Raw genomic sequence first — 576,716 nt, 5'->3', positions numbered from 1 at the left:
AGCTGAGAGCCAGCAAGAAAGAAGATACCATACTCCTACAGGAGCAAGGAGATAAATTCTACCAGTAATCATATGAGCTTGGAAGAACATCCCAAGCTACAGAAATAAATGCAGCCTTACTGTACCTTCATTGCAGCCTATGAGACCCCGAGCAGCTATGTCCTGCCTGGAATCCTGACACACAAAATCCAGGAAATAATAAACGTATGTTGTTCTAAATATCTAAGTGTGTGGTAGTGTGTTATACAGCAATATATATACCTAATACATCCGTGCATTCTTTGGATTATTAAAGTCCTTGTACATTTGTTTGAAATACCAATGCTCCTCAACTTACAGCAGGATAATGTCCCCATAAATCCATCTTAAGTTGGAAATATCCTAAGTCAAAAATGTGTTTAATATATCTAACCTACCAAACATCAGAGCTTAGCCTAGCCCATTTTAAATGTGCTCAGAACATTTACATTAGCATAGAGTTGGGCAAATCATCTAACGAAAAGATTATTTAATAATAAAGTGTTAGATATCTCATGCAATTTGTTGGATACTGTACTGAAAGTGAAAAACTGAATGGTTGTGTGGGTACTTGAAGTACAGTTCTACTGAACGTATATTGCTTTTGCACCACCATAAATTCAAAAAATCTTTAATTGAAATCATAAGTTGGGGACCATCTATCTTAGAACTTCACTATAATTTGTTTTATGTGATAGAGTTTGTTTCAAATGGATATTTATAGTTTCCTTGGGCTGGCCCCGTGGCTTACTCAGGAGAGTGCGGCGCTGGTAGCACGGAGGCCGTGGGTTCGGATCCTATATGGATGGCTGGTGTGCTCACTGGCTGAGCGTGGTGCAGACAACACCATGCTGAGGGTTGTGATCCCCTTACCGGTCAAAGAAAAAATAAATAAATAAAATTAAATTAAAAAAAAAAAGTTTCCTCATTTTTTTTTGTAATATAAAATATACTGTTTTGAATCTGTCAATCTTAAGAATAACAATATGATAGAGTTCCAGTTTACAAGGAAAATAATAAGTAAAAATAAGAATACTGAAAACTGACATATGCGTACAGTTTATTTGAAAGTAATTTTATATGTGATATTTTAGTTGCTGTGCATGCAGGTCATAATCAAGCTTTGACTATAAGTCCTCAACAGAAAAATTAAAGAATTAACTTAAAATTAAAGTTATTCCTGTTTGCAAAATCCATTTAACCATCCTCTGTGCCTAGAGAATGGCATAAGGATACAGCAGAGAGGGGAGAAACTCAGAAATAGTCAAATGCGGGAGTGCTAACAGATGGACTGGCAATAAGGACAGCATCCCTGGCGGGGACAGCAGAGCCAGCAGCAGCTGGAGGCAATTTCCATTGCTCTCTAATGTATCTAATTGAGCCATCCTCTATAACTAGAGGGGAGGACCGTGATAATGGGGTGCCTCTCCTTAAGGAGGGGAAGTTAATCCCCATCGAAGAGATGGACGAGTTTACAACCCAGGAAGTTTGGGTGGGCCAAATTAGACTTTAGATTTTCATAAAAACAGTGTGAGAATAAACACCTATTATAGAAGCTTCAGGTTAATTCCTATTGAAGAAAGTTATTTTTATACAACACTCATACCTATCTGCACTTTATCTAATTTTATTTTTTTTGCTTTCCTTCTCTAAAATCATATGTATTTTGAAAAATAAATCTATTCATATTTTATAAGAAATTGAATATAATGAAAATAACTCTTATTCAAACCAGCTAAAGATAGCCATCTTAACAGTTTTTGTATACCTGCTTGCTATTTTTCTATTTATAAATATTTTTTACAAAAATAGAATTTGTAATACCTTTTTGTAGTTTCAATTTCTGTTTTTGAAATGCCACCAATGCATGAAACAAATATGTATGTTATTAAAAGTGAATTCTGCTCTCTCAACTTCAGTCCTAGAAAGATTGGCCTATCAATAGTTGTTTTTTTTCCAAAAATTTTTCATATATGTCAATCACATATACTCGTATCTTTAAAGTTATACATATCACTTTTATATTCCATGATGGAAATATATTATAATCCTTCCTACTTTCTCTTATGTTTTATTTATTTTCTTTTTAATTTGGTGGCTGGACAGTATAGGGATTGGTACTATCAGCACCACTCTCTAACCAACTGAACTAACCAGCCAGCCCCATAGTTGCCCTTTAAATGATTAAGTCCTAGACTCCAGAATTTCAATGAGTTTATTTTTTCAGACTAGTGGACTCTGAGATGGAATTCAGCAATTTCACTCATAGGAGGTTTATTAATTGGTAATCATGGATAGCAGCACCTATGGAAGGAAAAGGAAGGAATCAAAACTGTGCAGAGGAAATGCAGACCGTACAGCCTCAGCGGATGCCATGGTGAGCTCTGGAGGCAGCACAGCCCTTTAGAATTGTCCCAAGTTGGCCCAGGAGGTCCAAGTCTTTATAATCTGGCATCAATCAGCCTTTGGATGAGAGACACCATAAAAGAGGTGTGTGACATTGGGTCAAGTGACTCTGTGAAGCTCTGAAGCAATCCTCAAGGGTCTGGTGTGTGAAGGACGTCTGTCTGATGGCAGCAACCCAAAGGCTGAGGCAACCAGTCCTTCACAGCCAGGAGGTCTGGGTGATCCAACACAGACTCCAACATACTCTCTACACTCTGTTCCCTTGTTTGTAATACAGTCACACATTTCTTAACTTTCCAAGACATGTGTCTTTAGGCAATTTCGTCATTGTGTGAATATCATAGAGTGTACTTTCACAAACGTAGATGGTATAGCCTACTACACACTTAGGCTGCATGGTATAGCATGTTACACTGGCCACTGTCATATATGAGGTTCATCCTTACATGAAATGTTATTATGTAGTACATGATTGTCTAAGAGTTAATGATAGTATTCTCACCAGGTTGTTGAAGGATGTAAATGCAAAAATGCATATGAAGGGCTTAGCAAAATGATAAGAATTATGTAATATAATTCACTATTTCTATTACGTGTATTGGCACTGTCATCATCACTATAATTAATTTAATATTTTATCTGCCTTACAGTATATTTAACAAAAATAATTGAGTAGCCATATTATTTTTATTAATATAGCAATAATATATATTTAGCACCTCATCCTATTCAAAAATTCATAGTATTCCATTGAAGAAAAATATAAAATTTTATTTTACTTTTCTAGCTCCTATAAATGAATATTTAGATGTAGTCATGTTTTTTATTAATTATTAGTAATTTGTCATCAGACTTTCCTATACATAATTGTATGTTTACATATTTGAATAAGCATAAAGATTAGAAATTTCTGGATTACCACTGATTTCCATTACCGTACGTAATTACCCTGTGATAAGTTTGTCCTAACTTACCAGATCAGTAATAATAGAACCTTTAATTTCCCTATACTCTCACCAGCTGCAGGTTTCAAACTACTAATTTGTCAACATATTACGTGAAATATGATGTCTTACTATTTTAAATTGCATTTCTCTATTTATAAATGAAAGTGGGCATTTTTCATGTACTTATAAAGCATTTGAATTGAAATTTATATTGAGATAATTGTGGATTCAAATGTAGTTCTTGGGCATTCAATTTTTTTCAAAGTAAACACAGCAAACATATTGATATTTGTATTTTTGTTAGTTAATATTAATAAAAGATATGCTTGTTCATGTTGGAGAGCAAACAAACAAACATACTGAGAAGAAAAATATTTTAAACTGTAATCACATAATACTGAATATGTTGTTTTCAGGCTTTTTTATTTTATTTTATTTTATTTTATTTTATTTTATTTTTAATTCTCTGGTGGCAAGCAACAGAGACCAAAGTAGCATACTTTTTATAAGCAAGCAATGATCTTAAGTATATGGACAGGCTGATAGAACTTACAGAGAATTTAGGAACTGTGTCATATATGGAACAGAAACTGGGTGAGCTCGAAAGATATAACTATCAGAGAGACCAAGGGACAATCAATTCCAGGTGTCCCTGTTAGGATTAATCATCTCTAACTGTTACAAATACCTATGTTGCTCCACTCAAGATCTAGGAGAGGGGAGGGCACCTGGATGCTCCCCACCAGGATTCTGTCACTTGTGTGTGGGGGGTAAGTGGAGGAGGTGGTAGTTCACAAAGGCTAATTTGCGTTAAGTAGAAAAAAAGTAGATTTCATGTGGTTCCAGCAGTTAAAATAGATGCCTACTACATGTGTAATGGAATTTTAATGGCATATTAGTATTCAACTTAATAGCTTACTTAATCAATCACTTTCTACTGGACATTAACTGCTTTTTAATTTTTGTCATTTCATACATTATAATTATTATACTAGTAGCGGAGGTTTTCTAAGACATCTCCAATGTGCTAGTTCAATGCAATGTAAACTTTTTTCAGCTAGTTGCCCTTTAGAAAGTTTGCACCAATTTAAACTTCAACCACTAGTTTAAAGGGACAATGTATTTTTGAAACCATCACAAGACATTTGTTTCACTGTTTTATTTTGTTGTTGTTTCATTTGCATTCTTTGGATCTCCAATTAAATCAAACATTTAGATGTGCTATTCATAATGAGTTTTTCTTCTGTGTATTGTCTGGACTAATCACAGTTCAAATTCTCCACTAGAAAGTTTATCTTTTCTTATTGATTTATTTATAAGAAATCTTTAAATGTTTTGTTTTTGAAATCTTTGTATCTCATATATATTGCAATTACTTTAAAGAATTTGTTGCTTATTGTTTACCACTTCTTGTAGTATATTCCATTACACAAAAGCTTTACATTTATATATAATCAGATTATTAAGCATTGATTTTATAATTTCTGCCTTTTTCTTGTTGTTGCTTTGCAAGCTTTCTGTTTTTGTTTTGTTATTACTTAGTCAGTTATACCTGCGTGACGATACAGTGATTAATCCATTCTTATAGTACTTACTGGAAGTGTTATCTTCCTCATGTTTTTTGTTTTTGTTCTGTTTTTGTTTTTATGTATATACTTGCTGTTGCTGATGAAAATTGGCAGGTAGCTGAAAACACATAAAATCTGGAATATCCATCTTGGAATTTCTTCTGCCTGAATTATTTGAAAGCAGGGTTTCTCTCCTAAAAGTTACATGTGTCTAATAGTCAACCACTATCTTGGTTGCAATTCTTGCCTATCACCACATAGAGATTCAGGTAAAACTGGTCCTTTTCAACCTCCCTCGCTGTATACCTGAAATACCCAGACATTGCCATATGGCTAATAGGAATTTCAAACACAAATGTCCCAAACAGAACTCTTGATTCACCAACAACTCTCTCTCCACAAAATCATTTTTTCCCAAGTTTTCTCCATTTATTCCAAAAATATCTATCAAGGAACCATTTCCATAATTCTCTGCCCAGTTCTCTGAGCCATAAGCTAAATGTAAAATTTAGTCTCTCCAATGGCATTTTTATGTTCCTACCCTAATATTATTTTTTCTAGCTTTGCTAGTCAAATGAGCCTCAAAAATAGATAACATGCAATAATAATAAATTAATAGTGTTTACTCCAAATTCAACCTAATTTATGTAATACTAAAAATCTCCATGTAACTTTGTTTTAGTATAAAATCTACTTCTCTTGTTATTTGAAAGTATACATAGCATTGAAATTTTGTGGGTTAAATGTTAGGAGACTAAAATTTTCATTGTTTTTTCCTGATTTTTGTTATTATAGATATGAAGGCAAAGTAGAGCAGCATTTTAAAATGATCATTATAGATGTTATTTTTGTAATGTTTCAGTATAATAAAAATGCCCATTTTGGGCATTTTATCTCCATAAAACCATATCTGGATATAGATACGCTACAAGGAAGTTCTGGAATATTGTGTACCTGGTACCTGTGGTGAAGATTCTGGCAGAAACTAGGAAGGCCACGTGCATTCAGGAATTGATTTATAAAGATGTAAATGGACTTGAATCATAACAGCTACAGCCAAGCCAACGTCTAAACTTCTTTGAGTGGCATTTCCTTAAAAAAAATCGACATCAACATTATGGTTTTTGTTGTTGAAGTAAAATAGATATTCTGACATTTAAATGTTAATAGAGAGTTCTCATATAGACTTCAGGCACAACTTACACAACACCAGGTATCACAGTGTGAACAGTGCTATGTTTTACAAATTTTTCTTGACACTATAATTTGAATATAATACGCAATGTTTCTAAAAATCTATCTCTAAAAGATGATCTTAAAACAGTAAAATTGAGAATTATTAACAAAATGGATTGCAATATACTCGCATTTTTACAAATATATGAGGTTAACTATATAAATTAATACAAAATATATATTTTTTCATACAAATCTTTGTATAAACACAAAGGTATAATTTTTATCTCACAATTTCACATTAATTCCACATGTATTTTTAAAAGGAGCAGTGTCTCATTTTTCTTTGAGGACCAATCTGGTATCTATATTGTTTTAAAGCTTGGAAAATCCATTATATATATAGACCAGGGTTTTACTGTAGTTAATGGGTGGCTTTGGCTTTTGTGATTTTGTGATATAGTTGTAACGGCAGTGATATTTTTTCAGGCTACACTCCAGAGTTTTAATTAAAAAAAAGAATTTTTTAAAAAAGCCTTGATTGTCCTTTTCTTCTTTTACTGTCACCTAAAACAACAGTACTTGATTCAGAGCATGAACTGTGAAGAAGCAAGTGAACGTGTTCAGGAATCAGAAGGTCTTGACTTATGTCCCATAATTTTTTACTAAAGCTGTGACCTATGGTGAAAGTAGTATGGTAGAGTGGATTGAGTGTGGACTTTGGAAGCAGTAGAAATGCATTCAAGCCCAAGTTATATCTCTTTGTAGCTTCATAAACTTGGCAGGTTACTTAATCTCCTTGAACCTTGGTTATTTTTCTGTAAAATAATGATTGATGTTTTATGCACATCAGTGCTCTGCATCTTAACCGGAACACTTTCTAAAGGATCTGACCCAAAAACAAGTTGTTGAAAAATGTTAGGTGTTTCTCACTTTCCTCTCTCCCTGTGCCTCAGTCACTCATCTATGCATAACCCTTCTGTATACTTATATCAGTATGCCCATGGATAACCCCCTAATTACAGCCCCAATTTTGTCCCCTCTACCGTAGTTAGTATTTCTTGAATTCTAATTTTTGAAAAAGAAGACTATTGTGTTTCTCTTTTTCTCCCCTATAACCTTCCCCTAATTACAGCTCTCAAACTCAGCTGGCTGTGCTCTCATTTTTACCCAACAAATTGGGTAAAATTTACATTCTGTATTAAAACCAGCTATGTTTTCTAGACTGTGTTCACGAAGGGATTCTAAAAATTGCATGCCAATAGAAAGCACACACATTACTGTGACTATAAATATTCTTCAGAGTTGACTAGAGGGTGGGCAAGGATTTTACTTGTTACACATCAGGTTCATTGTCATGGCACCTGTGCCACTCATAGAGAATGTTGATGATACCAACTTTAAATTATATCTCTGCTTCTTATACAGCACACATACCTTTAATCAATGCTCAAGATTTTCAGAGTGCTTAGCCATATGTCATTGCCATTGATGCTCCATTTTCACCAAAAGACATTCCCTCCCTCCCAACCCTAAATTTGAATTGGCACATCCAGGGATTCCCTGCGCTACTTTCCTGGGTTTTTCCTGTATTAATTATTTCCATTTTCTTTATAAAATGTTTGGTTCTCACCTATGAAATTTTTCTGTCATCACACTAGACTGATTGTTTGGAGGGATATTGAAATTTAGATAAATAGTAATTTTCCAGGAATCTTTAGAGACTTTCCTCCACTCTCTTCTAGCCTCTGGTGTTACTGGTAAGGTATCTTATACCAATTTGATTATTGTTACTATTTCAGGTCTTTGGTATTCTGTTTCGATACCATAACTCTTGTCTGGGTCTTAAGTAGTTGAAAAGTTTATAATGTTACTTGATGACTAGGTCTTTTTCTTGTTGTTCCAGTAATTGTTTTGAATAATTCATAGGCTATTTCAATAAGAGGGATAATGTCCTTATTCAGCAATGGAAAAAAAAATCTTCTATTAATTCATGATATTTTTCTCTCCTCTATTTTCTAATTATCTATTTTGGAAACTTTTTTAAGTCTGTTATTAAATTTCCTCATTTGATCCCTTATGTCCCTGCTCTTTTATTGTCTATGTACCCTCTCTCCCTCTCCCTCTCTCCCTCCCTCTCTCTCTCTCTCTCCCTCTCTCCCTCCCTCTCTCTCTCTCTCTCTCTCTCTTCCAACGCTTCTGTTACTGTTGTTGTTCATTTTAGTGAATTCAAAGTAGCCTTTGTCGCTATTGTTCTTCGCTTCATTTTGAACAGTTTCTATTTTTGTTTCATGGATGCAATCTCTCCTTCAGTCTTTCTCAGAATAGAGCTGAGCTTTTTGTTTACTAGTTACATTTTGTCCCTCAGGTCCTCTTAATGACAGTAAGGTAAATTTTCCCCTCTTTAGGATGGTACTTCAAAAAGTTCATGGAAAAGTGGAATTAAAAGATAATACAAATCTTTCTATGAGCTTTTAAAAAACCCCTTGTATTCTTTCTAGTTTTTTTTTCTCCATGTTCTAAAATATGCACATTTTCCTTGCCAACTTACTTCTTAAAAGATGTGTTTGTCAGTGGTTTTGGTAGCAGGTTAGATGAGTGGATAGAGAACTAGTCATTTTGCTGAGGAACCTTTCTTTTTTTTTTTTTTTCTTCTAGAAGGTTGAGCTAGAAAATAACAGAAGGAGAGAAAAACCTACTTACAATTTTTCAATCAATTCCTATGTTTGGGACCTCAATTTTCACTACTACCATACATGGTACTTGCTTTCACTTTATCAACAACTTTCCCAAGATTTTAACAGCAGGATTAAAGAGAATCTCCAGTTTCCCAACGTATTTCAAGCTGTGGCTTCATTTCCTCTAGGAAGTCCACAAACATTCTTCTACCCTCTCTTGATTCCCTTGATTTGTTTAAAATTTTACATTTTTATGATGTCTATTAGACCTAATTCTGTAGGTCTAATTTCTTATTTCTCTGCTCTCATAAGTCTTCAGAAAAGGAGATAAATGCATGTTTTCAGTGCAACATACTGTCTTAGCAATCTGAACATTTAGGAGTAAATGAAACACTGGCTGGCATTCTATTTGGATCCCAAATTCTACAATTTGGTACCTTGAAATGATTCTCAGTGAAAAGAGGGGTCCAATCACAAAGATCTAGAAACTTCTACATGTGCTGCTTCTCCCATGTCACCTGAGAGGGGACACCCAATGATTTCTAGAGAGAAGACCCTAGTCAAGTACTGAGTTAGAACAAAACAAGTTAAGATTGATCCAGGAGCCTCAAGTATCACTTGTTATACTTGAAAATCATTGAATACAAAGGTTTCTTTTATCCTATCTGCTCAGACAAATCATGTCTAAATATTTTCAGTCATATCCTCCACTGCTTTCTCCACCGTTTAGCTTGTTGGCACTTTTCAGAGTTCTAGTGTTCAAACTGAGTGGAAGGAGCTGTGCTGAAAAGTGGGGTGTTGAATATTTCTGCTGCCTCCTTTTCAGTGTGCCCTAATCAGAGTCCTGTGGAAGAGTAAGTCCACTTGTTGCTTCTAGTCGAGAACCATTATGGCCAGTCTCTCTTACAGTCTGCTTCCCTTGCTTACACTTTAGAGTCTATAACATGTCTTCCTGTGATCAGCTTACTATGTCGAGATAGTTACCACTTTCAGAATAAGTTTTAATTATTGATATAAGAAAGTCATTTAAAATAGATCATTTCCATGTATTTCTAGTTGGTTTTACTATTAAAAAATGGAGAATATTTACAAACCACTTTTTAAAACCCACAAATAATGAACCTTATGATTTAACTATCTGATGTTAAAATGGTTGAGAAAAAGTCTGCCTCTTTATATCTGTGGGAATTCACAAAAGGCCAAGCTGGCAGTGAGCTGCCATCTTAATATTTCTAAAACACTAAATAAAGCTGGTTGACAAACTTGGAAATAAAATAGTAATTCTGGAAACCTGGTCCCACTTAACCCTAAAAATGCTAAAATTTGAATGAGAAGCAAAATAGGAGGTCAAGAGGAGAGAGGAGGTTAGATATACAGGCAGTAATGGGGAAACATATAAATGTAGAATATAGGTTATTATTGCCAGGCTTTTCTTACTCTGTCTTTATTATAGTAGGTGCATATTTGACACCTTGATCAAATCACAAGCTTATCACAAACACTAATACTTTGATTTTGATCATAGGGCTGAAGAAGGACTAATATTCATATCCACTGGGCACACAGGACATGCACGTGCTCATCAAAATCAAAGCTCATCTTGCTCATATCCTCTTTTTATAAACACTTTGTCCCCTTTAATTCTCTTTTTTTTTCAGTCTTCCTCAGTTAATTCAATACACAATTAAATATCTATAAACTCCTGTAATTCTTACTCAGCCCTTAGTGTAAGTTACCTATTTTTATGAGTTTTACATATTTTTATAATCACATATAGTAAATTTTCCAAGCTGAATTATAGATTCACTTAGAGGAAGCCTTTTTCAATGTGATATTTGCTTTTAATATGGGTACTATGAAATACTAAATGTCAAGACCCACAAATGCATCAAATTCAAGATCTGCTTCTCTTCGTCTCCAGCACAGTGCTAGGTACTTGATGAACTGTTGTTACAAAAAGTGAAAGCTCAGCTTCATAGCTCTTCCTTTTGTCTTTTTGTAAACCTTTTTAATGTCCTGGTTCTCTTTTACAGTAGTCCTCCCTCATCTGCAGAGTATATGCTCCAAGATGTTCCACAGATGCTTGAAACCATGGATAATACCAAATCCTACATATACTATGTTTTGTCCTATGAATGCATACCTATGATAAAGTTTAATTTATAAACTAGGCACAGTAAGAGATGAACAACAATAACTAGTAATAAAATAAAACATACTGTAATAAAAGTTATTTAAAATTCAGGAATTATGGGGCCGGCCCCTTGGCTCACTCGGGAGAGTGTGGTGCTGGTAGCGCTGAGGCTGCGGGTTCGGATCCTATATAGGGATGGCCGGTGCACTCGGTGGCTGAGCATGGTGTGGACAAAACCGTGCTGAGGGTCGCGATCCCCTTACTGGTCAAAAGAAAAAAAAAAAAAAGAAAGAAAGAAAGAAAGAAAAAGAAAAGGAAAATTCAAGAATTATTTTTGGAATTTTCTATGTAATTTTTTCCAACAGTGGTTAACCATGGGTAACTGGAATCATGGAAAGATAAACCATGGATAAGGGGAGACTACTGTATCCAATGCCATACTTCATAGAATTGCAAAAGACCTCACAATATGCCCAATTTAGACTAATTTAGTGAAAAGCAAGGAAAAACGTGGGGTTTGGAAACTTAGGATAAGAGAAATATGTTTGGTAAGGCCTAAACTCCAAAGCTCAATTTTTGCCCTTCTGTTCTTTCCCTCTGTGTTCAGTCCGGGAGAGAACACAAATATATTTGGTCTACTATTCTGATTTCTTTACTATGTATCCCTAGTTGCATATCTGTATCACTTCTTCTCCAAACCAATTCTATATTCCCAGCCACTTCAAGTAATTGTATGAATTGTCTCAAAGTCATATAAAATATAAATAAATTATAAAGTTCACTATCTCCACACTTTAATTTCTGGTTTCATCTTTTTTGTTTGATTGTTTGAAACTGGAACATACAGACAATTATGTGGACCACATAATTAACTTTACAGAAATAAAACTTGGATAATATTTTTAAATCCTTTGTCTTTTTTTTTCAAATTAAATTCTTCACGTACCTTTTAAATAAATTAGCCTATATCCTGAAAATATTTAATCTTACATCCAAATGGAGAGAAAAGCAAAATTTATAGTACAATAAAATTCCATGTGCTCATCACCCTGCTTCAGCAATTAGTAACATTTTTCATCTTTGGTTTTGTGCTTTTCCTCTCCTCTCTACACATTGACTATATGAGTATAAGGTTTACAACTCTTAAATCCCAGCTCTGACTGTCATTAATCCCAGAGCAGACTACCACATCTATCAGCATCCATAAATTATGCTTCTCTAATTTTTCTGGAATAGTAAGCCCAGAATGTCCAAGTATCATATCCAATACCGACATAGTATAGTTATATACATGTTACTAAACCCTTCAAAACAAGAGTGTAGGCTGATCTACCCTAAAACAAACCAATAAGGGAAACTGAGCTTGGAAGTAGGGCATTAGTTACTTGCCTTTCACAGTCTAATAATGCCCTACACTAATCTTTCTATAACACTGCTTTAGTTATCTATTCTTATCTAATCCAAACATTCACTGTCAAAATACTCTACCTGGGGCCAATGCCTTGGGATTCCAATCCCCACTTTATTAAACTAACATTTTTTTTTGCTACTAACCAGTAAGACTAACACTTTCCCCTAACACACATACACAGGATGTAGCAAAGACAATAGAGAGGTGACATTAAATTTATCCTAACTTTCTTAGGTGTTGGAATTATTTAAGAATTTATTAAGGGCCGAGCCCGTGGCGCACTCGGGAGAGTGTGGCGCTGGGAGCGCAGCAACGCTCCCGCCGCGGGTTTGGATCCTATATAGGAATGGCCGGTGCACTCACTGGCTGAGTGCCGGTCACAAAAAAGACAAAAAAAAAAAAAAAAGAATTTATTAAGAATCTTTATACAAAAGATTTTTTTTGTGATTGCAAAAATGGATTAGGAAAATTATTAGCAATATTTGACTATCAGCCTTAATGGAAACTAAAAGCAAATATGCACCATGGAAAGCAGATATTTTATACCTATTTGTAACTCTCTGAAAATGATTATCTTTTCACACATTCTGTGTAATCTCATTTTATTTTTATAATCTTTCTTGACCAAAACACGTTTATCTGTGTATTCCAGCACCTTTGTTCAATCTCATTTATTTTCTCAATCCAACTGTTATAACTATATAAGCAGCTACATCAACTGGACAAAAGTGGTAATTGTAGATATGTGTAAAAACTACAGAAAACCCCATACTTCAATAAATCACCACTAAAGAAGACTCTCAAATATCTTAGACAATTAGCAAATGCTTAGTAATTTATCTATATTTATATTTTTACAAGGAGAGAATCGCACCATTAATCTAAAGTTTTAAGTACATCGATCTTTAAAATTCTGGAAAAAAATCAAGTCAAATTAGTTGAAATGCAATTATAAACTCACAGCAGTTCTCCCTCGCTGATATAATCTGTAATTTCATAGCAACCATGGTCTGTACTGTAACTTTGCTCTTTTGAATCACTCCTAGCCAAATTGGTACAGCAGAAAGGATATTGTTTAGCTTTGGAGCATTGTTCTCTCCTGCTTCAGGTCACGTTTAATTTTTTCACACCACTGTTTGAAAAATCAGCTTCCAACCTCAAGGGATGAAAAACACACTGAAGGATTCTGTTCATTTTATAGCTATGTAAGACATGTTTAATCTTTAGATTTCTACAAGTGCAAGATGACAATGGAGCATAAAACACATGGTTTTTAGGTCTCAATAAAAGTGTTGATATCACAAAATCCTTTTTACTAACATCATATATTTGTTAAAATCAGATTTTATATTTTGGATTAGCCGGTGCAGCTCTACAACATAGGGTTTCCAGTCCAAAGTTATTTTTTAGTTTATTCTTTTCCCAGAGGCAGTTCCTGAGAACCACTCTGCCCTAGAAGCCAGCCTACATGATTGGAGTCAAGTGATGTAAATAATTTGCCCTGCATAAGTAAAACCAAAAGACAGCATGTTAATTTTTTTTTAATTCCAATTACTAGGTAACACTGATATTAAATTATTGAGCGCAAGTTTTCTGTAATAAAGTTGGAATTATATTTGGTATGCAATACGGTTTCTGAAATGTGGAATCTACTTATTAATCTGTCAAGATGTAAGTTTAGTGTTTGAACATGTATGTGATCAATTTCTTGCTGCAGTTGAACTTTCACCTTATAAGAACTATGGCAGTTGCTCATATTTCTCCTAGAAATACAGTGTGAGAATTTGGGCCAAAATCAATAATCACCCTAATTTTTAACTTCATCGCAGAGCCAACCATCTCATCTATGCATGAAACACCCTTTAACTTCAAGGGATACTCAAAGTTCAGAAAAGATCCATGGGTGTACAAAAAAAGAATTTTAGGGGACACAATGGCATGCCATGTTAATGCAGCATTCTGAATTAAAATAATGTAATGCAGGAGTCCCAAATCTGAGAAGGTGTGGTGTTTGCCTATTCCAAAGAACTCACCTGGTGGCCCAATGTGTAGAGACATTGGTTTATCAGACTTAAGAGAGGTACTGATGACGGCTGGTCAACTGGATATCTGCACCACCACAGGGTACATATAACAGTTATATAGTGAACAGATCAAAGTAGAGGTGTAAATCATTTGCAGGCTTACGCACATACCCTCACCCAGCTCATATAACTCAGAGGATGTGGGAGATCTGGCTGAGTAGATAAGTTAATCTACTGGCTGTTCTCCTGATGCCAGAGTGCTTTGGTGCCAGCATGCTAATTCATTTACTTAGGGTCCCTGCTTCCTCCAGTCTTCCATTTGTCTTAAAAGGGACATGCCTTTCCTTGGGTAACTACCTTGGCCAGGGGTAATTTCCCAGTGGGGAGAGGGAACTCAGGAAGGGGGAATAGGGCTATGTAAGGCATTTACCCTACAAATAATTCTCATTTTTTCCTTTTCAGTAATGTCTCGACATATTCATGTTTATTTAGGAAAAGCTTGGAAAGTAATATAAATGAATGACTGTAGATATTACATGACAATTGCAAAGTGAAACTATTGGGCACAGGAATAAGGTAAAAACTAATCTACATAGCTACATGTTATTATCTGTATACAAAGGGAATGTATAATAATATTTCCAATCTCCTGTGTTTTTAATTAGAGGTAAATTAACAAAACAATAAATTATAATTCTGTGAAGAAGAATGAGTTCTGAAGTTAAACACAGCTATGATTACTGGATGAGTCAATACAGACTTTTTATAAAACTTCTTAATCATCTTTGAAACCAACTGTTAAATGATGAGCTAAAACCTAACTGAAATGCATCTTGGACAATGGGGTAAGTTTTCAATATAATTTATGTTTCTTTCCAGCTAAATCCTCATTTGATGAATAACAATTGTCCATTATCAATAAAGCAACTGGACTAATGATTCATTCAAAAATCAATCAGAGTCTTACAGAGTATCTGGTCTTGACTTACACATGAGTATGATCTGATTCTGGACACCAGCAGTCCCTACTGTGTATATGTTACTGAATTAAATTTACATGTGACTTAATCTTTGGCACCAGAAACTCATAATGATACAGCTGTTAACATTTTGTTATCTAGCATCTCTGGAATAGGCTAAGAAATTAAGAGCAAGGTGCTTTGGAAAAGAAATGCTGAATATCTTTTTACTAGAACCCTTATTTACCTTACAATGTTATTATACAGAGAATTTCGTTTTAAAAAATTTTGAAGGACAACAAAATAGCTGTGCGTAAAAAGATTATCTTTGTAAAAGGAGTCTCTACCTTGGACTATACATTTAAGAGGGCAGAGGCTTCACTTATACATTTATCTTACATGACACTCAGCAAATGCTGATTGGGTTATTTACTGCCATGGTTCTAGAACTAAATGAAGATGAGTGCTTTGGTGAAGAAGGGGTTCTGGCATATGCTTTTCTGATTGTGTTTTCAGTGTTAATGAATTTCTACAGTGTCTATCTCTGTTAGTGTTTTTCATTATCAGACACAATACCTATGTTAAAAATCTTGTAAAATTAAAAACAAACAAACAAACAAACATAAAAAAAACTCTTTGCTGTGACTAGAGCTTCTCTCACATGCATATAGATTTCCAACCTTGGCATCATCATGATTCTATTGCACCATCAAATTCATCCCACCCAGGTAAGATCATGACTTCTTGAATATGAGAAGCTGCCCCAAATCCTAGCCCAGCCAACTGGATTAATTTGATGACTGACCTTCAAAAAAATTATCTAAAAGAATTATCACTGCTGGGAATCATAAATCTTTAGGGGGTGGGGAAGATTCTTAAGGAATAGATACAATCATTCATTCTCTGTTATTACTTTTGTTTTCCAAGATAATTCATTTTTGTTTCTCCCTTTAATCAGGGATGATCTAAACATTCAAAAGGGTAACATTGTGCCGAATGATAACAACATTGAATTCATGGTAAAGGGACTATTTGCTAGATTTCTAATGCCTTGCTACTAGGAACCAAGTTAGAAAATGAGCAAGAAATTACTGTGCCCATCCAAAAAAAAAAAAAAAAGTGGCAAGAAAAAGATATGAGCATGTTTATTCTAATTACTTCTGCCATTTTACCTCTCTGTCTTTCCACTTATCTTCGTTTTCAATTCTAGGGAGTCTAAAGAGAATAAGCTAGGTCTCCTTCCCAAAGAGGTAGTTAAGTGTTTTGAACGCAGAACTTAGAGTCATCTGTATCTTCTAAGTCTCAGTTTACACTTTTGCCAAATGCCAGTAAAAAGGTGTGACTCATGGAGTTATGATGATTAAGTGGTATATTGTAGGTAAGGCTCTTAGCCCAGAGTGCAAGAGCCTCTACTTATTGTTAATTATTCCACAATACACATAAAAAAGAGAAAATTCAGTTATTCATATTGGCACTGCCATAGGTGTTTTATGATGTGATATGATTGCCTGAATTTTTAAAATAAATATATCATAATTTTAAGATAAATATAATATGATTGCTTAAAGTTTTTCCTTTTATTTTCAATGACAACAATGAAAATCACAACCACTATATATCTATACACTCAAAATAATTAAAACACAATGTATATGCAAAGCATTGAAATCTAGTATGTCAAACCAGTGAAGCACACTTTGAGATCCATTTTTAGGGGAGGTCTTAGACTTTTGGTATTTCTATTACTACCTGCTACTGTTAATAGATACACATTTAAATGGAGACCTAAACTGCCTTTGGGTGCTGGGTAGGTCATGGGACAGGGAAACTTCCACTTTCTTTAGAGGATGGACCACAGATCTTTGTTTTCATCAGCTCTATCACTTGAAGATAAAAATCATAGCTGATGTTTAAAAATCACCCTAGATGAAAGGTTGAGCAAGGTAAAAATCAAGAGCTTGTGAATACATGATAGGCTGAAAGAATTTTTGGAAACTATTTCCAAATACGTATAATGCACAATTTCTAAAATGAATAAAAGTTTGAAATACGCTTTAAATAAGATGTTGCAAAGATGTAAGTGTAGCTACTTTAATCTTAATCAATGCAGCTTGTGATGAGGTAATGAGGAACAGGCAATCAGTCAGAACCCAATCTACCCAAATGAAATCTCAAACAACAACAGAGGATATTTTTTTACTTTAGTTTGTGTTAAGAGAAATGGGCAATGTAAGTGCTATGCAGATTTAATGTGCTAATGAAATCAATTCATCATGTTTTGAATTATGTAGGAAATTAAAATAAGAAACTGTTCTGTACACAAAAGAGACTAAGCCCCCAGAGAATAGCCATCCTTCATAAAGAACAGCCCTAACAAATTTTAGATCAGATTTAAAAATTATTATATATCAGCTGCTTTTAAAGACTCTTATTTCTTTCCCCCCACTGAGTCTCTAGAATTTCTATTTAGGAAGGACCCTGAAAATGGAAATCTGGAATGGACAGACAAGACCTTTTCTTTGAAGCTGTTTGCCTAGGTACAGTGTCACTGTTCCTCAGATCCATGGTCCACCACCTGGGCTTTGGGTGCCCATTAAAGTACATGAAAGCATTTATTACGTATAGGTAAACACAGATAGTTTAAGATAATTCATTTCTAATTTAAAGAATTTCATCTTTTATGTTAAATATTTCCTAAGAATCTTCGATAGAGCCTCAGGCCCTAATTTTTCTCAAATTTTCAAAATAAAATACTTCACACCCAGCCCTAAATTTATAGGGGTAATTGTCCCAGAAATTAACTAGCACCCAAGCCATCACCAGAGACCAATCAAAATATTTTTATTGGTTTTGAGAAAATAAAGAATGTTAATGATAAGATAAAAATAAATAAATTTGAAACCCAACAACAAAACTGAAGGAGTTACCTACTTGAGTTCCCAGCTGATAGGTCATTTCTAAAGAATATTTGTTGAGAATTAGGAGAAATTAGAAAAGAATTCAAAGAATTTAGTAACATTGCTATAATATCACACTTATCCACACTCACTTACTTATGGGAACAAGGTATTTCAATACCTGCATCTATAAAGATAAGCTAAAAAACAGTAATAAACTGTATGGTAAACTCTGTCTCATTCTAATAATAAATGATTCATTTATAGATGTTACAGTAGGTATTAAATTCTCATTACATAGACTTTGAGGGACACATACACCACATAGCATTCTGCCCCTTGTCCCCAAAGTTCATGTCCTTCTCACAGGTAAACACATTCATTTCATCCCTGAATTCCCATCTGGGAAATCAGAACAAGTTATCTGCTTCCAATAAGCAATGAGGAAAAGGCATAAGAAATTCTCACTCTAAAATGGAGAAATGGACCAAATGAAAGGGGTAAAAAGCCCTAAGAAAGTCCGAAACCCAACAAGGCAGGCATTAAATCTGAAAGCTGAACAATTCACTTTGACTCCGTGTTTGGCATTCACTGCACATTGTTGCAGATATTAGGCCTCCAAGTCCTCAGGCAGTCCCGCTCCTGTGGCTTTCCTGGTCTTCAGCCATGCTTCAGCTCTCACAGACTTGCATGCTGGGAGCTCTACAGATATGGGGTCTCCATGGCGATCCCGCTTTCACGGCTCCACTAGACCTGGCTCTGGTGGGGACTCTCTGTTGCAACTTTGACCTCACGTTTCCTCATGGCATTGCTATAGTGAAGGCTCTGTGTGCTGATTCTATCCCTGAGGCAGATCTCTTCCTGAGCCCCAGGCTTTTCCATATATCTTTGAAATTGGGTGGAGGCTCTCAAACCTCCAAAGCTCTGACATTCTGCAAGCCCACAAACTTAACACCACGTGAACACCACAAATGCTTCAGGCTTGTGTCTTCCAAAGATGTGGGTCCAGACAGGCCTGGGGCCAATTTAGTCAAAGTTGGAGCAGCTGGAGCAGTCAGGGTGTAGGGAGCAGCATCCTGAAGTGGCCCTGGGCAGTGAGCCTGTACAGGGCACATTGGGCCTGTTTCCCCAAACCATTCCGTCTCCCTAGGCCTCTGAGCCTGTGATGAGAAAGGCAGCCTCTAATATCTCCAAACTGCCTTCAGCTTTTTTTTTTTTTTTTGCCTGTTCTCTTCATAATCCCTTCCTTCTATACTAATCTCCTTAACAAATAGCCACTGGGCTACTCCTTTGGTTTCCTCTCTCAGAAAGGCTTTCTCACTCTTTATGTGAAAAGGCTGAGAGTTTTCCAAGTTAGTAACCTCTGCTTCTCTTTTCATTATAAATTCTTCCTTTACCTCATGAATTTTCTGCCATAATTCAGCCATAATTCAGCATAGGCTGTTGCAAGTACCCACACAGTTGCCTGAACACTTTGTTGCTTAGAAATTTTAACTAGTCTCTAAGAGGTTCTGAAATTTCATTGGCCTTCTTGTCTTCCAAACTCAGCAGCATCTAGGCTTTTCCTAGTCTGCTCCTCCAAATTCTTTCAGCCTCTGCCCAATACCCAGTTCCAAAGCCACTTCCACATTTTCAGGTATTTACTATAAGCAACATCCCTGTTAGGAAAACATAAGGAAATGATCAAGGCCCCTCAGATGTTCAGAATCTTGCTGGGCATTTGATGTAAATATGCAAGTGCACCCAGGTGTTCCTTGGTTATTGTCTAATGTAATTGTGCAAGTGCATCCAGGTGTCCTGGGTTATGAACTTAAGTATAAAGGATGAGTGGCTCTGCTCCACGGGACCCCCATCCCTGGGATGCCCCCAAATAGGGCCATGGGGGGGCCACTACCGCTTCTGGAGGCTGTTGCTCCTGCTCTTAGTGCCCCTGGGACCACGTGCGAGCCCACCACCACCACCAGTCCTGTAAGCTACTGGACCTGTAAGCTGCTGCTGCTGCTGCTGAGGACTGAGCTTGTGTCATCTGCCAACAGTTCCTGGGATCTTTCCCAATTACCTAGCATGGACCTGCGTGTGAGGGGTCTGGGGATCCAGACTATACAATGGGTTTGAAGGGCCTGAGCCCTGGCTCTGACAACATAAATGGAAACTTAGTATAACTAAAATAATGAAATATTTTGGCATTAGCTATGATTTGCCTTACTCGACAACTGGTGTAGTTGTGTAGCTTGGCAATTGGTGTAGTCAGCAGGATTCTGGAGAGGTAAAAGAGCTCAGCAATTGGCATCCTGGGTAGGATGCCAAGCAGGTAAAGAAGCAGAAAGCCCCTTGGGAGGGGGAGGAAATGTGATTACCCTTGCATATGTGGTGCCTGGTGGCTGTTTTTCTATTGACTGGGGTCTGGCTGTTGCTCATTGTACTGTGAGCCAACATGGATCAGAGACCCCCTGAAGCAGCACAGTTTCGAGACTTGCAGCAGAAAGCAGACAGGTTGGAAGTGCGAGTACATGTCCTGAAGGCTGAAGTACAGCAACGGATTATCCTTGCTTCTGACACCAAAGATGTATGATGAACACGATAGTGAGCTGAAGGAGAATATGCATCTCCTGGCATGACCTGCTCATCAGAAAGTGAAGCACAAGCAACCTATGAGACCGGGCAGACTGGTAGGCAGCCCACAGGTGACCCAGTTCACTACCTATGTCCCATATACCCAGGTCAAATTGGTTGGCTTGGGGAAACAAAGCAGCAGAAACAGGGAGAGCCCCTGGCTGCTGCAGCTATGGGACCTAGGAGTTGATGGTGTAATGTGCTCTGGAGACAATGTAGTAAATACACATTGAATCTGTCTGAAGGCAAATGGCTCACAGGATGCCACTTAAACCCAAAAAGGTGGATGGTGTAATGTGCTCTGGGGAAGATGTAGTAAATTCATGTCACGTTTGTCTGAAGGCAAATGGCTTGGAGGGTGCCACTTAAACCCAATGGCTTGCTGGGTGCCATATAAACCCAAGAAAAGAGTGAGAAAAGAACGAGAAATTAGTGTTGCATGCAGATGGGCAGATGACCTGAGGACAGGTGCCCCTGCAGAATTTCGAGTATGTTTTCACCTGGTGAAGAAGTGGAAAAGTTATTCTCCATTACCATGCACCTGTCTCTGTGGCAGCAGTAATAAAATAGCTGCAGATATGCATAGGGGCAGGGTAGCTACTCCTTGATGAAAAGAGTGAATGCAGCTGTTTGAACTGTGTGAGCAAATGCTGCAGAACTGCCTGAGACTGAGTAAGTAGCCTGTATAAGCTGAGCTGATTCAAGTGATTCAGGAGCTGAGGATGGGGCTGCTAGATGCTAATAGCTAAGACAATGAGAAAAACCCCTAAGAGCATATCAGAAGTTTGGAGGAGTGCCCCTCCCATCATAGACCCTAAGGCCTAGGAGAACTGAGTTTCTCCGGAGGACAGACCCCGGGCACTGCTGCCCTCGGGAAACTGCTCCCCGCATCCCAGCCACTCTGGCAGGAACAACCCTGCTCAGGCAGCCCCAAGTGTGGTTCCTGCAGGAGCTCTGGAGAGCACAAGCCAGAAACCTTGATGGTGTTGACGTTGTGTAAAGTTTGCAGGCCAGCAGAATGTGAGAGCAGTGGAGGCTTGGCAGCCTCCACCTGGATTTCGGAAGATGTATGAAAAAGTCGAGGGACTCAGGCAGAGACTTGCTGCAGGGGTGGAGCCGCTGCAGAGGTCATCTACAGAGCATTGTGGAGCAGAAAAGTGGGGTCAGAGCCCCCACAGAGAACCCCCACTGAGGAAATGTTTAGGAGCCAGGACAGTGGGACTACCTTCAGGAGCCCAGAACTGTGAGGCTGCTGGCAGTATGCAGCACCAGCCTGGAAAAGCCTCAGGCACCAGGGCAGCTCAATGGACTACACTTGGCGGAGCTGTAGGAACAAGGCTGCCCAATGCTTTGGGGATCCAGATGCCCCAGTGTGCTTAATGTTTGCTCTGTTTGGGTTTTAGATTTGAGGCCTCATTTTCTTCCTTGTCTATTCCCTCCCTTTTGTAATGGGAATGTGTACCCAATGTCTGGAAGTAGATAAATTTGTTTTCGATTTTTACAGGTACACAGTTGAAAGGAGTTTTGCCTTTAGTCTCAGATGAGACTTTGGACTTTTGAGTTGGTGCTGGAACAAGCTAAAGACTGTTGGGACTGTGGGATGGAATGTGCAATATGTGAATGCAAGGGTCAGTTATCCTCACTAAGCGAACATCACAGAAGATTCTGAACGTGCAGACTGTACAGTGAGGGACCCTGAAGGGGTGGACTCTTGGGAAAACATAGGAAAATGATCAGGACCCCTCATATGTTCAGAATCTTGCCAAGCATTTGATGTAAATATGCATGTGCACCCAGTTGTTCCTTGGTTATTGTCTAGTGTAATTGCTCATGTGCACCCAGGTGTCCTGGGTTATGGACTTAAGTGTAAAGGATGAGTGACTCTGATCCATGGGGCCACCCATCCCCAGAATACCCCCGGAGGAGGGCCATGGGGAGGCCATTACTGCTTCTGGAGGCTGTTGCTCCTGCTGTTAGTGCCCCTGGGACCCTCCATGAGGCCACTGCAACTGCCAGACTTGTAAGCTACTGGACCCATAAACTACTGCTGCTGCTGCTGCTGCTCCTGAGGACTGAGCTTATGTCATCTGCCAACAGCTCCTGGGATCTTTCCCAATTACCTAGCATGGACCTGCATGTGAGGGGTCTGGGGACCCAGCCTGGCATGTAAGGGGTCTGGGGACGCAGTCTGTACAATGAGTTTGCAGGGTCTGAGCCCTAGCTCTGACAATATAAATGGAAACATAGTATAACTAAAATAATGAATCTTTTTGGCTTTAGTTATGATATGCCTTACTCAGCAACTGGCATAGTTGTATAGCTTTACAATCCCACTTCTCAGTACCAATTTTCTGAATTAGTTTGTATCTTTTGCTTATAACAGAATACCTGAAACTGGGTAATATATAAAGAAATAGAATTTCTTTCTTACAGTTTTGCAGGCTAGGAAGTCAAAAGTCCAGATAACACATCTGGTTAGAGTCTTGTTGGTGGTAGGTGACTCTTTACAGCAATGCAGGGTATTACCTGGCAAATGGCTTAAGCAAGAGAGAGGACTAACCTGTTCTCTCATTCTTCTTATAAAGCCATCAGAACCACACCCATTACTTTACAAATGAATTAATCCAGTCATAAGGGTACAGTCCTAACAATCTAATCACCTCTTAAAGGCCTTACCATTTAGTTACCATAATAGGATTTCTTACCTTCTTAACACTTTTACAGTGAAGATTGAGTTTCCAATACATAGACTTTGGGGGACACATTTAACCCATAGCATATATGTGTGTGTATATATACCTTCAAATGTGTGTTCATATGCATACACACATATACACACACATATAATGGCTAATGGGTGACTGTATTAGTCTGTTTCTGTTGCTTATAAGAATATACATGGAGCTGGGTAATTTATAAGAAATCAAAATTCAGAAAGCAAGATAAGAAAATCATGGGATGGGAAGAAAAAGTGGAGAGAATAAAACAAAAAACAAAAAACTGTCCTTTCTAAAATCCCCCCTGCAGCCCGAGTGGTTTACATCCTGACATGGCTTCAGTCCTGCTCACATCAATGGCTGTTAATCATTTACTGTTCCTAATTTATAAATTAAACTTTATCATAGGTATATATGTATAGGAAAACAGTATATATAGGATTGGGCTCTATCCATGGTTTTAGGCATCCACTGTGGGGGTCTTGGAATTCATCCCCCATGGATAGAACTACTGTTAACTTTCTTAGACATATCTAAAGAACAATGCATTAAATCAAATCAGAAAATAAAATCTAGTATTTTAGTAAAGGACAGCTGCTTTTTCCACTTCCTCCGACTGCTTGGTCTCCCACTCACCATCATATCCTATTACCCATCAAGCACAGCACTGAAAATTTATTACCTATGTACCTCTCTTTTTTATTGCTATTACCATTTACCAGTCGCAGGCTCCTAACATCAGCTCAGCTCCCTTAAACTGAGAGTCTTTTTTCAACCCAGATGCTTCGCTGCTGCCATTTATCTTTGTAGCATAGATTTCTGATAATGCTCAACTTTACATATTTAATTAACTGCCCGATGTCTTTGACATCCCATTTTATAACATGAACTACCTATGAGAATATGGGAATTTAATTTGAAGAAAGGAAGCATAGAAGAATTTAGGGAAACTAGTTAGTAGGGCACTGCAGTAGTCTGGGCAAGAAGTGATAACATAAACCAGGAAAGTAGCAAAACATAGAAAACAACAAATTCTAAAGATATTTAATGATATATATATATATATATACACACACACACACACACACACACGCACATACACCTTCATATGTTTGCTAATAATTGTGGCAGTGCTTTCTTCAGAATGATGAGAACATAATTCACACTGAAATAGATTGTTTAGAATGGAGATAGTGATATATACCTTTTCAAGTGTTTGACTTCAAAAAATGAGAAGATAAAGAAGACGAGAAACACCACGGTATATACGAGTATAAATACCAATTTTAAAAAGCTGGGTGGGAGGGATAGGTTGCCCAACACCTCAAGATCAAAATTGAAATGGAACAAACAATTAACAAGCTTACGGCTGTGGGTCAGATTTTACTTTCTCCATATTTTACTTCTCCTTTATAGTCCCAGCTTTTTATTTTGGTTGAAGCTGATGAAATGTATATGAATGCCCTTACAATGTAAGGCAATTTGAAGAGGCAGTCTGAAGAATGTTGGTGAATAAATGATGATACTCAAGGCAAATGGAATGTAGCAGAAATGCAAATATTAAAAACTTTTGCAGCATTTCTGTAGAACTGTGGTCCAGTGGTGATAACATAAGTAAATAACTAAGGTTGTTTATGTATGTTAACTATTAGTTGTTACTCTCTGTTAATTACATACATGTGCATGTATACACTTACTATATATCTATATATCTGCCTTCTTGTGCAGCAATAAAACAGTAAAACAATGAAAGTGATACATAAGCACATTATGAAGCAGGTTTCAGTAATTTCTGACATTTATATTCAAACTTTCATTCTAAATGATTGGTATGTTCATTGCATAATGTATGCATCGCAGGTGTTTCAAGCTCCAAAAAAGAAATTCCACTGAAGTGGAAATAAAGTAATTGTTCTGCTTCAGCAACTGGGAAGATTTTTTTTTTTTTTTAATGGGAGAAAAATCATTTTTGCAACTCAAATAGAAATATGAGAGGCAAGGCAGGGTCAATCTTAATTATTGATGATGGACCTGAGGGGTTAGCTCTCAAAAGCCTACAGTTAGTAAGAGTCATTTGCATGTAATGTTAAAAGAGAGAGAGAGAGAGAGAGAGAGAGAGAGAGAGAGAGAGAGAGGGATTCTCTGATTTCAATGTATTCAAGTACATAAATATTTAATGTTAAATATAAAAAAAATCCAAATGACCATCTAAATCATTATTATCCATGTTGTAACCTGTAGTTAATTTTGCTGAAGCTATTATTCTTTATGAGAAAAAAAAAAATCAGGGCTTGGCATAATAATTTGAAATATTCAGTTATGCTTATTTTATTTTAACTGAAACTATCACTTGATTATTGAAGATGAATTATGCTAGTGAAATGCACTCATATTTTTGAAGGATTGGATTCAGTTAATAATGTTGTATTCTGAAAGTAGCAGTCAAAATTTTATTCTACAACACTGAAAATGAAGAGTTAAGAATTTTTTAAGAAAAAGAAATGTTATAAGGGTTCAATTAGTTTTATCATGCAAGGAAGTCTGAATCCCTCATTGAAGCAGATAAACAACAGATTATTTGGGGTTAGGAGTTCAGATATTGCTGTCATTACAAGTGATAAACAAACAAACAAACAAAAAATAAGAGACTCAGTTTTAAAGATAATGAAGATGATTTTGAGTTATGTACAAATAAGAACAAATCAGTTTTATTTTAACATTAAAACTTGAAAAATGTTTTCTTTTTTTTAATGGCCCATGAAAATGAACAAATATAATTAAAAATTTTAAAAAATTAGTGTGTTTATCTTGAATCTTAGGATGACAATCAAAATTAGCTGATCCAACTTTAATTTGAAATGGTAAGTCTACCCAAGATTATAGCTTCTACTCCAAGATTTTCAAACTAGAAAAGGCATCACTGAGTTAATATGTAGATATGGTCTTTTCACTTTTTTCACAGTAGTTATGTTTCACAAATTCACTGTGAACAGTGATATAGTGAATTCTGAGCCACCATTGCTCCTAGGGGAGATAGACAGGCTGCTATGAGACTCTGGTTAGAACATTTTTGTCAATTTTGTACATAAGCTTGTTTATGTGTGTTTCTGTTTAAAGATGTCTTATTTAATATATATTGTTGATACACTAAGTTTGACCTCATGACCAACAGCACTGCAACTCATTCCTGAAGAAAGCTTATCTTACACATTCATTTTCTTCATAAAGCACATTGCAATCTTCTTGCTCTTAGGAACACTAGATAACACTTAAGAACTGTACTTGAGTTACATTTTAAACAGTAAAATCAACAACAAAGAGAGCACAAAAATACAGAAAACATGGCACAAAATAGACTGCAGAAAGGACAGAAAAGTTTATAATATGAGAGCTGAAACAAGAAGCCAGAAAGTTGTCTTGTTTGACCTTAGCTGGAAATGTATATGTTGGGCTACTCAAATTTTTGCTACACTGGGCATGTCTGTGAGTGATCATGAAACCCCTAAGAGTATCGATTGAGGAGTTACAAATAAATTTTTGTAAGTGTTAGCAAACCAAATGGAGTTTGTTCAGAACAAACAAACAATGGAAGCCAATTACCAATGCACCAGCTTCTGCAGTAGAGAAAAAAAGGTTTATTCAAAAGGCAGCCAAGTGAGAAGATGGGAGATTTGTATCTCAGATCTGTGTTGCCCATGGTATATTCATGGGGAAGTGGTTAGGTGTGGAGCAAGGATCTGCACAGGAGGAAGCAATCTGCATGTCTCCGCAGGTTCAGAAAATGGTGGCCTTAGAAGGTTCCAGAGGCTGTTTTCAGACATTCACACAGGCTCAGTAGAAAGCTCTGCAGGTTCAACCAGCCTGGCCTCGTATGTGTTGGGCCAAGCTAACTCCAACAATCTCGAAAAACACCCTCAGGCACACAACTGTGACTTCTGTGTCAGAGGTGTTATCTTAAAAGACAGATAGGAAGAAAGAGAATGAGAGGTTAGTTGAGGAATTTTACTGAAAGAATGAGCAATTTAAACAGGAAATAAATTTTAACTGAGAGGCCACTTTTGCAAAAGTTGAAGAATTCACAAGTACTAAATCTATAAATAATGAGAGTCTATTGCATCTCTCCATCTGTCACCAGTCCCTGATGGTAGTGCTCCAGTAGGCATGGCCAGCTATGATTTATGTAACTGTAAAAAGCACTTGAAAGATTTCAAAATAAAAAAATAAGAAACATACAGGATAAGAGTAAATTAATAAGAACTCTATCATTTAGCAAAGACATGAAAGACCAGAGTTAACAAATAAAAATAAGTTGGCAAGACTATGAGCAGGTAAAAGAGCTTTACAATTGGCAACTATGCCAATTGTAGCGTTAAGGCTAATGTTGGAATCCTGCCAACTATGCCAATTGTAGGGCTACTTTTACCTGCCTGTAATCATGCTGACTGGGCCACTTGTCAAGCTAGGGCTGGGTCTGGAGTTCACAGACCCCTCAAGCCTGTTCACAGACTGGATCATAAACACTTCACCCACCAGTTGGGGTTACCGGACCCCTCACACACAGGACTATGAGTTAGTAACTGTCCAAAAGTTCCTTGGAGCCTTGGGTTCGAGAGCATGGCTGCATAGAGCAGATGCCCAAGGCAGACACCAGCCAAGCCCAGGCACTGCGCATGCACACTAACTCCTCCCACACACAACTCATTTACAAAGAATGTACCACACCACACCCAACTGGACCCAAGGTGACAGGGCCTGATTAAATTATTCTATTTTCCCAACAACTTCACAGCCTGCAAAACTGAAAAATAAATTCTATTTCTTTATACTTTATCCGGTTTCAGGTATTCTATTATAAGCAAAAGAAATGAACTAATACAGAAAACTGGTCCCAGAGAAGTGGGGTGCTGTTTATAACAAATACTTGAAAATATGGAAGTGGATTTGGAACTGGGTGTTGGGAAGAGGCCGAAAGAATTTGGGGGAGCAGGCTAGGAAAGTGTAGATGTTGGTGAGAGTTTAGAAGACAAGAAATCCAGGGAACCTCTTAGAGACTGGTTAAATGGTCGTGACCAGAATGCTGATAGAAGTATGGATGGTAAAGGCCATTCTGAGGTCTCAGATGTAAATGAGGAAGAGCTTATTGGAAATTGGAGCAAGAGTCACCCTTGTTATAGAGTTTCAGGAAACTTGGCTGTATTCTGCTCATGACCCAAAGTTTTACAAATGTGGGACTTCAAAGTGATGAAACAGAGTATTTGGTGGAAGAAATTTCTAAGCAGCAAAGAATTCAGGCAATTGTGTGGTTACTTGCAACAGCTTGTGCTGAGTTATGGCAGAAAATGCATGAGTAAAGGAAGAATTTATAATTAAAAGAGAAGAAGAGGGTACGAACCTCAAAAACTCTCAGCCTGGCCACACAAAGAATGAGAAAACCTTTTCGAGAGAGGAAACCAAAGGTGTAGCTCAGTGGCTGTTTGCTAAGGAGATTAGTACAGAAGGAAGGGATTATCAAGACAATGTGAAAAAAGCTGAAGGCATTTTGGAGATATTAGAGGCTGCCTTTCCCATAACAGGCCAAGGGGTCTAGGGAGACAGAATGGTTTGGGGAAACAGGCCTAACGTGCCCTGTACAAGCTCAATGCCCAGGGCTACTTCAGGATGCTGCTCCCTACATCCTGACTGCTCCAGCTGCTCCAACTTTTACTAAATTGGCCCCAGGCATGGCTAGACTGCGTCTTTGGAAGACACAAGCCTGAAGCCTTTGTGGTGTTCATGTGGTTTTAAGTTTGTGCGTTTGCAGAATGCCAGAGCTGTGGAGGCTTGGGAGCCTCCACCCAATTTCAAAGGAAGTATGGAAAAGCCTGGAGCCCAGGAAGGGATCTGCCTCGGGGATAGAGTCAGCACACAGACCATTTAGTAGAGCAATGCCAAGTGGAAATGTGGGATCAGAGTTGCAGCAGAGAATCTCTACCAGAGCCATGCCTAGTGAAGCCATTGTAGTGGGATCACCATGTAGACCCCAGATCTGTAAAGCTACCCGCATGTAATTTTAGCCTGGAAGAGCTAACACATGGCCAGAGACCAAAAAAGCTATAGGAGCAGTGCTGCTTAAGGATTTGGGGAACTAATCCTTTATCATTGTGCAAAGAATGCCAAACAAGGAGTCAAGGTACCTGATTCACCAGCTTTAAGATTTGATGCTTACCCTGCTGGGTTTCAAACTCGTTTGGGACCTGTTACCCCATTTTAGTGGCCTGTTTCTCCCTTTTTTATGGGAATATGTACCCTATGTTTGACCTTCTGTTTTAGTCCGCTTTGTGTTGCTATAACAGAATACCTAAGACTGGGTAATTTATAAAGAAGAGAGGTTTATTTGGCTTATGATTCTGGGACAGCTGCATCTGGCATGGGCCTCAGACTGCTTCAACCCATGGCAGAAAGTGGCAGGCAGCCAGTGGGTACAAGCAGATCACGTAGCGAGAGGAAGCAAGAGAGTGGAAGCAAGAGAGAGAAAGAAGGTGCCAGGGTCTTTTTAAATAACGAGTTCTCATGGGAACTAATAGAGCAAGAACTCACGCATTAATCCCCCCTCCTCCAGGGAGAGCATTAATCCACTCATGAGGGATCCGCCCCCATGACTCAATCAGTTTCCAAAACTGCCACATTGGAGATCAAATTTCCACAAGAGTTTTGGAGTTAAGACTTTCAGGATGGAATGAATGTATTTACCTGTGAGAAGGACATGAACTTTCGGGGCCAGGGGCAGAATGCTATGGATTGAATTGTGTCCCTGGAAGTTTCATGTATTAGAGACCTAATCTCCACTGTGACAATTAAGAGGGTGGGGAATCCTGCTACAGTAATTGAAAGGTGGGGACTTTAAAAGGTGATTAGATTGTTAGGACCATGCCTTCCTTGGGTTGATTGTACTCCCCAAACTAAATTCCACTGTAACTGTTGAGGGCAGGAAATCCTATTATGGTAATTGAAAGGTGGGGCCTTGAACGAATTAAAAATGGTGGTCAGGAGCATGGTTCTGGGGGCTTTAAAAGAAGAGCACATAAGAGGTTAATCTGACTTTGCTCTGCCATTTTCTGCCACGTGGGACCCCTGGGTCACTGTCGCCACCACCAAAGCCATCATCAAATGTGCTCCCTAAACTTTGGACTTCCCAGCCTCAAAAACTGTACTCAATACATTTTTGTTTTCTTGTCCAGCTCCAGGTCTTTTGTTATAAGCAATGGAAATGGACTAATAAAATGCCCTAGTGAATGGATTAATCCATTGTTGGTTTAATGGTAGCTATGGGCATGTTTATGATGGCTTTATAAGGAGAGCAAAAAGCTTAGGTCTCTCTCTCATTCAAACCATTCATCATGTGACACCCTGCATTGCTGTGAATTGAAGTCACCACTCACCAACAAAGTCCTCACCACATGTGTTCCCTGGACTTTGGTCTCTCTGAAATTATATGAAATAAATTATATTTCTTTATTTTAAAAATATATATTCCTTAAATTCCAAAGAGAATATGGAGTATGAAATTCAGAGATACTACGGCAGAAACAACAGAGATTAAAGTGAATAGTGGATATTTCCAGACAATCTAGGTAGTTGAACCACATTTCATTACCTCCTCTTCTATTCAAAATTAAAATACAGAAAATATGTTTAACAAAATGTGCAAGTCAATATGTATAAACACTAATGAGATTTCAATGTGTTTTGGAAAAGTCAGCAGATGGAGATGCAGTAGCTGACTTAGCAAAGACAGAAAAGAAACTAAGAGCAATCTAACCCCATTAAAGCCCAGGAAAGGTTTAGCAATTGGAGCATCAGGTAATTTTAAAACAGAACCGAAGACAGGGAGCTTGAAGTTGAGATTGAAAATAGAGGATGAGGGGAGGGGAGGTGTCCAGAAAAATTAAGAAAGAAAATTGAAATTGATAGATTATATGGTATATTTGAACATTTAGAAAATTTCTAAAAATTATTTGGCAAATTTGATGCCACAGATGAGTGAAACACATTTGATTGAACAAAGAATCATAATCATAGCCCTTGTTTTAGCCCTATGTGACACGTTGGTGAAAGTATTAACATAGTCTAAATATTTGTTAAATATTAGTTCAAGTAAATACTGACTCGTAATTTACCAAAAATCAAGATTCTACTTGAGGAGGAATAGAAGTTGGTGGTTACTATCCTTAACTAACATGACAGGAAGACAATAAATGTCTGAATTGAAAATTTAAGATGAAAGAATATAAACATATTGTTTAGAAATATGGAACTAATTTATGAAGAGTGAGCTGAAAGACTTGAAACCATTTTTCTTTAGAGCTGGAAGTGTGGGCTGGGGAGAGTCGAAACTGATACAGGCAGAAAAAAGGCTAGTTTTCACTCTAGGCCTTAATAACATTTAATTTAAAAAAAATGCACTTGAATGTGCTGCTTTTTCTAAAATAAATGTATAGAAAAACACGTTATGTAGGGAGGAATATTGGACAATTGCTCGTAAGTGGTTCATGGTATCACTCATAAATCTTATAGGGCTAGTGGTATAACAAAAATCCATATTCTTGAGATAGATGAATAGATGATTGATTGATAGACAGAAATCCTTTCTACTGTTTGTTACTTGGCCTTTCTATTGAGGATCTTTTCATTAATTTCAGTTTTATTCCACTTCTTAAATATGAGTGCCCCTGCAGCCATCTATATACTGTCACCTCTGCCAAATCGTCCTTTCCCTTTTGCAAAACTTTACATCGATTTCTGTACATGAAACCTGCATTACACCAAATTGGGCTTTACATTTTCCACTTGGGTTTTTTTTTTTTTTTTTCCCCTTTTGTGTCCTCTCTGTCTTGAATATCCTTTTTATTCTCCCCTCTTAAATGAGTCCAGTTATAGTGAACTAAATTTAGCCTGAGAATGCCTCTGTACTTTGAGTCTATATGTAATGAACTGCAACCTAACTGAAAGCCCAACTTAGGAGTATACTTTTGTACCAAATAGCTGAGTCTCAGCCATTCATGGTAGCTGAGCTTCAGTCAATCACAGGTGGACAACTGATCAGACCATGTTCAAATAAGGCTAATGCCAAGCTGTAACCAGTCAAGCTGTTTCTGTACACCTCTGTTTTCTACCCATAAATGCTGCCTGCCCACATTGATAAGCGGAGCTTTCAACCTTTTCTGGTTCTGAACACTGCCGGATTCATAAATAGTTCTTTACTAAAATAAACTCTGATAAATTTAATTTGTCTAAAGTTTTTCTTTTAATTGTCTAAATAGCACTCAGGAATCTGCTCAAATCAATCCTAGAAGACCTCTTGAGCAATTACAGTCCTCATATGATTTTTGCTCCTGTGTGAATCAGGACCCTTTTTTTGGCTAGAGCCATAAGCCCAATTCAAACTAGCTTGATAATAAAAAGGATATATCGATTCACATTTCTAAAGTAGACCAGAGGTGGAAGATGCTCTAGGCATAGCTGGATCCAAGAATACCTCCCTCTGCATCTCTCAATCCATTTTCTTCAGTCATGGCTTTTATTCTCAGAATGCTTTTCTAACTGAGTGGCAAAGATGACCACGTTTTCATGACATGGTCTTTTGTGTTTTCATTCTACCAGCCCATACCCCACACAGAAATAGTTTCTTCTACATTGTCCTAGTACATCAGGAAGCACATTGTCACTGGTCCAGCTAGAGTCAGTGAAGCTAGGTGGAAGAATATGTTAATTAACCAGGCAGGAATCAAATACACACTACTGGACTTGGGAGTTCATTTTATCCTTATTATATCACATGGTCTGAGGGGGAAGAGGTACATTACTGAAGGAAAACTGAGCTGACTCAAGACAAACTTCCACCACAGATTTCTCTTCTACCCCCTGTATCTCTGGTTCATGTCATCTGGCATTTGGCATTTACCTTATACCACTGTAGCTGCACTGTGTTTACCCATATATGTTTATGAATGTGTTTGTGTTTTCTCATCTAGACTTTATAGGAGGCAACATTTTATAGTTATTTTTTACACCCAGCAACTGGTCCAGTGATCTGTGCCTAATAATAGTTCAATTAACATTTGTCAAAAATGCAGAATAACAGGGAAGGATGCTTAGTAATTAATCAACACATTTTATGCATTTTTTGTGCTTGAAAGCCTATGATAGGGAGATATTTTAATAAACATCACATCACTCAGCATAAGGATCCGCTATGAAGAAATGTTATGTGCAGGAAAGTCTAACCTATTAGCTGTGGCTCTGTTCTCCTAAAGACCAAAAATTGATTTAGCTGGTAAAGCCGCATATAAACAGGCAGAAAATAATTCTGACCTTATGCAACAGCAGAGCATGGTATTTGTGAAACCAAAAGTTTTAAAGAAACATCATCTAATAAACTGGAAATAGTGGTGACATTTTATAGCTTAAATGTGAAATGAAAGGGCATTTCATCGACATTCATGATGTTCTAAAAACAAAGGAAATTACCTTCTATAAACTGCATTAAGTAGCCAACCACTGTTTCTCCACAATGTTGATTATTCATGAAGCGTCTGGATGAGTCTCAGCTGGCTCCTACTCTGCCCTGACTGGCTCAACTCTACATCCTTCTCTGTGGCTTCCACTCACTCGGTCACATCCAAGGCAGCCAGCTCATTCTCCAAATTGGCCTGGGCCATCTTTGTGTCCTTTGAAGCCAGCTCACAGATCAAAGTTCTCTGTCTCTGCCTCCAGCTGAGATCCGAGCTGCTGCTTCTCATCCCAGACTCTGGTGTGCATGAATTGAGCTGAGTGTTGGGTATAGGCAGAAAGTGCTGGCATTCTACATCCTGTTCTCTCCCATATAACTCTGAAAAAGAATATGCCAGAAAGGGTATGAACGGACCTGGAAGAGACAGGGTCTCAGTAGCTGTCTAATGTGAAATTAATGAGTGACCTGAAAAAAGATTGGGATTATGTGAAAAAGCTACACTGTAGAGCAGGGAGACTGTGGGGCAACAGATTAGAAAGATGTGATGGCAGGGTGGGCACGTGTAAGTGGTCTCATGACATATGGTACGTTGCAGTTGTTCTCAAAGTGTGCTCTGGGGACCCCAGGGTATTCCAAGACCCTTCCACAGTATCTAAGAGACCAAAACTACCCATTTTCATAGTAATACTAATATGTCACTTGCCTTTTTTCCACTCTTGTTCTCTCAAAAGCGTGCAGTATATTTTTCCAGAGACTCATGGCGTGAGGATGTCATCAGTTTGAAGATTAAGGGACTGTGTGCTTATATCTCTTGGATCTTAAAATTCCTCAATTTAAATACATAATACACTAAACATCCAGAGATATATGCTGCATAAACAAAAAGTTCTTTGGGTTCTTCAATATAGTCATTCCTTGCCTTGCATAGTTCTAATATTAATAAGTTTCTACTATAACAGGACATTGTGCAAAGTGAAAATTGCCTGCAATTTTAAGAGTATAAGAGGGTCTTTAGATAAAAGTGTAACATGAAAAAAGATTGTTCTAGAAATCAGAAGGCCTATTTCCAGTTCTGACCTTATGATCTTACAGAATTCATTAGAATGCTCACTCTTTGTTTCCTAATATAAAGCGGGGCTAAGGATCTCTGTTCAGTCTTCCTCACAGGTTAGTTGCGGGTGTTTGGTGACCAGTAAGATTATAGAAATGAAAAAGACTTGAACAAGTGTAAATCCTAATGATAAACTACCTAGTAATCACTCACATGTGGGTACTTGGTGACAAGCACTGTTTTATGAAAATGATGTCTTCTTACTGATTTGGCCTTACATCTACTTTATGAAATAGAGACTGTTATTACTTACATTTTTACATTTGGTGAAACTGAGGTCTAGAGAGTTTAAGTAACTTTGTTTTAAAATTAATAAACTTTATGTTTAGCGCAGTTTTAGTTTCACAGCAAAACTGAGTAGAAAGTGCAGAAAGTTCTCATCTCACATATGCTCTGTCCCTACACATCTGCAGCCTCCCACACTGTGAACATTTCCCACCAGAGTGGTACATTTATTATGACCAATGAACTTATATTGACACCTTATTATCATCCAATGTCCACAGTTTACTAGGGTTTACTCTTGGTGTGTACATTCTATGGGTTTGGACAAATGTGTAATGGCATGTGTGCACTATTGTAGTATCATACACAGTAGTTTCACTGCCCTAATTACTCTGTGATTTGCCTTTTTAATCCCTTTCTCCTCCCAATTCCTGGCAACCACTAATTATTTTTACTGTCTGTATAGTTTTGCCTTTTTCAGAATGTTACATAGTTTGAATCATACAGTGTGTAGGCTTTTAAGATTGGCATCTTTCACTTAGTGATCGATATGCATTTAAGTTTCTTCCATGTCTTTTCATGGTTTGATAGCTCGTTTTTTTTAGCACTGAATAACATTCATTCTCTGGATATATCATAGTTTATTTGCCCACTGAAGGATATATTGGTTGCTTCCAACTTTTGGCAATTATAACAAAACTGCTGTAAACATCTCTGTGCAGGTGTTTTTTGTTTTTTGTTTTTTTTGCTTTTTTTTTTTTTAATATGTGTGTGTGTGTGTGTGTGTGTGTGTGTGTGTGTGGACATAAGTCTTCATTTAATTTGGGTAAACAGCAAGGAGTGTGATTGCTGGGTTATATGGTAAGAGTATGTTTAGTTTTGTGAGAAATCACCAAACTGTCTTCCACAGTGACTGTAACATTTTGCATTCAGATCTTCAATAAATGAGAGTTCTGGTTGTTAAATAACTTTTTAACTTGTCCAAAGTTGTACACCTAATAAGTGGCTGATGCAGAAATTAAACCCAGGCTTCAGAGTTCAGGATTCTTTAAAGTAAAAAATACACATATACATACATATATACATACACGTAAAACAAAGCAAACTATCTCCAACCCTCTCCTCTTCCTCCATATACAACCAGGTATGTAAAACTGACTCATGCTTCCTGGCAATTTTGGAGACTGATATCTTGTCTAGTAGGAAGAGCACAGAACACTTTAGAGTTGCATCCCAGGAACAGGATAAGACAAAATACCTATAAAGGCCACTAAATCAGTCCCTGCAGTTTCATATACAACATATTCACAAATACCTAGGAAATAGGATTACAGCTCCCAAGCATCCACCAATTACATAAAACAAGGCTTTATCATTTTTATTATTATTTTGTTAATAATCAAGGAAAAACTTAACAAAAAGTAACTTATAGAAGAAAGAGCTTTACATACCTAATAATGATTCATGACCTCTATGCAACAACAGATTGGAAGCAATAGGAGAGATGGAAATATTCAGATGCCTTTCTTTGATCTATGAAGTAAAATCTGTCCCTTTTGCAAAGATGTCTCAAATTATATTCGAACAGATAGATCATACTTAATTATTATAAAAACAATTTTCCCTCATTATAATTGTTCTCATTTTGTATTTTTATGCTTTTGACTTGTCAGTATTAGATTTCAATGAAAATTGAGAAAGAACTTTAAAAATAGTTATGTCTGTCTTCTCTCCTCTCTTCTCCATCCTCACATAAATACAGAGATAGAAACTACAAAATAGAAATAATAAATGTGTTTCTGTTATGATGTTTGAGAAAACAAATAATACATTTCATAAGTAGCTATTCTAGTCCCCACCCCTTGTCATCAATCACCCTCCACTTAAACATAGAAGGAATCTTCGGAAACTGATTTACTACAATGTGGTTGTTGATGTCAGTCTTTTCTGCATGTACTAAATGATAATTAAGTTTTGTGCTGGAAGCCACTCTCTACAAGAATTGGGAGGTAAAGGACAATCCCTCATTCCCAAGATTTCTTTCCTATTCTAGGTGGTTCCCCTGGGCCACTTCTGGTTTATACATTTTGCCCCAGAATTTATCCTGGATCTTTCACTTTTCGATAAAGTAATATTATTAGTGACTGCAATAAAATAGTCCAGGAAGGTTTTGGTAGAACTCCACATATATTCCAGTTCCTACCAAGGTGTCTGTTAGTAACATGTGAAGTTCACGCACAGTGAGCAAAGCTAACAAGTGGTTAAATCTCTCCGTGACCAGCACTAACCTATCACCCTTTTCCTAGCACTTTCCCAAGGCAGCATACCTAAGGCCTCCTTTTTAAGGCTGCAAACAACACACTTGATTGTAAATTGTCTAAGAAAAATTGTACTAGACAGAGTTAAATAGCTAAGAAAGACTTTTTTTCAACACTATTGCAATAAGGGAGAGAGATCAAAGTCAACTCCACTGAAACAAATAGGAGGACACTTCAAAAAGTTCATGGAAAGATTTGTATTATCTTTTAATTCTATTTTTTTCTGAACTTTTTGAAGAACCTCATATACACTTCAGCAACAAACTTCACCTCCTGATGGCCCTCACTCTGTCTTTGAATATATCTAGAGATTACTTGTCCTTCCTATTTACCTTCCTGATAGCAAGTCTGTTACTACTGGCTCATTCCAACCAATTTCAGTTGGCCAGATATCCTTTCATTTTGAACATGTATGTATTAAAATATAAAAGGAAAAACAATATTAAACATTGGACTATATTGTTGACAGGACAACAGATTGAATAGATAGTTTACTGTCAGAGGATAAATGAAGGTCCAGTAGTTCACAGAGCAAGATGGGCATCTTAACTAATTGGTTGTCAAATAGTATTTTTGTAATGCTTCTATCAGGCCCAATTTTTCTGTGGAGGGCAATATTAGATGATCAGTAAATGCTCACACAGTCAAAAATTCCAATGCCATCAAATTTCTGGAAGTTTCTGTCTTTCAAGAAACCCAGCCAGTAGGCCCAGTGTGACTGAGGCATTAGAGCACATCATCATTTTAAAAGGGCAATGGGTCTCCTGGGAAACAGATTTGAGGGATCATCAAAATGTCACATCTCTGGTTGGTAAATCATCAGCTGCAAAATACGTCCTTGAATACACTTTACATTCATTTAAAAATGTTTTTTTCCACATAAAAATGCATATTCCAACATTTATATTCAAGTACAAATTTAATGAGCACAGGCAATGTTGAAATATGACTTTGATCACCGAGCTGACAAGCATATTGAAAAAGGATCCAGTGTGTTGTGTTTTACTAAATAAGGTAAATTTAGGATATTCATTGCTGGCAGCTTTCAAAAATTTCTCCATCTCTCTCTGTTGAAACTACACACCTCTTGTCTCCTCACTGGAAGCAATAATGAGAGTTTCCGAGAGATCTGTACTATTCCTTCTCTATATTCTTGTCAGTTTTACAGTGTTTGACGTGGCTTCCACATATAAAACTCATGCTTTGCACTTATATAATAAGATAGTGTGTCTACAGCTCAATTTGGAATCTGAGCAATGTTTACCAATATTCTAAGACCATTCATGATAGAATAGTCCATTGAACTCTTTTTAATGGTATTGTGTCTGAGTTATTTCTAATTCCAGTAAAGTGAAATATGTCTGTATTATACACCTAGTTTTAATTAAAAACACAAAAAAATACACAACAGAGCATGAGGTCATAACACTAGCCTGAAAGTTTATATTAAGATATGTGTCATATTTCCTCAATAAATTTAAAACTACCATAACAGTGGTTTACAGTCTGTACATCACTGTTGTGCACTTTACCATCTGTTCTACTCTGTATTCAGACATAAAGAAAAAGGTTACCTGAGATTAAAGTTCTAATGCTCACTAGATTGCAAGCCTCTCAGAAGCATGCTATGCCTTATTTATCTTTTTATATCAAGCACCAAGAACGGTACAGATTTTAAGCCCCATTCAATTCAAGAGTTTCTTTAGTCCTATACATAGAGCGTTTTTGTTTTGAATATTAATAAGCTTATACTTCCCTGCAATTATTTCAATAACTTTGGCCTTCATCGTGATCTTCAAACTGTGTTTTGCTTCATATTAGAGCTCTTTAATGCTACTTCACTGTCCCCCAACCACACTCCCCCGTCAGCCCACACTTGAATCAGATCAGCTCCCTTTTTCATGATCTAAAAGATTGGGTTTCTGCATACATTTTATTAGGAGAAAAAAAAGAATGTGGGATTCTGCTACTAAAACAAAAATTTGCAGCATTATCTTCTGGATCATATTTTATAAACTTCTAATTCAGGAAATTGGAGAAAGAAACCTAACTGATTTATATCTGTCACTTTTAGGAGCCAAACCTCCTAACTCATTCTAAACCGTGAAACCACAGGCAGTACAAAAGAAAAATGTGGGACCCCTTATTCAAAAATTACCAGTAATTTAAAGATAGGGACAGCAGAACATAAAACCATACATGGGGTTGTCCTAAGTGTGGGGCCTTTCCAGTTGCAGAGGTTGCAAGCCCATGAAATCTACCACCCTGACCACAGGAAGTAAGTCCATGTGTTGGTATTTAAATTATAATTATTTGAGACTATTGAAACAGTCTTTTCCTACTTTGATAAGTTATAAAACAGATAGTCTTTAGTGATCAAGCAAAATGGCCATTCAAGCACAATTTCTTATTGAGAGATATACCCCTGAAACCCATGCAGAAAGACATGAACCACATCATGCATCTTGAAATGCCAGCACAGCACTGTGTTGACAATAAACTGAAGGAGAATGAGGTCATTTGTCAGCCAGCTTTGGCAAATTGCCTCTTTAAAATTCTTAGTTCTTTAACTGCAATAAATATCCATGTTTCCAATCTCTAGACCTGTAACAGAGAATTGTAGCCCACCCAAGGTGATTTCTTGTTAAAAGGAGAGTGAAGCGTAGACAGCCCTACCAGGAATGAAACCCCAACCCTTAAAATAGATAGGATGGCCACTGCTGCTTTCACAAGGATCACTCTATATTTTGAAAGTAATTGTGTCAATAGTAACTTTAATTAAGCTAAAGTCATTTCTACTTAAGTAGATGTCCAGCTGGAGAAATGTTCACCACAGGAGGACCATGAATGTTTTTAATATACAGGAAGCATATAAGAAAGCTTTTTTTGTTTGTTTGTTTCTGCATAGGTAGTTTTTATACATTTATTTTCTCTGTTCTAGTAACTAATATAGTGGTCATAATAAATAAGAAGAACTAAATACATATACAGTTTTATAAAGTAAAGAGAAAATATAATAGACTTAAGTATGATAATCTTAACTGTGGTTTTTTTTAAAAAAATTAAATGAAAGAATAACTGTATGGTCTATTATCAAATTAAAGCTATGCCTAACATGAGTTCAGATTATAAAAATTTTAGACTCCCAGGCCAGTTTTTCTGAACAGTAAATTAATATTGTGGAACACTAAATTTAATTACGTCAACATTTTTATACAATTGTTATGTTCAAGGCCTTTTTGCTATTTCTAAGGAGATGAAAAACTGCTGAAGTTGTGGTTACTGACTTCAAGGAACTAACACTTTACTGAGTGAGGAAGGAAGGGTATATTAGTGAGTATATTGGTCTTATACCAGTGCATATAACCAGTTGTAATGCACATTAATATTATGCATGTAATAGCATTATGGCTAAAGTGTTATGGGAGAGCACATATAGAAGTGATGTATTATTATTTATGAATAGAAGAATTAGAGTTTTTCACACTGTTGGTGACCTATGAGTTAGGTGCTAATAAGCAACATTTAGACATAAAAAAAGGAAAGCACATGCCAATTATAGAGAATAGCCAAGTAAAGGCACAGCCATAGCAGAGTGTTTGATTCATATAGAAATTACATGCACTGCTTCAAAGACCCAATCACTTTTGCTAAAGATGTAGATGAATTATTAAAGATTCCTTCTGTTACACCTTTCTTAATTTACATAGTCATCATTTGATTCATTCCATATGAAAAGACATAAAGAAATCCAAGGAGAGAAAACTAAAGGTAATCAATCAAGTCATAAAATAGATGACTTTGGGATAAGCATGTGAATCAACTTGTATTGTTTAAAGCTGAACCTCTCTATCAGATGCCCTAGGGGTAAAGGTCATATAACATGAAGTAGTTAGCTACAATGACTTTTTAAATTATTCATCAATCAGACCATTTAAAATGCTTTAAAATTCATTCTTTGGCAGTTATATGGTTTCACAAATGCTTTCACTCTTGTAAAATCTTATTGTTTTCATTTATTCACTCTCCAGTGCCATTTAAAACAATATAATGGGACCTCAGGAAGAATCACTTAAGAATTTGTTCCACAAAGAATTTGTTCCACAAGTTCAAACACACTGCTTCTGGATAGTTTTTCATTTATTTATTTGTATTTCATTATCCTAACATGTCCTGCATAAACTTCCAAATAAAGGCACTACGATTTAAGATATTTGAAATGCTTAATGAAACTTTTAGACTCTAATTAACTTCTAATTATTCAAGTGTGAATTTTGGATTCAAATTTTACACATTCTCAGTAATACCTTGTGATTTAGCTTGTTTGTGCCTTAGCAATTCAAATTAATACTGATTAATGGTAAGTACATCTTTTCTGTAAAGCAAACACATTATATCTTTTTTTCTTTTAATTGGTGAGGCCAGTAATGAATGAAATTCCCTGAATTCATTTCAGAATTCTTCTGAAATGAAGACTTGAGCTATATCAATATTGGTTCAATTAGGCTGAGAAGAAAAGAGAAGAATTTAGGATTTTAGGTTGAGCGACATTTTATGTTATCAGTAATAAAGATAAGTAAAACTGAAAGGGAAATGGACTTTAAATACAGAGACTGAGATAACAAGGGGACGTGTTGAATATAAGCTTCTTGGGAACATCAAATAGGTAACACTAAGGAGACTGTGTTACAGTTGAAAGGATGCTTTGTGAATATTTTTTAAATAAGTATATAATGTGCATGAATAAATGACTAACTATAGTTTTAGATATCAGGAAAGATTATAACTTTCAGGGTGAAGATCGTGGTTGAAACTATGTGATTAGATTATCAGGTGAGTCATGAAAGGAGAGATGAGATGACTAACAAAGATAAACCTGAAGCATATCAACCAATTCTAGTTTGTAAGAGAAAGAAGAGTCTGCAGTTTCTCCTGAGAATGAGTAGCCAGAAAGGAAGAAGGGGAAACAAAGAGTAGTTCAGAAGTAAAAGGGCATCAGATAAAATGAGAATATAAAGAAATTCTCTCAGTTATGCCCTGATAAGATGTACAATCAGCCTTAGGATATTGGAAATTTAAAAAAAAAAAAAAATAGATCATTTTATGTAGAGGCATACTTATTCATATTTATATTCATAAATAAAAATATGACTATGATAAGCTAATATTGCTTAACTGAAGATTTTATTTATTAGATTTGGTCTAATCAGCTCTTGCCCCATCCTTATCCACCCTTTTCCTAAGCCAAGCCTAACCCACTATCCCAGTTGCCTGTAAGCCAGGTCCTGTCTAACTTTTAGCTGTAGAAATAACTGTGACTTGGGAGATTTGTAGTGCTTGACTTTGAGTAGACATAGGCAACCAGAATTTAATGTTAATACCCACAACCAGTATTCATGCTTCCATAACTGAAGGACCCAGGAAAACCAGGAGGATCGTGTAATAAGTGGTTATGGCCCTTGAGTATATTCTTTACCTGCCATCATGAGAACTTCCAGAAAAGTTTTGACTAAACTTTTGAGTATGTAAATTGAAATACACAAATCCGTTTAGAGAAAACTGCGGGAAAATATGCTGACAAGGAGAAATCACATGTTGTCGTACGTAAGTTTTCAGTTCATCATTTTAGAGTTATATGTAGATTTCTTTTCATTTCCAAGCCTCAATTCCTTTTTATATGATACAGTGAAAATAGTAACTTCCCCACTTACCTTACAGTTGCTGAAAAACAAAACATGTGGCATAGCATACTGGGAATTTCTCTAGTGTATGAACAGCCTGCTAAATTTATATCTGTATATCATGAATATCATTAACATTTTAATTTATTTGCAAAATGTAAGGTAAATTATTTTCCGCTAAATCACATATTTTTACTTTTAGATCAAAAAATGTTTAAACAACTCTGCTTTAATGTTACTCTTGCAGAGCAAAATGGCTGATTAAGAAGATCCAAGCCCTCATTCTCCCACAGAAACATTAAAAAACAACCAGAAAGTGACTGGAATAACCTTATAAGAGTTCCTGAAAACAGTAAAAGGTATAGAGCAACCAAACAAATGATTAATCAAGAGAAAGCCACATTCAAAACAGCAATACATTTCATGGTGTATTTACTTACTCTTGTTTCACAGATATTTGTACATGAAGGTTCATGGCAGCGTTATTTCGTCAAAAAGTGAAAACAACCTTAATGTCTATCAACAAATTAATGGACTCACAAATGGGGTATGTACTTACAGTGGAATATTATTGAGTCTCAAAAAGAAATGAAAATCTGATACACTTTGAAAACTTTATGGTAAGTGAAATAAGCCAAATACAAAATGACAAATATTGTATGATTCCATTTATATGAGGTACCCCCAAGAATAGTCAAATTCATAGAGATAGAACGTACAATAATGGTTACCAGAGACTGAGTGGAGGAGAAAATAGGGAGTTTTCTTTAATGGCTACAAAGTTTCAGTTTGGGATAATAGAAAAGTTCTGGAGATGGGTAGTGGTGATGGTTGTACAAAGTAAATGTGCTTAATGTGACTGAATTGTACACTTAAAAAATGGTTAAAATGGTGAGTTTTGTGTTATGTATATTACAATTTTTTAAAAAAGTATTTTTAGCATGCTTTTTTGTTTGAAGTATCAGTGCTCCCTCACAGAATAGCAGTGGTTATTCTTGTAGACCTATTAATAACCAGGGAAAAAAGCCATCAGTCATTCTGAATACACTGAGGAGATGTCAGTTATTTCTCCTGAAAGAAGTTCAACATTTCCCATTATATACTGTTAGGGAAAAGGAGGTGTGGGAGCATACTGATGTGAGTTTTATTTTGTTTTTAATGCCATTGAGTGTAGTTTCCAATGTAGAATATAGTACTTAGATGTAATCCTTTACTCTTATAAATTAGTATTCTTTAAACTTTCGAACACAAGAACTTAGTTCATTCCAAAGACTTTTAAGTTCAACTTAGAAATATTGTTCTATTTATAAACCTGGAAAGTTTTGACCTATTCCTTATTTCCAAATTTTAGACACATTTTCTTAAAAATAAAAATCCAATTCTTAATAAAACTGCAAATAATAGTTGTATCAAAGAGAAGCAAACTATGCTAACTGAAAAACTATACAAGTATTTTAATATAATTTTTAAGAATTACGACATGGTCAAATAGGAACCATAGGCCACACATGATTACGAGAAATAATAATAATAATAAAGTAGTAACATAGGATGCTATTAATATTTTTAAATTTTGTGTTACTCTGTATTGCTAAAAATTTATTTAAGTTTTGATGAATAGAATATTAGTTTTAGTAAACTTGTTTTGGAACGATTACTTAGAAATGAAAGTAGTTTCAAAAATGTCACAAAAATATTGACATAAAATAGAGTTATAATTGACTGAAAATACATTTAATTTTTTTAAAGTGATACATTTCAAAATTTTTATTTTCTAGTGAAGTAGTCTCTAAGTTTATCTGCTGTTACAGGCTGGGCATGAGGAAAGTGATTTTAAGGGACTCGAAGAAGGTTTGAAACCACTTTCACAAAAGTTAGGAGAGAAGAGAAGGGGAAAAAACAAAACAAAACAGAATTTACGCAACGGGGATTTTAAACCATAACTTGTCAGCAGCATGTTATATTGTGAACATTTCTATGCTATAACCTAAACCTGTGACCCAAAGAGCTCTGGTCTCGACACACTTCCTCCTCCCCTCCCGCTTCGGACTTGGCTGAGATGATGATCTTAGGTCCAGTGCATAGAGCTTATCTGTGCCAGAGCAAAAGAACTGTTGCAGCTTTTCTGTTCTTGAACTCTAGGTATCATTTTAAGTGCAGGCTGGCTCTCTCCTCTCCTCCGGCTTCTTTTCCCCTTGACTTTCCCTGTCCTGTTTCTCCTCCTCCCCCTCCTCCTCCTCTTCCTCTTCTTCCTCTTCTCCTCCTTCTTCCCATTCTCCCCTTACCCCTTTCCCCCCACCCACCTTAATATTCCTTTACCTGATCCCCCACCATCTGTCCTATCTAACCCAAGGACAACTGAAGAGAGAGATCCAACTTATGCATCTCTCTATTTTGCTCTACAAGTAAAGGATTTTATTGTGAATCACTGAAGCTAAATAGTCTGTAGATAACACACAAACTTCGGAAATGTATAGAGTACGGAATGCTCAGAAGTTGTCAAGGTTATGAAAGATCTCAATCATAAACTGGTGTGGACTACAGAATTCATTCTGAGGTGGTAGCTATTCTATTTATTCTGTTGATCCTTTGCCTTTTCCTTGAAAGTGATGTTTCCTGCCTTTTGTTTGTTTGTTTACTTCTCTCCCCACTATCTATTTATACAGCTGAAACACTTGATTACCCCCTCACACCATTCTTTAACCTTCATTTTTCCACTCATGGTAGAATAACAGCTGCCTGTTTTGTAATAGTACAGAAGCCCCTCTACATACGTGGGGTTCTGTTGAGATAAAACCATCACAATTTGAAAATAGTGCTAGTCAAACTACTGGACATTATAGCTTAGCATAGCCTACCTTATGTGTACTCGGAATACTTACATTAGCCTACAAGTTGATCAAAATAATCTAACACAAAACCTAATTTATACTAAAATGTTGAATATCTCATAATTTATTGTATATTATATTGAAAGTGAAAACAAAATGTTGTATGGGTACTAGGAGTATGGTTTCTACTGAATGAGTATCACTTTCTCACCATTGTAAAGTTGAAAAGTCATAAGTCAAATCATCTCAAGTCAGGGATCCTCTAAGGATCTTTAGACTTCCAATTTATGAGACCTAAGACTAAAGCATCTTCCTAACATTTCCTCAAAAACCTGTTGGTTATGAGTGCTTTAGGAGTTAAAGATATTCACTTTTATGTCTTCGTACTCTCCCAGAGCTTTCATATCCTCATTTCCCCAAATATTTATCAAGACGCAACTTGTGCCAAGCAATGTATGCAGACAATACATACTTAGTATTTGAAATGCATGCTTTTGTTATCTGTGAATTCTAGTCATTGTTTTGTATATTGTGATGTGCCTGTTATCCAGTAAATTTTTATCCCACTGAAGTGCTGAAAATAGATTGTTAAATTTGTAATGTTGAATTCCAGTTCTATATTTGAGAAAAGTGTTGTTCCAGGTAAGATTATTTCTAAAAGCTTCTTAATTTTTTTGAAGTATATCTTTCCTAAATGAAATTGTCATTAAATTTAAACCAAATTATAAGTTTGTGTTTTTATTTTTAAACTGTTTATTTTTGTAGCAGTTTAGTTTTACAGAGAAATTGAGCAGAAAGTACAGATAATTCCTGTACCCTCCCCCACCCACATACAAGTTCTTCTCTTACTGACATGTTACATTTGTTACAATTATGGATTGATGTTGATATATTGTTATTAAATTAATTTTATATTAGGGTTCTCTCTGAGGCCAGATGCAGTGGCAGCAAGAACTCAGAACGGTGAGGTGCAGCTCTCATTTGGGCCTTGGTAGGCAGGGAACAGTAGAGTGCTGGCCTCATTTCCTGGGGAAAGGGGTATCTCAGCAGCTCAGTTTCTAGGGGAATAATCCAGTTCTAGGGAAGAAGAGTACTAGAGTTTCTGCCCCTAAGGCAGAGTGTCTCAGCTCAGCCACTGCTCTGTTTCCCTTGGACATGAGGTATTACATCTCCTCAGCCATGGAATGCACCACTGCTCACCCTGGCCAAGCAGCTTCTCAGCCAAAATAGCAATTCCCTGGAAGAAGCACCCTATCTTCTCAGTCCCAGGAGGCTGGCGCACAGCTAGGACTGGGAGTTGTAGTTGAAGATTCCCCAGAGTGAGTGTGAAGCTTTGCAGCTTCAGTTCCAGGATGAAGGGGAGGACACTGCTGCATCTGGGAGGAGTACATAGAGCAGCTCCACAACTGCCTAGTCTCTCAGGGGAGGGTGCAACAGCTGCTCTCAGCTCAGTTTTGGGAAGTGAGTTCCCCAGCATAAGACATTCTCCAGTAACAGTTCCTATTCCAAGATGGCACAGGAACTACAGGAGCCATAGAGGGCCGGGCACAGCGTCAGCTCCCCCTGGGGAACAAAATTGTGTGGACTCCAGGTAGCTCCCTTAGCTGGGTTTAGTGCCTGTGAGGATTGACAGAGTCCTCAGTGGTGAGGATGGTAGGTGTCCAAGGTGTTGGTGAGGGCTGCTGTGGTCTTTTTCCTTACCTTTTCTCTGTAGGGAGAAATTCCTCCTGGTTCTCTGCTCTGCCTGGCTGAGGGGATGTGGTGGTGGAGGCTGGAGTTTCCTTCCAATCTGTATGTGGCTATCCTGAATTTTTATGCTCACTAGTGTTTCTGTTATTCCTTTGATGTGCTCCATTGCTCTCCTTTAGGTATTTTTGTCCACGAGTAGTTACTTATTTGCTGTTTTCTCTGTCTTTGTGGAAGAGATGAGTAGTAAGGTCTTCTTCCTCATTGGCCATCTTGCTCCCGTTATCCAATTGTGTTTTCTTATTTTGTGAAGGATTATTTTGAGGTAACAGCACAGTTGTAAGTCAACATTCTGAACAACTAATTTCATAATTTTGTGTATTGAAATCTCTTTGGAGGGAAACTCTAGAATAATATCACAATTAGTTGATGAATGGGTTTGGGTTTGGGTAATTAAAAAGTATAAAGGTAGCTGTAGTGGATTGAATTATGTCTCCCCAAAACTCACTTAAGCCTGAATTGTGTCCCCCAAATTTCATATATTAGAAGCTTAATCTCCACTGTAACTGCTGAGGGTGGGAAATCTTATCATGGTAGCTGAAAGGCGGTACCTTAAAGAAGTGATTAGAGTGTAGGACCATGCTGTAGTGAATGCATTAAAAATGGTGGTCATGGGCATGGTTTAGAGGGCATTAAAAGAAGAGTAAATGAGGAAGTTGGCCTCTTGCTCTCTCTACTCCATTTTTCACAATGTGATACCCTGCTGTCACTGAAGTCACAAGCAAAGAAAGCCTTCACCAGATGTGGACTTTGGACTTCCAGCCTCTGAAACTGTAAGAAATAAATTTTGTTTTCTTATAAATCACCCAATTCTGTATATTTTGCTATAAGCAACAGAAATGGACTAATACAGAAAATTGGTACCAGAGAAGTAGGGTTTTGCTTATAGCAAATACTTGAAAAAGTGGGAGCAGCTTTGGAACTGGGTGTTGGGCAAAGGTTGGAGGAGTTTGGAGGACTCAGACAAAGACATGGAAACCAGGGAAAATTTGGAATGTTTTAGAGACTGGTTAAATGTTGGTGACCAGAATGCTTATGGAAATATGGACTATACAGACTACTTTAAAGAGGTCTCAGATGTAAATGAGAAGGGGCTTATTGGAAACTGGTGCAAAGATCAAACTTGCTATGAACTGGCGAGGCACTTGGCTGCATTGTGTCCATGCCCTAGGACTTTGTGGAAGTTGGAACTTAAGAGTTGTGAACCAGAGTATTTGGTGGAAGAGATTTCTAAGCAGCAAAGCATTAAGGAAGCTGCATGGCTACTTCTAACAGCCTATGCTGAGTTATGGAAGAAAGGGCAAGATGTAAAGCCAGAATTTAAAAGGGAAGCAGAGCATAAAGATTTGGAAAATTTGCAGCCTGGCCATGTGGTAGAGAAGCAGAGAGCAGTTTCAGAAGAAAAATTCAATGGTACTGAGAAGATTAGTACAAAAGAAGGGGATTATCAAGAGAAGGGGGAAAAGTCCTTGAATACACTGCAGAAGCCTCCAAGGCCAACTCTTCCATTTCAGGCCCAAAGGCCTAGGGAGACAGGTTTGTCTTGGGGAATAGGCCTGAGGCAACTTCCAAGGGCTCACTGCTCAGGATCACCTCAGGAAGTTGCTTCCAGCACCAGCACCCCAGCTACTTTGGCTGCTTCAGCCAAGGCTAAATTGGCTGCAGGTGTGGCTATACCCACAGCTTTGGAAAATACAAGGTAGAAGCCTTGGCAGCATCCATGTGGTAAGTTTGCTGGCTTACAGAATGGCAGAGTTAGGAAGGCTTGGGAACCTCCACTCTGATTTCAAAGGATGTATGGAAAAGCCTGGGGGCCCAGGAAGAGATCTGTCACAGGGTTGGATTCACCACATAGAGCCTTCACTATAGCAATGCTGAGCAGAAATGTGGGGTCAGAGTTGCAGCAGAGAAACCTGAACAGTGCTATGCCTAGTAGAGTCATGAGATTGAGAGGGCCATGGAGACCCCAGCTACCAGAGTGGAACACCAGCCAGGGAGAGCTGAATTGTGGCCTGAGATGAGGAAAGCCATAGGAGCAGAGCTGCCTGAGTACTTGGGGACCCAACCTTCACACCAATTTGCAAAGGACATCAAACATGGTGTCAAGATACCTGATTCACCAGCTTTGAGATTTAACACCTGCCCTGCTGGGTTTTGGACTTGTTCAAGATCTATTATACTTTTCTATTGGCCTATTTCTCCCTTTTGAAATGGGAATATGTACTCTATGCTTTTCCCCCCATTGTATCTTGTATGTATGTAACTTATACTGATTTCACAGATGGAACTTCAAACTTTGAACATTTGAGTTGAAAGAAGTTAAGACTTTGGGGATGGAATGAATGTATTTGCATGTGAAAAGGACATGAGTTTTGGGGGGCAGGGGTGGAATGATGTGGAATGAATTAGATCCCCTCAAAACTCACTGAAGCCTGAATTGTGTCCCCCAAATTCCATATATTAAAAGCATAATCCCCTCTGTAACTGTTGAGGGTTGGAAATCTTATCATGGTAACCGAAAGGTGGTACCTTAAAGAGAAAACTAGATTGTAGGGCCATGCTGTAGTGAATGCATTAAAAATGGTGGTCATGGACATGGTTTGGAGAGATTTAAAAGAAGACTAAATGAGGAAGTTGTTCTCTTGCTCTCTCTGCTGTCTCTGCTCACCATTTTTCACAATGTGATATCCTACCATCATTGAAGTCACAACCAAAGGCAGCTTTAACCAAGTGTTCCTTGGACTTTGGACTTCCAGCCTCTGAAACTAAGCAACAAGTTTTATTTTCTTATAAATCACTCAGTTCCATGTATTTTTCTATAAACAACAGAAACAAACTAATAGACAAATTAGAATTTTCAAGAAAAATAACTTTAGCCTTAGACACAATCAGAAGCTCCCAAGAAAAATTTTCTAAGACATGTAAATGAGCAAGTAAGAGTACTGGGTTTCCTTTCATTGCAGTTCGAGACATTGTCTAGTGGACCTTGAAGGATTTTCTTATTTTATGTGTTTTTTTACTTTTGATTGTCTTCATATTAACTAGGCTATTTTAAAACTCTGTAGGGATAGTAGTTAAATTGTAGAAAATGAAAAGAAATGCAAATAGTTTTTATCCATAGCAATGTAAATAACTTTCTTACTGGAGATACCATAGATTTCTGCTCTATAGAAAATATGATCCCAATTATTGCATTTTATTTCCCTATAAGCTATGAAGCAATTTTTCATTTATTATTAAATTTATTTTAGAATTTTCGATTGTATGTGTGTGTGTATAGTGTTCTTCAAATTGTTCTTTGAACTGCTTTTAACATCTTAGTAGTTCTTACATTGACTAAGGAATTAAATTATTTGACACCTTAATTTAAAATTTGTATTAGAATTATACTATTATCTGTTTTTAAATTATAATTTAGCAGTACTAATAAGCCACAGGTAAGATCTTTCTTAACCCTTCTTTCACTGGCTCTGGTTCACATAAAAGTGGTTCAGATGGCAAGCATTACTCAAAGGAAAGAATTTTAGGCTACTACTCCAAATGAACTGTGGGGGCTCTCCATGGAGTTGCTAAAATGTGAACATCATTAAAGATACTACTGCCTCAGAATCAGGTGTAGGGAATCAGGATTAGTGCTCTGTTGTTCTCTGTTCATTGATCAGGAAGGAGACTAGTTCTGTCCACTGAGTCTGGTGTCCCAGGCTGTTTATTAAAATTTAATGGTACTTTATGAGCTGCAGCTGGTTATAATCAGAAACAATAAAATGCAAAATCTAGTTGTGACATCTCTTACAGTAATTCTGCTCTCAGAGGAAAAGTTTATTTTTGTATCTTTAAAGAAAATATCCATCTGAAGTTAAAATTCACATTGAAAATAAAAGACTTTTTAAGATACATTTTTCAAGTTTAAGAAATGATTATGTTATTCATAGAGTCAACAATTTTTTCCATAATTCCTTTTTTTTTGTATTTTTGAGAAGCTTCAGAGCTAGATAAGGCTTAACTAATGTAGTTTTCTTTTGTTTGTAATTGCCACCTGCTATGGTTTGAATGTATTCTCTAGAGTTCACGTGTCGGAAATTTAATGTCTAATGCAATCGTGCTGAGAGGTGTAATTTTAAGAGGTGGTTAGGTCATAAGGGTATCACTCTCATGAATGAATTAATGCTGTTATTGTGGGAAAGGGTTAGTTATCACTGGAATGAGTTCCTGATAAAAGAATGAGTTTGGCCCCGTTTTCTACTCTCTCTCACATGTGTGATATCTTGCCCTTCTTCCTTCGGCCATGGGATGACACAGCAAGAAGGCTCTTACCAAATGCAGGTGCCTCAAACTTGGACTTCCCAGCCTCCAGAACTGTAAGAAATACAATTCTGTTCTTTATAAATTACGCATTCTCAGATATTCTGTTATAATAGCACAACAAAGCTAAAATACTACCCTTTACTGTCTTCTCTCTATTATGAAGTCTGTCTTTGAATTTCAAAAATTGGAATTTTATTTTTTTAATATCTTGAATGAACAATTTTCCATATAATTAGTTTCCTACGATATCACATCTTTTCTTACTTTTACAACACTGTGAAAAGTATCTTTTGTTATGTTCCATGTTCTTCTGACCTAGATTCATTTTTAATAAACTCCTAGAATATATTCATCTTTTAGAAATAATGACATTTGTAATAGAACATATTCATCTATTTGAAATGATGACATTTGTAATAGAGTATCAGGCTAGATAACTGACATGGATTGAGTTGTGTTCCCCAAGTTTTATGTATTAAAATCTTGGTCCCCATGTGACTGTTAAGATGGTGGGAAATCCTATTATATTAATTGAAAGGTGGGGCCTTGAAGAGGTGATTGGATTGTGAGGATTATGCCTAGTGAATGGATTGATCCATTCACTGAGCAATAAACTGATAGATTAATGGTGGTCAGGGATGGCTTTAAAAAGAGCCAAATGAGAAGGTAGTGATCTATTTGCACCATCTTGAAATGTGATACCCTGTGTCACTGAAGCCACCTCCAAGCAAGACCCTCACCTGATGCATTCATTGGACTTTCTAGACTCTGAAACTGTAAGCAATAAATTTCATTTTCTTATAGATTACCCAGTTCAAGTATTTTGTTATAAGCAACAGAAACAAATACAATAACTAACTGAAGTTTTCCATATTTAGAAGGAATCCTAATGATATTTTCAAGCTTTTAGCAAAAAGAAACACCAAGGAGCCTTTTTATCTATTAATATCTGTGGGGAAAATGGTACTATTAAAGAGTAGCTAACCTTCTGAGAGATAATGTGCAATGTTTACATTTTAATATAAAATATATTTTGAGTTCTTTAATATATGAGCATTCTACCTGATATCACATTTATTTGATATTCTATTACAGTCAAATCTCTGAATAGACAATGATTTACAAAACGTTGTATGTAGAAATAAATTGCTGGAAAACATTACATTTAAGCTAAGCAAGCACAGAAATATAACAGAGTTTTAAGAGTTCACCCTACCTCGATGAAAACAAATTTAATAAACATAAAATATGAGCTGAAAAAATTTCTATTGATATCCATGGAAATTTTATTAATCCATAAAAATTTGACAATATAACCATTCCATTTAATTTATATCAACAAAAATATTAAAGAAACATACTGAAAATTAAGAACAGAAATACACTGGCATTCAAGTACATGTGGCTTGTTTAAATAATAAAGAAAACATTTTCATTTGAGAGATGTCCAGTATTGATAGATTGTTAATTAAACCAATAAATGAGTAACATCAAATGAGACATAATTTTTCACATGCATTTATTTACCTGAAGAATAGTTCCTACTTATTACAATTTAACAGTGCTAAGATAATATGCTATCCAATTTAATACCATTCCAAAATAATTCTAAAGAAATTTAACTTTAAGATCCTAAAAATATTAGTAATAATAATAGTAATTCATTTTATAACAGGATGGGAATTAAATCTACAGGATTTAAAAAAATATAATTTTAGAGACCGCAAAATATAAGCCTAGTAACTTGTTCTGAACCATTCTTGTCATTAGTATAACAAATCAGAGAAGATGGGAATTAAGCCTGTAATACATTGTTAAATTATCTGTTGTATTTGATTGGGCTGGAACAAGAGTCTTTATTTTGAGCCTGTGGTTTCCACAAAATTCTATATTTTCTGCCAATTCTAGTTACCTTTCTGGAAATAAGGACATTTTTGTGTCTTTCATAAACTAGAAACTACTTAGAAACATCCTGAAGCCGCTCAGGGACTATAGCCACACACTAGAGTTGACAGTGGGATCACTAAAGCGGGCCCTTAACACTCACCTCTCTACTCCACAGTTTGCTCTGTTCAGGCTTTGCAGACCTTTTCGATAAGGTACAGAGAAAAGTATTAAGTTATCTTTTTCATCTAAATTTTTAATAATAATAATACTAATAATACCTGGAATATGAATTAGGTCTGGGGCAAATCCCTAAGATAACTACCTACAGAAGGAGGGGATGTGTATCCTTCCTTAACAATTTTTTAAAGAGCATGAAGTTTTTGCTAAACATCTCTATTTCTTAGATTTTTTTTTTTTTACCTTAGCTAGTCTAACAAGGTTTTAGCCTTAATATCCAAGTGAATGAGTTTTCTAATTTTTTATACTCCTGTTAAGTTCTGCAGGTCCTTCCCCTGTAGTTCTGAAATCCAGAAAGCTCTAAAAACTAAAATATTTTCGTAAATTTTCAGAAGACAAACCTGATCTGAATTGGCATGAATTTCGTAGTGTTTATTAATTGCATTTAATGTAAATATTCATTTGTTTTGATTCAGAAAAATGTATTATGACACATTGTCCCAGAATCTGCTGATGAACGCTACAAAATATACCATATATGCTTTCTAATAACTTTATAAATTAAAATTCTATATTCCAAACACATCTGGTCCTAAGAGTTTTGGATAAAATTTATAGAACTATACTAGCTATTTCTTAACTTTTTATCTCCATAATTGCTTAAGCTAATAATCCATGACGCTGTGTCTCTTTCCTTTTCTGACTACTCTTTCTCTGTGTCTCCCAGGGGCATCCTTACCTCTATCAGCTCTGCTTCTTCTGTCTGTACGTTTTCCTCTATATGCATTAGCTATTGCTGTAAAACAACGATGAAACTCAGGGGTTCAAAGCAGTAATCATGCATCATCATTCATACATCTACAAGTTGACTGGGTGCTCCAGGACCCTTGACTGGTCTCTGCTTCTCACTGTAGCTCTGCAGGAGGCTAAAATGGCACAGATTCCAGCTCCAGTGGATGTGGCAACTCACTTCTACGTCCCTCTTCTTCCTCCTGGAACCAGCAGGTTAGCCAAACCATGCCTTTTTCATAGAGTAGATGAAAAGCAAAATGTCAAAGATTTACCATGAAGCTAGAGGAATGGAGGAAGTGGGAATAGGGAGAAGAACAGAGTAGAAATGATGGGAGCAAATGACTGCACCTGACAGATTTTTAAAATACAATATTTCTACTATTTTGGTCCCTCCCTTCTATCATCACATCTCTGAGCACAGAGGAGATCATAATGGCTTATACAGCCACTTGTGGTGGGAATATGAGCACTGAAATTAGGGCACAAATAAAAACTGAAGAATAAATTACCCTACGTCATTATAATCAACCCCTACTTTTGCAGATAAAGAAATGACAAGATTTGTACCATCTAAATAAATCCTCCATTATGTGACTCTTATATGGATTACTCCCAGGTTTATACACTGGAAATGCATTTTTTATTAAAATTCTTCCAAGCAGAAAACAAGTATTGATCATATTCTGAAAGTTATTTTGTATATTACACAAAAAATTGATGTTAGAATACAATCATTGAACATATGAAAAAGCTCCCTCTATTTTAAATCTCATTTAAACATTATCTCTGTTTTCAATGTGTTTAAATATTTTACTTATATACGTACTATTCAACACTTAATAATTTTTCACGAGTTTATGATATTCAATCTTTGTATCTGGAAGTAGCAAGTAACACACATGTTCGATTGGAATTATTGAGAAACTGCAGGTAACAAAGTTATTGTCATATAAAAAGTTGGCAGAGGTTTCAAGTGATGAAAGAGTTGATTTTCAAAGGTTTTGAAAAATAAAGCTTTCATTTCGATTCCCTGCATTTCAAAAACTATACTTCTGTAAATGTAATTCCTGAAACCATCAGCTTGGGGCATTTGTTAAAAGAGCGGATACCAAATCACTTCCCCAATCTAATGTCCAGGGAATTTTAATGGCGGGACCTGGGTTTCTGCATTTTCATGAGCACTCTGATGACTTAATGTTAAAGGGCTCTAGAAGCTTTTTTATGCAAGGTGTTTTAATGCTACAAATTTGCTGGCTGAAATAAGTGCATCATTGGTGCTTCACAATAAAACAAATGCTGATTAGGTCAAGGAAAGAATGCATAATGATTTATATTTATGAAAATTACCTTTCTTCAAATATATTTATAATTGTAATAAGAATAAAATAAGATGAGAATTAAGTAATTCTACAATCATAATACATTAGTTGTGTCTACAAAAGTTGTCAGTCATTCAGAAATAATTTTCCTCTAGTTGACAGCATACAGTCCAGTTTTGGGCAAAATACAAAGACATTAAAAGTTATAATACTCTTTTTATCTAGATATTTTTATATTTTATAGATAAACCATCCACATATCAAAAAAAATGGGGGGTGAACTCACTGATTTTTGGTAATAATATTGACACCTCTCTGGTAGTTCTTTTTCTTTTTAATACAAAACTAATATTCATTCAGCAAAGCATCAGGTGTTCAACTCTGATTCACAACAGTGGGTAAGATTAAAAATACAGGTAGGGAACAGTGTTGATACTCTTGACCTAGGACACATAGATTAATTACTTCCGCAATAGTGGCAAAATGATTAAGAACAGTTTGTATAAAGAAAATCTTAAGAAAATGGGTTTAGCCTACAGAATTGCCTTGGAGGCAACTATAAATGATGGTTTCTGCTGTACGGTTAATTACAGTGAGCTATAACTGTCAGCACTATGTTTTTTGCCATCTTTTCAGAGGAAAATCAAGGAGTAATTCTTTTCCTCATAATCTCCCTTCTCATTTTCTTTTCCACTTCAAACAGCAAAAATTGTTCTCAGAAAATCTTTAATGAACGTCAGATGTGATATTAAAGTTTTATTAATACTTTTTTTGGTTTGCTAATGTTATCGTGCACATATATATTATGGGTGCATGTTTGAGGCACTTTCTATTAGAAATGCCAACTGAACATGTATAACTTTAAAAGAATTAGAATATCCACCTTAATCATTGTTGAATAATGTATATACAATTAAGGAAGCTACTCTCTGATATAAATTCTAATTGACTGACGAATACATGAATCAGCATTTACGTTTATCTGTCCCTGGTAACTACTACCCTTTCCTTTTACTTAAGTTCCTCTCCCTGGCCTTAATTTGCTGGAATTCTGGAACAGAATTTGATTGCCAATGAAATGCAGAAACAAAGGTGATAGAACTCAGGTAATGTGCTTAAGAATTCAGAATGGTTCTGATCCTTCAGAAATTACTCAGTGACCTGGAAATTTGGTGTCACTTATATTTTGCTTATTCTACAGAAGATGAAAGTGAGAAATAGTGAAAAAAGAGAAATTGAAATGTAACTAAAGTTTATTAACTTTTCAAATATCTTTCTCCTCCTCTTTGTTTTAATTTTTGGAAAGACACATTAGTATTCATGGTAGTACTTTCATCCAGCTTCTAAGGTATAAAACACTGAAAATTGCACTGAAATTTAGCATTCTAGAGATTTTGCTAGTATTTTGTATGACAATGGGTATGTGTTAGGATGTGACAAAGGTGGCTAATTTGAGACAGAAGCAACCTAAAATGTACATTTTCACACATATACAGAAATAAAAAAAGAGATATCTATTCTCAAGCATGTGTGATTCCTTCTGGTCTTGCAGAAGAAACTGGGATGGGTGTGGGGAAGGTGTGAACATCTTCTCATTGTGAATAAAAGTTTGGGGCAAAAAGTTTGGGGAGAGAGGGATGGAAGGGGGGAAGAATAGAGGGAGGAGGCAGGGAGAGAAAGAGACACACTGATGTCATAATTAGTCATAAATGCCTGTGGCATGGCAATGTGTTGAGATCCAGGAGTTGCAAACTCCTTGACCTGAAGATAAGCACTTCAATTTTTGTATCTCAATCTTCTTATTTTAAATGAGGCAGACTACCATTTTTGAATTTGAATATTCTCTATTTTTAAAAATTTTAGTGCCAACACTACCCCTGTCTATCCATGTAGCTTTAAACTAGGGATTAACCCACTTTAGATGTTAGTTTCTTCTCTGTAATAATGGATTAAATTGATAGTTATCAAGCCTGGCAGATCACCAGAATCATTTGAGGTCCAGGTAGAAGTACATCTTGCTTGTCTTCACGCTACATCTGCATAAGTGTTCTGGGAATCAAGGGAGCTGTAGACCCTCAGATTTTTCTTTGGATACAAACCATGTGCCTCACATGGCTACATCAGAATTCTGTTGGAGGGGATACCTATTGTAAACGTAAATTCATGATGTTCACCTCAGATCTACTCAGTCTCCTGAAGCGATACCAAAGGTCTATGTTTAATAAGTGCTCCAAGTATTTCCAAGATGAAGTCAGAAATGGAACCACTGGGATAGATGTTCTTCTAGTTATAATCATGTGAAAAGGTCATTTCCAGTGTACCCAGTGTTATGATGTTTTGGAGATACATTGGTCTTTAAAATAAGGGTAAAGCTGTCAGACATGAACAGGTATGTTCAATGGTTGAACTGAGATAACATCAGATACTCCTAACTTGACCCTTTTTCTCTTTCCTCCTATATATAGAAGAGACATTTAAGGAGGCTGGGGAGAACAAAAGAATGTCTGGCATTATGTGAGGCCAATTAGGTAGGCATCAGAGTTGTTCCAAGTATTTCTGTTTCTGTGTCTAGAACAGAGTAGAATTGTACTTTCTTCCTTCTTGAAATTAGACAGGACCATATGATTTGCTTTAGGCAAACACATGTAATTGGGAGTGGTATCTGTGTGTTTCCTGGGCTGAGGTTCTAAAAGTCAGTATTCTATTCTTTTTAATTTTAATCAGAGACAATGGGACCAAGTCATAGCTACTGCTTCCTGTTGTCAGTACTGGATAAAATGTCTATGTGCTTCCTCAGAGCAGGGAGTTTTCGTATGAAATTTCAGAATTCTTGGACCTCAGATCTCTAGTACAGTGCCTGGACATTCCTGAGTGAATTTGTACCATCACGCACATAAGACTTTTGGCAAATTAAGCTATGAAATCATTAGCTATGAAGTCAGAAAAATACACAAACATACTCACAGAAAGAGAGAAAGTACATAAGGCCACTAACTGTGCCTGCCTTTGTTCTCTATGAGAAATTTCCCAGAGTGAGTACCAGATAGAACATAAGAATCACCTCTTCTTTCAGTTATTTATTTATGCATCATTCCAAAAAATAATTTATTGAGTGCCACGTATTCTGGCTACTCGGTATCATTGCTGAACCAAGTAGATTCCCTGCCTCAGGGAGCTTACGTTCTAGAGGAGGGATACATACAATAAACAGTAAACCTGGGCCGAGCCGTGGCGCACTCGGGAGAGTGTGGCGCTGGGAGCGCGGCGACGCTCCCGCCGCGGGTTCGGATCCTATATAGGAATGGCCAGTGCACTCAGTGGCTGAGTGCCGGTCATGAAAAACAAACAAACAAACAAACAAAAAAAAAAAAAAAAGTAAACCTAATAAATAGGTAAATTATGTAGCATGTTAAAGTCAAAAAGTGCTATTGAAAATAGAAAAAATGGAGCAGAATGAGGGAAGATAAGTAGCACAGTGGGATAGTTGGAGAGCAAGTTACAATGTTAATTTAAGTGGTTTAGATAGACAACTTTGAGAAAGTCAGATCTGAGTAAAGACAGAAGGCGGTGAGGGAATTAGCTATGCATGTCTTTGGAAATAGTGTTCCAAGCAGAATTCATATCTAGAACAATTGCACTAAGATATTCATCTGTGTTTGTGATCAGTAGACAAGCCGGACATAAGGTCATAGAATTCAAAGAGGATCTTATGGCCATTGAATGAAACTTATTTGTCACTCTGATTGAAATAGGATATGATTGCAAGTTTTAGAGCAGAAAAGTGACATGATCTGACTTAAATATTTAAAGAACTGATGGCAATTTTCAAAATAAGATAGACCATATAAGGAACGAGTGGGAGTAGTGAAACCATTTGGCGTGCAGTTGCAGTAACTCTGACAAGTGACTGTAGTGACCTAGACCAGGTAGGTAACAGTAAAATGGATTTAGGCAAAGCTCACTTTGTTTCTTCTGTTTCTTGAAAGAAAAAAATTAAAATCAGGAATAAAATAGCAACCACCTATGAGTATATCAAATCATTATTTTGTTTTTAAACATTAAAGTATTTTTGAGCTAGAAAGTTGTAGAAAAAAAATTAAATACCTGTGAGTCCCCTTATAAAATAAACTATTCCAGAATCAAATGAAGTCTTGTGTACCCCTTTCTAATGACAGTCTCCTACCCTATTCCCAGAAGTAATCATCTTTGCTGTTTATAAGTGCATCCATAGGCTTGATTTGCTTATCTTCAGGTTTTATATAAGTGGGATCTCTATTAGCCCGTTATTGTGTTGCTATAACAGAATACCTGGGACTGGGTCATTTAGAAAGAAAAAAAGGTTTATTTGGCTCATGACTCTGGGACAGCTGCATCTGGCATGGGCCTCAGGCTGCTTCTACTCATGGTGGAAAACAGCAGGGCAGCCAGTGTGTGCAAGGAGATCACACGGTGAGAGTAAGCAAGTAGGGGGTGGGGGAAGGTGCCAGGCTCCCTTAAACAACCAGGTCTCGAGGGAACTAACAGGGTGAGAACTCACTCATGACCCCCCACCTCCAGGGAAGGCATTAATCTATTCATGAGGAATCTTCCCCATGACCCAAACACCTCCCATCACTGCCACATTGGGGAACAGATTTCAACATGGACTTTGGGGGGGCAACATACCCAAACTTACCAGTATTCTAGTTTGTATGTAGTAGGAGATGATACATAGAGAGATAGATACATTCTGCTACACCTTTTTTAATACAAATTTTAATTTTTTAACTTTTACCCTTATTAATAACATAACTCTAGTTTTTTGCTTTGTTTTCCATTGTATTAGTAAAATTCGTCTACTCTTATGATCACAGATACCACTTGTATTAGTCCATTTCTGCTGCTTATAACAAAATACACAGAACCAGGTATTTTATAAAACCAAAATTTATTGCTTACAGTTTCTGAGTCTGGGAAATCCAAAGTCCATCTGGTCATGGCGACAATGACCCAGGGGTTTCACATTGCAGATGGTGGAAGCAGAGAGAGCAGAGAGAAAGACAGATTCTCTTCTCTCTTCTTATAAAGCCCTCAGAGCCACTCTTCTGACCACCGTTATTAATCCATTCACTACTACATGGTCCTACAATCCAATCACTTCTTCAAGGCTCCATCTTTCAATTACCATAATAGGATCTCCCACCCTTTTAACAGTCACAGTGGGGGCTAACTTTCTAATGAATAAAACTTGGGGACACAATTCAAGCTTCAATGAGTTTGGGGAGAAAATAATTCAATCCACAGCAGAAACGTTATTCAGAGAAATGCAAATTAAAGTCACAATGAGATCCTCAGTCTTTCAATTAGGGTTCTCCAGAGATAGAACCATGTGAGATAACTATGAAGAGATGTATTATAAAATATTGCCTCACAAGATTAGGGAGCTGAGAGTTTCCATGATCTGAAGACCTGAGAGCTGGAGAGCTTATGGTGTAGACTGCAGTCTCAATCCGAAGACCTAAGAAGCAGGAGTACTAAGAGCGGAAGATGGATGCCCCTGGCTCAGTCACGCAGAGAGTGAATTAAACCTTCCTCTACCTATTTGTTCTGTTGAGGCCCTCAAAGATTGTGTGATGCCTACTCATATTGGGGAAGGCCCTCTGCTTTACTCAGTCCACCAATTCAAATGTTAATCTCTTATGAAAACACCTTCAACAGACACACCCCAAAATACTAGGGTACTTCAGAAAGTTTGTGGAAAAATAGAATATAATGCAATCTTTCCATAAACATGTTGAAGTACCTTCCTAATGCTTAATTAGATATCTGGGCATCCTTTGGCCTGGGAAAGTTGACACATAAAATTAACCATCACAATTGGTATCACATTTTGTAAAATGTTATAGAAATGTAGATGTTTAAAAACTCAGCAATAATTAAAAACTAGCAATATCAAGCATTAGATATTGAACCATGGAAAATATCACTACTAATGGGTAGAAAATCAAATTGGTTTGACTGATTAAGACCAAATTTGGCATAATTTACAAAATTGAGGATTTACCTACTATAATTCCACATATGTGTTTGTGTGTGCATGCGTGTGTGTTTACAATAAAACTCTTGCATATACACACATGAAGACATAGACAACATTGTCCACTTCAGCTTGTTTGTTGTAGTAAAATCTTAGAACTCTTCTAAATGTCCATCAACAGAAGATAATATTTATAATGGCCTTAAAGTTGGAACTTATGGAGATATGGGAAAAAGGAATCTATGATGAGGCAAGACAGAGTAAGCAAAGGCATAAAACTAGGAGAATACAGGCATGTCCCGGAAAGAATTTCCTTTAGCTAGAATTGAGATTTGTAATATATCCTAGTATACCTAAAAAGGCTTATTAACATCAAATCATAGAAGACATTGCATAACAAGGCAAGAAAAACATACTTTAGTCTGTCAGAGAGTAGATAGAAGCAGTAATTTTTTTAAAAAAATGACAATTAGAAGACATTTGTTCAAGTTTTAAAGGAAGGAGAACAATAACAAATATTAGTGAACAAGTACATTTGCAACATAGAGTCACATTAAGAGCTGTAGATATAAATCCAAGAAGGATAGTATTAAGTGGCAAGTAAGTTGTATGACTTCAGAAAGTTCCTGAAATAATGGAATCGAAGGATAATATGCATCTGTCCATGAACTTTTTGAGGCACCATTCATATTGCAAGTTTTATGCAGTGATCTACAATGTAGAAGAAATGAAAACAATATTAAAGGAACATATGGTAAGTGTGGTTGCTGAGCAGACAAGATTTCAGAGAGAAATGGCTAAAATGTGGGGCTACTGATCACGTGATTGGCACATTATTTCCAGTATTGTGGGCTTGCATTATGGCTTGATCATCTCCTGCTCAGAAAAAAGTGAAGGGTCTCAAATAGGAGACATCTGCTGAAATCATGAATACCTCGTTTACCAAACCCAGTAACAGGAAAAGCCTGCTGTAGCTCAGCTGTTATTGCACTGTCATAATTAGAAAATAACATCTAATTTCAAGGGAAATCAAGAAAACAAGAACAGCATGAAATACCAAAATGAAAAGCCTCAATAAATAAATAATTTCAAGCATAATTATTCTGGTCTCTCTTTTCTTCAAATCAATAACAAAAGGGTCATAATCAGAGAGGTGGATACAGTTTTTATATTCGTAGGAACAAAGTAGTTTAGATCTGAAGGAAAATATTATGCTAAGGCTAAGCTTTACCAAAAACAATATTAAACATTGGGAAACATCTGCTAAGATATTCCCAATACATTTTAAAATACTTTTTTGACATTTGGCCAAATATTTCTTTCTTTTATTTGCTATTTTTTACAAGCTTGGATCAGAGCCAGTCTTCATATAATCAACAAATTCATTCCATAGGCTTTTCAAAGGGCTTTGTTTCTTTCATAGAGTGTAATATGAACACAATAATATTAAACATGACTTATGAAGATATAAATGGCTATCATGACTATTGTTAAAAAGCCGTTTATTAACTTCCCATCTTCACAGCTGCTCTCCTGTACACTGCATGAAGTGAATTAGCATATACAAGTACACTTTTTTAGCATCTGATATTTAACAATTAAAAACCAATAACTGCACAAAAACAAGCAAGCATAAGAGGCAACTCTTTTGGCAAAAATATATATGAATGATAAAATGTACCTTTATTGAAAGTGTCTTTGTACAATTAATTAAATTTAATTCTCACCATCTTCCTATGAGTTTGGTATCATCTTCCTATGAGTTTGGTATCATTCTCCTTTTTGTCAAGATAGAAAAACTGTAGCTTGCAAATAACAATATGGCCAATGTATCAGTGAAGGATTCAAATCCAGATCTATTTTACACCATACCTTGGAACTTTACATAAATGTCAATACATACTAACCTAGAGATGCTTGAAACTATCTGTACCTCTGATTTCTTTGGTCTGTTTTCCTGTTGCTCACATAAGTTAAAGTCTAACATATGTGCATCTTATTGGGGCAACATAAGTTTTATGCCCACATCTTGGTTACATGGAAGCCTGGGAGTTTGAGTTATTTCTCTTCTGTGTTGAATGACATGGGAGCTTAACCAAATATGAAGAGGCTAATCAAATGGTTATGAGCAGATGACACATATCCACTGTATCAGGTAAGTGTTTTTCTGCAGGTATTATGTGCAAGACATTGAGCCAGGCTAGGGGTGGGTGGGAAAAATCCTCTTGAAGTTCAAAAAGCCTAAGATCCATTCAGGCCAATAATTACAAACTTCAATGCGGTCTTCATGGTGCTGAATTTTTAGAACACCTGTATGCTATTGAATTGACACATTTGGATAATCATAAGAGAAAATAAATCCTCTGAAACTTTTTGGTTAACTTTAGGAAATAAATTTGAGTGGCACATTGGTATATAAGGGTAAGGCTCTTTCTTGTCTCCTGATAGCATTCATAAAAAAGTGAAAATAAAAACTTTGAAAGACTGACAATAAAATTTTATTGCTAGAATGAACTTATTGGTATGGAAATGAAAGTCAGGTGAAAGTTATTTAAAATGAGGAAAAGTGGCATACTGGATCTTAACAAAGACAAGAAAATGCCTAAAATCTGACACAAAGAGCATGTAAAACTTTCACAAAGCATTTCTGCATGAAATTCAAACTACAGCCACAGCAATGATACACAATTTTTTACATTATATTTTAGTTCACATGCACATTAACATTTTATATGTACATTAAATTGATATAGAATATGTTACCAAATATCCATGCCAGTGTTCATGATTTTATGCAGGTAAGAAGTTTCATAGTATGTTACTGAGGTCAATATTTTCCTCTATTTTTCTTAATGTGGTAAAATATATGTAACAAAATTGACCATTTTAACCATTTTTAAGTGTAAAGTTCAGTGGTATTAGGTAAATTCACATAATTTGTGCAATTATCACCTCTATCCACCTCCAGCACTTTTTCATCTTTCTTAACTGAAACTCTCTATCTGCTAAATACTAACTCCTTACTCCTGTGCCCCATTCTACTTTCTGACCCCAGATACCTCATGTAAGCGGAATCATGCAATCAATGTCTTTTTGTGACTGGCTTATTTTACTTAGAATAATGTCTTTCATGCTTATCCATGTTATATAGCATGTGTCCTGAATTGAATTCTTGCTACATTCACCCATCTCCTCTTTGTAGGAATCCTGAAATATTCAAAATAAAAGATATGCTTTATATTCAATATAGAAAGCTGCAAGGAATGCCTGACATGCATATGTTTTCTGAACTTGTATATGCAATAATTCACCTTGTATCATTCTATCCCAAATAATTAAAAACTGTGAATAGTTCATCTCACCTCCATGGTCCCACATTAGTGGGAGTCCACAAAATCTCTCGCCTATGATACTACAGTAACCTTTCTACCTTGCTTCCCTGTTTCCATTCTCTCAATTGTCTACACATAGCAGTCATGACAATATTCCAAACCAAATTAGATGAAGTCATTCCTCAGCTTAAAATTTTTCTAAGTGAGTGTCAATGTTCTTAGAGTAAAACTGAGATCATTATCTTGGTCTTCAAGGTCCTCTATGATCTGGCTTTTCCCACTCTTCCCAGATTTATCTCTTAGTTTGGATTTACTCTCTACCCTCCAGCAGCCTCTCAGAGCTCCAAAACCTCACCCTTCATACAGACTTCGCTTTTCAATTTCCTTGGTGCACTTGCCCTCAGTTCTGTTTAATGTGCACCCCTTTTTGTGTCCTTTTAAAGCAACTGATTCATTTTCAGAATAGCATTTATTACAATTTCAAAATTTACACTTGAGTGCTTGATAAAAATCTGCATATCCCACTGGACTGTAATCTCCATGAGGCCATGCACAATGTGATTTTTTCCCCCATTAATATGAGTATAGCCAGAACTTAGCATAGCACCTGGGAGATAGCAGACACTCCATAAAGATTGATTAAATGAGTGAATGAGTGATGCTATGCTATGAAGTTGAAGAATATTTATTCTCTAACACATGCATCTAATAATGAGTAGGTAAAATCTCATATAGTTACTGGGAATTCCAGAGTCACCTCAGGTTGCAAACCCCTTTATCTAATTACTTAAGAAACTAAATGATGTATTCTCCTCATGATGTCCACCTTAAAGTTTTTTTTACAGTCATAGATAATGCCAACCTTACTGCCCACAAAGATGCTATTAGAAATTATGTTTAGAAGTTCCCATGGCTCTTTTTGGTACCCCAAAGTAAAACCATAAGTTAAATAAATAACCTGGTGCTCAGTGGCAAAAGAAAAAAGAAAGGAAGGGAAAATATAAAGTTTCATTTTTTAAAAATCTGGAAAAAACAAATTTGTTTTACTCAGAAAAGTATAATACTGTTTTAAAAAATTTTATTTAATAATAATGATTACACATATTTTTGGAGTTCAACGTTGATGTATGTTGATCAAGTCAATATTATTAGCATATATATTGTTACAAATCATACTTATTCTTTATGCCCCTTGTCCAATTTCTCCCCATCCACCTCTGTCTCCCCCTCCCCCCTCTAATTACCCTAGATTTCTTCTCTCCTTCTGAAAGAGTAATGGTTACTCTTGTTGATTTATTGCCTAGATGATCTGTCCAATGCTGAGAGGTGTGATCAGTTCCCCCAATATTATCGTAGAGCAGATGCATCTTCTGTCACTCTGGAATGGGCTTTGTGGAGAGAGACATCCTCTTATTTTCTTTGGTCTCTGCTGTTGACTCCCCTTGTGTCAATGTACTCCAGTAGCTGGCAGACCATCTGTGTGGTGGTTGTGGCATCTAGCTGCTTTGGCGGCAGCTGTGGTTATTGTGGTGGTTGTGGTGGGCCACCCACATGGAGGTGATGTTTTTGGCATGCTCTTTGGCACTGGTGGTGTGTCTGGTTGTGGGAGGAGGGTTGGGTCCCCACTCCATGCCTCAGGTCCCTGGATGGGCCCCAAGGTGCTGGCGATGTGCCTGATTGTGGGAGAGTATGGTTCACTCCCAACTCCAAGCCTCAGGTTCCTGGGCAGGCCCTGAGGCACTGGCAGTGTGCCTGGGCTGGAACTAACTTTTTGTCCTTTGCTTACTTCTAAAATGGGGGAAATTCCTGTGGGGACCAGTATTTGAGCTGTGTGGTTTAGCTGAATTGCTGCTTTGCTGCTGATTCCTAGGGAAGCCTTTTTGTGCAGCTCATGTTTTAATGGTTGATTTTATAGGTACTTCCAGCTCTTCAGAGACCTCGTGCAGCTGGGTTGTGTAGAAGCTCTGATCTGAGCCTGATTCTTTTCATCAAACTACACCTCATGCAATTCTATATTCCTGACCAGTCTCCTCTGAGTGGTCCTTTACTGATTGGGGTGCCTGTCAGCTGTCCTTGCTGTGCCCCAGTGTTCCCCTAGTGGGCCCATCCCCCCCACTGCCTGTGCTGCAAATGCTTCCCATGGGATGGACTGTGCACCAGTCCCTTGTGATGACTTGCCAGCCTCTGAGTGGCTCCTTTTATTCAGTTGTTGCAGCTCCTTGCTCCTATGTGGGTCCACAGGAACCCTATTAGTGGTCTTGCTGGCCTGGGGGCCACCAAGGCCCTCTTCTCCCCAGCCACCTCCAAGCAACTCCATCTGAAGGGCAGAGCTGAGGCTTTCGCCAGCTCTTGCTCCATGCGCTCAGCAGCTCCAGCCTGGAAGCAGCCACTGCATGAAATGGTTGGAGTGTTTTTTTTTTCTTTTTCTCATCATGGCTTCTCCCACCTTCATGCACTCTGTAGGTCTCTCCTCCTCTTCCCCTGAGCTCTAGTGGCCCCAGCTTGGCTGTTGTTGCTTTTTTATAGTTGTAAATTGGTTGATTTGTGGGAGAGAGTGATGCTGGGGACCATCTATTCTGCTGTCTTGACTAGAAGCCAAGGACAATAATTTTGAAGTAAAAATTTGGTTTCAAACCTGATTCTTTACTACTTTGTGAAATTAAATATATAAATTCTTTGCTCATTCTAATGTTAAATAAAATTAGTAATTCTTGCTGGAGCTACCTCCTTGGATTATTGACATCATTGAAACAAAAATAGCATTTCACATTCTTTAAAATGATTTACAAATATGTTGTGAAAATATGTCTGTGCGTATGTGGTTAAGCGCTGAGTTTCTAGAGAACGGTAATGTGTTTAATGTACGGTGCACTGAAATCATAATTGCTTTATGGCTAACAGGTAGGAAACTTAAAGAGAGAGTGTGTACACTTTTATTTTTAAAAGATAACATTGTAAAATAATGGTTAAAGAGATAAATAGGTCAATTCATTGATTTTGCTGTTGGATAATTTCAGAGATAACAGCTGAGAGCCACAGCCACGGTCTGCTTGACATGCTCTATTTCACAACATAATTCCCAGTTTTCCACTTCTACTGAGAGTTATGCAGACTGTTTTTCATTAAAACTATGGCATATTTTGATTTTTCTCTTCAGTTTTCCCAGGGAGGGAATGTCTGAGACCAGTCATTTATGCTGCACTCCCCCTCGAGAAGCACACTATTAATTGGAACAAAAATGTTTGAATAGTGAATGTCAGTGAATCTCTCAGGATGTTTCAAGCCTCTGCAGCCATGAGAAAACATAAAGCAAGTCATCACTGCATTATGTGGATAAACTAAGGAAACAAGAGGAACCTTATATTGTGCCAACGTGTTATAAATAGCCTAAAAAATTTGACCAAATTCACCAGTGACTAGCATTTACTACACGTCTATTATGTGTCAGGCATTTAACCTAGTTAAAGGGTTATAAAGATGAGCAAGAAATGGACTTTGTCCCTGTGGGATTTATGATTCACAGAGGAATACAATATCAAGTCAAAGAATAATGTGATACATAGAAAATGGAAGAATGAAGCATGCTGTTGTCACATGTGTGTGTGCTGGGAGAGATGAATCTGCCTTAGGGAATTAGGACATGTGGACTAGTTAGTTATTGCTGTGAAACTAATCACTCCAAAATTTAGTGGATTAAAACAACAAGCATTTAGTTAACTCTCAAGATTGCAGAACAGCTAGCAACTGGCCTTGCTCATATGTCTGGTTGGATATGCTAATTCTTACTGGTCTCTTATGTGTCTGGGGCCTCAGCTAAGAAATTTGGCTGACTCAGTTCTGGTCCATATGATCACTCATCTTTCAGCATGTTGCCCCGGACTTGTTTACACTGGCAGACACAGGAGACTGAGAGAAAATATAGAAATGTGAAAGGACTCTTGAAAACTAGACATGGAACAAATGTCATGTTATGTCCACAACATCTTATTAGTCAAAGCAATGTACAGGTCCTGCTCAGATTCAAGGGGTAGGAAATGAACACTATCTCTTGGTGGGAAGAGCTTTAGAGACACATTGTGAAAGGGCATGGATACAGGAAATGGAATAATTGTGGTCATTTTTGCAAACAATCTACTGAAGCAGATAATAATAATAATAAAAAAGCTAGTGATTTTGATCTGTGTCTTGAAGTTTACCAATAAATTAGAGGAGAAAGGGGCATTCTTTGATAATGCTAAGTAAGAACAGGAATGAGTCTGAGTTCATAAATTCATAATTTCATAAATTCCTTTACTTCATCATCACATCAACACTATTTATAGAAAATTAAAATTTTATACCTAAGGAAACTGAAACTCAGAGAAAGAATAAGTTACTCCAGAGAAGCTATACAGATAGTAAATGATGAGAAGTAAATTGGACAAAGTTGGTTTGACTCTAAATGTGATATTTCAGATTTACAGCACTATCTGTTTACAAACAATACAGGAAATCTCCCAAAATATACCATGGTTCATGTAGTTAGTTCTAAACCTTCTGAGATCCTTTACTAATTTTCTTCTCCTTTGTCTTTAATCACTTATGCATTTGTTAGTCATGTATTATTTGTTTGTTTATTTTATGTATTTTTAAATTATTTATACATTATATATTTGATGTATTGAAAAATATTTATTGACTACCTAGAATCACATTTTCTTTTCTTGTTTTTCTCCTTCTTGAAGGAAAATGTAACTGTTTTATTTACTAACCCCATATCCCATAAGAGTCAGGACTAATACCCTTAGCTGCAGAATTGCATCCTGCTTGTTCTAAGCCAATTAATGCATGTATTCTGATGGTGACTCTCCTCAGTCCAAAGGCAGGCACATTGACCAGAATTGAACAAATCTGGCTTAAAGCAAGAACTTTGGTAACTTGCCCTCTAAGTAAGGACAATGAAACATGCAGTTTTGATTACACTAGCATGTGTTTTGTGAACAGAAAGAAAACCAGACAGATAATTTCTCCCTTCTAGGATGGGCAAAGGGATGAAAATGACCTGATTGTTCATGACGTCATTAAGCAATTGATCTCACTTTCACTCTATCTCTAGATTTTAAATTATAAGTCATAATTTTTTTTTTTTCTTTTTTTCTTTCTTTTTTTAACCTCCCTCCCTTCTCCCTCCCCCCCTCCCCCCCAACAATGTCCTTTCTGTTTGCTTGTCGTATCAACTTCAAATAATTGTGGTTGTTATATCTTCTCCCCCCCCCCCCCCGGTTTGTGTGGTGTGTGTGTGTGTGTGTGTGTGTGTGTGTGTGTGTGTGTGAATTTATATATTAATTTTTAGCTCCCACCAATAAGTGAGAACATGTGGTATTTCTCTTTCTGTGCCTGACTTGTTTCACTTAATATAATTCTCTCAAGGTCCATCCATGTTGTTGCAAATGGCAGTATTTCATTCGTTTTTATAGCTGAGTAGTATTCCATTGTGTAGATGTACCACATTTTCCGTATCCACTCATCAGATGATGGGCATTTGGGCTGGTTCCAACTCTTGGCTATTGTAAAGAGTGCTGCGATGAACATTGGGGAACAGGTATACCTTCGACTTGATGATTTCCATTCCTCTGGGTATATTCCCAACAGTGGGATAGCTGGGTCGTATGGTAGATCTATCTGCAATTGTTTGAGGAACCGCCATACCATTTTCCATAGAGGCTGCACCATTTTGCAGTCCCACCAACAATGGATGAGAGTTCCTTTTTCTCCGCAGTCTCGCCAGCATTTATCGTTCATAGTCTTTTGGATTTTAGCCATCCTAACTGGGGTTAGATGGTATCTCAATGTGGTTTTGATTTGCATTTCCCGGATGCTGAGTGATGTTGAGCATTTTTTCATATGTCTGTTGGCCATTTGGATATCTTCCTTAGAGAAATTCCTACTTAGCTCTTTTGCCCATTTTTTAATTGGGTTGCTTGTTTTCTTCTTGTAAAGTTGTTTGAGTTCCTTATATATTCTGGATATTAATCCTTTGTCAGATATATATTTTGCAAATATTTTCTCCCACTCTGTTGGTTGTCTTTTAACTCTTTTAATTGTTTCTTTTGCTGTGAAGAAGCTTTTTAGTTTGATATAATTCCATTTGTTTATTTTTCCTTTGGTTGCCCGTGCTTTTGGGGTCGTATTCATGAAGTCTGTGCCCAGTCCTATTTCCTGAAGTGTTTCTCCTATGTTTTCTTTAAGAAGTTTTATTGTTTCAGGGTGTATATTTAAATCCTTAATCCATTTTGAGTTGATTTTAGTATACAGTGAGAGGAATGGATCTAGTTTCATTCTCCTGCATATGGATATCCAGTTGTCCCAGCACCATTTGCTGAAGAGGCAGTCCCTTCACCACTGAATAGGCTTGGTGCCTTTGTCAAAGATCAGCTGACTGTAAGTGTGTGGGTTGATTTCTGGATTCTCTATTCTATTCCATTGGTCAGTGTGTCTTTTTTATGCCAGTACCATACTGTTTTGGTTATTATAGCTTTGTAGTATAGCTTAAAGTCAGGTAGTGTTATGCCTCCAGCTTTATTTTTTTTGCTGAGCATTGCTTTGGCTATGCGTGGTCTTTTATTGTTCCATATAAATGTCTGGATAGTTTTTTCCATTTCTGAGAAAAATGTCTTTGGAATTTTGATGGGGATTGCATTGAATTTGTATATCACTTTGGGTAGTATGGACATTTTCACTATATTGATTCTTCCAATCCAAGAGCATGGGATATCTTTCCATCTTCTTGTATCCTCTCTAATTTCTCTCAGCAGTGGTTTGTAGTTCTCATGATAGAGATTTTTCACCTCCTTGGTTAACTCAATTCCTAAGTATTTTATTTTTTTGGTGGCTATTGTAAATGGGCAGGCTTTCTTGATTTCTCTTTCTGCATGTTCACTATTGGAGAAAAGAAATGCTACTGATTTTTGTGTGTTGATTTTGTATCCTGCTACTGTGCTGAAATCATTTATCAATTCCAGCAGTTTTTTTGTAGAGGTTTTAGGCTGTTCGATATATAGGATCATGTCATCTGCAAACAGGGACAGTTTGACTTCATCTTTTCCAATCTGAATGCCCTTTATTTCCTTCTCTTCTCTGATTGCTCTGGCTAGTACTTCCAACACTATGTTGAATAGGAGTGGTGAGAGTGGGCATCCTTGTCTAGTTCCTGTTCTTAAAGGAAAAGCTTTCAGCTTTTCCCCATTCAGGATGATATTGGCTGTGGGTTTGGCATATATGGCTTTAATTATGTTGAGATACTTTCCCTCTATACCTAACTTATAGAGGGTCTTTGTCATGAATGAGTGCTGAACTTTATCAAATGCTTTTTCAGCATCTATAGAGATGATCATATGGTCCTTGTGTTTGAGTTTATTAATATGGTGTATCACATTTATTGATTTGCGTATGTTGAACCAACCTTGCATCCCTGGGATGAATCCCACTTGATCGTGATGAATAATTTTACGTATGTCTTGCTGTATTCTGTTCGCTAGTAATTTAGTGAGGATTTTTGCATCTATATTCATCAAGGATATCGGCCTGTAGTTTTCTTTTTTGGTTATATCTTTACCTGGTTTTGGTATCAGGATGATGTTTGCTTCATAGAATGAGTTTGGGAGATTTGCATCCGTTTCAATCTTTTGGAATAGTTTGTAAAGAATCGGTGTCAATTCCTGTTTGAATGTTTGGTAAAATTCTGCTGTGAATCCATCTGGTCCTGGGCTTTTCTTTGTTGGGAGCCTTCTGATAACAGCTTCAATCTCCTTTATTGTTATTGGTCTGTTCAAATTTTCTGCGTCTTCACGGTTCAGTTTTGGGAGCTTGTGTGTGTCCAGAAATTTATCCATTTCCTCCAGATTTTCAAATTTGTTGGCGTATAGTTGTTTATAGTAGTTTCGAATGATTCCTTGTATTTCAGATGAATCAGTTGTAATATCGCCTTTTTCATTTCTAATTTTTGTTATTTGAGTCTTCTCTCTTCTTTTTTTTGTTAGCCATGCTATTGGTTTGTCAATTTTATTTATCTTTTCAAAAAACCAACTTTTTGATTCGTTGATCTTTTGAATTGTTTTTTGGTTTTCAATTTCATTCAGTTCTGCTCTGATCTTAATGATTTCTTTCCGTCTGCTAACTTTAGGTTTGGATTGTTCTTGTTTTTCTAGTTCTTTAAGGTGAACTGTTAGTTTGTTCACTTGCCATCTTTCTATTCTTCTGAAGTGAGCATTTAATGCAATAAATTTTCCCCTCAATACTGCTTTTGCAGTATCCCACAGGTTTTGGTATGATGTATCATTGTTTTCATTAGTTTCAATAAATTTTTTGATTTCCTGCTTGATTTCTTCTTGGACCCATATGTCATTAAGTAGAATGCTGTTTAATTTCCATGTGTTTGTATAGTTTCCAGAGGTTCGTTTGTTGTTAATTTCTAGTTTTAATCCATTGTGGTCTGAGAAGATACATGGGATAATTGCAATTTTTTTGAATTTATTGAGACTTGATTTGTGACCTAATAGGTGATCTATCCTGGAGAATGATCCGTGTGCTGATGAGAAAAATGAATATTCTGAGGTTGTTGGGTGGAATGTTCTGTAGATATCTGCCAATTCCAATTGGTCTAGAGTCTTGTTTAGATCTTGTGTTTCTCTACTGATTCTTTGCCTAGATGATCTGTCTAATATTGACAGTGGGGTGTTCAGGTCCCCTGCTATTATGGTATTAGTGTCTATTTCCTTCTTTAGGTCTAATAGAGTTTGTTTTATAAATCTGGCTGCTCCAACATTGGGTGCATACATATTTATGATTGTTATGTCTTCTTGATGGATCAGTCCTTTTATCATTAAGTAGTGTCCCTCATTGTCTCTTTTTATGGTTTTTAGTTTAAAGTCTATTTTGTCAGATATAAGAATAGCTACTCCAGCTCGTTTTTCTTTTCTGTTTGCATGGTAAATCTTTTTCCACCCTTTCACTCTTAGTCTGTGTGAATCTTTATGGGTGAGGTGGGTCTCTTGTAGGCAGCATATAGTTGGGTCCTGCTTTTTGATCCAGTCGGCCAGTCTGTGTCTTTTAATTGGGGAATTTAAGCCTTTTACATTAAGAGTTGTTATTGAAAGGTGTTGATTTATTCCTAGCATTTTATTGGTTGTTTGGTTGTCTTAAGTGTCTTTTGTTCCTTGCTTTCTGATTTACTGTTTGTTTTCTGTGTTTGTTGGTTCCTTAGGTTGTAGATAGTGTTTTTGTTAGCTTGTTTTCTCTTCATGAATGCCATTTTTATTATACTAGCGGGTTTAGATTTTTCTTGGGTTTTTATGGCAGTGGTAGTTATTTTTCAGGAACCAAGCGCAGTACTCCCTTGAGGATTTCTTGTAAGGGTGGTCTTGTGGTAGTGAACTCCCGCAGTTTTTGTTTGTCTGAGAAATATACTATTTGCCCCTCATTTCGGAAGGATAGCCTTGCAGGGTAGAGTATTCTTGGCTGGCAATCTTTGTCTTTTAGTATTTTGAAAATATCATCCCATTCCTTTCTAGCTTTTAGGGTTTGTGATGAAAAGTCTGATGTTAACCTGATTGGGGTTCCCTTATAGGTGATTTGACGCTTCTCTCTTGCAGCTTTTAAGATTCTCTCTTTATCTCTGAGTTTTGCCAATTTGACTATGACATGTCTTGGAGAGGGTCTTTTTGGGTTGAATACATTTGGAGATCGTTGAGCTTCCTGGATCTGAAGATCTGTGATTTTTCCTATACCTGGGAAGTTTTCTGCCACTATTTTGTTGAATATGTTTTCAATGGAATCTCCATTTTCCTCCCCTTCTGGAATACCCATGACTCGGATATTTGATCGCTTATGGTTGTCTGATATCTCTCTCAGATTTTCTTCAATGTCCTTGATTCTTTTTTCTTTCTTTTTGTCTGCTTGTGTTATTTCAAACAGCCCATCTTCAAGTTCAGAGGTTCTCTCTTCAACTTCGACAAGCCTGCTGGTTAAACTCTCCGTTGTGTTTTTTATTTCGTTGAATAACTTCTTCAGTTCAGCAAGTTCTGCTACATTTTTTTTCAGGACATTGATTTCCTTGTACATTTCCTCTTTCAGATCCTGTATACTTTTCCTCATTTCATCATGATGTCTAGCTGAGTTTTCTTGTATCTCATTCAGTTTCCTTAGAATTGTCACTCGAAATTCCTTGTCAGTCATTTCAAGGGCTTCTTGTTCTATAGGATCTAGAGTTTGAGATTTATTAACTTTTGGTGGTGTACTTTCTTGATTTTTTGTATTTCTGGTATCTTTTTTTTGGTGTTTATTCATTGTGGCCGGGGGTTTCACAGTCCACCGTTTTGAGACTAATGACTAACTAGGGTGTTGCTGTGGTTGCCAATTTCGTATGGCTCCCTCTGTGACTGCTCAGTTGGCCTCTAGTGCCTTGTGTGTGTGGTTGCCTCGGGTCTTGGGCTTCTCCGGGGAGCCACCTTTCTGGTCAGCTTGGACTCTGCTGGGCTGGTGGATCACGTACCACAGGGTGTGTGATCTCTGTTGAGCTTTCACTTCCTGTGCAGGATTTCTCCCTGTTCCGTGTGCTCTGGCCCAGGCTGTTAGATCTTGCAATAGCGACCCCACCGGGTGTGTGGTTTTTGTTGAGTCTCCGCCTCCCTGGCCGCACGTCTCCCCACTCTGTGCGCACTGTGCTGGGCTGGGGCGTGTCTTCTGCACCCCTCGTCTATCAGCTGGGCCTTCAAGACCCTGCTCGGCACCGCCTCGCCCAGGAAGTCTACCAGGTTTCTGCTGGGCACAGACGACTGGTCTCTCTGGGTGCCTTTGTAGCACTATGTAGATCTTTCTCAGGTCTTGTTCACCTTTGTATCCCCCCAGTATAAACCGAGTCTAGCGCCCACCTGCAGCCTGGTCTCCAGCAGGTTCAAGCGGACCTGGGAACTCTCCTACCACACTATTCCCAACCAGAAATTCATTAGCCTTTTTTCCAAACTGCTGGCCGCAGAGATGGTATCTGCCTCCCAGTAAAAGGGAGTTTACCTGGGGCCGGAGTCCAGGGTATGGTGGAGTGACAGTCGGCCCGCCCGTACTTTCTTGCCCTCCCGACACTGGCCCAGGACGCCCTCCGCCACCAGCCCCTCCAGAGAACCACCGAGGGAGTGGGAGCGAAGGCCGGTCCGCAGGCTCTGGAAAGCCTGGCGCCAGGCCAGCAAGTGGGAGGGCTCAGTGATGGCCGAGCAGGGCGGAGCTGCCCGCACCTGGGAAAATGGAGGCAGCATCTGGCGGTGAGTGGCCTGGTGGTGCAGGCGGGAGCCGTGTGGGCATCCACCCCCTGAACAGAGCTATGCCAGGGATCACTCATAGTGCTGTGCCAGGTCGGGTGCTCACTCTCTGTCTCTGGTTTGCCGCCTTTCCCAGTTCTCGGCCGCTGCCGCCTCAGGCTGTTCAGTCACGGTGCGGCTCGGGTGCTCCCAGGAATCTTCTTTAATGCCGGCCTGAAACCTCGAATCCTGAATAGGGCAGCTGGCCGCCTTCAGCGCGGCCCCGGCCTCCGGGATCCTGGCTGCATCCACAGCAGCCCTGGCGCCGTGTTCCCTGTTTCAAGACTCGCTTTTGCAGCTAAGAAACAGTTCTTTTCCTGCTCCACACTTCAAAGCTGTTGCCTGTAAATGAGGCAGCCTCTCCTGCCGGGGGGCAAAGTGGCGTTGAGCCCCCACGACCGGCCAGCAGCAGCAGTCCTCCCTTAAGAGATGGCGAGAGGAAGGACCACAAGTTTCCCGGCTGCCTGAGGCCCAGTGGCCGCCTTTTCCACCTCAGCTATTCTGCGCCAGCCGCTGCAGCCGCCGCCATCTTGAAAAGCCCTAAGTCATAATTTTTTAAAAAAATAATTTTTAGGACAATTTTTGTTGTTGTAATTGTGGTTGGTGTTGCTGATGTTTATTTGTTGTCACTTGCAACCAAAGTAAGGATCTGTTGACTTGTATCTCATAATGTCCCTTGTACCATCTTTAAATCCCCACCTCCATCATGACAATCTTTGTATGTTTTGGATCATAAGTTATTTCTGTGTGAAAGAGTTGACTCCTCCTGTTTACTCCATTACTGACCCACATTTATTTAGCATCATAGCTTTTTGCTTATCCTCTTCGAGGCTTTGATAATCCATCCAAGTTCTTCCTAGAAATGCAACTTCTTTTTTTTTTTTTTTTTTTTTTAGTGTTTAGAAGTGGTTTATTTATTTATTTTTTTTTAATTTTATTTTGTCGATATACATTGTAGCTGATTAATGCTCCCCATCACCAAAACCTCCCTCCCTTCTCCCTCCCCCCCCTCCCCCCCAACAATGTCCTTTCTGTTTGCTTGTTGTATCAACTTCAAGTAATTGTGGTTGTTATATCTTCTTCCCTCCCCCCCCCGATTTGTGTGTGTGTGTGTGTATGTGTGTGTGTGAATTTATATATTAATGTTTAGCTCCCTCCAATAAGTGAGAACATGTGGTATTTCTCTTTCTGTGCCTGACTTGTTTCACTTAATATAATTCTCTCAAGGTCCATCCATGTTGTTGCAAATGGCAGTATTTCATTCGTTTTTATAGCTGAGTAGTATTCCATTGTGTAGATGTACCACATTTTCCGTATCCACTCATCTGATGATGGGCATTTGGGCTGGTTCCAACTCTTGGCTATTGTAAAGAGTGCTGCGATGAACATTGGGGAACAGGTATACCTTCGACTTGATGATTTCCATTCCTCTGGGTATATTCCCAACAGTGGGATGGCTGGGTCGTATGGTAGATCTATTTGCAATTGTTTAAGGAACCTCCATACCATTTTCCATAGAGGCTGCACCATTTTGCAGTCCCACCAACAATGGATGAGAGTTCCTTTTTCTCCGCAGCCTCGCCAGCATTTATCGTTCATAGTCTTTTGGATTTTAGCCATCCTAACTGGGGTTAGATGGTATCTCAATGTGGTTTTGATTTGCATTTCCCGGATGCTGAGTGATGTTGAGCATTTTTTCATATGTCTGTTGGCCATTTGGATATCTTCCTTAGAGAAATGCCTACTTAGCTCTTTTGCCCATTTTTTAATTGGGTTGCTTGTTTTCTTCTTGTAAAGTTGTTTGAGTTCCTTATATATTCTGGATATTAATCCTTTGTCAGATGTATATTTTGCAAATATTTTCTCCCACTCTGTTGGTTGTCTTTTAACTCTTTTAATTGTTTCTTTTGCTGTGCAGAAGCTTTTTAGTTTGATATAATCCCATTTGTTTATTTTTCCTTTGGTTGCCCGTGCTTTTGGGGTCGTATTCATGAAGTCTGTGCCCAGTCCTATTTCCTGAAGTGTTTCCCCTATGTTTTCTTTAAGAAGTTTTATTGTCTCAGGGTGTATATTTAAATCCTTAATCCATTTTGAGTTGATTTTAGTATACAGTGAGAGGTATGGATCTAGTTTCATTCTCCTGCATATCGATATCCAGTTATCCCAACACCACTTGCTGAAGAGGCAGTCCCTTCCCCAGTGAATAGGCTTGGTGCCTTTGTCAAAGATCAGATGGCAGTAAGTGTGTGGGTTGATTTCTGGATTCTCTATTCTATTCCATTGGTCAGTGTGTCTGTTTTTATGCCAGTACCATACTGTTTTGGTTATTATAGCTTTGTAGTATAGCTTAAAGTCAGGTAGTGTTATGCCTCCAGCTTTATTTTTTTTGCTGAGCATTAGAAATGCTGAGTTAGAAATGCAACTTCTAACATATCCTAGAGTTGATGACTTTTCAAGACACAATACAGAGCTCAACATACCTGTAGAATCAGCAATACAGGAGTAGTAAGAAAGTTGGGATGGGCAGTGAAGGAGGTTAGGTAAGTTTAAGCTAATTGTGAATGGTGTTGAAAAAAATTCCTAGGAATTTTGACTTCTTTCTAAAAGAGAGTTTAAAATTAATATAAATATGAATACAAAGAAGAAATGTGATCTGACAATGGAAATTTATAAACCCTAAAAAATCAGTGGGGAGAAGAGAATTTATGGCATTTGGAGAGATGTTGGTTTTTTCCAAAATATAATTGGAGGCTGGCTAGTTAGTTCAGTTGGTTAGAGCATGGTTTTATAACACCAAGAGCAAGGGTTTGGATCCCCATACCAATCAGCCACAAATATATATATTTTTATTTTTATATATTTTTATACATTTGTATACATTTATTTATATATATATATATATATGAGATTCAAGTATGAGATAAGACAATCAGGAAGTAATATAGCAGTGAAGATGGAAATAAAAAGAGAGATTGGAGAAGTGTTTGTTACCATTTCCTTTAAAATGAAAAACTATATTGAAATACAACAATATACATGTAGGCCTTAGCTTACTTTGCATGTATCAAAAGCAAATATATGAAATCAAGAATTTCCAAACTATATCACATTGGAAATTTTAGGTAAAGCCTAAGAAGACAGTAGAACTTAAATTCATGATTCATGATCTACATCTTTTAAAAACTATTTATAATTATGCATATTGCTATTAAAATGAAAGTTCTATGTAGTATGTCAGTATGGTCTCATTTACTGCCTATGATTTTGTATTTCGTATATTTGTTTTCTACAATTGAGGATCAAACTTGTATCTAATTGTATCATCTTAATAAAGTTGCAGTTTGACACTGTAATTTCTAAAAAAAAACCCTAATTAATCTGCTTGCTACAATGTTGACATGTTATAATTTATCAATTTGTGTTACATGAATGAATAGGACTAATCCTTACACTTTGATCCACAGCAATCAATAAATGCCTTTGTATAAAAAGCTTCAGAAATTGTATTTTATAATTTATAAACCAGGAAAATATTTTTACCTAAAACAATTATGTATAAAATTTATTTTAATGTTGGAAAAATGTAAAGTAATACAGTTTTAAAGATTATATTTAGTGATATTTATATTTGTAAAACAGATTTTATTATAATTATAATGGCTAATATGACGATCATGGATTTAAAATTATGTACTAAAAATGTCCTAGAGATTTATAATTGTTTTATTTTAATATTACATTAATGTATTATATCAAACTGGGTTTCAAAAATAAATAAACTAATTTAAAAACAAAACACAACAAAAATACCAGAATCCTTGGAATCAAAGATTCCAGTGCATAATTCATTTTTCAGTGGATCCAAACATCAGCTTGTTTTACAAACTTGTTTTGACAAAAAACTTAACTAGAATTCTCTACTTTAATTAAACTTGTATAAATTTATAGAGCATATTTCAGCCTAATTCATCATTTTCAGAAAGAAGACTTTCACTTTGGGGCAAAGTAAGTAATTAAAAACTAAAGAATTGACTACAGATAACTTAAGAAGGTGAAGTGTATATCACTGGGAAGGGGAAAATTAATCAAGAAGCATGATTAGCATAAATCAGTATTCGAATGTATAAATACCTGGAAAAAAGTTTAGTTGGACTCAGAGAATAGAAAACTATCATCAAAATATCAGTCAGCTGTAGTCAATGATTTATTAAATAAATGTTTCTAGAACATCTACTACATTTGTAGTCCGCAGCCTACTCGGTGGAGATTTGCTTTGTACTTGGAGCAGATACATTTCACTCTTTTAAATAGTGCTCTGAATGAAAAGTAAAAAAAGCGATGAAGCAGTAGTATTGAATAGGGGCAGGACAATATGACACATGCGTAAAAACAATAAATGAAGCATTTACATGTGAATTGGTAATTACCACAACTGAAACCGATGAAAACAATAAAATAGCTTTGTTTTGCCAAAATAATTAAATAATAGACTCAATTTATTGATTAAGAAAGCTAAAAAGGATCCTCCATTAAGGATTTTCTAAGCTCAAGTAATAAATAAACCTAGAATCATTTTTTTGTATATAAATTAGATATAATCTTCATACATATTTATGTCTGATGAAAACATGGCTTTTATAGATGGGAAAAGTCAAATTTTGGAATTATACTGAAAAGCAAATTTTCATAGTTTAATTAGATCCTCTTTAAGGTCAAACTAGTTATGTATTGGATCGGTAGCTTTATTCTCAATGCTCACTGCGTAGTTAAAAAACACAAGTTTAAACGTTAGCCTATCCATCTCCTTTACTGTGCATTCAGTTTAAGCAGACGGCTCCTTAGCTTTAAGTTGGCAAGAGTTTAAACCTAATAATAGTTAATGAATACTTTTTAATATATGGATGATGGATAAAGAAATGAATGAATAAATGGACTATGGGAATTCTGTCCTACATACCAAGGAGAGGGAAGGTATTGATCTTCTTGAAACCGTGCAGCATCAATGCGACAGGTTGCTCCATTGTGATACCATTCCCCTAGCTTTTTAATGCAAATTACTTCAAAATTCCCCAAAGAAGGAAAATGCTCAGAAGATAATATATACATACACATATACATGTTTTATATATATATATGTATGTATATATATACATACATATATATATACATATATATACACATACATATATATACATATGTGTGTGTGTGTGTGTGTGTGTGTGTGTGTGTGTGTGTACACATGACTTTATATGTATTTTAATGTCAAGTAAAAAGGAAAAAAGAACATCCCTGATGGTAGGAAGCAACAATGTGGACATTAAGTAGCAAGAAAGCCAAAAAGCAATAGGGTAGTTCACACCATTTGTAAACACATGACTGCTTAGGTCTTATTTTATACATAAATAAATGTCAGGATATCTTCAATCACCTCCTACCTTATCAGGTAATTTTTGGATCCACAGGAGAAAGAGGCCCTTTCACTCACAAATACACAAACTTAAAAGGATTGGCTAATAGTATATATTTTAAAAGTGATTGAAATGTACAGTTTGAAAACATGAATAGTTCAAGAAAATAAAGTCAAATACATATGGATTTTAAAAATATATTTTAAAAATATATTTGACAACTAGGGGAGATGGTGCAAATAAAGTCAAATATACGTTTGAACATATATTTAGACATATCTTTTGAAACCAAGGCTGTTAAAATAAATATTGTAAAACATGTTTGTTAAAAAAAAGAGATTCAGATATGTGAGAAAAGAAGGAGACACAATATTTGTGCTGAAGAATAAACAAAAAGGTTTGACTATGAGGGAGGAAAAAAATAGAGTATTTGTTCATGGAAATTTAAACTGTTCAAATCTGTGAAATAAACTTCTGCTGATTGTGGGAGAATGCAAAATCACTCATCATTCTCCCCTCTGTGGATATATAAATTTACAGGTTTATAGCACATATTCTTTAGTCTATAATAATGTCTTTATAAGGTGTATTATCTTTTGCTGCACAACAAATCACTGCAAAATTTGGTGACTTAAAACAACCAATATTATTATTGCACAGTTACTGTGTTTCAGGAATCTGAGGATGTCTTAGCTAGGTGGCTCTGGCTCAGGGTCTTTACCAGGGTGTAAAGAAGGTGTCAGCCAATGCTGTAATTATCTCAAGGGTTGACTGGGCAATGATCCCCTTCTAAGTTCATTCATATAGCTGTTGGCTGAAGATATCAGTTCCTTGCCATGTGGAGAGCTGCTCACGATAGAGGGAATTGCTTTCTCCAGATTAAGGGGAGTGAGATGGAAGGAAGGGGAGAGAGAGAGAGAGAGAGAGAGAGAGAGAGAGAGAGAGAGAGAGAGAGAATGAGTCTCTCATGATCTTTTATAGTCTATATCCAACAGCTTCTGCCTTACCATACTCATTAGAAGGGAGTCTCTAAATCCAACCAGACTCAAGGGAAGGAGATTCCACAAAGGCAGTGGTCACTGGAGGACATCTTAGAGCCTGCAGACTGCATGAGAGCTATAATTGTTCAGTGTAATAATTTCTCAAAAAACAGTAAATTTTGTTAGGAGGAAGAAAAAAAAAATCTTCTTAGACCAAATCACACAACCAAACAAGATTGTAAATACCATATCACATTATATTGTCAAGTGATTTTCCAGTACATACCAGTAGTTCCTCAGATGGTTTCCTTTATTTCCACACCATTCTTGAGTCTCCATGGTGCACTTCACTCAGTTAATTGTGGATACCACAGCTAATCTGCCTTTTAACTTCAGGCTTGAAGCTTACATTGTAGGCTTCAAACATAAGGGCGTCTTTCTGAATTTTCAGGATTTTTAGTGGTATTGCTGATTCACAGAAGATTTGGCTGAAACTGCTATGTTGGAATAATAGCGCCTTATCCTGGAAGCCCATCTTCTGCAGAAAAGAAAGTCAAAAGAAAAGTTAGTCTTGATCAAAGACTGTAGGTGTTAGATGCACCATGGGCCTTCTCATGATAATACATATGGTATAAGTCCCACCAGTCAATTAAACTGGATTCACATAGTCATCATAAGAGTTTGGCACCACCCACCATTTTGTTTTTAACCAATTAGCAAGATTTATGTTGGAGGCTGCCTGGATCCTTGTTTGAGATCCTTAGCAATGTGCTGAGCTCTACTTATACTCATTTTATGAATGGTTTCATAACTCCAAGTTGGTAGTGAGCATTGTACCACCTCTATTTATTCAGATGATTCCACCTAGTTCTTCTAATAGACTACTGCAGCTTCTAAGTTAATAATTAATGTTTTTTTCTCCTTTTAACCCTAACAATTCTAACTTAAAGGGATCCTAAAAAGTACTATTTGTAAAGAGTCATAATGAAATACATTTCACATAACATACAATTTACCCATTTAATGGGTATGATTCAATGTTTTTTAGTACATTCACAGAGTTGTACAACCATTGTGACAATAGAATTTTAGACTGTATTTGTCATCCCTGCAAGAAATTCCATATTCATTAGCAATTGCTCCTTATTCCCCATCCTGTCTCTATACATTTGCCTCTACTGAGTGATACTGAGAATTTTTTCATGTGTCTGATGGGCACTGGTATATCTTCCTTTCAGAATTGCCTATTCAGCTCCTTTGCCCATTTTTTAATAGGGTTATATTTTTTTACTGTTAAGATGTTCAAGTTCCTTGCATATTCTAAATATGAATCCATTGCCTGATGCACAATTTGCAAATATTTTCTCCCACTCTGTAGATTGTCTTTTCACTCTGCTGTTTCTTTTGTTGTGCAGGAGCTTTTTAGTTTGGTATAATCCCATCTGTTTATTTTTCCTTTTGTTGCCTGTGCTTTGGGGGTCATATTCATAAAGTCTTTGCCCAGTCCTACTTCCTGAAGTGTTTCCCCTATGTTTTCTTTTAGGAATTTTAAAGTTTCATGTCTTTTATTTAGATCTTTAATCTATTTTGAGTTGATTTTGGTATATGGTGAGACATATGGGTATAGATTCATTATTCTACATATGGATGTCCAATTTTCTCAGCATCATTTATTAAAGTGGCAGTCTTTCCCCAATGTATGTACTTATGCTCTTGGTACCTTTGTCAGAGATCAGTTGGCTGTAAGGTTGTGTGTTGATGTCTAGGTTCTCTATTCTATTCCGTTGGTCTGAGTGTGTGTGTGTGTGTGTGTGTGTGTGTGTGTGTGTGTGTGTTTAATGCCAATACCACGCTGTTTTGGCTACGACAGATTTACAGCAAAATTTGAAGTCAAGTAGTATTATGCCTCCAGCCTTTATTTATTTATTTCTTTGCTCAGGATTCCTTTGCGTATTCTGGACCTTCTGTTGTTCAATATGAATGTTAGGATTGTTTTTTCTATTTTTGTGAAGAATGTCATTGGTATTTTGATGGGGATTACATTGAATCTGTAGATTGCTTTGGGTAGTGTGGATATTTTCACAATGTTAATTCTTCCAATCCAGGAGCATGGAATGTCTTTCCATCTTTTGATTTCCTCTTTAATTTCTTTCAACAGTGATTTATAGTTGTCATTGTAGAGATTTTTCACATCTTTGGTTAAATTTATTCCTAGGTATTTTATTCGGGGGGTGAGTATTGCAAATAGGATAGCTTTATTTCTTTTTATGCTACTTCATTGTTGGAGTATGAAATTGCTACTGATTTTTGCAGGTTGATTTTGTATTCTGCAACTTTACTAAAATTGTTTATCTACTCTAAGTGTTTTTTTTGTAGAGTCTTTAGACTTTATATGATCATGTCATCTGCAAACAGGGACAATTTGGCTTTGTCTTTTCCAATCTGGATGCCCTTTATTTCTTTCTCTTGCCTGATTCGTCTGGCTACTACTACCAATACTCTTAAATAGGAGTGGTGATAGTGGGCATCCTTGTCTTGTTTCCATTCTTAAGGGAAAAGATTTCAGCTTTTCCTCATTCAGGAAGATATTTGTGGTGAGTTTGCCACATATGGCTTTTATTGTGTTGAAATATTTTCTTTCTATATGTAATTTGCTAAAGGTCTTTATTGTGAAGGAATGTTGAATTTTGTCAAATGCCTTTTTCCTGCATCTACTAAGATAATCATATGATTTTTGTCCTTGATTTTGTTGGTGTGGTGTATCACATTTATTTACTTGCATATGTTGAACTATCCTTGCATCCCTGGGATGAATCCCACTTGATCATGGTATGTAATTTTTTGATGTGTGGCTGTATTCTATTTGCTAACATTTTATTGAGCATTTTTGCATCTATATTCATTAAAGATATTGGCCTATAGTTTTCTGTTTTTAGTTGTATCTTTGGTTTTGGTATCAGGGTGATGCTGGCTGCAAAGAATGAGTTTGGAAGAATGGCTTTTGTTTCAATTTTCTGGAACAGTTTAAAGAAAAGTCATATTAATTCTTCTTTCAAGGTTTGGTAAAATTTAGCTGTAAAACCATCTGGTCCTGGGCTTTTCTTTGTTGGGAGACTGCTAATTACTGTTTTAATCTTGTTACTTGTTATTGGTCTGTTTATGTTTTCTATTTCTTCTTTGTTCTGTCTTGGTAGTTTGTATGTGCCCAGAAATTTATCCAATTCTTCCAGTTTTCAAATTTGTTGGGGTATAGTTGTTTATAATAGTCTCTAATAATTCCTTATATTTCTACAGTATCAATTGTGATGTCTCCTTTTCATTTGTAATTTTTATTTTCTCTTCTTTTCTTTGCCTAGCTAATGGTTTGTCTATTTTGTTTTCCTTCTTGAAAAACCAGCTTTTTGTGTCATTGATATTTTGTATCATTTTTATTGTTTCTATTTCATTTAGTTCTGCTTTGATCTTAATTATTACCTTCTGTGTTCTAATTTGGGGATTGGGTTGTTCTTGTTTTTCTAGTTCTTTGAGTTGTACCTTTAGGTTGTTTGAAATCTTTTTATTCTTTTGATGTCAGTAAACATGTATTGCAATAAATTTCCCTCTTATTCCTGCTTTTGAATATCCCACAGGTTTTGTTATGATGTGTCTTTATTTTCATTTGTTTTGAGAAATTTTTTGATTTATGTTTAATTTCTTCTTGGATCCTTATGTAATTCAAGATCATGTTGTTTAATTTCCATGTGCTTGTATACTTTCCAGAGTTTCACTTGTTGTAAATGTCTCGTTTTAATCTGTTATAATACGAGAAGTTACTTGAAATGATTGAAAAATTTTTAACTTTATCCAGGCTCGATTTGTTACCTAACATGTTCTCTCCTGGAGAACGTTTCATGTGCTGATGAGAAGAATGTATATTCTGAGGTTGTTGAATGAAATGTTCTGTAGATATCCACCAAGTCCAATTGGTCTAAAGTGTGGTTTAAATCCTGTGTTTCTCTGTTGCCTAGATAGTCTGTCCAATGTTGAAAGAGGGGTGTTCAGTTCCCCCAATTATTATTGTATTGGGGTCTATCTCTTTCCTTAGGTCTAATAGTGTTTGCTTTATATATCTGGGTGCTCCAATGTTGGATGTGTATATGTTTATGATTGTTATGACTTCTTGCTGGATAGATCTCTTTATCATTATATAGTGGCCTTCTTTTTCTCTTTCTATAGTTTTTGGTTTATAGACTATTTAATCTGATATAAGAATAACTGCTCCTGCTCATTTTTGATTTCCATTTTCATGGCATATCTTTTTACATCCCTCCACTTGGTCTGTGTGTGTCTTTATAAATGAGGTAAGTCTCTTGTTAACAGCATAGAGTTGGATCTAGCTTTTAATTCAATCAGCCAGTATGTGTCTTTTGAGTGAGGAATTTAATCCACTTACATTTAGGTTTGTTACTGAAAGGTATTGTTTTACTTCTGTCATTTTATTGATTTTTATTTGGATGTTTTAAACAGCTTTTGTTTCTTTCTTTTCCTTTTATTGTTTGCCTTTGTTGTTTTTTGATTTTTGGAGGTGGTAAGGTACAGTTTCTTTCTCTTTCTTTTTTGAATTTTTATTCTATTGGGGTTAATTGTGTATTTATGGTAGTGATTATTGTCTTTTGGGTTACAGAAGCAGGACTCCCTTGAGGATTTCTTGTAGGGCTGGTTGTGTAATGGTGAACTCATAGTTTTTCTTTGGGAAATACACTATTTCTCCTTTATTTCTGAGGATAGCCTTGCTGGGTGCCTTGGGTTGAATGTCCCCCCAAAGTTAGTCCCCACCATGATGGCATAAAGTGGGTGGGAATTCCTATTATGGTAATTGAAAGGTAGAGCCTTGAAGAGGTGATTAGATCATAGGGCAATGCCACAGTGGATGTATTAACAATGGTGATTAGGAGAGTGGTTCTGAGGAAGAGTACATCAGAGGTTAGTCTCTCTTTGCTTTGCCATTTTATGCCATGTGAGACCCCTGGGTCACCACTGCCACTACCAAGACCCTCACCAGATGTGTTTCCTGGACTTTGGACTTCCTAGCTTCCAAAACTGTAAGCAAAATGTTTTGTTTTCTTTATAAATCACCTAGTTCCAGGTATTTTGTTATAAGTGACAGAAATGGGTTAGTACAGTGGGTGCAGTATTCTTCAATGGCAGGGTTTTTTTTCCTTTTAGTGTTTTAAATATATCACCTCATTATCTTCTGGTTTGTAGAGTTTCTGTTGAAAATTCTGCTGTTAGTCTAATGGGAACTCCCATATAGGTGACTTGATGCTTTTCTCTTGCTATTTTTAAGATTCTCTCTTTGTCTTTGAGTTTTGCCATTTTTATTAATAATGTTCCTTGGAAAGGACCTTTTTGGATTGAATTTGTTTGGGGATCTTTGAGCCTCCTGAGTGTCTTTCCCTATACCTAGAAAGTTTTCCAATATTATTTCATTGAATATGTTCTCAATAACTTTTCCTTTCTCCTCCCCTTCAGGTATACCCATGATTCAGATGTTTGTGTACTTAAGGTTGTGTGCTCTCTCTCTTATATCGTCTTCATTTTTTTTTAATTCTTTTTTTTTCCCATCTGAGTTATTTCAAAGAGACTGTCTTCAAGTTCAGAAATTCTTTTTTCTGCTTGCTTTAGTATGCTGCTTAAGTTCTCAGTTTTTTTTATTTTGGTTTTGTTTTTTTTCCATTGAATAACTCCTTCAATTCCTTAAATTCTGCTATATTCTTTTTAAAAGTATTAATCTCTTTGTAGATTTTCTCCTTCAGATACCAGATAGTTTTGCTCAGTTCAGTGTGTCATTTGTGTCTTCTTGTATCTCATTGAGTTTCCTTAAGATTTTTACTCAGAATTCCTTTTCAGTCATTTGAAAGGTTTCCTGTTCTATGAGGTGGTACTTGGAGGTTATTTTATTCCTTTGGTGGACTCATATTTTCTTGTTTATGTTTGTTTGTTTGTTTTCCCCAGTATTTCTACTTTGATGTTTGGTCATCTTGTTCAGTAGTTGCTTCTTCTATTACTCTCCTTCTCTGGACTCTGCTGGTGACCCTCCTTGTGTCAATGAAGTTGAGTGGTTGCCTGTCCATCTGCACAGTGGCAGTGGCTGTTGGAGCTACTGCTGTGGTTTCAAGCCACCCTTGTGGCAGTGGTGGCTGTGGAGGTAGCTTTGGCAGGCTGTCCACATGGCAGAGGTTGCTCCAGTGGTAGCGGGCTAGTTGCTTGATGATAGTGGCTGCCTAGCAGCAGTGGTGGTGGCAGTGACTGCATCAGTGGTAGTTGCAACAGCCACCCACTTGGCTATAGTGTCCACAGCAGCAGTCTGCACAGATATGGTGTCCACAGTGGCAGGAGAGTTACCTTGTGGGTGTGGCAGTGGTGCCAGTGGCTGCAACTACCTTCTTCACATCTGCAATGTCCTTGCTGATGTCCTTAGTGGCAACAGGGGCTTCGCACCCTTCTTGAAAAACAATTGACCATATATATGAGGGCTTATTTCTTTTTTTCATTGTTTTATCTTTTTTATTTTTGCCAGTTGGCTGGTATGGGGATCTGAACCCTTGACCTTAGTTTTATCAGCACCACCCTCTCCCAAGTGAGCTAACTGGAGAGCCCGAAGGGGGCTTATTTCAGTACATTCAATTCTGCTCCATTGATCTACATGTTTATTCTACCGTAGAATCATATTGTCTTGAATTCTACTTTGTCGGGTCCGTGGCCGGCCAATCTGAACAGCCCTTGCCTCACTCCCTTGGTGTTCCTTCTGGTGAGCGAGCAAATTGCCCAGATTCCTCTTTCCCTCTGGTCCCCATTGGAAGGAGATGGGGGAAGAGAGCCGTGAGGAGAGGTGGGCACAGCCACTGGCCCCAACCAGCCCGTTAAAGGACACTCAGACATGGCGGGCGTTGTGTCGAGCAGTTCCGTTTATTATCACACAAGCACTTGCTTTTAAAGGCAAATGGGGAAGGGAGGTTTTTTACATAATCCTATCAGCTTAAAGGTTAGGAGAGCATGCATCCTGTCTCAATGCCTAGCTATTGCAATCACACAGTGTTCACGAGTGCGGAAGCGCGTATTTGGCCAATAAGGGCTAAGGCAAGGTTCCCACAGATACTCCCATCCTACTTCCTCCCGGCGCAATCTTAGGCTGCCACGTTAATACGCCCTGGTGGGCCCATATTGGCGCTGCTTGTAATGTCACTTAAGGTGGCATTAGTTTTTAAGGCCCGACACTACTTGTCATTTATTCTACTGTAGAATCACACTGTAGTTTGTTATATGTTATAAAACCTGGAAGTGTGAGTCTTTCAACTTCCTGTTTTCTTTCAAGAATGTTTTGCTACTTTATGTTCTTTGTTCTATTACTTTGCTGGGGTTGTGATCATAAAGTACCTTAGACTGGGTGGCTTAAAAAACAGAAATTTATTTTCTGAAAGTTCCAGAGGCTTTAAGTCTGAGATCAAGATTTTGGCAGAATTATTTTCTTTTGAGGCCTCTCTCTTTGACTTGTGGATGGCTATCTTCTCCCTGTGTCTTCACATGTTCTGCGTCTGTCTGAGCAAATTTGTCATTCTTATAAGAATACATTTCATATTGAATTAGGGTCCTTATTTTAACTTAATTACCTCCTTAAAGATTCTTCCTCTACAAAACAGTCACTTTCTGAGGTACGAGGGGTTAGGACTTCAACATAAAAATTTTCAGAGACACAATTAGCCCATAACACTTACATATTCACATGAATTTTAAGATCAATTTGTCATAAAAGAAAAAGATATGTGGGAATTTGACATGGATTGTGTTGAATTCATATATCAATTTTGGGAATATTGCCATCTTAAAAATATTGTTGTCTAATCCATAACACAGAATATATTTTCATTTATTTAAATCTTCTTTAATTTCTTTCAACAATAATTTCTAGTTTTTCAGTGTGCAAGTCTTGAGCTTGTTTTGTTAAATTTATTTCTAAGTATTTTGTTCTTCATGCTATTATAAGTGGCATTGTCTTAATTTCTTTTTTTATTGTTAATCTATAGAAATACAATTGATTTTTATATTGATGGATTTTGGATGAGATCTGTGCCATTGTGCACACAATAAGCACAAAATAGCTGTCGGCCTTGTCTTCCATTCCAGCTCCAAGCCCTTCTCCCTTTCCCCTTTACAAGAAACCTCCTGACTTAACAGAAACAACTTTCCTGCTTCCACATGGGTGCAGTTCTCCACCCAGTTACAACAACCTAGTGGTGTCTCCCCGCCATACATTTTGTGCCCAACAGCTAATATAAACTCTTGCAATCCCATTGTTGCTGCTGCCTTCCACTTTGAGGGAAGCCCCAGACTGCCCCCCCCCCACACACACACTTTGGGTGCAACCTGGTAGATACTTTCCTTTAATAAAGCTTGAATGATACCTGGCGTCTCGGTTCACTTTCTTTCATATGTATTGATTTTTTATAATTTTATTGAGCTCATTTATTCTAATTTGTATATGTGTGCGTGTGTATTTGTGTATGTGCATTCTTTTGAAATTTCTAAACATAATATCATGCCATATACAAATAGAAATAGTTTTAATTCTTTCTTTCTATTTTGGATGCATTTTATTTCATTTTCTTGTCTACTTTTCATGGGTAGAACTTCCAGTAAAAATTGAATAAGAGTGATGAAAGCAGACATACTTGTCTCATTCCTTATCTTAGTGGAAATGTAATTATTCTTAGAACCTTCACCCAAAGTGTGAGTTATGTCTGGGTGATTGAAGTTTAGTATTCTTAGCCTGCCTTATTATTGAGGATTGAGGAGTGAGCCCCAGTCTGCTAGCATTCGCTGGGATAGAGATTCTGCAACACAGAGCTACGTAGTATAAGAGTTTCTGGTGTTCTATCCCTCCATGGTGTAACTGTAGTCCTAGAGTGAGAACAGACATTTGGGGTGCAGGAGCCCATATTCTTGGTGATAGCAAACTGGAGTAGAACTTCCATCATACTGCTCTATGACTGAAGGGGTTAAGATATGGTCAAATGCCACAAACGTTCTGTTTTTACTGAGATATAATAGATTTTCTTGAATAAATGTTTCTATATTTCATGAGTGCCCTTAGCACCATTTCCAGAGACTTAAAATGGTTGTTTATGATTTTTACCTGTCAAGCGGGTGTTTATTTTTTGTGGTTCTTTACCAATTTCTCAAAAAATGATTACATTGTGTAATGTTAAATATAATAATTATCCTGATTTGAGCATCACATATTGCACACAGGTATTGATATTCAATGCTGTGCCCCACAGATACATACAATGTTTCAATAAAAAAATAAACAAATAAACTTCCCTTTTAGAGCTGCCAAAAAAAAAAAAAAATCATTGTTCAGCTGAGAGAGTGTCTATCAGGCTCCTCGTGGTATTATTCTGCCATTTTGGAAGTTCTGTCTATCTAAAAACTGAAATTTTAAATGCCTTGGAACCTGATAAAAGTTCATAATTCTTCTATTATCTTAGGAGAATAAAACTCTCAAAGGCACTTAAAATTATTTTTAATTGAATTCAGAATAACTTGCTGTGTTTTTACGGTCCAAGATGACAATCTACAGAATCATTCCTAGTCAGGAGAGTTAGAAAAGCTTTCTAACTGCTTTATTTACATTTACTAACTTTTGCATTTTTTCATGGTGTAATAAATTAGTCAATGATAACAAATGACTGATTAACAGCACAACAGAAATGCATTTTATCCTCTTCATCTTCATTAATACTCTTGGTTAACATTCTTTTTAGTGTGTTTCATTATGGAATCATAATTTTTATATTCACTGTAAATTAGATAAATTCAGCTAATATCCTCTTAATCTATAATTGTCTCTACTTGGTCAATGTGATCCTCTGTTATTTTATTTTCTGGGTCTTCAACATAAGCAAATTAGATTGAAAGATATCTTGCTTTCTGACATAGCAATGTATCGCAGGCTTATCTTGCACCTTTCAACTCCGGTATAAATTCAGCTATTTCTCCAAGGAGCTGTGATTCTTTATAGTGGAAAACAGTACTGGAAACAAGAATCTAGATGTTTGTATGAATGATGGTGTTGAAATTGCTCCTGGGAAATTTCAATAGATATAGCTAGAAAAGTACTATTTTGAATAGAATTTTATTTTGTAATATTGTTGTGACATTTTCAATGCAGGTAATAGGGCACTGTTCTGTTTAAATTCTTGATTCTTTCATTGTATGTTTTCCCAAAGTCAATTTTAAAATAGATGTGGGAAATCAAGAGGTGGCTTTTGCTATGGATCTGCTTATTAAGCAAAATCATTTCTTTGTGAGGTAGAGGCTCCCTATGCAATCTTATTCAGTGAAAGTCACAGAAATAAAGGGGTGTAAATGGAATTTAAAAGTTGCAGATTCCTGAAGAGAGGAAGAAAAAATACAAGAGGAAGAGTCTATGATAAGAATGCCACTAATGTCCTTTTCATTCTTTCCAAATCTCAAATACTTGCATGAAACAAGATCCCTAAGGGTCTCCTCTGTCTTTAACAGAAACAAGAGAAAGGTTAACACAATGTAGCAATTAGGAGCTTAAACTCTGGTCTGATTGACCAAGGTCAAGTTTTGACTTATTCCCCTTTTAACTGAATGACTTGGGAAAATGTCTTAATTAAACTGTCTTGGTCAGAATTTTCTTCTTTAGAGAGGGGCAGATGATAATAGTTGTCGCTTTCAATGGTTGTTATGAGTATAAATGAGTTAGTGTTTACACATATGTAGTATTAAATGAGTTAGTATTTATGAAATACTTAAAACAGTGCCTGGCACAGATGGTTAAATAAATTCAATATGATGCATAAAGAATTCTTCCTAACAATGAGAGTTATCACTGCACAGTACTTTTCTTCATGATGAGTGTACAATCTTTGTGCAGTCTTTTCCTGAGTTATTGAAATCTTTCCTGACAAAATATGACTAAAGACATATACACATTTTTAAAAAAAGAAAAACTTGTGCAAAGAACAAAAATACAGATAAAGTATTTGGCAAAAAATGTTTATCAATCTTAAATATCTATGACTAGCATATAATAGTTAAAATCAAGATAATTTAAGACTTGGGAAAAGAACACTTTAAAAGGAAAATTAAATTGTGGCTATTTGAATATTTATATAAAACACATTTCACTTCAAAGGAAGATTTGCAGTAGTATAAGCAATGATTATTAAGGTGACTGCTTATTCTTCTATTTGTATCGTGCAACGGGAATTTGCCTCAATTGTTGTCTCTAATGGAGGCTGTACCAGATGTGCTCCCAATGGTTCCTAAAACATACGAGGTTCCTGGGGGTTAATTTCTGCTTCCATGGAAACTACCCTGGTGTGCCCCAGTTTTAAATGATTTCCCGCAGACTGACACCTGGAGGCACCTGCTCAAAGAAACAACTTTTTAAGGACTGAAGCAACACACAAAATGGGCAAAAAGTTTCATATTTATTTTCCTCTGCATTAAATAAACCAGTTAACATTTTCACTTTTCAGGAGATAACTTGTTTGGAATATACCTACCTATAATTTCTTTTATAATGTTTTTCATTTAAGTGCTCAGCAGGACTGGCAGTTTAAGAACATCTCTTCTGACATGTAAGAGGTATATTGTGGCACTGATAACAGAATCATCAATAGTTATTTGTTCATTCATCCATTAATTTATTTGCCAAGCATTAATTTGATGTGCCAACAGGATGAACGTGGTATTTAGAAGGTGTACATTCCCAAGTGTGAAGAAGAACAAGCCATGCAGGACTCTTCAGAGCAGATTAAGAGCATAGGAACAGGGCAGTTAGAAGGCAAGCAGGGTGTGGAGCAGAGAAACAATTTGGTATTTGGATATAGGTAGGATATGGTAGGTTATTGGGGATTGTGGAAACAGAAAATACAAAGGAGGAAGTTTAAAAGGTGCCTGAAGACACAGATAGTGTGAAGAGTGACATAATCAAATACGGCTCTTAACCTATATTTTCTAGGTAAAGGAAATCCACTCACTGAACACTGTACGTCAAAGAAGAAATACACTTAAATTTGATTTTTAGATAGGTTTCTCTGGTGAGTCCCATAGTCGAGATAGCCATTATCAAACGCGGTGAGTTTAAGATGCCTGTGCGTTACCCAGGTAGAGATGGCCCGCAGGCAGCTCTATATCTGAGTCTGAAGTTTAGGAAACCACTGAGTGAGACATAGAGACTGGGGCTCACTAGCGTAAAGGCAGTTCCCAAATTCAAGCAATGGGTACAGTCACCCAGTGTAAATGTGTAGAAAAAAGCAACAATAATCCAAGTATAGGATCCAGGAATTGCTGAAATATCCGTGCTGCTCCTCCTTATGGATAAAGTTAGTATAAAGCAGAAAGGCCTCTAATTCTGGGTGAAAAACTATGGAATAACTGAGAGGTCAGTGGTAACAAGAGGGTTGGTATTACCCTAGGTTGTAGAAAAACATACTAGATACGTGAAAATTACAAGTCTTTCTTCATCCATTCTATCTTTAATCCCAATTCACAGAAGTGACCTGTAAGAATAGTATTTTTTTTATTCTTGTGAATAGTTTGACAACTATTCTTTTATTTTTTTAACAAATAACCTTTAGTCAGTTTGTACTAATATCCTTCTATAAAAGTTGATTAAGTTAGCACCTGAGTGTTGCTTTCAACTCTTTTTTCTATTTTTATACTTTGTTATCAAAGAGTATAGTCTTATATTCTGTTCTAAGACTATGTTTAAGCTTCTTTTCTTATTTTTACACTGTTTCTAATGTCAAAAACACCTCACTGGCATTTACCATATACTGATTATGTAAATATTGATTACTTTAGAATCAAACTGTGGAATTTAACTGATAGCAAAGAAATACAAACTTTGAACCTGTATCTGTGTCACTTAGAAAAAGATATCAAAGACATTTTTAAAATTCAGCCAGCTTCATTTTATGAGTTGGGGAAGGGGTAACCAAAACCACAAATCTCAATTCAACTTTTACTTAATTTCACTTATTATTTTCCCAGGTCATATTCTTGATTTTCAAATATTTACTCTGAATTTATGTTTTCTATTTCTACCTAGAAAAGAATTGCTCTTTCTTTGGTGTTCTGTGCTGCAGTTGATCTGTCAATCTGGTCCCTATTAATTTTCATTTTCTAAAATTTTTTCAAATATTTGGGTTAGCACCCTGTGACAGACATGGAAGATTGGCTCACTAAATAAATAAACCAACAGTTTCCTACTGTGTCTGACTGTACTTGCAGGGGCTAGAAAGTTCAAAACAAAACAAAACAAAAAATGCCTAAGTTTCCTAAATTCCTTTGCAATTTGAATTCCACAAATTATATTAAAAAGTGAGTTGAATGGGACAAGACTGGCTGGATGCTGGAGTCATTCATTTTGCTGGTGAGAATTGTGGCATAGAATCCTTGCTCGATAACACACAGTCCTGGTGAGAGCTTCTCCTAATTGTTAGGTCATAGTAAGGAAGTATGTTCCTGGGGTCAACAGGCAAGAGATGCTACATTGGATTTTTTTTTTTTTTTTTTTTGTCTTTTTCGTGACCAGCACTCAGCCAGTGAGTGCACTGGCCATTCCTATATGGGATCCGAACCCGCGGCGGGAGCGTCGCCGCGCTCCCAGCGCAGCACTCTACCAAGTGCGCCACAGGCTCGGCCCGCTACATTGGATTTAATTGCAGTTTGGGGGGTCATTATTGGAGGCCAACCTAAAGGTTGCTTTTCTAGATTTCACAGTGCTTTTGCATTTAACAAATTCCCTGTATTGTCTTTTCTACTTAAATTTGGATGTCATATGATTTTGTTACCTGCAAATAACTTTTGCCTGGCACACATCCATTAATTTTTTATACTGTTATTCTTAGTATAAATCTTTTTTTGTCATCTCCAGTGAACTTTAGAAATTCTGACATTTAATGAGACCTTAAAAAGAAGGGCAAGCAGATATTTGTACTCAGTCTGATATTTAATATATAAGTATTCATGTTTTTATTAATAATTATAAAACTCATAGAACTCAAAGCATATGTATTATTCTGAAAAAAAATACTTTACTTTGATGTATCTTTTGAATTTAGATTTATATGGTTTTAAATATTTCATATTTTAATCCATACATTTCTTACTATAAAATGGATGTTAAAATTGTGCTAAAATTTGATAGGGAAATATTAACCTCACATACACACAGTCTGGAACTAATGGTTTACCCTCCATTCTAAATTTAACACTTCTGATTATGAAGTCTGTTTCCATTGTCACTATATCCATCATTTAAATGCAGTACCTTGACACTTGCTAGAGGCACATGCACGGCCAGGACTGTCTTGATTAAAATGCTAATGAGTAATTTTGCCTAGAAACTTATGTCAGAACAGACTAATTTGGAATGCGTACTTTGCTGAAGTGTTTCATTGGACAGTATCAATGTCATTCTTGCAAAAGCCTGTCTGTTCTATTATGTGTGTGTGTGTGTGTGTGTGTGTGTATGTTTGTTTTTTTTTCTTTTTCCTGCTTTTGCCAACATGAAATTCAAGTTTACAGAAGATAATTCCATCTGAAAATTCTACCACTTAGAAAAGCAGCAAATTAGATATTGCTTTATGGAATTTTTACTAATAAAAGAAAATAAAGAGAAAAAAAATATTTTACTGCTAGTTTGAACTTTTGTATTTTTCAGCTTTAATGTGCATTTCTGTACTATTGCAGTTATGAAGTATATATTCCATGACTAGGTAATTAATGCTGTGTCAAATATTCTAAGAAATTTATTATATTTCATATTTACTTTAGTTCTCCCCACCCCCACACTAAGCAATCCTTCCATCCTGTTAGGAAAGACGTGCAAACATAGGGCTAAGTGGCATTGAAAATGAATAGTATTAGCGTGCATGCAACTAAACTGATTGCCAAAGGAGAAAACTCAGCATCAAGAGAACAATGACTATAAAAGCAATGGAACTAACATTTACTGAGAATTTACTATAAAGAAGATTCTGTGCTATGCAATTTTTATGAGATTATTCTATTTAACCTTTGCCGTTCTTCTATGCTATCAGTTTTAATATGCCTGTTTTAAGAGGATGAAGCAACTAGAACTTGGAAAGTCTGACTCACATGTCCACGATCACACAGCTGACCAAGAGGGTAATAACGATTACTTGTCCTCACCATATCAGCTCTCTCTCTTCTTCTTGGGCTCTGGGAAGACTTCGCAGCCTTCCTGAAAGTTCCATGAGGCTGTGACTCTCCTTACTAACAGACTGTGAGGAGAAGTAGCATGTGTAATGTCTGGTGGTTATCTGTTAGAAGACCATATTAGTGCTCCATATCTTCTTCGCTGCAGCCACTGAGGCCATGAAATGACTCCCCAAAATTCATATGTTGAAATCCTAACCCACAAGGTGATGGTATTAGTATGTGAGAACTTTGGAAAGTGATTAGGTCATAATGTGGAGCCCTCATGAATACAATTAGTGCCCTTTTGAAAGAGGGTCCAGAAAGATCCCTTACCCCTTTGATCATATGAGGACACAGTAAGAATGTACCATCTATGAACCTCCATCTATGAAACCACCTACCTGTGAACAAGGACATGGGTCCTCTCCAGTTTCTGGTTCTGCCAGTGCCTTGATCTTGGACTTCCCAGACTCCAGAACTATGACAACCAAATTTCTATTGCTTACTATGTACTTGGTTTATGACGTTTTGTTATAACAGCCCAAATGAATTAAACCACTCTGAGTAATAACTGTCTTCCGAGCACATCCACCAAGCACCACTGGACTTAGAATGAGAGAGATCAAAATTGGCTTTGTTATCACACTGAAATTCAAGATACACTTGTTGATTAAACAGCCTATTCTATCTTAGCTGAAATGTGAAAGGGAAAATAGTACTTTATCCTGGTTTTATTAAATGGCAAAGAGAAAGAACATCTTATAGACTGAGTATATTTTAAATTCGACATTGTATACAGCACTGGACAATTTGGTAGAAACTAGTTTCTTGTGGAAATTTAAATTTAAGTTAATCGTGCAGTTTCCAATGTCCGTTCTGTTACTAATTTTTAGTTTTACGCAGTTGTGGTCAGAGAATATATTGGTATGATTCCAATTTTCTTTTTTTTTATTTGTTGAAAGTGTTGTGGTTGAACAAGAGACTTGGTATGATTTCAATTTTTAAAAAATTTGTTAAGATTTGTTTTGTGAAGTAACATATGGTCTATTCTAGAGAATGTTCCATGGGCTGCTGAGAAAAATGTGTATTCTGCAGCTGTTAGATGAAATGTTCTATAAATGTTTGTTAGGTGTGATTGGTCTAGAGTAGAGATTAATTCCAAAGTTTCTTGGTTAATTTTCTGTCTGGATGATTTGTCCATTGAAAGAGGGATATTAAAGCCCCCCAGAAATATTGTGTTGGAGTCTATTTCTCCTATTAGGACTAGTAGTATTTGCTTTATATATCTGCATGCTCTGGAGTTGGGTTAATATACCTTTAGAACTGTTATATCTTCTTGTGGAATTGATCCCTTTGTCATTATATAATGACTTTCCATATTTTTTTTTTACTTTCTTTGGCCTGAAGTCTATTTTATATGATATAAATATAACTACTCCTACTCTTTTTATTTCCATTTGCATGAAATATCTTTTTCTATTCCTTGACTTTCTGTCAATGTGTGTTCTCATAGGTGTAGTGAGTGTCTTGTAAGCAGCATATTATTGGTTCTTATTTTATAATCCATTCAGCCACTCTAATTACAAAATTAAAAATCTACTAACTAGCCATATTGATCACATTACACGTGCTCAATAGTCACATGTGGCTAGTGGCTATCAGAGCAGCACAGAACATTTTAATATTACAAATTTCTATTGAGCAGAGATGACATATAATATTTTGAGGGACTGATTTCTCCTTTACTCTGTGTTTTCCAGGTATTGGTAGTGACTTCAGTATTAAGTGGGTGTTGAAGCAGATGGTTTCTGAAATTCTTTTGAGTAAAGAAATCTTTTGAAATAAGACTACACTATGGCTAAAAATAAAGTTATTTAGAGAAAAAATAAGAAAAGCCATGGGTTTTCTTTTCAACAATTTGTTGCCTTTAAGAAAAAAAAATGTGTGTGTGTGTGTGTGTGTGTGTGTGTGTAAACTTGAATACCCCTATATTATATCCAATTGTGCCAGAAAATGTTAGAATTTATAAAGCCTGTAAAGTAATATGAAAAATGCTGATTTAGTATTCATTGTTTTTGTATGAACACATACACTCAAAAGTCTACACACTCCACTTCTCTGTTCATTATCATCTATGGTAATAGAATGTCACTTCCTGTAGAAAGAGAAAATTGTGCGAAGAGACAGCTCTTTTTAATTAAAGTAAAATCCCAAAAGATGCATTTTTAAGTGTTCTTAAATCTATGTGTTTGAGTTATTTTTCTCCTGTAAGAGAAAAGGAAAAAATAATTTGAACACCCGAAAGGTACCAAAATAAATGGAGAATAAGACACTTTCTGAGCCAGTCAAAATCAACTGCGGCATAAACAGATTTGTTACCTTGCTGCACCTATGTCAGCAAATATTCAAGCTTTTTTTTTTTCTTTTTAACTGACTCTCCATTTCTCTTAGTAACAAATTAAGAAATAATCACTAAGAAGTTAATACCTTAGAAATTCTCTGAAACATATTTTTCAATGTTTCAGTTCTGCTTCAGGTCCTTTCCCTATCCATTCTTATCAAGAAAAAATGGACTATTATGAAATCCATTTAAGTAATACCTGGGGAAATGCCAACAGATTTTCCCTCCTCAACTTATAACCATGAGAGTAGAAATGAGAAAAAAAAAAAAAAAAAAAAAAGATCACTGTGGCCACTGGATTCCACTTTGTCCTATGATACCACACACAACAGGTTCCATTCTTAACACTTGATCAGTGGCATACCAAGGAAAAGAGACCGTGGGCACAGTCTGCCCTGTCCGGGAAGAACATTTTATCACTGACATTGTTTAGAATTATTGGTACAGAGTGACAATTAAAAAGTAGAATGGATTTTAGTTGGCTTTCTTATTGTTTTCTTTTATTCTCCACAGAAAACGTATCCTTTATTTCCTGCGCCAAAGGCAAATCGTTTTCACCAACCCAACCGACATCTTGGTAGCCTCTCAAACTGGTCACATGGATCTGCTAGTGGCACATATCGTGGGACTGTGTCTGTTCTAAAGTACAGAGGAGGTCAAATACTTAACTCTTAACTCAACTATTTCCTGTAGCAAACCCATGATCCCATGAAAATTCAGCTTTCTTCTTTTATAATATAACTCCTTTTAACTCAAGTTATGCATTTTGGAATAGCTTCCTTCCATTTTTAAGTCACTCTTGATTTAGTATCAAATACTCTATAAAATATTTTTTATTTATTTTGCCTATTCCATATTTCCTTAGATGTTTGTTTTGTAGCTCTGAACTATCCCAATATTCTTTAGGGCATAGTTGGTAAAAAAACGTGCCATCAAAAGTAAGAATAAATTATTTTATGAGTCAGTGCCAATTAACTTTAAAGAAATGGATTTTCTAATTATAAGAAAAATAGCTCACAGCAGGCTGAGAATGAAATAAAAACAAAACGAAACTAAAACCTTTGAAACCATAACATTTACCCTGAAGCTATTCAAAAACTATGTTATATGAATCTAGAGAAAAAAAATAGTTAATAAAGTTCACATATGAATCTAGGGAAAAAATAATAAATAATAAAATCCTCATTCCAACAGAATACATATTAGGATTCGGAAGAGATGGGATTTTGTTCAAGTCAATCCATTTTCTAGGAAAAAATAGATTAGAGGAAAAAGCTATATGATGGAAAATATATAACAGTAATTTAGTTTAAAGTGAGAAAGTCAGAGGTAAGATTATTAAATTGTTTTCCACTATAATACCAGATATCTAGTTAATTACCATTGAAGTACAGTAATATCTCATAATTTTCTTCTGCCTATACTAGTCTTTCCATTACATCCACACCATTTCAGATTCAACATAGTAGATTCCAATCTAATGTAGCTAAACACAGAGAAAGGTACAGTCAAAAGACAGATGGAAGTACATACTGATTTATTAATAAACTCATTGAAACGAAAAGAATAACTCAAATAGCATCGTGTTGCATTCTTTGAAAATGGAAAAGATGGGTTTATTGATTAGGTACAGGGAAATCAACATGGAAAGATGATAATCAAAAGTTTGTAATAAGCAATCATCTTCCCAATTTCAAGCTCTCTTACCCTTCTACTCTTTGTCAGGAATTCACAATTCTGTTAATCATGGCTTGTCTATATGACATGGAGGTTTCAATAATCTTTTGTTCTTTATCTCACACCGTTTTTGGGTGTTCAACTGAAAAGAAAAAACAAACCTATAATGCAAGACATCGTTAGCCTAAAAGAGAAGGAAATGGCTGAGATAGTACTTCAGAGTTAAATAAAAATATGTTTATATTATCAATTTGGGGAAGATACTGAAAACATAAGCATAGGAAGCATTTGGAAGGAATTTGATCAATTTATCTTAGGAATTTAGTATAATATCTGCATATATTTGGTGATTTGTACATAAGGTTGAGCTGTATTTATTAATGTACTGAAATAAGAGCTACTGAGTATGTATCATAATAGATAACAGGAGAAATTGATCATCAAAACACAATAATTGAGAGAATAAATATCTTGGAATCAGATAGACCCAACTTTGAATCCTAACTTTGTAGATTATTACTGTGTGATGTTGTTACCTATTTAACTACTCTGAATCTTTATTTTAGCATCTGTAAAGTGAAGATGTCACTATATGTCTCATAGGACTCTATTGAGGATTTAATTTATTAATATACATGAAGTGTTTCTTATAGGTTTCTAAAACATTTTAGGGGTTTACAAGGTTCCAGTATATTTTTAGTCATGGGTTTTAAGTTCTGTGATAATTTTGAGAAAAAAAAATCACTGTCCACATATTCTGCATAAACTAGATGTGAACTTCATAAACAAACATGATCATGGAACTTTTGTTATTTATTTGCTGTAGTGTGTTTGAGGCTGTCTGTAGCAAGTTAAAGTAAAATCATATTGTGGTTCATAGTATAAGTAAAGATTTTACTGTGGTTTAAAATCAGAAAAAAAGTGGAAGAGGTAGGAGACCTTAATTATCCTCAAGTGCAAATTAATATAGGCATACAGTACTAAAACAAAGCAAACAAACAACAACAACAAAAAAAAAGCAAAAAAAAAAAAAGAAAGAAAAAAGAAAAATAGGCAGCAATACATTTAAATTTCAAGTAGAAAATAACCTGACCATGGTCCTTTTACTCACTAACTTGTAACTGTTCTTTAAAAGTAGAAAATAATAAATAATTATTACATGTGGTGGTTACGTTACTGGATTGATTGACCACTTACAATAACTGGAACTGAAAAAAAAGTAATTGTTATAAAGGACATATAATCATGATAATAATAAGGACATCTCAAATTAGTATATATTATGTTGTGAATATCAAGGCTCAAGACAAAAACCGAAATGTAGAACTGCACTTTATTTCCAATCCCAACTTATGGACGTTACAGTTTCAACAAAACAACAGTTATCCATTATATTAATATAATTTGCTAATATAAATTTCATTGACATTGCATTCTGTTTGTAATTAATTAATATATTTGTGTCATTTAATATGTGGATAAGAGCCTTAATCATAAGAAGTGTTTATCTTGTGACTGCTGTGAATTGAATGTGTCCTCCTAAATTCATGTGTTGCAAACTTGATCCCCAAAGCAGTGTTGTTGCAAGCTGGACCCTAATGAGAGGTGTTTGGATCATGGGAGCACTGTTCTTATGAATGGATTAATGCTGTTATTGCATGAGTGAGTTACTTATAAAAAGATGTGTTCACACTCCTCTTTTTCTCTCTCTTGTCCTCTCTTTGCTCTTCTTCCTTATGCCTTGGGATGACATGGCAGGAGGCACCCACAAGATGTTAGCCTCTTGATCTTGCATTTCTCAGTTTCCAAAACTGTAAGGAAATACAGTTCTGTTCTTTATAAATTATCCATTCTGTGGTTCTGTTATAGCAACACAAAACAAACTAAGACAGTGACAATGTAAATTGCATTGTATAAAAATATTAACTTCAAGAGTTTCAAGATTTTGGTATACAGAAAATTAACTTGCTTATAATCAATAATTGAAGCAACTACACAGCATCATAATTGATCACTGGAAAACTATGAAAATATGAAAAACTATGCAATGCAATGATTATAAGTGTTTGTTGCTTTTTACTTAGGTTACTAAGATTCATTTCTTTTTCAGTAGTGTTTTTCTCATCCTACATTTCTGTGGCATATACACTATTTTTATGTCAAGGATTTCCAAACCACAGGATTTAAAATCTAGAGTTGAGTAAGACAAACAAGAAAAAGAAAGCATTGTTTTTTCAATTTTAGAATAAAAGATATACATTTATAACCTTTATCTTACCTCTGAATAATTCTGAAGAGGGACAAAATGATATTGCATAACAAGATTTGATTGCATATTCTGGTTGTGAAAGAAGGTAACAGAAAGCAGCAGGACATCTTTTGCAATTGTAGTGATGCTGGAGGAGGAGTCTGGGAAGGCTCAGTAGCCAGCTTCAACCCACCCTGTTCTCTTACCAGGTTCTTGACTTTGCCACAGGAAAGAATTTAAGGGCAAAGTCAGAGTAGAAAGTGAGAACACGTTTAATGTAATGAATGAGAGATACAGATTTCACAGAGAGGGTATGGCCTACCTCCAGTGACTGAGCAGGGCCCACACCAAGTTTAATACAAAAGTAAGAAATATACAATTGCAGTTTAGTACAGAATGCAGGCTGACTCAGGAGAATAAGCAGCCATTTGCCAAAAGTAAGTTTGATATAAAAGAAAGCTTACACTCTTCAGCTGGTGAAGTGGATGTTGGCTCCAGGAAAATGAGCAAAAACCCTGCCTTCTGCCGGGATTCAACTTTTATAGTTTCACTATCTGATACATATTCATGCTATCTAATGAGTATAAATTCCACTTTACTGAGCATGCTTGGTTATTAGGCTTATATAACCCTTTTCTACTGAGCATGCCCAGCTACTGGATTTGCATAAGTCAGCCCCCTGAAGTCTCAATTTCCCTGTGCATTGGTGCTGAAAATAGGTCCAACCACCAACAATAAGTCTTCTCTAGCAGAGGGCCCAGAGGAGGGGCCTGAGACCTTGGGGAGTGCCTTGAAACCCAGAAGTGTGTCTGTAATCTGAGCCCTTGGAAACCGAGTACCTCCTATGTCAGTAGTGTTAAATACAATTTAGGATATCTACACATTAGCAGAAAGAAAAGATTTTTGAGAGAGAGAGTAAAAGAACTATGTTGTAAACAGAGGACAGAGAGCAGAGGATGGGTCAAGATGTTCTGAGTAAGAAGCAATTAGAGGAAAGGGAGAGGAATACGGTAGGGAGAAAGCCAGCAGGGGCCTGAAGTGGAGAAAGAAAGTCATTTATTCATTCTGGCTTCAAATAGCAAATGATACACTCATTTACCAAGAATATATTGAGTTGCAGTTATGTGCCAGGCTCTGTGGTAGGTGTTACGTATGTAGTAGCAAATAAAATGAACACTTTGCTAAACAGTCTACGGAAGAGATAACAGTCAGCCAAATGAACAAACAAGTTAAAAAAAATTATTAATTTTGCTGACTATAAATGAAAACAAAGAAAAACAGGAAGCACCTACTCTTTTGCAAATCCTACAGGCACATTTGTGCCTAGGGAAGAAAAAATTGGATATAGAATTATTCTTTAGAGTGCCTCCAAGTTTAGTCTATAATCACACAAGTACATCAGTTAATTATTCTTTACACTCACAAACTGAGATTGTGTTTGTTTGTTTTTAGTTTGGGAAAGAAATAAATGGATTAATGGTTTCATTGGAGATAGTCCATATTTCACACACTGATAGTCCTTTGTATTGTCTTTTGAATCACTCATTAATTTAAAAAAGAGTATTAGTGCATAGAGTGACTGCTTTTATTTAAAAATTTCCAAATCCATTGTTAAACTATAATTTTGTTTTTCTCATTGTCATTGACAATTCATGCCAACATTTTTGAAAATCATATTTGGGACCAGTAATAATTTAACTTTCATAGTCGTGTTCTTATCAAATTAAATACAGCATTATGATCTAGTTTGATTTTTGCAGCTTTGTGGAAATGTTATCCAAGAGAAGTCCTAAGAAATATGTGAAAACATAACAAAGACAAGTTCCCTACTGATCCTGGATCTTAGACTTTCTTTCCTAATCCCTTAGATACACGGTCCTTAATCTCTCTTGTGTATGAGGCATATTTGAGAATCTGTCTGATCAATCAGTGTTTTTTTGTGTGCACATAAGCGTTGGGAAAATGGAACAATTTGGTCAGGCTCCCCTCTCCTGGGAGCCGGTTCAGGGCAGTTCAGTTACCATTATGTGTATGGGTGGATTACTTGAGCCTGCAAGTCAGCGCCACTTTAGTAGGGTTTTTACTGCTTTGGGTCCCCGCCTGAGTGGCCATGTTTTTCCAGACCTGTGGATTCCAAGGACCGTGTGGCCAGAGACCTGTGCAGAGGATTCTGGTGACCCAGCCTGGCATGTGAAGGGTTTGTGACCCAGTCTGTGAATGGGCTAGAGGGGTCTGGGAGCTCCAGACCCAGACCCAGCTCAACCATCAGCCTAGTTGGGCAGGATCACCGGCAGGTAAAAGAGCCATGACAACTAGCGTGGTCACCTAGCTTTACAATTGGCACCACAAAGAGGATCAAGAGCTAGACAATTGGCACTGTGAGGATTCCAAGCCTTAGCCTTAGCCTCATCATAGCCAGACAAATTGGTGACATCGGCAGTATTACAACAGACAAATTGGCGTAGTCAGGCAGGATTATGCCACATTTGGCGTAACCTGCTACAGGACTCTGAGCAGATACAGGAGATGAATTTCTTCCAAGTGAGCTCTCTGCTGGCAATAGAGATAATGTAGTCAGTTTGCTATTGAGCACATCTGCAGGATAACCACTATGGAAAATGTTAGTCTGACCATTTAGTTCCTTCATGGAATAAAAGCCTGTTACTGAGTTTGTCACCATTACAGCATTTTGACAAAGTGTGAAACTATCAGGTATTTGATTTCATTGGTGATCTATCAAATAATGTACAAGCAATATGCACATGAAATTATACAACTGGAGCCAGAATATAGAAATATGATGGTTTTTAAAACATCATTTAGTTATTTTAGAATTGCAAATCTGGAGAGGCAAGGAATTTTAGCAGCATAATTATCTTCTAAATACTTCAATTTTGATATAATTTATGTCACTGAGGCAAAAAATTTTGTGGTTTGTAATACAAGTATATTCTCCCTCAACCTCATTTCATCTTAAGATGTTCTTTATTTAGAGTAAAATTTTAAATTGTGAAACCTCAATGACTCATTCATGTTCATAATCATTTATGGCCATTATGAGATAGGTCACTCACAGTTGCTGTTATATCAGAACATTAAATACCCTACTGGACCTATCATTGTTACATGCTTGATTTCCACTTAATATTTACCATTGGGAACATCACAGATGGCCCAGTTTTCTTCTAATCCTCTTAAAGAAGAATAATTGTTATCTTTCCTATTCATAAGTGAATAGCTACTGGAAAGAGACAAATTATATTTAAAGAGGTATTACCAATTGACCCCCCCCCCCCACACACACACAAAACAACTGTGCAGTTAAATTCTACCCAGACTCTTCAAACTTTAATCTGTCAGGGAAGGTATGGATAAAGGTATGGATAACGAGTTAAATAAACATAAAAATACATTATAATTGTTGCATTGCTCATGAATATTTAAGATGCCTGTTTAAAAAAAACAAAAACAAAAACACCCCACTTTACTCAAACTGGCTTAAGCTAGGTAATCTATTATCTTCTATGACTGATAGTACCAGAGGCAGGGAGAGGGAGTAGGAAAAGTGGTGGACTAATGGGTACAAAACTATGCTATCTCCCCTAAGTGTATCATAGTACAGTAAATACATTGAAACAATATACTGTACCAACATTCATACTTGTATTGAAACAAGTATGTACAAATAAATGTTAAAATTAATTTAAAAAAAAGAAAATTCTAAACGAAAGGATGGCTTCAGGCACAGCTTGTTTTAAAAGTTCAAGTAACATCATTAAATTTGTTTTCTCTTCAGTACTTGATTTATTTCTCTAGGTTACTTCATTTTATAGGAACTTTATGAGCTTATGAGATATTTACCCAACTTTGGCGATTATATCCACGTTTAGAAAAGAATTTTTATGCCAATGATCCCTGTTGAAATCTCAGTGCATCTGTTTGAGTCAGATGGTGTCTAATATCCAGCCCTGAGCAAAGAACAGTGTTCTAGGTATTATGAAAACCGATTGCTTTGTCCCTGGCTAACAAGGGGTACATATGCTGAAAGATGACAAAACAGAGAAGAGATTCAGCAGCATGTTAGGTAGCTAAAGCAAAATATTTCCACAATAATAAAATAAAGTAAGATAAAACCTGATGTTATTGGCATCAGTCATGTATGCTTCAGTCATCAAAGTCAGTTAAATCTGTCTTCAAAAATCATAAACAGTATACATATATATGTATATGTATATGTGTGTGTATATATATGCATATATATGTATATATGTATATATATGTGTGTATATGTATATATATATGTATACGTGTGTGTGTGTATATATATAAATATATATATGTAAGTTTAAACCTTATAAAAGTATGTATGTTACACCAATCTTTTGATGTAGACCCAAAGCAACTCTTAGAGCATGGTCTTCAAGATTATCTTTCTTTCCTAAAAACACCCACAATACATATTGTATGATTTTCATTTTCACTTTTTTAAAGTAAATATTTAAAGGTACTTGCAAAATAATCTGATTGCACAATTAGTGTTTTTGATAATTTTTCATCTAGTTTTACAATTGTGTCTTCCACAGTGTTAACACTGATCTGATTTTCTTTTAGACACTCATAGAGCATGGTGCTACAGGTTGTCTTCTTTTCCTAAACACACATAAAGTGCATATACTTGGATTTCTATTTTTGCTTTTTTTAAAGTGCAAGGAGAAAATTCCAGTTCAGATAAAATGGTGTAGACCTGTTTTCCTTGTTCTTCTCTGCTCCTTCCCACTAATTATGACTATAAATTCTGGAAATAACTCAAGAGACAACCAAAAAGTACTCTGAAAGTTAGTAAGAAGGTCAGCAGGTTAGAGAACCAGACTGAAGGAACCACACATGCATGTGCACATGAAAGGTCATGCAGACATATTGTTTTTTGATCTCCAGCCCAGCAACAGAGGGGAGACCAGGAAGGTTCATTCCTCCTCTGAATTAAAAACAAAACAAACAAACAAACAAACAAACAAAAAACAGGTCCTTCTGACATCAGGAGTAGGGGAATCGATCAGGAGACCCACCACAAACATTAAGCAAGCAGCAAGTGGAAGCATTCTCTTTTCCCTTCAAACATGAGGCCACCCTCTAGGAAGCCTCTTTGTCCATGTGGGCCTGGTACACCCCTTCACTTCCTACGGAGACGCTTGCCCATTTGGATTAAGAGGCAGTATTATTTACCTGGAGAATCCTCTATACCTTCCCAGTCTGGGGAAACCTGTTTTGCCCCCTCCAGCAGCACCAGCAGGGAAATGCAGAGCACCAACTGCAACAGATAAATCAAATAGACTGTGATAGTGTGACTGTTGTGTTTCCCCAAAATTCACATGTTGAAACCTAATTGCCAAAGTGATGGTGTTAGGAAGTGGGGACTTTCAGAAGTAATTAGGTCTAATTACCTCCCAAATGGGATTAGTGTCCTCATAAAATAGTTCCTCCCTTGCCCCCTCCATCCTGTGAGGACATAGAGAGAACATGTCTGTCTGTGAGCCAGGAAGAGGACCCTCACTAGACAAGAAATCTGCTGGTGCCTTTATCTTGAAGTTCTAATTAATTTCTGTTATTTATAAGCCACTCAGTTTATGGCATTTTTGTTAGAACTACCCTAATAGACTAAGACATAGACCAAAACAAAACTGCAAACGCTCTGAGAATTCCACCGATAGCTTACAAAAGTAGGCCAAGACCTGTGAGCTAAATCTAAACAAGGTGACTCCTGCTAAATTAATACATAAAAAATAATTAAATAGGCCCAGAATTTTCTAACTGTGAGGAAATGAATCTTCCCCGGGTTTCTCAGAGTTCCTAAAAAAAGTCTTAGTTTCCTGAGACCCTTTACACACCATAAGAATTATATCCACAGCCATTTGCCTGGTTGATTGTTCTGATACAAAAGGATTGTTCTTCTATCTATCCGAAGGGTTGGAATGGTACAGTACCGTTAAGTTTCTAGATTAAACCGCCAAGCAGCTAGGAATATTAGGGCTATTTTATCGATATTTACATTTCAAAGAAGAACGAGGCCTCAGACCTTTGAAAGAGCTCTAGATTATAATATCTGAGACATGAGGGTTATCTGGCACCCATCAAAAATTTTATTTATATATCAAATGGCTGGAATAAGGAGACACTTTTAGAAGGCAGAGACCTCAGCCTCTTTCCCCTTGATAAGCAGAGAAAATTTTTTTCTTCTATTTCACCTGTGATATGTTCAGCCATTCATGTAGGAAAAATTACCACTGACTTTCACCTTGTGGATTTAGGGGTAAGACAAGTCCCCTTAAGGGGACTTACCATTTATTATTTATTAATATGAGATATTTAATAAGAAATCTGTCTGATTCAGAACACTTCATGTATGCATTCAGGATAAAATTATTAAAGATGGATGTTAAAGACTCAATACTAACATAATAGACAAGCTGGCCAGAATTCAATTGCAAATCACCCATCCTACCAAGAACCAAGAAAATTATTAATTGAATGAGAAAAGATAATCAACTAATGCCAACAATGAAATGAATCAGATATCAGAATTATCTAACAAGGATTTTATGGTAGCTATCTAAAAACATTTCAATGATAAATTACAGATTCTCTTGAAACAAATTTTTAAAAAGGAAATCCCAGCAAAGAAATCAAAGTTATAAACAGAATCAAATAGATAGTGTGGAATTAAAAAATAAAATAAAATAAAAAATTAAAATAACTCACTAGGTGGACTTAATAGTACAATAGATAAGATAGAGGAAAGAATCAACAAACTTAAAGCAATCCAATTCACCCAGTGCTATGGATTAAATGTCCCCCCAAAACTCATTAAACTTAAACCCCACCGTAGCGGTGTTGAGGGTGGGAAATCTAGTTATGGTAGTTGAAAGGTGGGAACTTAATGAAGTGATAGATTGTAGGAATCCCTTGTGAGGGATTGCACCATTCTTGGAGCAATGGATGTGGTTCTGATGGCTTTAAAAGGAGAGCAAGTGAGCAGGTTAGCTTTCTATTGCTCAAGCCATTCACCATGTGACATTCTTCATTGCTATAGAGTCACCACCAGGAAAAGGCCCTCTTCAGATGTATTTCCTGGACTTTGGACTTCCCAGCCTACAAATATATAAGAAAAAAGTTTTATTTCTTTATAAATTATCCAGTTTCGGGTATTCCATTATAAGCAACAGGAAACAGACTAATACATCGAGTATAATGAGATAAACAGTACCTCAAAAAAAAAAATTAAACAGATTCACAGTGTCCTGTGGAAAAATAATAAAAGATCTCAAATGTGTATCTTGAGAGCCCCAAAAGAAGAGGAAAAAGAGAGAGGGGTTAAAAGAATATTTAAAGAAATGGCAGCTAAAATCTTTGCAAAATTTGCAAAATATGCAAACCTACAGATCCAAAAAGCTGAGTGGGCTTGAACAAGATAAACCCAAAGAAATCCAGAACAGAGATATCATAAATAAATCTTCAAAAATTAGAAGTAAAGGAACCTGAATGAAAATGAGGTTTTCATACTTCACACCAAGTGAAAAAATGTTGATATCAGTGCTTTGTTGCAAATCACATATGGATATTGTAATACCCAGAGCAACCACTAGAACACTACAATGTGATACATCCATAAAACACTGTAAATAAAGTAAATTGAGAACTTAAAGTTACTTTCAAAGCAATCTGAATACAATATTTTCTTTATTTTGATCCCCCTATTTCTATACTTTTCTGTACCACACCTATTTTGACATTTTTTTTTTTTTAAACCACAGGGTCCCATTGGGAATCCTATAGAATTAGTTGTTGCAACCATACCTTTTCCAAGAATGTAGATCAAAAGTCAGGCTCAAGTAAGATATTAGGTGCTCTTATAGATTTTTTTTTCAACATACATTAAGGCTCTCAATCAATAATTTCCAAACCCACAGCAGTATCACTTTAAGAGCTTTAAATTGGACAAAGGCATATCCCACACCAATCAAGTCAGAATTTATGGGGATGAGATTCAGGAAAGTCTCAGGCATTATTACTTTTCAATTTTTCTAACATACAGTCAAGTTTGAGAACTAGTGATCCAGGTGCTTACTTACAGCCATCAATAACCTTTGGTTGAAGAAATGACATAGTTTGATTTAGTTTATGGACACTTTGAACTGAAGGAGAATATATATATAAACATATAAGAAAAATGACTGAAATGATCAATAAGGAAAGTCATTTATTTTAAAGATAGGCATGTCTAAATTTTTGAGACTATGATTGATTTTGTTTTTATAATCATTTCCCAATTGACCATTGTATTAGTCCATTTCTGTTACTTATAACAAAATACCTGGAACTAGGTGATTTGTAAAGAAAAATGAAATTTATTGTTCACAGTTTCAGAGGTTGGGAAGTCCAAAGTCCATCTGGCAGTGGCAACAATGACCCAGGGGTCTCACATTGCAAGATGGTGAAAGCAGAGAAAACGGAGAGAGACAGACTCTCTTTTCATTTAAAGTCCTCAGAACCACACCCCTGACCCCATTAATAATCCATTCACTATGGCATGGTCCTACAATCTAATCACCTCTTGAAGGCTCTACCCTTCAATTACCATAGTAAGATTTCCCACCCTCTTAACTGTCACAGTAGGGACCAATTTTATAATACATAAAACTTGGGCAACACAATTCAAGCCTCAGTAAGTTTTGGGAGGACATAATTCAATCCACTACATTCCACCCCTGGGCCCCCAAAACTCATCATCCTTTTCACATGCAAATACTTTCATTTCATACCCAATGTCTTGTTTCAACTCAAAAGTCCAAAGTTCAAAGTCCCATCTGTGAAGTCAAAACAACTTATCTACTTCTGAGATACAATAGTGGGACAAGCATAAGGTAAAAATTTCCATTCAGAAAGGTAAAAATAGGTCAAAAGAAAGGAGTAACGAGTCCCAAACAAGTCTAATACACAGCATGGCAGTCATTAAAGCTCAAAGCTTTCAAGTAAGGTACCTTGCCTCCATGTTCAACCTCCTCTGCACGCTGGAGTGGGGGTTGGATCTCCACATCTTCAGGCAGGTCCACTCCTGTGGCTTTCCTGGTCTCAGAGTGTTCCACTCTGGGAGCTCCACAGGTCTGGAGTCTCTGTGGCAGTTTTCCTCTTACAGCTCCACTAGGCTGTTGGGGTTTCTCTGCTACAACTCTGACCCCACATTTCTGCTCAGCATTGCTCTAGCAAAGGCTGTCTGCAGTGACTCTACCCCTGAGACAGATCTCTTCCTGGGCCCCCAGACGTTTTCATACATCCTTTGAAATTGGGGTAGAAGCTCCCAAGCCTCCACAGCTCTGGCATTCTGCAAGCCTGCAGACCTAGCACCATATGAAAACTGACAAGGCTTCCCACTTGTATCTTTCAAAACTGTGGATCCAGCCAAACTTGGAGCCAATTAAGCAATGGCTAGAGCAGCCAAAGGAGCTGGGGTGCTGGTGCTGGCTAAAGCTTCCCAAGGATGCCCTAAGCAGCAAGCCCATGGAAGATTCCTCAGGCCTGTTCCCCAAGACCACTCTGTTTCCCTAGGCCTTTGAGGCTGAAATGGAAGGGTTGATCTCAGAGGCTTCTGCAATGCCTTCTGGGCCTTTTTCCATTTCTCTTGATAATCCCCCTTCTTTTGTACTAATCTCCTTAGTACCATTGAATTTTTCTTCTGAAACTGCTCTCTGCTTCTCCACCTCATGGTCAGGCTGCAAATTTTCCAAATCTTTACACTCTGCTCCCCTTTTAAATTTGGCTTTATGTCATGCTTTTGCCATAGTAACTCAGCATAGGCTGTTAGAAGTAGCCATGCAGCTTCCTTAATGCTTTGCTGCTTAGAAATTTATTCCACTAAATACTCTGGTTCTTAAGTTCCAACTTCCACTAAGTCCTAGGGTATGGACACAATGCAGCCAAGTTCCTTGCCAGTTCATAGCAAGGTTCATCTTTGCCCTTTTTCATTTACATCTGAGATCTTCCCAGAATGGCCTTTACTGTCCATATTTCTATCAGCATTCTGGTCACCACCATCTAACCAGTCTCTAAAAGATTCCAAACTTTCCATGGTTTTCTTGTCCTCTAAACTTTCACCAATGTCTAGGTTTTTTCCATCCTTTTCCTCCAAATTCCTCCAACCTTTGCCCATTACCCAGTTCCAAAGCCACTCCCACATTCTCAAGTATTTGTTATAAGCAACACCCCACTTCTCTGGTAAAAATTTTCTCTATTAGTTTGTTTCTGTTGCTTATAACAAAATACCTAGAAGTGGGTAATTTATAAAGAAAAACCAAATTTATTGCTTACAGTGTCTGAGGCTGGGAAGTCCAATGTCCACCTGGTGGTGGCCACAGTGACCCAGGGGTCTCACATTGCAAGATGGTGGAAGCAGAGAAAGCAGAGAATGAAAGACAAACTCTCTTTTCGTTCAAAGTCTTCAGAACCATGAGCAGCGGAGGTGCTTGCTGAAGGAAAAGGTAATACAAAATGGGTAGTAGAAGGTAGTTAGAAATACCAGCTTTGACCATGTGACCAGTTACAGAAATAAGGATTGTAATCGTTCTCTGCGCTGTGTTAAGAATATGTCTCTATGTATATATACTGTACACATACTAAGCAATTATCTTTGTTTTTGTTGCTGTTATTCTTTGCCATGTACCATGAGACTTAGTGACTTTATACCAGCATTTAAATATTGTTAACCCTAACTCATAGTATTTGCATTTAAGTTATGGGATATTGGGAGAATGGTAAATATCATCTTAGGCCTTGACTTCCTCTTCTGGGAAAGGGATTAATGTGTTTTCAGTTGTATGCAAGATAATTGTATCATGTTAGGAGAAACTACTATGTTATTGTACTACTTGATGATTAAATATGATTTAAGGAGATAGTATGGTCACCAAGCTAACAAGGAGGGGGGGACTTGTGAAAGTCAATTCCTGGCGTCAACTTGATTAGATTAAGGAATGCCAAGAAATCTGGTAAAGCTATCTTTTTAAGTACATACATGAGAGTGTTTCCAGCAGAGATTAGCATGACAGCCTGACTGGACTGGGTGGGAAAGACCCACCCTCAATGTGGGCAGGAGCCATCCGATCCACTGGGGGCCCAGAGAGAACAAAAGCAGAGAAAAAAAGGTGAAGCTCTCTCTCTACCTACTGGAGCTGGGAAACACTCTTTCCTGTGGACATCAGAGCTTGAGACTTTTCAGCCTTAGGTTCCAGGATTTACCCTAAGGACACCATCAGCTTCCCTGGTTTTGAGGACTTCACACTTGGACTGAGCCACGTTACTGGGATCCAGTTTGCAGACAGCCTATTGTGGGACTTCACTTCAATCACATGAGTTAATTCCCCTAATAAATCCCCTCTCATATCCTATTGATTCTTTCTCTCTGAAGAACCCTGACTAATACAACTGTTAACTGTCATCCACTAGTATTTTAACCTTCAACATTGAGTCAAATTTGTTTGCAGTATTAAAATAAACCTTGTAAATAAAATTACACTCCCCCCGTCCCCCCCCCCAAAATCAAGGGAACCAGATATAATACTTTTGGACAGTGAATGCCTGGATTCCTTTAGTTTCTTTTTGTTCTGTTATTTCTACTTATGCTCAACAGTAATTGAACATTTTATGAGAATTTGTTGAATGCCCCTTTTAATAATATTTTTCTTGGGTTGAATTCTCCCCCCCCCTTTTTTTCTTTCCTCCATTCATTCTTAATGAAGTGTCAAAGATTATTTTACTTCTTTTTTCTCAAATTTGAGTTTTAAGCTATAGTTCAAAGATTTCACAACAGTTAATTTTAAATATAACTTTTAAGCTACAACTCCTATTTAATCTAATTAAGATATAATTTTCTAACAAAGCTACATTCAAATGTCTCCAGAATGGAAAACAAACATCACACTTTATTTAGAAATTAAATTTTAAAAATGTTAAGTCTCTCATTGTAAAGAAAAGGATGTTTATTCAGTTTATGACAAGGTAATTGTAATAATGGTGCTTTGGTTTCTCTGTAACTTTTTTCTGGCATATGTTAAGATAAATTTTAAATTAGAATCATGATTTATTTTATATTTTAAGAAATTAATCCAACTTTACTTTAATATATCTACAATTTTTGTGTCATCTGAATTTCTACTTGTCATGTTCACTGACTCTCATTCATATTTTTGAGATGTAAAGTTTTTACAGTTAATTTTAAATAGTTTCAAAATTTGTATTTTGACTACTGGTGGCTCATGAAAATCTTCTAAATAGTGTAGAAGAAGAAATATTTTAATTGGTAATCTAAATCAGCATTTTTAATAAAAGTTTTTTTCAGATGAGATATCAAAGTGGTTGAACTAATTGAAAGACCAAAAGTTGCAAATATTTTGGAGTGAATTTCATCAGTTATTCTTAGTTGTTTGGATTTTTCCATATAGAAATTGAAAGAAATGGATTTTTTTTGTATCTTCAGAGTAAAATGCATATTCTTTTTAAAATCTGTGAAACCATCAAAACATCAAGATAATGAACATATCTATTACTTCCTAAGGTTTTTGTGTAGCACTTTATAATCTTTCTCTTACCTGATACTATTTTTCTTGTACCCAGAAAAATGACTGAACTTTTTTAGTTTGCTGTGAATTAGTTTGCATTTTCTAAGGTAGGTGTGTGTGTGTGTGTGTGTGTGTGTGTGTGTGTGTGTGTGTGTGTGTGTGTGTGTGTGTGTGAGAAATAAATGGAGTCATAAAGCATGTGGTCTTTTGTTTCTGGTTTTTTTTTCACTTGGCCAAATAATTTCGAGAATCATCTATATTGTTTGTGTCTATAGTTCACTTCTTTTATTGGTACCTAGTACAGTGGCTATTTTAATATCAGAAAAAGTAGATTTCAGATGGGACCATTTTACCAGTGATAAATGGGATGTTTTCTTAATAATAAAGGAGCCAATGTGTCAAGAACACAACATAGTCCTAAACATTTCTACATCTAATAATGAGCTTCAAAATAAAACAAAAAGTGATAGAAGTGCAAGGAGAAATAGACAAATTCACATCAATAGTTTCAAATTACACCATTCTCTGAATAAATTATAGAACCATGAGACAGATAATCAGTAAGGATGTAGAACACTTAAAGTAGCATTATTAACCACATTGACATAATTGACATTCATGGAATGCTCAATCCGACTGCAGCAGAAAACACATTCTTTTTAAGTTTGCTTAAAACATTGGCCAACATAAATGGTATTCTGAGCTATAAAAAAAAAATCTTAGTAAATTTAAAAGTGTTTTAGTCATACAAAGTGTGTTTTTAAATATATGTTTTAATTCATTCAACTTTTAATGTCTAATTGAAAATCACAAATACAAATGGACTTTAAAATGTGGAAAAATAGAATTAAAAGATAAAAGTAAAAAATAGAGACTGCATTTCTCAACATAACTCCATCAAGTTCAAGATATATTCATAAGTAACAATACCAGTCATTTCATCTGTCCCTAAAGAACTGAGGGTGCTGGGAATGTAACAATGTCAATGCAGTCTTTTTTTATATTATGAACTGAAGAAAAATGGGTGCTCTCTAAAGATTTTTTAAGATTAGAAAACAAAAGAAATCAGGAGGCAAATTAGGACTGTCAGGCGGATACCTAATGATTTCCCATCAAAACTCTCTCAAAATTGCTGAGAGGAATGAACAGAAGCATTGTCATGGTGGAGAAGAACTCTATGGTGACATTTTCACAGGCATTGTTCTGCTAAAGCTTTGGCCAACTTTCTCAAAACACTCTCATAATAAGCAAAGGTTATCTTTCTTTGGCCCTTCAGGAGGTCAACAAACAAAACGCACTGAGCATCCCAAAAGACCGTTGCCGTGACCTTTACTCTTTATACATCTGCCTTTGCTGTGACAGGACTTTTGCCGCCTCTTGCTAGTCGTGGCTTTGATTGTGCTGTGTCTTCAGGATATTACTGGCAAAGTCATGCTCCATCTCCTGTTACAATTCTTTGAAAAAATGATTCAGAGTCTTGATCCCACTTTTTTAAAACTTCCATGGAAAGCTCTGCTCCTGTCTGCAGCTGATCTAGTCACTACATTTTTGGCACCTCTTGAGCAGAAACTTTGCTCAACTAATTTTTTCAGTTAGAATTGTGTAAGCTGAACCAGTTGAGATGTCTCTGATGTTGGCTCTTGTTTCTACTGTTAATAATCAGTCCTCTTCAGTTAGGGCATGAACAAGATTAATTTTTTCCTCACAAGTTGATGTGTATGGTCTGCTGCTGTGGGCCTAATCTTCAACATTGTCTTGTCCCTTCTTTAAATAAGTTATCCACTTGCAAACTGCTGATTTTTCAGCATTGTCCCCATAAACATTTCATAAAGCATTGATAATTACACCATTCTTCCAACCAAGTTTCACCATAAATTTGACATTTCTTCTTGCTTTGATTTTAGCAGAATTCATGTTGCTCTGATAGGAGTCCTTTTCAAACTTCTGTCTTTTCCTTTTTAGTGCCTCAAAGTAGATCCTGTTCTGACATGATATAACAAGTTAGTATGAGTTTATTTCGGTGCAAAAATTTTTGAAGGCCATGCAGAGTTTCTTCATAATATGCGTTTTCCATGAAGCTTACAAAGATCTCAAGAGTACTTCAAAAAGTTTATGCAAAGATTAGTATTATCTTTTAATTCTATTTTTCCACAAACTTTTTGAAGTCCATATATATACACACACACACGTATACATACATACAGACATACATACACACACACACACACACACATCCTATTTGTTCTGTTCCTCTAGAGAACTTTTACTAACACACATACACACATTCTGGTAGCAAAAGTGGTTCTGAAGAGCAGAATTGTAGGGTGTTTTCTGAATTGATCTGGAGTTTTTGGAATTAGTTTTATAATCGTATTAGATTTAAAGATGATAATGTCTCTATTTCCAGTAGTAAAGAGAGCACTGATAGTTCATTCTTGTGAACTGTGCACAGAGATATGCAAAAGGTCTGTATTTGGATACTGCTAATCGCCACATACAAGAAGCTAGTGGCTAGGTGACAATGTAAATGATACCTTCAAATATTTTTTTGAAAACCAATGAATATAATGGCATTGATTACTTGTTCCTAATGTCACTGGGCAAAGTGGTGGGGGAAAAAAATGAGCTTGGACATTTGAATTAACTGTTCAAGCACTCTATAAATGACCGATGGGCTTATATGTGTGCCCTGAAGAAGACTCTTATCTACTGTAATCGCAGGACTGAAATTGCTGAAAATCAAACTCTGAACCTCATTCTGCAACTGGCTGAATTACAGCACAAGTTGAAATCAGTATTGAGATTGTCTTCTGTACTTCTCTCTAGGAAAATAGTACATCAAAAGCAATACCACACTCTTAGAGGGATTGCAGAGATTAGTGCCACCATCAAGATTTGGAAGATGCAGCGGTGGTGATCCCTACAATATCTCCATTCAATTACCTGTTTGGTCTCTCAGAAGACATATGAGTATGAAGAATGACAGTGGATTAATGTAAGTTTAACCAGGGGGTGACTTCAATTGCAGCTGCTATACTGGATGTTGTTTTATCATTTGAGCAAATTAACACATCCCTTGGTATCTGGATGCAGCTATTAATCTGGCAAAATGCCTTTTGCTTCAAAAATGTTCATAAAGCCCACCAGAAGCAGTTTGTTTGCAGCTGGCAAAGTCAGCAATATACCTTCATTATCCTACCTCAGGGGTATATCAGCTCTTCAGTTCTATGTGATAATTCAGCTTGTAGTGATATTAAACACCTTTCCCTTACTCAAAGATATTGTACTGGTCCATTACATTAATGACATTATACTGATTAGATCTAGTAAGCAAGAAGTAGCAACTACTCTAGACATATTGGTAAAACATTTGCATGTTATGGGGTGAGAAATAAATCTCACTGATGTTCAAATACCCTCTACCTAACTGCAATTTGTGGGGGTACATTGGTGTGAGGTATGTTAAGATATACTTTGTAAGGCGAAGGATAAGTTGTTTCATCTGGCCCCTCCTACAACTAAGAAATTGACACAATGCCTAGTGGGCTTCCTTGGATTTTGGAGGTGACATACTCTTCATTTTGATGTGTTACTCCAGCCCATTTATTGAGTGACCCTAAAACCTGCTAGTTTTGGGTGGTGCTGAGAACAAGAGAAGGCTCTACGGTATGTCCAGGGTGTTATGCAAGCTGCTCTGCCACTTGGGCCATATGATCCAGCAGATTCAATGGTGTTTGAAATGCCAGTTGAAGGTAGGAATGCTGTTTGGAGACTTTGGCAGGGCTCTATAGGAGACTCACAGCAAGCATCGTTAGAATTTTAGAGCAAGGCCCTGCCGCCATCTGAAGATGGTTATTCCCCTTTTAAGAGATGGCTTTTGGCCTGCTTACTGGACCACAATAGGGAATAAAGGCTTAACCATGGGGTTCCGAGTTACCATGTGACCTGAGCTGCTCACCAGGCCATAAAGTTAGGCATGCATAGCAATATTACATCATCAAATGGAAATGGTATAAACATGATAGGGCCTAAGCAGGCCCTGAAGGCACAAATAAGTTACATAAAGTAGTGGCCCAAATGCCCATGATTTCTGGTCTTGCAACACTGCCTTCTCTCTCCCAGCCTGCACCTATGCCCTCATGGAGAATTTCCCACAAACAGTTGACAGAGGGAGAAAAGACTTGGGCCTGGTTTATAGATGGCTCTGCATGGTATGCAGACGTCATCACAATAATATAGTCTCTCTCTGGGAAATCCCTGCAGGACAGTGGTGAAGAAAAATTCTCCAGTGGATGGAACTTTCAGCAATGCACCTGATTGTTGACGTTACTTGGAAAGAGAAATGGCCAGACATGAGACTATATACTTATTCATTGGCTATGGCCAATGGGTTGGCTGTATGGTCCAGGAACTGGAAGAAACATGATTGGAAAGTTGGTTACAAAGAAATTTGGGGAAGGGGTATGTATTAGTCAGGGTTCCCCAGAGATGCAGAATCAATAGCATATTTTGTAAATATATGAGGAGGATTTATTAGGGGAATTGACTCATATGATTGTGAAGAAAAGTCCCATGACAGGCCATCTGTAAACTGGATGCTGGTAGCGTGGCTCAGTCCAAGTCCGAAGACCTCAAAACTAGGGAAGCTGATGGTGACCTTGGTGTAAGTCCTGGAACCCAAAAGCTGAAGAGTCTTGAGCTCTGATATCCACAGACAGGAGAGAAGAATGTACCCCAGCTCCAGAGGATAGAGGAGATATTCACCTTTTTTCTCTATTTTTTGTTCTCTCTGGGACCCCAGTGGATTGGATAGTTCCCACCTACATTGAGGGTGGATTTTTCCCACCCAGTCCACTCAGGATCTCATGCTAATGTCTGCTGGAAACACTCTCATGGACACACTTAAAATGATAGCTTTCCCAGGTTCCTTGGGCTCATGAACAAAGTGGCCATAATGGCAGGAGAGGAGGTGATGCATAGGCTCAGCAATGTGGACTTCCACTCACCAAGCCCAATCTGGCAATGACCACCACTGAGTGCAAAATCTGCCAGCAGCATAGACCAACACTGAGTCTTTGATATGACATCATTTTCTCAGATGATCAGCCAGCTACCCAGTGGAAGGTTGATTATATTTGATAGATTTCATCATGGAAGGAATAGATCTTGTTGTTACTAGAATAGTCACTTTTTCTGGATACAGATTTGCCTTCCATACACTCAGTGCTTCTGCAAACTGCCATCCCATGGACTTGCAGAATGCCTTGTTCACCATCATGACATTCCACGAAGCATTGCTTCTGACCAAGGAATTCATTTCACAGGAAAAAAAAGGTACCAATGGGCCCATGTTTATGGAATTCACTGGTCTTGCCATATTCCCTGACTTTATATTATGCCACTGGCTTTCCTGGGTCTTCAGCTCATAGACAGCAGATTCATGAGATTTCATAGACCATATTTGTATATGCCAAGAAGAAACATATAGCTGAATGATAAATTCTCTCTCTCTCTCTCTCTGTGTATAGACAGACAGACAGACAGACAGACAGACAGACAGACAGACAGACAGACAGACAGACAGATAGATAGATAGATAGATAGATAGATAGATAGATAGATAGATAGATAGATAGATAGATATGTAATCTCTATATATGCCCTATTGATTCTGTTTTCTCTGGAGGCCCCTGACTAATACAATGACTGATCTCAACACACCAGGAAGGCGGAATAAAACATAAAATTGAGCCAAGTTAATTCACAAAATGAGATAAAAATAAAGTGTGGTAGCCTTAGTCATTATATTTTATAGTGGATTGTTACATGGGCTGTGGTGGGTAAAATAATGGTCCCTCAAAGGATGTCCAGGTTCTAATCCCTGAAATCTGAAAGTATATTAACTTGCATTGAAAACAAAAAACTTTGCATATGTGATTAAGAACTATGAAAAAAGGAAACTATGGTGGATTACCAAGGGAGAACCATTGTGATCGCAAAGCTCCTTGAAGGAAAATAAGAGATCAGGAAGACTGAGTCAGAGAAAGAGATGTGTCAGTGGAAGTGGAGTCAGAGTAATGCAATTGTGGACTTTGAAGAAGGAAGGGGAACATTAGTCAAAAAATGCGGACATCCTCTAGAAGCCTTCAAAAAAACATAATCCTCCTGACACCTTTTGGCCCAGAGAGTCCCATATCAAATTCTGACCTCTAGAACTGTAAGACAATAAATTTACGTTTCTCATTAAGGTGGTACCTTTATTGTAATTTCTTACAGCAGTGATAGAAAACTGATAAAAAGACAAAGATAAGTGAAACACACTGGGTAACTGCAAGGAGGCCGCTGTTGTAACAAAACCCTAAAACTTCTGTCAACAGCTTTGTGACTTTGTATGAGATGGAGGCTTGAATGTACACATAAAAAATGATAAAGAAGTCTGCTAGAGCAGTGAGAAAACTGCTGCTAGAGAGTGGAGACAAAGAAAATCATGCTCACAGAACATTTAGGAAAAAACTGTTGCCTGTGATAAAACTGGAAAACAAAAAGTGAACCTAATAAATTGTGAATCTAAGGATATTCCCAGGAATCATATTAAAAGTGCTGTCTTTTTTTTTCTTATATATGAGAAGGTGCTGCAAAGGAAAGATGTGATGAAGAGGCATGTGCTCAATTTTCAAGCAGAATTCAGAGGGATTATTTCTTTCCCAAAATGTGTTCTCACATTTTCATACTTTCTAGCTGTCAAGTTTCTCAAAAGTAAAAATGTCTGTTTTCTGTGGTTACTGGAGGCAGGACAGGGGGAGGGAGGGTGTTAATGAGAAATTGGTTAATGGACATAAAGAATGTTTACATTTTGTAATGATGAATATGCTAATTTTCCTGATTTGATCATCACACAGTATACACAGGTATTGGTGTTCAACACTGTGCCCCACAAACATGTATAATCAATTGTGTTCAAATAAAAATAAATAAATAAATAGATAGATACTGCAGGCTTTTAAGGGGAAAAAGTAATAAATATCATAAAGCCAAAGATAAAAGTTTGCATATTGCCTGTAAGACATAATCTTGAAAATCCAATATCAAGTCAAGGATGTTTATACATTTCCATGTAGAAATGTAAGTAAGTACCTCATAGACCTTAACTGGACAAAAGGTCTTTTAAGAATTTTGAAGGAATTATCCAATAGCTCCCTGTTTTGCAACACAATGTAGAGAGAGGACTATCTTGAAGAGCTCTGAGAATGTGGCTTTTGCCTAATGTAGTGGATTATACTTTGATATGAAAAAAATTCACACAGTTTTTAAAGGAGTTGTATCAGCTTGAACTTAATGGAACTTAGATTAAATTAAAATAGGCTTCTAGGTACCAAATATTATCTGGCTAAGATGCAGGCTGAGAAATTTGCTCACATACCATTTCATGCAGAAAAGTAAGATTATCTCATTGAGTTACCCTAACAGCTACTGAGAGCAATGGCTTTAGTAGCCATTCACAGGGAGTAGAATCAAGTACTAATCCAAGAAAATTTATCAGCCAGTAGCCACATAATTGAGCTCAGTTACACCATAAGTTTAAAAATAATTGCCAAGTTTAGTCAAATCAGCACACAGAATCATTAAAAATAAGGTATTGTTGACATTTTAAACCACTACATTTCAGTTTGATTTGTTATTCATCAACAGGTACTTATCATCACAATCAGCACTGAAATACTTATGTGCGTAAAGGGCCACAAATAGCAATGATGGTGTATATTATTGAATATAATAATTATTCTGATGTGAGCATCACATATTGCCCACAAGTATTGATGTTCAACTCTGTACCACACAGATAAGTACAATTAACTTTGTTACAATAAAAATAAATATCAAAAAAAAAATTGTGTGGCAGAGATAGAGATAATCATGGCTACAACTTACTGATATTTGCTATGCCACAGACACTGCATAAAGACCTTTATAAATATTATCTCAAAAATCCTTTAGTCAGCTCTTAAAGATGAATATCATTCACTTTAGAATAATCATTTTATAGATAGGGAAACCAAGGTGTAAACATTTATATAAACTTATCAAGTTCAGAGCTAATAATAGGTGGTTGAATTGGGATATGAACCCAGGTTTGTTCTAATTCCAACATTTGGGTTGTTATCTGTTTCCCAATATTACTTCAAGGACATCAGTTCTCTCTTCTTTGCATCCCCATTGTGAAGATGTGGTGAATTTTTTCCTGCCTTTTTTTCTGGTGAATAAAGGTGAGTATTTCTGGTTTCTGAATTAGTAAAAATTTTATTTATGCTTTTCTGAAGGTGTTCCCCTTAGAATTGTAGGGGATCTTCACATAGTCAAATGTGATGATAAAGCTTTCCCAACCCACTCTGGGCAATACTAGGTACATGTCTCACTCCCTACCTTAGATTCAGTTTGGGTCCCTGTTTACAAATACGATGTCTATTTTATTTTTCTAGTCAATGTCTCCAAGTATGAAGAAAATTGCAAAAATGACTCTTCCAAGAGAATTTGTAATGGCTTGGTCTCTAGATGATATAGTATGCACATGTTTTGGACTGACTTTGGTAATTATCCTTTCCTCTATATATCTCGATCTTCCCTGGTCAGTTTCAGAAACTGATCATGATTGTGATAACTGAAAGAAAGATGAGAGAAGTGGGAAGTGTGGAAATTGGAGATGGAAGGGGAGATGTTGATATGAACTGAATCATCAAGTTAACTATTTTTCCAAATAGTAAGAAATCTAAGGACTTAAAATACCTGCCTTTATATCCTGCTGTAGTGATAAAAATTCAGAGTAAATTAAAATTTGATGAATTTGACATTATTCTAGTTTAGTAGCCTCCCCCTTGCCAAAAAATAAAAAAATAAATAAAAATAAAAATGTTGTCTATGAAATATGAGTTATCTAGGAAAGTTAAAAAACACAAATGCATGCATTTTTTTGGACAGCAAACTTAAACCAATGATAAATACATATGCAAGACACATCATATAAAATAGAAAATATTCTTTATATTTTGAGAACATTCTAACTTGTGTAGTAAAAAGTTCATTTAAAACACAGAAATTCAAAATGCTGAGGCTACGTATGGCATGAAATCTTAGGAGACATATGTTCATTAGCTATAGCACAAGCAAAAAGAATTTGTATTTAGGCAATGACTTGGATTAGAAAAAAGTCGAAGAATTCTCTAAAATATTAATAGCATTAACTGATCAGTTTCCAAAGTATATCAGAGACTTACTTTCAGCCTTTTTCATGTGGCATAGTTTTCATTTTATTATAACTGTCTTTTTCATAAATATAGATACAAAAAAAGTGCAATATATAAATGCTCTTTTCAACCTTCAAGGTGTATTTAATGTTATTTTAATTCTATATGTGTATATACTTTGTGGAATTTGCAAAGCTTAGGTTGAAAGTTGCCTCCCTGTGAAAAGTTGGCATTTATTATTATTATTTTTTTTTTCATTTTAATTATGGGTCACTCTTTACACTCGTTCAAAAAAATGAAAACACTTTGTAAAAGCATGTGAGAAATGATTAGCTCTCACTTTTTGTAACTCATGGAGTCCCACAAGAATATAAAAGATACAACAAGAAACATAATTGCAACATGAAATAGAAGTTAATACTAGCTTATTATTCAAAATGTATTTAATATGCCTTGTAAACTAAATTAGTTTTTTTTTTTTTTCCTAGAACCATTATTGGTTTTTGTTACTTGTGCTAGTACTCTGGTATCAAAACTGCCGAGGTTTTGAGTGGTCTGTTCCAGCCGTATTTTTTCTCCATGTCTTGTTATTTTTATTTTCTAAGTGCATGATTTCACACATGAAGCTCTTAGGGAATGCATTTATTGTGTTAAAGCATAACCACCTATGTTTAGCAGGGTACCCGGTATTTATAAATTGATCAATAAATATTTGGCAAATAAAAATATATGTCTCCACCCAGGTGTATCTCAAATTTCAGTGAGCATCAGAATCACCAGAAACTTTTATTAAAACAGAGACTTCCAGGGTTCTCTCCCAGTCTTCTGATTTAGCAGGTCTCCGGTGGGGTTCATATGTTTATATTTGTAGCAAGTTCAGAGGTGATGCTGATGCTACTGGTCTGGGAGCCACATTTTGAGAACCACTGCTCTTAAACAACTGTTTATTTATTAAACTCTCACTTGAACATATTGTAGAAGCCAAAAGATTGTGACTCAGGGTAAGGCAAGATGGCAGAAAGTATTCTCTTCTTTTGAATATCTAGAGACATGTTTAGAATTTTTTTTTTAAATCTGAAAGTATTTGTTAAGTTACAAGTTCACTCATCACAGAGATATTATTTGAAATAAACATAAAATGCAACACTTTATTAAAGTAAAAGTATCTTTACTATTAATATACAAATGGTGAAGAGTGACAATTTTGATATACTGTAAGCTATACTTTCAATGTCTCTCATAAATACAAAACTCCAACATTTGCAGTATAATTTTTACAGTTTAGACATATATATACAGCATTTCATAGGGACATACTATATTGAAACAATAAAAAAACTTTGTGGAAATTAACATAAAAATATAGAATTTAAATGTAATATATGTGAAAGAAAATAAAAGATTGTATGTTTTAATGAACATGGAACACATCATAGAATTCACATACAAAAAAAATTGTTTTTATTTTTCATAAGAAGTTCACACATTTCTAGCAGGGTTTAGAGGCAAACTCTAAACCATGAACATTTCTTTAAGAGTTGGAACAAATATGTTTGCTCTTAACAGTACCATTTATTTTATAGTTTGCAGGTCGTTCTCTAAAAAACTCTATTTGCAATATTGAATTATAGGTTCTATCTGTGTTAACTTTCTCCTCTGGATTTCACTAGGTTTTGTTTTTTTGCATCATGTAATTGGCCTTAATTTTTATCTAAGCAACATTACTAGTCTCTGGTCCAGTATTTCTCACAGTCAGGTCCTTCTTACCTATTCCTAATGTAGAAGTTCAGTTTGCCTTTCTGGATCCTTTCATTTTTTTGTTCCTCTACTACCCTACGTCTGGTTGTGATTTGAAATGCTTCAGCAGCCACTTGTTTGCTTAATCTTTTCCATGGAAGGCTAAAACCAGGTGCCAACCCATACGTGTTTTCACTTCAGAAAAGAAAAAAAAAATGTAGCAATATTTAAATTTATATGGGCAAGTTTTATAATAATAATTATTTACACTGTGTGGCCAGAATCCTGATAATTATTAAAAAATAAAATTTAAAGAAGTGATACCAACTAATATATTTAACTTATTGATAAAATCCTAGTGAATTAAGGACAATTTTTCTAAGAATATTAACTTATCGAATAAATATTTACCATTATATATAATATAAAAGTCTCTGACTTTTATATGAGGGGAAAATAATTAATTAATAATTAATTAGCATTCTTGTATAATGTTGCTAAGTAGCTGCATCTACATGGGTAAATGCAATTTTTAAAATAGGAAGGGTGGGACCTGAAAGAAAATTATGTCTGTTCAGCAACTACTATGTCTGGGTCCTTATACTTTCTCATTTACATATATAAATGTTTCATCTCAGAACATTGTTAAACCTATGAGTAGAATACTATCTAGAAAGATTTACATTTTAGGATTGAACTATTACACTTCTGTGACCACCCACAATTTAATTTTAGCATATGTCAATACATCCATATGCAATTTCAATGTGAGATACTATGTAATTATGCTTCAAAGGGTTAATAAAAAGATACTAATATTTTCTCTCTAAAAATAAATAACGTTAAAAATCTTATTTTAAAAAATATTTCACCTACACATAAGGTTTGTTGAATAAGCACTTTGGACATGATTATGAAAAAGAATTCCATGAGGGAATTAAGTCGATCACTTACATTATTCTCCATGAAAAAGAACACTGAAAATTTAATAAATAATTGTAGTACACTATTTTAATATTTTTAAAATTAAGAAATGGAAAATATTCTACCACCATAGTTGTAGATATTTTCATCAGTAATTATCTTAACATCAAAATTAAGGATGATTTGTGATCCCAAGTTAAATATACACCAACAGGAATAATGAAGACTCAAGATACACCATGGTAATTTGTCCTACTTTTAAAAGTCATCTATTTGTCCTACAAGTGGTAAAACTTAATTTCAGCATATTTCATAACCCAAAATTCATAATTTCTAGAATATATTCATTGTCTAGAAAAACAATACAAAACAAATTCAGAATATTTAACACGTTTTTAAAAAGAATTGTTTTGTCATGAGTGAAAATAAATTACATAGCATAATTTGTTATACTTTATATTCAAGGTAAAGTAGTTTGAATAGAGCTTATTTACAGAATGTAAATAAGATAGTATCATTCAAGTGTCATAGATATGGGCATAATATGTCATCAGAAATGGTGTTTGTTTGTTTTTGTTTTCTTTTAATAAAGCAGAGTGTTATGCTAATTCAAAGGCACAAATATATCTTAATTATTTAAAATAAGAAACAAAATTAAAATATGATTATAAAGTTATAATTAATTGTTGGCACTCAAATAACTAATTTGATTAGTAAAATCTATTTATATAAATGTTTACTTCAAAGACTAAGATTGATATGACATTTGCTGGATCAAATAGCCTTTGAAAAACGATATTGTAGGTATTAATATTAAAAATAAAGAAAAACTTAAGAAACATTAGATTAATGTTAGACATTAGTATCTATAGAATGCAATATCTTACCCCAAAAAAGTAATAAATAAATCTTTAGAAATTGTTGTTCTTAATTAAATTCCTTTGAAAAATCATTGTAAAATATGTTGACACATTAATTTTGCCAGTTTTGAAAACAAAATATGTGTTAAAATTCTGATATTACTGTTTCCTCTTATATGTCATTGAATACAGATTGTCATTGCCTGATTGTACATAACCTATCAAGAAATACCAATGTTTTTGATTATATCTTTACTTGGTTTAAATTAGCATAGAGTTCAGGTTATTTCAATAGTATTTATATTCAGTAAACTCTTTTGACATTTTATGCTAATACTTAAGAGTACTCTCAGACAGTAAAAATAACATTTATACAATTACATGGATATGTTTAGTCTAGAATAAGAATAAAACAGGTTATTTCAGTTCTACTCATATTTTATAATTTACTACATCCATCTCTTATTTGGAAACTTTTACAAATAGAGTAATTTAGAGCATTCCATTGAAATATTAAGAAAAAAAAAATTATCACAGTATTGCCTTGCTCCTGCATGGCATGGGTTTCAAGGACAAGAGGTAAGGACCAATGGGACAACTGAAACAGTTCACTTGAAACAGTCCGTTTACAATTATCTCCAGATTATCTAATATCAGATCATTAGTCTACATGAGTGGTAGGAAATTTAACAGCACATATTTATATATGTATATAAAAGAAATACTTAATTGCTTTACATGGAAAGTCCAAAGAAATGAGAGAAACAGAACTTTCAAATTGAGAAAACATAAAAATATTATGTTCTTTGTTATGATTTCTCTGCTCTTGAAGTATAGCACAAATATAACAATAGTAAACATGCGAAATCACTTTCTCAGTCATTCTAATGCTTTCACCGCCGTGAGTTTAAAACCATGTGGCCCTATCCAAGGAAAATTTAGCATTCATGGCTATTGCTTCATGAACACTTTACTAAGCTTTTTCACTTTGCACAAACTAATTCAAGTATTTTCAACTAGTTTTAGCACATTGGTACAAAACGAAAGAAACAAAATTACAAAAACACAGCAAAATGAAGTAAAACAGATGATCAGACAATCGAACTAAACAGCAACAGTTAAATCCATCAAAGACCAGTTGGATAATCAAGTTAGTTAAAATGACCTAACTGGTTTGTTTGTTTACAAACTATTCAAATTCCTAGGTAGGCACAGGAAATCTGTTCTTGCTCTTCAGAATATACCAGAAGGATAGCAAGGAGAGATTCCTGCATTATAACCCTGCAATTTATGTCAATGAAATACTGTGGAGACATAGTGCCTCAACATGCAGATGGGAATATTCTGTCCTGCTGACAGCCAGAGAGTGAGGAAGAGTATAAAATTACTTAGTGGTCTCCCTTTGGCTGACAGTTTCAAGCACTTTGTAAATAAAAATATTCATGAGTGGCATTAATATTACATCTAATGTTCACCAAATTATCTCTATAGAGAGACACTCCCAAAGCAGGTCCCTCTGCACTGTTAAAAATTCCAATGTTCTTTTGAGACACATTCCCCAACCAGTCAATATCTGAGCTATAGTATCCCCTGAAACACCAAAGGTTATGAATATGGTGAGGCCTGAAGAAACCTTTGGCTCTCTAGGTTAAGAAATAATCTAAAACCTGCTCCCAATTGGTATGTATATTTATAATCATAAATACTTTTTTTTTTTTTTTTTACCTTACATATAAGTTAAATTATGTTTCAGTCTTTTACCTTTGGGAGCTTGCATAGCTTGGAAGTTAATACGTATTTCATTCTGGTATAAGCCCTAACAAGTGACATTAGAAAGTGTGATGAATAGTTAATGAATTTCTTCAACCCAAGTCGTTTATCAAAATCTTAAAATGACTTCTAGCTACAATATTTAGAATCCAAACAAATAGTTTATCATTGACACTTTTATGGCACATTTAAATGTTAAATAATATCTCCTTAATTTAACCAAACTTAAGTTTTTAATTTCCATTAGCCAATTAAATTTAACAATAGACTGATAACACCGGGAAAATTAGTTCTTGAACAAAGTTTATCTGAAACTATGGGCTAAAAATATTGGCTGAATATATGATTTGAAATACTTGAACACTGAAGACTTGGTTTTTGATAAATTATTTAAAAAATAAAAGAAAATCACATATTTATAAATATATCAAGACAACATATTGATATTGTTCCCATTTCAATTTACTTTATTTGAAGCTGTGGGCAGAAATCAATATTATTTTCACTTACAATACATTTATTTCTTGTGTAATCCATTGTGAGTGAGTATGACATATATAAAGAGATAGAGATTTAGGGAGTCTTTTAAATCTAATTTTACATACAACTAATATTCTTTCAAATGGGTAACAATTTTCATCTGGCACTTCAGTTTGTCAAAAATCAATGTCAAAAATGCACTGTAATCGTAACTTGAAAAGTGTTCTCCAAAGTTTCTCTCAGTTTTTAGTATCTGCTAAAGATAACTGGCTCCTTCAAGGCCAGGTTCCCTGAAATTTCTTTGATAAAAAGTGTAACCTTCATTAAGTGCCTTTGCCTTAAGCTGAAAGCCACTTCAATAACCTATTTGCCCAAGATGGGATTCCTAAACATGCAGGGTTTTCTTACAAGTTAGCTCACAAAGCTTTTGTTCGGTTTGCTTTTACTTAAACCCTTGTTAGAGAGGCTGAAATATATTTGTTCATGGTATGAAATACAATTCTTACGAAAAAGAGCACTTTAGTCATATAATAAACTGCAATACTTTAATCATAGAATCAAATCGATACCCAAGAACTGGTGCCAGTCTGTTCTCTATATTGAAATTCTTAACAAAATAAACAACAATGACGACAACAACAACAACAAAAGGAAATGGGCAATGGGCAGGAGTATTTGATCATATGTATATGTGTACAAGCTATTCCAAGCTAGAAGTTTCCCAAGAAATTAAGGTCAATGGAATAGTTTTGGTCATAGGGTCACTGCAATCCAAATGCTCTGTATGATGTTCAAGCCACTCTAATAATGTTGTTATGCTTTGCTGTCATCTTCTTTTGATTGAATGATGTCATTAGAAACTTTAATTTCTATAGTTTCTGGATTTAGGACTTCTTTCCCATTTTCTTCTTTTAAAGGCAATTTTCTGGAATGAAAATAAAAATATAATAAACTTCACTTGCTAAGGTATTTTAAAAGATATCCCGTCTCATTTAAGTTACATATCTGCAGAGGAAATAGGCTACAATTATTAGAAAGAATAAAAATCAAATTTGTTAAATATCAAACTAATAGAAAATAATATAAAAGAGAATAAAACAACATTTTTTATTGTAAAAATGTAACATAATGCAGAATCATAAATGAAACTACATTTGCAGATTTAGATGCATCAAATTGTTCATTATAGGGTGACTTAGATTTGATAATAAGTTCTTGATACTAAAAATATAATTAAATGTTTTGAAATTTAAAAAACCAAAACATTTTTATATATCAACTATCTGATTTATTAGTACTCAAGTTTTTCATATAAAAACAGTTTCTAGTTGGGGCCATATTCTGATACATAAAATTCAGAAACTGGGTGAATTAGCAATATTCTTTAGAACTTAATGCAAACGAATATATTTCAGGACTTTTTCACTTTTTTATATCCACCATATATATTTTCTTTGGACTCCTTTCACTTTTTTTTTTCTTGTCACTTTTATGTCACTTCTGAGCACATTTTCTGAGTTGTTTTCAATTGTACCTGGAAAGCAATAACAACCTTTATTTCTTAATATTTTTTAAAAATTTCATAAATCTTAACGGTGATGCCAATGGATCATGCCTTCCAGTTTTTCCTAACATTTTCAAATTCAATAGTTTATTATTACATCTTGTGTAATGACTTTTTTTTCTCCCTTGACAAAATGGTTTTTCCACCTCAAGAGAATTAAGTTACAAATAGAGTTCCAATTCACCTCTTTACTTCTCCATTTTATGCAGGAGTGAATGTTACTCTGCTAGTTCTTCTGGGATTTATATGTAATTTATTTTATATTTTTGAATACGAAGGGTAAGCCCTTATATTCTGAAGATCAAAGCCATCAAAACTGTTCAATCAAAAGTAGGTCAGGCAAAAACTAATAACATCTATTGCTGGGAATGAAGTAGCATTGCACCTACTAGGGCAGGCTCTTTAATGTATGTTACAAGTGGTGCATTCACCGCTCTCCCTTTCTCTAATTTCCAAGTACTGAAAATATTGACAATAGAAGATTATAAAAACAATGAGTCACTTCTAGCATCTAAACGTAGAGAAATTTAGAGCTCTGATGGGTGGTCAGGATAATGCTCAATATATCTCTTACTCACAGAAACTTCTGGTTTCTGAAGGAGAGATTGTAGAATCTACCTCTAATACAGTCAACGTCAACTTAGAATGTAATAATCTGTAAATGCAATCCCCTGGCCTGAAGATTTATACTAAAATTTTAGCTATGGAATAGTACTTTGTATTTGCCTAAATATTAAATATTTCGGCCCCTTCATAGCAGATGGAGGAGATTTTTGAAAAAAAAAAAAATTATCTTCAACTGTGATCTTACTCAGCCTTTGATTTAGAATGAGAAACATGAATCAGATTACCCTACAAGGGAACACTAGCAGGTAAAGAAAAAGAGATATTTGTTTTGAAATGTAAAAGTCATTCTGGTGAGCATTAAAGAGTGTTATAGCCATGGCTTTGTTGGTATCAAATACATTCAATAAAATACCAAAATTACTACTTCTTAATAATGCCTTTGGTTTGAATAATTTTAATTTTCATGTTCCTAAGTCTAGGCACATGTTTATCTTTGCAGGTTTAGAGGAAATATGTATTATAGTTTCAACAGAGGTATTAGGGATGTAGAAATAAATCGCATAGTCTTTAATGGAGACCAAATATCATTTACTCCATAGACAATAAAGGATTGACAGTTTAATAGTACTTCCTCCTCTTTTCCATACTTTTTTTTTCTCTTTATATATAGTTTTGGGTGTATTTCACTATCATATTCATAAGTTATGATTAATTTTCTGACCCATCTTTATGTCAGTAAAAATCATTTACATTTTGAAAGTATCACTTTCTTAAAAAATAAGATTAGTCTTGAAAAATCCAACTCTGTAATATACTTCCGTCTTCTTGTTATTTTTGAATAACATTATATGGGTTAACAGTGGACTTTCTCTGGTATTGATACAAAATTTTCATGTGAAATGTCTCAATAGAAAATAGACTTTAGATATCCACATGTACTTTCATTGAAAAAGAAACAACATAATTCTTTCACAAATAATGATGATTTTAGCAGATACATTATATAAAATAATTATCATGTCTCATCATTTTCCAGATACTGATCCAGAAATAAATAAGCATTTCAAGCTACATACTCTGGTTCTGTCAGTGGCGTGGTTTCATTTGGTTCATTCACAGGGCTCCCATCTTCATGATTAGTAATTCTTTCATCCTCTGTTCTCATCTCCACTATTGGTTCTTTTGATCCATCTTTCCTAGAAACATAAAGAATAATATCTTACTAGTGTAATGCAAAATTGGATGCATTATAGAGCACAATTTAAAATGCCTTCCTAATTCTACCTCCCTCCAGATAAATCCAACACAGTCAAATGAAGAATACCACTATTTTTTTTCCATTTAAATTCATCTTGCCATACATTTTTACTCAGAAGAAATAGAAATAAATTTTATTTTGTATAGATCTCTTTTTTTCATCAAAATTGTGTTAATTATTTTGCAGAAGTAGTTCACATATTAAATTCTATTGTACAGCTTCTTTTTGGAAATAAATGAAAAAGATTTTTTTAAATAAAACTTATAACACAAAGTACCTTCTTTCCCCCTAACTATCCATATTTAAAAATATAGAAATATATTTTAAAAAATTTTTAAAATATTAAAAAACATTTGAATAAACATTTTTTAAATATTTAAAAAGTTTGAAATACATCAAAAAAATTGCTTCTTATCCAATCATCCATTGATGGAAATTTTGGGTAGGTTCCATGTCTTAGCTATTGTAAACAGAGCTGCGATGAACATGGGAGTGCAAGTATCCCTTTGACATGATGATTTCCATTCTTCTGAGTTTATACCCAGAAGTGGGATTTCTGGATGGTATGGGAGATCTATCTGTAGTTGTCTGAGAAACCTCCATACTGTTTTCCATAGTGGTTGTACTAATTTACAGTCCCACCAACAGTGTAGGAGTGATCCCTTCTCTCCAGACCCTCGCCAGCATTTGTTATTTACTCTCTTTTTGATTACAGCCAGTCTAACTGGAGTGAGGTGATATCTCAATGCAGTTTTAATTTGCATTTCCCTGATGACTAGTGATGTTGACCATTTTTTCATGTACCTCTTGGCCATTTGTATGTCTTCCTTTGACAAATGTCTATTCGGCTCCATTGCCCATTTTTTAATTGGGTTATTTGATTTTTTTTACCATGTAATTGCTTGAGTTCCTTGTATATTATGGATGTTAATCCCTTGTTGGATGCACTGTTAGCAAAAATTTTCTTCCACTCTGTAGGTTGTCATTTTATTCTGTTGATTGTTTCCTTTGCTGTGCCGAAGCTTTTTAGTTTCAGGTAGTCCCATTTGTTTATTTTTTATTTTGCTGCTTTTACTACTCTGCCATAAAAAAGAATGAAATTCTCCCATTTTGCAACAACCTGGAGAAACTTATATTTAGTGAAATAAGCAAAGTACAGAGGGATAAATACCACATGTCCTCACTCATAAGCGGGAGCTAAGAGAGAAAGAAGGAAGGAAAGAAAGACAACAGTGGTGCATTGGACTTGCAGAGGGAAAGAACATACCTTGGGATACAAAGTGGACTGGGGAGTGAAAGGGGGAGGGAGAGGGAGGTTGGGGATAATTGGGTGGAGGACACAGGGTAAAAATGCAATTTGTGGTAATGGACATGCTGCCAGTATGAATCTGGCCTTCACATCTTGGGCGGCACGAGGGGTGACAATCAGCTCTGTATCTCACGAATATTCATAACCAATAAAAAAATTGCTTCTTTTTCAAAATTTGGATGATTAAATTTATATATGAAATGTTTTATTGTTTTAAATATCTCTATCAATTTATATGAAATATTTTATATATGATTTATATATAAGATTTTTATGTAAGATTTCTAAAATATGTAAGTATAATTTGTCATAATTGGTGAAAAATAGAGGGCTTACTACAAAGCTCCATGCCTTAAAAAATGAAGAAAAAGAAAGAATAAAAAAATTTGGATGATAAAATTTATATATAGTATGTTTTATTGTTTTAAATATCTCTATCAATTTATATGAAAGATTTTAACTGTAATGTTATCATTTGACTTAACATAATCACATTTTCATGAAAATAGTTTAAATGAAATGATCATATAATATATATGCATAAATTTTTACTTATAAGTTCATATCTAAATGTCATTCTTATTAGATTTCTAAAGTATATGTGTAATTTTTTATAATTGATGAAAAATAACTTACTGCAAAGCTTCATGACTCAAAAAAAAAAGAACAAAAAGAATAACAAGAAAGCCATTTGATGATGATAAAGTGTAAAGTGAGATGGAAGGATTGGGAATGACACACACCTAATGCAGACTTCAGAAAAGGAAGAAATGGGGGACTTCAACTACCCAAGGAAATAGTTTTACTATACAATCCAAAAGTATGCTCCAATGTACCCAAATGAGTTGAAAACTTATGTCCACACAAAAATCTGCGTATCAATGTTTATAGCAACTCTATTCAAAATTGCCAAAAATTGTAACCAATCAAACGCCTGCCAAAAGGTGAATGGATAAATAAACTGCTGTACATCCATGCAATTGGATATTACTCAGTGATAAAAAGAGCCATCAGGCATGAAAAGATATGGAAAAACGTTAAATGAATACTTCTAAGGGAAGTAAGCCAGTCTGAAAAGCCCGCGCACTATTCAGTTCCAACTATATGAAATTCTGGAAAAGACAAAACTGTAAAAACAATAATAAGATTAGTGGTTGCCAGGGGTTAGTGGGAAGGAGGGATGAATAGGTAGAGCATAAGAGACATTTAGGACAGTAAAACTATTCTATTTCTTACAGTAATGGTGGATACACAACATTGAAACTAGTTCTTAAAAGGCACGTAAACTAGGATTATAATCAAAACAAAGCAAACAAAAAATCTACAAAGGTCCAAAAAATTAACCAGCCCCACAAATGCCGAGACTTCTATAGAAAAATTCTAAGGACGATAAACACATAAAACACTTTTGATCAGGTGTCAGATTTGCTATTGTTGCTCTTACGTGGGTATGTGGGTGTTTCACGTACGAACGCATCAAAATTTGAAGAATGGGTGTCCGTAAAAATAGAGGAAAATCTATAATTCAATAATGAAGAACTTTTTTCACCTCTAATAGTGAGATGACTATTGGAGGCAGTGATTTAGACATGTTTAGCAACATTCTCTGATGGGGCCCCAAGTGAGCAAGGCCTGTATAGTAGTAAAGATAATTGAAGAGCCCATTGCCACCTGATTTCAGTTTTGTTAACTTTTGTTTGTGTCTTTGTTGTTATTCTTCAATTAATTCTTTTTAAAAATTCTATGCGAAATCAACTATCTCGATGATATAGAAGAATATGCTATTTGGGAAAAAGTGGCTATTAATGATTCTTAGAAGAAAAGTGTTTCAGAAGATTTTAAAAATTATATTAACATCTGGCACAAATATATTATGAAATAAAACAGAATACGAGAGAAGACAGAGCTAGTGAATTCAGATTTCAATTGTGTCTTCCTTACTGAAAATGAATATGCAAACAACATCTTTAAACCAGAAAAGGTAAAATAAGCATTTCTGAAAGAAAATGGAAGACTAACAAGAGAAAATGGTGAGTTGCTGCTAAAATATTTGTTTTCAGTGATCTTTTAAATTTTATTTTTTGTTACACTTGAAATTGTTTATCCAGAGAATTTCTATGCATACACTAACACAGATGTGTGAAAATACATAGTTATTTTTGTACGAATGATAACACAGTAACTATGTAATTGTGCCATTTCAATTAACGCTAGGTATTAGCTGAAGTCTGTAAACTGATATTTAGATCTGCTTCTTTCTTTTTCATGGTGTACACTATCCCATTCTATGTATGTACCACCAGGTTTCTGACCAGACTCCAACTGACAATTAGCTTGTTTTCAACCTTTTCTATTACAATAAATATTGTGAGAGCTATCAAGGGCATATTTTGCTTACCTTTATGTGACCAAATCTGAAGCACACATGTAATATGCATGAATCTAACATTCTGTCTTCTATACATTATATTCAAGTAAACTTGAAGTGATACTAGAATTATTACTAATACTTTTTGTGGAACTGTAAAGAGTGAATGAGGCAATATTTTGACAAAATTGACACAAAATGTAATATGGATGCATTTGACAATTTATACACTAGTTAACATTATATAAATTTCTGCCAGATTTCTAGAACTGATTATTAAACAGAAAATGATGAGAAGTATAGCATGGTGGTTAAGAAGATATATCCTGGAATTAAACTAGCTGGCCTGTCCCACTGACTCATTTCATAAAAACCTTTGTGTTCTTTTGTTAATAAATCACATATGATCATGATACCAAATTAATCCCTGTAGAGTGCTTCGAATAGTACCTAACACATATGCAGCACTCAATCAGTGTTAACTGCCATCAGTATCTCAGGAATACAAGGAGGATTTCTGTTAGGGAATCTATTACCAAAATTACAGCTTGAACAATTTTTAAAATGAAAATATCTAGGCACTGAGAAAAAACATTTTATAAGATTCATCAATTCTTGAATAAAAATGTAAAGTTCCATGTAATCAATGGCACCATAAGCAAAATCCAAACTTTGGGATACCCCAGGCAAAATATTTACAACAAATATAACATAAAATGATCAAGGGGCACATTATATAAGCCACAAGTAAGAGAAAAAGTTAAATCACTCTATGAAGAATATGAGCAGGCAATTTCAAAAAGAAAAAAATAAAAGTGACAAAAAAGAAAAATAGAGAAATAGACTCAACCTGAACTAGAAACATACAAATCTTAACATCAACATAATATTTTTCACTTACAATATTGGCAAAAATTAAAACTAAGTTGATAATATTTTGTTTCAGAATCTGTAGAGAAATACGCATTCTCTGATTTTATTGGGAATGTGAATTGGAATCGGCTTTTGTGAGCAATTTGTATTCCAATACTACATCTAGGAGCTTACTATGTATTTACAAGATCTTTGTAAAAAGATGTTCAAAACAGCACTCTTTGTTATAAAAATATTGAAAGTTTCACCTAAATTGTAGCAATGGAGAAATGGGGACATACGTGATAATATGTAATGCTATGAAATACTACTTATTTATGAAAAGAATGAAGCAGAGGCTTATGTGCTGAAATGGGACATTATTGAGTATGTTCTTATGTTCCTGCTATACAGATATATCTTTTGCAAATATTTTCTCCCAGTCTGTGGCTTGTCTTTTTGTTATCTTAACAGTATCTTTTGCAGAGCATAAGGTTTTTTTTATGTTAATGAAATGCAGCTTATCAGTTCCTTCTTTCATGGATTGTGCCTTTAATTTTGGAATGTCTCTTCATTTATTTAGTTCTTTGATTTCTTTTGCCACTGTTCTGTAATTTTCCTCATATAGATTTTGTATATATTTTGTCAGATATACAGCTAAGTGTTTCATTTCAGTGGATGCTAATGTAAATGTCATTGTATTTTTAACTTCAAATTCCACTTCTTTATTGCTGGTATACTGGAAAGTGATTGACTTTTGCATATTAATCTTTTATTCTGCAACCTTGCTATAATCATTAATCAGTTCCAGGAGCTTTTTCTTTGCCAATTCTTTCAAATATTTTGCATAAAGAATCATATCATCTGTGAAGAAAGACAGTATTATTTCTTTTTTCTCAATCAACATCCCTTTCTTGTCTTATTACATTAGCAAGTTCTTCCAGTACTATGTTAAAAAGGATTGGTGAGAGGGGATATTCGAGTCTTGTTCCTGATCTCAGTGGAAAAGCTTCTAGTTTCTCACTAAGATCTTAAGTATGATGTTAGCTGTGGCTTTTTTGTAGATATTTTTCACTTCGTTGAGGAAGTTCCCCTCTATTCCTAGTCTACTGAGAGATTTTTATCATGAACAAGTATCTGATTTTGTTAAATGCTTTTTCTGCATCTATTTATACAATTTTTAAATTTTTCTTCTTTATCCCATTGATGTGATGAATTACATTGATTTTGGAATGTTGAACCAGACTTGCATACTTGGAATAAATCCCACTTGGTAGTGGTGTATAATTCTTTTTATACGTTTGTTAAATTGTATTTGCTAATATTTTGTTGAGGATGTTTTATTTTCTTGTAATATTTTTCTTTGTTTTGGTATTTGGGTAATGCTGGACTTATAGAAAGAGTTAGGAATTATGCAAGTATTCTTTATGCTTCTGTCTTCTGAAACAGATTGCAGAGAATCAATATAATTTCTTCTTCAAATATATAGTAAAATTCACAACTGAACTTATCTTAGGCTTGTGTTTTTTGTTTGGGGAGGTTATTAATTATTAATTTAACTTGTGTGATATATATATTTCTACTTAGATTGCCTATTTATTCCTTGTGAGATTTAGCAGATTGTGTCTTTCAAGAAATTTGCTTATTTTAGCTAGCTTGTCAGATTTGGGAGCATAGAGTGGTTCATAATATTTCATTATTATTCTTTGAATGACCATACACACTTGAGTGATGTCCTCTCTTTCATTTCTGATATTATTAATTTGTGTATTGTTTCTTTTTTATATATTTTTTTCTGCCTTAGCTTGGGTAGAGGCCTAGTGATTTTATTGATACTTTCCAAGAACCAGGCTTCAGTTTCATTATTTTTTTTCCTATGGATTTCCTGTTTGAAAATTCACTTATTTCTTCTCTCATGTTCATTACTGTTTTCTTCTGCTTCCTTTGTATTTTATTTGCTATTTCTTTTTCTAGTTTCCTAAGGTGTAAATTTACATAATTCATTGTACATCTTTCTTATTTTCTAATATATGAATTCAGTGCTCTAATTTTTTTTCTAAGAATCACTTTTGCCTCTTCCCACAAATTTTGATAAGTTGTGCTTTTATTTTGATTTAATTCGAAATTTAAAAAATTTTTTCTTGATTTTTTTATTTTATCTATTTCTTATTTAGAAATATGTTATTTAATCTTCAAGCATTTGGGGTGATTTCCAGCTTTCTTTACTTTATTGATTTCTAGTTTAATTCCATTGTGGTCTGAGATCAGACATAGTGTGATTCCTATTTTTAAAATAATTTAAGGGTCATCTTGTCACCCAAAATGTGGTCTATCCTACCCAATGAATTTTCCATGAGAATTTGAGAAGAGTGTATATTCTGCTGTTGTTGAATGAAGTAGTCTATACATATCAATTATATTCAGTTAATTGATGGTGTTGCCCTTAATGATTTTTTAATTTTTTTGTAATTTTTTTTTTCCTTTTTCTTTTTCTTCCTGCTCTTTCTGTTCTTTCTAATAGAGGACTGCTGAAGTCTCCATCTACAATCGTGAATTTATGTATTTCTTCCTAAGTTCTATCAGTTTTTGCCTCACTTATTTTGATGTTGAATTAAGTGCATACTTGTTAAGGATTGCTGTATTTTCCTGGAGAATTGACCACTTTATGATTGTGTTATACCCCTTTAACTCTCTGGTAACTTTTCTTAATCTGAAGCCAACTCTGTAAGAAATCACTATTTCTATTGCTGCTGTCTTTTGCTTAGTTTTAGCATGGCATATATTTATCTTTCAATTTATTTTTAATCCACATGTTTCTTGATATTTAAAGTGGGTTTCTTGCAGACAAAATACAGTTCAGTCTTGCCTTTTGATGTTCTTTGACAATCTCTGTTTTACTTGATGTATTTAGTCCATTGATACTTAAAGTAACTATTTATATAGTTGGATGAATGTCTACTGTATTTGTTACTTTTTCTGTTTGTTTTCTTTGATCTTTGTTCTTTTCCTGTCTTTCACTGTTTCTATGCCTTTTGTGGTTTTACATGGGCACTTTATATAATTCCATTTTGTCTTGTTTCTTAGTATATTGGCTGTTGTTCTATTTTACTTTTTTTTTAGTTCTTGGTGTAGAGTTTTCAATAAGCATTTATGACTAATCCAGTCTATATTGCTTCGTGGGTAGTGAAAGTACCTTAGAACAACAAGGTATATCTAATTTCTGACTCCCATCATTTGGGTCATTGTTGCCACTCATTTTGCTTATATGTGATTATATATACAGATATAAAATACATTGTTTCCATTATTATTTTCAATAAACTGTTATCTATTAGATCAATTAAGAAAAAGAAAAACAAAAGTGTTTGTGTTACCTTTACTTATTCTTTCTCTTATGCTCTTTCTTTATGCAGATCTGAGTTTCTGAACTATATCATTTTTCTTCTCTCTAAAGAACTTCTTTTAACATTTTTTGCAAGGCAGGTCTACTGACAACAAATTCCTTCTATTTTTGTTTTTCTCAAAATTGTTTTTTCTCTTCATTTTTGGAGGTTGATTTCACAGAGTTCAGAATTCTACATTAACAAGGTTTTTCTCTCTCAACACTTTAATATTTCAATCCACTCTCTCTTTGCTTGTATTATTTCTTCAGAAAAGTCAGATGTGAATCTTGTTTTTTGCTCCTTCATAGGTAAGATGTTTTTACCTCTGACTCTCTGGCTTTTTTCAAGATTCATTTTATAAAGAGAGAGAGAGATCTCTATATAGATATTTTACACACACACACATGTGTGTGTGTGTATATATATATAATATATTTGATTTTCTTCAGTTTAAATATGATATATTTAGCTGGGTTTTTTTGTTTGTTTGTTTTCTAGCATTTATCCAGCTTGGTGTTTGAAATTCCTGAATCTGTGGTTTGGTGTCTGATATTAGTGTGGGAAAATTTTCAGTCATTAGTTCTTTAAATATTTCTTCTGTCTAGTTCTTTCTTTTTTCTCCTTCTTGTATTCCATTATGCATGTATTATAACCTGTGTATTTTTCCCATAGTTCTTGGTCTTCAGTTCTGTTTTTTTCAGTTTTTCAGTCTTTTTTTTTTTATGTTTGTGTTCTACTTTGGGCGGTTGCTATTGAGATATCCTCAAGCTCAGATATTCTTTATTCAGCTGTTTCAGTTTACTAACAAGTCCATCAAAAGCATTCTTCATTTTTATTAGAGTGTTTTTGATTTCTAGTCTCTGTTTTTGATTCTTTCATAGAATTTCCATCTCTGTGTTTTCTTTGCCCATCTGTCTTTGCATGTTGTCTAGCTTATTCATTAGAGTTCTTAGCATACTATTCATAGTCATTTTAAAGTCCAAGTCTAATAATTCTAACATCCCTGCCATATCTGAATGTGGCTATGATGCTTTCTCAGTCCATTGAAGCTGTGTTTTTTGCTTTTAAGTATGCCTTGCATTTTTTTCCTGATAGCTGAACATGATGTGCTGAATAAAAGCAACTGCTGTAAATAGGCCTTTAGTTCTGTGGAGGTAAGGTGTGGGGGAGAGGAAGAGTTTATTGTCCTATGATTAGGTCTCAGTCCTTTAAAGGGTCTGTGGTCCTGAACTGTGAATTCACAAGTGCTTTTCCGGCTTTCTCCTCACCTTGGTGGGACAGGATGGCTAGAATGGGCTGGAGTTGGGTATTTTTCCTTCCTCTAGGTAGAAGGGCAGAGCAAGGTGGAGTTCGGTAGTTCCCTTTCCTCAGGCCTAATAAAATCCTTTAATAAAACCCACAGGTTAGGCTCTTGTTAAATAGTTTCTCCTAAGAGCAGACCTTGTTAAGAATAGAATCCTTTGATGTATATAAAAACAGTTACTTTCCCCTCTTCTTCCCAGAAACACGAAGCATTTTTTTCTCCAATATTCACTGTGAGAACCTGGTCAAGCTCCTGGAGAGAAAACTCTTAAATGCATAGGGATCCCATATGACTGGGTCCCCCTTGGAGTTTTCAACTCACAGACTTGTTGCATAGAACACCAGAAATTTGCTAATTATGTTTTACAATTTTTCCTATGCTAGCACTGGTTCCCACAGAGATTTTTGCTTGTAGGTTTCTTCTTTAGAAAGTTGTGATTCTCTGTATTCACCTCTGTGTTTCTTCAATTTTGGGTGCAGCAGTTTGTACTACAACCCCATTTTTCTTCAGATCTAAGAAGAGCTGTTAATTTTTCAGTTTGTTTAGACTTTTACTTGTTGTTAGGAGGAAGTGGAAACTTCTAAGCTCCTTACATGCTGTGCTGGAAACCTGAGAATTCAATTGTTTTTACTATCTGTTAGCCTGAAAATACATGTTAGATATTTCAACATATTTCTACAGTTCTTGTATCAAATCATGCTTCCTCTTACAACAAAGCCTTTTACACAGTCCATTCCCTCTGTCTGAAAAGATGTTTTTCACACCCTCTCCTACACACAGACACACTTCAGCTGGTTAATTACTACTCTTCCTTTATATGTTAAATCTTTTATGACTTGCTCAGATAAATGTTAGTTGTTAAATTATTTCTTTTTACATCGCATTTATAAGACATTATTTACTCACTTTTTTTAAAAACTAAAATGTTATTTTTTTGTCAGAATAAAAATTTCCTGATGGTAGATACTCAATCCGCTTTTCCTCACAGCTGTATTCTCAGGGTTTAGAATAGTGCTTTGTTATGTGGATGTTCAATAAATATTTTTGATATGAATTATAGATTGGGTACATAAAAGGTTAATTAGACAAAACAGAAATTATTAGCCACTTTTATAAAATAAACTCTGAGAAATGGTAATTTAAATTGATAACAGCCAGATACTGATGGAATATTCTAGAACTTTACACTAATGCTATTCTGTATGACATTTATGTTAATTTCTCTCTTTTTTTTTTTTTTTGCTACATGATGGTCTTCAAACAAGAATGATCTAAGTTTGTAATTAATGTGTTTTGTAGTAAATCATCAGTCTTACAACTTTTGATAACATGAGGGGACTAATCACAGAATGCTTGAGATTATGTTTAGAAGCAAATATAAATACAGTTAATCAAATCAATTATACCCTATTTCTCATGGAGATTTTATATCGTTTTCAAACTTGAAAAATAAATATTTGAAAAAAAAATGAAAGCTATTTTTTCAAGGCAGAGGGAATTGTTATATAACACGGTGTGATCAATAATAAGCATGAAATTAACCATGTATTTTAATTTTCTTAATTCTTTAAGGTTAATGAAACTCAGCAGGATTTATAAATAGAAGCATTGGTGGGCAAATTAATACATAGTAGAATCAAATAAAAATAAACATCAAAACTTGCATGCACCCGGTAGTTTTGCACATGTTTACCAAAATCCCTCTAGTTAGTCAAGACAAAAACGTGAAGGTGCTTTTTGATTTCTCTCTTTTCCTCACCCCAAAATAAAATCAATCAACAAGTAGGTGACACTCCCCCAACTATATCTAAAATCTATCTACTTTTATATGCTTAAAAGGTACTACTAGCTTGGGCCAAAAGAACATCCTTTTTCATCTAGAGTATTTCAAAATCTTTTTACCTAGTTTCACTGATTCAAAATTTTTCCTCTAAAACTTCCAACCCCCAATAATCCATTCTTCACACAGTAGCTATTTTCTTAAAAAACCTTCTAGTAGCTTTCTATTTCAAATAAAATTCAGATGACTTACTTACCAAAAAAGATTTAATATTTTGGTCCCTAGATAATTCTCCAACCTGATATTTGTACTGGTATCAATCCCTGCCTCACCCACTAATGCTCATTGGTCCTTGAACAGAGCAAGTATATCCACTCCTTAGGGCCTTTGTATTAACTGTTACTGCCTAGAATGTTCTTCCTCTTGGTTGTTACATTGCTGCTCCTTATCATTCACACTTCAGCTTAATTGTCACCTCCCCTGAAAGGTCTTTATTGACCCAAAATTGAATAATGATTTATCATTTTTTAAAAATTTTTCTTACTGCTTATCATCACAAGACATTTTTATTTTTAGTTAATGTTTATTAAGGACCTTCCTGCATGAGAACATAAACCCCAGGCGAACAAAGTTTTTGTTTGTTTTCTTCACTGATTTGTACCCAAGTTCTGTAACAGTGCTGTTACCTTGTGGTTATTCCATTAATATTTGTTCAGTGGATGAGTAAAAATGAAGACATATAAAATTCAATCTTTGTGTATATACATATATAAAATAATATAGTTAAATATGTAAATTATATATAAACATATGTGCATATGCAAATATAATGCATCTGTATAAGTAATTGTTTTATATGACATTGTTTTCTTAATGTGTTTTATCATGTGACTCTATTAAAAAACTAAAATTAAGTTTTGTAATCTGTTTATTTAGTTGACAAGACAATGTAAAAGAAAAGAAAGTTATTAGGAGGTAGAATATGTTATGGTGAAGAAAGCTAAAGATATTGGAGAGCAAATTGATCCCACTCTGTTACCATATTTCTTATTAATATCTCATTCAAGTACACCCAATTCCTGTTTGTTCTTTACTATGTCCAACAAATAGGCAGGTGATATTTTGTTGGAGAACAACTGAATCTAAATTTGTTGAACTGAAAATATATGCTATCTAATGTACCATCTCATAAAGTGAAAATATCCTTTACAGAGTATTCACAAGAAATGGTGGCAGACAAGTGGCCTAATAGGATTGAAATAGGCTTGGAGATTAAAAAAAAAAAAAAAAAAAACCGCAGCCATGCAAAATGGATCCTAATATATTCTTAACCTAAGCAATAATAATTAAATGCCAGACATTATAGGGGTACTTTTTCATACACCACATGCATTTCTTTATTTAAGCCACACATCATGTGAAGCAGGAATGCATCTACTCATTTTACAAATGATGAAGCTAATGTTTACAGAAGTAAAAATGACTTCACCAGAGATACTGAGACCCAGGATTCAAGCTTATCCATTTTTCCTCTGGTTCTTAGAATCTTTCCACAGTTGCTTAAAAACAGACTGAAAATGCTACTTCTCTTAAAGTCTTAAATCAGCACTTATGAGGAAAAACTGTTGAGAGTGGTTGAGCTAGTTTTTAAAAACATCATACCACAAGGGAAACAAGGGATGTTTTCAGTTCCTATAGTCCCATGGAGAACAGATTCAAAAGAGAAAAAACAAGTGTCTCATTATACGTGACCAAAAGATACCATTTAGTGGATATCAATCTCAATATGATTAAATGCTGGTAATCAAGGAGCTTATAATTTATGTAGAATGACTTATTTTTTTAAAAAATGCTAAGAAATAATATACCACAAAAATGTGACAAGGAATATAAAAGTATGATAAATTAAATAAGATGGGACACCCAGAAAAAGGAGGATTTTTTAGCCAAGCTGGTGATGTGGGAAAGTTTTACTGAGCTAGAAGTATTAGAATCCAAGTGTAACTTGAAACATATTTATGCCATTGATAGAGATGGGGATCACAGAAACAGAAATACATTTTTTGGAAAACATTCTAAGTTAAATTTTGGAAATTTTAAATATTAGTTACTTCTATTTTGTTTAGAAATAGGCATCCAGCAGGCATCCTGATGCCCAAGATAAAGCAAAGGAGCAGAAATACATGTTTACTTAATATTCATACATGTAGAAGTAATATGTAAAATTACAGGATAAATAACACAGCAGAAAAGAGAACTGAGGGTGGGGCACTGAGAAAAAAGATGACCCAGAGTCTTAGAAAAGAATAATAGAATGTCAGCAATGAAAATATGTAAACAATGCCAAATGCTCTGAGATGATTTGAAAATATGAAATCTGAGCTAACACCATGAGATCTGATTTACATAAGGTCTCTCACAACTGAAAAGAACTGCTTTAGTGAAAGCATAAGTCAACAAATTTAAGGGGTTAGACAATGATTGAAAAGGTTAAAAGTGGAAATACATATAGATGGATGACTCTGTTTTAAATTTTCTCAATAAAAAGAACCAGATTTAGAGAAAGAGAAAGGGAAAGCACTGGTATACAAAATAAAATGTGACGTTAGAGTACAGAAACATTTAAAATTCAACTTCTTGGAAGTTTAGATGTCTATAAGTTCAAGTGAATCTTGGTATTAAATAGGCAAATTAAAAAACACGTTCTTTTTTTATTTTGAAAATAAATATTAGTTGGCGTGTATATTTTCATTTTAAAAATAATCATTTTTTGTTTTAGAATTTTAAAGCTAATTTTTCTTTTATAATCAGATTAATCAATTCCTAATATGTATTATTTTCCAAATTCTTGGGTTTTTAATTTAATTTCAGTAATTTCCCCATTTTTAAGCAGTGATAAAAGGTCTGTACAAAGCTCTTCCTTATTTTCCAGGGACTGAAGACCTTACTCCGCCTTTTGGATTACAGACAGTCTCCAACTAATGGTAGTTCAACTTAATGATTTTTTTTTTTTACTTTAGCATGGTGTGAAAATGACCTGCTTTTAGTAGAAACTGTACTTTGAGTACACATACAAAGATTGTTATTTTCTTTCAGTATAGTACTCAATAAATTACATGAGATATTCAACACTTTATTATAAAATAGTCTTTATTATAGATGCTTTTGCCCTAGGCTAATGTAAGTGTTCTGAGCATGTTTCAGCCATGATGTTCAGTAGGTTAGATGTATTAAATGCAATTTATGATGGGTTTATCTGTATATAAAGCCATCATTAGGTCTAGGAGCATCTGTAATACACACTTTTCTGTAAGAAGTCAGGCACGAAAGAACACTAACTGTAGTTTGGTTCTTTGGGGAGTAATTCCAAGAGCAGGAGACCAATTGTTACTTTTATTTTCTAAAATTTGTGTTTTTGTCATTTCTATTTACATTCAGTACATAGACAGAATGGTCTTTAAATTCCTGAGACTTTTTTTTTTATCAACTATTGAGTTAATGGCTAAACAATACAATTGGAGTCAAATAATTTTAAATTTGGAAAAAAAAGGAAAAGATTATATAGATCATACTTTCATTTTTATTGATTGCCTTTTTAGTTATATATGAGGAAATTTGGTAAAAGCTTTTCAAACTTCTAAATCCAACAGTTAATTCTAGCTAATTTTGGTCATTATACAATACTTCATACAAGTTTTAAATTGTGTTGTTTACAGTGTCTAGTTAATATGCTTTACTGTTCATGTACATACCCATGCAGATATTTATAATATATTGGTTTTGAATTAAGGTATTAAATATAACAAATTAAATTTTTCCATTGAATTAATTCTTTTAAATTTACCTTATTCAATGAAATGAGAATAGGAAAACGTCAGTATCTTTTCAAACTTTGAAAGTTTAGATTAGAGAAAATATCTCTCAAGTGAGAAAAACAATTTGCTTTGGTCCTAGCAAAAGATGAAAAATAACATTGTTTAAAATTTAGATATATATTATTCATTTCAGGTATATTTCAAGGATACACATGTTTTAAGACAACTAGTTATAGGCAGAAATAAAGTTTTAAATTAATTGTTTAGTTATAATAACATTCTAATGATAATGCTTTATCGGAGTAAGGAAGTGGGCCTTAAGGTTACTGCACACAGTTACTGAATAAGCCAAGGGACACCATTGTCAAAGTGATTCACTCAAATGGCCCTGTTTGGGTTTGTACAGAGTGCATCTTTCTGGACATGTGCAGCAGCCTGAAAGGCCTGCATATGAAAGATTACATTGCTTTTTAATTTTCATTGCATTTGTAAAACTTTCTTTAAAAAAGCACATACACAATTATTGGTTTGCCACCTGAAACATTTTATATTGCAAAGATACTGATTCTTTCTCAATTAGTCTACAGATTCAATTCAACCCAGTCAAAATCTTAGCTGATTGTTTTTTTTTCTAAAATTGCAAGTTGGTTTATTTTATTTTATTTTGTTTTATTTGGATTTTATTTACTTATTTTCATAAATGTTTTGTTATAAAATTCTCCTATTTGCAACAACATGGATGAGCTTGGAGAAACTTACCTTGAGTGAAATAAGCAAAGCACAGAGGGATAAGTACCATATGTACTCTCTCATAAGTGGGAACTAAGAGATAAAGAAGAAAGGAAAGAAAGACCACAGTGGTGTGTTGGACTTGCAGAGGGAGAGAACATAGCTTGGGATACAAAGTGGAATGGGGAAAGGGGGATGGGAAGGGAGGTCGGAAATAATTTGCTTTGTACCCCATGAATATGCATGTTGGTTTAAATGGAAATTCAAGAGTCCCGTAAAGCAAAGCACTCTTGAAGAACAAAAAAGCCTGAGGACTTATGCTTAAGTTAGCAAGAATTACTATAAAGCTTTAGTGAATAATAAAGTCTAATATTGGTGAAAGAATAAAGAAAGTGAACAAAACAACAGAGCAGCAAGCACAGAAACATACCCATTGATATTTGGCCATTTGAGACGTGATTAAAAAACACACTGCTGTTAGTGAGGAAAAATTACATTTTCAATCAATGGTGCTATTGTCTAAGCAAATGTTACTGCATTTGATCTTAGCCCAAAGGACAAGAAATGATTAAACACAGTCTTTAAAAAGCTAACTGAAAAGTATCTGAACTCCTCCTATCCTAGGTGGATTATAAATCGAAATGTAAAATATAAAATTATAAAGACTTTTATCAAAAAATATAAAACACAGTAGTGACCTCAGTATAGGCAAAGATTTTTAAAACAGACAAAAGAGGGCAAATTAAAATATTGCACTACAGTCAGCCCTCAGTATCCGTGGGATCTGCATTCAACCAACTGCTGATTGGAAATATTTTTTAAAAATGCATCTGAACTGAACATGTACAGGTTTTTTTCTTCTCATTATTCCCTAAACAATGCAGTGTAATAACTATTTATATAGCATTTACATCATATTAGGTATTATAAGTAATCTAGAGATGATTTAAAGTATACAAGGGAATGTGGGTAGGTTATACACAAATACTTGGCCATTTTATATGAGGAAGTTGAGCATCCAGGAATTTTGGTATTCAGGAGAGGATCCTGGAGCCAATCCCCCACGGATAACAAGGGATGACTGTACATTAAAATTAAACATCTCTGTTCACCAGAGACAAAATTTTGACAGTTAAAAGATAAGTCACAGAATAAGAGAAGAGACTTTATGGATAAAATTATATTTAATATATACATGTTTATATATATGTAAAACTTGCATGTGGATACACACACACACAGTCATAAATCCAAAGCGTACTGCAAAGAAAAACAACTACCCATCAGTGAAGGAAAAAAAAAAAGAGAATGTTTACTAAGTAAAATATTCAAAAGAAGACTTCAATAGAAAAGCATATCCAAATATTTTTAAAAACACGAGAAAATACTCAACTTAACTAGTATTTAGGTAATGCTAATTTAAATGACAGTGAGATATCACTACATACCTAGCAGAATGATAGGAATAAAGTATATGGCTCAAACAAAACTCACTCTAGAGGAGTTTGAACTGATGTAATCACTTTGGTACATCACTTAGCAGTATCTCCAAAAGCTGAGCATATGCATACTATATATCTCAGCAATTCCACACTAGTTAAATGCTAAACAGAAATCATGTACTAGAGTGTTCACAGCATCACAATTACACATAGACTCAAATTAGAAATACCCACCAACAATCGAATGAGAAAAGAAATTTTAGTATGTTCACATAATATAATATTATGCAGATATTAAAATCAATATTATATACCTATGCACAACAATATAAATAAATTTCACAAACAACATACTAAATGGAGTAAGCAAATCATAAAACTGTGCATCAAGTATGCATTCATTTATATGAATTACAAAAAAAAGTCAAAAGTAATTTATGGTGTTAGAAATCAGGATAGTAATTAGGTTGGGATTAAATAAGGACAGGGAAGGAGCTCAAAATGGTTCTTTTTCTGGAACATGGGCATGTTCAGCTTGTGAATATTTATTAAGCTGTACAATTACAATAACTATACTTTGAATAGTTTACTTCCACAACAGTAAAAATGTTAAAAGAAAACAATTAGCAAAAATGTAAAAATATGCAAGATATATAAAAATGATATCCATTCTGGCATATATTTTAAAAGCAAAAACTTGAAAAAATAAAAACTTTTTTTTATAAAAGTACCGTCATTGAAATCTAAATTGTAAATGACATAATGAAACATAATTGTATTATGAGGTAATGCAAAATGAGGCTATAACACAGTATGAGACACTACATACCCAAATGTATGCATAGAAAAATGAATAGAAATTATTCAACAATAAAAATGAATGAATTCCTGATATATGGAACAACATAAGAAATCTTGAAACATTATGCTGAGCGAAAGATGGCAGACACAAGAGAGTACACAGTGTAGGAATCCATTTACATATATTTCTATAAAATCAATAGTAGCAGTTGCCTGAGGTGGGGGGAGATTAGTGTGGGTTGGCTCGGTATGGGCATGCAAGAACTATTGGGGAATAATAAGGTTCTGAGTTTTGGTACGGTTTTGGGTCACACAGATATAAGCATTTGTCAAAACATCAAATGAAGCTTTTTGTGCATTTCACTCTATGTAGTTTTACTTAAAACATAAAGAAAATTGAACACTATGTATTGATATGCACACTGAATTATGTAGGGGTTACTTTTTCTAAATTCAGAAAAATATGATGGATTTGGGTATAGACAAATATATGATAAAGAAAATATAAAATGTTAATTGTAGAACCTGAGTGGTTGGTAAATGGTGTTTGTTGTAAACTTACTTCAACTTTTTTGTATTATTGAAAATTTTCATACTGAAATGTTGGAAAAAGTATGAAGTAAAAAGACTTTAAGATTAGAAAAAATAATGAAAGAGATGTCCTGATCTTTTAATAATGTTTATTTTTGAATGCTGTATTTAATACACACACAGATATGTATATAAACACACAAGTATGTTTATATGTGTGTGCATGCTTTTCTGTACTCTGTGAATTTTTTTCATTGAGGCTATCATACTTTTGAGATTAGATACAAATCTATGTAAAGACAAATAAAATAAGAACCAAAAAAAAAAAGTATTAAAACATCTTAGTTACCCTTTTACATGACAATTAAATTTTGTACAAAGTTCAGCTCTACCTATTTTCTTGGGATTCATATTTTGTTTAATTGAGTGAGACTTCACAGAGAGCTCCAAATTCTAAAATATAGTCATCTTTTGATCAACATTTGGAAGAGTAAATTCAGAATCTTTAGTATATTACATAGTGCATACATGTTCTATCCAAAAAATCTGAAACAAATATAGTCACTTCTCACACTTGTAGAAGTTGCTTTAATGTTGTTAAAGCTTTTGACTCAGTTTGACCGAGTTTTTAAACTCTCATTACTGTTGATGCCTTTATTTTATTCAATATAAACTGAAAAATAGTGGGAGTAATCATAAATGCATATTTTTGTATCCATTTATAATTTGTATCTATTTATTCATCTGTTTTTCATCTTTAAATCATGACAAATTGTTTTTAGTGAGGATCTCATTTTGAGGGTTGTTTTTTAATAGACTGTTTTCAAAATCATACGGCTCTATAAGGTGTTATATTTAAGGTTAAATAGGTTTGAAGTCAGAGAGCAGGCAGTGCAGGATCCAATGTCTCACAAATTCTTTACCTTGCTGAGAAAACAAAAGACCCCAAATAAAGCACTCGAGCTTGACTATGGTGCTTGTCTAATGCAATGTGAGGCAGATGCCTGGTACTCACAGGTATGCAGCTTTTCCTTCTTCAAGTTCTTTACTTTTGCCACTGGAGCCACTCTTCTTCCCACACATTCTCCTGGTGATGCACATCAATAAGCCACATTGTCGAATAAAGAAGCAGCTGACATCTGTTACCACAAGGATCAGCAAAAGTGCAGCAACCCCTAGGCCAATGACCGCTCCAAGCCCAAGACCGTTAAAAAGTGTATCTTAAAAAAGAAAAAAAAAGAGACAATTGTATTAAACTTTAGATTAGAAGGTATTAGACATTAATTTTAAAAATGATTTTTATCCAAGAAATACTCAACTAAAGAGACAAGAATAAAAGTGTTAGTAATTGACAGACTTCGATTTCATGAATGTTGAGACCTATTCTCTTGTTTTCCAACAATATTTTAAGTAACTGACATATTAAGGATTTGAAATTTTTTTTCAAATTTTCTTCTAAAAGATTTTTAAGTAATTCTTCTTTTCAATATACTTCTCGATTACCTATGAGGAAGATAATTGCTATTGTCTTATCCCTAACTCTACTTATCAGAGTCATAGCCATTAATAGATCATCATAATGTTAAATGGAAAATATAGTCAAAACTTCTCTAAATGAGGTGTTAAATGTATGTTTTATATGGAATTATTTTAGCTTTAAGACTTAAAGTTACACATGGATGGCTCCAGGGACTTTGCTTAGACAACGAATACATTTTAAAATATTTGTCTATGAACATGCTAATGATCGCCATTTTTGAATAAATGGTTTACTTGTATTTTCCAGTTAATATTTTTAACAAATCATATTAGACCAGAGACAAACTTTTACACAGTTATAGTACTTATGACAATTTGGTAGGTCATATCATGAGAAGGTAGGGGAGATACGAGCCACTTTTCCTTGGCATATGGTTTCAGGAAATCCCAAAGGGCATACAAAAAACATCCATGAAAGAAGTGATTGGGAATAGGATGGAATATGCTGATTGATAAAGGAGAAATGGCAATAGGGGCAGGTAGTAATGAAAATGAATCATTGATATGTGTCTGTAATTGAATATGAGGGTAGAGTACACAGATATAATAATATAGACAGGAATATAAGGACAATGAAAGAAACTAAACTAAACTGGTGATATGGTATTGTCTAGAGGGGAAAAATGATAATATGATACATTCAAAATAATTCTTAACACATTTATGTTAAGAATTTGCTTGCATAACAATATAAAATTATAATTATCTTTTTTAATAACAAAAATACATACAATATTCAGCATAATAATGGTATGTTCAATATGTAATTATCACAGACCACAAGTAGCAGAGCAGGGTACTGGTATAAATTAGTATTTTGGGAAAACCACTCTTGAACGAAAACAAAGAAAATCTAACACCAGCAGGTGAACCTTAAATATGTCCAACTATCTGAATCTTAGTTTATTTTTCTGTAGAATGACCCAGTTTCATGGCTTTATTTTATTTTTTTCAGAAAATATATTTAAGTAATTTATATTTCTTAACACTTTCAGTCCTTGCAGATAGGTTAAGAAAACTCATTCTGTTTGTGACGTGGTGGTCCTATACCCAGGTGACCTTGAGGTTCACCTATGCTACTACACAGATGTACTTCTATAGCGTCTCCATGATGAGGTAATGAGAATTCCTTCAGCACTAAACTGACAAACTTGAACTTTACATGCCCAAGCAAAGTATAATTTTTATTATCATAATTCTTTTATTTTTGATAAAACAAGTAATAAACACACAATAGTGCTGGAGAAAAAGAGGTTTTTTCATGCCACTTTCAGAATTTCCTTCCTTTACCAAATTTTAACATGCTACTTACATAGTAACTGTTTAGGAAAATTGCTTAGCTAATATACAGAGAAATTACTGGCTTCTGCAATACTGTTCTCTTATCACATGAACCCACCTTGAAGAACAACTGGACAGAGAGCAGTATTTTTCAGCTATGTAAACTTAGTGTCTTTTTTTTTTTTTTTTTTTTGCAAAATTCTGGTAAACAAATGGAGAATGAAATTCCAAATACTATTTATCACTTTTTCAGAGGTATATGCAAGATTTTAAAAATAACTAGTGTGTCATGCTATGAAATAATATATTAAGCAAACAAAGATTTCTGTTAGCAACTTACAAAAAACAACATTGTATATATTTTCATTCATTATTCATTTCCAAACGTAAATGATTCTCTTCTGAATCTGTTATTACAATACAATGCAGACAACGTACCTAGGAAATATCTCTGATGATATCAACAGCTAAAATATTTTCTTCAAAATTTATAGATAATTGTTTTGTATATGCTTCACACGATTAAACAACCAAAGCTCAGAAAAGAGCAGAAAATACATATTCATTTGGGCTAACCCTATGCATACACTGACTTGATGATCACATTGGGTTGATCTGGTCACTCAGCAACTACTTCATTTAGGTTCTTCTCACATGCAGGCATTGTTCTAGGCGATAAATCCTACAGATCAATGATAATATATCTGGTTCATTAAACAAATTCCCATTTACCTTTTCTAAGTACGAAGAGTCTTGCTTTGTACTCAAATGCACTGCATCAGGAGTCAGAAAGTGCTGGTATACATCACTTACTGTTGTATGTCCTTGGGGTGAACTATTTAATTTCTCTAAGACTGGGATGCCTCTTCATTAAAATGCGACAGTTATGAAAACAACAGTAACAGCAGCAAACTAGGTCATAGCGTTGTTGGGAATATTGCTGTGAATGCAGTAATGTACTTAACACCCTTGGCACTTATTGCCTAGCACAAAGGAAAAATTTAACAACTAGTGGCAATTACTACTCTATTATTATTATTTTAATATTAAAATTCTAGAGAAATAATATTTCAGTAGAAAAAATATACCGTCTAAGTCAAAATGTTAAACTAGTCTGTAAACATATCTTTTTTCATCCGTAATCTAAGGTAGGAGAGTGTCTATCATTAAGTAATGACTGTTCTCTTGAGAACAGGTACTTTTGTATTAGTGATTTATGTCTAGCTAGTTAGATTTTAAATGATACATATGTTACTTGTGACATTTTTAGAATTAAACCAGAATATTGATCTGCTTCATTTCCATTTTTTAAAAAATCTCTTAGAAAAATTATATTTGTAGAGCATCTTATGGTGAAGAAATGTTGTTGCTAAAATACCTACTCTTTTCTATAGAGAAAAAATTAAACCTTTTAAATTTATGATTAAAATTTTTGGAGGTTATGTGAAGTTATTTTATGAAAAAGTAAATATATATATTTTTTCACTGCAGAGAATAGAAATAAACATCAAATAGGTTTACTTTATAAATATTTAATTAAGTTGTCTTTTAAAAGTTATGTTTAGTATTTATTTTTAAATTTCAGCTTAAGAATATATTTAAATGCTTATACTTTCTTATATCCCTTGAGGTTAGGCTATAATAACTATGAAAGGTAAATTTTCTAATGTTTTTACTGTTTTTCTGCCACCAGTTTACTCTAGCATGAAAAGTGTACTTATCTGAATTTTGTATTTTTCACAAATAAAACCATAACCACATATAAAATAACATAACTAGTATTTGGAAATTAGCAATGATTTATATTCTCTGTAATATATGGAAAACTCTTTCTTTGTAAGTTAATTATGGTTGAATTATTTAACAAATTGAAACTGAATATAAATGATCATTTAAATAATTTTAAATTTATCTTTTCATTTTTAGCTTCCCAAAGTACTTGCACAAGTGCTTTATGTTGTAATGTTTATGGCAACTTCATTATAGAAAAACAATATTATCAGGTCTACTCTACAGATGAGAAAACTGAGGAGCAGAGAGGTCAGTGACCTAAGTCACACAATAGCCCTTAAAATTAGAACTGTACAAATGAAGGACTATTTAACTCCAGGTTTTATATTTTTTATACTTATTTAGAGTAAACATTTTATATTGGATATTCACCATCAAACAATAAAAATATAGGAATAAAATATAGTGACCACATACAAATCTTTAATACTCTTATAAAAAAAGTCCATGTCCATTTACCTTTGCTATAAATGGAGAAACAACTATTTAGCTACTAGTTAAATGAGGCACAATAACGTAAATTTGTCTAACTTGTATACATGTTTTAAGGTTCCTTTTTAGTTGTCATTGTGTATTGCTCTTATGAAAAGGGAATTTTATATTAGAATTGAATAAGAATAAATAATTTAATAACCAAAAAGTTTAAACTTCTATATTGGTACATAATTTATTATTGAAAGCAAATAAGAGAATCAGTCTGGCAGAGTTTCTATAATTTCCCTTCCAGCTGCATTTCTCCAACCGCGTGAAATTTGGAAACTTGGAAATTTGCTAACTAAATTAATCTATTTTTCCACATTTTTGTGTAACTGCATTCTAATATTCATCAAAACATAAAATCAGTGTAAAAATAAGAAAAAACAAGTTTAATTCAAATTTGTTATATGCATGTCTTTTCATGTTTCTGTTGTAGAAATGAAGTCACTACTGAAACACTGAATTATATTTCTATGAAATTTACTGTATTTGATAGTACTAGTTTTTCAAAAACCAGTGCACTAATAGATTCATAAAGCCAGCCATACTTTTTGACTTCTCAAATGAATAGTTTAGTATTTTATTTAACTCTTTTTCTATGCTTTTTGCATAATCTCCAAGTAGATTGAGAATTAATTTCAAAACTTGGAAAGCTGTGATAAAGACATGGAGTAAAATTTCAAAGGGTCCTAAGACAGAGAACAATAAAAATAAGTTTAACAGTACTGTTGGACAGTCTTATGAAGTGAATTTAAGTCCAAAATATTTTAAAACATTCTCTTAAAAACATTACCTCAGAACTTGAATCCTTTAAATAGTGAGAAGTTCATAATGCAATGAAATACATTTTGATACCTTGTAGAACACGAAGAGAATAAATAACTGTACTTGAGAGCCTTGAAAAATATTTTTAGAAATGATGTTATAAAACATACACAAAATATACTTTCTTGAGAGTCATATGAATAATCTAAAGTTTTAATAATATCAGTTTAAAACAGTTTGAGAAATACTTAATATAAGCCAAAATGTTAAAAAAAAATTGTTTACTTAAAATCTCAAACATAATAACTAGGCAAGATTTTCTTTATAAAATACTTCACACAATGGAAATATTTTCCTTTGGTGGGGACACGGTTTTTAAAATTCTGGCAGGTGCCTAATTACTCTTATTTACCAATTTCTAGAAAATTCATTTTCTGTGATGGATTTCATAGTGACTCTGCTTAAAATATTGCTGATTTGGATTTGTACGGCTTTGTACATCACCAAAGTAAAGCTAATAAGCCTTTGTGATTTGTTATATTGGTAATTTAAACTTTAAGGAAAATTTCTCAAAAGTTATAATAATATAGTCAATTAATCTTGTCCCTGTTTGTATCTGGTGGGCAGAAAGGCTGGGCAGGCAGCTTTCTGCTGTTGGCCTTTATCTAAGCCAGACGGTCAGCCATTTTGAAACAGGACATCTGGATTAGCTAAAGACTTTTGTGGCTATAGAGTAAAAAAAACAACCATTAATCCATTTATGCTTTACAAGCATTCATTGAGTACCTCCTAAATTAGTGTAGACTTGAAGAGTTCCCTGAAATGTACTAAAATAAAACTAATAAAAATTACCTTGACTATTAAGGCTTATTATAGATCAACTTAAATCCATATTTATTTATGGAGCATTATAAATTCCTAAAATGTAATTTCATCTATTAGATTCCAAAAGACACAACCAAGGAGCAAAGAGATAAGATATTTGTATTAACAAGGGCATAACGTTAATAGTAAGAGCTTTTGCTAGCATTATGAGAATCTCCTTGCATTACAGAAGGCATACATACTCTAAGATAATACATAATTCAGAAACAAAACAAAACGTTGTACTACTTTAAAAAACAACTGTCATTACTAAGGATTCCTCACCATTCCTTGCTGTGTTATATTAGAAAAGCTTTTTTTCCAAGATCACCTGTTTCTTAAAGACTTGGAAATTACCTTAAATTTGACAAATTAAATTTATGTTTTGTGATATTTTCCCTAGGATCCCCCCAAATTAACAAAAAATAGCAAAATGTAGTAGAAAGAGCCAGTTGAATTAAAGACTATACTAGGTCAGCAAAATACTACTTAAAGAGAAAGTTTTTAAAAGTCAATGTTTCATAACTTAAAAAAATGCAGAAATATTGAGAATAAAGTGTAATCACAGTATTCGTCCAGTATAGACCAAACTGCAGCCTTTACATTTCTCGACAGAACAAACCCACTTGCCAGGACAGGAAATAGCACTCTGCGACTCTATGGAGTTATGTAGAGAAATGTTTTATATACAAATACAAGATTTGCTATTGCCTACGGAAGTGACCAGAACTGTTAATCAGAAACTTAATTACCAAAGAGTTTGAATTAGTTAAGATTTGTGTTTAGATTTTGATAGCTTTTTCTCACTTAAACTAAGTGAAGAATCAGAAATACATGTATAAATGTTATGTTCATATATTTATAGGTGCTTAAAAACAATTACTCCAAAATACCTATTTTTTAATATTTGAAACAATTTGACTTTCAGATCACAATTGCAGGTATTGAAATCACCAAAAAAGCCCCAAAACTTAGTTTACACAACTCATAAAAATTCACAGAATTTTATATGAAATCATTGATATTAGTAATCTGAGCACTATATGACACTATTTCCATTTCTCTACACACCACATTTCTCTTCTGTATCGTACCAAGTGGTCTCCTGCATTTATGCAACCTAGTAAGCATCCCTGAATGTATGGATGCATTCAATTTTGATTCATATTTAATTTCCCTGTTTGAAACAAATGTTTGAATTTCTGAGGTTTCCAGTGTCTGGCCAGTACTCCCTTTAACTGTATCATTCAGAAAGAAAAACCATATCATTTCATTCAGAAAAAAAAATATCATTGCAAATTGCGTCATCAAGGATGATCAAAAAACCATTTACCATTCATTCAATAAAAAAAATAAATTAAACAGCAAACTCAACAGCAACAATAACTGGATTTTATATTCTTCTTCCCCTCTTGGTCTATTTTTTATTTTTTCCCTCATACGCCCAGGGACAAATTGAGTATATTTTCCCAAGATATGCATTTTTCTCTTAAATTACAAATAGGCAATATTTTATAGCATTTTTATACATTGAAATATGAAATGCCTATTATAAAACAAGAAAATAAGAAATTAGAAAGATTGTACATTTTAATGAAAATTTTAATATTTTTATTTTCACAATGGATTATGTTTTTCATCCATTTTCTGGATCATACACTACAATTGGAAATATCTAAGTAATAATTATTCTTTTATTCTCAGTTTCATTATTGATAAAATGTGGATAATGATACCCATGTATCCTAGCTAAAATACTCATTTAGAATTATACATGAATGTACTTTGGGAATTTCAAAGCATTATACAAATATGTCATTATTTCATTTGTTATACCTGTTACTCTAAAGACACTTGGTTAAGTAGTAAATTCTTGTTACTTGTTTTCGTTTATACGTTGTTTTTTTTTTAAAAAAATAGATCTTCTCTACTTTTGCCCAAAACCTTCCTAGATTTTAGAAAATATAAACATTTGAACATTGCTAAAGTTCATGAACCATGATTCATAAAAATAATTGTGAAATGCATGTTTACATTTTATAAGGTTTTTAAAATTATTGTTTTCAATACACTCTCTTCATTAAGGCTTAAAGCTTATGATCATTTTCATTCTTCCAGTTTTAGGTATGCATTTTACTGTGACCAGAATGAAAGTTTTTCACTTTAATATCATTTATTTTATATTTATTCATTCCTTAAATAGTAACATTTCTTTTTGGTCATTTTCTTACTTCTAAAGGCTATTATCTTGCTTCCAAAAACTTAAGAAGTGCTTCTTAAAGTCTTTCTTGATATTTGTAAAAACTGACATTAAAATGAATGTAAGCAATGTAACTGTTAATAACGCTCTTATTGTCACTTATATGTGACTCTGACTTTTGCTCAGTTCTGAGATAAGAATACATTGGGTGTTTTCGACATTCTGTTTTTCTGTAATTTATTCTGTCCTCAGGTTCACCATTGTTTTTTTGTTATCATTACTTTTATATTTAATTGTACTGTCATTTTGCCCAGTACATTAGACAAATTCATCCTCACTAAAATAGAAAATAAAATTAAAACTCTCAAAAGATTACTACAAAATGGATCAAAATAACCTCCTTAAAATAAAGACTGTACTTCTTTTGTGCTCTAATCTCTTACTCTGTCATGTCTTGGTACCCTTTTGGACAGCTTATAGGATTCATGAGATTAAAAAAAGCATTTACATCTTTCAGTTTCCTGACAAAATGTACTTTTTAGCAACTTTTTAAGTTCACTCAAATTCATGCTATTCAGATACACAACTAGTTACAGAACTTCTTGAATGGAAACTGTATGAATACAACATGTAATCTCATGCATTTTTCAATGAACAATTTAAAGGAAAAAAGTATGTAATGATAGTAATATCAGTGAAGGCTGTGAAAAGAGCATTGTCAGTGAAGAGAAAACTGCAAAGAGCCTTTTTAAAGGGATTACATTCCAGGAAAAGAGTCCTGTAATATTAAAATTAAAAATGTTTTGCAATATTGAAAATCAAAATTGAATTATAACCATGAGAAAAGTATATAGCTGTATGAAGATACCTCAGCTGATAGATGCTTTGTGACTAGTCTGGGATTTTTAGCTTTTAGAGTCATGCAAAAAAGTAATTGGCTTTATTTTCAAATCAACATATATTGATTTTATTGGAGCTTTTTGTGCATCTAAAGATAAATTATAAAAGTTCATGGTAGGAATTAATATACTTATGTGGACATTCATTTTTTGATTTTTCCAGCTTTCTTGCTCCTGATAATACAAATTGCAGCATCCACACATCATTTGGGGAATTTGAAAACTTCATATTTTAGAACTTATAAATAAAATTCACCAATAATTTTTCAACATCCCTCAACAAACAAATCCTAGTGTTGTTATTTATACATGTTTTGAATCCTCAGGATATTTGCAGTACATTTTAATAAGACGGTCATGGCTTTTTTGTGAACAATCGATGTAGACATTTTACTGTTTACTAAAAAAATTTCTTTTCACACAATACTACTTTTTTCAGGGTAAAGATTGTATTTTCCATCACTTATTCTTCATTACTGTGTCTCCATTCTCTAGTCATTTTGAACATTTTATCGAAACATTCTACTACATGTATAACTAATTGGTTTATACATAAACTCAATGGCAATCACAATTTTCCCTTAAATCACTTCTCAATACTAAGAGGTATTATTTGGGAGGAGCAGGGGTAAGTAAAGAGGCAGCACTGATTAAACAGAGTCTTTTTTCCCCCCCTTTAATATCTGATTCAGGGCAAGAAAAAGTAGCTAATTGAGAATATTTATTTTAGTGAAGGGGAAGGAATTGTAAATATTTATATTATATAAAAATGGCATTTGTAATTGTAAAACTGTATACTTTTTCAAAAGGTGTCTAGTTCTATATATGGTTGTTTACAAAGGCAGAATTAGAAACTAAATATTTTCTCAAAGTGTATTCTAACCCTTTGATATTACAAAAATGATATTTTTGCTGGGGGATAAATTGGTCAAAAAATATGTGATCATCCTTTATCAGTTGCTGAACAACTCTACTAGTTATTGAACTACTCTGCTAAATATGTGATCCTCCTTTATCACAATATTATTGAACAACTCTACTAAGTTGTGAAGATAAAATAAGACTAAGGCAAATGATTCTCTTCTCTGGGGGATCATAATGTATTGGGACGAGTAAGACATAATTTAGAAACTAGTGGTGAAAAATGTGACTTGAGCAGATAGGCGGGAGAAACATATAAGTTAGTGGTTAGTGGTCAAAAAACATGATAAAGAAGATATCCTTTGAGATGGCGTTTAAGAATATGAAGCAGCTTTCCATTTGATGTTAGGAGTCCATTTTAGTCAGACTATGCCATGAGCAGAAAAGGAGAAGTTTGAAAATATATGCTATATTATGAAATTAGCAAATATATATATATAGATAGATAGATATAGATATTAGAGATAAGATATTACAGGTGATTGGTAGGGGCTGGGGGTGAGTAATGGATAATGAGGTTAAGGAGATTGGTCCTTGCAATTGAATATACTATATAAACAGATAAGTAGATCAAAACAAAATTGACAAGCAATACCACCAACAAAACCTAGAAATTGTGATTTCCCCCAAAAGATAATAGGAAGCCATTAGAGGTACACAGATAGGGAAGGAGATTCTGCTGAAATGGTTAGGAGAGAGCTCGTGGAGGCCTGGGCTACTGCACTGGCTGTGGCATGTCTGTCCAGCCTTCCTTCTCTGTATGTCTAAATTATCTATTAAAACTGTTACCATTGAAGTTCATTCTTACCTTACTAACTGTGTATTTACTTTATGTACCATTTACATTTGATGACATGTGCTCAGTTTGTTTTCATGGATGTAGCTTATTTACCGTAAGGAAATGAAGGTCTTTATTAGTTGGTAGTAAAGAAAGGAAACTTTGTAGATTGAATGAATATGATCAACATAAATACTGGCCAAAATGGTTAAAGAATTTAATAATCTAAATTGTAGTTCCTTGGTTCTCAACCATTACCCGGCAAATTTTGTATTTCCATTAATATTAAAAGGCTGTTTCATATAAAAAAAACATGAAAAATAAATTTTCTTAGTGCAAACAGAAAATAATTTTTTCTTAAATTGTATGTTTCAAAATTAAACAGACCTACTGGCCACTTAGTGCAGTTTGTTAGAGCATGGTGCTACTAACACCAAGGACCAAGGTTTAATCTCTGCACCATCCTCCAGCCACCGAAACAAAAACAAAAGCAAAACCCAAAAAACCCATTTATTCTCACTCATAAGTGGAAACTAAAGTAAATACATACATACATACATACATGCATAATTTTTAAAAACCTACATATGATTAAATTCCAATTGATATTTTATAATTTGTTTTTGAAATTACAAACTGTTTAACCTATTTTAATATGAAATTCTTAAGTATCCAAAAGTCTTTTCTGTTTTTTAAACATAAAAGACAATAAGTAAAAAATGTGAAAAAATATATGAATGGTATGTATTATTTTCTTAGGAATTTATGATAACATATTAGATTTTCCAAATTTTCAGTTTTAGATCTTCATTGTAGTGTGTCTTAGAGACTTCAATCTCTTCTCAGAGTTAAATCACTCCCCCACAAAATCAAGTCTATGATCTTAAAAAGGCATGTTTTAAACATATAGAGTTACTTTTTATGTTTATTATTATACAGTGCATCTGAATTAGTACATTTTGTACTATCAACCATAAAATAGAAGTGTGGATTTTTAATTTGCTTTAAAAATACAATAGCAGCAAGTATCCTTCAGTAGGTGAATGAAGAAATAATCTGTGAAAGATACAAAGAATGAAATATCATTCGTGATGTCTAATCATGAAAAGACACGCAGGAACATTAAATGCATATTACTAAGTGAAAGAAGCCAAAATGAAAAGGCTAAATACTGTATAATTCCAACTGTATGACATTCTGGAAACTGGAAATCTACAGAGACAGTAAAAAGATGAGTAGTTGCCAGGGTTTAAATGGGAGAGAAGGATGAATAGGCAGAGCACAGAGGATGTTTAGGGCAGTGAAACTAATCTGTATGATACCATAATGGTGGATACATGTCATTATGTATTTGTCCAAACTCATAAAATGTGCACCATCGAGAGTGAACCCTAGGAAAAAAAAAAAAAAAAAAAAAAAAAAAAGATGAGCCGTAACATAAACTTTGGATTCTGGGTGATAATGGTGTGATAACTGATGGGTTCATCAATTATGACAAAGGTGTCAACCTGATGTGAGATGTTGATAATGGGTGCATGAGTGGAGGCAGGAGGTATACGGAACTCTTCGTACCTTCAGCTCAGTTTGGCTGTGAACCTAAAACTGCTCTAGAAAATTTTTCCATGTTTGAGAGGAAAAACAAACACAATTCTGATATTTTTAATACCTGCATGGAAATAGCTAATATGCCTGGGTTGACTGAGGATGTCTGTTAAAAACAGTGTTCACTCTTTCATGTTCTTTAGCAACTAAGAAAAGATCATGTATTAAGTAATAAGTAATGCACACACATTTTAAATGTTTTTAGACTCCTGTTTTTGAATGATGGAACTCATCAGTGAATCACACCAACCGCTGTGGTAAAGAAATATTTCTCTCTAATCCTTTAAACAAACTTTTCTGCATGAGAGCCATTTGATAGAACAATAAGTCACAGGCTAATACATGAAAATCCCATACAATTTTTTATGTTTTCCAACAACAAGTATTGAGAAGCAGAGTATTTGTCCTGTCATTTTTCAAGAGTCTCAGGTAGTTTTGGATTTAATATTCCATGTAACATTCAGCTTTTGTGAAATCATATAGAAACAATAACAAACTAAAGTATGCTGTTCATGGATTCTTTAAAACAGAAATTCCAATTTGAGGAGATAATTTATATTTTTATTTTAACCATATTTAAACAGAAAAAAATGATGTCCTCTATTTTTAATCATTTTATTTTTTTCCTTGTAGTATTAAGAAATCAGAAAAGCAAGCACAAAGCCACTATCTGAATTATGAGTGTTAAAGCTATTTAAGTGATTTCTTAAAATGAAAAAAAAGATATTGAGGTGAAAATATCTATTTTACAGTTACTAGATAGTAAACAAATTTATTATTTTATATTAATAGAAAATTACTGATTTCTACCAATATAAAATTAGTAATTTTTAAGGTGTTTTCAGGAAATGTGAAAAATCAGAAAGTAATTCAAATTTAATTTGATATTCATTAAAAACCATGAACACAGTGTGTGTTTATCTACATTGGTCACGGGAAAGCAGCTATATGCAAAAGTTTGAGTAAGAAAGATAACAACTGACTAATAAAAAAAAAATGTACCATGATTAGCGGAAGAAACAGTGGTGGTGTATATATGGCCTTTCCTCTGCCACATAATTTTTTTCCATGGGCCAATCACGAAGAAATTAAAGGAACTAGGTCAAAGGCATAAGACCATTTAATCTATAGACTGAGATTTTGTAATGCTATAACTATTGCATCACTTAAAAGAAGTACAAATCACAGTAAAATATAAATACTGTATTACAATTTTCATTTTGAGATGTATACAAACATATTGCAACATTTGTAGAGAAGTAGGAAAGATTAAGTATGCCCTAAAATAATCCAAATCTTGAAGATGAACATTTCTCTTTCGTAATTTCTGCACTATTTCATTTTTATCTGGCTATGCAACACTTGACTCTGTTTGTTTAAAAGAAATATGTTTATATTCATGTCCATGAAAGAGTTTTCTATGCACATCCATGCAAGAGATAGATTTTGTTAAACTACAAAAACTAATTAAATAATTTACATATTACAGAGTAATCACTTGAACCCAGGTCTAGTAATATAATGTTTTTAAGAACGTTGAAATCTGGGTTCAAATTTGTAACTCCTCACTATGTAAATTATTCAACTTCTAACTACTGTCATCTAAAATATGGTAGAAATGACACTTACTTCAGAGACACTTTATGAGAAGTGAATGAAGAATTGTACTTAAGGCACTCCCCACAGTGCCTGATGTCGGTGGTGTTCAAAATAGAAGCTGCTCTTGTTTTTGTAGTAATTATTATCATTGATAAATTTCTAAATCATTATTTTTGTTTCATACCATGCCAGTGGATGAGCACAGAACCTTAATGATTTTCTAAAACTGTATTCTCATGGTTCCCAAACTGTCATAAGTTATAGTAGTGCACGAACCAAAGGAATTGAAGTAAAATTACTTTAAGTATTTATGTCAGCTTTTACGAACCTTTGCTAGCAACAGAGACTTCTCAACAATTCTTACATTATTGAAATTGTTAACTATGTTCATGTGTTTCATTAAAACATCATTTGATTATTTAGGCCTCCTACTATTAAAATTTCTAAGACAACTCTAAAACAAATGTATTATAAAAGTAAAATATTTGATATCATTTCTGAATTGTTCTTAAAACATGATAATTGTTATGAGTCTGTGATGATGTATTAGTTTTTCAAAAATTGAAATCATTCAATATGTTTATTACCTGACTAAATAAATAATTGCTGAGTTATTAAATTTGATCAAGTTAAAAATGAAAACACACAACAAGGACAAAAAAGGTTGTACCAGTAATAAAGAAAACACATATAACAAAACTTTTCCTCAGTTTTCTTTATTACAACAATGGAGACACAAAGGTACAGAAAATAAAATGACATTTAATATACTATGAAACACATGCATAGGATTACACATAGTGCTGGATATTATGTTGGGGGTTTTAAATAAGAGATGATACTGAACACAATACACTTATACTATGTACATAGTTTTTTCAATAAAATAAGCTATGATAAAAACCAATGCAATTAAAATGATCAGAGACAGCCACTTTAAAATAGATGTGTTATACATAAAATCAAGGTAAGATGTGAGATAAAATTATTCTTGAAAGTTCATGAGCTGTGGATGTTATTTAAAACAGTAGGTTTTAGTTACTTACTTTTAGAGAAAAGAAAAAAAAAATACTACGTAGTAGATTTATTTCATAGTGCCCATTTAGTACATACACAGAATAGTTAACCCAGTATAATTTTTTAAATGATGCTGCATCTTAGTTTTATACAATATTTGCAATGTGTAAATTTATATTTTCATTATCTAAAATAGAATAATGAATAACTGAATTTAACTTGAACATACACAAATTAAAAAAAAATTGCAGTGTACCTAGACTTTATACAACCAACAGTAGATTAGTTCACACTTAAAATGAAATTTAATTCTACTTGGATTAACATATTTTAAAAATTAGATAAATTAACAGCTTATCAATAAAGAGCATCAGATGCAATTCAGACCATCTCAGATATACTATTAGAAACATATGCACTCTTTTACATTCCTTTGATTTTTTTTTTAGTTTACCAAATATTAACTAAAATTGTGTTATAGAATATTTCACTCTGTTCTTAACATTTACTTACAGATATTTTAGGCTTGGAAATTGCTACTAGCCATGTGGAATAAAGGATTACTACAAGAGATCTTCATCTGGTCCATAAACTTAGATAAGATAAAAAAAATAAACACATTTGCAAAACAAAGCATTGATATTACACTCTTATCTTTGCCTTATTTCAGAACAATTAGATTAGATTTATACTGAATTTACGCTGAACGAAATTTTTGCCTGAGTTAAAAATTGAGATTATGCTATGCTTATATACTTGTATAATCTTCATGTGTTTATCAAGTTTTAAGTATGATAAAGTAAACAGAGACAATACAATTTTGTATTTAAAAATTTTAAAAAGTTAATTCTAGAATAATATTCCAATTTTGATGGTAATTTGGAAGAGGATATGTTAATAAGATGTTAGAAAGTTTTTTTTTTCTTTAGTTAACTTCTAAAATTTACTGTGATAATATATTCTGAATATTAAGATTAATGACCAAATATTAATAATTAACTGATACTTTTATTTTATTTATGATGTGACTGATTTGAAAATGGACTTGTCACCAATTTTAATTTACATTGTGATCACTTCAAAGGTTATCTGTAGAATATTTGTATATCCAGTCATTTGAAATATATAAATTTGAGCTACCTATTCAGTATATTAGACTTGCTGAAGGTTTAATGATATATTTCCATACCGCAGTTGCTAGGGTTTTAAACTTTACCAATGATTAACAAAAAGAGAATAGAACAAATACATCCTATTCATTTACGTCCAGAATGAAATTGGGGCGGGGGTGGGTGGGAAGAGAGAGTACACAACGACAGAGAGAAAGAGAAAAGAAGAGAGAAAAGAGGAAAAGAGAGAGACAGAGGGAAAGTGAGAGAAAGAATTAGAAAGGAAAGAAGGAAATATTTTTTAAAAAGATAGGAAACACACTCAATTTGGACTTATTCAAAGATTATTTAAAAGATATTACATTAAGCCTTACAGATATGAACTAAACTAAAATACATAAAATTACACATTTAGGTTAGCCCTTTGTCATCCTTTATTTTTATTCACTGAGTAGAATCACAATACACATGCACTAAAGAAAATTATAAATTATAATATTTAATTTCGATAGTCATAACTGATTACTTATTTAAAAGCTCTTAATGCTGATAATACCACAACCCAAAACGATTTTGAAAATTTTAAACTAATTTTACATGATTGGGGATATTTCTTAATTTACAACAAACTGAAAATATCATCATGCACAAAATTGGCTAACTTTATTCTTAAAAACTAGACCCAAACCTACTTTATTATTGTATTGGCAACATAAATATCCATTTTGAATTGCTAAAATTATCTGTAATTTAAAAAAAAAAATTTCTCCATTTGTAGCATAAGTATACCATATTAATAATTAGAATACTTTTTATGTATTTAAAAGAGTTCATCCAGATCCAAATGCACATATAACTTTCTTGCACAATATATTTTGTTAAATATAAATAAGTAATCACAAACCCAATTTTACATGTTTGAAACTACTTTGGAATTTTCCTTATTTTAGTTTTTATTTAAATCAAACATAATAACTCGGCATTCTTATATAGAAAATACTAGAATTAAATTATAATAGTTTCCCAATCAACTCAAGTTTTATAACTTGTGCACTATTCTAAATGCTTGTAACTTTATTAATTTAAGAAGAAATCCTGAATATTTGAAAAGCCAAATTTATTTGCAATGAAATTATTGGTTTATGTATGTTTTTATTATATATATTACCAAAGTTACAAATATATAAAATATTAACCCAATGTCTAGAATATATATTTAAAATTTTTAAACTTTGAAGATAATGGCATACTCAGTTAGCTTATTTGAAACATGGCATTTGAGGGTCTTATAGTGATGTTATAAATAATTATAAAGTTTTGATTGGCTAGAGAGACCAGTGAGATTGAATCATAAGTGGAAGAAAGAAAACAGACTAGGAAAGGGTTGGGAAGGGAAAAAAGGAGATATCCAGCTCTACATAAAAAATTAATCCTGATATTCCACATGCAGATAATGGCAGTCATGCATAAATGAATCATTTGATCTCTATAACTTTATAATATGGTCAAAACAAACTTTTGAAATGTTTTAATATTGAGAGATATGATATACACATTAATAGACAAACACACATTTCTGGTTATATATAATGATAAACCTTACAATCACCTTAACACACAAATTCATATTTATACATACTCAGATACAGAATTTTATTTAAAAACCCATTAGATGGAAAAAAACCACTGGATGATACTAGGGGATACTTAAAGCAAGTTTGAATTTTTATGTCTTCCTTTCCAGTAATCATGTTTATTTAGGCCAATAGACAGATGCTAATTAAATCAAGAAAGTAAACTGTTAGATTTTAAGGTTGCATATCACAATAGTAAACTCAGTTAATAAAAAAGATGACTCAGCAATACTTTAATATATGATTTTTTTTAATTCTAAATTTATAATTTCTAGGTCTTATTTATTAAGATGCAATAGGTTTATTGTTTACATTTTGTGCTTTCCAATTTCTTATAGAAATAAAGCAAAGCAAAATGTTTATTCTTTTTTTTTTTTTTTTTTTTTTTTTTTAATAAAGATGACCGATAAGGGGATCTTAACCCTTGACTTGTGTAGACAGCAACACGCTCTCCCAAGTGAGCAAACAGGCCACCCCTATACGGGATCCGAACCTGTGGCATTGGTGCTATCAGCACCACACTCTCCCAAGTGGGCCATGGGCCAGTCCGCAAAATGTTTATTCTCTTAAGATGTCTGAGAATTTTTTTTAATGAATTCATGGATATCTCAGATCTGTAAAATACACGTTTATCTAAGAATAGACATTTGGCCAAATGACGTTATTATTAGTTTCAGGGTTAAAAACTTGACCCACACTTAGATGTTCAAAAAATCTAAATGAACAACTCCTTAAAAGTAAATAATTCTGCTAAGGTAATAGAATTTTAACTTTAGTTTCTTTTCCAAGCTGCTATAAGACTTCTTTTTTCTATATAAACTTGACCGTAAGTGTTCTTTGCATTACTGTTGGTGACCTGGAGTTATGGAATATAAAACTTCAAACTAAATCAACTATGCTGACTTACTAAAGACATAGTCCCTGTTCACCAAAAAAATATTTTGTGATCCTAAATCAAGATAATTTCCACACACCTTTCTTGTATAAATATTTATAACTAATAGGGAAGATCCAGTCAAGTTAAAATGAATGGGAAAAACCATTCCTGGAAGTGTTGCTAGAATTCCCTTCTTTCGCAATACTATCTACATATCAATAATCAACAGATATTTTCCAGTGTCACATATCAAGGAGTATAATATGTAATTACAATTAGTTATTTAATAAACAGAACATTGGCTATGATGATTTGTAAAAACAAAGCTTTTCCCATAAATCAGTTAGACTTCTATACTGCACGAATTGGGAAATCCCTTTGTCTCGGAAGGAGAGAAATGAAGGAAGCACAAATGTGTTTAATCTGCTGATGGGTCACTTCTGCAGTCTACAGGTCTCTTACTGTAGACTGTGGACAGTAGATTTTGGAAAAGTTAACTTAAAAGGAAAACCTACTAAAGAAAAGGCCTAGTCGTAGACCTCACATGAGAGGATTCTACACATATTTCTTTAAAAAGAGACAGAATACTTTTGTGCAACAAAATGATTACTTTTGATAAATAAATCTCAAAGTCCAGATTATTAATTTATTTATTTGATTTATCATGTAAGTTATGGTCACTTTTATTCATATATGTAAATCTGGTTGCCTCCTAATTGCCCTGAATAAGTATTAAGATCACTTGTTAGGATGTGGTTGCAAATGAAAAACACAAACACCCCTTTCTCATTTTAAAATGACCGAAAATTTGAAAAATGAAAATCATTCCTCATGCTATTTCCTCAAATTGAGGTTCCCTTTGACTTTGGAATCTAGTAACACCTGCTTCTCATATAAATTTCATCTTCCTGAAAGTAGTGGCTAAAATATTTACTTCTGTCTCTGATCTTTGCAAAGACATTGATTCTCAGGTGTCCAGAAAAATGCAATAAATAATTATCTGTGTTGTTAGAACACAAGGACTTGATGCCAGTTCAAAACATAATCTGAATCCAGTAAATTGGGTGCTACATTTTAGACAGATCAAATTTAATTTATTACTTCCTTGGGGACAATTGCAGAGATATATTTTCACTTAATGAGAAGAATGTTTAAATGATGTTCGAATTTAAAAGAAATTGTTTCACATTTGTTCCTTAAGACATTTTAGGTCAATAAAGTGAAAAAAGGCAGCACAATAGAAAGAGACATCTAGTATAATGTCATGCTTATGTTTTATATAAATGGTTAACACCATGAAATATTAGAAATGTTCATAAAGTTGGAATCACATTTATATATAACAAGTAAAAAGCAAAAGAAGGGATGCATAATTCGACATAAAAAAATTACAATTTATACAATGTATGACCATGAATACAGAGTTGTATTTGCAAAATAATCAAATGAAAGAAGATTAAATTAAGCAAATGCTTAAATTCCAAGTACAAATGACATGATATTTAATTAGGTCAACTTTAGAAATTAGAGATAACTTCAGAATAGAGAATGTTATGCAGTGAACTGATAGCTGAAAGAAACAATCCTTATTAAATTTCCTTCAGTGATTTTCTGACAAATACATCCACTTAAAAGGTTGACAATTTGGGGAAGGGGAAAAAGACTGGTTGTTCATGGGTGAAAATACATGCATAATTAATTGAACCCTAGAAAATCTTTGATTATAATTTTTGATTAGCCTTATTGTTACTATATTTTTTAATTTGCAGGGCGTGAAAGGAAATATCGTATAACAACAACATTAAAACATACAAGACAAACTTATGGCTATAATGAAAGAAAACCCAGCAGCATTCAGCTGCCATGACTGGCTTCCACTCTCGCCTTTATTCGCTTCACAGCATTTATCTGCATGATGAAAATTGTTTTTGAAAACAGAATAAGAATAAAATAATTAAGGGGAAAAAAAGCAAAGTTACAAATATGAAAATAAAAGAAAAGAAAAAAGTGACAGTAGGAAAAAAAAAGAAAAAAGAATTAATGCAAGATTTACGCAAAGCCATTAACAGTTACCTACAAAAATTACTTTGATACAAGACAAAAAATGACAAAAATCTTGTATAAAACATTTCTAAATAGTTCTCACATATTAAAAAATTAGATAAGGATCAATATTTAATGATGTTTAATTTACAGTACTCTGACATTAGTTCTATTCATGATTCTCTAAATGTGAACATCTTACATTTATAAGTTGAAAATACAACTTGTAAGAGAAAAGTCACCAGTCATTCCATGTGCTACTGGCTATTTCACAGTGCTATTTTAAATATGAGCTCATCATACTCTCCAATGTTTGATGATAATTTTTTTCTACCATAATTTCTTAGAACACATATTTAATAAAATCAGTTATATTTTATTAATAAATGAACTATCAAAAATGTAAATGAAAATTACATATTCACATAATAAAAATATGCAATAAGAATAGAAGCTTGGAGCATTAACTCAACTGGCCATAAGCACACTATAGACATATATCACTGTACCTCTTTTAAAATAATTTTGAGAATCAAAAATTATGAAAATAATGTATAGACTTTTTCATTATGTTCTAAACCAAAGAAATACTGTTGTGGGTGTAGTATCAATATTTAGGTTTGATTGAGAATTCCAGTGAATTAAAAAAAATTATCCCCAGTTGATTGGGAGATCGGATTTCAATTTCATTTCACCATATTTTTTTTTTTTAGAATTTCTTTAACTTGTGTTCTAAAATGACCATTAATTTAGTCTTAAGAAAATATTTTTTGTCTTTATCATGCACTTAAATGTTGTGTTTTCTGTTCCTGTTTAGTTATCCAGAGATTAAAGGGAATATAAGTGTTGTTTGGGTCTAAAATGAAGGTAACCCAAATAATTTTATTCTATAGTTCATTAAAAGTATAACTTAAAAACCTATGCAAATACAAATTAAAATTTCTTCACAATATATTTCTTAGTGGTGATTTATATCATTTATATCATTTCTTTTCAACTAGTCAAATTTGAAGAACTCATATATACACTACATGTTTCCAGACGATAAAATTGTTTCACCATTGGATGTTAAGATATATGAACAAAATTGTTTGTCATCAAATAATATTGACAAACAATGGTAAATTAGACATGTCTTCAATTTATAGTAACAATAGGAGAAAAATGGAGCAATTACAAAATGATATAAGGAAGGTCTTTCTTTAGTTAAATACAAACAATATCAAACATGTTATAAGCCAGAAGAAATGGTGGAAAATGTTTTTTAAAACAAATTGTTTTATCTCCAAAGACTTTTTAAAACACTAGAATATATGCAATCTAGCAATTTAGTAGTATTTTAGTTATTATAGAATAAGTCAATAAATCTCATTTTATCAGCCTCTGGTAGAGGTGGTAGATGGTTTTGTAATTATTTTTACAATTAATTCACTATAACTACCCAATATTTTCATGAGTTAAAAAATAAAATAAGATGAAATTATGCTGTAAAAATATCCTAGAAGGAAAAATGATTGATTTTGCATACTCTATTTCTATATAAATCGAGAGAAACATCTTTCAAGATAAGCACATCTTTAATAAGTAAAAATGAAAATGCTAATAACTACAAAAGTCTTTTAAAAATTAGAATCATAAGCTATGGAGAAATATAGTATCCACTAAGATACATAAGTAGAGAAATTATTATTATCAATAAAATATATTGTATATGAATGTAAGGTGAGCAGATTGTCAAAAAATAATGCTTTAGTCCAACAAATAAATATACTTTAATTTAGTCTAGTGTTTACAATACGTTAAAAATTTTGTAATGCACTTAAAAGATGGGTGTTTAATTCAAAAATCTGTAAAATTTATTTGGGTAGTCTACAATTCATGCTATAAAAAATAAATTAAAACCAAATTAACCTGTAAACTCCATATTTTTTCCAACATAAACAAAAAGACTTAAGATATGCTAGTTTATTATAGATAACTTATTTCAGATATGAGTTTAGATTTATATTTTATTTAATAATGGAAAAAATAAATTATGTAATTATATGAGTAGTTGTGATGAAAGCATATGAAGATCATTCTTTCATATTTTGCAAATACGTAATGATAACTGTATAGGATTTTGTGGGTTTAAAGGCTCCCAAATTTTCCATCATCACAGGCTTTAAAGTTGCCTCAAAAAACCTAGGTCTAAATCAAAAAAATTCTCAGTATATATGGGCATGTCTTTGATGTGGCTTTCCATGAGGCCTAAGCAATCAATGGATTCAGTCACAGTAAATTAAATATTTTCTTTTTTCCTTCTTCCAGATGCACATTTTAGAGAGGATGAAATCCATCTCCTATAGCTTTTTCTTAGATAGCTTTGTCTGTATGTCAGTGTGATTTCTCCATGACTACTTGGTCTGTGTCATCAGGTAAAAAACACACTCTAGCCTTTTTCATCATAAAAGTCCTTCTAACACTAGCTTTTTTGTTTGTTTCTACCTTTACTCAAAAGCTTCTCGAAAGTTTTAAATAAACATCAATTCTGGGCCAACCCCGTGGCTCACTCGGGAGAGTGCGGCGCTGGGAGCGCTACTCGCTGTGGGTTCGGATCCTATATAGGGATGGCCGGTGCGCTCACTGGCTGGGCGCGGTGCGGCCGGTCACAAAAAAAAGACTAAATAAATAAATAAATAAATATATAAATAAATAAATAAACATCAATTCTAAACCTCCTAACTTCACATATAAACCTCAGCCCATTCCGACCTAATTTCTCTACCAACCAGTTCTGCAAATGTGCACGTGCATCAGACTTTCTCCGTGTAACACACTTTCCCCAGAAAGTTCATTCTGCAAGTTTCCCTTGGAAAATCACTTTCTAAGGGAAACCTCTCTTAGTTGTAATTATTTATTGGTTATTCTAAGTTGTGTTGAATGTCTGTCTTTTCTAGCAGATTGCGAAGCTTTGGTAGGCAGGGGCTAGTTCCATACTTTTCACAGATAAATCTTTTTTACTTATCTCAGTAATTGTCAAAAAGCAAGATCCCAATAAATAACTCTTGAATGAATAAATGAATAGATCTTAATATTGCAGAACTATTAGAAACTACCTTCAGTGATAATAAAATGGATATCAAGAGAGGTTCTGTGACAAGAGCAAATCTGGGAATATAAACCAGAATTCGGTTTTTCCTTCCAGGTCTTACCCATAAGCTCTCAGATATTTAAACAAACAAAAAAAAGGTTTTTAGAGTAAATGCACCACAGCATGTCTTGGGTATTGTACTTTTATATATATTCTGGCTTTATTTTTTTTAACCTTTTGTCCATACCTATTGTTGGTTTTTGTTACTAACAATTTCTTATAAAAATAGCAGAGACTCTGGAAGCTTATAACCATAACTATACTGCCTGAAATTTATTTATTTTTTACATTTTATGTTTTATCATAAAATGTTATTAAAATAGAGCCTTCTACTTTATGGAATATTATTTTTTCTCTTATTAAGATAAATACATTATTTATTCAAAATAGATGAACTTAATTAAACATTTAGGAGGATGGAATATACTGTTGTTATTCTCCTTTGGAGACTCAAATTCAGTTTGAGAATCATATTTATATTATGTTCCTGATAACTGCATGAAGTTTAATTACTACAAACATAATACATTATTACTGTAGGGTTATAATATGTATTGATGTTTCAAACTCACAGGGGCAATAAACTTGGTAGCATATTCAAACTGTTCTTATCTAGGTGCATGGTCTCATAAAAGCATCAGATTTTTCATATTACTTAAAGTACCTCTGATCTTGAGTGGATCATTTAACCTCTTAAAATAATATTTGTAAAATGAGGATAACTATTCCTTGTCTAAACAAGATTAAGAATAAAATGAGATAATAAATGCAGAAGTAGTTTGTAAATTAAAAATAAAATGCCATTATAATACAACATACCCATATTATTTCTAGAGTCTCCCAACTTCCTAATTCCAAATTATAATTGGTAGCATTTATTAATTAACATTAGCAATACAAAGCCACAATGTCAATTTCTTTTAAACCTTATAACCAATAGTAATTACTTTTTAATTGAAAGATTAATTGTATAAAACTATTTTCAATTAAAATAAAACTGATGTATGATATAGCAAAATCATAATAAATGAGATTAATATCAATCTGAAATTACAAGAGGGTTAAGTAACATTACTACATGAACTAATTTTATTTCTTTTCCAATTACAAAAATATTATGATCCAAACACTCTATTATAATGACTTAAATAATCATAGTTTTATGAAATAATAAGCTGCTCTCATCTCTCTCTGTATATATATAGAACAGATCTGTACAAAATTTAAATGTTAAAGGTAATACTTAAGGGAAAATCAGTATTAAAATATGATCAATATGGCAGCTCATTAATAGAGTTAAACATGGTTTTAAACCAAAATAAATTCTTGTATCTTTACCTCTATAGCACGTATCTGAAAAAAAAATTAATATTACTCGTGTGGACTTTAATAATATTACTAGCATACTAACATGCAATGATGTACCACTGTTACCTAACAAATCACCAGTGTGTTGTGAAAACCTGTAGAGTGTCCTACCATGTAATGAGCCTCTTTGAAACTCTAGCTGTAGCTATTTATGGAGTTACATTTGTGGCTGTTTCTGCTCCACTGTGTGATTAATTTTATGTTTCCAAAATCAGCTTGCTTGGTCAGTCATGTTTGGGCTCATCATTATCTTTAGCCAAATCCAACCAGAACTGGATCACCTGCCCCCACATGATTTACAGAGAAGCTGTCTTTGAAAAGTTTCTTCTGTTCTCAACAGAAATTTTTCATGTTAACTTTCATCAGTCGCTTTTACCTTCTGTCCTCTCCCTCTGCTCATCTCCTCCCCCCACCACTTCAACTGCTAAACGTGTCAAAGATATTTACAAATTAACCAATACCCCATGGCAAGAGCAATTGAGAAAGCTTGAGTTTGACATGTCATGGTAATCATGATTAAAACCTAGAATCTGCATTCCAGTTTATAACATTAAGTTTTCATTTCTAAGGAAAAAATCTATAGGGGTTATAAAAAGACAACATCATATTTATATTCAGCATGACAAAGAATATAGTTTTGCTTACCTTTAATAATATTGGGCTTCGGTGGCATGCTAAATTCATACACTGTCGGTTCAGAATATCCCAATCTATTGGCAGCTGTAATTTGAACTTCATACCCCATTGTCCACTGTAGATGCTCCAAAATAATGTGGTCTTTATTTCCCTGCACTTTTTTCTCTAGCCATTGGTCTTCCTTATCTTTCTGTAAAGGTGATAAAAATATTTTTTATAAATATCCATAGAGATTTAATTTTTTAAAAATTTAATTTACATTGGAATGTTACAAGTGGTTTTAATAATATCAAAATATCCTATTTTCTTATGCACAGAAATAAATAAAGTTTCTATGTCAATGAAGTCACTGTTATATTTAACATTTTTCTATATACAATGTAATGTTGTCTATATTAGCCAAAGGGTGATGATTTTATAATTAATCCTAGATGATTCAGTGGTTAATAATTTACTCACATATATTAGTCTGTTTTTTGCTGCTTATAACAACGTACCTGGGATTGGGTAATTTATAAAGAAAATGAAATTTATTACTTACAGTTTCTGAGGCTGGGAAGTCCAAAATCCATCAGGTGGTGTTGACAGTGACCCAGCGGTCTCACATTGCAAGATGGGGGAAGCAGAGAAAGCAAAGCGAGAGAGAGACAGACTCTCTTCTCTCTTCTTGTAAAGCCCTCAGAACCACACTCTTGACCACCATTTTTAATCCACTCACTACTGCACAGTCCTACAATCTAATCACCTCTTCAAGGCTCTACCATTAAATTACCATAATAGGATTTCCTGCCCTCTTCACAGTCAGAGTGGTGCTAAGTTTCTAATACATAGAACTTGGGGGACACAATTAAAGCTTCAATGAGTTTTGGGGGGGCATAATTAACTTTTTTTTTTAATTTCACATATATCAGATTGGTTTTGGGCCACTTTATTGATTATTAATAATCATGTGAACAGGAAAACTGAAACACAATATACAGAAAAATCCTAATGTGTCTATTAAAATAAAGGCCAGATGCAATTGTTAACGGTTTGTTAAGGGGAAAAAGATAAAGCGCCTTTGAAATAAAGTCTGGATATTACTTATAGATTTATATTACTACTGGTATTTTTTTATTACTAAGATGTTTTATGACTCAGTAAAACAATATACAAGAAAAAATTATTATCTGTTAAGTCATTAGCATAGGAAAAGAAAAGGATGTTATCTTATTTTCAAACATTCTACTATATATTTTTTCTACTATTACTCTGATTTTATTTTGAACCATATATTTGAATTGAACTTTATCTGAAAAATGTACTATGGGCACTACGATTAACATAGAAAATAAATTGATATCACTTTATTAATTAAATTATCCCAAATGATGTGATCATTGGGTTGTACTATATGTTAAATACTTAAATGTGGGTAAGTTTCTTAACCTTTCTGTTCTGCTTCCCTCCTCTCTATAACAGAAATGATGGTAGCACCTGCTTCTGCCACCTTTCTTGAGGGAGTAATAATGAAAATCAAGTAAATTGTGTATTGCAGGGACTTAGAAAGCATAATCACTTAAAAATAACAGCTATAATTAGTAGACAACTATTACATATAATATTACTGTAAAATTTGGTTTTTCTTATTAAGGAAAAATATATAGAGGTTATAAAAATATAATATATTTATGTTCAGCCTGGGAAAGAATATAGTTTTGTTTACCTTTATTGATATTAGGATTTGGTGGCATGTTGAATTCAAAAACTGTCAGTTCAGAATATTTCCTAAGGAGACAACTATTTCTATAATGCCTATGTAGAAATAAAACATTTTCTTTGGAATCATGTATCTAATAATCTATCACCACAGTTGAAAATCTCACTTTCCCAGAGTATAATAAAAATAAATTATAGCCTGGCTATAGCCATAGACAGATCTTTTGTAACCTCATAGCTCAGCCCCATATTACTTTATATTGAGCCAAAATTTTACTGTGTTTCCTTGACTATAAAGAATACCAATGTTTACTGAGTTTATCATGATAACTAAGGATTTATTTTTTAAAATCAAATTGTGGACATTAAAGTCATGATTATGTTAAACTGGCAGCCCTACAAGCAGGAAGTGTCCATCAGGAGTTAAGAAGTTATTCTGGCTTTGATACTATGCTATCGTTCTCTTCTACCGAATTATTTGGTGGTGATGTAGAACTTTCACTACAAAGGAAAAACGTCATCCTGTTCTGTTATTTCCTCTAAAACTGAAAATATTCTCACCCTAATGAAGCCAAGGTTTTGAATGGACAAGCAGTTAAAGTTTTATCACATAAACAAGAGGCACTTGCCTTGCCTTTTGAAACTTTAAGTGGATACATTGTCAAAGTGGCCTGTTTCCCAGTTTTATTTAAGGTATTATGAGGTGTACTGGAAAAGCCATCAGGAATGTCAACAGTTCAGGCCAGAGAAGTTGGATCTTCTTTAAGTCACTAACTCACTAGCAAAGTTAAGCCAACTTAGGCATGCTTTTGAAAAGCTTAGGACAGCTATGCTAAGCAAACATGGTTTCCCCAGCACCCTCTTTCTTCACCCACAGTTTCATCAGTTATTCAGTTAGTGTTTATTGGGTGGTGAGGCTGTGCTAGGAACTACGGACATGATATTGAACAAGACAGCGATACCTTCACCTCGGTGCTGACAAGCCAGCCCAGAAGGAAGACATGAAGAACGAGAGGGTGCAATGGGGCATGTAACCGAGAGACCTAATAGAGTCCAGGGGACAGGTAGTTCTCCTCTGGGGAAGTCATATCACACTTACTGGAAATAATAAACTCCAGTGCAGTGTTTCTTTACATTTGTCCTAACCTAATGCAGAAAGAGAAGGTATGAGTCCTTCACAGAGCTTGAGATTCAAAAACAAACAATGATTTTAAACCTCAGAAAAATGCACAACCACTGGGAGATGTAAAATGACACTGTAGGCTAATCATTTCACATAAGTTTAAAAACACTTCACAGGTGTTCAAAAAATAAATAAATAAATAAATAAATAAATAAAAACCTGAAAAAATGTCAATCCAAAAGTAATTTTAGATGATATATGACATATACATACACTACACAAACACAACATATATTTTTATGTTATGTATTGAATACACACATATGCATAACATATTTTACATGTTATATACTGTGTATACACACATGTGCGGGAAGGAAAGTCTGGGAGCAGGGAGACTGAAGGGTTATATGAGGTCAAGGGCTACATAAGGCAGTAGAGTTGCATTCCCTGGGGCCCTTGAATCACCCCGATTTTTTAGTATGTTCTATGTAACTACAAAGTGATTGGTGTGAGTGAGTATTTTTGTTAAATTTTGCTACAAATCTGAGTGGAGATGTGGGTGAAAGAGACAGAAAATAAGCCAACAATTGAGATCTGGATTATCTCCAGGATAAACTTTATTCTTCAAAAGGATGGATAGACTTCATGTCCTTCAGGTAATCTTCCAAAAATAACATATCTGGTAATTGAGTAGTATTTGCAGCAAAACACTGACAAGCACAAGACATACATATAGTCTCTTCTGAGTTAACAATTATTTAATTCTTAATTGTTGTCATTCTTGACAGATAAATTAGAAGTCCCTCCATCATTTTAGATAGTTGAGCTGATGGCATAAGGAACCAAAGGGAGTTCTAATATTTTCCTAATATAAATCAATTTCATTTTACATTCAGCATCAGACAAGAAGGCATTTTAATCCCCTAATTGCTATTCCTAGGGAATAAGAAAAAAATTAAAGTGGGTGTTACTAAATACTCCCCTAGGCATCAAAATCTCAATTATGAGTTTGTAGAGTGCCTAATTTACAGAATTTAAACACCTAGGGAACGATTTAAGATAATCTAGTTGTAAAGTGTTCCCTTAGGTAATTTAAGGAGATGATTTGCTGAATAGGGTTATTATTAAAAAGCCAATTAAATGTTGAAGGGCAGCTACTGGAAAAAAAAATGGACATTTTGCTTTGGTATAGCTTCTCTTAAGGAATCTTTTTTTTTTTTTGTCAGAAAATAGATAGCAGGGCCATGGGACAATTAAGAGAACTTCTTAATTCTAAAGTCATCATATCAGCATATGGGGAAATATTTGCTATCATCTATATAGGCAGGAGACTGGAGGAAAGGTGAAAGGGGTCAGAAACCTTGATTGCTTTTATTCATAACAAGAAATAGCCCACTAACTTTCTTTCTGAGGTTCCATGGAATGTATGGCCAACATCATCTTAAATAAAAATTGGATAATTATAAGATAAGAGGACAACAGAGGTGATAAGCATGGTGAGTTCATACTAACTAGATGAATTTTAGGTTTTTCTGACTTCTGTGTTCTGTGATTTAAGATTTTTTGTATCATGTACAATGGATTGAATTATAACCTCCCAAAACTCATTGAAGCTTGAATTATGTCTTGCAAGTTTTATGTACTAGAAACTTGGCCCCCACTGTGACTGTTAAGAGGGTGGGAAATCCTATTATGATAATTGAAAGGTGGAGCCTTGAAGAGGTGATTGGATTGTAGGACCGTGCAGTAGTGAATGGATTAAAAATGGTGGTCAAGGGCATGGTTCGGAGGGCTTTAAAAGAAGAGGGGAATCTGTCTTTCTCTCTCTCTCTGCTTCCACCATCTTGCCATGTGAGACCCCTTGATTGCTGTCACCACCACCAGATGGACTTTGGACCTCCCAGCCTCCGAAACTATAAGCAATAAATTTGTTTTTCTTTATAAATCACCCAGTTTCACGTATTTTGTTATAAGCAACAGAAATGAACTAATACAATATGTAAAGCTCTTCTTATTTCCTGGTAATGTGGTCCAGCTATTTATTACTTCTATGACCTTATAAAAGACCCCAGAATTCTCTTAAACTCAGTTTGCTACTCTGAATACAGGAGAGATTATTCAGCAATCTGGATAATTTATACAATATTTATATTCTATTCTATTTGAAAAAGAAAAGATATTCCAGTGATATATGAAAAGCAACATTTTAGAAGTTTTAGGCATAGTTACAAATTCTAATCTCTTTTTTCCCATTATCATAACTGATTCAATTTGCATTTGTTCCATATCCTGAACCTTGTTAACTTTGTATATTGGACTATACATAATCTGTTCCTCGTCTTCATCACCCACATACTTAAGGAAAAATAAATCTAATTTTTCCTATTCCTCACCTTCTGTGTTCCCACACCCATAAAAATTTGCACAGTGCAAGGTTTTTTTTCCCCTTGTGTTTCTTATTTGTTATATTTATTAATCTATTTATAGGACTACTTGTAATTGCACAGCATGAGCTAGTTTATTCATTGATTCATTGCTGCATTTGTTTTTTCAGACAACAGTCTGTTTTACACTATCAATACAAGATGAATAAAACTCATGCTTTTCACTCACAGCAAAGAAAAATCACCAAAAAGCTTCATACTCTTTAACGTCCATGGTTATATATTTTATGGAAATATTTCAAAACTTAAACTGATGGTTTTAAATAAATGTCAATATATATATTTAAACATAATTAACTGGAAAATAAGCTTTCTCAACATTTAAAGCTCAATTTCATCTATATATTATCTTAATGCCCTTTTCAAAATTACCTTTTCTTTTCTGATGGCAATTGAGATATTATACAACCTCCTGGACTCCAAATTGCTTAAGAAGGTCAATTAAGATTTACAAACGTATGCTATAAGCACTGTTGCTAGTCCCTAAAGTACCTTCCTCACAATTGATTTTAAGCTACCAATTTTCTTTAGCCCTTCCTAGCTCAGGAAACATTTAATTGCCAACACTAATTGATAATTATAATCCACAGCTATCATCAAATTAGAGAGAAACTAGTAAAAAACACATGGAAGCATGTAAAAAACTATTTATTAAATTATATGCAGTAGTATTGACTCTACAAGTACAAAGTAGACATAAAATATTCTGTACTCAAAATAACTTCTCGACTTTTTTCACTTTATGAGATTAGTATGGTTGTCTTTATTCTCCAAATACATGGTTTAATCTTACTGACTTATTGTTAGAGATGCTAACTTTCATGAAGGGTCCATAGAGACATCTAATTCTGCTTTTACTACTGTAGTTCTATTCTAATAAATTGTTTCTTATAGGGTGAGTGAACAAAGCCATGTGCTCATTACAAGATAACACAGGATAACATGTGCTTGCTGGTTCATAATCTGCAGAAAGTTGTACTCTTTCTATATTAGAATATGGTTAGTCTTGTCCTTCCCAGTAAAACCCAAATTAAATGCTTAGATTCAGTGTGTGCTAGAAATCAACAGTCACATAAGGAATATATTGGCTCAATTATTTTGTCCCCAGACTATAAAACAGATAGTCCTGTGCACAGTGGAGTTGAAAGGTGAGGCCAAATAAATCAATTGAAAATTTTAGGAGTCTCCAGATTCTCCTATGTACTTTTTTCCATAGAGATTATTTAATTAAAAATGCATCACACATGTCTAAGTCATTTTTCAAGTTATTCAGTTGCACTTTACTCCACTGTGGAATTCGTGCAGCTTGAGAAACTCATAGATGAAGTGGTTTGGAATCATACAAAGAGAACAGATGATCAAGAACCTTTTAGAAGTGGTTATTATTTCAAAATGAGTACAGAATATCAAGGCAAATGATACCAAATGTTCTTGAAAATGCACATTTTTACATGTGGAGAAAGAAAATGGGGAGAAAATGATTACTTTCCAAGACGGGTTATTGTTTCATCACATTAACATAACTTTTTATTTAATCATGGTATCTCCAATTGGATCTTCTGGGCATGATGTGGACAGGATGAAGGAGGAAATGAAGGGAGAGAAAAAAGAAAATTGGGATATGTAGAGTACTTTAATGTATTGACATGAAAAGCATCCAATTATATGGCAGGGTGGAGAGAAAGTGTGCCAAAATGGCTGTATTTGGAGGCACATGAGCTGGGTAGTTGAGGCGAGATGGGGTAGTGGTTGAGGGATAGATACAATCTCCACAGGCAGATTCTTATTTGGTTACTACTGCTGCAAATTGTGTTTAGACTGTAAAGTCTTGCATTCTGATGCCTGCTCTCCTTCCTCACCGAGTCACCCAAATTCTCTAAATTTCATTTTGTCCTTCAAAAAATATGAAAAAAGTAACACTTCATATTTGATTAATTATAAAATAATAAGTCTCCAAGAGTGAGCAATACCTCTCCTGTAATACAAAGTGTATTGATCAATTGCTTTTATAAAACTTGCCACAAGTGCCTAAAATTCTATTCTTAAAACAGTATTCTCTGTTAAAATGCTAGTAGCTCCGAGACAGGTAACAAGTAATTGATTATCAGTCAATTATAGCTATGTCTGGATTTATTCAATCAATTATTTTTTATTATTTTAATCTAAGATTGAACCATATCACTTAAGCCATATAAACTACGTGCAAAGGTAAGATTTATTGATAAGTGTTATGTAAACTTGAATCTATCCTATGTTACTAATCCCATTATGTTTAAAACTTTACTTACTTGTATCCATATGTGTTTCAAACATAATTTATCAAAAAAGATTAATTCTAATTCACATTTAAAGAAATCAAAATAAATTTGAAGTCCATTCTTTAAACAGCAATTTACATTTTAAAATTAACTCTCTTTATATGTATCTTCCTGAATATCTAAAATATCATGATTTCTGTTTTGTGAATCTAATTGGCTCCAAGCAGCTTTAGTGCTAATCGATGTAACATTTTTTGGTTTCACGATGACTAGTCCACTATTAGCAATATATTGAATGGGGGCCAATGCATTGGGTGGTTGAGTTCTGTATAACTCAGTATTACACTACCCAAAATATCAGTATTGTGCTTCTTTAGATACACAAAGTAGCTACCAAGATAATAAAAATAATTTCATTAACAATTCCTGGCAGACACAATTGTTTAGTGGACTCAAATCCTCACGTTAACCACTTTTTATTGAGGGAGTTCATTAGATATATTTCCATCTAATCAGGCATAATTTTAATTTCCCTTGGTGTGGCTTCATGAAAAGATTTACTGTATTGCTGAAAAGAAGACAGATTCAGATGAAATAGCTTATTGCCATTTTTGTTCCTTTGGCTCTCTTCCCATTCTGAATATAGATGTGAATCCTAATTCTTAGGAAGACATAATCTACAATGTATGTAGGATAAAAGCCAACATGTTAAGGATAAAATAAAGTAAATAAAAATAATTTGGATTCCTGATTGTACTGTTGAGATGCTACCCTAACCCTGGATTATCTAACACATAAATTTGTTTAATGTGAGGAAAAAAAAAAAAAAAAAGATAAGTCTTCTTGGTTTAATACTGTTCAGTCATGTTTTCTGTTACCTGCAATGCAAAAGTACATTTTAACAAGTAAACAGTCTACATTGATTTAATGAGTAAAATCTATGCAAAAGTTATAGACCACTTTCTTGAAATAAGATATTGATAGGCTTTTGAGTACATTTGTAATGTTATTTCTTGAATTTGTATTAAATACTTGGGGCAGTTATGTTCTTATTCATTTCTAAACTTCACTTTTGGATAACTGGAAATAGAAATGCTACTGAAAAAGTCACAACATTCCTAAAATATACATGCTTTGGTAATAAAAGCCACTGATAAAAGAGATGAAGAAAAGATATAATAGGAAATAAATATTTGCTATCGCCAATTGAAATCAATAAATCAGGTTGAACTGAATATAGCATTTGTGTTATTTTCAAATATCAACTCTTTAGAAAGAACAAGTATAGTTTTTAGTTTTAAGTAAAAATTATACACATAAAAATATATGACATATTCTCACAACCAGTGATTGCATTTTAGTGTTCCTATGAGATTTTATTGGCATTCCTTCCAATTTGTTACTATCCACCTGCATTTCGTACCTTAATTTATTCTGGGCATAATTTTGAGCTACAATCTGCATGGAGGACCTGTTCTCCCAGGCCAATTCATGAATTGGGTTCAGGCTTATGTCCCTTACAGAGAGACCCTCTCCCTTCCATACAGTTTCCAGATGGGCAAATGAGAGTGGCCAACACTTCTGGCTTGAGTAGCATTGCACTGTTAGAGTCACAGAGACCAATGAACCTTTCAGAATTGTCTTAGGGTACAGGCATGAAACCTCCATAGCAAAGTATTCAAAAGACACAGACAGCTATTCGTTGTGGCCAGTGTGAACCTGGGACATAGAGGTGTCCTCTGAAGGGATAATTAATCTTAATTTTATTTATTTATTTATTTATTTACTTACTTACTTACTTACTTATTATTATTTATTTATTTATTTATTTATTTTTCAGATAAAGTTTATTTTATTTTTTATCTTTGTTTTGTTTAATTTTTGTTATTATCTATTTTTTCTTTTCACTTCTCCATATACATTGTAGTTGATTTTCATGTGCTTTTACCCGTTCCACTTCTCCCCTTCCTATCTCCCCTCCTCCACCCACTACATCATAGCTGTTCACTTGTCTTAACAATTTCAAGGAATTGTGATTGTTGTGTCTTCTACCCCCCTTGTTTGTTTGTATATTTATTTATTTATTTATTTTTAGCTCCCACAAATAAGTGAGAACATGTGGTATTTATTTAAAAGATTGAATAGATGTTTAAAATTAATTATTAAAGTATGCTACTTAAATTAAATTCTCTTTTTTATTACTCCCCAAAACTTAGATGTTTGAGTTTAGAAGTAGCAATAATGTATAAAATTGTGGATTTGTGCAAAAATATTAAACGTTTATCCTCTACCAAGGAATAATCATTTAAACATTATCTGCTAAAATATAATTAACTTGGATAGCATTACTGAATATTCAGTCAACATAAATATAAAATTCACATTGCATTATAGGGACAATCATAAACACCAGTAAATAAATCTTGCAAAATTTAATTTAAAATTGTGCTTCATTTTTAATATATTCTATAGTAGACACAAATACTCAATGGTATTTATGGAAAAGTTTTTAGGAGAAATTATTTTCAACACTTTGGCATCATTTTCAGCTGAAAAAGAGTGGAAGGAGGCAAAGTCCATGGAACTTTCTTCATCATTCTGCAACCAGTGGATGTCCTTCACTTCCTACATTTATCAAAAGTCTCTACGCAGCTCTAAGCTATCCAAAGAACATTACTGCCTAGTGCTAGTCAAACTTAAAGAAAATATTCCCTCTTCCTCAAGTTCAGTGTGGCTATTCTTTGTTAAATGTTGAGGATAAAGTAATCTGATTATTTGATTAAAGTAATTTATTTGGGGATGTGATTTGCTAATATTCCTACCTAAAGTAAGTATGATTGACCAAAGAGCTTACTCTGAGGTTACTAATATCAAGTGAAATGGGAGGTAAAAATATCCCTTTAAACTTGTCAGGAAAAGAGGGAAAATGTTATCTCATTTCTGAAACACTGACAAGTCCTATTTCACACTTAGAAATTACAAGATGAAAGCGATGAGATTATTTTGATGATCTATGCTTAGACTTCACCAAAAACGAAACAAACTTACTTCACAATTTATAATGATGAATCGGGAATGAAAAATTAGCATTTATCATTGCTGTTATTGAATATACTGTCACTCCCAATCTGTCTATGAACTCAGGGCAACCTTTAATGTAACTTGGAAACACCTGATACACAATGATACTAAGCAAGGTACTTACACTTCTGTATTTCACGATGTATTCCAAAATAGGGGCCCCTCCATCATCCTGTTTGGTGATGCTGAGTTTGAAGCTCTTCCCACTGCTCGGCTGTCCGTGTATGGATGGAGGACTTGGCTCACCTAGACATGCAATACAATATTTCTTCATTTGCACACATTTCAGATACCTAGAGAAACTGCATTTTAATAAAAAGAACACTGTCATGTAATCAAAATATATGATGTTATTCTGAATTTATCATTTGATATTTGCCCTTTATTGTAATATAACCTCTGATCCTCATTTTCCCTATACAAGAAGTAGCAACATTCATAAATCTAAAAGTTTCATGCCAAAATTTTGAAACCTCAGGACCAAATACATTATTTATACTGATGTTCAAATGCTTTGGAAACAGTACTACATTTTACAAATGTAAAACTTTATTTGTTTTGTTATTATTAGTTTGCAATCCTATTTTTTAGTTAATGCAAATTTATTTTGTACATATTTTATAAACATTTATTAATGTAAACTTATTAACACATCAACCTATAAGGATTACATACCTACAAGGAAAGATAATAGCTTGCAATTAATTATCTGATTTAATGAGCATTTTTTTTCCTAGAAACAATTTTGAATAGTTTGTAGTATCCAATTCTATAGACCTGTGTCTCAATATTTGATTTTCCTCTAGTTTCATGAATATACTTGCTTTTGATTCTGTTCTTCATATGGAGATGGCCTTATAACGAAGATGCTTATAATATTTTGAATAGAACAGGGATCAACTGAAGTGCAAGAATTTTTTGTTTTGTTTTTGTTTCCTCTAATTCTCTATGGATATTGTAAAAATAAGGATCTCACACAGAAACTTTAGTTTGCAATGTTCCAGAAAACTGTAATACCTAGTCTACTTGGAAATACTCCAAGGCAAACAAACTCAACACAATGGAGTGAAGAGGATCACATCCCTCTAACCTGGAGAACCTGGGGTTCTTCTCAGTAGGTTAATTTTATTTTTAATATGGTGTTTATAATGTTAAGCAAGTGAGTAGATTGTTTGAAAAAGGGCAGATCAACAAAGGAGTAAAACAATAAGGTATGTTGGCAGTCAAGTAGGCAATAATATAGCCCCACCCCATATGGTACAGCCATATAGAAATCATGAGTAGAAGAATTATACAGTGATTGTGCATTAAAGTTAATTAAGTTAGCATGCAGATATTATGACATGACATGATTTATATGTAACAAAATACATTTTGGATAAATAAATTAAAACCTTCATAAAAATCAGTAAAATAATTTCTTTAGAGTATTTAATAAGAGATTGTGAGAAAATCTAAATAAAGTATCAAAAGTGAATTTTATAGCTCAGGTGGTTTAGTATCTTTACTCGATTGGATTTAGAATTTAAATGGTGCATAATATAAATTCACTTAATAATGGTATTGTAATATATTATTTTTAATAACAGCATTTGAGATAATTATAAAGCAGAAACTATATTTTTATTAGCAAATGTTTTACATATACATCTAAAATATTCATGAGTATATTTAACCTTTACCATACACCAAATTTGTGATTTGATTACAATTGATACTTCTTTTGAAAAGAAAATCAGAACAAGTATAGATTCTATAAAAGAGAAATAGATTAAACTAATGGTTTCTATTTGTGATTACATTAAAAAGTACTAATACCAATAATAATCAATAATTCATAAAATATAATTATGATGTATTAAGTACTTTGCCTATATTATAACATTTGAACTTCAAAACAATTCTGAGAATACATATTTATTATTTCAAAAATCCAATGTCCCTACACTCAAAGTGCTCTCTATGTAGGGGAGAGGTTGGCAAATCAACAACAGTACACTAAGAGAATAAAAGTGTTTAAAAGAGAGAGAGAAAAAGGACGGAAAAAGTAAGAGACTGGCTGAAACACTTAGAGAGGTGTTTTATGAATAAATGAAGGAAGGTGTGCCTAAATGTAGGAGGAAAAAGTTGAAGGTGTTATTTATATTCTCATTGATGAAACCATGCCTTGATTGGGGGTGATTTGCAGTAACCCTGGGGATTATCAAAAGCAGAGGAATCAACACAAAATGCATGGTTTTGAGGGAAAGGAAACAATATCGCCAAACTATAATTCAACCTCTGATACAGAGAGCTGTGTGGCAGTTGGGCAAGGACGTGTGAGGACAGCAGGCAGGCGAAGGTGTGTCTGCATGGAAGGTGGGAAGGTAGAGTGCTGTGACTGAGAATTTTGAGCAGAAGGATAGGTCTCTATTTAAATTTTTAAAATGTCACTCAAGAGTCATTTGGAACACGGGTTAGGGAAAGACTAGACTGGAAGGAGGAGTCAAGATGTACTTGGAGTCAGCCTGGTGAAAAAATAATGAGAAACTGAAAAAGACACCAGCATTGTAAATTCAAATAAGATAACTTGCCTGACAAATTTTATGAGAACCAACAGAAAATTACTAGTCACAAATTAAGGTAAAATAATTTATTGTGGCTAATTTGACTGTCCTAACACGTATATAACAAGTGGGGTTATGCACAGATTTTATAACAGCATTAGTTCAGTCACACTCATTAAATTTTCTCACATTTTTTCAAAATTTATTCAACATAAAAGAAACATGTCTTTTTAAATTTAACCTTTAATTTTTTTTTCTTAATTGGCACGTGACAATTGTGTATATTTATGGGGTGCAATGTGATACTTGGATACATGTACTCAGTGTGCACTGATTATATCAGAGCAATCAGCATATTCATCACCTCAAATCTTTGTCATTTCCTTGTGTTGGGAACATTCAAAATCCTCTCAACTAGCTATTTGAAATTATACAATTAATTGTTAATCATAGTCTCCCTACAGTGTAATAGAACACTAGATCTTATTCTTCCTATCTAGCTGCAACTTTGTATGCATTGACCATTCTCTCCCCAACACCCTCCTCCATACTCTTTCCAGTCTCTAGTAGCCACTATTCTACTCTCTACTGAAAGATCAAATTTTTGAGCTTCCACATATGAGTGAGAACATGCACTATTTCTCTTTCTGTGCCTGGCTTTTTTCATTTAACATAATTTTCTCCAAGCTCAGCCATGTTGCTGCGAATGGCACAATTTTATTGTTTTTTATGGCCTAGTAGGATGCCACTGTGTATATATACCACATTTTCTTTATTCAGTCATCTGTCAACCAACATTTAGGTTGGTTTTAAATCTTGGCTATTGTAAATAGAGCTGCGATAAACATGGGAGTGAATATATTCCTTTGACATGATGCTTTCCATTCCTTCGGGTATACATTCAGTAGTGGAATTGCTGGATTGTATGGTAGTCCTACGTGTAGTTTTTTGAGAAACCTCCATAATGTTTTTCATAATGGCTGCACTAATTTTCTTTCCTACCAACAACTTCACATAAACTCAACTGATTTACAATACACCCCAAAAGTATATTTACCAGAACAAGTCTACAAATAATTATTCTTCTGTAGTCACTGTTGTAGTGAATTAGTTTAGTGTTTCCTTTTTTTCATACTTAGGTCCTACGTAGTTTGTGGGATGAAGGCAATAGTTATGCCTCATCAAAAAAATAAAATATTGGACATGTGACATAGATATTTTTCTGCTGTCTCACAGAATATAGTCTGAACACTTCAGTCCAATTATCCGACTATGAATAAGAAGGACACCTTCATGATGGGAACGATTTCCTGAAGGCAGTTTTTACTGTATGTATTCCAGTGAAACCTTTCTTTTTTGTCTTACTCCAACACAAAGTTATTTTTATAAATCTGTGATGCTGATGCCATCACCTTCAGAAACCACTTGACAAAGTCATAATTCACTTCCTCAAATTTTTGAAACATCTCTCTCCATTTTAAAATCCCATTAAGTTTGCAATAAAAGAGAATGGCAACAGAGAGAAAAACAGATGATTACTTACGAACTGGTAATGTTTGGAAGATTTCTATTTTACTGTAGTCTCCTTGCCCTTTTCCATTTACAGCTGCAACCCTGATTTCATAAGTTGTATTTGGTTCCAGGTTGCCCAAAACAACCATTGCTAGAAGAAAAAAATATATATATATACCTATGTTAAATGTACTTTGATAAGGAAAACAAATCAGCCTATTGCAATGCTGAGCAAATAATTTCACTGCAAAGCTTTCCATGAAATGCCTAGAAAAAAAATGAAAAATAGAAAGTCATATAAGAAGAAAACGATTTGTAAACAACACTCCTTTTCACCTCTGTTTTAGCTTTCCAAACCCATGCACTAACTTTCTAAGAAGAAAATTAACATTTCATTTGTGATACATTCACAAAGTAGAAAGTAAAATCATTTTAAAAATCTTTTTAATATCTGATAAGTAAGAATGATGTAAATAAAGCATCTTTCCTGTGTGTATTCCAAATATTTTGTCAACTCTAAATGGATTATTTTTATAGATTTTAATGGAAACATGAAATTCCATATATAGAGCGCTGGCCTCCAGTATAAAGTGTTTCAGTCATATTAAAGAAGTGTCAATAATTTGAAACTCTAGAAAAATTAGATCATTTATTCTATAATCTCAAATCTAATTAAATTATTTTTAATGCTAGCTTGAAGCATTCTCATCACTCATATTTTCTCTCTTAATTTCTTCTCAACTACATACCTTACCAGACCTGGATTCAACATGACACAAAGAAGAAAGAAAAATCTGAAAAGGTACAGGGAAGTAAAGATTACAGTGACATCTTCTGTTTCTTGTAAGCCCCTGTAATTTGACACATAATTTTGGATACAATTGCAGATTTCAAAATATTACATCTTCACAAATTCCTCTGTGGTAGCTAACAAAATTCCATAGCTGCCTCTATGCTTATTGTTTTTGCTAAACGAAGCCAAAATTTAATAGTGGAAAGGACAATGTCTTGACCACAATCCAAAGAAACTTATGCCTGTTTTTAGTCCATTTCTGTTGCTTACAACCTGGAAAATACCTGGAACTGGGTAATTTATAAGAAAATGAAATTTATTGCTTACAGTTTCAGGGGCTGGGAAGTCTAAAGTCCAGCGAACACATCTTCTGAAGGCCTTGGTGGTGACAGTAACACAGGGGTATTACATGGCAGAATGGTGGACAGAGATAGGGAGAGACTCTCACGTGCCTTCCTTTTAAAGCCCTCAGAACCATGCCAGTAAACTATGGCATGGTGCTTACAATTTAGTCACCTCTTGAAGGCTTCATCTTTCAATTACCATAATAGGATTTCCCACCTTCAACAGGTGCAGTGGGGATTAAGCTTCATTGGGATTGGGGGGAAACAATTCAACCCACTACAGTCTGGTTTACTCAATAACACCATGTCACATAATCAATTAATACTTAAAGATATAATCAATCATAAAATACAAAATTATATCATAGGTTATTAGGATCATATCTGCAGGGCTATTGGTTTTCATAAACCATAACACTGAAGACGATATACATCCAATAAAATTCCAGTGTAATATCTGATAATTAATTACACTATAATATAGATTCACTAGATGAAATTTTTTATTCTACAGTATAGATACTGAATGAATTTGTTTTTATACTCCCTTTTGTTCTATTCTTTTCCCCAATATTCTTTATCATGGCATTTGTTTAGCTTTTTGTATTATAATTATTTATACTTATTGAATTATTTATTAAACTCTAGAAAAGAAAAACCTAAGTTTCTGAATGCACTGTAGACATGTTTTCTTTGTATAAAATGCAGAATTAAAAATATGTATATTACTTAATACCAGATAAATATTAATAGCAAAAATACATAGTCTGGCTATCAACCAGATTTTATTTAATCCCTTACAGTTGTTCTAAAATTAGAAGGGATACATTTCATACCAGCAAAATTTACATTTGTATTTCTCAATTTCTTTACCTTATCAGAAAACCACACCTGGGTTTGAAAGTGCACAGTCTTTTTAAAACCTTAATTTATAATACATAAGGTCAGATTTAAAGGAAGCCAATTGGGAAAAGAATGATTGGTGTAGAAATTCAACTGGATAAATGGGAAACCTAAGGCTTGAATTCAACACTTTCCAACAGGCTCACAACCTGTAAGCTTTTTCAGTAAACCCCAACTCAGCTGGTGACCTAGAGGCAATGAATATGTATTATCAATTCCAGGAAATGTACATAGTTACAATGGAGAGAAAGAGTGTACAGATGGAACTGGTTATGCAGCTTATGGAAAGGCAGGAGAGAATCTAACCAGGAGTTAGGTAGTTAAAATTCCGAGAAGATGGGATTCTACTGTCCTTTAGAGAGAAAGCTTCTGTTCAAAGTCAGCATAAGAAGGAATTCAAGAGTTAAAAATTTATCATATTTCATCAATTTAATCAGTTAATAAATAACAAAAAATTAAAACCAAATCAAAGTAGGCCTACTGTTCCGCAGAGATTAAAGCTTTATAAAAGTGTGTTTATTCTTCAACGTATATAACAAAAACGGCTATGCCTCTGGACAGTCAATATGATGTCACAGAGAAGTCAGTGTTCAATTGTGCTCTTCTTTACCCTAATGGAACATGACTTGCTGTTGCATATGGGGACATATAAGAGACTTACGCAGGAACTGGTCTAATTGCAATAAACTTTGAAATAAGGCACTGCAGTTATGCATGCTTTAGATTCATGAAAGAAGGCTCATGCCAAGTCTTATGGTTAAGTTGGTCTCTCAGCTTCTAAATAAAGACTCATATTAAATGTCATAGAAACAAAAGTGTAAAAGTGAATTGATGAAAGATATAGATAAAAGGATCTGTGATCTGTGAAATAATTTACATCATGCTTCAGTTACCTAGGCAAATGAAGATATTTTCTGCAGGCTGTGAGATAATGCAAAATACTGGATAATCCAAACCTTATGCATCATTGATTATATATCTAACAGCCAAATACTCCATGCTACTGGCAGAAATAGTCTTCGTGGTATTTACTTATATATAGTAATCAATATTTACATGCATAATCTATATAAGGTGTATACTACATAAGAATATATGAGAGATTACCATAGACTCCTATTTCTGAAGACAAATTTTGTATGTGATATGCCTGTCCTTATTTCTGTGACCTACTTGTAAAAATGCAGCTGAAACCACCATTTAAAGTGCATGTGGTAGATTGTAATTTGGCTGTGTTGGTGAGGGAAACTGGCAATGTTTATGTTCAATTGTTTGTCTTAATACAACTCAACAAGAAAAGCGACATAATTTAAAGCACACGATTTTAATTGCAAATAAAATTCCTCATAAATCAGAAGTGAGAAAATTATATTCAAGATATGGTCTCTTCATCATTCTAGGTTAAAAATGAATAACAACAGAGCTATCAAAGTACCAGAGAATGTCTAATAAGAGAAAAATTGAGGTTATTACTTAGATTAAACAATAAAAACAACTCCCCTTTCCCCTCCACATCACCACATTTTACTTGAATTATCTGAGTATTTCAGACAAAAACTCTTTCTGGTTTGGATTGTCAGGAGTCAATATGTGAGATTCCACAGGGGCTGTGAGGAGCTTTGAGTGTCCCACTGCCTCTGCTAAGGGGAAACCTATTTCTTCAGTTACACTATAATCAGTTCAGAATCTATTTTCCCCACATTTCCTCACGTTTTTCTGTTCTCAGTGTCATGGCTCTCCCACATGCATACTGAGTTTTGCTTCAGAGCACTTCACAGAGGAAAGGAACAAAGAGGGTACAACAATGGCTAAACTGTTACAACACTGGGTTAATACTCAAAGTTAAAGCAGACGAGGGGAGGCTTTATAGATGACCTTCAAAATTACAGGAGAGAGGCATGAAAGTGAAACCTATTGATGTAAGTTTTACAAAGTTTATACACAAGAAAGTCAGTTTGTTTCTGAGTTCTCACTATAAAGGTTTTGGTATAATAACCCTTATTATGAGGCTTATTAACATTGTGTGAACAGAAAGATTATTGTGTGAAATGAAAAGAACTTCATAAATTGGGACAAAATTAAAGAGAGGGCAAGGAAAAGATTCAGGGGAGGTAAAGCCTGGATCTATAATTTGACTTGCCTTTTTTAAATGAGAAGATATATACATTAAATCATCCATAATCTACTTGCATATTACTAAACATAGGGTTTTTGAACACCCAAGGTGGGGACTAAAAGCAAACTACCACTTGAGAAATGAAAAGCTGTGCACTCTATAATACAGCTGTATCTCAAATTATGAAGTTAGTTAATGGAAGACTTTTTTTCTCTAAATGTGCCCTACAATAGAACAATAGAACCACAAACTGAGGTGTGGGATGGGTTCTCTCCCTATAATTTATTAGAAATTCAAACTCAAAACGTAGGTGAAAGTAGATCTAGATTACAAACTAGTAAAAGTTCTCTACAGACAAATAGCATAAATTAAGGTATTTTATAGCTCTATTCAGCCAGCATGACTTAGAAATCATAATGTGATTCTTCTGAAAACTATGAACAATCTTTTTTTTTTTGACATGGCAACAGGAATAGGTTTTGTAAAGAATCTGGTTTCCCTAACTAATTTAATATTTCTAATTGATTTAAGTATAATTGAGTTTCATGAATAACCATTTATAACTGGCTATGAATGCAAAAAGTGCATAAAAACATTGAGATGCATTAAAAGAATGACATTTAAACTGGCAAATGACTGGAAAACATAAACTTTGTTTACATTGTTTTTGCAAGTGTGGAAATAATAATACTAGAGAGAAAATTTTGAAATTTTCTCCTTTTATAAGGGAATCAGACTTTATTAAAGGGAAATAGACAAAATTATTTTTTGTTTGTTCTGATATGTATTATAAATCCCTTCCCTTTGGATGTCTAGAGAAGTAGAGGCTACAGAATATTTACAAACTTTGGAGCAAAAGAAATTACATATGTGGTAACTAATTTAGGCTGAACGAAATTCTAAGGTGAGATTAAATTTACCCATGCTCTCTTCCCTTTCTCAAACCCCAGTTCTCTCCATGGGGTTTTCCTGCTATTCAATGTAAGCAAGATAAGGTCTCCCTCAATTTAGAATTGCTGTATTGTCTGCCTGAAATGTAACTGTTCATGTTGTCAAGAATTAGGAAACAATTCAGATAACTAAGAGAAATCATAAAGCTTAGCTAGGGTAGAACTGATCATTCATAATTACACATGCTGTTAATTTCCTCAGATAGATCTGAAAATACACTGAAGTTTCTGAAGTTTTCCACTGTAGGGAAAGTGAGTATAAATGGTCTGCGTCCCTTGAGGGGCTAGGAATCTTGCCGAGTGTTTTATGTAAATATGCACTTGTGCCCTGGTGTTCCTCAGTTATTGTCTAACATAATTGCCTATGTGCATGCAGGTGTCCTGGGATATCAGACTGAAGTATAAAGAAGAAGTGGCTCTGACCAACAATGCCCTCTACCCCTGGGATGCCCCGGGAGGGCCACAGGGAAGCTGTAACTGCTGCTGCAAGTTGTTGCAGCCAGGAGCCCTGGGATGCCCCAAGAGGTAACCACTGCTGCTGCTGCCTCTGCTACTGCTGAGAACTGAGCTCCTGTCATCTGCTAATGGTTCCTGGGATCTTTCCCAATTACCTAATGTGGACCCATGTGTAAAGGGTTTGGTGACCCAGCAAGGCATGTTAGGGGTCTGGTGACCCAGCCTATCAAGTAAGAGGTCTGTGACTGAGTTGTGTACAAGTCTGAATGGTCTGTGGACCGTAACCCCTAGCTGTGACAGTACAAATGGAAAACTTAGTGTAACTAAAACATTTTGGCATTAGTTATGAATTGCCTAGTCTCACATCCACCTAAGACAGCCTTTATTATGTAAACAATTGAAACAAGCCAACAAAGGTTTTGTTGTTGTTGTTATTGTTTTTGAGAGAATTCTCTGACTTGCTTCTGTAATAATAAAAGTATATTTTTATTGTTTCTATTCACAATATAGAACTTTTTAATACTTTGACTCTAGCTGCACACATGAAAATGACCTCAGGGAAAATTCCATTATTAATAAAATGTGTCTTTAAGTTTTCTTAAATTTATATTGTGTTTCAAGTTTCCCTTAGCTGCATAAGAATATGACCTCACCATTTAAAAAATGATATACATTTTATGAATCATAATATATATAACTTATATGAATATATTCTTTGACATAATTAACCTTTATGGATAAATTCTTTGTAATAAATAATTTATATGGATATATATTTTGATGAACAGTACAAAAAAATTAATCTAATCATCATGTGTTGTCTGGGGCTTTATCAAAACAATATGTTGATGACACCATTTTATGATGACTATTTTAAGAGCACTTCTGAATTTTTATTACCTCTTTACTGCACTGCTTTTTATGTTCTATTCCATTATGAATTTGTCATTCATAAAAATAAACAATTTAACAATAGAATTTTAACTTACATAAGATTTTATATAGGAAGTACATGTTATCCCTTGAAATCAGATGGCTTTTCATGGAAATATAAAAGTTTTTCTCATATAAAAAACCTTGATTTAAAAGATGTTTCATCAAGCAAAATGTGTCCAATGAAAAAATCATATTTTTTTCATTTCAAATATAAAATTTCCTGATTTATATAAAATTATTCATCCAAGAAGAATTCAACTGATACATTTTTTTTTTCAGGACCCACTCAGTATGTAAAATACATATGTAAACTTAAAAATCATTTCCTCTTATAGTCTAAAATAACAGATTTTTATAAAGTACTCATGAAATATCTTGATGATTGAAAATAACCAGAAAATAACTTTTCATTCACAAAATTGCTAATTCTCCAATATGTCCATACTACAAAAGCCTTTTCTGCTACAAGCTTTTTTTTTTTTTTTTTTTTTTTTGACAGATGGGTGGGGATAAGTTTAGCTTTTGTAATTAAATGCTCCCTCTCTCCTCTATGCGTATAGAAACTCTAAACCTCATTTTGGCTATTTAACCTCTTAATAACCTCTATACATGATTTTTCTCAATTATTGATCATGCCCCCATTATGGTATTTGGCTCTTTTATTGTGAGAAGCTTTTTATGATAAGGATTTTGTGGGAAGTACACATATCATTCTTATGTCATAAATATTGTCTCCAGCCCTCATATAGCCTACACATTTTAAATGTAAGGTAATAATTCAATAAAGAGTCTTAAATTTGCATTTTAAAAATTATGCCAAACAAAACACCACTTTTAAAGAAATTAACCCAAAGTGGACACTTGCTAAATCTATATTTGTTACTTCATTACTTATTCACTCTACTCTTTTGTTGTTGCCGAACATTTAAAGCACATTTTATTTCTTCAAGTAAATCTTTTGTTTAGAGGAAAAATCTGCCATTTAAATTCCATAGGATGGCATGTCATGTAGTCTAACACATTTTGGTTAAATTCTTCATTTCATAAATAAGTAAATGGAGGCTCAGTAAAATGAGCTTGGATTTGAACACAGTTCTGTCTTAAATTATAGCTTTGCATGGCCCAGAATTTTATACTAACCTATAAAACTAGAGCACAGAAAACTCTCTGTAAAAACAGAATCTAAAACATTTTTCGTGAACCTGAAAATAAGGAAAACTTATTCTCTCTTCCCAAAGAAACTAATTGCATACAAAAATAAAAGAGATAAACTAACAAAAATTATAATACTGTATATTGTTTTTTCCATCAACTTTATCAAGGGATAATTGACAAATAAAATTGTATATGTTTCCGATGTTTAATTTGATGATTTGATAGATGCACATACACTGTGCAAAATATTCACCACAATCAAGCTAATTAACATATCTATTACCTCACATAATTACCATTTTCTTTGTGTCTGTGCACACTTAAAATCTACCCTTTTAGCTTATTTCAAGTACAGAATACTATACTGTTAACTAACTATAGTCACTTTGCTGTACATTAGATCTCCAGAACTTACTGATCTTTCATAACTGAAACTTTGTATCCCTTGACAAACATTTCCTCATTTTCCCCACTCCCAAACCCTGGTAACCAGTATTATACTCGATGCTTGTATGACCGTGACTATTTTACATTCCACATATAAGTGAGACCATGTAGTATCTGTCTTTCTGTGTATGGCTTATTTTACTTAGCATGATGTACTCCAGGTTCATCCATGGTATCACAATAGGCAAGAATTCTTCTTTTTTCTTCAGCTGAATAATATTCCATTGTGTATATATGTATGTGTGTATACATATAAATACACACACACATACATATGCATATAAATACATAAACATGCATATACATATATCACAATTTTTTTATCCATTCATTCATCAACAGACATTCAGGTTGTTTCCATATTTTGGTTATGGTGAATACTGCTCCAAAGAACAAGGGAGTGCACATTTCTTTTTGAGATCCTGACCTCATTTTCTGTGAATATATACCCAGAAGTGGAATTTCTTGATCATAAGGTAGTTCTACTTTTAATATTTTGAAGAATCTCTATACCGTTTTTCATAAAAAAAAAAAAAAATAGTGTATAAGTGTTCCCTTTTCCCCACATCAGTCAACACTTAACTTTTGTTTTTTTGAAAATAGCTATCTTAATAGGTGTGAGGTGATATCTCTTTGTGGTTTTGAGTTGCTTTTCTCTGATTAGTCATATTGAGCACCTTCTCATATACCTGTTGGCTATTTGCACATCACCTTTTGAGAACTACCTATTCAAGTTCTTTGCCCATTTCTAATTCTGTTACCTGCTTTTTGTTATTGAGTTGTATAAATTTATTACATATTTTGAATATTAATCTCTTACAGATAAGTGGTTTGCAAATATTTTCTCCCATTCTGTAGTTTGCTTTTTCACTCTGTTGATTGTTTTCTTTAGTGTGCAGAAGCTTTTTTGTTTGATGCAATTCCACTTGTCTCTTTTTGCTTTTGTTGCCTGCTGTGGATTTTTTTGTTGTTGTTGTTTTGTTTGTTTTTTTGCTGTTACATACAAAAAATAATTTCCCAGACCAACGTCAAGAAGCTTTATTCCCCTGTATTTCTATCTTAGTCTGTTTGAACTTCTTCTATAACAGAATGCCATAGAATGGATGGCTTATAAACAATATAAATTTATTCCTCAAGATCTGGAGGCTGGGAAGGCCAAGATCAAGGCTCAGCAGATGGGTATCTGGTTGTTCACAGATGTCTTCTCACTTTATCTTCACATTGCAGAAGGAGCAAAGCAGCACTCTAAGGTCTCTCTAATACGGGCACCAATCCCACTCATGTGCACTCCACCCACGCTCATGACCTAATCACCTCCCAAAGCCCTTACTTCCAAATATAGTTGATCCTTGAACAACATGGGTTAGAACAGTGCAGGTACACTTATATACGATTTTTTTTCCCATCAACCACGGACTGAAAATAGTTTTCTTAGATACAGAACCCACATATTTGGAAGGCCAACTTTTCATATACATGGGTTCTATGGAGTCAACTAGGGCACTTGAGTGTACACAGATTTTGGTATACATGAGGGATCCTGGGAGCAATCCACTGCCTGTATCAAGGGACAGCCATACTATCACATTAGGGATTAGGTTTCAACACAAGAATTTGGGGAAACAAACATTCAGTCTATATTATTCTGCCACTAGCCCCCAAAGTTCATGTCCTTCTTGTATGAAGAATACATTCATCCCACCCCAACTACCCTAAAAGTCTTCTCAGCACTCATTAAAAAGTCTAAAGTCTCTTCTAAATATTATCTAAATTACCGGCCAGACAAAACAATAAATAACCATTATCTAAATTAAATATGAGTGAGACTCAAGGTATAACTTCAAATGAGGCAAATTGCCCTCTAGCTTTGAACCTGTGAACCCAAACAAGTTATACACTTCCATAATACACTGGTGGCTTAGGCATTCTCAGGGTAGACATTCTCATTCCACAAGGGACAAATAGAAAAGTAGAAAGAAATGACAGGCTCTGAGTAAATTCAAAACTCAAATTTCATCACACCTTAAAGAGTTAAACCTTGAGAATAATCCTCTTTGGCTAAATTCTCTGCTCTTCAAGCCCACTTGGGGTAAGGTCCTGTCTTCTGAACCCAGTGTTTTGGTGGTCCTGACCCTGAAGCTTTGCCAGGTAGGTTTGGACCAAGGTTCCAGGAGGCTCTGCTCCTATGACTTTAAGCAGTCCCCTTCCTAAAGTGCTTCCTGTGCTTGAATTCCCATTCTTGCAGCAGTTCTTTACCTGGACCCAGCAGCTCTCCAGGACTGGGGAACTGAGCCCACATCTCAGCCAGGAGACTAGTCCTCTGAAATCCAGGTGGACTCAGCCATACCACTGAAGCCTATGCACCTTGTTTGCTGGTGGAAATGGTGCACAGGAACACCACCAAAGTTTGCTGCATGTGCCCTCATGAGGCGTGATCATCATGGCCTGTAGCACACCAAGTCTCACTGGAGCCATACTTGGGGCATCAAGGATCATGATGCCTGAGTATTTTAAGTAGAGCCCATGATATGATGTGGAACCAGGATGTCCTTTGGGCACACTTAACCCTTCTTTGAAATCTCTCTGACCCTAGACCCTTGAATCTTGGGCCTGTGATGGGAGTGACAGCTCTAACAATCTTCAAGTCAACTTTGTGATCATTCCTTCATTGTTTTGAAAAATAGCTCTTGGTTTCTACTGAAGTGGCTGACCCATACCAATCTTCTTATCAAATGCTTTTTTGGTCACACCCCTAATGTTCACTCCCAAACAAAACAGTCTTTCTCATTTTTTACTAATTGGATAGATCGAGGTCTTCAAATCTGTGAGTTCTGCATTCCTTTTGATTAATAATTCTGTCTTAACATCATTTTTCTGTCTTGTACTTAGGTATAAGCAGTCAGGAAAAACCAGGCCCCTCCTTCAACACTTTGCTTAGAAATGTCCTGAACTGTCTAGTTTCATCATTCAAAGTTCTACCTTATATAAAACACTGGGACACAAACACAGTTCAACTAAATTCTTTGACATTTTATAATGAAAACTGCCTTTCTTCCATTGTCCAATATCATATTTTTTATTTCCATCTGAGACTTCATCAGAATGGCTTTTCCCACCCATATTTCTATCAGCATTCTGTTCAGAATGACTTGGGTATTCTCGAAGAAGCCTGAGACTTTCTCTATAGCTCTCCTGTTTTCTTTCTGGGTCCTCACAAGAATTTTCTTCAATGATCTATTCACGGGAATCTGTGATTTTTCTAGCACATACCTCAAAACTCTTCAAGCTACTTACTACCTAGTTTTAAAGCCTCTTCCACATTTTCAGGTATTTATTAGAACAAAACCCACACTTTTCAGTACCAATTCCTGTTTTAGTCCATTTCGGCTGCAATGACATAATATCATAAACTGGGTAGCTTATAAACAACAGAAATTTAAATCTCACAGTTCTTTTTTTTTTTTTTTTTTGTCTTTTTCGTGACCGGCACTCAGCCAGTGAGTGCACCGGCCATTCCTATATAGGATCCGAACCCGCGGTGGGAGTGTCGCTGCGCTCCCAGCGCTGCACTCTCCCGAGTGCGCCACGGCTCGGCCCCTAAATCTCACAGTTCTAAAGGCTGAGGAGTCAAAGATCAAGGTGCCAGTAGATGTGCTGTTTGGTGTGGGCCCATTTTCTGGTTCACAGATATCTTCTCCCTTTGTCTTCACATGACTGAAGGGGCAAGGCAGCTCTCTGGGGTCTCTTCTATAAGGACACCAATTCCACTAATTAGTGCTCCACTCTCATGACCTAATCAAATCCCAAAGGATTTACCTCCAAATACCATCACATTAAGGATTAGGTTTCAAAATATAAATTTGGAGGGACACAAACATTCAGTCTGCGGCAGTTTTCTACTATTTTTATAGGTTCAGGTCTTACCTTTAAGTCTTTAATTAATTTTGAGTTGATTTTTGTATATAGTGTCAGATCCTTTTAAAATTTAGTTGAAAATATTATAAGACACAGTGTCTTTCTCCGGATATTTCACTTAATTATGTTCCTGAGTTTTCATTAAAATAAACAATGTAAATCCATGTTGATAATCTTATGATTCCCAGCACTCTAAAATGGATACAATTCACTAATTTTCCCTATAGCTCACAGGAACACATCATAATCATAATAAAAATGCAACGATGAGAGATTCAGAACAAAGTCCTAGAAGACTATCTGATTAATAAGAGTTTTGATTTTTAGGCCTCTTGTAGATAAGAGGCACTTAGCCATTTCTGCCTATTGTACTCTCTGGCCTATATATGTGTGTGTGTGTGTGTGTGTGTGTGTGTGTGTGTGTGTGTGTGTGTGTGTGTGTGTGTGTGTGTATTTTTTTTTAAGTATTAAATCAATCAGTTTACTCCATATATTCCATTCAAGATTCCCAATACTGAGGAATAAACTTTTATTGCTCTATCGTTTACATTCTCTACTATAGCACATATCAGACTACACAGAGAGCTCAGAGATATGTTTAGAATGTAAGCAAGATACAAAATCAGTGAAACAAGTGCAATGTTGGACAAGTTTTGTTTGTTTGTTGGATTCTTAGTCTTTTTTTAAAAATTTTTTTGCTATATTTTCCAGGAAGTTGTAAGGTTATTTCTTTGGAAAACTCAATTTTTAAAATTCTTCTTTGATAGGCCATTTTTTTCTATAGTTCATCCAGAGATCTCTATTAATTCTAGTAAATTCCTTGTTGTTTTTAAATAACATTCAGGACATAAAATCATACTATTATCTCTAGACATTTGGGAACATATATGAGTATGTTCTTTTTTGTCCCTTGTTGCTTGATACTAGTTTCCTTAATTTTCCATCTAATCCTTAATTTTCCATCTAACTTTAACTGTTTCAAATGAATTGACATGGATGCTTCCCAAGATTTTCACATCCTTATAAAAACTGTGATAAAATTAATTTTTAAATAATAATTCAAGCCTTTTATGAAAATATTACATTTCTAAACTGTTATTTTAAAAGATTACAAATTATTTTCACATATAGTACATTATGATATGTTTTTTTTGTAAAATTTATATTATAAAAACAGTAATTCTATAGCTAAACATCTGTGTTCATAATTCATTTTCTTATAAGCACTTCATACAAACAGAAGATGCTCACCTGAATAATTCCACTGTAAATCCTCCTAAATTAAAAGAATAGTAATAACCTGAACCTTGAAGTTTAAAGCTCAAAGAATTAATGTCTATAAATTAAAGTTTCAATAAATACAAAGAATTTCAGATGAAAAATGTGAAATTAATGAAATGATCCTATTCCAATAACGTTTGGTTTGGAATACTCCAGCTAATAGAGTCATCTAATAGGAAGAATAAAATAATTTTTTTTAAGGTGAATATGTTCCCTTTAAAAAGACATTGATTGAAAGGAAGATTATGTTGGGATTTGGAGAAGAAATCATGTGATCTAATTTGTTGTAAGAATTTACAATGTAAATATATTCAAAAATGTAAAATTTATAGTTGTAAAACAGTTATAATTTTCCCTTCCCTTTTGAAATTCATTTGTGTTTAATAAAACTTAATAAAATGCAAAGAAGAATAAATTACTAATTCTAATTGCTGTCCTCAGGCAAATTTGTGACAATTTCCACATGTATCTAGGGGAAAATGTATATTAATCCTATGAAAATGCAAATAATGATACTAACCACCTGCTTAATTGCAAAGGCATGTGCACACTGTTTCTATTACATAATTCTTTTTCTATTTATTAAGAAATGTGAATACATAATATCTGCTACACTCTATAGAGCAGGTGTTTTCTCCTTAAAGCCTTGATGTTTTTAAAGCTGCTAGCATTTAGGTGATTGAATAGGCTAACATTTATATTAAGCCAGGTTCATTTGTATACCAAAATATCTGAGGCTATCTTAAATATGTTTTTAAACCTAGAATCACAAAGTTTAGCTTTAGTGAAATTGCCATCTTTTGAAATAGCAACAAATTCAGGGAAGTTTTAAAAAAATAAATTTAAAATATAATATATATGAATATTCTTTTGAACATGGTCATATATGTGCTACATGACAGGTATTCACATTTATTAGCTGCACCCATACAAAAGGTGGAAATGGTAACACCATGAAGAACTAAATCATATCTCAAACCCACCATAAGGAATAATAAAAGGTAATGGAGAATATAGCTGATAAAATGTGAGATTCAAAAATATTGATAGGATTTATCTAATACAGTCCAATTGTAAGAAAATCAGAGAAAATAAAATCCCAATGTACCCACACATACACATTACACATACACAATTTAACATAAAACATTAGGGAAGAATTATTTTTGTCATGTATTCTCATTTCTTTGAACAGTGATTGTCACATTGCAGGCATTAGTTGCTTGATGCCTAAAAAATTTAATGTCACTACAATTTTGTGATTAACATAGAAAAAGTAATATTCCTCTGTGTGTGTGTGTGTGTGTGTGTGTGTGTGTGTGTGTGTGTGTGTGTGTGTATTTAGAAACAGGTAAGTGGCCATATTTCTGCAAAGTCAGGTCAATAAATTTCTACAATGTGTTGGTAGGGATCGAAGGCATGGTAAATTATTACTTATTTTCATCATGTCATTTAAAAATTCAAAAAGAACAACCACAGATTGCTGAATTATTGACATTGTAGACCTCTATATTTCCAGAATCAAAACATTCTAACAAATAAATAACCAACAAAACCCCAATTATAAACATTACTTTATATTCTAAAGACTAATTTAAGAATATGTAGAGTGGTAAAACAAATTTCAATATTTTGAGAACTAGTAAAAATGAAAATTTCCAAATTGCACTGAAGCATTCATTTAGTCTAGAAAAATAAATAAAATGTATATAAAATGATACAAGACATTGTGTTCTTCATATTTACCAAATACATCACAGAAGGAAAGTGCTTTTACTTTTATAACAGCAGAATTTTCCTTCATGTGATAAAGGAAAATTTGAGAAAATTCTTCCCTAGTCACAAGAACCCCTTTTAGTAATAACAATACTTGAAGTAACCTGATCTATACTGCTTAAAAGGATTACTTATGAGACTCTCAATAGCTTTTCATGCCATTAAGAATAAAATGCAAAGTCCTTTCCATGTTCTACAAAGCCCCATTGGATTTGGACCTTGGCTATTTTTGTTTTCATTTAATTCTACTCTCTTATCATGACATTCCAGCCAGCATAACCTTCTTACTGATCTCTGCCCAGGCCAGCCTGCCTCACATGTCTGTGTGATCATTCCCTTCCTGCTTAAATGTCACCTCCCCAGAGTCTCCTTCTCTGACTGCTCTTTATAAAACTGCCTCCCATTTCCACCTTAATTTACACACTACCTTCTTGCTCTGCTTTATTTTTTTTAATCCTTCATATCACTAAATGGTTTTAAAATACATGCATTTTGATATATTAAATATTGTTGTATATAAGTGTATATTAAATTGATATGTTATCTATCATCTGTTAATGTGCATTCTCCCACTAGAATGTAAACTCTATGAAGACAAAAAATCTTTACTGCTTTTTTTACTGCTGTATCTCTAGCACCTAAAAAAATCCAAAAATCTGCCTGGACACAGTCAGTACGTTCATTTTTATTTTTATTAAATGAATATGCATGTATTATTTCAATTAAGATAATCAGATAGGGAATAATTTGCATTAGAATATGTGTTCATGTAAACTGAGTACGTAATATCTATATATTCAGTTCACCTAGTAAATCAGAGAGGGTAAATAAATAACCCACCAGAAATCACACAGCATAAGAGAATAAGTCACTACTAAACTAACTTCTAAAATGAAGGATGAGGAGCACTCATTAAAACTATTTAGAATTGGAGCACCAAGAAATAAAAAAGACAGGACTAATATTTGTGGGATGGAGAAACCACTGGTCAAGGCAGGGAGTTGGAGATACAGAATGCAGGATGAGTAGATGCATCAATAGATGGAGAAATAAGACAAAGCTCATCTGGACAGAAGATCACATGCCTTGAGCCCCAATCCAAAGTTGTTGTTGTATGTTTCTGTGTCACAACAATAACCAGGTTTTAGACTGAGGACCTCTGGCAGGGCGTTCCAAGTTGAAGCAGCTTCATGGAGCATACTCATTTTTCTGTGATATGACAAATACCCTAATTTTCTATTGACATGTTCATGTTGCCAGAACTGCACAGGCTTCTCTTTTCACCAAAGATTTCCTTCTTTCTTTAATGTTAGAGAAGCCAGTAGCAGCAGCACATGGCACAAAGCGGTCGATGATGATTTTGGTCTGAAGGTGGGAGAAAGAAGTAAGAGCAATTAATATTGTTTTTTAGAGGTAAAGAAACTGCTATCTCAATTTATGTACAGCTTAGAGTAAAAAACAAACAAACAAACAAACAAAACAAGAAAAAGACATAATGGAGTTTTATTTTTTTTAGTCTTGATAGATAGAATGAAAGTTTACTCATATTCCTCAGAACTAGTTTTTGGAGGACAGCTAATTTGGAGAACATAACATTAGTTCTCAGAAAAGCTAGTGGATTCTCTTTCTGGAAACTCCAAGGAAAGAGAGAAATAATCAACTTGCTTAGATGGTTTAATTTAATTTGACCTGGACATGATGATAATTTATAGGTGTTTGCAAATACTTAATAACTATATAATTCTATTTGAGTATAAGTAAACCTAGTAATTAAGTAACCCATTTATTTATCTCAGGTGATGTAGAAGACTCAAAGATACACACAGTACAGTAAACAGGCACTCAGCTGTGCAGTTGAGAGCAACGGATTTGACTCATGTCTTAATACTTATGTGAAGAGGTGAGCAGATGGCAAAATAACATAATAAGCAATGGTTACTACAGAATTACAAGGAGGGCAAAAATATTTCTACTAAAATGTAATTAAATAAATATTACATAGAAGCTTGAATTGGAATAAAAAACAGTGGGAAGAGAAATAACATAAACTCAGGAATGGCCGTGAGAAAGCAGAATGTATGTTTGGCATGTGAGTGGACTGGCTTGGATGTTCCCAGTACTTATGTAGGGGAATAAAATTAGATACGGCAGAAAAGAAAGATTAAGATGTTAAGACACATGAAACACACACATATACACAGAAACATGCATATATGGAAATAGTGTATATATATTTATACACACACACATATATGTATATTATATATTCACAGAATTGCCCATAATTTATTCAATGTGATTATTTTAATCATAATTTATATAATTTGATTGGAGAAATGGAAATTTTTTTCTAGTTTGTCTTCCCTGGAATAGGTGCATCCTATTTTAGATATCACTATTATGTACAATAGTGATTTTTTTAAAAGGCAGTGACCAATATCACAGCAGTGCACTAGTTTAAAAGGTTAACAGAAAACTTTACACACATTGATAGGTAGAAAAAGAAAGAACGTATGAGATGGCGATAGTAAGAACAAGGAATAACATATCTCCATGGTCCACACATAAAGTAAAATGATAAGAACCAGGATGATGCCAGTCTCTGCAACCACTTTTGATCACGTTCATCACTCCTTTTAGGATGGTATTGTTCAATAATAGCATTAGAACGTTCCCAGTGAAAGCATCTTAAACCATTTAGTGAACAGAAGAAAGGCTCTATACTCTTCCTTAACCTTTGAGGCTATTTACATCCTATAATAGAGAAAATAATTAATGTTCATAATGATTAATTTTAATAATCAAAAAACCAACTAATATTTAATATAGTGAAATATGTTCACCGTGGCTTCAAAAATTTTAGGGGATTGAAATTTAAATATGTCCTTTAAAATGTACTGTCAGTAAAATTCACTTTCAAAATCATCATGATGGTCAGCCCACAGGGAGTCTTCACTGGAATGAAAAAATTTATGAGACATTCTAGCAAAGATCATATTTGAACTGAATATTGAAGTGTCCAGAAAAGAGTGTGTTTTAGCAGTGAGATGAGTTCTAATTTTTCTTTTTTTTAGGTTTCTGGGAACTATGAGTACTTTTATCCTCTTGTGGATTAAATTCCTATAAAACACTCATAAAATATTCATGTTTCTTTTCTCACCACTCACAAAGATCTTTTCTACATAAATTAATTCATACCATTTATTTGTCTGATTCATAAAATTATGTATGCACAGAAAATCTCATTAATTTTATTGAAAATTTTAAAAAAATATTTTCATAGAATTTCCTTTTTTCATATAGCAGAGACCAGGTTGACTACAAAATTATAGATTTGTGTCTTTGCTTGAGATATGTTGGGAAGTTTCTAAAAAATAAGTAATTTTACTTAACCTTGTTATTTTGCTTCTTTCCTCTTTTAGCTTACTGCCTGTATACTTCAATCTACGTGCTTTAAATTCACTATGATTGTAATTATATATAATATTCTGATGTAGATTTTTTTATGGGCACAATTTAAGCAGTCCAGGATATTCTTGTTTTGAATTTTGATATGTAGAAACCTTTCCTTTACATGCAAATTAGAACAAATTTTCTTTCACTGAAAAAATGGAATTAGTGTGAATTATTTTTCCTCTTTCCTTTGCAATTCATAAGAGTTTCTTGCACTTGTATTTAACATAGGAAGATGAATTTAAAGTCCAATTCTCCTTTACCATATGAAATATAGACGTTTGGAAACAACAGTGTTTTTATTTCAGGCACATTTATGTTGGAAACACTGTAGTTATAGAAAATATTCCTTGTAGAGAATTTTTAAAAAGCAACGAAATTCATTAAGATTTTAAAATTTGTAGTGGTTTAGAGCTAGCACTGAATACTAATTGTTTTAAATTGTTTTTATAACAGTAAAATTGAATAGTACAATGGAGGGAAATGTATTTTCACCCAGGCAACTGTTAAGTAACATGAATTAAAAGAAAGCACTGCAGGATAAACACCTGGAAGCATAACTTGATATTACAATTAACTTCTACCTACCAGTACATAACAAGAAATCTGTAGATCCTCCTATAGAACAAGCACTTCTATTATAATGGAAAAGGGATATCTCCCATTGATTACATGAAAATAAAAATTTAGATCCACTTCGCCACAATTGGTACCCAAAAAAGCTTGTTGAAAACTAGCATGTTACAGTATTTCCAAAATGCAATAACTGTCATAGGTTCATGCCATTGGAACACATGGCTTCTTTACTCATTGCTTATAGAAGATGCTTGCTAATGTATCATAAAACAAAGAAAATGCACAGTAATATATTTTTTAACAACACAGAAAACAAATACACTATGAAAGAGGAAAAAAAATAAACTTTTTAATAGTTAAAATTAGCCATTATATGTGGGAGGGAGTAAAGAAGAGGGGGAGAGAAAGGGAGAGTGGAGAGAGAGAAGAACCTAAAAGTATAAACATATCATCTGTCACACAGGGTCTTTTCTGAGGTGCACTTCAAAAAAAAAAAAGTTTTCAAGTAGCATAGCACCTCAAGCATTTCTTTTATTGTTTTTAAGGGTCAACACAATGTAGAAAATTTCCCACAAATTTAGAGATGTCACAGCTTAGATAACTCATTATCATGTGGTAAAGCATCTTTGAGGAAATATATACAAATATATAAATGGGCCATACAAGGGCTACTCTACATACACACATCATTTACAGAGAGCAAGGCATACGAGGGCTTACTACAACTTTAGCTGAGTTAAGATGCTCATTCTCATTGTTGTCATTCTGTATTTTAGATAATCATTGGCCTTCTTTTTAGTCCAATGATTATTTAACAAAACCAATAAGACTTCACATTCAACAGTGATTATAAAATAAACATTTATAGGCGATAACTAATAAAATGTTTCCACCAACGATAATTAACTTTCTTTTTGAGTTTTATAATTCAAATTTAAAAGAAGCTCAATCTTACATACTTTAGTTGCAAAAACTGACAATTTAGTAAAAATAAATTTGCCTTATTACGTTATTATATACTGTGTTTATAGACATAGCACTGTACATATACAATATGTTCTAAACTACCAGTGAAGAATCCAAGAATTGGCTATTTCAAATAATTTGCTTCCCTTTCATCTTTTCTGAAGAAACTATTAGAGGAGATGTTTCATCACAATAAAAAGTACACTAAGAGAATAAAATGCATAGGATTTGGGAAACAAAAGTCCTAACAGAAAGATAGGCAAAGGAATTTTCATGATGGTGGCAACGGGAGGTCACAAGTCAAAAGCATCCTTCTCAGCATCCTTCTTCAGCCTTGACTTATTTATTTTGTTTCCACCTTATGTCCTAACCCTTGGGACAAACCTACGTTAGCAAATCCTCTTGGCACTACCTTTAAAATATGTCTAGAATCTGACAACTTCTCCCCACGTCTCCTGAACAGCCTGGTCTGAGTGCTGTGCATCTTTCCTTTAGAATAGCACAGTTGCCATTGACTCTGAATGGGTCTGCCTAATTGCACCCTTCTTTCAACACAGTAGCTGGAGTGATGCAAAAATATTTTAGGTCATGTCACTCTGCACAAACACTCCAGGGGATGCTCATTTTATCTAAAAAGAGTAGAAATCCTATGCTATCCTACAACATGTAATATCAGTGCTTCTCAAACTTTAATGTCTATGTGAATGTTTGAAAATCTTGTTAAAATTAAGATTTTGATTTAATGGGTTGGAAGAGGATTCAAGAGTCCACATTTCTAATAAATCCCTCAGGTGATGTCTGTGCTGCTAGTCCACATTCACTACATGAACTACCCCCTCCCCTAACTGCCTACTATTTTGATGGCATCTCCTTAGTCTGTTTTTTTTTTTTCTCCCATCCAATCATGCTCCTTAAATAAATAAGTCCACTCCAGACTAAGGGCCTTTGTGTTAGTTGTGTACTCTGTCTAGGAGGCTTTTCTCCCACATAACTATGCTCACATCCTTCAAGTCTCTGTTCATAAGTCACATGTCCAGTGTTACCTACTCTGACCACTTTATTTAAAATTGCTAACGTCTCCATACCTTATCGACACTTTCAATCTCTTTTCTTCTTTCCCCCCTATTGTTCCTTTACATAAATTACATAATTATGTAAAAAAATACATAATATAATCATTCACAATGAGTACTTTTTATCATCTGGTTTGATCTATTAGAATGTAAGTTCCTTTGTAGCAACAATTTTTTTCTGTTTTATTCACTGTTGTGTCCCAAAGTTTTGAAAGAATGTATCACAAGAAGTATGTTCTAAGTATATGTTTACAAACATATATATGTATATATAATTGTTAGATAGTATTGAGTGATGTCATTTTTTTAAAAACAATGTTTACTTCTTTCTACATAACTAAAATAATTTCATAATATAATCACCATTTTGAAATTATGCTACATTTATAAAAAGTGCTTCATAAATCATTAAACTCATCTTAAATTTTTTTTTTGCTAATTTGGAAATCAATTTGTGTATGATCTGTGTATGCATGCATGTGTCCATCCATCCACTAAATGAATACTGAGTAATCACTCTGTGACAGAACCTGTACTAGATGTCTGGGATCTGGTGATAAATGGAAATCCACTAAAATGTCATTTAAAAGTGATTGTTTTTGATATTTTACTTATCTATTTGTTAATCCCCTTTAGTCATGTATGCACAAAACAGACATAGTTTTTCATGAAAACCATATTAAGTTTACCTGAGGTGATGTAAACAGTTACTACTGCAGAAACACCTTCAGAATTTAAAGAACCTATAATTTGGGAGTGAGGCTTAATGAGATGGTGAGAGAAGCATATTTGAATATTTTGATTTGGAGGACTACAGGTTATAAGGAACTTCATTAATTTTGATTTGAAACTGCTAATTCAAATCATTTAAATATGTTTTATTGTTAACTTTGACATATTTCTATCTAAACATGATTTTAAGCAAACAGGAAAGTCAAATTCACTTAAATGTTTACTAAGTTGTGCTAGTGCATGTAGGTTTCACTTGTTGAACAGAAATTCTGAAATCTGTAACAGGTAGAAATTATTACATGACCCTTTCCTTATGTCAGTATTCTGATTAATTTAACTATTTATTTTCAATGGGAGAACACTACATCAGAGAAAAAACATTTCAAAATGACATTTTATAATAAAGTCCGTAGTTTAATAACATTAATGTAGTCATATAATTTATTAGTTTCGGTAACTGTACTGTGGTATGTCTACATTAGGGGTGGCTGGGTGAAGAGTATATGAATACTCTTTGTATTCTTCAAACTCTTCTGTAAGCTGAAGTTATTTCTAAATAAAAAAGATTATTTTAAGAACATCTGATCAGTCTTTTAAAATGTCAAGCTGTAAGAAATATTTAAGCATGAATCTCTATATTTGCAATTAACTTAAATAGGTTGAGCCAGATGTGCTAAGAGAAGTTCTACTATCACCTTAACCCCGACTTAAAGCAGAGCATTGTTATTGTACAACTGCAATAGTGGGAGTACACATATTCCTTGAGTCAACTACTCTGATTTGTGGTATTTTGGAAGTTTCATTAGCTACTTCTTATTTTTCACTAATTAAACCAATGCCTGAGGAGAAGGACATACCCATGTTCTATACCTGAATATATGAATACATTTTATACATTCCCAGCTCTTTATTAGGATGCAGGTAGTTTTCTTTGACAATCTATACCATAGGTATTTTAAAAACATTTCCACATCTGTTATTTTTTTAAAAAAGAAAAAAAGAACAATTTGTTCCTTGAAGGTTAACTATATTTATTGCTGGAAATTTGCATATTTGCACCTAAGATCTCAATACTTGCTCTACTAATCTTCATGTTATTCCAATTCAGGCTTCTATTCAAAATTGGTTTCCTGACACATCTGGCACAGGCATATTGTTTATAAATCCAAATGTACACTTCAAAACAATCTTGACAAAAATGTGTATTAAAAATGAGAAAGCACTACTTTTCCACAAAACTGAAAATGACTTTGTTTACCATCCAAGATTTTTCCTTCACATTTATGTTAAAATAAAAACTTTTGCTAAGATTAAAACCTGAAAAAAGTATAGAATTATATAAAATAATGCAGCATGTATATAACCTTAATTACAATGTTTACAAACTGTATACTGGAATATTAAAATTAACATCTATAGATTAAAATGTACCTACTGAAGTTACATACTGCAAAGCCATATTGAAGGTTTAGTGGAACCATGCAATGAAAGAACTGAAAAATCCAACTGTGTAGTTGTTTCCAAATTGTAGTTAATTATTACATTCTTTGATTAGTGAAAATGGTAAGAATTTGAAACACTAAAAGTATTCAATGAAAGTTCTATTTAGAAAATACTATTGTTTTCAAATAAAAATTATCATCCTTATTTTCAGGAACAAGGAAAAATTCTACTGTAATATCAGCCCTGGCTAATAATAATTTAATAATAATAATAATTTACTATGTGTTTTTACACATAATAAGTTGTGGGTGAGATTGAGAGGACTTCCATGTGTGTTTCTAGGGATTAAACATTTCTTAAACCAAAAAAAAAAAATAAATTATTGTATTTCAGAGACTTGTTTCATGCTTTGTTAAAAATGTACAAAATATTTTCAAGTATTAATTTTTCATTTTTATTTTGAAAACTAAAAAAAGGAGTAGTAGTTTTGCAAGACTATTATTTTCTCTTCATTAAGTGCCCAACAAGGTGTGTAGAATACACAAAGTGTTAAATGATATGATGATGAATATGTCATGTAGATCCTCCAACCAAAAAGTTTCACTACACTTGTGTATATACAATATAGATAGACATATAGATTTATACAGTGTATACACACACACACACACACACACACACACACAGAGAGAGAGAGAGAGAGAGAGAGAGAGAGAGAGAGATTTTAGCCCACAGTTACCAGCTCATAACTCCAATAATCCTTGTTCTTTTGTTATAATACTGGGGCACTTTAGGACTCAGAAGCAGGCATCAGAAAATCCACCTTCTCCTGCCCTCCTTTCACCTTCTCTTTTGTCTCCCTGAGGCAAGCCAGGGAAACTAGCATCCCCCTTCCCCAGGGTGAGTAATAGTAATCAGCTTTGAAGCCAGCTATAAAGCTCTATAATATTTTGTCTTGGAGTTGGCCGTAAAGAAATTTTCTGACCCACTTTGTCTGATTATAGGTCATAAGACCACTGTTCCAAAAAGGTCCTGCTTCATGCCTGGGAGGAAGGAATGCTGCATGGAGAGGTCATGAAGAACTTGAACACACAGGCCTTGCTGGGTTTCCCCTCCTAGTGTGTTAGATCATACCCCTTTTGTCCAATCTCATTTGCACACGGTTGCCCATGTTTCAATCATGACTAACCAATGAAATCTCCATGAAAGACCCAAGAGGATGGGGTACAGGGAGGTTTTGGACAGCTGAACTCATCCTCCTGCTGAGAGGGTGGGACATCCCAACTCAACAGGAACAGAAACGTCTCAGCTCAAGACCCTTCCAGACTGTGAACTATGTATATCTTGATCTGTCTGTTTCTTTGCATCCTTTAAAGTGTCCTTTGTAATAAATTGGTAAATATAACTAAGTGTTTCCCTGAGTTCTATGAGCCACGCTAACAAACTAATCAAACCTAAGGAGTGGGTGGTGGGAACATTGATTTATTTGCTGGTTGGTCTGAGGTTCCAGAGGCCTGGGCTTCAACTAGCATCTGAAGTGGGGGCAGGGGGGGCAGTCTTAGGGACTGAGATCTCAACCTGTGGGATCTGACATTATCTCCAGGTCGATAGTGTCAGAATTGAATTGGAGGACACCTCTTTGGTGACTAACTGAAGAACTGCTGGCTTGCTTGCCAGTGGGGAGAAATCCCCCTACATTTGGTCACAGAAGTTGGTCTTCTGTATTGATTGTTGCTGAAAAGAAGTATAAAGAAAAAAAACCACTCATTTTGTTTTTTTCATATACACAGAACCTGTGATACATGTTTCTCACTTAAAAGTAAATGTCAGAATGACTCACATTCTATGTTTGAATAGTTCAAGTTGTTGATATCTAATTTTTTCATAATTCACCGTATTTTTGAAAACAATTTTGTATTACATCAGAGGTTGGGATGACCAGTGGGTGCCATGGATTGGATGTCCCCCACCACCAAACTCACTGAGGCTTGGTTCCCACTGTCAGAGTGTTAAGAAGGTGGGATATCTTATTGTGGTAGTTGAAAGGTGAGGCCTTGAAGAGGTGATTGGATTGTGAGAACTGTGCCCTCATGAATAGATCAATCCATTCTTGGAATAATGAAAGTGGTTCTGGTGGCTTTAAAAGGAGAGTGAGGGAGGAGGTTGGTCTCTCTCTCTCTGCTCCACCATTTCTGTCATGTGAGACCCCTTCATCACTACCACCAACAAGGCCTTCACCAGATGTGTTCCTTGGGCTTTGGACTTCCCAGCCTCTGAAACTGTAAGCAATAAATTTTGTTTTCTTACCAATTACCTAGTTTCAGTTTTATTTTGTTATAAGCAGCAGAAATGGAATAATACAATAAGGCTTTAACTAAATCTTCAAGAATAATTTAATGATTGGGCAGGCTGTCATTGCACCCTAAATCTAGGACAAGGAGCAGAGTAAGCAAGTGAGATTCATAGGTAATTAATTAATGGTTTATTTAAGATCAGAATCTACTAACAGGAAAATTTTTATGCTAAAATATTCTTGCTAAATAACATTGCAATCAAGCTAGAGCTGTTGTTTATTTCTGCGTGGTGACATCAGCAATTAGAAGTAGATATATTAATAGTATATGATGAATTATAGATATTTACAAACAAGGAAAAGTAACTGAACACCAACTAAACTCACACAAATTTGAATAAACAAATCAGTCACTCTGAGGGCAAAATATGATATCTGAAATGTTCATGACTATATGCATCTGTAGTTTCATAGATAAACTGTCTAAATGCTTCAAAGGCAATAAATATAATTGTGTTTCCATAAATCTCTTAAACTTTAAAATACATCATTAACACAACCCAAATTTATAAGATAAAGGCACAAAAAAGCATTTCTTCACTATTCAAAAACATATATGTGCATTATAAAAAGTATTCAGATTTTTAGCAATATGTTCACCTAGATAGCTAGAAAACAAGCCATCTAAGGACACCTAAAAATTACATATACCACTCTCAAAAATATTTTTATCTGCACAGATTATCTCACAATAAAGAAAAACTCTGAACCATCAAAAATGAAGTGGATGGAGAGACCTTAAATTAGAGAGACAGTGATGTAATTATTTTTCTATCAATTATAGCACTCTTCTTGAAAACATCACTGGTTCTCAGACACTCAAAGCTTTTGCATAGATCTCTGATACAGAAGATTGGGTGTGAATGGCCTCAAAGGGTGAAGTAGATACAAAATAGAGAATTGAACCTGGGACCCCTGAATGGAGCCACAACCCTCAAAGTCCTTGAAAGAAAATAACAGGTGGACTAAAACACACACACACACACACACACACACACACACACACACACACACAGAGATATACACACTCAGATGACTGCTGGCAGCAAAAACTTATCTGGCATTTCCTTGACTCAAACTCCAGTTTGGCACAGGGCTTGGATAAATACATCTTTTAAAATTAGTAACCATAGTTCTCCTCTCATAGTACAGAAAATTCCAAATCAAGAAATTAAAATTGAGGGGTGCTGTGGTTCTCCCAGCTTCCTAATGCTTCAGGGCAACTACCAGAAGCAAAGGAATATGTTCTGAGAAATAATGCACCCCAAACCCAAGCCTTGTATAATTCCCAGTAAGTAGGGTAAGCAATATATGAGATCATAATTTAAAATAAAAAATATACCAGCAAACTAGCCACTACGAGTGAAATTCAGCTGAAATAAACCAAGAAATCCAGCGTACAAAACAAATACTAAGAATCTGAGCATCCACACCTTCAAAGCAGCAATATTCAAAATCCAAATATAGGGCCGAGCCCGTGGCGCACTCGGTAGCGTGCTGCGCTAGGAGCGCGAGCGACGCTCCCGCTGCGGCGGGTTCTGATCCTAGGATCAGATCCTATATAGGAATGACTGGTGCACTCACTGGCTGAGTGCCGGTCACGGGGGAAAAAAAAAAAATCCGAATATAGAATAAATTATTTACAATAATAATTATAATTATTATTTATATAATAATTTATATTAATAAATTAATATTCTATACTTGGGCACAGAATATAAAATAAATATTTTTATTCTGTACTATTTATTAATATAATATATGTATATTTGTTTTAAATATTTATTAATATTAAAAATATAAAATTTTTAGATAGTTATTCTTTAATAAATGTTTTTAAAAATTTTTTTATTCAAAAGAAAAAGCTAAAAATCACAATCAAGTTTTTAAATGCCAAACTCTGTTGGAAAAATCAAATAGAACATACATAAATTCAAAATGTGGTCATTAAATTAAAAACTTAATGAAGAAGTTAAGCAGATTAAACATAAGTGAACAAGGAATTAGTGAAATGGAAGACAGAGCTAAATAAATTAACACAAATCTGAATAAAGATTGAAAAACATGAAATAAAATCTATGTAAAGAGATATATTCTAAACTGTCAAATAACAAATTTAGCATAAACCTAGGATTTCAGAATAAAAGACTATGGAGAATGGGAGGAGGATATAACATTCAATGAGGTAACCATACAACCTTTTCCAGAATCCATGAAAGACATGGCTCTTCACATTCCGGAATCACACTGAATTTCAAGCAGAATAAGTTACAGAAGTCCACTTTAAGACATGTAATAAGCCTCAAACCCCAGGTTAAAGTAGATATCATAAAAGCAGCCAAAGAGAAAAAGTCAAAATATCTACAAAGAAATGACAATTCAGAATAGTAATATTGGAAGCCAGGAGAGAATAAAAATATTCTGTTCAGATTGTCCAAGTAATGTAAATATCAAACTTGAATTATACACTCACCTGAACTATAATTAGAAAATAAAGTTAAAATAAAAACACTTTTAAGATAAATCTCTTGAAAAATGAATGAAAACTATGTACATTCTCTCCAGAAAATTTATATACAAACAATTGCTTACAACTTTTGAATTTCTTATAATAGGTGAAACCTGTCATCCGCTTCAGATAATCTAGCTTTCACTCTGAAAACAAGCTACACCAGAGAGCTGTGCACTTTGGCCAACTTTAGATCCTTTCTAATTTTTTAAAGATTATTCTGTTATATATTTGCATTGCATTCAAGCACAATACAAAGAAGCAACCATATAATTATTTTTCTCTCTATTAAAAATTTTCAGGGTTTTACAATTACCGTGAAGTCTAGCCAACCATTCATAAATGTGGTGGAGAGAATAAACATGTTTAAAATTTCTGCCTTGTTCTTACTGAAAGTACAAACATTTTTAGAAATTATGAAAGCCATATTATATACATTTTTTACTTTCCAGGTTGCCTATTTGAACTTCCATATTACTAATAGTATATTTTAAAGTTCCATAGCACATTGCATAAAACATCCTTCTTTACTTTTCTCCCTCCTTCCCGCCTTCCTTTCCTATTTTTTTTTTTCTTTTCTAATAGGAAACTTTCACATAACAGGAATATTTCAACTTTTTAATTCATATTTAACTGGGTCAGGCAAATTACCCTATACATTTTCTATACAATACCTCCCACTAGCTATCAAAAACACATGCAACAGGAACAGATACACACTACACACCATATTTACATGTATGTGTATACATATGTATATATACTTAATAAATATTTCATACTTTTGTGTTCTATTTTCTCAACTCTTATCTGAAGAGGGGTGAAAAGTTTATAATAGTCAATAGTGCAGGCTTTGGAATCAGACTTCTTGTCTGGGTTTGAATTTTAGTTTTGCTATTACTTATTAATATAAACTAGGGAGAAGTTGCTAAACATTGCAGTCTTGGTTTTCTCCTTTATGTGTATTAAACTCAACTTTCCCCTCCGTAAAATAGAGGATACCGATGCTACCAAATTCCTAGTTCATGGTCAAGACCTATGGATTTTATCTATTTTCAGTGCTTAACACAATGACTAAAATAGAACAAATATTTAGGAAATGTTAACTATCTTTAATGTGTATTAATTGCTTGATCACTGATATTTTGCTTCAGCAGGGAAGAACAGGGCCATTTTGAGTCTGTCAATATAGAATATGGATGAAGTAAATAAATTTTAAGAGTAATTACACTTTCAAGGAATATGGGTAGACTCCAGGAGCTGACAGCAGCCCCTAGCATAAAAATGTGGACCTTGTTTCTACACCTGCAAGAAACTGAATTTGACCAAAAAGGAAACAGTCTGAAAGAAATTCACAAATTCTAGCCAGTATCTTGATTTCTGCCTAGTAAGACCTGAGCAAAAACCTAATCACAATGTGCCCAAACTTCAAGAGCTATAAGCTGGTAAAAGGGTATTCTTTAAAAAAAAAAGAAAAGAAAAAGAGCAATTTCCCTCCAAGCATAATACACACTCAGTACATTTTCATATGTTAAATGACAAAATTGCTCACTTATTAATATGTACCAGTTTTATTTTTTGGATCAGCTAATAGGTAACTTGGAAAACACTCATAAGAACATTTTGAGGAGAAAAGGGCAATATATTTAAATATGTATTGATAATTTATTCAATAGACAAAATTTTTTGCAATAGGAAAAGTTGAGTAATAGTACTACATAAATGTAAATAAATTCTATGGTCTATATATACACATGTTCATAACTATACATAGACACATGCATTGCAGAATGTATTATATCTCTCAATTCAAACTACAACAGGATTTTAAAATCCATTAAATTAGATTAGCTATTTCTATTTTATTTAAAATGGATATGTACATGTATGTGTGTGTTTGTGTGTGTGTGTACATATATTTTGGTAGATACGGAGATTTCAGTTCTGATCCCTCTTGCTGCTTAGTTGGAGGGAATGTAGTCAGCAAACTGTTAAGATCTGCCCCAGGTTGCAGAAAGCTGTCTCAACCACAGTTACGTGCTTTTCAGAGAAGCTTGCATCAGAGTAAATGAGGAGGCAGGTGTGTACACAACTGGCCATTTCATCTCAAGGCAGACACCACATAGGTAATTCTCACTCCAGAGTTCATTGATGAGTTGGATGTATCATTGTCAATCCTCCAGTTCAGTCCAACTTCCCTTCTGCCCAATCTTTGGCCTGCTTCCTTTTACAGGACACCTTGCAGTCTTAACTACACCTCTGTGTCTTCTAGTGGATAATAATACATGGAACAGTTGATACTAACAGCAGAAGATACCAGGCGACGAAGCAGGTGAAAAGATAGGGTATGCACTAGTGAGTATGATGCATAAGGCTTTTTCAATGTACAGAGGAAAGAGCTGCCCATTTATTAAGTGGTGCAAAAGGCTACCACACCAGCTTTGAACTGGGACAGCAGCAGTAATGGGCGCTGAAACAAGCAGAAGTAGTGATTTCAGCAGCCCTGCCACTTGGCCCATAGAATAGATTTGGTGAGATGTATGCTTTTTGATATATCAGGGGTCAGAAGAAATGTTGTGTGGAATTTGTGGCAAGCTCCAGAGGGAGAATTACAGTGAAATCTCCTGGTTGCTTGATCAAGGTAATGCTATATGCAGTGCAAGATTGTATACCTTTTAAAAAATAACTCTTGGCATGCTACTAAGCCTCTGTAAAGAAGGCATGACTGATCAAGTGAACATGATGGGCCCATGTGGCCATGTGACCTGAACTGGCCATCATTACCTAGCAACTGACCCACTAAGTTGTAATGCCATGTTGCTCAATAACAATTTATTATAAGTGAAGTGGTCTATCCAAAATGGACAATGTTATTTCTAGTGCTCTTCATCCAGTTGGCTGAGGATCTGTGTAGCTTGCATTGCAATTTAACTACTCCATTTGCCCAAGCCCTAATAAACATCTTGAACCTGAGTCTCCATTTAAAAATTGCTTCTATAGACATATATTTTTCGAAAGAAGATGTACAATGCATTTCCCTTATAAAGACTCAATCAGAAGGTGGCCAGCAAAAAACAGAAAAACAAAACAAAACAAAACAGAAAACAAAAAAAGAAGAAAGAAGGTGCTAGAAAATAATCCTTTTTATTCTCCCTGATATGGTTTAGATATGCTTGTTCTCACAAACCTTTTTCCCCTCAAAGCTCATGTTGAGATCTGATCCCCAGTGTGGCAGTGCTTGGAGGTGTTTAGGTCATGGGGCAGATCCCTCATGAATAGATTAATGCCTTCCGTGAGAGTGGGAGTAGTGAGTGAGTTGTCGCTCTGTTAGTTCCCTAGACAAATGGATGTTAAAAAGAACCTTCCCTTCCCTTCCTCTCGTCATGCGATCTCCTTGCACCTGCTGGCTGCCCCGCCATTTTCTGCCATGAATAGAAGCAGCCTGAGGCCCACACTAGATGTACTGTCCCAGAATTGTGAGTCAAATAAACCTCTTTACTTTATAAATTACCCAGTTCCAGGTATTCTGTTTTAGCAACACATAAAAGGACTAATATGCTCACCTCTTCCAAATTTCAATATTCCCTCCACTCTAATATGATTTGGCATTTGAAACACTGAGACAAACAAGGCATACTAGGTCCACTCATGAAGCTTTTAAGCTAGGAAAGAAGATAGACCAGGGAGTTATGATAAATATAGATCAGAGAAGTTAATGTAAAATGATACAATATAATATGATATAACATATTAAAATATATACAATACAATATGACATAAGAAGTGTAAGTGATATTGTCTGCTGGCCACACATTCTGGAGGAAGAGGGAATATTTTTGTGAGAACACTTCCAAGAAGGAGGGATTGGAAAAGCATATTGTAGGTGGTTCAGGTTAAAAAAGTATTTCTGGGAAGTGCTGAAAGGACCTAAGCCTGCTCAAGGGGAAAAATGTGAGTAAGTTCGAAATGTCACTTTAAATAACATAGTGACTAGATGAATATATGTGTGCTTAAGGTAGAAAGTTTGTCAAAACAATGTTACCTGTTTCAATAACCAATTTTTGCTATCAATTTATAGTAAACATAACTATGGCTAGTTACATCCCATTACATGTTTCTGTAAGCATAAATCATTTGTTATTCTGATGAATATCCTCACTATATCTTTACAAAAATGGTACATCTCTTTGCTAAAAGAAGAGTGAATGCCAGACATACATATCCTAGAATGTTAACAGGGTCCCTATGCAGTTACCCAACTCATCTCCCTGATTACCCATTGCATTTATGTTTTCATTTTAGTCACATATTTACATTCATGCCTGCTATCCAAATGTGGGGACTATACTAAGAAACCCTTAAAAACTTGGTTTTCTTAAAAACATGGGTTTTTATGTATAAAATGAGATCATATTGTCATTTGAGATATAAAGTGTAAATTTGGAATTAAAGAAATCACATTACAAAAGTGCACCTAACCCTAAGTAGAAAGAATAGCATCATCTTAGCAATAGAAAGCTGTATGCAAAACCGAGTGGGCATCTTTCCGTTGTGCTGAAACTCTCAAATGGGACAATTCATAAAGAAAAGAAACAGACATCAAGTACTACTTGGGAAGAGGCCAGGCACTTTCTGGAGGGCTGAATAAGAAGAGTTGAGCTGGGTCTGCAATCCCAGCCACAGCACTGTGACAACCCCATGTATACCACCCTCCTACCCTCCGTATAAACAGAAGACTAGAGGGGGAAGAAAATCCTGTCATTGGATTCATGAGTATTCCACCTAGGACAGGGTGCAGTGTTGCCTCTTCCTCTCCTGGTAAATGAAGATAGCTGAAAGAGATGAACGGAAATTTTGGCGGGTTTTTTGGCACAAGGGTTGTGTGTGTGTTGGAGGTGGAGTGGGGGAAGAGTGTGGAATTTCCATCCTCATTTGGACTTTTGGACTTCTGTTTTTATAGAAGCGTAATCTGTCTTCTATGTCCAAACTGATGTTGGAATTTGATCCCCAGTATAGCAGTACTGGGAAGTGGGGCCCAGTGGTAGGTGTTTGGGTCATAGAGGTGTATCCCTCATGAACAGATTAATGCTTTCTCTGTGGGGGTGAGTGTGTTCTCCTGAGAATGGATTAGTTTCCCTAGGAGTAGGCTGTTAAACAAGAGGCTGGCTTCCATGGCTTCTCTCTCTTTCTTCCTCTCTTGCCATGTGATCTCTCTGCACACACTGGCTCCCTTTTCACTTACAGCTGAGAGTGGAAGCAGCCTGAGGCCTGGGCTACATGCAGCTGCTCAATGATAGACTTTCCATTTTACAGAACTGTGAGCTAAATAAATCTCATTTCTTTCTAAATTATCCAATCTCAAATATTCTGTGATAGCAACACAAAACGAACTAAGCCAGGTGTCTAAGGAGGTTAAGCAAAGTAGCATCCCATTTGAGGAAACTTCTCTAAAAAGCCTTCTGGTGTATTTGCACCCCCCACACGCTGCATCCCTGGGAGCAGGTACTTTAGATGCCTGTCCCACAGACAGCACAGGTGGCAGGGACGGCAGAGAGAACTACAGCACCAGAAAAATAAAAGGTATTTAACTCCTTTCCTGTTTCCAAGAAACGATATAGTTCATGCCACCTCTCAGCTCCCCAGGATAAGAATCCAGCTGTCATGGGGATCAGAGAAAATGTGAGTGCTAAATTAGACGTTATCAGTTTTCAGCTGTACAGTACTCAATTGGATTATTTTTAATCCTTGAAGATAACCATAAATCTATAGTGTCTACCAAAGATTTCATTAAATAACAAAAAAGGAGATTCAAAAACAATGGCTTAAAGCAGTAATTTGATTTTAAAAATCATGTTTGTACCAAACTGAGAGGAGATCATGTAATGGTTTGATTACATGACTGTACCCTGACTTAATGTATTCATTAACATATCTGTGATAGAATAGTCAGAAATGGAAACAGGAAAGTATTGATGCAGATATGTTTCTCAAATAACAATGAGAAAGTCCCAGCCACAGACTTTGAATACTTTGGTCTCATTAGTAAGCTTTAAGCTGTCCCACTTTGAGGCAGATAAACACCCTATTCACGTAACTTCACCTTCTCATATCCTAAACTCATCAAACAAGCTTCTGATTCACACTCTGTTTCCTATACCAGTGGGTGAAGAATGTACTTGTCATATAGACTCTGAATGTTCTAATTTCTGGGACAGTGATTTCTCATTAAATATTAACAAATGTGTTTATATGTCAGTCTTATAAGCATACAAATCTGCTTCTGACATATAGATACGTAGGGTACAAAGTCAGATTTTTGAACCTGATAACCTTGGCCAGATCAAGGCCATTATAAACTCTCCATGGTGTTGCAACTTTGTAAGAAGTCTTGGGAAAGTCTATTAAGCTTCTCCCTAGGATGGCAAGAGTAGTGTGCAGCAGTATTGTGCCATGTTTAATTTCTATATTATTCAGACTTAACATTACTTTTCTTTATAGTTTTGCTTGAGCACATACGTCAAGTGTTCTGCAGTGTAAGAAATAATTAATTTTCTCTTTGTGTCACTCACCTGCCACTCTCCTTTGTTTCCTCTTTTTATAATAGCCAAAATAAATTTTAAACACACATTATTTCTGCATCCAGGTTAATGATTTTTTTTTTCTATAGTCATTGACCCTAGTTGCTCATTCTTTTTGGGCACTATCCTTATAAATCTCCTTTCCCGAACCACATAGCATGTGCACAAGAAATATAATCCAAAATATTTTGCCATTAAAAGAAATAAAAACTCACTTGTCTGGGAACATTATTTGAAGTGTGTGCTAAATGAGTGATGACTAATTAAAGTTTCTGAAATTTCTATCAAAAACCTGTAGTTACTCTCAATGAAAACTGAACAAACAGGTGTCAACACAGGTAAGATCAGAATTTTCTCATTTGCTCTCTGTCCATGTTCACTAGGAATGGTTCCCACTTTTCTTCTCAGGAGAGTTTATGCCTTTTACTGAACCTCTATACCATATGGGTTGGGTCAAGGCAGAGCATTCACAGGAAGGACACTGGTCCTTCTTACTATTTTCTTACTATTTTATGGTACCCTTTTTGACCACTCAATGTAGTTTTATGTTCTAACCATTACATTCCAACACTGGTAATTTCTTATTATTTTCGAGTTTCGTTTCCTCTCCTTATAAACAGAAAACAAACCACATTTTCACAACATGACGAAATTCTACATAAGTGAAAAAGTTCTGTAAACTGTTTTAACTTCTCAGAATCAGACGGTTCTATTACCCAAAATGACATGACTTATAGTAAAAATGTGGATTTTCAAAAGACAGTTTTGAAATAAACTTAGTAGGCATTAATTTTATAGATGGTTTTATAAATACATATATAAGAACCTATATTTTACAGTATGACTTTCCCATCTACTTACAGAATAAATATTATTAATAAATGGAAAACAAGAACACATTTCAGAATATCCAGCTGTCATATCTAATATGTTAGCAATTTTCTTTCCACCAACAAAAGTTTTAAAAGTAACTTTAATCCCCAACAAACTTTTTACTGATGTGGGAATGTCTTCCCAACCCCACTTCACTGAAAGAAACAAAATATTGAAGGAAAGTAAAAAAGCTAATGATACAGGTATATTGAATATCAGCTTGAATTAATCAATACACTTTGAAATCACTGACTCACTTTGAACTCCATGGGAGCGTACTATTTTCCAGGTTTCTGACGCCACTTCCTTGACATCCACTTGATAGTGATGAATAGGCACACCTCCATGGGAGTCTGGTTTGTTGAAAGAAATCTTGGCTGTGGTCTGTGACAGCTCTATAATCTTCACTCCATAGGGACTGGATGGCACATCTATGAAGGAACAAACACAAAGAAAACATAACCCAGTTAATGTGGATGGCCATTATTAAAATTCATGGTGTTATAAGAATTAGAAATGAAGAGAAAATGTTGTAATTAAAATATATTTTAATTACAAAGCTTGTGTAAACACCTGAATGATCTCTTCAAATTGCAAGAAAGTATACATGAGTCAATTTTTATGACCATAGCAAATAAACAGTAAAACATTCAATATCACATTTAGTTTATGGAGGGGATTTTTACTTCTGCATTTTCTACTCAATATGAACATTTTACCTGAGGTAAAGGAAAACAAGCTCCCACGTATGTATGCGTATGTGTGTGTATGAGAGAGAAAGAGGGAAGGAGAAGTAATTTAAATGTAAGAAGAAACAAATCTGCTATTCAATCATTACCATAAATAATAATTTCTTGTGAAAATGTGAAATTTATTTTCTTATTGTCCAGTAAAACTGTATTACTGACCTTTGGGCATGGATTAAGTTTAGAAAAAATGTTAGTATTCTCAACTAAATAAAACCTCTTACTATCTCTTCTAACTTTATTTATACTTTATTTAATTAAAGTAAAACTTTAGTTGAGATATTAAAATCTTAATCCCTTATTTTAAAAATAGCTATACAATCTTTTCTCTCTGTGTTACTGTATTAATCCATTAGTTATATCACTTCAAATTAAATAGGTATCCTAGGTGGAACTTTATTTTAGTTTCTAATGTACAAAACTCCCCTGGAAAGAGTTGTCTCAAAGGGAGAACAAGTAGGAGTCGAAAATAAGAAAACAAAATCTCAATGAGGAAATTAATAAAACCTGTATTCTTGAAACACCAATATTTAGAAGCCCATTAAACATTAATGGAATTTCTCTCTCTCTATCTTCTTTCTTTTGCATATGACATTGGAAATAAACTTTGGAAAAAGAAGCAAATATGAATGTTTTCAGAGACACAGAACTTTTTAATATATACATATAACTTGATTGACAAAAATGAAGTAAATGTAAATTTCCATTCTGCTATCAGTCAAGCATTTGTATATAAAAATCTAAAATGGAAGTCAAAAGTCAAATGTGCTTTATTTTCTAGAATTAAAAAAGATCACTGTAGATCACATAAAAATATGTTTTATAAATGATACTGGCCAAGAGCCAGGAGGGCAGGTTTATGGCCTTTTTATACGTGAGTATTGTAAAGAAAAGCAACAGTGTGAGTTTCAGATCTAATTAGTAACTGTAAATCATTTAGAGATTATATTAGGTACATTATGCTGTAACTCTAAGGTGCAGGAATAAATGTGTAGAATACCGATGCATTCAAAAGTCATAGTGCTATTAAAATCTTATCTGGAAATAAAAATTTCAAGATATCTAAATAATATATTTAAACTGTCATACATAAACATTCTCACAGTTTTCATGTTTCTTAATCTCTAGGTTAATCTGTAGGTCTTTCATATGTAAATTTGATCCAAAATTTCATCTGTAGGTTTGATCCAATGTAGAAGAGAAAAACAAACAAGCAATCCTGGACGGCACTTGGTAAACTTTCAACCTATATGATGAGTGAATCTCTAATGTCCACTAGGTCTAAGGTGGACATCAGAGCAATTCTACTCTTCAGTTTGGGGACATGTATCAAAAGTGTAGGTAGTATATACTGGGGGATGAGAAAAAGATATTATCCACTTGAGCTCCCACATTTGCTTACATGGTATGTGCATAATCCTTTGATCTTACTCTGACTGTGGAGGTACACACCATTCAACTAAATTGTGCACTCTCACGTGGTACACCTACAGAGAGCTAAGAACCTTTTTTTTTTTTTTCTTAACACAGAAGTACCATCATCAAAACATAGGCCAGTGGCTATTCTTTTTTTCTAGCCATATAGTCCATTTTCAGATTTGCTGACTCTTATTCTAGTTTTTCATTTACATTATGATTTGTTCTCTTCTTTCTGTTAAAAGCAGAAGTATGCTTATGACTTGGAGCTTTAGTCTCTTTCTAAACATTTGTTTTGACATTCTGATTTTGTATGTCCTTCCACCTACTGATGACTAAATTGTAAGTTTCTTGAAGAAAGGGTCAAATATTTTATACACACACATATACACACATATATTCATGCATACTTATACATACGTACATATAACATTGAACAAAGTGACTGGAATATATTAAGTCCACAGGAAATATTTGATGGATTAAATATTTCAATAGTTAAAAATAACACAGTGTGTAATGTGCCTAGAATCAACATCTCTAATTCTTCCCTCCACTCTCTCAATTTTTTTGTAATTTTCTTCATCCTTTATTCCTATCTCTTACTTGTATATACATCACTCTTAGTTACCACATTATTTTATTAATTCCTGCATTACAATTCTTGCATCTATCTCTTCCTTCCCATTTCCTGTTAATTCCAAACCCTGGCCCTATCTGCCTCTGCCTGCAATGCCATTAGTGGCTCTCAGCTTCCTTTTCTGTTAGATATCCCACGAAAACTTCAATCCTTATGGCATGTAAATGAAAAATCAATCTTTCTAAAGAACCACTCTAATTACCTTACTTCCCTGAGAAAGGCATTCAGGAGCTTCATTCTCTGTACAGCATCAGTCTTAGTCTTTTCAGTCTCACCCTCAAGATCCTGGATGATCTAACCCACTGGGTGTATGCAAACGGAAGACTATTGTAGAAGACTATCAAACACAGTCCAGTATTTCAAACAGGCTTATAGATGTTCAGTTCCACATACAGTAGTCCCCTCATTGTTAGCATATTTTTCCAAACTACTTTCTAGCATCTTTTATCCCAATAGTTAATGAATAACCACCATTGAATGAATGAATGAATGAAATGAATGAATATAAAAATTATATGGGCACATAGTTGTTGAATTACTCTTTCTTTTCACTTTTTCTAGTGCTGGTATAATGCTAGATTAAGAGACTGGATATGGAATCAGAATCTGTGTATCCAAAGTATGGCCTTGCCACTTTTGTCAATGTAACCTTAATCATGTCCCTTAATTTTTTCATAAATCAGTATTTTTCTTTCTAAAATGGAGATTAGAACAGTGCTCGTGCTAGGGTTGTTGGGGGTATAAGATAATGCAGGCCACTTGAAACAGAACCTGCAATACAGTAAGCATTTGGTAAATGTCAGTTATTGTAATTTTTGCTATCCTTCTATGATAACTGTCCTCCTTCTATTATATTCTTTTGTATTCACTGACATTTATCCATGTTTTAGTCAAATGGTAGGTAATGAATACGGTATCGAGGATCAGCTGAGAAATGTATTCTGTGTGTAAACAGCAGAGAGCTCATGCCGTGATCTAGGTGTCAGATAGGAACAACCTCTGTTTTGTATGATGCTGGGCAGATTAAATTTATGGGGTATAAGTTTCCTCATAAGCAAAATAGTAACAATAATGCCAACATTAGAGTTGTTATTAGGAGAATAAGTTGATGTACATACATTACTAGACAATTACAAATACTATTCTCACCTTTCCTATCATTTAAAAAGTTGTCAGTGTATCAACAATGTTGGTAGATATTTTGATAGGTATAATAAATATGCCTAAAGTCATAGTTTGATCAAAGTATAAATTTGAAAACTTATAAAAAAGTCTTTTTTAGTGATAATTTGTCCTTGCAACAGGTAGAGAAGCAATTAGAGGAGTTGCTCCTCTGACATTAATTTTGATAAAGGAATATAATTAAATAAAGGGTAACTCGTAAGTGAAATGAAAGTACGTGAAGCCGTATGAAAAAGGAAGAGGCCAATAATCAGGCATATTTGTAGATGATCAGAAACCGTTTCAAAGGAATACATTAAATACCATATTACTCTGTCTACCCAGAAATCTCAAACTGAAGATTCACTGTAGAAAGCAAAATCTTGTATGTCCAAAGATACTAGTGCGGAAGAAAAGGAAGGGAGCTAACGAGTACAATGTAGCTGCAAAGGAGATCTTGACGAGCACATTTTTAAAATAACATTTTCAAAATGAAGGTGAAACATAAAATTTAAAAACACAATTTCCTAAGCTTCAGAGTAATCTGAGACTATAAAACATTGAAGACAAAAACACTGAGGACGACAACAACAAAAGAGATTGTGCATCTGTATGTTGTTTAGCTCTTTCTCAAGGAAGAAACAACGACAATAATACATTGAACTTTCAGAAAGAGAGAACAGAGCTATGACTACCAGAGATGGGAAAGGGAGAGGGGGAGCGGGGTTAGGGAGAAACTGGGTAATGGACACAAAGAATGATTACAACTTGTAATGATGAACATGCTAATTACATCGATGTGATCATTACATATTGCATGCAAATATTGATAGTCCACTCTAGACCCCATAAGTATGTGTATAATCCATTGCTTAGAGGTGGGAAATGGGGAGGGGGAGGAGAATTAGCAAGAAATTAGTTAAGGGTCACAAGGATTGATTACGTTTTGTGAGCATGAGTTTACTAATTATCCTGATTTGATAACCACATATTGTAGACATGTATTGATAGTCAATTCTGTACCTCACAAATATATATAATAACTTATCTTTCAATAAAAAATAAACAGAAAAATAGGAAAAAATAAATAAAAATAAATAAAAATTTAAAAAGGAAAAGAAAAAAAGAAAAAAAAAAAAAAAAAACCTCAGCAAGTAACTAGACCTCAGCAACAGGAGAGTGAAAATAAAAGACATCAAGCAAGTTCACTAAAATTGCACCCCGTCACCTCATTTTTTCCAGCTTTTTTGAGGTATAATTGAAAAATAAAATTTTTATATAAACTTGACTGTTTTGATATGTATATGTTGTGAAACAATTACTACAATCAAGCTAGTTAATAAATCTAACACGTCACAGTTACTTGTGTGTGTGTGAGAGAAAACTTAATATCTACCCTCTAGCAAATTTCAAATGCACAATACAGTACTGTTAATTATAGACACATTGCTGTACATTAGATCTCCAGAATTTATTCATCCTGCCTAAATGACTAAGTGAACTAAGTGAAACTTTGTTCCCTTTGACCAACGTCTCTCTAATCCCTCCACCCCATAGCCCCTGGTAACCATCATTCTACACTGCTTCTGAGTCTAACCTCTTTACAGCCCACATAGTGCGATCACACAGTATTTGTTTTTCTGTCTGGCTTGTTTTACTTACATAATGTCTTCCAGGTTCATCCATGTTTTTCCAAAGGGCAAGATTTTCTCTTCTTTTTTTTCTTTAAGGCTGAATTACACACACACACACACACACACACACACACACACACACACACACACACGTGCATTCACACACAAATATTTTCTTTATCCATTCATTTGTAATTTAGGTTATTTCCATATCTTGGCTATCTTTGCTGTTGTGAATAATGCTACAATGAAATCAATACCTTGAAGACATCTCTTGATTAAACATAATGTAAGCCTGTCCTCTCCTTTTGCAAAGCTAAACTCTCCACCTATAAATGACATTTCTTTTACTTTTCTCTTCTCCAAAATTTTGCTTCATCAGATAGCTCTTCTCTTCCCTTTTCTTCTTTTTTTGGAATTTTAGTCTCTTTCTTCTTTGTCTTATTACCATGAATTATAAACATCCCCCAAATGACAAACTTGCTTCAGTCCTACTTGCCACTCAGGAAACATAGTCTTCTTTTGTTCTCTGCTATGATGCTTAAACAGGTTGTTCCTAATTTGTGCCCCAACATCTTTACTTTTGGGAATTTGGTTTTCTAGAATGCTGGGAAGCTTGAGACTAAAGCATGGTTCAGAGACACTGACTCAGCTCTTTCCCCTCAGGTGAGGCTATGAGACTGATAAACTTAGCTCAAGGAATCTGAAGTGTTTGATATTTGTACACTTTTTTTAAAAGGAAGTACTTAAATGAATATTCTCCCAGAATGGTGTTTTAAACCCTAGCCTAGATATTTTCTATTAATACTCAGGATCAAGTTCTATTATTTAACCTATTTCCCTTTACCATAAAGAATAGAAGGCTAAAATCTTCATTACCCAGATTTACTTTATGCTATGGTTCTAAGTGCCACATAGGCAACTTGGGAAGAGAGGCACACGTCTATGGTTTAAAATGCTACGGAAGTGTGAATGTCATGCCCCTTTTTCTCGAGAGGTGCATATGGAGAGAACCTGCAGATGTGAATGAGGGTAGCAGTTGGATGCTCCACTCCACAGTCTATTCATACATTTTCTGGTGTGGGTGGCCATGATATTAGCAGCAGGGTAGTTTGGCAGCAAGGCTTCCTGACCTCTAGTTAGCAGAAGCAGACTTGACCTCTGGACCTCACTTGAGCTATTTGTGACCCTGGAGCCTGAAGATTGGTGGCTGTTTCTTGTCTTACCTTTTCTTTCAGTGCCTTTCAAAGACTTTATAACCACCTAGTTCTTCATGATATATCCTTTCTGCTTGGTTTTCTCATCAATCTCTGATAAAAGTTCCCCAAATTAAGGGAATTGGCACATAAATAATTAAACTCCCTAGATCCAGTAAGACCATAACATGCAGAGTTCATCATCGATTGCTTGAACTTCAGAGATTCTGCTAAAATGGGTTCTATTTGATTCTGTTCTGAGTAGATATCCTATTTTCAATAAGTTTTTATGTACATTTTTCCTATTTTAATTGTCTGAATGTTGGCATCCCCTCAAAATTCATATGTTAAAATCCAATCCCTAATGTGACAGTATTAAGAGGTGGGGCCTTTGGGGAAGTGATTAAGTCATGAGGCCTCTGCCCTCATGAATGGGATTAGTGTCCTTATAAAAAAAAGGCTGAAGGGAGCTTGTCTGCCCCATCTCCCATGTAAGGAGAAACAGAAGGCACCATCTATTAGGAATGGGCCCTCACCAGACACCGAATCTGCTAGTGCCTTGATCTTGGATTTCTAAGTCTCTAGAAGTGTGAGCAACAAATTTCTGTCATAAATAAATTTCACAGACTAAGGTATTTTGTTAGAGAAGCCGGAACATACTGAGTAAAATCATGAGCTTAATCAAGTATTACAGCCTGTCTTCAACACATCTGAAACCCTGTAAATTCCTCATTTCAATGCTCATCTGGTTTTTCCAATTGCCAAATTCAAAGCATTATTCTGTTGATCTTTTCACAGCATTTAATTCCTTACAAATAAATTTTCACCTCAGGAGTACTTACACTAACTATCTGAATAATTGCTTTCAATTTTATTAACTTATATACTTTTAAGTGTGTTGGTTAACCAGAGGTAGTCCAGGGATCTTATCTTGATTATCTCATTTTTACCTCTAATAATCTGCATGGAAGCATTCATTCACTCTTAAGGTGTCAGTGGAAATTATTTCCTCCAAAAATACACAAGTCTTCATCCTTCTCACAAATCATGGACACCCAGAACCCCTTATTAATTGAGCATTTCAACAGTGACTCATAAGCAAATCAAATATAACAGAGCAAACCCTATATACATTCAGTAAATTAATCTAAAACTACCGTGAACCAGGAAATTTTATATATGACGGTAATTTTTAAAATTCATAGAAACATGGAACTAAAAGATAAACAAAATTTTTCCATGAACTTTTTGATGTATACTCGGATATATATGAACCTTTTGTAACAGTAGACATTATTTTTATTTGCTTATTTTTAATCAAAACATAGTTGTACATATCTGTAGGCATTGAATATCAATACTTGTGTACAATATGTGATCCTCAAATCAGGGTAATTACTATATTTTTCATTATACAATGTAATCATTTTTTATGGCCCTGTATCAATTTCTACTTAACCTCCCTCACCCTTTCCCTGCTCTGGTGGCCTCAGTTCTGTTCTCTCCTTTATAAAGTTAAATAAATATTGCGATTGTTGTATCTTTCTTCCTTTCTTTTTTTGTTCCTTTTTTTAGCTTCCACTTGTGACTAAGGATATGTGGTGTTTCTCTTTCTGTGCCTGGCTTATTTCACTTAACATAATTTTCTCTAGGTTCATCTGTGATGCTGTGAGTAACAGAATTTCGCTCCTTTTTTATGGCAGAGAAATATCCCATTATGTATATATACCATATTTTCCTTATCCAGTCATCTGTTAATGGATATTTAGGTTGGGTTCGACTCTTAGCTACTGTAAACAGACCTGTGATGAACATGCAAGTGTAGGTACCCTGTGACATGATGATTTCCATACGTCTGTGCACAGACCTAGCAGTGAAATTGATGGATCATATGGCAGTTCTATCTGAAGGAGTCTGAGGAACTTTCATACCATTTTTCATCATGGCTGCACCTATCTACACTCCCAATAACAGTGTACAAGTCTGAGAGTTGCCCTTTCTCTGCATCCTCACCAATATCTGTTATTCTGTCTTTTTGATAGTAGCCAGTCTAACTGGCATGAGATGATATCTCAATGTGATTTTGACTTGAAATTCCCTGTTGCTTAGTCATGTTGAGCATTTTTTCATGTGTCTTTTGGCCATTTATCTTCCTTTGAGAAATGTCTATTCAGTTCCATTGACATTTTTAAAATCTGGTTACTTTTTTTAGTGATAAGTTGTTTCAGTTCTTCATATATCCTGGATATTGATATCATGTTGGCTGCATAGTTTGTGAATATTTTCTCCCATTTTGTACATTGTTTTTTTCACTCTGTTAACTGTCTCTTTTGCTGTGTAGAAGCTTTTTCGTTTGATATAATCTCGTTTGTTTATTTTTTTCTTTTGTTGTCCATGCTTTCATGGTCTTATTCATAAAGTCTTTGTCCAGTCCTACTTCCTGAAGTGTTTCTCCATGTTTTCTTTTAGGAATTTTATAATTTCAAGTTTTATCTAAATGTCTTTAATCCATTTTCAGTTGATTTTGGTATATGGCAAGTGATATGAGTCTAGATTCATTCTTCTACATATGGATGTCCAATTTTGCCAGCATCATTTATTGAAGAGGCAGTCCTTTCCCCAATGTATACTTCTGTTGCCTTGGCCAAATATCAATTGGCTGTAGATATGTAGGTTGATTTCTGGGGTCTCTATTCTGTTCCATTGATATGAGTGTCTGTATTAATGCCAGTACCATGATGTTTTGGTTACTATAGCTTTGTAGTATAATTTGATATCAGGTAGTATAATGCCTCCCATTTTATATTTTTTTGCTCAGTATTACTTTGGCGATTCAGTGCATTTTGTTGTTCCATATAAATGCTAGGATTTTCTTTTCTATTTCTGTGAAAAATGTCATAGATATTTTGATGGGGATGTACTATGGACATTTTCACAATGTTAATTTTTCCAATCCAAGAGCATGGCATGTATTTCCATCTTTTTGTGTCCTTTTTAATCTCTTTCAGCAGTGATTTGTAGTTCACATTGCAGCAATCTTTCACTTCCTTGGTTAAATTAATTCTGAGGTATTTTATTTTTGGTGACTATTTTAAATGGGCTTGCTTTCTTGATTTATTTTTCTGCCAGTTTGCTATTGTAGTATAGAAACACACTGCTTTTTGTGTGTTGAGTTTTAATCCTGCAACTTTACTGAAATTATCAGCTCTTAGAGTTTTTTTAGCAGAGTCTTTTGGATTTTTTATATACAGGATCATGTTATCAGCAAACAAAGATACTTTGACTTTGCCTTTTTCAATCTTGACACCCTTTCTTTCTCTTCGCTGATTTCTCTATTATTTCTAATATTGTGTTAAACAGCAGGTAAGAGTGGGCATCCTTGTCTTGTTCCTGTTGTTAAGGGAAACACTTTCAGCTTATCCCCATTCAGGAAGATACTGGCAGTGGGTTTGTCACATATGGCTTTTATTGTGTTGAGATAATTTCACCCTATTCATAATTTTCTAAGAGACTATGAGATGAAGGGATGTTGAATTTTGTCAAATGTTTTTTTCTGTGTCTATTGAGATAATCATATGATTTTTGTCCTTGAATTCGTTGATGTGGTGTATCATATTTATTGACTTGCATATGATGAACCATTGTTGCATCCTTGGGATGAATCCCAATTGATCACAGTATCATGGTGCACAATTTTTTTGAAGTGTTGTTGTTTTCTGATTGCTAATATTTTGTTGAGGATCTTTACATCTAAGTTCATCAAAGATATTGGCCTGTAGTTTAGTTTTTTGCTGCATCTTTGTCTGATTTTGGTGTCAGTTTGATGATGGCTTCATAGATTAGTTTGGGAGAATGGTCTCTGTTTCAATTTTTTGAAATACTTTAAAGGTAATTGGTATTAATTCCTCTTTAACAATTTGGTAGAATTCAGCAGTAAAGCCATCCAGTCCTGGGCTTTTCTTATTGGAAGACTGCTGCTTACTGCTCTAATCTCATTGCTTGTTATTGATCTGTTCAGGTTTTCTTTTTCTTTTTAGTTCAGTCTTGGTAGTTTGTATTTGTCCCCAAATTTATCCATTTCCTCCAGTTTTCAAATTTGTTGGTGTACAGTAATTTATAACAGTCTCTAATGATAATTTATATTTCTGTAGTATTGGCTTTAATGTCTCCTTTTTTATTCCTGATTTTTGTTATTTGGGTCTCCTCTCTTCTCTTTTTTTTAGTTAGTCTAGCTAATGGTTTGTCTACTTTGTTTACCTTCTCAAAAAACCAACTCTTTATATCATTGATCTTTTATAGCAATTTCTGGGTTTCTATTTCATTTAGTTCTGCTCTGATTTTCATTATTTTTTCTGTCTACTAATTTGGGGACTGGATGTTCTTGTTTTTCTAGTTCTTTGAGGTGAAGCATTTGGGTATTTATGTGAAATCTTTCTATTCTTTTGATGTGTTTATGGTGATAAAATTCCATACTAGAAATGCTTTTGCAGTATCCCACAGGTTTTAGTATGATATGTCTTCATTTTCATTAGTTTAAAGATTTTTTTTTAATTCCTGTTTAATTTCTTCTTAGACCATTAGATCATTCAGGAGCATGTTTTGTAGTTTCCATATTTTTGTATATTTTTCAGAATTTTTCTCATTGTGGTCTGAAAAGATACTTGAAATTATTTCAATTTTTTTTAAAAAAATCGAGACTTGATTTGTGACTCAACATGAGGTTTATCCTGGAAAATGTTCCATGGGTTGATGAGATTAATGAATATTCTGTTGTCATTGGCTTAAATGTTTGGTAGTTATCTGCTAGGTACAATTGACCTAAAGTGTAGTTTAAATCCTATGCTTCTTGGTTCACTTGTTGCCTAGATGATCTGTCCAGTGCTGAGAGAGGTGTGTTCAGGTCTCCTACTTTTATCATATAGGGGCCTATCTCTTTCTTTAGGTCTAATTTTGTTTCCTTTATATATCTGGGTGCTCTGATATTGAATGTGTGTGTGTGTGTGTGTGTGTGTGTATCTATATCTGTATCTATATCTATATCATCTATATATGATTGTATTTTTTTTTTTTGCTGGATTGTATTTTTTTATCATTATATAGTATCCTTCTTTGTCTATTTTTCTGGTTTTTGGCTTAAAGTCTATTTTGTCCGATATAACAATTGCTGCTCTTGCTTGCTTTTGGCTTCATTTGTGTGTTATCTTTTTCCATCACTTCTCTATTAGTTTTTGTATGTCTTTAGAGGTGCGGTGAGTTTCTTGAAGACAGCATATAGTTAGGTCTGGCTTTTTAATCCAGTCAGTCAGTCTGTGCCTTTTGAGTGGGAATTTTAACACATTTACATTTAGGGTTGTTATTTAAAGGTATTGTCTTACTCCTCACGTTTTACAGATTTTGTTTGAATGTTTTGAATATGTTTTGTTCTTTTATTTCCCTTTTATTGTTTTTCTTTGATGTTTATTAGTTTTTGAGGTGGTAAAATTTAATTTATTTCTCTTTCTCATTTGCATTATTGTTCTACCAGTTGGTTTTGTTCTCTCTAGTGTTTTCAAGGTAGCTATTATTCTCTTTCAGATTCCATATGTAGACCTCCCTTGAAGATTTCTTGCAGGACTGGTCATGTGGTGGTAAATTCCCACGGTTTTGTGTGTCTTGGAAATATACTATTTCTCTCTCATTTCTGAAAGATAGCTTTGCTGGGTATAGTATTCTTGGCTGACAGTTTTTTTTTTTTTTTTTTCTTTTAGTATTTTGAATATACCATCCCATTTTCTTCTGGCCTGTAGAGTTTCTGTTGAGAAGTCTGCTCTTAGTCTGATAGGGATTCCCTGCTCTTAGATTTTTTTCATTTTTAAAAATAATTTTTTCCTTGTTTTTGGTCCATTTGTGTTATTACAAAAAGACTATCTTTGAGATCAGAAATTCTTTCTTCTGCTTCTCTAACCTTCTACTTAAGCTCTTGGTTGTGTTTTTTTATTTCATTGAATGAATCCTTCAGTTCCAGGAGTTATGCTACATTATTTTTTAAGGTACTCATCTCTTTATAAATTTCCTGCTTCATATTCTGGACATTCTTTTTCATTTCATTATGTTGTCTAACTGAGTCTTCTTGTATTTCAATGAGTTTTCTTAAGACTATTGCTTGAAATTCTTTTCAGTCATTTCAAGGGTTTCCTGTTTGGTAGGGTATGGCATTTGAGAATTATTGTATTCTTTTCCTGGTGTCATATGTTCCTGGGTTTTCATATTTCTAGTATTTCTTCGTTGATGTATGGTCATCTGGTGGAACAGTTGTTTCTTATGTTACTTTGGAATGGGCTCTTAGGAGAGAGACTTCCTCTTCTTTTTCCCATCTCTGCTGGTGACTCTCCTTCTGTCAATGCAGTTGAGTGTCTGGTGGACTGTCTGCACATTGGCTGGGGCTGCTACTATGATTGTAAGCCACCGTTGAAGCAGCTTGCTGTGGCAGTGGCTGTGGTGGACCACCCACACAGAAGTGGTGTTTTCAACATTCTCCTGCCTTCTGCCTGGCTATGGGAGATGCCTATGGCTCCTGCCTAGGACCCCAGTCATATTCTTACCTTTTGCTGGGTAGTGGGGACTGCCCCTAGATATTACTTTAGATGTTTGATTTTACATTTGCATACTTGAGATATTTGGAGAAGCATGGAAAGTGGCAATTTCCCTACTCCTTATGCTATGTTGAAATCAGTCTCTAGAATGCTACCAAGATAGCTGATCCACGATAAACAGATCATGTTACTTTGCTGTATAACAGATAGAATGGAAGCATGATGAATGTTTTTAAAGGAGATTTGTAATTTGATTTCTCACTGCCTCTATATTCACATCAACAACCACTGGCTCCATCACACAATATACCTCTCTAGTTTTTTGTTAAATGCCTCGTTTCCTAACAGTTCACACCCTTTCAGAGCACAGTGCCTTTGTACAAGTATCACCTTGATACTTTCAGTCTTTCTCTTTCTTCTTCACTGAACCTGTTTCTACTCACTCTTTCAGACCCAATTTAAAAGTTAGCACCTTTTACAAAGTCTTCCCCAAGAACACCAATCATAATTTAATTTTTTGTTCTGAAGGCTTTGATTCAAACTACTAGCATAACCCTTATCTTTTGAACTCTAACTTATGTACAAAAAACAGTCACCATATATTATTAATATTCAGAGTTCCAAGATCTGGAACAGTGTCTGGAACCTACTAGAAATCCACAATATATTTGTTGAGTTAAAACTAACAAATGATTAGGAATTGATGCAAGCATGGATTCCCTAAAAATAATGTTAACTTATCCTGATTTCTTTTTTTCATAGCAATATGGGAATGAACAAATTAAGGAGATGTTATGAAGAGCCTCTGAATATGATGATGTTTGCCTCGTGATTCCTGAAAAAGGATCAAGATAGAGATTTTTCCAGGCTAGATCTTAAAAGTAATAATGCATGACAAACTTGGCCTTATATTCAGTTGAAAAAAGAAAGGGTCTGAATAAGATAAGGTCTGTGTACAAGGACCAGTGGATTGACTATAATTACATGTGTATAGAATTCTGTTCAATTGATTCAGCTTAACCTCTAAGAAGGTCTCTGCTCACAAAACTGACTTATAAAGATGTGTCCATGACTTGGGTGAAAATACAGATGACTGCTTCATGATATTTGTGAATTAAATCAATTGTGCAAAGAGAGCTAAAATGCTGGATTTGACAGGGTCTGAGTAGGTTAAAAAGATGAGCCAGAATTGACAAGATGAGATTTAATAGAGATAAGTATAGATTCCTGAACTGGGGTTAAAAAAAAAAATCTATCGTGAAGCATAATATTACAGAACTCACGTAATTGCAGTTTGTGTAAAAAAAAAATGGACATATTGTACACATATACTGATAGTCAACTCTGTACCCCATAAATATGTATAATTGTTGGGCCTTAAAAACTAATACCACCTTAAGTGACATTACAAGTGGATTAATGTGGCAGCCTAAGACGGCGCTGGGAGGAAGTAGGGTGGGAGTGTCTGCGGAAACCTTGCCTTAGCCCTTATTGGCCACCACGCATGTGAACACAGCGTGATTGCAATAGCTAGGCACTGAGACAGGATACATGCTCTTGACCTTTAAGCTGATGGGATTATGTTAAAACCTCCCCTCCCCATCTGCCTATAAAAGCAAATGCTTGTGTGATAATAAACGGAACTGCTCGACAGAACCCCCGCCGCATCTGAGTGTCCTTTTACTGGGCTCGTTGGGGCTGGCGGTGTGCTCACCTCTCTTCACAGCTCTCTTCCCCCATCTCCTTCCAAAGGGGACAGGAGGGAAAGAGGAATCCGGGCCATTTGCTCGCCCACCAAAAGGAACGAGGCTAGGGCTGTTCGGGTCGGCCGGCGGCAGACCCGACAGAGTGGTGCCCCGTGTGAGGAGTTTTTTAAAACTTGTGGGTGAAAGGCGAGTGAGTAAGGCCCCCGGCTGCTTGGTCCTGAAAGAAGGTCAACGAAGGGTGATCAACCAGCGGAGTGGCCCCACAACCGCAGTAGTCGCCGTGAAGTAATCCGCCTGCGTGTCAGGGTGAGTACCATAACAGGGGGAAGTCCCTGCACTTCTCTGCCCTGTTGCTCCCTTTGTCCCTTCCTCACAGGGCAACATGGGAGGCATGTGTTTAAAAAGTGACGAGACAGCCTGCAAGCCTCTAAAATACATGTGAAAAAGCAGAGTCCTAGAAATATCTGACTCCACGGCCACCAATGCCTGACGTCATGTGGTGCAGGTAGCCCCTTGGGCACCTTCGTCCAACTTGTTCTCGTATGAGACTTGGGACCGGGTTCAGACCCTGACCAGAAAGCACGAGATTAGTCTAGGGCTAGACCCCCCCTTAGGGTTCTACCCAACCATCTCTGCCCTAAAGCTTTGCTTCTGTCCCGAGCATCAGGAAGGGGCAGAAAGCGATTGGGCGCAGTTCGATGAGGAGAGAAAAAAGGAAACAAAGCTGCCAGTGAAGGCCCTGAGCCACTGAGTGATACCTATGCCCCTACCCTGTACCCTCCTCTCCCGGCATACTCAGCCCGCCAAATTTTAGCCGAAGGAGAGAAAGTGGCACCTGAAGAAGTGGAGGAGGCTAGTCCACCTTTAAAAACATCCCCGGCAGAGCCGCAGGTTTTCTGTGTCATGGCTCGCTGGGAACCCCCAGCCGTCCGCAGCCTGTGGGGGGAAGCGGCCCCTCAGGCCTATCCGGTCAACGTTGTAAAAGAACTAAAAAAGGCTGTTGCCAAGGCCAGGACTTTATCCTCAGCCTTGCAGGCTCAGACACAAAATTGACCGAAGCCTTCAAGGCATTTACTGCCCTGATCCCCTCAGGCAATACTTCCCCACCCTTCAAGGGACAATGTTTTGGTTACCGAAGACAAGGTCATTTTAAAAGCCAATGTCCCAAGGCTAAAGGCAAAAAACCCTCTACCACACCTTGACCCTGATTACATTGGAAAAAGGACTGTAGGTCAAAATTTGACAAAGTTCCCGGTGGATATAGGCCTGCCGCTTGGTACCCTTGGGAAGCTCATGACCTTAAAGAGCTGAAAAAGGCTGTCGCAGAGGATGGGCCCAATTCCCCATGGGCAGAAACCATCCTGCAGGGCTTAGCACACCAACCCTGCACGACCCAAGATTGGAAAATGCTCTGTAAGGCTGTCCTCCCCCCAAACTTGTTTATCAAGTTCTGTGCCTTCTTTGAAGAAAAGTGCCATGTGCAGGCAGAGATAAACCAAGCAGCCAACCCACCCATCCCTATCAGCTTCGGCATGCTGTCTGGAACAGCAGATCAATTTAGTACTGGAATCCAACAGGCTGCTATCCCAGCCCCCTACCAGGACCAGGTTAGGGCAACAGCGTTAGCCGCATGGAAAAAGTTGGCTGAAGGGCCCAGTGAGCCCACAATGGCCAGGGTCACCCAGCGACCCCCCGAGGACCTGCCCTCTTTCATAGTTCGGGTGGAACAGAGCATACAGAGAAAGTTTCCCCCAGGTCCTCTCCGGGACCAGTTTGTAAAAATGCTAGTGTGGGATGGCATGACTGCCGGCCACAAGCTTGCCTGTGCTGGGCTCAAAGATCGTTCTATGGAAAAGTGGTTCATTGCCAGTAGAGACGTTGGAAGCTACCAACAACAAACCAGGGCCTTAACTTCCACTCTACAAGCTCAAGCGGAAACCCTTGCAGGTGCTATGACCCAGGCTCTTAGTGTCAGGATCCCTAAGGAGAGCCCCAGCCAACCCTCCCATAGGGGTCAATGTTATGGCTGTGGGGAGCAAGGTCATTTCAAAAGGGCCTGTCCTACCCGGAAAAATAAAAACCTTCCCTCTACGCCATGCCCTAGGTGCGGTAAGGGGCTTCATTGGAAGCGTGAGTGCCAGTCTAAGTTCGACAAGGAAAGCATTTAAACTAGAGGAGGGGCAATCCCCAGCCCTGTCACCCCAAGGGGATACAAAGCCAGCGCCTCCATGCCCTACCAGGCAACCAGTACCCCAGGCTCATTAGACTCTACCTATAGTTCCTGGTTTAAGACCAAAAATGAATCTTAAAATTCAAGGCAGAGTTTTGATGCCTTGTTGACACGGGGGCGGATCGAACAGTCCTTAGACGGGAAGAAGTCCCTTCAAGCTGGAAGTTAGTTCCAGGCCCCCAAATTTTGGGGGTAGGGGAAAAAACCCCAACGTGGGAAACCCATGAAATCCTTCACTGGGAAGATGCTGATGGCACAAAAGGGGAAGTAAAACCTCTCATTGCTGCCGGATTGGCGGCCAACCTGTTAGGCCAAGATGTTCTAGGCCAAGCAGATGCTTTCATTACCACTGACCATAAGGCCCTTTATGAAGACCCCACTTTTCGGGCCCTAAGAAACCATCTGCCTCTCAAGTTCCCAGGAAACCCTCATAAACAGATGGCTGGTCACCCCCAATCCTAGAGGCCACTGCTCCCCTGGTGCCCCCCCATCGGTTGGGTAAATAGGCCCCCAGTTTGGGTAGAGCAGTGGCCACTCCTGATAATAAATTGCAGGCCCTACAACAAATTGCCAATGAGCAGCTCCAAGCAGGTCATATTCGCCCATCCACTAGGCCCTGGAATACTCCAGTATTTGTAATTAAAAAGGCCTCTGGAAAGTGGAGAATGCTACAAGACCTTAGAGAGGTCAATAAAAGAATGATCCTTCAGGGCATGCCACAGAGAGGACTGCCATGGACCCCCGCTATACCAAGCAACTTATACCAAGGAACTCCATTCCACTGCACCAGAATGATTGTGAAAAGTTTGCCTTTTCTATCCCCTCCATAAACTTTCAGTGTCCCGATTGGCAGTTTGAGTGGGTGGTGTTTCCCCAAGGCATGGCTAATAGTCCCTCATTTTGCCAAATGTTTGTACTAAACGGGGGTTGCCAGCCAACTGCACACTTTAACTCATGTAAACTGGCGAGCTCTACATGCCAGGTTTACAACTGCCAGGAGTCAACCCTAGGGGACTCAAGCTGCCAAGCATGCAAAAAATCACCTGCTGCAGTGTTTTGCCACCTTAAGGCTCTACGCCAACCACTCTGGAGTGGTCAAAGATTCCCTAGCTAAGCTTAGAGAAGGACTAGAAAATCGCAAAAAAAGAGCGAGAAGCCAATAGTAATTGGTTCCAAAGCTGGCTTTCAAGTTGCCCATGGCTCACCACCCTGCTGTCCTGCCTGGCAGGCCCCCTAGCTTCTTGGGGCCTTATGCCATTCACCAGATTGTGTCCCTTATAAGGAGCAACACCACTTCTCTCGTAATGCTCACCCAGGTGGTAGAGGAGGTGGCCCAAAATGAAAGCCCTGACAGCCCTTGGGTCAATATGGCCCTTTAAAAAATCAACGCCAATCTGTAAGGCTCCGCCCCACCCCCCGCTTGGCTGGATAGTCAATGACGGGTAAGATTTCCAGAGGGAAACAAGCTAAGACAGGCACAGCCACCAGAGGGAATGGAGGCGAGGCTGGGAAGGTTAGCTGCCTCCAGCTGCCTTATTAAAACAAAAAGGGGGAGATGTCGGGCCTTAAAAACTAACGCCACCTTAAGTGACATTACAAGTGGATTAACGTGGCAGCCTAAGATGGCTCCGGGAGGAAGTAGGGTGGGAGTGTCTGCGGAAACCTTGCCTTAGCCCTTATTGGCCAAATACGTGCTTCTGTGCTGGTGAACACTGTGTGGTTGCAATAGCTAGGCATTAAGACAGGATGCATGCCCTTGACCTTTAAGCTGATTGGATTATGTTAAAACCTTCCCTCCCTATCTGCCTTTAAAAGTAAGTGCTTGTGTGATAATAAACGGAACTGCTCGACAGAACCCCCGCCGCATCTGAGTGTCCTTTTACTGGGCTGGTTGGGGCTGGCGGTGTGCTCACCTCTCTTCACGGCTCTCTTCCCCCGTCTCCTTCCAAAGGGGACAGTGGGGAAAGAGGAATCCCGGGCCATTTGCTCACCCACCAAAAGGAACGAGGCTAGGGCTGTTTGGGTCAGCTGGCGGCAGACTCGACATATAATGAATTATGTTTTAATTAGAAATAAATTAAAAATTAATAAAAATGATGCATGAAAAACTACTAGAAGGGGAAAGTGGCAAAATCTAGTGAAAATTTATATTAGTTAATAGAAATATAGGGTCCAGAATCATAAAAGTCATTATCCCATTTTACCATGCATTGGTCTACAATGTCAAGATATATGTATTATAATTAAAGAGACACTGATATACTGACTTCTACCCAAAATAAAAGTGACCAATGTAAACTATAATGGCTACCCAGCTTTTGCTGGGTACTTGTCATGTGCTGGGTGCTTTGGATGCATTAATTCACCTAGTCCTCACAACAGTCTTATCAGGTAGAGCTTGGAATGACTGCTCTGTAGCCTGCCCAGAAACTATTCCCCACCACCAGGACTGAGGATCCCATTCCCTGCCTGCTGGATGTGTTTCCTGATGACAGTTTAAAGCTGAGTCCCTCCCTTAAATTTGTCTAGGGGAAGGGTGCTTTATCAAAAAAGTGTGTCAGCTATATTAAGGTTTAATATAAAAAATTACAACTAAAAGTTAAATATAAAAATAATGAAATTAAGAAAGTTAGGACAACGAATAAAATTATTTGATAATAAATTTTAGAGAACTTTGGAGGTATTAAATACCTTTAAAGTAAAGGTATTTTACTAAAAAATAGTTAAATACAAATACCAATGTACAGAATGTCTTGTCAGCTTATGATCTTTTAGAAGTAGAAAACAGCAACTGCTTTGGTTTGAATGTCACCCCAAGCTCATAGGGGAACTTAACCCCCAATATGGGGCCTTTAAGAGGTGATTGGATCACGAGGACTGTGCCCTTGTGAATGGATTGAATAATTTATGGAGTAATGGATTGATGGTTTAATGGATTTTCATGGTGTGGACTGGTAACTTTATAGGGAGAGCACATGAAAGAGCTCTTGCTATTCTCACTACTGATGCCTACAGTTGCCATGGGACCTGGTGGGGAGTTACCACCTAGAAAAAGGCCCTCACCAAATATTCCCCCTGGACCGTGGACATCCCAGCCTCCAAAACTGTAAGAAATAAATTTTGTTCTTTATATATTACCCAGTTTCAGGTACTGTTATAAGGAACAGAAAAAAGACTAATTCAGTAAGGAAGGAATAACACTATATAGTTGCAGTTTTATTTAGCCTTCTGTGTCCTATAACTTTAATTTGCTCAAATATATGTACATAAACTCAAAAAGAAGGTATGAATCCTAACTAGAAAGCAGGATTGTCACCAAGGAGGTGCATTTTACAAAAGAATTTTATGGTAAATTCTTTAAAAACAAATCTGTCTCTCATATTTCTATTGATAAAAAGTTAATAAAACAAAATTATCAAGCACATGTGTGAAATATCTCATATTTTAATAAAATTATATATACAAGTACTTGTTTTCAATTTTCTCAAGACAGGAGATAGGTAAAGAGGACTGGACCAATTCTTTTAATGAATTCAAAACGATGGTTTAATGCAAAGATTTGTTCTGGGTTTTTCTAATTTAATCCAAACACTTTGGAAATCTTTTATTTAAAAATACATAACTTAAGAAATGAGCAACCATTGGTTCCTTGTAATTAGCTGTGAGAATGTAAAAAGAAAAAGTGGATTAAAAAAATAAAAGCATTGGAACCATTAGGATCACATGTAGGAAATAATATGACAAAAAGAGATGCTGACCTCAGGCTGACTCCTTATTTAAGAGGGTCCTTTGATCTAGCCAATATTTCATCCTGACCATTGTTTAAATCATAATACTAGTAGAAATAATAATAATATACAGTGTTTGTGTATATATATATAGTTCCCTAATTTGTAAGCCTATATTTTTTTTCTGTAAAAGAGGTATAGATAATATCTCATGTACGTCATTGAGCTACTATGAGAATTATGATGATGACTACTCATGATTTAATTTAGGTAATCATTTCTATCTGTCTTCTTACTATACTATATCTCTGTTCCCCAACAGAGATAATGGCCAAGGAAAGAATGAGGCATGGAAATGACAGACTCAGATCATAAGTATATGTGGCTGGTGTCTGTATGGCTTATTTCCAAACCCTGTTACTAAATAGGGACTGTTATTTCCACTTCTAAGAACAATTTTATCATCGTATTTATTAGGAGATTTAAAAGAGGGTTTTTTTGCTGTATTTTACAAGTATGTATAACTGAATTTTGGAGAACATTATTTATCTATGAATAAATTAGTATGTAATATGCAAAATATCATTTTTAATATTGTAAACCTTTCTAAAGGTGACATAACAAATTATGTATATACACAAAACAAGATGTAGATTATTTCTATCAAGAACGCTACCTATTTTCACAAGTTATTTTACTTTTCTAAAGCTGCTTTATTCTATACGTATTTGTTTATTGGTCTTAGTTTCCTTCAATTTTTTTCTTTCCTTTTCTTTGAAATCATTTTATTTTTATAGAAAATTTGCAAAAGCAGTATACAGTATTTTTTCTTTTTAATCCAAACCATTTAGAGTAAGTCGACATGATGCAAACTATAGTGTGTATTTATGGCAAACAAAACATGCTCCTACATAAGCTCTATGAAACAATTTAATTGCCATGTTATCCACAGACTCTCACACCCTTGTCAGGCTGCTGCTGTGCCCATTCCACCCCCACATAGATGCCTACCTTTCTCAGATGTAGAACTTAATTATTAAGAGGAAAAAATGAAGGAAAGAAGGGAAGAAGAAAGGAAGAAAAAAAGATTTTGAGGCAGAGACTGTTAAAAAAGGCAGAACTTTTCTACAGTTTTCACTGAACGTGTAGCATATAATTTCTTGCTAAATTTTGGCTCTTAATTTATTGCCTTTTGGAAGTAAGGTAATCTGTTACAGTATAAAATACCATATGCTAAATGATCTCAACCTTTACTAGGTCAAGTAGGCTAACTAAATATTGAATTGTGATATTTAGATTTATTTTAAATATTTAAACTTCTATATAATATTTCTCTTATATTTTATTTAAAATCACATTATACTTTTAGTGTTTGGATTCTGCAGCAAAGATTAAATTTTACACCAAATATTTTTTTTAAATAAAAGGGTCCCATCAAAGATTCATATTTATAAATGTTGATGTTTAAATGTATGTTTGTTATCTGGGGCTCAGAATCTAATTCATTTTGATATCTTCATTACAATTTCAATTGAATATACCTTTTTAAAAACACATTTTTAGGCTGGAATTGTACAAAACTTGGAATATTAGTAGACATGCAGTATTCAAGAACATTTGCAAAAGCATTTTGACTCTTAGCTTAAATGAAAATTTTTAATTTTATTATGATTGGCCAGAGGAAATCCCACTAATTTAATATCTTCATTAGGGGGTTAGGCATAAAATATACTTTCCAATGAAAAATATTATAGTTAGTATTGTGAGATATGAGGGTGCACATACATAAAATATTTCCTGTGAATTTAATGGGATTGTTTAAATCTCATCAATATAATGTTATATTTTTCATATTTTTTTCCAGGATTTCAAACTCTTAAACTATAAAAAAAACCCCAAAAACTTGTATTTATCAAGTTGTACCTGATAGATATAAAACTACACAACTTCTAAAATGGCAATATATAAAAGTGTCAATTTTAATAAAATTAAATATTCATGTATTGATCATATATCAAGTTATTTACAAAAAGCTCATAATAATTACAAGGAAATTTGCCTAATTTCCTAAGGCTTGAAATTAATATGAGTAGTGAATGCTTCATAACAGTACAGATACTTCTTATTATCAATGAATTTTGATGAGACTTAGCACATTTCATTTTCCTAGAATTTAATTTGCTTGTATAATGACTACATTCTATTCTTAAATGTGGAGAACCTACTTGTCATGATTTTCATTGAAACTGATTTCACTGAAATTGATTTTTCAATAACTTCATGGTAGACAGCAAATATTAGTTTTATTTCCTTCCATTATCCCTTGCTCCCTCCTGCTGTTGTCAGTCTCTCTCTTTTTAATTTTTTCATCTCTGCCTCCATCCCTCAATTCCTACCACAGAATCTCTTCTTCTGCAATGTAGTAAAACTTGAATTGGAGAATAACAGGGTTTCCAAGTTACATAATAATGTGAGTATTATGAGCTTAGTGAACTTTTAAAAATTTCCTTTGTGGCCTTTACAACCAATGACATTACTTTTGAGAATATATTTATATAGCAGTAAAAACGAATGTCTTTCATGAGTTAATATAAGGTTACAGTTAAATATAAGAACTCTACTGAGAAAATGTTTTAATATTTATTCATATAAGTTATTTATTCTGTTAAAACAAGGCTATCCATTTAGCTCACTTGGTTAGAGAGTGGTGATAAAAACACCAAGGTCAAAGGTTTGGATTCCTGTACCTGACTGTCACCGAAAAATCATAACACTTACAGTAATTTTTGCATATTTTCCTACCTAGTCTTAGAAGAGACCACATCACATTCTTCCATCTAAGCTACACAAATTATAAGAAGTGTATTTTTAGATACCTTATAGGTCTTGTAAAAACATATACATAGCAAAAAAACATAGCTGGATTTCTACTTAAAATTAATTTTTACTCTACATGATATTAAATTTTAGGGGCATAACTAGAATGTTTTTATATACACAAAAAACATTTTTCAGTAAAAGTTATACACCTTAAATTTTTATTTTCCTCTCAAACTAAGATGACTGTAAACTTTCAAGTCAAGAAGTTTAAAATAGATTAATGATAGTTCATTTTTTTCCTCAGGGTATTTTTATTTTTTAATTTTTTAAATAGGATTCTTACATTCTTTGAAATATAATTTGATTTCTTTTCTTTTTTTTTTTTTTTGTCTTTTTCGTGACCAGCACTCAGCCGTGCTCCCTCCCAGCGCCGCATTCTCCCGGTTGCGCCACCGGCTCGGCCCATAATTTGATTTCTTAAAATATACATTCCCTTCTTTTTTCACAAACATCTCACTTACGAAGTTGTGGAAATTGCAATCAAGGTTTAAAATAATCTTGATCAATAAATACATTTTAGGTCCTCATTATATGTAACGCACAACTGTTCCAAGTTTTTAAACACTTGCTCTTTCTTTTGAATAGTAACCTGTATCATGACTTATTAAAATGCATAAGATATTCTTTATAAGCATTTAAAATTAGATGATGGTATTTTATCAACTTGAAATTTTATTTGCTTATAGAACTATTTTATAAGATCTCAAAAATTATTGTGCTATACTTACCAGCCAAAGCAAGAATATATTCTTGAAATCTTGTTCCTATACGGTTAGTGGCTGTGCAATTATATCGTCCAAAGTCATTGTCAGATGTAGGTGCAATCTAAAATAATTATAATAGTAAAAGTTACAATTCTAAAACATCACAGAAGTTTTCAGATAGATTCAAGTATGCCTATTATTTGCCCATGTGTTCCATTATTCACCCCAAAACTCCTTGTCATAACTTTTTTCTTTATCAACTAAGCATTACTAAGTAATAAAAATCCTTTTGAGATGTATCCATGAACCTATGCTATCCACAGAAACAGATGAATCATAGCATATGTATTAATTCATTAAGTGGATAAATGCCACCATTTTGATGCATCTATTGCATAGCAAAATCATTAGATCATCCTATATGCACAGCTCAAAAGGTGGTACACACTGTGAAAAAGAAAATAGATTTAAGTCAATGCAGATATAAATTTCAAAACAAGAAGCTATCATCACACATTGCAAACAGGTATTGATAGTCAACTATATACCCAACAAATATGCATAATCAACTATGTACAATAAAAAAAAATTAAAACCCCCCATAACAAAATAACCCAAGAAGTTTGTACCAAAAACATTGTTAATTCTGTTTTCAACATTTTAATCTATGACCAGGCAGTTTTAAAGTTCAAGAAAGGCTCAAAATATGTGAGATTTCTTTCCCTTTCGAGTTTATTGAACATAAAATACTAACAAAGGATGAGGAACTATTCTAAAAAACATTTTTGGGGGAAGGCACTTTGCAAGAAAACGTTGCCCTTGTGCTACAATCCCCGTAGACAGGCACTTTTTCTTGATACGTAATAGCAGTATCTTGCCTCCATTTTCATTAAATTCCTGTTATTCTCTTTCACTGTAGGTGGAAAATTGCTGACCTCAGACCTTACACATTTGAAATCCATAATTAAGTTAACCTTGGGGGATACTATCGGTGAACATTGGGAACAACCCTGTAATTCTAATGTACAGAAATTCTGAAGTATCAATTGAGAAAAGTGATTTGATGATAGCAATAGATATAATTTTCTATCCCAGTAACTATTATTAAGAAAGAATATGCTTACAACAAGAGTTGCTGTTAATTTAAACTCTGTCCCAAAAGAGGGAAAAAATGATTTTGTGGTAATGGGAGGCTATTAACTAAGAGTGCAATTTTGAGGTCCATTGAAGATGGTAATTCTGAAAGAGTACAAAAAAGCTGTGTCATTCATTTTCTAGTCAGCTGTCCATCTAGGAACAATCATAGGTTTAAGGCTTAGGAGTTTTAATGGCTGTTATGTAAGTATTCCTTAAGTGATTCAAATATTTATTTTTCTTACATGCAGCTTTTAATAAACTAGGCTAATTTAACTCTAAAATAACTTTACCAATGAGAAAGGGATTTAACAAAAGAAAATTTTCTTATCTTACAGGCATGTAAGAAAGTTATTTGTATATTCCAAAGGGAAGAATGCATCTGCTGAATCAATACAATGCAAAGACAGGATAGCCACAACAAAGAATTGTGACTATTGCACAGCTCCTTAAGATTAATAATTTAAACATAGCCATTTTCAGTGGAATGGTTTTTACAAGGTTTGATTCATTTTTTTTTCTTTTGTTAATTCTGGGAGTTCAGCTATCGATTGATACAAGCTTTACAACTCTACATTAAATAAGTAATTCTTTTTTTTTTCATGTTGTGTGGTTAACAAATAGAGAAAATACCCGTGATAGCACAGATTTTAAAAAATAAAAACAAAACACAGCTCTAGACGTAACCTGGCCAAATCACAAGCTCTGAAGCATATTTGGTGTAATCTAGGAAAGCAGTATGAAACTAAAGTCTAGTAGTGGTAAGACACTCAACCCTACCACAATAAAATATTAGCTAATTTTATCGAAATATAAAATAATACACCCAAAGTTACATTATAATGCATTAAGTAAAAAATATTTAAATGTTTTAAATGTACAAATCATTGCTGATATTTATCCAGAAAGTATTAGGCACATCATATCTACCCATAAGACAATTTCTTCATACTTAAATACGCAGTTTAAATAAATTCAACTTAATTTATGATGTTAGGCTTTGAAGAATATAATGAATGAACAAATATAGTTTTGAACATCAAAGTAAACTGAGTACAAAGTTAATGAAGAGGCTTACTAATTTTTTTCTAAGCCTTCAAAAAATTGATTTCCTCTTTCTATGTATCCCATGGTGAAAAAATCATGTATTTAACAGTCAGCGTTCATACTCAAGACAAGGAACAATAATACAAATGATCCAAAACAAAACATTGTTCCAACCAGCCTATTAGAAACTTCTTGCAGTCCATTTTTGCCCAAAAATTGAAAAGCTGTGCTATTATCTAAGGTTGTGTTCACATAAAAAATAAAAAAAAGGTTTTGATGATCTTTCTTTATGGATACATTTATTGGCAGTAACCCACAGAGTACACATCATAGTTGGTTATATTTTAAAATTCATAAATTTAAAAGTTTGAATATATATGTATTTAATCAAAGAAAAAGGAAAAACTCTACAATCAATTAAAGCAATTTATTATTGATCAATTTATTATTAAGTGTAAACTTGATTGTTTTCTGTACTTTATTATGTTTTTAGAATTTGCATATATGTGCATATCATAATAATTATTATGAAAATAATTTATTATCCCAAGCAACTATGTGTGCTAGTAATTAAAAATTAGTAATGATTATTACTGCTTTTTATTTTTTTGTTGTTATTATTTTGTTGTAGTTTCTTTTCAAGTTGTGTTATTTACACATTTATATTTTTTATTCAGGATGTAAATGTAATTCATGTAAAACAGTATACACTTAAAAAGTGTATGTTCAAAATCAATGCTTTAACCAATTTGACCATTTGTAAAGTAAACAAAAATTACTTATTTTTTACTTCGGGGTGTGGAAGAATGTCATTTAGGCAGATGCTCAAACAGCATGAGATTTTTATATACATAAAATATTTAAATTTTGTATTTATAAAATATTTCTTGACATTAACGATGAAGGATTATGAGTGGTCCCAGAAACTCCAAAGTGTTAAGATGAGGTAAAGCAAAAATTATACATTAGTCTGTCGTTTAAGTATAAACTTAAAATCTACCTATTATGGACTAAAGTGTCCACCACCCCTCCATCCCCAATTCATGTATTGACACCCTAACTGCCATTGTGAATGTATATAGAGATAGGACTTTTAACGAGGTAATTAAGGAACTGACATTAGAGCGTCTCTCTCTGTCTCTCTCTCTCTCTCTTTCTCTCTCCTTCTTCCTGTTTGTGTGCGTGTGTGTGCGCGTGCGCGTGTGTGCATGTGTGTGCGTGCGCCCAGGGAAAAGGGTGTGTGAGGACACAGCAGGAAGGTGGCCATCTACAAATTGAGGAAAGAGTCCTCTCCAGAAACCAACCTTGCTGGCACCTTGATCTTGGACTTTCAGCCTCCAGAACTGAGAAAATAAATTTCAGTTGTGTGCTATTTTATTATGGCAGACCAGGAGATACACTACCTCAAACCGAAGTTAAATCTAATCTCAGTTTTTAAGTAAAATAACAACCTAAAATTAAGGTTAAATCTGCCCAAATGTCTTGGTGAAATGACAATTCCAAAGAAACTGATTTAAATTAAAACTGATTTAGACAAAATAGCTTATTTACCAGTCAGCTATTCAAATATTTGAAGATATGATGACAAAATCCTTCTATCAACCAAACATTTTACTAAGTCCCATTACCAGTAGAAGAGCTGTATGGCACCAACGAAAATACCCGAACTTAATGAAGTACAGATATGAGATATTATACTAAAACATATCTTTATTTAATTTATACTAAATTCATGGGGAAAATGTAGCATCTTTTCAGTTAAATAAGGCTGGATGCAGAAGATTTTCACTTGTTCAAAAATTGGAAGGGCTGATGATCATTGTTACAAACTTTGGTAATTGACACATGCACATGCGCACACACACACACATACATACAATCTGCAATTAATAAATAAGAAGAATTTTATTCAAAGAGTATTTAGAGGCCAGTCACTTGGCAGTAAAAAACAATTATCCACAAAATTAATTTTAAAAATAAAATAAAATGAGTCAATAAATAAGTAAATTTCATTTATTTAAGAACATAGACTAGAGCTGTAAATGTGTTATCAGTAAATAGCATTTGTATGTGCCAGTCTGAGGAAAACAAAGTTATAACTGCAGAATCAGTGAAAGTGTCAACATGAAGTTAAACTATTCGCCGTCAAGAACTGCTGAATTATTAACTCCCTCTCCTCACATTTTTCCTGATACAGTTGTTTTTCTTTACAAAAGAAAATTCATGAAAAGTAATGGTCTTTTCTATACACCCATATTTCTATATAAGTAAATACTGAGACATTAATCGTTAATGGGCTATGATCTACATGCATAAAATTGATCTATTTTAAGTAAATAAATATGAAGTATATACACTAGAATTTCAATATATGTGTATATGAAGACATTTAAATATATTCTGAAATAGTACACAACCGCTAAAATAATACAATTTATTAATGTATACATGAAGACTTACCTCTAATATCATCTTTCTTCCTGCGCTATATGTCTTTAAGTTAGTGGTGTTTTTAGCTGGTAAAACTAATTTTTCTCTTCTCCAGTGGATTGATGCTGGTGGATTTGATTTCACATCACAGCTTATATTGATTGGATTTCCTTCCCAAGAGTAATAAATTGTTTGGTTTGATATAAACTTGGGAGCATCTGTAAAATATAATAAAATATTTATAGACCTTTTCTTTATGATAAATAATCATGTAATTAGTATATACATTAGTAATTTTTATTTGACTGTAAGAAAGAGGCTGTAACAACTCAAATTTCATATATTTAATATGTGGTACCAGAACTTATGAAAATACATGTTATTAAATGTTTCATTACATAATTCTATATCATTAATATGAGAACATTCAAATCTGGTCAATTATTAAAACATAAAGGAACATTCAGAATTAAATTTGTTCTTAACAATCTGACAAAAATATCCATCGATTAAACTGATGACTGTCTACATGTGTAGAAACTTTTTTTCGAACAACTCACATTATAAAGTGAGAGGTTAGGATGAAACCTAATGAACTCAATGGTTCTTGTGTCATTTTTTAAACTTGTCCTGGACATAATGATTTTGTCCATAAAATATTTTGAATAAGCAGGTATAAAATATAAGTTGAAATGGCAACTTTGCAACTAAATGATGATTTTTTAAAAGTATGCACATTTCCAATTTTTATTAAACCAGACATGTTAATTAATAAAAAATAATTTGAAAATTAATAAATTCCTTTGACTCCTTATCAATTTTCAGTTCTCTAAACCAGACCTCTATAATAACATTTAAGAGAAAACACAGAATATATTACATCATTTTTTGAAAAAAACGTAATTGTGAAAACACACAAACATGGTTTTTAGCCTTGCTGCACCCCAGAACTATGACCTAGAACAAATGCCAAATATCATAACCTCTCTGGGTCTCAATTTCCTGACTATACAATTATTTGAAAAAATTATATTTTTTATTTTTCCATAAAAGCATAATCCTGAATTAAGTTGTAGCTAAATGTTGCTGGTATTTATACTGACTATTATTGTTACAAATAATAATTCAGAACTTACTATTACAACTTAATATCCCATACCAAATTATCAATTTTCACTGTCTAACATTTAACATTTTCTTTACCACCCCTAATAACCTAAAAATTAACTATGTACAGTTTTTTTTTATGTCTGTTGCTTATAATCAGGTATACAATGTAAGAATTATAACCTGAATTACAAATGCAGAAATAATCATTTAAAAAGTCCTTTTCCTGTTTATGCTTTATTGAATGTTTTTAATGCCAATTTAACACACAAGTAGGAAATACTTATTGAATACTTTCTATACAACAAAATATACATTTTATTATATTTAATAGTTTTAGGAACCTTATGAGGAATGTGTAATCTGTTTTATGGATAAGGGATCTGGGGTAAGAGATGTCAAGCTCATGGTAGTACTAAGTTGTAGGGCTTGGATATGAAACTAGGGCCATTTTAACCAACATCCACTATATTCCCAATGAAATCCAGAAATAAAATTATAATATTTAGTGTTGGTAGCATTTTGGTGATATGGACCCTATCATACATTATTGAAAGGAATATTATTGGAACTATTCCTCAGGAAGATAAAGAGCCTTGTAAAGCTTTACAATCTTGATTCTACAATTCAGTCTTAGGTACCTATCCAGAGACAATAATTAGAAATATTATCAAAGGTTTATATAAAGGACTTTTAATGAATTACTATTATAATAACAGAAACTCAAAACAACTCAATGTTCTACAAAAGAGTATTGGCTCAATAGATAGTGTTGCATCTTTCACTTAGGTGTGTAAATATTATACAGATGTTTTTGTCTATGGTCATTCGTCAGCTTTGCATATGCTTGCCCTTTCTTTCACTTGATTGCCTCTGAAACTAAGCCTTACACTTCCTAAATACAGCCTTTCCACACCCTTCAATTCTTGGTGAAGTTCTCTGCTCTTTCCTCTCACAACATTCTATGTTCTCCCTCATGGTCATAAGGTATTGAAATGTTCTATGTGATGATTTCTCCACCAAACAATCTGCATCTTGTGAATTACTATGTCTCTTAGTCAAATTACTTCCTTAATGGCTTACACAGTGTTTTCAAAACTCGAAAACAGCACATTGAATTGACTAGAAATTAAACAATACATTACATTCCAACTCAGCTGTTCAATTAAATTGAAAAGAAGATATTTTCAAGAGAAGATTAAAAAAAAAATAAACTTTTTCAAGGCCAGGGAAGTGAAGAATCTAAGGACACAATTAATTAAAGGAAAAGCTGTAAGAAAAGTCAAACATATTGGCATTGAAAGTCAAAAGCTAACTACATCTGCATCGAAAAATATTTTATTGCTTCTTAATACACATGAAATACAATTTCTTTAGCATTATATGATTTTAGGGAGAGGTTTATGGATAATATATTTGCATATAAATATAGTTTCATATGAAAATCCCATATGCCAATTGTACTGTTAATTGGTGACTCACAGTCATACTCAGTTCACAATATGATATCTATACATAAGTGCATTATATTATTAAAATTTAACTGCAAACTTAGGGTAAGATTTAGTTTTTCTATAAAAGAAAGCAATTGCCACTAACTGCCTGACTGATGAACTCAGTGGGAATTCAACTTAAAGTTACTGATGTTGAATGTGATATGTGCTGTAGTCAATACATACTATGCAGAAAACCACACTGAAAAATATATTTTTGTTGTGAGGCAAGAAAATATTGATAACTCTTGTCTATGATAAAACCGAAACTGAATTTCTGTAAAGGATATGATTTGTAAATATCAAGAGTAGCAAGCAACAATATCTATTCACTGGCAAAAGATTACCATGTTAATGAAATAGAAGAATTGGCCTTGAGCCACTATGGGACAAAGGAGGAGAGACTTGCAAAGCAACATGTGGAGAGACCAAAAAATGTAGCCATATTTCATGTAGGTAAATCAAAAATTGAAATTTACAGAAAATACATGGACTTTTCACATTCTGAAAGGCTTAAAACATTGTACAGGGGAAGTAAACTTCAGTGGTTTAAAAAAAATAGTGGAAGGGGGAGGACGGAAGAATATGTCATAAGCAAAACTGGAAAGAGCAGCAATTGCTAATACATGCACGCACACACACACCTACACCCATAAAAGATAAAAAGTAGGCATGAATGCATTTTTGGCCTAGGTTTTGTGCCCCTTATTCTACGCGTAGGGAAAATAAATTCCTGACTACATGGAATACAAAGTTACAGAAACATCTCTGAGGAATTATGAGTCCCCAAATCTTATTACAAGTCTAAATTAAAATATTCTTTTGCAAATTAGAAGGAACATAAGTGACTTTATTGGAAGAACACGTTTTTATCTGAGAAGAGTAGAAGAGAAAAATCAGTGAAATGTGAATAGTGACAATATAGAAATATGACATTTACTGGGTGTGGAGGAAGCGATAGCCTTTCAGAAAGTTTCTGGTGCCACTGAGAACCAAGGGAAGTGACAAAGGCTCCCTTCTTGACCAAACTCTAGTCAGGCTCCTTTAAGTCTTCTTTTCAATTAGGCCTTGGCCTAGGCCCTGTCCTTGGCTTGCCATTAGCAATGAATACTGCTGTATCAGTTTAGTGGAATTCCCCCACCCTTGATTTCTGATCACCATTGATATCTGACAAAGTTCCTCCTCATCTTCCACCATTGTGGTCTAAGTCCTTAGCCTACCGTTAGCGAGAATCCTGTTAAGCCAGTTTAGCAAGAACACTGCTACCCTTGAAGTCAAACCAAGTTCTTCTGAGTAATTTTTCATCCACTGATCCCCCTGGCTCTGCTCACTGGCTATAAAATCCACTTGCCTTTTACCTGGAGTTGAGCTCTATCTCTCCTCTGTTGCGGTCATCTTGACCACAATTGCAGTAGTCTTGAGTAAGAATTCCTTATAATTTTAACAATAGTGTAATAATAATACACTGTAGTATTTTCTCAGTGTAATGATTTCTCTTTGACAAAAAAAGAATACCCCAAAGAAAATCTGAATCTGTTTCCCTTTTCTTAACAGAGTGACAGAGACAGTCTGAGGCAAATGTCAGGGATGAGAACTGTTGGCTTATTTTCTATAAATTTTGTATATTTGAAATATCAGAGTTAAAATATTATGAGGAAACTTCAAAAAGTTAGTAGAAAAATAGAATTAAAATACGACACAAATCTTTCTATGAACTTTTGGAAGATTCCTGGTAAGCTGTAAGTTGATTTAAGATTGATAAATTAACCCGCTGTTTAATAAGAGAAAGGGAAAGACAATCCAGTAGATTCCAGTTTGGGAAATTTAACATACATTCCATTTTGAATTAATAAGAAACATTAAAACATTGTAAAAATTTACTTGGTCATTGCTTATATACAAGATCTGGATTTGAAAGGTCAGTTTCAAAATTGTACTCTCTAGCTCTCTGTTATTAAGAACTTTTGCTCTTAATCATGACAGGTAAATGTTTGCATTTAAAAATATATTTGTCTAAAATAATGGAAGATCTCATTTCACAGCTCAGGAAAGGATCCCCAAATAAGCATATTTAGTAATGTCTTAAAGTACAATAATTTGTTTTTAAAGCACTTTATAAATTATCTATTTTTTATTTAAAAAATACATTTACTATGTAATTTTTGCATCAGGAACATGCATAAGAAATTAGCCAAAGTTGGGCTCAATATTTAGCTTTTTATTAGAACACTTATAAAGAACATAGGTTTTTTCTATTTTCAAATCACTGTTGAAATATTGAGAGGTAAAAATATGTTACATTGATTCCATCATTGTCAATCCTAACATGTGCTAAGCAATTTCTATTTTGAGTATGGTATTTTCATATTTGACCTGATAACCACAATTTATAGACATTTTGTTGAAAACTCATAAACATTTTCCTTGAGTATATTCGGTCTCTAATAAAGGAATATTCTAGAACATAACAAAGGCTATAAGAGTTTTGTTAAAAAAAATATCATAAGCAGAGCATACAAAAAATACTAAACACAACAGCAAAAATATATTTCATATCCTAAAAATAGTAAACATAAAGCTAATTATCTTTCTCATACTACTGTACCTTTCCCAACAGTAACATTCTAATTTTGATGTTTTTTAGTCTCAGTAAATGTGACATATATATATATACACACACACACACACACACACACACACACACACACACACACACACACACACACAATGGAATAGCATTCAAACTTAAAAAAATGAAAGAAATTCTGTCATTTGTGACAACATAGATGAACCTGGAGGACATTATGCTAAGTGAAATAAGGCAGGCACAGAAAGACAAATGCACTTAACTCATTTACATGTGAAATCTGAAACAATTGAATTCATAGCAAGAGAGAATAGAATGGTGGTCACCAGAGGCTGTGGTGGGAATGAAGAGGCAATAGGGAGATGTTCAAAGGGTATAAACTTTCAGTTAGAGAAGAGGAACACATTTTTGAGATCTATTGCACAGTATGGAGACTATAGTTAATGTATTTGGAAATAGCAAAGAGTAAATTTCAAACATTCACACCACAAAAAAATAATAACAGTGAGATGATGAATACATTTATTACCTTAATTTAATTACTCATTGTATACACATTGTGTACATATATCAAAACATCACATTCTACCCCATAAATATATTCAATTTTAAAAAATATGAAGATACACACACATATACGTACACATACACACACATAAAAGTGAAAGAATATAATAGAAAAGAGATTTTGTAGTTGCTGCTTATAAACAAAGTATTAGTTTGGAAATAGCACTGGACTTGCCATTGGATTGGAGTCCCAACTTTGCCAAGTAGCAATAATGTGGCCTTGAGTTTCTGTTTATCAGTTCAAGATTTGTTCTTTTTTTTGTTTTTCTTTAAAGAATGAAGGAGTTGAAGTAGATATTTAATTTCCAAATTCCTTAAACTATAGGAGTACTTTAAGATGGAAAACATGAGTCTGGGACAAGTTTTAAAAATATACATTATATCACTTTACCATATATGAAGATTCATTGGACCGTACCAGTATAAAAAGTGACATATGCTTTTGGCAAGAATTATATAAACTTCTTGAGATAACGTTATTTTTTTATGTTTATAAAAGTCTCTGGTGTATTTTACTACATAAATATATGTACATTAATATGCATATATGTGTATAATAATAAAATGAAAAATAATTGGTAAATATACTTTAAATAAGTTAGTATCTTCAGAAAGAGAAAATACACTAGAGGAAATAATGTAGTGGTTCTTGGTAGCAAAGGTATTAATTTTTATAGACTCCCAAATCTTCTTACTTAAGGGTTCTATTTTTAAGCAAAAGGTACGCATTCCTGCATAGACTTTAAGATGGGTCATATTGTGAACAGGAAGTAATATGAGTACAGACTAAAAATCAAGGAACTCTGTTCTTTTAACTATCATCACAATGAAATGATCCCTGAAGAGAAATTATTTAGATTTCATTAAATGGCTGCTATAGAGGCAGAAAGCTGAGTTAGAACATTTAAACAATTATTACATCCATAACCTTGACTGAATTTCTGATTTTAAGTTACCAGCATCAAAAGAAAAAAAAAAAAATAGTGATGCGTACCAGGGTCTGAATCTGTCACCTTGCTTAGAGTTGATTTCAGAACAAGCTTATTCCAGCCCAATCCTGTCCATCCCAGGGTACACCAAAGAATTTTTTAAACCCACTTTCAGAGATGGTTTTGATAAATACCATTTCCCCTCCACCTCCACCCCCATTTTGGCATTATTCTTAAGACTCAGAGCTAAACTGGCAGCCAGGACTCATCACACCATTCTGTCACTCCTGACTTGACTCTGACTTGACTACTTGCTTAATGAAAGCTTTCCACTCTTGTCATTTCTGTTCAGGCTCCAAAATCTTTTTTCTGAATGTGGTTTATTTGTGGTTGATACCTGCTACCTAAGTACAGCCTTACTTCTTGCTGAGTGCTGGCCTTGATTCCTGAATTCTGTCTGTGCACGGACAGGCTGAAACTGATAATAAAGCATAACACAGACTCTGGGAACTGAAATACAAAAATCTTTGACCTGAATTTCCACTAAGCCATGAATAATAGAAGCAGGCAACTTGCTGTACCAACTCACTATACATTATCTATTTTTGGAATCAAATTGAAAATGCATTATTAGTGAAAATCTTTACAATCAATGAAAAATAAATTTAAGTTTTTTGAAATTATATTGATAATATGACAGGTATTGTCCTTGTAAAATGGTACTGGGATTCTAACAAATCTGTCTTGCATACTCTTAAAAGTATTTACATACTGCAGTGAGCTGTCTTTCTCCCTTCATTATACTTTGTACAATTTTCAAATTTCTTCCTTTAATAGTAGACTTTAAAAACTACTAATAATACCAATAGTTATTTTAATGTGTAATAAGTTGTTGTATTTTAAAAATTTTGCCATTTTTATTCCTCACCACCAAAGCAAGATGTGTAGAAAAGACACTTCTTTCAGTACTCACTTACCTCTTTTCCAGGTCATGGTCACTACCTAGTCAATTTTAGAAGCGCTTTACTAGTTTATTGACCTGTCAGTGTCTACTTTAAGATAATGTTATTATACTGTTTAAACCTTTTAAAAGATCCCATTTTCATTCCTTAAATCCAGACTTGTATGACGGTTTACAAAGTTCTACATAAAGATCCTATTCCTCTCTGTGACATTTTCTCCATTTTGGTGAACTTTGTCCCATAAACTCTAACCTTCCTTTCCTGCTTTCAGTCCTTTGTTCTAGCTGTCCCATCCACCTAATCACTTTTTGATATATTTCATTTGACTGTAGTTGTGTGTATTTCATCTCACTTATCAATATGTAAGTTCCATAAGATCAAGGACAATATTGCTTTCCTCGCAGTTCTGTACAACACCTGAATTCATACTTGACACTCAGTAGATACTCAGTAGATAATTGTAAATTAAATGAATGAAAGCCTAGGATAAGTATGTATTCTAAATATCATTTTATTTAACAGAGGAAGAAAATATGTACCCACAATTACTTAACATTTCTGAAGTCACAGAATTTTGGACTCTATTGTAATACACTGTCTTTCTAAGACTCTTATTGCCCATTTTGTAAAGAAGCTAGCCCATTAAATTAGCTAAGAATCAACTGCACACTTTTTAAATATCTGAAATACCTTGACTTTTTTTGCAGCCATTTGAATTTTCTTTTTCAATTTATGCTGAGAGAAACTACCAAGAGAGTAAAAACTAATATATCTTTTGGCACATTTAGAGGATAATTCAATTAATGATTTTAGTTCTACTGTATGTTCAGTCATAAGCAAAATTGGCTGTGGCAATTAACTGGATTCAGTCCATGTACCATGGGAATTTGAATGGCTATGTGGAATACTAAATTAGATGTGTGCTTATTGCCAATTAGCCATAACACTGAATGTGCATTTTTGTACTAAATTTGAACAGCCAAGTTATGTGTAAATCTCAGCATTTTTTATGACCCTTAAGTCATAAGAGTCAATTAACGGATGCCTATATTTGACTTCTTAACACACACTGAGTTTCTCTTTAATTTGACAGTTACTAATTACATAATCATTACTGGCCATAAGAAAAGTTTGATTGTAAGTAACATGAATTGCTAATCTTTCTAATAGTATTCTTTCTCCTCTCAGAATATCTCTCTTTCCTCAAATCATACATAAATTACTGAAAAAAATATATTGTACCGCCCATGGCTATTTTGTCTCCTATTGTGGCTTTATACAATCACATTTTTCCATGAATAACGATATTATTTTTAAGGAATATATTATTAGGCATAATTCTATATATACACTTAGGAAATGAAGGTTAAATGAATCTCTTTCATAAAAATTTCTGAGAAACCAAGAGGGATGATCAGTCATATAAATATAGCAGTGATAAAGTTGTTTCATAAACATCAATAATGCCAGTTATTGAATTAACTCAATTATTTGATTTTTCAGAATCTGACTTTTAAAATATGTGCATATACCCAAATGAAATTATAATTTTGGTTTATTAAGAGATGACCTGGAATTTTTATATACCCCAAATTTATAGATAAATAAAGATCTTTCAAAATAATTCTAAAAAGCAGTCATAAAAAGAAATTTTGGTTATGGTAAGAAAATAATGTATAAGACAGCTGTTTTAGCATTGATGGCTCAAGAGTACTTAGGATGAAATGTAATCATTTTATGATGTCTGAAAAAATCACAGAAAAGTATAAAAAATTTATAAAAATCTTTTATAGTATGGGATGACCACATTGATAATTGTTGTTATAATCTTACAAAACTTTTAGCAGGCCCAAGAAAAATCAAAGATGCCTAAACAAAGAGGATTATCATTGAATAACTTGTATCTAACAGGTAATGTTTCTAATCCGGCTTCATATGAAGCATTTTGAGATACAAAGAGTGCTAAAAATAATTCTTTAAAGAGGAGAATCTCTTATCAAGCCTTCATCTTCATCTGAGGGGAAGAAATCGTTTGTTTTATCCACAATGTAGTGCAGAGCTATAAACTATGTGTTAGCTATAAACATGAAATAAACTAATTTATATGAATAAATACAGTAAGTCAAATTAGTCATATATGTTTTAACATTGTATAGACACCAATTAAACATTATCTGATCCTTAGGTTCTACTTCTTCAACAGACTGTGATGATTTAATTTTTTTGAGGTTTTTTTTTCTCTTACTACTCATTTGTATACTGTCTATGAAACATATTTAATTATAAGTGCATTTAATTATATGTTTTGTGATGCTTTCTAAGCTGTTCTATGTAAGTAGATTCTGGCTCTCTAGAAATATTGCAATATTTTTACATGCCTCGATCATTTTTATGTTTGAAAAGCACTAATAATACTTTATTACCAGTGTTATACAATAAATATTATTTTAAACTGAACAACTATAATTGAAAGCACTTAAGTGAAAATACAAAACTATCATTTACTTCTTTAATGACTTTAAAACAACTTACTGAAAACTATGTTGGTTTTTCTTATTCAATATATGATGACTACTCAAGCAAGTTTGAAGCCACTTAGAGAAAAATATAAATATGTATACTTTTACAAACCTGAATAGCATGCTAAAACTAAGCAGTATTACTCTTTTGACCCATAATTAGAAAAAAATGTATAATTTTCATTACACACAAACATGTAATATTTCCCTGTGGTTAAGGGTTTATGTGCGTGTGTTCTAGAATTGCATATATTTCTTAAAAATACAGTCAGCGAGTTGTTTATTAAAAATTTTTGAAATCATTTGAAATACAGAAAAAAATAATATAATTTAATTATAAGTTCAATGTCTGGTTTTAATATAATCCATTCTGATTACTGTATGTTGAATATGTCATTTATTCTTTCTTTAAAGGATATTCGCTAATAGTTATATAAATGGATATTGAAGTGATCTGAAACGACAGTTATTCTATGAAATTTACTTGGTTTATTGCATAGTCTTCCTACTGATCCTCCTGCTTCTACTTTTATACCCCTTTCAATCTACTGTCAACACTGAAGCCAGGATCATTCTCTTAAAACATGTCTGAGTATGTTGCTCCTCTGCTCAAAACCCTTCAGTGGCTTCCTTCCCTTTCCAAACCCCTCCTTAAGGCCTCTTATAAGGCTCTATATCAGTGCTGTCCAATAGAAATACATTGTAAACCACCTGTGCGATGTAAAATTTTCTGAGTGCCATACTGAAAAATTAAAAATCACATTAATTGTAGCAATATATTTAAATATATTTAAATATATCAGTATATATTTAAATCAATATATTTAAATTATATTTAAAATATATTTAAAATGGTATAATTTTAACAGGTAATCAATATAAAAAATCATTAATGAGATATTTTACATGTTTTGTGTTTGTCCTAAGATTTAAAAACCTGTATGTACTTTACGCTTACAGTATATCTCCAATCAGACACTAGATTTATATCTGGAAAACCTCTTCTACCTTTAGATTTTATACGATGTACAGTTGAATTAAGTAGATTCACATACCCAAATTGTTGCAAAACTATTTATAAGTTCCAATAATTGAATTGAGTATCTTATTTTAAGTTTATATTAAAGATAAATAAAATTAAAATTTTGGTTTCTCAGTGGCACTAGGTACATCTCAAATGCTCCATATCTACATGTGACAAGTGGCTGCTATATTGGACAGCACATCTCTATAACATCTGGCTTCTTGTTAACTTCATGGCCTCAGCTTCTACTTCATTCTCCCCCTTAATTACTCCACTTCAGCTACGTTAGCCTCTGTGCCGCCCATGAATTCTCTAGAACTCTTGCTTGAGGAATTTGCACTTGCTGTTCACTCTGCCTGGAATGTCCTTTCCATATATTTGCAGTGGGTCTCTCTCCTACCACACTAACTGAAATCTCACCTACAAGTATGTACTTCTAATATGGCTTACATTATTTAGCAAACATTCATTCTAAAACCCTTCCCATGAAAAATGAGTGCATTATACTGATGGACTGATATTTGGCTTAGCCACATGACTTTTTTGGATGTGGTGTAAATGAACACTTGAAATTTCATTTTGTCATTGGGCTTGTTTTCTTGTGCTTCTTGCTATCACTGTGAGATGGTTTCTTCTCTGCAGTTGCTGCCTCTTCATCCAGATTATAAGTATAACTGGACCCATACCACAGTCTCAAGCATTGCTCTTTGAAGCTGACATCTTTATTTAAAACCAGCTTGGGTCAGAAGATTCCAGTCAACGTGAAAATTATTATTGCATGACAATGAGTTTGGGGATGTTTATGATGCATAATTATTACAGCAATAGCTGATTGATAAATCCCACTCTACCAATTTCTTTTTTTCTCCTTAGCTCTTTTTACTGTTTCCCATATTATGTATTTTACTACTTTATTTTATTATCAATTTTCTTTGCTAAGGTCCACGAAGTTAGGTGTTTTTGCTTGCTTTATTCAATTCAATATTCTAAATTTCTAGAAAAATGCTTAGTGTATACCACATGAGTGATAAATATTGTTAAAAAAAAACATAATTAAAATCCTAACCTCACCATGTCTAAATTTGTAGTGATAGGAATGTAGATCCATCTCTCCCTCTTCACAAATTAGGAAACTGAAGCTCAGATAATTGAAATGACTTAACTAATGTTTGAGGATTAAATCTAGCAGATTCATTAAAATCTAAGTGTAACTAGTAATACTACTGACATTTATACATCATTTTATTACAGCCCAGTATATTAGAAAACTGCTTTCTGTTTTTTTTTTTTTGTCTTTTTGTGACCGGTAAGGGGATCGCAATCGTTGGTGTGGTGTCGCCCGCACCGCGCTCAGCCAGTGAGTGCACCGGCCATTCCTATATAGGATCCGAACCCGCGGCGCGAGTGCCACTGTGCTCCCAAGCGCTGCACTCTCCCGAGTGTGCCACGGGACCAGCCCTGCTTTCTGTTTTTAATCATCACACACTATGAACTGGCTTGAGTCAGTGTAAAGGCATCAACAATTTGTCCCTTGTCTCTACTTTGCTGATACTAGATAACAGAATGCAGAGGATTTAAGAATTTATGGCCACAAAATTTTGTCTGATTGAATTTCAAGTTGTTGGACTGATCTTTCTTAAGAATTAAGTATCTTAACCAATAGGTAGCCAAGCTAGTCTAGACTAAGATGTATGTGCACCCATAGTAAACGCAACAACATAGATCCGCTGGTGCCATGTCTATGGAAGAGGAAGAAAGAAAAGGGGAAACTAGTTTTCTGCCATAAGGTCTTCATGTCTCTTTCAGGATCTTGAACATGATAAAAGTCAGCAAGGACAGTGAAGGCTCTGTATGATGTGCTCTCATTGGGCAGCCACACCCTGTGAAATTCAGCACTAATTCCATCTGTTTCCTGTCAAACCCAGAAAGCTTGCTGCTATGCATTGAATGTTTGTGCCCTCCTAAAATTCACACGTTGAAGCCCCAGTCCTTAATGGAATGATATTTAAAGGTGGGGCCTTTAGGAGGTAATTAGGTTTAGGTGAAGTCATGAGGTTAGAACCCCTATAACGAGATTAAAGCCATTACTAGGAGAGGATGAGGCACAAGATCTGTGTGTGTGTGCATGCACCCAGGAGAGGCCAAGTGAGAAGACAGCCCTCATTGAGAACTTAACTGATCGATCTCCAGCCTCCAGAACAGTGAGAAATAAATGTTTGTTGTTTAAGTCAGCCAGTCTATGATATTTTTGTTACAGCAGCCCAAACTGACTAAGACACTCACTGTGCTAGTGGGAACTGAGATCCCCAGAGCAAGGTCTTCACTCCAGAGGAAGGACAGAAAGTTATGGCAAGGTGGAAGTAGAGTTTGGTACTTCTGGCTGCTCAAGTGAACAGATGTTGAGAGGTAGTGACAAATACAGTAGTGACAAATCCAGTAGACCCAAAGTGCCTGATTTTATTAATTTGTTTGATGTTTGTTTATTTCCAAGGTTTATCCTCTGAAGGGTTGAATATTTCCTAAAATTCCTTGTAAGCGTTTCATCACCATAAGCTCTGAAATACATTTTAACAGCAACACTTGATCTGAATCAAATAATATGTCAGAGACAAAAATGTCATAAAACTAGAAAAACTGATATTATCATGAAGAATGCAATATTATAAGTTTTCTCATGGGTTTCATGTAAAGTTTGGGTTAAAAAATACAGCTAAGTAATAAAAGACTTTTCACTTTTTTAATGTTCTGTTCTTTTTCTTCTCTGGATGAAGAGACGTGCTTTACTATTTTCTCAGTTACTATTCTTGAAATTACTATACTGGATATAATACCTAAATGGTTGCAGGCAGTAGAACCAATTTATGTCTGCAAATGAGTCATCTTTAAAGTTTCAAAAACTTAAATGTGTTATGGTGAGTATAAAAGCAAGGTTGCAAGACAAGATTTTAATCTCAGGTATAAAATGTGTTTCTGCTATGACCAAGGATTATTTCTTTCTTTCTTTCTTTCTTCTTTTTTTTTTTTTTTTTTTTTTTTTGTCATTTTTGGGACCGGCCGCACCGCCAGTGAGCGCACCGGCCATCCTTATATAGGATCCAAACCCGCGGCGAGAGCACTGCTGTACTCCAAGCGCCCCACTCTCCCGAGTGCGCCACGGGGTCAGCCCAGACCAACGATTATCTCTAATAAATGTTTACTGAAGTAATTTTCTTTAAATGTTCAAATCATGTTCACATCTTATCTACCACATTTGGTACATGCAACACATCATGTTCTTAGAATCACTGTTAAATTGAGAAAATGTAAAACTTGAACAAAAAATTGATAAAGCAAAATCTATTAATTGTATGAAATGCATGTAAATATGAAAATAACATGAATCTGTTATAAGATTTGTTAAAATTCCTATAACCTTACAATTTATCTGATATTGCTAACTACCTCTTTTGTACTACAGAAGAAAATGCATTTATGGCCGAGCCGTGGCGCACTCGGGAGAGTGCGGCGCTGGGAGCGCCGCGACGCTCCCGCCGCGGGTTCGGATCCCATATAGGAATGGCCCGTGCACTCACTGGCTGAGTGCCGGTCACGAAAAAGACAAAAAAAAAAAAAAAAAAAAAAGAAAATGCATTTATGAATTGCTATTATTGTGTCTAACAAGAATTAAAAGCCAGTGCAGGAAGCTCAATTAAAAAATGTAAATGAAAAATTCAATATTTCTTAACATGCATCGCTACTATCTAACTGTTAAATTAAATTTATCACACAAAATAATTAAGTCTTATTAATAGTTAATATGTAATGACTACCTAGTCACAAAACTTAATGATATTCTAATTGTAATCAAACATACTATGTAATTGGTGCTTATTGCATGAAACCACATATCACATGCCTGTTATCTCCTTTGTTTTATAAATTGGAACTTTAGTTCAACTTCTGCTTCTCAGTAAGGTAACGCCTTTGAAATGTTGAAAATGAACTGGCAGGATGCCAAGAACTCTGCTTAAGCTGAAACACAAAAGAGGTTTTGAGCAAAAAAAAAAAAAAAGCTTAAACTTCTAATACCTTCAGTTTGGTGCTATTACAGCAAATGAGGCTGGTATCACATTATAAATGATTTGATTCTTTTCTACTCACTCTTAGCAATATTACACTGTAGGTGCTTGGTTCTGGTGGTAAAGACTGTTCTGGTAAGATTTTTTTGTGACATTGTGCAATGTCTTTGTAATTTTCAGGGTCTCTGTAATGTTTTGATGGCAAAGACGCACAATAAAAGTATCCCATTTATGACAGTAGCTTCTCATGGCCTTTCACGTAAGGTAGTGAGAGGTTTATTGCTATTTTAAATTTCTTGCTAAATAAAATATTCTATGTAAGAACAAACCAGACTTCAATTAACAAAATATAGGCTTATTAGACAGCTCCATACATATCATGGTCATTTGGTTGTAATATACAGCAAAACTTTCTACTAACCTTTTATATGAGAAGAATGTAAGATTTACTATAAATAGTGAGGTGTAGATGTAAAAAAAATGTTTCAACTTTCATAATACAATCCAACTGATTAACAAGGAAAATAATTGAAAAAGAAGAGCACACTGTTGGAAAATAAGATCTCAATTACATATTCCAAATTAATATTTAAATCAATATCCCAAAATATATTAAAAGTAGACAAATACCTCATGGTAGTTTTGCTATTTTTACTACAAGAATAAAATCTAAACTTAAGCAATTTATAAAATTAAGATTAATAACTATGTTACTTGCTACTTAAATATAAATCAATATTTCTAACATATTTATAACTTATCATAAATATATTTCCCATCATTATATCTATCCTCTTTAAATATTATTTACATGATTCTGTCTTTTAATAAATTATAATAATATCCCAGAAAGTAATAATCTTATATACTTACCACGTGAAGAGGGTGGGCAAATATGTGGGCAAATCAATATCATACTAAAGTTAAAATTAATTTTTAAATTTAGCAAAAGGTTGGGAAAATGAGGTAGACTTCCAATCTATTCAATATTGCTCTGGAATTTATGAGTAAACTTAAATATGAAAATAGATAATTCTAATTAAAGTACACGAAGAAATCCTGCAAGAATCTAGATTAACCAAAGAAGAAACTAGAATGCTAGAGGCTTACAAGTAATTTGTAATAGATATTTAAAAGACATTCATAACTGGGGAGATAACTAGAAGAAACAGCTTGAATATAGCATTCATCATCTGTAGGTTATATCCACAAGAGAAAATCTTTTTAGTTAGAGATTGGAAAAAAAAAAAAGAAAAAGAAAAACTGAAATATGAGTATGTCAATGGAATCCATGATAAAAGTTTAAGACTGTTTAGTGATCTTAAATATAAGGCATTTTCTTTTGCTTTACATGAAATCCTGCCTATATGGTAAAAATAATCCTTTATATTTAAATTATACTGTTAAAAACTGAACATCTAAATTTAAACTCGGCTAAAGTTATAATATCACTCAAATTAAAATTTAAAGCTATTTACATATTTTATTAGTAATCTTACTACACTTTCTAGGAAGACTAAGTTTTCATGTAAAGATAAAAACATCAACACATACAATTCTAATGAAAAAAAATATTAAAGGAAATTTCACAGAACACTAATACACTAAAGGGGAGAAAAGTAATTGTAATCCTTTTTAGAACTATGCAACTTAAACAACCTTTGACCAGGAAAATTATTTGTTTCATAACATATGGCTTATAAAATATTAAAACAAAAAATGAAATTTGAAAAAGAAATGAAGAGGAAGAAAAATCGAAAATACCACTGAAATATGGAATTAAAACATGCATGCTATTGGGTACAGGAACTAGTTAACCAAATATTTTCATGCTTTAAAGTTATAATAAAAGTAGAATATATGGAAGTTTCTGTTTACAAAATGGCAGTGTGAGGCTTCCACCGCCCATCACCACCAATCAGAATTTAAAACTCTGGAAGTAATACAAAACAAACTTGAAAAAAAAAAAAAAAGTCAACTACCTGAAGATTCTGTAGAGAAAACAACATGAGAGAGATTGCCAAGGGAAATGAAAAGTAATTTCCAGTTTTTAGTTTATTTATTTATTTGGTTTTTCTCTCAAGATTTTGTCCAGAGGGTAGCTGCCCAGGTTCAAAGTGATCCTAGCAGCTGAAACTTGTCCTGAAGGATTAAGATACCTTGGAAAAGAATCAGTATATGTCCAAGAGTATAGAGTAATATCTAATAAAAGTCAGAGAAGGGAATGCTAAAATTCTTCACATAAAACCATGGAAATTTGAGCTTTGCACAAACAGGACAGACAGACCAGACCAGCATAAAAAAGGCTTTGAGAATTCATCCGAGATTTGAATCACACCTCATAGGCAGCAACACAGAATTTAGGGGTGATTACCTACTAAAAAAATTCTCTAAATGGAAAAGACCCAGAGACTGAAATGCCCAACATAATATTTACCATACACAAACTACAATCCAACATTTCTTGGCATTCAATGAACCAGAACAATACAACCAATTTTAAAGTGAAAAAATAACAGATGCAAATCCTAAAATGACCCAGATGTTGAATCTATCAGACAGAAGATTTTACAGCATCTATTTTAGAACAGCTTGACCTATGTTTCAGGAGGTAGAGAAAAACATACTTAAAATAAATAAAAACATAGGAATTGCCAGGAGAGAGACAGAAATTATAAAACAGAACTATTTGAGTTCTAAAGCAGCTTTTTAAAATTAAAAATAAAATCTGAAATAAAACAAAAACCTCACTGTACTGGCTCAATAACAGAAAAGAAATGACGGTGGAAAGAGTCAGTTAACTTGGGATGGAAACAACACTGAAGAGAAATGTGACATAAGATGTATAAAACTGAGAAGTGTCTTATGGGCCTGTGAGATGATTTCAAAAGGTCTAACATGTGTAAGTAACATCCCAGAGATGAGAAAGAGATAAGACAAAAATAAATTTGAAAAAAATAATGCCCCAAAACTTTCCAAGTATACTGACATGTATCAATGTACAGATTCAAGAAGCTCAACACACCCCAAACAGGAAAATTAAAAAAAAACACATCTAGACACAATCCTAATCAACTGATAAATAACGAATAAAGAAAATAGCTTGAAAGAAGCTAAAGAAAAAGAATACATGGCATACAAAGGAAAAACAGTTCAAATGATATGGATTTCTCTTCAGAAACCAAGGAATCTAGAAAACAATAGAACCATGTTTTTTAAAGAAATGTCAACCCAAAATTCTTACTGGCAAAATAGGGACAAATAGATGTAGGGAAGTGGGATGGACATTTTCAGATGAAAAAAATTAACAGAATCTATTCCAAAGAAATTTACTCTATAAGAAATGGAGAAGAAATTTCTTTAGGCTGAATTTAGGCTAAAGGAAGTTTGGATTTTCAAGGACAAAGAAAGAGCAAAAAAACAAAAGAAAAGGTATTTAGATGAATAAATATAAAATATTTTTTCCTCTTGAGTTCTTTAAAATATTTGTAACTGCTTAAAACAAAAATTTTAATTTCTAAAGGAATTTTTAATGGATATAGATATAATGTATATGACACCAACATTAAAAATATCAGTGGGTAAGAGGGATTTAAGGGATCTACATGGTTTCTATATTTAATACAAAGTATTAAAATAATAACTTTTAGTAGACTGTGAAAACTGTGACTATAGCTTGTATATTATAATCCTCAGAGAATCACTTAAAACAAAACAAAATAAAACAAAGAACAAAAACCAAACAAATATCGCCAATGCATAATTTTTAAAAAAAACACTAAAATTTCCAATAGCTCAGGAAAAGGCAGGGAAATGGGAACAGAAAATGAAAAAAACAACGGGAAAAATCAGAAAACAAAATTGTAGACCTAAAAAAAAATCATATCAACAATTGCATTAAATTTAATAGTCTAAATTAGTGGTTGATAAACTGTAGCCTATGGACAACAGTTACAGCTTAGAGTTAAGAATGGTTTTTGCATTGTTAATAATTTGTAACAGAAGAAAGTCCGGCAAACACCATATGTGGCCCAGAAAACCTGAAATATCTATTACCTGACCAGTTAATTGCTGACTCCTGGTTTAAACACTCCAATTATATGGTAGACTGACAGAGTAGATGAAAAAGCAATATTCTGTCATACACTGCCTAAAAAGACACATTTTCATTTCACATAAAAACACAGATCGACAGTAAATGAATGCAAAAGTTATACAAACAGTAAGCATAAGAGTGTCAGAGTAGTTATTTGAATATTAGATAGAACACATTAAGTTAGAGATTAGCAGAGAAAAAGAGGGCTATTATATTCCAATAAGAGGGAAAATTCATGAGAAAGACGTATGTGGGAGGGGGAATAATGACTTCCCAGAGATATTTACATCCTAATCTCCAGAACCTGTGGACATGTTACCTTACATGGAAAAAAAATGTTAGCATATTTGCAGCTGTGACAGAGGTAATGCTTATTCTAGTGGATAAAATTAATGGCAAGAGATCCCAAACCAATGAGTTGTAAAGAAGGAAGAAGAATCAGAAAGATGTGATGTGAGAAGGACTCAACCTGCCATCGCTGGCTTTGAAGACGGAAGGGCTCCATGAGCCAAGGAATGTAGGCAGCCTCTAGAAGCTGAAAACTGAATGGAAATGGAATCTTCCCTAGGGCCTCCACAAAAGAACAGAGTCCTGCTAAACATTATAGCCCAGTAAGAATATTTCAGAACTCACACATCCAAAACTGTTAAGATGATAAATTTGTGTTAATTTACAGAAACCAAGTTTGTTGTAATTGGCTATAGCAGCGATAGAAAACTAAGAGAACACACAAAGCATAAAGTGTATGTGCCTCATTGAGCCTCAAAATACATGATGCAAAGATCGACAGGATTAAAGAGAGAGAAGAACTTCATAATCATGGTAGAAGATTTGAATATCCGTTACTGTAATAGAACAGTTACACAAAAATTCAGGAAAGAAAGAAGATTTAAACAATACTATCATCCACCTTAACCTAACTGACATTTATAGGACACAACGTCCTGCTGCAGAACATGCATGGTTTTCAAGTACTTACCCTGCATTCACCAAGATAGATCATAGGCTGGATATAAACCAAATTGCAACACAAAAGAATCAAAACATACAGAGAGGATTTTCTGAGCATAACTGAACTAAATTAGAAATTAATAACAGCAAAATATCTAGGAAAACCCTAAGTGTCCTGAAATTAAAAAGATTATTTTAAATAACTATGGACCAAGGATGAAATCAAAAGAAAAATTAGAACATATTTTCAACTGAATGCCAATAAAAATGCAACATATCACAATTTATGGGATGCAGTTATAGCATTGCTTAGTGGAAATTTTCGGTTTTATATAGTTATATTAGGAAGTTAGAAATATCTAAAAAAAGACCTAAGATTCACTTTAAGAATCTGTAAACATAGAGCAAAGCAAATCCAAAATATGTAGAATAAAGGAAATAACTTAAATAAAACAGACATAATCAGAATAGAACACAAATAGATGATAGAGAATATAAATTAACAAAACTAAAAGCTAATACTGAGAAAAAATCAGTGGTCTTGGCAAACCCTTAGTTAAAAAATGAAAGTCTTTTTAATAAGTAGTACTTGATCAACTAGATATATGCATGGGAAAATAGTGAACACTGACTCCATAAAAATCAACTCAAAATGGATCATAGACCTATTGTAAAATCTAAATCTACAAAACTTTTTAAAAAAGCATAAATGATTTCTTAGATAGAACACAAACAATATGACATACAAAAGTTTAATTTGATAAATTTGATAAATTGGACTTCAGTAAAATTAAAATTTTTTGGTGTTCAAAAATCTACTTTGAAAAATCAAAGAAAATGTTTATTCCAAAGTACAGAAAGTATATGTCTGCACAATGTTCAAAAATGTTCACATAAGTTTTTTTTTCATAATGAGCAATAGCTTAAACCAAACAAAAATGTCCATCAATGGGTACTAGATAGACAAACCCAATTATATCCACATGATGCAATAACAGAAACAAATATTATAAATTATTGATGCACATATATGTAAGTCAGTATATACTGACTAAAAAAGTTCAGTAGAGACAACCATAGAATAGGAGAAAATATTTGCAAACCATACATCTGAAAAGGGGTTAATATACAAAATAAATAAATAAATAAAATAAGAAACTCAAACAAATTAACAGGAAAAAACAAAAACTAGAACAAATAATACAATTAAACAACGGGCAAAGGATCTGAACAGGCATTTCTCAAAAGCATACAAATGGCCAATAGGTACATGAAAAAAAATACTCAGCATCACTAATCAGAATCCAGGTGCAGAAAGACAAATACTGCACGATCTCACCTATATGTGGAATATAATAAAGTTGAATGATGGTTACCAGAGGGAGGGAATGGGGACTTGTTGATTAAATGGCACAAAGTTTCAGATCGATAGGAGAAATAGGTTTTAAGATCTATTGTACAGCCAGGTGACTATAATTAATAATAATGTACTATATATTTTAAAATTACTGAGAGTAAATTTCAAGAGTCTTACCATAAAAAATGATAATTAAGTGAAGTGATGCATATGTAAATAGCTTGATTTAATCATTCCACAATGTATACATATATCAAAATATTACACTGTACACAAAAATGCATGTACATTTGTTAATCAAAATATTAATAATACTTTAAACATCATGATGTAAACCATAGTGCATACAATTTTTATTTGTCAATTACACCTTAATAAAAAGAAATTTTTAAAACAATAACATAAAATAAAAATACTCCATGATTTCATGAAATCTTAGAAATGCACACTAAATTATAGTGAAAGAAAGTAGATAAATGGATGCCTAGAGATTAATATAAAAGGAGAGATAGATTACAAAGTGGCCTGATAAACTCTTAGGGTAATGTAAATGGTTATCTTGATAATTATGATAAATTTATGGGTGTGTATATATACACATATATATATGTCAAAACTGATCATATTTTACATTTTTCATACTTCATTATATTTCAATAAATTCATAAATTTAAGAATATTTATTTTTCTAATTATTCTGACTCGAGCAGAAAAAATTTAAATATAAGTATCTTATGCTGAAAAAAGGAAAAAATCGGTCACGTGTTACAAGAGCCCATCAAACTCAATTTCAACAATATAGCACAAAAACAATGTTTAGTGAAAATAAAAAGTAGTTATTTTAAAACAATAGCTCAATAGTGGGAAAACACTTAATTGTTTTCAAAATATATTTACCTAGTCAATCTCTAATCAACACAGTGGCAACAATAATCTCAGAGAATGTTCAAAGAATTCCCAGAACATCCTCTTAGAAAACACGATATTTATCCTGTTTAAATAGGAGAAGCTATAATTTTCTGGTGAGCTTCAGTCTAAATACTTACCTAAGAATAATTAAGCAGAAAAATAAGTCAATATTTCAACATCTTAAGTAAAGGAGAAATGCATCTGTGATCGCAAGCAACTTGTGTTTGTTAGAAATCAGTCATTGAAAAGTGTCTTCTAAGTACTTTTCTTTGGTATAAAGTATTTGTGTTATTAAAAGATCACAAGAGCAAATAATTCATATAGCAATACACAATCATTTATTTATCCCATTATTTTCTATCTAGCTGAAATCAATGATAACCAAAAAAGTCCTAGGTTAATTGCATTTCAGGATTTCACGTTATCTTGATATTTTTCTCCATTTCTCACTTTGAAATTTGAAACCATGTTGAGGTTTATTTCAATGTGTGGATCCTAGTGTCCTGTTAAAGTGGGAGCTGTGTTTTATTCACCTTTGTTTACACTAGCACTGAGCATAGAGCCTGAGTGTTAAGATGGACCTAGTATGGGTTTTTAAATTCTTCTCAGTGAGGCTTTAAAATATAAACATATAGACATTATAGATCCCAGTTTAGGTTTTTATTTATTTCATACAAACATCTATGCAGTCATTCCTGGAGGATAATTCAGAAGTTCCAGGGCATCTTTGATGGATGTGAATATGGTTGAGTAAAAGTATTTTTAAATGTTGAGTATGAAAAATCCCCAAGAGTCTGTCCCCTTAACCCTCTTATTTTATAAATAATTAAATTGAGGTCCTAAGGATGGAAGTCATACTACTAATTAGCAATTATTTTAGGACAAGCATATTAACTAATCCTAATATTCAAGTATTAGCATATTATTATGAGCCACTTTGCCTTACTGTATTTTGGAAATATCGGCAATGGTCACTTCTCGTGAACTCGACTTTCTTGAGTGCTGGCAACAGAGATTTAGTTACACATAATCCTACAATATGTGGAATAAGTTTAAAAATATTTACAGAATGCAAATATTATGAATTGAGTTTCATTCAGAGAACATGTTGCTTAGCACTTTTTTAGGAGAGTGGGAAGAGGCCAGGAGTATTCATTCTAAGGATTTCCTCTCCAAAATGGTTGGGCTGTTCTAAGGTAAAACATATCTCAGAACCCTTATTTTTTTGTTCATTTAGATTCAGATTAAAGAAAATGAAGAAAATCATGAAGTAAATTTTGGTTTAAATATGCACATTTTAAATTACAAAATATAAACAAATGTGTTGAAAGTTTAATAAATGTTTATAATTTGCTAACAATGTTATTAACCTGAAAAATAAGTGTGATAATGGCAAAATGGCAGAAAACAGTACTGGGAAAAAAGCACGTCAAATAAGTTATCAGCATCACTTCCTACTCTGTGCATTCTCCATAATATCAAAGCAGTTTTTTTTTTTTTTTTTTTAAAGATGACCGGTAAGGGGATCTTAACCCTTGACTTGGTGTTGTCAGCACCACTCTCAGCCAGTGAGCGAACCGGCCATCCGTATATGGGATCCGAACCCGGGGCCTTGGTGTTATCAGCACCGCACTCTCCCGAGTGAGCCACGGGCCGGCCCGAAAGCAGTTTGTTTTTAAGACGCGATAAAATGACTTTCTTAGATGTTGCCTAACGTAAGTAAAATAGGTCAGTAATTTGTGAAAGATTCAAAACATCATTGACTATCTTTAATAACTCATTTTTTAGAATTTTTTAATTGGTCTTTCTATGGATTTCTTCATATGCTATCTATAAATATGTAAAATAATATGTATTATGTCTATACTTGATAAAATATTTTCTTTCTAAAGCCATTCTCAATTAAAAACTGCATCTTGTTTCACAGTTACCATTATATTCTATCAATATTAATGTACAAGAAATGATCCAGTAGAAATGTTTAGTCAATACATTCCCACCAAGACAGATCTGTCTTTTCAAGCATCAGCTCTAACATTAATGATTCATAAATATTTTTTGAGGATGAAGTTAAGTTTCTCCCTCTTTTAATAATATGTTCACCAAATTATGTTAAAATTTCATGCAATGACTTACGGTGAATTGTGAAGGCTCAATTTACATTAGCACCCCCCCCCCTTCCCAAATCTCACAGTTATAAAATCTTTTTATTTATTTTTACAATTCTGGTGGTCACAGTCTTCTTTTTGAGACAGATGATAAACACCGTTTTGATAAAATACAAGTACTGAAATCTTTCGCTGTATTTAAAATACTATTTCATATCTTATGAGGATGTAAAACAATTCAACAAAACAACTTGAATAAGAAATGAAAACACTCTATAGCTAAGACATAGAACCATAAATATTATAAATAAACAGCTAAAAAAAGCCTGAGGAGATATTGATCAATCACTGATAACTAATATAGTTCAGTTAATACTGTACTTTGGATTAAATGCTGCAAAAGAAGAAAGCCATCATTTTGGGGATAAGCAATATCAAGACTGTTAAATACATAGCATGTGAAATGTCCCATAATAGCCACTAGATGTCTCTAATAACTGACTTTGAGTGACTACAGTCCTTTTAAAGCTATGCATTAAACACTGAAACCTGAACTACATATGTATTTTGATTTTCCTATAAAAATTCACATTATTCAAGGCAGACAGAGTTGTTGAACAATGAACAAACAAAATGAAAATAACTTACATTCAATATCAAGGTACATGCTCTTTTGGTGCCCTCCAATTCTACTTGCAGCTTCACAGTCATATCTCCCTGAATCTGACAGTTTCACATCTTTAATATGCAGTGATGAGCTTCCATGCTGCCCTTTGACTTCGATACGGCCGTCTGGGCTCTGTTTACATCAATTCAGGAAAAAAAGAAAGATTTGACGCTTGTTTGTGCAAAATGATGACCAAACATGGAACATATGTTATTTCCTATGTTTTATTCCAGCTGCAGAAAGTACTTTTTGTGTAAGAAGAGGTTTTTTTTTATTTTTTAAAGCAAAGATTTTAAATTCTCATAACAATTTCATGAAGGTTTCAGAACGCCCTGGCTCTTTAATTATAAATAACATTATATTGTCTCCCAAATAACACCTCAGTCTCTCAGCCTGACATTTAAGGAACCTCCATGTGGTAACACCTTTTTTTCCAAGCACATTTTACGATTTGAATACTATCTATTCCAAATATTTTGAATTACTTGTCCTTTTCTGAATAGCTTGTACTTTTCAGAAGCACTCTTCACAGACCTATCTCAAATATTTCCCGTTTATCTCTTCCATATTTACATCGGGATAGTCTGCTGTCTATCCTTTAATTTATTGGCCAAATATGAATTTATATTGGAAATAGTCCGTGATTGCCTAAATAAATAATGACAATTTCTTTGAATTCCATGCTTTTCTTGGGACACATTGCTTACTGAAGCCTGTTGAAACTTCAAATTTCATCCTGTAGGGTGATATTATAGGTGAACAAATGTGAGAAAATTTTTATGATATTTCATGTAAAAGTCACCTGGAATTCTAGGACAGAAACATTACATTCTAATATATTTATAAAACAAATTAAGTTACAATAAAACATACATATGGTTAAGTAAAGTTAATTATTCAGCTCTTATTTATTGAATAAAGTTAAAAACTTCCATTTAATTATCTTTATTACAATAAAGATATCTTTATTACAACAAGATACATTATTAATAATGCAAATAAAATTATTTAATTTCCATAAAAATATTGTTATGTCACCTTATCAAAAAGCGAATTTTTAGTTTTAATTTTCTTCCCTTGAATATAAATGTGTTCTCTTGTTTTTACCTGTTGCATATAATAAGGTCTTTAACTTATGAAAAACTATTGGTGCATCTAAAATTAGCATACTATTAGTAAAGATGTTGATATTTAAAAGTTATTAGTGGTGTATCTAAAATTATTAACAGAAATTCTGGAAAACCAGAACATTTGAAAAAATATGTGGTTCCTTGGAAAATTATGTCATTTTCAAAAATGCCATTGGCTCTGTAATGATGCAAAACATGCATTTGACTCAAATACTTACACTAGAAGACCAAAGTCATTCCTTTTCATATTTGACATTGTAAAGGAAATCTCTCTCTTTGTGCTACAGGAAGGCATTACACATATGTGAAAGAAAACTCATTTATATCTTGGCTTTCATTCAACAACTACTGAAGAGTCATTTAAGACATCTGATATTTGACTGAGACAAGTTAATGGACATTTTAGCTGTCTATCTAGTATTTCCAGGTTCTATCACTGAATTAAGTAAGATGATTAGAAAGCAAAGTGTCTGCACATTATCATTCCAGTTCTTTATAGAAATGCACTTTCTAAAATTTGATTAAATGTTCTATTCTTTGCCTTTCTAGAAGGTCAGTTTAAGAACTGCTTACTTGAATGATATTTTAATATTTTTATAAAAATGGTCATAGTTTTTTGTCCTTTCAAGAATCCTTTAATTGAATATCAATGTGATAACTAACTTCTTGAGTTTAGTTCTAACTTAGATTTTTTTGTTGGCAATTTTAATTGGCAGACTATGGAAATTATACAATGTGTTATGTTTACAAGTTATGTTTGTGACCTTACCTGACTAGACATTTATTGCCAAACTTAGAATCCAACTCTAATACCCAGCACATTTGAAGTAGCCAGTATTCCCTACCTTTCTTCTTTACATGTGTGCTTGCACATTTTGGGTCATTGACCTCTTTGACCTTTTGAGAGAATTGTAAATCATGCCACTTAATCACTCGACAATTTTTTTGTGTGTGTGCATCTATTCTATAGTAAGCAGCCAGGCACTGGAGATACAGTGCTGAACAAAATGTAATAGTTTCTTAATGGCATTAAAGTTTAACAAAGAAAACGGATATTAATTTTAAAATATAATATCTATAACTTGTGGAAAGTACCATGTAGGAATACCATGGTTTCATTTTGGGAGTGAGTAAGTGAAGAGATGAGATACAGTCAGAGGTATGTTCCCTGACCAAAGTGTGAATGAGTGTGGTACTGAGGAGAGAGTTCCAGGGGGATGCCCAAGGAGACATCTGAAAGAACTGAGAGAAGCCCATGGGTGCACAGAAGAGAGCGAGGGTCTGTGGGCTCTCTTGATGCTGGACAAGTAGATAGAGACCACAAGCAGAACCCAAGACAAATGCAGACACAGGAAATTTGTATCCAATTTTGTACCCCTGCATTATATACTGTTTGCCTCATTCCTAAGGGTATTATGTCTCTATCAAATGTCAATTAAGCTCAACTTCACATACTTAGAGGTAAACACAAAGCATGAGAGCTAAATACAAAAACAGGAAAAGACACTCTCCAAAAGTTATGAGAAATAATTCATCAGAACTAATTTTCAAAATTGTGCTGATACTATGTTAAGTTGAGCAACTTCTGCAGTCATACCAATAATTTTAAACAGAAAGTTTCTCTTCCTTCTTATAAGATTCCGACATTTACTATTAGCATTAATTCTCATTCCTCTGGGCTTGCTCCCAGCTTCCTGATTTTCTTCCTATTCTGATTTCATGAACTGAACTTTTGTACAATTACCCTTCCTCCTAGCAGTGTAAATGGATATAATAAAGAGTAATATGTGCAATAAAAGTTCTTAAATTAGGTAGTTTCTTCACTAAATCCTAGTGCCACTTTCTTTTCTTTCATTTACAGTCAATAATTTATTCAACGCATAGGAACAGAATATAAAAATTATAACAGGTGACACATATGATCGTTTGTACTTGGACACTATTCTAAATGTATTACAATTACTAGTTCATTTAATCATTATAATACCACTAGGAGGTTGGGCTTAATATCATTCCTATTTGAAGATGAGGAAATTGAGATACAGAAACATTAAATAACTTGCCCAGATGCTACAGCTTACATATAAAAATAGCTGGATGCCCAGACTATTCAGCTGTGGAGTTCAAATTCTGAATTACTTTTGCTACGTGGCTCACCTCCTTAGACACAACTATGAGGTTGAGCTACAAATTGTACCACAGCTACATGACAGGCATGATGCTGGGATCTGGGGATAGAAAAATGGACAAGAAAGACAAAGCCCTCGATCTCTCAGGTCACAGGACTTAGAGAAAAAAATTGAAAAATTGTAATACATACTGGTATAGGTGAAATTTAGGAAGAAAACCTAATATTATATACAAAGGTGAGAAATAGTTTCTTGTAAGTATTTTTCTCTGAACTGAAGGACAAGTAATAATGGTAAGTCAGGCATTGGCCTAGCTCCATAATTTTTACTGCTCATTGAAAAATAAAATAAGGGGTTTCCTGTTCAAAAACTATTACACATTTCAAGATGATGGCAGCAGTATGTTAAACCAAACATGGGGTCCCTCTGAGTGTGGAGTCCTGTGCAGTTGCACAGGTTCCACTTCTATCAAGTTAATCCTGGCCAAGGAGAAAGGAGAAAGAATGAGAAGGAAATGGAAACTCTGCAGGTCTGGAATTGAGAGAAAAAGTGATATGTTCAAAGAGTTGAAAGAAGTTCGCTGGAGTTGCCACATTTAATATGAAAAGGAGAGGGGTAAGAGATGAATGAGCTGGAGAAATAAACAAGACTATATGATAAAGAGCCTCAAAAGTCAAGGGAAGACCAATAAGAGCATGAAATATGCTCAACATCATGAGCCATCAGGAAAATGCAAATCAAAACCACAATACCACCTTGCAGCCACTGGAGTGGCTATAATCAAAAAGCAGATAAAAACCAGTGTTGGTGAGGAAGTGGAGAATTTGGAACTCTCCTGCACTGCAGGTAGGAACACAAAATGGCACAGGTGCTTTAGATAATAAATCTGACAGTTCCTCAAAATGTTAAACACAGAATAACCATATGACTCAGCAATTACACTCCCAAAAGAAATGGAGATATACTCATATGTCCTCACAAATACTTATACATGAGTGCTTATAATAGCTTATTAATAAAGCCAAAAAGTAAAAAACATCACAAATGCCCATCCACTGATGCATGAATAAAAAATATGTAGTATGCAGTGGATTGAGTGTCCCCCAAAACGAATTGCAGCTTAATCCTCACTGCAGTTGTTGAGGGTGGGATATCCTGTTATGATCATTGAAAAGTGGGACCTTGAAGAGGTGATTAGATGATGAGGACCATGCCATAGTGAATACACTAATCCATATGATGGTTTAACAATGGTCATGGGCATGGTTCTGAGGGCTTTAAAAGGAGAGCATGTGAGAGTCTCTCTCTCTGCTTCTGCCATCTCACAATATGATAGCCTGCGTCGCTGAGGCCACCACCAAGGAAGACCCTCACCAGATGTGCTCCCTGGACTTAGAACTTCCAGCCTCTGAAGCTGCAATAAATTTTGTTTTCTTATAAATTACCCAGTTCCAGGTTCTTTGCTATAAGCATCAGAAATGAACGAATACATGGTATATCCATACAAGGAAATATCAGTTGATAGTAAAAAAGAAAAAAAAATGAAATACTTACACATGCCTTAACATTAGGCTAGGTGTAAAAAGCTACTAACAAATGCCATATGTTAGGTGATTCTATTGATTTGAAATTTTCAGAATAGGCAGATCTATAGACATAAAGGCTATTTCAGTGGTTGACTAGGGTTGGCAGGGGAGTGTGAGGTAGTGGCAAGGAGACTGGGTAGTGATGGCCAAGAGGGAAATGAAAATGTTCCACAGTTGATTGCGTTGATGGTTGCACAACTATAGGAATACACTAAAAGGCTTTTAATTGTACAGTTTAATGGGTGAATTGTATGCTAAGGGAAATACATACATATAACACTCTTAAAAAATAAAAGCCAAGGGAAAGAGTTTGGATGTCGTATATACAATCAGAAAGGAACCTAAAAGGTTTTAGGCAGAGGAGCAAGGTGGATGCATTTGTAATCTGTAAAGGTCACTCATGCTGCAGGGTGAAAAATAAATTAGAGAAGGTGTTTTGTTTTGAATGTTCGTGTCCCTCCAAAAGTTCACATATTGAAATACTAAGCCCCAAGGTGATGGTATTAGGAGGTGGAGGCCTTTAGGAGGAGCTTGGATCATAAGAGCAACACCCTCATGATTGGAATTAGTGCTTTAATAAAAGGCACAATAAAAGGCACCACAGAGACCTAGCCAGCCTCAACCACCAAGTGAAGACACAGCAAGAAGACACCCATCATCTATGAGAGGGGTCCCTCACCAGGCACTGAATCTGTCCTGCCAGTGCCTCGATCTTGGACTTTGCAGCCTCTGTCATTGAGAAAAGTAAATTTCTATTGTTTGTAAGCCTCCTACTTTATAGTATTTTGTTATAGCAGCTTAACAGAATTAAATGGCTGATATCATCACCTACAAAAGTGACAAACTTGATGGAACTTATGTTGAGAAATAAAGTTTGTATTTTTATTTTCATCTTTTAATTCCATTTTCTCATGAGCTTTTTGAATTCCTCTTGTATATTGGATCTCTTTTTTAAGACATTAAGTTATTTGAAAACAATTTTGTTCTTTAGAGACTTGTCTTTAAGCTTTGCTAGGTGAGTCAGGAGTGGCCTTTACTTTAGAGTTAATTTGGCCACACTACTGAAGTGACACCCTTCAGTATTCCAGTTGTTCTTTCTATGGCTTTCAGATAGTTTCTTTACATACATGCATTGATCAATATTCAGCAGAAGGCTGCAGGGAAAATCACTGAAGATCCTCGGAGCTCTCTCTCTGTGAAACTCTGTCTTCTCCACAAGGATCTCGCCTCTCTGGTACCCCACTGTGTGAATTTTAGTTCCCTTGGTCACCCACACTGAGAACAACATCTCCTCAACAAGGGAAATAACTTAGCTCTTCATCCCTGTACTGCCACCTGGAAGCTCTCTCTACACAGTAGGGCTGAGCAATGACAGGGCTCACATCATTTGTTTCTCTTCTCTGATGAATCAATGTGCTGCCCATGATATTGTAAATTTAGTTTTGTTGTTGATGTCATTGTTTAAGGTCAGAATGTGTAAGTCAGGTCCCTCTTAATCCATTATGCCTGGAAAAAGAAGTTCTAAAAACAGTTTAAATTGCCACTATTTCCACAGTTAACATCAGAAAATGCAATGAATCTACTATCTAGTTACCACATTTTGTTACACATATGAGAATTCTTATGGTATACAACACATCATTATTAACAGCATCACTTTTATTGAAATGATGCCATAAAATTGAAAGTATCTAGTAATACACATGTACTTTTTTTCCTTAAAAAATCACATTGTGCCAAATACACGTTTAAATATCTACATCACTGGATGTATAAGAAATTTTATATAACTGATATTATAATTGCTTTCATATGTTTTCATAGTATTACAGCAAATACATGCTCCCTTTTGAGTACGGAGCTATGCTGAATATTTCATATACTTTATTTTAATGCTTCATAACTACACACTGAGTGAGAAGTTTAAGAAGGTGAGAGACATATCCATCTAGCTGTGCTTTCAACTCTCCTCAGGCTGTCTTGCTGTGTGACTCACATATAACTGGCTAACATAATGATTGTTAATGAAAGCAGTTCACATTTATCAGAAATATTTTACATAGGATATGAATGTAAACACCAAAAACTACCCACCAAACACCAACACATAAAAAGCTCCAATTTCATCAAATCATTTTTCTTATACAGATATAGAAACAACCTTCCTCTAAGAGGAGGGTGGCTAAAAATTAAAACTGTGTATAACAAATAAATGAACTCCATTGAGCTGCTTTTGTTTGGTTTTGCTCTTGCTTTTCGTTTGTTTGTTTTGGTGTAAATTAAGTACCTGCCGATATAAAACAGTCAAGTTAAAACAAGAACAACAACAAAACTCAAACACAAGGACCATATGATCATCTCTATAGATGCTGAAAAAGCATTTGATAAAGTTCAGCACTCATTCTTGACAAAGACCCTCTATAAGTTAGGTATAGAGGGAAAGTATCTCAACATAATTAAAGCCATATATGCCAAACCCACTGCCAATATCATCCTGAATGGGGAAAAGCTGAAAGCTTTTCCTTTAAGAACAGGAGCTAGACAAGGATGCCCACTCTCACCACTCCTATTTAACATAGTGTTGGAAGTACTAGCCAGAGCAATCAGAGAAGAGAAGGAAATAAAGGGCATCCAGATTGGAAAAGATGAAGTCAAACTGTCCCTGTTTGCAGATGACATGATCCTATATATCGAACAGCCTAAAACCTCTACAAAGAAACTGCTGGAATTGATAAATGATTTCAGCACAGTAGCAGGATACAAAATCAACACACAAAAATCAGTAGCATTTCTTTTCTCCAATAGTCAACATGCAGAACGAGAAATCAAGAAAGCCTGCCCATTTACAATAGCCACCAAAAAAATAAAATACTTAGGAATTGAGTTAACCAAGGAGGTGAAAAATCTCTATAATGAGAACTACAAACCACTGCTGAGAGAAATTAGAGAGGATACAAGAAGATGAAAAGATATTCCATGCTCTTGGATTGGAAGAATCAACATAGTGAAAATGTCCATACTACACAAAGTGATAAACAAATTCAATGCAATCCCCATCAAAATTCCAAAGACATTTTTCTCAGAAATGGAAAAAACTATCCAGTCATTTATATGGAACAATAAAAGACCACGCATAGCCAAAGCAATGCTGAGCAAAAAAAATAAAGCTGGAGGCATAACACTACCTGACTTTAAGCTATTCTACAAAGCTATAATAACCAAAACAGTATGGTACTGGCATAAAAACAGACACACTGACCAATGGAATAGAATAGAGAATCCAGAAATCAACCCACACACTTACTGCCATCTGATTTTTGACAAAGGCACCAAGCCTATTCACTGGGGAAGGGACTGCCTCTTCAGCAAATGGTGCTGGGATAACTGGATATCCATATGCAGGAGAATGAAACTAGATCCATACCTCTCACCATATACTAAAATCAACTCAAAATGGATTAAGGATTTAAATATACACCCTGAAACAATAAAACTTCTTAAAGAAAACATAGGAGAAACACTTCAGGAAATAGGACTGGGCACAGACTTCATGAATACGACCCCAAAAGCACGGGCAACCAAAGGAAAAATAAACAAATGGGATTATATCAAACTAAAAAGCTTCTGCACAGCAAAAGAAACAATTAACAGAGTTAAAAGACAACCAACAGAGTGGGAGAAAATATTTGCAAAATATACATCTGACAAAGGATTAATATCCAGAATATATAAGGAACTCAAACAACTTTACAAGAAGAAAACAAGCAACCCAATTAAAAAATGGGCAAAAGAGCTAAGTAGGGATTTCTCTAAGGAAGATATCCAAATGGCCAACAGACATATGAAAAAATGCTCAACATCACTCAGCATCCAGGAAATGCAAATCAAAACCACACTGAGATACCACCTAACCCCAGTTAGGATGGCTAAAATCCAAAAGACTCTGAACGATAAATGCTGGCGAGGTTGCGGAGAAAAAGGAACTCTCATACATTGTTGGTGGGACTGCAAAATGGTGCAGCCTCTATGGAAAATGGTATGGAGGTTCCTCAAACAATTGCAGATAGATCTACCATACGACCCAGCTATCCCACTGTTGGGAATATACCCAGAGCAATGGAAATCATCAAGTCGAAGGTATACCTGTTCCCCAATGTTCATCGCAGCACTCTTTACAATAGCCAAGAGTTGGAACCAGCCCAAATGCCCATCATCAGATGAGTGGATACGGAAAATGTGGTACATCTACACAATGGAATACTACTCAGCTATAAAAACGAATGAAATACTGCCATTTGCAACAACATGGATGGACCTTGAGAGAATTATATTAAGTGAAACAAGTCAGGCACAGAAAGAGAAATACCACATGTTCTCACTTATTGGTGGGAGCTAAAAATTAATATATAAATTCACACACACACACACACACACACACACACACACACAAAACCGGGGGGGGGAGAAGATATAACAACCACAATTACTTGAAGTTGATACGACAAGCAAACAGAAAGGACATTGTTGGGGGGAGGGGGGAGGGAGAAGGGAGGGAGGTTTTGGTGATGGGGAGCAATAATCAGCCACAACGTATGTCGACAAAATAAAATTAAAAAAATAAATAAATAAAAAACAAGCACTGCATATACAAACCAAACTTTTTACAATTGTTAGAAGTCTTCAATTAGAAGAAACTCTTCAGAGAGGATCTAATAGACGTTATTAAGATAAAAAATAATGCATAGGAGAAACAGTGCTGAGAATGTTGATGAAATATTGTTTTTTTTTTTTAACCCAAATCCCATAAGTTTATTAAAACTTTTCCCCAATACTGGATTAATGAAGCAAAGCTACAACCCTAAACCACAGAAAGGAGGAAGATGCAGTGTGGACTTTCTCAAAAACATGAAGAGTATATAAAGCATCCTATATTTGTATATCATACACCTTTCTCTGAAAGAATCAGAAAATTATGGGCCTGACAAGTCTGTGATTAATCTTTTCAGAGATGTATATCAATCACAAGATATTAAAACAACAACAACAACAAAACTATGTACATTATCATTTAAAGAAATGTCTAATGATAGGGGCAATAGAGACCCATGAAGCAGAGTTGGTCTGGGAAATTATATGTATCTTTGCTATATGATGTAAAAATGATGAAAAATAGCCTTCACTGTGTTTCTAACTGGGATATACAGGTATGAGAAGTGTTCTAGTAGTTATACTACAGGGAAGATTGTTGTAAATTTTGTGAAGGCACTAAAAAAGTATGCTATCTACTGGTAAAAACATGCAATGTGCTATTTCATGGTGCTGATCAAAACAGCCAGCTAGCCTTGTTTCCTGTAATTTAGAAAGAGGTGGATAAAGTCATAATAAACCTCCAACATCTCTTCTATAGTACACACGACAAAAGCATGTAGTTCTATTGTTTATTAATCTCCTGCTTCTACAAACTACTGTGTAAGATCTTCTTAAGTACCAACTTTTCTATAATCTGGTCTCAAAGGAGATTTTAATTTATAGATTTTAATTATTAATAAATTATTTATTCACTAATTCGTTCAGCAATCAAAGCATTATATCCACTCACTAAAATTTTTATCAATAGAAATACTACTATAAAACTTTAATATAAGATTATGTTTCAGTTTAAATTTTTGGTCCCAGCATTACCAAAGCTCGTATCACTCTGCTAGGTACAGTGCACTTCAGAACTGATAGCAAATATCTATACAGCAAAGCAACTATAGTGTTTCATATATAGTTTAAATGCTAAATTGGCTTTTTGTTTTGTATGTTAAATAACAACAGGATGCACTTTATCCTTAGTTTACCTAAAAAAAAAAAAAAAACAATTTACCTAAACATACTCATAGTTAAAATCTGTTAAAAATCAATAGTCTATCATACATATTTCAACTTGGCAGTAAAAGGACTCTCTCTCAGCAAATCCAAAAATAATTAGAAATTGCAGTAAGAATATCGAAATTTTGAGATAGTTTTTACTGCACTTATAACCTGAAATGTGTAGTCAGTGTTCTACATGGAAAAAGTACACATGCCATTGAATAGCTTGCAATGCCCAAAGATTGATGGAGAAAATGTGAAATTACATTTGGTTAAAATTTATTGATCTTAATAGTAGTATGGGAGGAAAAATAGGAGGTAACGAGATTGGAAGAGTGGTCTATCATGTAGAGCCATGTAGGTAATAGCATAAAGATCCAAACAATTTGAGAATATTGAAGCCTTCTGAACAGAACACTGATATTATCTGGTTTGTTTCAAATGGATCAATCTAACTATTTTAATGAGAATAACAGATAAAGTAGATGCATTGAGACCTCTTAGGGAGTTGTTGCAATAATGTAGACAATGAATAATGATGACCCAAACTAAGGCAATAACGGTTGGTTGTTGAAAAATTACTAAATTATTAATACATTGAAAAAAGGCCTAACAGGATTGGCTAAAAAAAAATAGAATGTGTGTAAAAAAATAAAAAAAGAGCCAAAGATGATTGCAAGAATTTTAACCTGAAAGGAAGGAGTCATCATTTAATGAGATTAAAATAATTGAGGGAGAAGAAAATGTGGGGAAAATGTATAGTATTAAAGTGGATATTTTAACTTTGAGATGTTTATTTAATATCTGCGTGAAGCTGTCTGGTAAGCCATTAGATATAAAAGACTGATTTTAATGGAAAGGTCCACAGTTGAAATTTGGAGACTACAGAATTAATTCAGTTGATAATTAAAACCATAAGACTAGGTGATCACCAAGGAAATGAGCATAGTTATACAAATACAAGAACGGACTCCAGACTAGGGTCCTCAATTATTTAAAGGTCATTGAGAAGACAAGGGGTGATCAAAAGAAATTGAGAGGAATTAGCAGTGTGGTAAGACAAAACCTGGGAGAATGCACTGGAAGCCAAATTACATGCTTCAAACAGAAGATATTATTTAACTGGATCAGTGCTTCTGCTAGACACAAAAAAATAAGGACTAATAACTTACCATTAAGTTTAAGGAAGTAAAGGTTATTGGTAACCTTGCCAGAGAGTTTCAGTGGAATGATGAGATCAGAGCCTGAGGTTATGTGGATACTAAATCCTATTCTCTCTAACAAATTCTCTGTACTCCAATGTTTACTGCAGCACTATTTACAATAGCTAAGAGTTGGAACCAGCCCAAATGTCCGTCATCAGATGAGTAGATAAGGAAACTGTGGCATATCTGCACAATGGAATTCTACTCTGCTCTAAAAAAGAATAAAATGCCACCATTCACAACAACATGGATGGACTTAGATCAGGCACACAAAGAGAAATACCATATGTTCTCACTTATTTGTGGTAGTTAAGAATAAATAAATAAATAAATAAATAAATAAACAAACACACAAATGTAGTGGGGATGGGTAAGAAGACACAACGATCACAACAATTCCTTGAACTTATTAAGACAAGTGAACAGATATGATGTGGGGGGAGAGGAGAGAGGGAGGGGGAAAGAGGAACGGGTAAAGGGTCACAAAAATCAACTACAATGTATATTGAGAAGTTAAAGTAAAAATGTTTAAAAAAAGATAATTGTAGGAAGAAAATTTAAGAGAGGAATTTTAGACAACATTTTCAAGGAAGTTTGCTGCAAATACAAGAGAGATATCAGATGGTATTTGGTATCTATCATCTGCCTATCCATCTATCATCTATCTACCTACCTGTATAAATGCACACACATAAATATACACATCTGTATGAAGAATATGTGTGTGTGTATATCGAGAGAAATAGGAATAATTTTGAATGTTGATGGGAATGACCAATGAGATAGCAAGCATAAAAAGTGTTGGAGATAGAGAGATGCATCACTGCACTGATGTACATAATACATGTTAGACAGAATAGGATTTAGTATCCATATAACCTTAGATATTTCGTTCATGGTAACATATGAGGGTTCTTCAAAATGTTAATGGAAAATAGAATTAAAAAATAATACAAATTCTATGTATGAGTGCAGATGTATTAGTCAGAGTTTTTAGAGGTTTTCTTTCTTTCTTTTTTTTTTAGCTGTTTTAAGTTAATTAGTAAAAAAAGAAACAAGTCATCAGATGTTCTTTTTAGGGATAGAGTAAGTTTTTAAATTTGAGGATAGAGAAAAATGTACAAAGTATAAAAGTAGTTGGAAACAACGGAAAAAAGAAATGGGCCAGGAAAAAGGAGAATGAGTGGTAGATAGGACAAAGAGCTCATATTAGGTGTGGGTAATGATTTTAAAGGCAGATAAGTCTGAATGAATGAATTTTTCTCCTAGTTCAGCTGAGCTACTGCATGTGTGGAATGGGCATGCAAATAAATTAAACCATGACTGGTGTTTTGACAGAAATATTTCATGAAGCAAAAATAAATAGATAGATAAATAAATAAATTGAGGAGTATATGTGATGCAATGATTATAATAATAGACAATGAAATTTAAAATAAGGATTAAAATAAGTGAGCAAGGTGAGTGGTAGGGACCAGGCTAAGGATGGTAGAATACATGAATATTAGGAATTACATTGTTTCTACCTATTTGATAGACTACCAAATATGTTTTTGTAGAAATACATGTATTATTAAATATGTATCTAAAAATCACTTGGCATCCAAGAATGAAAAGTCTTAGAAAGTAAGACCAGAGATTTGTGGATCACAAAACAGAAGCAACAATGCTAACCCAAGAGATAGACCATGCCAATGTAACATTGTAGCCAAAACAATTCTCATCTAAGACTCACCTCCCCCAATAAACACAACAAGCTATTAAACACATGGTTGACTTTAGAACTGAAGATCTTCATTTAATATATGTTATTTAAATTTATTACCTGTTAATCCATAAGTCAAGAGCAAGCAAGGCCTTACAATTACAGAGTTAAGGCAATTTTCATTATAATGGATTGAATTTTATTCACTAATTACTGTGTAACATTATCTTATGCAATTGTTTTTTATGTTGCATGTTTAACAATGGAATTCATCAAATATATTATTTTGCTGCAAGTTTTTATTAGAATGTTTGCTCAAACATTTGCATAGATACACTATAACCACTTGGGAAGAATTTATTCAAATTTATTCTTTCTCTCTATACATTTTTTAAATTGCTGTACATGCATTCATTCAAATTTATTTCATCTTGTTGGCTGAATTTAGTTAACATTATTTACCAAAATACCACATACCTAATTCAAATTACATACACCAGAAAATGTGTTATTTTTGTTAAGTCTATTCATATTCACTGATACCTCCATATGTCTTTATAGCTTATAATTTTACATTTTCTTCAGGGGTAGTAGATTACTTCATAAGAATAAGTAAATACCAGCTGAATTCTGTATGTAGGCTAGAGTATTTACAAGAAAAGATAATATGTCTTCTGTGACCAAACCATATCACTTCAGTATATAAATAGCATTTTCCCCAAAAACAATAGTTGTAAAACTGTGAACTACTATTATTTAATCTTACAAAACTGATAAAAGTATATTTCAAATGAAAACTGTTATGACAGATTTCAAACTGATAGTTTATTAATAAATGTTTTTAAGAAATAACAATGGCATTTTTATTTTTGGTAATATTAGATTTTTCTCAAAAATAGTTTGTAAAAGGACATGTTTAACATATGACCAGACTACTTGGAGAATTTTTATTCAAGCTGTGGGCTAGAAAAGATTTCAGAAAGTTGTAAATGATTGAAAACCCACCTCTCAGCAAGCTCAAAAGCATCAAGGAAGATTTCCAACAAGCCTAATTATATTCTACCACCTGCATCAGATGGGGAATAGAAGTATCCATTTTGCCTATTGCTCAGCAGGCACCTATATTATTGCTCTCAGAGACTAGTACGAAAAAATGCATTAGGCAGATCTTAAAAATGTCATTCAAATAAAAAAATCCTTCGGAAAAGCCCATTATCTCTGTAAAGGAAGAAAAAAATAATTATGGGCATTAAAATCCACAGGTGCCAGGAGCTGGTGGTGTGTTCTTTAGCATTTTTCTTTATAATCGGAAAGTACCCCCCCCTTTTTTGTCCAATCTAAAGACATAGCCAAAGTAATCTTAGCTTTTCTTTCTAATTGAGTTATATGAAAAACTAAATAGAAGAAGGAAATTGGAAAAATGTTGCCTCACTACACAAAATTATTAGAGAATCATGAACTAAAAAATTAGTAAGTATCTAAATTTAATAAGAGTTCGGCACAGGAATAAAAACTGTGTCTTAAAACTGATGATATTTACTGAACCAATTGAGAGATTTATAAGATAGGGAAATGTTAGAGACTGACGTGGACTTGTTTTATCGGCGATGGACCTCCACCTCAAAAAAATATGGCAATTTACCTGATTTCAAAGAACATATAAGTCAGTGTTACAGTTACCACATAATAGAAACTAATTAAGCTGTATTTTACGTACTAATATGATTAGGTAGCCATAGGTTATACAAATCAATTCTCATTATATAACGTATTTTACGTATAGCTGAGTTTGATGTCAAGATCAAAACTTTAAAAAATATTTCAGGAGTGTGTGTGTGTGTGTGTGTGTGTAATGGAAGAAATGTTATTGCAAAGGTAGAGGATATTTGTACAGGGCATACGCACAAGAACCATCTCTGGGCATTTTCAAAATATAGCTCTTCAATTCCTGCCAAAGATTTAGTGCATCAGAGGATTTAGGAGGGAGGTTCAGTCAGATCCCAGGGAGTGAGGCTTAGTCAGGTATGCGTATACAGCTCCTTATATGATTCTAATGCACAGACTTGGTTAAATACCACCACCCTAAATATTGCTTCAAAGATTTAATTCCTTAGTAAAGCAGAGTATCAGGGAAACAAAGATTATTTGAGATCCTCTAATGCAACATCATATCAAATGAAAAGATTTTCTTTTAGACAATGATCTTTCCAATTTTTCTGAAGAAATTCAAGGGAGTGAACATATTCTCATTTGGAATCGAATAGATTCAATTATCTGTAATCTCTGTTGGAAAGTCTAGGCATTTTTGTAATGTCAACACTTTTATTTTGCTACCACCCACAGTAAGTAAGCACTGTGTCTAGTTCAACTGTATATATGACTTTTTAAAATATTTCAACAAACATGTCATTATTGTTTCTTCAATTATTTGCTAAAACATTGTATTAATTTTATTTATGTATTTGTTTTTTACATTAGACTTCTCTCCTTGGTCTCCATTCTGGGTTTTTTGCTTTGTTTTGTTTTGGTTTTCTATCAGCCTTAGCATCAAGCACTAGGATTGCCCATAATTGCATCCCAGAATGCAACTTCAGGGTTCAGTAAAAAGATACAAATAAAATCCCTCATAAAAGTAATAAAAATACAGCTTTAAAATTTTTTCCCAGAAGTATAACTACTTAGTAAAGTATATTAAAAAAATACTTATGTACTGCCCTTCATTCCTAAAAACAATGCTATAAATATGCCATCATTTTTATATATATTTTAGTTTTCTTATTTCATAAGAGCTTTTTTAAAAAGTGCAGATATTTGAAACTCTATCATCGCTCTATTTTTAAATCAATAATTGTGGATTTGTTGGTATCATTTTGCTGATTTCTATTTAAGGAGGAAAAGGAAGTTAAAAATATTAAATCGTTCTCTATAATATAAAGGTGCTGCCAGTTGATGATACCATTTTATTTTTAAGCTTTGTGTTTTTTTTAAATCAGAGTTTTAGCAATTTTCATCAGCCTGGAACAAATCAAGAGAAGATATTCTGGTGAGAGTAGACAAGGCCTGTCTGGGAAGGAGTTGACCTGGGCTTGTGATAGTGCAAAACAACATGCCAAAGCTGTATCTGTGGCCTAGTGAAAGTCCACCTCCATACTCAGAGTTGACATTTTGAATATGAAAACTGCATATTTGAAAATTGTATATTCATGAAGAAATGATTGCTAATTAAACCTGTGCCTTGATTACATTGCCCCCCTAAATTGTATGCACCATGAAGTAGGACACTTTTATTCTTCACCTTAGCACTCCTTGTGCCTAAAACAGTACGTGAAACATAATAGCCCTCAATAATATGCACATATGTTGACTGTTGTTGAGTAAATTGGTTAAAGTGTTCAAGGAAAAGTTAGTTACATAAATTCCTATTACTTTAAGATTAACTGCTCACATTTTATAAAATTTATCTTTAAGAAGTCATTTTTAGTTAAGAACGAACAAAAAGGCTAATGTAATCTTCACATTTTGTATATAAAAAAAATGTAAGAATTTTTAGTGGAGAGTTTCATGTGATGTGAAAATTCACCCCAATAAAAGTGGTTTCAATAATTAACTTTGAAAATATAATTTTTTTTAAAAGTCCAGAGTTGGAATCCCCTTCCATAAATAGCAATATTTAATTGCAATAAAATATTTATATATACATAATAAAGAATGATCTCCTTGAGCATAAATGAGTAATATAATAATGAATGCAACATTGTTGTAACAAATACTTCTATTATGAGATGTTTAAATAGCTATACATTTTAAAGCATCATATTGTGTTCAGGTAGTTGTATCTAAGGAACTGCCTATCTTTATTATTGATAGAAATTCCTTTCAAATTGGTATTTTAGTCTGCAATAGCATTTTAAGTTTGTATCCTACAGACCATAGTGCCTAAATTCATGGAGAAAAATACTTGCCATTTCTACACTATAAAAATAAATAGGAACATTTTCGTAAATTGTGACTTCTATATGGAAATGCAAAACTAAGGGTTAAAAGTTAATACTCCTACCTTGAATTAAAATTTTTAAAAAATCACCTGAAATCTCAATTTGAATACATTTGAAGGGACAGAAAATAAAATGGATTCACAGTACTAAAGTTAATATTGAATCAATAAGGTTATCTTCCTTAACACAGAAAGACACACTTATCAAAAAAATGTAAGAAACAGAAAATCCCATTATTTTGTCACAAAATTTTGAGGTAATTAAACTCAGACCAAGACCAGTATTTCATATTTCATTTTAGCATAAAAAGGAAGTAATTGCTTTTGAAGAGATGATCACTCTGCTTTATTTATTCAGGTTATTAGCATCATATTGAAAGGACAATTTGGTGTTAAGGACTGAAATTAAATGAGTTTCTGTTACAATGATTTGTGAATGAATTCTGTACCCATTATTGAAGTGAAGCATTATTATTTACTGGAAGGAAGTGTTTATCCACAAGAAGTAAGAGGATGGAGAATGGGTTGTGTACTAATTGAAACATTTTTAAATATATTGCAGTCAAAATTTCATAGCTAAATTTTGTATCACATTAATTCAAAATATGTCTGACAAAAAAACATCTGTTTCTGAAAGTATAGTCTGTGTACCACTTGGGTGCACATGCTGAGTTCAGGTATTACTTTGAAAAATAATTTTTATTGTATATTTTTGTGTCTATTTTAATATGTATTCAAAAATGTAACTGGTGAATACATCATACTTTTGATCTCACTGATAATTTTGGTTAGGATAGGAATAAATAAACAATGCAATTTAAAGCATATATCAATCCAGGCAGCACATGAATATGGTAAAAAGATGGAGCTGGTGGTCAAGTGACTGAAGGCTGAGAAATCTTGCTTTGAGACAGTTATAACTTATTGCTTTACATTTCAAATACTTCTTATTCAGTGTAGAGTGGGATTAATTTCTAGTGGAGGTAGGTCTGTAATTTACAAGGTAGGACAGGTATAACAGGAATAAAGTAATTATAGATTCTGTATCTTAAGAGAGGATAAGTGACTTAAAGAAGATGTCATCCACTAGACAATATAACAAGCACTTTGTAATGTTTTATTATATAAAACATTCTGTTCACATATATGGAATTGCTTACCGTTATGTTTGACGTTTTATAAGAATTCTAGAGGCAAGAACTATTTCCTTAGTAGAAATTTTTACTTCTATTTTATACTAAAATTTACAAGTAACATAATGTTTCTATGTAAATGCTTGAAGGAAATCTGTTTTATCATATGGATATGAAATCATATTTAGAAACATTTATGAGTAACAAAACATTCTAAGGTAACCTTGTTTTGAGGAGCATGACATGTTCTCTTTTTTTTCTACCTTAATGCCATGTACAAGTACTTCTTAGAATATGGAAGAGTCTATTCCAAATTAATATCTACTGCTATATAATATGGAATGTGTAAAAAGGCCCAAAGGGAGGCAAAAAAAAAAAAAAAATGGCTAAGTTCCTAGACAGGAAATATTTGGAGGAGTGAGAAAAGACAGATGTGAGAGAAAAGGAGGAAGATGATGTCAGAAATCTATGATATTTCTGATTCTGATTTTGTGTCTCATAGGAAGAGAGACCAGACTCTACCACTTAAGAGTGCCTTAAGAATATATCTTTGACTAAACAAGGAAGCTAGAGCCCTCACGTACACTTTCCTTCATGGATAGAAACTGAATTCAAACGCAGGTGGTTAAGATGACACCCAACATTATCAATTCCCAAGAGGAATGTGATATACAGTCACAAGATCTACAATTTACTGTGGTAAGACAACTTCATATCTGAATCATTGAATTAATGTTACTAAAGATTATTTTAGAGTAAACTTTTTTGTATATATGTTAAGAGAACACAATCTACAAACTTTTTGATGTACCCTATTATGATGACTGGGGAAAAAAGACCATGTCTTTATTGAGGAAAGCATTACTCAGAGAGTACATATGATCATGAAAGTTTTCATCTGATCCCTTTTGTGGCAGCAGTCATCGACACGGAGTTGATGTGACCATTTTTTCATTTATAAGAATTCTAAGTGCAATATAACAATAGGGATAATACTGAATAAGGCTGAATATCTACAAGGACAATAGAAAATAGCACTGTTAAGTTGTTCAATTTGTCTGGGATATTGTTATGTGGGATCACATTTTATCCTTAGAACTATTTTCCAAGTAGGTCTTATATTATTACCCTGATTTACATATGCTGAATTAAAATCAGACATGAGAAATAGCATGGTCGATGACAACCCAAAAGTGAAAAAGTCAAGATTAAACTTTGATTTGTGTGATGCTTTCCATGATTTAAAATTATAATTCATCAATATCTGTGATGTGACATATACTAACATTTATTGTTCAATAAGAATAATAGGAGATGATCTAAAGAAATTTTGGCTCAAAAATAGATTATAGATGTTAATAGTAAGTAAAAACTTTTAGTGAGTGTTTATTATGTGCCAGAGACTATGTCAAATCACTTTAGACACACAATCTCACACATTCTCAGATCAAGGCTTTGAAAGAAGCATGATTTTATTTAATAAAGACTTCTAATGTAAAAAATTAGATTGCTTAGTATATTCAAGATAAAGTAGGACTTTAACCCATGACAATTTCATATTCTGTGGCAATAGATTTGGTTCCATTTAAGTTTTATTGTATAAATTTAAACATTACAATTAAGTATATAGCATTACTTAAAGAAGAAAAAAAAGAAGCTGGGGTTTCTAATTTCCCTACACACATGCATCTTAAAAAGACTCCAAAATAATATACTAAAATTAAGCTGTCAATTAGATTAATTTTGGGATAACTCTAGTACACCAATAATATTTTAATGAAAAGATCATCAATCATACTGTAGTTATCACTAAAATAAATTTCCTAGAAATCTTAAGTAAAGTGATAATTAAAAGTTAGTTTCAACTAACTCAATAAAACAGAGAGCAAAATATTATCCTGAAATAACACTGGATATTGGGAAATATTTTTAAGGAAAGTGGATATGCTTATATATATATATATATATTTTAATTTTATCTGAAGAGCTTTAAAAATTATATGTATGATGGGTCTTCAAAAAGTTCATGAAAAGATTCATATTATCTCTTAATTTCATTTTTCCACAAACTTTTTGAAGTACTAATTTAAATGTATATATGATGCTTTGAATTATAGATAAAATAGAGATTAGTTTTACAGAGCTCTATTTTTAAGCATTATTTATATTTTTGTTGTTGTTTCTTAAGGATATTATAACATTAGCAAGAATTTTATGGCATATTATCATGCATATTACCATAGTTCAGTATCTTTCACGTAGCAAGGGAGGATTATTAGCATTAGGAACTAGTAGAATGTGGGAAATTGCATGTAGAATAAAATTTTTCCCACTAGCATTTGCCTGAAATTAGGGGGAGTCTAATATTTCTTTCACTGTGAATACAGACTGGTCTTATAATTCGTTTGAAATTACATCACTAACTGAAGCTGGCCTGAATTGTAGCATAAAATTGTGCCCAATAATAAATTAACAATTAGCAGCACGTGGTAGTCAGTATGTTACCCCCATTAAAACTTTAACCCATATCCTGGAAAATGAACTCTGAAAATATTAATTTACAATCTTAAGTGAATAATTTATTTTATAAAGAGAATAGTGCTAGCATTCTGGATTGTTACTTAAAGCATGAGCTTTCAAACTTTTTTTGGTAGGGCCCATTATAAGAAGTAATTTTTACATATGTATATTTTAACAAAAATTATGAAATAACTTGAGTTTACTGACAATCATATTTTTAAGCAGAATAAAATAGGAAATATCAGATTATAAACATTTTTAAAAACAAAATAAAATGTTTTATAACTTCTGAATTGTATTTGATTGAATGGAAAAATCACCTATATTCATATGAGAAGCCAGCTATACACTTTAAAAGGTGTCCTAAAAGACATGAATGGACATGCACTGTGAAGAATGAGGGACCACAGCTCAAATCCTGGTACTGACTCTTATTCCCTCATGGGGATATTTTGGAGGTAAATTGTTGCAGATGCATTTTCAAAAGATGGCCTTAATACCTCCCACGCCATGTACTCATCAACAGCATGACTGTGAATCCTTCTCCATTAAGAGAGGGAGTATAATTCCTCTCACATCGGATGTGGCTGGCCTTAAAATTTGTTTGGAACTACTATAATGTGACAGTGGTGACAATGTGACTTCCAAAACTAGTTCAGAAAAGACTATTTAGCGTCTGTCTTGCCTGAATTTCTTGAAATGTTCTCTCTGGTGGAAGCCTACTGACATATGAGAGTTACTTAATAAGGCTTTATTGATAAAATAACTGAGTATAATGTACGTCTCATTCTCAGGATATACTTAAGGATACACCTATTCAATGAAGAGTAACAGCTATCTTTGAGAAGAGAACTTTTGGGAATTTTACAGTAGGCAAAAAAATAATTAGAAAGCATAATATTAGGAATATGAAGGAACAGTTAATAAGGACTAAGGGCATGAAAATAATTACTCTAGAGTAATCTAATCTAAAGAAATGTGCTAAATTGAAATACAACAACAATCCCCTATAGTTTTATATATATGATTTTATTTTTAAAAATTGTATGAAAATTTAACTCTTTTTAGATTTTGCAAATGTGTCAATGTAATATCTATGATTTTCAGTTAAGAAAATATTAAAGGCAACTCTGTATCATTTTTCTGAGTTGCCAGAAGACTATAATTGTTATTTATATTTTATAAATTTGATTTTCAATTCAAACATATAAAACAAGTATAGAAAAATAGTACAGCTATTTCCAAAAATGATATACTCTCTTAAACTGCCCTAATGAAGAGGAAATGAAAGAAAAAAGGATGATATATATAGAAAAACATTCTTTTAAAAGATAAATAGTAAATGAACAATAGAAATGTTTTTTGTCAATTTATGGGGTTAGCATGTTGTTAAATATAACATGATGAATTTGAGAGATAGAACATATATTATGAAAAAACCAATTTCAATTTTTTCTATCAATGTGGTAAATCAAAGGTACTTTGAGGTGTATGTATACTTTAGAAATCAGGCTTTTTGTAGAAATCGATTTAAATAGTTTAAAGGAGGTTGCTTTTTAACACTGAGTAGAGACAAGCAGTCTAAAAGCCTAACTTAATTCTTTACTATGTGAAAATACCAATTCCATCATGCCATTACTTCAGTACTTTTTCTCTCCTCTTTCACTTTTGTCTGTATCTATGGCTTTATATGGACAGTTATGAAAAATAGGAATAATGAAAATCCATGGAGAGTAGAAAAACATGGTAATCTTTAATTGATTTCTAAGTAACTTGAATGCATTATGGTGAAAGGTCACCACAGTTCTGTTTGTGTTTGTACTTCTCTTTACATTACATTCTAAATTATAAGAAAGAAAAAAAAAAAAACACTCTTCTACTGCACAGAGACAGTTCTGGAGAGTAAAAAGTCGAATGATAGCCAGACTTTTTAAAATTTGAATTACTTTCATTTACATAGCAGGGGTGGAGGTTTAAAATGCAGTAACACGTTTTATAGATTTAATATATACCAAAATCCCACATAAGCAACCCAAAGAGTATTACAAATGACCTAAGATTTGGGGACAGTAAAAAACATCTTTAAATATCACACATCGACTTTTTCTTCTCCCAAGTTACCTTAGGCTGACTTTATGGTAGAGTCACCTTTTTAAAAATTAACCTATTTACTTGATTTCTTCAAGCTACTTGGTAAATTGGACACTAATGTGAGATGTAACAATATGTGCTCAAAACACTGGACATTACAATGGTGTTGGAAACTAATAGATTTTGAGCCGTTGTTACCTTATCGCCTTCAGAAAACGTGATGCCATCCACAGCTCTTTTCCAAGTGATTTCTGGAATAGGCTCCCCTTCTGCATCACATATGAGTGTGACTTGACCATTCTCATACGTAGTTTCATTTTTAAGCTGTATTATATGAGGCTGTACTGTAAAGAATATATACATTACTCAATCGGTATTGGAGGAAAATATTACTATTCAGACTTAAAAGCCATGGTGAACACTTAAGCCCACTTTAATATAGTATGAGATCATTAACTTTGTAGCGGTTACAGTGGCATATGCTATACTTAATAGTATACTTAATATACTCAATTACAAAGTATAGGAAAAAAAACTTTGTAAAATAACACTCATCATTTATCCTTATAAAAATAATTTGGGGTGGTTTAAAAATCAAATACAAATTATAATTTCTTTTAAAATTTTGCAAGTTTCGGGTCGACCCCATGGCTCACTCGGAAGAGTGTGGCACTGGGAGTGCAACAGCGCTCCCTGCCGCGGGTTCGGATCCTATATAGGGATGGCCGGTGCGCTCACTGGCTGATCGCGGTGCGGACGACACCAAGCCAAGGGTTGCGATCCCCTTACCAGTCACACACACACACACACACACACACACACACACACACACACACACACACACACAAAAATTTGCAAGTTTTAAAGCCACCTTATTACTTTTCCCTCTCTTAAAGCCACAAAATTAAAATTTCTTTTTTTAAAGCTACGTGCATATATGTATATGTGTTCCTGTATACATATACATATCTATATACATGTAGTCTATTTATTTAATGATTTTCTCTTAAACATTAATAATCATTTCACCAAAGACAGTGATGATGTATCCTGTATATGTAATAAATATAATTATATATAATTTTGAAAATATTTATAATGTAGATATATGTATGTTATTTACACATATTATTGCAGTTGATTTATTTTTACCTCAGTCCAACTTAACAATAAATTAGATATTGTAACTAATTCTTTCTTTATATCTTCTATAGAAAGAAAATCATTGTCTAATTTGAATTATCTTAATATTAGACAATATGATCTTTCATAAATTTAGATACCACAGAGTTTTATTTTTTGAACTCTGTATTATCTGCTTTTCTTAAATTTTTGTTTGTTTGGACATAAAATGGATAAAATTAGCATTTGTTATTTTAATACAAATAATAGATGTTTTTAGTCTTTCAATACAACTATACAATTAAACAGGAAATATAAGTAAGTTGCTCTTTATCTTGGAAAATAACATTCCTGATATCAGGAGTATGGTATACAGAATTTTTAACAATTCACTCTTTATTTCATTGCCTTTAATGGATTCAGTATTATTTTCAGTATATTTACTCGTGCACCATTTCGTGTCGAAAGCAACACAAATTTGTTCAGTGTTACTATACAAAAGTGATTACAACAGCGATGTAAGGTAATATTTTACGCTTTATTTTCTGTTTGAAAGGGTGAAATTTTCTTTTCAGAAATCAGAAATTTTCTTTTATTTATCTCTTTGTTCTCATTTATTGCTACTCTGATAAAAAGGAAGAAACTAAACAGTAGTTCAGATGAGCCCATTGAGGAGGATTGAGAATATCTGTCTTTTGAAATAATTTCATACACTATCATTTATAATTAAATTATTTATTTTTATACTGAGTCGTATTTATTTAGTGTTGTGGGTTTTAAATAGAACACTATTTTAAAGTGGGGAAGGCTGTTGGAACAAGTTTGGGGCTTTTTATATTTTGTAATATTTTCAAGTGTGTTTACTTAAAATTTCTTCCCTCTACGTGAACAATCTTCTCTAGAATCTTAGCTTTGTCTACTTCTCATTATTAAAGATTTTTTTGTAAACATCACCTAAACATTATCCTTCTGAGTAAAATAATATTCTTCTTTATCCAGTGCTGCCTGATTTATCCAGTTTTACTTTCTTCTTAGGCCATCTTATTCAAGTTTTTTAGTTTAAATCCATTTTGGTATGGCTATTCATCATCTGTCTCACTCCACTAGAATATAAGCTTTATGAAAATTTCTTTAGTTTTTTATTAATACATATTTATTGGGTATAGAGTTGACTGTCAGTATTTGTGTACAATATGTGATGATCAAATCAATATTATTAGCATGTTCATCATTACTAATCATAGTTACCTTTTGTGTCCCTTACCCAATTACTCCCTGTCCTCCCTCCTCCCCGCCCCCTTTTCCACCTCTAGTAATTTTAAGTCTGTTTTGTCTTTCTGAAAGTTCAACATTTTATTGTGGTCTTTCTTTGTTTGTTTTTAGCTACCACTTATGAGTGAGAACGTGTGGAATTTCTCTTTCTCTGTCTGGCTTACTTCCCTTAATATAATTTTCTCCAAGCTCATCCATGTTGCTGTGAATGGCAGAATTTCATTTTTTTTCTATAGCTGAGTAGTATTGCATTGTGTATATTGACCACATTTTCCTTATCAGTCATCCACTAATGGACATTTAGGTTGGTTTCATATCTTGGCTATTGTAAACAGAACCCGTGTTGAACACGGGAGTGCAGGTATCCTTTCAACGTAATGATTTCCATTCAGCGACCACAGTACCAACCCATAGAGAGTATTTGTATGCAGGTATTGCCATCATTTATTGTGTGGTCAGTGTAAGGAGTACCTCTGCACCTGACAACTGCAATCACTGTCCATGCTTATTTTCACAGGTTTCTCCCTCCTGCCCTTTTCCTCTCTTTTTTGTAAAAACATCTTGATAATTTTTTAAAGATGGAAGGAATGAATGAACTAGTGTTAGTAGTGCATATAATTTTTTAGCATTAAATTTCTTAAAAAATCATATTACAAGTACCCACCAGCATAAGGTCTATCTAGTTCTCTAATTCTCTATGCTCTATAAGTTTCCCAAAGAAGACAATGTGGCCCTTGGTAAATATGGAAGATATTTCTATTATATTTCTTTCAATAAAATCAAAAAGGAATATTTAATTTTAGTTACACATCAATATTTCTAAATTATAGTCCTATTAATGGCTCTTTAGAAGTATTTTGAAAGTAAAACTAATCCCAACAAGTGTCATCTCAAGATTTATGAAGATCAACCCTTACGTAGATATAAAATATTACAAATCCCACTAAGAGTAATTTGAATAGATTTTCTTCCAGTTTCTGTGTAATTTCATGAATTCTTAAAATAATTCTATCTGGTAGCTGAAACTTAAAAATATATTACTTCAAAGACACTAAAACTGAGGTTTAATTGTGGAAAGTGGAAAAGTTTATATCATGGAAGAATAAGAATTTGACTCAGACCTTCCTCTAGACATCACAGTTGTAACTGCTGTGCTGTAATACTTACCAAAGACTTGGAGGAATGCCTGCTTCTCATCTTCTCCTGCCTTATTTGTGGCCCTGCAGACATAAGGGCCCCCATCACTATTGATTATGTTTCTGACAGTGAGTTCTGTATTGCTTCCTTTCAATATGTACTTTTCATTTTCTTCAATGAGCTTACCATTCCTAAAGGAAAAAGAGGTCGACCATAAATCTGACTTCATAACTCAGGAGATCATAATCAACTTTTTGTTCTATAGGCATCAATTTATTCATGGCTACTGTCAGACAAGGCTATATTCCAATCAAAAGAATATTTTTAATGGCTCAGGAACTTAATGCACAAATATTGAAATTATACCTGAAAATTGTTTTGACTTTAGAGAGAAAATTACATTTGAAGTATGTTGAAATCTTGACATTAATCACACACAAAAAAGCACACTATTCAATTCGTACTTTGATTATTAGAAAAAAATGTTTTCTTAGCTGATTTTAATTCCATATACACTTTAAACGTTGGTGAGTCAACACATATTTATGAAACATATTTATTTACTAGCTTCCTGGGACATATTTAAAATTATTTCTACGAAAGCTCCCTTTAAAGGAGTTTCAAAGCAAGTACAATACAAATGCATAATAAATGTATATTGCACCTAAGCACTGCCAATAAATACAATAAGATAATTATGTGAAAACACAACTAATTACAAAAATTACTCTGAATATGATGATTTTTTATTCATTAATGAAGAGAAGAAATAATTTCTTATGTTTTCTTTTAAACACAAAAAATTATCAATATTTTCCAAGTTCTTTTCTGGACTAAATGGATATAATCCTGTTTCAATTCTAGTCTTCGTAGTGCTTTAAAATAATGACTTTCAAGTTTTTTTTACTACACAGCAAGAGATACTTTAAGTATATTAAAATCTGAAATATTTCTAAAATTCACTTAATATTTGTGAAATCTTAAAAAGAAATTTCCAAAAATGATTATTAAAAAAATCTCTTCTAGAATGAAACAGAATATTTCTCAGGTGCCCTAAAAAATATTTCCAGTGAATTCTGATATCACTTTCCAGAAAGCACTGACACATATCCTAACATAATCCTTATTGTTTTATGATTTAATAGCATGTTTCTCCAGTTTATCACAGCATGTGCAAATAATATCATGAAATGTGCAAAAATTTCACAAATGTGTACATAATATCATGTATTTTATATGTATTATTTCTTATTTTTACTCACTTAATCATTACAAGTATAAAAATGACAACATCTCAGCTTTTTGTCTAGAATTTCATGTGCATATAGAGCTTTCACTGCAATTAGTGATGTATTTCTCAATCTTTTCAGTGAAAATTATTTATTTGCTTTCTAATAATGATAATAGCACATCAGAGGAGTCAGCAACTTATGGTTTCTAAAACACTTTCCCTATATTATTTCCTTGATTTAATACTCACTATTAGCCTATAGATGTACATTTTTCCTCTACGTCCTAATTCACAAATCAGAGAACTACAATTTACATATGATATCATCACCCCTCAATTCATAAATGAAGACACTTATGCCCACACAGTAATCAAAGCAGGTGGGTAAGTAAGTTCCACTGTTCTTTCTAGTAAAAAGGGTTATCTCCCTACTTCATGTGAAAATTGTTCTAAATGTCTGAAGTATATCAAATGAAGTATATCAAATGAAGGATATCAATCATGAAGAATTCATAATCTAGTCAGTATTAATAGAGGATAATATAGATCTTATTAATAAACTTACTTATAATGTGTTTGGGGGGTGGGTCTGCTACAGTAGGAGGAAAGAGAAAGATGGCTGGAATGCTCTGGGAATTTTTATGAGGAAAAAAATCCATGATTTGGCTTTTGAAATGGATCAGTAGATCTTAAGAGATTGAGAGGAAATTGGTGTGTAAAGATTATACTCCCCTCAAGAGCTCAATTAAATAAAATCATGAGAGCATAATAACCAAGGTAATATTCTTAATACCCCTCTCCCAATGAACCTGTTATATTACATATCTTCCCATTGTTATTCACAGTCCATTTCTACGGGATGCCAATATCTAGAAAACACTCCTTAGGGATTCTGACAGACCCCCATAGTGCATACTTTGAAACTCAAACCACTTCTCTAAGTACTCCTTTTCTAGGCACAAGAAAATAAGGGTCAGGATTAGAAAATTAATGGAATTAATAAAGAATGGATGATAATTTCATTTTCGAGCATAATGAAATAACAGGGACCATATTTATTCTCACACTTCAAACAACAAAAACAAATGTGAACCAACAGTTTTCAAACACTGATCAACAGGTAGTGGATGACAGTGACCTCTGAATACTGCCATAGCTTACTGCAGCTCTGGGAGGGACACCTCAAACAGCGTCAGGCAGTGTATCTGTGTTGGAAAACAGTTGGGGAAGGTCAAAGTGACCAGAATTTGGAGGTCAGACAGTGTGAGAAGCGACAGCTACACAACCAATAGAGCTACACAAGCAAGACATCTCCAGAGGGTTCCCAACAAATCTTGAATTGAATACTGATTGAGGAGTTATACCAATACAGCTTTCCTATGCTAGGGGAAGAACCATTAGAAAGGATAAAGCACGACAGTCTCAGAAGCTCACATAAGGCCAGGAATGACTTGCATCCAAACCATCCAGAACAGAAAGACATCCCAAAACATAAGGCTTTAAGTCACATCCTCAGAAAAATATTGCTTCAGTAATGGAGCCAAATTAACCTTAGACTTAAGGTTGTTCTGCATCCACCTACAAGAGCCTAAAACCACGCCTCAAAAAGATCAAACTTTTTCTAAGTAACTTAACTACTCTAAGACAAAGTAAAAGAATACAAAAATATCCAGCAATCCAAAACATAAAATCTCAATTTTCAGCACCCAATCAAAAATAGCTAAAAAATTAATCACGCACAAAAATATGACCCATAAGGAAGACAATAATAAAAATAGAAGCAGAAATCACTAAAACAGAAACTAAAAGAACAAAAAAGAAAATAATTGAAACCAAAAGCTAATTTATTGAGATCATAATACTTATAAATCTACAACTAGACTGATCAGGATAAAAAAAGAAAGTAGAACAAATACCAGTTATTAGGTTATCAGGATGAGAGAGGGAAGATCACTATAGGTAATATGCAAATTAAAGGCATAATAAGAAAATTCTATGAATGGCTTTATGCCAGTAAATACAATTTAGAAGAAATGGAAAAATTCCTAGAATGACATAAATCATCAAAGCTCATCAAAAACAGAGATTGCCTAAATAGTATTATATCTATGAAAAAAATAAATTTGTAGTTAAACCTTTATACAAGATCAATCCTGGTACAAATGGCTGCAATGTGAATTTTTTCAAACATTTAAGAAAGAAATAAAAATTATATACAAACTCTATCAGGAAACAGAAGAGCAAGAAATACATTCCTACTGGTTCTATGAGGCCAGTATTTCCTTGACCCCTAACAAGTCAAGAATAAGAAAAATAGAACAACATCTCTCCAAAGCATGAATGCAACAGTTCTTAACAAATCATTAGTATATTGATTCCAGGAATGCATCAAAAATACTATATCAAGCAGGTCTTAAACAAAGAATGCACGATTGTTTTAACATTTGAAAATCATTGAAATTGACCATATAAATGGGCTAACAATAAAATTCCATATGGTAATCTCAGTAGATATAGAAGAAGCATTTATTTTTTTTATTTTTTTATTTTTTTTCTTTTTCTTTTTTATTTTTTAGTTTTATTTTTTTACTTTTTTTAAAATTTATTTTATTTTATTTTTTAATTTTATTTTGTCGATATACATTGGGGCTGATTATTGCTCCCCATCACCAAAACCTCCCTCCCTTCTCCCTCCCCCCCTCCCCCCCAACAATGTCCTTTCTGTTTGCTTGTCATATCAACTTCAAATAATTGTGGTTGTTATATCTTCTCCCCCCCCCCCGGTTTGTGTGTGTGTGTGTGTCTGTGTGTGTGTGTGTGTGTGTGTGTGTGTGTGTGTGTGAATTTATATATTAATTTTAAACAGAAAATGAAGGGACAGATGTTTAGAGTCACCAATTTACTCCCACTTTGATTTAAATGTGACTAAGTATTCCCCATTCCCTTTCTGAAAATTTCTTATAATCTCCCAATAACGATCTCTTCTGCTGGTGTTATGGATTAAATTTTGTCCCCCCCCCTCCCAAATTTATTTGTTGAAGCTCTAACCCACAAAATGACTGTATTTGGAGATAGGGCTTTTAAGGGGGTAATTAACGTTAAATGGAGTCATAATGGTGAGGCCTCAATCCAATAGGATTGGTGTTCTTAAAAGAACTAACACCAGAGATCTCTTTTGTTCTCCAGGTTTGCTCACAGAGGAAAGGCCATGTGAGGACAAAAGAAAAGGTAGCCATCTGCAAGCCAGGAAGAGAGGCCTTACCAGAACCTTCCCTGCTGGCATCTTGTGGACTTTTAGCCTCCACAACAGTCAGAAAATAAATTCCTGTTGTTTAAGCCACCCAATCTGTGGTACTTTGTTATGGCAGCCTAAGCTGACTTCACTCATGTCACTTGGAGTTATTATCTCTACGCAACAGGTTATCTAGCTCTTTCTCTTAGGGCTGCTGCCTCCATTCCTTAATGCTTACAGGGATTATTTTTTTTTTACAAACATGGCATGTCTATATCTACAGATAAATATACCAAAATGTAAATTTCCCTCTAATATTAATTTTATCTCTGTTAATGTCACAACCACACACTCTTATTCTCTCGATATATAGTTTATATCTTGAGGCTAGAACAGTTATTTATGTTTTAAATAAATTAATCGTTCATCCTACCCAAGGGATGGAAGCAATGACATATGAAGATATGGAGATGAAAAATTATAGATTTAAGTTACTTATATTTTCTGATGAATATGATTTATTCTAGTCTGTATGATAAGCGCATTTTCAATTAAATATAAGAAAAAAATTTTGAACAAATGTAAAACTTTAAGGAAAAAACCTAAGCAGAAAAGAAGTCTCTCTAGAAATATAAAATCATTAGAATAAGATTCTAGAACAATATTTGTTCACTGTAATAAATGATCCAAGGACTTTTCCATGATGCAATTAGATCTGATGTTGACTGTTCAGGATCCACACTGGTAAACCAGCCGTCTATGAGATATGTGATGAGTACCTGGGGTGAATATGTTAATGTTTGATGTGTCATCCCATTACAGAATACAAACAGTATGTCAATTTGTTCATAATTAATGTCTGCAAAAAACATCTAAAAATGCCTTGTTTGAAGAAATATCTTATTTATTGCTACTTGCTATATCAAATGGATAAACAGGATAAACAAAGGTTTGAAAGCTGAAGGTAATATCAGTAAATTCTCGTACTGAAAATAATGAAAAATTAGTTTTGGATTTCAAGTGTTGTCCTTAAAAGAATTTTTAAAAAATATCCTGATTCTTACTATTGACACTTTGGCACATTTGAATGCATATTTTATTAATTGCTTTCTTGAGATTATTCTTGCACTATATGATTTATAAAGTATAGAAGTGATTTTATAAATATTTGTAGTTAGTTAATTCTTGTGTGCTAAACTGTATTTCTAATGCAGGCTGTCCACTTTTAAATTTTATTGTCTCCAATTTAGTAGTTTAAGCCACAAACTAAAAGAATGGAATATTTTAACATATGCTTGATCTTAATGGAAATCAAAATACATTTAAGAATTCTAACAAAAAAAGATATAAGTAATCTAAAAATAGATTCAGAATACAGAGTTTACTCATTTGATAAGGCAATCTTTTTAAAAATGACATTAATTTATGAATTTTTAACAACAAAATTAGCTACTTCTGTAAAATAGTACGCAAATTGAATATACAATTACATTCCAATAAAATATGATTTTGTACACACAAAATAGTGGTGCCGGCAACACCAGGGTGGCTATTTCAAGACACACTTGTATTGTGGGTACAATAGAAAGACTGAATCACTCCCAAGGTTCCTGGGCCCATTTCAGCCAGAAACATGCCCTTGTTGACAAAATAAGAACTGTGCATGCAGCTTCTGGTTCAGAAAATTAGGGCAAGATCATATTGTTGATCTCTTTAGCAATTTAATCTAACCAACTTAACTGAAAACAATAGCACATTTTTAACAAAACTAAAAAAGCAGTGGTTTATTTCTCGCCAAAATGATTAAGATCTCAAATATTATCCCATGTCCCTAATTATGGACACAAGCCAGGGAGATGTGGTGCATTACCTACCTGGACCAGGAAATGGAGGGCTCAGGAGAGCCCGAGGCCCTGCACGACAAAGTCATCTCTTCTCCTCTCTCTGCTGTGGCATTAAAGGCTTTCTGTGGCATTGTGATTGCTGGTGGCACTGAAGGAGAGATGGACATAGAGTAAATAGAGTTGAAAACATTTTCAGCAACACCATTTTGAGACATATTTTACCACTTTTCTTTTTTTTTAATGCTTAGATTTTAAATTTGATAGTTGACTTCTGTACTTACATTAACGGGACTTTGTTTCATAGCAAAATAACTTTAAGATCACTGATCTTACTGCTAATGTACAATAATTAGATAAATTCATTGCAATGCTATTTTACAATTTCTTAATTAAACTAGACTGAACAATGAGCTATACGTTTTAGCAAACATATATAATTTTATAAAACATGTCTCTGCTGTGGATTGAATTGTGTCCCTCAGAGTCCATGTATTAGAAACTCAACCCCCACTGTGACAGTGTTAAGAGGGTGGGAAATCCTATTATGGTAATTGAAAAGTGGGACCTTAAAGAGTTGATTAGACTTTGAGGATCATGATCTAGTAAATGGATTAGTAAGTTGATGGTTTAATGGTGGTCATATGTGGGGTTCTGAGGCCTTTAATAGGAGAGTGCATGAGGAACTCTCTTTCTCTCTTGCTTCTGCCTTTCCTGCAATGTGATACCCTGCCTTGCTGACGTCTCCACCATAGAAGGCCCTCACCAGATGTGTTCCCTGGACACTGGACTTCATAGACTCTGGAACTGCAAGCAATAAATATAGTTTCTTTACAAATTACCCAGTTTCGGTTACTTCTGTTATAAGCTACAGAAACAAACTGATACATCTCACCAAAAAGACAGACATACACCACTCTGACTTATATCAATACTGAGATCTATTTCGAGCATAAATGGATTTCCTATTTGAGTTCTCATTGGCATATATAATGCCAAAAGCAATCATTCACTGCTTCAAGACAGGGCTTCCAAATTAGGTGTCAAACCATAATGTTCTTTCTGATTAACTTCGCTTAATTTCTTCCAACATCTATAGAACATTTTATGAAGAGTAACTGCTTAAGCCATAGAGAGTGTGAAAATAGATTTTCATGAACAATTCAATTTTTAAATTAAGCTTCCTCAATTTCTAACTAATTACATTGCAGAAACTGTGTATGCTGCAAATTTTGAGCATGTTTAAACTATTACTGAAATGCATTGTTTGCAATAAACAAATCACTAACATCCATACCAGAAGCTAAACTTCAAAGTAAAGCATAAATTGTGACTTGCTGCACACTTTCATAATTTTAAATTGAATATGACAAAGTAATCTTTCAAATATTTATTATAATAATAATTTCTAAAATATATCCTAAACAACCTGACCAGACAGGCATTTAGTAGTGTGATTATAATTAAATATCTCTACAATACAACTCAAGTCAATGTCAATGCAGCATTATCTCCATTGATGGTGAGGATAAGAAATGAGATGTATCTTAGTAAATAAAAATAATAAATTAAGTCTCTGCCTTTATGAATTTACATAGGAGGGATATGATCTGACATGCTGTCTCTAAATTAACATAATAATTAATAGTCTTACAAATGATGGATTTTATTCAGGTATTAACTTTGAATTTTAAGTATGCTGTCATTTGAATTTCTGTATGGTGTTTTACTTCCCTTGTAATTATGAGGAAGAACATTTTAATCAAAGTGCATTGCTTTGCCTTTTGTTATTTATGAATGTAGTTGTAGTTGCAAGAACAATATTACTGTTTTCATTACAACAATAAAGATTTTTAACCCGTTAGAGAATTATGATGGAAATGAACTCTTCAATAGAAATTCTGTTCAGACTTAAGTATTTGTGTGAATAGGAACACTTCCAAACTGAGAACCAAATGCTCCGGTTCTTGTTCTGGTACTGCTACTAATTAAAATAAGTTACTTAATCTTTGCCATAATTTTCTTGTCTATAAAGTGAACCATCTATGCTAGATGATCTCTAAGAATTGACAAATCTTAATGTTTATGGTTATGATACATTGACTCTGATAATGAAATATCTGTTCTTACCTTACAGGGTAGTTTAGCAGAACAATATTAATATGCGTATAGTATTGCATATTCACTTCGTAGTTTCAAGAGCAATTCCAGAACTATTCTGAAGAATAATAGTATCAAAATCTGAGGAGATTTTCACTGGTCAGATGCCAGTACATTTGCAGAATTTTTTATCTACTGTTTTAGTCCTACAGAAAGGATTTTTATGTACATTACCTCATTTGTTCTGAATTCTCTATCGAATTGAATTAAACGATTTTAAAAGGGGTTTTCATTATATTTCATCTGAATTTCTTGTTTTCTCATAAATCCCACATCTACTCTATTTTTACTTTTAAAAATGCTTTTTTTTCCACATTTGACTCTATCTGAAACATCCAGCTTTAATATCTTTACCATGATTTTTATTCTGTATTTGTTAAGTAGTCAACACTTTTTGGTAAGTTTCTATTTTCATTCTTTAGCTGCAAGATACATGGAGATGTGTAGGGAAATAGTTCTATAACTCTCACTAGTATGAAGGTTTTGGTCCACCTTCAAGTTTTAATTTCCCTAACTGGTTGTTTAAATACCAAAAATACCATTAATTTGACAGTTTGTTTTCCCTTTCATTAATGAACATAATCCTAATACGTATTCATGTCGCAGTTTATGTGGTTCAGATTAGCTAGTACCCACTCATTCCTCCAAGTTTGCTAAGGCTAAGTAAGAATAACTAATCTCACACTGTAATACTCAGGAAGGCTAGCCTTTCGTAAATAATTTTTTGTTCAGGTTTAAATACATATTACTAAATAAATTCACTTGTAGATCCTCCAGCTAACAGAGTACTGTTGAATTTAAAATTCACAATCCTTTTTTGTTTATCTTTCTTTGCTTTTACATTGAAGGCTGTGTGACCATTAGAAAGTCACATAAGCTATCTCAGCCCCTAACCAAGAAAATAAATGGACAAAGTTAAGACTAAAGTACCTTGCAGTTCTAACATTCTATTGCCATTCTTGGTTTATATGGAAGGCAAATTAATTTCTTTCCTCAGGTCTTCCAATGATTTCACTAACAAATATTTCATTCCATTGCATATAAATAGTGAAGATAGAAATAGTGAAATAATTGAGAAGCCACATTTATAAAGCTAATTCATATTACTCGGGGATGGTAGAAAATTTCAATTTTGTCAGTTAATTTTAAGAACCCACCTTTGATAAGAAAGCAAGTATCCTCATTTTGCAACTTTTCATGTACTTATTTGCTTATAATATCATAAAGTAAAGAATGATTACTATTTTAAAATTGTGTAGACTCCCTCTATGCAATAGGGTATTTCAGGTATGGAGAGTGCATTCTTATCATGATTTTGATCATACAATTGTTAATTTCCAGTGGTCTTATCAGGCATCAGTGAAACCATATCTGCATTGTTTTCTTTTTTGTTTTAATTTTTTGTTTGTTTTGCTTTTCACTACTGCCTCAAATGCTATCATATGATCTATCACCTCTCAATTTTTATTAATATTGTTTCTGGTTACTTGCAATACTCCTTCATTGTCCATTTATGGGGATAGTTAATTTAGAATGTCATTTAATAGAAATATAATTTTTTTTGGAACTCAAATGGCATACAAAATTTAGCAAATAAAAAAATATCAAATGATAAGCATAAAGAAAGCTAATTCATGTGTAGTTCGATTTGGAAAGAAAGTCTAGCTCACTGGTTGCAATAAACTAAATACATATAGTCAGTTCTTTTTAAGTAAATGTAGTTGAGTTGTAGTTGTAGTAAATTATAGTTGTCTCCAATCTTGAGTGTCAGCATATTGAGTATTTCTGCGTCGCTATCCTTTCTACTCAACATTTCTTTACGTACTTGATTAAAAAGGATTAAAAATTGGTAACAAATTTGTTGTCATTTTACACATACATATTTCTAATTTGGGAATACAGTAAAGCAGTGACAAAATTACCATCAACTGTTGAGTGTTGAGTATAAAATCAAAGCTATTTAAGGAATTATTATACATCAAATATACATTATTTATACATCAATTTACAGAATAGTGAGGATCAAATTGGTTTGTTATGTTTAAAATAAACATTCAAGGAAAAAGTCTCCATTAACATCTTAAATTTCATTCTTAGTGAACCCTAATTTTAGAGAAATCAGCAATTTTTAATCAAATAATTGTTGGTTTCAGTGGACAGCAAGTACAAAAAGAATGAGAAAATATTAACTGATGCTTTATTGCTTTTTCATAATTATGGTTTTATGCGTTTTCTAAATACTTCCAAATTAACCTGATTTTTATGTTCTTTAAACTGGACTTTTGTAATAGCTTATACTTGAAGTTTCAAAACTAAAGTTAAATAAAAAGATAGACACTGAGAATTCCTGACCTTACTCCTTGCTTGTCAGTTACCTTTACTAATTACTTGCATTTCTTTATATAAATTCTAGTCCACATTTTTTACATTTCCTCTTTCTTTTACAAAATACATCTTTTTTTGTACCATGCTTCTTTTCACAAATAATAATACATGTAAGTCTTATTTATGTCAATATGCTAGGAACTTACTCCCTCTTGTTGAACTTGCACAGTATTACAGAACCTGTGGATACACTATTGGGTACATATTAAGTCACCTGGCCAAATATGGCCAAACACATATATTACAACATTTACCTACTGCAATAAATGCTGCATTCAATTACCCAGAAGTGACCTTTATAGGTCAAAGGGTAAATGAATAAATATTGACTGAAAAATACTAAATCAGGTATTTTAAATTTCCCTGAGTCAACATTATGCAATTTTCTTTTCTAACAATAAATTACTTTTATAACCAGAAAAGTATAAAAAACATAAGAAAACAAAGTAATATAAACTGAAATAATTTTCACATAATTTACTAAAGCTAATTCACAGCTGATGTCTACAAGCTTTATAACATCAAAATAAAATACTTATTTAAAAAAAAGCCAAGTGAAAAATTACAGTTGGAAGCATTGAATCACTGCTTTGAATTTCTTTTTGTTTCCACAGTAAAAGATGATAATTAAATAAAAGGCCAAAGTTAATATGTAAGATCCTTCTTCATGTTAATGAAGAAATGGATGGATGGATGGATGGATGGATGGATGAATGAATGAATAAATAAATCCAAACCTGAAAGTTCTTTCACATCTTGCAAGGTAATTTCTCCATTAAGCATGACCATTTTTATGTTTTTTTCAGAATACATTCTATGGTTAATAATATTCCGCATCAGAGGTCCTCACAGTGTGTTTTAAGAAACCCTAAGGTCCCCAACACACTTTCAGAAGGCCTCTAGGGCCCTTCTATTTCCAATCACATATCATCTGTGCAAAGATGGATTTTCTCCTGCAAAAGTCAGTTATTGGATTGTACTAATGAAGGCAAAGTGCAATAATCTCCTTATCTAAAGTACTTTCCTCAGGTTCAAATATGTATCACAAAAGACTGAATGCAAAAGCAGACTGAGAATCCACCTTTGTTTTTTTAAGTCACACACTAAAAATAACAAAATGTAAAAAAAAAAAAAAGCCACTCCTTTCTTATTGTTTTGTTTACAAAATGTTATTTTTAATAAACATGTTATTTAGATTGGCATGTTTATTATTATTGTCAAATTAATAAGTTAACACTTTAGAATTTGAGTGAAATACTGAGCTACATATAAAACTTCTCAATTGCAATGTCTATTATGATATATATAAATAGGTAGGACCCACATAAACAAAACTTCTAGGGGTCCACAATAATTTTAGAAGTGTAAAATGTTTCTAAGACAAAAAGTTTTGAGACCACCTGTGATAAAAATGTAATAGTATACAACTTGGTAATTCAAATTAGCATTTAAAGACAAGTTATATAAAACCACTGAGAAAAATAATGTATAATATAAGCCCTGTGTCAGTTTAAAGGTAACCTAAATGTCTAAGATTTCAGGACATATTGCTAGAAGTTGGTAGCAATCAGTTTTGAGAAATTCTGGAGAAGAGAATCTATTAGAAGTATAGTGAATTCAAGGATTTCAGGACTGAACAAGGAAAAAGACATAATGATAGGTGGCAGTAGTACACAATGAACTTGGTTTGGGGGTGTTTGCACAAGCACTTAGTGTGGGAAATTCCTCGCAGCAGGAGATCTTCTACAGACAGCATGTGGGGCCACCTCCCAGGGGGCAGGAGGGTAAGAGAATGAGGAGAGAGGGGAATGGGAGAGAAGGACTAATGTGCACATGTGATGTCATTCAGCAACACAGCAGAGTCTCTCAGTTAGCATGAGAGTCTCTCAGAAAATCTCTCTAAACTCCAAACAGCAGCTGTGGGACTAGGATCTTGCACAGTCCCCAAAGTTTGTCTTATCTACAGCTAGCAGAAATTGGACACAGTTTTGCAGAATGTGCAAAGCAGGCTGATTCTAAGTGGTTAAAAATATGCTTATTTGATCTAACTTTAAAACAATCAGATGCATAACATTTTCACTTTGGCATTGGTGGGTTTTTGAGCTGATGATCCAAGTCGGCTATAAAAAAATATAAAGAAACTAGTGACCAATGTACAGGGACCATCTTTGGTTGATTTACATAGCAGGAATGAAGGTTAAGTTAAATGATAATAGAGATGTTGGGGAGAAAGGGTTATTTTGATATAAAAAACTGGTCAGTTTACAGTAATATCTTAACAACACTAGGAAATCATTAAATGACCAAATAACTCATGATTTTATAAAGCTATTATTGCAAGACCAACATTATTTGCACCGGTGATGAGCAGCTATAAACAAGAAGAATTGCAACCTCTTTTATTTTCTTCCCTATAAGTCTTTTAATTCTGTACCATTAACTAAGTCAGATAAGTATGATCTTAAATATATAACTGTCAAAAGTCAAGAAGTCTGATTGCATCCTAAAGTGTGAACTAATGTTCTGTGATAATTTGGGTATCAATCAAAAGAGTGCAGTTTCAAATCATATCAGTTAATATTTTTAATTCCTCATCTATTAATTCCTTAGAGTTAAAAAAAAAAAGAAAACAAAAAGCTCTGATCACATACATGTTAACAAGTTTAAAAATACTACCACAGATTTCTAGTTCTGGGTAAGTTGGAGGAACCCCAGGGCACCCTCTCTTTCCACTTAACATGGCTATAAAACTTGGATAGATTACATAGATAATCTGTCTAAGGACACTGATAAGTTAATAGTAGCAGGCATGTTGCTACAGGAAGGATAGAATTTGAAGTACCACAAGACAAACTATAAGATTACAATTTTTCTTCAGAATCACTTGGTCTGAATTGAAGGCAGCCAAAAAGCCAGAAGTGGCATTAACATTGCCTGATAAAGGTCCAAGAGAATCTTTACAGTTTGGACTGTATGAGCAGGAAGGAAATCTGCTGGTAATGTCATAGCATCAAAGGGAGGCCTGCAAGTACCTAATTTTCTGACAGAGGAGATTCTTATTTTTCTATTGAATGAACTGTGGTTCCAAAAGCGAACTCCCATTGCTTTTCTCCTTATTCCTCTGAGCAGTTGGGCCTAAATAAGGGCATAATTGTGGCAGACTGTGGTAAGCAAAAGCCCACCTTTCTGACCAGGGACTGAAAATTGGTGACCCAAAGAATAGAAAAGTATGGTGGAGATCATAGGGTAAGAGAAGCTTGGAAAAGCAACTACATCAAGTTATTTATGAATCTTTAGCTCTGCCCTGAACTTCATATGTGGATCTGATCTTAAATATTACCAAGACTTTGTGAATTGAACTGAGGGATAGACCACTACACGGTTCCTAAAATGGTCATTGGTACATACAGGACAGATCTAAAAAACACTGAAAAGGTTTTGAAAATAAAACTGATTTTGAATCCACAAAGAAGGCTGGTCAGAATATGTGATCTGATTCTAAACAAACTGGTTGCCTGCAAAAACAAACAAAAAATCACCATTCTATGTAAAATAGAAATAAGACCCAGAGTCTCATAATGTACTACTCAAAATCCATATATAATCTACATTTTTCTGATGTATGAAGAGCTAGGAAAATCTCATGTCAATAGGAAATTTCATTAACTTGTTGACACATGCTAGATTATCTAAAAACTATTTTAAAGCCATGTTCCAAAGAATAAGGGTGAACTATTTCAAAATAAATGGAAAGATGTAAAGTCTCTGCAAAAACATACTAGATACATATATATGTAGATACAAATAAAAGTAGTAAATATTATAACTAAATTTATATTAACAACAAAAAATATTTTTTGTATATAATGAATGGATATGCAGAGGAGTTACTGAACTTGAGAAATGACCAAAAGAAATTATCCAATCATCAAAACAGAAGATATAATATTTTTTAAAAAATGAACATAGCTTTAGGAACCTGTGAGACAATACCAAAATATCATTAAATCCAAGAAGAAAAGGAAAAAGAGAATTATGAATATATATATGTATATATGTATGTATATATATGTATATGTGTATGTATATATGTATGTATATATATGTATATATGTGTATATGTATGCATATATATGTATATATGTATATGTGTATGTATACGTATCTATGAAGCTAATATATGAACACTTCTAAATTGGCAAACATATTATCCACAGATTCAAGACCAGCTATAGTTTAACTCCAAACTTGATAAACCCATAGAAGTTTACGTCCAGGCACGTCATCATCAAACTGCTAAAAACTAAAGACATACAAACACAAAAAGATGCACTACTTACAGGAGAAAAATGATTCAAATTATGGACTTTGTACCAAAAGCCAAAGAGGCTAAAACAGTTTTTATATACAGCAAAAATACCCGTTAGAAATTAAATAAATAAATTCTCATTCTCAGATAAAGTAAAACTAGAATTTCTGCCAGCAGAACTAATCTAAAAGAATTGATAAAGGCACCTCTTCAAACAGAAAATAAATTTGATCAGAGAAAACATCAGTAATAAAAAAAGATCAGCAGAAACAGTAAATAGCTGAGTAAATATAATACGCTATTCTCATTTGAGTTATTTAAAATGTTTCATGGTTGAAATAAAAAATTGTCTGATGAAGTTTCAATTAATGAATTTATAATATAGAAGACAACTACAACATAAATAGGAGAAGGTATATGAATCTATGTAGCACTACAATTTCTACAACCCAACTGACATGATAAAATATTAATTCTAAGTTAAACAGGAACATTGAAACACAAGAGCAAACACACGTATACATACACACACACACACTGAAAATAGATATAATAAAATAGAATTCTAAATAATATTCACACAATCAAGAAGAAGGCAGAGAAGGGGAAATAGAAGAAAGGAAAACTGAAAGAACTAAAACATTTTTAAAAATTGCATATCTAAATTAAATGTAAATGGTATCTCATTAATAAGACAAATTGTCAGTATGGATAAAATATAACTCAACTATATGCTGTCTACAATAAAGTCACTTAAAATATAATGATATGATAAAAGAGGGCAAAAGTAAAAGAACAGAAAAAATATATGTTATTTAAACATTAATTTCAAAAGAGCTGGATTGGCTATATTATTAGAAAAGTAGATTTCAGAACAAATAAAATTATAAGATGTAAGAGGGACTATTACATAATGATGAAAAGGTGAATTCAGCAAGAAAATCTGACAATCCTATATGTGCATTCATCTCACAAAAGAGTTTCAAAATATATGAAGCAAAAACTAACAGAAGAGAAAGAAATGGACAAATTCACAATTACTCTTTGTGAACAGAAAAGGAAGAGCAAACTAAGCACAAATCAAGTGGAAGAAAATAATGCAAATAAAGGAAGACATCAGTAACACAGAAAACAGATAAAAAAAAAACATAAAAGAAAAGAAACCATTGCAGGTTCTTTAAAATATCAATTAAATTAAATAAACTGCTAGCAAGACTCACAAGGGAAAAAAATAGAGATAACACATTGACAATATAAGTATTGAAAGATGTGATTTCACCACAGAATACACAGACAGTAAAAGAATTAAACAAAGAATAATACATGCAATTCTTGCACATAAATTCAAAAATGTTGAAGGGACAGACCACCTCCTTGAAAACCAGAAACAATAAAAAGTCACTCAAGATGAAATAGATAATTTAAGTAATCCTGTAACTATTAAAAGAATATAATACATCAAGTTAAAAACCTCTTGACAGAAAATCTCTAGAACCAGATAGTTTATCTGGTAAATTTTACCAAACATTTAAAGAAGAAATAATATAAGTTCTATACCATATCTTCCAGAAAATATGAGAAGGAAATATTTCACAACTCATCTTATGAGGCCAGCATTATATTGATAATTTAACCAGTCAAATATAGAACAAGAAAAGAAACCTACGGATCAGAGATCAGTATCTTATGAAAGTAGGCATAGATATTTTAAACAAAATTATATAAAATAAAATCTAGCAATATATAAAAAGAATAATACACCACCACCAAGTGTTTTTTTTTTTCTGTTAATATCAGCAGACACAATACTGAAAAAAAATAATTTAATATATTCTGACTTATCGACAGTCTAAAGAAGAAAAATCATTTGATAATATGAGTTAAGGTTGAAAATCCATTTGTCAAAACTCAATATCCATTTAAGGTAAGAACTCCCAGCAAACTATGAATAGAAGACTTCCTTAGCCTGATAAAAGACATCTGCCAAAAATTTGCACCTAACATTAATATAAAGGTAAAGAAATGAATACATTAGCTATAAGACTGGGAACAAACAAGGAAGTCCCCACTCAGCACTCCTATTCAGCATCATACTGGAAAGACAACACAATACTAAACAAGTAAAAAGAAATTAAAGGTATATAGTCAGAATAGAGAAAATGAATCGATTTGCAGAACCTGGAAATAGTTTATTGTCTTCACTGAAAACCTAAGGAACCAACAAAATTATTGCTAGAGCTAATTATTGAGTGCAATATAGTCACAAGATTTAAGAAAAACATGCAAAAGATCATATTTTTGTATAGACACTAGCAATGAACAATTGGAAAACAAAATTTAAAAAATAAAACCAAGTATAATAGCTCCAAAGATATCATACAAAATTTATGTATGGAATGTAAATGTTGGAAACTACAGGAAGCTGATTAAAGTAAAAGAAGACTTTAATAAATGGAGAAACATACCGTGTTCAAATATTTGTAGGCTCCAGATAGAAATAAAATGCTGTAATCCTCCAAAATTAGTATAGATATTCTACACAATTCTAATTAAAATCCCAGCAGGGTACTTTTTTGTGGACAAATAGATACTGAAGTTTAAATGAAAAGCATATTATAAACAAATCATAATTTTCAAAACTTTTTGTAAAAGAACAGTCAGAGAAATCATACTGCTTATTTTTAACACTTAATGTAAAGCTATGTCAATTTCAACAGTATGCTATTGGTCCAGTTACAGACACTATATCAATGGAACAGAAAAGAGAGTTAAGATAGTGCAGAAATAGATTCACACAATGCAACAAACTGCTTTTTTTTTTTTTTTTTTTACCAAATTCAAAGGCAATTCTATGCAGAAATGACAGTCTTTTAAGAATGATTTTTAAACAATTGGATATCCATATGCAAATACACAAACCTGAACACAGAAATCACTCCTTATACAAAAATGAACCCAGATAAATTGTAGACTTAAATTAAAAATGTAAATGTATACAACTTTTAGAAGAGAGCATAGGAGAAAATCTTTGTGATTCATGGTTAAGTGAAGAGTTCTTAGACATGACAACAAAAGAATGGTCCAATAAAAAAAGATTGATAATTTGGACTTAGTCAAGATTAAAATCTTTTGTGGTCAGAATGAATTTAAAAAAAGAGAGAGAGGGCCGAGCCCGTGGCGCACTTGGTAGAGTGCTGTGCTGGCAGCGCGGCGACGCTCCCGCCGCGGGTTCGGATCCTATATAGGACTGACCGGTGCACTCACTGGCTGAGTGCCGGTCACGAAAAAACGACAAAAATAAATAAATAAATCACACAAGTTTAAAAAAAAAAAAAAAAAAAAAAAAAAAAAAGAGAGAGAGAGAGAGAGACAGAGAGACAGAGAGAGACAGAGAGAAAACAAGACATGACTATACACTTCCTAGAAAAAAATCTACTTTAAATGTAAAATAACATTTAGGTTAAAATTAAAAGCACAGAAAATTTTATACTATATATACTAATGGAAAAAATGCTGGGTTAGATATAGTAATATCAGTCAAAGTAGATTTCAGAGCAAAGAATATTATTAGAAACAAATAGAATTATTTTCTAATGATAAGACGTCAAGAGGACACAAGAATTCTAAACATTTGTTTGTATAATAACAGACCTTCAAAATACATGGAGAAGAAACTGATAGAACTGCAAGGAGAAATAGACAAATACATAATTTTATTACAGATTAAACTCTGTTTCTTAAAAACTTATAGGGCAAGTAGACAAGACTTTAAAAAGGATTCAAAAGAGTTGATCAACAATATCAATTGACCCTAACCTAATTGATGATTACCAAAACTCTAGCTAACCTCTGTAGAAAACACATTCTTTTCAAGTGCAAGGGGAATATTATTGAAAAGATTTTAATCAAAAAAGTTTTTTCTCTGACCACATTGGAATCAAATTAGATACCTGTACTCCCATGTTTATCACAGCTCTATTCACAATAGCCAAGGTATGGAATGAAACTAATTGTCTATTAATGGATGACTAAATCTAGCAACCCCATTGCTAGATATTTATTCAAAGAAAAGGAAATTGGTATACAAAGGAAATATCTGCACCCCCATGTTTATTGTAGTACTATTCACAATAGCCAAGATATGGAATCAACCTAGGTGTTCAACCAGATTAATAGATACAGAAAATGTGGTGTGTATATACACATTGGAATACTACTCAGCCAAGCAAAAGAATGAAATCCTGCCATTTGTGGCAAGATGGATGAGCTTGGAGGAAATTGTAAGTGAAATAACCCAGCACACAAAGGGAAATACCACATGTTCTCACTCAAATGTGAAAGCTAAAAAGTTAATCTCATAGAAGTAGAGAGTAGAATAGTGGTTACTAGAGGCTGGTAAGGGTTGGGCAGGGGCTGCGGCGACAGGGTGAGGGTGGCCAATACATACAAAATTACAGCTAGATAGGAAAAGTACATTCTAGTGTTCTATAGCACTGTAGGAAGACTGCAGTGAGCAACAATTTATTATAAATTTTCAAATAGCTGGAGGAGCGTATTTTGAATGTTCTCAGCACAAAGAAATTGCAAATGTTTAAGGTGATGGATATTCTGGTTACCTGATTTGGTCACTGCACATTGTACAAATGTACCTAAATATGACAATGTACCCATAAATATGCATAATTATTATGTGTCAATTAATAAAATGAAGAAAGGGGAAAATAAATTTTGCTCTTCACATTTAAAAAAAAAAGAGGAAAGAAAATAATTACAGAATGTTATCTGTCAAATCACCATATATCTAAAAGCTAAATAATGAAATTCTAAATATCCCATGGGACAAATAAGAAATTAAAAAGGAAATTACAAAGTCTTTTGAACTGGCATAAAAACAATGGAACAGAACAGAGAACCCAGAAATAAACCCAGCTACTTACAGTCAACTGATCTTTGACAAAGGTGCAAAGAACATACATTGGGGAAAATACAGCCTCTTCAGTAAATGGTGCTGGGAAAACTGGATATTCGTATGTAGAAGAATGAACCTATACCCCTACCTCTTGCTATATGCCAAAATCAACTCAAAATGTATTAAAGACTTAAATGTAAGACCTGAACTATAAGACTCCTGGAAGAAAATGTAGGGGAAATACTTCAGGATGCAGGACTGGGGCAAGACTTTATGAATAAGACCCCCAAAGCACAAGCAACAAAAAATGAAATTGACATAGCTTTACATTAAGTGTTAAAAATAAGCAGTATGATTTCTCTGACTGTTCTTTTACAAAAAGTTTTGAAAATTATGATTTGTTTATAATATGCTTTTCATTTAAACTTCAGTATCTATTTGTCCACAAAAAAGTACCCTGCTGGGATTTTAATGAATAAGACTTTATGAATAAGACCCCCAAAGCACAAGCAACAAAAGGAAAAATAAACAAATGGGAGTACATCAAACTAAAAATCTTCTGCACAGCAAAGGAAACAACCAACAGGGTGAAAAGACAACCTACAGAATGGGAGAAAACATGCAAAAACCATACATCCAACAAAGGATTAATATCCAGAATATACAAGCAACTCAGAAGACCTCACAGTAAAAACAACAAATTATCCAATTAAAAAATGAATAGACATTTTTCAAAGAAAGACATACAAGTGGCCAACATGTACATGAAAAAATGCTCAACATCACTAACTATTGGGGAAATACGAATTAAAACCACATCGAGATACCATCTCACCCCAGCTTAATTATCCAAAAGACTGAGACTAACAAATGCTGCTGAGGATATGGAGAAAATGAAACTCTTCTACACTGTTGGTGGGACTGTAAATTAGTACAGGCAACATGGAAAACAGTATGGAGGTTTCTCAAACAACTACAGATAGATCTACAGTACAATCCAGCAATCCTACTTCTGAGCATATATGCAAAGGAATAGAAATCATCATGTCGAAGGGACACCTGCACTCCATGTTCATTACAGCTCTATTTACAATAGCCAAAATTTGGAACCAACCTAAGTATCCATTGATGGATGACACTGATGGATGAACTTGGAGAAAATTACATTAAGTGAAATAAGCCAAGCACAGAAAGAAATACTGCATGTCCTCACGCATAGGTGGGAGTTAACAAAGAAAGAAAGAAAGACCATATTAAAACATTGAATTTTCAGAAGGAGAGAACAGATTTAGTTACTAGGGGTAGGAAAGGGGGAGGAGGAGGGGAGATCAGGAGTAATTGGGTAAGGGACACAAAAAGTAATTACAATTCGTACTGATGAATGTGCTAATAATATTGATTTGATCATTGCATTCTGCACACAAATACTGATAGTATTTGACTCTGTACCCCATACGTATAAATAAAAATAATTTAAAAATTAAAAAAGAAATTACCATAGCAAATAATAAATAAGTAAATAAAGCAGTATATATGCAAAAGTCTTGAGCACTAAATGCATACATTAGAAGAGAAGAAAGGTTTCAAATCAGTGTTCTCAGGTTTCATCTTAAGAAAACAGAAGAAGGTCAAATTAAACCCTGAATAAGCTTTCAGGCTTATAAAAACTAAAAATCAAACTGCAAATCAATAAAATAGAAAAAAGAAAAACAAATAGAAAATCAAGGAACCCAAAAATTGATTCTGTGAGAGATCACTCTAACTGATAAAACTCTAGCCAAACTGATAATAAAAGAGGGAAAGAGAGGGAAAGAGAGAGAGAGAAAAAAAAGAGAGAGAGAGAGAGAAAAGGGCACAATGAGAAAAGAGAACATAAATGCCATTATTAGGAATGAAAACGTCAACATGACTATAGATTCTAAAGATATTGACAGAACAGTAAGAGGATATTGTGAACGATTTTATGCCATTAAAGTTAGCAACTTAGAAAAAGTGGATACATTCCTTGAAAGATATAAACTAACAAATTTCATTTAAGAAAAAGATAGACTGAATAATCCTTCACCTATTAAAAAATTAAAATACTGGTTTATTTATTTTCATTTTTATTATTTATTATTAGCATATTCATTCTTACAAATTGCGATTTTTCTTTATGCCCTTTACAATAAATAAAATAAAATAGTAGTTTAAAATCTTCCCATACATGAACTTTAAGACTTAACATGACTTTACTGATGAATTCTGCTAAATATTTAATGAAAACATAATTCACAGTAAGCACAAACTCTCCCAATATAAAGAAGGAAGCTCTAACCAATTTATTTTATAAGGCTAATATTACTGTGATACCAAAATCAGACAAAGGCATAGCAAGAGAAAAAAGCTGCAAACCGATATCCCTTACGAAAACAGTTGCAAACATTCTTAACAAAATTTTAGGAAATTAAATACAAAAATACATAAAAGAATAACACAACATGGCAAAATAGGTTAACAAGATTGGTTAACATTCAAAAATTAAATAACATATTTTACCAAATCAGCAGTTAAAAAATATAAACCATATTATCATCTCAGTAGATTCAGAATGGAATAAATTGGCAAAATCCAAAATTCATTCTTGATAAAATATCTTAATAATCTAGGAATAGATGAGCTGGACCTATCAAGTTCTATCAGTATCAAGTTCTATCAGTATCTCCAGGGATACTCATATGGCTGGTACTTGAGTTTAGGCCAAAGTAAGAATTCTGGAATTTTCGATGAACTGAAAACTCCCCTAGCAACCCCCAAAATCATTTTCTGCACTGAAAGTTTGTACCTGACTGAAATAATTTTTGAAGTCTGGCTTGATTACTTAAGGGCCCCAGCTGAGAGAGTCTTTGAGGTGCCTCTCTCAGATTCTGGATCAAGCTGAAAATAACAGCACCATCACTTGTGCAAATGGGGCCCTTGGGAATCATGCACATGGGGGTAGTTTCTTGAAATCCTGATGCTTACTTGCATTCTGTTCATCTTGTTGTAACAACATATCCTTTCCTTTAAAATAAAACATTTGCATGAGATACTCTGGGGAGTCTGATGAGTTCTTTTAAATACCTGAACTTGGGAAATTTTTGCAGAAATGAACCTAGTATTAAGAGATCTCATGGGAGAAAATCATTTAATAAGGCAGATGAAATTAAGAATTGCTTGCTAGAAATGATTATTGGACTAAGTCTTATAGGACAAATGGGAATCAGCCTGGCCAGAGAGAGAGAGAGAGGGAACCATATTTTAGACAGAGATTGCACAGTCTTTCATCTTAGTCAAATTAAGTGTACCTGCAGGAAGGAGAAAAACAAACAGTGCTTAAGAAGATAATCCAGTAAAGGGAAGTCATTTTAATCACAATTGAGTGGCTATTCAATTTGTATCTAACTTGAATTGAATGTTCTCTGCTTCTTAACTATTTTTACTTTATAAACACACATGCTGTACATACCTATATTTTTATTAAAAGCCACAGGACGTGACACAAACAAAAAATGAAGGCAAGAGAAACTGGTCATAAGTAACTTTAAATGTGAATAAAATATTAACACTGCTTCCTAGTTGTCCTTTAGTGCAGCACATTTTGAAGAACAGAACTCACAAATGTCTCTCCAAAATAATTTAGACATTAACTGTCCTGAATGGTTTTCATCTCTATACTGCCAGATTGTATCTTGATGGTACCTTATACTTTACTGATTGATTCTATAAAATGTTAAAAATTTACATTTACATCTCTATATTCCTTAAAGTTTTTTTGTTTGTTTTTGTTGTTGTTGTTGTTGTTTTCTCCACAAATGACAGGATTCACTTCTGTACATATCAACCAAATGTTAGAGAAAAAAATAACAAAGGCCAATTCCTACTTGACTAGCAGAAGACGAGAAATGGGTAAATTCAGAGTGGTGATCTGATTTAAACCATGAGAAAATCCCGCCTTCTCTTTTAATCAGGGATTAAAAGTAGTGTGGTATTGAAAAGTGAATATATGCTTTCTACAGACTTTCAAATGTGATATTATGGCATTAAGTGTACTTAGGGAAATCTGAGTAAAAGAGAAATAAAGACTGAAGGAATGGTAAGGGACTATGTTAACTACCCACACCAATCACCTATGTGGAGGAGAAAAGCAAAGAAAGATGTGCCTAGATCTGTATGGATGACCCATCGTCTTTATCTCTATCTATCTATCTATCCATCTATCTACGTATCTATCTATCTATCTCTATCAATCTATCTGATTTCTATAATCTGAATATTTATAAAATAAAGGTTAAATAAGAATTAAGATTAAAAAATCATATATATATATATTTTTTTTTTCTTTTCTTGTATTCCTTGATTGCTAATCTTTGAAATTTGATGGTATCACAAGGGAAAAAAATATTTGAAAATATTAGAAAATACTCTGGTTTTGGCAAATGCTTAGTTATTGACCCTTAGGTAAATTATGTATTACATATTATCTATCATTGCTACAAATTACAAGTTCTCTCATTACTTGCAGTCATTAAACTGACTTAAAATATCTGTCTTCATGGTTGATTCAATTATATTATTGATATAAAAGAGGCTAGTTCACTGTCATATTTATTTATAAATGCTTTACATTATATGGCATTGCCTACAAGTTAAAGAGAAAATTCTGACTTTCCTTTTCATTTATTATAAAAAGAAAAGTATTTTTCCTCATTTTTCTTGACCTCAAGAAATGGTTGGAAATAGGTACGAATACAAAATCACTGCCTGAGGGTTACTAAGATAACAGAGTGCACTATACATTCAGACAGCCACTTGCACAGATATCTCTGGCCATTATCATCCACTGTTGATTTTAATGTTCAAAGGAAGACTAAAGATACAATTGCTTTAAAATTATACTATTAGATGTTTTTCATCTAATCTCAATTGTTCCTGCTTCCATTACTCCAAATTTGAACCTACAGTTAGTAAATTATTCTTCGCAAATTTACAAAAGATTCAGAAAATAATGGATCATTATACCTCAGAAGAACATTTTATAAAAATAACCCTCTCTTGGCTGTATTTTAATTTTAAAAGTTATTTCTAGATCTTCCATCTATATGAACATTTTCTGAGAAGTAATGAAGTGCATTATTTAACTAACGTCTAGAAATCAGGTGGTGGGAGTATACAGGGGGTTAAAGCAAGAGAGATGATACTGATCCTCCTTCAAAGAGTGTATTCATGCTTCGTATAAAAGTGTGTGCATATAATGTAATTATCTAGTTAAAAGAATTCAGAAATTTACAGAAAAAATGGACAGCCAAATCAAGTGTGACATGATGACTTTCCTTCAAATATGACTTGATTATATACCTTCCTCTCCATTTTTTTGTCCTTTAGTACAGGCCCTAATTATTTCTTACTTGAACTCCCTTGATCTCCCTCATCCATCCTTCCATGAGTTTTCTTGCTCTCCAGGTTACTTGTTCCTCAATGGTAGCTCATTTCACCACATAGTAGAATAAGTTTTTAATTGAGCATCCATAGTCCTCCAAGATCTGTCCTTACCTGCTTTCCAGCCACAACTTCTCCTAATCCCCAAACCAAATTGACGCCATCATTACTCTCTGCCTGCCCTGATATTATATTCCAGTAACAGTTACATCATTGAATTTTTTCACATCTCACACTCTTTCTGCTTTTGCAGGTGCTGTTCTGTCTGCAATATATCTCTTTTCTCACTATTCTACTGAATAACACTTTTTCATCATTAGATTTATCGCAGATACTAAGGAACTCTCCTCTCTTCAGCTACATTTGTACTCCTTCTTATTATGTAATAGTCTGTGAATATCTATAAAAAGCTGCACTTGTTACATGCTTTTGTATACAGCTGCCCCTTTATTGTTTAAAAGGACATTAGTAAAGTGTATTACTTTAAATTGTTGAGATAAAACTGTAAGTTTCTTGAGGAAAACGGTAGTGTGTTAGACCTGTTAAGATTCCACTGTGTTATCATAGTGTGAAACATATACCAGCACTTTGCATATACCTGTTGAATAAATATATGAATGCAATATAAAGTAATTTTGAAGCTATAATAAAAAATCATCAGTTAAATTACGAAAATTTTGATAAGGTGGTAAAAAATCACAATAAATAATCATCAGCATCAGAAAGTAACAGCAGAAGATGTCTAAGGGACTCTCAGGGAAGTAATTTCAGAAGCACTGCTAGGTGAGATGATGCTTAAATTGATTGTTTAAGAAGGAAAAAAGCCACTGGCATTACATTTGTCTGCTTGTCTGTGATAACAAACAACAAACAAAAATCTCTGTGCTTAAAAAATATGCTTTATTTTGTATTCATGTTTTGTGTCTGCACCAGCAAATTAGCTGTGACTCTGTTCCTCATGTCTTTATCATCATGTCCAGGATGAAGCAGAAGTCCCTATTTGAGTCAAGCTAATATTGTGGCAGAAGGAAAGAACAAGAGAGTAAGGGAAAACATGCACTATTTCTTTAAGCTTCATTTCAGCCATGGTGTGTGTTATGCGTATATATACATGCCATTGGCCAGAACAAGTCACATGATCAATTGGGTGTATAATCCTCACATCGGAAGCAACATGCTGCACATGGCAGTGGGCAGTGATGTATAACCTTCTTCAAGGGAGGGACATAAATATTTGTGGAAAACAATACACAGGCATTGAGAAACACAGTAAGAAAGTCATAGAAGAACCTGGCAAGAATGTCTTTCAACTAATTTTTGAAACAAAAGAGTATGAATGGGTAGAAAGGAAATGTGAGGGGAAATTTGGAAAGAGCAGAACTCCCTACAGAGCCAGGGTTTGACAAGGAAGTAGTGCATGTGAAGAAAGAGCTGACTGGAATATTTGGCCAGGACTTCAGTATACTAGAGGAAAAAGGAGATGGATGGAAGAGCATCAGGATGAAGATCAGATCAATAACAGTAAAAAATAGTGGCAATTATGACAGAGAACTTAGAATATAAATTAAGAGAAAGGACACAGAATGAGTAAAATTTTATAACTGAAGAAATCTCAAATAGTGTAAATAAAAGTAGTGTTTTCATTTTATTGTTGGTATTTTTTCAGCCTCAAACTTTTCATTGAAACATCTTTAAGAGGTTTTATATCCTGCTATTGTGCTGAAATCATTTATCAATTCCAACAGTTTTTTTGTAGAGGTTTTAGGCTGTTCGATATATAGGATCATGTCATCTACAAACAGGGACAGTTTGACTTCATCTTCTCCAATCTGGATGCCCTTTATTTCCTTCTCTTCTCTGATTGCTCTGGCTAGTACTTCCAACACTATGTTGAATAGGAGTGGTGAGAGTGGGCATCCTTGTCTAGTTCCTGTTCTTAAAGGAAAAGCTTTCAGCTTTTCCCCATTCAGGATGATATTGGCAGTGGGTTTGGCATATATGGCTTTAATTATGTTGAGATACTTTCCCTCTATACCTTTGCAGGATACAAAATCAACACACAAAAATCAGCAGCATTTCTTTTCTACAATAGTGAACATGCAGAATGAGAAATCAAGAAAGCCTGCCCATTTACAATAGCCACCAAAAAAATGAAATATTTAGGAATTGAGTTAACCAAGGAGGTGAAAAATCTCTATAATGAGAACTACAAACCACTGCTGAGAGAAATTAGAGAGGATACAAGAAGATGGAAAGATATCCCATGCTCTTGGATTGGAAGAATCAACATAGTGAAAATGTCCATACTACCCAAAGTGATATAGAAATTCAATGCAATCCCCATCAAAATTCCAAAGACATTTTCCTCAGAAATGGAAAAAACTATCCAGACATTTATATGGAACAATAAAAGACCATGCATAGCCAAAGCAATGCTGAGCAAAAAAAAAATAAAGCTGGAGGCATAACACTACCTGACTTTAAGCTATACTACAAAGCTATAATAACCAAAACAGTATGGTACTGGCATAAAAACAGACACACTGACCAATGGAATAGAATAGGGAATGCAGAAATCAACCCACACACTTACTTCCATCTGATTTTTGACAAAGGCACCAAGCCTATTCACTGGGGAAGGGACTGCCTCTTCAGCAAATGGTGCTGGGACAACTGGATATCCATATGCAGGAGAATGAAACTAGATCCATACCTCTCACCATATACTAAAATCAACTCAAAATGGATTAAGGATTTAAATATACACCCTGAAACAATAAAACTTCTTAAAGAAAACATAGGAGAAACACTTCAGGAAATAGGACTGGACAAAGACTTCATGAATACGACCCCAAAAGCACGGGCAACCAAAGGAAAAATAAACAAATGGGATTATATCAAACTAAAAAGCTTCTGCACAGCAAAAGAAACAATTAACAGAGTTAAAAGACAACCAACAGAGTGGGAGAAAATATTTGCAAAATATACATCTGACAAAGGATTAATATCCAGAATATATAAGGAACTCAAACAACTTTACAAGAAGAAAACAAGCAACCCAATTAAAAAATGGGCAAAAGAGCTAAGTAGGCATTTCTCTAAGGAAGATATACAAATGGCCAACAGACATATTAAAAAATGTTCAACATCACTCAGCATCCAGGAAATGCAAATCAAAACCACACTGAGATACCATCTAACCCCACTTAGGATGGCTAAAATCCAAAAGACTCTGAACGATAAATGCTGGTGAGGTTGCGGAGAAAAAGGAACTCTCATACATTGTTGGTGGGACTGCAAAATGGTGCAGCCTCTATGGAAAATGGTATGGAGGTTCCTCAAACAATTGCAGATAGATCTACCATACGACCCAGCTATCCCACTGTTGGGAATATACCCAGAGGAATGGAAATCATCAAGTCGAAGGTATACCTGTTCCCCAATGTTCATCGCAGCACTCTTTACAATAGCCAAGAGTTGGAACCAGCCCAAATGCCCATCATCAGATGAGTGGATACGGAAAATGTGGTACATCTACACAATGGAATACTACTCAGCTATAAAAACGAATGAAATACTGCCATTTGCAACAACATGGATGGACCTTGAGAGAATTATATTAAGTGAAACAAGTCAGGCACAGAAAGAGAAATACCACATGTTCTCACTTATTGGTGGGAGCTAAAAATTAATATATAAATTCTCACACACACACACACACACACACACACACACACACACACACACACACACACACACACGGGAAAACCGGGGGCGGAGGTGGGGAGGATGTAGCAACCGCAATTGCTTGAGGTTGATACGACAAGCGGACAGAGGGGACATTGTTGCGGCGGAGGGGGGGAGGGAGAGGAGATGGAGGTTTTGGTGATGGGGAGCAATAGTCAGCCACAATGTATATCGACAAAATAAAATTTTTTAAAAAAAAAGAAAAAAAGAAAAAAGAAACAAACAAACAAACAAACAAAAAAGAGGTTTTATAACAGAGCAGTAATAAGGGAAAACTTTTAAAGAAGTTCAAAATTGAAAAAGAGCCAGTAAGCAGGGCAAGACTCAATAAAATTGGAGTAAAATGATTTTTCTGGCTGCAGTCAAGGCAAAAATGGGAAAAAGGAAGCACAGATGTCTGGTGGTATTAGCCAATGCATACCCTACACAGGGTCCATCCGTATCTTTCAGAAGGAAAATTAATTGATGGTTGGTTTTACAAACATTGTCATTTTAAAATAAAGAGGTTCTAGGAATTCTAAGATATGGGAGTTCATGACCATAAAAGGAAAATGTGACTAAAACAGTGTAGTTGAAGTAAAGGAAGTCAGATTAGGATGTGTAGTTGATTCTGTTAGGAGAAAGTAGGATGTGGGAAGAGGATGATTTGCCTTTGGAAGGGTCAGCCTGACATGGACAAAACAGGGTATGAGCTTCATGATTGATCTGAATGGCACAAAATAGCACATTTGGTATTTATCTCCTTATGGATCCTGAAATAAGTATAGAAATATAGAACTAAATGTTCAGATTTGAATGCAGACCATGATGGACTTAAAGATTCAAACTTTGTTAATTGGATTCATGTCTGAATTATCTTTCTTCCTTCAAAATGGATGTAATACAAACATTAATAATCTAGTATGGAAACAGGTTAAAACAGGCTGTGAATGAATTAAAGAATTTAGTAATGTAAAACTTACAATCACAGAATGGATAATAAAGAGTTAACATACGATGCCTGTCAGATAACATTTCCTTTTTCCTATCATATTTGAATTAATATCTGGGTATAAAAATATATATATATAATTACTTATGCATATGGATATATAACAACATGTAATAATAGCAAATACTTATATAATGCTTCCTATAAACTTAGCACTTTTTAAAGAACTTTACATGTGTTAATTTATATTATAATCCCCATTTTCATAAGAGAATACTGAGCACAAAGATTTGCTCATGTTGAAGTATACATATATACACCACCATAAATCCTTTTAGAAAGAGTGTGGCATGCAGGTAAGTCAGTAAGTAACAAACTAAATAAATACTGTGTGTTATCTTTGTTTATTGTATATAATAAAGAGAGAAAGAGATAGAGATGCATATACATATAGTTAGATATTCCATATTTAATCCTGTCCTTCATGCACTGAAATCTTTCTCTTGAACAGAAGGTCAAATCCTCCACTAGCTATGGCATCCTTAATAAATACTGGACTCTGCACTCCTAAAAAGGAATCTGAAAAGCTAAATCTCCCCTGAGGGCCTGGGTTTCTATTTGGCTGAAATAAGGTTGCTTATGGCAGAATACTTAGGGAACGGGCTAGACACAAAAGGCTTCCTATGCCATCAGAAGTTTTAATTCTGTATTGAAGGTAAAGGGAAGCATTGAAGAATTATTATGGTCAAAAGGTTTGGTGGAGAGGATGGTGAAGTTGTGAGATTAAAAATAGAGAAACCCAGTGTAGCATTTCAAGAAAAAAAAAAAAAATTGGAAAGACAACACTCTCATGGAAATCATGATGATAGAGAAAGTAGAATATATTTGAGAAATGTTAAGAAAATACAATAAGTATGTCTTGAAAACAGAGTAGATTACCGAAATGGAGACATCTATGATAACTTTAATATATCATACAGAATGCCATGCTAGCACAGGCAGGGAATATAGTAAGAGAAGCAAGTTTAGAGGAAGAGATGTCATCATTATTTCATAAACTTAGTTATTAATGTTCATTAATAATTGAAAAGTTAATCTTATAAATTCAATTATTAAATTTAGAAAAAAATGAAAATAATGTCAAAAAATTAATTTCAGCAACAAGCAATTCATGTGATTTAAAAGTAAAATCTAGTATGATACTTTACTACGATTCATTTGACATTCTTTTGACAACTACAAATCCAGCAAAAGGCAATTATTTCTACACAGACTGAAAAGTGTGGTGAGGATGACAGCCTTAAATAAGTCATGGGTCCTGTCTTGAGGCTGTAACACAACGTAACAGATGCTATCGAAAAGGGGGAGAAACTTCCCCAAGGCATAGAAGATGTTTATTAGGGAAGTCTTGACTGTTGAGTTTACATGGCTGATCTTTTAATAAACATATTGATAAAATGAAAGAATAATTAATAATTATAAATTAGTAATTAAGTGATAGATATACTAAGCACCCTGATATGATCATTGCACATAATATGAATGTACCTAAATATCACATTATACTCCATAAAGATATACAATTATCATGGGTCAATTAAGAAAAATAAAATGAGGGGTAACAAAAAAAGAGAGAGAGAGGGAAATAGAGAGTAGAACAGTGGTTACCAGAGGCAAGGTAAAGGAAGGGGAGGGAGGGCAGAGGAAAGCTGGGTAGACTGGTACAAAGTTACCAAGTTACAGGTAGATAGGAAGAACAAGTTCTCATGCCCTAGGGTAACCAGAAAAGAGGATCTTGAATGTTATAACAACCACAAAGAAGTGATAAATGTTTAAGTGATAGAAATGCTAACTATTCTGATTAGATCATTATACAATATATGCATGTATTGAAACAACAAACTGTACCACATAAACATGTACCATTGAAAAAATAAAATAAAATAAAATAAATGTACAAATGACTGCTTACCATTAACAATAACAATGATATCCCGGAAGTCAATTTCTCCCCTGGCCTCCACTCTTCCTTCGCACCTGTATATACCTTCCTCACTTTTATTAATGTTGAGAATCTGTAGATTATTGTTTGCTAACATAGCGAACCGACCTGGAAAGTAAACAAGGGGGAGAAAATGCTATCAGTAATTGAAGGCTGAGTCTAGTGTGCTCTAAATTGCTAAGAGTTAAAATATGTCACTTGTCTGACACTATCAAACTTTTCATCAACAAATAAATTCAAATTTGAAAGTAAAATGTAATTTCATGACTTCAGTTTTTCCATTCCACATTGCCTTGTTACATCTTTTTTCTAGAATACACTCAAGAATTTATATCCACATAAAATGGTTAGGCTCTTATTTTCCCCTTGGTACTTTGGATGTAGAACTAATACACAAAAGAACAATGCAGTGAGATTAAATATTGCAGACATGAAAAATTTTGATTGCAAATCTGTAGCAATTGGGGTTGAAAAGGATTAGAAAATTTACTGCACATCCTTCTTCATACAATAATTAAACAAATAATTTTGCATATCCTGAGGAGACAGTTAAATGACATAATATTCAAGTCACATAAAGATAAAAAATGGTTATATCTTGAATTTATTTAAGGTTTTTGTTTTGGATAAATGCAAGATAATTCATTTTAAGAATAAGTAGATTAAACTTTATAAATTTAATTTCTAGATTCTGTTGCATATGTATGTGTATATGCACATGCATACATACAAAGATAAGCTGGTATAGATTATGCATTAAGTGATTGCTGAAAGTAATCGGCTATAGAATTCTCAGATGTCTAAGCAGCATCTCAGCCTGACCTTATTTTCCATGTCTCGTCTCGGTTTATAATTATCAACATTTTGTTGCAGCGCTAAAACCTTTTCATATCATGGAAAGAATGCTTTTATATTTAGTCGTATTTTGAAACATGTTGTACAGGAAATATCTTAAATGTATTAATTAATACATCTATAGAGATCGTTGATCGCCACCTATTTGCTGGATTCTGTATTTGAGATACAATGGTGAATTAGAGAGACGCAACTTCCTATCCTTTTTGGACCATTTAGTTAAGTAAAATGTCATTATTTTAAGGTACCCGGCTCCTAGGATATCTACAGTGTAGAGGTTACTTTTTGGACCTGACCAATGTTACTGCTCTTCCTTATCTGCTGGCTTGGTGGAGATATTTAGGAAGTCATTGCAGCCACATGTGAAAAAGGCAAAGCCTCCACCAACCCGAATTGCTGAATAAATGAATGGGGTAGAATCCTACCGCTATCCCTGCTGCCAATTGCTCTTTGCATGAGTGAGAAATACACTGCTATGGTAGTAAGACATTTGGATTTTGGGGTTATCTACCACAGCAATTCCTTAGTTAGAGTCAACAAATTTGGGCCAGAAATAACAAACAGAGGAGTCATTAGCCTATATAAATAGTTCTTAAAACAGGACAGAAATGGTTACTTGTCATTTAGGAGATAAGTTATAGGGAATGGAAACGTGCATATTTAGAGGTTCTCTCAGAGAGAAAATATTGATTATGCAGCATACTACAAATACTACAGCTACGGGATTTTTAGCCTGGGAAGTATAAACAGTTCCATAATGTTTATTTCTTCTTTTGGTTGACCCTAAGAAGAGAGACAAGAATGTTTATGTACATTCTTTCCACTGAAAAACTAAAGCACAAAAATAAACTTTTCTCACCAAAGGAAAGATTAGGGGAAAAAAGGCAATCCACAAGAAATTTTAAAGCATAACTTACAAGAAGTCATCAAATAACACAGAACTCCAGAAAATTCATAAACTTTCAAAGTCAATTAAAAGATCTTCTATTCAAGTGTGTGGCTAAAAATTAAAATGAGAAGCAATCATAAAGCAAAACAAGTTCAAAATTAGGAGGTGTGCACCTAATCTCACCTATATCACAGTAACATTGTATTTTCTAACTTACAAAAATAATTATCATCCTTTAACTGTAAGGCTTTTTAGTGGTTATATTTTATTTGAATTAAGGAAAATAGTAAGGGGAAGCATTATTTTAATTAGAAAGGCAATGTTTGATATAAAAAAGAGAACAAGTTAGAATCACATAGTACTCTTATTTGATGTGCATAAGTCAGCATTTCTTCTAATTGGAAAATTTTACTTTCAAATGGCCAGTTTAATGCATTTTTCTACTACCTGAAAGAAAATTGTTAGAACTTTAGGAAAACAGTAAATCTAAACACATGCTACTATGTATGCTTATGTATATAACCATTTTTCCATGTAGAAAACAAACTGAAAATTGCAAATCAAATTTCAAATGTGTGTGTAAAGCCCATGGACTGTTGTTAGCAAACTATCAAAACAAAGCACATCATTAATATGTTTTCAGAAAACATTTGAAAAGTGGACTGCTTCAATCAGTCATCCATGTGGATATTAAAAATACTTAACTATTATAGATTATCTGTTTTTCACAGTTATACAGAAACACAATTTTCATTATCAAAGTAGGAAAAGTACATGAAATCAGATAATATCCAATAAGTATCCTCTTTATGCTTCTTTAACCAAGTTCCATAACTATCTGTTTAAGTTTTCCAGATGTACCTACTTAGAAGAGTTAGAAGAGCATGTCTAAATTTAGTTCAATATCTTCACCTAATATTTCTCATCTGGCATTCTCTGCTTCTGTCTTCACATGTCTTTACAATATCTTTCCATGGAACTAGTTGCCCAAGACAAATTACATGTTACGGAACTCTGTGCAAGGGAAATTCCATGAGCCATCTTGACATCTCCATCTCCTTCATTCTACATACCTGATCAAACCCGTGTCCTATCACTTCTTTCTTTATCATTATTTGATCTAAGTCTTCTCTCTCAGCAATTATTATACTAGGTTCTGAGCTGTTCTCAGTGTCTGGAGTTTTGCCTTGACTCCCATCCAATTCATTCTCTTCACTGACATACTAATATCCTTCTCAAATACATATTACATTATGTTGCTGTCTTGATTAAAACCCTTCAACAATGTTCTCTTTAAATGAATTCAGACTCCCTAACAGAGATGTCAAGGCCATGTTGACTTGGCTCAGCCTTCCTTTCCAGATTCCTTTTTATTAGTCCTTTATTAACAAATCCTAGTTATTTTTATCAATTTGTGTAAGTATTCAAGTTGTACTTATTCATAAATTCTAGCTACAATGAACTTACTGCATTTCTGGAATGAGCCATCCATGCTGTCTTTCACCTCTGATCTTTTGCCCATGGTGTTCTCTCTTCCTGAAAAGTCACCCTTTGGCTGGCTAATCTCTATTCATGTTTAAAGTAACGTTTTTCTCCTGGCTGGCAACTTTGACACACTCCCTTTACCTAACTAGTTTAGGTGTTCTTTCTTTATTATCCTCTGTTACTGCACTTTTATCATAGACCCTAAGTACCTTGTTTTCACTGGTTTACCTATTTATCTTTTCATTTAACCTATTGTTATTTTGACAGCAGTGAACTTGTTTATCTTGTTAACCATGAATCACCAACATCTAGCAAGCAAGAAGGAGTACACTAGGTGTTGAATAACAGCTGAATGAATCTTTTATACTAGAAGTAGATTACATAAAAATTTCATTGAACAAGATAATTTTATCCATAGTCTTTGATGCAGAAAGAGTACATGAATTAGGTGTTGATGAAAGCATGTATAAAGGTGACACTGAAGTCAGGATATTCAACTTTTATAACAAAATGGGAACTTTACTCCATAAATGCTTGGATATTTTAGCATATGGATTTCCTTTTAATGAGCAACATGGAAAAATTCCACATTAGTTATTCTGTAGGAATTTGAATTCTGAATGTCTGCCATACAGCTACTATCAAAATCATAGCTAAAAGAATGAACGTACCCAAGCCTTTATTGTTTCATCTGGAACATCTAAGCTTTACTTCTGTATCACATTAAGGCAACAGACAGCTACCCAAGTACACTACATTATTCTAAATCCCCATACACATTCCTTTCATACTTATAAACCTAATCTTATTCCATTAGCTTAAATAAAGGGATCATGTAAGGTATAATCAGATGAAGAGTATTACTTCTTGCAAATCCATTATAAACATAGAAATTGTTTGATAATAAACTGCGTGCTAACTTCCTCCAGTATTACATGGTTAGAAAAGCTTGTCCTTCACAAATTACTTGAATACTTTAAATCCTATAGTTAAAAAAAAATACTATTTTACTTGTTTTTGTGTGTGTGTTCTTAATTTTTTTTTGGCCTGGCATGCAGCTCAGTGTTAAATTTTGTACTTAACTCTAGACACTTACCCTACATTGGATTTTCTGATTCCAGATATAAAATAAACGCATATAATTATTTTCTTGACTAAACTGATTTTCATGGTTTAAAAACTCGATGAGAAGGGATAAGAATGATAAATGTCAAGTACTGAAAATATGACATATTGACTAACATTTTATTCACTGAACAAATATTTAAAAATGCCTGCCATCTTATTTATAACTTCATAATCACTGCTTAAAATGGATGTAACAATCCACTGTTTATAGACGAAGAATCTGATTTAGGTACAGAGCAGTTAGAAAAGTTGTTCAAAGCCTCAGGTCCAACGAAATGAGCAGAGCCAAAAGAGAACTCTAGCTTTACATTATTCCTTCCTGGGATGCTGGGGAAAAATGCATAAGTTGTAAGATAAAAGCATCACTTCTCCATCACCACTGTACTTGACTGTCAATCTTTGCTTTGAGGCTTTTGTTCTACATGTCTTTTTAAAACTGTAATTCAGTTCAAAATCTTCTTGTAATTAAACTTTGCAATAAACCAGATGTACACTTGAAGCTTAAGATTAGACAGTCTGAAAATGTTTAGACATTGTCATTTAATTGCTGTAAAAGAAATGCCTTTTCTTTATTATTGAGGTGGAAAAAGCTGAGACAGTATCTCATACAATTTATTCATGTGACTTGTTAATAAAATCTAAAGCAGTTATGCTAAAATCAAACAAGAGGAAATAAAGAACTATTTAACATTAACTTATTATAATAAAAACAAAGAGTTTTAGTCCATAACTGACAAGCATTGAATATTCCAAGCTCAGAAAAATTATCTCAAATTTTTAAAAAAATGACCATAAATATGATCATGATACATTCTCTCTACATACTCAAAAATAGATACTCTCTACTTTCTCTCCTCTATGCTTTAGAAGTTTCATCCTTGGAAATAAAACGGAATCATCCAAGACACAAAGTACTTAAAAAGACTCAATTATTTTCTATCTCTCTGCAATGCAGGAGCATTGGAAAATATTCTAAATTGAAAATGCTCCCTATGCACAATGGTAAAGGAGCATAATGTAAGTAAATGATACTTTCAATTTCAGATGTCATATTATTCTGAAATTTTAGCTCAGTCTAAATCAAAATCATAAAGACAAGTTGAGTGAGTATACTTTTCTGTCTATTATCTATATGCATCTTATCATAATATTTAGAACACGTAAGATGTCTTTGATGAATGACCCAAAATATAAACAGAATTCATATAGATATTATTTTAAGTTTACATACAGTGAGCCCATGGGAACATGCTTAAATTATAATATGTAGACTCATAATGCATCAGGATTTACTCCTTCATTTACTTAGTACTGTTAATATTGTATTAGTCTTTCCTTGAAACTAGAGCAAGGGTCAGCAAACATTTTCTGTAAATCTCCGGATAATCATGATTGTTGACTTTGTAGGCCAACCTATCTGTGCCGCAGCTGCTCAACTTTGCCACCAAAGCAACCATGGATAATGTGTAATAACTGGCCATCGCTGAGTTCTGATAACACCTGACAAAAACACCAGAAGAGCTGAATTTGGCCAGAGGTCCCCAGGTTGCCAAACCATAGTCTAGAGCTTTAAGGTTCTCAAAATAGGTGTTAGACATTTAGGATAAAAAATTGCAATTGCTATAGTCCCAATTGCAAAGTAGATTCAGTCTTTTTAAAAATTGTGATATTATTAAAACATATAACTTAGAGAGTTACCAAAATACTAACTGTCGGAAATAGTGGTGACTTCCTCATTATGATACAACCAGCTGACAGCAGGCGCTGGTGAACTGCTGACTCGGCAAACCACTTCCGCATCTTCTCCTTGTTTAAATTCTTGAGGAGATACGACTTCTCTGAAAGTGAGTTTTTCTGTATCAATAAAGCCAAACAAATCATAAAAGAATTATCACTCATGTCTCTCAACAACATATTCCGGAATCTATGTTTATTGATATTGTAATTAAATAATTAGGTCAAATTAGATCCTTTAAAATCTTAAACCACATAATCTTATTCTTCTCCCTAGTAACTTCCCATCTCACTTACAATAATTCCCAAAGTCCTTACAGTGCCTTACTAGGTCCTATACAAACTGGAGTCTCCCCCACAAGGCTGATCCCAATTTCTCCTCTTTTAAGTTTCTTGAACACTCCAAATTTGTTTTCACTCCAGGGTATTTGTACTGTCTTAAATTTATTCAGATTTCTGCCCAACTTCCTCATATAAAATAGCAATATACCTTTACACCTCAACTTCTCTTACTTCTGTAACCTCACTTAATTTTTTTCCACAGAATTCCATAGCATGATATCTAACATCTAAGTTTATTTTTTTTGTTTGTTTTTTTAGCTTATTTATTATTTGTCTGTCTCTGTCTCCGACTTAGAATAGTATTGGGTGGGCACTTGAAAAGTGCATTGAATGAAAGATTGAACATGGGTATTATGGTTCATAAATTTTTATGCATCATTCTTGAGAAAAAAATATTTTTTTTACCTTCACTTTACTTACACAAATAATACACCAGGTATCTTTCTTTGTATCATCTTAAAAAATAAAAAATTTTTTAAAAAATCCTCCCAAATACTTTATCTACGAAATAACCATTTCCTTTTAATTATTTGCTATTGTGAAATAGATGCTATAGGGAGTCACATAAATAAGGAAAATAACTTTCCTTGAGGATCTTAGAATCTCATAGAGAAAAAAATAAAATAAAGGCCAAATTAGGAAAAACAAGGGCAACAGTGATCCAACAAATTACCCTCATAATCAGACAAGATGTCATACTAGGGAAATGCTCTCTTTTTTTCTTCATATCCTATTTCTTGAATAATAATTTTAGAAAGCTATAAGGATGAGACAGCTCGTGAGCTCGTATTCCAAAAATTCATTTAATTTTTCACTGGTGGAAATGCTAACTACCACATATTAATTGTAAAGCATTGTTCTAAGTACTGTATGCAATATTAATTAATGTAGTTCTCAAAACAACTCTGTGTTTGATATAAGTACTATTATTATATCCATTCCTGTAGATGAGAAAACTGAAGACAGAGAGGTTAGGTAACTTGCTCAAGGTCACAGAAATAACTGATAGAGCCAGGTTTCAAATCCAGGGAGTTAACAGGCTACACAGAGTTCCTAAGCAGTTTAATGATTCCTGAATGTGAGAAAAAGAAAGGAACACAGGAAGCAATCCATCTCAAGTCATAAAACAAAATGTAAACCTGGAAAACCTTGACCTCATTAATAAAAATGCCTAGTGGGGAAGAATCCTGACTAGATTCTATGCTTTACTAGATTACTTCTCAGTGTTCTCTCTGTCTGCTCTTTTTCAATGATCCTTCCCTCAGTTCTCATTCTAGAATAGTCAGTGCTACGACATACACAATTTCATTTATTTATTTTTTCTTTTCTTGGTGGCTGATTGATTATGGGTATAGGAATCCTCGACCTGGTATTGTAACACTGAGCCCTAACCAACTGAGCTAACAAACCAGTCCATGACTTCATTTGTTCTCATCATCTTTCATTTTAGAGTAAGAAATTACCCCAAATAAATTTCATACCACTAAATAAGCAACTATTTTCTACTTACTCAATGGATTCTAAATGGCCTGGAATAATGGAAAAATTTTACTAATATTATTTAACCAACAGAATTGCCTTCATCTATATGTTTACAACCACTTATTATCTATTCTTTTTTTTTTTTTTAAGAGGCACTGTGGTAAAACATAAATAAATAAATAAGACCTGACATCCTTAAAGGTCTTAGAACTTTGTATAGCAATATTTCTTAATGAGTGTTAGTTTTGTTATTAAATACATTTTATTTTCTTTGAATTCTGTATAAGCAATTACAATTTTAATTTAAAACATAAATACATGACTTACGGTAAATTTCCAAAACTACTGTAGCTTCTTGTGTCTGTCCTTTGGCATCTGTTGCTTGACAACGATATATCCCTGCATCTTCTATATTTGCGTTGTAGATGGTTAATCGTGACCTAACACCTTCCTTTTGCACCATTACCCTCTGTGTTGAAATGATCTTCTCTCCTTGCGGATTAAACCAATCTATACTCTCAGGTTCACCAATTGCTGCAAAGAGCCATGGAAAATGAATGTTTGAAAATATGTCCCAAGTGTTTGTTTTGGCACTGGAATATAGTGTTACATAGCAATTTTAACAATCTAAAAAGAAAATGTAAATAGGAGAAGATTGGAAATCTGAAAATCTTACAAAATTTAAAGTAAACACAAATGTTCACACAAATGTTCATCTTTGTTTATCCATCATTGAGGATTCAATCCGTTTCAGTAAGCAATGTCCAAAAAAGTTCCATAGGAAACTTCCCTCACAGTGTTTAAGCTGTGATATTTGAAACTTTACCTTAGTAATCACTGGATTATTACTACATTTCAGTACTGAAACTGCCTTGGCCACTGAGCCAGGCATTAACCCCACCTGATAGATACATCTGAACAGACACACAATGAATAACATGATTTCACCTGCTCAGTTCTCTTTGCTAGCGTCAGGAGATAGCACTTTCATCCCTGATAATGCAGAGGTTACAGAAATGTAAATAATTTTACAAAACAAACTTTGGCCTTTGATAATACTGTATTTTAAGTTAAATTCCCAAGTTGTTAAACTTGTACAGATAAGGCCAATGCCTATTTTTAAAATGAAGTCCTGATCTTCTCTTTTCCTAACTGAAATGAGTTGTTTCATCATTTTAATCTGAAATTGTTAACTATTTAATGATATGATAATTAAAATGCTTTGAAATGATACTTATACTGCTAGGTAATTACAACCAAATCATTACAGGGTAAACATTTATTTAAGTTTCCCAATTCAGAATCTAGGTTATTATCCTCTCTGTAAAGCTGAAGCTTCCTGTGTTTGCTTTTAGTTACCAGAAGGATGTATTTCACCTAATTACTTGAGAGATAATTTGTGGAAGCAGCATACACTATTAACTCAGAAGAATCAGGGGAAAATGCATAAAGTTAACTAACATCTGCAGGACCTCTTTAAAGAAAATTGCTCCATCTCATTTTTTCTAAGAAATGGTTTTAGAAACAAATTATCCTCCTTTCTATAACAAATTAGACATACTTGAACAAAAGTATGAAAGAAAGTTTAGTGAAATCTTAAATAGATCTTCGTTATGTTATCTTCGGTTTGTCTGAACAGAACCATAAAAACATAATGGTTACAGGATAGTGCATTTGACAGGGGGTGGGGAAATGGGTGGTGATATTTTAATTCTTTCCTTTATAGGGAATTTAATTTAAATGAGCATCACTTTAAATTTGAACAATACAAAATCTCATTTTATACAGTAAATTTAATATAATATTCTAAGAAATACTTTGGACATTTTCATTCTTAATAACATGGTAAAAAATTTTATGGAGAGTTTATTCTGGATTTTAATAAAGCAATCATAATTCTCTTTTTCTGACATCTCTAATAAATAATAATTTCCATCAAAATTTCCACATTGATAAGAATGAACTACTATACAGATAATTTATAAATATCATTAAGCTTTTTATGTTCTTGGAAATGTAGTTATAAAAATTTATTTGCTATATCTAACACACTCTTATTTAGCTCTCTGAGGTTTAAATTTAAATCATTTACTTTATTGAGTTTTAGATGTCAATGTTTTTAAGGTGTCTGGAAACTTTAGAGTCATATTTATAGTCACCACTGTAGTAGAAAAAATACATACAAACATTTTTATTTGAATGGGTGTCCCATATCTTTATTTGTAGATTATTGTTTGCTTATTATTTTACTACTCTATTTAATATAAATGAGACCTAGATTATGCATCTTTATATAGAAGAAAAAAATGTTTACTTAGTTTGCCTTCTTATTAACAGCAAAACTCAGTACCACTAAATAATGTTAATTCATACTTTAAAATCATGTCTTAATTTGACATCATGTAACACACACAGGCAAGCACCTTATGCAATTCATGTCATAGCTATATGCAAATACAATTTCATTTTATTTTCAAAATTTATTTTTAAACTATTTTATTATCCTATTATTATATGATACAATTGAGTGTGTGTGAGTGTGTGTGTGTGTGAGTGTGTGTGTGTGTGTGTGTGTGTGTGTGCATCTGTGTGGATAAAATATGGATGAGATTTAGAAACAGGGAGATATATACTCTTATGCCAAAACTCTGTGGACATAATATGTGATAAACCAATCTCTCTGCTACTCTCTGATTTTCCATTTGTCAATATAAAGAACATGTATTAACAGACCTATCAATTCAGACCATTAGGAAGGCAAATGTATGAAGAATCATTGGCTCTATTAATGTTTTCATAAGATGTTCTGGCTCATAAATGTTATTATAAATATGGCTCTATTTTTAATAAATTTAATAATAATATAAATAATCCATGTCACTCTCAAGACAACTTTTATTATGTATTTTATGTCACTAATGCCTACTTTAATCAAGTTTTGAATTGCTTTAGTATAATCAGGAATAATAAAACTAATTCTAAAATATTCTCCTAAGCAATTTTGGCACTAAGTGAATGTTTTTGAAAACTTTAGGTATAAAAACTGTTTGCATAAAAATGAATTTGATAAATTTAAATAGCTGTAGAATATATTTATTTGTGAGTTCTACAATATACTGAATTAGAATTTGATGCTGAAGTACTTAAATGACTTCTAAAAGAATTTTGCATGTACATGGTTAAACTGAATGAGGCCCATATAATTTCCCACACACATTATTATATATACTACTTTTGATTGACAGTCATAAAAATATTGCCAAATCTTTCCTTATTAAATAACTATCTAATTTTTAAAAGAATATTCACTTTTCAAGAGTTTGGGGGGGTTTTTTGTCCTATAATTTTCATTCAGGTGTAACTATAATGCAGTGTGCCATATCTAATTTATTCATTGCATATTTACAAAGATGGTTCAGTAATAATCTTTACATTCATCCTAATATTACTGTTTAGACAGGAATAATACTTAAATTTATTTAAAAGTTGTTATACATACATTATAATTGATAAGTTATTTACAAAATAAATAATCTAGTTTGTTCAGCAGTCAAAATTAATAACTTGAAATTAATAGAAATAAAATTCATAGTGTTTAATCGGCAAAATGTAGTTTCACAATCATTATAATCCAAATGATATTTTTAGAGAACTAAGTTTTTAACTACTTAAATTCAGCCAATATGTTTTAATAATTAAAGCAGAAAACAAGTTATCTGTAAATATTTATAGAAATCCATACCTGTACATGTGAAGAATTTTGATTCACCCACACTAAGCTCTACTTTGCTAAGTGAAATTGTCACTTGAAGAAGAGCTGGAAAAAAAAAATGAGTAACAATTAACTATGGTTTTAAACATGGATTCTAAGTTTTCATACATGATGTCTAAACCACATAGTTCAAGCAGCAATTATTTTCCCTACAATATTTTATCACCCATAAAGAAAAACTGAAGTTTTATAAAATACAATCTAACATTATTTATGTTACATTACTATGCATTTAACCACCAGACCAAATATAGCACTTATTCAAATTAATATGTTGAAATTCTGTTTGTCAAAAATAAATGACTAAATTCATACTCAAGCGTCTGTTCCTTATTCAGAGGCTAGGCCTTATATGTACTACCAGATTGAGCAACAGCTCAAGGAAATGTTTGCTCACCACCTAGAACCTTGTTCAAAGAGTAAATCCTATACTGTCATTACATCAGCAATCTTAATTTGATTATTACACATTGTGTACATGCATGGAAACATCACGCCATACCCGTTCAATACGTACAACAATGTGTCAATTAATAATAAATTACTATACTAAAAAAAGTAAATAATTAATTAATTAACCACATCTTGACTATGTACTAAAATATTTTCACGAAAGGAGGCGTACACAGGGAGAGGATCATTGCATAGGGAAAGGTGAATGAGCAACGATTTTCGCAAGATAAATAAGATAAGTGAAGGAACCAAGGCAATGGCGATAAGATAGAAAATATACTCAATATTTTAAAGAAGTTTTTTTTTCTTTTTTTTGTCAAATTTGAGATAAAATAATTGAATATTCTAAACTTTTAGAAGATAAAATTAAAAGATAATTCAAATTTTGTTTCAATATGAATTGACAGACATATTTCTAATAATATGGTGAACAAGACAGTGTGAACACTCCCCAAACTCTGTCCCACCATCCCTAGCTCTCAGAAATGCATATTTGAGCTTTCAGTAAAGTAATGAAGCTATAACAGATAAAGGAGGAAAAATCTGAAAGTAGAGTACAAGGTTGCACTGGGAATTTGCTGATCACAGTAGAGAAAAGGTTTATTGAGGTGAGCACAGACTGCATAGAGACAGGATCCAAGCTTGTCCAGAACAACAAGATGCTGTAGAACATCAAATACCACTGGACAGGAATAAGATTCTTCCTCAAAGAAGGGTGTAAAGTCAGTCAACCCATTGGCAAAGGGAGAGGACAAGGAGACTTGCCTCACCTGACCTGGGTAGGGAGAAAATACTTTTCCTTAACTAACCATCAGTTTTGCCATATCCCAGATTTAGAATGTAAGTTATAAACATGCTCTGTGGGAAACCCCAAGCTGAGAAACTAAACTAAAAAGCAATTTCACATGTAGAGCTCACAGCTAAGTAGCAGAAGCAAACATAAATCTCCTTTAGGAAAACCATATCATCAGCAGTGATTGCCCAAGAATTTTATAAATGAGTCTCTCTTTAGTCTAAAGGCACATTCTAACATTATAATACACATGGTGAAATAAGGTACTGTGAGCAAGTCAGCTGAAACAACAAATAGGAGAACTAGACCCATGTAATTTCAAATAATGTAATTTTTAGAGTAAATATATAAGTATGTTGAAAACGTTTAAAGAAATAAAATGTGGATTCAAAAACAGGAAAAGAACAAAATGTTTTTCAAGAAAGAACTGTCAACTATGTTGTTTAAGCTCTTTGAAATATGTTTTCTCATATTTCCTATCTTCATTGGTTAAATTTCTTTTTCAGAAACCTCTCTGGGAAACTTGGACTGGGCTACATAGCTTTTTTCTCTTCTCTCAGCCTCGGGTCCTATTTTCATTCACAATTCCTAAATACTCAGAGAGTGTTTGCAATATTATAGGGGCTCAACAAGTGTTGAAGTAGATCTAACATATCAGAGAGAAACAAATAAAGAAATTCATAACTCAGAAAGAATTGGAAAAACTAGTAGAATCAAGGAAAAAGAGTATCTAAAAACCATTAAGCCATGACGATTCTAGTGAAAATTCACAAAACAAGAGTCTTCTTTTCAAGAAGTAACTAATCCCCTTGGTAACCTAAAAAGGGGTCAACAGAGGCAAACTGAAGAACTCAAGAAATTTGAAAGTGCCTTTGTAAGAAGATTGAATCAGAAGAGGTGGGTGGGTTTATTCGAACCCACAATTCTGGGTATGGGGACAGGAATTACATAAATTGGACAAGACCTGAGAATGCCTATGGATTGAAGAAAAAGCAGAAAAAGAGTTGAAGAAATTAGAGTTTAAAGAAAAAAAGAGAAATTATAATTCTGCCCTTCATTCTCTTTTCTTTTCTCCCTTTACTTTCTTCTTTAAGATAATATTGTATTTCAGGATATCAATTCTCTTTTCTCTTTGGCTCTTCAGTCTGTACTTTCCCAAAGTCTAATCCTGCACTCTCCAACCCTCAGTCAACAGTCAGCTGAAAAGCATACTTCAGTTTTCAACTTTCTATGTGCAAACTGAATCCATTCTCCTTCCACCAAAATTTGCTCACTGTTCGCTATTCCATTTTTGGTCACTGTCAACCTATTTCCAAGTCTTGGCCGTATAAACTCTGAAATATCATTGATATATATTCTTGTTTGGGTTCAGAAAACATGAACTCATTAATTTTAATCTGAGGTATTTCATCAGCCTCTATATTTCTTTTTCTGACTTTTATCTCTTTAGTCTCCAAAATATTTCTCAGATTGCTGCATGCATATTAATACAGGTTGAGTGTTTTTCCCCTCCAAAGCTCATGTGGAAGATTGGTCCCCAATGTTGCAGTGTTGAGAGGTGGGGCCTTTAAGAGGTGCTAGATAATGAGGGCCCTATTCCTCATCATGGGTGTGGAGTGGTGGCTTTATAAAGAGAACACACGAAAACACTCTTGCCCCTCATTGCCAAGTGACACCCTGCATTGCCATGGGATTCTGAAGGGTCCCCACCAAGAAGGAGGCTCTCACCAGATGTGCCCTCTGGATCTTGGAGTTCCCAGTCTCTAAAACTGAAAGAAATAAATTAGCTATTCTTTTATAAGCAACAGAAAATGAACTAATACACATACATTTCTAAACCTACATTTACTTTCACTCTCCTACTCAAAAATCTTCAAAGTGTTTACTTTGTCCAATTAATAAAATTATTATACATATTTCAATTAAAATAACCAATCCAAGGTTTTTTTTTTTTTTTTTTTTTTTTTTTTTTTTTTTTTTGTCTTTTTCGTGACCGGCACTCAGCCAGTGAGTGCATCGGCCATTCCTATATAGGATCCGAACCCGCGGCGGGAGCGTCGCCGCGCTGCTAGCGCAGCACGCTACCGAGTGCGCCACGGGCTCGGCCCGCAAGGTTATTTTTAATTACTTCTCTTCAGTGCTTCTGCAGCTATAGAGAAATAGGATTAATTGTCTTCTCTCCTCCCAACTGAGTCACACTTTCCTACCACTGTGCATTTGCTCAAACTGTTTCATTTGCCCTCATCTTCCTTTTCATAACTACACATGGCTCAAAGTAAACCTAAGATGTCAATAGCTTTACAAACAGCCTCTGATACACCCATAGATGGTACCAACAAATAAATATCTTTGATAAGTAGGAATTTTCACTAAACAAATGAAACTTACATTATTGATAATTATATTCACTTCTCTATCTTATTTAAATATTACATTCCTGAAAGTCAGGACTCATCAAACGTTTTTTTCTCCTAAACTGATAATCTATAAATGGATGAAAGAATAATGGTCAAGCACTTACTGAGGGTTTCTTGTATGATAGGTACAAACTTGTTGAACATTGTCATGACAGTGATAACAACATATAATTTTGGAATGAGTTCATTACCTTGAATTGAATTTAAAGAAATCAGAGAGTTTGAGGAATTCATTATAATAAAATGAAATTGAGCATGAAATTAATTGGTTACTTTATATAAAATACTTGGTTAATTTTTCATTCAGTACGAATTATCAATTCACCCATTAATCAAGCCATATTTTTCATGGACATTTTGGTGACTAGGTTATGATATATTTCATTGCTATATATGTTGAAAAATATTGTTGAAAAGACCACCTTATCCTTTACCACATTTCTCAAAGGCCAAATTTTCTCTAATAGACTTTTATATATATATTAAAATATGTGCATATTAGTAAAAACCTAAAGAACTAAAATTTTAGGTCTTGACCTAATCATTGCTCTAGTGACTTAACATCCAGAATTTCTTGTGATCAGTCTGGACCTATGTTTGTTTCCAAATGATTGATTTTAGACCCTAAGTTCAGAAAAAAACTGAATGGTTTTCTAATGTCAAAAACTTGTGTTTGGAGAAAACTGAACAGAAATGATACATTTGACAACTATCCAGTTAATCTTTCCTTCATTTCTGGTGTTTCAATTTAGGAACGATTTATTTCATTTAGAAACAAATTAAATTAAGTATTTTTTTTTTATTTTTATTTATTTATTTATTTTTTTAATTTTATTTTGTTGATATACATTGTGGCTGATTATTGCTCCCCATCACCAAAACCTCCCTCCCTCCTCCGTCCCCCCTCCCCCCCAACAATGTCCTTTCTGTTTGCTTGTCGTATCAACTTCAAGTAATTGCGGTTGTTATATCTTCTTCCCCCCCCCCCCGTTTGTGTGTGTGTGTGTCTGTGTGTGTGTGTGTGTGTGAATTTATATATTAATTTTTAGCTCCCACCAATAAGTGAGAACATGTGGCATTTCTCTTTCTGTGCCTGACTTGTTTCACTTAATATAATTCTCTCAAGGTCCATCCATGTTGTTGCAAATGGCAGTATTTCATTCGTTTTTATAGCTGAGTAGTATTCCATTGTGTAGATGTACCACATTTTCCGTATCCACTCATCTGATGATGGACATTTGGGCTGGTTCCAAAGTATTTCTAATAAAAATTTCTATGTAGGATTGTGGTTTGAAAATAAAATGGCATTCACTGATATTGAAAAATTTAATTTTGATGTTTTCCTCTTCTTGTGTATTTGGAATAGATATAATCCCTTTGAATAAAATTCTGATGTGTATAATATTACATAGATTCACTGAATATAAGAAGCATTAATATTTAAATAACCACATTCATTATAATCAATCAATATATTATTTTGTATTAGAGTTGTGGTTGAGAAGTCACAAATGTCAGTAAACATCTTTGCAAGAGATTTTTATTTAAGATAGAATAATGTTTTAAACTCAAAGACTCAAAAGTGAAGCCAGGTTAGATATGTGTCCTCGGTGGATAATTATCAAAGAAGTACATGTAATAACAACCTTAAAAGTATAGTTGGGTAAATAAAAAAATCATTTACCATAATCAGTAAGTGTTTAAGGACTACACACATTTTGAAACTCATTCTTCTAGATGTTACGGTATGCAAAAATAGTAAGCCATATTTCCTAATGTTAAGGGATTTACAATTTAATATTTGGAAGGAAAACAAAACTACATAAAAATATGAACAATAAAACAAGATGGTGTGTATCATTTACGGTTATTATGAGATTTATGATCTAGAAGGCTTTAGAGGACAATAAAACTTAAGTAAACCAGAAGGATGAGATAGATACTATAATAAAAGGGAAGAAAGAGAGAAGACATTCCATATCAACTAAGGCAGAAGTGTTCAAAGAACTTTCAGGGAATTAGTAAATCAATAGAGATGAGATTTATCTCATACAGAGTATTGTTGAGATATCATTGGAGAAATAGTTTGGTAAAGGCGCTGGAAGGTCTCAAACGTTATTGTAAAATGTCTGGACTTGAATTTTTGTCCATTAATTATTGATAAATAGAAACAAAGATTGTAAAACTGTCATTTAGTAAAGATTGGTTGGAGGTAAGATTATTGACAAATTGAACAAAGGGGGATAAGCACTTTAGAGTATGTTGTGATAAGTACCCAGGTGGACTGATGGTAAAAAATATGAAAAAGTAGGAATAGATGTAACAAAAAATTCACAATAAGAGTTATCTCTGTGATAAATTAGAAAACTAGTGATAAAGGGAAAAAAGTCAAAGATGTTAGGATTTTCTAATTCTGTGACACAAGAGTTATCAACATCAGAAATAAATTCAGTATGAGTGTTTGAAACAAAAGGGGAAAAGAGTATCTTGGATATTTTTCATATCCAGCTAATGTAGGGAAAATATAAAGCCATAATTTATTTCATAAATGAAGATTATTTCTCAAAATGGAATAGAGCCAATATTATAACAAAGATAACTGCTATTGTAACAAAGTGTAAATTAATATTTATAATTTAAGTAAGCATGCAGATCAAATAGCAGATATTCAAAAGTGACTCTTTTAATTTCCAGGAATATAAATATAATGAAGTCACTGGCATTTCTATGTTCCATCAGGGGACCAAGCGCCCTTTGCAATTTGATAAAACATTTAGCCATGGTATTTAAAATGGCCAGTTTATCACCTGCAGAGATTTAAAAACTGACAACTTAATCAGTTTACTGCCTGCTTGACACAAAACAGACTTGGATAGTTTTAGAATTCCCACAGATATGCAGGGATAACTTAGAGCACTGATTTGCATCATTCTCCAGGCAAGCAATTTTTTTTCCTAGGCCTCCACATCAAGGGAATTAGAAGACTGGGACACTTCTTCAGCAGTTATAGAAACTCAAAAAAGACTTACTCCTAAAAAAACCTTTGTAAATTATTAGTTACTCCAAATAAAGATTATTCTCCTTATTGAAAATATATTTAAAAATTTTATCTACTCTGAGAAAGTTACATACGTTATTTAATTATTCCCTTTTTTATTATTGAATTTCCATGGCAATATATTACAACAGCCTATTTGGGTTATTAGATTTTGAAAATTGCCACAATATTGAAGAAAGTTCAGAACTTTTGGAGCATTTAAGAGAGAAATGCTCTCTCATCGAACATTTTAGAAAGCCTAGTGTCTATGACTGTTTTGTGAAATCTATTTCTTAGTTAAGTGTTTCACCTAATTTTCTGAAAAATAAAGTTAAACTTTTTAGTGTAATTCTTCTCTGCCTCCATGCTTCTTTATATCTGTACTCAAACTTCTTCAACCTTCTCATCCTGAGTTAGGAAAATAAGTGCTCAAGTTGCTAGATCATCTGAGTCCATTTAAAAAACAACCAATTTACCTCCATAATGCCCTTTTCTGTCAAGTTATAAACAACTTTGAATTCCTTTCATTCTACACAATAAATAATAATAAATGGAACAAATAGAAGAGAAAAAAAGTAATATAAATAAAACAGTAATCCTTTCCCTGTTTCTCTTTCAAATTGCTTTATATGGTATATGATACTTGTCTCATTACATTATCTCCCCCAAAAAATTAACTTTACATATCCCCATTCTTAGTATTCTTTATTCTGTCCTCTCCATTATACTAATAAACAATGTTTTTAAGATCAACCATAGTCTTTTAATTTTCAAATCAAATAATAATTTTCAGGTTTCATTTTCATTTTAGAATGAGATACTGCTGACTGCCTTGTTCCTTAACCGTCCCATCCCTTGACAGCTACATATTTATTCTCTGCTTACTTTCCTGATTTTTCCTCTGTTAGGCTTTTGGGTTACATCTCCTCTCCCACATAGCCCTTTAATATTTTTATTTCTTGGCAATCTCTTTATTTTCTTCTCTTGGTGTTCTATATATGTTCTTCTACTGCAAACACATGTAAGATAAATTATCTGTGCTGGACACAGTTTTAAGCAGCATACTTATAACTCATTTAATCCTCAAACAGTCCTATTAAATAGATACTATTATCATTCCTATTTTAGAGACAATAAAGCTGAGGCAAAGATGGTTTTGCTAATGGCCACTCAGTCAATACATGGTAAAACCAGATTTGAATCCAGCCATCTGTACCCAGCGTCTGTGCTCTTAATCACTTCACTAGATGCCTCTCATATATAAAAAGTACCAATGTCATCTGGCCCATTGCAGGCACTCAAAACTCAGCTTCCTTGTGTCCACTATTTCCTTTTATACTTTTTAATTATAGATAGAAAGAGTGTGCATGTGTCCCTATCATACTTTTAAAGTCTCAAAACATATTTGCTAATATGTATTATACCACCTTTCTTTGAAAAACCTATAAGTCAACATATCAAAACTCAAGAGCACTCTCTTCCTTTTTTATCTCATTCTTCATTCCCCATATTTAGTGATGAGATTATCACCCACTAAGTATATTTTTCCAGAAAAGTGAGAAATATACAAGATTCTCTCTTCCTCTCTTCTCTCAAATATTAATATGCATCAAATTCAACTCAATCTTTCTTTAAATGTCTTTCAGATACACCTCTGTATTGCATCCTCACTGCCTTAGTTTTACTTCTCACCATGGCTAACCTGGTCCAATGAGTGGTCGGCAAAATTGAACCAAGTCAGGTACTGGGTTTATCAGAAGTATCTGAGGAATTGTCTGTGTGTGTGTGTGTGTGTGTGTGTGTGTGTGTGTGTGTGTGTGTGTGTGTGTGTGTGTGTGTGTGTTCTGGTATATGTGTGTACTTTTACTTTTATTTGATTTTGGTCCCATCCCTGGAAATTCTGATTCGATATACAAGGGTACTTCAAAAAGCTCATGTATATATTTGTATTATGCTTTAATTCTATTTTTCCATGAACTTTTTGATGTACCCTTATATCTAGTATAGAGGCCAGGATTCTTTCTATTTTTAAGTTACTTCCAGATGCTAACCACTGCTACTAAGAAAGTGGCCCCAGTTCAATATCATTGACCTCAAGGAGGAGCATCTTTGTAATACAGAATCTCATGCAGGTCCCATCTCAGACTGAATCACGATCTATAATTGAACTAGATCCCCAGTTGATTCATGTGCATATTAAAATGTGTTCAGGACTGAGTTGTACTATGGTAGTCTGTCTGCTGCATTTACCAATTTGTAATACAAATATACTTCTCATTGTTTAAAGATAAAACCCAAACAACTTCACACGTGACATGTAAGATCTTTAACAACTGGCCATCACCTAACCTTACTAGACCTTATTTCTAACAAAATCAAACTAAAACATACATAATAGTCAAACTACTAGAAATGTTGACAATAAGACCCACTTTCTTTTACTCATTAGAACTTTCTCCTTTTTCTCAACTAAGGACATGCTTATGTCTTTCTGTTAAAGATTTACATGATTTCCCCAAGCAGTTAGCCATATCTTTTTGATATCTTATAAAATCCTATAGGACTTTTTCTCGGAACATGGAACATATTGCACAGAAATATGATAAGAATTTCATGGTTTTTAATACACAGAAAACTTTCATATATATTATAACTTAAAGGCATGATATTCCCTTATCCAAATTCATTAAGTGCTATTTAATTTAAAATTAATCTAAAATTAAGGAAGGTTGTTTGTTTCTGATTTCCATACTATTCTCCAGCAGCACTTAAGACCTACTCAATTTTGTTCACACATCTGTTTCTCAACTGGACTACATATGTCTGGTCTCTCTGAGTCTATCTACCCAGCCCAGGGTTTGGAAGAAAATCCATGCTAAAATATTTGTGCATAAACAAATTTATACTATAGAGAAATGAAATAAAAATAAATGAACTCTTAACCTCTTATTCATATGTCTCCATGAATCTTTCTGTTGGTTTAAAAAGTAGAATCCACTAAAAAGCAATTTGAAATTGATTTTTATTCTCAGTAGATATATTTGCTTGTTCAACCTACAAAAATTTGCCTAATTTACTGACATATTAACTTTAAAGTAAAAATTTTGTTATGACATGATTCTGCAGTAATGTGTGTGTATGTGCACTCTTCAATTCAAAGACATATTTCACATGTAAACACAACATGCATAAAACTGTCATCCAAATGACTGGTACTCAAGAAGTAATTGATGTTCAAAGAGGCCATGTGAGTGAAAAGAAAGAGCAAATAACGTTTTAAAAAAGTAAAGAAAGAACTGCAGGTGAAGGTGAGAATATCTGTAAGGAAATGTCAAGAAATGATGAGCTTGGGAAGACCATGATGGTCAGGCAATATTATATAATCAATACACACCCATCAGCCATTGACTCATAGCTCTGAGCAAAAATTAGTCAGATATATATTGAGAATATCCTGTATATCAAGCATTTAAAAACCTGGGCTTCTCAAGAAATGAAAGTGAATTCATCACACTAAAGAGGAAATATTTATAAAATGAAATCTATGCTGATTCAAAAACATTTTTGTTCTGAAAACAGACAAAAATATTTTTTTTTCAAAAATATGTTTCATGAAATTAAATAGCATGCAATAAATTTTAAAAGGAAATATAAGTTGTGATTCCAAGCATAATTAAAATAAATGTTACTGTACAGAAATACTCAGCAAAATAATTTGTTAATAAAAGTAAAATCATTACATGTGATATTTTAATATTTATAAAACAAGAAGCAATATGGCCCTCTGCCCTATATTTCTGTCTTAAAGTCAGTCCTCTTTTTTATATCATTTAATGTGAAAGTAGAAAATATCCCTTAATGCCAGTTACACCAAGGAATATTGTCACAGTGATGAGAAGCATTCTGTGCTTACATGGTAGTTAGGACCTGAGTTTATTATGAGACCAGGAAGGAACAGGTCACTCATCATTTATTTTGAGTGTGACATTTAATTAAAACTAAAATATCTTGAAGAGGCAGCTCGGCCCAAATTCTACATCCAATCCAAGTTTATTTCAACAGACACCACTTAGATATGTAAGTTATTAGCCACTTTGATGAGGCCAGAATGGAACACAGTGTAAAATTTTTGATCACTGCTAACACCATGCAGTAATAAATTAAATTATGGAAGAGTGTTTGCACTAGGCCTAATTCCTAAGTCTCTGGGTGTCTATGTAAGTGCTTTGTCTACCTCAATTGTGTGAAGTTTCTCTCCACATTAAAGTCAGCATAAACCTTATTTGTAAGCCTGATGAATCGGAAATCAAACATTCAATACACAACAGTTTAGTAAGAAGGCACTTTACTTCTTTTCTGGGATGATATTACAGTACTAGCTATTCAAAACTTACATTGCTTAACTATACATTGTCAGAAAAATGTAAAACCTGTCAGGGTACTACAAATGCTACTACAGAACAACATGGAAGGGAAAAGAAACACACTCTCTTCAGCTTTTGGAACTTTTGTTTTGAGTTAGAAGCACTAAAACGAGGGACCAATAAAAGATGTTACTTAATGTGAGAGTATACTAACGTCCTCAGCTCGGTGAAAATCAAAAAATTACTATCATATGAACATTTTATATTATAGATTTCAAAATATTTCTATAGGAATAAGCTCTTTTAAAATAAAAAATTTAGAAAGAATATTACAAGGCATGTGTCATAATGTTATATAGGTTTTCAGTGGCACATGGTAACAGTGATTACTATAATAAAAGTGACACATAATCAAAGATATATGCAACTGTTTACTTATTAATTAATTAGTTTCTTCAATAACCACAAATGGAATCATTGAAGAGATATGCTTGAGCTCATATTAAAGTTTGCTGATAAGTATTCACAGCAAAAATATTTCACCTGGCTGAAAAGTTCCCACTTTTCATAAAATAAATAATTTATATGTTTTAAGAAGTAAACAGCAATTTTGTTTCTTAGGCCACCAAATCAGTTGTAGGAGAAATTTATATTATAGCCAGGACATTTATGTTTAATTCCAAGATTAGGTATTGCCAAATAAAAAAAAAAATACATCTTACAAAGAATTTATTCCAATGTACTAATAGAGATATGGAGGGAAAGCCAGCAAAATTTAAAATGGGCAAATAAATTTGGCTGGCTAAATAGAAAAACAATTTTTATTTTTTTCAGTGAAAGCTTTTAGGGCATCTCAGAGTCTTAGACTGATCATAGCCTGAAGGTGCCTAAAGATTTCTCAAGTCTAGTGATCTCAGGTTACAAGTGGGAACTGGACACAAAAGCTTCCTCTGTTCCTGAAGGACCCAGGGTCAGGTTGAGGTGCACCTGTGCTTAGACTATATTCATCAGCCTGAACCATCTTTGGATCTCCAAAATGTCCCCACTTTGTTGATACTGCTTAAGAATTTGAATGAAGGAGGAAGTTTGGTACCTTCTTGTAATGGAGGAAAAGCTGACTTTGGGGGAATTCCTTCCAGACTGAAACAGACAACAGATAGCCTACCCCTTCTCCCATGGAGCAGAGTGAATCAGAAGAGATCAGAATTTGGGGGGTTAAGGACTTGTTATTGTATAGCATGGCTTCCCAGACTGGGCTAAAATAACAGAGTGGAAGGTTTTCCACAGTTTGAGAAGAAAGCCGAAATGGAGAAATTGAACTGCACAGTTTTGTGTGGGTGGCGTTGTGAGTGTGAGTGTGTGTGTGTGTGTGTATGTCTGGGTATGTGAATAGGATGAAGCAGATTTATAGAGGGTAATCCTGCATCAACCTGAGGCAACAAAGAAAAATTTGAATGTGGCACAGTTAGTCCAAAAGAGAACCAGAGGCAGGTCACTGTGTCACGCTTGACTCCTCTGTAGTGTGGGAAGGTGTAATGTCCTGAGACCCAAACACGCCCCCACGTAGCACAAAGTAGCTTCAGTCATTAGGCTTGCTGTGGGGGTTCCCTGGTGAAAGATAGTGACATCTTGAGGGACGTATCAGCCAGGAGTAGGACAGAACACTCTGAAGCAGCAGAAGAGGACCCCTTGACCCTGACCAAGTCATGGCTACAAACACAAATTCACCAGCAATTTCTCCAAAGATACCAGTTCAAGGAGTCAAGAAACCCACAAAAGACACAAAACAAAAGTAAACAAAACAAAATTAACAAGCATACAAAAAAAACCTGCAGCTGAACCAAGGGCTAGAGGATGCACATTTATTCAAGGTTCCCCCCATAGCCACACATTTAAATAAGTAGGTTTTCTCTCCCCGCCGGACACACCGATGATATCTTTGGGAAAGTGAGTTAAACTGTGGATTTACGGCCGGCCCGTGGCTCACTCGGGAGAGTGCCCGCGCTGGTAGCGCCGAGGCCGCGGGTTCGGATCCTGTATGGGATAGCCGGTGGTGCCGAGGGTTGCGATCCCCTTACCGGTCAAAAAACAAAAACAAACAAACAAAAAAAACCTGTGAGTTTATCTGAAAGGTACTAAAGTAACTACATAAATCACAAGAAACCAAAATTCCATCTTTAGTGCTTTCTTATATGTAATGTGTGTATAATAATTTTAACTCCACTGAGGGTTAGTTTATAGCATTTAATTCGTGTCTGATGCCTAGTAAATACTCAATAGATGTTAACTGCTGTAATAGTAATCCTTCCTCTTAATAAACTCTAGAGGTGCTCACAAAAACAAATTTGATGTATTTTTGTTTGGTTTTTGTATGAAAACTGCTCCATCTTGTACAGAACTGACGAGATTGGCAGTCAAAACTGTATCTACAGTTTTTCTTTCCAAATAAACTGAGAAGTTTTTTACTCAATTCATATTTATACAGAATGTATTTAAACAAAATTAGTTCACCTGCATTCAATAATGTTGACAGGCAAGATTAAGATTTCTCGCCCTGGCAAGTCTGCACAACATGCTGTAGTATTTATTGGCGTACGTGCAGATAATACAAAAAGTTCTGGTGCTCAGTGCCATGATACTGTACTACCCTGGTGAGGGATAGGAAATGTAATGCCAAATTTGTGGCTGTATCCTTACCAACACCACCACCACACAGGTTATTACCTCAGTAACCATTTTAAGAAAGTGATAGACTAGACTAATATTATAATGTAATGAGTACACTTGGAGTGACCAAATTTATAAACTGATGCTAAAAAAATTATAATAGTGCCGAAAGTGATTCATTTATGCCCAACTCGTATAACAATAAACATAATTAAACTCTAAAGTATGCTGTGTGCTTCAAATCTCCTCAGAACATTTTGCATGAAAGCTTCCACTGCAGCATTCTGCGCCTAGTTCCTACCTTTGCTTTGAACTACCAGAATTAGGTTACCTTCCTTTCTCTTTCTCTGTTTCTCTCTCTGTGCCTCCACAGCTCCTGGAGAATACCACTTTTTAATTTACCACATTTGGTGCATAATTATTTGTTTATATGACTATATCTCTAATTAGAATGCAATTTGTGCTGAGACAGGACAATGTCTCATTCAGTTTATTAAACCCCAGAGTCTTTCTCAGAGCCTGGAATACTGCAGGCATCTATTACATTTCTTAAATAATAAATGAATATATTAATTGAATAAATTTAAAAAATCAATATATTTAAATCTAAATTTCCCAAATAAAAAGGTGCAGCAACTCCATCCTCCACTCCTATCTCCAGGAAGGGGAGAGTAACTATTTTACTTATATATTTTTAAAGAGTTTATATAATTAGATTATTTTATTTAAACATCAGGTAAATAGTGACGGAAAAAAATATATAGAATATATACTGCTCGATTGATTGCAAAGAAAGGTGATTCTTACTGTATCAGGAAGTTTTATGATAGGCTTCCAAACCAAAATATTCATTAATCTTCTTAATTCAAACATACTACATCTCATACAACAGAGCTGATTGTATGGATGACAAAAATCCTTTAGACTTTAATATTTTATGACTTAGCCTAGTACATAAACAGAAGTGAAGAAAGTATTACTAGTACATATCAAATTCATACACTTTAAAATATTCACAGAAAAAACTACGCATTACTTTATCTAACCAAGTTGTTTTTTAAGATAATTAAGTGTACATAAACCTGTCTTGAACTCATGCTTTTTAACTTCATCAGTTAGTCCCTTTAGACACTAGTTCAAGAGCCTGGGACCAAATATAAGAGGAAGATCCTGTATCCAAGGTTTCCCCGATAACTGTAAGTTTACATAAGTAGGTTTCCCCTTCCCACCATACTGTGTTAGTGTAGCTAGCTCATAAAAATCAAAAGTTGAATTGTCTTTCTTGTAAATCTCTCATTCCTAGATTCTTGATTTTTAGTTTTTGTATTGTTTAGTCTTGCCAAAACTTTGAAGACATCATTAGATTGCTTGGGATCTTACCTTCTGAGATGGCAATCAATCTGCTTTAATCACAGCCATAAAAACTCTACAGGACATTTAATCTGGCTTCAAAGTTTCCTCAAGATTCTTTCTGTCTTCCATCCAGAATAGGGGATAACGTCATGTAAACCATTTACTTCACTCTCCACTTAACTGATGGGAGTCCTTGGATGTCAATTCTGTGATTAGTCCAGGGACCAGCCTTTGTTCCTAATCTTCTGAAAAATTTGGTTGTATTCCAATTCAATCCATCACCTTCCTTTACAAGTGAAAGACTTTACAGTTTAGTGGAAATTCAAGACAAGTGGTTTATTTTTTTCATGACTTATTTATCAAAAAGACTGGAATAGTACAAAGATCTCCTCCACAAATACAGAAAGCCCATAATAATGACTCTTAGCACTTAAGCACCACAGAGATCTATTAAACCTTAGCAGCTAGATTAAAAAAGATGAATGAGTGCTGATCCAATTCAGGAAAGCCAAAAGAGAGAACTCACAATGACCTCTTCAAAGAAGCCCCTGTGCTCTTGGTAAAAAAACAGAGGACTTTTCCTTTTCCAGTGTTACTGAGTACACACTATTCAAGGTTGCTACCTTTTCAATAATGTTTTAGGAAGCTGACTTCTGGGCATATAGAATCTCCTCTGGATGGTGATCACAGATGGTTCTAATACACAGAAATGGCTCCCCTTCTTCCAGAGGTATCTTAACAGCATACTACTTGAATCTGTAGATGGAGGAACTATAATATACATTATGTATGAAATATATAGACATTTTTGCCAGTTATTTGTTCTTAATATTTAAGTAGGAGGTAAGGCTTTTGAAATTGCCATGAAGCAAAGGATGTTTCTAAGAAGTGAGTGGAACTTTTCCAATTAGAGTAGACATGAAAATAGCAGGAGAAATGATTAAAGAAAAGATACAGAGGAAGATAATTGTTCCCTGTGTATTTTAAACCCTCTTAATTGAAGAAATAAAAACACATGAACTATCAGCTAAAGTACCATAAATACCTAAATTAATACTTCATAAATACAAGTAATTGAAAGATGAAGCAAGGAATCTTAAAAGAGATGCAGAAAACCTACAGGGAAGATACTTCCAAGGTTTTAACAACCAAGAAACAATCTAATGTCAGTGCAGGCAGTGGTTGCATGAAACTCAGAGTCCCAGAGGTCCAATTTTTCTATTCATAAAGAGCAAAAGTTGAGAAGTACAGGAAGAAATAATTTAGAATGCATAGATAGGTTTAAGGCCATCTGAGAAAGAGAGTAACACCTTGAAAAAAATCATAAAGTACCATTAAATTTTTTGTAGAGGAAATATAGCTCATAAAGTTTAGCAGAGGTTCAATTATAACTGATTGAAATGTGTTTGGTGCTGTATTATCCTTTTTGGGGTTTTAAGAAGTACAGACATGCTTGGGCTAACCAGTTGATGAGAATTTATTTTCCTGTTAAGATATGTGGAGAATGGAGCCTTCAAAGCTGTTCTCCATATTACAGCTGGATAGTTTTGGCATTTGTCATGATGACTGGTCATGACGCTGGTGCCCATGATAGTAGTCACACGACTACCTAGCTTAAGGAATACCTGAGACCACTCTTCTGAAAAGAAGCCTAGGCCATTTGCCAGCATTCAAATACTTCTTACAAGATAGAAATGTTAACAGTGTACAAATCCATAGCTTGTTCACTAAATCAGATCCTAAAGCACACATATATCTGAGGCAATCATGAATGAAAGAATAGAGAAGAAGAGAGGATTTTATTCAAGGAAAGTAAGAGTCTTTCCTACACACAATGACAATATAGCAGGGGAAATAGAGAAAGCTACAGCTCTAGTTCCAACATGCTGTAAGTATCAACTGGGGAATGCTTTTCAATGTCTATATCCCTTTTCTTAAGTTCAGATTTGATCCGGGATGGGACCCAAGCATTGGCAAATTTTAAAAGCTTCCAATGTGATCTAATATACAACCAGAGTTGATAACCATTGGTGTAGATTAGAAAGTGTATTTTAATACACTTAAGGAGAGACAGGTTTATGTAGGTGGTAAGTTCTAAAAGGAGCACAGACTATCCTATGTTCTGCATCTCCTAAAAGCTTCAGCTAGCCAGTCAAATGAATAAAATCCCTTCGACGAGAAAGAAACTCTTTATTTCTCCCTAGAAAGAAAAAGAATAGTAGAAAGAATAGAAATGCTAAACCATCATAACTGAAAACATTTAGTTAGTTTAAATTTGATAAATTGAAGTCAAATACACAATGTATGCAGATTTTAATACTCCCATCATAAACTCCTTGCTTGTTGCTGTTTTTCCTTCTTAGAAGAGGAAATTGTTTTTATGAACTAGATGAAGTTTTCAGTAAAAGAAAATCACCCTTTATATTTTAGTTTTGAGGTGAATTTAACATGTACCCTCCATATTAAATGCCAAAACTATACATAGACAACAAACAACCAAGGACATGCTCTATCACAGCACTTCATTGTGATATCTGTTAACTTCATTGAAAATCTTTTGCCCAACTGCTCCCTTGAATCTATAAGTACTATGTCTCTTCAGTGACAGGCAGAACCACAAAAAGTCAAAATTCTTCAAATCACCATTTAAAATAAGCCAAGAATAATCAGTATCCAAGGGAAGTCTATCCTGCAAGAACAGTGACTTGAGGATTGAGAGAGTGCTGAGAGATATGTAGGACCACTCCTTACATGTTTCTCCACTTTTCCAGGTGCCAGCTGGATCATTGATCCCCCCCCCATTCCATGTGCACACACGCCTCCAAGCTTTTGGCATTCTCTCTTCCTAGATATCTTTTCCCTCACTGAATCACATATTTTATCATCTAGACAGACATGCATTGGCATACAGCTCCAGTGGCCAGATGTGCCATCTCTTCATTAAGATTATCCAGAAGAGATAATGAAAATAATGTGGGTCAGGTATCTATTTACTGGGACCTAAATTACCAGAGGTTGCCTCTTTAAACATGTGCCTACATATTCCACTGCACCACTCCCCCAAAGTTGTGTTGCAAATACCAGAGCTCATAATATTCTTGTTTTATACTTTTATTTCTCAGGTATTTTCCTATGAAATCCTCAGCTGTATTTTTCTTTCTCTTTTTCTCTCTCCAGTGAGTGAGGAGGGGAAGTCAGGTGGATGATAGATGGGAGAGAGACAGAAATACCACATGTTCTCACTCATAACTGGCTGCTGGAGGGAAAAAAGAGAGGGAGGGAGGGGAGTAGGGAAGGAGGAGAGGAGGGGAGGAGGAAAGAAAGAAAAGTCCACAACAGTACAATGAACTTTAGAAGGAGAGCACAAACTTAAGGATATTAGAGATGGGGGGATGGAGGGGGTATGGGAAGTGATAGGTTGGGCAAAGGGCATAAAGAAATATCATGATTTGTAAGAATGGATATGCTAATAATAAAAAAAATGTTTAAATGAATAAATAAAAAAGAAATGAGTAGAGAGGTAAATGGCAGATGGCTTGTAAGACATAAAAAGAAGGAAGATAAGTGGGTAGATAGGTAAGATATGTGCTGATAGATGGTAGATGTGGTTGTTTTAAATATGTCCACAGATTCTTTTCTACTTTTCCACTCAAGTGATGGACCTTAGTTTGCTTCCCTGTGGTGTGGAGCGTACCTAATGACTCACTTCTTGCAAAGAGATAGAGCTGAAATGACAAGGTGCTATTTCGGAGACTAGGCGATAAAAGGCACTAAGCCTTCCTCCTCAGTCGCTCTCTCTTGGATCCCTCACTTTGGGGGGTGTCATCTTCCATGTCATAAGGACACTCAAGCTGCCCATGAAGAGAACCATGTAACCAGGAACTGAGTTCTCTCGGCACCAGTCATGTGAGTGATCTTGGAAGTAAATCATCCAGGGGACATCCTGACTACAACTATGAAAAAGACTATAGCCAAAATCATCCCGTTAAGCTACTCTTGAATTTTCGATCAAGAGTCTACAGAAACTGTAATATAAATATTTGTTGCTTTATGCCATTATGTTTGGAAAATTTGATATGCAGCAATGGGCAATACAGTAGATAAGAGATAAATAAATGAATAATAGATCAGAGAAAAGTAGAAATATAGAAAAATACTCATTGCTTTGCATATAGAGAGATACATTATTATAGAAATATGGTTGCAAATTCAAAAATGTATCTAATTATAGAGCTATAGCTGTCATTATATAACTTAATTTTATCATTTTTTTTTGTAATAAACAATTTCACATAAATCTGCAAGCTTTTTCTTTTTCTTGCCTATTTCATACATACTATACTTTCTGGATGTTCACAATAACCACAACGAATAAAAGAACAAAACAAATCAATGATACGTTTTCAATTAGTCTAATGTAATTTCCTCACTTTTAATACTTGGTTCAAATTTTTAAATTTCAAAAATAAATTTTCAAACTTTTCAAAAAGCTGTAAGTCATGACCTTCCGCCTCTTGGAGCACAATGATTACAAACATTATTTGTCAGGGGGAAACAAAGGATTCTAAGGCAAAATAGCCAGTGTCTGGTTAATTTCATGAATTATGGGTCCACTTTGAATGCGCTTTCTCTGTAGCAGAGTTTAGTATGTTAAAGAACATTAGTTAAACAGAGAGCTTTTGGTTGTTTCTAAGACTATTTCAAGGAGATAAAGGCAAGAAAAATTCAAAATAAATCTTTGAAATTAATTTAAAAGTTTAAAATCCATTTTATTCTGGAACATCTGCATTTCATTAACTATACTTTTGGTGAGTAAAAATCTATCTAAAAAGGTATTCCTAAAATAATTACTGTGAAAGTGAAATGTAGCCACCCTATAATTTACAATAAATTATTTTTATCGCCTGAGGAACTTAGTGTTGAATGAAGTAAGTCACCATATAATCATATTGTTTATCTAAACCAGCACTTACTTATGTAGATTCATGTTTCCATGTAATTACAGCATTAAAAGTATAAAAGTATGAAAAATGAACATTTACTCCAATTCACACCTGCTTCACTTCGATTGTCCAATACACATTCCTTATGATTTTATCAGGCAATGTAGGAATCAATTTGATTAATCTAGAGAAGAAATTTTTTCTACTATTGCTCATTACTCTACCAAAAGGCTTTTATTCTCCCTTCCCTTCCTCTTTCTTCCGTTCTTTTTTTTTTTTTTTTTTTCTTTTGGTGGCTGGCCGGTAAGGAGAGCCAAACACTTGACCTTGGTATTACAAGGCTGTACTCTAACAAACTGAGCCAACCAGCCAGCCCCTTTCATTTTTTTAATTTAAGAGTTTAAACTCACTTTAAAGTTCTATAGCTTAGGTGAAAGCATAGACTGAGGGGTGACAGAATGGCAGGGAAGAGGCAACCGTGTGCGTGTAAGAGCGTGTATATATCTTTGAGCTTTTATCAATGCAACTAAATAGAAATTAATTTATAGAGAGAAATTTATATGAGGGTACTTCTAAAAGTTTGTGGACATATATATATAGAGAGAGAGAGAGACAGACAGACAGACAGACAGAGAAAATATACTTCATAAATATATGAAATTCTTTTCCTAGGATAAAAAAAGTATTATTTCCATTTTATAGACTTTATAGACATAAATCCTCAGGAAGAAGTAGTCGAATTGACTTGCTGATCCATATGCTTAGTTCTCTTCTTTAGAGTATGTAGTTATATAAGAGTAATCTGAGTTATGATTTCTAAGACACTTTGCTTTCTGTCCATTTAAAAAGTTAATTGTTACTATTCTTTCACCATTTAAAGAATTTCATTTTGATTATCATTAAACAATTGAGTAAATTTATTTCTTGTCTCCTTACAAACTGTCTTGCTTTAGAGTCTTTGCTCTCTTGTAAATAGAGTCCTCTAGGATTTACAGATTTCTTCATTTACCAAGATGCTGAATGCTTTGCTCTCAAATTAGAAACCTAAGACTGATTAAACTTGTACTTCATCTTAAATAATAGCATTTAACTTACTGGGGAGACATTTCTGAGCTATCAAAATAAATGTCCAGGTATCTGTTAGGCTGGTTGACTATGTGGATTAGAAAAATATCTTGAAGATCAGATAACACTAATTTCTGAGAAAACCTCTATTTTTCCCTTATCTTCTATCTCTCTTTTCCAATTATGAGGTAAAGAACTGTAATAATAATAATAATGATAATGATAACAAATCAAACTCTTAAACTAATGTTACCTAGAAGGTAAATAGAAAAGAATGCTAAATTTTCTTACATTCATGCATTTTTAACTGAGATTACACAATGGGATTAAGTTTGAGTAATTATTTTCCTAATTTGCTGAAGCATGTTATGTAGCTAATATCATTCTTGATGCACATGACAGAGAAGTTAATACACTGCATACAATACCTTTGGGCACTGGAGTTTAATTTTCAGGTAGAGCTGTGGTTCAGAAGAGCTGCTCTACCCACAAGGCACTGGAATACTCTTCTGCCCCACCTTCCCCTTTACCCAACCAGGGCAAATAACTGGAGCTCCTCATTAGGAACTACATCTTCAGTTACATTATAAACATGTTTTTCACATTTCTGAAATTCAGATGTGTTTTACAACAAATGTGTGTACATTCAGTAAAGTAGCATATTTTTGTTTCCTGATAAGTTTTTACTAAGATGCTGATCTACCTTACAATTGATGGCTTATTAGAATCAAGAAAATTGGGCACCTTCTTTAGCAGACAGTCAACACCCCCTGGTAGATTTACATGTTTTCACCTGTTCTTTAGTACTATACTAAAGTGTCTCTGTAAGAAAAGAGATGTTGTCTGCAGAGAAAATATTATAACAATTGTTAAAATTTAAATGGATGAAACATACATAATCAAAATTTTCTTCTGTTAAATTCTTTAAATCTGTGATTTTTTTCTACTGTATTAGAGTGCAGTATAAAATGACATCTGATTTAGCAAAACCAAGTGTATTTAATGATTTTCAGAGTAATGGATTAATACAAGATGGTGTTTCAGCAAGGAACTGTATCATGGTCTGGCATTTGAAGCATTTCAAGAACCACTGCCCTAAGGCCTTCTTTTGTACTGGCTGATAATGTGCAGTAATAAGTTCAGATAGAGTAATTTGTACATAAGTGATAGCTAATATATCTTCCTCCCAGGTAGTATTTAACTTGATTAAAATGGACAGGTCAACATAAGGCATTTCAAGTGGGAATTTCAAGCAACATTGAAAGCTAATTGGGCAAGACAAAGCTTTATAAGAAAACAAAGTACACTGAGAGTCACCAAATTTCTACCTGGATTTTAAGACAAAATTGTATATGCATCAAATTTGATACAAACACTTTGGTCCTGCTCTATACATGCTTCACTGGGAGATGCTCACTTTACCTATGACTTTTATTCTCATTCTCACTGGCAAATTGGGAAAAAAAATCAGTTAACTTTGCACATAATGCTACCACACATACTATGTGTCTTAAACATACGAATTTGATGAAAACAGCATTTTAAAAATATATAAAAATATGATTGGCCTGTTCCTTTCTAACATTTTTGCTTAAAAAATTGAGAGAAAAATAAGCAAAGAAATTATAAACATATCCAGCATGTGGCTCAGCATGTCTAATGCTTACACAGACCCTGACAGGTACCAAGTGAAGGGGCAAGGTGGAGACCTCGCAAACCCTCTCAGAGGCATTCAAAGTCAATTTAAAACAATGTTGTAAGCCAAACAAAACATTTCTACTGGCCATACTAAATCCACAGAGTATCCGTTTGTGACCTCTGATAGAAAATTTCAACTCCAAAATTTCACTTAATTGTGTGTTAACAAGGTACGTTAAATATCACCTAATATAATTAGACAGATGATCTGAGAACATATATGAGTAACTAATAAATTTTCCTTTTGATCTGGTTATATTTTATTCATGACAAATAATTTTGATCATAATTTTTTTCTCTGTAGCTACCCAAATATTACATGATTATAATTGCTTATTGTTTATGAGATAATATGTCCTCCACTAGTGCAGAATTAGATTAAACTTAACTGCATGATTCTTCTTTAACACCTGACTATTCTCTCTCGGGGAAAAGATTAAATGTGTTGCAATTTTTTTTCATTTTGATTACATGTCATTAGAGAAAGCTAAGTGTTCTTTAACATACATAAACTAGAAATATTCTTAACAAGATAACTGTGTCTACCACTGGATCAGACTATATTTGCTTTACAAGCTATCAAATGATGTCCTTTAAAGAAAAAAGAAACTTTTTTATTATATAAAATATAATCTATTCTATAGATTATAGGAGGTGCCAAAACAGGGGAAATATGCAGGAAATTTTTTTCAGAAATGAACTAAAAATAAAACAAACAAAACAAAAAAGAGTGACATAAATACAGTTGGTTGACGGATTGAGTAACACAATTTTATATCAAGCAGTTAAATAACATAAATAAAACTAATTCCATACCCATTCATTTTTACTATATTCTCAAACACTTGGGAAATTACATTGGGTAAAACAACCAATGAAATTGGAATCACCTTCTGTCAAATTTTCAAAACCCTTATTTTTCTTTCTTCTTTCCTTCCCACTCTCCCTCCCTTCCCTTCCTTCCTTCCCTGTCCCTGCAGAGATGTCCTTATCCTACCACTCAGCTAGAGTCAAGTAATCCATTTCATTTCTCACATGTACATTGATGCTCACTTATTTTCATGGCATCAGAAACACTGCCACAGTTTGGCTCCAAATCTCCCAGCACACAAAACCACTGGAGAACTGGCCATTTTTCCTCCCTCCTTGTATTCTCGATTATACGCTTCCCCTTTTCCCCTCTCTCTAATCAGGATTGCTCAATAATTAGAAAATTACTAATCCTTCTAATTACTGCTTCTTCTGAAGTCCTTTAACAACACTCTGCCAGTAGTACTGTTACCCTTCTTTTTACTACTGCCATACTTTGCCTTAGAGCCATTCTCACGTTCTTTCTAAAATAACAATATGGGTGGGTATGCCTCACGTTCCCTAGTCAATTACATTAAGCACTGTGAACTGAAACTGGTTCATTTTAGTAATCCAAACAGCACCTAGAACAAGTCTTCCTTTACATGTTAGGTCCTCAATAAATGATATTTGTTATGGTCTGAATGTTTGTGCCCCTCCCCCGCCCAATTCATCTGTTGAAAATTACTCACCCTTGTTATAGTATCAGGTGGGGCCTTTGGGAGACGCTCAGGTCATGAGGATGGAACCCTCCTCAGTGGCATTAGTGCCCTTGTAAAAGAGACCCCAAAGAGCTGCCTGGCCTCTTCTACCATGTGCAGACAAAGAGAAAGCTTCAGGAAACAAGCCCTCACCAGAATCTGTCAGATTCTGCTGGTGCCTTGACCTCTGACTTGCCAGCCTCTAAAACTGCAAGAAATAAACGTTTGTTGTTTTTAAGCCACCCAGTATTTGTTATTTTGTTATAGCAGCCCAAACAGACTAAGACAGTATTGAACTAACTTTTTTCTAAAATCAATCAATCTTCAGAAAATGTTGTGTTTCTAGACTATAAAATTATTCAAACTTAAAATGCCTACACTTTTGAACTTGTAAATATCAGGGACACAGCTTAGATACTGCGCTAGGGCCAGTAGGCAATTGGCTTAGATTTCTGAGACATAATTACTAGTGACTAAAAGCTCAGGTTTTGGGCACCAGACCTCAGTGAGATAAATTTGGTTTTATCTGAGAATACAGGAAGTTCCAAAAGATAGAAGTATTGTAAAATCTGAGGACTGGCCAGTCATTTCAGTTGTTTAGAGTGCAGTGTTGTAACACCAAGGTCAAGGGTTTAGATTCCTATACTGGCCAGTCACCAAAAGATAAATAAATAAATAAATAAAATCCTGGAGGATTATAAAATCGAAGACCGTTGCAAGATGTCCAAATCTGAGAAACAAAAAGGAGAATGTAAAGCTCTGTTGAACCAAAGCTTTCATCAGAAGCAAGTACTAAAACAAGTGATCACCTGTAAAAGTCTGAAAACCAAGACAGCCAGAATTTTCGTATTATTTTATTTTTGCCTGTCTCATATTTTTGTTTGCCCTAAACTTTTTATCAAATATTGCACTAAGCTCATTACATTATTATTTCTTTTACTTCTCAGAAAGAATCTATGGCACAAGTGCTATACATCTACCACTTCGGAAGTGAAGCATCTGAAGCTGTGAGAGATAAACAAAGCCAAACGAAGTCACACAGCTATTAGGTGGCATACCCAGGACATCCTACAAGGTTTGATGCCAAAGCCTAAGCCCTTAATTACTCATAACCCTGACTCAGAAATCTAGACCAACTGCCTATAATAGAAGCTGTGATTTGTAGCTTGACTCTACTGGTGAGGAGTCATGTTTGTGGGTGATTAGAAAATGGCAAGTTAACTAATTGACACACTCTTTTCCTCAGGTTCCCTCCTCTGGAGCATTCTTTTGAAAAGAGGTGTGCTTTAAAGACCGGACCATACCCAGTCATCTGGACCATACCCTTCTTATCATGATAATTGCTGAAGTTGGCCCTATTTACTGTGCAAATTACTTCACCTCTTTACTTGCCCAGTCAATGTGTAGAAAAAAAGCTTGCATGAAGCAGGATTCTTCTAATGCAGCATACATATGCATAAAGTGTGTGTAGCTGTATGGAGACCACCTAAGCAAGTTTACATGACTCAGGATCCTAGGTACTCCATTTGTGGCAAGGTTGTTTTCCTATATTTGATGTAAGGAGAACCAGATATTATTCCCAACAATAACATAATAAGTGTTATTCCCTCACTCTATCGTTTGTCAATAGTTAGTGTGTATGTATATACACATGCATGCACACACACAAGGATACTTCAAAAAGTTGGTGGAAATAGAATTGCAAGATAATGTAAATCTTTCCATGAAATTTTTGAAGTACCTTTATATGTGTGTGTGTGTGTGTGTGTGTGTGTGTGTGTGTGTGTGTGTGTGTGTGTGTAATACCAGGAATTTTCAAAAATCATTTGCATCAAAACAAATTTGGTTCTAAGTGATATCTTGGATAGAATAAATGCCAAGGTATCAGAATGATACTGACAATCTGGGAACGACACAGCTTAAGTGGTGGTACCCTATGGTCATTTGAAGGTTGGGGTTGTAATAGCCCTTTATGTCTTCTGGGACTGATGTTGGACTTAGTACCGGTTTCTAAGTTGTCCCTGTACTGGAACATGTAATCACTCATGTGTAGCTTCCAGACTTGCCTGTGAAGTATGTCCAATGTATTGAAGAAACTAAAGTGTGTTCTTCATGTTGCATGTGGATAAAGATTGCCTCCCAGAACCTAAGTCCGGCTGTTTTAATAAAGCAGGGCTTCAACATTCTATGAACCCTCTAAGCCGTCTCTGCTTACTTCTGCATCTCTAGCGCCACAGCCAGGAAAGAGTAATCTGCTGCTAACATTATACTATATCAGTCAGTTGATAGTGCTTCGGTTCATGTGATAGAATGCCTTTTGGAAGTGTTTGAGTGTAAACAGGCTCAGTGTTTTGAAGAATGCTCTATGTTTTTTTCTATTTTTTTTTTTTCCCACAGTGCTAACCACTTTCTAATATACTATATAATCTACTTATTTCTCATGTTTCTCTCCCATTTGTTAGAATGTAAATTTAACAAGGGCAGGGATCTTGTTTTCTTCAAAGAGGCAATATAACTGCCTACAATAATACCTCACATTTTGTAGGTTCCCCTAAATATTTGTTTTGGTTTTTTGCCAGTTTATTTTTTATTAAAGCATAGTTGATTATACATATTTGTGAAGAACAAAGTTGACGATCAATAGTGGTTCACAATGTGTGATGGTTAAATCAGGATAGTTAGCTTATTCATCATTACAATACATAATCTTTCTTTGTGTCCATTAACCAATTTCTCATTAATTTCTTATTAACCCCCCTCCTCCTCCCACTCCCCCTCCCCACTCCACCTCTAGGAACCACAGTCTTGTCCTCTCCTTCTAAAAGTTCAACGTATTATTGTGATTGTTTTTTTTCTTTATCTCTCTCTCTATCTTGCTTTATTTTTTATTTAGTTATAAATTCAGCTCCCACTTACGAGGACATGTGATATTTTTTTTTTTTTTTTTTTTTTTTTTTTTTTTTTTTTTTTTTTGTGCCTGGGTTGTTTCCCTTGACATAATTTTCTCCAGGTTCATACATGTTGCTGAAAATGGCAGAATTTCATTCTTTTTCTATGGCTGAGTAGTATTCCATTGTGTATATACACCACTTTTACCCTATCCAGTCATCCATCTATGGACATTTAGGTTGGTTCCACAGCCTGGCTATTCTAAATAGAGCTGCAATGAACATCGGAGTGCAGTTATCTCTTCGACATGACTTCCATTCCTTTGGATATATACCCAGTAAGTAGTGGGATTGCTGGATCATATGCTAGTTCTACCTGTAGTTGTTTAAGGAACCTCCATACTGTTCTCCATAATGGCTGTACTAATTTACAATCCCACCAACAGTGCAGAAGAGTTTCCCTTTCTCCATATCCTCAACAGCATTTGTTTTCCTCTGTCTTTTTGATAATATCCAGTCTAACTGGGGTGAGATGATATCTCAAAGTGGTTTTGATATTCATTTCCCTGATGATTAGTGATGTCAAGCGTTTTTTCATATACCTGTTGGCCATTTATATATCCTTCTTTGAGAGATGTCAATCTGGCACCTTTACCCATTTTTTAATTGGATTGGGTTTTAATGCAAAGTTCAGTTCTTTGTATATTCTGGTTATTAATCCCTTGTTGGATCCATAGTTGGCAAATATTTTCTTCCATTCTGTAGGTTGTATTTTCACTTTGTTGATTGTTTCCTTTATTGTGCAGAAGATTTTTAGTTTGATATAATCCCATTTATTTATTTTTTCTTCTGTTGTCTGTGCTTTTGGGGTTTTATTCATAAAGTCTTTGCCCAGTCCTAAATCCTAGAGTGTTTCCTCTATGTTTTCTACAAGAAGTTTTAAAGTTTTAGGTATTATATTTATGTCTTTAATCCATTTTGGGTTGGTTTTGGTATATGATGAGGGCTATGGATCTAGTTTCTTCTACATATGGATATCCAGTTTTCCCAGCACCATTTATTGAAGAGGCTCTCCTTTCCCCATTATATGTTCTTGGTGCTCTTGTCAAAGATTGGGTGGCTATAAATGTGTGGGTTAATATCTGGGTTCTCTACTCTGTTACATTGGTCCAAATATCTGTTTTTTTATGTACCATGCTGTTTGGGTTACTATAGCTTTGTAATATAATTTGAAGTCAGGAAGTGTAATGATTCTCACTTTTTTTTTTTTCCTCAGGATTGCTTTGTCTATTTGGGGTCTTTTGCTTTTCCATATGAATGTCAGGATTGCTTTTTTCTATTGCTGTGAAGAATGTCATTGGTATTTTGATGGGGATTGCACTGAATCTGTAGACAGCTTCGAGTATTATGGACATTTTCACTACATTGATTCTTCCAATCCATGAACAAGGAATGTTTTTCCATCTCTGATGTCCTCTTTAACATCCTTTGGCAGTGATTTGTAGTTCTAATTGTAGAGATCTTTTATTTCTTTAGTTAAATAGATTCCTAGATATTTTATGGGGTTTTGTGTGTGTGTGTGTGTGTGTGTGTGTGTGTGACCATTGTAAATAGGTTTGCTTCTTTGATTTCTTTTCCTTCTAGTTTGGTTTTGGAGTATAAAAAAAGCTACTGATTTTTGTATATTGATTTTGTATCCTGCAACATTACCAAATTTGTTTATTAGCTCTAAGAGTTATTTGGTACAATCTCTTGCATTTTCTATACATAGGATCATGTCATCTGCAAACAAGGACAATTTCACTTCATCTTTTCCTATTTGGATGGCCTTTATTTTTTCTCTTGTCTAATTGTTCTGGCAACTACTTCTGATACTAAAGAATGTACATTCTTCTCATCAGCACATGAAACATATTAAGTCACAAATCAAGTCTCAATAAATTCAAAAAAAAAAAAAAGAAATCATCCCAGGCATCTTCTCAGACCACAATTAATTAAAACTATAAATCAATAACAAATCAAACTTTGTAAACCATACAAATACATGGAAATTAAATATCCCTCTGAATGACCTATGAGTAAAAAAAGAAATCACACAGGAAATCAAAAAATGTCTTGAAACTAATGATAATAACAGCACACCATACCAAAACCTGTGGGATACTGCAAAAGCAGTACTAAGAGGAAAGCTCATAGCAATAAATGTTTTCATCAAAACAGCAGAATAACTTCAAATAAACGACCGGATATTGTACCTCAAAGAATTGGAAAAATGAGAATAATCCAATCCCAAAATTCGTGGAAGGAAAGAAATAATTAAAATCACTGCAGAACTAAATGACAGAGGCCAAAAATATAATACAAAAGATCAATGAAACAAAAAGCTGTATTTTTGAGAAGATAAACAAAATAGACAAAACATTACTCAGACTAACTGAAAAAAAGAAGAGAAGACCCAAATAACAAAAAGCAGAAGTGAAAAAGGAGACATCACAACTGATAAGCAGAAATACAAAGAATCATTAGAGGCTACTATGAATAACTATATGCCACAAAATTTGAAAACCTGGAGGAAATGGATAAACTTCTGGACACACAGAACCTGGAGAAACTTATGTTGAGTGAAATAAGCAAAGCACAGGGGGTTAAATATCACATGTGCTCACTCATATGTGTTAGCTAAGAGAGAAAGAAAGAAGGAAAGAAAGACCACAGTAGTGGCATTGGTCTTACAGAGGGAGGGAACATTCCTAGGGCTACAAAGTGGAGTGGGGGGAAAGGGGGAGGGAGAGGGGAGTTGGGGGTAATTGGACGGGGAACATGGGGTTCAAAAGTAATTTCTGGTAATGGTTATGCTCCCAGTATGAATCTTGCCCTCACATCATGGGCATGAGGGGTGACAATTAGCTTTTTATCTCATGCATACTCATCATAAAAAGAAAAATAAAATAATAAAATAAAAAAAGAAACTACTGAGCCTGAACCAAGAAGAAATAGAAAAACTGAACAGACCAATAATGAGCAACGAGATCAAAACAATAATCAGAAATCTTCCAACAAAGAAAAGCCCAGAACTAGATGGCTTCACTGCTGAATTCTACCAAACCTTTAAAGAGGAGTTGAGACCAATTCTTTTCAAACTTTTCCAAAAAGTTGAAATGGAGGCCATTCTTCCAAACTCATTCTATGAGGCCAGCATCACCTTGCTACCAAAATCAGACAAAGATACAACAACAACAATAACAACAAAAACTACAGACCAATGTCCTTGATGAACATAGATACAAAAATCTTCGACAAAATATTAGCAAACAGAATACAGCAGTGCATCAAAAAGATTATAGATCACAGTCAAGTGGGATCCATCCCCAGGGATGAAAGGATGGTTCAACATATGCAAATCAATAAATGTGTGATACATCACAGCAACCGAATCAAGAATAAAACCATATCCCCTAAATATTTGTTGAATGAATGTGGCACAACTTACTTGGCAGAGTCTGAGATGTGTCTGTCCTAACCCAGGCTGTGATGATTAGGCCAAAGATTCTCAGGGTTCCAGGCTTCCTGAGCAATTTGCCTCTTTCCCAAAATACAGTTTCACTGAAAAGTTTGCCCTCAAACATAGTCCCTGGTTATAACCACCACCAGGGACAAGAAAGCACTGTTGCAATTGCCTCCTTAGTATATGTCCATGACCCTTCCTAGGCCCAAGGTGAAACCAAATTTTCAATAATGTAGTGTAGACTGGGTTAGGGTAGACTAGCATGAGGGCAGAAATAATAAAATTTTCAATTATTAGAATGCCATAGATATTACTAGGGACCAGACTAATCCCTTTCATTGCATATGGAGGTTGATTGTTTTACCTGGACTGCATAAAGTTGGATATGGACTGCTAATATTTTTTTGCAACTGCAATGAATTATTATTGGACACCAGTGATTATTGAAGAGTCTCCCACACTTGGATTTGTTGATGAAATAAAATTATACCTTTGCAATCACATGTCTTTCTTAAGGAACATCATGCATACAAATGCTAGGACCAGAGGCTCACACAAAGTCCAAGCTAAAGAATAAATTAAAATATTTTTCAAGTATGGATTATCCTTGTATTCTTACCACCTAAATCAGTTCCAAGAATTTAAAGGGTGGTCAACAATTATAGTGTAATGGCTGGCTGACTGGATAAATAAGTTTATTTGTAATGTCTTTTTCTGAAATCCATTACTTCACTAGTTTCTGAATCCTTATTTGATATTAGCATGCAAGCTCTCAACCTAGATTTCTAGGTAGAGTTTATTTGACAATTAGCAGTATCTTTTCCTCAGCCTTGCATCATCATGTAGTATAGAAGCTAACCAAATAATGAAGATAGACTTTGAACCCTAAGGACCAAATGTTATTGATTACAAATTGTCCAGTAAGGTACTCAGAAATATGCAACATTTTGTATCAAAACAGATTATGTTAAAAATAAATAAATGAGAGTCTTGGTTTCAGTTCTTCAAATTACCTGGAATAAACGCTTTACAATCTGGCAAGTGGTTCACATGATTGGAGTTGGCAAGATTTCCCAGAGAGCTTGCCATCAGACCCCTCTTTACCATCTGCCCTATCGCAGTGGGGTGAAGCAAATGTGATTTGTACTGAATAAATCTGGTTACAGCTTGAACCCACCACATACTTGCAGTGAGCTTGGCCAAATTAATGAGTGTGTATGTATTTGGTTCCATAATGTATAAAAGAGGGAAAATAACAGCTATATGCTATATACTTCTTAAAATCTAGAAGTTTAATAGATAGAATCAGCTCATAGAAACACTATACAATATTTTTATGATAATTTAGAGTGGTATACATAAGGTTTTTTTCTCACAGAAAATCATCAGAAACCTATACTTTTTTTTAGGTTAGCAGAAATCATTTCCAAAAGTACAAAATACTTTTAAAAAGCCATTTTTGTTGCTGTCATTGATGTTTTTCTGACATTCTACAGTCAGATGACTTTTTATTTAACTGAATGTATTGGGGACATTCAGTGTATTTTGAATTTTTTAGTTATATTTTACAAATGTGGAAAATTACGGTTTTCAAAATACTTTGAAATCGTTTGTAGAGTTGTTTTCATAAAATCACAATAATATAGTCATATAAGAGATGTGGTCCTAGCAATTTTGACTGTATCATGATAATGATAATAGTGATGCTGTTTGTAACAATAACAGTAAAAATTGTGACATTTATTTGGAACTTATTTGTGCCAAGGAATGTTTGAAGCATTTTATAAATATTATATCAATTAATTCTCATAACCAGGTGAGGTAAATATAATTATTCTTAATTATCCTTATTTATTCACATGAGAATTAAAACATTGAAGATAGATAATCTGCCCAAATTAACTATAAAGCCTTAACAAATCATAATGCTTTACTGGATCACAGTTTCATTTTAAGGGATATGGGGATTTTCAGAATAGCTTACTGGACTGATGTGTGAAAAATATGAAATGGTACATATAAAAATATACATGTATAAAGCATTATAAATATTGCAATTTTTCAAAAGATTAAATTGTCACCAAAAAAAAAAAAAAAAAACAGGGAGTATTCTAGGAGACAATTCGGGTAGAACCAGAACTGAAATTCATGTTAAGTGAACTTTCCACCACACCAATCTGACTCTCAGATAGAGAACTGAAAAACTAAAGTAGCCTTACCAATGACTGGATATTCAATAGTCTTGTACAAGAAACAATTTTCTTTTGGGAAAGAATTTATGCAGAATTGGAGCTTTTTGCTTTTTTAATATTTTAGCAAATTAGTCTGATACATTTTGCGTGTTAAAGTTATTTTAGCAGTTAAAACTCCATAAAATTTTTGGAGAAAACATTTATGTTTTTAGATATCACTATTTAGGTATCTTTTTGCATATAACAATGTATGCCACCATGAATGGGAATAGTTAGCAATCCATACATGGCTAAAAGAAATCAGTTGGGCACTTGACATAATCCCTTTCAAGACAGTTTTAATTTTAATCATCCTGTTAACACTTCTTCAGTAGAGGCATTTTACAACACAAAAATATATATTTAACTCAAACACAGCTTCTTCTGGAAGAAACAGAAGGTACGAGATGGTAACATTGTGTAGTTTTGTGTGTATGTGTGTGCATCAGTGCACAAGACAGAGACAGAGAGAGATTTTCCTAAGGCAACTGCTGTTCGGAAGAAAAAAATTACTTGAGAGAGATTACTTATTATAATTGGCATACATATGTGTGTGGAGGGGTTATATATGAATGTATATGTATATACATACACACATACACAGGATTTAAAAGTATCTCTGACCTTAATTTTTAACATGCTATTTATTCCATGGACATTTCAATTAAGTTACATATTTTTACATATTAAGATATTTTCATTTTAAGTCTAAAATGTCCTGCAAGTATAGTCTTTATAATTAGTCTTTTAAAAGACCAATTAAGGAGAAAATGTGCTTTTACAGTAGAGAAACAAACAAACAAACAAACAAACCTCACTATTTAGAAATCAGTATCTAAATTTTATTCATAGCTACTAATTTTGTGACCATGAACACATCACCAAAAATTCTCAAAGAGGGTTTAAAAACTAGATGATCAATATGACGCGTTCAAATTCAATGTTTTAAAATAGCAAGCCTTTCAATTTTCTATTGTCACCTAATATTGAACCATTATGGGGAATATCTAATACTATCTTTAAATGGAGACAATTTTATGAACACTTGCTACTTGTGAAGAGCCATACCTTACATAGAGATTACGGGCAACATACTGCTTGCCTATTGTTTCCTTCATCAACCACATTTTTTCCTTGCTAAAAATTTCTGCTCCAGATGTCTCCTTGGATGGGCATCGCCTGAAGATGGCTGCAGTGGCAGGAACTCTCTCTCTTTCCACATGGAAACATCTTTATTTTTCTAATATGGGTTGCAAATGTCTCAGGGAAAAATTCCCAGCCAATCCTTCTAGCATTGGTCTTGCCCGACATCTGAATTACAGTTTGCATAAATGTTTAATTTAAAGAATAAACATTCTAGAGGCAAAGCTAAAAAAGATGAGAAAGCTCTGTGTATTTTTCTCTTTTGTACAATGTCAACTCCCCCGTTTATTGCTCAATAAATACTGACAACAGTATGAAATATTCTCATGTGAAGGAAATTGGGAATCTAATTTCATTTAGTCCAATTGTATCTAGAGATTACAAATGCTTCCATTATCTGCTGTAATGACTCACCGAGGGGGAATTGCTCTGAGACAATTATGCCACACGATTAAAGCCTTTACCAGTATTTTAATACATATTTGAAGAGATGCCACTTTGCAACTCTAGGAATTTGAGGTAAACTACTCTCTGAACTTTCAGTTGATTATGCTGACAGAAAATGGCCATCTTATTACAACTTTTTACAAGAAAGAATATCACCCTAAATGTTTTTATCAAAATGACCAAATATTCCATTGTTATATGTTTAACCTTCATGAAAAGTGCTTTGATGTATGCCTGATTTGACAAATGCTTGTGTTAAGAGGAAAACTAATATTGAAACACTCCATTCTATTTAATTAAGAACAGAAACTTACTTTCAAAATTAAATTTACCACTCAAAATTAAACATGTTCATGATTATAAACATGTTTATGCTTTCACCTTGATTTGCTTTCTTAGCTTTATATATAATAATATTTTGGTCTTCTATTATTTTATATTAAAAAATATATATTCTACTCCATAGTTAAAAGGTCGAGTAATGCAGTCTGCCAAACTTCCAATGAATGCTTTCAGAAAAATACTGAGAATAAAAAACTTTATGCATTAATTTAAGAGAAGAAAAAGAAGCCAATCAAAATAATTTTCTGATTCTTGTTCTAGTGATCAATTCTACAGCAAACCTCTATAGCAAATGAAGGTAAATGATAACCATTTTGTATACATATCATGATAATGGGAGTTTCAGTTAAGGATTTAATGATTACAATGTATTGGGTAAAAATATAACAAAGGAAAGAAAGGTACTTCTAAGGTCCTATCTTGTTTTTTTTTAGTATGTGCAAATCAGCATTTGATAATGTCTAACACTTCTAAGCAACACTAAATATGAATATTGTTTAAGAAACTCCACTGAAACCATAACTATATTGCATGATTTGAAGAATGAAGTTTAACTATTTTTTTTGCATTAATGCTCTACATTAGAAAATACAACTGTATGTCAAATTAAACTTATCTTTAATTAAAACTTCCTAAAAGACAAGTCTCTAATTTGAAAAACAGTAAACCTTCAACATTCTAATAGAACATATGTTTTCATGAGGGGAAAGAATATGAAATAGGCATTCTTAATTGGGGAAAATGGCCTTTATTTAAACATAACCTTGAGGCTGTAAAGTAATCTAAAATATTTTTTTGAAGGAGACTTCGTCAGAGGTTAGAAAATCAGAATTCTAATTCATACAGAAATGAAAAATTTTCCTCAGTTAAAATGGCCAAGAGAGAAAATAGTAGTCACAATGCTCATAATTATACCATCATTTGCTATGAAATATTTACAAATGCCAAGAGTTTTACATTCCATCTTACCTACTTCAATAGCCAATTATAAAAAATAGTTAGAACTTTTCTTCAGAAGACATAATGATACAAAACCTTAAAAAATTCACAACCACAAAGACAATATGAGCTGATCTCCTGAGGCTCTCTGCAGGATTAAATACGCTACTAAATGGGATGCCTGACTAATGAAAGGATTATGGAATTAGGTAGTCATGCCCATTACAGCTGTATTCTTTCTGCTCATTCTCTCGAAAATATCAACCACGTACCTACAGAAATAGGATTAAATATCAATGAGTAATTAATGATCTGGAAAGCAAGAATGGAAATATAAATAATGAGCAGAATTCTAAGGTTAACAGGTTTAGCTTTAAGGAAAAAAAAAGACAAAAGCATGGAACATGCCCAAATATTATATAGAAATTATACTAAAATAGGATTGTCTACATAACTCTAGTTTTCTAGCCAAAACCTCCAACTCTGCCGAAGTGCCTAGGTTACAGATTCTGCTGTTCTTAGTGACATAGTGGGTAATAGGGAAAACATAAAGAGCACAAATTTTGTTTGTGAAATGTGCACATGTGCACACGTACACACAGAGTCACCTCTGCAGATATTGCTTGAACCTGACAATTTGGTATTATTCTGCAAGTTTACTGATATGTCTTCTGATATGCTGTGGATGACAATAATGCTGAATGAAGAGTTTTATAAATACTACGGTGTCAAAAGCTTAAATTTAAAGCCTACTAACTAATAGATTTTCTTATGAAAATGCCTAGAAAAGTAAAAAGCTATTATCATTCAATAGTTTATATCAATAATTAATTTATCAGAGCACTGTACTCGCATATTAATCATAAAGAAATGACCAAGGTTCAAGAATGAAGGTAAAACTAATAAGTATAAATATAAAAAAAGATACATATTTGTGGAGTATACTAACATTTATAAAGCAAATGTATCTATTTCACAAGGCCTAGTTTCCAAAGCCCTGTAGTTTCAGGTATAACCTAATTTTTAAAAATTATATATAAAAATGTTAAGCTTTCAAAAGACAGGAACCTTTCCCCAGGCTAAAGTCTCCATTGTAGATAAAGAATTGTAGCACAGCAAAATTGTTTGCTCAAGGACAAATGTCCTTGGAGCAGGTTAACCTAAAGTTACTTTATTGTTATGTAAACATACAGAGGAAACTGCTGCAGGAAAAGGCAGTATTTTCTAAGAACAAGCTTTTGTTGGTGGATTGACTCAACCTTTCGCAAATTGCATTTTGGAATGTCACTTTGTTATTTCACTAATGTTATCAGCCTTTATTGTTAAACTGTACTTAGCCATAATTCCACCTATGTTCTTTTTCTGTAACTTTCTGGCCTGGAGAATAAATACTGAGACAGAACTTCAGTTCGGGGTTAATTTCCAGAGGAGGAATACCTCTGTCTTGAGGGTTCCAGGAAATTAACCCTTTCGGGGTTTCTCACTACTCAGAAGAAATGGGCTTTGAGTAATCCTTTGTGTCTCTGTCACCCAGGGGGAGAGAGGTGACAAAGAGTGCAACACATATTGTTTTAAAAAGTTTTCTCGTATTTATTAAAATAAATATTTTCACCTATTATGGGTATGTATACTCCTTAGATATTAAAAATCTCTGATATAATATTTTTGAAGGACCAAGGTTGAGAACATAAAGAATCACTTTCATTTTAGATCTAATTTGATTTAGTATCTATGTTGCATATATATTATGTAGATAAACCTTCATTTTTTAGATCTTATATAGCTATTGATTTCATTGTGATTCTATCTCACAGAAAAGGGAACCTATAAAGTTGCCTAATAAGTAACTGCATGTACATGAAATATTAGGCAGCATCAAAAAGAATTGAATTTATCTTAATTTACTTACAAATGGATATTAGAGACCATTATGGAACAAAAAATGTATTTATTATTTATTAGGGGATAATTCTTTTGAAAGCAGGTAGACTTTTAGTGTTTAATTTGCAACAATTTGATTAAATACAATTTGTAGACCACTAACTGCACAAATCACAACACAAATCCCTTTCACTTCAGCAAGAAAACACTGATAGTTGTAAAACAGGTCAAATCTTCAAGTCTCCAAATAAGAGAAGCAGCATATTTTTCTCTTGATTTATTGACTTAAAAATATTTATTGATAGCTCTGATATCAATGAAGAATTCAAAGACAAAGACATAATTTTTGCTCTTCAAACTTTAAAATTTAATAGAAACTCCCACACTATGTTTATGATTATAATCAAATGCCAAAAGAGATAATATAGGGTTTCCAAGACAAGGCAGACATTTTTCTTTTTGCTTTGATGATTAGGGAAGTATAACAGCAAGTAGAATTTCATCAGAGAGAAATGCAATGACAAACATCGAACAAAGGCCAAAAGAAAGTACATTTAGGATATTTATTTCCGTAGTCATTCCATGTGCTAAGAATGTTAATGGATGTTTTACTTCATTCAAGCATTCAGTAATGCAGTAAGTGGAGATTATATGCCTATGATATGCCAGGCAAGACATAATTAATTACAAACCTTAAGAATAATTATATTACTACTACTACTACTATTACCACTACCACCACCACAACCACCACAACTCGTAATAAATACAGTAAAGACTTAATAGATGGTTTTATGAGGACATATTATAAGGAGACTTGATCTAGTCCAGTAAAGATAGGGGTTGAGGACTGATCTTCAGTGGTATTGATCTCTGTGCTGAGATCTGATTGCAGAGTAGGAATTATCTAAACAAACAATTGTGGGCAGAGGGAGGGCTACATTTTCTGTTGAGTTTGAGCTATTAGATAAAGCTGCATCTACAACCTATATTCTTTTAAGTTACGTGAGTCAATTAATTCTGTTCATTATGTAAAACAGTTTTATTTCAATTTTTTGTACATTCCTTGCAGAGGGTCCTAACTGATTTGGGAGTAGATTGACTACTTGTACCTGCAGCATTTTCAGTATACAATTTTAGATATTTCTGCGGAGTTTTAAGATTAATGAATTTAATTTAATAGAATAAATAGAAATAATGAAGTGGATTAGGTCCATTTACTGATGTACTTTTTTTCAATGCTTGTCAAGTTAGTTTGTATATTGAATATAGTAAATGATTTTGATACTATTCAAAGAAAAAATAAATACAGCTACACATGAAATTTATTGTAAAGTTCTTAAAATGTTCTAATTCCAAGCACTTCTTACTTGCCCAAAGCTAAAATATAAAATATGGCATCATATTTCATTAAATTATAAAAATAAATAAATTGGTAAAAAAGAACCCCAAAAAGATAAAGCTCATTTTTTTCTTTACTACCAAAGTGTGTTAAAAATCATGTTGAATTTCCCCTTCCATTTTTTTTTTTTTTTTTTGGCCTATATATCTTCCATAAGATTCTATAAGACTATAAGTGTTTGAATAATTAAATTTGATGTGCTAATTTGACTTCCTAGATAGATATGTCAAAATTACTTGAAAATTATTTTGGTATGATGCTTTACTTTTAAAATTGGAAAATATTATACAAGACATTATGTCATCATGAATGTAGACACTATAAAAGTAAAAGATGGAATTAAAATCCCCTCAGCTGCAATTTGCTTATAACTAAATATCTATTTGAATTGGAAAAAAATCTACTGAACAATTTATTCATCTCTCTTTTAAATTCTCAGCACAGTAAAAGCCATAATGACCTGATGGTCAGGCATTTCCTGTAAGGTAATGATCATATGGATCAAGGGACCTCCACTCTGCTTAAAAGCTCCTACTACTCCAGACATTCATTAACTCTTAGGGAAGGTTTGGGTTAAGAGGTCATTAATGCTGAGAAAACAAGTGCACATATGATTCACATCACGAATAATGTGCAAATGAGAAATGCCATCACTAAACAAAGTTATAAAATTGCAAATCACCATCTTATTTCACACTACATTTTAACACAGAAATTTGAAGGGGAAAATAAATCAATACTTTAGCACTTTCCAGGAAAATGAGTTCATTCAGATTCTATGTTAATTTAAATTGCTTTCATATGCATATTTCCATTTCAAAGATAGGTAAGTGCATATATAATATCTTTTGTCATAGGGAGTCTTTCTGATCTTATCTTCAAACTAAGTTAGATGCTTCTATTATATGCTCACATAGTATCCTGCATTTTTCCTAGCATTGTACATATTTACCCATTTTTTTATTGCTTGCCTTCCCTGATAGACTGCAAGTTTCATGACGGCAGGGGTCCTATCTTACTCCTGCACTAATTATGGTACCTCCAGGGCAAGGTGCTGCTCTGATACGTATTAGATTGTTAATAAATGAACAGATAAATTACTGCAGGAATAGCCAATATACATTTTATTCAAGCAGCAATCCAAGATTAATATGTTGATGTAGGCTAATATTAGTAATACTTCTATGAGTTTTTTAAATACTCTCTTTTCTTTATGCCAAAAATGTATATGGAGTATATGTCAATTAATTATTCATGTATGTAAAAATTGTGAACCTATGTTTGCTCTTTTTTTCTGCATATTATCAACTTGTTTTTATTTTTGAATATCACAAACTTCAATCAGAATACTTTAAAAAATATTATTCTGCATGCATTTAACAAATCTGACAAAAGGATAAGTATCCAATTTACTTGAGTGTAACTATGAAGTTTTAACTGAACAGCCAATGAACACATATTTAAAACCAATAGGCACAGGTGACAATGAAAACACTAAAATGCATTAATCTGCTGGCATCCTACCACTATGCACATGTTCGTGTAACACTAGTAGTAATTACACTGAAGCACAGACAAATGTAGATGGGGGACTCCCTAAAGTGTGAGTTAAAGGGATTAAATATCCTCATCATCATCACTACTAAGGACAGAGCTGTGCCTGTGGACAGGGGCCCCTCTTCCTTTGCATTCCCCAAACCATCCCTGGTCCCCGTTTCATGGGAATCGTCAAACCACTTCTCGTTGGAATCGTCATCTTCAAACAGCTTTTCATCTACATCTTCATCTCCCTTTCCCTCTGCAGCCTCTTCTTACTTCCAGGCCCTTTCTCATCTGCATCTTTGTCCTCTTTTTCATGGAACTCATTGTCAAACACTTCCTCGTAGTTATCTTCCTCTTCTTCCTTCTCTTTGGGGTCTTTGCCACATTCTCTCTCTGGGCCTTCCTCATCTAACACTCTCTCAGAGCCATCATCTTTAAATTCTGAGTTTTCAGAGTCATTTTCTTGGAACTTTTTGTCAAGAATGTTTCCATGAGACTCCTTTTTGGAGCCATTGTCGTCACTATCTTGTCCAAGAGCCTTCTCTTCTATTCCTTTTTAGAGCCTTCTTCTGACTGATTTCCAGAGCAGTCTTCACCAGATTCTCTCTCTGAGTCGTCCTCTTCAGACTCTCTGGAGAGGCCATTCTCTTCATAATCGTATTTGACTCTTTTCTTTTTAGACTCTCTTTCTGGGCCATTCTATTTTGACTCCTTTTTAGGACTGCTCTCTTCAGACGCTTTTTTGGGGCAGCCTTCTTCAGCCTCTTTTTGGAGACCACTTTCTTTAGCACCTTTTTCAGAAGCATCTTCTTCAAAATCTCCCCCATCTTGTGCCTTTTCAAACTTCTTCTCATCTATAGGTTCTTCAAATGCCATTCCGGTTGCAGCTTCTTGAGTGTTCGTTTTAGATATGCTAGGTTGCTCTGAAAAATGCCTATTCTAGAAGGCCCTTCCCTTCTAGACAGACAGAAATGAAACTCTGAAGGCCTCTATTGGCCTCAGGAGCGTTGAGAAAAGCCTCCCAACCTCTCAGCCTTTCCTCCCTTTCTCTTGAGGTCTCTTCCACCTGGTAATCTGTAGTCCCATCCCACGCTTGGGCAGAGATCTGACGGCCACCAAACCACCTTCCATCAAGAGTATGAATACAATAATGGCTTCCTCTGGACCCCTAACGGACACAGAGGCCACAACATCTGGGTGCCTATCAAAGGGAAGGAGCTTCTTAATTTTTCCAGACTTTGAACACTCTATTCAAAGATCTTCTCTGATCTTGTTCAGTACCAATGGATCATCCTCAAAATCCATAGGATGAAACATATTTTTGATGATGACAACTTGCTTATGGCGCATCTGAGATGGCGCTGCTCTACTCTCAGGTCTCCAGTCCAACTGCTTTTGTTGCAGAGACAGCTTCTTCTTATAGTCTTTGCACTTCTTCTTTGAGGAATCATATTCCCCATTCAGCTGAAACTTTGCCACCTCAACATGTAATCTATAGCCTCTAATTTCATATTCATTCAAAAGTTTTAATGCATGGTCCACAGATTCTCTCTTCAAATAACAGCAAATCCCATCTCCTTTAAGGTTGCCTTGATTATGTTTGTAAAGTTTGACCTTAAATTCTTCTGTCTGAGGATCTCTCACAATACTGCCAAACTTGGACATAGGTTGTATAAATTCATCCACTGTAATGTCTGGAGGCAAACCAGACACATATACATTTGTATTTCTGTCTTCTTCCACATGAAAGCAACCTGATTCAGTCTTTCTTTTTTCTCCCCTCTTTTGGGGATCAGATGGTTCAAAGGTTTTTCTTTGCTGAGGTTCCTCTGCAGTCCTAGAATTGATGTGCTGTACGTTTGCAGTAGAACTAGATGCACCATCATTAGAGAAGCCATAATTGGCCTGGTATGTAGCTATGAAATCTTCAGTAATTTGGGGAACCAAGCCTTCTTGTCCAGGTCCCACTCATAGGGGATGTCAGTCAGCTGCTTCCCGAAAAAAATAGGTTTCTCCACAAGGATCATTCTGGGTGTTGCCATCCTTGGTGTCTCTGTACAACTCTTGCATTCACAACTGCTCATCAAACTCGTCCCCATCCATGTGGCTGGCGTTCATGTTCACAACCTAGCCCAGTGGGACGCTTCAGTAGTGCAATGAGGCCGAGGTGACGCTGGCTCACTCCACCAGGCCTCGGTGGCACTGCTCGGTCCGGGCGCGGCGGGAGCGTGCATCAAGAAATTACTCGCCAAAAGGAAGCCCCGCTCAGGCAGATGCAGTCGCCATTTTCCGCGCCACGCAGCGGGTTGTGCCGACACGTTCACAATGACGTCAAAATAGGCACCGACAAGGGCATGCAGCGCAACGAGGCCACCAGCTCGCCTCGCGACAGGGTGAGGGCCGCGGGGCGCCGCAGCACCTCAGGGACCCTGGGCTTCGCAGCCTGTGTGCTCTTAAATACAGTATTATTTACTAATAAATACACTTTTATTCACATACTATATAAAAATTATATATTATTTTAGAATTTTAGGTATTTATATTTATAATGGCATTTGTTATCATCACCATATTTAGTTATCTTTATTCTATTACAAAATAAAAAAATCCACAATTATTTTTGGTTGATATTTCTAGATACCAAAGAGAAAATGTATTACAGCCCAAATTACTAATTTCTTAAAGAAAGACAATTATTACTAAAGTGCAGCATCTTTAGAGTCTGCTAACATAACTTCTTGTGGTTTTACAGTTTATTTTTTATCTATAGTTGGTGATGCCAGAACTTCATCTGTACTCACAATACACATTAAAACAAATTCCTTAAATTTAAGTACACTTGATATCAGTGTCCAGACAGTAATAAGTACTTAAGATAATGATTTTTATCTAAACAATATAAATATTATAGTAGCCTATAAAGGGCGATCATTTTAGGAGTTAATTTGATTAAAATTTCTATGCATTGAGAAAATGGCATGTTAAATTGAAAGTGCTTTGTGTTGATTCTCAGAAGATAAGAAAAATGTATTGTTGACTATTGAAATTAAACAATTGAAAACATATTCTGGGAAAGGTCATTAGTAAGGGACCACCAGTTTAAATGAGGTAAACTGGAAAAGAAAGTAAAATTGGAACTTTCTGGGAAACAGAAGAATAGTGGAAGAGCTTTATAATGTGGCTAGCAGTGGAATGTTCCAAAGGTAAGGAAAGTCAGCTTTCCTCCTGACTGCGAGAAATGTCTTGGGGATTATACAGATGATGAGGGAGAAAGAAAACAAAACAAAACATAGAAACAAACAAAAAACTTGCAAGGTTTATCCATCTTCTTTCTTCTGTCAATAGAAGGAGAAAATAAAACCTAGAAGAAAAAAAAAAATCTAGGAGGAAGTCACAGACAACTACCTCTTAAACTGAACCGAGACTGGAAAATAGAAAGTATCAGATAATGAAATTGGTTACATTTTAGGGTGAACCCCTAAATAAGTGTTTCTGCCTAACAGGAAAAGTAGAGATACAGGAATTTTCAGCAAAATCCCAGGAATACCAGGAACATGGAAGTTTTTAGGTCTCTAAGAACCAAAATATGGAAACTATTTTACTTTCAAAGATGCTAGAAGACTTCTGGATTGTTCTAAGTCTCAGTAGAATATAGCTTAAGAGTGAGTTGACCCTACGGTTAATGACACTGATAGAAAGGATCTTACGTAAAAATGAAGCAATTTTGGGATTCCACCAGGAAATTATTTTGAAATCTAAAATCATTAAAAAATATTTTCTTGATAATGTTTATGCTTCATTAACAATTATGCATAAATGTATGCCTACATATCTAGCAAAATACATTCTATTAATGAATATTATTTTCTTCATAACAAATTTAATTTTCCTAAGATTATTGAGTATATTTCAAAATCATCTAAGCCCCATTTACCAGAAAGAAAGCAAACTGTCCTTCTGATACCAAAAACATGACTGCCATCAAGTGGCAAACTCGAGCTATACTCGAGTATAGCCGTGAGATTTAAGTTGAATAATAATACTGATGGATTCCTCTAAGAAGGGATACAAAAGTATTTAGTTGAGATATTTTATAATTAGGACAATTAATATCAATCTAATAAATTAGTACATTTATTGTTCTTAAGTCATTAATCTCAGTTTGTTTTCCAACAAATATGAATGTGTGTCTACGCACATTTTCTTTTAAAAATTATTTTCTTATATTTACTTCATGTAATTTGAGTGTAATAAAAAAAATCAAATATGCATGACTAGTTTAAATGTAAGTAATGCTAGTATTACTTGGGTGACAGGAATCTAGATCCCTCAACCTTATGACAACACTTTATGATACTTTTTATGAATCAAACATTGTCATTGACTTTACACTTATTTCAAGGTAAGTCGGGAGAAAAGGCTTAAAATTATTTTCTAAATTATGCATTTGATAAGGGCATGGTGGATGTGTAAGGAAATATTTCTGAGCTAGCAGCTAAAAAACAGACCACTGAGGGAAACAAATTCTACTACAAGGAGAACATAATTTCACTACAATGAATAAAGTTGGTTTTTGTAATGGCAAACATTATCAATAAAAGTCACTATTGTGTTGAGTGCATGCTGTTTAGGTAGGCATTAAACATACAAAAAACACATTTAAAATATTTATAAAGAGCTAGGCATAAGTTGTTTTGAAATCTTAGCCCCTCGATAGATGGAAAAGTAACACATTAAGGTAAGATGCGTGTGGTTAGAAACAGTACGACCCGCATAATATTCACAAATAATACCTTCTCATGATTGTTTCTCAAATCAAATAAAATTATTCTATATGATATTTACTTCAGTGCATACATTTTTGAAGTTTTCACAAATAAGATGTGTTATATACACTTTCTCTTAAATCTTTCTCCATTAATTTCTAACAATGATTAAGCTATGCAAACTATCTTTCAAACATAGTGAAATACGGAGTCATTCACCAGCAATAGTCTATGATAACAGGCATTAATGTTATGCTATAAAATTAGCCAAGTCTGTTGGCACTTATATTTAATTTTATAGTCTGTTACTTTCTCCAAAAGGGCATATCTCATACTGTTTTCCCAGGAAGTATATGATAATGATACATATATTCCTGTAAGTTTTTTGTCAGGACTTTGCCCATTAAATTATAGAAAGGAGAACTGCCATATAAAGTCTACATAGATCAATTTATTAGGTAATATTTTGGGTGTTCTATGCACATCTCTGTTTTATGAAAAGTTCTGTTAAATTTACTGCCCCTTCATCTACTAAATCAACTCTATAGTTTCAAAAGTTAGGCAACCAGGTACTTTTGGCATTGTATTTAGTGCAAATCAATATACCACTTCTAGATTTTTTGCAATGATTAATTCCCAATTGCTAGTCTTGCCATCATGCTTAATTGCTGGTTGGCAATTTTGTGAGGATGTCAAAATTTTAGCATCCAGCATACATTGGAGTAATGTCTTCAAAAACTTCTTGTAATTGAATATGTTATTACTGCACATCTCTCAAATCTCTTGCTGTGATGAGATATTTCAGTCACCTACAACTAGGCATAAGGTGGGAAAGCACACTCTGGCTATGGTTCGGAACGTCATAAGAATTATCAAAAGTTTTATTACTGAATCAACTCCTAACTATATTAAGTGCAATATTTACATGCTTAAGTTATGAACTCCCAAAGAAAACTTTCATGAATGTTGTGATTTTTCAATTTTCTGTTTCTAACATCACCTGGGACATTTTGGAGGACACCAGGAATCAATTTTGACAAAATTCTTAAAAATAGATTATAGCTAAACACCCTGTTGATAGCAAAACAATTTACGAAGATGAATAAAACAGCCTTGGTATTATTTCTCATGGTGAGACGAGAGCAGAAATGAGAGGGGATACACAGGGAAGAAGAAACATTGCAGAATAATATTTATACTTATAGGATCAAAGTATATTGTGATTGAAAGAAAGTTCTTTAATACTTTTAGGCCTTGAGCTTGAATTTCATGGTCCAGTAAAATCACTTAATGAAAACCAAATAAATATTTTGGAAATAGACCTAGGGTTGCCAATTTTTATGTTTTTAAGTGAGTATGTTAAAAATCAAGCAAACCTGAATTTATCTTTTATAGTGACATTACAAAAAGTCAAAAGTAATTATTAACAAAACTTAAAGGAAGTATACAGACAAAATAAGTATATAATAAAGATTGCTTATTTTAATTTATTAATTATGGCTTAATTAAAACAATATTTTCTTCACTTTTTTTTTTCTTTTTTGCAAACAACTGGCATTTCATGACTACTGATAGAGCCCAGTCATTCAATTCTGGCATATCATAGCTGTGAAACCCTTAGAAGAATCACTTAAAATTACTGTGCCTTACACTACTCATTTTTAAAATATAATTACTTCATATTTGTATGTGTTTCTCAAGTAAATCAATTTATATCTAAAGCTTTTAGAACAGTTCCTGGACATGTAATATGTTTCCAATAATGTTATCTAATATTTTTATTGTTGTTATACGAGATTTAATATAATTTCCAAAAACCCAACTAAGTGATAATTCAGATAAGCTTAAAAGCTTAAGCTTGTAAACACATTTGAGATGACACATTTCATTTTGAGAACATTAGAAAACCTATTGCTTCCATATTCCCAACTCAAGAACAATGAATGGTACAAGAACATATTCACTAAATATTTGTTGAACTAGTTCAGGAATAGATTCATGTTCAGTATGGAAAAAAGGGGTTCATGTACAGAATGAATGAGATAAGTGTTTATCCCTAAAGAAAAACTGCAAATGCCAGATATGCCACTTCCTGGCTATGCAACCTTGAGCAATTTACTTGACATTCTTCATTCTCTGTTGTCTCATATGTACGAGCTGTGCCATAGGGCTTTATGAAGATTCAATTAATGTGTGTATGAAAAATACTCAGAAATGTCTGCAGCACAGAGAAGGCAATAGAAAGCTCTGTATGAATACAATAATGCCTAAGATGTCAACAAATAAAATAAGTTGTTAGTAAAAAATGACATCTTCTTACAGGTACTTTTAACAAACTCAGTGGCTTATATATGGAACATGTGTCTATGACTTTATATTCATTGGGCTCTATAGTAACCAACCTAGCAAATAAAACATAGGTTCTTAAGATATTAAAATGATAAGCATTTAAAAATGTATTACAGAATATTTTGTTATTTTAAAATTATCTTGGTAAATTTAAATCTGCTCATATACCATTACTAACACTTCTAAGTAAGTTCAATGTGTTTTGTGGGCAGTGAAAAGTGGAGAAAATAATTAAATATGCAAATGTCGATGGTTATTATTAACCAAAGCCATTTTGCAAGTACACACACACATGCACACACACATTTTGAAATATACAAAAGTGTAATTTAAGTCAAACTTGGTGTTTACACAAAATAATTTTTAAATGTAATTTATGATGAAAATTACTTTTTTGTTTAAAAACAATAATGGAATGTAAACATAAAGAAAACTACAGAATCAATATACAACAGTTATGACCCAGCATTAAGTAATAATGTTTTGCCTTATTTTCTCTATATTATTCTCTTTAGAAGACAAACAAATTAAATGTTAGAAGTTACAGCAGATACAGCTAATATTCAACCCTTTCCTCTTCTCTTTTCTTCCTTCCCAGGAGTAAAAACTATCTCCAAAGTACTATTGATGGGGCCCATGAACAGTTTTATCTTTAGGCTACATATGTGTAGTATAAACATATACAACATACTATTTTGTGTTTATTATTTTATGTAAATTGTATCCTATTTTAACTACAGTCTTGAAATATTTAATATTTTAGTACTTTATTCAATATTAGATTTTCAAATCTTTATTCATCATGATCCATGAAGATGTACTTCAGTCCTTTTTTCTGGTATATATTATTGCACAATGGTAATCAATCATAGTTTATTTATCTATCCTCTAAATGAAGTATACTTAGGTTGATTCCATTTTTCTGCCATTTCAAACAGTGCAATTACAAACAATGGAAGTTTGACATTCAAGAGTTGCTGCAGACTAGATGTCAGCCAGGAAATTGCAGATGCATCAGGAATGTGAATCTCCAATTTCCTAGGTTTAATAAATTGCTGGGCTTTATACTCCCATTAGTCATGTGTAATAGGTCCTGTTTTCTGACAACCCTACCAATATTTGATGTTGTTAAACTTCCATCTTTTTGCCAGTATCCTTGGTGTAAATAGAATCATTGTTAAATTGTGCATTTGTCTGATTACTAGTGATATAATAATGGGCCATTTAGTCTTCTTTTCCCGTGAATTTTCTATTGACTTTGGCAATTTTCTATTAGATTTCTGTCTTTTTATTATTGATGTGTAGCTATTATACATTCTGTATCTGAGGCCTTTATCAGTGGCATGGGTTGTGTTTACCTTCCTCGCTATCTGTGACTCATCTCTGCCTTGTGCATTTATTTCTTCTCATCTCACAGAAATTTTTAAATCTTATGAAATGTAATTTATTAATAGCCATTTGTTGTATTATGTATTATGTTTATCTTTCCTTTATCTAAATACCATTTAAAAATTATATTGTTTTAAGTCTTAAACATTTACTATTCACATAAGCTCTTTAATTCATTTGAGAAGTTTATTTTAACATGTAGTATCTGGCAGGAATATTACCTTTACCTTTTTTTTCCATTCTGATAGCCAATTTTCTTAAAATTATTAACTGAATTATTTCCCCACAATTTGGAATGCCATAACAAATGGATATGCCTTTTAATAAATGTAATACTTGCTAGGGAAAGTCCCCTACTTTGCTTTTTTCTACAAAATAATCTTTGCTGTTAGTGGAGGTTTACATTTTCAAATTCATTTTAGATTCCAGAAATTCATATTCATTGAAAACTTTTTTTGAGGTGTTGTTTGGAACTGCATTGGACTTATAAATTAATTTATGAAGTCATTCATCATTATGTTGCATCTGTCTGTCAATGAACATATATTTCCATTATCTAGACATTTGGGGCTTCAATTATGCTTTACATAACTGTATAAAGCACTTTACATTATTCTTACTTTTAAATGAATTAACATACTTTAAATGGCATCATTTTATTTGAAATTCAATTTTCTCTTTTATCGTGGCTTTATAATAATTATGTATGTTTTCTCTATGTGAAATGTAGTTGCAGTGATCTAGATAAACTCTGTAATGGACCTTACTAGTTTGCCTGAAGATTCTCTTGGGTTTTCTGTCATCAGTTATATCATTTGCAATAATAACATTTTTTCCCCTTTTCCAGTCATTTTAAATCCTTATTTAGCTATGTTTTTTAATGTTTATTTAGCTATTGTGCTCATTAGTATCTTTAAGTCTATGCTCAATAAAAATATTTTTGCTATGGATCTTGTCTTATTTCTTACCTTGAAGAAATAAGAATAATCTTCTCCATTAATTATATTTGCCATAGGCTATTGATAGGCCCAGTTTATCAGATAAAGAAGTTACCTTTTATTGCCAGCTTGCTAATAGTCTTAATTATAAATGAGTTTTAAATTCTTCCACTTCCTACATCAGCTGAAATAACATGTGTATTTTAAAAATCTCCTTTGATGTATTAGTGTGTTAATACATCAAAGGAGATTATATTAAATTGTACTAATAGGGTTTTTAATGGTAAATACCCTTACATTCCTAGGTTAAGACATATGGTGTGTGTTAATTATGAGAGCACTGTTTCTAAAGTGATTCAACCATACTTTTTGCAGGTTCCAACTGCTCTAATATTTACTCTTCTCAGATACTAACATATATTTTGTTTTTAAGCAGGCTGTCCTTCATGAACAATAACCACAAATATAATTACCTGCAGATGGTCCTAGGCAAATTAGCAGTAACCTCATCAGGGCATTTTGCCATCTTACTATTCTTAAGGTTAGGTAGTGATTTACGTATTTTTATTTCTGGAATATGCATAGTAGACAATGTAGCATTTAGTCAAGAAAAACTGCCTGTGATAAAATTTACATACAGTCTTGTCTTTTTATCTTTGCAGTTAGAATTGTTTCAGATATTTCTAAGTGCTATTCTGAATTGCGTTTACTCAGTATTAACTCTGGGATAATATATATTCATATATATCACACACTTGTTTCGGTTTTCCTTTTACTGCCTATTCTGAAATCGAAGGCTAAAGTTATTTTAGACATTTCTGTGAATGATAGTAGATAAGTAACCCTATAAATTCTTTAGTGTGTTGACCTCATTCCAAATTGATTCTGGAATATTATTACAGATTTGATGTTTGGAAATTCAATTTAATTTTGATTTGCTGTATATTTTATAAATTTAATTTTAGGTGAAATTTAAGGTAAAGATTAAGATATTAAACAGAAAAAAGAATAAAAGGGGACTTTAAGGAAGACAAATCGGTTTAAATCTAGTGTTAAAATAGGCATACCTGTTCTGACAGCTGTAATAAGTAATTTAGCATCATTTTAACTAACTAATATACTAAGGTAGGAAGAACCAGTTATGATGTTAACTAACAATGTGAGCTTAGAGAGATTCTGTAGACGTACTTATGTGTAAATTTCACAGCCTTCAAAATACGCAGTATATGCTGGACAACTCTAAGTTCTCTCCAGGATTTGTAAATTGTTTTGCTCTGTTGTGCAAAGGAGCTGACCTTTCATAGATGCCATTCTAATATATAATGAAGCAGAGTTCTTGCATTTCTACTGTACTTGATAATGTTTTATTCTTTTTTCTGAAAGATAATATTCAATGAACTTTTCTCTTTCATCATCAGCTTTAATGGCATTAAAATATTTAAGAGAAATGATATTATGGACAATAGTTCTATGTATTAGATTAAAATCTATTAATTTTCCAATAAGCTTCCCAAGATAAGGGAACCTGTCCAGGTTCACTCTGCCCACTAATCATATATTAAACATATATTGTTAAAATGTTGTCACTGTGTAAATGCCATTCTCTTTATATTAATTTTTTTATGGATTTAATGAAGATTTAACATATGAAATGAGAACTATTAAGTGAATTTTAGAGATAAAATTATACATTATCTCTAAAAACATATTTAACACCTACTGATATATATTTCCACAATGACTGTGTTGGGGTGCAAAAAACTACCCCAAAATAAGGTGCTTTGACATGCTGAAATAAAGAAAGGGCCTCAAAGTCTCTCTGACCTCCCCCACCTCCCGCCCCTCGATCCCATCTCTCTCCAAAGCACAAGATAAAGCTATTCCCTTATCTGCCTGCACTCCAAACCTGTCAAAGAAGAAGACAATCCCCTTCGCTCCTTTCCCTGAGTTTTCATTAACTCATATCACAGGAAGGAAGACTGGAGTCTGTCAATGTACCTGGACTAACTTTTGTCACAAACCATTGTCTTCCATTTTGGTCTCATTTAGTATTTTGAAGAGAGTCATTTACCAGTCATTGTCTGCTCTGCAGGCCAAATGGACTTCATTCCAAGCCACTGTATGTTCTCCAGTTTCATCGTTTCTCCCTAGGAATACTTTACTCCTGCACCCCCATCTCCTTTTTCCCTAGGACATGAGCATATGACTCTGTACCACAGTGGAAATTTAGGGCATTACTCTCTTGTGATTCCCCTGTGCTTTGCCCTCTCCTAACATGATAAATAATAAACTTTGTTATGCATTTTCTTCATATTGATGTAAATTTGTCAGTGATTTTTATTAATGAAATGTAAGGGATGAGGAGAAAGTTTTCCCTTGGTCCCTACATTTATAGTGCTGTTAACAGGATATCAAAAGCTGCCCTGCTCTTCTGGAGCCCTAGATGGAGGCGACCAGAGCCTGAAAGCCAGCAGGGAAGGGTAACACTTTCTTACCAGTCAGATTTCTGCTCTTTCTCTTTCTGTGGAATCCAGCTGAGGGATGGACAGTAAAAATCACTGTCTCCTTATTGATGGGAGAAAAAGATTTCTGTGACTAGTCTGAAGCATAGTGACTCCAGTGTACTTTGGGGAATTTGGAATGAATATTCATATTGTCTGATCGTCTTCCTCCCAGTAATAGTCTTTATTATTATTATTTTCTTATTCTTCTCTTCATCTTTGTCTTTCTGGTGTTTTTGTCATAAAGAGGAGTACCATAGAATAGACCACAGGCTAAAACCCATATAAGGCTGCTTGAGCTGGCTCTGCAGACTGGTAAGGTTTTTGGTTCTTTACAGACCAGCGTTTATTTACACAAACTTTTCTGTGGATTTCTGGAACAAAAACAAGATAAAGTTCCTCTCTCATCTTTATTTTACTTATTTATATAATTTTTCATGTCTACGCATTCACTCTTGGCCTCCTGTATGAGGGACATGGGTGTCAGCTCATGTCTGGTGGCAGTTTGATTTAACTGGGAAACTGGAGCACACTCTTTTTTCAGAACATATCTGGGAGGTTTTGTCATAAGAGGCCCAAGGGCTTTTGTCATCTCAATCTTGTTGCTTTTTTTGTTTTGGGAAACTCCCTTCCTAGCATCACCTCCCCAGAGTCAGAGAGTAGCGGGTCTCTGACTAGAGATGCCTCACTTTCTGTAGGGGTGGAAGACATTTTCTGCTTAACTTCCTGTGGCAATAAGACTTTTACTATCTTAGCCTGTCTCTCGGAATGACTTTTGGGGGATAATGAGGGCTTCCTCTTTTATGCCCTCTCTAAGACTTCCTGGTCTTTGTTAGATAAGCCACTAACTGAAATTGGTGAAATTGGGTGCACCATTGGGGGGCATCTGGCCAAACGAGTGATCCTTTGATTTGGTCAAGTTCAAAGGAGAACTATTTAGGGAGTTCTGGTCTTCAACAGCTGTCTTATATGTATCCATGAAAAGCTTTAATATAACAACATGTCTTAACAACTTTCTTGGCTCTGTGGTCTCGTGGCTATGGTTCGCTGCTTTCACTGTTACTGCCCAGGATCTATTTCCAGTCAGAGAACTGATCCACCCTTGCAGATGTTATTTTTTTTTTTAAATGCTGATATCCAAGAAACTAGCCAACAGCATTTGAGCAGAGATTGGTGTGGAGTACACATAAACCAGATGTATTTCACAGTGCCAGGTCTTCCGAGGCCTTGCAGTTTCAGGTTTGGCCTGACCTCTTAAAAGTACATATAAAATGTTAACCTTGCAAAAGACAAGAAATTTTTCCCCAGGCTAGTCTCTGTCGTAAGATAAAGAATTGTAACACAGCAAGGTTGCTGGCTCAAAGGACAGACAGGTTACTAATTGATATGTAAAGATACTGGGAAATTGCTGTAAGGAGAGAGAATGTTTGCTAAGATCAAACTTTTGTTGCAAACTGCATTATGGAAGGTCACCTTGCCTGTCTTACTGAATGTTACCAGCTTCTATTGTTAAATTTGTCAAGATATACTTAGCGAAAACCCCACCTATGTTCTCTTCCTGTAACTTCCTGGTCTGGAGAATAAAGGTGGGAAGAGAACCCCAATTTGGGGTTAATTTCCCAAATGGAAGGAATGCCTCACTCTTGAGGGTTCTGGGAGAACCCCTTTTTAGGGCTTCTCACTGCTCAGAAGAGATGGGTTTTGAGTAATCTTTAGCAGCTTTGTCACCCAAGGGAAAAGGGGTGACAAATCCATGGAAGACAAAGCAACAGATTGGAGTTAAAAAAAATTTTTAGACCCATTACAAAGTTCCTTTAACTCAGGAGAACAGCATTTATAAAAATTAGTTTAAATTATCTAGATTTGCTTGTGATTTAAAATTTTGGTTTATAATGAATTAGGCACTTTTTGCTCTGTTTAAATTCTCTGGAGCTCAGTGAATGGGCCAATTTGTGACTTGCATACTGACCGGCTCTGTATTCTGAGATAGTTTCTTTGCACCTCTTTGGTTAGGTTTAAGTGTGTGTGTGTGTGTGTGTGTGTGTGTGTGTGTGTGTGTGTGTGTGTGTGTGTGTGTGTGTGTGTGTGTGTGTATGCTTTTCTTGTTGGTGTTTTCACCAAAATCTCTGAGACCTCCTGGGAAATGCAGCCATGGTGCACCAGTGATGTATTTTGGGGTCTGCTGCATTCCTCATGGAGCTCTAAGAGGCTAATGGCTTTGGCTCTATATGTTAACTGGCCCAGCTCTTGGCTCAGTAACCCAGTTAAGATACACAAAATAGACTAAGAGCAACTGCAAAATGTGACTTTTTGACATTCAACTGGCTATTTTGAACAAACATCTGAATTTTCTTCTAGGCTCAATTGTGCATCACCTCATAAAATCCTGTGGTGAAATTCTATGACTTTATTTTGTCTTCATGTCCATTTACTTTAATCTTTCTCCTTGTCTCTGACACACTCAAACTCCTTGGGAAAGCTTGCATATTTTTTCTTTGCTTTGAGATCTAAATTTGCTACCTTGCTTTCTCTAAAACCTAGTGAGGGCTTTGGCCACATGGGGCAGATGAGCTTTGACTTGTTTCATTTTGAAACACAGTTTGAATCCAACTGTCTTTTTTAAACTCATGAGTTTTATATTGTATCTTTATTTGCTTCTGTCTTTTTCTATATAGGTACATAAACATGTGTAAGCTGTATGTTGTGTCTGCATGTTTATATCTATACATGTGTTTGCATAATGTCTCTGTGGTACCAAATTGGCTTATAAATAATGCACACTCATAATAAGCCTAAATGTTTTTCATGCTCATGTGACTTTAGTTTTTGAAATTGTTGGTAAAATAGATGTATTTTCAGAATTTGATTTAGACATTTTTTGCCTAGTTTTGTCAAAACAAATTTATACTATCTCTGATGTTTTATGTCATAAAACTGTTGCTTTTATGATATGTTTGATACTTGATTAATTTGTTTGTGAACTGAAAGCTATGAGGACTGACTGCTGGGATTCTCCCAAAATGTTGCATACATCTGTGGTTAGCTTGTCTTTGATTTTAAGCCTCTGAATTCTGGGATCTAGACAGGTGACCATGGTGAAGCCTAGGGACATATGTGCCCACAGTACTATACAAAACCAAGCCCAATGTGGTCTCCTCCCTGTCTCTCAGCTCTGCCTCCTGGCCATGCTGGAAGAGACAATATCCTTTAGACATTTTGTTTGTAGTCTCTGTCTTGGGCTCCACATGGCCACCCTGAATGTCACATGGGTACTTGGGACCCAGGATGGCTAGGGAAAGGGTACCTATGTCCAATATCTCAGAAACCTTGGTTAATACTGGTTGATAAATGTTTAGCTTGGAATGAACAAATTAGACAAATATAAATGGGTTAAATGCTATAAATTAAATTGTCATAGTTCCAAAAATTCTTTTCAATAATTTGAAATCTTGAAGTCATCTTAAGTAATAGATAACCATAAGTTTCTGAGTTATTTCTAAGTAAGTTAAAATACTGAAACATTAGTTGTTATGCATAAGCTTAAGTTTACATACTCTGATATTTTGATTTTATGTATATCAAAAAAATTATGTAGATGTTAAAAAAAGTTAAAACATGTCTTTTCAAAAATTAGAAAATGGTTTTCATCAACAAATATTGAGATAAAACAGTTCAAAATTATTTACTTCCTAGATTAATTTTTCCACTAGAAATTAGGATTACAAAATTTAAAACTATAGTTAATGCATAATTAAAATTACTAGGCATAAGAAAAACACTTCTGTGTACAGAATGTTTAAGGAAATTGAATGTGTAGAAAGTAGCATAAGTTTTTGGTAAAAAAAAAAAAGAAGAAAAAAGTTATAAAAAAAGGCACAAAGATGTGGTTTTTGTTAAAGGAAAAAACTGTCCAATTTAAAGGGTATTTAAAGGTTCTTTCAAGTTAAAAGAATAGAAAGAAATGTTATAACTAAATGCATATAATTGAAAAACAATTTTATAAAAAGTTCATACAAATCTTGTGTGGTCAACACTGAGATTGAACAGAGTTGTTTATAAGTTTTTAGAAAATTAGCTTTAGGATTAATAGTATAGTAGTATAAAAGTAATTTTTTCATTTTAAATAAGACTTTCATGTAGTTTTGATCAAAGATAGTAAACAATTTACTTTCACTTTTTGATAAACAGCAAAAAAAAAAAGCAGGGAAAGAGTGAGAAAAAGATTTTGTATCTTTATTAAGTCTTTTGATTACTTACAAAAACCGAGTTAAAAATTTGTTTTTTTCCTCAACATGTAACATGTAACTTTATATTTGTATAAATGTGTTACTATGTGCTCCAAAATTGTATAAATTCCTGAAATTCAAATGTCATGATTTATGTTATCAATCATAATTATGGTATTATGAAAAAATTATTGTATGCCGTGAACATAACCAAAAAGTTTTTTTCTCAGTTGTATCTTTAACCATGCCACCATCTCGTAGTAAGTTGCTTTATTTTGATACCGTTTTAAAAGGTCTTTATAAATCCTAAAGTGTTATTTCTTCAAAGAAGTTCATGAAAGTAATAAGAAGGCTCTGACAGGTATTCTGAACACAAACCTCTTCTGATGACTTGGAAATTATTCAGTTGACTGGGTAGAAACTCCAGAATTCCACTGGAAAAACTGGACTCATGAAATTGCTAACCTAACATTAAGTAGAACAAGAATTAATTACATAGGAATGAACTGATAAAATAATAAAATGATTGACTTTTTATTTGAAACATTACTAATCATTTTTGTTTTGTTTTCCAGATTTCAAATAATTATTATGGGGGGAGCTATTTGGTAAAGTATACTTTTGTGAGCAAAATTGAAACACGTAATTTTCTCTCTACCTTATCCCTCCAGGATTTTGAAAATATTTGTGAGTATTCTTATTTCATGGCAATATAGTCATTGGCAGAAATTCAATAAAAATCTGCTTTCTTTTGTAACAGGACAAAATTGGAGACAATGCTTATTTTACCAAAGCTTTGATTGGAATGTCGTTTACTAACTTGATTTTTCCTCTACACAGCCACCAGTCCAGCCTTTATTGTGTTAAGCTTCGTGGGAACTTTCAGAGAGGGGAATGTTGGGGCGCAAAAAGCTGTTACCCCAAAGCATGGTGCTTTGACATGCTGGAATAAAGAAGCAGCCTCAAGGTCCCTCTGACCTCCCTCCACCCCTTGTCCCTCAATCCTCTGTCACTCTCCAAAGCACAGGATGAAACTATTTCCTTATCTGCCTAAAGAAAAAGACAATTACCTCTGGTCCTTTCCCTGAATTTTCATTAACTTAACTCATATCACAGGAAGGAAGACTGGAGTCTGTCACCACACCTGGACTAACTTTTGTCACAGATCATCATCTTCTATTTTGGTTCCATTCAGTATTTTGAAGAGAGTCATTTACCAGTCATTTTCTGCTCTGTGGGCCAAATAGATTTCATCTAAGACCATCTTATGTTCTCCAGGACCAAAGTGTACCTGTAAGAATCATTTATTCCTAAACCCCCATCTCCCCTTTCCTATGGAGATGGGTATATACACTCTGTACTCCAGTGGAAAACTGGGACATTACTCTTTTGTGATTCTGTACTTTGTCCTCTCCCAGCACGTTAATAAAATTTGTTATGCCTTTTCTTCATATTGATCTAAATTTGTCAGTGATTTTTATTAATGAAACTTCAGGGGTGAAGAGGAAGTTTTCCTTGGTTCCTACAATTACAAGTATTTCACACAAGAATTTAACTCTTTTTGAGCAATTCCCTATAGAAGGACATCTATTTGAAAATATGAGCTATAGATAAAAGAACAGTATCTACATATTTATTTATATGCTACCTGGATTATCTTTAAATATCCTATACATGTAGAGTATTACTCAGACATCTTAAGCACAGTGAAAATATAGTAACATCTGAAGCAGAATGGAAAGGCCCATTCTTTGCCTCTCACAATAAATAAGATTGCTTCTCTCTTTTGGAGAAATTCATTTCTTATTCACAGAACCGTACAAATGTAAAAAACTTCCTATTCTTAAAGACCTTGAAGTATTTGATAACACCCATGGGGGGAAATTTTGTCTTTGACTTTAATGCTGACTCTCAAGCTGCTGCATGTTTATATGTCTGGATTGAAAACTGAATGTCGCTGGCTTCATAAGAAAAGTATTTACAGAGCTCCACTATAATAATGAATGTTCTAGAGGGCTCTGGACCTCCCACTCCCCGACAATGTCATGCATTGTGCTCAGTAATTGCTTTCTCCTTCATATGTTTCAGATCTCCCCAATTTCGTTTGAAATGTGATAACTGCAAATGCTTTTTCTACAGTATTTTTGTTTCTAGATGATGTTTTATTCTTTTTAGGCATGTCACTTTATCTCTGTTTACATTGTGTTTAGTTTGGCAGTGTTTGGAGATAAAGCATTGGTTTCTGAATCTCATTAATATAACTGTTTTCTCTTCCACTCATATGTCTCACTCAAACTCTAGTCTGAAAGGAACTTTCAAAGCAAGGCTGTTTTCACAGTAATGACAAAATTTGCTATATACAAATAACATTGCATGGCACACTCATTCAAGCTTTATGTTTCTTCTGTTCTATAAATTCTTAGGGGCACTTCATGGCTCACAAAAATCCAATATTATTACTCTCTAGGCTGGCTATTACTGATCTGAAGACATGCATACTTGGTTTGAAATAAAGAGGGGTAATATTTTATCCTCAATTCTTCACCATTTCCTTTATATACCTAAAACTGAGAGCTTTGTGACAGATTAGAAAATAAATATATAATTTTAAGGAATATGACTGGATGATCATGATTTTAAAAGCATGGAATTTTAAAAGCATATCTAATCATTCTGATAGGTATGAGATAAAAAAAACAGAAAAATTAATTTATTTTAAATATTGAATGTTAAAACCTGCTCAGGTACTTTTGTGATTCTAGTAATCTACTAATTAAATTTCACATTTATAAAATCAAAAATCATGTATGAAGTTATGCAAAGGTGATTAAACACAATATAACATTGAATCAAGGCAATTTAGTGAATAGTATGGGAGCTATGAATGCGCAAGGCTATGCACATATATATGTTTTGGTAAATAAAAGGAAACTGAGGATAAGTGCTCCAGGGTAGTTATCAACAGTGTATAATATGTAAAAATCTAAGAAGGAAGACATCATCTTCTTTAGCAGGATCTCTAACAACTTTTTCTATAGGTAAGCATTTTATTTAGTCTTTGAAGAATGGGTTTAATTTCAAGAAGAATATGCTATTAAAAAAAGTCATACAATACCAGCCAATAAAGGATTTGGGCAAAATATTTTGGTAAATAACAAATAGTTATTTTCTTTTGTAGGAGATGTACATGTAATAATAAACTACAAAAGATGGGTTGCAAAGGGATTCTCAGATAAATTGAATTTACACGATTTTTAATCTTTTGTACAGCAATAGTCACTGATCATTTTGGAATTTCTATATTAAGATAAAATGTATGCATCTGGAGGATATTTTGAGAACAGAGTAGAGCGGTGACACAAATGGGAGGAAACAGAGCAGAAATTGATGCAAGAGTGGAGCAAGCAGTGAGGAAGGGCCTGGAGAATAAAAATAGTAATTATGGGTAGTCAAAAATAATAAAATAACACTTATAAGCCTGAATGTGGATGAAATTTACAACAAGGTAAATGTAGAGAGATAAAAGGTTTCAATGACAGAACTTTAGAAAACCCAAATATCTCATGGCCACAATCTCAAAAAAAAAAAAAAAAAAGTGTAATGTAATGCAAGCAAATATTGAAGTATGATATGAACGTTGTTAGGTGCTTCACAAATGTTGTCTATTTAAACATGCTAACATCCCTGCAAGAAAGGTGTCATTGTTATCCAATGCTGAGCAAACAAGGTTCAGAAGTACATAACATGGCCAAGATCATCAGATTCTAATCCATGTCTGTGTCCATAATCCATTCTCCCTCTATCACAACAGGCTAGAGTTGATGAGATTGACAGGGAAAAAGGGAGGAAGCCAAGGGGTTGTAGGAGAGCAGAATGTAAAGGAGAAAAAGAGAGACGATCTCTCAGAAGTTCAATGGCTTTGTGACATGAAATAAGATTTTTTTTAAAAAGCCTCGGATTTGATTATCTTTTAATAATTTCAAAAGTGTAGCAGAAGCAGATGTCACCTTGCAGAGGAACAGACTGAATTGCTTAGCAGCTTTGAACATCGGTTACTTTATCAATGTTGGGAGAGTAATGCCTACCTCAGTGAAGTTGTCGTATTAGAATAATATACAGAGAGCACTAAGCATAGGTGATTATACACTAGATAATATGCATATCAGAAAATAAGAAATATTCTTTACAATAATGGTTTGAGAAGAGGTCTCTAGAGTAATGGTTTGAGAAAATGTACATATGGATGTGTGTTTATGCAAAACCAACAATATAACACATGTGTCACTTATATAGCTATGAGTATAGTTACCACTGATTGAATATTTATTATATGAAAAGAATTATACGTTGTCCTTAATCACAACCATGTGAAAAATGTTATTCTCCTCATTTATAGGGTAGGGGCCAGGGAAAAACTTCCGCTTCACCCCTGAAGGTTCATTAACAAGATCACTGACAAAATTAGAACAATATAAAGAAAAGGCATAACAAATTTCATTACTTAGCATGCTAGGAGAAGGCAAAGCGTGGAAGAATCACAAGAGAGTAATGCCCCAATTTTCCATTGGGTTACAAAGCTTATATACCCTTCTCATAGGGAAAGGGGACATGGCAGTGCGGGAGTAAAAGTTTCTTTGGGGGGTGTAATTGTTTTGGAGAACATACAATGGCTCAGGACAAAGTCTATTTGGCCTGCAGAGCAGACAATGACTGCTAAATTATTTTCTTTAAAATACTGGCTGAGACAAAAGTTAGTCCAGATTTGTTGACAGACTGCAGTCTCCCTTCCTGTGATATGAGTTAAGTTAACGAAAACTCAGGGAAAGGAACAGAGGTGATTTCTTCTCTGGCAAGTCCAGACTTGAGGTAGATGGGGGAACAGCTTCATCTGTGCTTTGGAGAGTGAAGGAGATTTGGGAGACAGGACGGGGAAGGGGAGCAAGGTCAGAGAGACCTTGAGGCTACTCCTTTCCAGCATGTCCAAGTGCCATACTTTGGGGTAACAGCTTTCTACACCCCAGCAATAGATTAACTTTCTTAAAGTCTGAGACAGATTAATTGAGCTGGCTGTGACTTCACAGTCAGTCAATATCAAAAGGAGAACTTAGATCCACATTGACCAGTCTCTTTTCTCTTTTTCCTGCTTAATCGGCATTGCAACAATGGCATCACAACTTAATCAATGAAAAGGAACTTATTGCTAAATGCCCAAAGAAGGCAGTCAAAAGGGATAGGAAAGGGACATTTAGAGTGTCCATAAATTAAAAAACCTAACACGGTGTCTCCCATTTTTCATGATGATACAGAAAACACGTGGGATTCTGGCTGAATGTGTATAACGCAAAGCTTTCCCTGAAAAGAATTGTGAAGCTGTTCCACCTTTAAATATTTTAGCTTAACTTTGCTAATGATGTGCATAGCAATTAGTTTATTATATTTTCCTTCTGCTGTATTCACTCAATTAGTTTTTGTGCAATTGGCATTAATAAAAAGGATTTTATGATGTATCCTAATAGGCATTACCAGAATACAAGAAAACGTAATGTTTTAGTGAGTAAAAATACATCTACTATTTAACTTGTTTACTGCCACAAAATATGACTTCAGTAAAGCAAAAGGGTTAAAAATGTGAATGATACTGAAGAAATAAGGCCAAATGAGTAGAAATGGCAAAATAAAGCAGGGAAACAATACAGAGTTGGAAATCAAATATAGTAAATACATTGGTAGAGACTAAATACATGAAGAGTTAGTTGGTGTTTCATAAGAGTAAGACTATATCAAAAATAAATCAATTATACCTATTCTATATATACACTACATAATGTAATCATAATGTTTACATGAGGAAACAAGTGATTAGAAGCTAGAACTTTTAGACTAAATGAGCTGAATTCACAGTATGTGGTTCCCCCCAAAGCTCTGGACTATGCTTACATTCTGTACCCGTGGAGTATTTCCCATTGACATCTTCTTTAGTACTTGTGTTTATTATGCTTCCTAACTGATAAATTATCCAAAGTGTGTGATCTGAACATCAATTCTGCAGATGTATTAAATTAGTAAACTTAAATTTTAAATTTGATTTATTTTAATAAAAATACTTTTCAATGACTCATATTTTTGCATTCCATCTAATGGCCTCACTTCCAACATTATTATATTAATTTGCTAAAATATACATCAATCATGACTGAATTTAATTTTATCATCATACAGGTTTATGATTTAGAGAATGGGAGTAGTGAATTATGTATTCCCTCTGTAAGGATGGCATTTCTATGGTTCTGAACTCCACTGGCTCCTTAAAGACCTAATATCTCTCTCTCTCTCTCTGTCTCTCTCTCTCTGTGTATATATATATACGCAGAGATTTGGATAGAATTTAAAATATCTACTCAGTATATCATATGAGGCTTTTAATCACTTCTGCATATAGTCACTGTATTATAAATCTTTCATATTGAGTCAAGTCATTCATATACATATTAATATATTTATATATTTGATTTTTATGTATCCACATGACTAGGCTATGGCGTCATTTGTTGGTCAAACATAAGCCTCGTGTACATGTAGCTGTGAAGCTATTTTGCAAATGTAATTAACATTTATAATCAGTTAACTTTAATTAAGATTATTCTCAATAAGTGGGTGTGCCTCATTTAATCAGATGATTAAATTTTGCTCTTGAGAGCAAAAACTGAGGATTCTCAGAAAATTAGTAATTCTGCCTCAAGACTGAAATGTAGAAATTTTGCCTGAGGTTCCAGCCTGACAGCCTACTCTACAGATTTCAGAATTTCCAGCTCTCACAGTCATATACATATATCCTTGAAATAAATATTTTTATATATGTATGTGTATATACTGTATATGCAGTGTCTATGTGTATGTGTATGCGTGTGTATATGTATGTGTACACACACACACACACACACACACACACACACACTCTCATATCCTATTTGTTCTGTTTCTCTAAAGAACCATGACTGACATGGTACATATATTAGTAATACAATATATGTATATATATTATGCATATAGATGTTTATACACACACATACACGCACACACACACAAACACACTCCCAAAATGTGCATAATTTTGGTTCTGAGTACAAAAACAAAACAAAAACAACAACAGAAACAAAAATAACCTCTGACATTTTAGGCATTAGCTGAGAAAATAATCACTTTTCTGAAAGAAAGAGTGAAAGTGATGAACAACGCAGAGAATAACAGCCAGGGTTCACATGGATTATTAAACAGCATGTCCTCAAGAAAGTGTAGAAAAAGTCTGAGAAAGACAATTAAAGAGCATGTAATGTTTTTCCTTGGATTTTCTCATGAAGTGAAAGAGAACTGGCTGGAGGGAAATCGTTTGCATAGAGGAAAGATACTACAATTCATTCAGCTCACCAGACAAAATACAGTTTTGCCAGGTTTATATTTCCCCACTCCTCTACAAATTTGATTATAATTAAGAATAGAGAAGAAATCAAAGGCAGCTGAGAGGAGAATGTCAAAAACAAACGTAGTTACTGTAAAAATCATCACAGATCACCATATTTCTCTCAAACACATGAACTACGAACGTGTTCCAAAAAAAGGTTATATTTTTCCACTTTTCTTTCACTAGTCTTTAAAAATCTGTTTTTTCAAGTATTATGTTTGGAAGGAGAATTTCTCCTGGAATAATTTCTTTGTAGGATTTTGGTGTATATTATGCTTAAGCATGCAGTGAAACTCTAGTGATGATAAACAGTGAAATCAATAGTGACCTCATTTAGGAGCTCATGTGTTACTTGAGTAACAGGAATAAAAGAAGTTCTATAGAGAAAATCCTGGAGATGTCTGTGACAGCTGATTTGCTTCACTCAGTGTTCACTAAAGTAGCAGGAGGATGGTTGAGCATCTAGCACTTTGAAATGAATTAAAAGGAAGAGTGAAATAACAGCAGAAGAGAGAAGTGCTCTGTAAGTTAAAAAAAAAAAAAAAAATTAGAAGAATGTGTGACTTTCTAGACCAGCACAGAATAGAAATATTAGGTAAGCCAGAAGTGTGAGACACGTATAATTTTAAAATTTCTAGTAGTTATATTAATTAAGTAAAAAGAAACAGAAGAAATTAATTTTAACATGTTTTATTTAACTCAGTATATCCAAATTATCATTGCAACATGTAATCAATATGAAAAAGTACTAATGAGATATGTTCATTTTTTACATTAACCTTCAAAATTTGGTGCACATTTCCATTTATAAAACATCTCAATTGGAACTCTGCATATGTCAAATGCTTAATATCCATATGTTGCTAGTGGTTACTGTATTAGACAGTGCAGTTCCAGACCAATGAACTTCAACCCTGACCTGACAGATCGCTAGAATCATCTGGAGAGCTTTTTAAAAAAATGCTAATGCTTTAGGCCTACCACCAGAGATTCTGCTGTAGTTGGTCTGGAGTGAGGCTTATATACTGACTTTGAAAAGCTCCATGATGATTGCAAACCATGAAAACCTTCATCTGAGACTCATGCAGTGTTGTGAATTATTTGGAAGAGGGGTAAGAAACGGGATAAACTGAGTGATAGTATTTTGGAATTACTGGGAAGTTACCACTCCCTTCACCACCATCTACCTACAGATCTCCTTGGGGATAATGACTATGTGTAAAGACTGAATGCTGACTTTCAAAGAAAAGTTGTGATCTTTGCACTTAGTCATAATAACAGACACATTCACTTGATTTTTGTAACCTTAACTGAATACTGGAGAACACATCACTTTAAAAGGTATAATGCAGAAGAAATTTTCATGTCCCAGTACATATTCTTAAAGACTAATCATTAATTATCAAGAGGTTTCTTTTTTATAAGCAATTTGGAAAAGTACTTACACTTTTTTTTTTTTCTCCTAGCACTGTGGGTAGTTCATAGCAGAATATTTTGGAGATTTTCATGAGCAACTCTATTCTTGACTAGGTTACATAATTTCTCAAATATAGAAGTTAGAGTTTTAGAGTCTCTAGCTTATATAAGAATTTTTAAACAATGAGACTTTGTTTACATATGTGTATACAATTTTATTAACCAGTTCTCTATAAAGAACATATGGAAAAGCTTCTGTAAGACTCAGCTGGCAGGTTGAAGGTAGTTCCACCAGTAGTCAACCTTACAGACTCAGGCTACCAAAGTGGGATCTGTGTACCTACTTGTTATAAATGCTTGTTATAAGTGCAGAATCCAAGTCCCCACTCCAAGCTGAATCAGAACTTACATTCTAACACAATAAGATGGTGATTCTTTATTCCGGTGCACAATAAATTTTGAGATTCATAGATGAGTTATGTTGAAGTATCATTGAATAGAAATAGATTGAGAGATGGAGTAAAGTAGAATCTAAGAAAGGATTGGAATAAAAAGAAAACAGTTCCTTGAAGTAAATAAATGCTTTAAACTTAATAGAACTAGATTAATCACATGAGACTATTCACTTTTGCATGTTTTCTATTTGCTGATGAAATAAATTAACCCAAACTTAGTGACTTTAAACAATACAAATATATTATCAGTAAGCCAGAAGTCTGACACAGGTTTCACTGGACTAAAACTCAAGTGACAGTAGGCAGCGTTCTGAAGGCTGTAGAAGAGAATCCATTTCCTTGCCTTTTCTGGCTTCTACAAGCCCCTTTCCTCCATCTTCAAAGCCATCAAAGTTTCATCTCTCCTCTCTGTGCCTTTCTTCTATGGTCACATCTCCCTCAAACTGTCTTAAGGACCCCTGTGAATACATAGGGCCTACCAATTATCACCCAGGATAATCCTTCCATTCAGCTGTTCAGCCACCTTAAATCCATCTGCAACTTTTATTCCTCTTTTCCATGAAACATAACATAATCACTGACTCCAAGGGTATGGAAATCTTTGGGGGGCTATTATTCACCTTCCAGAACCATTTATTTACTCCACCATTCACTGTCTAGTTTGTACCCCTCCATTGATGTACAACAAAACATAATATCTGCTGCTTCTTATGAGGAAAAGAAAAACCACTATAAAGGAGTGGTTCCTCTTGATTCCCAGAGGATGGCAGGAGAAAGTTACAGAATTAAAATCTACAGGTATTAGCTAATGGATCTTCTATTTAGAAGAATTTATGTAAAAATTCACATTTTATCACTGCTACTTCTTGCACATAGTATATTTTTACTTAGAAACCATGCACAAAATGGGGCTGTTCTCTCTTTTTTAGGATAATGTGTAGACAAATTTGATGAGCATTATGATGGTGATCATATCAAGAAGGAAAGAAACTTTCACAATGCTGATCTTGGACAAACCCCTTATATTATGTGGGCCTCAGTGGCTCAACTATAATTATAACTGGTAGTTTATCACTGTATCTTCAAAGGCTTCCCCCCACCTTGAAGTCTAAAAGTTAATGCTATGTGCTATCAAAGCCAATGTTTTCTTATAAAGACCTTTTCTGATTTTCTTTACAAGTCAATATGTCTTCCAAATTTTGTCCGTACTCTGGGATACTGACATGCTGGTATATGGCTGGGAAAGCCGGGTGAATGATAGGCTGGCTCACAGAAGCAACATGCAATAAGATTCTTACTATGTAGCCTTGACATTTATTGAATTTTTCCCGTACTAAACCTCTGGAAGCAAATTTACTTTCAAAACTATGCTAGATATTTTAGGTAGCATTAGGATAGCTACATGCTCTCCTCTTAAAAGTAAATTATGTGATGTGGTGAGTGAGGCAAGACAGCTGAGCCAGCCTCCCCGTCAGACTAGGAGGAGGCCACATCTTTGGCTGATTTCTGTACTGCTTCCAGCCCCTGGATATCCTCTCTAAGTGCAAATTCACGGAGGGGAGCCTGAAGCAACCCCTCTTCATGTTTCTAGAGGAAAGGTATTCCCATTGCAATCCTCAACAGGGTCTTCTTGTTCTGAAAGTACAAGTCTCCTTATCCTTTAAGTCCCCTTATTCACTATAACCAAAAGAGGAATGATGGGGCTGATTGATAAACTAGAGAGAAGGAACTGAGCATGTGTGTCTAGCCCCTGGCTGGGCAGGGCAGTGCATTCGGCTGTGTTCTGCAATCCAAGTAATGCAATGGGGGCAAGCCTACAGTTTTGCATAAACAAGTTCATCTCAGAAAGCCAGTATTAGGAAGCCAGATTGTGGCCAAGTATCTAGGTCATGTCCTTCCATCCAGTGGTAGCAATAATAAAGCTAAAGTTTTGTTCTCCATCTGTCCAACTCCATGTCTATTTCTCAGATGGTTTGTAACACAGGGGAAAAAAACTGTGATTAATTATGACCACTCAAAACCCAGCAGTATCTTACATCTGCTGATTTTTTATCCATCCTCCCCCTACATACACCACTTACTCAGTTTGTTCATTTTCTATCTCTTCTGAATCTTTGTTATTTTTTCTTTCCGAGATGGTGTAAACTCCTGGTGCCTGACAATTAAGTGTCTAAGATTTTGCCTACTTGATATTTTCCTGGTGCCTAGTAAGCCGTTAAAACCTACTGATTATTTATTGATTATCTCTGTTAAAATTACAAAAATCATCTTGGGTATAGTAGGCCTGAGACCCAAAGACCTGGGAAATGTACTGTGCCTGTTTTATTTATCAAAATAATTATTTTATCAGACTTCTACCTAAGCTCACACTGAATTATAGCTCTCTTCTTCCCATACTATTTATATTTCTTTCCACCCAAATGGAAAGACAAAAAAAAAAAAAAAGAGAGAGAGATGAACAGTTTTGTTTCTCTTTTTTCTCCATGAAAAGAATCTTTATCAAATCTCTCAACCCTGAATATAAATACATATATGCATAAACACATAAGTATATCCTCTTGAAGAGACTGAATAAAAGTATGAACTCCCTTTCATTTATTTATTAGAGCAAAATTTAAAAAAATACTAGCTTAGTTTAGTGAACTAGTGTTTGTTTTAAAAATGTTTCTTAGATGTATTTTCAAACACTTCTTAACAGTGTTGCTTGTTCTAATACAAGTGCATCTCTATGGCTCTGTTCATACAGCATTGCCAAAATCATTTTAGCCTGAAAGTTTTTGATATAGTTTGCAATACTCTTTGCATAAAAATGAACACATGCTTATATACAGAATCTCATGCATATAGCTTCACTAAATTCAGGGAGCTTCTGGGTTGGTTCTATATACGTTCCTAATACTGTACTATCTTTACATCATTACCTCTTTTTCTTTTTTTTTAAGGCTTTGATCATCACAAATATAATGATCAGTAAAACTTCATTACCAGCTTCTCACCTTCAATGTTTCATATCCCTACATGTATTCCAAAGACTTCTAAAATCAGCATATTTCCAGGATTACATCACTCCTCTCGCCAAGTTTCTTTTAATGCTACTTCAAGCTAAAATTAATTACATCAGAGTTTAAGTTCTTAATAAGCCAATCTTGATTTCATTTTTCCATTTTTTTTTTCTGAACTTCTTTGCTGTATTTGAGGAAGTAATAGTTTCGTTGATCCCTTTAAAGTATATATCCAAATACCTTTCAGGATCTAAAACTTGATTGCAAGTATTTGTCCTTCCTTATAATGGCTTTTGCTCATAGCATATCTCATATTTTCTCAAGAAACAACAATTCCTAGGAGTTTCTAAGGCGATAAACATAATTATCTGGATTGAGGAAAAGAAACTCATATCTTAAGTCATTGTAGTTAAATAGCCAATCCTCCTGGCATGCATATTAAATATGTGACCTTATTCAAATTAACTTTTCCCTAAGCTTTGCATAATTTAATATGTATTTCACAGAAATGAGATATCATGGAAAGAAAATTGGAACTAGCTATTTAGAAATACTGACATTACTAAAGAATGCAGAGTATGAGTAATTACCATACTTATTTCAACAATTTTTGACCTACCAACATTTTTCGTATAAAGCTTTACTTGGAAAGACTGTGATTCTCAAAAATTGGAAAGCTTTAAAAAAATAAGTAGAAAGCACAAAAAACACCCACATAGCACCATGAGCTCCACTTCCTACACAGTTTTATTATAAGTTAAATTCATTCACAGAAGCAAGTAAAGTAAAACAAACACTTAGAATTTAGTTTTGGTATATTTTAGAAGGTTGGATTAAAGTAGAAATTGATTTTCAGATATTATCCTCTAAAATGAATCACAAAGATTTCAAATGAATATGTGTATTTAGTAGCAGCTGTCAAAATGTAGTTGTCACTTTTCAGTTCTATTGATCTGAGTTGATCAAAAAGTCTATTCATAGAGTATCTGCAATGTCCTTCAAGCCATCACCCCTAAATAGTGCTTGCATGTTTATATTAGGTAGCTTTTTTTTGGTTTGTTTTTTAAATAAGAGGTATCTAAGAGCAGGATATGCACTCTTTAGTAAGTACTTGAAGTGCAACTAGTTATTTTATGCCGCAAATTTATGTTATATGGATATGTTCATATAACATTTTACGATCATGGGCAGCCATGTTCATAAGAAACCTGAAGCTTTCCAGGATATTTTTCAAACGGAAATGAGCCAACAGAGAGAGTATCATGGATAGAAGAATAACATTCTTTTCAGGTAAAAGGCAGAAATACGCAGTAATGCGAGCACATCCCAAGAGCACTGTTCCTATTGGCATCAACTCAACACTCCTATCTTGAAAATTCTTGATAAAGCATGCACTACTCAGAGTTTGAGCAATATGTCTTCCTAATACATTTTGATATAGATGCTGAACTATATATATCATGTTTTAAATTAAGTAACTGTATAAAAATATTATTTACAAATCAGGTGAAGACTGGGAAACATTTAACAAAAACTGTGACTTTTGCTTTAGAGTAGGTTAAACTCTAGCTTAAATTTTGGTCAATAATTGGCAACTTAGAACTTAGTGCTGAAGTTAGAAATTAGATCTACTAAATCTGTGCCATTCACATTAGAAGAATGCTTCCCTTCCTATTTGTGACAGCTGATGTAAATGAATCTAGCAAGTCTAAAAGTGATTTTAGGTCATTAATAAACAAGTTAAAAGGTGAGTCTTAACTCATTACAGATTCAAAGCTAGAAATTGTTAACACATTCATAGATATATTCATTCATTCTTTCATTCATTTATTTCTGGGATAACTATTTACTTACTTATTTATTTATTTCTCATTCCTGAGACAACTATGTATTTAGTTATCTACTTTTCTAAATTGAGATTTTAATTGAGATAATTTCAGATTCCCATGCACATGTAAGAAATAGTGTACAGATATCCCCTATACACACTGCCCAATTCCTTCACTGATAACATTTTGCAAAACTGTAGTATAGTATAGCAGGATTTTGTCATTGATACAATCTACCTATGTTTTTCAGCTTTCTTCAGTTTTACTTGTACTCGTTTGCATTTGTGTGCATGTGTGTGTGTGTTTGTATGTTAAGATCACTAAAACTTTATCATTGTATACTTTTTAATCTCTGCCACCACAGTCATGATCATGATACTGAACAGTGCCAGCACCACAAGGGTGCCTCTTCTTGACCTTTTATATTGATACCCACTTCACTCCTACCCACCCCTCTGATGTTCCTAACCCCTGGTAACCAATAATTTGTTATATGTTTCTGAATTTTGCCATTTCAAAAATTTTAGATAAATAAAATCATATAGTATGCAACTTTTGGGGGTTGGCTTTTTTCACTCAGCATAATTCCCTGAAAAGCCATCTAAGTAGCTACAAGTTTAGTTCCTTACTTTTATTACAGCATAACATTCCATAGTATGCATACTCTTATTTAACCATTCACCCATTGAAGGAAACCTGAGCTGATTCCAGTTTTTGGAATACAAATAAAACTGCTATGGACATTTGTACAGGTTTTGTGCTAATCTACATTTTCATTTCTCTGGAATACATGGCCAAGAATGAAATCATTGGGTCATATGGGTAACTGCATGTTTAATTTTATAAGAAACTGATTTCAAGAGTGTACCATTTTACATTCCCACCAACAATATATGATCGATCCAGTTTCTCCAAATCTTTGCTAGTCTCTATCTGGTGCAAAGAATTAAGACTCAAGGGTGAAGAGGACTTAACAAGGCTTTGTCCTCAGGAGCTTATAATTAAGCCAGACCAGAAACTCTCAGGCTGCAGATGACAGTATATTCCTACTATAGAAGACTATTGAGCAAAGAAAGTCCATCTTCACTGAGACAAGGCAATAAAAGGATCATGTAGAGAGAAACAGTGACTCCACGAGAGAGAAAACTAACAATGCTTCAATATTAGATCAATCTGTTCTTTTAGAAATGTGTGCTCTGCCCTTTCTGCAACATGTATTCCATGTTGACATTCCTGATACTACTAAAGAATGCAGAGTATGAGTAATTACCATACTTATTTCAACAATTTTTGATCTGCAAACATTTTTCATATAATGATATTTCAGTATATTTTCATGCTTTAGCCTCATTATTTTCTGTAATTAAAGTGGTAATAATAATCATCCTTACTAACATACTAGGTGGTAAAGAGTGTTACTGTGGTTTATGGAACCAAAATTAAAGCTAATTTCAGAAATAAATTAAAAATGCCAAGGACTCTGAGTGAGACCAATTTGTATTGGACTCAAATCCTGGTCCCTAACATATGTAAGTCACCTATGGTCGTTGATTAAATGAAGCTTGTTCCTAAATGATGTATCACAGTGCCTGATAAATATGATGGTATTTTGTTTCTACAATTCAAAATTCCGTGCAAGAAATTGCATGTTCTACTCTAAAAGAAGAAGTTTCTGTGCATTTTAGATGACATTGTCCCCAAATTTTAAGTCTGTATTTGGGTAGAGGATAGTGTTGACCTTAGAACTGAACCAAAATAAAAGCATACTTTTTAAAATAGCATTTAATATTTAGGTTTATCCACTGTGGAGTTTTAAATTATTGAGATGTATTTAGTGATTTACGATAAAAGGAAAGAAAAGAATTGTGGAGGGCAATTTCTGATATTGCGTGTATGTGCATGTGTTTCTGCGTGTATGCATTTAGAGAAGATATTAAAAAGTTCTGTAGTTCTACATAGAAGGTTCCTTAGCATCCAGTGTGATTGTTTTCCCCATTCCCCACCTTCCCAACTTTCCCCTCCCTTATCCCCAAACTGATAGTGACTTATCAAAGGATTCCCTTCAACTATAAGACATATTTCCCTGTAAGGGGGTTCTATTAAATAAGATGTTCTCCACCTCATTGCCTTTCCATGACATTATGACATTTTTTAAAGATTACATCCCTGGGCAACTGTACAGCTGACCTGTCCTATAATCTGCCTCTTGTTGCCCTTTTTACAGATGGAATGCTTCATTGTGTTTCCAATTAAGAGACCCTGTCTGTTGAGATAATAGAGGTAAACTTGCCCTCATAAATCAAAACTCACCATTGTGGTGTTCTTTGCATAACTCTAGAAAAAGAAAAAAAAATATTCTGAGGTCTCTTCTTTTTGAGTTTTTAATTAGTTTTACTTCATGAAGGATTCTTATAGTAAATCAGTCCTGGAGTGTCCTGGTGCTCTTAAATATCTCACTAGTTTGAGAAGTATTCAGGAAATTAATTCCTCAGCTTCTAGAAATAGGTGATTAAGGCCTTTCCAGGTTATAACCATCAAATGACATGGTGACTTAGAATCATCTCAATTTGTAAATAAACACTATATTTTTACTTTTTTATATTTCTTATAAATTGCCTATTTTAAGTTCAGGAAGCACAAAAGTGGGAATACTCAGCAAATGACACAATGCTTGCAGATCAGCCTAGTTTTTCTAAAAAAAATCTCTACATAACATGTATTTGATCAGAGATAAAACAATGAATCGCACGGTGAAGTTTGATCTATCACTGTTTTTCCATCATTTATGGCAGAAAGAGTAATTGTTTTCTGTCCTCACGTTTGTCCTCATCTAAGACACATCACAGTGACACTACCTCCTGACTTTACAACTGACGATTAGCAGCACTTCCGACTCCACACTACTCCTCGGATATTGCTGAGAAATTCTCCAGAAGCCTGTGCTCTGGACAGGTTGCTTGGGATCTTCTACTCCCACTGTCTTGCCATGACACCATGTTGCTGTCTTTGTTTGGGGATTAAGGAGTGCAAAAGTGTGCCAAGTACCATTTACCATTTTGGGGAGCATAGCAGGACTCTGCTTGTGTCTGCCGCTGCTGCTTCTCCTCAGTCCTCTGATAGAGGGTCAGCACTAAGCCCTTGTATATATCATTTCAAGCATGGAAAACAATTTCTTTAAAAATTTAAACACAGAGCCGAGAGCCAGAGATTTTATAACAGCAGACTATAGCAAAATACAATTACAGTAAGACAATCTCTGCAACGACCCATACCTTGTAGATAGATCCACTTCCAGGACCAGTTTCAAATCTCTCCGCTCTTTTCCATCCTGCCTCATGTGAACAGCAGAAGCTCCTGCCATCACCAGATGTATCATCATGCTTCAAAACCCAAGATAAACCTATCATCAACCCCAGAAATGGGAATGCATTCTTGACTGTAGCCTAGGGCCCAACACCATTTCAAACCCTCAAAGTCATCTTTTAATAGGATGCTGAGGTGGAAATGTCAACGTGTCAATAAAGTGATTACAAGGAAATACAAAATCAGTATTTCCACCTAATCAAGATTATTTTTACAATAAACCACAATATCAATGAGGTATCATGTACCAGTCCATGTTAAAAAAAATTATTCTGTTTAACCCCTGCTTATTAAGGGTAAAAAGCTTCCGGTGCAACCTCAATCAGGTTTACTACGGTAAACATAAAACACAGGAAAAGAGAACATGTTTATAAATTTTTGCAGATAATTTTAGGCTGAATATAAAGTTTACTGAGTATGAGATGAAAGGCAATGAGAAAACTTATGGAATTTTAAGAATTGGGCCATCCTTTCTTTTTCTGTGGTTAATTTTGCCCATAAACTGAGCAAGTACAAGGAGAAAATATCAAAGAAGATTTTTTTTTTCTTAAATCCTCTTCTGTAAAAATCTCCACATAAGAAGTACCATTCTTCAAGCATTCATACTATTTTATAGTCAGAATCTGATGTATTGCCAAATATATCCACTAAATAAGAACTCAAATTTATAATAATGTACATTGTATATAAAGAAGCTAAGATAAAAAAGATGCTAAGTATTTCACCCAAGGTCATCCTAACATTTTAAAAATGGACTAGGGATAAAATTACGATATTCAGTAGATGTCTTCCCACTCAGGCTCTTAATATTACAAAGACTTGTAGTTGATATTAATATTACGACAGAGACATCAAGTCCATCGTCCCCTGCTGCCTAGTACAGATTGTGTTTTATTAGTCTGAAGACATTTAAATGGTTTGAAGTGATAATTAAAATATTCCTTTAAATTGTTCTATTTTATTCATTGTCTATTAATTCAAGGTCATATATCGTTGTCCAGTGTTACATTACACACTTTAAACATTTTTCTATTCCTATTTATACCTTGGAAATATTTTATAACTTGGTATATTTTCAATATATCTTGGCAAATTCTTTCTAGCAACTAATTGTAATTAATTCAAAGGAACTTATGATCTAACATGGTATTTCCATTAATTTGGTTGCTCAAGATCACAGTCATGAAAATTTAATAATGTATTACCCATTGATTTCATAATTCATAGGCATAATTTTGCTTATTTAACTTGGAAAAAGGACAGCCATACCTTTCTTAAGGAACACATTAAATAGCAAAATTAACATGATGTTTTATAGTTTTTGTTTACTTCTTCTTGACAAGGCATATGAAAAAGAAGAGTCTAAAGCATTTGTACTGCCTTGATAATATGTAGTTCACCTTCAACTTTAGTAATTTAGTAGACAGTCAATTTCTATACACATGAGTTTTTTGCTCTTTTACCATTTTGGTAGGCTCTCATATTTAAAGGTTTAGTTTTCTGCCTTCACATACTCCCAATCCTCTTCTGCTTGACCATCCTCATACTATCCTGGAATAGGTTCCTGAATATGCTTACATAATCCATAGCTTATGTGTACACTTGCAGGTCAGAGTTGTTTGTAAACCTTCAATGCCTTCGTGTCCCGTTCTTAATAATCCATTCTTACTCAGTTTCCTGTGGGCAAGCTCCACCAGACAACTTTGTTTTGATCTCTTGTGCCTCAGTCTCAGTCTTGATTACCTGCTTGGTGTGACAGATTCAAGAGAATTACTTTAATTTTCATTAAGCACTGCAGTACCATCTTTTGACCCTTGCCTTAGTGCCTGGTTACAAAAAATTCAGCAAATATATATAAATAAGCAACATCTGAAATAGACAACACACTATTTCTTCCTGAGTGCCTAAACTCACCCTTGTACACATTCTTCCCCGCTCTTTAAATTAAAGCTCAAGTTTGCTGAAGTTTTCCCCAACTAATAATACAATTTGTGTTTAAATGTAACAATATTCTGATTTATCTGTTTATGCTATATACATGCAAACAAATGTGACTATATGATCAGTAAGGTGTCTTGTTTTGTTTTCCTATTTTATTTTAATATTCAATAATAATCACAGTGTCTGCAGTCAACTTTTTTTTTAGTTTTCTAAAGAAAATGTTAAAATACTATGAGATGTTATGGATATGGTTTTGGCTTGTTGAGATACTGATAAATACCTGTGTATATTAAAGAAAGGCATACTTATCATCTCCTCATCCATGTGAAAATTACTGCCTTATGTTTTTAAAAGACATTATTTGATATCTATAATGATATGAGTTAACCGTAAATGTTATAGATAGCAAATCAAGCAGTACTCAATATTATTCCATTGAGTTCCTATTGAATGAATCAGTGTGTTCATACTATCATTTAATAAGCATTACAGAAATAGTTACATTATTTCCAACTTATGTACTGTGGAACTAAGGTACAAATTTAAGATATCCTAGATTCCAAATTATGAAGAAATCAAAAAAGTTATTAATTGCCATTTTATATTGCAGAAGCATATAACAACTCCTATAATATGAAGTCATAAAAAGAACAACATTCTTTACAAATATATTCTTAAAGCTTTTTTGTGTGTCACAAGGATTTACTAGGGGTGGTGTTTCTGTTGCCATTGCATGTTCAAATTCAGGACGACTATGTGACATTTCACCATTCTAAGGAATCTGTCTGTAAGGTCATAGCAGCATTGTAAAGAATAATTAACTTAGAATATTTAGGTGAATCAACCATAATTAGGTGGTTCCACTTTTATATTGTTTCATATTTTAAAAAGTTGTTGAATGCTGTTTGAATAATTAAGTAATAATAGAAGCTTTTAAGAACTCTCACAACTTTATGTTGTGAAATATCTATCCTATCAAGGTGTAATAATGTTTAGTATTACATAGAGAAGAATTTACAATTTTGGTGTTGAATTTAATGCATAAAAAATGCAAACATAATGAAAACCAATTTAGCCATCATTTTACAGCCTGCATACTCCTCTAAGCATCCTTCATTCATTCAACCAACATTTGCTAATCACCTACAATGTCCAAGTAAGAGACACAAAATTAAATAAGTTGCTAAGAGAACGGCTTTGGTCTGAAAGTTTGTGTCCCCCCCAGAATTCACATATTGAAAATGAAGCACCAATGTAATGGTTTTAGGAGGTGGAAATTTGCGGAGCTAATTAGGTATTATGAATGGTATTAGCACTATTACCTATAAAAGAGACTACAGAGAACTTCCTTGCCTCTTCCACCCTGTGAGAACACAACTAGAAAATGCCCTCTGTGAATCAGGAAAGAGACCTTCATCAGAAACCTAATCTGCTGGCACCTTGAACTTGGACTTCCCAGCTTCCAGAACTGTGAGAAATAATTTTGTACTGTTTATAAGCTATCTAGTTTATGGTATTTTGCTATAGCAGCCCAAATGAACTAAGACAAGTACTCTTAAAGTTTCTTAGAAATCTAGTTTCTTAAAATATGAACAATACTGAAAATCCCTTTTGAGCAATCAAATATATAAATGTGTATAAATATAGGTAATTTATAGTGTCGATTACATCTCCTTGTTTTCTATTTTAAATGCAAAGAAGTGTAAGATCCATAACTCATTACTAGTTATTGGAAATTCTCTAAACTTGAAAAAACATATTTGAACGAGAGATAATTTATATTAAAAAAAATAGATCTCAAGGAAGTTAATTCACTTCAAAATGACACAGAAACTTAAAATCAATTACATGCCCAGGTTATATTCTAGCAGATTCTGATTCAATTGGTCTGCAGTAGTGTCTATTCACTAATATAAATGAAAATATCATTTTAAAGTACTATAGTTAATTTTGACATGTTGACATTTACTCATTCTAAAACACTGAATACAGTTTTATGAGAAAATTGTGAAAAAAACATTGCAGGTACATATAGAAAATAAACTACTGTTCAGTTTTGGTATTAAAATACATTTCATTTTTGCCAGCAGGTGAAAAATAAAATGCATGTCATTAATGGTAGATTATGAGAATAAGAAATGGGTAAGTTTTATTATTAGATTCTTTAGTGTGTGTGTGGGTATGTACACGTATGTACATATATATACATATACAGGTACACACATATATGAATTATATTTAATTTGTGTAGAAACTTCCATCAAAAATCTCACATACCTATCATAAAAGAGAATGATATATGCACCTAGAAAATGTAAAGTTAGAACTTAAAGGAAATAAAGGGTGGCTGGAATGTAGAAGTAACTACTAACAAAGGATAAGTTCCACATTAATGCAGAAATTGTAGTCAGGAGAGTTAACAGCAGCTCCTTGCTGTGCATAACACCCCAAAAAGCAATTAAGAAAAATCTTTGCCAGATGGCTGTATGCAAATTATATGAATAAATTGGCAACAGCCCAATTCTTCTAAAATATTTCATTATATATCAGAGAGCAGAAGTATCACCAATCTGATAAAGATTCTTTCATATAGAATAGACAGTTTCAGTTTGGTCTGTGTAAATATTTATGGCAGAAGCTAAGGGTTCTGTGTTAACCTGAATGCCAAGGATAGGTAATTCTAAATACTGGCCAGAATTCAGATCTGATTTCCATTGTGGCTTCTTCCCAGCTTTAAAAAGTATCCCAAGTTTGAAAATGTTATTTTGGGGGGGGTGGGGAAGAAGGATGAACGAAATAATTTTTTTTCTTTCAAGTAATCTCTTTGTCCTAATTGATTTATTTAAATTATGCAACACAAGTTTATAGAATATGTGTTTAGTATCAAGCATAACAAAGTTATTCAAATTTCAAAAATAAAATTAAATCATAAAATCATAAAAAAATTTAGCAATAACTATCTTGGACACCATAAATACACACTTTATATTTTTATTACACGGCATGGCTCTCTATGAATAATGATCATGCCAAGACATTGGTAGTAGCAGAAGTCAAAGTCAGAGCTATACACAAAAGTTGTAAGAACCAAGGAAGGCAACGGTAAAATCACTTTTAAATGAGAGTTCTCAATCGGTAAGTGTACACATGGCAAAACTGAAGATGGAGCACATGCAGTAACTGGAGGTGAAAATAAAGAAACATGTTAGGAGATACTTGTTCATACTTAATAGATACTTGTTGAATAAATCAATAATAACTTCCAGTGTTAAATAAAACATGGCAAATGTGCTGCCATGATATCAAAATTTTTTGTTTATTAATAATCAGAAATACAAATAAAACTGAGTGGAGCAATAAATTGGTTTTAAATTAGCATAGCCCAAAAGAACTCATATAAAATAAATGCCTAGTAAACTTAATTTCTAAATTAGCCTCGATAGTCATAAATCAACCAATTTGAACCACAGTGACAGGATATAAAATCAGTATCTCAATACCTACACATTTTCAAAAGTTTTTCTGATTAGAAAAACACTTAAATCTTATTTCTTTCAGATACTGAGAATTATTCTAAGCAATTATTTACACAGCTGCCTATTCCAGGCCTTCAACAGCAAAACAGCATCACCTAGAGTTTATTTCTTCACTCACCAAAAATTGATTGAGCATTTACTGTATGTTAGAAAATGCACTAGACCCTGAGGATTAAGAAATGAATGATACAAAATTTTACCCATAGGACATCAAACTACTAGGGAATGTTACGAGCAATTCTAAATTCACTTAATCTGAGGTCATTACTATATATGTGAAATGATACTCCAAAGGAACTCTGTATAGTCAAAAATAAATGCTATCAAATACATGTGTGAAAAGTTTGTGCAGTTTACTCTTATAAGCTTTCAGAAATTGTATATTCTTATTCTAGACTATAGAGGCTAGTTTTTCAGATTTCCTAGGTGAAATATGTAAGTATAAGTAAATTATAAGCATATCTAGAGCTCATTACTAACAAGAGAGAGACAAGAAAACATCAGAAAGCAAAGTCAAATCCCTCTTACACAGGACTCCTTCGTATTTTCATTTTTTAAAATTTTTTTCTGCCACATTAAAAAATATTTTTAATATAAATTTAAAAACTTTTGATGACTGATTCAAAATTATAATTCAAATTTATAAAATAAATCAAGTTCCAAAAATTGGAGTTGTATTTAAATAGAGTTCAATCCATGAAATTGTCAGTGTTCTTTACTCCAGGTTAAAGGTTGCAGATTTGAGTAGCCTCTATAATAGGAGACAAACAACTGAAGTTGATCATGATATTTGGAGAAGCAAATAATTATATATGACATACTCTCATAAGAAAGGTGGAGAAATGTATATTTTAGAAAAGTATTTCTCTTAAATTGATACAATTTTTTAAAAAGATACTAGTTAAATGTAAAATCTCCATTTATTTGGACGATTTCAGTCACAGAGGTTAAAAGTCTGGAAATTTAATTTGTTCTAGTTCAAGCTACTCACAGTAGCTTAATAGCTATTTTAAAAGCATATAAACTGAACATAGATTTTTCTCTTCATATGCAAAGTATGTAATTTTATTTTTCATTTTTATTGATTTTTCTCATTTTTAATTTATTTTTAATTTTAAAAAATTACCAAAGTGTAGTTGACAAATAAAAATTGTATATATTTAGGGTGTATAATGGGATGTTTTGATATATGTATACATTGTAAAATAGTTAAAACAAGTTAATTAACATATCCATCACCTCACATACATATTTTTTGTTGTGAGAATATTTAAGATCTACTCGCTTAGCAATTTTCAAGTACACATACATTATTATTAACTATGGTCACCATTCTGTACAATCTCCTCATTTTTTAATTACTTTAATTACTTTTTAATTATAAAGGAGGAAAAGTGAATGTATAATTGAGAGATCTGACATACATCATCTTAGGCAAGAGATCAAACTTAACCTCCCCAACAATGAGACAAATGGACCTCATATACCTCCTGATGTGCTGAAATGTGAAGTAAACAGCTTCATCTATGTCACATTCTTGCCTCCAATTTAAATCTGATCTACTCATGAGAAAACAATCAGGCAAACCTAGAATAGGGGATATTCTGTAAGACAGTTGGCCTGGACTTATCAAAAATGTCAACATCTTGACAAACAAAAAAGATGGGAGGAAAGACTTTGATTAGGAATTGACAAACTACAGTCATAAGTCAAATCTGGCCCACAGCCTGTTTTTATGAATAAAGTTTTATTGGAACACAGGTCTGTTCACTTACTAATTGTCTATGGCTGCTTTCATACATGAGAAAGCAAATGACAGATTTGAGTAGTAGAGCCACAGACCTATGTGGCGTGACTCCTGCTTTAGGTCAAAGCATGTAATTTTAAATATTTTAACTAATGATAATAGCTCACATTTATTAAGCATTTACTATGTGCCATGCAGTATTTTAAGTGCTTTACATCATTTTATCTATTTAATTATTGCAACAACACTCTGAGGTACACGCGATATTATCACCAGATTTACATAATAGTAAACTGAGGCACAGAGAGATTAAGTAATTTAAACGAAGTCTCTACTAATAATAGTGAATGGCACCTGTGCTCCTCTTAAGAAATTCCCTGAATTCCCTGAAAAAAGGCAGTGAGAACCTCATAATTCAAAATCATGGTCTTGGGAGGTTGGCTTGTCTTTAGGTGTCAAGTATTTCGTATTAGCTTAAAGATAAATTCTTCTGAACTGGAGACTAAGTTCATATTCAAGTCTCACTTCACATATCTCCTAATAACTCATAAAATAAAGAACATTTATGGTAAAGGAATGGGATAAAAATGAGAAAGATATTTCACTGTGGACATGGGCTTAATTAACTAAACATATATTGTTAGTAAATATCATAAAGTGTCTTTCATTATGTTTCACTTTCATTATGGTATTCTGTTGCCAAACTGTTTGGGAGGTGAAAATATACATTAAAATCATAATAATGTACTCTTCAATAATTTATTAATTCCTATGCACTCTGATAGATACAGTTGAAGAAGAAAAATTCATGGACATATTATCACTCCACCCAAGAATTTATATTCTAAGGCCAGGAGAGTATAAGAAACAAAAACACACAGTCACACACACACTTTATAAAACTGATTTTATCTCTCAAAGGTGCAACTAAGCTGCTGTTGGGAGGGTTGAGGCTTACAGAAATGAAGGGCCACATGATGAGAAGATATTTTAAAACAATTATGTTTTGATTTTTGTCACTAATTTAGCCATATCATTCCCTGATAAATAGAAGATATCATCATAGTAAATTAAACAGAAAATACATGATTTAAAATGTAACCTGCATTTTCTGTGGATCTGATTCCATGTTCAATGGTGACCAGCAAATTCTAAGGTTTTACAAATTGTACCTGACAGTTTTATCTGGTCACATATTGGTTTCTATCTTCTTTATATCTTTAAACTGGAAAAAAATATTAGCAAGAAAAACTGCCAATGAAAAATAGGGAACATTTCAATTTTCTTTCTGGTATAGTGCTATCTCATTTGGAATTCTCAGAACCCACTTCTGAATGCTGATTGACTACATGAGTCATGAGACTTCTGAGAATGATCATTCAGTGTTTCCTGGTATGAAGTAATTGTCACCAATGCAAGTCCATTTCACTGTTATCCAAAGTAAAGTGCCTTTTCTCAAAGTGCTTTTTATATTTATCCTTTCACGGCTCTGGTACTAGGGGTCAAGCCTGAATTTCATGGGGATAGTTATTGGATCTGTCAGCTGAGTTAGTCTAGTCTCAACTTTTCCTTGGTTTGTTATTCTCTTTCCTCTCTCTTTAGGTCTGCTTCCTCATGAATAAAAACAAACAAACAACAACAACAAAGAAATTTTCTTCTGTGGAACCCCTTACACCTTAAGTGCAGTCTTGACATAATGGCAAGAAATATGTTGAGGTAATATGCACACCAATAAATTATGATCATGTGAATTATCCTATAGTTTCATTCTCTCTTTTAATGGCCATGTGTTAGGGTATAATAAGCCACTGTATCAATACAGTGGAGTGTTCAAAGGGCCAGGCTCTAACTGGGAAGCATTTTGTCTAACAGAAGACACAAGATATGACATAAATAGCTCATATATATATGAACATTTTATAGGAATTTCAGACAATTATATAACAGAAAAACAAAACTTCCATGAAAAAGCTTTTACAAACTGACAGACTTTATCTTACCATACTGGAAATAATGTATGTGTGTATTCCTTATAGAGATATTAATTTTACTTTGTTATTTTATTGTTCTCTATTGAGGTCATGAAGTAAAGCCACTCAAATTGGTTATGTCCGTCTTCTGAATGAGATCACTATTCTCAAAGGTAATCATTTCAAAAGGAAGCTGCTCCTCAGACAGGTAATCAGAATTGGAGGCAGGACTTAGACAGGTGGAGGAAATAACTCCTGTCTCGTTCCATGTCTTGCTCTCTTGAGTTTCGATGAAAACTCTAGAAATATTAGATGTTCCTTGGTGGTGGAGCAAGGCCGGCCCTTTCTATGAACCATAAATGAGGAAGTGAGTGTCTTTATATAGTAGGCTGATCATGTAATGTATCCAAACCAGGTTACATCTGAGACCCGAAAGAGGAAGCTTCTATTCATGCTGGGATAACAGGCATAAATGGGACTGTTCCAGCAAATCAGGACATAAAGTTACCCTACCTACAGGAGAACTTAGATTGAACCTGACTTTGCTACCCAAATATATGATGTAAAGTTATTTTTTTTTAATATTTCCATTTCTTTTGTTTTATCCCTGAGATGATAGTAAAAACTCTTTTAATGCTCCAATCTGATCTCTATCATTTAAATTCATTAAGAAATTATGTACCCAGTACCTGTTAAGTGCCAAACACTGTGCTATTGACTTGGGTGAGTATATTGTATATAACACACAGAGGAAGAAAGGGACATGTATAGTCACATGGGGCTGGAGTTTTAAAGAACACACAATGCCTTTTTCCTGCTCCCACATCCTTGTGCCAGTAGTAATTATTAACAGACACTGAGAAGAAAGGGAATCTTGAGAACCTGAGTCAGAGTGGTAGAAATTATTTTTCCTGTTGCTAGCCTTGTATGGCCAATGTTTGATTTTATTAAGTGAACCAGCAGGTTCCCATACAACTTCCAAAGCATTTTAATTCATCTTTCTATAAGGTCATTCTCTATTCAAAGTTCGAAAGCAAATTCAATGCATTTTTGATATAATTTTCTTTCAGTAAAATACATTCTGGCCAAATTGAAAAAAATATATATTTTTTTTCATTGTATTCTTCATGATTATTCTAGTCCAAGGTAAATGGAAAAGAGAAACTTACACTAACTTTAATTGCATTAAAATAAAAATAAACAGAATATAGTTAACTATCTCACAAACTGAAATAGAACAAACTTCCAAAAAGAAATGGATTTTCTTTAGATAGAGGGAAAGCAGCTGAAAAAACTCTGAAATATAAATATTTGTATTTAACTAACTCAGTGTTTTCACATACGTTAACTCACATGATCCTCACAAGAGTGATATGAATCAGGTAAAGTAGGAGTATTAATATTTAATAGAGGAAAAGACAAAGCATGGAGGTGTTCGTTATATCCCTAGTCATAGCTGGTAAATGTGGAGACAACATTAAGACTCAAATCTTTGGTCAACAGATGTGCCATGCTTTCCACTTCAGCATGCCTGACTGGTATTTTGGTTCCATGCAATCTAACCTGGAGAGCCTCCCTCCACCCACCGAGTCACCACTACACTGCCAACTCTTTAGCCACGGAGTGGGAAGGGACTTGTCAAAGCTTATCCTTCATATAAAAAAGAGCAAAAACTTAGTCCTTGTACAGTCTTATTTCAGTTAGAAAATAGGACCTGTTAATCAGAATTATAAGGTTGCAAATCCCTGAGTAGTGCTTTATGTCTATGCCTCCTCCAAGTATGACTTTATGCTTTGAAGATTTACCAATGGGAGGTCTTCCCTTTTGGCTCTAAAACATATTTTGTTTGCCTTACGGCAATTTATTTTGATTGAATTTGATTTTTTTAAAGGATGTCGATGCTCTCTAGTTTCTGGCCTCCACTGTACCCACGGTACCACTGCCACACTTACTTTTATTTTATACTTAAACTGATTCACTCAATGAGTTATTCCTTTTCCTCCCCTACAACTTGATCTTTTTTTTTTTTTTTTCATTTTACTAACGTTATTTCTTATTAATGGACACATAATAATTGCATATATTTATTGGGTACACTGTGATATTTGGGTAGGTACATATATACAATGTGCAATGATCAGATTAGGGTACTTATCATATCCATTGCCTCAAACATTTGTATTTTCTTTGTGTTGTTGGGAACATTCAAATTCTATTAGTCATTTGAGACCCAAAAGCCTAGATGATAAATTTTTTAAGAATTCCATATATATTTTGTCATAATTTGGATTCTCTATGAAGCAGACTCCATGAGACATTTTGTGCTGAGGAATCAATGCTTGTGGAAAGGAAGGGAAGAATGGAGAGTAGGAAGAGAAAAAAATTCAACTGTGATGCAGAACGAAGTCCCAACAGGTTCAGCGATCTCCTAGGGAGCTTTGGAATTGAAATGGCTCATCAGAGCTGTCTCATTTTGGGATGAACTGGTCAGGTGTTCTTAGCCCCACCTTAGAAAGTCATTGGAGATGGCATATGACTTCAGGTGAGGTAACTCTCTGCAGTTGAGGCAATCTCTAAAAGGACTGACAGCTGAAGACTGACAACATATGTAGAAGCAGGAGCAGTGAGTCTTTCCTTAAGGCAGGAACTGAGTGGAGCTTCTCCATGTCCACCACAATGTAAGACCTTACTCACGCCAAAGGGTATGCGGTTAGATTTTAAATCAAGTTGGTTCATGAAAACTTCATGCTCATATCTGGCTTAAGTTGACTGAGAATGTGAAATATAATTTTAGAAGTCAGTATACTTTTAAACTCAGATATTAATTGACCCCATCACAATTTTAAATGATCTCTCCACTCTCAGAACAAGTACACAAGGGCAATTTAGCTCACATAGTTTTATTTCACAGTCAGTCACTTATCTACTAGGTTTGGCACTTTTGAATGCATAAAATTATGAAAATAGTACTGGAGTCTGACTAATGAATTATGTTCACACTGTAGATTTTGCATTACACCTACAGCATTGCACAATCTGTCAAAATATGTGTTGAGGATTTAGTTGAGCAAACACATATTAGAATAATTTTAGTCAATCACTTTCTTATAATTTTATATAAAATAGAAAATGCCTTCCAGATTCAAGACTTTGTTCTTTACTTATTCTATAAAACATGGTTCTTGTGACTGGTGTTATATCAATGTCAATTTTTAGAGTTTTATGCCCTTGGGATGATTTGCTACAGACAGAATACCATGTCATAACAAAAGCAAAAATATAGTGATTTTGAAAAAGAAAAATGCACATTTACCTAATTATTCTGCTTTTTCCTTTTCACTCTGTTTTTTTATGTTCTTATGCATATACCTCCATATATATCTTTAGGAATACGATAAATAACTAAAGCTTTTTCTGTAGAACAATTTTACCGAAAGGCATAAACATAGCACATTTTTTAATTCAGATTTTTTCCTTTTATTCCATAGTTTAGAAAACTAAGTTGAGTGTTATATTTCCTTCATCTCAACAATTTTACATATTCACTCACATTTATTTCCCCCAGGGTCTATTTGTTTTCCTACTGAACTATAGCAATACAAAATAAATGAATGATGTTCATTAATGTTCTCCATTCCTTTATTGCCTCAGTGGTTGCTATAATACTTATTCCCTCCCCGTAAACTCACATAGCACCTCTACCCCCTTTTATTAACATCAATTACATAGTGAACCTAGAGACACAGAAAGACAAACACCGTGTGATTTCACTTATATGTAGAATCTAAAAAAGTTGAACTCATGGAAGCAGGAAGCATAATGGTGGATGGCAGGGGCTAGGGGTGGAAGAAATTGGGAGATGTTGGTCAAAGGGTACAAACTTTCAGGTATAAGATGAACAAGTTCAGGGGATCTAATGTATAGCATGAGTGGTGATAGATGTGTTAATTAATTTGATTGTGGTCATCATTAGACAATACATATGTATATTGAGTTATCATATTGTACACATTGAATATATATGATCTTTGTCAATTAAATATTTAAAAATACAAAATAAAATAAAATATTAACATATATCATACATAACTTTGTATTTCTTATTTTAATATTGTAAATTCTCAATGCCATAACTACCAGTAAGATTTACCACTATTATTGGGCTCTGTAAAAATGCCTGAGCGTACAGTAATCGGGATCCCAGTGGGTTTATTCCTTACTAGCTAAAGTGCCTTGGACACATTAAACTCTGTGTCTTTCTATCTGAATTTTCTCATCTTTAAAATAAGGGATATACCTACCCGTTATGAGAATTAAATGAGTTAAAAGAAAACTACCTGGCAAAGTAAAATATGTACAGATGAAATACCATACACTAATTACAATTATGATTTTAATAAAAGATAAATTAGAGGTATTCATTAAGGTCAAAATTTGCTTTATTATAGTCCTAAATTATACGTTATCTCAAATTATAAAATTAAGGGTGGATTGTTTTTATTACCATAATTTTATTCATTTTTTCTGTATTTTTGTGTTTGTTTAAAAAAATTGTTTTTGGTCTTCTCATATGAAAGTAAAATAAGTAACACAAGTAACATATAATTTAGTAAAAAAATCACCAAACTTAGTCATTTTTTAAAAAATTCAACACCAATATTTAATTGTAACAATTATGTTCTCCTCTAAATTTACAACAATAATGTGAGAGTATCAGTGTTCCGAGAATTTCTAAATAGAACTGCAATATTGTCAAGAAAATGAAAAGATGCATATCTAGTTTCTCCATTTATTTTCAGCTGTATTCTATTTTCTTTGAGATTTCTCACTTTTGTTTTCATTGTCATGGCCACAGTTATTCTCGGGACAGGCTGTACTTCACTTAACCTTTCTTTCAGTGATGAGTGAAATGCTTTGTCTTTTGCTCCTCTTAGCATGGCTCAAACAGTTTAGAATTTACAGGAAATTTTATTAAATATTAAGAAAGAGAATAATCTAGTAAAATATCAATGTTATATACCTAAAATCTATTCATTTATTCAGTTGAAATTTGAGTGTTCACTATTGATGCAGACTGGTCTGGATAAGATAGATACAGAGACGTTTCTGTTAGGATGGACCAGTATGAAAGAGAGATTGGGATATGATTAACATTTCAGTTAACTTGCATAATCAAGAAAAGGAGCTTTTGTTTAATGTCGATAGCTGCTTAATTCAAAGCTAAATATTTTAAAGAGAATAGTTAATCTGGAGAAAAGGAAATAGCCCATGATTTATGTGTGTGTAAAACATTCCTTGTATCTTTCTTAAGAATGTGTGCCTTTGTCTAGTCTATCACTCTATTCCTCCAGCCCCCAAACACTAACATATACAGATATAATTATAATGTTGGTTCTCCAGTCCACGAAACCGCTTTCCTTTCAAGTCTCTTCTCAGTAATAATTGTTAGCTTTGTATTGCTCATCTCAACCCACAATTTTACTATGAGCTCCCCCCACTTGCCAGAACCATCTCTTACTCATTCTAGGGTTTCTTCCCTTCACCATCAATCTTGGACCTTTATAGATCATGGTGTCCTGCTATTCTGATTTAATATCTTCTGTGTTCAGAACTTTCTCTTGACCCCCTCATCTCCCTCCAGCAAACACCCCAATTATCTGCATCCTGCTTAGTCAGACTTTTTAAAAGGAATCTTTATACGTACTGGCTCTACTTATCCCTTCTGGTTCACTACTAAATCCTCTTCAGTTTAATTTCAAACCCCACCACTGCAATGAGCAGGCTCTGCCAAGGTGCCAATCATCTCCATGTTTCTACACCATACGTGGATTTCTACTGCCACCTCCTTTTGGATACAGTCTCCTCTACTCCTTGTTTCAGAGCACTCATGATTTTCATCCCTCGTGAATTGCTTCTTTTCCTCACTCTCAGTTGCTTCTTTTCCTCTCTTTAGCTTTTAAATATCAGTCCTCTTCTCAATTTTCCCTAGGTGGCCTCACTCATCCCCTCTACAAGCCAAAAAGTCATAAATGTAAGAATGTTGATGATCTTTCCCCTCTTCTAAGTTGTAAGTACCATGAGGATAGTGACCTCAACTGTCTCGCTCACATGTGTATATCCAGTACCTGGCTTTATGCCTGTTGAACAGTAGGAACTCAATAAATACTAAGAATATGAAATGAATTAATAAAAATAACTAAAATTAATAAAAACAAGTAAGTGCTAATATCTTTTATACAGCTATATATGAAGTTTCTCTGATGCACAGAGCTTCATCAATCCTACTAAAAACAAGAGAAATCAGGTAACTCAAAACAGCTTTTATCGCATAGTATTTTTTAATAAGTAAATTAAGGCACATATAAAAGGATTGATTTAAAATAAAGCATGCGAGTTTATTCTAAGAAAATAAATACATATTTTAATATGTAATTATAAAACTTTTAGTTGCTTCCAAAAACATTTCTGCATGCTTGGGTATGAAAAGGTCACAACGGGATTTGAGAACATTAAGAAAAGAAGTCAAGGAAATCCATCACTGGTCTTATAGCCTATAATCAGAACATCATTACAAGCCAAATGAGCATAATTTGTCACTTTGAAAATTCTCAGGTTGGAAATCAGGTCATTTCAAATACCAATTTTCACAGGGCAAACAGGTCAGACAGTCCACCTGTTCTGTATATTTTTCCCAAATAACTTTCAAAGACACTGACTCTATAAACTATCATTCATTGCTAAAGGGACCTCCTGACGTTTCCCTTCACATGGCCTCCATTTATAAGTAGTTTTTTCTTTTAAATCTAGAGAAGAAAATTATTTGTAAAAAGCTTTTAGAGGGTAGTTTGACAGTGTCTAATAAATATGTAAATATACATCACCTTTGATCTAACATTATCAGTAACAAGATATCCAGCTTACCAGAACTCTCATTTATAGTAATATTAGCAATAATATTTTTATGAAATTTTTCATATGCTGGGAATTGTGTGACTCATTCATTCCTAGCAATAGCCCTATAAGGTAGGTACTATTCTTATACCCAGTTTACAGGTATGCAAATGAAGTCACCAAAAAGTTAAGTAAATTGCTTGTGGTCACACCATTAGTAAATGATAGAACTGGAAATAGAGTCCAGGCAGGCTTGTTACAGAGTCACTTCTCTTAACTTCCTGAACTAGACTCTTAACAAGTACACACATACACACTGATTCTGTCAGTGGAAGAGAGCTAGGAAGATTAATAATCTAAGCTAGGAGAGCGGACTTAATATTGTTTCCAAATGTATTGTTAGCACCAGTGGTAAATTCTTATGTCTATAACCAGAACACTGCAGAAGCAGGACTGAAGGTCTAACCATAAAAGCAAATCTATTTTTCTCTCATTGCCTCATTTTAATTTGTTTAGTGAGGAAACTTCTTCTCTTGTCCCCCCATAAAAAAATATGGGGGGTGGGGTGGGAGGGTGGGTATATAAGAATGGTAAAACAACTAAAGTCTTATTTGATTGGTAATGTCCAAAGAGGGTCCTGTGCTTCTTGGTACTGGGAGATATTTATAAGGAACTCATTGTTTATAGCACATTATGAAGGTATTTGGAGATCTCTTGTCATTTGTGGTAACTGCTGTGAGCTCACGATTTAACATCTAGGAATCCAATGGTCTCTCTTCAGCTTCTGTTTGATTAGTCTTCACTGCCCAATTAGATGGAGTCTAAATCAATCCCCTTCTTCCTCAGTGCATGATCCAAATCTGATTAGTGTAAACACATATGCAATCTTCTCTTGGATAAAATCCAGAAATTGAGAATGACCATTGTTTAGCAGCTACTGTCTTGTGTTTCATGACCAATACAACCAGCTGGACCATCTCCCTTCCTAAAGACTACTCAGGGACTAGACAGACACCATTTTCTGTGTCTCTCAGACCACAGGAGACATATATTGAGATCTGTAAGTAGTCTCCTTAAAGGCTGACCGGAGAAAACAAGAGCATAAACCAGCATCCTTGCCTTTGGATCAGAATGTAGTAAATTCCCAGCAGTTTTCTCCAAAGAAATTTACTTCAAAAATACCCTTGCAAAACAGTATTCAAAAATTCATCATTTTCATAATCTCTAGTGGGTGAGTATTCATGTGTAATCCGAAAGTAATCAGATTTAAAATAACTTTTGAAAATATGAATCTTGATTAACTTTGGATTATGATATCTTCTAAATCTTGCCACAGTCAAGTCTAGACATTTTAATATCCAATTACTAATCCTGGACACACTCATTCACATAATTTTTAAATCTTATCTAGAAATAAAGTTGTTTTATGTTTTCAGCCATTATTACTTCAAGGCCACTCTTTAAGAGATGACATTTATATTCTTATTTTTATAATATATTTAAAATCACTTTTTAAAATGAAATTGCTATTCAAATAGAGACCAATTGAACAAAATTGTAAGAACTGAATGGTTTTAATACTTTTGATCGCTCTTGTTTTTCAAAAGACATAATTTCTGACTACTTCCTGTGGGATTAAAGGCAAACCCCAAAACTGATGAATTTTAATATCTCATATGTGCAAAAAAGGAGTGAGACTAGATAAAAGTAGAAGTTTTATTGGTTCTAACAGTGTATAATCTAAAATGCACATGTTTTCTGCTGAATGCTTGGGATCCCTGGAGGGTTTTCATAAGTTTCTGGGCTGGTTTCCAAGACACCTGCCCCGTTTTAAACAGTTCTGCTTTTATATTTTGTGTATGATGGGGCCCTACATCAAACTGCACTTGCAGAAAAGGTTCTGTAGTTTGAAGGTTTTTTTTTTTTTTCCTGTTATATATTTTTTTAATTTTTTAATTTTTTTATTTTTTTTTATTGTTATTTTTTTAAATTTTATTTTGTCGATATACATTGTGGCTGATTATTGCTCCCCATCACCAAAACCTCCCTCCCTTCTCCCGCCCCCCTCCCCCCCAACAATGTCCTTTCTGTTTGCTTGTCCTATCAACTTCAAGTAATTGTGGTTGTTATATCTTCTCCCCCTCCCCCGGTTTTGTGTGTGTGTGTGTGTGTGTGTGTGTGTGTGTGTGTGTGTGTGTGTGAATTTATATATTAATTTTTAGCTCCCACCAATAAGTGAGAACATGTGATATTTCTCTTTCTGTGTTGTTTTGTTTTTTTTTAACTACTGCTCAAGGCACATTGAATGTATCTGGCTTTTTATATGCTTTTGTCTTTTAAATAGACAGAACCATTTGCAACTCTTGTCATGGTTCTCTTGTGATCCACAGGATCCATAAGATGTAATTAGCTATGTCCTTTCCTGCAGTTCACTGGCATTATTTACTTTTGCCATTGGCAATGTATATAAATGTGAGTACTTCATGACATGGAAGTCCAAGGTTTCTTATAAAATTATTTATTAAACACTTGTTTAATTCAAAGTCTTGCTGACTATTCATGGGGCATCTCTACTCAGAATTATATTCTGCTTTATTTTTAATAAAAGTTTCCTTTAGAGACAAACACAATGAATGAGAATATTAGGGTTATTTTAAACCGCAGCCAGTTTTAATTTCTTTATTTTTCCTATTTAATAACCTTTTAAAAAAATTTTTAAACATACTTATTAAAGAACTTTTATGGGTAGTAATTATACACCATCATTGGACATGAAGAAAATTATCTCCAATTTTTTTTCTGATTTTCATCCACTAGTGAATATTTCCTAAAACCCACAAGTATTTTTTGTCTATCAACAGCTGTTACTGGCTGTTAATATGTATTTGAAGAGTTATCTTCTTCATATATTGCCATTTTTTTTTCATTATCAGTTTAGTGCTTAATTCCTCAGTCCTGTACTTGTATTTCCTTATGGAAAATCAACTTGTTCTACTTCAAACATGTGATTTCGACATTATAGAAAAAAAAAAAAAAAAGGTGGAGAGGGCTATGTAAATCACTCATAACCAGGCTGTGAAAAGTTAAAATCACTTTACTTTAAACCTGTAAAGCACTCAGAACTAATAAAATAAATAAATATCCTCCATTCTTTGCAGAAGTATTTATTCTTAATGACATAGTGAAAATTATGTGTATCTCACATGCATTTATTTTAAGGTATAATGAAATTATCTTGAATATATTTTTATAAAGTTTTCAGTCTAGTAGTTCAGAGATAGTGTCTATCTGACCGTTGCTAATACAATTTCCCCTACAGATTTCAAGTCTCAAGACAATTTGATGTGTTATCTCACTAATGTGCTCATTCAGTAGTGAGTCAGGTTTAATGAATACCCAAGGTACGACAATTTATACAAACTCAAATGCTGTAATCCCAAAGAAGGGATAAAGTTTTAGTAACTAGAACTACTTGTGTCATGACCTCTCTTTGTTTGGTCTATGTGATATAATAGTTATATTTGGCTTAAAATAATTAATTAATTTAATGTTTTACTTTAAAATGACATCCATATTCCACAGCCTACATATTACTGGGGATGAGATGAAAGTTTTCCAAAATGTAATTGATTACTATAGAATTTTCTTTTTGTTTTGTCACAGGAGTACAATATGGGTTGGAAGTCATATCTCATCAGGAAAATAAGTATTATAAAGATATGTAGTACAAAATGACTATTTGAGGTAATAAATGTTATTTTAAAATGATGTTACCAGTTAAAGAAAAATAGTGTTCATTTAATCAATTCTGGGTACAAAAATTTGTAGGTATTATATACTCAGATTTGTAAAAAGGAGACATTTACAATTTTATTTCCCTTTACAAACTTTATATTTTTTTAAGTCAAAGAGAAACAATTTGTATTTTTTGGATTAAAGCAGTCAACTCACCTACATTTTTGTTTCTAGGTAGGCATTTCAAAGAAAATGGTATTTCTGCCCCTCTTTTTGTCAACTGATCTTAGAAAATATACTAAATCATAAGCCTTATTCTTAATCATCACATGGATAATCTTTTAAATATGAAGGGATTTAAAATGTAAGAAGTCATGTACAGTATCTACTTAGATAAATCATGTTTTAAGACCAAGTAATAATAATTTTCACATTATACACTTCTACTAGAGATATATATTCAAACTTCTTACAATATAATTTCTTGAAGTTCACATGTATTGTTATTTTGTACAGATGGAAACAGTATTTATGTAGTTTCTCATATATTAGCAGTATTAGATAGTACTTGTCTTACGTATTTTTTTTTAATTTTATGAAGGTGAAGTTATTCCTAAAATTGTAAGTTTCATTAGATGTCACAGAATTGAGAAAAAAAAATTTTTTTCTTTCTTTTTTTTTTTTGAATTGGGCTAATTTCAAATGTAAACTTGATACATTTTTTTTTTTTAACAGCCATAATATTTTATAAACTCCTGGCCAAATTTGGCACAGGTTTTAAGTTCTTTGGAGAAATAGAGACCAAAAAAATTAGAAGACACAAATGCTGGTCCTTAAACAACTGTTACCCTTGTGACCTTCAGAAAGTTATGCAACCCTGCTGTGTCATAATTCACTTCTCCTTACAATGGGACTAATAATAATAATTTGTTTTGCCTAGTCCTTAAAGCCTCTCTAAAAAACAATGCATTTGCGGATGATAAGAGTGAAAAATGATAAACTCATGGCAAACTGAAAATTATTACATTCATACCATATATTATTTATTGTTTACATAACTATCGTTAAGGGTACATCATCTGCAGACTTGTACAAATATTTAATCAATTTTAACTATTACAAAAGTTCAAGCATATCTGATACAATGCTTCCTCATTTTCAGAGCAATTAATAATAAACCATGTTCCTCCCACCCCAATCATGGCTTATTATTCAACCTGGTTGGTTCCAGAATAATGGGATAATATTGCAGAAATCCTATTCAAATATTATACATGTAGTTCTGCTGATTAAGATAAAAGCTGCTAGTACTTTTAAAACAGAGTGTGTGCAAACTTTTCTTAAAGTGATAATTCTCGAAATAGATTTTTGTTGAAGACAACTTTTAGAAGTAAAAGCCAGAGCAAATTTTATTATTTTACAATAAGTATTCAACACAAAATGTAAGGTTTTCTTTTGAAGCATCTAAACAGGAAAGGGCTGAGGGAAAAATAAGGCAAGGAACATAAAAAGAAAACTTGATTGAGCTCAGCTTCCTTTCATCATAATGACTTGAAACATAGTCAAAACTTTCATAAATGTTTCAAGTAAATAGGTGTGACTTAAATACATATATTTTAAGGGTATTTAAAATTTATTTTTAAAACGTCAGTTATGTTAGTAATTTGCACACACACACACGTTCCTAAGAATGTTATATTACTAACTCCTAAAAAAAAAGATTGGAATAAATTATAATACAGGAATTATTGTCTATTTGAGACAATAGAAATAGCTGAATTTCCAGCAAAGACATTGAAACCAGAAGTTTCCAATCATAATATTTTTATGTGTTTAATTATCACACTTGAGAATCCCTTCAATTGTCACTTGTTCTTAAAAATTAAATGGTACTATGTCTTTATAAGGCTGTCACATGTATCTTCAAAAAGACAATAGGCATTCCTAGGATTAACTTATTTCTGAGCAACTGTGCAGACTACAAACAGGCAATTCCATTATGCAGGAGAAGCAAGTAATAACTCGACTTGAATTAATTAGTATGTTTTACCCTTTTAAAAGACGGTGATAATACTACCTTTAAAGAAACAGGAACAAATTTATTTCCTCACAGTAATTATTTCTAAATTGTGATAATCTTAATTTCCATTTATTAATTTTCATAATCTCTTGATCATATAATATAAAAACTATCTAAACTAGTTACTAAGTAGACAATGAAATCGTAACAAAAGTAAGCACAGGAATTTCTCCAAAGAAAACTTATTTTCCATAATTCACACTAATTTTCAAGAAGAGTCAGTTTTCTCCTATACCAACTACCTTCATTCTCACTTTTAGCCTTTTAATAAATCTATGTATTTTCTTTCCCTGAAGTTTAGTTTAAACCTCATTTAGTTTGTACATAAGACACATAAGTTCAAAAGTTTAAGAAACCTATTAGCTGGAAAAAGTAGGACAATGGCAGTTCTAGAGTAAATTCTAGGTCTCGTGTGGGGACACGTAAGTGACTAAAACTACCACTGTTAGTTCAAATAGTATAAACATAAAAGTAAAGGAGTAGTTAATTTTTGACTTAGGCAAATATTGATGGTTTAACATTTAGAAATGTGTTCTGCCCTTTGCACTAATTACGAATTCCACTTTTATGGGTGTGTATTTACTTTTAAGAAAATGTCAAAAAAGAAAATATATAACCTTATGTTTAGTACGTTTACAGCTGCAGCTCAGATTCTGAAAAAATTTTGAATTTTTTCTTGTACTGTTTTATTAAGGTATATAGTATAGAGAAAAATGCATGCATTGTAAAGTTACTACTCCATAAATTTTCACAAACTGAAAATAACTAGAATCAATATCAGGAAAAAGAATTATATTAGTGTCCCAGAAGCACCTTTTGTACTGTCTTGTAGTTATTATGCTGCAACCTGCTTTCTCACCCTGTCCTGGCCCTTTCTCACCCTATCACTATCCTGTTTTCTAAAGTAATATATTAGTTTTGGCTACATTTTTACTGCATATTATGAAACCATATATTATGTGATATTTTACTTTTCATTCTTTTTTCTTCAACATGATATATTGAAAATTACCCACTATTTTGCATATAACTTTGGATATTAATTATCTTTCCTGTACAGTAATTCATGTGTGAATATACCACAATGTATTTATCCATTTTAATGGTGATTAGCAATCACACAATTTCCAATTTAGGGCAAACTGAATTAGCACTGTTATGATCATACATTTTTTCATTTCTATTGCAAAATCATGTAAGAGTAGAAAAGCTGGATGACAGTACAACTCAAGTAAAGCTTTGAAAGATGTGTCCAAACAATTTCCAAAGTTACATGGCAAACTTTTAAAGTTAAAAGCAAATAATAAACTTTGATAATTATTTTCCATAAAGGATTAGTAAAAGAAAAGGTAACTTTTTTACAACTAAAGTAATCAGAATTCTGGAAGACTGCAAGTTTGAGTCAAAATACACATGCTTGACATTGAGTATCATAAGCAAGTTAGTTAACGATGAAGTTGTTTTCTGAAAAGAAAATGGTTCATGGTCACATGCCACATGAGTTTGAAGACCCTCCAACGTGAGTCTTAACTAATTGCCCACTAGTCTTCAAAGTAACAGCACAAAGAACAAAAATCACATCACACTGGATGAACATAATTTTTAGACAGGCTTTCTTACAGATTTGATGAATAATCTAAAAAAAACCCGAACACTAATAGTGAATATCTGTATGTGTAAGAGTGTGTTAAATGTTAGAATTTATTTCATAACTGTAGGAGATTAAACTGTCATTTTAACTTGCTTTGTGGTACTATCAAATTTCTGGAAAGTGCATCATTAATTTGCATATGAGAATATAGTGTCATTTGTCCACATTGACTAAATTAGAGCTGCCTCCTCTATCACCTCTGACAACTGCATCTATAAATGTAGTCTATTTACAGCTAATCCTCCCACTCCAAATTATAAGCTTCTTTTGTAGAAATAGGCTATAGAAGTACTAAAATGACAGTATTTGGTGAACAGTTTCCAAAACAATTCATCTCATTTTCTCTTCCTAGAAACTGCCTAGGCTTCTCAGTGTTGATTCATTTTAATAGAAGTTTATTGGGAACAAGGAGCAATTTATTTCAGTATTAATACTCTAGGGATTCACTAGAATGGAAAACTGGCAACAAACTTGAACCTGACATAGAAACACTTATTTGAATATTAACTCTTCCTAACAGATAAGCATCCTGGTTTTAATTTGCTACAGAGAACCTGGGTTAGTTGTTATCAGCAATGGTTGTGCATTGGAATCACCCTTGGAGCTTAAAAAAAATGTATTCATGACCAGGTCCTCATCCAGTAGCAATCAAATCTTTATCTGTAGGGGGAGCTCAGGCATTAGATTTCTAAGCATTCACATGGTAATTATAAGAAGCAACCCATTTTGAGAAACACTGTATGATGCCATCAGCTTTGAAAGTGCCAAAATCTATCCTACAGTTAAAGCAGAGAAAGTTCAAGTACAATTTGAAGTCAGTATAGAAAGAATTACTTTCCGAGTTTTTTTTTTTCTTTTTCTTTTCTTTACAACCCCCAACCTTAAAGCATTCCCTTAGCAGATTACGTCATTAGCATTTTCCATGTTTTCACTGAAACTGACTCTTTGGTTTTATTCCTTTTTCCACAAATTCTCTAACCTCTACTGTATGATTTTTGTCAATGATATTATCTCAGTAAACTAAATTACCACTCTTGAAAGCATTTTATATAAAAAACAAAAGTTGTACAATAATATTAAACCCCTCTAAAGTCTAAGCACATTCCCCTTGTAACATTTTTATGGATATATACGAACATATGTATTAGCAAATATTTTTCTTCTTTATCATATTTTGATATTTTAGCTAGTTAATACTCTCATAAGTTCCTATTATTGCAAACTGATAAAAATTTAGTGATTAAAATTTATTGATCAGTATTTAATTCTATTCTGGCTATATGCACCAGCTGCTAAAACATTACATTAAAATGTGGGGTTATAACATTGGGGGATTTAGTTTTTGTTGTTTTTATTTAACTTTTTCTAATTTACACTCTACAGTAAACTGGACTTTCACACCTAACTCTTCTTGGTTCAGGAAGATTGTGGTATTCTTTTAAATACAGTATATTAAGAATATAATGAGGCTTAAAACAAGTACTCTCAGATTCTTTTATATTTGAACCATATGAATTTCTCAAGAAGAATTCTCAGGATTTCATATTTTGATGTTTTTAAGATTTTCCTTAGATGTCACACCTGATTAATTTCCTATCTCACCAACATCCATTGAGTGCATTCTCCTGCCAAGCTCTGTCATGGCCAGGTTGGGGAGTACAACAGTAAAAAGATAAACAAGGTCTCTCCTCTCACCATTTCCTCATGTCCTTATCTCCCAAAGCTGGTTGAGTTGGTCTCTCTAATTTTTTCTCATGGCATCCCTTTCTTACCATTCCCATACACACAGGAGAGAGATCTGTTTGTTTCTCTCTCTCACAGACACTATCTGCAGTGTCTCTGTTATTCACAGTTATGTGGGAGGCAGCGTAGCATTGGGATTAAGAGACTGGCTTCCAAAGTCAAACCACAAGCATTTTAGTTCTGGCTTCATAATGTATCAGTTGCATGACCCAGGCAATTAATTTTTTTAACCTTGTTGTCCCTGAGTTTCTTCTTCTGCAACATGGAAATGATATATTAATGCCTGCCTTACAATGTTGTAGCACAGACAACATAAAGTCATGTATATAAAGTCCTTAGCACAGTGCCTAAGGTACACTAATTTCTCAAGAACGGCTGTTACTCATTACCATACCCTATCTATAGCACCGAGTGTATCATGGAACATATATGCATAGTTAATGCTGGTTGAATGATTTATCATCTGTATTGCATTATTTAATGCAAACATGGTAAAAGTACATTTTCAAAATTTGGTTTTAAAGATTATTACAAAATTATCTTACTTTTCCTAGACTCTTTTATCTCACAGAAGAGCTAATATTTCATAGAACATTTTGAGCAACTGACTAAAATGATTTGGACAAGGCATACATACATCTTAGTAGGAATAATATGGCCCAAAATGTCAAGTTGTCAAGTGCCAATATCTGTCAAAATCACAACTTAAGTATATTTTACCAAGATATTGGCTTTCCAGTACATTGAGGTATGATAACAATTGTATGGGAAGTAACATTCTAAATTGAACAGCTAAAATAAAATTGGGTTGGTGAAGATGGCTAATACAAATTTTATCAAAGCCAATTCAACTAGAGCAAAAGACTAATGAAAATGATAACACAGACACATGACAAAATTTATAGATGTTATTCAAGACCATGAAACACATCAGTAGCCTGTATAATGGAGATGAATATCAAAGTTGAAGCTCCTGTCTTTGTAACCCAAGTTCAAAGTAAAACTAAAGAAATTTGTTTCATCAGAAAATAAATATTCTGGGTACACTGCATAAATAATAACCACATTTAATCTTAACCCAACGTTAAAATACTTTTATATTGTTCAGAGACTTTCTGTTAAAGACACTTGCTTCTTAAATTTAGTTAGATGTGTCAATGTGGAAACTAATATATATTTCCTACTGCTGTTGGGGAATTTAACATTGTCATAAATTTACTAAATAATCCTCTATGAGAATCAACATGGGAAGGTATATATCAACACTAGTTAAAATTGATTTGTTAACTATTTTATTAGTATTAATGCTGATTAATTATCTCTTCAATAATTATTTGTTTGTTCTTTCAAAAATAATACTAGGTGATTACTATGCATCAGTAGCTTCTCTAGATTCTGGAGATGCAGTAATAAACAACACGAACTAAAGACTATTCCTTGCGGTCAGAGATTACATCTTATGAGGCAGGAAGACAGACAGCAGGCTGATAAATTAATAGAATACATGATCTGTCTGGTGGTGATAAATGTTGTGTGGGGGAAAAAAATAGGAAGACAATAAAAAATAAATTCAAAGACTGAGGGGTCTGTCACAAAGAAGGAAACATTTCAATAGAGACCTGACTGAGGGATGAATAGCCAGGTCCTGAATGATTGTGGAGAAAGGCATTTGGTAGAAGTTTTAGAAAGTGTAAAGGCACAAAGATAGGAATGGGCCTACTTGGAGAGCAGTTGTCCTACAAAAGGTGTGTGGCTATCTGTCATCAGTACATTCATAAAATGCATATTTCAAGAGAGTTATTTTATTTTTATTATTGCAGCACACACAGCAAGCACTCAATATGGTTTTGGTGAGTGTGATAACAACGTTAGCTACTATAAATTATATCATTCTGCCTCAACATTGCTTATTCCACTTCTCATACTAATTAACCCTGTAAGATGAGAACAGAATAGGCTTTGCTTGCATAAAATGCTAATATTATGTACTACAAAGTGGTGAGTCTGTAAAGATACATTCGGCAACTACCTCTTTACAGAAGAAACTCTATATTTGTGTCCTATTAAAGATGATATAAAATTAGAACTTAAGTCAAAAGTATTGTTTCTCCTATGAGCACATGTCCTTATTTAATTGAAACTCAAGACTAGGGAAAAATATCTAGGGAAAGGCACACAAAACTGAGTTTGCATTTTTACAAGTGTAATTCAAGCATGCTCTTTTCTAATGTGGAAAAGTATGGCTGTATCGGTAAGCTAGGTTTGAGAATATAGCTTGTTTTCAACAACATTGATGGTGAAGTACGCAACAACAGAAAAAAATGAGAAAGAAAAATGACAATTTCATGTACTTGGCATGGTGCTGAATATCACAACATTCCTTTAAAACACACATGCATACACACACCACACACTTCTGAAATATATCACATTGATAGCTTTATATTAAAAAAATGTTCCTGAATTTCATATAGCATTGCTTCAGTTTGAGACCTGAGACATAATGCCATGTACACAAATCTCTACACGACCCTCTTCCTTCTTTCTAGGATGATGGCTTCCTGTTTTGTGTTGCTTTCTCTATGATATTTTTTGGAGTGTTTTATCATAAAACACAATAAATATCTTAATCTTTTGTGAAACAAGGCAAAGAATTAATGAGTATTTATGATTAATGATTAACCATTAATCAATTAATGATTGTTTAAATGGGCAAAAACTCCTCATTAAGCACTCAACATTTTTGAGATCTTCTACATAGCAAGTAATTAATTAACATTTCCTGAATAAATAAGTTGTACTTATTCACAGTCAATGGTAGGTAAAATAGATTTACCTACTTGACTATGATCTCATCCCACAAACTCTTTTGAAAAATTATACGAGGTAAAAGTGAATCTGTGTAACTTTGAAGTCTAGACTGAGAGAGGCATAGACTTTTCCATCACCCATTGGAACAGTCCATGTTGGACGGTAACCGTCATTCTCTGAGGAAGGCCTAGTAGTGACGAGGAGAAGCCGATGTGAAGGACAAATAAAGCTCTTGCCCAAAAGCTCCAGCTGATCTCTTAGAGGGCAGTGGCACTAATGGTCAGGCATCTAAGTGAGGTCATTCGGGACTTTCTAGGCATTCCAGGGTCTCAGTTGACAATGAAAGAGAAAAATTCCCAATCCACCAACAGAATTATAAGGAATAATATATTGTTTTTCTTTTGAACAATAAATTTTAAATCTGCTTTCTTTCATATCAATAGAAAACTAAAACAACAGATGAGTGCTCCCTCTGCAGAGACACTGTGCTGCTTTCTGGGGTTATGTCTGAAACTAGAGTTTACATTGGAGTCAATCCATGATGTCTTATATCTGCATATGCAAAATTGACTGTAAAACGATCACGTGTTCCGCATGAAAATGACACATAATAAGCAGAGATATTTATTTCTATAAAGAAGTAAATACCCTTTCTAATTTGAATAAAACAGTTCAGATATACAATAATCAGCTGAAGCTATGAGAATGACTCTTTGACAAATGTAGCAAATAAAAGAAGACAACAGCTATTGGGATTAATTACACTTAACACCAATAGCATGTTGGGAGAACGTCATTTTAGAAATTGACTGGAATTTCTGGCTAGCATTTTTATGCCAAAAAAACAGTTTCTTAAGGCAAAGCCATTGATGAACAGAAGGAAAGAGGAATCTAGGTGAGAAACTCAGTCTGTTTCAGGTATACATAATTGCACACAGCTTTCAAATATACAGTCTGAGAAATATATCAAGCAAATGATCAGAAAACATTAATAACACAGTCAGCAACTGCCATTAGTATGCTTTTCCAAGTAGCCATGTAAAAATATCCAGTTAAAGTTAGTAATAATTATTTCTATTTAAGACATAAAGGCTCCTAATCTTAAATTCATTAGGCACAAAAGAAATGTTAAACCTTAATTTTATGAAACTATTGCTTAAGAAGTCAGAGACACCTCTGAAAGCACTGGCAATTACCAGACTCTCTATGGAAGCCCCTCTGGCATGAGCAACATTCAAAGATTATGATAGTTCACCTCTGAATCTCATCTCAGCAATTCTAGGACAAGCAGTAAATATTTGTAAGCTAGACACCACATTTTTGAAAAAATTTCACCCTGCTATTTGTGAATATCTGACATTGAAAAACTGCCAGAATGTCCAGTCTCTTCAAGCCTGAGGTCCAAACATAAGTGGACCATTTCATAGGTAGTGACAACAGTTAATTCTTTTAAAATAAATATTTAAAATATTAAAAATATATCATTTGGGGAAAATGTAATTCTAATGCTATTATTTTTAAGTGATTTCTACTTCTGTTAAATCATGCAAGATCAGGAAAAAAGTTTGCATGATATAATGCAGATGAAGATAGATTATAAATCTTAACACATTCTAAAAATAGAATTGGAAATCCTACAGTATGAAGTTAGCAAATATATTTAATTCATCTCTTTCAATCTCAGTGTCTGGTTTACAGTATGTATTTAACGTATAGTATTGTCTTTTGCTAAATTTCTTTCATAGAAAATGTCTGTTTCTGGCAAGAACTTAGAAAATTATAGATTTGCTGAGCTGAATGAATAGTTCATCTAACTAAAAACTATGTAGAGAAATACAGTGATCAAAAATTAACTTAATAAGTCTAAATTTTTAGATTAAAATTAAAAGAAAGCAGTGCTGATTATATTTGCCATAACCTGAACCAGCATGCTCTCTTTTTCTTTTTCAACAAAAAAAATCAAGGGTACTAACCAAATTCAGGGTTGTAACTATGCTATTAAAAATGAAAATAGAGATGGAGTAATTAAGCAGACTAGCTGCTTTGGCGAGAAAAATTTTATGTGAATTATTTGTTATCATATCATGAAACCAACATTAAATCACCCTTTATTATATAACTGATTTGTTAATGTTCTTATGTTTAAATTAATCTGACACAAAAGACTGATTTTCATTTTTATTTCAAAGCATTGACATTAAAATAGAGCTTAATTTCTATTAAATCTAAAATCAAATATAAACATTTATAAAATATTTTCACAAAGTTTATGCCAGACATTATGAAGCAAAATATTCCTGCTTTTGTTTTATAAACTTTCCTATCAATAATATTATCCCATAGCAAAAGCAGTAACAGTCAATATGACAAGAAAAATGGAGTGAAATTCATTTCATTTAGAAGACAGTGTCCCATTCAGTTTTGTAAGGCAGGCAGGCAAGCAGGTAGGCAGGCAGGAAGGAAAGAAGGAAGGAGTATATGTTAACACTGCATTACTTTTTACAAAATAGCTGTTCTATAAAAATTAATGTAATACATGGTTCCTTTCACTTTATTGACTTTATTTTTTAATTCATCAGATTTTTTTTACTGTAAATATATATGCAATATATGATAAAGAATTCTGATAGAAAAAGAATATGAAATAAACAGCTCTACAATTCACTTATTATTATTAGTTGCTGTTGCTGTTCTCTTGAAATGGTTAGCATTTTGGAGGCATTTGGTAAATCTAATTAAAAAATATTTCTAAAATTGTTTATGATGATCCAATGACTCATACAATAGTAAGTTTCTAGACATTCTGTAAAGCCATTTAGAAACATGATGAGTAAATATGGATTTTGAGTCCAAGATATATAATAGGTGAATTTAACTGATATTTAGAAAGCAGTTGCAGTAGTTACAAAAAATAATAATAATAATAAATAGGGCTTGATTTATTTGTAGAATATAAATTACTAACACTGAACTGGTAAACACAGGCTCAGCACATGACTTTCATCTGTGCTTTTGCTGAAACTAAAGATTTCTTTAAAAAAATTTTGGAAGATAATTTTCACAATAATTCCTACAATATAGTCTCCCTAAGTCTTCTTTTTAAAATATGGTTGGCATTTTCTTTTCTGAATACATTAAAGTTGGTTGGGCCTATAAAATGATTGGAAATACCCTAAGTAAATAAGCATTGCTATTGAATATAGGCTAGACATTTCTATTTAGATGCACTTTTTGGTTGTAATAGATGATGTTGGAAGATTTTAATTTCTCATATGTGTTGCGGTTTATTTTGTTGTTTGTTTGTTTATTATTCTTCCATCAACAAACAGTTCTATAACCCTGAGTCATGAGTTAACTAGGACAGCAATTATCATGAGTAACTAGTACAGATAAATGTAGCTACGTAAAGAAAAAATATATCATGTGATCAGCCTATTTAACAAAACTCCAGTTTAGTATGATTTTATGATTATATGCAACCTGTAAAATAAAATGTATAATATTTTCATTTAGCAAAGTATTTAACACAAAAATAATAAATATATATTTAATATATAAAATTTCAAACCTTCCTCATGGAAAGTAAAATTGTAAAAAATGTATTTTAAAATATTCTTAGATAAAAACTGTCTTTAATATGTTAATATTTTCCTCCTCTAAATATTTTACTTGTATTATGTTCAGTATTATATGTTGCATTATCATAAAGGTGTCAAATAACCATTTACATTTTAATACAAGAACTCTAGATTCAATATTTTTCTAAAGACTACATTGATATTAGGCAAAAATTTATTAGGAAACCAAATTAGCAAATGTACATGAAAGATGGATGGCTAATAATGAAATTCAATTATGATTATCTATCACCATTAGAAGGATATTTCAACTATATATAGATGTTTGGAACGACACTACTATTTCTCAATATTTATGGTTATAGAGCATTCTCTGAATTATTATGATGATAACTTTTAGTCCAATAAGTTGGAAATGACACTGGTGTTATCAGTACAGATTTATAATGTATGAGATTTGATCTAAGAGTTCCAGTCAAATAATTCAGAAAAGGTATTAGTGTAATATAAATAGTCTAGTTCTTCAAACTCAAATAATTCACAGTCTTTATCTCCTAACTGAGAGAACCTGGTTTTTCACAATGTATCCATAGCTACCCCAATGCTCTTTTTTTAGAGTACCATGGACTGCCTAAATAAACATGCTGCATGTTTCTGGAAATTAAGGGAAAGTCAACTCTTAGATATTTCCATTGTAAACCAAACTTTTCACAGATAATTAGTCTTCTAGTTGGCAAGAAAAAAAATTAAATAGTTGTTTTGACTATCAGATGGAAATGTCGGACTACTTCATTCTAGGAATCAACCAAGAAATAACATGGATACCTACCACAGTGACAAGTCTGTCTGTCACTAATGATCACTAGCATTGGATTTTATTTCACTAACCCCTTCTTCCCATGACATCCTTCTCTGAGTAAATGCACTGCTGCTACTCCTAGCTAAAATGCTGAGTAATCCTTCATTCTCATTTTCTGTATCACCCAACAAATAAATTCCTAGCAAGTCGACATGCCTTCATCACTAATTCCAAAGCAAACCTTACATTTATCTACTTCTTGACATCTTAAATGTTACCACCCTCATTTTTCAAGTCTACCACCACCAGCTCCCAACCCCACCTTCCCTAGATTATTGCAGTTTATCTTGTTTCCTAGTTCATATTCTTGCTCTTCTGCCACTATTCTGTTAACCAGTCTCATTTTCTAAAAATATAAAGCAAAGTATGTTATTTTTCTGCTTGAAGTCATCCAATTGCTTTCCCATTAACAAATAAAAAAAAAAAAAAAAGGAAGAGGAGGAGGGGGAGGGGGAGGAGGAGGAGGAAGAAGAAAATAAAATTGAGCCTCTTACTCTGACTTGCAAGGACCTATATGATTCAACTACAAAAGTTTTCACTATGTTCCTTTACACTCCAATTCAAGTCCTTTCTTCATCTGGGGTGTTATTATTCGACTCACACTCCCTAGAAAGCTCTTAGCTCAGCTTTTGTCATGATTACCTCAGATCATTCTTAATCTTCAGTCCTCAGCTCGAAATGTATCATCTCAGATGGACTTTCCCTGGCCTCTCTATTTAAAGATGGTCTTCTCTCTCACATTACCCTTCTATTATTTCATAACACCTTTCTCCACTTCATATTGTTGGTTTTCCACTTTATACTGTCTCCTAGCTAACCTGCTTTCTACCTGAAGCCGGATTCTATTTGTTCAGTATCAAGCACCTAGCGGGATTGCTTACATCAAGTAGGCACTCAATAAATATTTGCTGAAATAATTGAATTAGAAATAGAAATGTACATTTATAGACTTAAAGAAATATAAAGTCTGAGGGAAGTTCATTTTCTCTGAGGCATTACTGGTCATGTGGCAGAAATGATGCCTGTCCTGGTCTGCCCCTAGAAGTTTCAATATAGGTTTGCCAGATAAAATATAGGGGCACCTGCTTAAATTTGATTTTCAAGTAAAACTTTACTTGTTTTAGTATAAATATGTCCCAAATATTGCATGGGAGATACTTATACTAAGAAATTATTCACTATTTATTTGAAATTAAAATTTAACTGAGCATCTTGTATTTGTATATGCTAAATCTAGCAATCCTACCACAGAACATACTCTGTGCAGAGGGATGAATGGCTGAATGTTTAATTAAAAGTTTTGTATAATCATCTAATTTTTATAATGGTGTGCCACCCCTTGGTCTGGTGACTGACTCTTAAAGCCTATGGACATGCTACTTATCAGCCACATGGAATCTTTATGCTATAGGCTCAATTTTCCTCAGAAGTCTTTTTCAATAAAAATGGCATATATGGCACAGAGTTTGAAGGGCTCTGGTATATTTATCTAACTAAGCATATTAATTATTATTCCAAAGATGCAGGAACATTCTGGATTTAATATACCAGGATATTAGTGTATTTATGCCGAACTGCCTAGCCTCTCACCAAAGAGGGTTTATGGCATTGCCTTTGGAATTATGCTCTTGGCTTACTCTAAGAAAACCTGAAGAAACAACTAAATCCACTTTGCGTTTCATAGGAAGACATTTAAGGTCTTCCTCTACCGTATCTCTTAATGCTCATTAAATGAAGGTGAACACAGTGCCTTATTTCCACCCTCACTGCCATGGTACACTTCTAACTGAATTCAGGGCTCACTGCTACTGACAACCTTAGAAACTGAAAGAAAAGAAAAAACAACAACAACAACAACAACAAAACTCTATTAATATGTCTCAAAGCATGTCTGTCTTACTATGAAATAGCTACTTTGCAAGATAATACTATATATATAACTATTCATTACACTATTTGTCATCTTTAACTCCACTGAACATTATCCAATTTCTTTCCAATGAACAGCAAAGAATTAGCAACTGAGTACAAATAGTTCCCTGAGATGTATTTCTATGTCAATAGAGAAGTTTTCTTGTATGTTACTAAATATGAAAAAAGTGATCATTTTTAAAATTCATTTGTACAACACTTGAATACTCTCTATGCTCCAGTCACTGTTACATTAATTATTTATATTACTCCCTATTCTCAAATCCCCTTGCTAGAAAGGGAAGTGATGGTTCATTTTACACTGTAAACATTAATCAAGTCCACTATTATTGAGTCTCATAAATAATATTACAGAGTAAAAAATTGAAAGCCGCAGAAGATCAAATAGAAGTGAATTAAACAAATATATTTTATTTTTTGTTTATTTCTTTTGTATTTCCTCTTTGTAAAATATGCATTTGTAAAATAATCTAAGTTATGAGATATATATATTAAAACAGATTTTAAATGTCTGTAAATTTTAAGGAAAATATCAGCCAATAGCATGTGTGATGCAGTTTATAAGTGTTCAATTTTCAGTTAGATAAATATTTTAAACATCATGCATTCATCTGCTAAAGAATTAATGGATTGTCTGCAGTTGTACATGAAATTGATGGTGTCATTTAGTAAGCGAGAGGAAATACTTTACCCATTTGAATGCTGGAATACTTTTAAACCAATGTTCTTGCTTCTCCTATATAATTATGCCAAACATTATAAGGGGCAGCCAAGTAATTATATATTTATATATAACTAAGACTGTACAATAGGCAATGTACAGTGTAAAGCATAAGAAAAAAGCATTTTAATGTGTCTTTTAACAGGAGAACTTTCCATGCTAACAGATGGGACTTGATTAGAATAAAAAATTAAACTAAAAAACATTATTTTTTTTAATCTGCTAAAGATTAAAATTATGTTATTAAAATGACATAGATGTGTCTAAGAAAAAAATTATTTAATTATTGGAAGGTTGGTAAGATGTCACCAAATATAATATTATTAAATAAGGGTGGTATTGGTATTCTAACAATTTTATTTTTTTAATCTTAGCCTGAGGCTCCAGTATATGAAAATCTGTTATTTTTTCCTCCTAATTTACCAAATTGATGACTTTGTCACTATTCTGTCAGAAAACAATTGGAAACAAATGCAAGCTTGCTAAAAAAGTTTAAATAGGGCACAGCACTGGGAAAAAAGTCTCATCTATATTTGGTGAGACAAAAAAAAATCAAAATTTAGAAAAGCCATATTCTATGTGTGCTATTATATTATATTACATTATATGTGTGCTATTCTGACTTATTAAGGTTATTGGGGAATAAAAGATATAAAAATTTATTCATTTGCTTACAATGATTAGGCATTTTAAAAATATAAAGAACAGAAGTTCTTGCGATTTGGAAATATAAATAGTATATAAGCTACGTACTACACTAATTAGCCAATTTCTTTCAATTTAGTCTACACCTACAAAGAAAACTAATATTCTGCTGATTTAATATTGACTGTTGTGTCTACTGTCCACCCACATTAGTATTCACAGGCAAAATAATTTATCATGTGTTTTAATTTAATCAACTGTCCTCCACTAACTTAAACTACAGAAAATATTTCTGAATTACTCATTTCATTTTGTTTCTCTTCGCCCACCAGTCTTCTCAGATGGCTACTAGCCTAGAAAATGGTAACATCAAATACTTTTTTCAAAACCAATGCCCTCACTATTCCAGTCAATGGAAGTAAATGGTGGTCAAGAAACACAGCAGAGAAAGGTAGGAGACAGTGTGGGAAAATTGCTCCAAGACACACTCTGGAAGCAAGACCATTTGACACCTGGCTCCAGCTTTTTATAACTGTGTGACTTGGAGCAATTTATTTGACCTTTGAGCACCACACAGTTTCCTCAATACCAAAACAAGACAAAATATAAACGATCATACAGGGATACTTGAAGGATTAAATAAGACATTCATGCAATGTATCTTGCTACCAGTGCCTGGCCCACACCAAGTGCTCTTTAGAGTTTAGTTTTTATTATGATTTGCTTCTAAATTTCATATGCTTCATATTTTCCTAAGCATTGCAGTATAGGAATTCATAATTTGAAATCATTCCTTAAGAAAGCATCCTACATGTCTTTGTCATCCCTCAGTTTAGAACCTGTTTAAATAGTAATAATCCCGTGATCATTTCCAGGTATGGTTTCTCAGCCAATGTTTAAAGTATGGCAATTAATTACACTGGTAGCTGAAAGTGTCATATTATAAATGTATTCCCACACCCTTGTCTAATTGACCATGTAATCTATTACAATATCAAAATTTAAAGCTGAAATCAGTTTCCAAATACCCTTAAACTGAAAAGCAAAAGTTTGTAACTGCTGAGATTTTTTATTTTTTGGAGCTGCTTTCAGTTCACAGCAAAATTGACTGGAAAATACAGAGTTCACAGATATCCCCATCCCCACACAGGTACAGCCTCTCCACTATCAACATCCTGCACAGCAGTGGTACATTTGTTACAACAAATGAACTTACATTGATATATCATTATCACCCAAAGCCCATGGTCTACTTTATAATTCACTCTTGATGTTGTATATTCCACGTATTTTGATAAACGTGTAATGATATGCACACATCATTGTAGTATAACACAGAATAGTTTCACTGCCCTAAAAATCCCCTTAACCCCTGGCAACCACTGACCTTTTTACTGTGTACATAGTTTTGCCCTATCTAGAGACTGATATAATTGAAATCATACAATACGTAGCCTGATCAGATCGGCTTCTTTTACTTAGTAATATGCATTTCAGATTACTCCATGTCTTTTCATTGCTTGATAGCTCATTTCTTTTCATCACTAAATAATATTCAATTGTCTGGATGTAACACAGTTTATTTATTCATTAACCTAATGAAGGACATCTTGGTGGCTTCCAAGTTTTATCATTTTATGAATAAAGCTTCTATAAACATCTGTGTGCGTGGTGCCTCATTATTGGGATGTGATGGATTATATTCGCTGACTTTCAAATATTGAACTAGCCTTACGTACCTGGAACAAGTCCCACTTGGTTGTGTATAATTATTTTCATGCATTGTTGAATTTGATTTGCTAATATTTTGTTGAGGATTTTTGCATCAATGTTTATGAGATTTATTGAGACGTTGTTTTCTTTTTTTCTAATGTCTTTTTCTAATCTTGGCATTAGGGTAATGCTGGCCTCAAAAAAATGTGCTAGGAAGTATTCCTTCTGCTATCTTTTAAGAAAGATTGTAGAAAATTAGCATAATTTCTTCTTTAGATGTTTGGTAGAATTCACCAATGAACCCATCTGGGATTGATTCTCTCTGTTTTGCAAGTTTATTACTTATGGATTCAATTTCTTTAATATGAATCTATTTAGATTGTCTATTTCTACTTTTGCAGGTTTTGTGTCTTTAAGATCAATTGGTCTATTCCATGTAGGTTATCAGATCTGCAAGCACAGAATTTTTAAATTATATTTCTTTATTACCCTTTTAATATTAGTAAGATCTTTAGTAATGCCTTCACTTTCATTTGTGATATTAATCATTTGTGTCTACTCTCTTTTTTTCTCAGGTAGTTTCACTAGCAGCTTATCAATCTTTTTGATCTTCTCAAAAAACTGTTAATTTTCTCTATTGATTTCCTGTTTTCAATTTTGTTAATTTCTGCTTTAATTTTTATTTCTTTTCTTTTGCTTACATTGGATTACTTTGTTTTTTTTTTTTTTTCTTCCTCTATTTCCTAAGGTTCAAGATCATACAATTTTTAAGGGCAACATATTGTAAATATGGCATCTTTCTTTTATCTTATTATTTCTATTGGGTTATGCCTTTTCTCTTTTTCAGAATCTACATTTAATTATGAATAAAGTTTTTCATGATCTGATTACAAAACACAACAGATTTCAAGCGGACAGTGAGATAAAAGATGCTATTGCTGTCTTAGGTTGAATTGGCAGATCTCTCTTAATTCCCTCCCACTCATCCACCAGTAAACCCCCACCTCATCCCTGAAAAACAAACTAACAGTAAACTTTGAAAACCATTCCCATTGAGGTTAGTCATATAAAAGATAGAGACATTGGAACATCAAAATGAAAAACATCAGTTGGAGAAAAGGTAACAATTAGAACAGGGCAGTTAAAAGGTTTCAGCAAAGGATTCAAATATTTTTATACAGGTTTCAATACAGCCAAATGCAATGGAGCTCAAGTCTGAATATTGTGACTGACCAGAAAGACTCTACTCCAGCAAGTAAACCTTTTAGGAAGAGATAAAGTATGGTGAAGGACAAAAAACTACTTGAAAATCCATGAAGCAGTAAGAGAATGCAAACTTTAATGGCATCATTCTGGGTGACAATGTGGTTATACAATATGAAGATAATCAGGGCTAACTGTTGATGACTGAGTGGAATTCAAGTAATGTGTCAGTATCTTTTGACTGTAATTCTTCTGGTTGCATCTATAAAGGATAGCATTTAGGAAGATATTTCTAGAAACTATTCCCCACTGGGCTATCAGAGAACGTGATGGTGTACAGCTCCAGGAGACTAATCACTGTTTAAATATAAACTTTGATGAGTTAAGGAATGGCTCTACCATAAAACAAGGAAAGTTATGAAAGATCTTACAGCATACTCAAACTAAATTATATCTAAGTGTGATTATACCAACCAGTCTCAGTGCAAGCCTGTGACCTACAGACAAAGTGGCTGGCTTTGTCCCCAATGGACTTGGAACCCAGAAATAATCATTGCCAACTTTAATGTTTCCTGTCCATAATAACATCCGGTATATGTGCAAGGGCCAATTTTGTTTGGGATGCATAGGAAATACATATGTAATTCTTACTTATTTGTTCTGTAAGTATAAATATAATGCTGTAAGAAATATAGATGCTCAGAACAATCTAATTGTTTTCCTGTGAGAGAGTCTAGGTCCCAGACAGATGGACTGAAAAGGTTGCTCCAACTCCACACATTTCAAAGAAAGATTGTGGCTTTTTCTTGGGAGAAAACCTTCTAGCCCTTGAAATATTCTGACTGATATGACTGTTCTTGTATTCTCAAAGACTTGGGGGCTACATTGCATTAATGGTGAACACAAGTGTTTGTACGCCTGTGACCTTTGACCAAGGGGTACTAGTTTGTCAAACCATGTGATTTATGATGAACTAAAGGTCTGTTTTTGTTCTAGGAGAAGGTTGGAATCTGATTAGCTCAGGTCAGCGAGAAGGGTGATGAATACCTGTGGAACTGACCACGATAAAAATCCTGGACACCAAGGCTTAGGTGAAGTTCATAGCACTCCGCGTGTATTGATAGTACTCTGCGTGTGTTGTCACACATCATTTTGGGGAATATTGTGTCCCCGTGTGATTACACTGGGAGGTGATATTTGAAGCTTATGTCTGGCTTTTTCAGAATTTGCCCCATATGCCATTTCCCTTTCTGATTTTGATCTGTATCCTTTCACTGCAATGAGCAGCAACCATAAATATAACATATTTTCTGAGTCCTGTGAGTCTTCCTAGTAAATTATCAAGCTTGAAGGTAGTTTGGGGGTCCTAAAATACACAAACTAGTAAGGCTGTCATGAGAATTAAATAAAATGGTGCAGAAAGAGTACTGAAGACAATGCCTGGCACATGATATAGCTCAGTAATTTTCTGTCATTATTATTATCTAAGTCCTTATCTGTTGCATTCAGAGAACTAATACAATAGATAACCACAATATTTAACTGTGAATTGTCTGTCCTTTCCATTAAAGAGCCATCTCCACATTCACAAGGTTTTCATCTATTTAACTCACCATATGATCCCTAACATTCTGACAGACAGTAACCACTCAATTCATATTTCTTCAACAAATGAATTAATAAAGATAAAAAGTAAATAAAAATCAGAGGAATTATAATTAATTAGTGAAAAATAGTTCTAGGAAATCATAATAGTTTTCTTAAAATATATGGAGAAAAGTTGGTTTGCAAAGACCTCATTTGGTTATACAGTGCTTCTAAAATTAAAACTAGAAGCAATGATAAAAAAGTTATGAAAATACAGATTTTGTCTCAATTTAGTGGCTGAGCCCTTTCTAACTGTCATCTGAAGGTTGTGTTACTCACTAGAGAAGTTCACATAATATTTCTACTTCTTTACAGAGGTGTTGTAAAGGAATTCAATCAGTACATGTGTTTAGGATTAATGGCTTTTCAATTTCCTTGCAAATTTCAGACTCTTTCAAAAGGCCAAACTTTTATAGTTTTCTCTAACAGTATTTGTAATCATCGATAAAATTTTAATATTTTCCTTTCAGGATTTTTTTTTCAATTTCAAACAAAAATACAGAAATCTCCACCATAACAAGATACATGGAATCCATACAATTTCAATTCTATAACTACAGAATTGCAAAAATGTTAAGGCTGAGCTTGCCAAACCAAAGACTCACAGGGATGCTAGCCGCATCTATTTTTTCTTTTTTTCCGTTATATTTGGTGCCACCTGGTGGCGGCTGTCCACTTTAGCTTAATTATAAATGGAAACTTTTCTGGGTCTTGGGGTGTTGGCTGAGACTTACAGTACATCTGCTGTGATTCCAGGAATTTTCAATTTACATTCATTGCACTGGTCCAATACAGGGACATTAGGCTGGGAGAAAACTGGGGCCATCAGAAACTAATCTGGTCCCACTGCAATAATTAATAGCTAGAACACAAGACTGAGAGCAGAGCAACAGTTTTCACATTTCAGTCCCACCACTTACTAACTGTGAAACCTTTTTATTTTTCTAAATTTCTCTGGCCTCAATTCATCTTTAAATATGAGTATGAGGGCCGAGCCCGTGGCGCACTCGGGAGACTGCGGCGCTGGGAGCTCCCGCCGCGGGTTCGGATCCTATATAGGACTGGCCGGTGCACTCACTGGCTGAGTACCCGTCACGAAAAAGACAAAAAATAAATAAATAAATCAATAAATATGAGTATGAACAGTAATTTCTCCTTAACAGTTTTTATTTTTTTTTTTTTATTTTTTATTTTTTTGTTGTTGCAAATGGCAGTATTTCATTCGTTTTTATAGCTGAGTAGTATTCCATTAGATACAGAATATTTCCATCAACCCCAGAAGTTCGCTCACTCCCGTATCTAGTTGTTTCCCTCCCCCACCGCCAGTCCCTGGCAGTCACTTATCCATTTACACATGTGGCTTTGTGTGTCTCTCAGAGTAATCTTTTAGACTCTTCCGTGTTGTTGCATGTGTAGGTAGTTTGCTCCTTCTTTTTTTTTTTTTTTTATCATCCAAAAATAATGTCAGCAGTTTGATGCCGACTTCAGACTTTTATTTATTTTTTTTTTTTTTTTTATTTTTTATTATTTAATTTTTTTTTTTTTAAATTTTATTTTGTCGATATACATTGTAGCTGATTAATGCTCCCCATCACCAAAACCTCCCTCCCTTCTCCCTCCCCCCTCCCCCCCAACAATGTCCTTTCTGTTTGCTTGTTGTATCAACTTCAAATAATTGTTGTTGTTATATCTTCTTCCCCCCCCCCCGGTTTGTGTGTGTGTGTGTGTATGTGTGTGTGTGTGAATTTATATATTAATTTTTAGCTCCCTCCAATAAGTGAGAACATGTGGTATTTCTCTTTCTGTGCCTGACTTGTTTCACTTAATATAATTCTCTCAAGGTCCATCCATGTTGTTGCAAATGGCAGTATTTCATTCGTTTTTATAGCTGAGTAGTATTCCATTGTGTAGATGTACCACATTTTCCGTATCCACTCATCTGATGATGGGCATTTGGGCTGGTTCCAACTCTTGGCTATTGTAAAGAGTGCTGCGATGAACATTGGGGAACAGGTATACCTTCGACTTGATGATTTCCATTCCTCTGGGTATATTCCCAGCAGTGGGATGGCTGGGTCGTATGGTAGATTCCTTAACAGTTTTTATGATTAAATATGCAATACATGCAAGTTCTTAGAAGTCAACAAACTCAGAAGTCATTCAACAAACAAAAACACAAAAGAAAACAAACAAAAAGCTGTTAGTATCACGGAATGTTGACAACCATATAAAAAGATACTCCTCAGAAACCTAAATGCATTAATGCCTAACACATGTATGTTATATCAAGCAACACAAACATAGCAAAGAAAAGTAGAGTGTACCAATTAAATGGTTTGAATGGAACAATAAGTAATATCCTAAGCAAAGAAAAATAAACTAAAAATATATGAGGATGTTAGAAAGTGAAATATATACATATATTATATCTATTTATTATGTATGTTACTTTTTTGAGAATTGTGCTTATGTGTGAGAAAAGAATCAACCCCTTAAAACGTTTTCCCTAAACAAAAGGTCTTTTCTAAACGAAATGTCTTCAAGAGGAAAGAGTGCTGATTAATCAAAAACATTTAACGGGGCTAGAGACAGACTAGCTGAACTCCTCACAACAGAGCTTTTAATCTCTTTTCTACCTTCCTCCATCCTTCTCGAGTCTCCTCTCTTTTAGTAAACTGCCTTTGAAGTACTTCAATCATACTCTCTCCTACAGGTAATCACTGACCTCTACTTTGGCTGTCACCACTGAAAGCAATGCATTTATCTTTATTTTTACTGGAGTGTAAGCTTCTTCGGGGGAATTGCTGGGTTTATTTCTTCGTCTGTGTCCCTGACATCATTTATTCAATGCCATACATCAAGGACAGAAATACATGATTATGTGAAATTTGCTTCAACATTACTATTTAGGAAAGGGGATGAAAGAATATGCTAATTGGACACTGCATTATTTTAAGCACAAGGACTGAGTAAGCAGTTGGGACTCCCCTTTTTATCTATTCATAAAAGCAATTTAATCTCCTTACGTGAACTGCCAAATTCCTTCCAAGTGACAAACTTAAACTACCGTTCATGATATTTTTGACACATTAAACGTCAAGCCGGTTTCTTCACCAGTAAAGGATATATTTCAGATCAGTTTTGATGCTGGCAACATTTAGAAATACCGATTACTTGCTTCCTAAGGTTTTGGGTAATCTGACAGGTCTTTAACGTGCCTTTGTCTGTATCTTGGTATATGCCAATCATTACCAAGAACTTCGTTCTTCTTTTCATGGCTGCAATCATTTAAGTGCATATGTCAAATGTAAGACTGGGATATAGTGATACAATGTTTGAACTTTTTCACTAAATGTGAAGAGACACAGTGTGTAATTTTAGAGGAACTTTCCTTTTCACATAGAATTTCTGCTGACCTAAGTATACTCCAATTCCTTTAACAGCCCATAGACATATGTAAATTGTGATATTTTATACTAGTAATTTGCTAAACTGGTATTTAAACAAAGTTTTAGCACAACTGCTTATGAAAATTTACAATCTGGTGAATCAGCAAACATTCATCTCTATGTTAATTTTTCATACTCATGACCCATTTTATTTTTCCATTTCATAGGAAGACTATTTTTTCTAACTTAGACATAGAGTTGCCATTCATTCTATGAAATGGTTCTGAAATCATGTCTCAGATTTTATTTTGTGAAAATATTATTACATTTCAATTGTGTTACAAATGAATATTTGTGTGAAGTAAATTATTCTCTGAATTTGTTTCTGTAATTGAATGTTACATAATAGAGTTTTCTTAAAGTGGTGTAAGGTACATTTGAAATGCAAATATAAACACTGTAATAAATTACCTCTCTATATATTACCATATGATTCAGTATGACACACAATAAGATGCTAGTTATAGGATCCCTTCTGTCAAAGTCTTCATCATTTCTGAGAAATATAATGCAGAGAGTGAATGAGAAACAAACAAGAAATAAAATATTTTAACTCCATCATATGCCATTGCATCTCATGAGTCAAATTATTTCAAAATTCTCTAAACTGTACCTAACAACATACTTTCAATCCTCATAGATATGGCTTTGAATTCCAGATGACACAAATGGTGGCAGTTGTATAGTACAGAATTTAACTGGCCTTTGTCCCTGGTTCCTGGATGGGATATCCTAAACCCTCAAATTTCACAAATAATAGGTATCTTTGTTATTCATGAGCTGCTTGGATCACGTCTGATAGTTTATACTAATTTAGAAGGGACTCACGGTGGGCCCCCAGATAGCTTCAGGACGAGGCTGGTCATGCCAGAAAGACCAACCATAAAAACAACCCTAACTCCCAATAAGTTACTCTAAAATTTGGCACAGAGTAAGCACTTAACTCATATTTGTTGAAGAAGTAAATAAAAACTATATAAATAAATAAATGTAGCAAATGCCTTATAGACATCTTATTCTTAATTTAGTTCTTTGCCTGTGTTAAGATTATTGATCTTTTTTTCTCTCCAACCACTGGCAAATAATCTTCATGTGTTGTATTTTTTTTTTCAATAATCTAAATTTTGCTGGTCTAAATTAATTCATAGGTGAAGTTTCTTCTGTGTTTTGTAATGGAGGTGTGTTAGAGATAACGGAAAATCCAGATATACGTTGACAGTCCAAAGTTCTTAATCAGTAATTCAGGGACTTCTTTGTTACAGCACAAAGTGATATTATCCATATTGAAATCTTTGTATTCAGTAACCTAAACTGAATCAAAAATTTCTCCAATATTTTTCAGTGCATCCATGCTCATTCAAACATTATATATTTCAGGAACAAGCTATTAAATTAATAATTTAAGCAAAATGTCATCACACACCAAAACTAAAAAAAAAAAAAAAAAAAAAAATACGTAAAGAAATAAATAAAAACAATGATGCTGGGGCCTTGTTTTAAGACTTAACAGTGTATATGAAATGCAGGCATTCCATGGAAGAAAGTTGTATTGTTATTTTATCTTCAAATTTTCTAGGAGATGCAAGAAATTTTCTCATACATAATATTGTCTTGTATACACAACACTATAACATAGGATTTAAGTTTTAAAAGGGATATAGTAAGAAATTAAGAAATAATTCCACAGATGAGATTTATTTACTGATATGAGGTTTCATTATAGGTCCTAAGTCTTTTCATCTTTAAATTTTGATAATTAATTTTAACTTTTTAAAAATTTGAATGTAAGGATTTTTAGAAAATGTCATGAGATTTTACAAAATTTTGTAAGTAATAAGATATTCCTCTTTTTCAGGGACTTTTTCTTCCCCTGCATATATCACTCATCAAGTCCAATGTTGGAGTTCAATATAATTCATATATATATATATGAATATATACATTATTTTTTTGCATTATGACAAAAATATTCACAATTGTAAAAAGTGGAAAGAATATAATAACATATACATACATAATGCAGTTTTCCCTGGGTATCTGTGGGGTATTTGTTCCAGTACCTTCCACAAATACCAAAATCCACAGATGCTCAAGTTCCTGATATGAAATGGTATATTTTCATATAAGCCATCACATCTTCTTGTATGCTTTAAATCATCTCTAGTTTACTTATAATACCTAATACAATAAATGCTTTGTAAATAGATGCTATACTGTACTCTTCAGGGAATAAAAGTCTGTACATGTTCAGTACAGATACAATTTTTTTTTCCAAATATTTTTGATTCATGGTTGTTTGAATCCATGGATGAGGAACCCATAGATACAAAGAGCCCACTGTATTCACACACAAATATATACGTCCTAAATATATGGATATGTATACACACACCCTTGGGTGCATGTAAAACAGTGTAACTGAGTTGTTTAAAATGTAACTTATCAGATATTAACATAGAAGAAAAGAAAATCTAAATTATATTCACCACATCCTATGTTCTATAAATTCAGTTCACCTTCTAATTAATTATTATATTTAATTCTTATAAACCAAGAAAGCAGATTTGCCAGTATTTTATACATATGCCCAGAACAGTTTAATAACTGTTTCAGAGTAAACAAACATATAGGAAAATACTAAAGTTAAATTTCCAATAATTAAATGGCTACTAAGTTTCAGAAGTGAGATTCAAGCCCAGATCAGGTTGAGTTCAGAATCCAGAACCTTTCAACTAAATGGCTCCCTGCCATTAAGTACAAGCTTCTTCTATATCAGAGCAAATGAGTATATTGAGGTTCTACATTTCTGCAATTGGAGAAAGAAGTTGCCAAAAGCAATGTTTACTGTGGCTAGAAGCAAAACAAAAATAACAACAACAAAACTTCAGAGACTTCACCATTTTGCATAGAGTGAGTTCTTCTAAACTTCACCTGCTCTGGGTACAAATAGAAACTGTGTACTAAAATATTTCTGCCTTGCAGCTGCAAGTATAGGCAGCTGTTCTTTGCATGTTTTATGAACCTTTGAAAAAGCACAGATGATTACATATAAAGGACATTCGTACTCTGGAAATTGTATAACAGGGTATACATTATAAAGTGTAATTCACTTAATTCCTCCCCTTTACTTTACAATTTACAAATATGGTGATATATGATTACTTTCTAAAATGTTAAATATGTAGTTGCTTCATGATCATAAACCTACATGGCATCTTCTAAACTACTAACTATTCTATGTCCAAAATAACTTGCGAAGGTGCAAAAGCAGAGTTTTCATCAACACATAACGCTACTGTAATCTGTAACATTGTGTATAAAATATAGTTAAGACTAAAACCCAAAGTGTTGCAACCAAGGAAAATGTTCAATGGTACTGCATAGGACATGACAAGGTATATTTTTCCCCAATGTGGAAGCTAATTTCAGCTCAGATTCAAGCAGTAAATTATTCTTCCTGTCAAATTCAGGGTAGGATATATTTCCTTTCCATTAATGCAGCAGTGAGTAACCCATCAATTGAGTGAAAGGTACAGCCATGAGACCACAGACAGAATAGAGAAACCATTCCTTGGGAATAAGGAACATGTGGCAGGCATCCTCCAGAGTCTATTAGAGAAAAGTTAAAAAAATAAAATAAAAAGATTCTATATAAATATACTGCTGTTCCTCTGAGGCAAATTGAAAACCTGTGGGTGTAGGAACATGAAAATTTCTAACAATAATAATTTGGATTTTGATACAAAGAAGAGCTTTTAGGCCACTGTGGGAGAAGAGAGAATTGGAATTTAGACAATCAATAAAGAGACATTAAGCCCTTATTAGAACACCTGCCATCTTCTTAGGCAATCCTGGATCAGATTTTCTCCATTATCTTTGTTAGGAGATAAATTACAATTGCATTATTTTCACAGCTCTGTATACAGTTATGACTGTGGTTTCTAGAAGAAATTTCTCATTTCTATAAATAAATTCAGTTGTTCTCATTTTCTTTGTTATTTCTAGAAAACATCACTAAAAGAATGCCATCTAGAGAATATGAACTATATCTACACTATACTGTAGCAGTATCTTCAATTATACTTGTATCTATCTATTGTCTATCTATCTGTCTACACCTGACTTCCACAGTTATGATTTTGGTATTTCCTATATGTATACAAACAAAAAACTAGTATCACTTTCATAGAATTCTCAAGCAGTTATTTTTCCTCACTAGCTATGCTACACAGTATTATCATATATACTCCACATACCCAGACTAAATGTGTAGGGCAAACACTTATTATGAAATGATTCAATGTCAAAATATTGTTGCACTTGCTGAATGTATTACTGTCTAATCATGGGTGTTTGGATGTGTTTAGAATAAATTTACTCCTTTGTAATCCAAACACTTACACTTTGGAATTTACCTATTTTTGTTTATTTCTATTGTTAAACAGAAAAAAAAAATGCTTCATTCTTCATAATAAGAGATAGAAATGTTACAGAGCAAGCATGCCACAGTAGCAAGTTCATTTTTATCTTGACATTCTGTGTATGAGCACTTGAAAAAAATGGAGATTGATCATGGGTTAGGATGATCTCTGAATATCTTTCAGATATTGAGTCAAGGACAGGAGACAAAGAGTACTGATTACCACAAACTTACCAAAGAAAACTTAACTAAAGCAAAAAAGACATTCCACACAGATGGATATAACGATTTACAATATGATTCCACATGCCAAATTAAACTAGACTAATTATTAATTAACTGTTTCTGAATTATTTTTAAAGGATTTTCCCCCAAACATTTTAAGTATTTCATGCATTTTCACATGCAATAAAAATATTTTGAAAAATCTCATTATGAAAAAAAAATGTTCTCATGGTTGTATAGAATAGAATCAGTACCTGTTTTAATTTGGAAAGAAAATAATTAAACTAAATCGCATTGCGATTACAAGACATGTGTTTAAATTTTCTAAAACTGCTCTGCATATTTTGCATATTATAATAGTTTCTATTAAATTTTTACTAATTTAAAATATTATTTTTAAAAGGGAGCTTATACCATATATTAAAGCCAACATTAACTCCAAGATATCTTTATATTTATAATACTAATAAATCATTTATTTAAATAAGAATTGGAAAAGAATAAGAGGAGAGTCAAATGCACTATAATTGCTATAGAGATACAATAAATAATCATGGGTAACTAATACAAGATCAGACTGGAATGTATTACATTTTTTTAAAAAGGGGGGGGGAGAAAGAAAGGGAAAAATATCCAAAGACAGTCACACATCTAAATAATCTCAACATTTATTGAGCTGCTGTGAAAATGTGAAAATTCACATAAATACAATTTTTAGACCTATTTAAATCAAAACATTTCAATAGTGGCATTAAGCAGACTCAAAAATTAGTGCACGTGAAGATTACGGGCTGCCCTTACCTTTGTGAGGCTCACGTGGCAAACATTTTCTGAAGTGCCTTTTCTTTAATGTGCTGCCTCACAGTTAGACCTCATTCATCATATTTCCTCCTAAGGCTACACTCCTTTCTCTGTCTGATATTTTGGTTGACAGTATTCTCATCCATCCTTCCTGTTAGCCAAGTACAAAACCTTGGTTTCAAAATTAAATTTACTTTCCTCTCTTGCTTCCAAACATGAACCAGCTGCCACCTTTTCGGATTTTACAAAAACAATGGTGCATCTTGCATCTTGCCTTTCTTCTTCATTTTTATTTTCACTGTCATAGTGGAAACTCCCCTAACCCCCACAACTACTTTTCCAGATGTAATCTTTTTTTTCCAACTTCCTTAATTATTGCTAGTTTCAAGGTGTCTGCCTCGGGCTGTCGAATTCTACAATCTGTTCTACAGAAATGTTATAGTTTGTAACTAAATGTATCATACACACGCACATACATATATACACACAAACACACATACATATGTACACACCCACATGTATATTTTTCTCAAATCTGTATTTCTAAGACTTTTCTTAATCTAGGTAAGATTTGATTTTGAATGACAGACTTTTTTTATGTCAGAAAAGTCAAACATACACAGAAGTAGAAAAGTGTAGTAAAATGCATTTCCCATCTTCATCATGTTTCAAGAATGAACAAAGTGTTTTGATTTTTGGTTTTTTCTTTCCCTTGTTGTTTTCTGATACAGTATTTTAAAACAAATTACAAGTGTCATACCATCTTATCTATAAGGTCATTATTCATCTTTAACGTAGACCTCTTTTTTAGTGGAACAACTATGAAATGCTGACAACTAATCAGGTTAAAATACTTTCTCACATTATATCATATACTATGCCACCCACATTCAATTTTCCTGAATGTGTCCAAAATATATTTTACAGTTGATGCATTAGTCCATTTCTGTTGCAAATAACAGAATACCTGAAACTGGGTAATTTATAAATAATGATATTTATTTCCTACAGTTTTGTAGGCTGGGAATTCCAAAGTTCAGGGAACACATCTGGTGAGGGCATTCTTCTTGGTGAGAACTCTCTACAGGGTCCTGTGGTGAGCAGGTGTCACATGGTGAGAATGGGCTGAGCAAGAGAGAGTTAACCTTCCCACTGCATTTTTTGTATAGAGCCATCAGAATCACACCCATGACTACCCATTAAACCATCAACCCATTACTCCATGAGTGGATCAATCCATTCATGAAATCATGGTTCTCAAGATCCAATCACCTCCTAAAGGCCCCACCTTCCACCGCCATACTGGGGGTTAAGTTTCAGCATGAGCTTTGGGGACATTCAAACCACAACAGTTGGTTTATGCAAATCATGACCAAAGAACATTCACATATTGCACTGGTTGTCAAAGCTCCTACTTTATATCCAATAAGAATCTTCTTTGTTTTTCTCATATAATAGATATTTTAGGAAAAAATGGGTCACTTTCTCTATATAATTCCCACATGAATTTGGCTAATAGTTTCTTTATAACTGTATCAATCCATTTCTGTTACTTATAACAAAACACCTGGAACTGGGTAATTTATAAGGAAACATTATCTATTTCTTAGTTTGGGAGGCTGGGAAGTCCACAGTGCAGGAAACATATCTGGTGAAGTGACTCTACAGCAATGCCAGATGTCACATGGCAAGAATGGTGGAGCAGAGAGGGAGATAGCATCTCATACACTCTCCTTTTAAAGCCCTAAGAACCATACCCACAACCACCATTAAACCATCATCTTAGTCACCTCTTTAAGGCCCCACCTTTCAATTACCTTAATAGGATTTCCCACCCTCAAAGGTTACAGTGGGGATTAAGTTTGGGGGAGGCATTCAATCCAAGGCAATAATAGTATTTAATTTATTCTTATTCTATTAACTGGAGACCCAAAGTTCAGGTGTCAAATAGACAAATATACTTGAATTTGAATCATGCTTCTCCAAATTTACATGCTAAAAATGATATAATCTCTTCCCCATAACCTCTTCCTCAGCATGTATTCTCTATCTCAGTTAAAAGGATAACAAGATATGCAGCCAGAAAAAGTAAAACCTAAGAATACACTTCGAACATTTTTCTTCCTCCTCTCCCACACTCTGGCCATTAATTTATTTTATTTTATTTATTTATTTATTTTGACCGATAAGGGGATTGTAACCCTTGGCTTGGTGTCGCCCGCACTGCGCTCAGCCAGTGAGCACACCGGCCATCCCTATATAGGATCCGAACCCACGGCATTGGCTCTCCCAGTGCCACACTCTCCCGAGTGAGCCATGGGTCCAGCCCTAAATTTACACTGAGTTGCTCTAAAAGTTGTCCAGTGAAGTCTGCTTTCACTACCTTTACACTACTATCAGAATTACAGAACCCATCATTCTTTTGCTCAAATACTTTTGTTTCATTGAATCAATTGTCCAGTCATCACTTTTGTCATTCTATATTCTCCACATTTTGTTCCAAGTTATATTTATATTCAAACATTCACTTTTGTGTTTTCAAATTCCCAGGCCTTTGCTCATATGGTTCCCTATGACAATAATTTGGCTTCCTCCCATTCCAAAATTCTTATATTCATATATGTCTGATAAAGGTCATGAGGTCATGATATGCTCTTTCACAGCTTAAAGCTGACTTTTTTTTTCTCCTCCAAATTTGAATATAATTGTTCACATTTATGGGAATAAATATTTCATACTTTTCTACTATACTTCTTTTGTGTACATGCATATTTCCTTTATATATAAGTCAGATATGGATATAAACAGGTCAATGAGCAAAAGAACTTGGTGTAGTATAGTAAATGCACATATGGAGAAAGCACAGAATACTGTGACAGCAAATAAAGAGGACATCTGGTCATGCACATTCCAAAGGAGCTTCCCGGGGGAAAAAAATGTGATATTTAAACTAATATCTGAAGTTGTCAAACAAAATGATAATACGATTCTGCTCCAGATGGAAGAAATAGGGCTGTGTAAAGGCTTCCAGTGAGAAATATGATTTTACAATGGGGCGGGGGGAAGAAAAGGTGTAGGCTTTTCATTATTGGCCATAATGGTGTAATTAGTTCTACTCATCTAAACAATTAAAAAACAGAAAGAATACTTTTTGAAAAATAATTTTCACATCTGTAAAACATGTGGTATGGAACATTAATCCCTAAGAGAAAGGAAAAAAATTAGATGAGACCTAAGATCACCCTCTTTGCCTGGAAGCATTTACCAGACGAGTGTAGGGTGTAGGCAGAGCCAACGGTTTCTATGAGCTATAAAGACAAGGAGCCAAGTTTAGAGGAGATAAGGTGACAAATATTTGTGTCAGAGTATTAGAAAACAGAAGGCTACACAGATAAGGAGCTCCAGAAATTAGCCTAAGTATCACTCTTAGTCTTTTGTTGAATGCTAAGCTAACTTTAAAGGGGTAAAGAGCAACAACTGGGGAGTAGTAAGCTTCAAAGCCACCAGAACTCACAAAGCTGAGAGACTTTTAAGTTCCATTAAGGGACAGTAGAGTTATTTGGTGAGAAACTGGTGCATTCAGTAGGGACCCCCAAAAGGCCAAGACTTTGATGCAGGGCTAAGCTAGTTCTAGAGCTCTGGCTCTTCAAAGTCTACCTAAAATGCTTTAAAACAAGACTTTAAAAGGTCATCTCAGCTTAAACCTCAAATACCTCAATTGCTGTCACAAGAAAACATAAATCTCCTTAAAGAAGAGCAGCAAAATCCAGAAACTCAACAGTGTGATAATCACAATGACCAGCATACAACAAAAAAGAGTATACTAATGAAGAACTCTGGAAATGTGACCCATAACCAGGGGAAGTATACATCAATAGAAATAGATATAAATGTCAGATAAAGTGAAACTAGTAGACATGCTCAAGAACTTGAAGGAAAAATATAAATTATTATTAAAAAATAAAAACCATAGGAAAAAGAAATAAAATGGAACTTTAAAGCTATTAAGTACAATATCTAAAATTAAATATTTACAGGCTGTGCTTAATGGCAGATTAGAAACTAAAGGGGAAATAAAAGATTAGTGAACTTGAAGACATGACAAAGAAAAACATACAAACTGGGTTACAGAGAGAAAAAAATAATAACTTAGCAAAGTATCACTAATTTGGGGACAACATCAACCAACTCAACATATATAGAGTTAGAGTCACAGAAAAAGGAGCATAAAATATTTGAAGAAATCCATAGTGAAAATTTTCCAAGCTTTCTAAAGAAATACAAACCTACCAATTCAAAAAACTCTACAAACTCTAATCAGGATAAATATTAAAAAAAAAAAAAAGAAATCACACCTGAAATACATTATAATAACAATATTGCTGAAAACCAGTAATAAAGATCTTGAGATCAGCTAGAGAAAAAAAAAGTCACTTTGTGCACACACAGAAAAAGTATAAGAATAATGCTGATATTGCAGCAGAAACAATGCAAAGCAGAAAACAGTGTAAACCCATATTTAGAAATATAAGCATGGAAAAAGTATAACATGTTAATACTAATCTTAAAATGGCACGGAAGGCTATACTACCAGGTCCCAAGTTAATTACAACATGACTAGATACGAAAAGGGTTGTTCCAAAATAATAAAATGATAATTTCATAAAAGACATTAAAATTCTATATGTGTATGTCACTAGTAATGGAGCTTCAAAATACGTGAACTGAAAGTAAATACCAGACAGAATTAAAGACAGAATTAAAAGAAAAAAAAATCAACAATTGTAATTACAGATTTCTATACTCTTCTGTGAGTGATTAAAACACATAGACTAATATAGGGAAGCATTTAGAAGACGTGAATAACACTATTAACAAATCTGACCTAATAAAAATTTGTAATACACTGCAATCGACCACTGCTGAATAGATATTGTTTTAAAGTACACATTGAATAATATCCAAGATACATGATATTCTGGCCTACGAAAGAATCCAAAAATTTTATTATAACTAAATCATGTGGAGTATTCTCTAAAGAGAACTAAAACAAATCAGAAATAGAAAATAATAAGATGTTTGGAAAATTTCAGATATTTTGAAATTAAACAAACACTTGTGGATAATCAATAGATCAAAAAAGGAAATTAGAAAATAGTTTCAGTTTACTAAAACAATAGAAATTTGTCAGATGCACAAGTGTTTTTTTAAAAAATTGGTTTAAGTGATAACATTGAAAAGTAAAGACATAAAGTTAATAATCCTAGCTTCCATGAAAGCCAGAACCTATCCAAACTAACACAAGAATAATATCAATTAAATCAATATATAACTATTGAAGAAATTAAAAATTATATTTTAAGAACCTTCCTACAAAGAAAACTCTAGACCAAGATGACTTTGCTGGTAAATTTTATCAACCACTGAAAAAAGAAATAATATCTTTAAAAGACTTCTATAAAGTCTTTCAGAAAACCAAAAGAGATAGAACATTTTCCAACTAATTTTATAAAGTATTACCCTTATACAAATGAGGAAAAATATATTACTACAAAACAATAATACTATCATGAACATAAGGCAATCTGAAAGAAAAATAAGCATATCAAATCTAACAATATTTGAAACATAATATCACGATCAAGTTGGATTTATTCCAACAATGAAAATCAAACAATTTTTGAAAAAAAGAACAAAGTTACACAACGTGCACTACCTGATTTCAAGACTATATTTAAACCTATAGAAATCAAGAAAGCTTGGTGTCAGAATAGTTTTAGAAATTTAGATTGAGGAAACATAATAGAGTCCAGATAGATCCATACATGTACATGTGTGTATATATATATGCACATATATATAGTCAATTGATTTGAACAAAGGTTACACAATCATTAAATCTGGGAAGATAGACATCAGTAAATGTTGGAAGAACCACATATTCTTTTGGATAAACAAAGGTAGCTATGCATGCATTACCGGCAAAATAAACAATTATTTTTAATATTGTATGAGATATACAATCCTAGAATTATACTGTATTCGTGTGGGAAACAAAACAGGAGCAAGAGTGGGAAAAACACACACTGTCTTTAGACTTCTGACTTCTGTAACCAAATGTGTGGAGATTTCTCCCCAGTGATGAGCAAGCCAGCAATTCTTCAGCAGACACCATCTGGGTGTCCTCCAATTTAACTTCAAAGTTATCTACCTGGAGATAGCGTCAGATCACACAGGTTGGGTACTCAGTCCCCAAAACTTCCCCAACTTCAGATGCCAGTCACAAGCTCAGGCCTCTGGAACTTCTGACCAACCAGCTATAAATCAGGGTTCCCACCACAACCTCCTTGGGTTCCATTATTTTGCTAGAGTGGTTCACAGAACTCCGGGAAACAGGCACATATGTTTACCAGCTCATTATAAAGGATATTATGAAGGATACACATGAAGAGAACCACAGAGTGCGGTATGGGGAAAAGGGAGTGGAGCTCCCATGTCCTCCCCATGCATGCCACCCTCCAGGAACTTCCACATGTTCAGCTGTCTGGAAGCTCCCAGAACCCAGGCCTCTTGGGATTTTATGGAGGCTTCAGTACAGAGGTATTATTGATTAAATCATTGCACACTGGTGTCAACTTAATCTTCAGCCCTTCTCCTCTCTCCAGGGGTGGGACTAAAAGTCCTACCTTGGTCTTTCGTGTGACCAGCTGCCATCCTGAAGCTACTGAGGAGCTGCCAGACATCGTTAGCATATGAAAATACTCTCATCACTTTGGACATTCTGAGGATCTTAGGAATTACATGTCAGGAGATGGGAATGATAACCAAACATATACTTTCACAATATCGAAATAGTTTATTTTATTTCAGCTATAAGAATTACTAATTAGAAATTGAATTTATGTTAACTTTTCCACAAAGATTTAAACATCAACTAAATCTACTGGGAAATTTAAGAGAAATTCTCAGAACTATTAATAACTATGACAACTTAAGTACTTGTGAATACTTCTCATTGCAGTTACTAAAAAAGCTTCCCACAAAGAGAACCCAGGCCCAGGATTCTTCTCTACTTTTAAAGATTCTAAAGGAAAATTAAAGGCTAAGATGTCTATACTTAAGGGTTTTGGTGTTAAATGTTGTACATATGCCTCCTTTTAGATTTGTCTTAAAAATGTCCATTTTAGCAGTATCTTCTACTTAGGAGAAATGAATTTTCCAGAAAGGCTGTCTGATTAAAAATCAAACAGAGGTGTCACTAATTGTGAAGCTTGTCTCAGTGGCAGCTACTCAGTAATCTGCCTTCCTGCTAAGCCATGATATATATCACTCCTTGTTCCATAGTATTTAAGATAGAAGGAGTCTTCATTTCTAAGGTCTTAATATTTAAGCACAGACCTTCTGTGATGGTTCATTTTATGTGTCAACTTGACTGGGCACAGGATGTCCAGAGGTCTGATCACACATTATTTCTTGGTATGTCTATGAGGGCATTTCTGGAAGAGATTAGCATTCCAATTGGAATACTGAGTAAGACATATGACGCTCCCAGTGTGGTCGGTATCATCCAATCCATTGAAGGCCTGAATAGAAGGAAATGAGAAGAAGGTAGGATTTGCGTTCTCTCTGCCTGACTGCCTGAGCTGGAATGTCAATCTTATTCTGCCCTCAGTGCTCCTGGTTCTCAGGTCTTTGGATTCCAACTGGAATTTTATTATATATCCCATATATATTATTATATATCATTGGTTTGTGTGTGTGTGTGTGTGTGTGTGTGTGTGTGTGTGTATACATATATATATATACATATGCATATACACATGTATATTTCTTATTGAGCCCATTGAGATATATATTTGTTCTCTGGAGAACCCCAATACACACTCCAAGTAATGTCAGTCCATATGGAGTATTTAAGCATTACCACAAAAGACATAAACATTTTCTCAGGAGAATAAGATCAAAATTCATCTCAAAAAGATAATTCCCTTTATAACATTTTATAATCATGCAAAAACAAAACAAAACAGAACAGAAAAACCTAAACAGAAACTAAAGGCAAAGTAAGCTGGAATAATACCTGTAGAAATAGCTTATGTTCCTGAAGTATATTTGTATGAACTACATAATATTTAAAAATGTTTTATTCAGTAATAATATTATGAATACTTTATATAAGCACATATTCTAAAATCTTACATTTAAAAACATTTTTACAACAGCATACTGTGATAGAAATCATTCAATTCATATTCTTACTTTATCCATTATTACTTTTGAAGACTGTAGAAAAGTGTGCTTCTCTATTGCACAAGTTTCCAGACAGAACTGCTATTTAATGATATTGCCATCTTTAGTGTCTACAGGCTTCTGTCAAGGCTTACTGACCCTCCTGTTTCCCTCAGGCAAATTTAATCACACTCTTCAATATTTTACCAAGCTTCTTAAGTACAGTGCTATTGTTAAATGTATCACACTCCACCTGAGTCATTGCCTGTCTTACCTAAAAGACTGTTAAATCCTTGTGTAAAAAAAAGCATTTTATTTATTCATCTTTTTATGCTCAGTGTCCTGAATTGTGTCATATGTATTGGAGATCATAAACTTCTTCTGGATACATGTTTGATTTGTAGATTCTCTTGTGTTGGCTACATTTTACCATCCATATTTGCCTTTTGCAATAATCCTCTTAATCTACTCATCTGGTTGTTTGCAGCATTCAGATTTATAAACTATCCTAAAATTTTGCAGTGTCACAAAGGACTAAAATTTATATTACATAATATAGCCATTATGCATATTCATCTGTCATGAAGAACTAATGTTTTCATCAACATTTAATTTTGTATAATACACATTGCATAGCTCCATGCAAAAACAAAACTCATAAAGATTGTTTTCATCATTGTAATTACACATATAAATTTCAGTAAGTTGTTATTAATTTATGCTCTATTTCAAATTACTCTGAAAACATGTAAGTGATGGTCAAGATGGCAGAAAACATTACACATAATCAAAACCAAGTAAGCGCAATTTTGAACATGTTCTTCTTTCTGTTGTTTCTCTTGTTACATTAAATGAATCCATTGTAAAAATAATTTGCAATTCATATTAGCATGAGCTTCAAAGCCTTCCATTCTGCTTTTCCTTTATCAATGTCAAAGGTTTTCTTGTTTTTTTTTTTTTTTCTTTTGTCGTTTTTTCGTGACCGGCACTCAGCCAGTGAGTGCACCGGTCAGTCCTATATAGGATCCGAACCCGCGGCGGGAGCGTCGCCGCGCTCCCAGCGCCGCACTCTACCAAGTGCGCCACGGGCTCGGCCCAAGGTTTTCTTGTTTTTAAGTGCTAAGAAATCATGAAAAATTTGTTGGAGTTATAAAATACAATCACTTTGATTTAGCAAACTGCCTTGGTTATCAACTTGAATCTCTACAAGAAATTCATTCTTATAGACAGTAACATTGCTTGAATGATAGTCACATCAGTGGCAATAAAGGTTGTCCATACTCCAGGATCATCCTTCCATTTAACATCATACACTGGTTTGCTTTTCACGTACATGCTGATCCCTGATTTTTCAAAGATAAGTCCCCCAATGCTAGTATGCTTTCTGCCTGTGTTTCTCTATATTTTCCTACAACATTCCATTTACTGATTAAGCATTTAATCAAAGAAGATGTCTTAGATTTCCTAGACTTGTTTCTTTTGTCTATAGTTAAATCTATGAATGCAAGAAGAGAAAAGAAGAATAGAGACATGTTGGACATCTGGGAGCAGGGGTTTTTGATCTGAACTGAGGAGAATTCCCTTGTGCTGTATGACAAAGAGAATTCAGTGATGTCTCATAAACGGAAATCTTAAATTAAGAGCAAAATACAAAGAGATTGTGATTAAATAAGATTTGTCAATCAATTTGGAAAGAACTGATAATTTGACATCGGCATCTTCCCATTCACAATCACTGTGCATGTCTGAATGTGTTTGGATTTTATTTCACTTCTCTCAGCAGTGTTTTTGGTTTGCAGTGTACAGTTCTTCAACTTATTTGTTAAGTGTATCATTTTTAAAGTTATTTTAAATGCCATTTTATTTTTATTTTTTATTTTGCTTTTTATTTGTATTTTTAATTGTATAATGCTGCTAATAAAACAATTTGACTTTGAAATATTGAAAAAATTATTACAGAAAGGCATAAAAGTAGATGTGAAGAATTGGGCAAATAGCATATCCTTGGAGAGGAAGATTCTGCATCACAAAGATGTGAGTTCTCTATAAACTAATTTAATTGTTTAAAGCAATGCCAATAAAATCACTATTTTTTCCCCTGAAACATGAGAACATGATTAGAAAGTTATTTGAAAGAACAAATAAATACAAGTAATTACTATTAAAAGAATCCTGAAAAAATAAAAAAGAGAAAAGGCCTAGAAGTTACCAAAAATATTTTAAACATATTTTAAATATTCTAAAACAATATATTTTGGCACACAAATATATGGAAAAACCCATGGGCCAAAATAAAAAAATGGCATAGTAGAACTAAGAGGGAAAAACATTACTTTTAAATAAGTTGTATTAGGATAACTAGAGACCATACGGAAAAGAGGTAAAAATGAATCAACTAATCATATCATACATCAAGATAAATTCCAAAATGGCCAGAGATTAAAATGTAAAATGATAAAACCACACACATAATAGAGGAAAACTTGGTTGCCATTTATGTAAGGGCAAGAGAAATACTCTTTTTAAAGTATAATTCAAAGTCTAGAAGCAATAAGAAAAAAGTTAAATAAATTGGATTACATTAAAAAACTTTCATGAAAAAGATACTATAAGAAAATGTTAAACTGAAAAAAGTAATTGAAATCTAAAATATAAAAAGGTTAATGTGCTTAACAAAGAGCATCAAAAATTAGACACCATTTCCAACAATCCTACAAAAATAGAGAAATGAACACACACTTTAGAGAAAAAGAAATGAAAATAATCCAGAAATTGAAATGCCATTCTCTCATATATCCCATTGGCAAAAACTCAAAAGTTTAACAGTATGTACAGTTAATTTGGGGATGGATAAATATGTTTGGGCAGCTGACCAGTGCAGGGATTCAAACCCTTGACCTTGGTGTTATAACACCATGCTTTAAGCAACTTAGCTAACCAGCCAGCCCAAGGGATGGATAAATATGAACCTTCATGCATTGTCATTGGGATGACAAAATGCTAAAATTGCTATGAAGATTAACCTGGCATATGCATTCAAATTATTTGACAATTTACCCTACGGCCCAGTAATATAACTTCTGGAAATAAATCTTAAATACACGCTGGCAAAAATATTTTTATAAAGATATATCACCAAGGATAATAATTGCAACACTCTATGTGATGGAGGGGACACCCAACATAGTAGTAAGAATCCAAATAACTGTTAATGAAGATCGAGTTGAATACAGTATGCTATACTTATGAAATCACACCTCTAAAAAGGAATAAGGAACACTTTATATATAACTATTGTATGATCCCCATGTACTGGTAGGTGAAAAAAGCAGAGAAAAGTGCCTATAATTTAGATGTGTGTGTGTGTGGATATACATCTTTTTATACACAACTTTCTCTACCTTGCTTTTTGATCTGGGAACCATGCAAAACATTTTACTTAATTACACTAAAAAAAAAAAAGAAAAAAGAAAAAGTAAACTTAAATATATGTGTAGTTATATATCTAGTTATTAAACACACACACACACACACACACACACACAGGAACTATTCCAAGTAACTTTAAATCATAATAATCTGACTATATGTTTATAGCAAGATATAATCTCAGGCCAAGAAGATCTATCAAAAAAATCTTAAACTGATTACAGTACTTATATTTTAGTTGTTTGATATTGCTATCTGAGACTGCTTTATATGCATCATTGAATAAAGCAGATGTTAACCTAATTCAATTATTTGCAATGTTGTTTAAAACCAGAAGAAAAGAGATAAAGATGTAAAATAAACAGATTATGCAAAACCCCTTAAAGGGTGAATTTGAATTGGAACACTCAGATAAAATCTTGATTAATTTTATCTGTCCATCTATCATCTCTATCTCTCATCTATATCTCTATCATCATCTATGTATCTACCATTTTCTCTCTCTGTCTCTGTCTCTTTGTTTCTGTCTCTGTCTCCCCTCTTTCATGTATCTTATTTTCCTGACTTTGCTCTCTGAAATGTTTACAAACAAGGATCAATCCTGTAGTAATAGCACACCTGGCACCCAGATTTCTGGTGTCTGGAAACAATTTCAGACTAAAAGTATTTAGTTCACTTTGGAGAAATGTCTGATTCCTGGTCTAGGACAGGAGATACACATCTTAATCCCAGGATAATGTATTATGCCAGGTGTCGTGGAAGCTACCAAACCCTACTAGAGCTATGTCAAAAAGATTTAGCTACACTAAAGAGGCTCCCATGAATAAAAGAGGAGAAAATCTGAGCATTGATAAGGAGAAAATCTTGAGTGTGTTGAAATCCATCAAACATGCTTATATCTAACTGTTGATAATCACGTTTATAAAACATGACTAATTACACACTAAGGAAGGTGCTAGGGAAGCAAAACTTTATTTTGGAAACTAGTAATTGATGGGAAAGAATTAAACACTTATCCTGCCTATCTGATCTCACTGGAAACCATACAGTTGATGAGGAGATGTTTTCCTTTATTAAAATATCTGCTAATAAATAAGAAAAAATTATGGAATTAAAATAGCCCCATTTCCAACCGCTGGTGAATTAATGTCTCTACACAAAGATCATCAACAGCTGCTAACATCATTAAAGGAGATACCAGGCAACATGGGCCTCCTGATGGAAGAATAATTTACAGGAAAGAGAGAGAAGAATGTCAAATTATATCATACCAAATTTGTGCACACACACTGTAGCCACTCTACAAAATTTTAATAAGAAAACATTTTACATAAGTGTCGTAAGTTTAAAAATTAGGAAATATTATGTCTTCTAATTTTATCAGGATACAAAAAAATCAGTTTTATAAAAATGTGCAAAGCTGGGAAGAAATTTATTGTTTAGGAGCTCCCTCTCCCTCCATGGAGAGAAATTTTGCCTATAAGACTATGCATAAATATTCTATTTTGATAGTTATAGGGGCCTTCCAGTCAGGGTTCACCTCAAATCAGGGTTAAATTAAGAAATTAGTTTCTCTTTGTTCCTTCTGCTCACGATAAGCCTTCCCAGAGTAATCCCTAGTCTCTGGCCTTATAGCAATATGCAGAGATTTTACCAATACATTAATTTGATGTCTCAAATTTCATTAGGGATCATTTTTGAAAAGTAACCTGCAGATTTAGGAATTGCAACAAGTTAAAGTTTATAAAAATAGGTAAAGTGATTTTTCAAGATTATCTTCATGGGAGTCTGAATAAAAGTGAGAAAAGAGAACACTAAGGAATAATCTAAGCTCGTCCTGAGCACCTCTGTGTAAAATCACAGCTGGAGATCAGGGTACAAGATTCTGGACTCTGGTGATCCCAGTAAGAGAAAGAAGCCGATGAGACTTAGACTGAAGACAGGCTGCCAACCTCAAATGACTGATTGAAAATTTATTTTTATTTTATATTTTATTACAATACACCTCATTTGTTAACATCAGTAGAATAATTTGTTGAAACCCAAAAGGAAAATATTGTCACGTTTCTGTTAATAGTTTTATTTTCACCAAGAATCATTTATTGAAAATACAGTTTACTGGATGTATCTGCTGTGCCCAGAGGCCCCAAAGTGAGTTTGTTTTCAGATGCTCCAGTCAACATTACTGAAATAGAAATGTTTAGCTTCAATGCCCAGGAGGATGCAGTAATTTGTCTTTATATCCCACAAAACTGTATTTAACTTTCCAGTCTCATTTATTTTTCAAGCCTTCTTGTTCCTTATACTTATTACTCTATGACTTCTAAAATTAATATAAAGCAATAACATTATACCAATTATAATATTTTAAAATGGATTTCAATATTATTTTCTCACTTTCTATAGAGTAACCTGACAACTCATTCTATTCATAGGAAAATATTCTTGAAACAGAAACTCTGGATAAATTTTAGAAATCATCATTCCTGTTTTATGCCCTAAATTCCAGGAAACATCATCTTCTTCAGTGAGCAAATTATACCATTGTTCATGATGAATGTTTTCTTATCACAGAAGTCACCAGTATATCACCAATGAAATAAACCTTTATAATATATGAACTTGAAAATAATTTTGGATTTACTTATACTAGATGAGTAAATTTGAATACTTATCTTAGCAAATTGAGTTTAATAACCAAAGGTGTCTACTATTTTTTCACACATAACACAAAATATATATTCATGCATTGGTATATTACATATTTTCATATAAATATGTATGCATACATATGTTATTGGTCACACTTTGTATATTCATATTGTAGACTTCTTTTATGTACACATATTTTCAATTTCTTCATTTCTTTAGCACTTAGAAATTCTAAAAAATAAGAATTAAAAAATCTACCTGAATATCCTACATCATATGTAAACAGCCAGAAAATGAAATAAAACATCTATGTACTCGTACAATTAATTATCTTTATCTTACTGGGTAGTTTGCATATTAATTTCTATCTTGTATTCCATTAAAAAAATAAATGCATCAAAAATGTTTGTAAAAAATCATGCTAAACCTTTAGGAACAGGTACCAACAACCAGAAAAATTAACACGTCTGTATTAGTTTTTTGAGGCTTCCATAAGAAATTACCAGAAACTTGATAGCTTAAAACAATATAAACTGTATTTTCTCAAAGTTCTGGAGGCCAGAAGCCTGAAATTTGGCAGGGCCACACTCCTCTGGGGTTCTAGGGGAGAATCTGTCCCTTGCCTCTTCCAGCTTCTGAAAGCTCTCAGCACACCTTAGTTTGCAGTTGCATCACTCCAGTATCTCTCTTTGTGCTCACATTGCCTCATTCTCTTCTTTCCATCTCAAATATCCCTCTACCTTTTTTCTTATTAAGATATCGTCATTGGATTTAAGGCTGACTGAGATAATCCAAGTTATCTCTTTATATCAAATTTCTAATTCAATTACATATGCAAAGACCCTTTTTCTAAATAATGTGACATTCACAGATTTAGGGAATTAGCATGTGAGCATATCTTTTGAGTGGACCACCATTCATCCAACTAAATTGTGTAACTATACTTTATCATTAAAATATCTTAGTGAAAACAAAATGCTGAACAATTAAGACAAAAAATTACTATGATGACTACACTGTAGAGGTATTTTTCTTACCAAAGTTAGCTACCACAATGTCAAACAAATAGTCAAATATTGAAATAAGAAACATCTTTTTGGCATTAAAATACTTAGCTATAAAATTGTGCTTCAATTACTGGGGATATTTTTCAATATTATCAAGGTCAACATATACTAATTATTTTATATGAATTTGTCACTGTAAAAAGCAGTTACCAGTTGGAGCCTAATGTTGGTATTGATGGTCACTTTCTGTCTATACTATTGCTGGAGATTAGTAGTGCAGTGATAATTTGAAAAAATGATGCAACCCTTATTCTCATGTAGTTCACAAAATGAAGAGACACCAGTCAATTGACAAAAACAGCTGTCATTGATTCTTGCTATGTAGTAGGCAAATAAAGACACTAAATAGAGATATAACTTAAGATTTGTGAACCATGACTATCATTATAATCTTCAAGTTACAGTTAATAAAAATGAGGTATAGAAAAGACAAGTCAAACGCATCTGCCTAGCTCCAAAGCCCCATTTTGTTTTTATTTGTTTGTTTGATTTTTACTATCACACCAAGGGTCGAAAGGTGCTGCAATGTTGGTTTGCAGAATGAATTGGAAAGATTTAGAATTCCTGGGTCAGCTCAAGGCATACAAGTGGGGGAAACAAGGAAGAAATCTGTGCTTGCTCACACTTACAGGAATGTGAAATGCAGCTGTTCCCAGGATAAGGCAGTATCACCAGGCAGAACTTGCTTTTTGAAAGACCCTGATTAGAGTCAGGAAGTGGGACAAAAGACATGAGTTTCTCTGTTCTAGAGATATGGACCCCAGAGGAGATGGTAATAAGCTGGTGTCTGGAGTGAGCTGAGTTTAATAAAACGCTGCTACAAATGTTCTTGTCAAGTGCACCAACACCAAATTCTGAGTGCTACTTTCCTGCGAATACCCAGACCCCTTAAGGGAAAGAACAGAAAGAAGCCTTATAGGGAGCACTAAGAGAATCTCAGCACTGAAATAAAGAGCTGACAACCAACTGTCTTCAAAGTATATCCTCTGGGTGTAAAGTAACTAACAGGAACTCACTGTTACACTATCAACATTCTTTCTGAATCATCGAAGACCACACAAGACTCTCACCTGATTTATTAGACTACTGGATTTTTAGGTACTAACATTTTTTAAAAGTGTACTGTATTGCAAAATGACACAATATACAAACACATGCTTCTTTTAGAAGTTATAATTTGTAAATAATTTCTTTTAAATAACAATTTTCATATGATATTCTGGCATAAGAAGCCATATTTTTAGTATAATATTGGTAGTATATTTTTCTAATTTCTAAATTTTACATTACAGGTAATGTGTTAATCACATTTGACAGTACGTTCACAGAAACTGAAACTTATTAATTGCATTTTCCCAATATTATTATTATCTGTTTAATAATGTAGTTTTTTATACTACGACTGTGGACTTGAGAATAATTTAAGAATAATGAGAGTAATTATAGGTACATTTTAAATAAATACCCTAAGTATAAAAATGTAGGAAAAAGTAATAATATATGCAATAACACAGGGGAAAAATGCAGATAAGGAGCTAAAAAATCATTGCACACATCACTCACACATCTTCAAGATGCCCTGTTAACACTGGAAACTGCTCAAAAAAGAAAAGGTACATACACGAACCAAGCCTGTAGAAATAATTTGTTCTATCACTGCAGCACTAAAAAATGTTTATGTATAAGTAAAGTTCTATTTCTCTTAACTATTGCCAACATATCTTAGAAATGGCTGCAAAGTACAAAAGATACCATGCCTCCAGATATCACTTTTATAATTATGGTAAATAAAGAGTAAACCATTTAAGGTGAGGAAGAAGATAATATCTGATGAGGATGACAATTTACCATATTGCCCTAGATGATGTATATTTTCTGAAAATAACTACTGATATGCAATCAGCTCCATCAGATGATTATGATTAAGTGAACACAGTTATGGGTAATTCTGAATACATCCCGACTTAACTAGTTCTCATACCATGAAATTATATAACCAACTGTCACAATGTAGAGACTTTCAACCTTCTTCCAAATCTAAATGTTTTAATAATTTAATCTCTAGTATATGCTATGTGCAAAAATGGTAGATAAGAATGATTATAATAAACTACAGTATTCTTATAAATATGACATGGGATGATTTTCAAACAAGCAAAATTGACAAGGGAATATTAAGAAACCCACCAAATTTTTCCACATAATATTTTTGACACTGCCATAATTAATAACTGCTTTCTCAAATACAAATCCCTTAACATATGGAGAACTGTAGTAGGAAGAGAATTAACAGAACTTCAAGGAAATCACTAACCAAAGGTTACACCAAAAAGAGTCTACAATTGAAATCTCAGATTGTCACCAGAGACCAAGCAACTCAGTGTCATGAAAAGGCATTCATTACTATCCATTCTCAGTCGTAACAGTAATTCTGAAAATTATACATTATTTGCCACTGTTTACCACCAGTTTGCCTTTAAACAAATTGCCACTATCACCTTTAAACAAATGAGAGAAAACAATTATCTCCTACCTACTGACATTGAAAATTTCATTTGAGGAACAGCTGTCTAACTTTCTCACTGATTTTCACTGGTGTCTATAACAGGAAGAAGAATATCATTGCAAGTCTCTTTTTGTGGAAGGGAAATGAGAAAGCCAAAAAATGACTGGGCTACAACTTAGAATGGAATGAAGGATAAGATGATCATCACACCCACTATTAGTAATGGCAACTTGATCAAGGTATTTCAGAACAAAAAAATAATACATTAATATAATGTAATAATACAACTAAATCCTTTCTATTGTACAAAATGTCACAATGGAAAAGGAACTAAAATTGTGGCTCTCCCGCTAAAGCCACAAAGATGCCACAGTCATTAAATTGGCAGAAAGTGAAATGGAGGCTAAAAAGCAAAAAAATATATAGTAAATCTAAGGAAAATATTTCACTTTTTATTAGCACATTTAAAAGGCTAGAATAAAAAAACATAAAAAGACTACTAAGTTTTGGGATACTTATGCTGTCAAAGAAAACATTCTCTAGGACTAAAGATGCTCTAGATATTCCAGGTTTAATTGGCTCTCTAACTTCTACAGATAAAAAAGTCTGACAAAGCTTCCCAGAACATATGAAGGCCTGTACCCCCATTCTCTAATGTCTTCTTCAGATGTAGTTAAGAAGCAAATGGAACAGTGCAGAGGTACCTCAAAGAACCAGAGAGAAACCTGCCTTTCTATCCAGCAATTCCACTGCTGGATTTATACCCAAAGGAATGGAAATCATCATGTTGAAGAGATATCTGCACTCATGTTTATCACAGCTCTATTTACAGTAGCCAAGAGTTGGAACCAACCTAAATGTTGGTTATTGGATGACTGGAAAAGGAAAATGTGGTATATATACACAGTAAAATATTACTCTGCCATAGAAAAGAATGAAATTCTGCCATTCACATCAACATGGATGAACTTAGAGAAAATTACATTAAGTAAAATAAGCCAGGCACAGAAAGAAAATACTGCATGTCCTCACTTGAAAGTGGGAGCTGGAAAACAAACAAATTAAAGAAAGAAAGAAAGATACAACAATTGAACTTACAAAAGGAGAGAACAGAACTGAGGTTATCAGAGGTGGGAAAGGAGGAGGTGGGGAAAGGGTAAGGGAAGAATTGGTAAAGGCCACAAAAAATGATTAAATTGTACAATATTGAATATACTAATTATCCTGATTTGAGGTTTACCTATAGCACTCAGATATTGATATTCAACTCTGTACTCCACAGATATGTACAGTCAACTATATTACAATTTTAAAAATAATAAAATAAAATACACACACACACACACACACACACACACACACACACACACACACACGCAAATGGAAAAGGAAGGACTGCCCAAAGAATGGAAATAAAAATCACAGAGAACCAAGGGCAGAGAGAAAATCACAACAATCAGAACTGAGGTCTAATCAAGAAATATTCTCCACAATTAAGATTTGGAATATTCACATCTTTGCTGTGTTATTTCAGAATCAATATGTACCAGTAAAATCTCAAATTCTTTCCCTTTCTGGTGGATTGTTTCGCCTGTGATTATCCTGTTCCTTTTCCACCACTGAATGTTGGATAAGAGGTATGGATCAATTAACTCAATTATAATTTCATAAGTCTCCAGATCAGAAGATGTGGATCGAGATAGCAACAACTATGCATTACGCACTGATGATGAAAATGCTGCGAGTCATTCTATTATCTTGGACTTTGAGCATAATTCTGTGATTAAAGGGCTCTTTTGAGTTGGCTTAGTCAAGGAGGGGCGGGTGTATCTTGTGGGCAGAAAGGACAGTGAATTGACTATTTGGTGATTGATTAATACCACAGTCATAGGACTGGTTGGTGCAAATTGCCATACATATGCAGGCTTTTCTCCTCCTGGTATGTAGTGTTGTAATACTTCCCTGCCTCCTGGAAATCAGGTGTGGGCATATGACTTACCTTGGGTAATGAATTAGGAGTAGAAATGAACAGTGTCAGTTCTGGGCAGAAGCTTCAAGGGACAGATCACAAACAACCCATTTACTCATTCCCTTTGCCAAGGAAAGGGTCAATATCCAAATACGGCTGCTGCTTCAGACAGTCTTCAAGACTTTGTTGAATAGATTGGTAATGGATCAGAGAGAATAGCCAGTCTGTGCTGTTTTAGGCCAAGAAGTTTGAAGACTATTTGTTACCACTGCATATTCTAGTCAATCCTGAATGATTTATTTGTTGTTATTTTGACTATTTTATCTTGTTATTTCAGTCTGTGCATCTTAATTTTACTCTCTAAAACAATTGGCATTTTAAATTAAATCAGTGGAATGCTGCACAAAAATTAAAATAAATAATCCAGATTTACATACAAAAATATGAATAGATCTTACAAATATAATTTGAGCAAAGTAAACAAGAAACATCATCATATAGAGAATATAATTTGAATTATATAATAAAAGCAGGTATGAACATATTGTTCAAGGATATATGTATAAGTGATAAAAGTATCAAGGAAGTGATTAGCAGAAATTAGGGTAGTGGTTATATCAAATGGTTTTACACTGGAAGGAACATGTAAAGGATTCTAGAGTGCAAGAAGGATCTATTCTTGCCTTGTGTAGTGGTTTCATGGGTGTTCATTTTTAAGTAATCATTATGTTGCAAGTTTATGCTGATATACTTGTCTCTATTATTTTAGATTCCATAATAAAAATATGTTCATAAAAACACATTGAGACATAATACAAAACAAAAATCTGTGTTTATTTTAGAGTATGAAGAAATTTACTTTTGTAAGGTGTCGGGTCTGCCACCGGCCGACCTGAACAGCCCTTGCCTTGCTATCAGTCTCTCCCTTGGTGTTCCTTCTGGTGGGCAAGCGATTGCCCGGATTCCTCTTTCCCTCCAGTCCCCATTGGAAGGATACGGGGAAAGAGAGCCGTGAAGAGAGGTGAGTACAGCCGCCGGCCCCAACCAGCCCGTTAAAGGACACTCAGACGCTGTGGACTTCTGTCAAGCAGTTCCGTTTATTATCACACAAGCACTTGCTTTTAAAGGCAAATGGGGAAGGGAGGTTTTTACATCCTCCAGTCAGCTTAAAGTTTACAAGAGCATGCATCCTGTCTCAATGCCTAGCTATTGCAATCACGCAGTGTTCACAAGCGCGGAAGCACGTATTTGGCCAATAAGGGCTAAGACAAGGTTCCTGCAGACACTCCCACCCTACTTCCTCCCAGGGCCGTCTTAGGCTGCCATGTTAATATGCCCTCGTGGGCCCATAATGGTGCTGCTTGTAATGTCACTTAAGGTGGCGTTAGTTTTTTAGGCCCGACAGTAAGGCCTATGGAATTTAGTAGTAAGTTATTTCAATGTGTATTGGGACAATATTAAAAGCTGAAATTAGAATACTGAGGCACTTTGTCTCCTGTTCAATATGTTCAAATACATAATTAAATACAAGTTGTAATAGACATGCTGATGTACCAACTGCAGTAGAAAGAATATATCCCCCTGCCCCACTCCCCACTATGTCCAATTTATAATCCCTGGAACCTATGAATATGTTGATTTACATGAAAAGAAAAAGATGTGATTAAGTTAAGGATGTTGGGATGAGATGGAAAGATTATCCTGAATTACCCACGTAGACCTAATGTAATCACAAAAGTCCTTACAAGGGAAAGAGGGTCGCGGGGGAAACAGTAGGCTATGTGACTCTAGAAGCAGAGATCAGAAAGAAAGAGCAGGAAGAAGGGGCCATGAGCAAAGGCAGAAAGGCAACCACTAGAAGATGGAAAATACAAATAAAATGATTCTTCACCTCAGCCTGGAGAAATAACATATGCCAACACGTAGACCTTAGCTCTATATGACTCATTTCAAATTTCTGACCTCCAAAACTATAAGGTGATAAATTTATGTTGTTTTAAGCCACTGAGGATAAATTTACATTGTTTTAAGCCACTAACTTTTTGGTAATTGTTACAGTATCAATAGGAAATTAAGATACCAACTTAGCTATTACATAAATACATACCTTATATTATTCACTTCTAAATATCCAGAATGTTGTAGAAAATCTTGCCCATGGCTGAAATCCAATAGGTATTAAGAAATAAATGAATGAAGGATAAGAAATGAAATGCATAGCAAGGCAAGAAAAAGAGGGGAAAATATATGTGAAATTACTCTGAGAGATATATTTTTAATACTGCGGTAATATTTTTAAGAGACCTTTAATTAAATTTATTTTTTAATTTTTAACTTTAAAAAGCTTTTGAATTAAATATAAATATAAAATTGAGGGCTGGCCAGTTAGCTCAGTTTGTTAGGGTGCCACCTACCTTGTTACATAAAGATTAAGGGTTCAGATCTCCTTACCAGCCAGCTGCCAAAACCGAAAACAAACGCAAATTGAATAGATGCACAATTTTCATGCAGCACTGTTACGCAGGCAGTGTCATGTACATTGCTATATATAGAATTGTAATAATTGACAGATCTCTCTTTAAAGAAAATGTACTATTATTCTCCCCATATGTAAGACAACACATGACTTTTAAAAGAGTAAAGCATGAAGACAAAATAAAGTTTCTAATCTGGCATTGATTCTAGACATGGTTATTGAAGGTGATATCTTTGTCTTTGTCACGACCCTTAGAATTTGGATCATCAGGAATGTCCATATTAGCTACTATTTTCACAGGTATTACCACAACTTGAACTTTTTTGATGGAGATTTCAAACATTTAAATGAATTGCCTATTAGTTTCATTCTGACATAATTATGTTTTTCCATATATCTATCATACAGGCAACCAAAAATACCTAAGGAGTTTCATAACAAAATTGTAAATATATTACTCTGTATTTTTGACTAATGTCAAGAGTAATCACATTACAACTGAAACACCCAGTTTAACTAAGATTTTGGTTTTGTAAAATGTGAATAAGTCTTCTAATTATACTTTTGGACAAATGCCTTTGGACATATGCCTTATTTTTCATATTCAACTAAAACATATTTTCAACTGGTTTTGATTTAATATGTTAATATTTTCAATACTATATCAATTTGGTAATTTACATAGAGACCAAAGTTATAGCATAAGGTAAACAGATGAGGGTAGTATTTAATGGTAATGATGTTTAAAAATGTCAAATTAAGTTAACATAAACATATTAATTCATCCCTACTGATTAACCTCTAAGCATGATCAATAAACAACTAGGATTGGCTGTACTTATATATGCTTTTTAAAAGTACATTATATTGAGGATTTTATATTAGTGAAAATGTTATAGGAAGCATAATCACACAGCCAAATAAGAATTTGGGAAACTGATGCAGATAAAGTTATATATTAATCAATATCTTTTAGTACACAAATATTGACTAAAAAAGCTTTAAAAGGAGAGGTGTTTCACCACGTATTTTATTAAGTATATTTAATAAAATCCTATTGACAATATTTATTCACCCAGATGAACAGGATAACTTTTGTATGATTTCCAGTTGTATAAAGCCTTGTATTACTAGATGATGGCAAAATACTATGTTAACACTATTCCAAAGCACAAAATTCTGGCTTACTACCCAAAATACATTTTATGTATAATTTTGTTACTTAAAATATATTTAGACCATATTAACCATCTTAGTTTTTATTTTATTTAGCTTTTTATTTTTTGATCCTTCCTTATTTAAAGTTTTTTTTAGAAGTGTGCGTATCAGACAATATGATTTAGAACAAGAAGTCCATATCTAACGCAACATATTAGTTCTTCCCAGGACGCTGGTTCCATTTCCTACTTAAATGAAATGATGTTTCTTCAGGTGATATATGAACCAAAGAGTCATTTACTCTTATTCAATAATGGCACCTTCTAAGTACAAAACGCACCTTGCATATATGGTCTTGTAAAAATATAAAGATGCAACATACCCCGAATTTACCATGCCTAAGATCATTTCTTATGCTGAACTTTTTTTTGGCTATGGATCGACTGTTTGTGTCCCCCTAAAGTACATATGTTGAAACCTAATCCCCAATATGATAGTATTACAAGGTGAGGATTTCAGGAGGTAATCAGGGCATGAGGCAGAACCTTCATAAATGAAATTAGTGCCCTTGTAAAAGAAGCTTCAGAGAGCTAGCTAGCCCCATCCACCATGTGAGGACAAAGCAAGACCCCATCTGGAAGGATGAGTTGAAATATTATTTCAACCTTCTTTTATTTGCTCTAATTAAATTAATAAGATGTTCAAATGTGTTAATTTCATGTGGTAATCATTACAAAATGTATAGATATATTAAATCATCACATTCTGCACCTTGAATACATACCATATTTATTTGTTAATTATTGTTTTTTTAATGAAGAAAAAAGATTTTGGTAAAGGGAAACCTACTAGTAACTGACAATTATTATCAGCACAGTAATTTTCAAAGATTGGTAAAAATTGTGATATTATAAACACTAGTACAATTGCCACAATATGCCTTTGTAAATTCAGAGTTATTCTTAAATTTGTTTACCTGCAAAATTGATGATAGCTATTCAATAAAGCATTTAAAGACAATTTAAAACTTAGTAGTATTGTTGCACTTGTTTGTGGCACCTGTTTTCATTTGTTTTAATTCATTTCTACCCATTATTCTTTCTATGGATATATTTACCTTGGTCTTTCACAAGTATCTTCAAATAAATTGTCTTTAATCACTCTAAGATTTTCTTCTGATGTCTTGTATGATTTTTGATGCAATTCTGAATCGATTTTGTACATCAGTAATTTAATTCTTTACCATTTCAAAGGTATATTTAATTTATTGACTTTAGTTCCATTATCTTGTTATGTCAATTCAATTTTTTCTCTCAGCATACGCTTTTCAATTGAACATTTTCTTTCCTTGCCAAACATTTTATACTTTATATATACATACATATATATATATGTATGTATATATATATATATCTTTTTTTTCACTCAGAATCAAATCAAATGACTTACAAAAAAGATAAATAAATTATCTGACACTATTTTGGCTTTGTTTCGACAGGATCTATAAATTCCAGATTTTGAGTGCAGTGGTATAAAGTGATCAGTTTTGATTTTTGCTCATCCTTTATTTTTCATGTATCTTTAACTCAATTAACAAGAGATCTTAATCTTTTGAGTACACGTTGTGTAAAGAGTTCACTGCATCACTCACCCTGTCTATCCATTTGTATGCTGATCAAATTCCCCTATACAGATGCTAAGTTGGAAATCAGGGTTCAACCCTTTGACAAATTTCCTGTGAATACCAGGCACATCTATTTTAAAACTGAATTAAGGAAAAACATTATCTTACTCTTGTGGCATTGACCTTAAAATATAAGAAAACAATTATTCCTGAACAATTTGATTCACTCTGTATTTCTTCTCTGACCAAAAAACAACCATAAACAAGCTAATCCGATATTAACCATAGCACCCCACTCACAGTGTATTTTCTGTTTGATTTCACCTTCTTTGAAGTTCACATCCCAGATGTAATATGTAACACTTCCTCCTACCATACAGTACTCGTTTTTGAACAAACAGAAAGTTCTAGATAGTAGAATGGGGTGGCAAATGTACCATGATGGCTACCACAAACTACAGGTTTTATCAGTGAACTAAGTGCCAGCCAGGTTTCCAGTAGTTAATACCACTGTATGTTCCCTAACGAGGCTCTATAGTGTCTAGCCCATTTTCTGCTGTTCTAACAGACTACGACAGACTCGGTAATTTATAAACAATAGAAGTTTATTTGGCTCACAGTTCTGAAAGCGGGAAGTCCAAGAGCATGGCACTTGCATCTAGTGACAGCCTTTGTGCTTCCATGGCAGAAAGTGGAAGAGAGATCACATAAGATATAGAGAAAAAAGGCCCAAAATTCCACGATAATTAACCTACTCCCTCTATTATGGCAATTAATTCATTCATGAGTTCTACTCTCATGACCTGATGATGTCGTAAAGGTTTGGCCTCTTAACACTGTTGCAATCGAAATTAAATTTCAACATAAGTTTTGGGGAGAACATCCAAACCATAGCAGGCAGTTTAATGTCTAAAATGTATATGCTTAGAGAGATAAATAAAGTATAAATATGTTTCTATTTAAATTTGTTTAAATAAAAGGAAATAAATTTCTTGAGTATACCTGCAAATGTTTCATTTCAGTTTATCTCTTCCATTTGAAAATGTTTCTTTATATCTAATTCTAAGATCATTTTAAAGTATTCACTTTATAATTGAGCTAAATTTGTTATTTATATAATTTACTTAAGAATTATCTAAAAACTACTTATAAGTAAAACACGGTCGTGTAAATATTATAAAGTTGGCATGTTTATATTAATTATGACAGGTTCTTATATTTTAATAATTTTAAAATATAGTGCAATAATATAGTAAAGATTTATATGTAAAATTTGATTTTGAAAGTTTTTATGATAGAAGTACTTGAAAGAGTAAAATTTAAATACAGTTTTTTAATTAATATTTATTTTCCTAGAAGGCAAAAGCACCACTTTGTTCTGTAGTTTATGTTCTTAACCTTTACATTTTTCTAACTTACAAAAAAATGACAATTGCTGTGTATGGAAAAATACCTTCTTGGGTTTTTTTCCCCAATATTACTACTAAAAAGACAAACTGATTTTATTTAATTGCTTATTTTTCTGTTATAAAGTCATTACTTTTCATAAAAGCATATATAACATATACATATCTTTTTTGTGTTAAAATTAGCTCCTCTTTTCACAGAAGCTTCCATTTAAATTTCACTTTCGCTGTAAGGGTATATTAAATCTGTTTCAACAAATATATCAAATATATGATTTTTCAAAAAATGTACATACATACAACCACAAAACATACACACATAGGCATGAAAATAGGGTTTATATTCAAGATGTTTAATAATATAATATATTTCTCATATGTAATAAATAACAATATATTAAACATCATGTTGTTTGGTTATTATGTTACTGTCCCAGGAAAATAATCCTATAGATCGAAAGTTAGAAAACATATTTTCTATTTAAACTACATGTATATACATATATAATATGTGCAGGTATATGTATGTATATTTTTTCAGTCCTACCAAATAAGTAAATCTGTTTGGAAGTATTTCACCATTTTATATAATTTGTAAGTGAACCATTCCAATTTCAAAAATATTTTCACTAGGTTACACCAATTCAATGAAAGTTTTTCTCTCTAATTTTTTTTTGATGATCCATAAGAGTATCAAAAATGACCTCATCTTTTCATAGAACTTACTCCAGTAAAACCTCTCTCCCCATGGACTGTCATAATCAATTATTTCATTATGTTTTGTTAAGAAGAACAAATTTCATAAATAAGACTAATAGAGCATCTTTACTTGGAAACATATCAGATGTAGTCAATTTTTAAAAGCATGCTAGATAAATATTACACAATTAGGAAAGGCTTAGAAATTTTCTGGCTTAAACAGAATGAATACTAAAGTAAAAGCTTTGCAGATAATTTTTCATGGGTAAATTTGATACACTTGTGAAGAAAGGAATGGAGTATCTGCTTAACTCTCTTTCCATCATTTCTTTCCATCAAATCTGAAAATGAACGGAAAATGAAGTGCACTCAAGTTCAATTTAGAGACTATTGTGCTGCAGTGAATTTATTCCAGTTCAACAACGTTTGAAAACTAGTTTGGTTGAAGTTTTAAAAGCATAAAGCAAAGAATATGTGGTTTCTACTTTGCCTATAAAACCTTGATTATTTTTTAAATTTTAAAAAATATAATATTAACTCCACGCAATTACTGAATGTGGTATGAAAAAGAACTCTGGAGAAATACAGACTTATATGGTTTTTCCACCACACATATAATAGATATAACCTAAATAACATATATAATAGTGATACATAATAAAATAATTGGAAAATTATGAGTTTCAAGTATTTATTATCTTTGCTTCTAACATAACTTATATTTGTGGTTATATAATTTACTTCTTAATAATTTCTCTGTTTAACAATCAGCACACAAATTTCCTGAAAATTTAATGATCAGTTCTCAGAAATTGGTACAACCGGGCTTCATTCAGCACAATCTGCCTTCTAGTTTTACATACTTCATTATTTTTCTGAAGGTAAAAATATTGACCTAAATGTCCCATTGAGAACATTCATAACAGAAGCAAGAGCAAGTTTCATTCCTACTTGTTTTGAGATGGCAATAGCACTAGTGTGGGAACTCTAGGTAACTGTAGGAATTGTATCATAGCCTAAGGAAAAGAAGCCTAGAAGAAGAAAAAAAATGTACTTAAAATTACTATGGTATGACTCAATTTAAGCATTTCTTAGGTTTGGTTTACGTTTCAGAAATTTAACATAATGTGTTTGAGTTTCAAAGTTTTACTGAACGTAGTTTTTACTGTGATTCTATGTCACCCTAAGATTTTTCTTCATTCCATTGTTGTTAGTACAATTAACAAACATAGACCTCAAAAACTGATGTCAGTTGCTATTTTAGAAATGTGCACTAGGTACTAAAAGTCCTAAAGTATTTCAGGTGACTAATAAATGCTACTTGATATTATTTTTTTATGTAAACCAGACAAAATCCAACTTGTCTGATCATTGCAATACACGTGGACTCTTGTAGATAGTGTTAAATTCTAAGTATAAAAATGCAATACAATTTTACTATAAATGATTAAGAAGTACTGAGGAAAATAACAAAGTCCCGGCAATATTACCTGGTCTGTGGCCATGTTGATTGATCTTTGAAATGTCTATTATATTTGCCAAAGATTATCTACTTGAATGTCATTAGAAAATAATCAAAAATAAATTTATATGTGAATTATTTTCCTGTACCTTTGCTTCATCATCTCTAAAATGGGAATAATAACACCTAAATGATTAGATTGTTGTAAAGAATAGTTAGGTTATGAATATTAACACCTCATACATATCAGCTCTTCTAATTTACTTATTTCACTAAATTCCTGAAGCAAAACACATTAATTGCAATGCCAACCACAGATGTTTGTTAAAGAATTATGACAAACAAGAGGAAAATATTTCAGGACTTTTGTGCCATCTGACAACAGCATTGCAGTAACCAGTGTGTTACAATCTCAGACCATGGGGTTAGAATTTAGACTAAAGAAAGGTAGGAGAAGGTAATACTGAAGGGGTGTCATAGGAGGTTGTAGACATCATTTACTATTTCTTTATTTTTTTTTAAATTTTTGCATTGTGACTAGCAAAATTTGCAAATAGTATGTGCTCAATAAATATTTGCTTAATTTTATTGACAAAGACAATATGCAGGCTACTTAGAGATTTGTTTATTTTAATCTGAGTTGCAGTTTAAGTAAGAAAAAAAGCCAGTTGAGGGAAACTCATTTAGGACAAGCACCTCCCTCGACTTGCTTCTCACAATGTACAGAAGTGTGCAATAGATGGTTTGTGATTCAGCTTTGTGAGTCTCCTATCATGAGTTGTAGCTCATTTCTCTCCCTTAATTCTGGACTAGCTTTTCACTTGCATAGGCTACTAGAATGCAACTGAAGTCATAGTGTCTTGGTTCTGATCCTGGGATTCAACAGGTCTTGCCTGCTTCCAAAAACTCTTGGACTTCGGACTCTGATATAAGAACACGGGGCTATCTTGCTGAAAGATTTGGGACCATGTAAAGGAGAACTGAATAAACTGAATGCTCGCCCATCCAGCTTCCAGTCAACCCACTAACTGACAGTAGATGGCTAAGTAAGACCAGCCCAGATTAGCTGACGTAGGCTCAGATCAAACCAACCACCCAGCCAACCCAAAGCAGTGTAAGAAATAGTAAATAGTTGTTGATTTATGCCAGTTATTATTAGGATAGCTTTTTGCACAGGATTATTGGGGAAATGCACAACTAATATAAGGAGACATAATGCATCATGTGAAAAAAGTATTCAAAACTATCTTTCTTCTACCTCTTACTACATATTAGGGCTCTAGATTGAGTGTTTCATGAAATTCAGTCTTTATATAGTATATGGAGTACCTGGGGCTTTTTGCCATATTGAACCATGTGTCATTCCAGGTAATGACCTTACCAGATTATATTAAAAAGTTAAATTAATGAATAATAAAATGTAGCATCATGTATTAAAATATTAAATTATGCATGGACAATGACAGAACAAAATTCCTCTGGCTAAAAGGTTGCGTCTAGTTTCTTTTCCTAGTCTAACAGTGTTTGCTGCTTTTGAGATCTAACTTTATAGTTTTTAAGCATTACCAGACTTCCATTAACATTAATTGATTTTAATTCCCTCTAAAACCTAAGTGGGCCAAATTCTCATCTGAATGCACTGCTCATTCTAAAACTCACATTTTCACATTACACAGTTGTTCTTAGAAACAGGCAGAATAACTCTTCTGGACTCAGCTTCAGTGAATTGTCCTTTTCACTTCAACCTGTCTCATCACTTCTGAAGAAATGTAGATCTGGAGCTTGCAGCTATGGTATTAGCTTCCTGATTTATCATACACCCAATCATGACACAGGCAGCAGATCCATCCGTGGGCCACTTGAACAGCATGATTCTGGCAGGGATTCCTGAAGGCTCGGCCTATATATAGCCTTTTCCATCAGCCTTCCAAACATCTGTGAGCAAGCTATAATCCACGATTTATCCTTTCTGCTTAAATTGACCAGAATTAATTCTTTTATTTTCAAGAACTCTAAACTATTTTTTAGGATTGTGAATACTTTGTATCCTTGATCATGTCTAGACACATATTAAGTGGTTGATAAATATAGGAGAATAAATAAACTCTTATAGCTTTACCATTCACAATTAGAGTCCAATTCAAAGTTATTAAGATTTTTAGCTAGGATATGCATCTAAATATAAAATTATAACACAAAAGAATTTCTTCAATTATTTGGAGTTTATGTCAAATAACAAATAACAAGTAGGACTACTGATTTCATCCAATATTTCCTTGACATCAATTAGTGTACTCAGAAGATTATTTCACTATCTTAAATAAACTTTAAAGAATAATTCTTAATTAACAGCTTAAATATATAAAGGGGTGAAGAACACAAAACAGAAGAAAGCATCTGTGATGTTCATTATACTAATAAGGAGCTGTTGGAATTAATATGTCAGAGGGTAATTAGTCATAGTTTTATGAAGAGAAACTTCTGAGATATTTGATAGAAAATCCTACAGCATTAAAAATCAATATTATAAATAATGATCACATGAAATACCAAAGAACTACAGATAAATCCAACAGGGATATAAAGAATAAAGATAAACTCAGTAAAGTTCTTCACAGTGGACAAATAAACACCAATGTCTTTAAAAACTTTCCTTGCCTTTAAAAATGCCAGAGTACTTTCCCTCTCTGTGATGGACCAAGCTGGACTCATTTCCACTATGGCAAACACAAGCTTTTTATTGCATAAGCAGCTCTACTTCTTGTTACCTTTCACCCCCTACTGTCTGCCTACTCTCACTTCTTGCTTCCAATATTAGTGTAAAATCATGTCCTTAATAAAAAACACACACACGCACACACACTCAAACCCAATGTCACCACAGAAATTCATTTTCCATCCCCAAATTAATGTTATTTTCTTCTTCATTGAAAATCACTTGAATTTTTAGTCCTGAAATAATGACTGCCAACAATCAAGTGACATCATATATTTTTTTTTCAACTTTTCATCTTAAACACAATTCTGGGAATTCTTGAATTTATCTCTGTTATTATTCTCGCAAATCGTTGATAAAGCTGTTAATTACAATTTCTAATTTCTATATATTTAGAAAACTAATAAACTAATGCAACCTAAGAAAGTGTCTCTCATCCTCTACAGCACCGAAGGAACAAATATTAACCAGAAAACAATTCCAGCTAAACAAGGCAGCAGACTAAAGCAATTATCAAACAATGATGGAGCTTTAATATAATCATCACTCCTAACTGGGCAACAAGTCAAACACTGAGGTAATGAAGAAGAAACAGTGCTTAGGGACCGATGCATATTAAGGTCACAATGGGGTTTTGCAAAACTTTAAACCAAAGAGAAAGGTTATACTTGAACACAAACAACAGTGTTTAATATTCAGTTATCTCTTAAGGTTTTGAGATTCAAAACTTTCAGTGTAATAAATACAAAAAATATCAATTTCTATATTTATAAACTTCATTTGGGTTTATTTATTTTTTCTAAAAGTTTAGATGCAGTGTTAATAAGATACCTCTAGAGAATTTCTTTTTCTTTTGTTACTGAGCAATGTTATCAAAGAAAAAAGTGAGTAATAAACAAGTCTTCTTAAGGCTTCTAAGAAACTTGTATTATTTCTTGTATTGGCTTATTAAATAGGATAATAACAAAAATTTTTAAAAAGCAGTTATTTTAAGATACATCTGATTAGTTTTTTAAAATGTTCTGCCATTTTATAAACTATGAATAATTCTAATAATAATAAAAATATTAGCTGCAGAGCAATTATTCTTTAATATGCAACTTAAGGCTGTGAAACAATAGAACAGTTCTTTTAAAATCAAATACCTAACAGAATAGCAAAAAAAATCTTCACTAAAACACTAATTTCTTCTTATTTATAGGGAAATGGAATAGCTGTATGACTATCATAACCACCAGCAATCTGAGCTTATATTCAGCTAATTTAGGAAACAAGATATGAAATTAGTACCCTGGGGCTGAAAACAAGCACTTAGAATTGAGATGTGACATTAATTAAAGTAAGGAAAGGACTATAATATTACTGTGAAGTAATCATTACGCTAAGGAGAACATATAAAAGAGAATTAGAACTGAGAGAAAATGCCCAATTATCTAGACTCTAAATGAAATTCACATGCAATATCCTGATCTCCCAAATGAAAAATAATAGTTGAACTTTTGAAAAATAATATACAGTCTGCTCAAAACAAAATAAAACGAAAACAAACAAAACCCAGAAAGTATAAAACAACAAAAAAAAGGGGGAGAATGATGAGAATGAGTAAGCGCTCATTAGTCCAAAATGCCAGGAGTGGACATAAAACTGAGAACTTTAATATTCAACATAGTTTTGTTATTCTGTTCTTACCAACACAGTCATACAGAAACACTGAGCAGAGGGAGGTTTGTCTTTTTATATCAGAAAGTAAGAAGTTGGAAGGAGAAAACAAGTAAGCTATTTCAAACATTCTAGATCCACTTGTGAAAAGTGTGTGTCTGTGGGATGCAGGTGGGGAAGGGGATTTTAATCAGTAGAGATGTGAACGGAAAGGTAAGAATGGGATGAAAGAAGGAAAAAAGAAGAAAGATAAAAGAAAAGAAAATGAAGGAAAGAGAATAAGAAAGAAGAGACGGGGAAAGAAAAAAGAAAGAAAAACAAAGCAATAGGCTTTGTTTTAAGGTTATTCTAATTGGCATGACTGTTAACCAGTCAGATGAAGTATTATTCCCTATTAATTTCTCTCCACCAACAACGTTCCTCACCTCTTCTAGTTAGTTTGTCTGAATTGGTTAATCTCCAGGGTCCAGTTCTAATACCCATCTTGCAGGAAGATAGGATGGACTGTCCCATTCCTGAACTACTGAGGTGCTTGTTCTTCGACTCATTTTTAGATGTAATCGTATTTATCTCCTTTATATCTCCGTGGTTGTTCATAAGAAATAATTTGTTCAAGCAGATATCTAGGCATGTGCAATGATAATTTGAACTCCTTTCCCTAGTTCCTTAACAATGAAGTGATCTGTGTAGACAATCACACGTATTGAGCAAGGCATAAGAAGATGATGGATTCTCATTCTGAAGAGCATTCAAAGTTTTCAAATAGCCTCATCACAACAATGTATTCACTATTCGTTGTTGAGAGTCTCGATAGGCACTTGAATAGATAGGTGTTTTAACAGGAGAAAATTGGAGATTTATTCTCCAATTCAGCATCCACAGAAAGATTTTACATTAAGATGTGAAAAGCTATTTCTAACTAAATGCAGTAATTTCTAGTTACATCAATATAATTAGAAGTTATGAATACAACATAATGTGAAGACAATGTAATTTTATTCATCTATTCATTAGTCCAATCATTAAATAGAATTGGATTAATTTTTAGTATGTGCCTAATATTGAGCAATGCCCTTTTTAAGTTGGTGATCAAGAGACACAGGCTCTTCAAAGAACTTGAAAACAAGTGAGGTAGACCTCCATTAATCAAGGACAGAGACATAAATTTATAATCACATATTAGCTTTGAAGAAAAAGAACCAGGTCTATTAATCCTCAAAACTTCATAGGTTGAGTCAAATGATGAAAGAGAGGAGCCTGTAATTCCACAGAGTAGTGTTGGTTTATTTCGCAGGTTCATCCACGTTGTTGCAAATGGAAGATTTCCTTCTTTTTTATGACTGAGTAATATATACAATATCCATATATATTACATACATATTTTTTTTCCTTTGTCCACTCATCCATGTATGGACACTTAGGTCATTCCCTTTTTGTGGCTATTGTGAATAATGCTGCAATAAACATGGGGGTGCAGATATCTCTATGAGATACTGATTTTATTTCCTTATATAGATATCCAGAAGTGAAATTTCTGGATTGTATAATAGTTATATTTTTAATTTTTTGAGGAATCTCCATAATGTTTTCCATAATGACTTCACCAAATACCATATAATCTCATTTACATGTGGAATTTTAAAAAGTCAAACTCAGAAACAGAGAGTAGAATGGTAGTTGCCAGGGCTGTGGAGTGGGGGAAATGGAGAGGCTTTGATCAAAGGGTACAAACTTTCAGTTATAATACAAACAAGTTCTGGGGATCTAATGCACAACATGCATAGTGAAGGATGTGTTAATTTGATTGTGACTACAGTTACACAGTGTATACCTATATGAAATTGCGTTCTAGTCCTTGAAGATATATATGATCTTTGTCAATCAAATCTTTTAAAACTAAAATCAAAGTGGAGCATTGCTGATTTTCTGCTTTTCTTCACACCTTATAAATTTAATTCTTTCTGAGATTCATTCATTTATTCATGTATTTGTCCAGTCAGTTAGTGAACAACTATTTCTTGAGCACTTACTATGCTAAATGAACCAAGCAGTGCTAAAGACAGTGAACATAACTAATATGGTCTTAAACTACATTTGTAGACCAATAAAGATAAAAAATATCAAGTTGAAGATTATCCAATTAATTCTTAAGTGACAGGAAAAAAATTCAGAGGGAATTGAGGCTGTTTAAAATATCTAGGAAGACTTCCTTGAAGAAGGGATCTAAGAAAACTAGTAAAACATGAGGTTGAATTAAATAGACAAATATAAAAAATTGTCCCATATGGTAGTGTCCCATAAAACACATGCAAAGGTATTAACACTGAAAGGAGCTGAATGAAGGCTAGGGAGCCTAGACAACTTCACCAGCCCTATCTAGTGATTATGTATATTAAATGTACATATATTTAACGTTCAGTATGCTGTAAAGTACTAAAGGAGAAGGTTTTCTGTTTTATATTTATTTTACATCATCTCCCAATGATCTAACAGTGCGCTAGTATTATTTTTCCCTTCAACACCACACTGTTCAGAATGGTAGTTTCCCCAGATGCTTCATGCAAGCAATCCATGACAATCACTTCATACAGGGCATGTGATCCACTTCTGACCAGTGGAATGTCTGATGGGAGCATCTGTAAAACAACAACAACAACAAAACTACAGTCCCTGATCTACCACTGGACATTATTGTGCCTGGATATGATGCCTGGAACTCCTACATACCTATGCAAACAGCCTGACTTAGGAAAAACTCAACCCATGAAAGAGAAAAAAGAGGATCTCAGAGAAATGGAGCTGAAACCCTGAACTCCACCCCTATTCATGAACTTCTTGTTATCTCAGAAAATACATTTCAATGGTTTTGAGCCAATTTGAATTGATTTCTTTTCTTATCGTAGCAGGCATTTTAAATTACACAATACACACATACATACACACACACAATATTTTCATGGTCTTAAACATATAATCAAACTTATCCAGGAAAATAAGGTATAATTGCTGGGAAGGAGTTTTTTAGAATCACAAGCACCCAAACCATGAAAACACAAAACAGATATAGAAGTACAAGGGTACTTCAAAAAGTTCATGAAAAAAAACAGAATTAAAAGAATACGAATCTTTCCATGAACTTGTTGGAATACACTCGTATAATAGATGTTGGGGGGCTGAGCCCGTGGCGCACTCGGGAGAGTGCGGCACTGGGAGCGCTGCAGCGCTTCCGCCGCGGGTTCGGATCCTATATAGGGATGGCTGGTGCACTCACTGGCTGATGCCGGTCACGAAAAAACGACAAAAAAAAAAAATAAATAAAACTTGCCTGTAAAAAAAAAAAAAAAAAAAAAATAGATGTTGGGAAAAGACATCTTAGGGAAGATTTTCTTAAAAGACTGTAACTGGTAATGGAAACATGATGCGATATGGTGACTGTGCATTCAGGACTGGGGCAGACACTGAGGAACACTACCACAAGCACGGGCTAGATAAAGCTCTAATAAGTATTTTTTCATGCTCATTAATAGCAGTGAACATATTCCCAAGCAAATGGAGGCTCATTAATTGGAATTTTCTTACATTTTTTTCACATTTTTTCATGCAGAAATTTTTTTTTCTTCAAATGAAAGCAATAAACAAAATAAGTAAACCAGGTATAAAAAATAAAAAAAAGTGCTGTGCAAGTTGAAGGAAGCTCTGGGAAGGCCTGAGTTCTGCTTGATCTGTCATTCAGTCACAACCCCCCCACACACCCAGACTCCAAGAAAAGACTGCTTAGTGGTTCATTGTAACAACTTCTGATACACCACTTTTTTAGTACTCTTGGCATGTCAAAATAGCCTAAATCACATCCTCTGTCATGCTCTTTGGATTTAAGAAACAGTTTTGGCACAGATGACACTTCCGTCCTTGCTACTAATCTGTTCCTATGGCAGAACATTAAGATCAACCCTAGCAAACTCAGGGTTATATACCAAAGGTCCATTAGTACATGATTACACTTGTATTCTCGGACAATTTTAGAAACACATTCATGCAAAACCAATGGCAATTTTCAAATGTTATTAATAAATAAAACATAGGAAAATGAAAGATTGTCCACATTCCTGTTTAAAGAATAGGGTTTTAGTTAAGAACAAAGGATTTAAAAAAAATAATATCACAAGTAGAATAAGATACCAGATGTTTTATGTTACTTTCAACTGTGTATATATATGCCTGCACATTCTCATGGGAAGCTTGACACACTCTTCTGCTAAAAACTTTGTGGAGTATCAGCATCTTAAGGAGTTAGGTGTAATCTAAAAGGCATACTCAAACTGTTGATAATTTTTCTAAGAAATATTATAGAAAATAATTTGGGAGGGTTTTTTTCATAATCCATAAGTATTCACAGACTTTATAGTAAGAATATATTATGGAGGCACAGACTAAAAGAGAGAGAAAAATGAAGGCTAAATAATCCACAGCATAATTAGCTAATTCACGTGATTGATTATATCTCAACAGTAAAGGCAGAGAATGATATGGAACATTTGGACCATCTGAACACTAAAATAAAGCACTTAGTCTGAAGTTAATTCCACACAAATAAAAATGTACACCATCTAACAATATCATTATCCATAATAAAAACCAACATTAATATTGAATAACCGGAAGTCCAATCAAAGAAAAAAGAGGCATTGATATAAACACTAAAATCTTAGACAAACAACTTGATAAAGAATTCGCATCAAACATTCGTAATGCAGAATAGTTCTCGCTCATTAGGATCAACTGATTAAAAGAACAAATTTTATCAGTGATAACAAATTTGTCAGTGTTTCCTTGAACTGACAGGTCTGTTTCATGTGCTTTTGAAAAAAACAAGGCTGGGCTGCTAAATACTCAAATCTGAATAACCATAGTTTGTCAGTCTTTTTTTAAAAGAATATTGGTCCATATAAAAAAGAAAAAAAAGCCACTAGTCCAGCTCACACACAACTCAAGATAATCCACACCTGCTTCTTCATCAACATAATGATTGTATCTTTGTGGGCAGCAGACATGCTTTATATGTTGTTACAATTTTTTTGCACTGAAGAGTGAAAAGTTGTATAGTTAGGTGTTGAGATATAAAACAATATATTTTACTGCTTCAAGATTAATATGACTCCTAGAACAATTGTAGGCCACTGTCTCATCTTGCTAAGGAGCAGCATTTTTGTCCACCATTGCTTTTTCACCACTTGTGCAAAGGTCAACATATTAAAATATTCCAATTACTGTCTTAGTATTATTAAGAAAACAGTCTTTTTAACCTCACAGACCGCCTGAAAGTTACATTCCATGGACCTGGGGGACAGTTTCACTTTGAAAATCATTGGTATATGTCTTAAATTCCGAACGCCTCAATACCTCTAGTAAAGGTAACTTATGCTAACACTTGGCAAAGACAGTGTTTTCTGGAAAAATAATCATGTGCAGGAAAACAATGGAATACTCCACGTTCTTTCTAATCCCGTGAAGTCAACCCTAAATGTAGGTAGGTTAAGGAGGCTTCACGATATGCTTTTACTAATACCTGTTATGGCTTCAAGAGTGAATAGATGAACCTTGGGCAGTTTGTTCGGTCTTACTGGTTCATCTCCTGTAATAATCTGCTTCGGGGCATTCTTTATGATCTGCACTGTTCTTTTAGCTTGACCACTTGCTTGTGGGTGATAAGGCCTGATGGTGACAGACTGATAAAAGTTTTCTCTTCATACATTTCTTAAAAGGAGCTATCAGGACTGATACCATCTGGTAATCAGTGTGTCATAAAATAACCGACAGAGAACAGTGACTGCAGCCCTGGAAGTGTGAGAAGGAACTGAGACATTTCAATTCATTTTGAGGTGTATTTAAAGAACACTGAAGTCATGGATAGTGTTCAACTTTATTTCAAATAGAAAATCAACAATGTTGATAGAAATTGTAATAGAGAAGGTAAATAAAAGAAAAAAATGAGAAGGATGGGCCAAGTATTTTCAAGTTTCCTGTGTTCTCCACAGACAAAAATTATTTCCAAATGCTAAATTCAAGAGCAGAAATTTAACAAGAACAACAACAAAAAAGCAAAATATGTTTTAGGGAAAAAGAAAAGAGGGAAAGAGAGAGAGAGAAATGTGATAAGATAAAAACAAAACAAAATGAATTACTACAGATTAAAAAAGGAAAAGTAAGTACAGCAACTTCAAGTGTAAAAACTGCAGTATTTCTTTTTAACACATAAGAGAAAAACTGAATTTTGTATGAAAGAGAATTATCATAAAGAAAATAATAGAATGTCAATATTAAATTAAAACTGTGCAACTCTTCAAAATATTAGTAAACAGGCTATAATGCAACTACTACGTGATTTATTAAATAGATGACTCAATAATTTATACAATAAACATTAATCTCCTATGCCAGAGACCATGTATAGCACTTTATACCCAATAAATGTAAGACTCAGTTTTTGCTTCGAAAACTACACAGGCCAATGGGAGAACAGAAAACCTCCCTAGTCAATTGGAGCTCCTCGTCTTCTAGAGGAATGGTTACGTGCCTTCTCCACATTCCTCAAGCTTCAACCATCTTCTCCCTTCTCCTCCCATTCAGCAGATGAATGTACATCTAATTTCATTCAAAAAAAGAATAGCAAAAATCAGAAGACAACTTTAACCTTCCTGCTCCCACCAAATTTACCAAGCAGCTTGCTTCTGTAATCACCTACTTTACTTTCTTCTTGTTCCAGTGAATGGATTATCCTTGCTCTGTATCTAGTTTCCCCCGACCTGCATCGTGCGACCCAGAGGATTTCTCCGTCCTTGTAATTCTTGCACTTGGTTTTTGAAGCAATTTTCTCTTGGTTCTCTTCCATCTCAGTCTTCAGTCTTCTTAGGGGATGAACTCATCTTCCAGACCTCCACATGGTGGATGTCTGCCATCCACTTTCCCTCCCTAGGGGATATATCCAATTCTGTAGCATTAAATAACATTCTGTATTTTCATCTTCAATGTCTCTACTTTTCTAGTCCTGATCTCTTTATTAAATTATGAATTTATATTTATAAAGAGTATTAGTATATAAGTAGTATAATAAAATAGAACAATCAAAATATGAAATAAATTTACTATTTAATTTGAGTTTCTTAGAAATGTAGAAAGATTCATTAGAAAAAAATATACGATGAATTTTATAATTTCATTTTTTCAGATAAAAGTAAGCATACTCTTTTGTTTGAAGGCTCATCCTTTGCTTGGAGCTGGATTTTATGAAGAATCAATTTTGCTTTTAAACAAAGGATAGAACACAACAAATACATGTTTCCTAAAATTAATTTTGCATGATATTTTCTTTTCGTATAGTACTTTGATGTATCCCTTTATTCAACTATTGCTATTAAAAACACATTATATCCAGGCACTTTTGTTTTCTCTTAAATTAACTGCTTGCTAATCTCATCAATTCTGTGATGATTATCTGTTTAACTGCATAAGAAGCTGAAGCTACTAGTTTAAGAAATAAAGCTTGTTTTATCTATGAGTGGTAGAGCCATTATTCAGTCACATATTCTTTGCCTTCTCATAAAAGGCATTGTCTAATGATAATGTTGTAGTAGAGAAAGAGTCAACCTACAAATAAATGTTTTAATAGAATCAATAAGAATATTTCCTAAAAAATAACTCATATAAGGTATTCCCTGGTACTTACATGAAAAAATCCAGATTCATAATATTTGGTGTGCAATCTGATGTACCATAGAGTTCATTAAACATAGAGAAAATTATGTTTTCATTAGGTAGGGTCCCCTAGTTCCTGCCACTTTCTTTCCTTCCTTGTCCAGGCTGAGAAACTCAGAGTGCCTTGCCTGATCCGTGATCTACTCAGCTGTATGTCTTCTCCTGAAGGCTTGGTTTCAGCCTGGGCTTAGAAAGCATCAAGGAGCATTACAAGGCCCTAATATATTTGTTTAGGTTGTTGTCTTAAACCCTAAAAGATCAAACACCTAGCTAAACACATAGGAACTAGCCCCAGCCCTGAGTCAAATTCCTGAAACCCTCAAATAAACTCCATAAGACGACACCTTCATTAAGGACATACCTGGGTAAAATATCTCCTTTGTTCACTGTCTGTCAAGAGGACACTGAAGTCCTTTGTATATAATTTCTCCTAATAAATCCTTTGAACTGATCACCCTGATGTTCAATGCTCCTTACTTTGGAATCCAACTGGCCCCCCATTGGGACAATTTGTAGCATTCCCCTGCAGGAAATCTCCTGTCACTGCTTTGGAAGCAACTCCAGCCATGAATTTAACTGGACAAAACACATTACATACCTGAATTTAGAGAATAATTACGTGCATGTGATATTTCACACTAAATTTGAATTATAGAAAGAAAATGTATACCCTGTATTTCTTTTATGTAACCTGACTGGCATTTTGTCATTTATGTAACCTGATTGGCATTCAAGATTCTTCTGATTGAATATTAAGTGAGTTGTTACCACATGCTAAATATTGTCTTACTAACCAAAAAGTTAATAGTAAGGACAGAGAAAATAATATTCTAACTGTGCCAATAATTTGACTATATATTTACAGAAAAGCAAACTTAACAAATATTTAAGAAGTTCAACACATGGTCAAAGTTTTACAGCAACATAAAAAATGAGGTTAAAGAAATAATTCAGTGGAAAAGATATTTCCACTAAACTTTAAAAACCATTTTTCATTTCAGTTAACAATGAAATAAAATGAGAAAAAAAGAAAAAAATAGAATATTAGGAATAATTATAGAAATTAGAGTTATTGTAATTTACTACTATGAAGGAAAAAAAGTTTATTTTTCTAACTATATACTGTTAAAGCTAATTCATACTATTAGAAAATTTTTATGTTAAAAATATTTATGATTTATGTAAAAAATAATATAACTCAAATATTTGAACTGCTTTTTTTCAAGAGTTTTCAATAAGTACAGAACCATTTTTAATTAATCATTCATATTATTAATATTAAACTATAGAATCATACCTCACTTACAACAGGCTTATCCTTAGAAAGGTATTTTAAAGGCAAGATGTTTTCTCGCCAATGGAATCTAAAAGTATACTTTAGCTACTGAAAAAAGCATTATTGATCTTTTTAAGTAGCAGTGACCTTAGCAACTAAACAACTTTTGCATGAGATATGTTACTTTCACAAGTATTTAGACACCAAAAAAATACATATTTATATGTTTTAAATTAGAAATCATTATTATAGCAGTAATCTGTGATAATATGGACTCAACCACAGCACAACATTTGGTAATACCTGAGAATTAGCAGATTGTGAGGTTGATTGATCCTGTGTTTTTCAATTGTATTAGCTGATTTAAAAACAAATATATACGATTTAAAAGTTTGCAAATTCCTGAAATTCCAATATTTTGTATGCTACACAGTTGTTTCAATACAACAAAACACAGGGAGGAGATTCATGAGCTATGCTAATTAGAAATTTTGGATCCACATAGAAATTTCTTTATTACAAATTCTTAAACTAAGAAATGCAAGAAAATAGTCTTTTCTTTTCTTCTGTACATTATTATTCACAGCAAATTAGAGGGTGAAAAATCCATCTTCTGTAGGTTTTTCAAATTGTGGCCTGCTCTTACAATTTGATTAAGCATCAAATCCATGTTATATATAGAGTTCTTATCTATGCTTGAAAAAATTTCAACATTTAATTTCATAGCCAGGGCTTTTCAATTAGTGTACTCATTTTTGACAGAAATTTGGATGGCGCCGTGACAGCTTCAGCATAGCTTCAAAACTAAAGGTTCCATCAATGGCCAGATGTACTCTAGATTGCTGTTTTTCAACTTTTACAACAGAAATTAAACTGTGAGTGAAATCCAGTTGTATGAAAATCTGGCCTCACTCTACAGAATTCTTGAGTGAGCCTTAAAGCCTGGTACACAGTACATTTTATAAGTGTTAACTGAAATATATATATATATATATGAGCCAAATCACATTTTAAAATATTTGATTTTGACTAAGTGGAACCATTTGGCTTTTCAAATATGAGGACTTTTTGTGACATAACATACAAAAATCAATTAACAAAATTAAGAATGGAATTTAAGTTACTACACTAAATGGTTATTCACACACTGCAGCTGCTTTTACTTTAGGAGAAATATAATTCCACTTACCATAGGCAATTTGGGTACTCTGATCCCTACAATGTAGACTAAGAACATTCAAATGTTTGTTAAAAATATTAATAAACTGTGGAACAATACTAGATGATATCCAAATAGCACATTATGAATAAACATCTGAAGTGGTCAGGATTAAAGAAGAAAATATATAATTCTTCTTCCAGTACATATATTTTAAATCTTAGCAATGATGTCAAGGTTGAAGCAAAGTCAGTTCATATCATATTCACTGGGTAGTAGTAGTGCCATAGAGATAAGACTCAAATTGTCAATAATGAATGCACTTGATGACCAGCTGCTCTGTTTTACTGTTGAACATTTTCTAGAAAATGCTTTATATCCCAAATTACCTTAGAAAGCTTTAGGACTACAGTCTTGCCTTAAATGTTTACATGCAGTAAATACAATATATTCAGAGTTTTAAACTTTTATCTTCAAGTGGAATTAATAGCACAATTATACTCAAATAAAAACTTAAATAGATAACATGGCAACTGAGATCGGTACTACGCAGGAGGAAAGTGTAGGCTGGGAAACTGGGTTGGAATAACATTTTTCAGAAAAAGTCTCCTGACTATTCAATAGTGAAAGCAAATGAGACATTTTGGGATTTATGTAAATAAGTCTACATACCTTGCATGGAAAAAAAATCTGATTTACTTTTTGAAGACAGGATTTCATTGTGGGTTCTGGATTTATTTTCTTGCCAAATCTCTTATTGGATTTGTAATTCTGGGCAGGTAATTAAAACTTTCTGGGCTTCAGTTGTCTATCTCTCAAGTGGAAGCTCATGTTGTGATAAGGATAAAATGAAACAAACATTTGAAACACAAATAAGAATAATGATTACATAAGTAGTACACTGTTATTATGGCTGTTATTTTCAGATGTTTCAAGGCCTCCAGTAAACTCTAAACAAGATAGATTAGTATCACATAAATATGGAAAGCATAAATTTCCTACTGATTTTAGATTTGATCTTTGGTCTCTCTGTAAAGCAGCAAACTATAGAGCAGTATTTTAACATATAAGATTTTTTTGTCACTACTGACTCAACTTTGAATAAGACAAAATTCAATGAGAGAATATTTTTTGAGAAATAGTTTTTAATCCAACTAAATAATTTTACAAAGATTGACTAAGAACAAAAGCATAATCTCAGCAATCTCTAAAACATCTCTGAATGGCTCCCGACTTACCTGAAAACCAGGGAATTTGGTATTTCTAATAAATGTGTACTGTATATTTTTATTTATTTACTGAGTGTCCTGATGTTTCTGCTCATCAATAATCAATTTTTTTTCTTTTTACTGATTTTCTTATCATTCTTATAATTTTTGCTTCTGCTCTAATTAAAACCAATACATGAAATGGAAGTTTGTAAATGGTAATAGACTATGTACTAAGAATCCAAAATTATCACTATAAAGAAAATATATGACTGGAAAAAACAACAATAGAGTTATTTTGGAAAAAAATAACAATAGAGTTATTTTTGTAGTATCTCTTACTATTGAAAGCCATGATATAGGTAAGATTTTTGGAAATATTTTCTTCAGTTAGCTTTTCTATTTTTTATATTTTTGTGAATAGCTTTGGATTATTTTTATTTGTAAAAATTAACATCAGCAAAAAACCCCTTAAAATAGAGAAAAATCTAAAGAAAGTCAAAATCATCTCCAAACTTCCTACACAGAAATAATCATATTTGTTGAACTTTATGCCTTTTAGCATCTACACACACAGACACACACACCCCACAAAAATATAGCATGGATGTGTATAGTTTTATATTTATATATGTGGATTAATGATAAAAATACCATCTTAAAACCTTTATTTTATTAAACATTATGCCAAAAGCATTTTTTATAACATATAACATCATAAGCTTATAAATTGCATCCAAATTTCCACCATTATACATAGTCTTGCAATGAACAATGAGTGCACACATTAATACTGCAAAAGTTTCATTGGGATAAATTCCTAGAAAAGGAATCCCTAGAAAGAAGAAAATGTATGAACTTTGCATAGTAGCTTCAGAGAGTTATTATCAGTTTAGACCTACAATAAAAGAGAGTGAATAATTTTCTAGTCTTGCCAGTTAAGGGATTCATTAGTCTTTTTAATACTTCAAGATGAAAAATATCACTATTATTGATGTTTTTGCCAATAATAATGAGATTGAGCATCTTTTAAAATGTATTTTTGCCATTTGTAAATTCAGTAGCTACTTGCCTTTTATTTTTCTAAATTAAGTACACATGTATATATGTTAAGGCTATCCCATCTGTAGCCTTAGAGATCAGTTCTATCTCCAGTTATATTCCAGAACTCTCCACAGGTCTGCATTTTTGCTGTTCTGCTCTAATCAATGTCTCAACACACATCTGGACTACTGCTATTAACTTGACAGTCTGACTCATTCTTATGCCCCTTCAAAGTACTGTGTACTCAAGAATCAACTTACTCTTTTAAAAAACAAAGTCAACTCATGTAATGTGAATGTTTCATAATTTCAAGTTACAACTCATTAATTTAAACAAAACTCGAATCCCACCATGGTCTCTGAAGTCCTACATCATATTACTTCATTTGTAAGCATTCTGAATCGTGTATTCATTATTGCTTGTTGCATAAAAATGATCCCAAAACGTAGGTGCTTAAAATAATAAACATTATTCCATACTTTTTCTGAGAGTCAGTAACCTGGGAAAAACTTAACTGAGTATTTCTGGCTTAGGGTCTTTAACGAAGTTGCAGTCAAGCTGTTGGGTAGGGTTAAATCTCTGAGGATTAGTTTGGGGCTGGAAGGTCCGCTCTAAGCTTACTCATATGGTTGTTGGTAGGAACCTTTAGTTCTTCTCCTTGTGAGCCTCCCCACTGGGCTGGTCCCAAGACGATTTCCCCCAGAGCAAGTGAACCAAGATAACGAAAAATGAGCGACCAAGAGGGAAGCCACAGTGTCTTTTATAGCTTAATCTCAGAAGCAACATACCAGCAATTCTGCCTTATTGTATTGGTCACACAGACCAATCCCAATACAATGTAAGAACAGACAACGAAAGGTAGGGATCATTAAGGGTCCTCTAATGGCTTCTTACCACACCTTGCTGAGTGTACTCTGGCCACAAGCCTTTCTTTCTATTTCTTACATCTAAGCTCATTCCCTCTTAGGAACCTGCAATAATTTTCCCCAGATGATAGCACAATTGATTCTAATTATCATCCAGTTCTTGGTTTAAACGCAACCTCCTTGGGGAAAATTTAAAAAAAAATAAAAAATAAAAATAATTTAAAAAGAAGAAAACTTTAATTGAGTCTACTTATTAACTTTCTCATTCACTCTTCTTCAATAGAATATATGCTCCACAACAACAAAGAATATCTATCTTGTTCACAGCCATGCATTAAACAAATGTTTGGCAAATAATAAGTATCTCTATAAAAGTTATAAAAAGTTATGTATATGTTAGCATCTGTCTATGAAAAAAAAAGTAGATGATAGAAAAACTTTTTTTTATGTTACATGGCAAATATTTTCTTCCTTTTATGCTTTCACCTTATTTATTTTGCATCTTGGATGCTGATATACACAATGCACTAGTGCACTAATATACTTGCATATGTGTGTATATATCAGATTATAACTACTGCTTGAAAAGGACTTACTCATCTCTATATAAAGGAGGAGTGGGGAAGATAGCATTTACTGAAAATGAGATGTCTCACAGAAAGAGAAAACTTTTCTAAATTATTCTGTGGTAATCAAAATATATGTATTGTTCACATGAAGAAATTTAGTTTTAAAGTTCATTAACTTCTCCAAAATCACAGAAATAACACTGGAAAAGCAACAATTTTTGACCTACAACTGCTGGATGTCAAAGGTTTCTATTTTATTTGCTATTCTACTTTGTATTTCTATTTTTGCATATATACTTTGTATTTCTATTCTACTCTGTAGTGGCAAGCCTGAGTCAATATGCTGGAAATTCTACAAGAAAGTTTTATTTTCTCCATTGTCATTTTTCGTTGTCAGATAAATGGTATTAATACATTTCACTTTTTTCATTCTTAAAGCTAGCATGTTTCTTATCAACATCCATTGATAATAAAGGAGTCATTAACACAGAGAGATAAAATGACTAACATTAGGCACTGTTCACTTAATTACAAAAACTCAGTTTTCTCATGACAGCAAAACGCATGCCCATCTTCCAAAGCAGCATAACACTGTGAAACCCATATACCTATTTTTAAAAGCAATATTTCATTTTACTGCTCTTGGCATCCAAAAGAGAAGATAACCAACAAACTGAGCATGCTAGACATTTATAAAAGTATAGAAGCATCATAGAATTTTTTCTCTTGATAGCAATTTTGAAGCACATTAATGCAAGCTCTTAATTTCATGGAGAGAAATTGGCTATTTCATGTATTGTTAATTTTTACATTTTATATTTTGGCATACATATTCCTCCTCAATGTATATACATTTCTCCTAATTAATTGCTACTATACTGCCTCATTAATTATTCTGTTTGTGCTTTCTGGATTTGTATTTTTTTTTTCAGTGTTTAATGACCATTTCCTTCAAATAATCAGCCTTTTGTTAAGTTTCCTGAGTTTAATTGCAGTTCCACACAGATCAAGAAATGGAAAGTGTCCAGATTTGGGTTTTGTTCATTTTCTTCTGCTTGTAATAAATAGCTTACCATAAATACTGTTAAAATATTTCTTATATTAAATTTAAAAATAAGGTGAGATTGCAGGGAATACTTCCTTGGAAGATTTTACTCCCAATAATAGCCGTTTTGTAAAAACTTGGACTTTCTACAGCTGCTGAATTTTTGAGTTTCCTAGGAGACTGTAGCTAGCGTCACTTTCTTAAAAACGATGAAAGCTCTCTTCAGTCTGGGTCTATGCCTTGTTGATTCACAAGAATGAATCCTTTGATAAAAAGACTAGACAAGAATGCATGCATTAGATGATAAAACTCAAAACTATTTATGACAGATTTTACACAGAATTGTAAAGTCACAAAAGATGATAAACATCAGTATTTATTATATAATTATTTATGAGAAAGTTTTATTTTTTATTTTTTATTTTTGCCTTAATCAACACTTCTCAGGAAAATAACAACATACAGAGAATGGTGCCTTTTCTCTCTCTCTCTCTCTCTCTTTCCCTTTCTTTCCTTCCTTACTTCTAAATAAATAAATAAACAAATTCCAAAACAAAAGACAGGTTGGCTCACAGAAAGTTCTTTTCATATTGTTTAACAAAATTAATGGAACTTTCCACTGGAATTTTTTATAACTGAGCATGTTAAAGTTTGAAAGCCATTAAATCTGAATATTTCAATTCAAGTATTTTCATTTTTTCCCCTCAAAAACTTATCACAGTGCTTTACATATAGTTGGCACTTGACAAATTCCTTGAATTTCATTGATTTTGACTGCAATTGTTTTTGTTTACATCCATGAGTTATTAAAGTGCCAAAAAACCTTACTAAATGTACAATTCACCTCCCGCCAACATACTGTTACACTTAAAGCTTTCTGTACAAACACCAAAACTTAATAAAAAGCTATATGATATAAGAAATCCAATATGAAAAGTACTACATATTGAGGAATTAAAAAAATTAAATTAAATTAAATCGGCAGGTTCTCACAATCATTTAAAATGAGGAATACAGGTAAATAGTGTTTCTAGTGAAAAGTTATATTTTACTCTATTATATATTATATTTTTATAATTTTAAAAGCAAAAAAAAAAAAAATACATACAAACCATGATTTAGAATCTAAATGTTGCAGTTACCTACAACCCCAATGTGCCATGTTTTAACACAAGGGTTTATGTTTTGCTCCTGCTTCATCTCCTGTCAAGGTCAGCAGGGGGCTCCCTCATCATGTTCACTCAGAGACTCAGGATGAGGGACTACCCACCTTAACTTGTGCTTCTACAGTTATAAGAGTTGTGCAAAGGGCTTCAGACAAGAACTGACACATGTCATTCCTGCTCACATTTCAACGCCGAAGCATGTCACATGCCAGGCCTAACTTCGCAGATAGGTAATTACAATCCTAGCACATGCCTCAAAACAGTGAGAGGTGGACATGTTTGATAAACACCATTAATAATTGTCAAAGCTTTGGTTTTGAATGGCAGCCTTTTGTAAATTCAAAAATAAAAGGAGGATTGTGAGAAAATGGTTTAAAATTAATTTTATTTATTTTATTAGTTTATTTTTGTGTGTAAGAGCCTAAATGTATTCTTTGCTTCCTTCCACTTTTGATTTTATGTTACCTCGAAATCAGAAAAGAATACACTATTGTAACTTTTTTTGAAAAACAATTACCTTTAAATACATTATATATCAATATTAGCTAGTGAATCACAGAAACTTGCTTCTTTTCCGTATCCAATAACTGTGCTATATTTACTCTATTAAATCAGAATTAGAGATTTGAAATAAAACTTTAAAGTTACAGTGATGATCTATAATGAAAATAATAATAAACAACTAATAAGTATTTAGTGCTTACTAGGTGCTTCCCATTATCCTGTTTAATCCTCATAAAAGTATACAGTAGATATTGACATCATTTTATTGGTGAGGAAGCAGAGGCATATAGACCTTCAGTGACTTGCCCACAGTCGAACAGCTAGTAAGTAGGGAAGACGGAATTCATACATGAGAAGTCTGATTACAGAGTCATCACCCCAGTTGATTATACTGGCTCTACCTTGATTCTTGGGAGAGCATGCATTTGTCAGTATAAGTGGGGTAGTGTGCATTACGTATGCTTCCGAAAATAAAAATGTGATATCCAAGTAATCATGATCACAGAATGAAAACACAAGGGAAATGAAATATAGTTGCTATTTTATAATTAGCTATGATTCTGTTTGTTATATTTTTCATACATATTTCCACATTCTATCAACATGTATTTGTTGAGTATTATGTGTACAGCTTAGAGTATGTTGCCTCTGCATACCATGTATTAAGGAAAATTAACAGATGTCATTTAATATTGATTTGCATATTTCTAAGGTTAAGATGAGGTAATGCATGTGAAAACACTTTACAAAGAATAAATACAATAGACTCATAAAAGATAACTCTGATTATTATCTTTGTAGTATCTCACAAAACAGTATGGTACATTACACACACAGTGTGTCCTCAAATACCACCATGTTATTTAGACTTCACTGGGGGATTCTCTTGAGGACATTTAAGGCATAGTCAGTACGTCAGTGTAACAGAACAAATTCATTACAATTAGAGATTAAACCTATGAAAATAAACCAACAACACATGGTTTAATTTCTTAATCTGTGCAAGCAGCAGAAAGAAAAGGAGAAGGAAGAAAGAAAAAGAAAACAAAGTTTAAAAATGGCAAGATAAGCAAAAGTGTCGTTACTAAGCTGTGGTTGGTGGTGTGGAAGTAAAGATGGTATAGTGAATTGGGATAGGTGTGATAAATTTTAGGTAAGTGGAAAAAAAGGAAAATGGAGGAATATTGCCAATACTGCTTCTGGCACTTACAAACCAGCTAAAGCTAGCAACCTCCACCCTTTTCTTAAAGCCTCTCTCATTACTCTTACTTTGCACCATTAGTGTAGCTTGCCTGAGCCAGGTTATCCCAAAACTGATTATTAAAAAAGACAAAATGTATACCCTTCAGCACCATTCAAGGCATCCTCCAGGACCCATCTTGCTGTGCTCTGGAATCGCTGGATGACTGGTGCTCAGATGGACTTTGTCACTCACTCATCTTGTTTCATTTCACTTTCTTTTTCCCACAGTATGGTCCTTTGGATAGTGTCTGACACATTGTCTGAAAAATAGTAGCTCATCAATAACTATCCATTGGCACATGAGTGGACAAATGAATTCATGGCCGGTCATATCACCTGGACTTGTTTTCCCCATTTGATTCTTAGCTTTCTTATCCCTAGCTCATCCTATGCCTAGATGCTTCAGGCAGAAAAATTTCCCCTTCTTATCCTCTGGCAATTGGTTGTTTAAAATTGTGCCTTGGGTGGCACCTTATGATTCTGAACCCAAATTGAATTAAAAAAAGAAAAGAAGAAGAAAAAAAGTTCCAATATTGAAGTGAACTTACAAAGACTTTTTTTTTTTTTTTTTTTTCGTCTGTCTTTACATCTCATCCCAGTACAGTTAAGGAACATTCAGAGAAAGTTATGAAGCATATTCCTTTACATTTCAATGCACATCACAGAAAATACTTTATCTTTGGAATTAAATGAAACTAATTTTACTGCTCAATAGGTTAAGCCTCAGTTTGTCTGTAAAATGAGAATAATAATACCTCTCTAATAGAGCTAGTTAACACTAAATATCATATGCATAATGTATCTAATCCCATATCTGACATACAGTAAAACATTAAAAAATTGATTATGCCCCTTTTGTTCTAAATCTATTTGGATATTTCTTTTTCATACGATGAATTTATTTTTTAATTGACACATATTGGTTGTACATATTTACAGGGTACAGAGTTATATTTTAATACAAATATACAATGTATAATGATCAAATAAGGGTAGTTACCATATTCATTATCCCAGTAACTTATCATTTTTTGGTGATGAGAGCATTTGAGCTTCTCCCTTCTAGCCATCTGAGAACATACAATAAATTACTGTTAATTATAGATGCCTAGCACGATTTTAGACTCCTAGAACTTATTTTAAATGTTTCTAACATAATACCATATATGAAAAAAAATAAGACTGGTTCTCTAAAGAGTCACACAAAAATTCATCTCAGTACAAAACTGGTCTATTGTGAAGATAGATACAGAAAAAGGAGCTAATAAGCTTTATAGAGAGAAATACAGTGATATAATTATCAAAATTATGAGATTATATATTTTTAAAACTTGAATTTATGTGATAATATCCTGCACATCTTTACAAATATTAGGTTTCCAAAAATTAACTAAAGAAATTTGAAAGCACCAAAACGTCAAAATTTTAAAATATTAGCAAAAAAAAAAAAATTATTTCTACAACACTAATGAATTAAAAGTAGTTTAGAAGTCTATAATACACATGTGTACTTTCAATTGTATAAAACTAAGCTCTACGGTTTATAAGGGAGAAATCAAGCCATTTTTGCTATATCCATAAATCACTTAAGTCTACCTTTGCCATAATGATAAGAAAAGCTACAGTGGTTTGTTGAATATTGAGTGGCTTTTGTCATTTTAACAAATTAGATTTAAAAGTGTTGCAATTCTGATAAATGTAAGAATACGGGTATAAATTTGTATTATAAATTACAACACAACAATTTCTAACTACATGTTTGTGTTATATATGTTTGTGTGGGGCAAATATCATAGACATAAAGATTTTTGTTTGGCTTAGGGAATAATAACAGTTATTATTTAAATAAAGAAAACTTTTTTATTCATTAAGATATCAGTTGAGTAATGCTTAATATTGTGCATTCAATTAATAAACTATTTCTTCCTGCAAATAGCTGGGAAATCAAGGAAAATTGAAGATTTCAGTATTGTCAGGGAAAAAAGTATTTTGACATTCTAAATATCATTTTTCATTAACAATTATGCTTCAGTTTATATATACAGTATAGAATTTAGTTACATAAAATCTTGTTAATTAAATCTTTGTGAAAATGAAATAAAAAATACTTGGTAAGAATTCCAATTTCAATAAATTCAGTCTCAGAAATACAGTTGTATGCTTTTTTTAAAAAATTATTTTTAAGGAAGGCCACACTTTTTTTGTTGTTGTTAATCCATCATTTCCACTTGGAAAACAATACAGTCTTCAACGGACAAAATATTTCAAATTCTATTGAAAATTAACAGTAAAAGGGGATATTATTTTCTGTGGTCTTAACCGTTTCTGTGCTGCATATCTAAATAATGATCATTTATAACAATATTAAAGCTTAACTGCCTAGGTCATAGTGCCATTTCTAGGAGATGATATCTTATTTTCTTAACTTTTAGGATTAGGCATGTTTGGAGATTAGCAAAAATTGTAATCATTTCCCATTACCTGCTGACCACAATGAGGAGTCCAGGGATAAAAAAATCTTCCTGTGACTGATTATGGTATCTCCCTATTTGGATAAATGTTTCTACAGACACTCTCATTTCTTTTGTACAAATGATTAAAAATGAAAAGAAAATTTTTTTAAAAAAAGGTCTTTTAAATCTTGAAAAATACTATAATTTACAATAATTATTTTCTTAATATTTGTTGATTATAATAATTTAGAGTTTAAAGATATAGTTAAGATTAAATACTTCTGGGGAATTTCAGGTACAATAAATAGTAACTTCAACTGGAATAAATAATGCAATCTCCTGTTAGTTAATGGAACATTATTAGTTCATTAAATGGACACGTAAACCACAGAATATGCTATAAAATGAAAATAGAAGATGAATCAAGAATGACAAAGGTTAGCATCCACTGTAGAATTCTACTCACGGAAACATATTTAGGGAGCATGGCAAATGCACACCTGGTAAAGCATAATTTGATTAATCACAGCCAGCAAGAATTCAGGCAAGGGAGGTCATGCTTAACAAACCTATTACAATATCCTGAAATTATTACTGCCAAAATAATTCAAATTCAATTTGTAAAGTTTAGTTAGACTTTAGGGAAGCTCTGGATGAGGATTATCATGGCTATTAATAGATAAATTAAATAGCCCTGTAATGGGAAGTAAAATGAGTTAGCATAGGAATATATTTTTAGATGAGAAGGCAATAAGGATGGAAATATTTAAAACAAACAAACAAAATCATATCAGAGAGAAAAAGTCCATTTGTTCTCATTGATCATTGTAAAAGAGCAGCATAGATAACGATGAAATAATACAGTTATGACTACATTATAAACCCTGACACTGAGAGAATAGAACAATATAGAAACACAAGAGTCATGGAACTGGAAGCCTGTATTTTCAGAAACAGTTATTTTGGATTTTTTTTTTTTTTTTTACAGTTGTAGGAAAAATGTGCATTAAAGCCCGGAGAAGAAATACTGATATACAGCTCATTTCTTATTCTAAAGAAATGCAGAATTATATTACAAATATCTTAAAAATTGTCTTTTCAAGATACCTAGCAACAGAGAATTACTAACATAAAGCAGAAATTAATGTAATGTATTTATAGAAGTCTAGTAAATTCAACTACATTTAGAACTCATTTCTAAAATGTATTTCCAAAATACATCTAAAAGTTAAATATTTCAATTGATTAACCTATAATGGCTATAGAACATCTATAATATACTTGGCATTACAATAGAAATTATAGAATACTTGTATGAAACCTAAATTATCATATATAAAATTCCTTTTAATATTTACATATTATAATTTATTATAAAGGTAAATTCTTCATTATTTTTGATACTATATTATAAAATGGTTTATCATTTCTTAGTTGGCTTTGGAAAGAATTTTCTTGAATTGGCCGCAATCAAAAATACTACCCTTTGATAACGAAAGAAATAATTATTAAAACACATGTCTGTGCGCATGCAAACACACACAATGAATAAGAGTAGCCTAATCAAAGATATAGTGTGCAAACTTGTTCATGATTAAGCATAAACAAGTAGGTGATGAAATTGGGCTGTGTTTCAACACTCTGTCAATAGTCCTATGTGTATTCTTAGGAAAACATGCCTCCATCTGGCTGATGTAAAGAAAGTGTAATCTGACCCAATTATACAGTAATATGTCTGGAAAGAGCAAACGATGCTGGTTGTAAGAAACCAAAATATACAAAAAAAAAAGTCTGAGAGAAAGAATAAGTTTAGTGTATTTCCTGTATTAGTCAACACTCCAATAATAACACACAGGGCTCCACTAAATGTCAGGCAAATACCTAAATGCTTAATGCTTATTATTAACTTATTTAAATTTAAACTATTATTTTCTCCATTTGACATATAAGAAAACTGAGGAACAAAGATGCTAAGCACCAGGCCCAATGTCATACAAGAAAGTAAATTGTCAAGCTGAGTTCTGAACCAACACATTAAGGCTATAAAGTAGTGCTGCACAATAGCACAACATGAGCTACACATGCAATTTTAAGTTTTTGGCAGAACATTTTAAAAACTTAAAAACAGGTAAAATTAATTTTAATAAAATATTTTATTTAAACCAATATAACCAAATAATATAATTTCATCATACAATCCAGACAAAAACTATTGAAATTTTTACATCAGTTTTTCATAGTAGTCTTCGAAATTCAGTATGTAGTTTACACTTACGTCTTAATTTGGACTACCCACATTTCAAGTGTTCAGTAGCTCACATATGGCTAATGGCTACCATAATACTCCCTCTCCAGAGGCCTGTTCAATGGGAATATTTACTCATGTTCTTGCTCTTTGTCCACACCCACCAAATGATCAGCTGAAGGTAAGGTTGAGGTTCCTATCTGGGAAAAAAGGCACTATAAACCCACCATGACAATTTTCGTTCAATACATGGTTATATTTGTGACTGTCAATTCAAAAATTTTATTTGGCTTATAAATTGCTTTCTTGTTCTTTTGTTTAGAATGAAGCAATCTCAGAAGGTCTGGAAAATGACGAGTGTTCTTGTATAACAGTATTTCTGGACCTACAAAGCTGTGTATCATTCCTTGCAGGCTGTGGCCTAGGAAGACCCAAAACAGCCAGACGGGCTTTTTTTGTTGTTCACTCAGCAGATATCTATTATGTGTCCAAGTTAGTGCAGTGTAAATAGGATCATTGAGATCTACATGCATTTATAAAATACAAAAAGTCTATATTTAAAAGAATAAACATATGAGAATTTATAACTGACATCTCACTTTTTTAAAATAGATAATTTTACATATATGTCCATACATAATAAAATGATTGACACCCACAGCCAATAACAAAAACGCAGGTAAGGTCACAACTTTTCACAGTTCCAAAATGCATGAATCTTAGCTACCACAGTTTAGTAAAGTAACACCAGTTTTCCATAACACATTTCAAATTTCAGTTACTATGGTGTATTGATTGCAACTGCATAAAGTACAAATTTCACTGCTAGTTCTTCAGTTTGTAAAACAGATTGGTATCATGACTCTGTCTCCCAGTAATAAACCCATGTGATGTCTAAGAAAAATGAGTAATGCTAAAGGGAAATGGCCTACAAAAAATGAAAGTTGGAGAAGGAAACTAAAAGTGATCACTCTGTAAGTGAAATTCAAATCAAAGGTAAATGGAGTTATGCTAGAAGGAACTGACTTGGAGACGTTGACACTGCCACTCTTGAAAGGCTTTAGATAGGAAGCCAGAGGAGCTTAGTTAAGGCAGACATCAGCACAAATGAGGAAATTGGTTATAAGGAAAAGGATTAAGTTATTCCAGAGGAAGCAATGCCAACAACAATAAAATCACATTAAAGGAAGTCTTGGATATATTTCACAACATTGAAAGAGCAAAGAGTAAAATGTTGAAAGCTGATCTAAACGTAGAAAGAAATACAATTGAACAAGGCATAGAAAAGATGCTTGTTACTGATACTAATAAATTATACAAGGAGTAGGGAAGCACCATTCAAAGTATTCTTGATGAGAATTTTACAAATAAAAAACATTTTAATTCTCAATATGGCTAATGTTTTCAACTACAGTGTACTAAGTAAATATTAGTTTACTATTTTTTTCATTTCTCTATATATTTATAACTGAAAGTAAAAGGTTTTAAAATTTTGACAAAAATGTTTACATGCCACAGAACAATAATAATTTTTCCAATGCCTGTTTGTACAGTTTCAACCTGCACTGTCATTTTAATGATCCTTCACTATCATCCAAAGTGAAGGCTGTCTATATGCACTTTAAGAGATTATGAATAGTAGATCCGGAGAAAATGTAAAGAAGAAATTCACATTAAGCACTTGGAAATTTAAAAAGAAATGAATTAAAACATTTAAAGTTAACATCTTATCTCTTCTGTCTGAGATAAATAAAATTGGAACAACTTAGCAAGGTTACCCTTGCTGATAAGAATTTGCAGCGTTATCTAATGTATTAACTAAAATTATCAATTACAGTTAAGGGGTTTTCTGTAGGACAAAGACAAAATACAAGGGGAAATGAAGACTCTCCATGGATGCTCCCAATGGAAAATTAAGGACTTTTCTGTTTCTCATAAACAGATGTTCTGCTCTTATTACCTTTGATACATATCTGCCTCATTAGTCTCTTCTCTCTTGTGTCTCACTTCCAATTCATTTTAAATGGTACTACTGTGAATTTCTGATGGAAAAGTGTAATACTCAACAACCAAGCCTTAACGAGTTCCCCTGTATGTCAGGTACTGGGTTAGATTAGCAATATATATATAAATACATAAAATCACAGCTTTCTGAAAGATAATTTGGGGAAGCTGATAATTGTTGGAAATCTGGGACAAAAGTAAGAGTCAACAAGGTTTTTTCTCTTTTTTCTATAATAGGTTATACTCAAATATTTAATATTTTCTGATTTACTGGTAGTTTTCTTTATAATATTTATGTGTCATTCCTTTTAATTTTTTTAGAGGTATTCAGTTTTTTCATTCCTTGTGCAAATAAGCATATTCTAAAAGTTTCTTATTAGCCTTTGTCCTTTGAAGAACTTATATAGCTTCAATTACTTTTTTTTCTTCCATACTTAGTTTTTTTTTTTTTCTTTTTTTTATATGTACTTCTTGTCTACAGCTTTCTTGGTTTTTTCTTTCCTTTCCTTTTCTGTTTTTTTTTTTTCAAGGTAAAGTTAGTTGTGTCTTTAGATGTAGGTAGGTAGATAGATGATCGATCAAGATGTGAATTTTAAAAACGTTTGGAATATTTTATACATTTAACATAATCAATAATTAACATGTCCCCAAATTAAAAGATTAAACAGCAGCACATGTGTTTTGAAGGAAATAATTTGCTGATTTACATTCTTTAACAATTAAGTAGGTGCTCTTATTTTAGAACTGATATGCACTTTAGTATTTAAAACATAAACACAATGTGAATTGACTTTACATTTTTTTTGTTGTTGTTGTTGTATTTTCTTGGCTGGTACAGGGATTAAACCCCAGACCTTGGTGTTATCAACACCACACTCTAACCAAATGAGCTAACCAGCCAGCCCTTGACTTTACATTTCTGAAGACATTGGAAGACAACAGTACTACTTCTGGGAAAGTGATTATATTTAACTAATCAACTATTGATGAATAAATATATAGAGAGAAAACTAATGAACTAATGCCATTTTAACAGTGAATATTAGTTCTCAGAGAAACTTAAAACTCATTAGTTAACAATTATGCCTCTAATATGTACCAATATTCTTCACTATGTGCTGATTATGATTAATGTCCCTATGGAAAATTTTCCTATCTAACCATTGAGAATTAAGTTTTTAAACATGATCCACTTATATCTGTACATAAGACTCCCAATTATTCCATACCTAAAATTTTGTAGAAAGCTACACTGTAACATACATGTTTTTTAAAGTTCAAAACAAAACACTATATTCATTTATTCTAAGAACATATTTAGAAACTTTAAAATAAATGAAATTCATAAAACCATATTAAACACTTTTTTTCCAAGAAAATCTCAATTTCTTGAATTATACTTGAAATTCTAAATCATAGTTTATCTAGAAGAGTTATACTTAATGTCTGAGTATATGCCTTACATTTCACATTACAAAAAGTAAGGATCAGAACCTGTTCTGGAGGCTTTTGGGGGGTATATTATTTTCTTCTTTTTATGGGGTCTTTACCTTTTTCAACAATCTGGTTGAGAATTTTTTTTTCGCATGTTTTTTAACCAATTCAATTTCTTCATAACTTAACTTCAAATGTATATTTGTGTATATAAGACTGGTAATAAACACTTGCATTTTATTGTCATCTATCACTAAATTTTAATTGTTAAGTTTTAATGCTTTTCAGTATTCAACCTATACAGCCAGTCACATACCCTCACTCAAGTATATCAAGTATATAATGAAGTATTAATCTGTGGCAAAATGAGATAGTGGGTCTTCTCTCATGGAGTTGACATGGGGAACATAAACTTATCTCTGGAAGCAAAATAAAAATAAGTTTTCACATTTGATGAGAGATAGAAGGATACTTAGAGACGAGCCATTTGATCTTGAGAAAATTACACTTTAGATGAAATGTAAAAAAAAAAAAAATAAGAACATTCTAAGCAAAGGAAAAAAATGATGGAAGTACAAAAAACTGAAATTAAGACAGCAATTTGGAGGCTAGGGTCCAATGTCAGTCGCACAGAGAAAGATGCTTCTCTGTTTGGAAGTAGTGATGAGGCAGTGCAGACACAGACCATCAAGAGAATTATCACTACATTAAGGTGCTTATACTTCCCCAAGACTAATGAGAACTACCAATTTATTTTTTAAGAAGGAAAAAAGCTGAAACAATCACATTTAATTCAAATGGATGCTTTCTCTAGAAGAGGGACTAGAATAGATGTGAACACTTATGAGGTTATCAATGGCTTGGACCATGATGGGGGTTTTAAAAATGGAAACAAGTGGATGATAGCCAAAAATAATTTTTACTTAAGGGTTTAGTCTGCATGATTTATTTAATGAATTGTTTATCAGTGGGTGATGTAATGGCAGACAAATATTAGAAAATGGGTAGTTTACAGATGGGAGCACTATGAGATCTGGACTCAGTGAGAGTCATCTGATTAACCACAACCATGACTGGTGCCAAAGAATAGGAAGAAGCTGTAATGAATTGAATTATGTCCCCCCAAATCTCACTGAAATTTGAATTGTGTTCCCCAAGTTTTATGTATTAGAAACATGGTTCCCACTGTGACTGTTGAGAGGGTGGGAAATCCTATTACAATAATTGAAAGGTGGAGCCTTCAAGAGATGATTGGATTGTAGAACCATGCAGAACTTAATGGATTAAAAATGGTGGTCAGGGGCGTGGTTCTGAGTGCTTTAAAAGAAGACAGAAGAGAGTCTGTCTCTCTCTTGCTTTCTCTGCTTCTACCCTGCTAGGTCACTGTCGTCACCACCAGATGGACTTTGGACTTCCCAGCCTCAGAAACTATATGCAATAAATTTCATTTTTCTTTATAAATCACCCAGTTTCAGATATTTTGTTACAAGCAACAGACACAGACTAATACAGAAGCCAAGAAAAGCATTAGGCCAGGAAAAGTGGGGCTCCTGAAGTGATTCTATACCTCAGAGGGGCCTATGCTTCCTGGTACCTCCCTGGAAATTTTCTAAGTTCCTTTCTGAGTCTTCAGATTGACAGAGCTTAGAGTGCTGTTTTGACAGGATTCTGTGAGCTAAGACCAGGACCCATATAGATCCCATTCCCATATCTCTGGTTCATGGCAGCTTGTGTGAGGGATCAATCTAAAGCCTTAAAAGCTCTGGCATATGGGTCTATGGGATCTAGGGACCGGGTGCTGGAGCAGGTTTCAAGAGCATGGCCTAATGAGCAGATCACTCACTCTTCCTGGGGAGTGTAGGATTTCTTTTGTGAAATCTCATGAGATTGTTTCACCATAATTGTCTTGAAAGGCTTTTTTGGGTAATTCAAATTATTCATATAGACAAGCCACTGCAAAATGTTTGCCTGGGTGTGTCTTTCCCCCACACTCACTGTCTTAGTAGCCAAGACCACTGGGAGAGTTCATGTTCCAGAGAAAGACCCATAAATAGGTCCTGGAGCAAAGCCAAAGGGGAAAGATTATTGTGAAAACCGTTTGACTGCTAGGCTGGAAGGAAAGAGACACACCTTGAACCATAATATGAAATAATCACTTTCTGGATCATGGTTAGAAGTAGAAAGACCCATTTAAAAAAGAGCATGACAGACGCTGATGATTTGAGACCTAGGCAGAGGACAAATCTTGATCATGCATATCTCCTTTTAATTTGTCTACTGGCTCCTCCTACCCTAAGAAAGGGTCTTGAAAGGGTCAGCTTTCCATAAAAATGTTGTGGGATTCTGTGATTTGGAACTCAACATGATAATTTGTGAGTTGAATAAACTGGGACATCTTATTGAAAATAAGGTAATGTGGGCATTTATGTTTCATTATATGTAATAACAGACGGTGAACTTGGTGATCTCTAGCATCCCTTCAGCATTCTTTCCATGCTAATTCCCTATGCTGTGCTTGCTTCCTGCTTCCTCAGTACTTAAACTGTGGGTTTCATACAGCCCATCCTGATATATAATCTGCCACATGCAGCACTTGTAAGAGATGTTCTTGCCACGGGAGATGTATCAGTCAGAACTCCAGGCGAGAATTAAAGCATGCACCTAGTTTCATTTTAAGCAAGAATTACTGGCTCATGCAACCATGTCATGGGAAAGGCAGGGTGAAGCTGAGGATTAATGGGGCAGGGATTTGCATGCTGTCAGGAATTGTATTGTCCTTTTTCTTCATTTCCCTCAAAAATTCAGCTTCCTCTCTCCATCTACAGAGCCATTCAGGTTCATAACCTATTAGCTTATGATCCAAAAAGGAACAGGCTCTTCTCTGCCATCTTCACATTGAAATAACCTTAACAATGGTGGCCTGAGATTATAGCACATGTCCATTTCCAGATTTATCGTAACATCATTGATCGCAACATCACAGATGCTAATTCATAGCATCTGTCACTAGGATGCCTAACTAGAGAAGGTGCAGAACGTAGAGAGTACTCAAAAGAAGAGGTATTCTATTCCAAAGAGGAGGAAGAGGGGGAGGAGACAAAATAAGAAGTGTCAACTACAGTAGGCAGCTGCCAGAATCTCAGCCTGCCTTCCTGTTATTCCTACCCATTGCCTTCTCTGAAGCACATTACATTTAAACCTTGACCCAATTTATTATCTTCATTGATTGATATTCCTAGATATAATCAATTTTCTTACTGATCTTCTGATCCCTGTATTTACTGATCTCTTTGAACTTGACAAAGTTATGAAAAGTTATGAAAAAGTTATGAAAGCTACAGGTATTACCAAGTCATTGATATTCTATTCATCACCACAAAAATTCTCAGGAATATTTGATCATTTACATTGTTATTCTTGTTTTAATATTTAGTATAAATATGAATAAAAATTTACTTAATAGATAATAATCATAGTCAAGTATTTATTAAAGGGATGTAAATAAATTATTATTTGATATTATACACTAATTGAGTTACGGATCAGTTTAATATCTTTGGAGCATGTCTACAATATGTAATTAGTATTCTGAGAAATGTTACTCATTTGTGTGGCTTCTACTAGCATCAAGCAGGCGGCTACTATGAGTCACCGTTATTTATAAAATGAAAATAATTATGCATGCTAATAAATACTTCTACTATAACTGAAAGGTAAGGTTAATCATATTATTTATGCAGCAAATTCTTCTAGCCATATAGTCTGCAGTACATATGAGTAAAATAAATATTTATAATTATTTTTAATATTTAAATCATTCATGTAGATTAAATGATACTTCAGAATTTTCCTCCCATTCAGGTTTTCTGTCTGCCACAATGGAATCATTGAATTATGCTTTAGAGAGTATATCTGAAATCACTCTTCCTCAAGAGTTCTCCTACCCAACCACCTATCCCATTTCACCTATCCCATTTCATATAGAGAGCATCAATAAAAAAACCCTTCTCATCACTGGCAATTTCCTCACCTATCACTGAGAATACAATGCAAGGATTTTTCAATTCTATACACAAATATGCCTAACATAAATTTATTAATCAATTCATTTATTTATTTATTGTCAAATATTTATTGAGAGCCTACTTTGTTAGGTCCTGCTTTAAGTATGAAAAACAGAGGTGTATAAAAGCAATTCCCTACTTAAAGTAGAGTACATAAATGAATATTAGCTTTCTAGATATTCCTATGCACATTTTCACAGCATTTTATAAAAAGGAAAAAAAAAACTTAAAAGAAAGTCTGTAAAAACTTATTTCTAACAAATTGAGACTTAATTATAGGATGAATTACATTCTATATTTTAAGATATTTTATACAGAGTGATCTATTTTAGTGTCAGATAATCATAAGGCTAAATAGTACACTTGAGGAAAGTAACATACAGTTTGAAGTCTCTTTCTTAGAATGATATCTTTCTTAGAATGAGTGGTACTTAGAATCATATTTTGATTCTCAGTAATATGTAAAATCATTACATTGCCATTCTGATTTAGGGAAAATATCTTTTCTAAAGACAGCTGTATCATTTCATTATACTGTATGAGATTTTCTAAGTTCTATTTTGTTCAAACAAAGTAACAAAATACAGCTCAATTATTTAGTTTAGAATACAGTTGATAATTAGTACTAATTAATCACGATAATTAAGTAGATAATTTAAAAGAATTGTGTTAAAGAAGATATGAGGTGTGCACTTGATTAAATATATTATGTTATAGGCACATTTGGAAGTAATGTAATATAGTTATAAAATTTCCAGCCTGGTAGAAAAGTAAATAACCCACAGATAGATAATGTACCTGAAAACCTATACAATAAACAGACTCTAATCATAAGTTATAGCCAAACTATATAACTACATAATAAAATCACCTTCAATTGTGTACTACTACCAAAAATGAACCAACCAAAAACCTATAAGTCAGTGAGTAGTGTCATGTAATTATTAAGCAAGGATGTAACTCATTCATGCAGTACCTAGTATTAGAACCTGCTATGGATGTTCCCAGCACTGAACTCAGATTGGAGCTACAGTACAAACAACAGACCAGAGATTCCTTCTTTCACAGAATGAACATTCCAATGGTGAAAGAACTGGAGTAAACAAATAAATAAATGAAACCACTTATAGATATTCCATGGTGGAAAATGCTCTGGAGAAAAGCACTAAAGAGGGAGATGTGGGGGTGGTGTTGGGGGGGTCTATAGATGTAGAGTTTTTATCAGGGAAGGGCTTACTGTAAAAATGACATTTGAGAAATCAACTGAAGTAGGGGAAGGAACAAGCCATGCACATAACTGAGGAGAGGGCACCGAGGCAGTGTCTGTCTAGGAAGTTGAATGAATAGCAAGCTTGCTAAGGTGGCTGGACTTAAATTTTTAAAAGAAAAACTGAAGTGAGATGCTTTCAAAAAGCTTGCAGGGTGCTGGCATTTATTCATGAGAGTAAAATAGAAGCTGTTTGGAAAAAACAATAGTTTTGACTTAAGCTTTTTTTTTTTTTAGAAATGATTGACAGTATTAATTATATAAGAAAAATAGAAAATTATGTAGATATTTAGGGAGTAAGGCAGACTTGAAAGTATTAACATGAAAAAAAAATACGAAGAAAAAACTTCAGTTTACAGACCAATATACCCAATCCTGCATATGTCATGTAAAACTCCTATACACTTGGAACAGCATTTTACATAGTTTTCTCTTGGAAAAAAAAGACATGTGAACCCATTGAAAAAAATTTCAGGATTTCTATTTCCAAACCAATGTAGTAGAATTCATGTGAAAACAGGAATAAAACAGTATGATAGCTAGTAATGATGATACTTTGAACATACATAGTATTCCAGTACATTGTGATTTTTCAAAAGATGTATGTGCATTTATTTTACAAATACACCTTAATATATCTTCCCCCAAACATAACAAATATATAAAAAGATATATAGGAACTAAATAAAATTTTTTAAAAATAGAAGTAAAGCTAAAATAATAGCAGATAAATTAAAATTCAAGGGAAAGCTCTGGAAAGCAGTTGAAGAAATATTTCATAGAGATCCAATTTTGTGTTTACTGCAAAAATTTTTCTAAAGTAACAGTAAACAGAGTTTAACAAATCAAAGAAGAAAATCTAGAACCCCCACCCAAACTGCTAAAACTAAGAATCTATTGATCAACTGATTAGACACAGTGAAAGAAGAAATAATTAAAAGTTTATATAAATGAAATAAAAGAGAACATGCATGAAAGACTGATAGGACACAATGTAATTTCAAAGAGATATGCCACTGGATTCCTAGAAGCGTAAGCAGACAGACTGGGCGAGTTCAACAGCAGCAGCATGCTGGTGACCTTTCTCTCCTCAGTGTATGAGTCACAGCCCTGAGGAAGCCTCCTCTGAGACCCTGAGGCTTAGCACCAGCAGGCATTTCTCTTTTCCCCTTTAACATCCACTACTAGCTGGGCAGCCCCCTGTCTTCAGCATCTGGCTCCCAACTATTTGGATCCTTTCGACCCCATTATGAGTTCTAAGGGCCCTCAGACCTTCCCTTGGTTTTCCCCACTAGGAATGGCAAGCCCTGCCAGCACTTCAAACCTCTGTACAATATTTTTCTTCTCCTCATGGTTATGTACATATCCCATGCTGGTTTAGACAATTCCCTTTATTAAATTCATATTCTTGAAAATCTGATGTTCTCTTTAAACAGAAACCTGATCTCAGCCTGCCTGATATACCTGTGTTTCTTACTATATCCAGCCTTTGCTTTTCAGGGCTACTTTTTATATGTACTGTTGAGAATTTTCATAATTTTCAAGAAAAATTCTCTACCATTTTCTTTTTAAATACTGTTTCTTCTCCAATCTGTCAAGTTAAAATTTAAAAGGGTAATGCCAGCTGCTGTATGGAGATAATACACTACAGCTGAAATGGTGAGGTCAGGCAACATTATAGGTAAAATAGACAAGTGGCATTTATTAAAAACTAAAGAAGGCTTGACATAGCTACTAAAGGCAATTCTTGGTGTTTTACTATCAACAGTTTTGCTTAAATATTCCGATGTCACTATTTCCAGAAAATACAAGAATAAGGCCGCCCATATGCATTCTTTGACATTATTTAATTTCAATTTACCAATATACAGTATAGTTGATTTTCGTGTTTCTTTACCAACTCCTCCTTTTCTTCCCTCCCTCTCCTCCCTCATCAACATCATATCTGTTCACTTGTCTTAACAAAATCAAGGAATTGTTGTGATTGTTGTGTCTTCTACCCCTCCTTCCTTTGTATATTTACTTACTTATTTTTATTAGCTCCCACAAAAAAGGGAGAACAGGTGGTATTTCTCTTTCTGTGCCTGGCTTGTTTTGTCTAAGTCCATCCATGTTGTTGCGAATGGTAGTATTTCATTTTTTTTTTTTTTTTTTTTATAGCAGAGTAGTATTCCATTGTGTAGATGTACCAGTTTCCTTATCTACTCATCTGATGATGGACATTTGGGCTGGTTCCAACTCTTGGCTATTGTAAATAGTGCTGCAATAATCATGGGAGTACAGATATCCCTTTGACATGATGATTTCCATTCCTCTGGGTATATTCCCAGCAGTGGAAAAGCTGGGTCATATGATAGATCTATCTGTAATTGTTTAAGGAACCTCCATATCATTTTCCATAAAGACTGCACCATTTTGCAGTCCCACCAGCAGTGTAGGAGGGTTCCTTTTTGTCTGCATCCTTGTCGGCATTTGTCATTCTCAGCCTTTTAGGTATTAGCCATCCTAATTGGAGTGAGATGGTATCTCAAAGTGATTTTGATTTGCATTTCCCAGACATTGCACGATTTTGAACAGTTTGCAAACTGGTGGCTCCTGAGATCTAATTACATTTTCAGAGTGTTTTGTGTAAAAAAAAAAAAAAAAAAAAAAACTCTGAAAATGTGAAAAAAATAACAATAAGAAAAACTGTTAGAAAATAAGTCCTTTAAATCAAGAACTTTCACATTAAAAATGCACACCTTAAATGTAAATAAAAAGGTCAGCGTGTCCGAAAACACTAGACAGAAAGATCCGAAAAGGAAAAACAGCAGAGCAAGCAGTGCTTCTTAACCCATGATGTGCACACTCATCACTTGGGGAAACTGTGAAAGGCAGATTCTTTTCAGTAATTCCGGGGTGGGACCTGAGACTGTGCATTCCCTATAAGCCTCCAGTTGCTGCTGACACTGAAGATCCTTAGACCAAGCTTTGAGTACAAAGATGCTGGAGGGCAGTGGCAGTTTGCACCACCCATCCATAGTCCTCACATTACCACCCAGTTGTTGTTGATATTGTTGGTGTTACTGAGTTGATGTGTGTCAGCTTTTGAGTTTGCATTCCTCGTTTCAAAATATGGTCTTTGGATAAGAATAAGTAAGTAGGGTGGCCATTTTTAAATCAGGAATTGCTTTTTAATGCACAGAAGCTATATACTTACAAACTCAGAAGTAATAACACTGTCATGTTTTACGATTCAAATATAGGCAAATACTGACTTTCAGAAATACATAGCCATACAGCTTAAATACATTTTGTAAGGAACAGTGGCAGATCTCGGTGGAGGATGCAGTGGGAACGAGGGGAGGTGCCAATAACTGAACAATGTAAATGCTGGAAAACAGAAGAGAAAGCAGAGAACAGTGTCTGTAGATGTCAGGAGCATCCAGGCTCAAATCCTGGTTTCAGACAAAGTCATTCTGGCACAGGTATTTAGTATCAGTTTGAAATGGATGTTTAGAGAAATATTAGGCCTTGCTGCATCTGTATCTATAGTGGGAGAATCTCAGAGAACTAACAGAAAAACAAAAAATGTTTCTAATTTGATTCTTTAACCTGGGTTTGATTGCCACTAACAGGCAGCAGATGGGATAGATACATTAGTGAGAGAAAAACCTCACAGAATTTTTCTGGCCAAAATAAACAGTTATACTCTAAATTGCATAGTAACTTTGAAAATAGCAAAATTCTTTTGACGGAAATTTTTCAGAAAACAAACTTATTCTTAAAAGGTAGGTTTCTTTATTAACAGTAATTGTTCCAAAATACTGCCATTGGGGTAATTTTTAAATTGTGTTTTTAAATAAAGATTCTATTTTCTTGCAAAGCATAAATTATCCAGTTCTATATTCCTCGTACTGAGTGGAAGATTTGGAATGACTAGTTTTTGCTCAAAAGTAATGAAAAACAAGCAAATAAAAAATTCGAAAAGAATTGGTATGATATGGCTGAACACTGAAATTGTAAACCTATGATTCCTGAAGCCTAAAAACCACTAAAAACCAGTACCTAATAATGTGTTTTGTTGTGTGACTGGTGGTGCTCAATTAACAGTTTGCCAAACAATGAATGTTAACGTCAACAACTCCCCATATTTGATCCTAAAGAAAAAATCATAATCCCAAAATGAACCTCTTGGAAGCAAGGCTATCCAGATTGTGTCTGCGTGCAACATTATGGATCATGAGGGTTGTTTTGAGTGACTTGGAGTTTTCCCCTCATGTGAAAGTTTGAGGTAATAACATTGACATTCTGTTTTTAACTCAGTCTCACAAGATGTGAGAATTCCTACACAAAACTTATTTTGAAAACTTACAGCCCATAAATGCAATTATATATAATTTAAATACTTTATAGTTCTTGAGAATTATTTTCATAGATAGTAGTACAATAAACAATTCAATATGATTTATAATTACAGCATAACCTAATATCTGTTATTCTGTTTTTGCATTATTTAAATTGTTATTAATACATGTTCAGCTAGAAAGGGGTGTGATGTCCCTTCTAAAGTGATCTAGGTAATGTACTTTCTTCATATTTGTACCAATTGTTAATCTGATTCATATTTACCTATTTGAAAGCTGTTAATTTTATACACAAATTAAAAGCATGTTATTATTATTATCTACTATACATGCTGTATGCAACTACAGTTCCACATCCTTTGCAAAATTTCAACATATAAAACACATGAAGAAATATTTATTTCAAGATAAATTTTAAAAGCTTACATGTATTTGAATGGTGATATTCAAATAGTATTGATAAGTTCAATGATGTGACTTATTCCTGATATATTACTCTTAGTTAGAGTAATTCGTTATGTGATCCCACAATTATTGATCACACACAACATAAGATTTGCCAGAGATGGTGTTAAGGAGACCTTCATCATTTCAGCCTTCCAAAAGCCAAAGCCAAAGCCAAACAGAAGATTCTGGTTAAATCTCAAGGACAGGAACCAAATGGGAGGCATCCTAAGTAACTCATGCAATAATCATAATTTCTTATCTCATTGCATGCCCAGTCCTGTCTGTGACCCAGAATGCTGTCTCTCTCCATGGTCCCAACAGTAAACAGATGGCACACTCAAATTAAGGTAACACCTTACTTACAAAGGGACTAATTACAAAGTTGTGGCCAAGGTACAGGGAACCCTAAGGGAGAGGTCAGGGACAGGACTAGCTGCAGAAGAGCTGTTGCTGCTCGTTGGTCCAAATGATCCAGGGAGGAGTAGTAGAACCCAGGAGGAGAGAGCTTTGTGTGGACTGGGCTACGGTGAGGGGAGCAGTGGAGTTACATGAGGACACTATCTCAAGGAGAAAGTCAGGAGAATAAATACTCAGAACATTTTCTTCTCTTCAGTCTCTTGACTTGGCTTCTCATGGCCAATTACAATTGTCCAAACCACAAGTCAGTTTCCTGGAACAAGAGCAGGGTGCAGAAGAGAATAAAGGGAATTTGAAGGGGCAAATGAAAGATAACCAACATAAATCCTCAGCAGAATATGGAAATTATATTTGACAATTTTCACAAACAGACATTTTTATTTTTCTAATCTAGTGATTATCAGGAAAGCACTTAAGGGAAAACACACACACACATAATATTACACATACACACACACATAAGCTTAGAGACAATGTAAATTCTCATGTAATTCTTTATACCTTTTTGAGAAGGCATGTTATCATTTTAGATATGTCCACAAAATTGTAAATATCATTATGAAAAGGATAGATTGATTTTGACATTTGAAAAAAAAGGTAAAATCATTTCATTTCAATTTGAAAAAAATCAGCTAGACAGAAGTATACTGAATAAAACTGTAAGGACTAAAAACAGAAGAAAATCACACACACACACACAGACAAACACATACAAACTAGAACTTCTTGAAACATAAACTGCAGTTTTAACACAAAACTGTTTACTCTGTTCATATGTTCTGGTTAAATCAATTGTCTGTTTTATTTTGGACTCACGTTTCAGCACCACCACCACCATTGCTAGTAAAAATCTTTCAAAATATCTAATTACAGTTTCTGATGTTTATGTTTGCGACACTGAAGCACACTTCATTTCTCTTGATGGTTGTGATCACTGTTAGCACCTCAACATCAGCGCTATATGTATGCCAAGCCTTGTCTTATAGAAGTAAGAACATGAGATCAGCCTGCCCTGACCATGTAAGATACAACATGTAGTTTGAACAGCCATCTACTGTATGCATGTGATTCTGTCCAGCATCTATTCCCTTACAAGTAGAATGTGAAATGTGTAAATGGTTTATGAATGGACTCTCATGTCTGTAAAATGAGCTATTGAATCAAAGGAGGAAACAGGCTTCAGCTAAGTTGTCTTTCTTTTGTATTCCCTCTGTGTCGGCAAAGCCTTCTTCCATTCTGTTTTGAGATTCTCTTTTGTCTATCAGGGTCATGCAAAGCATCCTGCTATCTCAGCATCAGTGATACTATGTGTCTCTTCAGCTTCCACACTTTCACTCACTTTTTAACTCATTTACAGTAAATATGTTTATTGATTACAAAAAACATTCTATCTTATTTAAAGAAGGTGTCCTCTCATTTTACACTTAGGTCATATGAGAAATCCTTCAACGTATTCTTGTAACAAGTTAATACTGCAAATGAAATATTAAAAACCTCTTAATATTTACCTTTAAATAAACCTAAGAACATTAAATTAAATCTAAAGGTTTTGTATAGATTTCATAAAGAGCATGATAAATTAATTTCCTTCTATGATTTTCAGTAATAAACTGTACATGCTGAATGACAGATTTGAAAGCAATGATGTGATATTAACTTTCAAGAAAATAGCAATAAACAGGTGGAAACTAACCTTTATTTGCTGTACTAGGAGTTTTTAGAGATGCCTTCAAGTGCTTCGAATCCTAAACCCAGGGCACTGCCCTCACCCACACCCTCACGGGGGGGACACAAGTGTTCTATACCACTGGACCTTGTGTCTCCAGACATAATGGCTGGATTAGTGGTGAAAATTTGATGAAAAAGGAGCTCATCCAGATGTTGGCCAACAACTATTGGCTTATACTCAGCTGGAAGTAAGAGAAATCAAGCAAAATGGACATGAGAGAGAGGCTGGACAGGAACTGGCATGGACAAGGCCATGTAAGCTGAGGAACCCAACAGCCAGTGGAGAGACAACCTGAGTAGATGGGTGGAGGGAGAAAGTTCCATGACAGAGAGGGTGGAGAGGAGGGTGCCCAGTCCTGAAAATGGCCAGATATAACCTCTTTCATTCTATTCAGGTTCATGAGCACATGTACGCTTTCAAAAAAGTCCCTTCTTTCATGAAGTTAAATTAAGAGACTTTCCATTCTTTGCAAACAAAAGACCCCTAACAAGAACATGCACAGTGGTTAATTGCAAAAACAGCAATAATAATAATACTGATGATGATGGAAATTGTTTTTACAGATGTTAACTTAACCAAGCATATTTTTAACAAAGAGATTAAATTTTAGCTTTTCAGAATCCCATGTTAACAGAAGAATGTTAACCATTAATTGAACACAGTGGAAGTGGGGATAGGAGGGGAACATAGGTTTCTCTCGTGCCTGGAAAACCACACCAGCACAGTTACCAACTATTGCGACTTAATATAAGCCCAAATATAAAGATCTACAATTTTAACTACAATAATTTACTCATTCATTTAGACAAATATTTGTTGAATGCCAACTATGTTACCTGTGCCACACAAGACAATTTAGAAACAGAAGAACTGGAGAAAATAACAACATAGTTCTTACCTCCATGGCATGGAGATGAAGCATCCAAATATGAAAGTCTCTTAACCAATGATACGTATGGCATGCACAAATGAAAGTAAATTACTAATACTAATATGACTGTTATTATTACCCTATTGATTACCACAATATTTCAAATTGGAAGAAACTTAAACATTGCATGCTGCAGTATGAGTCCAATTATATAACACTTTTGAAATGACAATATTTTAGAAATGGAGGGCATATTAGTAGTTGCCAGGAGTTAGGGAATGAAAGAGAGTTGGGCAGGAGAGAAGTATGTGTGGTTATAAGAGAACAACATGGAGAATACTTGTGTTGAAACTGTTTAGTATCTTAAATATGGTGGTTGATAGGAAACTAAACAGGTGATAAAACTATATAGAACTTATCATCAATTATGGTCTGAATATTTGTGTTCTCTCAGAACTCACTGTTGAAATCCTAACCCCCACTGTGATGCATTAGGAGGAGTATTATGAGGTGGGACCTTTGCGAGCTGATTAGTTCATGAAGGCAGAGCCCACATAAATGAAATTAGTACCCTTATAAAAGAGATTCTAGAAAATTCTCTTGTTTTTATGCCATGTAAAGATACAGCAAGTAGGTGGCCTTTTATGAATTAGGAAGTGGGCTCTCACCAGACACCAAATCTGACAGCACTTTGATCTAGGTCTTCCCAGCCTCCAGAACTGTGAGAAATAGATTTTTATTTTTTAAGCCACCCAGTATATGATGTTTTTGTTTTAGTCCCTAAAGGACTAAGACACCATCCCCACTGTCCCCAATATGTACACAATGAATACAGATAAAGTTGGGGGAAATGTGAATAACATAGGTATCAAAATCCTGGTTACTGTGTTACATCATACATCTGCAAAATATTATCATGGGGGTGACTGGGCAAAGTATATACGGAATATCTCTGTATAATTTCTAACAAGTATAAATCTACAATTATCTCAATTAAAAATTCAATTTTTTAAAAAAGGGGATGGATTTTATAGTTCAACTGGAGCCTAGATTCCAAGTTTAGCTTACACATCTGTGAAGAAATAGTTTCAACTATCAGAACTTCGGTTTTCCCCCCATTCACAAAGGTACTACTTCATTCATTTATCCCTTCATTCATTCAACCATTCAAATATCAGTCATGCTCTGAGTTCCATATAATATGTTAACAAACTGGGAATACAAATGTTACTACTCGTTATGTTACTTCTATTGCATCATTGCATGATTACTACTATTGTATTATTGCATTATTACTACTACCGTACTGCTGTTGCTATTATTACGACTAATTACTATAGAGATTACTGATCTCTAGGAATGCATAAACCAGTAAAAAAACCAATTTACAGAGACATTCTGTTTTGACAAATGCCATGGTAGAAGTAAAGGCTACTAAAGAAGTAAACCGTCGACCTCTAATCCAGATTTCTAGAAGGAGGGGCTGGAAGCTTTTGAGAGCATAGGATGTTTGGATATTTGACCTGAATTATGAAAGTTGCATAGGAGTCCAGCAGAAGTGTAAGTGCTTTTCAGACGGAGGAAGCAGAAGTTCAAAGTCCCAGGGGTCTAAGAGAGATGGTGAATTTGTGAAAATCTAAGGCAGTCAGTACAGCTGGAACAAAGAGTAGAAGAGGGGGACACTGCAGTTTTGCTACAGGAAACATGTGACATAGAATAACCCTAAAAAATCAGGCCAACGAAACCCTCCACAGTGCATGTCTAACATAAAACACCTTAGCTATTAAAAGTAGTAGCATCATTAGATGTAGTGGTAAAAACAACATGGGTAGTAGTGACATTCAGTATCACCTTTAAAGATGTCTTCATTTAAATAAAACCTATTTTTTACTGCACTAGCTATTTTTCATGCTAAATTTAATTAACATCATGGTAGAGAAGTTAAATAGTCCATGAAACAAGAGACTTAAGATAAATGCCACCTGTGGCAATGGTCAAATGATGACCCAACATTTTGTAAAAATGTAGAAAGTTCTGAGGAATTCTTCAAGACATATAGCATTACAATTCCATTACAATAAACTCTTTTTTGAGCTTTTGTAGGGATAAAGCATGAGAAAATTCTTATGTAATAATACCTTGCCTTTTGAGTTTCAGGAGATCACAGACAGTGAGAAGAACAGAAACTTACTTAAATATATCTAAAACAATTCCAAGAGTAATAAATGTGAGGGGGTATGAACTATTGTTTTTTAATGATGTTATCCATTCTGACATAGGATATCTGAGACTCCATGAAAGGAAAGGTGAAATTTTAGTGTCATCTTCAGGATTTGGGTTTTTTTTTTTTTTTTCAGTTTTTTACTATCTATCTATCCATTTTTCTATTTATTTATAACAGCTTTATCAAGGTGCTAATTGTTATACAAAGAAGCTGCACGTATTAATGTACACAATTTGATGGGGTTGAACATAAGCATATACTCGTAAAACCATTACCACAATCATGGTAATAAAAATATCCATCCCCTCCAAAAGTTTCCTCCTGCTCTTTTGTTTTTTGTTTGTTTGTTTGTTTGTTTTGTTTGGGTTATTTCACTTAACTTGAAATCTACCCTCTTGAAATTTTAAGTATACAATACAGTACTATTAACTATAGGCATTATGTTGTACATTAGCAGCTTCTTTAAAAATAAGTGTAATTTTTCCACACAGAAGCAGCAGGGGAAGCATGTTCTTAGCATGAGGAATAGAAAACGGGTGAAGTTGGAAACTGGATGTTTTATTTGGGGAGTAGCTAATATCACTGAATATTTGAAAAATGCAACAGACACGGTGTGCCCAGATGGTAAAGAAACTCTTGTGGTAAGAAGCATGGTCTTAATGTCAAAGGGATGGGGAGACATCAGCATTTTTAAGCAAATGAGTTTTTTAAGAAAATATTCTAGTAAGAATGTGGAGGAGAGACTAGGTGGGTAAGGAGTACAGAAAAAGGTGATATAAATGTAGTTATAACAATAACACAGCAGAGAGATGGTGATGGCCTGAATGAGAAAAGAATGCAGTGACCGAAGAAATAAGTCAACGTATTTCTCATAAAGTAAAATTGAGAAAACATAGCAATTATTTCCTCACCCATTCCTGCAATATTTTATTTATCCTCTTAAAAATCTATTGTAAGTAATCCTTTTAGAATAATTTTTGCTGCATCAGTGTTATTTCTTCTCTCAATATAAGCTTCTTGAGGTCAAAACTTTTTGGGGGGTGGGTTCAAAGATGTATTTTCATCTTTAAAATTTCCATAAATTTTGTCACAGATTCTCACCCATGTAGGAGGCTTACTAAAAGTTTATTAAATGAGTGAAGTTCTCTATTAATAGAGAGAAAAGCGAACATTGCCTCTAAGATGAAACAGAAACAAGCTTTGCTTCATTATACAATGAAGGGAAAATCACCAATGGATAGTGAGTTATTAGTGAATTTCATACTCCTCATCTCATCTGGCATCTCAAAAAAGCAGGGTGACAAAATAATCAATCTGATGAACTCATTTATCTATTTAACCACTATAGTTATTACATGATTAAAGCACATATATACTCAAGCACTCAAATACACACACAAGCACTCAAATACTTAAACGCACTATATTTTGTTCTAACAGTTGTGTGTAAACTAGAGGTAATAATACTGAATGCTTCTATTTTTTTATACGTTAGCATGAAAAAAAGTAAAATACATGCTCCTTATAAGATAATATATTTCACTTAAAATTAAGCCATATTCATAGAATGATACAATTGGAATTTTAATGACTTTAATTTTACTATTCTTATAATTCTACTATTATTCCTGTTATCTAACAACCAATGTTTGATTATAGGACTCTGTAAATGAAACAACCTTCAAAATTCACCTCACCAAAACCTTATGATAAAGGTTTAGATGCGACTTGGCCTTTGAAAGTCGCATGTAAATTTTCTACCTACAAGAGTAATGAGTAAATCAGTAAAATAGTGTGCCAATAAATGAATAAAATTGTTTGCCACAAAATATTTACCAATAAGAGTCTATTTACTAAAAAGTTAAAATTCACTTGCTATGGAGTCAGTGAAAGTTCATTTCAAATTCATCTTAACATTTTGAGTTACTGCTTCAACTTGTTTGAACTATTTTATTTGCTCTTCCAGTAGAAACATAATATTTATTTTGTACTTCTCTTTAGTTTTTACTTACAAAATTTGCATTGTAAATATGAAAGAAAAGGTGCTGGGTTATTTTTTAGAGCATATAAAATTGGTTACATTTGGGCATTGTCATTTACAAAATGTTAAACCCTGAGTCTTATTAATCTGAAATTGAAAAATAGATGGAGAAACAGGGATCCATTGTTTTTATTTTTGTGCAATGACCAGTAGATGATTCCTTCTAAATAATTCTCCAACTATTTTTCAAAGTCTAATGAGAATCTACCATATTAAAAAAAAAAAAATCCAAACCTAAAATCTATAGTAGAAGGCAGAATACTTCCTCTTTTAGGTTTAAATCATCTCATGTGGAGATACTGGGATGAAATAAAATGCTGTCAATTCCAATGTTACACATAATTTACATTAAATAATCACCATATCAGTTTCAAGTTATGGAATATTCTATGACATGTACTTTACCTAAAATATCTTGTCATAAATTTTTCTTGAAAGGTAGGAAAAAGTTTCCTAAATGACAATCTAAGACTAAGAGAAGTTGAATAACCTGCTCAAGATCACAGATCTTATATGTGGTAGAAAATGCTTCACAATCTCATTTTTCTGACCTCTCAATTCCACAACTGCTTCCTTTTCTTTTATAAACATCCTGTGATAATGGATAGAAATCAGCCTCAACAATTTGGCCAAGGCTGAAGTCACCTTATACTCTATGTCAATGTACTTATTCTGCAAAGGAGAGTCTCCCTTCAATTCTACAACCTGCCCTACCACCCAATGAAAGAAGAAAACTGAGAAAGAGGTTATGCACCTGAATGACTCCCTTATAAAATGGCATTCTTCGCATTTTGCTCTAGGAAAAAAAGACCAGTTTAAGCAGGATTGTGTTATTTTTGCTGGATGTCAAAAATAAATAGATAGATAGATAGATAGATAGATAGATAGATAGATAGATAGATAGATAGCCAGTTAGGAACCTGTACAGCTTTCTATCTTCATACATTCAGTTGTGAGTATTCTAAAAACTGCATTTGTAAATTATATGGAATACTGAATTTCAGGGAACCTCTTTATTTTAGAATTAATAACCTTCAGAAAGTAAGGAAAATGAGATCAAAGTAGATTGACCCAGTTTTGAAACAAATGATGATTAGAGAAGAAACAAAGGAAGGAAGTGGGAACAACATGTTTCAAACTTAACTGACAGAGCTATAAAGATCTTTAAAAGAGAAAACTAGACAAAGCAAAATGTGCACAAAAGAAGTAAAAACAATTAAATGCCTCTAATTTTCTAACAAAATTTTGCAAGTATAAGCCTAAAATAATTACTTAGCAAAGTACTCAAAGGGATCAGAACAAAAACTAAAGACATCCTTTTTGTTTAAGTTTAAATTTTAGTAAATTATAAGGGTTCAAGTTTCATTATGTGCTTCATTAAACGCATAGTCAGCTTAAACAAATCCCATAAAAGTACTATAGAAGAACTTTTTCAGTTCCTTTCCCTTATCATACAAATTATGCTTTTATCAAACTTCTTTTGAATATGCTGAACTTCATGAACATACTCTTAAAGTACATCATCACAAAAATAAGATTTTTATCTTTTTAAATATGTTTCTCAATTTCTCACTGGAGAATGTTTTTATTTTAAAAAAATATTGTTTCTCTCATTTTATATTGCTATGTTGAGTCATGTTTGCTATACACTGAATGTCTGTGTCCTAACACATGTCAGGATTTCATATCTTGAAGACCCTAATCCCCAATGTGATGTTATTATGAGATGAAACCTTTGGGAGATAATTAGGTCCTGAGGGTGGAGCCATGAGAAAGCTTCCTTTTTGCTCTCCACCATGTGCGAATATGACAAGGAGAAGGCCATCTGTAAATTAGGAAGAGAGACTTCACCAAGAACCTGACCTAACTGGCACCCTGATCTTGGATGCCCAGCCTTCAGAGATGTGAGAAATAAATTTCTGTTGTTTAAGCCACTCATCTATGGTATTGGTATAGCAGCCCTAACTGACTAAGACAATGCTTAAGAAGATTTAAAGATTGAATACTCCAATATAGGAAAGTCAAAATATATTTAAAAAGTGGGCAAATATTCTACGATTATGTCTTTGGAACAAAGTAGAGGTTTACTTGAACAGCATGCTGAAGATTCATGAAACTGACATGTAGATTTGCCAAAACCTCTCTACCCTGCAGCCAAGTCATGTTTATCTGTTAAGGCCCTAGTTTCATTTATGCATTAGCAAAGACAGGTAGATCCAAAGACACCACACTCAAAACTGATTATACATTATCAGAAGCTGTCCTTGAATCAGAGGTAACTTTTACCATCTTTTTGCCAGAATAGCTGCCACATAATGATTGTTTCTCCTATGCTTTGAACCTACCCATGTAATCCTATACATGCCTGCCTACGTAAACTGGATGCTACCTAGCAGCTACTGCTCCCACTAATACTTACTGTTGCCTTCCATATCAACAAACATTTGTAGAATTGAGCTCTTGGTTATTTACCAGAGTCTGAGTCTACTAAGGTATGCCTCAGGTAAGAGAATGTGGCTGTGTTAGTAGTTGTTAAAAAAAAATAAATAAAAAAATAACAGTGTCTCACACATGTACTAGTCACACATAAAACAAAATCACCATCATCAACAGAGACATGATACTTTAGTAGTTCCCTGTATCAATTCTGTCACAGAAATTTCTGTATTCTGATTTTATTAATATCAAAATAGACTGGAAGAAAAGAGAGAGGAAGCAAGAAAGAACGAGTGTTAGCTTCATCCCATCTAGTTTTAGGGATGGTTCCAGGTCCTCAAGAAGCAAAACAGTGACTCATGCTTTTCACCTTCTCCACCTACCAGACCCTGCTCTGCTAATGAATTCTACCTCCTGATCCATTTGCAGCACATTACTGGATTCTAAGATTAAGTCAGATGAGACCATTTTTCCACCTGACAATGAATATTAAAGCAAATCTTCATGGTAACTTTATATTTGCCATTTATCATATAAATTCATTTTATTAAATTAAATTTATTTATTTTAGATTCATGAAAATATTTCAAATCAAAATCACATTGAGATATCATCTCAGCCCAGTTAGAATGGCTATTATCAAAAAGACAATTTCAATACACTACTATGGAAGTTTAATTACATAAAACTAGGGTTAAGTGAACAAATTCATAGTAAAAATAACACAACATTAGAGACTACTGTATTGTACAGTATTCAATACAGTGTATTGAACACTGCATTGTAGAAAGAGCTATGGCCAGGGAATCGAGAGATCTTAGTTTTACTCCTGACTCTAGCAAAAGTTTTTGACCCTCAGTTGTTATTCATTTAAATTCTCTGTGTCTCAGGTTTCTCTTCTATAAACTATGGGAGATAAACCTGCCTAACATACAGTGTGGTCATAAACTGAAAATAGGCATCTATTTGAACTTCTAGTCAAGTTAAGTGACCTATAAATGCTTGCCCTTGACAGACTAGGGGAAAGTCACCAGGAGTGGTTCCAGTAGAATGGCACACCACACTGTTAAGCTAGAAATGTAAGAGAATTGGTGAATAATGGTTTTTAAAACTGAATTGGACAATAAGCTTGTATAGAGTGGGCTTCAAGCCTCCACATACGAACTCCCTTAATCAATCCACCTAGGGTATACTAAAGATTCAGTGAAAATCAGAGACACAACTCCTCTGTGACACATAATATAGAAGGTGATGGAATTATGAAAACGCTGGGCCAATTAAAGCACCAAGTTCATTGCAATTTTGTAGGACACATTGAATTATGTATTAAGTTTGAAGAACAACACATTGAACATGACACATGTTGTACTATAATATCCGTGAACTTTAAAACTTTATAGTCACTTTGTGACTTTATAAATGCTATCTGCAAGTAATACACTAAAGAAAAAATATTTGATTAAATGTGACGTGTATTTTATATTTGCAATTCTCTTCTAGATATGGATTTATAATAGCACACTATCAACTATAAAATCTAATTACCTGAAAATCTTCACAGTTACAGTGCTTGAAGTGGTAGAACTAAAAACTTTACAAAATTTTAAAAGGATGGTTTGGTGAATAACATTTAGAAAAGTGTTCACCAACAAAAGAATAGAAGAACAAAATGTGGGATATACCTACAACGGAGTATTATTCAGCCTTAAAAACAAAGTTTTGACACACGCGACAACATGATGAACCTTGATGACATTAGGCTAAGCGAAATAATCCAGAGACAAAGGAAAAATACTATATGTCCACTTATACTAGGCATATGGAGTAGTCAAATTCAGAGACAGAAAATATGAGGTGACTGCCCGGAATTGGAAGCAGGGGGGAATTGGAAGTTATTGTTTAATGGGTATGGAGTTTCAATTTGGGAAGATGAAAAAGTCCTGGAGACAAACGATGGTGATGATCACACAACAATGTGAGTACACTACTGTCACTGAACTGTATGCTTAAAATGGTACAAATGGTAAAGTTTATGTTGCATAAATTTTACCATAATATAAAAAGTTATAAATAAACACCTTTGTAAATATTTTTACATTTAGTAAAATGGAATAAAAATCAGAATATTAAAATAAATAGAACAATAAATTTTATGCAACTTAAACTAGTAATAATGGGTGCTCAACAATTTTGGATTCTTTGAGTCATACAAACAGGATTTCCATATTTGGCAGTTTCAATGAAACATTCTCATATCCATTTTTTTGTTGTTGTTAATGGTAAAATTCATTCAAGCTGAAATTCTTACTTGTTAATCTGGTCCTCCATAAAACTTACTAATGACATTTTATAGTATGACATGGTGTCATTGAGCCTTCCTCTTTCCATTTCTCTCTTTTATCATCAGGGACATAGAGTAATTTTAACTTTTGTGGTTTTATGAAAGTTCAATAAGTATTTATTGAATTTGTTTCTCAAATACTAACCTTAGATTTTTCCATGAGAGCTGATCTATTTTTTTGGTACAAAAAAATTTTAGAGGCATCCAGTATTTTCATGACCATTGTTTCCTTTACAATATATCATTATGAAACAAGCCAATATGGGTTATATCATTTCTGATAATTCCCCTTCCATTTAAACCTGTCAAAAATTTTTTTAAAAAATAAACCTGCATATTTTCTATCCCCAAATTTTCAGTTTCAAAAATATAAAAAATAACTGGGTAGTATACTCTTTTCTTCATTATGTAGGTAGCATATTTTGATTAAACTACCATTTTAATCTTTCCATCTTAGAGTAATTTTATCTTGTCACTTTCCCAAAGTTTTTGAAAACCAGGGGATAAAATAAAATATTAAAAGCAAGTTAAGATTATGACTGGTGATTATAAAATATTTTCACTTCTAAATCTATAAAACAATTCCATATCCTATAGCTGCATAAACCCATTTCAATGCAACTTCCACAATTCCACTTTAAAGACATGATAGTATTAAACATCCAAGTGTTATCTTCTCAAACACAAATCAAATTCTTGTTTAGTCAACTTAAACTCTGCACTCTGATCTTCATTTCTCCATATTTGTTTCCCCTATACCCCACATTTTATTTTGAAAAATTCTCAATTTACAAAGAAGTGGAGAGATTAGTTCATCAATACTCCCCAAAAATTCACTAATCCTTAACAATGTGCTTCATTTGTTTTAAATTGATAGGTAGCATATCTCATTCTCTTTTCCTCCTTCATTCCTCACATTCCTTCCTTTCCTCTTAAATGTGTGTTCCCTAAAGGTGAACATCATGCCGTAAGTTCTTCTCTTTTTACATTCTTTCTTGAAAATCTCATTTCCTTGCATGAATTCATGTATCAGCTTTATGTGAAAATATTGAAGCCTCTATCTCAATCAGTGACTGCTCAGCTTTGATTACATATTTGTAATCAGCAGGCTCCCATTTTCTCTTCAATAACCCTAACTTAGTTCACATTTGTAATCAGCAGGCTCCCATTTTCTCTTCAATAACCCTAACGTAATTCACTATGTTTAAAAATGTACTCTGAAAACTTAATTTCTCACTGACCTTTTATTTTTTCTTTTTAATGATACCAACATCCTTCTAATTTTGCAACCTCAAAACATCAGAGGCATTTCAGATTCTCTAAGTGTTCTTCATATTTAATAAATAACCAAGTACTTCTCATCGTGTCTTCACAAAACTTACTGGATACCCCATTCCTATCTAGACTCACTACTACCAACTGGTGTAGTTTCCTATTCATCAATAGAGGTGAGAAGGGATATTGAAATACCCATCATTACTTCAGTCTTCCCACCTTTTTAGTTCATCTGGCACATTGCTCTGCCAGCAACCCTACCTTGATCATACAATCTCTCTATTTAAAAATAGTTAATGGGGCTGTGAAAGTTAATTCTAGGTGTCAACTTGATTAGGTTAAGGAATTTCAAGGAAACTAGTAAAGCTATCTTTTTAGGTGTGTCCATGAAGGTGTTTCCAGAAGAGATTAGTATGAGAGCCTGAGTGGACTGGGTGGGAAAGACACACCCTGAATGTGGGTGGGAACCATCCAATCCACTGGGGGCCTGGAGAGAACAAAAGAGAGAGAGAGGAAAGAAAAAAAAAAAGGCTAAGCTCTCTATCCCTCTCTCTCTACCTGCCGGAGCTGGGGTACACTCTTCTCTCCTCTCCATGGACATCAGAGCTCAAGAACCAAAAGGTTGCAGGACTTAGACCAAGGACACCATCTGCTTCCCTGGTTTTGAAGCCTTCACAGTTGGAATGAGCCACGCTACCGGCATCCAGTTTATAGATGGCCTACCGTGGGACTTTTCTTCATAGCCACGTGAGCTAATTTCCCCTAGTAAATCCCCTCTCATATATTTATAACATATCCTAGTGGTTCTGTCTCTCTGGATAACTATGAACAATACAGGCGTCTTTAGCTACATCATGAAGACTACAGTTATTACACAATACTTTAAACAAATATGGTCCTACTTCTCTTATCAGCCTCTAACTACTCTCTCTGTACATAACTACTCCTGTTTTCCCACTTTCTCGCCCTCACTTCACCATTCTCTTCCTCTACTCAGTCCCGCTGCCTTCTCCCTGCCCCTTACCGCTGCTCAGTTCTTCTCCTTCAGTAGTTTGTCATATCTATTTATCCCTTCAATTATATGCCATTTGACAGCGATTGAAAGGCTTTTTTACTTCTATTTAACAATTTATTTGTCTCTACCTTCCATCCTCACCAGGATTTTCCATAAATCAATTTTTTATATGTGTGTGTGTGTGTGTGTGTGTGTATGTGTGTATGTGTAATGTATACATATATACGTATATGTATATATGTCAGATTATATATACAATCTCCACACTTCATAGCTTTTAGTTCAGGACATTTTATGTAGTAATTGTTCATTATTATTATTGTTATTAATTGCCAGTAGGGTGCCTATTTGTAAAGACAATTCAAACCCTGGAAGTAGGAAAATTATACTGAAATTAACAGACACCGAAAAGTTTAGGAGAGTAACTTGACTCCAAAATATATCAAGAGATAAAATAATTCTCAAGTTTTAGCGCTGGTGACTATCTCGCAATCCCAAGACATTCTTTCCTTGACTCACTGGTTTTACCTTGAAAAACTTTTATAAATGGGTTATTCATTTCTATTTTATTTTTTGATATTTGGCTTGATTTTTACAAGTTCTCAGATTTTATGAAATTTAATCTCATTTTATTTTCTTGTACTAGGCAATAACATTACCATTCACTTTGCCAGTTGTGATTTCTTAATATTTTTAGCATGCAAATAACCTATTTATGTTCCTTCATGTGAGTGCTCATGTGCACATGTGTGCACACACACACACTCTAAACTGCCTCAGTGTATTTCAAGGTAATTTCAGGATGATGTGTTTTAAGAGCAACAACAGAAAGATAAGAAAGGTACAGGGCACCATAACAAAGAAGGTGTTGAACTCTGTCTTGGTATGCCACAGAAGGACCCTAAAGGATATGTCACTGCAGTTGGGCTTTTCAAGATTAGAAGATTTTCCAGGTAGTCAGAGTGAGAGGCTGAAAATAATAAAAGTAAAACTCAATCTGTTCTTTCTTCTTCTTTTTTTTTTTTATTTCTACTCCCAGATAATTTCTCATTTTACCACCTATCACTTCTCTGCCTTAACAACAGCATCATTATAGGTGTATACCTATACCCAGTCCCACAATTTGGTTCCTATATTCTATTTCTAGAATTCGTCAAAGCATCTTTGAAAAGAAGGGTAGGTAGAGAAGTGTTCGGATGAGTACACTGTAGGAGATTTATCACCAGGTAGTAGAATTTACCTATAGCAAAGAGGTATTATTATACTACGGCTAAGCTAAGAAAGGAAACATTTTCTTTGCTATAAGAGAATAGAACCTCTTTTTGGTTTGCAATTTTTATCCTAGGTAAATATTTAAGTTAAGAAAAAGGTAAAATTGATAGCTAAATCGTGTTTAACCTTAAATGTTCTATAATTTTCAAAGTTAGATAAATATTTAATTCATATTTAACTTATATTCTTTCTGTTCATAGAAAGTGATCTGGCACAGCACCAAGTACTGACACATCAGTATCATTAAGTATTAAAAAATCACCAAAATTTCTTTTTAGATATAAATTAGTGAATTCAACTGGTTTCAGCTGAAATCTTTACATGCGGACAGAGAACACAAAGTATAAATAACTCTCCAAAGTTTCAATGAGTTTCTGAATATTCTCCAAAGTGAATATAATTACAATTATAATGTAATCATATGCAATTTCTTTAGAGTACATGTCATCGGATGAAACCAGTTTTTAAAGAATGATAAAATTTCATCCCTTTAGAGATTACAAAGTATCAGTTTAGTGGAGTGATTCTGGGATGGCAGTTGGCCATGGAAATACAATAGTGCTTTTGAATTTTATTATGAGCTCCAAGGTTAAATGAAAACAATGAAGAGTGGTGTGAAAATGAAAATGTTTTAGAAATACTTAAAATTATTTCACAAACTAGAACTTTCAGGAGAAACTTGGTAGCACTCATTATCCAGATCATGATACAAAAGAGGAGTGCAATAAAAATAAGTCATGGGTCATTGCATAAGAATGCAATACCGTGAATATCACAGGATACTGTTCAGTTATTATTTTGGAAGTAGATAAGTATTTAATCTTTATTTGGTTATGCATGTCTTTCCCACTTTATATGCCTTTATGATGCAAATGTGTCCTATTCATCTCTGCACCCTCACCTTAGATCATGATGCACTGCACCTTGACTGCTGAATGCAAACAAGCAATAAATCAATATCCATTATATCAAGGTGCAATGTCTCAAGCATTCAAAATATTCTGGAAGATTGAGCTGTACATAATAACTAAATCTCTTCAATTTCTTTTTCCTTTCTAACATATTCATATTTAGGAATAATTCACCACTATGTTTATCTATTTTAGAACTTAGATTGGGCACTCAGTACCTATTACAGTATTTTTTTCATTCTACAATTTTATGGGATAGATTCTACTTCAGTTGAAATAGCTTAAAAGAAATGAGAAATTATTAATGAGGTCATGCAAAGAGATACAGTGAAATTAAATAAACAAACATATATAAATAAAAGCCTTATACTTTTATTTGGGTATTTCTCATACATCTACTCTAGCTTGGTACCACTTATTTCATTCAACAGATAATGGAGTGCCTGTTCTCCAGCATCTATTATGTCATACAAATAATTCAGGAGCATAGAGTGGAATGCTTTCATATGCTTTTGCAAAATATTATGTTTTGATCAATTTATTTCCTTGAATGGGAGACAGCACTCATCCTGACTACCTTCATAAAATGCCAATTTTAAATCTATTTTTAAAAATTGAAATAAAAATAAATCTTATTTTTATAACCAATCAATTTTATTTATGTTTCAAGAAGAGGGTGCTTTGGAACAAACAGTCATGAATCCAAATTCTTACCTCCCAATAGGGAAAGTATTCTCTTATAAATTCTCAACCCCCTTCTCTCATGCCCTCCCCACCTACTCTTCTCCAAAATATAAGTGGTTCTTGGTTCAAGACAAGCCTGTGATGATTTCTAATTTTTAGTGATTTTACTAATAAAAAACATTCTTAACTAGTGCTAATAAAAGCAAATTATATAAAATTCAATATATATTATAAGCATAATTTAACTAAATGCCAAATAGAAAAAAGCTTTTGCTATATTTCTTAAAATATGTCAGTAGATTCTGTTATACATTATCATCATCATGGTTATGATTTAAAGTAAATTACTACTTGTCTGGTTGTTTATATAGTTAACTTTATAATTAGTAATATGTCCTGCTTCAATTAATAATCCCTTTCCTGAGTTATAAACGGAATATTACCAATACAACAAGTTACCAAGAGAGGTTGTAGGGTTTGGTTCATAGTGATCTTAAAAGTTGAATGATTGTATTGACCTCTTAGGATGTTTACATGTAAACTTATACATGAAAGAAGAGGAAAAAATGATGACTTCTGGGAAACTCTTTTCACCTCCTGATGTAAACTCCTGATGACAAATGCTTATTTCACGTTAATCTTCTCGAAAGAGAATGACAATAGGAAAATTATAAAAATACCCATTTTCAGCTTGCTGAAACTTAGTCAAGACACATATGATTGGGTTCTTCTTTACAATGATGATGATGGCATGTGTGTGTATGGTGGTGAGGTCTGAATATGTACAGACACTTTTTATAGAAACTTACTGTATCCTGAAAAATTAAAGGAAGACATTATATTCTTAAAAACCAATATCCTCAATTAGAACATTATTTCTTTTATCAAGAAAGTGAGCTTTATAAATATAACATTTTTTTGGAGGAAAAATTAATTTTTCCCTAATGTATCCCTGACCTGACCCAATTTCTCATCCTCTGCCCCAATATACATAATCCTACCCCTCTATTATAATCAGTGTTAATGAGTCAAGGTGGTACATTTCATAATTCCCTTGATTATACAAATATGTATGTACAAACAAAACATACACCAATTTATCAAAAAAAATATTCTGTAGATACAACTTGTCAGTTATTTTTCTTATAAATCATCAACATGATCTCAGAATAATTTATGCAAGTATACTATTTTTTTTCTTCACGGTAATTTAAGATAATTTTATATAACTAACTAAAATAAGTAAATTATGTTAGGTTTATACAAAGAAGAGTTTTCCGTGGCTTGAAGAGTGGACTGTAGGAAAGTAGTATGATGGAAAGGAGTAAACAAAATGTTTTGGATTCCAACTTATACGCATTAATGTCAAGGTTTAAATTTTTCCAAAGTGTTCCATATAGATTGTGAAGAATTAAGTAAAATGTTTGAAAATTCTCATTCATAAGATCATTCACATCTTTCTAAATAAAACAGATATCCCATATTTTAGGATCAACATTTCACTTTTCTTCATCTATGTATGTCACAAAAATATCGTACATTTTATGCTTATAATATTTACTAACACAGCCATCATATTTTGTATGCAAACATTGTACCCAATTCTCTTCTTGGTATACATTTATGAAAGCATATTTTTTCTCATAAAGGAGTATTTTTCAGTAATAAATTTTAATTGAAGCATTATTCTTCCTCTCACGCCAGCTTTAAAGATAGATAATTACATTTGATAATTAAGTTTTGCATTTATATACACTGCCTAGTGAAATTTGATCATATCTGATAATTAAGTTTTGCATTTATATACACTGCCTAGTGAAATTTTATCATATTTAAACAAGTTTTTGAGCTTATATGTTACCAAAAATTTTGATAAGTTGTTTATGCAGACATCAAGAAAGTGAGCTTTCATAATAATTTATTCTCCAGGTGTGTATAGACCTACTTACCTGGATGCATGTATTTTTAAAGATTTCCAATAGCAAAGTAACATTTAGATAACAATAAGGTAACATTCTCAATAGACTGGATATCTATAACATACACTACAGTTATGTCGTGGTTCTCTCAGATTGCTAAGATCAAACGAGCACTTTCAATCAATAACAGAGTAATTTGATATTCCCACAGAAACATTAATAAAACTGAGTTCAGAACACTTAACAATGCTGTGGGTGCATTAAACACTTATCAAATTTTAGTTTACATTTTTGACATTTTTTATGGCTTTGAATGTGAATATAATCGTAATACTTTTAAAATGTAAATCTGATTCTAAAATCATCCTAAATGTCCTTTGTATTTTTAAATAAAAGAATTAGAACAACAAAAAACCAAAAACCTAATACACACCATTAGGAAATTGATTTTACAATTTTAGTTTATATCTATATAAAATTTTTCTGTATATAGAGGCATCATCAGTAGCATGGTTTAACGGCTACATTATTTTTTAGCTGATTGCATCCTATAACACCAATAACAATAGTGGAAGCAATAACAACAGAAACAAACAAATAATGGGTTGAATTAAATGCCTTAAAGGCATATATATCTTATGGAAAACAATGTATTCGTAGTCATAGATACTATATATGAAATAATTTAAATCAGATATCACTTTTAAATATGTAATAGTTACAAAAATTAAAGACCTATCCTCATAGCCTTGCAAAGATATGTCATTGAAAAATTATATTCAAAGACCAAAATCTGATTATAAAATTAAGCATTTATTGACTTATAAAGAATATAATAAATTCATCAGCAAAAGATGAAACTTGTTTAATATTTCAAATCCTGCCAAACTGCATAGAAAACTGCATAGAGGAATATCCAAGTTACCTACAGAACATCCCATGAGGAAATATTGTCCTTGTGTCCCTAATTTGGAATTCATTCACTGATCATAGGGACACTAAAACAAGGACACTCCCTGCTCAGTAAATCTGGAGACAGGTCATAGAGGCATCTGTTCTCCATATACCTATTTAATGAGGTCATTTGGTACACACACCATGCATTGGGGAGTGCTTAATTTTTAGGAGGACCATTAATCTAGCTTAGAGTTAATGAATTAAAATTAACTTTGAATTGAAATAGAACACTCCTTTGTCTAATTTGATCAAATTTATTGAAATAAACTCTAACATATAAACCATTTTATAAATGGCTAAGAATAAATATATTAGTCATAGGACACAGTCCCATCAAAATACCAAGCACTCCCATGACCTTGAAAAGTAATTAGAACTCAACAGATTTTAAACATGAATATTAAATTGCCTGGTAATATCCATCCTCTGTGATATGGGAATCTAGAAACCCTTCTGTATGTTGATTATAGGAATAACCTTTCCAGAGATATTTACCTGACTAGAAACACTTGGTAAAGAAGATTCCCCAACTCAAAAATGAGGAGAATAGATCGTGTTGCTGCAATGCCACATAACATAGTTTATGATGTTTAGACTGTTTAAATTATTTGTTGGTTTCGTTTTTGCTGTTGTGTTTGGTAGTTTTTGTGTTCCACAGATCCTATATAAATAGAAGCAATAAAAACTGAGATCTAAAACGCTGGCATTCACCTGATCAAAAAAACACAAGAGACATACGATTTGGAGCTCTCAGGATAATTTTATCAAATGAAACTCAAGGAAAAGAAGTCATGTCAATCTATAATTTATATAATTTCTTATTATTTGGAAATGAGAATTTGACCCTAGAAAAGAGGTGATGGCAGAGTAATCAAGCCCACTAACCAAGTTCTTATACGATTTGGTACCTAGGTTTACAGGTTGGAAAATATCGTAGCCGCCCTACATCTGAACAGAGTTACAATAAGCTAAAAACCATTTCCTGAAACTAGAGATTAATGTTTCTCAGTTTTGTGTAATATGATGCAGGATTTTATTACCAGAAATTGTCCGTGTGAATTTCTAGTAAAACAAGCAATCAAAGTGACAGAAAAACTACACTTCTCAGAGAATGATGAACCCTTAGGGGCATGGAAACACTTCATTCTACAGCAAATCCTAGAATGACTAGCATGGCTGGTGACCACGTGAAGGTGGAAGGCAGGATGCTTTTGGTGGAGAAAAAGGATATAAACAACTAGAAATCATAACAGGGAGACTGCATGAAGACAATAATAACAGGCAACAGCACAGTTTTGTTTTGTTTAATCTTTTAACAGTATACCGTGACTGAGAAACTTCGGGAAAAACATAGCTAAGAAGGTTTCTGCACAGTACATTCCATAAAAGTCCTAGGCCAGCCCTTGTAAGAACATCCAGAATAAAGATTAAAGTCGTTCTTCAAGATAGCCTCTTTTTATTACACTCTAAATTTAGAGGATTTTGTACATCTCTTCTTATTACACTTTAAATTTAGAAGATTATGTACTTGGGTTAAAATCACAATTCTTTTTGTTGTTGTTGTTGTTGTTTGTTTGTTTGTTTCATAGAGGGGAACAGCATTGATAAAATCAGGGTTCTTCACGTGTCTTCAGGCACTACTGAAATCTTGCCCCTGTCTACATCTCTAGCCTCAGCTTCCACATTTACTATGCTGTTGCCACATTGACCTTATTTTGTTTCTAGTGTATACTAACATCTCACAACTCAGGTTCTTCACACATACTGTTCCTTCTACTGATATTTATATCGACTTAATTCTTTGCCATGAATCTTTCTAGTATTACTCAGGTCTCAGACAACATGTTACTTCCCAGATGTCTGAAGCCAAATAATTGCCCATAATGTCTCTCCCATTATATACTTTAATTTTGCTTTCTCCCTGGCCAATGCCAAAAAAATAATTATTTTTACAAATATCCCATGCCCACAGCCAGACCAGAAACTCCACTGATGTAAAAAACATTTTATTTTTCATCATTTACTCGCAGAACTAAGCAATGTGTCTAATAAATAGTAAGCTCTTAATAAGCTTACTGGACAAAAACAAAACAAAACAAACAAACAAATAAAAACTAAGTATATATTGGTTGGAATAAATAATACCAGTAATAAACAATAAAAAAAGCACTGATGCTAGTGTACTAAACACTTACTTTCTTGCATGAGTTTTGATTTTTTTTCTCTCGATTTATTTTTGTTTCTTCTCTTTTCTCTTAAAAGTATCATACACAGACTAAGGTGTATTCCCTACTCTATCAAGTAGGGAATGTATTTTTTTCCCTCTGATACTTAAATCTGTACATGTGTTTTTAAACTTCCAATTACACATTCCATTTGGGGCTAAGACTGTAAAGATAAGTAGTTTTCTGACTTGAGAGGCAAGTGTAAGATTCAGGAAAGATTCACCCAGATTTTACATACACATAACTGTACTACAGAACTGTTTTTTCCAGTAGTAGGTAAAAGAAAACAGTAAAGAGAAAACCACTACGGATTTTTGTTCTGTGTTAATGTCCATGTTCCCTTTTAGAGCTTTTTTCTCAATGTAGAATTCATTACAATAAAGCATAAAACTAACACTCACTGCAAAGATACTTGGAATATAAATGCTTCTGAGCTTTGGGAACCAAAACAAGTATTTTATTTACTTCATATGTGTGGTATTTCTGATCATCCTTCTCATTGCTTGACACAAACACAATTTTAAAATGTTGATAAACTTATGAAAACTTTGTTTTCTGAAAATGATTACATTATATGATTATTTTCAATCATAAATATGCAGGTTTTCGTTTCTAGGCAAACTATAATTGACCTCTTTATCAGCATAAAATGAAAACAAATGATCCATTTTTATCTATGAAGACACTTGCTTACAAGTCAGTATATTATTTTGCTAGGGCTGCCATTACAAAGTACCACAGACTGGGTGGCTTAAACAGCAGAAATTTGTCTCACAGTTCCAGAGACCAGAAGTCCAATATCAAGATACAAGTATGGTTAGTTCCTTCTAATGTCTCTCAGGGAGAATCTGTTTCATGCCTCTCTCCTAACTTCTGATGGTTTGCTGGCAATCTTTGGAGTCTCTTGGTTTCTGCTGAATCATCCCAATCTCTGCCTTCATCTTCACTTGGCATTCTGTGTGTGTGTGTGTGTGTGTGTGTGTGTGTGTGTGTGTGTGTGTGTGTGTGTGTGTGTGTGTGTGTCTATCTCCAAATCTTCCCTTTGAATAAGGACACTGGTCATATTGGTTTAGGACCCACTCTAATGACCTGATTACCTCTAGGAAGACCCTGTCTCCAACTCAGATCACACCCCGAGGTACTGTGTGTTAAGATCTCAACCTATGAAGTGGGTGGGGGTGGGGCGGGCAGAAATTAATCTCTAACAGTTGGTTTGGGACAACAATGGACTTTATTTTATTTCAAGCCATCACAAAGCTTTACAGGCCACCAACGGGAATACATGGAATAAATAAAGAAAATTTTCCAAGTAAATTAATTTACAATACATTTAAAAGACAGCAGATCTAGATATAGCAAGTCAATATTACATGAGACATTAAGTAAGGATAATTGTCAAAAAGTTTGGCAAAAGGTTTCTTAATTGCTAGACCTATGTCATCTCACTCATTAAAAAAAAATGCCACTTTATTGGGTAAAATAGTTAAACAAATGTAAATACTATGAAAGATCTAAATGAGTACTGGCTGTGAATCCAGAAACAAAATAGGTTTGAATTTAAATTCTACTTTTTACTAGCCTAACAAGCTAGGTGAAGCCACTATCTCTTTCAGAGTCTCAGTTTCCCTGCAAGTAAAATAAAAATAACAGTATCATCTCTGCTCCTACTTATCACAGTGCTATAATCATTTATGTATTTGTTTGTCTCCCTCCAGCTACCTCTCTACTTAGCAAGTCCTAAAGGGCAAGCATGCTGTTCCCCTGACTGCCTAACACATGGCACCTGGTAATGTCTAACATTTACTGGGTGCATACCTCAGTGTGATATGTGAAAGTGTTCGTAAGTTATGGTTTACCATTCAAATGTAATTTTTTGTGATTTTATTACTGTGATTAAAATTGAAATTGTATGCCTATGACATTCTGGATGGGGATGATGATTTCCGTATACTTCGGCAAAATAAATAATAATAATGAAAAAATACTTTGAGATATTGCCATTAGTCAGCCTTTTGCAGATGACGGTAATTTAATGTATACTCAACTACTATCCTTCATCTTTGTTTACTCTTCCATATACCCTGATATCTATAAAACAAAATCTCTTCTTCAACATATTTTCTTCATGAAAAGCAAACTCCCTCTCCCCTCCAAATTAAATATTTAAACTTTATATTAAACCCCTTTGAACAATCAAGGAAATATAAGAGCAATAGTTCACTTCATCTTTTAAGTAAGGAGACTGGGAATATATGGACTAAAGGTGCCTAGATAATCTATATTTTGTAAAGTTGGTTCTATCTTACACTCTCTATTATGCTTGCTTTCAAATGTAGAAACACAATGGGATGATAACCATTATTATACTGAAATACTAGTAATATTCTTGTGCTATTACTATGACTGAAAACCAGAACACTGTAAACAGATTTTTTTTAAAACCCATCATGAATATTTAATAGCAGGTTAATAAAGTTAAATAAAATAGCAGACCAAACCCAAATAGAGGGTTATAAATAGGCAGACTGTCAAGACATATCTACATGTCAAACAAAATTTATATTTCAAACATTCACTCAATTCCAACACCTATTTGATTTCTATTATTTTGTCACAGTACATATTTCAAAAGTAAGAAAAGCTTCAAAAAGAATAGATCATATGATTCAAACATAAGTAGTATCTTCTGTTTAACTCATCATTGAATGGATTAATTAAATGTTTCCATTCAGATTATCAATTGAGAGTTTCATTTTTCTTAAAATGTGGAAAGCTCTATCGTCTTAAACTCAGAAGAGGGATCATGAATGCTTATCAAGACTATTATTAAAAATATTATAAATCTAAATGGTCTGATTATTTATCTTTAAAACAGGAACAAAGTAAAAGCATAACAACTTACAATAGAAAAAATAATGTGTTCAGTATCTATAACTGTGGCTGTTTACAGCAGCCAACTAACAATCAAGCCAAGCTCCAGCAATAACATGAAATGGCACTAAGACTCTAAGAACACTTTGGAAGGGGCTGTTTACTATGTAATATGATCTTTAACTCTCTTTTATGATAGAAATATCTAAGTAGCTGTAGATGATGTAGATTGGTACTATTCAGCTAAACACTTCAGACGACCAGCCTGTAGCTGGTTTCTTTGCTCTGAGTAGCTACTCTGAACCTTCACATCTTTTCAGACTGTATCCTCTCCTTACTCCCTTCCCATTCAGCACCTTCATACCACAGAGAGGGGGGAAAAAAAAGTCACTGAGAAACTCCCTTACATACAAACTTAATTTAGTCCCATTTTTCCCTTAGCTTCTCCCCTTTCCTCTTAGCATTTTTAGTTCATGTCTATTGTTCAACAATACTCTCTTTACCAAGAGCCGGGATAATGTGACTTCCATTCATGGCATTCTGCATTAACCAGTTCCTCTCCATTTTACATCTCCCACTTCTTACTCTATTTCTTCTAAGCTCAAGTTTCTCACCTTAAAATAAGCCAACGGACAGGTTAAAAATACAGACAAAAACTTCCCTTTCCATAATACCATATGTGTGTGTTTATGTCTGTGTGTGTGCGACACTATTCACACCCCCATTAAGCTATTATTACGTAGAACAAAACATATCTCAGTATCCCGATTTTGTCACTTTCTACTCCTGCTTTTCAGGATGTGATAAATTTTACGCCTCATCATAATAGACTATTTTAATCAGAATTTAGTGTTGTTAATGTTCCCAGGTATCTTGAAACACTTGTTTCTAATACTGTTTTCATTTCTAAAATTGTCTGCTTAAGATGAAATCTTAAATGTCTGTATAGAAAATTAAGAACAAAAAAAATAATTCAATATAATTCTACATATATAAACTGACTTATTTTTCCTTCAGATAAAATAATTGTTTTTTTAAAAAATACCGAAATCTAGAGGATTTAGACTAAGAATATACACCGACACACATACACAGGTATGCTTATGCATCTATAACATAATACATTTACATGTCATAGAATGCTAGAATTGGAATTAATATGGTTTCACTAACGGTGACTGTTTTCACAGATGGTGTGATCATTTTATTGTTTTGTAGTGATTTAGTAAGTTGAAATGCATCCAGATATTACTGTTTTAAACTGGACCTTATGCATAAGAAATTCAATTAAATTTAGTAGCAATGAATAAATATATTGTTATTAGTATAGCTATAACAGTCATTCATTTACAAATATATGTCAAGCATATATAAACAAAATCCTCACCTTATTATCAGATCAGTTCAGACATATAAATAGCATATTTCATATAATTAAGTATAACTATATTAAATCTATAGAGCTTGGTATTTCCATACATTGCCAAAACAATTGTTAAGACATTACAACCTTCTATGTACTACAGCAGAATTTCTCTATGATGGCACTCTTGACAAATTGCACTGGATAATTCTTTGTGCGAGTGGGACTGCTGTGCATGTAGAATATTAGCAGATTCCTTGGTCTCTGTGAACAAGAAACTAGTAGCACCCCCGACACCTATGTGCAGTGCGACAACCAAAAATATCTCCAGACATTGCCTAACACATTCTGGGGGACAGAACATCCCTTTCAAGAACCACTATTTTAGAAAATAAGAATGTCTGTTAATCTAAAATCAAAGAGTATACTGTGCCATTATACCATTTATAAGTTGTCAATAAAATGTGGCTTGTAAGAGAATTGGTATGTAAAAATCCAGTCTACATTAATACACACAACAAGCTATTATACTCTAAATATAAAAAGGTTCTTATGTTAAAAGAAAAGGTCCCAAAATAGTGTGGTCATTTAGTCCATTGTCCCTATTTATGAAACACTCTATACGACTCAGCAGCCACAAGTGTAGAGTAAAACATTAATTTCATTTAAATTGAGCTAACCAAAGTTGCATTATCTGAAGTTCTGAAACACACTATCTCTGCTGCACTATTTTCTTTCAATATTCTCTCTCATTAATGTCCCCAGATCTCTGACTTACTTAGCTTCAAAATTTGGCTTCAAATATTCTTTTTTGGATGAAGTGATATATAGTATA

At 33.6% G+C, this 576,716-nt stretch overlaps 1 protein-coding gene and 1 pseudogene across 1 annotated transcript; both read right to left on the bottom strand.

Annotated features, from left to right (window-relative positions):
- Positions 1-133,492: 133,492 nt before the first annotated feature.
- On the bottom strand, positions 133,493-388,376 carry NCAM2 (neural cell adhesion molecule 2). The gene is given in 20 exon segments (XM_063079012.1): positions 133,493-133,604; positions 135,887-136,006; positions 155,397-155,601; positions 180,924-181,104; positions 191,646-191,767; positions 195,611-195,730; positions 231,465-231,638; positions 255,845-255,941; positions 260,462-260,649; positions 285,747-285,897; positions 309,313-309,458; positions 312,676-312,836; positions 318,983-319,100; positions 344,820-344,957; positions 350,917-351,060; positions 353,092-353,298; positions 356,507-356,581; positions 357,799-357,877; positions 358,488-358,567; positions 388,283-388,376. Coding segments are annotated over 20 exon segments (2,712 nt in total).
- An 8,895-nt stretch (positions 388,377-397,271) lies between these two features.
- Positions 397,272-399,317, bottom strand: LOC134363294 (17S U2 SnRNP complex component HTATSF1-like; annotated as a pseudogene).
- Positions 399,318-576,716: the final 177,399 nt, after the last annotated feature.

Source organism: Cynocephalus volans, chromosome 1 (genome assembly GCF_027409185.1).
Source record: "Cynocephalus volans isolate mCynVol1 chromosome 1, mCynVol1.pri, whole genome shotgun sequence".
Taxonomy (NCBI): Eukaryota; Metazoa; Chordata; class Mammalia; order Dermoptera; family Cynocephalidae; genus Cynocephalus; species Cynocephalus volans.
This window is presented reverse-complemented; position numbering and strand designations above follow the sequence as displayed.